Source organism: Ranitomeya variabilis, chromosome 2 (assembly GCF_051348905.1).
Source record: "Ranitomeya variabilis isolate aRanVar5 chromosome 2, aRanVar5.hap1, whole genome shotgun sequence".
Classification (NCBI taxonomy): Eukaryota; Metazoa; Chordata; class Amphibia; order Anura; family Dendrobatidae; genus Ranitomeya; species Ranitomeya variabilis.
In genome coordinates this window covers 732,940,651-733,517,366 of record NC_135233.1, presented here as the reverse complement: position 1 = coordinate 733,517,366, position 576,716 = coordinate 732,940,651, and the positions used below count along the sequence as shown (strand labels likewise).

Genomic DNA, 576,716 nt, shown 5'->3' with positions numbered 1-576,716 from the left:
GCCCCTGATGTGCCTAAACAGTGGAAACTCCCCAATTATAACTGAAACCCTAATCCAAACACACCCCTTACCCTAATCCCAACAGTAACCCTAACCACTCCTCTAACCCAGACACACCCAACCCTATTCCCAACCGTAAATGTAATCCCAACCCTAACCCTATCTTTAGCCCCAACCCTAACTGTAGCCCCAACCCTTGCCCCAACCCTAGCCCTAACCCTAGCCCTAACCCTAGCAATAACCCTAGCCCTATCACTAGCCCTATCACTAGCCCTAACACTAGCCGTAACACTAACCCTAGCCCTAGCCCTAACCCTAACCCTAGCCCCAACCCTAGCCCTAACCCTAGCCCTAACCCTAGCCCCAACCCTAGCCCTAACCCTAGCCCTAACCCTAACCCTAGCCCCAACCCTAACCCTAGCCCTAACCCTAGCCCCAACCCTAGCCCTAACCCTAACCCTAGCCCTAACGCTTGCCCTCACCCTAACCCTAGCCCTAACTCTAGTCCTAACTCTAGCCCTAACCCTAACCCTAACCCTAATGGGAAAATGGAAATAAATACATTTTTTAATTTTTGTATTTTTCCCTAACTAAGGGGGTGATGAAGGGGGGTTTGATTTACTTTTATAGCGGGTTTTTTAGCGGATTTTTATGATTGGCAGCCGTCACACACTGAAAGACGCTTTTCATTGCAAAAAATATTTTTTGCGTTACCACATTTTGAGAGCTATAATTTTTCCATATTTGAGTCCACAGAGTCATGTGAGATCTTGTTTTTTGCGGGACGAGTTGACGTTTTTATTGGTAACATTTTCGGACACGTGACATTTTTTGATCGCTTTTTATTCCGATTTTTGTGAGGCAGAGTGATCAAAAACCAGCTATTCATGAATTTCTTTTGGGGGAGGCGTTTATACCGTTCCACGATTGGTAAAATTGATAAAGCAGTTTTATTCGTCGGGTCAGTACTATTACAGCGATATCTCATTTATATCATTTTTTTTATGTTTTGGCGCTTTTATACGATAAAAACTATTTTATAGAAAAAATAATTATTTTGGTATCGCTTTATTCTCAGGACTATAACTTTTTTATTTTTTTGCTGATGATGCTGTGTGGCGGCTCGTTTTTTGCGGGACAAGATGACGTTTTCAGCGGTACCATGGTTATTTATATCAGTCTTTTTGATCGCGTGTTATTCCACTTTTTGTTCGGCGGTATGATAATAAAGCGTTGTTTTTTGCCTCGTTTTTTTTTTTTTCTTACGGTGTTTACTGAAGGGGTTAACTAGTGGGGCAGTTTTACAGGTTGGGTCGTTACGGACGCGGCGATACTAAATATGTGTACTTTTATTGTTTTTTTTTTTATTTAGCTAAAGAAATGTATTTATGGGAATAATAAATATATTTTTTTTTTCTTTATTTAGGATTTTTTTTTTTTTTTTTTTACACACGTGGAGAATTTTTTTTTAACTTTTTTACTTTGTCCCAGGGGGGGACATTACAGATCATTGATCTGACAGTGTGCACAGCACTCTGTCAGATCGACGATCTGCTGTGCAGGGCTGCAGGCTTACCAGCGCCTGCTCTGAGCAGGCACTCGGTAAGCCACCTCCCTCCCTGCAGGACCCGGATGCCGCGGCCATCTTGGATCCGGGACCTGCGGCGAGGAGGGAGGTAGGAGACCCTCGGAGCAACGCGATCACATCGCGTTGCTCCGGGGGTCTCAGGGAAGCCCGCAGGGAGCCCCCTCCCTGCGCGATGCTTCCCTATACCGCCGGCACACCGCGATCATGTTTGATCGCGGTGTGCCGGGGGTTAATGTGGCGGGGGCGGTCCGTGACCGCTCCTGGCACATAGTGCCGGATGTCAGCTGCGATATGCAGCTGACACCCGGCCGCGATCGGCCGCGCTCCCCCCGTGAGTGCCGCCGATCGGTGATGACGTACTATCCCGTCGGTGGTCATACGGGCCCACCCCACCTCGACGGGATAGTACGTCCGATGTCAGGAAGGGGTTAATAATAAAGATCTTCATTTAAAATTTGCATTCTGTGATTATCTGTGTTGTCTTTGTCTAATCTAATATATAATTGCCTAGAATACTACTTCCTGCAATTTGTGCCAACTTCAGTGGCTTTGTCCGGAGCTAATGTCCTGAGATAATGTCCGGAGCTAATGTCCGGAGCTAATGTCCGGAGCTAATGTCCGGAGATAAGTGACGTCACCAGTGTCCTACACCCAGGCAGAGCACAGGGGCCCCAGGCAGCATATGGGGCCCCAGGCAGAGCACAGGGGCCCCAGGCAGCATATGGGGCCCCAGGCAGAGCACAGTGGCCCCAGGCAGCATATGGGGCCCCAGGCAGAGCACAGTGGCCCCAGGCAGAGCACAGGGGCCCCAGGCAGCATATGGGGCACCAGGCAGAGCACAGTGGCCCCAGGCAGAGCACAGGGGCCCCAGGCAGAACATGGGGCCCCAGGCAGAGCACAGGGGCCCCAGGCAGAGCACAGGGGCCCCAGGCAGCATATGGGGCCCCAGGCAGAGCACAGTGGCCCCAGGCAGCATATGGGGCCCCAGGCAGAGCACAGTGGCCCCAGGCAGAGCACAGGGGCCCCAGGCAGCATATGGGGCCCCAGGCATAGCACAGTGGTCCCAGGCAGAGCACATGGGCCCCAGGCAGCTTATGGGGCCCCAGGCAGAGCACAGTGGCCCCAGGCAGAACATGGGGCCCCAGGCAGAGCACAGTGGCCCCAGGCAGAGCACAGGGGCCCCAGGCAGAACATGGGGCCCCAGGCAGAGCACAGGGGCCCCAGGCAGAGCACAGGGGCCCCAGGCAGCATATGGGGCCCCAGGCAGAGCACAGGGGCCCCAGGCAGCATATGGGGCCCCAGGCAGAGCACAGTGGCCCCAGGCAGAGCACACACCAAATCGGAGGCCGAGGGGCCCCGCCAACCAAATCGGAGGCCGAGGGGCCCCGCCAACCAAATCGGAGGCCGAGGAGCCCCGCCCACCAAATCGAAGGCCGAGCGGCCCCGCCCACCAAAGCGGAGGCCGAGGGGCCCGGCCCCGCCCATCTAAGCGGAGGCCGAGGGGCCCCGACCACCACATCGGAGGCCGAGGGGCCCCGCCCACCAAATCGGAGGCCGAGGGTCCCCGCCCACCAAATCGGAGGCCGAGGGTCCCCGCCCACCAAATCGGAGGCCGAGGGTCCCCGCCCACCAAATCGGAGGCCGAGGGTCCCCGCCCACCAAATCGGAGGCCGAGGGGCCCCGCCTACCAAATCGGAGGCCGAGGGTCCCCGCCCACCAAATCGGAGGCCGAGGGTCCCCGCCCACCAAATCGGAGGCCGAGGGTCCCCGCCCACCAAATTGGAGGCCGAGGGTCCCCGCCCACCAAATCGGAGGCCGAGGGGCCCCGCCTACCAAATCGGAGGCCGAGGGTCCCCGCCCACCAAATCGGAGGCCAAGGGTCCCCGCCCACCAAATCGGAGGCCGAGGGGCCCCGCCCACCAAATCGGAGGCCGAGGGGCCCCGCCCACCACATCGGAGGCCGAGGGTCCCCGCCCACCAAATTGGAGGCCGAGGGGCCCCACCAACCAAATCGGAGGCCGAGGAGCCCCGCCCACCAAATCGAAGGTCGAGGGGCCCCGCCCACGAAAGCGGAGGCCGAGGGTTCCCGCACACCAAATCGGAGGCAGAGGGACCACGCCCACCAAATCGGAGGCCGAGGGTCCCCGCCCACCAAATCGGAGGCCGAGGGTCCCCGCCCACCAAATCGGAGGCCGAGAGTCCCCGTCCACCAAATCGGAGGCCGAGGGGCCCCGCCAACCAAATCGGAGGCCGAGGGGCTTCGCCAACCAAATCGGAGGCCGAGGAGCCCCGCCCACCAAATCGAAGGCCGAGTGGCCCCGCCCACCAAAGCGGAGGCCGAGGGGCCTGGCCCCGCCCACCAAAGCGGAGGCCGAGGGGCCCCGCCCACCACATCGGAGGCCGAGGGTCCCCGCCCACCAAATCGGAGGCCGAGGGTCCCCGCCCACCAAATCGGAGGCCGAGAGTCCCCGCCCACCAAATCGGAGGCCGAGGGGCCCCGCCAACCAAATCGGAGGCCGAGGGGCTTCGTCAACCAAATCGGAGGCCGAGGAGCCCCACCCACCAAATCGAAGGCCGAGTGGCCCCGCCCACCAAAGCGGAGGCCAAGGGGCCTGGCCCCGCCCACCAAAGCGTTGGCCGAGGGGCCCCGCCCACCACATCGGAGGCCGAGGGGCCCCGCCCACCAAATCGGAGGCCGAGGGTCCCCGCCCACCAAATCGGAGGCCGAGGGTCCCCGCCCACCAAATCGGAGGCCGAGGGTCCCCGCCCACCAAATTGGAGGCCGAGGGTCCCCGCCCACCAAATCGGAGGCCGAGGGTCCCCACCCACCAAATCGGAGGCCGAGGGGCCCCACCAACCAAATCGGAGGCCGAGGGGCCCCGCCCACCAAATCGGAGGCCGAGAGTCCCCGCCCACCAAATCGGAGGCCGAGGGGCCCCGCCCACCAAATCGGAGGCCGAGGGTCCACACCATCCAAATCGGAGGCCGAGGGGCCCCGCCCACCAAATCGGAGGCCGACGGGCCCCACCCACCAAAGCGGAGGCCGAGGGTCCCCGCCCACCAAATCGGAGGCCGAGGGTCCCCGCCCACCAAATCGGAGGCCGAGGGTCCCCGCCCACCAAATTGGAGGCCGAGGGGCCCCACCAACCAAATCGGAGGCCGAGGAGCCCCGCCCACCAAATCGAAGGTCGAGGGGCCCCGCCCACGAAAGCGGAGTCCGAGGGTCCCCGCACACCAAATCGGAGGCAGAGGGACCCCGCCCACCAAATCGGAGGCCGAGGGGCCCCGCCCACCAAAGAGGAGGCCGAAGGTCCCCGACCACCAAATCAGAGGCCGAGGGTCCCTGCCCACCAAATCGGAGGCCGAGGGTCCCCGCCCACCAATTCGGAGGCCGAGGGTCCCCGCCCACCAAATCGGAGGCCGAGAGTCCCCGCCCACCAAATCGGAGGCGGAGGGGCCCCGCTAACCAAATCGGAGGCCGAGGGGCTTCGCCAACCAAATCGGAGGCCGAGGGTCCCCGACCACCAAATCGGAGGCCGAGGGTCCCTGCCCACCAAATCGGAGGCCGAGGGTCCCCGTCCACCAAATCGGAGGCCGAGAGTCCCCGCCCACCAAATCGGAGGCCAAGGGGCCTCGCCAACCAAATCGGAGGCCGAGGGGCCCCACCCACCAAATCGGAGGCCGAGGGTCCACACCATCCAAATCGGAGGCCGAGGGGCCCCGCCCAACAAATCGGAGGCCGACGGGCCCCACCCACCAAAGCGGAGGCCGAGGGTCCCCGCCCACCAAATCGGAGGCCGAGGGTCCCCGCCCACCAAATCGGAGGCCGAGGGTCCCCGCCCACCAAATTGGAGGCCGAGGGGCCCCGCCCACCAAATTGGAGGCCGAGGGTCCCCGCCCACCAAATCAGAGGCCGAGGGTCCCCGCCCACCAAATCGGAGGCCGAGGGGCCCCACCAACCAAATCGGAGGCCAAGGGGCACCGCCCACCAAATCGGAGGCCGAGGGTCCCCGCCCACCAAATCGGAGGCCGAGGGGCCCCTCCAACCAAATCGGAGGCCGAGGGTCCCCGCCCACCAAATCGGAGGCCGAGAGTCCCCGCCCACCAAATCGGAGGATAAGAGGCCCCGCCAACCAAATCGGAGGCCGAGGGGCCCCGCCAACCAAATCGGAGGCCGAGGAGCCCCGCCCAACAAATCGAAGGCCGAGCGGCCCCGCCCACCAAAGCGGAGGCCGAGGGGCCTGGCCCCGCCCACCAAAGCAGAGGCCGAGGGGCCCCGACCACCACATCGGAGGCCGAGGGGCCCCGCCCACCAAATCGGAGGCCGAGGGGCCCCGCCCACCAAATCGGAGGCCGAGGGTCCCCGCCCACCAAATCGGAGGCCGAGGGTCCCCGCCCACCAAATTGGAGGCCGAGGGTCCCCGCCCACCAAATCGGAGGTCGAGGGTCCCCGCCTACCAAATCGGAGGCCGAGGGTCCTCGCCCACCAAATCAGAGGCCGTGGGTCCCCGCCCACCAAATCGGAGGCCGAGGGGCCCCGCCCACCAAATCGGAGGCCGGGGGGCCCCACCCACCATATCGGAGGCCGAGGGGCCCCGCCCACCAAATCGGAGGCCGAGGGGCCCCGCCCACCAAATCGGAGGCCGAGGGTCCCCGCCCACCAAATCGGAGGATAAGGGGCCCCGCCCACCAAATCGGAGGCCGAGGGGCCCCACCAACCAAATCGGAGGCCGAGGAGCCCCGCCCACCAAATCGAAGGCCGAGCGGCCCCGCCCACCAAAGCGGAGGCAGAGGGACCCCGCCCACCAAATCGGAGGCCGTGGGGCCCCGCCAACCAAAGCGGAGGCCGAGGGTCCCCGCCCACCAAATCGGAGGCAGAGGGACCCCAACCACCAAATCGGAGGCCGAGGGGCCCCGCCCACCAAAGCGGAGGCCGAGGGTCCCCGCCCACCAAATCGGAGGTCGAGGGTCCCCGCCCACCAAATCGGAGGCCGAGGGTCCCCGCCCACCAAATCGGAGGCCGGTCCCCGCCCACCAAATCGGAGGCCGAGGGTCCCCACCCACCAAATCGGAGGACGAGGGGCCCCACCAACCAAATCGGAGGCCGAGGAGCCCCGCCCACCAAAAGTAAGTGCGGCCCCAAAAGTAAGTGCGCCCCCGGGTGCAAAAGTAAGTGCGCCCCCGGGTGCAAAAGTAAGTGCGCCCCCGGGTGCAAAAGTAAGTGCGCCCCCGGGTGCAAAAGTAAGTGCGCCCCCGGGTGCAAAAGTAAGAGCGCCCCCGGGTGCAAAAGTAAGTGCACCCCCGGGTGCAAAAGTAAGTGCACCTCCGGGTGCAAAAGTAAGTGCGCCCCCGGGTGCAAAAGTAAGCGCGCCCCCGGCCCCGGGTGCAAAAGTAAGCGCGCCCCCCAGTCCCGTGTGTGAAAAGTGCTGCTGTAAAGCTGGTAGCGCTGTTCAAGCACCATGTATTTCCTTCAGGAAATGCCCATCTAATATATAATTGCCTAGAATACTACTTCCTGCAATTTGTGCCAAGAAAGAACATACCAATATACATAGTTATTGATACATATTATTTATTATTTACATTATTGTTCTTAACCCCTTAACGACCGCCGATGCGCCTTTTAACGGCGGCCGCTAAGGGTACTTAATCCACAGCGCCGTTAATTAACGGCGCTGTGGAAAAAGTGAATAGCGCCCCCCAGAGTCGGATTTTCTCTGGGGTCTCGGTTGCCGAGGGTAGCCGAGACCCCAGAGAACATGATTCGAGGGGTTTTTACCGACCCCCGAGTTGCGATTGCCGGTAATTAACCGTTTACCGGCGGTCGCAACAAAAAAAAAAAACGCGATTTGCCGTTTAATTTCTCTGTCCTCCGATGTGATCGCACATCGGAGGACAGAGAAATGTGGTCCCCGATGGCCCCCAATAGCCCCCCAATACTTACCTACCTCCCCCGGTGCTCCTCGTGTCTCCCCCTGGGCGCCGCCATCTTTTTTCCGGCACCCGGAAGATCTTTGGGGTCTCGGCTGCCGGGGGTAGCCGAGACCCCAAAGAACATGATCGGGGTCGGTTTGCACCGACCCCTGCTTTGCGATCGCCGGTAATTAACAGTTTACCGGCGACCGCAAAAAAAAAAAAAAAAAAAAGCGATCAGTTATTTCTCTGTCCTCTGATGTGATCGCACATCAGAGGACAGAGAAATAGGGGGATTCGGGGACCCTATCATACTCACCCGGGGTCCCTGGGTCCTCTTCTGTCTTCTCCTGCCAGCCGGCTTTTTCATCATGGCGGGCGCATGCGCAGTGCGCCCGCCATCTGCTGCCATCTGCCGGCCGGCAGGAGAAGACAAGTTGGGGCTAAAATTAGGGTTAGGGTTAGGGTTAGGGTTAGAGTTAGGGTTAGGGTTAGGGTTAGGGTTAGAGTTAGGGTTAGAGTTAGGGTTAGAGTTAGGGTTAGGGTTAGAGTTAGGGTTAGGGTTAGAGTTAGGGTTAGGGTTGGGGCTAAATTTAGGGTTAGGGTTAGGGCTAGGGTTAGGGTTAGGCTACTTTCACACTAGCATTTTTTGGCTTCCGTCGCAATGCGTCGTTGGAGAAAAAACGCATCCTGCAAAAGTGCTTGCAGGATGCGTTTTTTCTCCATTGGCTTGCATTAGCGACGCATTGCGACGGATTGCCACATGTCGCATCCGTCGTGCGACGGATGCGTCGTGCTTCGGCGGACCGTCGACACAAAAAAACTACATGTAACTTTTTTGTGCGACGTGTCCGCCATTTCCGACCGCGCATGCGTGGCCGGAACTCCGCCCCCGCCTCCCCGCACCTCACAATGGGGCAGCGGATGCGTTGAAAAAACAGCATCCACTGCACCCGTTGTGCGGCGCTTACAACGCTAGCGTCGGTACGTCGGCCCGACACACTGCGATGGGCCGAGTACGACGCTAGTGTGAAAGTAGCCTTAGGCTTCTTTCACACTTGCGTCGGTACGGGGCGGTCGCAATGCGTCGGCCCGATGTACCGACGCACGTTGTGAAAATTGTGCACAACGTGGGCAGCGGATGCAGTTTTTCAACGCATCCGCTGCCCAGTCTATGTCCTGGGGAGGAGGGGGCAGAGTTACGGCCACGCATGCGCGGAAATGGCGGACGCGACGTACAAAAAAAAGGTTACATTGAACTTTTTTTGTGACGACGGGGGCTAAAGTTATGGTTAGGGTTGGGGCTAAAGTTAGGGCTGGGGCTAAAGTTAGGGTTAGAGTTGGGATTAGGGTTAGGGTTTGGATTAGGGTTGGGATTAGTGTTACGTTTGGGATTAGGGTTGGGATTAGGGTTAGGGTTGGGATTAGGGTTAGGGGTGTGTTGGATTTAGGGTTTTGATTAGGGTTATGGTTAGGGTTGAGATTAGGGCTGTTTTGGGGTTAGGGTTGTGATTATCGTTAGGGTTGTGATTAGGATTATGGATCGGGTTGAGATTAGGGTTAGGGGTGTGTTGGGGTTAGGGTTGGAGTTAGAATTGGGGGGTTTCCACTGTTTAGGTACATCAGGGGGTCTCCAAACACGACAGCCAATTTTGCGCTAAAAAAGTCAAATGGTACTCCCTCCCTTCTGAGCTCTGCCGTGCGCCCAAACAGTGGTTTACCCCCACATATGGGGCATCAACGTACTCGGGATAAATTGGACAACAACTTTTGGGGTCCAATTTCTCCTGTTACCCTTGTGAAAATAAAAACTTGGGGGCTAAAAATCTTTTTTGTTGGAAAAAAATATATTTTTTTATTTTCACTACTCTGCATTATAAATTTCTGTGAAGCACTTGAGCTTTCAAAGTTCTCACCACATATCTAGATAAGTTCCTTAGGGGGTCTAGTTTCCAAAATTTGGTCACTTGTGGGGGTTTCTACTGTTTAGGTACATTAGGGGTCTGCAAACGCAACATAACGCCCGCAGACAATTCTATCAAAGTCTGCATTCCAAAATGGCGCTCCTTCCCTTCCGAGCTCTGCCGTGCGCCCAAACAGTGGTTTACCCCCACATATGGGGTACCAGCATACTCAGGACAAATTGGACAACAACTTTTGGGGTCCAATTTCTCTTGTTACCCTTGTGAAAATAAAAATTTGGGGGCTAAAAAATCTTTTTTGTGGGAAAAAAAATATTTTTTATTTTCACTACTCTGCATTATAAACTTCTGTGAAGCACTTGGGCATTGAAAGTTCTCACCACATATCTAGATAAGTTCCTTGGGGGGTCTATTTTCCAAAATGGGGTCACTTGTTGGGGGTTTCTACTGTTTAGGTACATTAGGGGTCTGCAAACGCAACATAACGCCCGCAGACAATTCTATCAAAGTCTGCATTCCAAAATGGCGCTCCTTCCCTTCCGAGCTCTGCCGTGCGCCCAAATAGTGGTTTACCCCCACATATGGGGTACCAGCATACTCAGGACAAATTGGACAACAACTTTTGGGGTCCAATTTCTCTTGTTACCCTTGTGAAAATAAAAATTTGGGGGCTAAAAAAATCTTTTTTGTGGGAAAAAAAATATTTTTTATTTTCACTACTCTGCATTATAAACTTCTGTGAAGCACTTGGGCATTCAAAGTTCTCACCACATATCTAGATAAGTTCCTTGGGGGGTCTATTTTCCAAAATGGGGTCACTTGTTGGGGGTTTCTACTGTTTAGGTACATTAGGGGTCTGCAAAGGCAACATAACGCCCGCAGACAATTCTATCAAAGTCTGCATTCCAAAATGGCACTCCTTCCCTTCCGAGCTCTGCCGTGCGCCCAAACAGTGGTTTACCTCCACATATGGGGTACCAGCATACTCAGGACAAATTGGAAAACAACTTTTGGGGTCCAATTTCTCTTGTTACCCTTGTGAAAATAAAAACTTGGGGGCTAAAAATCTTTATTGTTAAAAAATATATATTTTTTATTTTCACGACTCTGCATTATAAACTTCTGTGATGCACTTGGGCATTCAAAGTTCTCACTACACATCTAGATAAGTTCCATGGGGGGTCTAGTTTCCAAAATGGGGTCACTTTTGGGGGGTTTCTACTGTTTAGGCACATCAGGGGCTCTCCAAACGCGACATGGCGTCCGATCTCAATTCCAGTCAATTTTGCATTGAAAAGTCAAATGGCGCTCCTTTGCTTCCGAGCTCAGCCATGCGCCCAAACAGTGGTTTACCCCCACATATGGGGTGTCGGCGTACTCAAGACAAATTGTACAACAGCTTCTGGGGTCCATTTTCTCCTGTTACCCTTGGTAAAATAAAAATTTGGAGGCAAAAAGATCATTTTTGTAGAAAAAATGCGATTTTTTTATTTTCATGGCTCTACGTTATAAACTTCTGTGAAGCACCTGGGGGTTTAAAGTGCTCACCACACATCTAGATAAGTTCCTTAAGGGGTCTAGTTTCCAAAATGGTGTCATATGTGGGGGGTCTCTACTGTTTAGGCACATCAGCGGCTCTCCAAACGTGACATGGCGTCCGCTCTCAATTCCAGCCAATTCTACATTGAAAAAGTAAAACGACACTCCTTCTCTTCCAAGCTCTGCGGTGCGCCCAAACAGTGGTTTACCCCCATATATGGGGTATCGACGTACTCAGGAGAAATTGCACAACAACTTTTCTGGTCTAATTTCTCCTGTTACCCTTGTGAAAATAAAAATTTGGGGGCAAAAAGATCATTTTTGTAGAAAAAATGAGATTTTTTATTTTCACGGCTCTACGTTATAAACTTCTGTGAAGCACTTGGGGGTTCAAAGTGCCCACCACACATCTAGATAAGTTCCTTAAGGGGTCTAGTTTCCAAAATGGTATCACTTGTGGGGGGTTTCCACTGTTTAGGCACATCAGGGACTCTCCAAACGCGACATGGCATCCGATCTCAATTCCAGCCAATTCTGCATTGAAAAAGTCAAACGGTGCTCCTTCACTTCCAAGCTCTGCGGTGCGCCCAAACAGTGGTTTACCTCCACATATGGGGTATCGACGTACTCAGGAGAAATTGCACAACAACTTTTGTGGTCTAATTTCTCCTGTTACCCTTGTGAAAATAAGAATTTGTGGGCGAAAAAATCATTTTTGTGAAAACAAATGCGATTTTTTATTTTCACGGCTCTACGTTATAAACTTCTGTGAAGCACTTGGGGGTTCAAAGTGCTCACCACACATCTAGATAAGTTCCTTGGGGGGTCTAGTTTCCAAAATGGTGTCACTTGTGGGGGGTTTCCACTGTTTAGGCACATTAGGGGCTCTCCAAACGCGACATGGCGTCCGATCTCAATTCCAGCCAATTCTGCATTGAAACAGTCAAACAGTGCTCCTTCACTTCCAAGCTCTGCGGTGCGCCCAAACAGTGGTTTACCTCCACATATGGGGTATCGGCGTACTCAGGAAAAATTGCACAACAAAATTTGTGGTTAAATTTCTGTTTTTACACTTGTGAAAATTAAAAAAAATGGTTCTGAAGTAAAATGTTTGCAAAAAAAAGTTAAATGTTCATTTTTTTCTTCCACATTGTTTTAGTTCCTGTGAAGTACGTAAAGGGTTAATAAACTTCTTGAATGTGGTTTTGAGCAGCTTGAGGGGTGCAGTTTTTAGAATGGTGTCACACTTGGTTATTTTCTATCATATAGACCCCTCAAAATCACTTCAAAGGTGATGTGGTCCCTAAAAAAAACATGGTGTTGTAAAAATGAGAAATTGCTGGTCAACTTTTAACCCTTATAACTCCCTAACAAAAAAAAAAATTGTTTCCAAAATTGTGCTGATGTAAAGTAGACATGTGAGAAATGTTATTTATTAACTATTTTTTGTGACATATCTCTCTGATTTAAGGGCATAAAAATACAAAGTTTGAAAATTGCAAAATTTTAAAAATTTTCGCCATATTTCCATTTTTTTCATAAATAATCGCAAGTAATATCGAAGAAATGTTACCACTAACTTGAAGTACAACATGTCACGAAAAAACAATCTCAGAATAAGCGGGATCCGATAAAGCGTTCCAGAGTTATAACCTCATAAAGTGACACTGGTCAGAATTGTAAAAATTGGCTCGGTCATTAAGTACCAAATTGGCTCTGTCACTAAGGGGTTAAGCAAAGAACCGTTGTTGTGGCATTGGCCACAACACGCAAAGTTGTTGTCTGATGTCTTTCATCACTCCCCTCATAAGCATGTTCATGGATCCTGTGTAACTGTACCTTAAATAACAAGAATTGTCAAGAGCTGGTGAGTGCAGCCATTTTTTGTTCTTTCTTACTATTATTTATTAATTGTATTATTCTTACATTTGAATAAATAAAGTATATATGGATTCTAGACTCCCGATTCTTTAGAATCGGGCTGCGATCTAGTATTTAATATTTAAATTTGTGATCTGAAACATTTAAGTGTGACAAACATGCAAAAGAATAGGAAATCAGGAAGTGGGCAAACACTTTTTCACACAGCTGTATGCTTGTGCTCTCCATGGGCCTCCTATCGACATGTTTTCCCACTTGGTAACGGTTTATCAGGAGATCTATAGTTAGTAATGTGAAAGTGTTGGACTTACTTTATAGTATTGTTCATGTTTTCTGTTCATGTCCTGCAGTTAAGGTAAAAATATATATCACAATAGGGATTGTTGATTTCTGTATATCTTGGTTATCAGGGATATCAAGGCGAGCCAAGGGACAGACAACGTATGAGCGAGGTCGCCATCTCTTGTACTTTAGGGTGCCAACTCCCGCAGCTAGGAAGGTACTTATTAGGCCATGAATCCAGAGAGAGAGCACCTTTCTGACACCTAGCTATTGTGTAGGTTTGCATATATTCACCAAATTTTGTATATTTTCGATCTGTTCCTAAAATTGTTTAGGGTTTTTGTCAACATTATTTAAGTACATATCTAATAAAGGTTATATTTTAAATAAGGGTGCTTTCGTTAGAATTACTGTTCTTCATGAACTGTTAGCAACGATCAGGTGGGTTCTGCAGAGGCAGTGTGAGTACGCAGATTCATCCAGTGCTGAGAGCTATTCCTCATCCTATCACTGATGTCAGCGTAGAGGGGTAGGCGGGATTATGGATGGGGGTTGGGGTGAATATTTACTGTACTTTCCATTTACATGTGCTTGACTAGCCGGCGGGTGACTCTGAATTGGTTACCACAAGAAAATGGGACAAGGTACTGCAATAAATGTTACATATTCTGAAAGGGCTGCCCAAGCCCTATTTCAGGATACTATTAGTATTCTATGAAAAAAATCAACTGACAGATTGCCTATAAAGCTGTCATAAGGGTAAATTGGAGCCCTTGAGGAATCTAAGGTTTGACAATTATTTTGGTTTGATTTTTTAATCCTTGTTTCCATATGTGTTCTTTCGTAGTTTTGCTGCCTTCATTCTGAATCTATATAATGTGCACATGTAGGAGGGGGGAGCCAGGGAGGTAGCCATGACCGACAGCAATCCCTGTATCACTCCCTGGACCCCCTCCTGCATAAGTTCACATTTCTCTGCTGTGTTACCTCTGTGCTGACTCTCTGTGCCATCTGGACTTGCCTGGTACGGGGATGTATTCCTCACAGATGGTTCCGCAATAAAGGAGACACACTCTGGCTTAACTTCAATGTTATCTCTTTTACGCAGCACAGCTTGTTCAAATACAGGCACTTCAAGTATCACAGTTGATTTCTTCCTTTCTGTCCCTTCTCTGTCCTTTCCCTCACTATGCTCAGCCCCGGGTCGAACCATATCTTCCGGTCCTGCAGAATCTGTTTCATCTGCAATTCTTGCTTCACATGGGGGAGTCCTACACCGCTTCACCCTGGTTCTAAGAACTGCCGCCCAGGCAAAGACCTGCCACATCTTGCTTGTGCTGCCCGGCAGAACAAACTTCTCTTTCTTCCTATGGGGACAGATTTCTTTAGCTGCATCCACAGCACTGCCACACTTCTTCCTCCTAGAGGAACCTTCCGGTGCTAGCTGCTCTATGCTGGGCCCATTACTTGAATGTTGCGGGACACAGCAACTCCTGGCCAGGCAGCCCAGTGAGCTGCACGGGCACCCAGGTCCTGACTGACTAAAACCAGGAAGCCTAACTATTCTTATGCCACTGTGCCCCTCCTACTCTAACTAAATGCTACAGTGCCGCCCTCTAATGGCCAACTATTGATACTATGCCCTTATCACTATACTAGATGGTGGCCCGGTGCTAACGCATCAGGTATTCTAGAATATGTATAGTAGTATATAGCACAGCCCACGCAGTATATAACACAGCCCACGCAGTATATAACACAGCCCACGCAGTATATAACACAGCCCACATAGTATATAACACAGCCCACGTAATATATAACACAGCCCACATAGTATATAACACAGCCCATGTAGTATATAACAGCCTCGTAGTATATAGCACAACCATGCAGTATATTGCCCAGCCATGCAGTATATATCACAGCCACGTAGTATATAGCAAAGCCCACGTAGTATATAGCACAAAGACGTAGTATATAACACAGGCCATGCAGTATATAACACAGCCCACGCAGTATGTAACACAGGCCACGCAGTATATAAGACAGCCCACGTAGTATATAGCACAGCCACGTAGTATATTGCCCAGCCACGTAGTACATTGCACAGCCACGCAGTATATAGCACAGCCCATGTAGTATATAGCACAGAGACATAGTATATAACACTACAGTATAACACAGGCCACGCAGTATATAACACAGCCCATGCAGTATATAACACAGCCCACATAGTATATAGCAATGTGGGTACCATATCCCTGTTAAAAGAAGAATTAAAATAAAAAATAGTTATATACTCAACTTCCGGCAGCCCCCGGATCCAGCCCAGGCATTTAGCGATGCTCCTCACGACGCTCCGTTCCCAAGAATGCATTGTGGCAATAACAGGTGATGATGTAACGGTCTCGCGAGACCGCTACGTCATTTCCGGTCATTGACGCAATGGATTCTTGGGACCGAAGCGTTGCAAGGAGCGGGAAAGGTGCCTAGAGGTGAGGATATAATTATTTTTTTTTTTAATTATTATTTTTAACATTAGATCTTTTTACTATTGATGCTGCATAGGCAGCATCAATAGTAAAAAGTTGGTCACACAGGGTTAATAGCAGCGTTAACGGACTGCATTACACCGCGTTATGCCGCGGTGTAATGCAGTCGGTTTAACGGACTGCTAAACCGCTATGGGGCACTGACTGGAGGGCAGTAGAGAGGGGGCACTGACTGGAGGGGAGTAGGGAAGGGCGAATTTACGGCCGGACTGTGCCCGTCGCTGATTGATCGTGGCCGGCCGGCCGCGACCAATCAGCGACGCGGGACTTCCATGACAGACAAACAGACGGAAGTGGACCATAGACAATTATATAGATAGACTGGGCCCGAGGACAAACTTTCCCTATCAAAAGTGTGCAAACAACTGTGCATGTAAAGGCATACATAAATATACAGAGCAATATACGGAGGGTATAGCAATGCTCTTGTACACGGTGGTAGAACACTTTATGTGTACTTGTACCACCGTGTATGAACACATTAATAACATATACGCTACATTGTTTACACTTAAAGGGGTTGGGGCGTAGAAGGGAACAAAAACATATTTACATCCCCTACACACATTCCAAGAATAACATGGAAAACTATTGCAGAAACAGACATGTCCAAACTTTTGACAGGTACTGTACATACGTTAGACAATTTCCATGGTCTGTATTCCTGGAGAAGTTCTAGCTATGCAGAGGGAGTGCCTGGTATTACAGCTCAGTCCTTTTCATCTTAATGGGATGAAGTTTGTCTGATAAACAATCAGGGATCTATTCTTAGGCTCAGCATTTAAGAAATGCATAATAACCCTTTTCACAATCATGGCTTTCTCTTCCCTTGCTTTGCAGCAAAGCTACTGAAGGACCAGTGATCCACCCAGACATTGTAATGGAAGCTTCACTATAGAAGCTGCACTCTACAGTATGGTATGGTATCCAAATATATTTTTGTGCTGTAAAAAAAGGCAAATATTTAAACACTTTGCTGCCAAAACTGTGCAACTCCCACAGTTTGTCCCTCCATCACAAGGTATAGGAAGTTCTTTATTTTTTTGTACTGCGGTACAGCGTATGAACACAGCAGAGGTAACAGAGATGAAGGAGAATAAAGAAGGTGCATGGACTTTTAGTCTTTCAGAGTGATGGCCAAACCAGGAATTCGACCAGTAGCATAGGCGTTATAACCAGGATGGGCATGTTAAAGGGACCCTGTCTCTAGGCTTTCCCCATATACAGGAGGGCCATCACCTGTAAGGGCAGGGCAAAATACAATAGTGTGCATGTGTCGGCACTCTTTGGTCTTAACCCCTTACTGACCTCGGACGGAATAGTACGTCCGAGGTCAGTACCTCCGCTTTGAGGTGGGCTCTGGTGGTGAGCCCATCGTAAAGCTGCGACATGTCAGCTGTTTTCAACAGCTGACATGTGCCCGCAATAGGCGCTGGCGGAATCGCAATGCTTTTGTCTGATTCAATTGTGACTTTTTAAAAAGTCGCAAAATTTTGCTTAACATTACAGTACTTTGCTCTGCCCTCAGCAGGGCAGAGAGAAGTATGCCTGAGCAGGAGCGCCAAAGAGGACACAGTGTGGATGATGTAGGACAAGTCATCCACAGGAAGCAGAGAATGAGGATGGCAATTACAAGAAGAAAAGGCACCAGATTAAGACCAGAGACGCCAATTGGACCAGACCGCACCATAGGACAGTATAATAAAAGCTTTTTTTTTTAATGCCTTGCAGAGCGGATTGGGGACCTTTATACTGTATGGCATGCTAGAATACTGTATACAAGGGCTGTGACAGAGTCACTGGTGAAGTGATGGAGAGGAGATACATGTCACTGCGCATGATGGCATCAGTGATGTAAAACCAGACTAGTTTCCCTCCAGCACACTACGTTTTGGGATGGTTTATTGAAAGTTATATTATGGGCTGGTTTTAGTGGACATTCATAGAGCAGAAGGGAGAATGTCCACGTATCTCCACATGCAGTGACCTTACAGGACCTGTGTGATGTCGAGATCATGTGATCAATCACATGATGGAGTTGTTACATGGTCTGGGCTTAAATGGCTGACTGCCAAGGATTTCAGTGTTCGGTGTGTGCCTGGAGAGGGAGCACTCCAGGGAAGTGTGTGCTATACTCGGGGAGTGGACATTGCTACCTGTGAGGGGACTGGTCCCTGCTAGGTAAAGGAATGTGTTTCTTTTTGTTTCTTTGTTATGCTGTTTTGCCCAGAGGGCCATGTTTACTTCCCCGAGCTTGGTTTATGTGGTTTTCAATAAACCAAGCATTTCCTTAAAGAGACAGTGTTCCGGTTCTACCGCTGTGTCCAGCCAAGTGAGCTGCTCTACCACAGGGCTTACAGGTGCTGGCCCTACTTTGTATGGAAAAAACTGATAACAGACTCCATTTAGAGCCCCCCTACACATGAGATTAGCCAAGCCTACCAATTTTGGTATGGTTGCACAACTATCTGATTATTGAGCTTCCCAATGCTCCCCAGCCAGATGATCAGTCAGTGGAGAGAAGAATTGGGAGGTCTGAATTCAAACCCAAATTCTTTTGTTCTTTTTTACAAATCAGCCAACAAGAATTGGGAATGATAGCTATCAGATGAACAAGCCAACAGCCATGTATTATGTACGGCACTTTAGATAGCTGTTTCAGTATATGCACACTTTGGAATAATTACATTTAGGAGGATACATAATGCTATCTACAAATGTTTGCTACTTTTTCTCCTACCTCCAAATATCCCTTTAGTGCCAGATATAAACCACAGTTTCTATGGCCCAGCGAAGGTTACATGCTATACTACATGACGTGTGGGGTACACTTGACTCACAAGCGCCTAAGATGACTATACCCCAATTCCCAAAAACTTTTAACTATTCCACCCCCACCCTACAGCAACATTGATTAAAAATTACCCAAAAATGACGTAACACCAAATCTTGGATTAAATGGCCACAGCAGCCTTTTTATTAACATACAATTACAAAAATATAACAACAACCCAAACTCGGAAGGGATGGTCCTCGAAGCCCAAAATAAGGTTTTCCTATGTTCTCCTTAATATTCCTATTTTTTGGCCTCCAGGCTTAGTCTTACCCCCAGCCGCAAAGCACCAGCTCGGAGGCAGCTAATGACCAGCCCGGCCAAACCAACAAATACCAAATCCCATGATTATCCGTTCCACAGACGGATCACCAACATCCACTCATAAACCACTCCGGGGAGTCCAGGACCAATAGAGATCCCCCCCCTTGCAATCCTCCAACGCCCTTTCCACCAACTCCGAGGACCTCCCTCCCCCGCCTTACTGCTATGACAAAATTACCTTCACTAATTACAATAAATACTGTTAACAAACCCCGACGAACTTCATCACAAAATTTAATCAACCCCAAAAATTAAGGGAGGGTGGGTGGGAGCTTCGTTCTCTCACAAACAGGCAGGTGAGTGAACGCTCCGGTGATGTGTCTGACGTGGATATGGCGGTTATCTCTTTTTCCCGCCCAGCAAGTTCACCGCCCCCATAACTCCTCCTATCATCTCCTGTTTAACCCCTCCCCCTCCCAAATTCAAAAAACTCACACGCAGCCCGTGTTAACCCCCTAATGTTTATAAACCCCCCTTTTTTGGCGCTGGCTGCTCGCAATGTGACCCCGTCATGGCGGCCTCCCATGATGGCCCGGGGCCCCGTACGGCCTTTCTTGACGTGTGGGGTACACTTGACTCACAAGCGCCTAAGATGACTATACCCCAATTCCCAAAAACTTTTAACTATTCCACCCCCACCCTACAGCAACATTGATTAAAAATTACCCAAAAATGACGTAACACCAAATCTTGGATTAAATGGCCACAGCAGCCTTTTTATTAACATACAATTACAAAAATATAACAACAACCCAAACTCGGAAGGGATGGTCCTCGAAGCCCAAAATAAGGTTTTCCTATGTTCTCCTTAATATTCCTATTTTTTGGCCTCCAGGCTTAGTCTTACCCCCAGCCGCAAAGCACCAGCTCGGAGGCAGCTAATGACCAGCCCGGCCAAACCAACAAATACCAAATCCCATGATTATCCGTTCCACAGACGGATCACCAACATCCACTCATAAACCACTCCGGGGAGTCCAGGACCAATAGAGATCCCCCCCCCCTTGCAATCCTCCAACGCCCTTTCCACCAACTCCGAGGACCTCCCTCCCCCGCCACCAACATAAATGTTCTGCCACCTCAGACATTTATGTCCCTCCAAATTTTTAGGCCGGTTTCAATGCCTTCTTGAATGGCCAAGCACCACATGTCTGTTCCCACCGCATTCAAGTGAACCCCATCTGACCTCCAAAATTCCCCTTTTCCAGATTCCAAATTAACGTGCCGAATAACCACTGCTCCGTTTCGTGACATGAAACGTGAAACTGCCCTATTCACTTTGATCCTTGCCTTGTTTATACCTTCAACTGACCTAGCCCCTCGCCACACCTTCCGAGGGACAATGTCAGACCATACAACCAACAGTTTTGGGAACGACGCCCACAACCGTAACATGTCAAATTTTATGTCTTTTATCAGTTCCCGGCAAGGTCTTTTCCCCAAATCGTTCCCACCCAAATGCACAACCACCAAATCCGGGGCCCGATCTAAACGTACAAATCGATGAAATTCTGGCAGGAATTGACTCCAGACCATCCCGCGCTTCCCGATCTAACGCAACGTCGCGGAGTCTCTCTGGAACCCCAGCTGCCGCCCGTCGGGCCGAACCTCCGCCCTCAGTGCCGCCCAGAACACGAAAGAATGGCCTAAAATCCAGACCAAACGGGATGTATTGCCTAAAATAAACAACAAAAACGTCATTAAGAAAAAACCATCATTCCCGAAGCAAATAAATCCTACTCCACTAACTCAGGGCGGACATAAGATCTGAATCTGATTGATTCCCACCGACCAATTCTCTTGACCACATCTTCACCTAGACCTCTTCTGGCTGCCTCGGTGGCCGCCCCAATCCTAAACGAGTGTCCACTGTAATTTGTGGGCGAAATACCCCCAGCTGCCAAACACCGTTTAAACACTGCGATAAACTGGAATCGCGACAAAAAGGACCCATCTTCATGAATCAGAAAGGGGTTGGATAAAACGCCCCCACGTTTAGTGAAACTATTCGCGCACAATACTGGACACATAATGGAACCCGGAACCGCAAACAACACCACTTTGCAACCTCTACCCCAAACATCAGTCTTAGAAAAACGCAGTAAAATCTCCACTCTGTCATCAAACACATTAACATCCTCCCTCCGTAACCCCCCTTTTATTAATTTGGAGGGGCTGACCAACTCCCCGAGGCGAAATGCACCGAAAAAGGCTAAAGCAAAAGCTACTCTGAAAAGGTCAATTTCCCATCGCGATAAACATACCGACGGCAACTGTGCGCCTAAAACCAAAAGCACCTCGTACGAAACAGGACGTCTCAAATCCTCAACCTTCCAACCCTTTCTCCATCCTTTCAAAGCCTGACACACCAGAAATGATTTCGTCACATCCTTGACCCCCCTTGCCTTAAAACCAAATGCTAGCCCTGCTATCAACTTATTCAATTTCGAAACGGACCAACCCTTTTCTTTTAGGTGACCAATCAATAAAAGCAATCTGGGTTCATCCTGTAAACACTCCCCTAAACCACGGATCCAATCTTCCCAGACCCTCCATGCATGATCATACTGCTTCCAGGTCCTAACTGATAAAGAGTTCACCAATAGACCATCTAAAGCCCGCCAGGAAGATTCCACAACTCTACCGGACACTCCATGCCCTCTGCTTCCGTCTGAGGCACCAGCTCTCGAAGACGTTCCTCCTGGAGATGAGAAAGAGCGACAACAACTGGATTACTCTCCAATGACCTGAATTCAGCTACGATCCACAAGTTATACGACAAACCGAAAAAGACCATCTGTTGCGAAATTTTTACCACTAATGGGGAATCCGCTGACAATGAATTCAGCACCCTCGCCTCACTTTCTGACCTACATGGGAAACGTATTTTCTTATTCATGATAACCTTGCCCCATAACGACAAGGCCACCAAAATGGGAAACAATTGCGTCAACACGCGATTTGCTGACCACCCTTGTTCTTTCCAAAAAACAGGCCATTCTGCCAACAGCCAAGCACCCTGAAAAAACAATCCAAAACCGCTTCCGTCAACCACCGCAACAAACAGGCCCAAAGCGTCTGCATCTATTACCGGCTCGATCCAAATAGACTTACCATTGTAATCCTCCAAAAATCTCGCCCAAACTGCCAGATCATCACGTAATTCTTTTCTCAATCTAATAAAATGAACGGGGGATTTTACACCTGCGGTTGCCAATGATAACCTCCTGCAAAATGCTCGACCCATCGGCATGATCCGACAAGCGAAGTTTAGCTTGCCTAACAACGACTGTACCTCACGCAATCTCAATTTTTTCGCCCTGTGCGCCCTAAACACTTCTTCACGCAATGCACCAATTTTTTCCACAGGTAATCTACAAACCATTTCCAACGAATCAATTTCGATACCTAAAAAACTCAAAACAGTAACTGGGCCCACTGTCTTAACTGCAGCTAACGGGACCCCAAAATTCTTAGCAACTTTTTCCATTGAATGCAATAGTATCGAACAGTCAGCAGTCTGGGCTGCCCCTATGAACAAAAAATCATCCAAATAATGTATACATGCATCTAAACCTGACACGTCTTTTACCACCCATTCCAAAAAGGTGCTAAAGGTTTCAAAATACGCGCAGGATAGGGAACACCCCATGGGAAGACAACGGTCAACAAAATAACCTCCATTCCAATAACACCCTAACAAATGCATACTATCTGGATGGACAGGTAGAAGCCTGAACGCTGCTTCTATATCTGTCTTTGCTAACTTGGCGCCCTGACCGCACAAATGAACCCAATGCATAGCTGCATCAAAAGAAGTGTAAACCACCGAGCACAATTCCGGATCAATGCCGTCATTCACGGACGATCCCCTAGGAAAAGACAAATGGTGTATCATCCTAAATTTATTGGGTTCTTTCTTCGGAACTATACCTAGCGGCGATACCTTCAAATTCAGTAAGGGAGGACTAGAAAAAGGACCTGCCATCCTGCCCAAACTGACTTCTTTTCCTAACTTTTCCGTCACCACCTCAGGAAACTGTCTCGCTGATTTCAAATTCTTTTTAGAAAAATTTGCTGCCGTATTAACTGATGGGATTCTAAAACCGTCCCTGAAACCGTCCTCCAACAACCTCGCTGCCAACCTATCTGGGTATCTATTTAGATAATGCACCATCTCTTCCAGCCGAATTGGTGTCACCCCTTTTTTCAACTCCCTCCGCTCCTCTCTGTCTGCTTCCCCTAAAACATTTTGATGATCCATGCGTGCCGCCACAGATTGTGCACTCGTGTTTAAACTTGCACTTTGCGCCAAATCTACAAGACCCCTCATTGAATGCGAAGCATAAGCCCTTTTGTATGGCCGTTGAATGTCCTGACTGACTATATCCCCCCGCACTCCCGAGAAAGGACTGAGTGCTACTCCCTGCTCTGGATGGGACCATCACTCGCATCCAAAGAGCGATGTCCTTGTGATCCCACCGAATGCTAGGCCTGACTGCCTTCCTCTGACGAAACTGCTCGTCATATCTTAACCATCCGATACCACCATACACCCGATAAGCCTCACCTATAGCATCCATATAGCAAAATAATCCTGAACAATTTTCAGGAGCCTTCTCCCCTATTATGCTGGCCAAAATGGCAAATGCCTGAAGCCAATTTGTAAAAGTCCTTGGGATCAATCTGTACCTCCTTTTTTCTTCATCCTCCTTTTTTGACTCATCTCTTCTCGCCCTGTCTAAGTTAAACCGTTCCAAAGGCAACAAAGAAAAAATTTCCACGTACTCCCCCTTCCATATTTTTTTCCCTAATCTCGCTTTTAAGATGAGCGCCCAAAGGGCCTTCGAAACACACGTAGACTTCACCGCGTGCTGTATCATCTAACCTCACTGTATCATCTTTTTCCAAGTCACCTGCCTGGCTAGGTACCGATACCGTAGCTGAGGAAATGGCCGCATCGGCCCCCCTGCTCTCATTCCTTAAGTTTCCCACCGATACATCCCTATCCGGCACATTGGAGACCTCCCCACTCGTGCCGCCTTGTCCATAAATCCTACCCGTACCGCCCAACCAAGCAGTAGATGGGGTGGCCACGACCTGACCCCCCCCAGTCCCCCACAAGCAAGCTAATTCCCTCAGCCCATGCATAAGCATATTTAATCCCCCACTAACCCCCCCAGGCACCCCCCCCTGGCTACCACTCCCCGGTAAGGTTAACAATGGGGGATAAGATAAAGAAGAAGTGTCCTCACCAAGCTGCCCGAGCGCTGTGGACCCGGCAGCCGACGATCCAGTAGCCTGATGTGATCTCACGTCCTCTGTCATCCCTCCATGGTCTGATGCTCCCTGGTCCATGTGAACGCTGCTGAGAGACGCTCTCCTTGATGTTCTCAGGGGACTTGTGACAGTCTGCGTCGACGATTGAGAGCCTGCATTATCTGGGAACTGCTCCCGTTGGCGATCACTAGCTGTTAAAAATGGCGGCGATGTCTGTGCAGCACAGACCGGCGGCCCTCTGTTGTTCCTCCGTGCAGCCGGACCCGCGGTGCTGCTAGAGCCGGCTTGCAGCCGCCCGTGATCCATCCCCCGCTGAGGCGCCTGTGAAGCAGGCCCTCGTATTGGGATTCCCCTGCCTGCCCCTCGTCGAGCCGGCTCACCTGACATGGAGGCTCCGGCCGTTCCTGGTCCCGACACCCTGCGCGATCCTGGTGTTGAGGAGGAGGCCGACGCCTCCCCCCGTTGTAGGCCCCGCTGTGTGTCAGGATTCCTCCCAGCTCGACCACGAGGACCGGCGGTCCCGCGGCACGCGCCCCTAGCTGGAGGGTCCCCGGAGGGGCTCCTAATTCGGCGTCGGGCCCTAGGGGGGACGTCAGGGCTTAGGCGTGCCGGCGGGCGAGACCGCCGCAGCCGGCGCCCTCCGGTGGGGACCTGTGAAGATCCAGCCGCCACCCCCTGGAGAAGGCTGCTCACATGTTGTTGCAGCCACGCAGTACCCTGCGTGCTGGCCGCGTCTCGTAGGCTCCGCAGGAGCGCATCCACCTCCATAACGGCCAACCGAAGCTTCGTTCTCTCACAAACAGGCAGGTGAGTGAACGCTCCGGTGATGTGTCTGACGTGGATATGGCGGTTATCTCTTTTTCCCGCCCAGCAAGTTCACCGCCCCCATAACTCCTCCTATCATCTCCTGTTTAACCCCTCCCCCTCCCAAATTCAAAAAACTCACACGCAGCCCGTGTTAACCCCCTAATGTTTATAAACCCCCCTTTTTTGGCGCTGGCTGCTCGCAATGTGACCCCGTCATGGCGGCCTCCCATGATGGCCCGGGGCCCCGTACGGCCTTTCTTACATTAAATGCTAGAAATGTTTAACCAAATCCTGTTTCTATATGCAGATGGGTTACAGTATGTCAGGGGTAAATGAGGGCAAGTTTGTGATACTGTTTGTACAACGGTAGCTATCTTACAGCCATGATAAGCACATTTTTCTAAGTAATCGGAGTAATCAACAATGTTCAGTACAGTGACAGGAGAACAGAGAGATAATATCTAAATCCAAGCAAACACCTATATCATATTCATTTTTTTAGGGGTGAATAAAATTATCCCTTCTTTCAAAGCCATTTCTTATTGTTGTAGTAGCTAACCCTTAGCCTTTTGTCACCCACCTGCCATCAACGGCAACTACGCCGGGGTACGTTATGTTGGCTGCCCACAAGCAGAATGCTATGACACGTTCTTCAGGTATCCAGTAATTGAAATAACACTTATTTTATATTTGTTTTGCAAACAGAAAACATACTATAATCAGTACCTTGAGTTTCAAGATGAATCTTTCATGCATAAAACACATAGCTTTCTAGCTACAGAGTGTGCAAGTAAAAATACACATGGGGAAATCTTTTGTTCTGCTTTCATTGCACGAAACAGACCTTGCAAAAGACACAACAACCAAAGATGATGGACAATTTCTTCAGTCATAACACAGCAATGTAGAATACCTGTGCTCAGGGCCAGACTGGCCATTTGGCAATTCTGGCAAATGCCAGAAGGGCCTGTCTGGTTGTGGGCTGCCTTGTTAACGTTGTTAACAGAATCAGTGTTCTCAAGACACCCATACTGCTAAGAATTGTGATGGAGCGCAAAGTCGCTGACTCCATCACTTACTCCAGCAGCCCACGGGTATCATTAGTATATTGGTCTTGTAGTAAGTCTCCCTTTCCTCCATCCAGAGTAATATTAGTAATATATCCCATCTGGTGCTTGGGGACGGGGACAGCATGGGCCTGTGTGATTTCAAATGCCAGGGCTGAATTTCAGCCCCAGTCCGTACCTGCCTGTGCTCCATACCTACAAGGTTTGCACTGCACCTCACTGCCGGCTACCCTACTGGTAAGATAGCCAGGTGGGCACTGACCACACACAGGCAAGAGTTACACAAGCACAGTTACAGGGCTAACCAGCTGGGGAAAGGCAGCCGTAACATTACAGAAAGGAAAAACTCTACACAAGACATATGGAACAGAGCCAGGCACAAAACAAACCAGTCTGTAGACTATAGTTAATTTCTTTGATCGACTCCTATGGACAAAAATTATCTGAATAGTTTGTAATTTTCACCAATGATAAAGATACATGACTATTAAAACACTATATAATTCTTTAACTTATAGCGATTTCCAAGATAAGAACTTTCTTTTTCTAATATGAAAGAAAACCCTAAAGATGTTGTCCACTACTTTTTCGTTGATGACCTATCCTTAAGATCGGTCATCCATGTTCGATTGGTCAAGGTCCGAAACAGCACCCCCGCCGATCAGCTGGTCTCGATGTCGGCCGCAGCTGCTACCGATATTGCTTGATTGTAGAGCTTCTCTGTTTGTTGATAGTGGCCGTGGGAGGGTACTGCACATCTGCCTTCTATTCATATCAAAAGGCGGTGGATGTGTATTACCGTGCTGCGGCCACTATGAGAAGACAGAGCAGATCCGCAATTGGGCAGTTCTGGCTGCTGCCGACACCAAGAACAGCTGATCGGTGTGGGTGTCATATTTCGTACCGCGACTGATCAGACATTGAAGACTTAGGGATAGGTCATCAATGAAAAAGTAATTGCCAATCTCTTTAACTAAAATGCAATGACTAGCTAATATACAAATGATTATCTAATACCTCTCTGATGTGCCTCTATTAACCACTGCATGTGGATTTGGCAAGCAAAGCAATACCTACTATACATGACGTGGTCACAAAAGTAAGTCACATAACCTCTATCAATATGTTTTGGTTTTTTTTAAATTTATGATAGGGTCACAGTGAAGGTCTGAGGTATATTTTTTGCATATAGTAAGTGTACATTGCTAACTCGTATTTCAGTAAACCTGCTGAGATTAAACAGAACCTGCCACGTCGGATAACATTAACATTAAGTAGCATTAGGAAGGTGCCTGGCCACCATACTGAAAGCACAGGTCCAGGGAGAAAATTAACTTTATTCCTCCTGTGAGCTGCCGGCTTTCAGTCATAAAGGCGTAGTGGTGCGGCTGCAGTCCAACCAATCACAGCTCTGTGTGCAGCGACTGTAAGCACGCCCCATCACTTTGATTGAAAGCAGATTTGACTGAGTTCATTTTGTCCCGGGTGCGGCACTTTCAGCACAGAAAGTGACGAATGCGCATTATTGATGGTGTAAATGCAACCTAAGTTACTACAGGTAGATTGAATGTGTTTTAAGCTGCAGCACGCCTTATCTGTGACCACATCTGTGAGAGAAAATAAGAAAGAAAATAACAGCTCTTATAACACAAATTCTTTGTCACGATTCGACGCTGTGCACATTTTTTACAAGTCACAGCTCTTTATGTGATTTCACGTTGCTTTTACGGCGGCACAGAATGCAGAAAACAGCAAGCAGAAGCAAGCGATTAGTATCGTTACTGCTCCTTCACCCTCGCCTCCCTGGTAAATACAGATATAGCTCGCTGTCTCCTGAAAGACATTCCAGAGGTGTGTTACAGGGGAGCCAATAGTAGATACACAGTGGAGCCAAGGCTGGGAGCCCCAGGCTCCTGAACAGTGTGGGAGGGTTGTTTTGCCTTTTCCCTTTCTTACAGTTGATGGATAATCAAGACAAGGCCTCACATGTCACTGCTAAATGGCCAGCAGCAAAAACACTTGAAGAAAGGAGTCTAGAATTGCTTTCTATTTATCCAAACATCATGGAGAAGCCAAACACTGGAACTACAGGGCAACACAACCCTAGAAATGACACTTTCTAGTAATCAAATCTTAATAGAAAAAGTTTCTTCTATATTTTCTATCCTATCAGCTGCAAAATAACTACAAAATGTTTTCAATTATTTCTCATCAAGAGACAATGGGAATTTTTGTGAAAGCTGTGGTCCCAGGAGAAATGCAGGCGGCTACAGGACGTGTTTTGTGTGTGCAGAATAGTGGGGATTATGATGGACTTCTACAGAGCGAAGGCCCAGGGGAGTCACTTATTGACTGCTGTCCCTGACACAATATTGCTAAAATGTTTGGAACAAATATTCCGCCACAGACATTCCTGCAAAGAATCTATCCCATGTAAACATATGCCCTAAATGCTCTTTAAGAAAGGCTGATCCTCTGCCTATGTAAACATGGCAGTGAGCGCAGGCACTCAAACTCATTCATTGGCTGATCATCTTTTTTTGCAGGCCTAAAAACCAGCACTTTGTGTGAATAGGGAATGAGTTGCTGACAATAGGGCTTCCCATCCAGCACTGATTGACTTCTTTCCTTTTTTGTTAACTGTGCTAGTCTTGCCATCATAAAAATTGTTACATAGTTACATAGTTATTAAGGTTGAAGGAAGACTTTAAGTCCATCTAGTTCAACCCATAGCCTAACCTAACATGCCCTAACATGTTGATCCAGAGGAAGGCAAAAAAAACCCATGTGGCAAAGAGTAAGCTCCACATTGGGGAAAAAAATTCCTTCCCGACTCCACATACGGCAATCAGACTAGTTCCCTGTTACACCAGGTCCGTTTCCTGTACCTTCAAGGGGTCTCCATCGGGACTTCCACTCTGTGCTGGCTACACGCTGTCTGAATGCAGCCTCTGCCCCTCCTTCCTCTCCAGCTTCCTGGTGTGCGGCCAGCAGGTTCCCAGGCAGGGTTCTTAGGTCGCACGCCCGCTCGCTCCCGGTCTCTTAAAGAGACAGTGTGCATTTTCCAAAAGTTGCCTCTAACCAATAGAGTGTCGCCGGTTACTATTTCTAGCTCCTCCACCATAGGGAGGGCGCCGGAGCAACAAGTATCCACTGTTGCTAACTTCCGGTTCCTGTTAACATGCGTTTCTGTTTCCGAAGTATCTGCCAAGTACTCCGCTTACACTGTCTGTCTCCACAGAGCCTCTGCAACCTGTTACCCGGTTAATCTGGACTGCATCCGCACTCTCTATGCTGGACCCGTCTAGTCCCACCAGTCTGCCAGCCACTCTTCCGGACTTCGCCAGTACTCCCGGTACCAGCTATTATTCAAGCACCCAGTATCTTCCGGTCAGATCTGCAGCATCCGCTAACCCTGCTGGTCTGTCTGTTCCGGTGGGACAGCCGCCACGAGTACGGGGTCTAACTGGAGGTAGCACCCGTGTCCTCCAGACATTCCACTCTGTCCCTGTTCGAGGGGACTTACTACGGGTGTTTGGGGCTCACGCAGTAACGCCCCCTTCAGAGCCCCCCCGGACCGTGGTCTAGTGGTTCCACATCTAACCTCAATAAATTTGAATGTGAACTTCTACATTTGTGCCTCCATTTCCATTCGTTACAAAAATGAGAACCTCTGACAGAAAATACATTGAAGATGGGAAGAGAGCCTAAAAGGTGCCTATACGCCTTACATCACTGTTCACCGCTTCTTCATAGTAACATAGTTATTAAGGTTGAAGGAAGACTTTAAGTCCATCTAGTTCAACCCATAGCCTAACCTAACATGCCCTAACATGTTGATCCAGAGGAAGGCAAAAAAAAAACATGCGGCAAACAGTAAGCTCCACATTGTGGAAAAAAATTCCTTCCCGACTCCACATACGGCAATCAGACTAGTTCCCTGGATCAACGCCCTATCAAGGAATCTAGTGTATATAACCTATAACATTATGCTTTTCAAGAAAGGTATCCAGTCCCCTCTTAAATTTTAGCAATGAATCACTCATCACAACATCATACAGCAGAGAGTTCCATAGTCTCACTGCTCTTACAGTAAAGAATCCGCGTCTGTTATTATGCTTAAACCTTCTTTCCTCCAGACGTAGAGGATGCCCCCTTGTCACCGTCTCAGGTCTATGATTAAAAAGATCATTAGAAAGGTCTTTGTACTGTCCCCTCATATATTTATACATTAAAATAAGATCACCCTTAGCCTTCATTTTTCCAAACTAAATAGCCCCAAGTGTAACAACCTATCTTGGTATTGCAGACCCCCCAGCCCTCTAATAACCTTGGTGGCTCTTCTCTGCACCCGCTCTAGTTCAGCTATGTCTTTCTTATACACTGAAGACCAGAACTGTGCACAGTATTCTAAGTGTGGTCGAACTAGTGACTTGTATAGAGGTAAAATTATGTTCTCCTCATGTGCATCTATGCCTCTTTTAATGCATCCCATTATTTTATTTGCCTTTGCCGCTGCCTGACACTGGCCACTAAATGTAAGTTTGTCATACACCCATACACCAAGGTCTTTTTCAGTGACAGTTTTGCCCAGTGTTTTACAATTAGCACATAATTATACATCTTATTTCTTCAGTCCAAGTGCATGACCTTACATTTATTCCCATTAAAGCTCATTTGCCATTTATCAGCTCAAGTTTCTAATTTACATAAATCCTCCTGTAATATAAAATTGTCCTCCTCTGTATTGATTACCCTGCAGAGTTTAGTGTCATCTGCAAATATTGAAATTCTGCTCTGTATGCCCCCTACAAGGTCATTAATAAATATGTTAAAAAGAAGAGGGCCCAATACTGACCCCTGTGGTACCCCACTGTTAACTGTGACCCAGTGCAAGTGTGTTCCATTAATAGCCATCCTTTGTTTCCTATCCCTGACCCAGTTATTAATCCACTTACACATATTTTCCCCTCTTCCCATTGTTCTCATTTTATGTATCAACCTTTTGTGTGGCACCATATCAAAAGCTTTTGAAAAGTCCATATACACCACGTCCGCTGCGTTTCCTTGGTCCAGTTAGGAACTAACCTCTTCATAGAAGCTTATCAGATTAGTTTGACAGGAACGGTTCCTCGTAAACGCATGCTGATATTGGGTCATGAGGTTATTCCTGTTCAGATACTCCAGCATAGCATCTCTTAGAATACCCTCCAGGATTTTACCCACAGTAGAGGTTCAGTTGACAGCTATATCTTCCGATTCACACATGCACATGAACACTTCGTCTAAGCTGCCACCAGACTCCATTTGTGGTGGCTTATCTTCAGAACAAAAAAGTTGGGTATTGAAATTCATCTAGCCCCATACTTCCAAGAGTCAGGAGGACCTCATACACATAAGAAGATCAGCCAATGTCGCCAAGATAGGTGGGTTCAGCCCAGTATAATCTTATCTGTCTAGGGTGACTTGAAACTTGTTTCCAATAGGTTGCAAAACATAGACTTTAGGTAGCATGTGGTCCTTTGTATGTGTTTAACGGGGCTGCCTTGCTATTGTGAGAGCTTAAGGTCACACTTGTCATGTGCATATTTTTGCAATACGCACATGCAAATAATAGACGTGTTAACATATACTAAAGGACAGGTACCGTCACACTAAGCGACGCTGCAGCGATACAGACAACGATGCCGATCGCTGCAGCGTCGCTGTTTGGTCGCTGGAGAGCTGTCACACAGACCGCTCTCCAGCGACCAACGATGCCGAGGTCCCCGGGTAACCAGGGTAAACATCGGGTTGCTAAGCGCAGGGGTGCGCTTAGTAACCCGATGTTTACCCTGGTTACCAGTGTAAAATGTAAAATAACAAACAGTACATACTCACCTTCGCGTCCCCCGACGTCCGCTTCCTGCACTGACTGAGTGCCGGCCCTAACAGCAGAGCGGTGACGTCACCGCTGTGCTGTACTTTCACTTACGGCCGGTTCTCAGTAAGTGCAGGAAGCGGACGGCGAGGGACGTGTGACAGACATCAGAGGGTGAGTATGTAGTGTTTGTTTTTTTACATTTTACACTGGTAACCAGGGTAAACATCGGGTTATTAAGCGCGGCCCTGCGCTTAGTAACCCGATATTTACCCTGGTTACCATAGTAAAACATCGCTGGTATCGTTGCTTTTGCTGTCAAACACAACGATACACAGCGATCTGACAACCAAATAAAGTTCTGGACTTTATTCAGCGACCAGCGATATCACAGCAGGATCCTGATCGCTGCTGCGTGTCAAACACAACGATATCGCTATCCAGGACGCTGCAACGTCACGGATTGCTAGCGATATCGTTTAGTGTGACGGTACCTTAAGTGTAAAAAGAAAAGAATAAAGGAAATAGTGGGACACAACAGATTGTCAGCACCATTCACTGACTTGTAGTGGATTACCCTTTGGGTCCTTTTACTAGGGCAGAGACAAGGGCCAACTGAAGATACACAGTATTGGTCATATACTGCATATTTTCGTATATCATAATTGCTCCATTCAGCGCAGCTACTATCCAGCTGGAGGTGGGACTATTAAGTCCATATTTTGTATACCTCCATGCTGTGTTTATTTATACCACATGCCACATGTCTTTATTTTTCTGTGATATACTGCATGTAGATATACTTAGATTGGGTGTTGTCTGCACCTAAATGTACTTTCCTATAAGTATGCTTACATTGTATTGGGCCCAGTCGCTATTCTGCCAACCTTAGAGCGTTTCTTTTAACCCCTTCTTTTTGTATTTTCATAGTTGTTGCTATATTCTCTTGCACCATGTATTTTCTAATAAAATGTATACCTTTTATATACATTTTGGACTGCTTCTTATCGTGAGGTGTTCAGCCTCTGTTTTTGTATGTTATGGCGACGATTGTCCATACTTAGTCCATGAATACATTGGTAAATTATTATTTCTTATGTTCCTATAAATATTATTGAAATTTAACCAATGTTTTTCATTAGCTATTGCTAAACTGCTAGTGGAAGATTTTGATAATATCTTAATGGTTGCCAAAATCTCAACTGTAAAGACACAGTACCACACTGAACTCCACTTTGGTCAATGTTGAAAAATGTTTTAATGTAAATGGTGCATGTCCCTAATATGTAAACTTTGGCAAGGAACTGGTTGGAGATATTTTGTTTAATAAAACAAAAAGAAAGGGAATGGCGGTTCTTATTCATATTGCAAACCAAATGAAATGTTTAAGGGATTGTCAGGCCTGTGGGTACAAATCTGTAGACACTCTATATGTTTCTGCAAACTTGTAAAGCCCCCGTCTCACTAAGTGAGATCGCTAGCGAGATCGCTGCTGAGTCACAAGTTTTGTGACGCAACAGCGACCTCCGTTGCGATCTCGCTATGTGTGACACATAGCAGCGACCAGGCCCCTGCTGTGAGATCGCTGGTCGTGTCGGAATGGCCTGGACCTTTTCTTGATCGTTGAGTCCCGCTGGGTAGCACACATCGCTGTGTTTGACACCTTACCAACGACCTCGTTGACGACTCAGACACTGAATCGTCATAATAGCTCCCATGTGACATCGTTGTACAGGTCGCTGGTGAGATGTCAAACAGTGAGATCGCAGCAGCGATCGTTGGAAGATCTCACTGTTTGACATCTCACCAGCGACCACATAGCGACGCAGCAACGATCCCTGACAGGTCGTATCGTTGTCGGGATCGCTTTAGCATCGCTAAGTGTGACGGGGCCTTTAGTCCGCACACTGTGAGGATTCTACAGTTCCGGGATCAGGCATTCATGAGCGACTTGCATACTTCTGGACACATTCTGTCTAGACTGTGTCTAACTCGCTCCATACACTTGCATGGAATGAGGCTGCACCCATCTAGTCAGCACATGACCGTATTTATGTAAATCACCAAATTGCGGTCACACACTGTCACCAGAGAATCCTCGCAACACGCAAGGAAACAATACTTAAAGTTAAAGAAAGGCATGTAAAGTGTTAATTTCTGTACATTTTAACTAACAGCCAGGGGTGGATTAAGGGTAGCCAGGGCCCCGGGCTGTTCAGACTCTGTGGGCCCCCCCGGTCATGTGACGGGGGGGGGGGGGGGTCATGTGACAGGGGGGTCATGTGACGGGGGGGGGTCATATTATACCCGAACCAGATTATTCCAGAAAAATGGCCGGGCCCTACTCTACTGTAACCTATTAAATATTTGTTAAAATCTGCAATATAATTTAGGTATATTTTGACCAATAATATCACATACAAGGAACAAATACCACCGCGCCATGACCAGACCACAAATTACAAACACAGTGATCGAATAATATCACATACAAGGAACAAATACCACTGCACCATGTCAAGACCACATATTACCACCACTTGGTGACCAAATAGCACATTCAAGGGACAAATACCACAACACCATTTCCAGACCACATATTACCACCACATAGTGACTGAATACTACAATACTGATCAGTAATAATAAAAAAACCAAAACACAATACTATCACCATAAGTGCCAGTATTCACAGGAGATCTGTACTTAGTATGCAGTGTCTGTGTAGAGGTAATACAGAGATCACTGGTGACATTGTACACAGGACCTCTGTATATAGTATAGTGTATAGTGTCAATGTATAGGTAACACTGACTCACCAATGACGTCTCTAGGTGAAGTCCTTCATCTTTCATCCAGCACAGACCACCATCATTTCTTCCAGCCAGGACTCGTTTCTGCAGGAAATGACACAGTTATCTCGAGCTCTGCTTGCAGAACACATTACTTAATTTTTCACAACTTCTACATTACACATGGAGAAAAAAAGGCGATATAGAGTCACTCTGCACAGTAACAGGACCGCCCCCCCCCATTTAAAACAGTATACTCAAAAAATAAAATAAATACATCACTGCAGTAATAATATCCCTTAATTAGCCCCTATGGTAATAATATTCCCCACCCTGGCCCCGTGTGTCTCATTCCTGGCTCCTGCCATATGTTCTCCCATCCTGCACTCATGAGTATCCATTCTACCCCATGTGATCTCCCCATCCAGCCCCATCTGTCTCCATCGTATTCTCCTGCCCCATGTCTTTCATTCTGCCCCGTCTCTACATTCTGCCCATGCCTCCAATCCTGCCCCCAGTGTGTCCAGCAATCTGCCCCAGTGTGTCCAGCATATTACCCCCAGTGTGTCCAGCAATCTGCCCCAGTATGTCCAGCATATTGCCCCAGTAACCAGCAATCTGCCCCAGTGTGTCCAGCATTGCCCCAGACAGTGTCTCCAGCAATCTGCCCCAGTGTCTGACTCCAGCATATTGCCCCCAGACAGTGTGTTCAACAATCTGCCCCAGTATGTCCAGCATATTGCCCCAGTGTGTCCAGCATATTACCACCAGTGTGTCCTGCAATCTGCCCCAGTATGTCCAATTGTCCAGCATTGCCCCCAGTGTGTCCAGCAATCTGCCCCATTGTCTCCAGCATATTACCCCCAGTGTGTCCAGCAATCTGCCCCAGTATGTCCAGCAATCTGCCCCAGTGTCTCTAGCATTGCCCCAGTGTCTCCAGCAATCTGCCCCAGTGTCTCCAGCAATCTGCCCCAGTGTGTCCTCCAGCATTGCCCCAGTGTGTCCAGCAATCTGCCCCAGTGTGTCCTCGAGCATTGCCCCAGTGTGTCCAGCAATCTGCCCCAGTGTCTCCAGCATTGCCCCAGTGTCTCCAGCATTGCCCCAGTGTCTCCAGCAATCTGCCCCAGTGTCTCCAGCAATCTGCCCCAGTGTCTCCAGCAATCTGCCCCAGTGTGTCCAGCATTGCCCCCAGTGTGTCCAGCAACCTGCCCCAGTGTCTCCAGCAATCTGCCCCAGTGTCTCCAGCATTGCCCCCAGTGTCTCCAGCAATCTGCCCCAGTGTCTCCAGCAATCTGCCCCAGTGTCTCCAGCAATCTGCCCCAGTGTCTCCAGCATTGCCCCCAGTGTCTCCAGCAATCTGCCCCAGTGTCTCCAGCAATCTGCCCCAGTGTCTCCAGCAATCTGCCCCAGTGTCTCCAGCATTGCCCCCAGTGTGTCCAGCAATCTGCCCCAGTGTCTCCAGCAATCTGCCCCAGTGTCTCCAGCAATCTGCCCCAGTGTCTCCAGCATTGCCCCCAGTGTCTCCAGCAATCTGCCCCAGTGTCTCCAGCATTGCCCCCAGTGTCTCCAGCAATCTGCCCCAGTGTCTCCAGCAATCTGCCCCAGTGTCTCCAGCATTGCCCCCAGTGTGTCCAGCAATCTGCCCCAGTGTCTCCAGCAATCTGCCCCAGGGTCTCCAGCAATCTGCCCCAGTGTCTCCAGCAATCTGCCCCAGTGTCTCCAGCATTGCCCCCAATGTGTCCACAGTCCACCGTTAGCTTATAAAAAAACAAACAAAAAAAACAAACAGTCTCCTCACCTTACCAGCGCTCCATGCGGCGAGCTCCCTCCAGCCGCGCACACTCGCCGGCGACTGACAATGACGTCAGACGCCGGTGACGTGTGAGCTGCGGACGACTTCAGCTGCCAGCCTCCAATTGGCTGGCTGGCGGCTGTTGTTAACTATTGAGGTGCGGGCGAGCGCCCGCACCTCAATAGGAAAGCGCCGGAGGGGGCCCGGTGAGCAGATGAGTAGGGGCCCGATGCGGACCCCCTCTCTCTGCCCACCGGGTCCGGGGGGCGGGGCACATAAATGCCGGCGGGCCGGGCATTCAGTCACACTCCGGTGGATTATCAGAGGGTCAATCTGCGGTGGCCCAGGGCCCCCCAAGCCACTGGGCCCTGGGCTACCGCCCATATTGACCCTCTAATAATCCGCCCCTGCTAACAGCCTTATAATCCCAGATAAGTCTGCAGCCATAGAATACACTAAGATACAAACAGGGGAAGACATACCACTGGTGCAATTTGTGCAGCCATATAGTGGCCCAAGAGGTAAAGGGGTCATCTCCACCTCCAAAACAGGTGGAATTGTGTATGATGAGCTGCTGGACTGCAAAGGGTCCATATACTGTGATTGCGCAGGGGCCTTCTTATGTCTCTGTCCATCAGTGATACAAATATTATATGAATTTGGAAAATTAAGCAGTTTACAATATTGCACTAATAAATATATGTTCACAGTGATAGCATGCTTTCCTTTGTGCACTACATAAAGGTTTCTGTTGGAATTCCTAAAAAACTGACAGGAACCCTTAAGAGTTCCGAAGGAGAAATTCACTTGACTGAAGCCAACAGAATCACTGTGGACACTTGGGCCTCCGTCCTGGTGGTTATATTTTTATGTGTGTCTGAAAAAGACGAATACTGCCAGAACGGAGGCCAGACAGTGTCCACAGCAACTCAATCAGCTTCATTCACGAGATTGGCTAGATCAGTCATTCTGAATGTCTGAAAAGGACGAAGATTTCAAGGATTGGGGCCAAACAGTGTCCACAGTGCCTCCGTGGGCTTCATTCAAGTGAATGACAACGTTGGGACTCTGTTGGTGTTTCTGTAAGATTACAGTTTTCAAGCATTCCAACAGAAACCCAGACGTAGTTCTAGTCAGAGAGCAGTGTACTAATGTGAACTTAGTCTAACTTGAATTACTACACTATTGCACTCCTCTGTTACATCATGGATTTTTGAAAACACGCGAAAAACACCCAATTGCATCACTATCGCAATATATACACTAAACACCCCGCAAAAAAAGAAGATAAGTGTCAGCACTTGAAGGGTAAGGTTACACAACACAGACATAATTTCAGCTTATCTGCAACTTTCACAAATATGTAATAAGTGTGCACCAGCGTGATAACGGATTATCCTGCTAACCAACGTCTCATATTATTCCAAGTTTACTCTGTTGAGTTATTTCAATGTCATGTATAGTTCAATATGTCCAACTTGTATTAGGTCCCAATTTGGTGGCTAAAACATAACTTTAATTAGAATATAATTTTTTATGCATAACATATAAACTAAAAACTATTGCATCTACCAAATATGTGATTAGGTTTCATTCAGATAAGACTATTATACAAACGCGTGCTGTCCGCGTTAAGATCGGAAAGCACATGGACCAATAGGACTGTACAGATGACAGTTTTCTCACACAGACCGTGTGTTCACGTGAAAAGAAAATAGCAACCTGCACCAGTCTCTTCTGAATTTCAGATAAGACTCGCCCATTGAAGTCTATCGAAAATGGATCCCTTACGGATTATCCGTATGGCATTCAATTTTTACGAAAAATTGCAATTATTAACATAGAAAACTCTACTTGTATCTGTAAATTGTATTAGCTGCTGATATGCAAAAACAAATACCATACGGATGATACATGTACAGACAACATTACGATGAAAATCGTTCGTTTTTTGGAATGAAAATTGGACAATTTTTCATAGTCTTGTCTGAACCCGGCCTTACTTACACGGCTAACATAGAAAAGCCAGATAGATGTCAAAATAAGTCGGTTAGAAAAATGTCAGGTTAAAAAAAACAATGTAATGAAAATAATGAGCCTATCTGACTTCTTCCAGCTGTCACAGTGAAGACATCAGTCAGACATAAAAACATGTCATTACATGACCCTGCCAAATGCTCAGAGACCCACATCAGTGCAAAGGTTCTATTACAGTCATGTGAAGAATATGACATTTGCTTAAATACTTGTTATCTCTCCTAACATGTCTGCTCAAGTAAATGTTTGTATTTCCCATCATATTACAATTCTAGAGCATCTTTTCTCGGTATTGTACCGTTCATCTGTTAGTCCTCCTAGAAATATATCAGAATATTGACAGCTGGAGGGTACTAGTTGGGATTTGGGAGTGTCCTTACACCGTCTGATATTGTCCAATCAGTGCTGTCAGTGTCACGCCCCTTTGACATGGGGAATGGTAATGCCCGGTTGCCAATTTTTGTAAAAATATTCAGAAAGAACATAGTCTTAAGAAGAGATGCTCCAGAATTGTTATTTCATGGCAATTACTCACTAGCCCAATGACAGGTTCTGATTAAAGGACTTTTCTTCCTAGGGAACAATTTCTCTTGGAGATATCTCATAGAACTTCTTGTGACGTTACCTAAACATTTAACATTGAGTAAAATATTGTGTAAAATCTGAGTTAACATATGCAGTGAGATTGTTAAAAATGGCCTAAAACAGGACATCTAAATATTGCCTATAAATTAGTCGTATGACCACTACGGAAACTGGTGGATGAAGCAGAGTGGCTTGTAGATTTGGTGTTGTCAATTTCATCCAAGTTACAGTAATAGCAGCTTCCTAAATACTATAATGCCCAGTGTAAAATAATAACATGGTGATCTCCCTCACTGGTGCTATGACTGTGCTGTCAGCACCGGGTTTCCTGCTGGCACTCGAGTGACATTGTTGTGCCACGTAAGCCCTACAGCCGATCAGCTGCTTCACTCACACTTCCTCCAGACAAAACTTGACGCGAAGTGTGAGAACCACAGCTCATTAGCTGCACCGCTCACATGGATCAACAATATCAATACAGGGTGCGGACAATGTTCGAACAGTGCCAGTGCAGGTGTATCTGTTATCTTTTTGTCAGACAAAAAAGTTGTGCAAATTAAGTTTTTTTGACAGTAACTGGAAAGGAGACAAATGGAAGACGTTATATGACATTTCCCTTCCCATTCAAATGAATGTGTCCTGTACTTGGAACATTATATTTCTATTTTTAGAATCCCAAAACAGATGCAAAAATGAAAATAACTACTAGACATTAGTGATGAGTGAGTATGCTCGTTACTCGAGTTTCTCCGAGCATGTTCGGGTGGTCTCCGAGTATTTTGGGCGTGCTTGGAGATTTAGTTTATGTCGACGAAGCTGCATGGTTTGCGGCTGCTAGACAGCTTGAATACATGCGGGGATTCCCTAACAAACAGGTAACCCCCACATGTATTCAGGCTGTCTAGCAGCCACAAATCACGCAGCTGCGGCGACTCCAACATAATCTCCAAGCACGCCGAAGTATTAGAAGAACACCCGAGCATGCTCGGAGAAACTTGAGTAACGAACATAATCGCTCATCACTACTGGACATGTAAACAGCGCCTAAGATGAAGCACAGAACACAGTGCTAATTAGGTAGAGTAACTAAGGGAGCACCCCATTGGGATGATTACAGTCATTCTACTCTACTTAAATGGGCTTTTCTCTTTCAGCAATCTTTTGCCCGCAAGCACAGTTATTGTAAAAAAACCCCCTATGTATTACGTACCGTTCCTACATTCAGCGATGTATCTTCGCAGCTGCCACGGTCTCTATCGTTTGGCTGCAGTGGTGATGTCACATTGATAGAGCTGAAGACAGTCATTGTGCTCAGATGTAGACAGCACAAGCTCAATAAGTAGCTGCAGTCATGTCAAGGTGATGTCAATGCTTCAGCCAAACACGGCTGATTGATGGGGGTGCCGGGAGTCAGAGCCCCACTGATGTGATATTGATATTGATATCACATCAATATGACAGTGGTGGAAAACCCCTATAAAGGGGGCTAATAGTCCCAAGTCCAATCTTTTATACTTAGAAATCCCAGCTGATCCATGGGCAGACAAAAACACAGTTGTGTGAAACGATAATCACCATTGTTACACGGCAAAGCTTCTTTTTACTACTGCTTTATCTTTAACAACTGTTACAAAAATGTGATTAGTAATCGTATAATGGAACATATGGTTTTAGCCATTTGTAAATACCATGGTGTGTTTTTACTCCAGTCATTATGGGGTTAAATAATTCTGTACTGTTTTCTTAATCAGTCATGGACGGGAATTACAACTTGACATAAGGATGGTATAGTTTATGTGCCTTCCATGCAGCTCCTGTAAATAATGATAGGTGAGGCACATAAATACTAATGTGGAAAAACAAGGCCGTGTATTCTTGTATCTGAGATGAAATACTACGAGGAATGCTGTGCTTTACCCAGAAGAGGCTCCATCTCTCCGAGAACTTGTTTTTCAGTCACTGGATGTTCCATGTATATAAGAGGATCTTACATTTGCAAAACATTCTGCATTTGGCCTGCACTTTGTGTCCTGCCCAGACGGAAAAAAAATGAAGCCATAGAAAGTTCATTTTTTATTGGTTTGTTTCTTATATACATATACTAATAAAAACTAGTGTGAACAAGTTTGAAAACAGTTTGATAACAGCAAGATAAAATCTGGAGCCACCCACATATTTGTGGGTGTAAAAAAGAAACAACATAGAAACACAATTTTCATCAGCTTACCATTTCAAGTTAACAACATCAGTGACATTGTGAGACAGGACAGTCCACAATATAAGCAAAATCTTATAATGCTATTCTGTATGTGTATGGGAATTCACGGTGATGAATACAACATTATTTATCAATAGGCAAACTGTAGACTGGCACATAAAAAAATCACAAAAAACAATATGATAAAACCTCTCAACTGTAACAATTCTATCATGTAAAGGCACTCTAGCACGTATATAGGAAATATTGCTAAAATGAAATTTACGTTGACTTTGTTGCTAAAGTTCTAAAAGTAAACATGTTACTTATAAATGTGTATAAAAAAGGTTGTGATATTACTCAGTCTTCTTCCTCTTAGGCTAGGATCACATCATGTCAGTAGTGCAGCTACATGGTCTAATTGCAGTACTGCTCTCCGCCAGCAGGATATGTCCTGTACGTGTCCCAGCGCAATAATATCACCCCATCGGTCCTCCTAGGGCCTGCCACTGGCCTCACCAGGACTAGATGAGTATACATTTATCTTTCATTGTAATATTGCGTGAGGGCAATGATACAGTGTGGGGGCTACTAAGGTGCTCTAAAGCATAGTGGGGTCAACTAAGGAGGACATGATACAGTATAGGGGCTGCTACTGGGGCCCTCATACAGAGAAGGGATGCTAAGGGGGCCCTCATTCTTAGTGGAGGCTACTAAGGGGGGCCCATCATACATTGTGGGGCCTACCAAGGAAGCCATGACACAGTGTGACAGTACTGTGGGGCCATCATACAATGTGGGGGCTAGTGTGTGGACATTATACAGTGTGGGAGCCACTGTGGGGTCCATCATATAGTTTGGGGACTACTCTGAGGCATCATACAGTTTAAGAGTCATTATACTGTTTACAGTGGAGCTGTGGGGACATCATGCTATGTATTGTTGCGCTGTGGGGACATCATACTCTATATAGGGGAGCTGTGGGCCAATCATACTGTGTAGAAGGGAGCTGCATGGGACAATTATACTGTGCATAGATAACTGTTTGGGCATTATACTCTGTATAGTGGAGCTATGGGGACAACAGACTGTGAAGAGGGGAACTATGGGAACATTATTATGTGTATAGTGCAGTTGTCCTGACATCATTCGATGCAGAGGGGAACTGTGGGGGGCATCATGCTGTGTATAGAGAGCTGCGGGCCCAGCATACTGTTTATAGGAGCACTGTGGGGACATCGTATTTTGTATAGGGGAGCTGTGAGGACATCATAGTGTGTTGTGGGGAGCTGTGGGGACATCACATTGTGTAGAGGGGAGCTGTGGGTTCATCATAATGTGTTTAAGGGAGTTGTGAGGACATCCAACTGTGTATAAGGGAGCAGTGGTCCCATCATACTGTATATAGGAGAGCTGTACAAGATGGGACTCGGGACATTATTAAACGTTAAGTTGGCACTTATTGTTTAGAGTAACTTGGGGTATTGTCACAGTCAAAGTGACACACAGGTTGTATTATTAATTTCTAGAGGGGAAAATGTGGGCTATGTTTTCTAAGACACTTGAATAGAGCAGAAATATATTCTAGGAGTCAGTTTTAACATCTAGAACACATAAAGCGGCCTTATACTTCATAAGTAGCAAAGTGGTGGGCATTATTATGTGGGACACTAAGATGAGCAGTGTTTTTGCTCCACATAGCAGGTGCAGTAATAGGGACACATGCGGCAGTAGCGGCTCAGTATTGGCATATCAACAGGATGATGAGTTTGTGCAGGTTTGAAATAGATGGGGATGGTGTTGGAAATATGAGAAGTCAAATGTGTCTTTGTTATAAACTCTGCAGATGAGTCGAGGCTGGAAGAAGTTATGTGGATCTAGGTCAGATGAAAAAATGGGAAAACGTCACCTGCAGAAAGAACGTCACCTGTATCTATAACTGTATTGTAATCACTAGTATGGTCTGCAGGACTGATATATACTACTATATAAAATAAATTTAGAAATCGCTGGTCACTTTTGAACTCTTCTAAAAAATTGTTTCAAAAATTGTGCTGATGTAAAGTAGACATGTGGGAAATGTTATTCATTAACGATTTTGTGTTACACATCTGAAAATTGCTAAATGTTTTGCCAAATTTTCAATTTTTTCACAAATAAACACAAGTCATATCGAACAAATTTTACGACTTTCATGAAGTACCATATGTCACGAAAAAAACAAACTCAGAACAAGTGGGATGCGTTGAAGCCTTCCAGATTTATTACCACATAAAATGACACTGTCAGAAATGTAAAATTTGGCCTGGCCATGTAGGTGAAGACAGGTTCAGGTGTGAAGGGGTTAAATCATTTAGATGTCATTGTCAATCTATGACAGTGGCATTTAAATGGTTTGGAAAAGTATGGGCATTGCATTTTGGCTCCAATCACCATATCATCAGGCTTCCATCTGCATGCAATGGGTTCCACTGCAGCCGGACCTACTGAATGCCCCATTGCTGCCATCTTGTCTAACAGAAAAGTTGCACAAAGAAACAGGCCCTTGGAAGAATGGGAGAAAAAAATGAAAGTGCAAAACCGAGAGCGAGTTTCTATTTTAGCTATAAAAACTAAATAACCAATCTTGTAATTAAAATGTCAAGCCCAGAAAAGAAATCTAAAAGTGAGGATGGAATGGCAATACTACACCGGGCAATGTCAGTGAGGAAGTCAGGAGTAAAATAAAGTTCAAGGTAAGTGGACATAATGATCACATCATGAGGAATCTGCCTGGGAACAGCCACTGACAACAGGAAAGCAGTGTCAGATAAGATGGGAACAGCATCTGCTGCGATTTAGTCCTGAGGGTGGAGAAGAGCGGAGGAAATGCTTTGTTAGCAAAACTAAAGAAGAAAGAATGACTTGATGTGAAGCATCTCCCCCATGTGGTCACTACATATTTAGTCACTCTTTATAAGCGCAATGTGAATAACTATTTATTTGTATATGTGTAAATAGCATTAGAGTACTGACAAACCAGCAAAAACAAAAAGTTTTTATATATTATAAAAGTAACCTTGACAAAGTCATGTTTATGTCTGAGTATTGGCACAGGGCCTGTATGGAGAGTGCCATAGTATGTTGCTCAATATGGTTCCATATATTGTCATCTTGAAATTATTGTCCTAGGACAGGATGGATACCTCAGTAATAAGGAATCCAACACAACACGCTTGATTGATAACTAGGCTCTTGTAGTAATAGAAAGATTCAGAAAACTCTACTTCTACAACTCAACCCTTTGGAAAGTGTAGCATTTAAAGCAACACTCCCATTAAAGTTTTTATCCTATTAATATACTACAATCATCATATTGAAACCTCGCACATCTAGACACTCACAGACTCTCAGACTCTCTCCTACCCCTGTCCTCCATATCTACACTGCACGACACGGACAGCGCCACCGCTTTCTATAACTCAACCCTCACATCAGCCATAGACTCAGTCGCCCCTCTCACGCATGGCACATTGCGACAAACCAATAGGCAACCTTGGCATAACAATGTCACAAAAAAACTTCGACAAGCATCCAGGGTTGCGGAGCGGCGTTGGAAGAAAACACGCCTGCCAGACGACTTCACTGCCTTCAAACAAGCTACATTTGACTTCAAATCAGCCCTCACCTCTGCTAAACAGACCTATTTCACTAACCTTGCATCTTCACTATCCTACAACCCAAAACAACTGTTCAGCACATTTAACTCTCTCCTCCGCCCACCACTGCCACCTCCAACTCCCTTCATCTCTTCCGAGGACTTTGCCACCTACTTCAAAAACAAGATCGACCAAACAAGGCAAACCTTTACTTGTCCACCACCCCAACCACTCCATATACCAGACCTCTGCCCTTCCCTAATAACCTCCCTCTCCAACATCACTGAAGGAGAGCTTACTCGCTTCTTTTCCAAATCACACCTCACCACCTGTGCACTTGACCCCATGCCTTCCCACCTGCTCCCCAACCTCACTAACACGCTTATTCCAGCTCTAACCCATCTCTTCAACCTATCGCTCTCTTCTGGTACCTTCCCCTCTGCCTTCAAACATGCCACCATCACACCCATCCTCAAAAAAACTAACCTTGACCCAACTGCTATGCCCAGCTATCGTCCCATATCACTGCTCCCGTTTGCTTCAAAACTCCTTGAGCAGCATGTCCATGGTCAACTTTCCTCCCACCTCTCATCTAACTCTCTCCTTGACAACCTCCAATCTGGCTTCCGCCCCCACCACTCCACCGAAACTGCCCTGACAAAAATTACTAATGACCTAGTCACAGCCAAAGCTAACAGACAGTTCTCCATCCTCCTCCTTCTTGACCTGTCCTCTGCTTTCGACACAGTCGATCACTGCCTACTGCTACAGATTCTTTCTTCCCTTGGCATCAAAGACCTCGCCCTGTCCTGGATTGCCTCATACCTATCCAACCGCACATTTAGCGTTTCCCACTCCCACACTACCTCCTCATCCCGCCCTCTCTCTGTTGGAGTCCCTCAAGGCTCTGTCCTAGGACCCCTACTTTTTTCCATCTATACCCTTGGCCTAGGACAACTCATAAAGTCCCATGGCTTCCAGTACCACCTGTATGCAGACGACACTCAGATCTACCTCTCTGGCCCAGATGTCACCTCCCTGCTGTCCAGAATCCCGAAGTGTCTGTCAGCCATATCCTCCTTCTTCACCTCTCGCTTCCTAAAACTCAATGTAGACAAAAGCGAATTCATCATCTTTCCCCCACCTCACGTATCCCCCCTACCCAATCTATCTATTATGGTGAACGGCATCACGCTCTCTCCTGCTCCTGAAATCCGCTGCCTCGGAGTAACTCTTGACTCTGCCCTGTCCTTCAAACCTCACGTCCAAGCTCTTGCCACCTCTTGTCGCCTCCAACTCAAAAATATTGCCAGAATCCGTTCCTTCCTCAGTCCACAATCTACCAAAACTCTTGTGCAGGCTCTCATCATCTCCCGCCTCGATTACTGCAACACCCTCCTCTGTGGCCTCCCCGCTAACTCTCTTGCACCACTCCAGTCTGTCCTCAACTCTGCTGCCCGCCTAATCCACCTCTCTCCTCGCTACTCCCCTGCTTCTCCCCTCTGCAAATCCCTCCACTGGCTCCCAATCCCCCAACAAATCCAATTCAAACTACTAACACTGATCTACAAAGCCATCCACAACCTGTCCCCTCCCTATATCTCTGAACTAATCTCCCACTATCTTCCCTCACGTAATCTTCGTTCATCCCAAGACCTCCTACTCTCCTCCACACTTATTCGTTCCTCACACAATCGCCTCCAAGATTTCTCCCGAATATCCCCCATCCTCTGGAATTCCATGCATCAACACGTCCGATTATCCACCACCCTCGGATCCTTCAGACGGAACCTGAAAACCCATCTCTTCAGGAAAGCCTACAGCCTACAATAACCGAGCCGCCGCCTCACCACCGCCAGAGCCGCCGCCGCCGCCTCACCCCTACCTTCTGTCTCTTCCCCACTATCCCATAGAATGTAAGTCAGCAAGGACAGGTTCCTCTCCCCTCTGTACCAGTGTGTCACTGTAAACCTGTTTACTGTAAATGATATCTATAACTCTGTATGTAACCCCTTTCTCATGTACAGCACCATGGAATTAATGGTGCTATATAAATAAATAATAATAATAATAATATTATATAGCACTGTGTACTTAGAATTGCTCATTTTACCATTTGTAGGGACTTCACTCACTCAGGTGCGATGGCTGACACTCAGGAGGCACGTTCCTTTAAAAGTTCACAGGGTTTATTACTTCATAAACCACATGGCAAAATAACAGCAAACAAATTGCCTTTAGTTCAGGAAAAGAAAAACAAAGTGTCCAGTCCACCAGGCTCAGTCCTGTAGCCTTAACACACTCAGGAGGGTTTCACCTCCACACATATCTGCTGTGTTAAGCATTAGCCTGTCTTATATAGAGCTAACCACACCCAGTAACCCATCACATGATTAGCCATGTGGTCTGACATCACCACAGGTCCTGGAACACATATATATACATGGTTATGTGCAACAAAGAAATACTCCGGGCTACATTACAGCAACAAGCCACCTATGCGATACATATCTCCCGTCGACTACACACCCTTTAGCCATGCTACACATTCTACCTAGTTAATTCTTCTCTTTTCTCTGCTATATGCAGAAACAGGAAGTCTATTTTTCTGCATTTATTATTCCCCTCTTCAACTTCTGACACAGTGTCACGAGTGTGTCAGAGGCTGCAGACCGTTGTTCTGCATCTGACTGCAGAAGGTTTCAGCAGTTTGCTTTGCAGATTTCTTCCTGGGCCTTCTTCCTTTAGGACCACTGGCAACCTTCCCTGGCTCTAGTTGACACACCTGGAACGGGGTGTATATAACTCCCAGCTTGCCATTGATATTTCTATTTCCAGTTCCCTGTTGCAGCTTGGAGCTATAGCAGTCGGCTACCTTCTTCTCTGGTGTTTGGAGGATGTCTGTGTTTCTGAGTCTACTCAAGCTAAGTGTTTCTCTTGTTTGTTTATCCCATCTGTCGTTAGTGGTAGTGGGGATTGACTAGTGCTTTTCCTGTCCTTCCCGATGCAGGCTTATCGCCAGAGTCAGGCAGGGATTAGGTATCCTGCTTGGTGATAGGTGCAGAACCTATATATGGACAATAGGGCAGACAGGGTGATGTTAGATCTGCCTAGGAGTCTCCACTCCCCTCTTTCCCAGTGTTTGGTTCCCATTTCCTTATCCCTTCATGTTGCACTTAGCTTTTCCTACACATTGCGTGACACTCAGCTGCTCCCTCCTTCCCGTGCTGGGGACCTTTGCAGTGACTTATGACATATCCAGGGAAAATTGACCTTTTTTCTTTCTATATAGAGCTTAAAAGGAGACAGCTAGTCAGTTATTAATCACGTCTCATAGACCTAATAGAAAAGTGAAGAACTGGGTAGAATGGTACACAGTGCTATATAATAAGATGATTGCAATATATTAAGAGCATACTAATTTTGATGGGAGTGCTGCTTAAGGGTATGTGCACACGTTGCAGATTTGCCTGTGGAATTTTCTGCTCAGATTCTGCATCTCTTGGCAGAAAACGCAGGTAAAAATCCACGCGGATTTGATACGTTTTTGATAGATGATAGATAGACCTATAGATAGATAATAGATAGATAATAAATAGGTAGATAGATATGTAGATAGATAAAAGATAGATCTATAGACAGATGGATAGATGGATCCGGTCGCTAATGCTGGCGGCAGTGCTCGGTATTGATGCGAGAGACTCGTGCGAGTTTCTCACAAGTGTGACCCTGGCCTTAAATGCAATATCTGTTTAATTTTAGAAAAATAAAAAAAAAAATGGCGTGGGCTCCAGCGCAATTTTCTGTGCCAGAGAGGGAAAGCCAGCAACTAGGGGCCGATGTTTATAGCCTGGGAAGGGGTTATTACCCATGGATCTTCCCAGGCTATGAATATCAGCCTGCAGCTGTATATTTAGCCTTTACTGGCTATTAAAATAGGGGGACCCCCCAAAAAACCACTTGGGGTCCCCCTTTAATTAATAGCCAAAAAGGGCTATGCAGACAGCTGCGGGCTGATAATCATAGCCTAGGAAGGGACCATGGATATTGCCCCCCCGGGGCAACAAACAGCAGCACTCAGCTGCCCAAATAGCCTCTCTCCTCCCACTGCCCTGTAGTGGTGGCATATGGGTAATAGGGGGTTAATGTCACCTTTGAATTGTAAGGTGACATCAAGCGGCCTTAGTAATGGAGACGCGTCAATAAGACTCCTATCTATTACTAATCCTATAGCTGTTAATGGGTTAAAAAAAACACACATGCAGAATAAAGTATTTTAATGAAATAAAACACTGCACAGCTTTGCCATCTTTATTTTTCGGTCAATCCATGCAACGCCCTCGATCTCCTGGAAAAAAAGAAAAATAATAAACCAACACAAATACTCCCCTGTCCAACGCAGTCCATTTAATAACGAGTGTCCCACGATGATCTCCCCTATAGAGCTGTCACATCAGGAGATCCCCGCTAACACCACTCCGGGGAGAAGAATGGAGGACAGTGGCCTGTGGGAGACACAGGTTCAAAACTTCAGGACAAGGCATCGGCTTTAAAGACTCTAAATTCTTTTTTGTTACCGGAAAATGTATCAGGTAACTTAACCGGGGGTTCGGGAGGGAACAGAGTGACTTCTCTAACCCTGCCCCCTGAATTCCCGAGGACAGTGCCCCCTGTCCGTCACCTGCTGTTGGGACTGGGCCCGAGCTTGCTGCTCTAGGTTTAGTTTCTGCAGCATCTGAGACAGGTGCTTCACCTGCTCAGACAGGGTGCACATTGGGTCCATACTAACCAAAGAAGACTACCTGTCAAGGTCCGGACACGAGTCTGGTACTGCAGAACGGCGACTGTTAGACAGAACCCACAGACAAAGAACAGCATGGTTGCCATCATGCAGGACCTGCGGCACGTGATCGCAGGAGGAGGGGTCGAGGCAGGGCCAGCCGCTAGAGCTCCCAGAGCAATCAGCAGAGCTCCAAGGGTACAACCGGGAGGTGACCGGCTGGGGAGCCAACAAGTGTATAGTAACTGGGTAAAAACGGGTGTCAAGAAACTGAACGGGTAATACCAGAGCCGAGGGAACAACCGAAAGGGAAGTCAGAAACCAAGCCGGGCCGGAGTCAGAGAACCAGATAATCCACACAGAGCCTAAACAACGGGCAAGTGCGACGTGAGGGAAAGGTCGGGATAAAACGGGATGCAGACCCACAAGGCAGGCACAAGGCACACACACACAAGCGTACGGGGTCACTTAACTCAGTTGAGGGCAAAAGTATAACTGAAAAGGAAGCAAGCCCCCCGCGGCTATAAAAAGCCCTCCCCAATCCAAAGGGAGGCCAGCAGCATTAACCTCCTAGGCTCCTGCTCAAATCCTACCATAGGATCATGACAGTTATCACTGAGGGTTCAATGACCTCTCATTTTACGGCACTGCTGTGTGAGAAGCTTCCCACGCAGCAGTGCCGCAGTGACAGTATGAACTATACTGTACTCACAGCGGCGGAGGGATAAAGTGAAGGATACCTTCCGTCATTGTATCTCGGAGCCCCTGGAGAGCGGTCGCATGTGCCGATGTGACAGCTCTCCACGGGAGATCGTCGTGGGACACTCATTACTATATGGATTACATCGGATCAGGGAGTATACTGTTGGTTTACTATTTTTTATTTTTTTACAGGTGATCGAGGGTTTCAGGGATTAGCTGTATGGTGAGTATGTACTGTATGTTGTATGTACTGTATGTCTATATGTGTGTTTGTGTTGTTTTTTTTACACTTGAACACAGTAGCCGGATGATGAGACTACAACTGTTCCATCATCTGGCTAGCTGCCACTGTAGCCGGATGGGGCTAGTAGTCCCATCGGACGATGCCTGCCTACGCACAGACCCGCATGCACATACACACACAGTCCTGCATGCGCACACATACAGCCCCGCACACACACAGCCCCGCACACACACAGACACACACAAACACCCGCACAAAGCCCCGCACATCTTCTCCGGACAAACACAGTCTCCGCCCACACACACAGTATCCGCCCACACTCCGCCCACACACTCTTCCCCCTCCCAATCTGCAGCGTTTCTCGCAGGTACATCCACAGCAAATCCGCAAATCTTTTTTAAACCTGCAGTTTTGTTGAGGATTGGCCTGACAGAATGGAAGTCAATGGGTGCAGAAAAGCTGCAGATCCGCAAAAAGAATGGACAGACTGTGGAGAAAAAAGCTGCGATTCCACACGTTTTTTTACGCAGCATGTGCACACCAAATGTCAATTTCACATTGACTAACATTGCTTGTGCACCACACTGCGGATTTGATGCAATTCCGCACGTCCAAAAATGCTGCGGATCCGCATCAAAATTTGCAACGTGTGCACTTTGTCTTAAGCTTTACAAAAAATAGTGGGCTCCCTGTCCATCAGAACCCTGTTATCATAATGACCTGTTGTAAGAAATATACAGAATATTTATACAGCATGGCACAAGCTGTTTAAAAAATGTAAGATGGACTTGTTTTTTTCTTATCCACACCTTTCCAAAAAAGATTGCTGAAAATTATTCTGTGACTTTCTGTGTGAAATACAGTGGGGCAAAAAAGTATTTAGTCAGTCAGCAATAGTGCAAGTTCCACCACTTAAAAAGATGAGAGGCGTCTGTAATTTACATCAAAGGCAGACCTCAACTATGGGAGACAAACTGAGAAAAAAAAATCCAGAAAATCACATTGTCTGTTTTTTTAACATTTTATTTGCATATTATGGTGGAAAATAAGTATTTGGTCAGAAACAAAATTTCCTCTCAATACTTTGTAATATATCCTTTGTTGGCAATGACAGAGGTCAAACGTTTTTTGTAAGTCTTCACAAGGTTGCCACACACTGTTGTTGGTATGTTGGCCCATTCCTCCATGCAGATCTCCTCTAGAGCAGTGATGTTTTTGGCTTTTCGCTTGACAACACGGACTTTCAACTCCCTCCAAAGGTTTTCTATAGGGTTGAGATCTGGAGACTGGCTAGGCCACTCCAGGACCTTGAAATGCTTCTTACGAAGCCACTCCTTCATTGCCCTGGTGGTGTGCTTTGGATCATTGTCATGTTGAAAGACCCAGCCACGTTTCATCTTCAATGCCCTTGCTGATGGAAGGAGGTTTGCACTCAAAATCTCACGATACATGGCCCCATTCATTCTTTCATGTACCCGGATCAGTCGTCCTGGCCCCTTTGCAGAGAAACAGCCCCAAAGCATGATGTTTCCACCACCATGCTTTACAGTAGGTATGGTGTTTGATGGATGCAACTCAGTATTCTTTTTCCTCCAAACACGACAAGTTGTTTTTCTACCAAACAGTTCCAGTTTGGTTTCATCAGACCATAGGACATTCTCCCAAAACTCCTCTGGATTATCCAAATGCTCTCTAGCAAACTTCAGACGGGCCCGGACATGTACTGGCTTAAGCAGTGGGACACGTCTGACACTGCAGGATCTGAGTCCATGGTGGCGTAGTGTGTTACTTATGGTAGGCCTTGTTACATTGGTCCCAGCTCTCTGCAGTTCATTCACTAGGTCCCCCCGCGTGGTTCTGGGATTTTTGCTCACCGTTCTTGTGATCATTCTGACCCCACGGGGTGGGATTTTGCGTGGAGCCCCAGATCGAGGGAGATTATCAGTGGTCTTGAATGTCTTCCATTTTCTAATTATTGCTCCCACTGTTGATTTCTTCACTCCAAGCTGGTTGGCTATTGCTGATTCAGTCTTCCCAGCCTGGTGCAGGGCTACAATTTTGTTTCTGGTGTCCTTTGACAGCTCTTTGGTCTTTACCATAGTGGAGTTTGGAGTCAGACTGTTTGAGGGTGTGCACAGGTGTCTTTTTATACTGATAACAAGTTTAAACAGGTGCCATTACTACAGGTAATGAGTGGAGGAAAGAGGAGACTCTTAAAGAAGAAGTTACAGGTCTGTGAGAGCCAGAAATCTTGATTGTTTGTTTCTGACCAAATACTTATTTTCCACCATAATATGCAAATAAAATGTTAAAAAAACAGACAATGTGATTTTCTGGATTTTTTTTTCTTAGTTTGTCTCCCATAGTTGAGGTCTACCTATGATGTAAATTACAGACGCCTCTCATCTTTTTAAGTGGTGGAACTTGCACTATTGCAGACTGACTAAATACTTTTTTGCCCCACTGTATATCAATTTAAAGGAAAACTGGCATGTGCAAAAATGCTATTTACCTACAGATATAGGGTGAATCTGTAGGTAAAGAGTGTTAAACTACTAACTGGCCACCCTGGCCACTGGATAGTCCTTACTGCGCCCATGGATGCAGGTGACCCTGACCCTCCTATTGGGTATTTCAAATCCCTCAGGTGCAACCCTCACTAGAGTCACCGGGCTCCCAGAATTGACCAGTCCACACATTTCTTTCTCATGCATAAGCAGGTCACACTCCCGTAAACTCTCGCCGGGTGGATAGCTCACATAGCAGACTGGACACACATAATTCATTTGCCCCGGGCTACAGTCTGTCTGTGGCACCCCTTCGGGATGCTCCTCCCCTTTTGGGAAACTACCATTCCCTGAGACTCCACCCCCTTTTGGGCAACTATTCCTGTTCAGGTTACCGCCCCTTTTGGGATTCCACCCCTTTTTGGCCAACTATCCCTGTTCGGGTTACCGCCCCTTTTGGGACTCCATCCCCTTTTGGGCAACCATCTCTGTTCGGGTTACCGCCCCTTTTTGGGACTCCACCCCTTTTAGGGACACCACTTCTTTTAGGGACACCACTCCTTTTAGTGATACCACTCCTTCCCAGGGGTACACCCTGTGGACTCCCCACAGTACTCTCAGGCTCTAGTTCGCACAGTACACCACTAAGTCTCTGGGCTTGCACTGGCCCTTTAAGAGTTTGTATGACCTGGACCACCAATGTCCTCACGACACCTCACCAGCTCCTGCTGGTACTGCCAGAGCTCCTGCTGTAGTCACAAACCGCCGGTACCTCCGGCTGCCGATCACAAGCCGCTGCTGCAGCCACTGCAGCTCCGGCTGCTGCAGAACCTCTTGCTGTAACTGCAGCTATTCTCCAAAAGGCTCTGCACGGCTCCGCACCGCAGACTTCGTGGACCCGCCGATCCACAGCAAACTTCCTAACCCCGCTGAGTTACAGCCAGATGCTTGCAATCTTCGTAGCCCCACTGAGCCACAGCTATTAACTCCACACGCGCTTCCTGGACCATTGCCCGCAGTCTAGCACCATATGTGAGATAGCACTCACTAACGGGTTGGGGAATACTCGCTTAGCAACGGGATTCAAGGTAGTACACAGGAACACTTTTTGCACGTAACAGTCTATGCGATTTATTAAAGAATCAAAAATCATACCACAAACAGTCCATTACACACTGTATCAGGACATCACATTAAGTTGCGGTCACTAAACATGCTGGACCTCTGTCCATCCAGTTACCATGGGTGACCACACAGTTCATAATGCTTCTTAGTACTCGGCTTTAACACGGAGTCTCTAAATACGCCAGACTTCTCTGCCCAGTTTCCGCAGGAGACCACACGCCGAACAGTTCATTATATCCACTGGAGAAGCTGCCTAACGGGGATCACCAACTTGCCTGACAGACATACACCAGTTGGCTCCAGTTCCACCAAAGGATGGTAGCTTCCCCCACACAGTAGCTGTCACCGGCTCTGCAGATCCATGGCCTCCCCTCGTGCTCTTCAGGGATCCGGTCCACCCACAGGACCTCCCAACACAGAGACCACTCAGGATCACGGCCTCACCTTGTGCTCTTCAGGGATCCGGTCCACACACAGGACCTCCCAACACAGAGGCCACTCAGGATCACCTCCTTACCAGGTGCTCTTCAGGGATCCGGTCCACACTCTGGACCTCCCAACACTCAGGCCTTTCCTCTCACAGGACCTTCCAGCCCAGAACCATTCAGGTCCATACACAGGAACCATGTGACCCACACCCTGGTCACATTATCAAGCTGTAACCACTCCCATAGATGGGTGGTGTGTGTGTGGCTAGTTCGACCAGCCCAGCTCTCAAACTAGCCCTGCCAGCCTCCCTCTAAAACAACACAATTACTTGTGGGACTACAGGTCCCAGAACATCTTCCTCTGCGACACACATACTGGCCATTCACAATAATGCTGGACTTTGTCTCATCACCATAGTTATGCCTGCGACTGCTATGGCCTCAATACGCCTCCATGCGTATTCTGGGGAGACCATGCAGCATCCCCTACCTGTAACAGGGGTCACTGCATCACAGTATGTAGGCGTCCAGTAGGCGGTACTACCTGGTGATAAAGTTATCTTTGCATGCAAAGTCATACAAGACAGACTGTCAATCACATATACATGCAAACACTAGGAATTTCACAGAATAAAATCCAAGTATTATTGATACATTTTCCATATAAAATGCATCTAATCTGATCAGCGCCTTCTACTCTATAACATCCTGACTGCAGATCAGGTACCATTTTCAACATGACAGGTTCCCTTTAAGTGTAAAGTACAGATGAAAGTCATAGGCAGTCAAATGCATAGGATGTTGTTTGCATTGACCCTGGGGATAAGTATCACCTGATCCCTTTATCACATACCCAAATCCAGAAATTGGCTTTGACAAGTTTTAAGACACATCCTTTGGCACAATGCAATTAGCTTTGGATGATAGAAAGCTGTCGACAGTCAGTTTCTGTGGCTTCTCAGATCATTTGTTTTCCTTTATCTATCCACAACGTGGTGATAATGCTTCAGCCTTTACACAGCTGTTTTCAGAACACATTAACATGTGGTCATACGGATCGCTGGCTTCCATTACAGGCACATTCTCTGTGGTTGTAGGAAGGTAGAGTTACAGTGACAGGAGAATGCAGACATTAGAGGTCACACAAATCATATGCTTCTGATAGCTTATTAATATTGGCCAATGTCTAAATGACTCCCTACTCTCGAGACTAGCTAGGATTGGCATAGGATAAGTCTACAGTATGATTCAACAGTTAAGAAAAAAGTATTTACAATGCAGAAGATATCGTAGTCTATTCACCATAATCATATACACACACTGACCAGCAATAGCATTAACACGTAGGACACTGATTATCCTGTAATATGGCACTTGCCAAGGGGTTAAATATATCAATACGTTCTTGTAGGTGATGTGTTATAAGAAAAATTGGGAAATCAAAACATGGGCAACTTTCACAAGAGGCATCTGATGGCCAGGTACATTATATAAATATATATATATATATATATATATATATACTAGATGGTGGCCCGATTCTAACGTATCGGGTATTCTAGAATATGCATGTCCACGTAGTATATTGCACAGCCCACGTAGTATATTGCCCAGCCCACGTAGTATATTGCTCAGCCCACGTAGTATATTGCCCAGCCACGTAGTATATTGCCCAGCCACGTAGTATATTGCCCAGTTACGTAGTATATTGCCCAGTGACGTAGTATATTGCCCAGCCACGTAGTATATTGCCCAGTAACGTAGTATATTGCCCAGTGACGTAGTATATTGCCCAGCCACGTAGTATATTGCCCAGTAATGTAGTATATTGCCCAGTGACGTAGTATACAGCACAGAGCCACGTAGTATATTGCACAGCGACGTAGTATACAGCACAGAGCCACGTAGTATATTGCCCAGCCACATAGTATATTGGCCAGTCACATAGTATATTGCCCAGCTACGTAGTATATTGCCCAGCCACGTAGTATATTGCACAGCGACGTAGTATACAGCACAGAGCCACGTAGTATATTGCCCAGTTACGTAGTATATTGCCAGTGACGTAGTATATTGCCCAGCCGCGTAGTATATTGCCCAGTTACGTAGTATATTGCCCAGTGACGTAGTATACAGCACAGAGCCACGTAGTATATTGCACAGCAACGTAGTATACAGCACAGAGCCACGTAGTATATTGCCCAACCACGTAGTATATTGGCCAGTCACGTAGTATATTGCCCAGCTACATAGTATATTGCCCAGCCACGTAGTATATTGCACAGCGACGTAGTATATTGCCCAGCCACGTAGTATATTGCACAGCGACGTAGTATACAGCACAGAGCCACGTAGTATATTGCCCAGTTACGTAGTATATTGCCAGTGACGTAGTATATTGCCCAGCCGCGTAGTATATTGCCCAGTTACGTAGTATATTGCCCAGTGACGTAGTATACAGCACAGAGCCACGTAGTATATTGCACAGCAACGTAGTATACAGCACAGAGCCACGTAGTATATTGCCCAACCACGTAGTATATTGGCCAGTCACGTAGTATATTGCCCAGCTACGTAGTATATTGTCCAGCCACGTATGTCACAGGTTAAAAACTAAAAAATATATAACAAAACCTGGCACTCAACTTGTATGCAAGTGGTTTTTATTTTACAGCAACAAAAACGTTCCGGTCACAAAGTTTGACCTTGATCAGTTACGTTTTGTGAGTGGTATACATGGGAGGCCTATAATGTTAGGCAGGTATTGTGGCATATCCTTGCTCCATGTAGGGAGTGTATGCAAAGAAGCGGCCCTTGCTGTGCAGCCGTGGGACGCGTAACTGATGAAGGTCAAACTTTGTGACCAAAACGTTTTTGTTGCTGTAAAATAAAAAACACTTGCATACAAGTTGAGAGCCAGGTTTTGTTATATACTACTGAGGTGTTGGAACCTACCTGGGCACCACATCCTAAGGTTGTGCACACGTTTACCCACTACAAAAACTAAAAAATAAACATATACTCACCTTCCGAGGGCCCCTTGTAGTTCTGTCGCCTCCTTCTCGCGCAGGCGCGCAGGACCTGTGATGACGTCGCGATCACATGACCGTGTCGCGGTCACATGACCGTGACGTCACGGCAGGTCCTTCTCGCGCAGGCGCGCAGGACTTGTGATGATGTCGTGGTCACATGACCGTGACATCATGGCAGGTCCTTCTCGCAGACCATCCTTGCCACCGGAACCTGCCGCTTGCATGGACCAGTCACCGGAGCGTCGCGAGGAGCGGGAAAGGCGGCGGAAGGTGAGTATATAATGATTTTTTTTTTTTTATTATTATTATTTTTAACATTAGATGTTTATACTATAGTAAAAACTTGGTCATACAGGGTTAATAGCGGCGGTAACGGAGTGAGTTACCCGTGGCATAACGCGGTCCGTTACCGCTGACATTAACCCTGTGTGAGCGGTGACTGCGGGGAGTATGGAGTGAGCGCCGGGCACTGACTGCAGGGGAGTAGGGAGGGACTAATCGGACTGTGGCCGTCGCTGATTTGCCGCGGCAGCCATGACAGGCAGCTGGCGAGACCAATCAGCGACTTGGATTCCATGACAGACAGAGGCCGCGACCAATGAATATCCATGACAGACAGTAGGACAGACAGAAGGACAGACAGAAAGACAGAGGTACCCCTTAGACAATTATATAGTGTATATCTATATATATATAATTGTCTAAGGGTTTTTCTGTCTGTCTGTCTGTCCTGGAAATCCCGCGTCTCTGATTGGCCTCGACCAATCAGCGACGGGCACAGCATGGCGACGATGATGTCATAAAGGTTGCCTCGACCAATCAGCGACGGGCACAGTCTGCCACGAATTCGCCTCGACCAATCAGTGACGGGCACAGTATCGACGTAGATGTCATAATGGTTGCCATGGCGACGATGATGTCATAAAGGTTGCCTCGACCAATCAGCGATGGGCACAGTCTGCCGCGAATTCTGGAATCATCATTGTCCATATACTACGGGGACATGCATATTCTAGAATACCCGATGCGTTAGAATCGGGCCACAATCTAGTATATATATATACAGTACAGGCCAAAAGTTTGGACACACCTTCTCATTTAAAGATTTTCTGTATTTTCATGACTATGAAAATTGTAAATTCACACTGAAGGCATCAGAACTATGAATTAACACATGTGGAATTATATACTTAACAAAAACGTGTGAAACAACTAAAAATATGTCTTATATTCTAGGCTCTTCAAAGTAGCCACCTTTTGCTTTGATGACTGCTTTGCACACTCTTGGCATTCTCTTGATGAGTTTCAAGAGGTAGTCACCAGGAATGGTCTTCCAACAATCTTGAAGGAGTTCCCAGAGATGCTTAGCACTTGTTGGCCCTTTTGCCTTCACTCTGCGGTCCAGCTCACCCCAAACCATCTCGATTGGGTTCAGGTCTGGTGAGTGTGGAGGCCAGGTCATCTGGCGTAGCACCCCATCACTCTCCTTCTTGGTCAAATAGCCCTTACACAGCCTGGAGGTGTGTTTGGGGTCATTGTCCTGTTGAAAAATAAATGATGGTCCAACTAAAGGCAAACCGGATGGAATAGCATGCTGCTGCAAGATGCTGTGGTAGCCATGCTGGTTCAGTATGCCTTCAATTTTGAATAAATCCCCAACAGTGTCACCAGCAAAGCACCCCCACACCATCACACCTCCTCCTCCATGCTTCATGGTGGGAACCAGGCATGTAGAGTCCATCCGTTCACCTTTTCTGCGTCGCACAAAGACACGGTGGTTGGAACCAAAGATCTCAAATTTGGACTCATCAGACCAAAGCACAGATTTCCACTGGTCTAATGTCCATTCCTTGTGTTCTTTAGCCCAAACAAGTCTCTTCTGCTTATTGCCTGTCCTTAGAAGGAAAATCAAACAGCTGCATTCTCGATTTATCTTGCTAGTGAGTTATTTAATGCTTAGAATTTCTTGACACCATATAATTTGAAAAGTGCAAAAAGGTGCAGAATCAAGTAGCGTGCGTGACGTTTCGACCCTTTGATAGGTCTTTTTCAAACGACGCTGAAAAATAAACAGACATATATCAATAACATAGTATATATGGTGTGACGTGAAATAAAATAGAGACCAATAAAACTTGTACAGGAAAATTCATACAGAAAAATAATATAGATTTGACAATATTAAATGACCATACATAAGGTTACTGCGAAAGGTTAGTTGGGGAGGATGGGGGTAGAAAGGAGCTTGCAGAAAATGAATCGTATAGCACTGACCTAGCTGTAGATTCAGTGTGGCCCATACAGTAATTGTATGAAATTAAGTGCTATGGGTGAGCTGAAATGATAAGGGGAATTGATTAGGGCAAAAGAAGGGGGGATAAATGGCTTAAGGTAGATTGTGCCATACAGTGCAGACAAGTAGTTAAGTCCCCAGCTCTGTTGGAAAATGAGGGCATAAGTAGGAGCGTTAGTACACTTACCAGTAGACTAGGAAGAGGTGTCCCCGAGCACATATTGCAGCGCTCATATGGTGGTGTGGAGAGATTGGTGGTAGTGGGTGTTTAAATAGGAGCCTAGCGGTATATGAGGCCGGAAGTGGCCGCTGTAGAACTGCACTGCACTGTATGGCACAATCAACCTTAAGCTATTTATCCCCCCTTCTTTTGCCCTAATCTATTCCCCTTATCATTTCAGCTCACCCATAGCACTTAACCTTCATACAATTACTGCATGGGCCACACTGAATCTACAGCTAGGTCATATACGTATATTATTTTTCTGTATGAATTTTCCTGTACATGTTTTATTGGTCTCTATTTTATTTGACGTCACACCATATATGTTATTGATAAATGTCCATTTATTTTTCAGTGTCGTTTGAAAAAGACCTATCAAAGGGTCAAAACGTCACACACGCTACTTGATTCTGTACCTTTTTGCACTTTTCAATTATATGGTGTCAAGAAATTCTTAAGCATTAAATAACTCACTAGCAACATAAATCGAGAGTGCAGCTGTTTGATTTTCCTTCTACGAAATCTTGGTTCAGCTTGCACCTCGTCTTATACGCTGTGTGTGCCTCCTTTCTTCTCTTTATTGCCTGTCCTTAGTGGTTTCCTAGCAGCTATTTTACCATGAAGGCCTGCTGCACAAAGTCTCTTCTGCTTGTTGCCTGTCCTTAGCAGTGGTTTCCTAGCAGCTATTTTACCATGAAGGCCTGCTGCACAAAGTCTCCTCTAAACAGTTGTTGTAGAGATGTGTCTGCTGCTAGAATTCTGTGTGGCATTGACCTGGTCTCTAATCTGAGCTGCTGTTAACCTGCAATTTCTGAGGCTGGTGACACGGATAAACTTATCCTCAGAAGCAGAGGTGACTCTTGGTCTTCCTTTCCTGGGATGGCCCTCATGTGAGCCAGTTTCTTGTAGTGCTTGATGGTTTTTGCAACTGCACTTGGGGACACTTTCAAAGTTTTCCCAATTTTTCGAACTGACTGACCTTCATTTCTTAAAGTAATGATGACCACTCGTTTTTCTTTACTTGGCTGCTTTTTTCTTGCCATAATACAAATTCTAACAGTCTATTCAGTAGGACTATCAGCTGTGTATCCACCAGACTTCTGCACAACACAACTGATGGTCCCAACCCCATTTATAAGCAGGAAATCCCACTTATTAAACCTGACAGAGCACACCTGTGATGTGAAAACCATTCCCGGTGACTACCTCTTGAAGCTCATCAAGAGAATGCCAAGAGTGTGCAAAGCAGTCATCAAAGAAAAAGGTGGCTACTTTGAAGAACCTAGAATATAAGACATATGTGTTAATTCATAGTTTTGATGCCTTCAGTGTGAATGTACAAGTTTCATAGTCAATGAAAATACAGAAAAATCTTTAAATGAGAGGGCGTGTCCAAACTTTGGTCTGTACTGTATGTATATATATATATATATATATATATATATATATATATATATATAGCAATAAATAGTAACTCCCTTAGGCATCCTTTACAATCAGAAGCATCCTGACAGATCAGGGAATTCATAGGAGACAATTTAACAATACTAGTGTGAAGATGCAACAAATGCTCAAATCATAGCAATGTTTATAAAATGGTGCAGCTTTACTCTAAGGCTAACACTTCTGTTGTACAACAACATGGTCCGTGAGAAAGAACATGTCCTATTCTCATCTGTTTTATGAATCAAACTCTGTCAATACAGTCTATGGGGTTCTATATAAAATTCAGAATACATACTTTGTACTTTACTGTTCCACTGACAATGCGCTCAACTCCCATCTCGTTACTTCTGATCAGAAATGGCAAGAAAGCGCACCGTCACTGTTCATATTGCACAGTGAAATTAACCCACTGAGCATAAATTGGAAGTGACACTTTGCTTGAGTATCCCAGCATGCACTTGGATTCTCAAATAAAGCATCATCATAGAGGAAGTGGAAAAAAAGCAGTTTGATAGTTTCATGAGGGAAGGATAGCGAATTCTTAATTAAAGTGTATTAGAAAAAAAATTAGATTATCACATCAAATAGATAGGCATTCCAGATTAAAATTAATTTGTGTTTCGGACCACTTCTTTAATAAAATTCCAGACAACTGTATATAGTTACATTGCAACCTACTCTGTAACCAAATCCATACTATTTTGCACATATCAGGTGACATACCATTTCATATGAATGCAATGCATAATAACCAACTAGTAAAATACCAGAGGCTTTGGCCCTTGCCTCTGTGGTGGCTGAGCCCAAACCACTGGAATAGTGTGAAGTTTGCCAAGAAAGCGTACTCTGCCAAGACAACAGCTTTAGTGTCTATGTATCTTTTTTCTAGGAAAGGCTCGTGTTGTGTTACTGTCACAGCGCTAAACAAATTCTGTTCTTGTAACTAAAGACAACGCAGATGTGCTGGACATTTTGTATCCTCTGGGGAGGGAAATAAATGAGTCTGTCTTTGTAGGTGTTTATGCAATTCTCTCTAACATACTGTAGGATCTCATACGGCTCAAGTAACAAGTAGCAGCAGGGTTTTTCCATGAAGTTCTTCTGTAAGGAGTGGAAACAGTTACAGACACTTACAAGGCAGAAGAACTAAAAATAAGTGGATCTCAACATCTGCACATTCCAAATTATTATGCAAATTGGATTTAGGTGTCATAAAGATTACCGTATATACTCGAGTATAAGCCGAGAATTTCAGCCCATTTTTTAGGCGGAAATTGCCCCTCTCGGCTTATACTCTAGTCATACCCAGAAATCGGCAGGGGAGGGGGAGCCGCAGCTGTGTAATAATACTCACCTGCTCCTGGTGCGGTGTCCCTGGTTCTCCTGTGCTGGCAGCTTCTTCCTGTAGTGAGCGGTCACATGGTACCGCTCATTACAGTAATGAATATGGACCCAACTCCACTCCCATAGGGGTGGAGCCGCATATTCATTACTGCAATGCACGCCGCCCTCTGCCTGAACAGTCAGTCCAGAGGACAGGGAAGACACAGCGGTGCTCAGCGGTTGAACGCGGAGCAGGTGAATATAGCAAGTGCCGGGGGCCTGAAAGGTGAGTATGTCATTTTTTTTTTAATCGCAGCAACAGCATATGGGGCAAATGTCTGCATGGAGCATCTTATGGGGCCATGTGCAGCATTATATGGGGCAAATATCCTTATGGGGCCATGTGCAGCATTACATGGGGCAAATATCTGTATGGAGCATCTTATGGGGCCATGTGCAGCATTATATGGGGCAAATATCCGTATGGGGCCATGTGCAGCATTATATGGGGCAAATATCTGTATGGAGCATCTTATGGGGCCATGTGCAGCATTATATGGGGCAAATATCTGTATGGGGCCATGTGTAGCATTACATGGGGCAAATATCTGTATGGGGCCATGTGCAGCATTATATGGGGCAAATATCTGTATGGAGCATCTTATGGTGCCATAATCAGCATTTGTGGAGCATTATATGGGGCATATTTTAATATGGAGCATCTTATGGGGCCCATCATAAACTGTATGGAGCATTATATGGGGTGTATTTTGTATGGATCATCTTATGGGGCCATCATGAACTATATGGAGCATTATATGGGGCTCCTGATTCAATATGGATATTCAAAAACACTTAACCTACTGATGTCTCAATTAATTTTACTTTTATTGGTATCTATTTTTATTTTTGAAATTTACCAGTAGCTGCTGCATTTTCCACCCTAGGCTTAGACTCAAGTCATCAAGTTTTCCCATTTTTTGTGGCAAAATTAGGGGTCTCGGCTTATACTCGGGTCAGCTTATACTTGAGTATATACGGTAAATTGTTTTGCTTTTCAAATAAACTCATGTATGGTATTGTGTTTCAGGGCTCAATGGATCACTGAAATCAATCTTAAACACACTTAATAATTAGTTTTCCAGGTGATTCTAATTAAAGGAAAACTACTTAAAAATGATGTTCCACATTATTAAGCAGGCCACAGGTTTCAAGCAATATGGAAACTAAAAAGGATCCCTTTGCTGCTGAAAAGCGTTAAATAGTGCAATGCCTTGGACAAGGTATGAAAACATTAGATATTTCATGAAAAATTAAGAGTGATCATCATACTGTGAAGAGATTTGTGACTGAAACAGAGCACCGACAGAATTCATGCAAATAAAGGCATAATGAGGAAGGTGTCTGCCAGACAAATTTATTGGATTAAGAGAGCAGCTGCCAAAATACCATTACCATCCAGCAAACAGTTATTTGAAGCTACTGGTGCCTCTGCAGTCTCTCGAACCTCAAGGTGTAGGATCCTTCAAAGGCTTGTTGTGGTGCATAAAGCAGAAACGGTTGCAGTGGGCCCAGACAAGGTGGATGGCCACCATGTCCCAACAAGGCTGCAACATCAGCATGGAGGTGGAGAAGTTATGTTTTGGGCCGGAGTCATGGGAAAACAGCTGGTATGGCCCTTTAAGGTTCCTGAAGGTGTGGAAATGACCTCTGCAAAGTATATAGAGTTTCTGACTGACAACTTTCTTCCATTTTATAAAAAGCAGAAATGTGCCTTCAGGAGCAAAATCATCTTCATGCATGACAATGCACCATCTCATGCTGCAAAGAATACCTCTGAGTCATTGGCTGCTATGGGCATAAAAGGAGATAAACTCATGGTGTGGCCACCATCTTCCCCTGACCACAACCCGATAGAGAACCTTTGGAGTATCATCAAGCAAAAGATCTATGAGGGTGGGAGGCAGTTCATATCAAAACAGCAGCTCTGGGAGGCTATTCTGACTTCATGCAAAGAAATACAAGTAGAAACGCTCCAAAAACTCACAAGTTCAATGGATGCAAGAATTGTGAAGGTGATATCAAAGAAGGGTTCCTATGTTAACATGTAACTTGGCCTGTTAGGGTGTTTTGGAGTTAAATAGCTTTTTTGTTCAGTGAATGTGACCTCCTAATGCTGCAAATTCCACAAATGAGCATTGTCGGTTTTTTAAAACATATCAAATGTTTAGAAATTCTACTGTGCCTAATAATTTGGAACAGTGCATTTTGAGTTTTTATTCATTATGGAGATTATACTGTTATCATTGGGAGATTTCTTTAATAAAATTTGATGTATAATCTAACGGGTGATGACTGACTGTCATTTGCACCGACCATTTAGGAAAATATGAGAAAAATATCACTTGCGTAATAATTTGGAACATGGTGTAGAAGCACTTCTATACAAACATAGTGCATGTCATACAACGTACTGGGTTACTGAAAGTCACCAGGCACTGGCACAACAGCGGAAGCAAGGGCTTGCCAACACAACATGGAATGACAGGCCTACACTTGGAAGATATGAATAACCTTCCAGTTGCCCCCTTATAAATGGCACTTCTGCTTTCATGTACATGTTGGCGTTAAACAGATAATCCAATTTTTTGTCACTGGCGGTTTATTAACCTGTATTTTATAATCATTCTGTCCTTGCTCTGATAGAAAGTAGCTCTACATTCTCTGAGTTCTGGATGGACCTGTAATAGACTTTTGTTTATACACAGCAGCCAATCTTAGCTGCAGGAGAAGGGAGACAGCAGCAGCCGGGACCCAGTCAGATCTTGGGATGGAACATGTCCTCGATGCCAAGGATTGCGGGCCCTATGTTAATCAAGGTTGCCCCCACACTCTACAGCTCCTGCATCTCCTCCTCCACCTCCTCTTCAGCCTCCATCTCTGAGATCAGCACATCAGTCCAAAGCTATAAGCACTGCAGCACTGCCATATCCAAGTGACAACAGGCTGTGCTGAAGCTCATCTGCTTAGGTGACAAACTGCACAATGCTGAAGAGTTGTGGACAAAAGAGCAGGCAGATCTGTGGCTGACACCGCTGAACCTCCAGAAAAGGCATGGTTATGTGTGACAATGGCAGTAACCTGGTGGCGGCTCTGAGGCGAGGCAAACTGATACACGTACCATACCTGGCTCATGTGCTTAACCTCGTTGTTCAACGGTTTCTAAAAAGCTGCTGAGTCGCCCTACCAGGGCCTGGGGTATCGGGTCCAGTCGCTTCTTAAAGAGGATGTCACGTGGCTGCGACCCGGTCCGTGCCCTGGGCGCTCAATTAAAGGGGAATGATCTTTAAAGGGAAATTGTAAATAAGTCTGTCGTGAAGCCACCTGTGGTGTTCGGTCAATAGTGGGACCGACGCTGCTTTAAAGGGGTCCTTTGGGGGATGTTTTCACAGCAATGATGGTAACGCTTCCCACAGGTGAAGCGGGGTCCCCAGGGTTCCTAAGGTGTGTGGCCAGGTGGTGAATGCCGATGAATAAGTGGAGGACACAAGTTGTATGTCTTTATCTGGTTTACTGCAGTTGGCAGGCCACAGTCCAGGGCACTAGGCACGGGTGGTGGTATGGCCCGGACGGTTCAGAGGCAATGGAGGCTCCCCTTCTCCAGGTGAGGTCCGTGAGCCTTTTCTTCTAGCGCCTTTATTAATGAACTCCCTGATGCTTGAAGATTTCTGCAGAGTCCTCTATCCCCCCTGTCCTGAGACAGATACCTGCATGACGGGCAGCATGAACCGTTTTACAGGGACTCTATCATGCCCCGGGCTCCTAAAGTGCTGCTGCGTCTCAGGTGTAATTTTGGGCAGTGTCTGTATGATCTTATGCCCTCTGGTTCTGCTCTGTGTCTTAGAGTCCCACAAAAGCCTCGGGCTCTCGGTTCCCGGTACTGCGCTTCAGCTATGAGGGTCCCCGGATGCAGTTCCCCTCTGAGCTCTTGTCCTCTCCTTTGCTCCTGTCCTCTCCAGCTACTCCACATACAACCCTTCCAGGTTATCTGTCCTTTCAGAGGCTGCAGCTCCCTTGTGGCTGCCAGGCCTCTCACATCTGCTCCAGATGTCCTTCCACTTCAGTCTCTCTATTCAACTCCCTTGGTCTCCCTGGACCAACTAGCTAACTCCTCCTCCAGACCAGGACATATATCCATATTTAAGGGAAGCAGGAGGACATGGAGCAAGGAACCATACAGGGTGATTACCAGGGCCCACCCTCATGTCATCCCAATGTGGATTGTTTGACAATGAGGAAGAGGAGGAACAGGAGCTACTTTCATGCACTGTAGACGGTACTACAAGCACAACTGTCATAACATCTGTTCAGTGTGGATGGCCTGAGGACAAGGAGGAAGAGGAGGAGGAGGACACCTTAGTCAGTCGTCCTGTTGGTGAGGACACGGAAGGCTTGCCTGTTACCAGTCTGGCACGCATGGCTGACTTTATGTTGCGCTGCCTTTTCTGTGACCCTCGTATTGTAAAAATTTGGGGTGACAGTCATTACTGGGTAGTGACACTTTTAGACCCACGCTACAGGGAGAACTTTCAATCTCTTCTTCAGAGGCAGACAGGTGTACTAAAATGCTGCATTACCAGAGGGCCATTGTTGCAGAATTAGTAAAAAAGTTCCCATCTCAAAACGCTGGAAGCAGACATAACTGTTCGTTGGACAACCAAGGTGTACAGGCGAGAGAGACACAACTCCAATCCAGCAGAGGCAGGGGAACACTGGCAAAGTTCTGGGACAGTTTTCTCAGACCCTCCCATTGCCCTGGCCCTGAGGCGCGGGGTAATGTCACAAGGAATGGAATGTTTTCTAAGATGCTGAGGGAGTACCTTGCTGACCGTACCAACGTCCTCTGTGATTTCTCTGTGCCTTTTAGCTATTGGGTATGTCCAAGCTGGACACGTGGCATGAACTGTCTCTCTACGCCTTGGAGGTCCTGGCCTGCCCTGCCACTAGCATTTTGTCAGAGCGGGTTTTTATTGCCGCTTGTGGAATTATCACAGATAAGTGCATTTGCCTGTCAATGGAAAATGCAGACTGGTTGACTCTTATAAAAATGAACAAGGGCTGGATTGGGCCAGACTTCTCTACACCACCAAATGACAGCAAAACATAACCTCCAATACAGTGTCTTTTTGGGAGGTGTATTTCCATGCACCTCTTCACACCCACACATGTGTATACGCTTCCTGATTTTGGCTATTTGGTGTACTCCTCCTCCTTGTCCTCATCCTCATCATCGACCACCACTAGAACACCAGGGTGAATGTGTTTTATGCTGCTACAACCAGTCAATTTTTTCGCAAGGGTGTCTATGATCCCCATAAAAATTTTTTTAAAAATGTACCCCCCATGGGGAAATGTTTGTCAGCCCATGCACTTAGTGTATGGGCATTTTAAGTCTAGGAGACCGGCTCCTTTAAATTGGGCCTATTTTTTAATGAGGCCTTCCTCCACGTCTCATCATCTACCGCTACTAGATCACCAAGGTTAACGTGTTCCGTGCTGCTACAGCCACTCTAGTTTTTTGCAAGGGTGTTTACATACCTCCCAACTTTTGAAGATGGGAAAGAGGGACAAAGTTTGCGGCGCGCAAAGCGCGCCGCGGCAAATTTTAGGCCACGCCTCTGACCACACCTATTCATAATTAGTCACACCCATATCCACGTCCCAACCACACCCATTTAGCACTGCCGATCACACTGTTTCATATACAATAATTATAAACAAAAAAATATGGCCACACAGTGCCCCATACTGTATAATGGCCACACATGATGCTCCATACTGTACGATGACCACACATGACGCTCCATACTGTATACTGGCTGCACATGACGCTCCATACTGTATAATGACCGCACATGATGCTCCATACTGTATAATGACAGCACATGATGCTCCATACTGTATAATGGCCGCACATGATGCTGCATACTGTATAATGGCTGCACATGATGCTCCATACTGTATAATGGCCGCACATGATGCTCCATACTGTATAATGACCACACATGATGCTCCATACTGTATAATGACTGCACATGATGCTCCATACTGTATAATGTCCGCACATGATGCTGCATACTGTATAATGTCCGCACATGATGCTGCATACTGTATAATGACCGCACATGATGCTCCATACTGTATAATGACTGCACATGATGCTCCATACTGTATACTGGCTGCACATGATGCTCCATACTGTATAATGGCCACAGTTCTCCATACTGTATAATGACATACAGGCACGCAGCTCACACCCACGCTCACACACACGCACACAGCTCACACACACGGCTCACACACACGCAGCACACACAGGCACGCAGCTCACACCCACGCACACAGCTCACACACACAGCTCACACACGCAGCTCACACACATGCAGCATCACACACACACACGCAGTATCACACATACACATGCAGCATCACAAACGCAGCTCACAAACACATGCAGCTTTGACACAAATGCATCACACACGCAGCCATCACACACACACACGCAGCCATCACACACACACACGCAACCATCACACACACGTAGCCATCACACACACACACACGCAGCCATCACACACACACACACACACAGCCATCACACACACACACGCAGCCATCACACACACGCAGCCATCACAGACACACACGCAGCCATCACACACACACGCAGCCATCACAGACACACACGCAGCCATCACAGACACACACGCAGCCATCACAGACACACACGCAGCCATCACAGACACACGCAGCCATCACAGACACACGCAGCCATCACAGACACACGCAGCCATCACACACACACACACGCAGCCATCACATACACACCAGATACCTCATACACACACGCACACATGCAGCATCACACAGCTCACACACACACACATCACACAATCTCCTCTGTAGTGCAGGGGCGGCTGATGTCCATGTGCAGCTCTTCAGTTTTTCCTGCTCACAGCTATGCACTGTCCCTGCACCTCCCCCGTCTCTCCTTCTCTGCCGGGATAGCAGATAAGAGCAGGAGAAGCCGGAGCTCCGTGCACACACAGGAGGTAGTGAGTCGCTGACCTTTCATCTTGATTGCTGCTGGCTCTCTCCCTCAGCGTGGCAGCGCCGCACAGGGGGCGGGGGGGGCGGTGTCGGTCGGGAGGTGAGACCCAGCTTTTATAAAAAAAAAAAAAAAAAAAAAACAGACACAAACCTTATTCAGATGCCGCCCCCTGCTGCATTGTCCCCGCCCTAGGCACGTAATGCGGGGCAACTAATGTCCCATCTGGGATCCCGGGGCTGACTGTCAAAATCAGGACAGTCCCGCGGGATCCGGGACGGTTGGGAGGTATGAGAATGTTTAAAGGAGTATGCAAGTCATATACTCAAAGTCATATAACCGCCTGCTGCCGTGTCTGGAGAATCCTCACAGCGTGCGATGTGAACGCTGTGAAGATTCAAATGTCTACAGTCACATAGAGCAACCGAGAACAGCGGCATAAATAGAGTGTGATGGGTTGTGGTGCAAGATTTGAACCGGACCCCCGCATCATATCTATCTATAATATAACACTGGGAGCATCACTGTGTCCGAAGCCTTTATAAACTGAGCAAGCGCCTGCGCAGTCTGGACTCCACAGAGTTATGCATCCGGGGATGAGAATTGTGGCCCAGGAGATCGCAGTATGCGTAAGCACTAGTCTGAACGCATACTGAGATCTCTGACGGAGAAGCACGGACGTGCCAGGAGGGCAAGTATGCGATATTCCCCTGTCCCCGCTCAACCACTGGGCTACGGCTTCCGCATCCTCTGGCTGTGACGTTCAGGTCAGAGGGCGCGATGACGTGCTTAGTGCGTGCCATCTGACTGAACAGTCACAGCCAGAGACCCGGAAGACAGACTGGAGCACAGCGGTGGAACGGGGACAGGTGAATTTCGCAAGTGTCGGGGGGCCTGAGCCATTTTTTTTTTTATCGCAGCAGCATACGGGGCATATTATGCTATGGAGCATCTTATGGGGGCCATCAACCTTCATGGAGCAGCATACGGGGTATATGGATGGGAGCAGCACATGACAGAATGGGGGCGCAGGATGGGAGCAGCACATGACAGGATGGGGGCGCAGGATGGGAGCAGCACATGACAGGATGGGGGCGCAGGATGGGAGCAGCACATGACAGAATGGGGGCGCAGGATAGGAGCAGCACATGACAGAATAGGGGCGCAGGATGGGAGCAAATGACAGGATGGGGGCGCAGGATGGGAGCAGCACATGACAGGATGGGGGCGCAGGATGGGAGCAAATGACAGGATGGGGGCGCAGGATGGAAGCAGTACATATCAGGATGGAGACCATATACCAATATAAATGCTCGCCACCCGGGCGTAGAACGGGTTCAATAGCTAGTCTATCTATATACACACACTGGTATATGTCCCTTATACTGGGCCTCATCTTGGTATATATATCCCCATCCTGGTAATATATATCCCTTATCTTGGTATATGCCCCCCCCCCCCATTCTGGTGCTGTTCTTTAACTGCTTTATTACCTATGCCGTAATAGTACGACATAGGTAATAAACCCTGTTTCAGCGCGGGCTCCGGCGCTGAGCCCGCTCTGAACTGAGCATCTCAGCTGATCTATACAGCGGAGCCGCGTGTGTGTACGAGGTGTACTGAGCGGAGCTGCGTGTGTGTACGAGGTGAAACGAGCGAAGCCGCGTGTGTGTGTGTACGAGGTGTACCGAGCGGAGCCGCTTGTGTGTGTGTACGAGGTGTACCAAGCGGAGCCGCGTGTGTGTACGAGGTGAACCGAGCGAAGCCGCGTGTGTGTGTGTGTGTGTGTGTACGAGGTGTACCGAGCAGAGCCGCGTGTGTGTGTGTACGAGGTGTACCAAGCGGAGCCGTGTGTGTACGAGGTGTACCGAGCGGAGCCGCGTGTGTGTACGAGGTGAACCGAGCGAAGCCGCGTGTGTGTGTGTGAGCGAGGTGTACCGAGCGGAGCCGCTTGTGTGTGTGTGTACGAGGTGTACCAAGCGGAGCCGCGTGTGTACGAGGTGTACCGAGCGGAGCCGCGTGTATGTGTGTGAGCGAGGTGTACCGAGCGGAGCCGCTTGTGTGTGTGTGTACGAGGTGTACCAAGCGGAGCCGCGTGTGTACGAGGTGTACCGAGCGGAGCCGCGTGTGTGTACGAGGTGAACTTAGCGAAGCCGCGTGTGTGTGTGTGTGTGTGAGCGAGGTGTACCGAGCGGAGCCGCTTGTGTGTGTGTACGAGGTGTACCGAGCGGAGCCGCGTGTGTGTGTACGAGGTGTACCGAGCGGAGCCGCGTGTGTGTGTGTACCAAGCAGAGCCGCATGTGTGTACGAAGTGTACCAAGCGGAGCCGCGTGTGTGTACGAGGTGCACCGAGTGGAGCCACGTGTGTGTCTGTGTACCGAGCGGAGCAGACTGTGTACCGAGTGGAGTTGCTTGTAATTTTTGTGTAGAGCAATGAATTAATTGTGCCATGATTTGCTGTCTCATAGCACATGATGATACAGTGTCAGACTGTCACAGGGGCTTTGGTAGCCCTTTTATGCGTGGGGAAATAGCAGCCACAATAGCGTTGTGTCGTCACCCTCTCCGTGGGAGCTGCAGCTGCTCCTCCTCAAATGCCACTGACTGGAGACAGACATGTCAGTGAGTCATCGATCTGTGACATGGACTACTCACTCACACTGGGCTCTCTGCAATAAGAAAACAGCAGTGAGCACTGAGCAGCCGAGGCAAACAGGGAGGCTGTGAGTGTGTCCGTCCCTCCCTGCTCAGCCCCACTCTCATTCCGCACGATTATTATTAGCCAGGCATTATAATTAGCAGCTCCAGCAGTCCACTCACACTCTGGTCTGCTGCTTACATTGCCGCTGGCACCCAGGCTGTGTTCGGCTGTGTTACTAATTACGTACCTCAAACTGAAACTAGAAGTGAGTCACTCCTCTCTCTCCCTCTCTGAACAGTGATGCTGGGAGACTCAGGAACATACAGGGGAAGGGGCGTGGCCTAACAAAAGGGGGCGTGACGGGAGGTCTCCTGCTGTCTCCCGGGATCACAGCGTCCTGCGCTGGACAGCAGGACAAAGAATGAAATCCGGGACAATCCCGCACAATGAGGGACGGTTGGGAGCTATGGTGTTTATGATGCCCGTAATAAAAATATTACACTTAGTGTATGGGCATTAAGAGTCTAGAAGACATGCTACTTTGTAATGGGACAGTGTTTTAAAAAGGCTCTCCTCCATGTTTCTTCCAAGGGAGGATTTGGGGCGTGCAAATTTGGGTCAAGGAGGCCCTTGCATTCAATGCATAAGAAAACACTATGGGAATACAAAATGCATAATGTGAAGTGGATTTTCCTGTGGTCATCCAGTACCTGGGCTCAAAGGCTGATTGGGGTGCATATGACTTGGTAGCAGGGAAGGCCTTGCAATCAATGCATAAGAAAACAGTATGGGATTACACAACGAATAATGTGACGTGGATTTTCCTGTGGCCATCCAGTACCTGGGTTCAAAGGTTTATTGGGTGCATATGACTTGGTAGCAGGGCAGGCCTTGCAGTTAATACATAAGAAAATAGCAGGGGCGTAACTACCGCGGTCGCAGGGGTCGCAATTGCGACGGGGCCCGCAGTACTTAGGGGCCCGCCCACTCCAGCAGACTGGGTGGGCCCCTAAGAACTCTGAGCTACAAAATGGGCCCCCGGCCCTTTAAATAAACCCTCTTTACAGGCCCTGGTGTGCGTGCACTCTCTCAGTGCATGCGCGATCACGGGTGGGACTGCACTTGTCCCACAGCAGAGCCCCTCCACCGCAGAGAGCCGCACACCACTACTATGGCTGCCGCTGCTCTGTGCGCACAGGACCTGTGATGAGGTCACAGGAGGGGAGGAGTCGGAGTCACATGATCAAGGGCTTCCGTGTAGTGCAGGACAGTAGTGCAGTTGCAGTGCTGGTTGTCATCGTGCTGGAGGAGGGTAAGCTTTTGTGTGAGGTCAAGAGGGGTTTGTGTGGATGTAGCAGAGCAGTGTGGGTATGAGGTGTACAGAGCGGAGCCATGTGTGTACGAGGTGTACGGAGCGGAGCCGTGTGTATAAAGTGTACGGAGTGGAGCCGTGTGTGTATGAGGTGTACGGAGCTGAGCCGTGTGTGTATGAGGTGTACGGAGCGGAGCCGTGTGTGTATGAGATATACGGAGCGGAGCCATGTGTGTATAAAGTGTACGGAGCGGAGCCGTGTGTGTATGAGGTATACAGAGCGGAGCCGTGTGTGTATGAGGTGTACGGAGCGGAGCCGTGTGTATAAAGTGTACGGAGTGGAGCCGTGTGTGTATGAGGTGTACGGAGCTGAGCCGTGTGTGTATGAGGTGTACGGAGCGGCCGTGTGTGTATGAGATATATGGAGCGGAGCCGTGTGTGTATGAGGTATACGGAGCGGAGCCATGTGTGTATAAAGTGTATGGAGCGGAGCCGTGTGTGTATGAGGTATACGGAGCGGAGCCGTGTGTGTACGAGGTGTACGGAGCGGAGCCGGGTGTGTACGAGGTGTACGGAGCGGAGCCGGGTGTGTACGAGGTGTATGGAGCGGAGCCGGGTGTGTACGAGGTGTACAGAGCGGAGCCGGGTGTGTACGATGTGTACGGAGCGGAGCCGCGTGTGTACGATGTGTACGGAGCGGAGCCGGGTGTGTACGAGGTGTACGGAGCGGAGCCGGGTGTGTACGAGGTGTACGGAGCGGAGCCGGGTGTGTACGAGGTGTACGGAGCGGAGCCGTGTGTGTACGAGGTGTACGGAGCGGAGCCGTGTGTGTACGAGGTGTACGGAGCGGAGCCGCATGGGCAAGGTGTACGGAGCTCAGCCGCGTGTGTAGGAGTAACTATGTGTGGCCATTATACTGTAGGCAATATCATGTGTGGCCATTGTACAGTATGGAGCACTATGTGTGGCCATTGTACAGTATGGAGCGCTATGTGTGGCCATTGTACAGTATGGAGCACTATGTGTGGCCATTGTACAGTATGGAGCACTATGTGTGGCCATTGTACAGTATGGAGCACTATGTGTGGCCATTGTACAGTATGGAGCACTATGTGTGGCCATTGTACAGTATGGAGCACTATGTGTGGCCATTGTACAGTATGGAGCACTATGTGTGGCCATTGTACAGTATGGAGCACTATGTGTGCCCATTGTTCAGTATGGAGCATCATGTGTGGCCATTGTACAGTATGGAGCGCTATGTGTGGCCATTATACAGTATGGAGCACCATGTGTGGCCATTGTACAGTATGGAGCACCATGTGTGGCCATTGTACAGTATGGAGCACCATGTGTGGCCATTGTACAGTATGGAGCACTGTGTGACCATTGTACAGTATGGAGCACCATGTGGGGCCATTGTACAGTATGGAGCACTGTGTGGCCATTATACAGTATGGAGCACCATGTTTAGCCATTGTACAGTATGGAGCACTGTGTGGCCATTATACAGTATGGAGCATCATGTGTGGCCATTATACAGTATGGAGCACCATATGGGGCCATTATACAGTATGGAGCATCATGTGTGTCCATATTTTTTTGTTTATAATTATTGTTTATGGAACAGTGTGATCAGTAGTGCTAAATGGGTGTGGTTGGGACGTGGGTGTGACTAGTTGTGAAATGGGTATGGTCAGAGGCGTGGCCTAAAATTTGCCACGACCCGCTGCAAGCTCCGCAAACTTTGTCCCTCTTTCTTTTCTTCAAAAGTTGGGAGGTATGGAGCACACATGTCATTTACTCTGCGGGCAGGAGCTTAGAGGTGTGGGACCCATGCACCAATTTATGGGATGCAGATTTCCGGCTGGGTGCGGCCATCCCATAATGATCCCCCATAGCCACAGAGCAAATATTATAGCCATATGCATAGTGGAGCAGAGTCTGGCTAGCTGCAGACATCCCATAATGATCCCACATAGCCACATAACACATATTATAGCCATACACATACCCAGCCCACGACTAATTCTGTAATGGTGCATGTATTACTAATGCAGATTACGTTTGTGTGTCGCCATTTCTAATTCACCTATATATTTTGGTATGGGGGGCCCCATTTGAAAGTTCGCATCGGGGCCCATAACTTTGTAGTTACGCCACTGGAAAACAGCATAGGAGTAGAAAATGAATAATGTGAAGTGGATTTTCCTGTGGCCATCCAGTACCTGGGTTCAAAGGCTCTTGTTGTGCATATCACTTGCTAGTAGGGCAGGCCTTGCATACAATGCAACATTTTTTCAGCAAGCTCTCCTGTACCTCTCGTGAAAGGGGTATTGGGGTGTGTCATAATTCTTGGCAGCCCAGCCACACACTACATAGGCAATAACAGCATAGGAGACCCACTGTTTAATAATGGCCCTTTAAGAATATTAATGCCGCCTGATGCCCCTCTAAAAATAGGCTCTGTGACTTTGAGAGTCCCTTCTTCATAAATGAAACAAGATGTGTCTGCTTATGTGTCACACACCACATGGCCAGCTAGGGTTGTTAAATGTTACGACGTTTCCCAGTGAATGCATTTGTATTGGTTGAAAGCAAGGTTAAAGTTGAAAAACGCATCAAAAACGCTGCGTGTGAACATAGTCCAAGTAGTGGAGGAACATTTTGGTCTGGGGTTAAATATTTTGCCTTATATACAAATCATTACCCTGGAAAGGATGTACCTTAACATATTTCCCAACAAAATCCATTTTGGTTTAGTTTTTGTATGTTTTTTGGTGCACCTGTAAAAATGGCGTGAAACTCTGACCACATTGTTTACAGCTGTGACCTAGGAGTCAGAAATGCTTCCAGGGGCGATCCCCATGATGCTCCCGTGACATTCGAGCAGTGCTTCTGTCATGGTTTGCCTGGGATGCTTAGGTCTGGAGCTGCTGGGGTTAATCTTGGGAGTCTCCCTTTGGTTTCAGCGAGGCTTTTTATAGCCTCTTTGTGGATCTAGGCGCCGTCAGTTATACCTTCGCCCTCGGCTGAGTACGTCGACCCCCCGTGTGCCTGTTCCTTTGTGCCTGAGTCCTCTTCTGTATGTTTGGTTTTGACCTGGTTTGTTCCCCGTTGTGATTTTGCCTACAGATTCTGTACTTCATCTGCTTCTCTGGTTTGTGCCTTCGGCTGTGTCCTAGGGTTTTTCTACTTGTCTTCTGATTCGGTACTTCCTCTTCTGACCTGGCTTCCCTGACCCCGGCTTGCTTTGACTATTCTTCCCTTGTGCCCTTCCCTCTCTGTTTTCCCGTGGTTACCATTCCCCTCCAGATCTTGGGTATTTGCTGTGCGCTCCACTGTCTCCTCCGGCAGCACTGCGCTAAGCCCCGCCCCCTTCCATTGTGACCTGCAGTCACGTGATCGCAGGTCCTGTTCCTGCATTTTACTCGCTTTCCTGGCTGCTCTGCCTACATCGTGGCACCACGGTCACTGCCCTGAGTTCCTGGACAGCGTGGGAGCCGCCATCCGTCCTGGGGCATCTATGACTCTGACCTCGTGCAGCTCAGACCACTCCGGCTCCTGGTTAGTGTTCGCCTCGCAGGTCCTAATAGTTTCCATCATTTTCAGACGTTTTTAGATCTTAGGGCTCATACTCACCTGCGAGAAACTCGGATGAGTCTCACATGTTAATACCCGGCACTGCACCCGGCACTCAGATCGGAGCGTGCGGCCGCATAGGAATACATGCAGCCGCACGCTCTGCTCCTCTGTGCCGGCAGCACCGGGTATTGACGTGCAAGACTCATCTGAGTTTCTCGCAGGTGAGTATGAGCCCTTAAAAGGACCCTGGGGGGGATCGCCGTAAAAATGCTCGGGTCTCCAATAGACTTACATTGGGCTCGTTGTTCTGTCCGAGTACCCGAGTATTCCAATTTGCTCGACCCTAGCAACGAGTACCCGAGCATTTTAATGCTTGCTCATCACTAATCTTGTTGCTCCCTGCAAGATAATGTCTTCCATACCTTTACTGGTACAATATGTTGCGCTCTTACAGAAAAAGATTGCTGTTTTAAATCAGTGCTCTGGGAGTGTCAATGCCCTTCCCAAGCTTCTTCCTCCCTCGCTCTATTTGCCACCAAGCTCCTCATTCCTCTATTTGACTGACAGCAAGTCAGTGAGCTGTCAATCAAGCAGAAGAAGGTGGCGTTAGAATAGAGCAGGGGAGGCAGAGTCTTGGGAAGTGCTTTAATACACCCAAAGCACTTAAACATCATTACTTTCACTTCACTTAAAACAATGATTTTTCAATCAATGCGCAACATACAGTATTGTATAAGTAAAGGTGTAGATTACATTATAGTAGTCATATTACTCTTCGAAAAAGAAACCATTTAGGGGGAGGGTGTGGGCGGATTGTGCAGATAGATTCCTTAAAAATGTCTGATATCAGCTTACATGGAAAAAATTTGTAAATAAAGAAAATAATGGAAACACTGCAGGATGTGACATTATTATATTAATTCCTGTAAATAGTGTAGGGGTTTTACTCACTCGGGTGCGACGGGAGGAAAACAGGAGACTTGTTCCTTTAAAAGTTCATGGGGGTTTATTGCTTCATAAACCCCATAAACAAAACAGAAAATAAACAGCCTTTCGATCAGGCAAATACAACACAAAATGTCTATAGCAGGGCTCTGCTCCGCCAGGCCAATGGGCACCCAGGCTGGGTTAGTGTCCAGTACTCCGACTCGGTCTGGAGCCAAGCACACAGGAGGCCATCTCCCTCCCAACACACAGACCATGTGCCAAGCAACAGCCTCCATTTCATAGGCTGTAACCACACCCAGAGGCGAGGTATGTGGGTAGCCAGACCCGCCCATCTCTTATAGCTACCCGCAACATGGTCCAAGGTGCACCAAGCGAACCTTAGTGCTTATGTGCACTAAAGAAGATACTCCAGGTTACATGACAGAGCGCAGCCATCTCTGTGACACATAACTCCCATCGACTATGCGGCCATTAACCTCCTTACAATAGAGATATTAAAAATGGCTCTATATGACACTTGCACTGCGCTGAATATATTAACCCTTTAGCACACCCTTATGTACCAATACATCATACATATGTAAATGGAAAAATGTATGGCTCTTGCAAGTAGGGGAGCAATAAATGAAAGAATAAAGATGAAAAAAAAATTGTCTGATGCAGAAGGGATTAAGGGCCAGAAAGGCTTGTACTACAGTATATTAAGTATATCAAGAGTATTGCAATATACTAATTTTGCACAGATTTAGAATACATCACTTGTTATTGGTATCACTCTCCAGTAGTTAATACGACTGTCTGTGTCCTGATTTTCCATTTTTGTTTACTAATGTAAGCAAATAAGCATAATGTTCTTTGAATATAAAGGTAATTTTGAGAGCTTGATGAGTTTTGTATTTAATAAAGTGCAGTATGCCAAGTTTCATAGGTTTTTTGACTATTAATAAGTAATTTGCAATAAAAATATATACTAATAAAATTGTAAAAGGAGCAGTTCCATCACCACATACCATATATACTCAAGGATAAGCCAAGATTTTCAGCCCATTTTTTTAGGCTGAAAGTGCCCCTCTCGGCTTATACTTGAGTCATTGTTCCAGGAGGTCGGCGGGGAGGGAGAGCGGCGGGGGTCGGCGGGGGAGGGAGAGCAGCAGGGGCCGGCGGCTGTCACATCATAATCACCCACTCCTCGTGCGATCGCTGCAAGTCCTCCCTGCATCACTCTGCTGTCCCGGCGCAGCAGCTCATATTCATTACTTTAATGAGCCGCATACCATGTGACCGCTGAACACAGGAAGAGCTGCAGGCGCCAGAGACCATCTGATAAGCAGAGACCGCGCCAGGAGGGTGAGTATGACAGGAAGGGTGAGCCATGCGATATTCACCTGTCCCCATTCCACCGCAGGGCTCTGTCTTCCTCGTCCTCTGGCTGTCACGTTCAGGTCAGAGGGCATGATGACGTGTTTAGTGTGCGTCCTCTGCCTGAACAGTCACTGCAGAGACCCGGAAGACACACCGGCGCACGGCAGTGGAATGGGGACAGGTGAATATCGCAAGTGCCGGGGGCCTAAACCAGCAGTGACTCCGGCACTTGGCCCCCATCGCGCATCGGTGTCCCCGCCTGCTCAGGACACTGGCACCTGGCCCCCAGTGATGAGAGGGGCATATGTGGCATATTATTCTATGGAGCATCTTATGGGACCATCAACCTTTATAGAGTACTAGATGGTGGCCCGATTCTATCGCATCGGGTATTCTAGAATATGTATGCGTAGTGTATAGCACAGCCCACGTAGTATATTGCGCAGCCCACGCAGTACATTGCGCAGCCCACGTAGTACATTGCGCAGCCCACGTAGTATATTGCGCAGCCCACGTAGTATATTGCGCAGCCCACGTAGTATATTGCGCAGCCCACGTAGTATATTGCGCAGCCCACGTTGTATATTGCGCAGGCCACGTTGTATATTGCGCAGCCCACGTTGTATATTGCGCAGTCCACGTAGTATATTGCGCAGCCCTCGTTCTATAGTCACGTAGTATATTGCCCAGCCACTTAGTATATAGCACAGCCCATGTAGTATATTGCCCAGCCACGTAGTATATAGCACAGCCCATGTAGTATATTGCCCAGCCACGTAGTATACTGCCCAGCCCATGTAGTATATTGCACAGCCCAGGTATTATATTGCACAGCCCACATAGTATATTGCCCAGCCCACGTAGTATATAGCAATGTGGGCATCATATTCCTGTTAAAAAAAAGAAATAAAATAAAAAACAGTTATATACTCACCTTCCGGAGCCCCCAGATCCAAGCGAAGTGGTTACCGACGCTGCTCGTGCGCTCCGGTCTCAAGAGTGCATTGCGGTCTCGCGAGATGATGACGTAGCAGTCTCGCGAGACCGCTACATCATCATCTTGCGAGATCGCAGCATGGACCGGTTACCGAACCGTCGCGAGCGGGAAAGGCCTGTTGTCCATCCGGGGGCCGACGGACGGTGAGTATATAACGATTTCTTATTTTTTTTATTATTTTTAACATTAGATCGTTTTACTATTCATGCTGCATAGGCAGCATGAATAGTAAAAAGTTGGTCACACAGGGTTAATAGCAGCGGTAACAGAGTGCATTACACCGCGGCATAACGCGATCCGTTACCGCAGCCATTAACCCTGTGTGAGGGCAGACTGGAGGGGAGTACGGAGCAGGCACTGACTGCGGGGAGGAAGGAGCGGACATTTTTCCGCCGGACTGTGCCCGTTGCTGATTGGTCGTGGCTGTTTTGCCACGACCAATCAGCGACTTGGATTCCATGACAGACAGAGGCCGCGACCAATGAATATCGGTGACAGACAGACAGAAGGACAGACAGACAGACGGAAGTGACCCTTAGACAATAATATAGTAGATTATATGGGGCATATTATTCTATGGCGCATCTTATGGGGCCATCAACCTTTATGGAGCATTATATGGGGCATATTTTATTATGGAGCATCTTATGGGGCCATCAACCTGTGTGCAGCATTACATGGGGCATATTTTGTATGGAGCATCTTATGGGACCCATCATGAACTGTATGGAGCATTATATGGGGCGTATTTTGTATGGAGCATCTTATGGGGCCCATCATGAACTGTATGGAGCATTATATGGGGCGTATTTTGTATGGAGCATCTTATGGGGCCCATAATGGACTGTATGGAGCATTATGTGGGGCTCCTGATTCAATATGGATATTCAAAAACCTTTAACCTACTGATGTCTCAATTAATTTTACTTTTATTGGTATCTATTTTTATTTTTGAAATTTACCAGTAGCTGCTGCATATCCCACCCTAGGCTTATACTTAAGTCAATAAGTTTTCCCAGTTTTTTGTGGCAAAATTAGGTGCCTCGGGTTATACTTAGGTTGGCATATACTCGATTATATACGTTAATCTAAATTCATACATGCATACTGCCTATAGATGCTTCCAACCACTGCCAAGTTTAAGAAGCTTTGCTGTCAATGACAGCATCTAGGTCTGTTTGTGATCATAAATTTAGAGATGACCTGTTATGAGCTCAAAAGTGCCCAGTTGTTGCTCTTGCTTCATTCCCACTGCTCCTGAGTATTCCAGTTTTAGTTTTATATATGGTTCCAGAGATATGGACCTTTCTATTTAGTTCTCCTGTCTATGGTCTTCACGAAGGGGACATGACTGTCAACGATAATAATGCAAAGCAACCTAAAAATTCAGCCCCACAAATGCTGAGGACTTCACCTAATTGGTAAAGGCCGTAACAGTTAGCACTAAATAATAATGCCCATATCTCTGAACTTTATGGCAGATTGAAATGAAAGAAAAATCTGAATACTCAGGGGAACAACAGAAATAAAATTAGGGCAAACACTGCTACTTTAGACCTGGTGACAGATCTTCAATAACATAGGCATCTTTAATGAAGCACTCCCATCAAAATTTGTGTCCTCTAAATATATTGCAATCATCATATTATATAGCACTGTGCACTTACAATTGCTCATTTTGCATTTCTACCCAGCTAATCCTTCTCTTTTCCATTCGGTCTATGACATCACGTGATTAATAACTGACTAGCTGAATTCTTCTAAGGTCTATGTAGAAACAGGAGGTTAATTTTCCCTGTATGAGTTATGAGTCACTGCAAAAGTCCCTGGCAGGAGGAAGAGGGAGCAGCTGGGTCAGGAGTTGAAAAGTGGGATAATATATGCAGGGAAAAGACACTTCCTGTTTCTACAAAGAGCAGAGAAGGGAGACAAAATAGTTGGGTAGAAAGGCAAAAGGAGCAATTGTAAGAACATAGAGCTATATAATATTCTGTAAAGAAGGGATCTGCTTATGGAAAAGGGGGACATTGCACCAGTCATATAACACAACTCAATGGAAGTGGGGGACAAAGAAAATGGGACTGCAGTGCAATGAATCCAGGAGTTTTGTTGGGAGTAATGGGCCATGTACTAGAACTGCTTAATAATGGGGTGAGGAAGGGTATGAAGCCGTTTCTGTGAACCCCATAAAGAAATTCCTCATTTCTGCAGTTGATCAGTGAATAAGAATTGAGAGTTTGGGACTCCTGTTTTAGTTATCTGCAGAGGGATTAGATTTATCATCTAATGTTAATATTTATTTATAACCACAAGGTCACAATACAGTGTACAGGTTGTACTGAGTAGCTGCAGAGTTTCACTTCAGTAGATGTAACATCATAGGTAAAGCACGTTTTTGGCTCTGTGGTAAACATGTCCTTATACAGTACAGACCAAAAGTTTGGACACACCTTCTCATTTAAAGATTTTTCTGTATTTTCATGATTATGAAAATTGTACATTCACACTGGTCATCAAAACTATGAATTAACACATGTGGAATGATATACTTAATTTTAGTTGTTTCACACTTTTTTGTTATGTCTTATATTCTAGGTTCTTCAAAGCAGCCACCTTTTGCTTTGATGACTGTGCAGCGCCCCAGAGTCCAGGTCTTTGCAGTAATGTAATTCTTCCACCAGGGGGAGTGATGTTACGTCTGAAGGCAATAAAGGAGATCACTTTACCAGGTATCACAAACAACACAACACACTTCACACTCCAGTCCACCAGGGGGAGCTATGCTCCTATCTACTAGGGCACTCCTCACAATTAGGTAAAACTGGTGGGCTGGATAGGAAGTTAGGCAGAAGCTGACTGGGCTTCACCCAGGCAGCACCCTGTCGGGCAGCCAGAGGGGAAGGAGGAACATCAAAGAGCTGCAGACAGAGGGGTCCCAGACAGGGGTGGGATTCTGTCAAAGGCCTAGACAGAAGGCCACGGAGCTGCGCCTGCCCCACGTGCGGCAGCATCCTAAGGAAGGACACGAAAGAGAATTGTATTGTAGAGGGTGAGAAACTAAGTCATAGCACAAGGAGAGAAATCCAGAAAGAGTTCTGCCCTGCAAAAGGCTGCCTCCTTTCTGAGGCGTAGAATCCGGTAGCTGGAATACCAAGGGAGTAACCATCTCCAAGCCTTGCTCCAGAGACCGGCAGGACAGTTAGCTGCCTGACCCATACCCAGGAGGCACGGTGGCAACTTGTGGGGGCCGGGGCATGATAGAGTCCCTGTAAAAATCCTCAGGCCACCAGTCATACGGGTTTGTCCTATCTATTCCATCAGGGGGACAGAGAGAAAGAGAAATAACATCTAGAACACCGCATCAGTTGTGAGGACCTTACCGAGAAGCTCAGCAGGGAGGTACTACAACACCCAGGCGCTAGAGGAAGGCTACTGATTTCCACCTGGATAAGGGGACTCTGGATTTGCCTTCAGGCCGGCCGGACTCTGCCTACCCTGTGGTCTGTACCCTGGACTGTGGATGCTGAAGCCATCAGTAAAAAAGGTAAAGAGACTGCAACCTTGTGTCCTCGTTCTTCACTGCCCCTCACACCATCCACCATCTACACTCTGGGAAGCCCTGGGGATACACTTCGCCTGTGGGAAGGTACACCATCTAGCTGCCATCACATCACCCCAGCGGACCCCTAAGCAGCGTCGGTCACCCTGACCAAATACCACAGGTGGCGTCACGAACATTATCCCTTTAAAGACCTTTTCCCCCATTTACAACGGACGTCCCTAGGGCCACGGACCGGGTCAGCCACCGTGACATCCCCATCGAGAACCGAAGGGCCCGGCTCCGAGTACCCCTAGCCCTGGGGGGCGCTCCATTTGCTTTGCACACTCTTGGAATTCTCTTGATGAGCTTCAAAAGGTAGTCACCGGGAATGGTCTTCCAACAATCTTGAAGGAGTTCCCAGAGATGCTTAGCACTTGTTGGCCCATTTGCCTTCACTCTGCGGTCCAGCTCACCCCAAACCATCTCGATTGGGTTCAGGTCTGAAGACTGTGGAGGCCAGTCCATCTGGCGTATCACCGCATCACTCTCCTTCTTGGTCAAATAGCCCTTACACAGCCTGGAGGTGTGTTTGGGGTCATTGTCCTGTTGAAGAATAAATTATGGTCCAACTAAACGCAAACCGGATAGAATAGCATGCCGCTGCAAGATGCTGTGGTAGCCATGCTGGTTCAGTATGCCTTCAATTTTGAATAAATCCCCAACAGTGTCACCAGCAAAGCACCCCCACACCATCACACCACCTCCTCCATGCTTCATGGTGGGAACCAGGCATGTAGAGTCCATCCGTTCACCTTTTCTGCGTCGCACAAAGACACGGTGGTTGGAACCAAAGATCTCAAATTTGGACTCATCAGACCAAAGCACAGATTTCCACTGGTCTAATGTTCATTCCTTGTGTTCTTTAGCCCAAACAAGTCTCTTCCGCTTGTTGCCTGTCCTTAGCAGTGGTTTCCTAGCAGCTATTTTACCATGAAGTTCTGCTGCACAAAGTCTCTTCTGCTTGTTGCCTGTCCTTAGCAGTGGTTTCCTAGCAGCTATTTTACCATGAAGGCCTGCTGCACAAAGTCTCCTCTTAACAGTTGTTGTAGAGATGTGTCTGCTGCTAGAACTCTGTGTGGGATTGACCTGGTCTCTAATCTGAGCTGCTGTTAACCAGCGATTTCTGAAGCTGGTGACTCGGATAAACTTATCCTCAGAAGCAGAGGTGACTCTTGGTCTTCCTTTCCTTCGGCGGTCCTCATGTGAGCCAGTTTCTTTGTAGGGCTTGATGGTTTTTGCCACTGCACTTGGGGACACTTTCAAAGTTTTCCCAATTTTTCGGACTGACTGACCTTCATTTCTTAAAGTAATGATGGCCACTCGTTTTTCTTTACTTAGCTGCTTTTTTCTTGCCATAATACAAATTCTAACAGTCTATTCAGTAGGACTATCAGCTGTGTATCCACCAGACTTCTGCTCAACACAACTGATGGTCCCAACCCCATTTATAAGGCAAGAAATCCCACCTATTAAACCTGACAGGGCACACCTGTGAAGTGAAAACCATTTCAGGTGACTACTTCTTGAAGCTCATCAAGAGAATGCCAAGAATATGCAAAGCAGTCATCAAAGCATAAGAAGGCTACTTTGAAGAACCTAGAATATAAGATATAATTTCAGTTGTTTCACACTTTTTTGTTAAGTATATAATTCCACATGTGATAATTCATAGTTTTGATGCTTTCAGTGTGAATGTACAATTTTCATAGTCATGAAAATACAGAAAAATCTTTAAATGAGAAGGTGTGTCCAAACTTTTGGTCTGTGCTGTACATCTACATAGTAGTTTATTGCAGGCATATTTATAAAAAAAATTAAGCCTGTGTGTATAAAAGAATACAGCAGAGGGCGCTATACACACAGCAGTCACGTCCATTTACATTACCTGACTATGAAGACTGCATCATGTCTCACATTATTATTATTATTATTATTATTTATTTATATAGCACTATTAATTCCATGGTGCTGTACATGAGACGGGGTTAAATCAAAATACAAATATCACTTACAGTAAGCAAAACTAACAATGACAAACTGATACAGAGGGAAGAGGACCATGCCCTTGCGGGCTTACATTCTACAGGATTGTGGGGAAGGAGACAGTAGGTTGAGGGTTGCAGTAGCTCCGATGGTGTTTAGGTGGCCGTGTGGCCATTACAGGTTGTAAGCTTCTTTGAAGAGGTGGGTTTTCAGGTTCCGTTTGAAGGATCCAAATGTGGTGGATAACCGGATGTGTTGGGGCACAGAATTCCAGAGGATGGGGGATATTCGGGAGAAGTCTTGGAGGCGATTGGGTCAGGAGCGAATAAGTGTGGAGGAGAGAAGGAGGTCTTGGGAGGACCGGAGATTACGTGGAGGAAGATATTGAGAGATTAGTTTGGAAATATACGGAGGAGAAAGATTATGGATGCTTTGTAGGTCACTGTTAGTAGTTTAAACTGGATACGCTGGGAAATTGGGAGCCAGCGAAGGGATTTGCAAAGAGGGGAAGCAGGAGTGTAGTGCGGAGAGAGATTAATTATTCGGGCAGCAGAGTTAAGGACGGACTTGAGAGATTGTTAGAAGGTAGGCTACAGAGGAGGATGTTGCAGTAGTCGAGGCGGGAGATGATGAGGGAATGCACAAGCATTTTGGTAGAGTGAGGGTTGAGGAAAGGACGGATTCTGGAAATATTTTTGAGCTGGAGGCGACAGGAGGTGGCGAGAGCTTGGATGTGCGGTTTAAATACAGGGCAAAGTCAAGGGTTACTCCGAGGCAGCGGATTACTGGGACAGTACATCTGTTGTAGAGAAATTTATTATTTTAGCGCCATTTATTCAATGAAGCTTTACATGTGAGGAGGGGTATACATAATAAAAACGAGTACAGTAATCTTAAGCAATAAAAGTCACGATTGGTATAGGAGGACAGAGGACCCTGCCCGTGAGGGCTCAGAATCAAACTGTTATTCCTAGAATTATCTCCCATTCATATGATATGGGATAAGTTATTGATCACTGGGAGGCTAGCTACTGGGACCCCCAACGATCCCGAGAACACGGTTCTGCAACCACAAGAGTGTAGTCTTGACTGGAAACAAAAAAACAAAAGAAACTAACTGGAGTATAAGTTGGCATGCATGCAGCGTGTAGGCGCATGTTCACACTGACCACTAAACAGAAAAAACCTAAGATAAAAAACAAAATGAGCAAATATCCTATAGTACATAAATAGCATGGAAATAATATAAGGGCGTGGTTAACATAATTTTGATTAAAAAAAAACGTAAAAGCCATCCCACCACATCATGGTGACCCTGTTCCTAACCTCCAGTATTATAACCTTACCATGTGTCTAATAAAGTAAATGTGAATACGGGCCGAGAAGGACCGAGGCCCTGACTACAGGAAATCCAGCAGTGCTCATCCTCTGCTCTATTCATTTTCTACAGGACTGTTGGAAATGAGTGAGTCAGGGTAAGTCACATTATTAGTAACCCATTAGTTACCTGACAAGCCATATAATCAGTGAAGCTCAGGTAAAATCATAGTTGTTCTGTAATTTGTTGCTATAGGCAATAAAGACAGCTTGAAAAGTCATTACGTTATATTACACTGGTTATGTCCCAGTAGGACACTGTATGACTTTGCTTGAATGGACACACATTAATGAGGTTATCAGACAAAAATCACATTATTAGGGGTTAAGTTGAGTGCCAGGAAGAAGGCCTCCGCCTGACCCATGAATTGAGGAACCTTTGCCTTGGGTACACAAGCTGGGATCGAGGGTGGTCAGTACCGAGCCTACTGTGGAACCCATGCAGGTGGGTGCGGAGTCTCATGCTGGAAAATTGTCTGTAGTCTGGCATAAGGGGGGAGTGTGTTTCTGTTGTGGTAAAAAGGGCCATTTTGTGAGCACATGTTTTTCCCGACCTCAGTTTAAACAACCGCCGAAAAAAACAGTGGGCCCGGGTTGCGGGGGAAGGTTGACAACCCAGGTGTACTTATTACCTCAGTGAGTAAGACTCATTTTTTCTTACCAGCTACTTTACACGTGGGTTGAAATAAGGTGGACGTTTCCGCCTTCCTGGACAGTGGGGCAGGGTTTAATTTGGTTGACGCTAGGTTAGTTCGGGACCAAGGCCTCGTCCCACATACATTGTCCAGACCTATACCCATTATTGCAATTGACTCCACCCCCCTAAAGCAGGGGCACTTTATGCAGGTGGTCCGTGACTTGCGGCTACAGGTGGGGGCATTACACTCTGAGGTGTTAAACTGCTGCGTGCTTGAGGGCCTGCCCTCACCTGTGGTACTGGAACTTCCTTGGCTTTCTCTGCACAATCTGGTGATCGATTGGCAGGCACAGGAGGTGGCTAAATGGAGTACTTACTGTCAAGGTCACTGATTGGATACCCAGTTGGCTGGGGTGGATACCCAGTCCATGCCCAATTACCTGTTTTCTGAGCAGGGGGGCCAAGAACTCCCCCCCCCATATCATCCTTATGATTGTGCCAAGCTGCCCAAGAGCAGACTCTATAACATCTCAGGTCCAGAGAGGCATGCCATGAAGGACTATATTGTGGAAAGTCTGATTAAGGGTCATATCAGACCGTCCTCATCTCCCATTGCTGCGGAGTTCATTTTTGTCAAGAAAAAAGATGGAGGATTACGTTCTTGCCTGGATTTCCGGAATCTCAATGCAATCAGACTGCGTTCAATACACCAGAAGGACACTATGAGAATCTGGTGATGCCTTTTGGTCTAATGAACGTGCCTGCCGTCTTTCAGCACTTTATTGATGACATCTTTAGTCACCTGGTAGGCAGGTTCATTGTGATCTACCTGGACGATATTCTTATTTATTAACCTAACCTTGAGTCACACCAGGGACATGTCAGGCAGGTCTTACACATACTACGTGACAATAAATTGTATGTCAAACCCAAGAAGTATATGTTCTCGGTTGATGAGATCCCTTTCCTTGGATATGTATTATCTGCCACAAGTTTGACCAAGAAGGGGACGGACTTCTCCAAGTGGTCTAGTCCTGCCAGGGACACGTTCGACATATTGAAAAGGTCTTTTGCTTCTGAACCGATTCTTATACAGCCTGACGTCTCTCAGCCTTTCATTGTGGAGGTTGATACATCCAAGGTGGGAGTGGGGGCTGTATTGTCACAGGGTGCATCACCTGGTAAATGGCAAACATGTGCTTGCTTTTCTAAGAAACTGTTGCCAGCTGAGAGAAATTATGATATTGGTAATAGGGAACTCTTAGCTATCAAATGGGCATTTGAGGAGTGGTGTAATTTTTTTAAAAGAACGGTTCACCCAGTGATGATTATCACAGATCATAAAAATCTGATATACTTGGAGTTGGCAAAATGGGCATTATTCTTTACCAGGTTTAACTTTTTTGTTACTTTTAGGCCGGGGAGCAAAAACATTAAGGCAGATGCCCTGTCCCGTTGCTTTCCTGGGGGAGGAGATAAGTGCAAACCAGTTCCCTTTCTCCAAAAAGGGGTAGTGATGGCATCTATATGCTCAAATCTTTAAAGAGGGGTTGCTGACGCTCAGGAGGACGCCCCTGCTACCTGTCAACTTGGTAAACTGTTCCAGTTAATCTCCCTCTTAGAGTCCTCAGTGAACATCATGATACAGTGTTGGCTGGACATCCAGGGAATAAGGCCACCGCAGATCTACTTACTCTGCGTTTTTGGTGGCCAGATGCTCATAAGGATGTTCGGGGGTATCTGGCCACTTGCAATATTTGTACGCATTCTAAGACCTCTCATACACGTCTGTCGGGGGCTCTCCAATCATTGGAGATTCCCAGCAGACCTTAGACTTATTTGTCTATCAATTTTATTGCGGTCCTACCCATGCCTGCAGGGAATACTGTAATTCTGGTGATGGTGGACATATTCAGTAAAATGTCTAAATCTATTGCTTTACCAGCTTTGCCTAACGCCAAATCTCTGGTGCAGATTTTCATCATCGATATAATTAGACTGCATGGGATTCCTACTGATATTTTTGTGATTGGGGTGCAGTTTTTCTCCAAATTTTGGAGGGCATTTTGCACCCGTCTGGGGATCCATTTGTCTTTTTCTTCTGCTTTTCCCCCACAGTCTAACGGGCAGACTGAACGGGTTAATCAGAATTTAGAGACATATCTCAGATGTTTCTTGTCTGTGAATCAGGAGGATTGGGTTACCTACTTACCATTGGCTGAATTCGCTGTAAATAATCGTTGTCAGGAATCAACCGGTAAGATCCCGTTTTTCAGGGCATATGGGTTCCATCCGCAGTTTGGTTCTTTTAATGGTAATCACCCTTCCAGATTACCGGAGGAAGAACGGTTTTCATCTTCCATTTCTAACATATGCAGGGGGTGACTAATAAATTGTGAAAGATGGGTTCCCAATATAAGAGTGTGGCTGATTGGTGGGTCCCGACCTGTGTGTTGGTGACTTGGTGTGGCTGTCCTCGAGTAACATGAAGCTGAAGGTTCCATCTTGGAAACGGTCCCAGGTTTATCGGTCTTTATAAGATCTTAGCCGTCATCAATCCGGTAGCATTCCGTCTTGCTCTACCAGCTACCTTTAGAATCCATAATGTTTTTCACTGTTCGCTTCTCAAGAAGTACATGCCATCTGCAGTACCTTAGCCTCTACCACCTTCTACTGTAATTATCAATAGTAATCTGGAGTTCCAGATAGCAAAGGTCTTGGACTCTCCTCTTGTTCGTCGGTCGCTTCAATATATGGTACATTGGAAGGGGTACGGTCCTGAGGAGAGGATGTGGGTTCCAGCTTCTGATGTCCATGCCGCCAGACTGGTTCGGGCCTTTCATGTTGCACACCCGGATAAACCTGGCCCTGAGGTTCCGGAGGTCCCTCATAGAAGAGGCGGGACTGACACGGGGTTACCGCAACAGAGCGGAGCCAGAAGACTGCAGAGTCTAGTGGCTTCTACTCCGCCGCTGAGAAGAAGCACTTCTCCAGTGTATTAACCCCTTCCCGACCTGTGAAAGCGTATGCGTCAAGAAAGTCGGGGCCAATCCGACCTGTGACGCATATGTTGTGTCACAGAATGATCGCGTCCCTGCAGGCCGGGTGAAAGGGTTAACTCCAATTTCACCTGACCTACAGGGACAGGGGGAGTGGTACTTCTGCCCAGGGGGGGTGGCTTCGCCCCCCGTGGCTACGATCGCTCTGATTGGCTGTTGAAAGTGAAACAGCCAATCAGACCAATCTGTAATATTTCACCTATGAAAATTGGTGAAATATTACAATCCAGCCATGGTCGATGCTGCAATACCATCTGCCATGGCTGGAGACCCCGATCTGCCCCCCCCACCGCCACCGATCTCCTCGTCTCTGTCCTGTCATGTCCCATGCTCCCCTCCGTCCTCCTGTCCACTCCCCCGTCCTCCTGTCTGCTCCCCCTGTGCTCCGATCCCCCCCCCCCCGTGCTCCGATCGCACCCCCCCATACTTACCGAGCTCCGATGTCCCTCCCGGTGTCCTCCGTATTCTCCATGGGCGCCACCATCTTCCAAAATGGCGGGCGCATGCGCAGTGCGCCCGCCGAATCTGCCGGCCGGCAGATTCTTTCCAGGTACATTTTGATCGCTGTGATAGGTTCTATCACAGCGATCAAAATAAAAAAAATAGTAAATAACCCCCCCTTTATCACCCCCATAGGTAGGGACAATAATAAAATACAGAAATTATATTTATTTTTGTTTTTCCATTAGGGTTAGGGGTAGGGTTAGGGTTGCACTTAGGGTTAGGGTTGCACTTAGGGTTAGGGTTTCAATTAGGGGTAGGGTTACAATTAGGGCTAGGGTTGGAATTAGGGTTAGAATTAGGCTATATGCACACGGTGCAGATTTGGCTGCAGATCCGCAGCAGATTGGGCGCTGCGGATTCGTAGCAGTTTTCCATCATGTTTACAGTACCACGTAAACCTATGGAAAACCAAATCCACTGTGCCCATGGTGCGGAAAATACAGCACGGAAACGCTGCGTTGTATTTTCCGCAGCATGTCAATTCTTTGTGCGGATTCCGCAGCGTGTTACACCTGCTCCATAATAGGAATCCGCAGGTGAAATCCACACAAAAAACACTGGAAATCCGCGGTAAATCCGCAGGTAAAGCGCAGTGCACTTTACCTGCAGATTTTTCAAAAACGGTGCGAAAAATCCGCACACAAATTCGCAACGTGGGCACATAGCCTTAGGGTTAGGGTTGGAATTAGAGTTAGGGTTGGAATTAGGGTTAAGACTAGGGTTAGGGGTGTGTTGGGGTTAGGGTTGTGGTTAGGGTTGGGATTAGGGTTAGGGGTGTGTTGCGGTTAGTGTTGGAGTTATAATTGAGGGGTTTCCACTGTTTAGGCACATCAGGGGGTCTCCAAACGCGACATGGCGCCATCATTAATTCCAGCCAATCTTGCGTTGAAAAAGTCAAATGGTGCTCTCTCCCTTCCAAGTCCCGACGTGTGCCCAAACAGTGGTTTACCCCCATATATGGGGTACCAGCGTACTCAGGATAAACTGGACAACAACTTTTGTGGTCCAATTTCTCCTATAACCCTTGGGAAAATAAAAAATTGCGGGCTAAAAAATTATTTTTGAGGAAAGAAAAATTATTTTTTATTTTCACAGCTCTGCGTTATAAACTTTTGTGAAGCACTTGGGGGTTCAAAGTGCTCACCACACATCTAGATAAGTTCCTTTGGGGGTCTTGTTTCCAAAATGGGGTCACTTGTGGGGGGTTTCTACTGTTTAGGCACATCAGGGGCTCTGCAAACGCAACCTGACACCCGCAGAGAATGCCATCAAAGTCTGCATTTCAAAACGTCACTACTTCCCTTCCGAACCCCGACGTGTGCCCAAACAGTGGTTTACCCCCACATATGGAGTACCAGCGTACTCAGGACAAACTGGACAACAACTCTTGGGGTCAAATTTCTCCTGTAACCCTTGGGAAAATAAAAAATTGCGGGCTAAAAAATCATTTTTGAGGAAAGAAAAATTATTTTTTATTTTCACGGCTCTGCGTTATAAACGTCTGTGAAGCACCTGGGGGTTTAAAGTGCTCACTATGCATCTAGAAAAGTTCTTTGGGCGGTCTAGTTTCCAAAATGGGGTCACTTGTGGGGGAGCTCCAATGTTTAGGCACACAGGGGCTCTCCAAACGCGACATGGTGTACGCTAACGATTGGAGCTAATTTTCCATTCAAAAAGTCAAATGGTGCTCCTTCCCTTCCGAGCCTTACCATGTGCCCAAACAGTGGTTTACTCCCACATGTGAGGTATCGGTGTACTCAGGAGAAATTGCCCAACAAATTTTAGGATCCATTTTATCCTGTTATCTATGTGAAAATGAAAAAATTGAGGCAAAAATAATTTTTTTGTGAAAAAAAAGTACTTTTTCATTTTTACGGATCAATTTGTGAAGCACCTGGGGGTTTAAAGTGCTCACTATGCACCTAGATAAGTTCCTTGGGGCGTCTAGTTTCCAAAATGGGGTCACTTGTGGGGGAGCTCCAATGTTTAGGCACACGGGGGCTCTCCAAACGTGACATGGTGTCCGCTAAAGATTGGAGCCAATTTTTCATTAAAAAAGTCAAAAGGCGCTCCTTCCCTTCCAAGCCCTGCCGTGCGCCCAAACAGTGGTTTACCCCGACATATGAGGTATCAGCGTACTCAGGACAAATTGTACAGTAACTTTTGGGGTCCAGTTTCTCCTTTTACCCTTGGGAAAATAAAAAATTGTTGCTAAAAGATCATTTTTGTGACTAAAAAGTTAAATGTTCATTTTTTCCTTCCATGTTGCTTCTGCTGCTGTGAAACACCTGAAGGGTTAATAAACTTCTTGAATGTGGTTTTGAGCACCTTGAGGGGTGCAGTTTTTAGAATGGTGTCACTTTTGGGTATTTTCAGCCATATAGACCCCTCAAACTGACTTCAAATGTGAGGTGGTCCCTAAAAAAAATGGTTTTGTAAATTTTGTTGTAAAAATGAGAAATCACTTGTCAAATTTTAACCCTTATAACTTCCTAGCAAAAAAAAATGTTGTTTCCAATATTGTGCTGATGTAAAGTAGAGATGTGGGAAATGTTATTTATTAACTATTTTGTGTCACATAACTCTCTGGTTTAACAGAATAAAAATTCAAAATGTGAAAATTGCGAAATTTTCAAAATTTTCGACAAATTTCCATTTTTTTCACAAATAAACGCAGATATTATCGACCTAAATTTACCACTAACATGAAGCCCAATATGTCACGAATGTCTCAGAATATGTCTCAGAACCACTAGGATCCGTTGAAGCGTTCCTGAGTTATTACCTCATAAAGGGACACTGGTCAGAATTGCAAAAAATGGCCAGGTCATTAAGGTCAAAATAGGCTGGGTCATGAAGGGGTTAAATGGGTTTATTTCTTTCAGCAGAACAGGGTTTAATCGGTCATGTTGGAAATTCCTGCATTTAGCTGTGCTTGGATAGCCACTCCTCTCCCCTATAAAATCTGGGCTCGATTACCAAGTTCTTGTCTGACTTATCCACTGCTGCAAGACATAGGAGTGGGAGAAATTGGTTTTGTGAAGGAGTGCTGGAAGAATTTATTAGCGACTGTTGCTTGGTTTGTACGCTTGGAAATTCCTTACCCTTTCCTGTTTTGCCCCAACCCCCTTACACACCCTGGTGAATACCCCTATCATATGTGAATGTATATTTTATGTGTGTGGAGTTTACAATAAACCCTTGTCTTTGTTACCCTGTCGGTCGGGTTGGTGTACTGCGAAGCATAGTAGCACCCCTCTTTCCTGGGTGGGGGAAAGGGACAGACCAAGGGCTAATCTAGCAGATAGGGCAAGGGTGGAGGCCCCGGCGTCTTCGCCATCCGAAGTATCCCGGGGAACAGGGCGAGTTAGAGTACCCCCTAGTGTTAGGGCCAGGAAAGGTGCCCCTGGTCCCAGGTCACTTGCCAGTCGAATCGTGACAGCTACGTTTTAAGTGGCAAATCGGCTTTTCGTGGTTTTTGTGCACTTTTTTGTAGTGCCTGAGACCTGCCAGTGACTCATTGTGTCTGTTAGACCTGGCTTATAGCTGAGTCTAAGGGTACCGTCACACAGTGGCACTTTTGTCGCTACGACGGTACGATCCGTGACGTTCCAGCGATATCCATACGATATCGCAGTGTCTGACACGCAGCAGCGATCAGGGACCCTGCTGAGAATCGTACGTCGTAGCAGATCGTTTGGAACTTTCTTTCGTCGCTGGATCTTCCGCTGTCAACGTTGGATCGGTGTGTGTGACAGCGATCCAGCGATGCGTTCGCTTGTAACCAGGGTAAACATCGGGTTACTAAGCGCAGGGCCGCGCTTAGTAACCCGATGTTTATCGTGGTTACCAGCGTAAAAGTAGAAAAAAACGAACAGTACATACTCACATTCCGGTGTCTGTCCCCCGGCGTTCTGCTTCTCTGCACTGTGAGCGCCGGCCAGCCGGAAAGCGAGCACAGCGGTGACGTCACCGCTGTGCTTTCCGGCTGTCGCAGACACAGTGCAGAGAAGCAGAACGCCGGGGGACAGACACCGGAATGTGAGTATGTACTGTTTGTTTTTTTTACTTTTACACTGGTAACCACGGTAAACATCGGGTTACTAAGCGCGGCCCTGCGCTTAGTAACCCGATGTTTACCCTGGTTACCCGGGGACTTCGGCATCGTTGGTCGCTGGAGAGCTGACTGTGTGACAGCTCCCCAGCGACCACACAACCACTTACCTACGATCACGGCCAGGTCGTATCGCTGGTCGTGATCGTTGGTAAATCGTTATGTGAGACGGTACCCTAACAGGCCACAGTAACCTGGGGTTATCAGATGAACCTCGGAGTACAATGGCAACAATCTGTGGTCGATCCTGTCAAAGTGGGTCTTTTAACCCCCTTTTAACCACTTAGATACCACGCTCACGATTGACAGCAGTATTTAAGGGGTTAATCCGGCTTGATTGGCTTCAATACCTGCCAGGACCGATGTCACAGGGTATCAGCTGTCATGCACAGCTATCCCGAACAGCAATTTCTGCAGCAGGATGGCGCTATTCACTTATGCCCAATTGTCAGGGAATAAGGTCCCTTAGCTACCACAGTTCTTTATCAGCAGTCGTTAAGGGGCATAAATACTGATGTTTATAAACAGGTGCCACCCAAAAGTTAAAAAAAAACAAAAAAACAAATGGATGTCACCCAGATGACAATAAGTATTAAGCAGACCTAAATTGTATATCAAAGAAGTATATCTAGAAAGTATTACCAAAAAGGTTTTTTTTTTGACAATATGGATTAGAATCAGATTTTTAATGCTTGTCTGACCTCGTCCCAAGGCTGCGGTCACTTGACCATACTTTCAGTCCATGTACTGTCCATGGAAAAAAACGAACAGTACTCGGAGCAATGTTATTCAGTTGGCTATTCAGATGACAGTTTGTTTGTTTTTTACATGGACAAGTGTCTGCATTAAAAGAAAAGAATCTCTCCCGTATTTTGGATGAGACTCGCCTATTCATGTCTATGAGTGAGCAAAATAAAAAAAAAGACAGAGATCCCATTCGGATCAACCATAAAAGCATCAGATTTTTAAGGATTCACATTCCATTATTAACCAAGGAAAATGTGTTTGGTCTTGTAACTATTACATACTGTTGATGTATAAATATGGATGCCATATGGATGACATTACAGATGAAACATCAGAATTCTTTATATGCATGTGTGAACTTAGCCTTAGTCCTTGGGTCTGATGAGAGTATGAAAAATTGGACAATTTTCATCTTTAAAACTCGACTATTTTCATCCGTATTGTTATGTGTGACATCTGTTTTTTTTTCACATCTGCAGCTTAAAATGTACAGTCGTGGCCGAAAGTGTTGGCACCCTTGAAATTGTTACAGAAAATGAAATATTTCTTCCAGAACACTATTTCAATCATGCATGTTTTGTTGTATACTTGTTTACATCCTTTGTGTGTACTGGAATAACAAAAAAAAACAGAGAAGAAAAAGCAAATCAGACCTAATTTCATATAAAACCCGAAAAATGGACCAGACAAAATTTTTGCCACCCTCAACTTAATATTTGGTTGCACACCCTTTGGAATAAATAACTGCAATCAATCGCTTCCTATGACCATCATCAAGTTTCTTACACCTCTCACCTGGAATTTTGGACCACTCTTCATTTGCAAACTGCTCCAGGTCTCTCATATATGAAGGCGCCTTCTCCCAATAGCAATTTTAAAGTCTCTCCACAGTAATTAAATGGGATTTAGAACTGGACTCATTGCTGCCAATTCAGAACTCTACATCGCTTTGTTTCCATCCATTTCTGCATGCTTCTTGAAGTATGTTTGGTGTCATTGTCCTGCTGGAAGACCCAAGACCTAGAACGCAAACCCAGCTTTCTAACACTGGACACTACATTGTGACTCAAAATCTTTTGGAAATCTTTATGCCTTTCACAAAGCCATGTCACTCAGTGACAGAGGCAGCAAAACAACCCCAAAATATCTTTAAACCTCCACCATATCTGACTGTAGGTACAGTGTTCTTTTCTTTGCAGGCCTCATTCTGTTTTTGGTAAACAGTAAAATTATGTTCTTTACCATGTCTTGGTCTCATCTGTCCACAAGACGCTTTGCCCGAAGGATTTTGGCTTACTCATGTACATTTTGGCAAACTGCAGTCTAGCTTTTTGATGTCTCTGTGTCAGCAGTGGGGTCCTGCTGTGTCTCCTACCATAGGATTTCAATTCATACAAATGCTTACGGATAGCTCGCGCTGACACTAATGCACCCTGAGCCTGCAGGACAGTTTGAATTTCTTTGAAACTTGATTGGGGCTGCTTATCCTCCATCCAGACAATCCTGCATTGCAACATTTCATCAATTTTTCTCTGCCATCCACGTCTACGTAGATTAGTGATAGTGCCATGAGTTGTAAACTTCTTGATTATGTTGCACACATGAACATTAACATCTCTGGAGATGGAGTTTTAACCTTGAGATTGTTGATATTTTTCAACAATTTTGATTATTAAGTCCTCAGACGGTTCTCTTCTCTTTCTGTTCTCCATCCTTAGTATGGCACACACAGACACACAATACAAAGATTGAGTCAACTTCTCACCTTTTCATATGGTTTCAGGTGTGATTTTCATATTGCCCCCACCTGTTACTTGCCACATGTGAGTTTAAATGAGCATCACATTCTTGAAACAAAGTTGTTTACCCACATTTTTGGAAAGGTGCCAATAATTTTGTCCTGCCCATTCTTGGGTTTTTGTGTGAAATTTTGTCCAATTTACCTTGTTTTTCTCAGTTTTACTGCATTGTTCCAATAGACATGATGGAAATAAGCATGTGTATAACAAAACATGCGTAATTGCAATAATTTGGGGTGACCAAAAACTTGCTATTTTGGCACTTTTCGTTTTTTTATTATCTTTGCAACATTTTGCATACAGTTTAAACAATGTTATATTTTGATAGATTGGAACAATGTGGGTACTTTAATCATTACCCAGCGTGATAATTGACAGCCTGCTCTGCTGTATGCAGGTGTGCAGAGCAGGCTGTTAATCACTATGGCTACGTTCACACTAGCGTTGTGCGCCGTTGCGTCGGCGACGCAACGCACAACGCACGCAAAAACGCGTCAAAACGCACGAAAAAACGCTGCGTTTTGCGACGCATGCGTCGGATTTTGCCGAAAATCGGACGCAAGAAAAATGCAACTTGTTGCGTTTTCTTGGTCCGACGCTTGCGGCAAAAAAGACGCATGTGTCGCACAACGCAACAAAAAAAAACGCATGCGTCCCCCATGTTAAGTATAGGGGCGCATGACGCATGCGTCGCCGCTGCGTCGCCGACGCAAACCCGACGCACATTAGCTTAACGCTAATGTGAACGTAGCCTATCACCGGATAGTGAGCAGTGACTGTTAGGCCGGGGTCACACATGCGTGTTTTACGGACGTAAGAGCGCAGAAACTACGTCCGTAAAACTCGCATTAAATACGGCACAATTATTCTCAATGGGGCTGCTCCTATTAGCCGTATATTACGGATCAGTATTATACGGCTTTCTACGGCCGTACAAAATCGCAACATGCTGCGTTTGTCAGCGTATTGCGCAAAAAAATCGCCAATTAAAGTCTATGGGGGCGAGAAAAATACAGATTCCACACGGACCAGCGGTGTGACTTGCGAGAAATACGCAGCGGTGTTAGTGAAAAGTCAGTAATTCAATTGCCGGCTTCTCATTTCTCCTGCACAAACCCGACAGGATATGAGACATGGTTTACATACAGTAAACCATCTCATATCCCCTTTTTTTTTGCATATTCCACACTACTAATGTTAGTAGTGTGTATGTGCAAAATTTCAGCGCTGTAGCTGCTAAAATAAAGGGTTAAATGGCGGAAAAAAATTGGCGTGGGCTCCCGCGCAATTTTCTCCGCCAGAATGGTAAAGCCAGTGACTGAGGGCAGATATTAATAGCCAGGAGAGGGTCCATGGTTATTGGCCCCCCCGTGGCTAAAAACATCTGCCCCCAGCCACCCCAGAAAAGGCACATCTGGAAGATGCGCCTATTCTGGCACTTGGCCACTCTCTTCCCACTCCCTGTAGCGGTGGGATATGGGGTAATGAAGGGTTAATGCCACCTTGCTATTGTAAGGTGACATTAAGCCAGATTAATAATGGAGAAGCGTCAATTATGACACCTATCCATTATTAATCCAATTATTTGAAAGGGTTAAAAAAACACACACACACATGATTAAAAAGTATTTTAATGAAATAAACACAGCGGTTGTTGTAATAATTTATTGCTCTCTCAATCCGTTTCCAGGCCCTCGCTTGGCAACATAATAAACGCACAAGATACATACCTTCTGCTGAACCGTCTCGTCCCACGAGGTAATCCATCTGAAGGGGTTAACTAATATTACAGGCAGGAGCCCTGCTAAATGCAGCTGTGCTCCGTGCCTGTAATCCCCGGCGAATGAATGAAATGTAGGTCATTGACCTACATTTCCTTCAGTCGCGGTGATGCGCCCCCTGGTGGATGTCCTCATATGACCTGGAGCGTGGGAAAAAGTTCCCAGGCTGCAGTTCATGAGAACATCCACCAGAGGGCGCCTCACTGCGACTCAATGTAAGTACATATCTAGCTTTCCTTTCAGCACCCGGGGATTACAGGCACGAGCGAGTGGTTTATCGCAGCTCGTGCCTGTAATATTAGTTAACCCCTTCAGATGGATTACTTCGTGGGACGTGACGTTTCAGCTGAGGGTATGTATCTTGTGCGTTTATTATTTTGCCAAGCGAGGGCCTGGAAATGGATTGAGAGAACAATAAATTATTAAAACAACCGCTGTGTTTATTTCATTAAAATACTTTTTAATCATGTGTGTGTGTGTGTGTTTTTTTAACCCTTTCAAACAATTGGATTAATAATGGATAGGTATCATAACTGACGCCTCTCCATTATTAATCTGGCTTAATGTCACCTTACAATAGCAAGGTGACATTAACCCTTCATTACCCCATATCCCACCGCTACAGGGAGTGGGAAGAGAGTGGCCAAGTGCCAGAATAGGCGCATCTTCCAGATGTGCCTTTTCTGGGGTGGCTGGGGGCAGATGTTTTTAGCCACGGGGGGGCCAATAACCATGGACCCTCTCCTGGCTATTAATATCTGCCCTCAGTCACTGGCTTTACCATTCTGGCGGAGAAAATTGCGCGGGAGCCCACGCCAATTTTTTCCGCCATTTAACCCTTTATTTTAGCAGCTACAGCGCTGAAATTTTGCACATACACACTACTAACATTAGTAGTGTGGAATATGCAAAAAAAAAGGGGATATGAGATGGTTTACTGTATGTAAACCATGTCTCATATCCTGTCGGGTTTGTGCAGGAGAAATGAAAAGCCGGCAATTGAATTACCGACTTTTCACAGATATCGCGCTGAATGAAATATAAATACAGAATATATATATATGTGTGTCTCAATGACATATATATATATATATATATATATATATATATATATATATATATATATATATATACTGTATATATGTTTTCCCGAACATTTGAGCACATAAATCCATTAGATGTCGGTTTTGCAAGCCTGCGCGAAAATCTCGCAGTACGGATGCCATACGGATTACATACGGAGGATGCCATGCGCAAAATACGCTGACACACCCTGACTACGGATCAATATTTTGGGAACATTTCTCCGTAGTACGGCCGTATAATACGTGGCGTATTGTCTTACGCCAAGTGTGACCCCAGCCTAACAGCTCCATCACTGCCCTGATGACTGGAAGTGAGCGGCTGCAGGGAGGAGTTTTCTCCCTGTAGCCACAGCTGCTGCAAGGTATGATTTCAATGCTATTTGCATACAGATTACTACTAGATCTGTGGGTAAATAGCATTTCTGGAGGTGACAGTTTCCCTCTAAGGGCTCATTTCCACCACATGCGAGAAACACGTCCGTGTCTCGCATGTGGAAACCAAGCTCTGGCGCCCGCACTTTGGAGCAGAGCGTGCAGCTCCATGTGTTCCTATGCGGCCGCACGCTCCGCTCTGGAGTGCCGGCAACAGAGCTTGGTTTCCACATGCGAGACACGGATGTGTTTCTCGCATGTGGAAATGAGCCCTAAAAGAAATCTTTCAGCACAAATCACAATCAATGAGTGGGATTGTCCACTGGACAACTAAAGGAGGACTGAAGAGTGATTTAAACTAAAATTACAAGTTAGACCTCATTTATAAATCTGTTTTTCTCCCATACATCAAGAAACCATTTTTCATTTTTGTTTAGGATCAGATGATCATCAGTGATTGATCAGTATGATTACTTTTATCTTCAGCATGTCATCAGTTATTCTCTCATCTACATTCTTTTTTACCAAACTTTCCTTACCCAGGACAATGTTAAAAGTGGACAGCACACCTATGGCATCCTTGTACTGGTTTTAACAGTTCCTTAGACATGTATGGGTGATTTTAATTTCTGATTCTGGTCAAAAAATGTCTTCAGCAATTTTTTGCAGACACTCTGCCTGCAACAAAACACAGACATGCGAACATCTCCATTGACTATAATGGTTACTTGTTATATTCAAGAAAAACACTGATAAGGCCTGCTTCACACGTCAGTGGCTCCGGTACGTGTGGTGACAGTTTTCTCACGTACCTGAGACACTGACTCACGTAGACACATTAAAATAAATGTGTCTCTGCACATGTCAGCGTGTTTTCACGGACCGTGTGTCCGTTTGAAAAACACGGAGACATGTCAGTGTTCGTGGGAGCGCACGTATCACACTGACCCATTAAAGTCAATGGGTCCATGTAAACACGTACCGCACACGGATGCTGTCCGTGTACCGTCCGTGTGCCGACTGAGTACCACACGGACAGTGCAGGAGACAGCGCTACAGTTAAGCGCTGTCCCCACTGCATGTGGTGCTGAAGCCGGAATTCATTCCTTCCTCCCAGCAGCGTTCACTGGAAAGAAGGAATGAAAAATCTTTGGTTTTTTTTATTTTTTTTGTGGTTAAAATAAAGTTCCCGGTAACCTCCCCCCTCCCACCCCCTGTGCGCCTGCCCGCTGGAAATAAAATACTCACCCAGCTCCCTCGATGCTTCCTCTCAGCATCGCAGCTTGTCCTGTATGAGCGGTCACGTGGTGCCGCTCATTACAGTGATGAATATGCGGCTCCACCTCCCATACGGGATGATTGATGAATGATTTTTCATTCCTTCTCTCCAGCAAAAGCTACTGTAATAATTATAGGGGATAACTCAGGAGACTCTTTGCGTGGAACAAGACAACTACAGGACACAGTTTTATAAGTGGTAAAGTCTATATTATCACACGGTGATTCAAACAGGTGCAGAGAGAAACTCAAGTCCACAACACTTGATGCAAATAATAAACGCAGCTTAGCAGTCTATAGGAAAATTCAGAGGAAAATGCAATCAAGCAGAAAGTCTATGAAGCACAGTTATTCTTGAGGATACTTGACACGAATAAATCCTTGTCTTAGTCCAGGCACAGATAGATATGCTTATTAGGCAGTTCAAATCATATCTTAGCTCAACCAGGGAGGCCTGGTTAATAGACTCAGGTTATTGCAAAGCAGCAACAGCTTACATGACCAGCAAATGCAGATGGAAGTAAACACGAACAGTAGATGAAGGAGGATTACTGGAAACTTGTGTATGCAGCAGGAACTCAGAGCAGAGTAGCAGGATCACCACACGGGTTCACAGGAGCAGGTGTATAGCCAGGGAGTAATCAGAGGTCAGGAGCTGTATGTAAGGCAGAATACTCTAGCACAGACTGAAGGCTGGGGTGGAGTTTTATAGCAGGAGACACAGTGCACATGAGACCAAAGATGCCATCTTGAAAAAGGGCAGTAATGCACAAAAGGTAAAAAATGTTCAGAGTCCTGACAGCTGCTGGGAATAGGGAATGAATTCCGGCTTCAGCACCCAAAGCAGGGGACAGCGCTTAACTGTAGCGCTGTCTCCGGCACGGTACGTGTGGTACTCAGTCGGCACCCGGGCGGCACACAGCTGCCGCACGTGTGCCACACTGATGTGCTACGTGAGCACTCGGACACGGATAACTCCGGTACCGATTTTTCCGGAATCGGAATTATCTGGACGTGTGAGACTGGCCTAAGACTGCTCAGGTCTCTTGCTATTTTACATGTTGCTGTTATATTGTGAGTTAAAAAAGCACTCATATCAAATCAAAAAATGTTTTCCTCTTAATATATTACATTTGCAATCATATTATATAACGCTGTCTAGTTACAATTGCTCATTTTGTTTTTCTACTCAGCTAATTCTTCTCTTTTTCATTAGGTCTATGACATTACGTGATTAAAAACAGACTAGCTGAATTCTTCTAAGCTCTGTGTATAAACAGGAGATCAATATTCTCTGTATAACTCATGAGTCACTGCAAAAGTCTATGTCAGGGGGGAGGAGCGGAGCAGTTGCATTAGGAGTTGAAAAGGGGCATGACTCCTGCATGGAAAAGAGACTTCCTGTTTCTAAATAGAGCAGAGAAAAGAGAAGAATTAACTGGGTAGAAAGGCAAAATGTGCAATTATAAGTACACAGTGATATATAATATGATGACTGTAATATATTAAGAGGATAAAAACTTTGATGAGAGGAGTGCTTCATTAACCCCTTTCTGACATTAGACGTACTATCCCGTCGAGGTGATATGAGCCCATATGACCACCAACGGGATAGTACGTCTAACGCGATCAGCCGCGCTCACGGGGGGAGCGCGGCCGATCGCGGCCGGGTGTCAGCTGACTACAACAGCTGACATCTGCCACTATGTGCCAGGAGCGATCACATTAACCCCCGGAACACTGCGATCAAACATGATTGCAGCGTTCCGGCGGCATAGGGAAGCATCGCGCAGGGAGGGGGCACCCTGCGTGCTTCCCTGAGACCCTCAGAGCAACGCAATGTGATCGCGATGCTCCGAGCATCTCCTCAGTCTTCCTCCCTGCATGCCCCGGATCCAAGATGGCCACAGGGCTCTTTCCGGGTCCTGCAGGGTTCTGCAGGGAGGTGGCTTGCAAGCGCCTGCTCAGAGCAGGCGCCGGCAAGCCTCCTGCAGTGCCTGTCAGATCGCTGATCTGACACAGTGCATTGCAAAGTGTCAGCGATCTGACACTATAACATGATGTCCCACACTGGGACAAAGTAAAAAAAAAAATATTTACATGTGTAAAAAAAAAATCCTAAAGAAAAAAGAAAAAAAAATATTGTTCCAATAAATAAATTTCTTTACGTAAATAAAAAAAACAATAAAAGTACACATATTTAGCATTCCGTAACAACCCGACCTATGAAACTGTCCCATTAGTTAACCCCTTCAGTGAACACCATAAAAAAAAATCTAGTCAAAAAACAATGCTTTATCATCATGCCGCCGAACAAAAAGTGGAATAACTCGCGATCAAAAAAAGGATATAAATAAACATTGTACCTCTGAAAACGTCATCTTGTCCCGCAAAAAACAAGCTGCCATACAGCGTCATCAGCGAAAAAATAAAAAAGTTATAGCCCTCAGAATAAAGCGATGCAAAAATTATTTATTTTTTCTATAAAATAGTTTTTATTGTATAAAAGCACCAAAACATAGAAAAAATGATATAAATGAGGTATCGCTGTAATTGTACTGACCAGAAGAATAAAACTGCTTTATCAATTTTACCAAACGTGGAACGGTATAAACGCCCCCACAAAAGAAATTCACGAATTGATGGTTTTTGTTCTTTCTGCCTAACAAAAATCGGAATAAAAAGCGATCATAAAATGTCATGCGCCCAAAAATGATACCAATAAAAATGTCAACTCGTCCCGCAAAAAACAAGACCTCACATGACTCTGTGGACCAAAATATGGAAAAATTATAGCTCTCTGAATGTGGTAACGCAAAAAATATTTTTTGCAATAAAAAGCGTCTTTTAGTGTGTGACAGCTTCCAATCATAAAAACCCACTATAAAAACCCACTATAAATAGTAAATCAAACCCCCCATTATCACCGCCTTAGTTAGAGATAAATAATAAAATAAAAAAATGCATTTATTTCCATTTTCCCATTAGGGATAGGGTTGAGGCTAAAGTTAGGGTTGGGGCTAAAGTTAGGGTTGGTGCTAAAGTTAGGGTTAGGGTTGGGGCTAAAGTTAGGGTAAGGTTGGGGCTAAAGTTAGGGTTGGGGCTATAGTTGGGGTTAGAGTTTGGATTACGTTTATGGTTGGGTTAGGGGTGTGTCAGGGTTAGGGGTATGGTTAGGGGGTTAGGGTTGGGATTAGGGTTAGGAGTATGTTGGGGTTAGGGGTGTGTTGGGGTTGGGATTAGGGTTAGGGGTGTGTTCGGGTTAGGGGTGTGGTTAGGGTTGGGATTAGGGTTAGGGGTGTGTTGGGGTTAGGGATGTGTTGGGGTTAGGGGCGTGTTTAGGGTTGGGATTAGGCTTAGGGGTGTGTTGGGTTTAGGGTTGGAGTTAGAATTGGGAGGTTTCCACTGTTTAGGCACACCAGGGGCTCTGCAAACGCAATATAACATCCGATCTCAATCCAAACAATTCCGAGTGGAAAAAGTAAAACGGTGCTCCTTCCCTTCTGAGCTCTGCCGTGCGCCCAAACAGTGGTTTACCCCCACATATGGGGTATCAGCGTACTCAGGCAAGTTGGACAATAACTTTTGGGGTCCAATTTCTCCTGTTACCCATGGGAAAATACAAACCTGGGGGCTAAAAAATCATTTTTGTGGAAAAAAAAGATTTTTTATTTTCACGGCTCTGCGTTATAAACTTTAGTGAAACACTTGGGGGTTCAAAGCGATCACCACAATCTAGAAAAGTTCCTTGGGGGGTCTAGTTTCCAATATGGGGTCACATGTGGGGGGTTTCTACTGTTTAGGTACATCAGTGGCTCTTCAAACACAACGTGACGCCCACAGACCAGTACATCAAAGTCTGCATTCCAAAGCGCCACTTCTTCCCTTCCGAGCTCTGCCATGCACCCAAACAGTAGTTTTCTCCCACATATGAGGTATCAGCATACTCAGGAAAAAATGGAAAACAACTTTTGTGGTCCAATTTCTGTTACCATTGGGAAAATACAACACTGGGGGATAAAAAATCATTTTTGTGGAAAAAAAAAAAAGATTTTTTCATTTTCATGGCTCTACATTATAAACTTCTGTGAAGCACTTGGGGGTTCAAAGTGCTCAACACACATCTAGATAAGTTCCTTAGGGGGTCTACCTTCCAATATGGTGGCACCTTTGGGGGTTTCCACTGTTTAGGCACATCAGGGGCTCTCTAAACAAGACATGGCATCCCATCTCATTTCCAGCTAATTTTGCATTGAAAAGTCAAATGGCGCTCCTTCCCTTCTGAGCTCTGCCATGCGCCCAAACAGTGGTTTACCCCCACAGATGAGGTATCAGCGTACTCAGGACAAATTGTACAACAACTTTTGGGGTCCAATTTCTCCTGTTACCCTTGGGAAAATAAAAAATTGGGGGCGAAAAATCATTTTTGTGAAAAAAATAAGTTTTTTTATTTTTACGGCTCTACATTATAAACTTCTGTGAAGCACTTGGGGGTTCAAAGTGCTCACCACACATCTAGATAAGTTCCTTAGGGGGTCTACTTTCCAAAATGGTGTCACATTTGGGGGGTTTCTACTGTTTAGGCACATCAGGGGCTCTCCAAACGCGACATGGCATCCTATCTCAATTCCAGCTAATTTTGCATTGAAAAGTCAAATGGCCCTCCTTCCCTTCCGAGCTCTGCCATGCGCCCAAACAGTGGTTTACCCCCACAGATGAGGTATCTGCGTACTCAGGACAAATTGTACAACAACTTTTGGGGTCCAATTTCTCCTGTTACCCTTGGTAAAATAAAACAAATTGGATCAGAATTAAATTTTTTGTGAAAAAAAGTTAAATGTTCATTTTTTTTTTTAAACATTCCAATAATGCCTGTGAAACACCTGAAGGCTTAATAAACTTATTGAATGTGGTTTTGAGCACCTTGAGGGGTGCAGGTTTTAGAATGGTGTCACACCTGGGTATTTTCTATCATATAGACCCCTTAAAGTGACTTCAAATGTGATGTGGTCCCTAAAAAAAATGGTGATGTAAAAATGAGAAATTGCTGGTCAAATTTTAACCCTTATAACTCCTTAGCAAAAAAAAAAATTTGGTTCCAAAATTGTGCTGATGTAAAGTAGACATGTGGAAAATGTTACTTATGAAGTATTTTTCTGTAACATATCTCTGTGATTTAAGGGCATGAAAATGCAAAGTTGGAAAATTGCAACATTTTCAAAATTTTTGCCAAATTTTTTTTACAAATAAACTCAAGTAATGTCAAGGAAATTTTACCACTATCATGAAGTACAATATGTCACGAGAAACAATGTCAGAATCACTGGGATCCATTGAAGCGTTCCAGAGTTATAACCTCATAAAGTGACAGTGGTCAGAATTGTAAAAATTGGCCCGGTCACTAACATGCAAACAAGCCTTGGAGGTAAAGGGGATGACAGAACTCTGCCCTCTAATGAGCTTTGGATCTTACGGTCATGATGAGGACATTCCAATTTAGGTAGTTGCAATTTGATACAATGAATGGTGTCATCAAAAGTATAACTCATCCTGCAAAAAAACTAGCCCTCATATGACTATGCAAACAAAAAAATAAAAAAGATATGGCTATTGGAAGAAGAGGAAAAAATGAAAACACAAAATAACCATGCCATAAAGGAGTTAAATTATGATGTTCTCAAAGCCCCACTGCTTAGTTTCTGATCCACCATCCAGGTCAGCCCCCATGGTCTACTTAGTTCCACCCCTTCTAGTAGGAGTGAAAACATCACCACATCACATGACTATATCGTTCTGATGCAATAGATTACAAGCTGGTGTTACCCCATATCCAGCAGGGTGATTAGTGTCTGCCACTCATTATTGGCTGCAAGTCGCAGTTATCAGAAAATGGCCTGCGGTTTAAGTAAGGTTTCTGTATTATCTATATTTTTTATTTAAATATTTTTTTTTCCATATCACAACCTGTATTAAAAATAAGAAATCTTGTAAATTCCTGTTGTTTCAAAAAACAATACATGCATAATGTCAGATGCGAACCCTATCTTTTGTATTGAAGTATCTACGAAACATGTGCAAAGGTCGATGTGTAGTGAGATGCAGCAGTGTCAGCGCCTATTGTTAAAAGGTGAATCCTGTATTATTATTAGCTGTGTAAAGAGGTGTTATCAGTCAATGTAATCCTACTTCTGCTCTTAAGGTACCTTCACACGAAGCGACGCTGCAGCGATAGCGACAACGATGCCGATCGCTGCAGCGTCGCTGTTTGGTCGCTGGAGAGCTGTCACACACACCGCTCTCCAGCGACCAACGATGCCGAGGTCCCCGGGTAACCAGGGTAAACATCGGGTTGCTAAGCGCAGGGCCGCGCTTAGTAACCCGATGTTTACCCTGGTTACCAGCGTAAAATGTAAAAAAAAAAAACAGCACATACTTACATGCGTCCCCCGGCGTCCGCTTCCTGCACTGTGTGAGCGCCGGCAGTAGCAGGGCACAGCGGTGACGTCACCGCTGTGCTGTACTTTCACTTTCACTTTGCGGCGCTCAGTCAGTGTGGGAAGCGGACGCCGGGGGACGCATGTAAGTATGTACTGTTTGTTTTTTTTACATTTTACGCTGGTAACTAGGGTAAACATCGGGTTACTAAGCGCGGCCCTGCGCTTAGTAACCCGATGTTTACCCTGGTTACCAGTGTAAAATATCGCTGGTATCGTTGCTTTTGGTGTCAAACACAACGATACACGGCGATCGGACGACCAAATAAAGTTCTGAACTTTATTCAGCGACCAGCGACATCACAGCAGGATCCTGATCGCTGCTGCGTGTCAAACGAAACGATATCGCTATCCAGGACGCTGCAACGTCACGGATCACTAGCGATATCGTTACAAAGTCGTTTCGTGTGAAGGTACCTTTAAGATGAATGCAAAAAACTCCTAAAAAGACAGGAAGCTAGTCTAAAAAAGCTACAGAAGGTACACTGCATGTGAGTCGCCCCGCCAGGGCCGTGGGGTACTCGGTACCGGGTCCTGCGGTTCACAGGGGGATGTCACGGTGGCGACCCGGTCCATGGCCCTGGGCGCCCATGCAAAAGGGAAAGGTCTTTAAAGGGAATAAAGTTAGTGTTTGTGACGCCACATGTGGTATTCAGTCAGTGGGGACCGAGGCTGCTTTAAGGGGTCCTCTGGGGTGATGTTATGGCAGCTAGATGGTATAACTTCCCACAGGTGAAGTATATCCCCAGGGCTCCCGGTGTGTAGATGGTAGATGGTGACTGGTGCCGTAAAGAATGAGGACACAGGTTTGCAGTCTCTTTACCTTGTTTACTGTCGACTTCAGGCAGCCACAGTCCAGGGCACCAGATCACAGGGCAGGCAGTGTCCGGCCAGCTTGGAGGCAAGTTAGGAGTCCCCTTATCCAGGTGGAAATCAAAAGCCTTCCTCTAGCGCCGTGGTGGCATAGTCCCTTACTGCCTAAGGCTTCAAATAAGGTCCTCACAGATGTTATCTCTCTCTCTCTCTGTCCCCCGGATAGGAAAGGACATAACCCGTATGACTGGTGGCTTGAGGCTGTTTATAGGGACTCTGCCCCGGCCTCTGAGGGGTGCCACCATGCCTCCTGGGTGTTAGGTCAGACAGGTAACGTAGATTTCAGCTGTCCTGCCGGTCTCTGATGTAAGTCATAGAGGTCCTTAAAACCTTGGTGCTCCGGCTACCGGTCTCTGCTCCTCAGAAGGAGGCAGCCTGCTTGGGGCTGGTCTCCCTTGATATTCTCTCCTGTGCTTTGCTCTCCTGCACGTTCACTGCAAACAATTCGGCTTTCTGAATGTCTCTTTCCAGGAACTGCTGCACTGCGGCTACACAGCTCCGTTAAACCTTCCTCTGCCTCAGACTGATCCAGTCTGTTTCCTGGCAAGACTGAACTCCCTTTCCCTACAGACTTACAGTTTACACACATATATATATATATATATATATATATATATATATACTGTATATATATATATATATATATAGGGAGTCACCTAGTGAATAGGATCAAAAGCTCCCCCTGGTGGCCCGGAGTGTGAATGTGTTGCATGCTTGTGTTACCTGGTTACAGTTATCCCTTCTTGCCTTCAAGCGGAACATCACTCTCCCCATGAGGAAAGCAATGCTACTGTGATGACCAGGACCTTGGGGCGCCACATTTGCACAATTAGCAATTTGTATTTTTGATGATTCATTTTATTGAAATTGTAAGGTGAAAAAAAATTAGCACATCCATCCAACAATAAATAAAATACCGTAAATCAAAAATGTATTAGAAAATCTCTAAAAACATGGATTCTAAGGATATAAAAACCTGGTGCGTTTCTGGCGTGCCAAGATGCGACCGTCCAGGCTGAGAACCACTGGTGAATGAGCTGCTGGGAACGCAGCCAAAGTGACTAGCAGTGACGTCACTGAGGCTCCGTTCCCAGCTGGGCTGAACTGCGGTGACCTCGGTGAGATCCCCGCCAGCACCATGAGAAAGTTGCATGATGCAGAGGCAAGTTCACCGGGAGAATTTCATTACGGTGAACAGAACACTGACCGGCACATCAAAAACTAGTCTGAACAGATGCATACCAAAAACTGATTAGTTTTTGATGTGCCTGTCAGTTTTCTGTTATTTGTATGCAAGCTTTGTGACTGAGCATTCCGCCCTTCACCATGTGGTGATTTTAATTACAACTGGTTCCTGCCAACCCATAAATGTAGGCTTTACTGAGAGAGGTGTCCACATTCACCCATGCATTCAGACATTAGTCTTAGGCTAGGTTCACATTTGAGGTTGAGTCCGCAGCGTATCATCCGCAACCGCAAATGCATGCAAAAAGGCATGCAAACGCATAATAACGCAGCATTTTTAATCCGCATCAGCTTACGCATGATGGTAAAAAAACACAGTGTTTGCATGGGTTTTACATGCATTTGCGCTTTTTATGCTCATGCGTTTGATATTTCCAGGAGGGGGTGTCTCAATGGGCATGTCTAAGTCAGTTCATGGACATGCGCAGTCCGAAGTACGCAAGCACATCGCACGCATGCGTACGCAAAGACATGTGCACGCATGCGTTCCCATAGACAGTAATGTGTTTTTTTAACGCACTCATCCGCATGCGCATGCCTGCGCATATTTGACTGAAATTTGCCACCTCAATTAGCCGCACACCGCAAAAAGACGCATGCATAAGCAAACGCGGGCAAACGCATGCACCTGCGTCTACAATGTTAAAGATAGGAAATCAAGACACATGCGGATGTATGCGTCAGAAACGCTGCGGACACGACCGCAAATGTGAAACCAGCCTTAGAGAGGTGTTCAGACTGGTCAGCGACCCATCGGACTCATGAGGCCACTTTTACGTTGGTTGATGGGCAAGTCATTATTTGGCCAAATTTTGTCCAAAGTGTCTCATGTATTTTTCCTAATATTCAAAAGCCATTTTTACTATTTACATTTCATATATTTCACATTGACATGCTTTAACACGATTGAGTGCAACCATTTACTGTACATCGTATATTGTACATGTAAGCAGCCGTTTTTTGGTATGTACCTGTTCAGTCTAGTTTTTGATGTGTCGGTCAGTTTTCTGTTATTTACCGGTTTGAACTTGTCATCAGTATAAGAGACACCTGTCTACAACCTCAAACAGTCACGCTCCAAACTCCACTATGGTGAAGACCAAAGAGCTGTTGAAGGACACTAGAACAAAATTGTAGCCCTGCAGCAGCTGGGAAGCCTGAATCTGCAATAGGCAAGCAGCTTTGTGTGATGAAATCAACTATGAGAGCAATAATAAGAAAATGGAAGACATATGCTGCACCCCCAGGTAACCGGTTGCTGCAGTGACGTTGCCTTCCCTTCGAGGAGGGTGAGGTCATACTTGGAGGCAAAGGGGATTCTATCTATCAGGTAAGGCACTTACATTCAACACATCTGAATCTAGGCCAGGAGGGGGAGCTCTGAACCCGGATTAAGGGGAGCGTCCCTTAGCTATATGCATCCTGGTCTGGAGGAGGAGCCAGTCACGTTCATGGAGTCCGAGGGAGACAGTTGGTCTCCAGTAGCTGAAGGACGTCTGGAGCAAACGTGGGGGCCGAGCAGCCACGAGGGAGCTGCTACCCCTGGAAAGAGAAGCAGAAGGAAAGTTGAATTGTAGCGGAGCTTAGAGGAAAGAAGCATAGAGGAGGAAAAGACTCAGGAGGGGAACAGCGGAAGGACACTCTCAGAGACAAAGCGCAGAAGCCGGGTACTGGGAGCCCGAGGTTGTGTTGTTCTCGAGGACCGGAGGGCAAAGCACTATATGTCAATTGCCCATAACAAGTCTGAGGTGAAGCAGTGACCGTGAGAGCCGGGTCATCTAAGAGATCCTATAAACAGGCTCAAACTGCCTATCATACAGACATCTGTCTTAGGACAGGGGAGAGGGGACTTGCACTGAGCTTCAAGCAGCAGGGACCTAATTAACTAAACAGCGCTAGCAGGAAAGGCTTACGAACCTCACCTGGCAAAGCGATCTCTTATTGCCTCCAAGCCGGCCGGACCACAAGTACCCTGTACTTGGTACCCTGGACAGAGGACTATTACTACCATCAGTAAACCAGGTAAAGACTTGCAAACCTATGCCCTCGTTCTTTGCGCATTCATCAGCTTACACCATCTTGCCCTGGGAAGCCCTGGGGACCCCGCTTCACCTGTGGGAAGCGTTACCATCTTGCTGCAACAACATCACCCCAGAGGACCCCTTTAAACAGCGTCGGTCCCTACTGACCGAACACCACAGGTGGTGTCAAGAACATAGACGTTACAAATTCCCTTAAAGACAACCCTTTAATTGAGCACCCAGGGCCATGGACCGGGTCACAGCCACCGTGACATCCCCTTTAAGTACCGCACACTGGTGGGCGACTCACATACAAGACCACTGATAATCTCCCTTGATCTGGGGCTCCACGCAAGATCTCGCCCCTTGGAGTAAAAATTATCACAAGAACGGTGAGCAAAAATCCCAGAACCAAACAGGGGGACCTAGTGGATGACCTGCATAGAGCTGGGACCACTGCAATAAAGGTTACCATCAGTAACACACTATGCCGCCAGGGCCTCAGATCCTGCAGTACCAGACGTGTCCCCCTGTTTATGCTAGTGCAGCGCCCCAGAGTCCTGGTCGTTGCAGTACTGATGCTCCGCCACTAAGGGGAGTGATGGTACGTCTGATGGCACTGAAGGAGTTCACCTGACCAGGTATCACAGGCACCAATACACTTCACAATCTGGTAAAACTGGGGGTTAGATAGAAAGTTAGAGAGAAGCTGACTGGGTTGGAACCGAGCAAAATCCTGTGGCAGAGGGTGTTGCAGGGGAAGATTCAGGGGGGTCCCTGCCAGGGGTGGGATCCTGACAGAGGCCTAGCGAACAGAAAAGAACGTTAAGGAACCGCGCCTGCACTACATCGCGGCGGTATCTCAAGAAAGGACAAGAAGCGAGGTTTATTGTGAAGCAGTGAGAAACGAGGTCGCAGCAACAAGGAGATAACACCAATAGGAGTCGTGCTGTAAGACCGAGGCAACATCCTATTGAGGCGCGTAGCCGGTGGCCAGAACGCCGAGGAAGTATTAGACTCCAAGCAATATTTCAAACAGAGGCAGGACAGTTGATTTTAGGTTGGCTGTCTCACCAAAATCACCTAAGAAGACATAGGGGGCAACTGTGGGAGAGGGGCGACACTAGGGTCCCGGAAGAACTCCAGGCCTTCCCGTCATACGGGTGCGTCCTATCCATATCATCTGGGGGCCGGAGAAGAACATCAGAACAGACATAAGTTGTGGGAAATAACATCAGAAACAGACACAACAGTTGTGAGGACTATCCCGTGGTGCTCAGCAGGGAAGTACTACAACACACAGGCGCTAGAAGGTAGGCACAGATTTCCACCTGCAAAGGGAACTCTGGAGGTTCCATCAGACCGGCCGGTCTCTTGCAGCCCTGTTAACCGTACTCTGGATTGAGGACCTTGAAGCCTTCAGTAAAGAGGTAAAGAGACTGCAACCCTGTGTCCTCGTTTTTCATTGCAACTTGCACCACGCACCACCACTTACAACTTTCTGAGACAGAGAGGCCGCCCGGTGCCGAGTGTCCCGCGGCCCTGCGTCTGGGGGCGCTCCAAACTTGGCGTTACGAACAGGATCTACTCAAGCCTGAAGAGTCAGGTCATGTGTGCCTTGGAACTGTGATTTACTGTGCTTGAACTGTGACTTATTGCAGAGACTGTGTATTGCCACTTGCCGCCAAAAATTCCCGCCAAAACCGCCGCCATTGCTGCGCCGAAGAAGAAGAAGGGCGTGCCATGGGCGGAGACTATCAAAACGGCGCCAAAAGTGGTGACTGCCCCCTCCGACTTTTGCTGCGAGATGACGACCTGCCCAGAAACAGAGAGGAATCGCCCCCTGGCTTGCAACGGCAAGAACCGAGACCAGAGTGGGCTCGGCCTCGAAGAAATGGCAGAGTCAGGTGCATGCACGGCTGCCGATCTCGAGACAGCGAAGGTGACCAGCGAGTACCTGAGCGGCGACGTAGCGATCCAGGATTGTCCCCACCGGCTGGAGGTGGGCCCGAACCCACAGCAGCTGAAGGACCCGAACTCCTTGGAGCCGCCGGTGGAGGAGCTGAGTCCACCTATCCCGACCACGGAGCCAGCCGATGCGAAGCAATGGGGAGCGGAGCCATGCCAGGAGGCTGCCTTGGAGGAACCGCGGTCCGGGCTGCAGCCGATTCCAGTGTCCTCGTCAACGGAACAGATCGACATCGGTGGAATCACATCAGACACAGGTATGGAAAGCGTCCCTGCTCCCCCGACCAACCCTACTCCCGTGACCGCTCCCCAGCCCGACAATAATTGAGTTTTCACCGCTGAGCTAGTAATACTAACCCCAGGCACCATGGAGAAGCTGGTGCCTCCGCTACCAACAACGATGGGGAAACCGCTAGATGTGAGCTCAGAGGGGGTGACCTTCCAGTGGGACACCCCACGGATCGGGCCAGACGGGGCCAGGCAGGAGGGCCTCAGCATTGCTGCGCTCACCTGGGAACAGTATAAACAATGCTTAATTCGACAATGGCAAAACCAAAAAGAGACCGAACCACATGACCCACCGAGAGTACAGAGACCAAAGACTGAACATAATAAGAGGAACTCGGTCAGGCAGGGGACTGTACTAGCCTTACACCCGAAGCGGGGTTGGGGCTCTATACAGGAACCGGGACTACCGACTGACATCTTCTTTACCAGCTACAATGTGAAGACTCCATCCCGCAATCGATATGACAACCAGCTACCATGTAAAGGGGACCAGGTGACCTACACCCGCCACCGGAGCGCGCAGGGGTGGTGCGCTCGAGATTTCCAACGGTGTGAGCCGGTAGTGGCGCCACCTGTTGTCCCGCTGATGACCAACCCTGATTTGACCAACACCACTACTGTTGCCACGGTGTGTATTTTTGCTGCCACTGAACTTGCAACCACAGCCGATATTCGAATCCAGACACCGGGTGATCTGGCCGTGTCTGGGAGACCAAATAATCATACTGATACTGCATCCGCCGAGGATAGAGGACCACAACCGCCCTGGCTGGCGAGTGTCCGTCACCAATTGATGCAGTGTAACCTTCTGTGAGGATAAACCTCGGAACCACGAGTATGTATATAGTTAACTGTTCGTCTTTTTGTGTTTTTCTGCTGCTATAACCCGACCAGGGTTATCTCTTAAAGGGTTCCCTTAGTTGACCCGGGATCCCTATTTTTGCCTTTTTGATTGGTTCATCACTGTTTTAAAGACTACCGAATCATGGACGGTGAATGATTCACAAACTGTTTTGCAAATAGTTTGCACCCTCTTAAGGGTGCCCTCTACTGGTTTTACAACAAAGAGAACTCTTTGCGAAGAAGCTGTTCCTGGGACAGCATTGGAGTTCCTACCTACACGGACTTGCAACATGAGTAGTTGCACTACCTCAAAGAGACTTGATTCCCTCTTAAAGGGAATGTTCACCAGTTGTATTCAATATATAATGTTGCGTTAAAGAAGAGTAAATAGAAGTAATGTTTTACATAGAAAAGTTATATGTAGCTAGTTAGTTAATTATAGAAAATGTTTAATAATGTGCTAGAGAATGAGGACAGGAAACTGAACCCGTAGGGGTTAGTGGTTGAGTCCTCTTAGGAGCCATAAAGAGATGGCTCGGTGATCCTGTACTAAGAAAGAGGCAGTAGGCCTGGGCAGATAGACAGGCGGTCCTGCATAAGACAAATCAAGAAGAAAGTGTTGCACTTAGAAGAGAGAAGTGATAAAAATTAATTTATATTTTAGAAGTTTTATTATAGGCCTTTAGTGGATTCAGCTTACACGTCCTTAGAGGCAAAGTTAAATTCTTGTTCAGAATTTGCACTCAGTAGAATACCCGGCTGGGTAATAAAAGTTATTTATAGTGTGTTATTTAAAATATTTAAGCATGTTTGTAACGTTCAAGAATCCTCACCTCCCATAAAGAGAAGCACTGTTATTTTCACTTATTACTTGTTTATTGCATTTTAAAATTTGTATGTCTTTTGCTGACATGTATTGTTGTTTTCTTCCCAGTCCGGGAGTACTGGATTTAACCGGGGGGGAGTGCAGCGCCCCAGAGTCCTGGTCGTTGCAGTACTGATGCTCCACCACTAAGGGGAGTGATGGTACGTCTGATGGCACTGAAGGCGTTCACCTGACCAGGTATCACAGGCACCAATACACTTCACAATCTGATAAAACTGGGGGTTAGATAGAAAGTTAGAGAGAAGCTGACTGGGTTGGAACCGAGCAACATCCTGTGGCAGAGGGTGTTGCAGGGGAAGATTCAGGGGGGTCCCTGCCAGGGGTGGGATCCTGACAGAGGCCTAGCGAACAGAAAAACAGAAAAGAACGTTAAGGAACCGCGCCTGCACTATATCGCGGCGGTATCTCAAGAAAGGACAAGAAGCGAGGTTTATTGTGAAGCAGTGAGAAACGATATCGCAGCAACAAGGAGATAACACCAATAGGAGTCGTGCTGTAAGACCGAGGCAACCCCAGAACTGAGACAGAGAGGACCAGTGCCGAGTGTCCCGCGGCCCTGCGTCTGGGGGCGCTCCACTAGTATATGTCCGGTTCCGTCTGAAGTTTTCTAGAAAGCATTTGGATTATCCAGAACAGTATTGGGAGAAAGTCATATGGTCTGATTTTACCAAACAGTTCTACTTTGATTTCAACAAAACTCGTTGTGTTTGGAAAAGACAGAATGCTGAGTTGCATCCAAACAATACCATACCTACTGTGAAGCATGGGGGTGGCAACATCACGCATTGGGTCTGTTTCTCTGCAAAGGAACCAGAACGACTGATCCATTTACATGAAAGAATGAATGGGGCCATGTATTGTGAGATTTTGAGTGCAAACCTCCTTACATCAGCAAGGGCATTGAAGATGAAACATGGATGGGTCTTTCAGCATGATAATGATCCCAAGCACACCGCCAGGGAAAAGAAGGTGTGCCTTCGTAAGAAGCATATGAAGGTCCTGGAGTGGTCTAGCCAGTCTCCAGATCTCAACCCCATAGAAAACCTTTGGAGAGAGTTGAAAGTCCGTGTTGCCCAGCGACAGGCCCAAAACATAACTGCTCTAGAGATCTGCATGGAGGAATGGACCACCATACCACCAACAGTATGTGCCAACCTTGTGAAGACTTACAGAAAACGTTTAACCTCTGTCATTGCCAACAAAGGATATACAGTGGGGCAAAAAAGTATTTAGTCAGTCAGCAATAGTGCAAGTTCCACCACTTAAAAAGATGAGAGGCGTCTGTAATTTACATCATAGGTAGACCTCAACTATGGGAGACAAACTGAGAAAAAAAAATCCAGAACATCACATTGTCTGTTTTTTTATCATTTTATTTGCATATTATGGTGGAAAATAAGTATTTGGTCAGAAACAAACAATCAAGATTTCCGGCTCTCACAGACCTGTAACTTCTTCTTTAAGAGTCTCCTCTTTCCTCCACTCATTACCTGTAGTAATGGCACCTGTTTAAACTTGTTATCAGTATAAAAAGACACCTGTGCACACCCTCAAACAGTCTGACTCCTAACTCCACTATGGTGAAGACCAAAGAGCTGTCAAAGGACACCAGAAACAAAATTGTACCCCTGCACCAGGCTGGGAAGACTGAATCTGCAATAGCCAACCAGCTTGGAGTGAAGAAATCAACAGTGGGAGCAATAATTAGAAAATGGAAGACATTCAAGACCACTGATAATCTCCCTCGATCTGGGGCTCCACGCAAAATCCCACCCCGTGGGGTCAGAATGATCACAAGAACGGTGAGCAAAAATCCCAGAACCACGCGGGGGGACCTAGTGAATGAACTGCAGAGAGCTGGGACCAATGTAACAAGGCCTACCATAAGTAACACACTACGCCACCATGGACTCAGATCCTGCAGTGCCAGACGTGTCCCACTGCTTAAGCCAGTACATGTCCGGGCCCGTCTGAAGTTTGCTAGAGAGCATTTGGATGATCCAGAGGAGTTTTGGGAGAATGTCCTATGGTCTGATGAAACCAAACTGGAACTGTTTGGTAGAAACACAACTTGTCGTGTTTGGAGGAAAAAGAATACTGAGTTGCATCCATCCAACACCATACCTACTGTAAAGCATGGTGGTGGAAACATCATGCTTTGGGGCTGTTTCTCTGCAAAGGGGCCAGGACGACTGATCCGGGTACATGAAAGAATGAATGGGGCCATGTATCGTGAGATTTTGAGTGCAAACCTCCTTCCATCAGCAAGGGCATTGAAGATGAAACGTGGCTGGGTCTTTCAACATGACAATGATCCAAAGCACACCGCCAGGGCAACGAAGGAGTGGCTTCGTAAGAAGCATTTCAAGGTCCTGGAGTGGCCTAGCCAGTCTCCAGATCTCAACCCTATAGAAAACCTTTGGAGGGAGTTGAAAGTCCGTGTTGCCAAGTGAAAAGCCAAAAACATCACTGCTCTAGAGGAGATCTGCATGGAGGAATGGGCCAACATACCAACAACAGTGTGTGGCAACCTTGTGAAGACTTACAGAAAACGTTTGACCTCTGTCATTGCCAACAAAGGATATATTACAAAGTATTGAGATGAAATTTTGTTTCTGACCAAATACTTATTTTCCACCATAATATGCAAATAAAATGATAAAAAAACAGACAATGTGATTTTCTGGATTTTTTTTTCTCAGTTTGTCTCCCATAGTTGAGGTCTACCTATGATGTAAATTACAGACGCCTCTCATCTTTTTAAGTGGTGGAACTTGCACTATTGCTGACTGACTAAATACTTTTTTGCCCCACTGTATAACAAAATATTGAGATGAACTTTTGTTAATGACTAAATACTTATTTTCCACCATAATTTGCAAAATAAATCTTGCCAAATCAGACAAGGAGGCAAGAGTGGAGCGTTCCATGGTTTCCTATGCGGCGGACTCCAGGAACATGGCCACCGGGGGGAGGCGCATGCGCAGATGGCGATCTCAGCACCAAGATCTCGGGAGATCTCCATCTGCTATGCGCCGCCCCTGGCAGCCATTTTCCCAGAGATCTCCCGAGATCTTGGTGCTGAGATCTCCATTTGCGCATGTGTGGCACTCCAGGAGTCCGGTGGTCACAGTGGCATTGCCTCCCTCACAGGGGGTGATGACATGCCTGGAAGCAAGGAGGGTTTCCCTGACAAGATAACACTTACATCCAACATCCTTCCTACTCTAAACCAGAAGGGGGAGCTCTAACACCTGATTTCAGGGGAGATTCCTGATAAAAGTTCTGGCCTGCTGGCGGAATTAGTGAGTCTGGAGGGAGACTGAGAGGAGAGAGGAAGTCAAGGAAGAACCTGAGGGATTTGAGCTGCGACTGAGCTCACCCCAGGACTGAGCGCCAAAGACTGGACACCGGAGTCCATGGTTGTGTGGGAACTGCAGGTCCCACAACTAAATCCAGAGGTTAGGGGAATGCAGGTCACAACACCTAAAGGCATAGCAGCAAATGAGAGCCTGGAGCCACCATGAAGGGGTGCTGTAATATCATCACCATCACCCATCTTTCCTGATCCCTCTTGCCCTGTATCCATCTGCTATTCCTGGTATGTCCTCTGGCTGCTAATTTTTAACTTTTTTTTCCTTCCTGCATGTTTTCCATAATTCCTTGATGGATCTGACTATTTCCTGTTTGTATGTTTGCTTCTGACTTCTATTAAATCCCCTCCTGTGTCTGTGATCAGCCTCCACTTCACCCACACTCCTGGTAGAGTGGGCCGTCTCCTTTCTTCCAACTGTACCTTTAACCCAATTCCACCTCTACCCTCCCTTATCCTCCCCTCTTTTGAAGTCCACTCTGTCCGCATCTACTCTCCCTCCAACCTCCAAATGGCCATGATATACCGACCTCCAGGCCCGACCCCTGCCTTTATTGACCAATTCTCCACCTGGCTCCTTCACTTTCTGTCTGCTGACATTCTCACCATCATCCTGGGTGACTTCAACATCCCCATTGACACCCACCAGTCAGCAGCCTCCGAACTCCTGTCCCTTACTTCATCTTTTGGACTTAATCAGTGGTCCTCCTCAGCCACCCACACAGACGGACAGACATTATACCTGGTCTTCACCCGTTTATGCTCTCTTTCTAACTTCACCACCTCCCCTCCTCCCACCATCTGCTCACGTTCTCATCACTGTCCTCCACACCTGTCACCCATGTCCAGCAACATGCACACCCCCGCAGAAACCTCGCACATCTAGACCCTCGAACACTCTCTGACTCTATTCAGCCACTATTCTCCATAGCTTCACTCCACGATACAGACACTGCCACTAGCTTCTACAATGCCACTCTCGCTTCAGCCATCGACTCGGTCGCCCCTGTCATGCATAGCAGAGTGCAATGAATCAATAGACAACCCTGGCACAATAACATCACTAAAAAGCTTCGGCAAATATCCAGAATTGCAGAACGGCGCTGAAAGACCATGCATTCGCAAGATGATTTCACTTCACTCAAACAAGCAACACTCGCATTCAAATCAGCTCTCACCTCTGCTAAACAGGCCTATTTCACATCCCTCCTATCTTCTTTATCCCACAACACCTTTAACTCCCTCCTCTGCCCATCACTGCCCCCTCTGACTTCCTTGATCTCTGCTGAGGACTTTGCCACACACTTCAAAAATAAGATATACCAAACAAGGCAAGCCTTTGTTGTCCGATCACCACAACCCCTTTGTATGCCTGACCAATGCTCAAACCCCATAGCTTCCCTCCCCAAAATCACTGAAGGACAGCTTGCTCATCTTCTCTCCAAATCACACCTCACCACTTGTGCACTTGACCCCATCCCACCTCCTCCCCAACCTCACTACTACATGTCAGGACTCTGAACATTTTTTACCTTTTGCGCATTACTGCCCTTTTCCAAGATGGCGTCTTTGGTCTCATGTGCACTGTGTCTTCCTGCTATAAAACTCCACCCCAGCCTTCAGTCTGTGCTAGAGTATTCTGCCTTGCATCCAGCTCCTGACCTCTGGTGACTCCCTGGCTATATACCTGCTCCTGTGAACCTGTGGGGTGATCTTGCTACTCTGCTCTGAGTTCCTGCTGCATACACCAGTTCCAGCAATCCTCCTTCATCTGCTGCTCATGTTTACTTCCATCTGCATTTGCTGGACATGTAAGCTGTTTCTGCTCTGCAAAAACCTGAGACTATTTACCAGCCCTCCCTGGTTGAGCGGAGGCTGCCGCATGCGTCGTTTTGACGCTGCGGCGACCAGCGTAGGACGCAGCCTGTAGCATTTTTTTTTTTATCCGCAGGGTCAATCCGACGCATGCGGCAGCCTCCGCATACAGCCGCACGACCTGCGTACCTAATGTTAAAGATAGGTACGCAGGCCGCATGCGGGCCGCATGCAGAAGTAGGCGGAGCTAGCGGCGGAGGTGCGGCCGAGGGCGGGGCTTCACGGAGGAAGTCCGCAGCCTTCCGCAGATCAGGGAAACGCAAATGTGAAAGTACCCTAAGATATGATTTGAACTGCCTTATAAGCATATCTATCTGTGTTTGGACTAAGACAAGAATTTATTCGTGTCAAGTATCCTCAAGGATAACTTCATAGACTTTCTGCTTGATGGCATTATCCTCTGAAGTTTCCTATAGACTGCTAAGCTGCGTTTAATATTTACACCAAGTGTTGTGGACTTGAGTTTCTCTTTGCACCTGTTTGAATCACCGTGTGATAATATAGACTGTCATGATCTCTGCAGGCAGAGATCATAGCAAGCCTATAGAGGGACAAGCTCTCGGAAGATGGAACTATACTGACCATGAACTAAGCCTGCCGCGCAACTAGAAATAGCCAGGTAGCATTTCCTATTTATCGCTAGATGCCCAGCTCTGGCCTAAGACCTAAATAGCTAGCAGAGGGAAATATAAGACCTGGCTCACCTCTAGAGAAATATTCCAAAGAAGACAGTAGCCCCCCACATATAATGACGGTGAGTTCAGATGAAACAACAAACGCAGCAGGAAAATAGTCTTAGCAAATTTGAGGTCCGCTTACTAGATAGCAGAAGACAGATAGTATACTTTCATGGTCAGCAGAAAAACACTAACAAAACACCATCCAGAGATTACCTTAAACTCTGGCATTAACTCATAACGCCAGAGTAGCAATCCCTGATCAACGAGAGCTTTCCAGACACAGTAACAAAACTTCAGCTGTGAACTGGAACAAATAGGCAAAACAAAACATGGACAAAAGTCCAACTTATCTAGTAGTAGTCTAGAAGCAGGAACAAGCACTGAGAGGCATCAGATAACATTGTTGACCGGCAAGAAACCACCAGAGAAATGAGCTTAAATAGCGACACCCACTACTGATGGAACCAGGTGAAACAGGAAAGAGGATGACAAGTCCAATTCCACAAGCGGCCACCGGGGGAGCCCAGAATCCAAATTCACAACAGTACCCCCCCCTCAAGGAGGGGGCACCGAACCCTCACCAGATCCACCAGGGCGACCAGGATGAGCCCTATGGAAGGCACGAACAAGATCAGAAGCATGAACATCAGATGCATTGACCCAAGAATTATCCTCCTGGCCGTAACCCTTCCAGTTGACCAGATACTGGAGTCTCCGTCTGGAAACACGAGAGTCCAAAATTTTCTCCACAACGTACTCCAACTCACCCTCAACCAACACCGGAGCAGGAGGCTCAACTGAAGGTACCACAGGTACCTCATACCTGCGCAATAACGACCGATGAAAAACGTTATGAATGGAAAAGGACGCAGGGAGGTCCAAACGGAAAGAAACAGGATTAAGAATCTCCAATATTCTATAAGGGCCGATGAACCGAGGTTTAAACTTAGGAGAAGAGACCCTCATAGGGACAAAACGAGAAGACAACCACACCAAATCTCCAACACAAAGCCGAGAACCAACACGACGATGACGGTTGGCAAAACGCTGAGTCTTCTCCTGGGACAACTTCAAATTGTCCATAACCTGCCCCCAGATGTGATGCAATCTCTCCACCACCGCATCCACTCCAGGACAATCCGAGGATTCCACCTGACCGGAGGAAAATCGAGGGTGAAACCCCGAATTACAGAAAAACGGGGACACCAAGGTGGAAGAGCTGGCCCGATTATTGAGGGCGAACTCTGCCAATGGCAAAAAAGCAACCCAATCATCCTGGTCAGCAGAGACAAAACACCTCAGATATGTCTCCAGGGTCTGATTAGTCCGCTCGGTCTGGCCATTAGTCTGAGGGTGAAAAGCAGATGAAAAAGACAAATCTATGCCCATCCTAGCACAGAATGCCCGCCAAAATCTAGACACAAATTGGGTACCTCTGTCAGAAACAATATTCTCAGGAATACCGTGCAATCGGACAACATTCTGAAAAAACAGAGGAACCAACTCAGAAGAAGAAGGCAACTTGGGCAGAGGAACCAAATGGACCATTTTAGAGAAACGGTCACAGACCACCCAGATGACAGACATCTTCTGGGAAACAGGCAGATCTGAAATAAAATCCATCGAGATGTGTGTCCAAGGCCTCTTAGGAATAGGCAAGGGCAACAGCAGTCCGCTAGCCCGAGAACTACAAGACTTGGCCCGAGCACAAACGTCACATGACTGCACAAAGACTCGCACATCTCGTGACAGGGAAGGCCACCAGAAGGATCTTGCCACCAAATCCCTGGTACCAAAAATTCCGGGATGACCTGCCAATGCAGAAGAATGTACCTCAGAGATGACTCTGCTGGTCCAATCATCCGGAACAAACAGTCTATCAGGCGGACAACGATCCGGTCTATCCGCCTGAAACTCTTGCAAGGACCGCCGCAGATCAGGAGAAACGGCCGACAAAATTACTCCCTCCCTAAGGATACCTGTGGGTTCAGAATTACCAGGAGAGTCCGGGTCAAAACTCCTAGAAAGGGCATCTGCCTTAACATTCTTAGAACCCGGTAGGTATGACACCACAAAATTAAAGCGAGAAAAAAATAAAGACCAGCGCGCCTGTCTAGGATTCAGGCGTCTGGCAGTCTCAAGATAAATCAAATTTTTGTGGTCAGTCAATACCACCACCTGATGCCTAGCCCCCTCGAGCCAATGGCGCCACTCCTCAAACGCCCACTTCATGGCCAAAAGCTCCCGATTCCCAACATCATAATTCCGCTCTGCGGGCGAAAATTTGCGAGAAAAGAAGGCACAAGGCCTAATGACGGAGCAGTCGGAACCTTTCTGCGACAACACTGCCCCAGCTCCGATCTCCGAAGCGTCAACCTCAACCTGAAAAGGCAGATTCACATCAGGCTGACGCAACACAGGGGCAGAGGCAAAACGGCGCTTAAGCTCCTGAAAGGCCTCTACAGCATGAGGGGACCAATTAGCAACATCAGCGCCTTGTCTGGTCAAATCAGTCAGTGGTTTAACGACATCCGAAAAACCAGCAATAAATCGGCGGTAAAAGTTGGCAAAGCCCAAAAATCTCTGAAGACCCTTAAGAGAGGAGGGCTGAGTCCAGTCACAAATAGCTTGCACCTTGACGGGATCCATCTCAATGGAAGAGGGAGAAAAAATATACCCCAAAAAGGAAATTCTCTGGACCCCAAAAACGCACTTAGACCCCTTCACACATAAAGAATTAGACCGCAGAACCTGAAAAACTCTCCTGACCTGCTGGACATGAGAGTCCCAGTCATCAGAAAAAATCAGAATATCATCCAGATATATTATCATAAATTTATCCAGAAAATCGCGGAAAATATCATGCATAAAAGACTGGAAAACTGAAGGGGCATTAGAAAGACCAAAAGGCATGACCAAATACTCAAAGTGGCCCTCGGGCGTATTAAATGCGGTCTTCCACTCATCCCCCTGCCTGATCCGCACCAAATTATACGCCCCACGAAGATCAATTTTAGAGAACCACTTAGCACCCTCTATACGAGCAAACAAATCAGTAAGCAATGGCAATGGGTATTGATACTTAACAGTGATCTTATTCAGAAGCCGATAATCAATACATGGTCTCAAAGAGCCGTCTTTTTTTGAGACAAAGAAAAACCCAGCTCCCAAGGGAGAAGAAGATGGACGAATATGTCCCTTTTCCAAAGACTCCTTTATATATTCCCGCATAGCAGCATGTTCCGGCACAGACAGATTAAACAAACGACCCTTAGGATATTTACAACCCGGTATCAAATCTATGGCACAATCGCACTCACGGTGCGGAGGTAACGACCCAAGCTTGGGTTCGTCAAAGACGTCTTGATAATCAGAGAGGAACTCAGGGACTTCAGAGGGAATGGACGACGAAATAGAAACCAAAGGTAAGTCCCCATGAATACCCTTACATCCCCAGCTCAACACAGACATTGCTCTCCAGTCCAAGACTGGGTTGTGAGACTGCAACCATGGCAATCCCAGTACCAAATCGTCATGTAAATTATACAGCACCAGGAAACGAATAATCTCCTGGTGATCCGGATTGATACGCATGGTTACTTGTGTCCAGTATTGTGGTTTATTATTAGCCAATGGGGTGGAGTCAATCCCCTTCAGAGGAATAAGAGTCTCCAAAGGCTCTAAATCAAAACCACAACGATTGGCAAAGGACCAATCCATAAGACTCAGAGCGGCGCCAGAGTCAACATAGGCGTCCGTGGCAATGGATGACAAAGAGCAAATCAGGGTTACAGACAAAATAAACTTAGACTGAATGGTGCCAATGGAAACAGACTTATCAAGCTTCTTTGTACGCCTAGAGCATGCTGATATAACATGAGTAGAATCCCCACAATAGAAACACAATCCATTCTTCCGTCTAAAATTCTGTCGCTCGCTCCTGGACAGAATTCTATCACACTGCATACTTTCTGGCGTCTTTTCCATAGACACCGCCAGATGGTGCACCGGTTTGCGCTCCCGCAGACGCCTATCAATCTGAATAGCCATTGTCATGGACTCATTCAGACCTGCAGGCACAGGGAACCCCACCATAACATCCTTAACGGCATCAGAGAGACCTTCTCTGAAAGTTGCCGCCAAGGCGCACTCATTCCACTGAGTAAGCACAGACCATTTACGGAATTTTTGGCAGAAAACTTCAGCTTCGTCTTGCCCCTGAGATAGTGCCATCAAAGTTTTTTCTGCCTGAAGTTCCAAATGAGGTTCCTCATAAAGCAAGCCCAAGGCCAGAAAAAACGCATCCACATCGCGTAACGCAGGATCCCCTGCTGGCAATGAGAAGGCCCAATCTTGAGGGTCACCCCTGAGCAAGGAAATCACAATCCTAACCTGCTGAGCAGGGTCTCCAGCTGAACGAGACTTCAGGGACAAATAAAGCTTACAATTATTTCGGAAATTCTGGAAGCTAGCTCTATTCCCTGTGAAGAACTCCGGCAAAGGAATTCTCGGCTCAAATACCGGAGCATGTACCACAAAATCTTGTAAATTTTGTACTTTCGTGATGAGATTATTCAAACCCGCAGTTACACTCGGGAGATCCATTATTGTCAGGTGCACACAGAGCCATACAGAGATTAGGAGGAGAGAGAGAAAAAAGACTGCAGCAAGGCAGACTGGAGGAAAAAAAAAAAAAAAAAAAAAAAAAAAAAATTCCAGCAGACTTCTTATAACTCTCCTTTCTCAACCTGGGTCTTTAACACTTTATTGGCCGGTCAAACTGTCATGATCTCTGCAGGCAGAGATCATAGCAAGCCTATAGAGGGACAAGCTCTCGGAAGATGGAACTATACTGACCATGAACTAAGCCTGCCGCGCAACTAGAAATAGCCAGGTAGCATTTCCTATTTATCGCTAGATGCCCAGCTCTGGCCTAAGACCTAAATAGCTAGCAGAGGGAAATATAAGACCTGGCTCAACTCTAGAGAAATATTCCAAAGAAGACAGTAGCCCCCCACATATAATGACGGTGAGTTCAGATGAAACAACAAACGCAGCAGGAAAATAGTCTTAGCAAATTTGAGGTCCGCTTACTAGATAGCAGAAGACAGATAGTATACTTTCATGGTCAGCAGAAAAACACTAACAAAACACCATCCAGAGATTACCTTAAACTCTGGCATTAACTCATAACGCCAGAGTAGCAATCCCTGATCAACGAGAGCTTTCCAGACACAGTAACAAAACTTCAGCTGTGAACTGGAACAAATAGGCAAAACAAAACATGGACAAAAGTCCAACTTATCTAGTAGTAGTCTAGAAGCAGGAACAAGCACTGAGAGGCATCAGATAACATTGTTGACCGGCAAGAAACCACCAGAGAAATGAGCTTAAATAGCGACACCCACTACTGATGGAACCAGGTGAAACAGGAAAGAGGATGACAAGTCCAATTCCACAAGCGGCCACCGGGGGAGCCCAGAATCCAAATTCACAACAATAGACTTTACCACTTATAAAACTGTGTCCTGTAGTTGTCTTGTTCCACGCAAAGAGTCTCCTGAGTTATCCCCTATAATTATTGCACTACATTAATACCATCCCTAACCCATCTCTTTAATCTATCACTAACTTCTGGTACCTTCCCCTCTGCTTTCAAACATGCCACAATCACACCTATCCTCAAAAAGCCTTCCCTTGACCCGAGCGCTATGTCCAGCTACCGCCCCATATCTTTACTCCCATTTGCTTCCAAACTACTTGACCAGCATGTCCACGCTGAACTTTCGTCTCACCTTGCATCTAACTCTCTGTTCGACAGCCTACAATCTGGCTTCCGTCCCCACCATTCCACTGAGACTGCCCTGACCAAACTTACAAATGACTTACTTAAAGCCAAAGCTAACAGACAATTCTCTATACTACTCCTTCTAGACCTGTCCTCTGCCTTCGACACAGTTGACCACTGCCTCCTACTACAGTCCTCTCTTCCTTTGGTGTCAAAGACCTCGCCCTATGCTGGATCTCCTCTTACCTTACCAACCACACATTTAGCGTTTCCTACTCACATACTACCTCTTCATCTTGCCCCCTCTCTGTTGGTGTCACTCAATGCTCTGTTCTAGGACCTCTTCTCTTCTCAATCTATACCCTTGGCCTGGGACAACTCATAAAGTCCTATAGCTTCCAGTACCATCTATATGCCAATGACACTGAGATCTACCTCTCTGGCCCAGATGTCACCTCTCTGTTATCCAGAATCCCAGAGTGTCTATCAGCCATATCCTCCTTCTTCTCCTCTTGTTTCCTCAAACTCAATGTGGACAAAACCAAACTAATTTTCTTTCCTCCATCTCGCACATCTTCCTTATCTGATCTATCTATCACAATAAATTAATTCACACTTTCCCCCGTCCAGGTAATCCAATGCCTCGGAGTAACCCTGGATTCTGCCCTGTCCTTGAAACCGCACATCCAAGCTCTCGCCACCTCCTGTCACCTCCAGCTCAAAAATATTTCCAGAATCCGTCTTTTTCTCAACCCTCACTCTACCAAAATGCTTGTGCGTGCCCTAATCATCTCTCGCCTCGACTACTGCAACATCCTCCTTTGTGGGTTACCCTCTAACACTCTCGCACCCCTCCAGTCCGTCCTTAACTCTGCTGCCCGACTAAGCTGCCCGACTAATTAATCTCTCCTTGCTACACTCCTGCTTCCCCTCTTTGCAAATCCCTTCACTGGCTCCCAATTTCCCAGCGTATTAAACTACTAACACTGACATACAAAGCCATCCATAACCTTTCTCCTCTGCATATTTCCGTACTAATCTCTTAATATCTTCCGTCACGTAATCTCTGGTCCTCCCAAGACCGCCTTCTCTCCTCCACGCTTATTCGCTCCTCACCCAATCGCCTCCAAGTCTTCTCCCGAATATCCCCCATCCTCTGGAATTCTGTGCCCCAACACATCCGGTTATACACCACATTTGGATCCTTCAAACGGAACCTGAAAACCCATCTCTTCAAAGAAGCTTACAACCTGTAATGATAACACGGCCACCTCAACACCATCGGAGCTACTGCAACCCCCGACCTACTGTCTCCTTCCCCATAATCCTGTAGAATGTAAGCCCGCAAGGGCATGGTCCTCTCTCCTCTGTATCAGTCTGTCATTGTTAGTTTGTTTACTGTAAGTGATATTTGTATTTTGATGTAACCCCGTCTCATGTACAGCACCATGGAATTAATGGTGCTATATAAATAAATAAATAAATAATAATAATGTAGGGAGGAGAGCCAAACTTGCGGTCTCTCTTGCATGTCTGGGTTGGAACTGTTGGGACTGTCACCAGTGTTTCAGGGGGAAGAAATTTTGGACCGGAGCAGTTCAGGCAACCTGACTGATGGGGGTGGGTCAAACATACATAGCTGTCGGAGCGGGAAGACGGGGCATTTGGTGGGGAGCGAGCCTGTGAGTAGTGAGATGGTTGACTCCCTCTCGATGGACCCACGCCAGCTAGCTGTCCCTGTATCCCCGGCTAGCTATACTGCAGACACATACTACCCCCAGCCCAGAGAGATATCCGCACCGGGTAGTGACCAGGATAGAGTGCATACCTTGGCTACGCTCACCACGATGGAGGCACTGCTCAGTCCCATCCTTGCGGTGCCTGCTGAGGACCGGCCTGTGCCTATGTCCGCTGGACTGTGTGCTTCAGCTGCGGCCTTGTCCACTGGACTCTCTGTTTCTCCCACTGTGCCGCCGACCATCATCTCTACCCCACCGTGTGCCCGGATCAGGAGATCACATGCCGAAGAACCCGGAGGATTCATCATCACCAGGAGACAGTGCATCGCCCTTCTGCGGGACCGGATTTGGAGACATCTCTTGCTGCCTGCGCCGCCACCGAGGGATCTTCCAGCCACCTTCCTCCAGCGCACAGAGACTGATAAGTTAACCTATTACTTTCTTCTGCATTTTACTTTCTCCTAACCTCAAGTTCACATCCCTTACCCCCTGCTTGTACCATCACTGTTTATAAATATAAAGAACTTGTTAACCCTAGCTCTGCCTCCTGTGTGCCACTGCATCCTACGCACCTGCTAACATACTACACTTGCCATAGGCGGCCTGATGCAGTCCAATAGCATGCAGGTGGCAGACCAAGCAGTTGGGAGTGGCCCCAGGACTAGCCTTTCCCTGGGGGCCATGCTGAGCAATTTGCCCAAATCCATGGGGAGCAACACTATGCTGTGGAGCTGAACTGAACACCTTAGAGGCATGATGAGAATGCACCCCATGACTCCTGCGCTGGAGGCTGAGGTGGCCATTATGGCACTGGACAGAGAAGCCAGGGATTCAGTTATGTTACGGACCCCAAGAGACCAGGATACTTTTAACAAGGTGTTACAGATCTTGGAGGAGACTCACGCAGACCCCACAGACGTAGGGGAACTGAGAACACATCTTTTTAGCAGAATGCAGAGGGAGGGGGGGACCGTAACGCAATATATGAATGCATTACAAGGAGATATACACTGCAATTATTAGAAAAGACCGCAGGAGAGTAGGACCCATAGACATGTTACGAGACCTCCTAGTGACAGGTTTGCGAGACGTGCTGACAAAACAAGCACTGCAAGAACGAGTACGGGTGAACCCCTGAATGAATTTCTCTGAAGTAGGGAAATTGTCTCTTCAGAGAGGAAGAGGACTAGAACTCTAGTTCCACCTATTGGAAGTAACAATTCTAACAGTCAATGTCGACCCTTTAGCGAGCCTTGTCACATAACTTAGAATAATAGCCAAACCAGAATCTCAATTTGCAGACATTGTGTTTCGGGGTACTGCCCCTCGTCAGTGCAAAGTGAAGATCTGGTTTGGCTGATTGAGAGGCGTCTGACCGGGATCCAAGAAGTATTGTTTCTCCTTGAGGAGCGTGAGATGATAAGCATGTCGAGGTGAGAAGACCTAAAGCTGCAATGCTCCTCTGGGAAATGTGCAAATTGTCTCTTCAGAGATGAAGAGGACTAGAACTCTAGTGCCCCCTATTGGAAGTAGCAATCCTAAGTCAATGTCGACCCTTTAACGAGCCTTGTCACATGACTTACGATAATAGCCAAACCAGAATCTCAATTTGCAGACACTGTGTTTCGGGGTACTGCCCCTCGTCAGTGCAAAGTGGAGATCTGGTTTGGTTGATTGAGAGGCGTCTGACTGGGATCCAAGAAGTATCGTTTCTCCTTCCGGAGAGTGACATGATAGGCATGTCGAGGTGAGGAGAATTAAAGCTGCAATGCTCCTCTGGGAAATATGCAAATTGTCTCTTCAGAGAGGAAGAGGACTAGAACTCTAGTGCCACCTAGATTCCGCAGGTCCACCGAGACGGTGGAGGCAAGGCAGGGACAGATACATTCTTTAGTCCAAGAAGGTATATTGGGACGAACTCGAGATGAGTGAGTTCAGCTTCAACAAGATGGCGAACTGGCTTTGTTAAGATGCTGTGTGACTTCTCAGAGACTTCCCAGCTCGACAGAAAGAGGTACTTTGTCCCTGAAGGTGTTGCGGACCTTACGACAATGGGAACAACTACGGATGAAAAGCGGCTTACTATATCGGAAAATGCAACTGCGGACTGAGCAGAATCTGACCTGGCAAGTCTTCGTTCCAACAACATCATTGTCTGAAATTCCTGTTGCTGCACACGAACAAGGAGCCCACTTTGGTGCAGAGAAAAGATTCCAATGGCTTCAACGGATCATATTCCACCCCCAGTTGAGGACGAAAGTGGACGAGACCTGTAGAATGTGCTAAGCTGTCAGAGCAGAAAGCCCCCATTCAGTCCATTGTAACCTCCGCTCCTCTGGAAATTTTGACAATAGACTATCTAACCATCGGCCTGGCCCATCAGGGCTATGATCATTGTCTGGTAATGGTGGAACACTTCACAAAATTTGCCGTGGTGATTCCAACCTGGGATCAAACTGCAGAGTCCGCTGCATATGCAATAAGAACTTCATCCAACTTCATCCAACTTTATGGGTGTCCGAAGAGAATTCACTCTGATCAGGGAGCTTGTTTCTTGGGAAGAGTAATGGATGAATTACACCGCCTGTGCTGGATTTACTGCACTTAGCTACAGAGTTTCGAGTTGGAGACCATGTCTTAGTATGGGAGAAGCGTCCTTGAGACAAACTAGAAAACCGTTGGGAGAAAGACCCATATCGGGTAAAGAGAAGAGTTAGTCCAGAAGAACCTGTCTATGAAGTCCAGCCTGAAGGAAAGGAAAATGTCCCCACTCGAACTCTTCACTGGAATATGCTCCGACCTTGCCTAAGAACCCTGTCTGAGTAGAAGAGGAGCCCAAGGCCCCTGAGGTGGTTCATACGCCAGTGGAAGGAGAGGACGAAGAAGGGGATGAAGAATTAAGCTCTGAGAGGTTGGAACCCAAGGATACCGGCTCGCCCATGGCTCTTCTTCACAGCCGGATTCAGCTCAACAAGAGAGCTCTACTATTTTTCCTGATGTGAGACGCTCCGAACAAGCAACAGCTGGCAAGCCCCCCAATCGTTATGACTAAGAAAATTTCGTCTGGCAACAATCTGCACAGAAAAGAAGACAGTCACACACTCCCTGAAGAGTCTCGCCCGTGGAGTGGCGAGGAAAAAGAGTGGGGAGTGTAGGGAGGAGAGCCAAACTTGCAGTCTCTCTTGCGTGTCTGTGCCGGAACGGTTGGGACTCTCACCAGTGTTTCTGAGAGAAGAGATTTCGGACCGGAGCAGTTCAGGACACCTGACTGATGGGGGCGGGTCCGATATAAATAGCTGTCTGAGCGGGAAGACAGGACATTTGGAGGGGAGGGAGCCTGTGAGTAGTGAGATGGTTGACTCCCTCACGACGGATCCATGCTAGCTAGCTGTCCACATCCCTGGCTATCTATACTGCCGACACATACTACCCCGAGCCCAGAGAGATATCCGCACTGGGTAATGACCAGGATGGAGTGCGTACCTTGGCTCCGCTCACCACCGCGGAGGCACTGCTCAGTCCCATCCTTGCGGTGCCTGCTGAGAACAGGCCTGTGCCTGCGGCTGTGTCCGCTGGACTGTGTGCTTCAGCTGCGGTCTTGTCTACTGAGCTTTTCATTTCTCCCACTGTGCTGCCGACCATCATCTCTACCCCACCGTGTGCCTGGATCAGGAGATCACGTGCCAAAGAACCCGGAGGATTTGTCGTCGCCAGGAGACAGTGCAACGCCCTTCTGAGGGACCGGATCAGAGACATCTCACGTCGCCTGAGGGATCTTCCAGCCACCTTCCTCCAGCGCACAGAGACTGATAATTTAACCTATTACTTTCTTCTGCATTTGACTTTCTCCCATCCTCAAGTTCACATCTGTTCCCCGCCTGCTTGTACCATTACTGTTTATATATATATAAAGAACCTGTTAACCCTTGCTCTGCCTCTTGTGTGTCACTGCATTCTACACACCTGCTAACAAACTACAGTGACACCTGTAATAGGCTCAAGCTGCCTGCCATACAGGAAAGTACTACAGACCATGGACCGGGTCACTGCTGCCGTGACCACATCCCTTTCAGAACCGGCCAGGTACTAAGTATCCCCATGGCCCTGGCGGGTGCTTCACATGCGTCGTCCCCGGCAACCATTTTCCCAAAGTCCATCGCATAGGAAACCATGGAACTGCGGGGACTCTGGCCTTTCACAAAATGTCGGCAGAGCCCCTGCAGCACCACCAGACACCCGCAGCGGCACGCCGCACATCCAAACACCCCCTCATCCCAGCCTGCGGCCTGCACCAACGCTCCACTCTTTCCTCCTCCAGCCGCGACCCTGGGACCCTGATCCACCACGGCCGGTAAGGTATATCCGAATTATAAGACGCACCCCCATTTTCCCCCCAAATTTTGGGGAAAAAAGTGTGTCTTATAATTCAAAAATACAGTAATATATAAATATATGTGTGTGTGTGTGTGTGTGTGTGTGTGTGTGTGTGTGTGTGTGTGTGTGTGTCTCTGACATATATCTATATACAGGGTGGTCCAAAAGTAGGTGGACAGTATGTGTGATAGGGTTATGAAGGGGGTGATTTATCAAACATGGCGTAAAGTGAAACTCACTCAGTTGCCCTTAGCAACCAGATTCCACTTTTCATTCTTCACAGACTCTTTGGAAAATGAAAGGTGGAATCTGATTAATTGCTAAGGGCAACTGAGTCAGTTTCACTTTACACCATGTTTGATAAATCTCCCCCTTCATAACCCTATTACACATACTGTCCACCTACTTTTGGACCACCCTGTATATATATATATATATATATACTAGATGGTGGCCCGATTCTAACGCATCGGGTATTCTAGAATATGTATGCGTAGTGTATAGCACAGCCCACATAGTATATTGCACAGCCACGCAGTACATTGCGCAGCCCACGCAGTACATTGCGCAGCCCACGCAGTACATTGCGCAGCCCACGCAGTACATTGCGCAGCCCACGCAGTACATTGCGCAGCCCACGCAGTACATTGCGCAGTCAACGCAGTACATTGCTCAGCCAACACAGTACATTGCGCAGCCAACATCACATTTTTTTACTATTGATGCCGCATAGGCTGCATCAATAGTAAAAAATTGGGGACACACAGGGTTAATAGCAGCGGTTACGAGTGCGTTACCCGCGGCATAACGCGATCCGTTACCGCCGGCATTAACCCTGTGTGAGCGGTGACCGGAGCGGAGTATGCGGGCGCCGGGCAGTGAGTGCGGGGAGTAAGGAGCGGCCATTTTCTTCCGGACTGTGCGCGTCGCTGATTGGTCGTGGCAATGGTTGTGGGCGTTTTGCCACGACCAATCAGCTACTTAGATTCCATGACAGACAGAGGCCGTGACCAATGAATATCCGTGACAGAAAGAAAGACAGACAGAAGGACAGACAGAAAGACGGAAGTGACCCTTAGACAATTATATAGTAGATATATATACTAGTTGGTGGCCCGATTTTAAAGCATCGGGTATTCTAGAAAATTTATAGTAGTATATAGCACAGCCCACGTAGTATATAACATAGCCTACGTAGTATATAACACAGCCCACGTAGTATATAACACAGCCCATGTAGTACATAACAAACCCCACGCAGTATATAACACAGCCCACGCAGTATATAACACAGCCACGTAGCATATTGCCCAGCCACGTAGTATATTGCCCAGCCTTGTAGTATATTGCACAGCCATGTAGTATATAGCACAGCCCACGTAGTACATTGCCCAGCCATGTAGTATATTGCACAGCCACGTAGTATATAGCACAGCCCACGTAGTACATTGCCCAGCCATGTAGTATATTGCACAGCCACGTAGTATTTAACACAGCCCACGTAGTATATTGCCCAGCCACGTAGTATATTGCAGTCATGTAGTATATAGCACAGCCCACGTAGTATATTGCACAGCCACGTAGTATATTGCACAGCCACAAAGTATATAACACAGCCCACGTACTATAATACACAGCCCACGCAGTATATAACACAGCCCACGTAGTATATAACACAGCCACGTAGTATATTGCCCAGCCACGTAGTATATTGCACAGCCACGTAGTATATAACACAGCCCATGTAGCATATTGCCCAGCCACGTAGTATATTGCACAGCCATGTAATATATAGCATAGCCCACGCAGTATATTGCACAGCCCACACAGTATATAACACAGCCCACGCAGTATATAACACAGCCCATGCAGTATATAACAGCCCACGTAGTATATAACACAGCCACGTAGTATATTGCCCAGCCATGTAGTATATTGCACAGCTACGTAGTATATTGCCCAGCCACGTAGTATATTGCACAGCCACGTAGTATATTGCACAGCCACGTAGTATATTGCACAGCCCACGTAGTATATAGCACAGCCACGTAGTATATTGCACAGCCACATAGTATATAGCACAGCGATGCAGTATATTGCAGCCACGTAGTATATAACACAGCCCATGCAGTATATAACACAGCCCACGCAGTATATAACACAGCGCACGTAGTATATAATACAGCCCATGCAGTATATAACACTGCCCACGTAATATATAGCACAGCCCACGTAGCATATAACACAGCCCACGAAATATATAGCACAGACCACACAGTATATAACAGCCCACACAGTATATAACACAGCCCACGTAGTATATAGCAGTGTGGGCACCATATCCCTGTTAAAAAAAATAATTAAAATAAAAAATAGTTATATACTCACCCTCCATTGTCGACCGAAGCTGTCCCGACGCGCGCGATGCGGTCGCCAGCTTCCGTTCCCAGAGATGCATTGTGAAATTACTCAGATGACTTAGCGGTTTCACGAGACCGCTAAGTCATTTGGGTAATATCACAATGCATCTCTGGGAACGGAAGCTGGCAGCAGCATCACGCGCATCAGTGGACGTCGGAAGGTGAGAATAGCACAATTTTTTTTTTTATTATTATTATTTTTAACATTATATCTTTTTACTATTGATGCGGCATAGGCAGCATCAATAGTAAAAAGTTGGCCTGGGATGGGGCGACACACTGGCACTGACTGGAGAAAAGTAGGGAGGGGCCAATTTGTGGCCGGACTAAGCCTGCCGGCCGTGACCAATCAGCCACACGGGATTTCCGTTACAGACGGAAAGACAGACAAACAGACGGAAGTACCCCTTAGACGATTATATAGGAAGATATATGTATACATATATACACTGCTCAAAAAAAAATAAAGGGAGCACTTAAACAAAAGAAAATAACTCCAACTAAATCAAACTGTGAATTCAAGCTGTCCACTTAGGAAGCAACACTGTTTGACAATCAATTTCACATGCTGTTGGGGAAATGGAATAGACAACAGATGGAAAATATTGGCAATTATCAACAGACACTCAATAAAGGAATGGTTCTGCAGGTGGGAACCACAGACCACATCTCAGTTGCAATGCTTTCTAGCTGATGTTTTGGTCACTTTTGAATGTTGGTTGTGCTTTCACTCTCATGGTAGCATGAGTCGGCCTCTACAACCCACAAAAGTGGCACAGGTAGTGCAGCTCATCCAGGATGGCACATCATTGCGAGCTGTGGCAAGGTTTGCTGTGTCTGTCAGCGTAGTGTCCAGAGGCTGGAGTCACTACCATGACAAAAGCCAGTACGCCAGGAGACGTGGAGGGGGCCGTAGGAAGACAACAACCTAGCAGCAGGACCGCTACCTCAGCCTTTGTGCCACGAGGAACAGGAGCACTGCCAGAGCCCTGCAAAATGACCTTCAGAAGGCCACAACTGTGCATATGTCTGCACAAATGGTTTGCAGCCAACTCCATGAGGATGGTCTGAGTGCCCGATGTCCACAGATAGGGGTTTTGCTCACAGCCCAACACCGTGCAGAACACCAGGATTGGCAAATTCACCACTGGCGCCCTATGCTTTTCACAGATGAAAGCAGGTTCACACTGAGCACGTGACAGATGTGATAGAGTCTGGAAATGCCGTGGAGAGCGATCTGCTGCCTGCAACATCCTTCAGCATGACCGGTTTGGCAGTGGGTCAGTAATGGCGTGGGGTGGCATTTGTTTGGAGGGCCACACAGCCCTCCATGTGCTTGCCAGAGATAGCCTGACTGCCATTAGGTACCGAGAAGAGATCCTCAGACCCCTTGTGAGACCATATGCTGGTGCGGTTGGCTTTGGTTTCCTCCTAATGCAGGACAATGCCAGACCTCATGTGACTGTTGTGTGTCAGCAGTTCCTGCAAGATGAAGGCAATGAAGCTATGGACTGGCCCGCCCGTTCCCCAGACCTGAATCCGATTGAACACATCTGGGACATCAATGTCTCGCACCATCCACCAACGTCACGTTGCACCACAGACTGTCCAGGAGTTGGCGGATGCTTTAGTCCAGGTCTGGGAGGAGATCCCTCAAGAGACCATCAGCCGCCTCATCAGGAGCATGCCCAGGTGTTGTAGGGAGGTCATACAAGCACATGGAGGCTACACACACAACTGAACATCATTTCCTTGTCTTGAGGCATTTCCACTGAAGTTGGACCAGCCTGTAATTTGATTTTCCACTTTGATTTTGAATATCATTCCACATCCAGACCTCCATGGGATATTCATTTTGATTTACATTGATCATTTTTATGTTTGTAAATAAAGATTTGCAACTGAAATATTTCATTCAGTGATATCTAGGATGTGGTATCTTAGTGTCCCCTTAATTTTTTTGAGCAATGTATATATGTGTGTATATATATATATATATATATATATATATATATATATATAATGTATTATATTGTATTAGCATGCACAAAGAGACACAACTTAGTCCCAAAAACACATGAAAAAAAACATACCAAAACCACAATAAAAATGCACCAAAAACGCACTAAAACATGTGTAGCAGCTTCTTTCCTGCCAAGAAATCGGGTTTTGTTGCAGAAAAAAACGCAGCAAAAATGCCCAGTGTGAACTCAACCTAATAATGTACATAGGAGAACCTCAGCAGATGATCGTGCTCTTACTAAAACAAAATCTATACAAAGACCAACACTGATATTACTGCCAGATGGTGACATATAGTGGTAGATACCGATGCTGCAGAACATATAAGAGATCACAGTACAGTTATTGATGGTGACTTAGGCTAGGTTCACATGTGCGGACGAGGGCTTTGCGGAGGACTGCGTGGTTCCTCTGTTAAGCCCCGCCCACTGCCACACCTCTTATATTTAGCTCCGCCTACGTCGGCATTAGTCCTGCATACCTATCTTTAACATTGTGTACGCAGGCCATGCGAATGTATGCGGATGCCTCTGCATGCCTCGTTTTGACGCTGCGCCGACTGCAACAAAATGCAACATGTTGCGTTCGACGCATCGTCAAAATGACTCATGCGGAGGCATCCGCATAGCCTGCGTACCCAATGTTAAAGATAAGTACGCAGAATGCATGCCGGCATAGGCGGAGCTGAATGGAAGAGGTGCGGCAGTGGGGGGCTTAACGGAGGAACCACGCAGTCCTCCGCAGCTCTGCCCTACGCAAATGTTAACCTAGCCTTACAGTGTGATAGAAATATATATATCATGTAGATCTCACTTGCATGTATACTTCTCTATAATATATACTCATATACTCACAGCTAATATATACATTATAAATCAATGGCTTAAAATGGCTGACATAAACTGATATAAGCCAGACAGACTGTATGGGGTTTTCCATGCAAAACCAGTACAACGCCAGAAGTATTAAGTGATGATCAGATGTCTCAACTTTGTCCTAGATGCAGAGAGCTACATTTTAGTTGCTTAGTCAGCATTCATATGTGCATTAATCACAATATTCCATATATATTTAGAGAACCAATAACAGAGGAGCTAGACAATATGGTAATTAACTAACCACCCCTAACCACTTTCTATATGCAATTATAAAACTATGTATGTACAATAAATGATCAGTATTGATGGAATGTTTTTCTGTCACAATGGTTTACAGTCAATTCTTGATGAGCGCTCAAAATACTCAGTCTTATTGGGAACGGCCGCAACACACACAAGGATAGATTTATCCAAACCAAATTTCAATAACAACTGGTGCCCAACGTGGGGCGTAGATGAAACACACAGGGGACCCTGCTGAACGGAGAGACGGAGGTGTTGGCCACGGCCTTGGTTCACGGGACGGAGACTGCGCATCTCCATAAGTAAGGTAAGAAAATGTTATCATCTTACCTGAAAGTCCCCTGTGCCCAGTACGAGTCTATACCTCTTGCCGGTCAGGTGTGGTCACCACCGCATTCCCAGGTAGAGTAAAAAGTCCGAGCCCGAATCCAAACCCTGGGATATAAGTCAAGGTGTCTGCTGTGTGCCGTGTATGTGTTCTGTGTTTGTGTAGATCTGGGAGACAGTTGGATTTCTTGTGGCTGGGTAACAGACGGCAGGAGGTCAAATCGCTCGATAAGCTATCACAGATTCCCGTGCAGCAGGAGGGACAGGTGGTCCCGGGACAGGTAGTCCCATGTTCCAGGGTCGGATGGTGATAGCTTAGAGGGCTGCCACAGATTCCCATAGCCGGCGAGCCAGTCAGGACGACTGGACCGGAGGGTGGTAGAATTCCCGCTTGTTGTGCTCCTCACTCAGGCGGCCTGTGCATATGTGTGCCCAGTGCGATTGGCAGTAGTCTGTTTCCTAGAGCAGTTAGCACCTGCCACAGAATAATAAAAAGGGCATCGGTTGGTTCTCCCGGAAGTCTGTATCTGTTCTGTTCGTGTCACATATTGCTGCTTTAAGTGCATACAATTGTAAAAGAAAGTTTTTTTTCTCTTTTCTGAACTTCCCCTTCACCACACCTTTCTATCTCTCTCTATCTCCTCATTCTCCTTCTCCACACCTCTTTCTTCCTTCTTCACTCACCTCCTCCTCCTATACACTTTTCACCAACGCCCAATTCAAACAATGTGGTGCTTATTGCACAAGGCACCCGTTCTATGTCCCTGGCACAATCTAGCCATTGCCAGTTGTGATATCGGGGAAAGAAGGTGAAAATCCCCCTACACACAATTCAGTAGGCAACCCCCAGACACATCAGGCAGCAGACAGCTCAGACCTGGGTGCAGAGGGGGGAGGACTGACATCACCATTTGTTGATAATGTACAACTTCAGCACCGGTCAGAGCTGCCTACATTCACACCAACATAGAACTATAAGCCTAATCCATCACAGCTTCAGCAAGGGGGGAGACATCCTCACACAAAAAAGCAACTTCTAAGTCCAAATATCAGACAATATGTGACCCCAGCACATGCTATCACAACTATTCCTCTGATGAAGATGAGGAGGGAACATCATACATGCTGCCCAGTACTAGGAAAAGAAACCCACAGGCACCAAGAATGCAGGGGCAGATAGAGGCACCATCATTACAATATGTGCACTTCACCCCAAGTCAGGTGACAATCTTCCAGACCCAGGGATGCATCCCATGCCATTTTACCGAAGATTGTAGCAGAACTAGCGAACATATGCAGCCACCTAGAATGATCTCTGGGCCATAAATGGAAATACAAGCAGGTGATGCAGTCTGGCCAATCATGAAGGAACAATTCAAACTTCCAGCATAATTAGATGTACACGCTTGGTAGTCAGGGCCACAGCTAATTGAACAGCTCAGAGAGTGGGCCAAAGGCAGATTGGCAGTTCAAGCCCTCAGCTTACATGACATGAGCCAAGACAAGACAGAGTCTGTAAAGAAGTTTCATGGCAGAGTAATGCTAGTTTTCCAAGACATGGGCTTCACCATTCATGACCAGATACACAGGCAAATGTTGGCAGAGGCTTTTGCGCATGGACTGAGACAGCCAATCAAGAAACCACTGATAGTGGCTAGGCCCGAGAACAGGTCAATAGCAGTGGACTGACCCAGCAAAACGGGTTATGTGCGCCTAGGAGACTGTTTATTGCCAATTGTCACCAAAACTGCCTCCATTACAGCGCCACAAAGAGTGCGAAGAAGGAAACGGCTGCCAAGCTGCTGAGAACGCTGAAAGGGGAGCCAGAAGTGAAGACGCTGCAAAGTGACGAGCGACACACTGGAAGAACCGCTGCAGATTCCGGAGAGGAGACACCGACCTCAATAAGGTTAGCAAAGGGGAGAAGCTATGTCAGACCAGGGGTAAGAAGTGATGGCAGATGCAGCCGCATTCCCTGTGATGCCCCAAGACCTCGGGTTGGATGCAGCCGCCAGTCTCATGGCACCCCCGGGCCTCGCCGTGGACGCACCTGCAGGCCCCATCTTACCACCGCAGCTTCAATCAGCAGGCCGGACCCCGCTGCTGCTACAGTGCCCATCATGCCGTCGTCCACAGTAGCCAAAGGGATTGAATCCCAACCAGGGGTGCAGAACACAGCCCCTTTCATGGTGACCACTGACCTGGAAGCGCAACCACCCTACAAAGACAGAAGAAGTGTCAAGTGTTACAACTGTGGCAAGTTTGGCCATTTCCGGAACCAGTGCAGAGCACCCATGCAACCCAAGAGTTGGTCCAGAGAGACAGGTCAAGGAAGAAGTGCAGAAAGCAGTGAAGTACCCCGTCCAAAGGACAGGGGCAAACAAGCCAGGTCTGCAAGACACTACGCTCCTGACATGTAAAACCCCATCTGCAGGACCAATACCTCAAATTACCCTGAAAGTGGATGGCGTTGTCAGATCTTTTCTTCTGCACACTGGTGCAGCCAGAAGTGTGATGAGACCTGTGGAACTCGCTGATTCCACCTGCCTATCAGAATCCTCTGTGTCTCGCATGGGCATTGATGGTCAAGTTAGACATTCCCAGCCTACAAAGCCTCTGAGCGTGTGCACTCAGCCAGGACACTCTATCCTGTCTCAGTTTGTGGTGTCAAGGACCTGCCACTCAACCTGCTGGGAGCGGACCTACTGCAGAAGCTGAAGGCAACCATAGTGTTCCAGGAAGATGGGACCGTGACACTTTCTTCATCCCTGACCCAAGAAGAATCATGCTGGCGGCCCTACAAGAACCTGAAACAACCGATGAGGCCTACCCAAGGAGGTACTGGATGTAGTACCAGAAAGTCTATGGTCTAAGGGACCCCAGGACGTGGGAAAACCACAAGTTGCCCCAGTACAGGTGTCACTCAAGCCAGGTACCCCGTACCCTCGTAAGGCCCAGTATCCCCTGTCCATCGCCTAGAGTCAAGCTGCCTCTGACCAACTGAAGGTCTACCTGGAAATACGAATCATTGTTCCGCTTTTCCCGGTCAAGAAAAAGACGAGGAGAGTCAGCCAAGTTCAGAATGGTACATGACTAGTGTTGAGCGATACCGTCCGATACTTGAAAGTATCGGTATCGGAAAGTATCGGCCGATACCGGCAAAGTATCGGATCCAATCCGATACCGATACCCGATACCAATACAAGTCAATGGGACTCATGTATCGGACGGTATTCCTGATGGTTCCCAGGGTCTGAAGGAGAGGAAACTCTCCTTCAGGCCCTGGGAACCATATTAATGTGTAAAATAAAGAATTAAAATAAAAAATATCGCTATACTCACCTGTCCGACGCAGCCGGGACCTCAGCGAGGGAACCGGCAGCGTTGTTTGTTTAAAATTCGCGCTTTTACTTGGTTACGTGAAGTCCCGGCTTGTGATTGGTCAGGGCGGCCATGTTGCCGGGACGCGGACCAATCACAGCAAGCCGTGACGAAATTACGTCACGGCTTGCTGTGATTGGTCCGCGTCCCGGCAACATGGCCGCCATTAACCAATCACAAGCCGTGACGTCACGGGAGGCTGGACATGCGCGTATTTTGAAAAGCGCGCGTGTCCAGCCTCCAGTGACGTCCCGGCTTGTGATTGGTTAATGGCGGCCATGTTGCCGGGACGTCACTGGAGGCTGGACACGCGCGCTTTTCAAAATACGCGCATGTCCAGCCTCCCGTGACGTCCCGGCTTGTGATTGGTTAATGGCGGCCATGTTGCCGGGACGTCACTGGAGGCTGGACACGCGCGCTTTTCAAAATACGCGCATGTCCAGCCTCCCGTGACGTCACGGCTTGTGATTGGTTAATGGCGGCCATGTTGCCGGGACACGGACCAATCACAGCAAGCCGTGACGTAATTTCGTCACGGCTTGCTGTGATTGGTCCGCGTCCCGGCAACATGGCCGCCCTGACCAATCACAAGCCGGGACTTCACGTAACCAAGTAAAAGCGCGAAATTTAAACAAACAACGCTGCCGGTTCCCTCGCTGAGGTCCCGGCTGCGTCGGACAGGTGAGTATAGCGATATTTTTTATTTTAATTCTCTTTTTTACACATTATTACATTAATGTTGTTGCGATACCCGATACCCGATACCACAAAAGTATCGGATCTCGGTATCGGAAATTCCGATACAGCAAGTATCGGCCGATACCCGATACTTGCAGTATCGGAATGCTCAACACTATACATGACCTGAGAGCTGTGAATGACGCCATGGTGTTTGAAACTCCAATTGTGCCGAATCCGCACACTCTGCTCTCGTGCCACAGCAAAAGTGTTCATAGTGACCGACCTGGCTAATGCTTTCTCCAGCGTTCCCCTTCATCCGGAAGACCACTTCCTGTTTGCCTTAATGCACCAGGGGGCACAGCACACATGGACAGTGATGCCACAGCGGGCCCAGAACAGCCCTTCACAGTTCACCAAAACAATGTCCACAGTTCTCACCAACTAGGTCAGAGAACATGCAGAAGTAACCCTGCTACAATAGGTGGACGATCTACTCCTTTGTGCAGTTGACTTTGACACATGTAAAGCCCGTTTCTTGTCTCTCCTACTCTATCTGGCGGAGCAGCACTGCAAGGTCTCAAAGAACAAAGTCCAGTGGTGCCTGAAGCAAGTTACGTTCCAGGGGCACTGTATTGCTCACCAGACGAAACACCTGACAGATGACCGGAAGACCACAGTGGAGAAGGAATCATTTCCTCCAACAACTCCAAAGGTGCTACAGCCCTTCCTTGGTCTAGTTTCGTATTGCAGAGCCTGTATCCCTGATGCCTGTCCTAATGCAGCCTCTGTGTGATTACGTCAACGTACCCCCGTTCCTCCTGACAAATGCAGCCTTCAGCTCGTTCAAGAAGTTAAAAGGCTCTGTAGTCTCAGCGCCAGAACTAAGCCTACCTGACTACGAGAAGCCATTCCGTCTCTACCTGATGGAAAAAGAAGGCCTTGCTACTGGAGTCCTGACGCAGCTTCAGGGGGAAAGCAGAGACTTTTAGACTACTTTTCAGCTCGGCTGGATCCAGTTGCAAGGGGAGCCTCTTCCTCCTGCATGAGAGCAGCAGTTGCAGCACGTGCCCTCCTGGACAGGACTGCTGACATCATTCTTGGATATCCATTGGAAATCCTGGCTCCTCATGACATTTCAGCAATCCTCAACCAAACCCAGCCGAAACATCTCTCCACCACCAGGCATCTTCGCCTCCAGTGCTCTCTACTCCTGCCCGACAATGTCACCATCTCCAGATGCACAGTCCTCAACCTGTCCACTCTACTCCCACTCCCAAGGGGGGATACAGATATGGACCGTCAGATCAAAAGTCTGATCAAAATCTGCATGATACCTTCCGTAGGGATCTGGATTTGCTCTGGACAGGTGACCATGATTGCCTCAGCATCATGCAACAGGAAACAGCAGGACGAACCAAGGTGGCAGAAGAGCCACTGACCAACCCAGAGTTGATCCTCTATGTGGATGGCTCCAGATTTGCAGATGATGAAGGAAGATTCCACACGGGATATGCAGTGACCAGCAATCAAGAGATCCTGTGGTCCAGAAGTCTGCTGCCTAGTCTGTCAACCCCGGAAGCAGAACTGATAGCGCTGACGAAGGCCTACCAGATGGCAGAAGACAAGACTGCGAACATGTATACCGATTTGAGGTACTCGCATGGCATAGCACACGACTTTGGACCCATCTGGGCTGCAAGGGACTTCATCACAGCAAGCAGAACAACCGTGAAGCATCATGGAGCCATTAAGGACCTGCTGAACGCACTTCAACTTCCAAAAAATGGTGGCAGTACTAAAAGTCAAAGCATATGGAAAACTAAACACAGTAGAGGCACGGGGTAATAACATGACGGATATAGCAGCCAAAGAAGCAGTCAAAGGAAGACAATATGGAGAAGTGGGAGAGGTCGTAGAGCCGGACGGCTACTATAGGACGACTGAAGACAAGAAACCTGACCAGATGACATCCTGGGATCTGCTCAAAAAGCTGCAAGAGCAAGCCCCAAAGGACAAGAAGGAATGCTGGATGCGGAAGGGAGCAACACATGAAGGAGGGGAATACTCAATGGACTACAAACCCTGTTTACCCCGAAGTATTTACCCTATGGTGGTCCAGTGAGCACATGGGCCCACACACAGATGAATGATCTGATTGGTGCTTACTGGTTCGCTCCAGGGATCTCCACCCTAACAGCCAAGTTCACTAGCAGCTGTTTGACCTGCGCCAAATGCAACCCTGGAAGAATGGAGAAAGTTCCCACACATCATCTTGCCAGACCACTGTACCCCTTCCAGAGGATCCAGATAGACCACATCCAAATGCTGCCAAGTGGAGGATTCGAATATGCCCTTGTGGTCGTGGACGTGTTCTCAGGATGGCCAGAAGCTTTCCCAGTGGGGAACCAGTCAGCAAAGACTACTGCATAGAAGCTACTCTCAGAGATGAGATATGCAGATATGGGGTCCAAGAAGTGATAGAGAGTGACCAGGGACCCGCATTCACAGCAAATCTCACACGAGAGATCTGGTCAGCAGTATGGTCAGACTTAGGCCTACACACTCCCTACAATCCTCAGAGTAGCGAGAAAGTGGAAAGACTGAATGGGACACTTAAGAACAGGATGTTGAAAGTTGCCCAAGAGACACGCAAACCATGGCAGGAGACACTCCCAATCACACTACTTAGTGTAAGGCACACTTCCAGAGGCCCAGAAAAGCTGTCACCATATGAAATTTTGCTTAAGTCTAGTCCCAGGTTAGGGTTATCCTTTCCCTCAGCAGCTGACTATGTAATATGATACTTTGTCTGCTTATGTAATTGAACTCACCAAGAAACTTGCTAACATCCATTCTCAAGTTTTTTTCTTCATTGCCAGATCCAGATTCAGTGTCCGGTACGCATTCCTTGAAGCCTGGAGACTGGGTGTTGGTGAAAAAAGTTTGTAAGGAGAACACCACTTGTTCCCAGATTTGATGGTCCTTTCCAAGTGCTGCTGATGACACCATCCTCTGTGAAACTGGAGGGAAGACCCACTTGGATCCACTCATTGCAAGAAAGCTCCCCTACCAGAAGATGACACCCAAGCCAGAATGATGTTGTGGATGCCCTGCCTGACCGAATAGATGACCTACCTGATAAAGAATACACACCGCTCACTACTCATGCTGTTGAATAAGAGACTATATGTGTGTATATATATATACACTCACCGGCCACTTTATTAGGTACACCATGCTAGTAACGGGTTGGACCCCCTTTTGCCTTCAGAACTGCCTCAATTCTTCGTGGCATAGATTCAACAAGGTGCTGGAAGCATTCCTCAGAGATTTTGGTCCATATTGACATGATGGCATCACACAGTTGCCGCAGATTTGTCGGCTGCACATCCCAAAGATGCTCCATACAAGGCAGGATGGATCCATGCTTTCATGTTGTTTACGCCAAATTCTGACCCTACCATCCGAATGTCGCAGCAGAAATCGAGACTCATCAGACCAAGCAACGTTTTTCCAATCTTCTACTGTCCAATTTCGATGAGCTTGTACAAATTGTAGCCTCAGTTTCCTGTTCTTAGCTGAAAGGAGTGGTACCCGGTGTGGTCTTCTGCTGCTGTAGCCCATCTGCCTCAAAGTTCGACGCACTGTGCGTTCAGAGATGCTCTTAGGCCTACCTTGGTTGTAACGGGTGGCGATTTGAGTCACTGTTGCCTTTCTATCAGCTCGAACCAGTCTGCCCATTCTCCTCTGACCTCTGGCATCAACAAGGCATTTCCGCCCACAGAACTGCCGCTCACTGGATTTTTTTTCTTTTTCGGACCATTCTCTGTAAACCCTAGAGATGGTTGTGCGTGAAAATCCCAGTAGATCAGCAGTTTCTGAAATACTCAGACCAGCCCTTCTGGCACCAACAACCATGCCACGTTCAAAGGCACTCAAATCACCTTTCTTCCCCATACTGATGCTCGGTTTGAACTGCAGGAGATTGTCTTGACCATGTCTACATGCCTAAATGCACTGAGTTGCCGCCATGTGATTGGCTGATTAGAAATTAAGTGTTAACAAGAAGTTGGACAGGTGTACCTAATAAAGTGGCCAGTGAGTGTATGTGTGTATATATATGTGTGTGTGTATATATTATATGTGTGTATATTTATTATATGTGTGTGTATAACTGACTACAACGAACCCCAGTTAAGGACAGATCTCCTGACCGCCCATTTGCAAAAAGTCTGTACAGTGTGGGGCGTGTGCGCTAGGCACATGTCAGTTCAGCGGCAGCACAAAAGAGTTGCAGCGCTTTGAGACAGGAGGCTAGGATTAGGGCAAGTGATATCTAAGGGCGGCTTGTGATAGAAATATATATATCATGTAGATCTCACTTGCATGTATACTCCTCTATAATCATATATACTCATATACTCACAGCTAATATATACATTATAATCAATGGCTTAAAATGGCTGACATAAACTGATATAAGCCAGACAGACTGTATGGGGTTTTCCATGCAAAAGCAGAACAACGCCAGATGTATTAAGTGATTATCAGATCTCTCAACTTTGTCCTAGATGCAGAGAGCTACATTTTAGTTGCTTAATCAGCATTCATATGTGCATTAATCACAATATTCCATATATATTTAGATAACCAATAACAGAGGAGCTAGACAATATGGTAATTAACTAACCACCCCTAACCACTCCTTTCTATATGCAATTATAAAACTATGTATGTACAATAAATGATCAGTATTGATGGAATGTTTTTCTGTCACAATGGTTTACAGTCCATTCTTGATGAGCATTCAAAATACTCAGTCTTATTGGGAACGGCCGCAGCACACACAAGGATAGATTTAGCCAAACCAAATTTCCATAACAACAGCTGGTGTTCTTTCTGGTCTTTCACTTTTCTATCTGTCCCAGGTGACATGGTAACTTCTTCCAGCCAGGACTTGGCTGCAAAGATTACAAGAAAGCCACGTACAGTTGTGCTCAAAAGTTTACATACCCCGGCAGAATTTTTGCTTTCTTGGCCTTTTTTCAGAGAATATGAATAACACCTAAACTTTTTCTCATGGGTAGTGGTTGGGTGATGCCATTTATTGTCAACCTACCGTGTTTTCTCTTTTTAAATCATAATGACAACCCATATTAATAGGTCATATACATCTGGGGGGGGTGACAGATTCCATTGAATTCCAGATTGATATTGAGAAAACCATGCATACGTGTCTTTTTATACACTGGCAATAAAAATAACAGAAAGTGGGTCTCGGGAAATGGCGACACTATTTTCGTTTAGACACTAAAATTACACGAGTTTGGCACCGCCGTAATCGTAACGATCAGCAAAATCATTTTATCACACAATGACCACTGCAAAAATAAACCCCCCAAAACACTATGGCAATATTATGTTTTGTTTTTCACCATTTATCAGCACTTCAAATTTTTTCAATTTTTCCGTACACTACATGGTAAAATGAATGGACTCATTCAAAATTTCATGTTGTCCTTTAAGAAAAAAACGTCATATGGCTACGGAAAAATAAGAAAGTTCTGACTCTTGGAAGAAGGGGAGGAAAACAAAGGCGAAAAAAATAAAAATCAGCTGCAGCGGGAAAGGGTTAATGTAGGCGCCATAATAGCACACACTGCTGCACAGTGCACACTGTGTTTGCCGCAGACAGTGAGTGCAGAGGATTTCCCACAGGCTGAGGTGAGGACGCTGCACTGCTACCTCACAGGTGGTAACACAACTCCCCGACGTGACATTGCACAAGAACACTCTAACCCGCGCTGTATCCCACTCCACCAATGAGATTACAGACAAAAAACGGCCGTGTGTCCGCTTATCCAATCAGCATGCGTGTATCATGTGCACAGACAAGACGCGCGATTTCATTAGTGAATGCGCTATATGACTGAAGGTGGGCGGGTCGGTGTCTGCTGGGTAACAGGCTCCGCCCCCAGCTCTCGGTGTACACAGCACTGAGCCGTTGTGTATCGCACTGAGACTGAGTGTCCTGGATTACAGGTATGACTGTGTGTTGTGCTGCGTTACGCGTGCGGCAGGTTGTGGTGCTTGTGTAGGGCGTGCAGTGGAGCGTGAGAGCAGGATGGAAGGTCGTGCTGTTCGCTCTGCAGCTACCAGTGTAACGTTCTCATCCATTGGTGGGTGCGAACACCTGACAGCAGCCACAGTGATGGACCAGGGCTCCCGTCATGTGACCTTTCTAGATCCCAGTGCAATGACGGTATATGATGCCCCATCCTGCAGTGTACCTGTATGGGGACAGTATACTGTCTGTGCTGCCCGGGCGGTATATGATGCCCCATCCTGCGGTGTACCTGTATGGGGACAGTATACTGGCTGTGCTGCCAGGGCGGTATATGATGCCCCATCCTGCAGTGTACCTGTATGGGGACAGTATACTGGCTGTGCTGCCAGGGCGGTATATGATGCCCCATCCTGCAGTGTACCTGTATGGGGACAGTATACTGTCTGTGCTGCCCGGGCGGTATATGATGCCTCATCCTGCAGTGTACCTGTATGGGGACAGTATACTGGCTGTGCTGCCAGGGCGGTATATGATGCCCCATCCTGCAGTGTACCTGTATGGGGACAGTATACTGGCTGTGCTGCCAGGGCGGTATATGATGCCCCATCCTGCAGTGTACCTGTATGGGGACAGTATACTGTCTGTGCTGCCCGGGCGGTATATGATGCCCCATCCTGCAGTGTACCTGTATGGGGACAGTATACAGTATACTGGCTGTGCTGCCCGGGCGGTATATGATGCCCCATCCTGCAGTGTACCTGTATGGGGACAGTATACTGGCTGTGCTGCCCGGGCGGTATATGATGCCCCATCCTGCGGTGTACCTGTATGGGGACAGTATACTGGCTGTGCTGCCCGGGCGGTATATGATGCCCCATCCTGCAGTGTACCTGTATGGGGACAGTATACTGTCTGTGCTGCCCGGGTGGTATGTGATGCCCCATCCTGCGGTGTACCTGTATGGGGACAGTATACTGGCTGTGCTGCCCGGACGGTATATGATGCCCCATCCTGCGGTGTACCTGTATGGGGACAGTATACTGGCTGTGCTGCCCGGGCGGTATATGATGCCCCATCCTGCGGTGTACCTGTATGGGGACAGTATACTGGCTGTGCTGCCCGGGCAGTATATGATGCCCCATCCTGCGGTGTACCTGTATGGGGACAGTATCCCATACTGACTGTGCTGCCCGGGCAGTATATGATGCCCCATCCTGCGGTGTACCTGTATGGTGACAGTATACAGTATACTGTCTGTGCTGCCCGGGCGGTATATGATGCCCCATCCTGCGGTGTACCTGTATGGGGACAGTATCCCATACTGACTGTGCTGCCCGGGCAGTATATGATGCCCCATCCTGCGGTGTACCTGTATGGGGACAGTATACTGGCTGTGCTGCCCGGGCAGTATATGATGCCCCATCCTGCGGTGTACCTGTATGGTGACAGTATACAGTATACTGTCTGTGCTGCCCGGGCGGTATATGATGCCCCATCCTGCGGTGTACCTGTATGGTGACAGTATACAGTATACTGGCTGTGCTGCCCGGGCGGTATATGATGCCCCATCCTGCAGTGTACCTGTATGGTGACAGTATACTGTCTGTGCTGCCCGGGCGGTATATGATGCCCCATCCTGCGGTGTACCTGTATGGTGACAGTATACAGTATACTGGCTGTGCTGCCCGGGCGGTATATGATGCCCCATCCTGCAGTGTACCTGTATGGTGACAGTATACAGTATACTGTCTGTGCTGCCCGGGTGGTATATGATGCCCCATCCTGCGGTGTACCTGTATGGGGGCAGTATACAGTATACTGTCTGTGCTGCCCGGGCGGTATATGATGCCCCATCCTGCGGTGTACCTGTATGGGGACAGTATCCCATACTGACTGTGCTGCCCGGCGGTCCTAGTCCCTCAGGCTGCAGGAGGCATTTCTCTTTCTGTGGGAGCATTGTAGCGCCCAGTAATTCAGTCTGTGAAATGGCAGGGAAATACCTGAAGCAGATGCCACGTTGCCCACATTTCTTGCTTGGATGAGACGTTTTTCCTTTACATTTCATCATTGTCTTCACCAGACCCGTCTCCTATATTACCGAACGCTATAGGTGACTAGAAGCACTGCTTGTTACATGTCACTACTGGTAATGGTATCTGAAAGCTTTGGTTAAACTTAAATGGAATCTGTCACTCCTCCGGGACGTGTATGACCTATTAATATGGGCATACAGGTAATAGAAATGTTACACTAGTCCTACCTGTATGCCTCATATTAATGGTCTTCTTGTGGAGAAATGTTACGATATATTCTTTCCTTATGCTAATGATTTCTTCCAGGCTCCGGGGCGTGTGGTGCGTGGAAGAAATCCCTGCCCCCTGTCCTCATTGTAATACTTACCTCCTTCCATCAACGTCAATTACGGCGTGGGAATCCTGCACCTGCGCCCTGCACTCCTTCAGAAATACATACCTCCTCCTCCCTTCTGAGGGCACTGCATTCAGGGATCTTCTGCGCATGTGAGCCACTGTGACTTCCGGTGGGGGCGCCGATAATATGCTCACCCCACTTCCTCCCTGCACAGTCATAGCTAGGAACCATGTGTACATAGCGATGACTATGCAGGTAGGAAGTGGGCAGAGCACCTTAGTGGCGCTCACGCTGGAGGTCACTGGAGCGGATGTCGCTTGCGCCTGCGCAGAAGATCCCTGAATGAGATGTCCATAGAAGGGAGGATGAGGTACGGATTTTTGAGAGAGTGCAGGGCGCAGGCACAGAATTTCAGTGCCACCATAACTGGCGCTGATGGGAGGGGGTAAGTATTACAATGAAGACAGGAGGCAGGGATTTCTTCCAAGCGCTGCACACCACGGAGCCTGAAAGAAATCATTAACATAAAGAAAGAATATAACATTTCGCAACAAGAAGACTGCTAATATGATATGATATATGATTTCTATTACCTGTATGCCCATATTACTTGGTAATACAAGTCCCAAGGAGTGGGGAAGGGGTGACAGATTCCCTTTAAACAGAATGTCACCACGTTTTTGCCACGTAATCTGAGAACAGCATGATGAAGTGCCGAGGCCCTGATTCCAGAGATGTCACTTGCTGTCGTTTTGATAAAGACACTGTTTGGTCAGTGTCAGTGTAAACATGCTGCCATGTAGTCCTCCATATTCATGAACTCGGTATAATCCCATCCCAACCACTGACGGGCAGCTTTGGGTTTGCCAAGGAGGGTCTACGTCTGGAATAGCTCCTGTAATACGAATTCCTGGGCATGTGCAGTGAACCCGGGTGGATTGGCCTCAGTTTAAATTAAAGGGAACCTGTCACGTCATTTTTAGCAACTCAACTGTCCCCAGTGTGTTATTAGTGATGCGGTGTGCGTTACTATTACGTTGTTTTCAATTTGCCTGTTTTGAGACCGCTGGTGTTTAATCAACCTCCCTGCTGATACGTATTGGCTGCATAAGCCTATTGCATTTGTTACTTTATAGAGTTGGGATTTTGGATAGAAGTGTAAATTTTTGCATATTAAACTGGCTGAATTGTATGCCTTATGCTAATGCTTTTTGCACATGTACTTTTCCTGTTTGCATTTGTGGTTTTTCTCAAATCTATGTGGGGATCATCCTACGCCAGTATTTTTTCATTGTACTAATTTTTTTCATTGCTCTCCTGGTATACCTTTCCTGTTATTTTTTACAATTTTTTTATGCAATAATAAAGTATTGTGATTTTATACAGCTTTCTATCTTTTTTCTTTAATTTTTTTTCTGACAGTTTGCTCATTTTTGTCCTTCTGAATGTCTATCCATGTGGGAGTACATCATGAATACCTTGTGGGGGAACTCTACATCAGTAGGCTGTGTTCCCAGCCCAATTTACGTAGCTATGTCCGTTTTTGATTGTTACTCTTCAGTGTAGTATATCCCACTATTGCTAATATTTCTCTGTAGAGATTTCAAGGTTGTGTACTTTTATATTGCATCATTTAGCACTTGATCTGACCAAAATGCCTAAAATCGGTAAGGAGTTGTCCACATGGGCTGGAAAATCTGCAGCAAAATCCACATGTGCAGAATTCACAACAGAGTTGTTCACCCACCTATATTAAAAGGGGTCAAAATTCGCTGTGCATTTCGGAATTTCCCCCCCATCCAACCCCTTTTTCTGGTTACGTCCATTGAGGAATGTTTCCAAAGCACGTAGATGAGATTTGTCCCAATTTCATCCATATGGCTTGTACTATAATCTGTTGATTTATTTTTTTTCTGTTCAGAAATCCATTATTTCTATCTACCGTGTATGGATTAGTCTTATATGGTTAGCTTTTAGTAATTCCTTGCATTTAGATTTGGAGGTATTGAAAGATCCACTGCGGGTATAGCTTTTTAACTGTTGTTCAGTCTAGGGCTGTGAAACTATAGAAAGCTCTCCTACAAGAACTGGCACAGACGAGCTCTGCAGAGAGATTCAGAAAGAACTGGATATCTTCCCAATAAAACAGAACAAACAGGCATGTTGGCTCTGATGACACAGTATAGTAAATTAATCCTGGGAAATCTCCAATTACCATTGTGGCACTGGGAAGAAATAACACACTCATGTCACTGTCATTCTCCTGTTTTTGGTATATACAGGTCCTTCTCAAAAAATTAGCATATAGTGTTAAATTTCATTATTTACCATAATGTAATGATTACAATTAAACTTTCATATATTATAGATTCATTATCCACCAACTGAAATTTGTCAGGTCTTTTATTGTTTTAATACTGATGATTTTGGCATACAACTCCTGAAAACCCAAAAAACCTGTCTCAATAAATTAGCATATTTCACCCGTCCAATCAAATAAAAGTGTTTTTTAATACCAAACAAAAAAACCATCAAATAATAATGTTCAGTTATGCACTCAATACTTGGTCGGGAATCCTTTGGCAGAAATGACTGCTTCAATGCGGCGTGGCATGGAGGCAATCAGCCTGTGACACTGCTGAGATGTTATGGAGGCCCAGGATGCTTCAATAGCGGCCTTAAGCTCATCCAGAGTGTTGGGTCTTGCGTCTCTCAACTTTCTCTTCACAATATCCCACAGATTCTCTGTGGGGTTCAGGTCAGGAGAGTTGGCAGGCCAATTGAGCACAGTAATACCATGGTCAGTAAACCATTTACCAGTGGTTTTGGCACTGTGAGCAGGTGCCAGGTCGTGCTGAAAAATGAAATCTTCATCTCCATAAAGCATTTCAGCCGAGGGAAGCATGAAGTGCTCCAAAATCTCCTGATAGCTAGCTGCATTGACCCTGCCCTTGATGAAACACAGTGGACCAACACCAGCAGCTGACATGGCACCCCACACCATCACTGACTGTGGGTACTTGACACTGGACTTCAGGCATTTTGGCATTTCCTTCTCCCCAGTCTTCCTCCAGACTCTGGCACCTTGATTTCCGAATGACATGCAAAATTTGCTTTCATCAGAAAAAAGTACTTGGGACCACTTAGCAACAGTCCAGTGCTGCTTCTCTGTAGCCCAGGTCAGGCGCTTCTGCCGCTGTTTATGGTTCAAAAGTGGCTTTACCTGGGGAATGCGGCACCTGTAGCCCATTTCCTGCACACGCCTGTGCACGGTGGCTCTGGATGTTTCCACACCAGACTCAGTCCACAATCTTCCTCAGGGTCCGGTCACCTCTTCTCGTTGTACAGCGTTTTCTGCCACATTGTTTCCTTCCAACAGACTTACCATTGACGTGCCTTGATACAGCACTCTGGGAACAGCCTATTTGTTGAGAAATTTCTTTCTGGGTCTTACCCTCTTGCTTGAGGGTGTCAATGATGGCCTTCTTGACATCTGTCAGGTCGCTAGTCTTACCCATGATGGGGGTTTTGAGTAATGAACCAGGCAGGGAGTTTTTAAAAGCCTCAGGTATCTTTTGCATGTGTTTAGAGTTAATTAGTTGATTCAGAAGATTAGGGTAATAGGTCGTTTAGAGAACCTTTTCTTGATATGCTAATTTATTGAGACAGGTTTTTTGGGTTATCAGGAGTTGTAGGCCAAAATCATCAGTATTAAAACAATAAAAGACCTGACAAATTTCAGTTGGTGGATAATGAATCTATAATATATGAAAGTTTAATTGTAATCATTACATTATGGTAAATAATGAAACTTAACACTATATGCTAATTTTTTGAGAAGGACCTGTACTGTAGTTATAGGGTGATTCCTATCACTGGGATATGACATGACTTTACTATTGGAAGGGGGGTGTTACACAACCCCTGACTACCCCACCGATTCTGAGAATAAATGGGCCAGACATTAAAATATATATATAAAAAAAAAATCCAATCTGTACGATGCTGTGAAACGTTGCACAGCTTTCCCACAAATAGCAGCGCTGTATGTAACATTGACTGTGTGGCACCGGAGCATGGTTACACAACAGGACATTATGAAATCGGAAGCATACACAGGTATAGCAAAGGCGTGTGCGCTTTGGGACTAAAGGTACCTTCACACTGAACAACTTAACAACGATAACGCTAGCGATCCGTGACGTTGCAGCGTCCTGGCTAGCGATATCGTTGTGTTTGACACGCAGCAGCGATCAGGATCCTGCTGTGACATCGTTGGTCGGAGCTAGAAGGCCAGCACCTTATTTCGTCGCTGGATCACCCGCTGACATCGCTGGATCGGTGTGTGTGACACCGATCCAGCGATGTCTTCACTGGTAACCAGGGTAAACATCGGGTTACTAAGTGCAGGGCCGCGCTTAGTAACCCGATATTTACCCTGGTTACCATTTTAAATGTAAAAAAACCCAAACACTACATACTTACATTCCGGTGTCTGTCGGGTCCCCCAGCGTCCGCTTCCCTGCACTGTGTCAGCGCCGGCCGGCCGTAAAGCAGAGCACAGCGGTGACGTCACCGCTCTGCTTTAGGGCCGGCGCTTACACCGCACCAGGCTTCAATCTGCCAAGGAAAACCTGGGTCACTTTGAATCGTATCAGAACAAACTTTGGTGTCTGTACAGATCTTATGCATAAGTGGGAAAAATCTGACTCTCCTGCCTGTGACTGTAGAGCTGACCATCAAACAATTCAGCACATTGTCGAGGAATGTCCCCTCAGATCTTATACTGGTGACAAGAATGATTTCTATACTGGAAATGACAATGTTATTGCATACATAGAAAATCTCGATATCCGACTCTAATTTCTGCTCCTTTGTTCTTTTCAATCACTGTTTATCATTTATGTATTCTTATATGATGTTTAAATATATGTTCATACGATTAATAATAGCTCTCCAGCGACCACACAACGACGAAACAGCGATGCTGCAGCGATCGGCATCGTTGTCTATATCGCTGCAGCGTCGCTTAATGTGACGGTAACAGGTCTATGGCAGATAGGTTACAATAAATGCAAGTTATTTTACAACCTGGCAACTGCATATCAGCGTCAACCATTGGTCTATGCTGATGTGCTACTATCAGATCTGCTTCCAAGGCCCCCACATACATTAACCCCTTTCTGACATCTGACGTACTATCCCGTCGAGGTGGGGTGGGCCCGTATGACCACCGACGGGATAGTACGTCATACGCGATCGGCCGCGCTCACGGGGGGAGCGCGGCCGATCGCGGCCGGGTGTCAGCTGCATATCGCAGCTGACATCCGGCACTATGTGCCAGGAGCGGTCACGGACCGCCCCCGGCACATTAACCCCCGGCACACCGCGATCAAACATGATCGCGGTGTACCGGCGGTATAGGGAAGCATCGCGCAGGGAGGGGGCTCCCTGCGGGCTTCCCTGAGACCCCCGGAGCAACGCGATGTGATCGCGTTGCTCCGAGGGTCTCCTACCTCCCTCCTCGCCGCAGGTCCCGGATCCAAGATGGCCGCGGCATCCGGGTCCTGCAGGGAGGGAGGTGGCTTACCGAGTGCCTGCTCAGAGCAGGCGCTGGTAAGCCTGCAGCCCTGCACAGCAGATCGCAGATCTGACAGAGTGCTGTGCACACTGTCAGATCAACGATCTGTGATGTCCCCCCCGGGACAAAGTAAAAAAGTTAAAAAAAAAATTCTCCACGTGTGTAAAAAAAAAACAAAAACAAAAAAAAAACCTAAATAAATAATAAAAAAATATTTATTATTCCCATAAATACATTTCTTTAGCTAAATAAAAAAAAAAAATAATAAAAGTACACATATTTAGTATCGCCGCGTCCATAATGACCCAACCTATAAAACTGCCCCATTAGTTAACCCCTTCAGTAAACACCGTAAGAAAAAAAAAAAACGAGGCAAAAAACCGCTTTATTATCATACCACCAAACAAAAAGTGAAATAACACGCGATCAAAAAGACTGATATAAATAACCATGGAACCGCTGAAAACGTCATCTTGTCCCGCAAAAAACGAGCCGCCATACAGCATCATCAGCAAAAAAATAAAAAAGTTATAGTCCTGAGAATAAAGCGATACCAAAATAATTTTTTCTATAAAAGTTTTTATCGTATAAAAGCGCCAAAACATAAAAAAAATGATATAAATGAGATATCGCTGTAATCGTACTGACCCGACGAATAAAACTGCTTTATCAATTTTACCAAACGCGGAACGGTATAAACGCCTCCCCCAAAAGAAATTCATGAATAGCTGGTTTTTGATCACTCTGCCTCACAAAAATCGGAATAAAAAGCGATCAAAAAATGTCACGTGTCCGAAAATGTTACCAATAAAAACGTCAACTCGTCCCGCAAAAAACAAGATCTCGCATGACTCTGTGGACTCAAATATGGAAAAATTATAGCTCTCAAAATGTGGTAACGCAAAAAATATTTTTTGCAATGAAAAGCGTCTTTCAGTGTGTGACGGCTGCCAATCATAAAAATCCGCTAAAAAACCCGCTATAAAAGTAAATCAAACCCCCCTTCATCACCCCCTTAGTTAGGGAAAAATAAAAAAAATTAAAAAATGTATTTTCCATTTTCCTGTTAGGGTTAGGGTGAGGGCTAGGGTTAGGGTTAGGGTTGGGGCTAGGGTTAGGGCTAGGGTTAGGGCTAGGGTTGGGGCTAGGGTTAGGGCTAGGGTTAGGGTTAAGGCTAGGGTTGGGGCTACAGTTAGGGTTGGGGCTAAAGATAGGGTTAGGGTTTGGATTACATTTACGGTTGGGAATGGGGTTGGGTGTGTCTGGGTTAGAGGAGTGGTTAGGGTTACTGTTGGGATTAGGGTAAGGGGTGTGTTTGGATTAGGGTTTCAGTTATAATTGGGGGGTTTCCACTGGTTAGGCACATCAGGGGCTCTCCAAACGGGACATGGCATCCGATCTGAATTCCAGCCAATTCTGCGTTGAAAAAGGAAAACAGTGCTCCTTCCCTTCAGAGCTCTCCCGTGTGCCCAAACAGGGGTTTACCCCAACATATGGGGTATCAGCGTACTCAGGACAAATTGGACATCATCTTTTGGGGTCCAATTTCTCCTGCTACCCTTGGGAAAATACAAAACTGGGGGCCAAAAAATAAGTTTTGTGGGAAAAAAAAGATTTTTTATTTTCACAGGTCTGCGTTATAAACTGTAGTGAAACACTTGGGGGTTCAAAGTTCTCACAACACATCTAGATAAGTTCCTTGGGGGATCTAGTTTCCAATATGGGGTCACTTGTGGGGGGTTTGTACTGTTTGGGTACATCAGGGGCTCTGCAAATGCAACGTGACGTCTGCAGACCAATCCATTTAAGTCTGCATTCCAAATGGCGCTCCTTCCCTTCCGAGCTCTGTCATGCACCCAAACAGTGGTTCCCCCCCACATATGGGGTATCAGCGTACTCAGGACAAATTGGACAACAACTCTTGGGGTCCAATTTATCCTGATACCCTTGTGAAAATACAAAACTGGGGGCTAAAAAATCATTTTTGTGAAAAAAAAAAAAAAAAAGAATTTTTATTTTCACGGCTCTGCGTTATAAACTGTAGTGAAACACTTGGGGGTTCAAAGCTCTCAAAACACATCTAGATAAGTTCCTTAGGGGGTCTACTTTCCAAAATGGTGTCACTTGTGGGGGTTTTTAATGTTTAGGCACATCAAGGGCTCTCCAAACGCAACATGGCATCCCATCTTAATTCCAGTCAATTTTGCATTGAAAAGTAAAATAGCGCTCCTTCCCTTCCGAGCTCTGCTATGCGCCCAAACAGTGGTTTACCCCCACATATGGGGTATCGTCGTACTCAGGACAAATTGCACAACAACTTTTGTGGTCTAATTTCTTCTCTTACCCTTGGGGAAATAAAAAAATGGGGGCGAAAAGATCATTTTTGTGAAAAAATATGATTTTTTATTTTTACGGCTCTGCATTATAAACTTCTGTGAAGCACTTGTTGGGTCAAAGTGCTCACCACACATCTAGATAAGTTCCTTAGGGGGTCTACTTTCCAAAATGGTGTCACTTGTGGGGGGTTTCAATGTTTAGGCACATCAGGGGCTCTCCAAATGCAACATGGCGTCCCATCTCAATTCCAGTCAATTTTGCATTGAAAAGTCAAATGGCGCTCCTTTCCTTCCGAGCTCTGCCATGCGCCCAAACAGTGGTTTACCCCCACATATGGGGTATCAGCGTACTCAGGACAAATTGTACAACAACTTTTGGGGTCTATTTTCTCCTGTTACCCTTGGTAAAATAAAACAAATTGGAGCTGAAATAAATTTTGTGTGAAAAAAAGTTAAATGTTCATTTTTATTTAAACATTCCAAAAATTCCTGTGAAACACCTGAAGGGTTAATAAACTTCTTGAAAGTGGTTTTGAGTACCTTGAGGGGTGCAGTTTTTAGAATGGTGTCACACTTGGGTATTTTCTATCATATAGACCCCTCAAAATGACTTCAAATGAGATGTGGTCCCTAAAAAAAAATGGTGTTGTAAAAATGAGAAATTGCTGGTCAACTTTTAACCCTTATAACTCCGTCGCAAAAAAAAATGTTGGTTCCAAAATTGTGCTGATGTAAAGTAGACATGTGGGAAATGTTACTTATTAAGTATTTTGCGTGACATATGTCTGTGATTTAAGGGCATAAAAATTCAAAGTTGGAAAATTGCAAAATTTTCAAAATTTTCGCCAAATATTCATTTTTTTCACAAATAAACGCAAGTTATATCGAATAAATTTTACCACTATCATGAAGTACAATATGTCATGAGAAAACATTGTCAGAATCGCCAAGATCCGTTGAAGCGTTCCAGAGTTATAACCTCATAAAGGGACAGTGGTCAGAATTGTAAAAATTGGCCCGGTCATTAACGTGCAAACCACCCTTGGGGGTGAAGGGGTTAAAGTTGTCCGACATTGCCGATTTTGGTAAGATTGGCTGATGATCACAGGACATCCTGACTGTCCTCCAACAGATTATATCTGGAGGCACAAGGATCCGGTGACTGGAATTCAGTACTTTTCTTCTGCGAGGAGATAAGCCGATGGCAAATAATTCTGACCGGCTGTTTCATATAGGTTGGAGAGGTAGCGGTCAGCCGAATGATGGTTCGGCCTATTGTGTATGTCCAGCTTAATAGTAGGTAAGTTGCGAGACTGTCTCACAGATCTCCCTTCCCCTATGTCTGTTATTAGTAATTATATCATCTTTTTTCTAATTCAATTTGTATTGGATTTTAGAAAACAAGTTACGTAATAAAGTCATCCATTTTAGGGAACCTGTCATCAAGTTTTCCCTATAAAAGTTGTTGCCATCGTATTTTCCAGGCTTTTAATACCTTACTAATGGGCCCTCTGTACGGCAGTCTAGTATACCATTAGCAAAAAAAACCTTGAAGATGTCTAGTGCTGCATCCTAATGTGCACCGAGTGATCCTACGGGCATCTCCAGAGCGTGCCTATGATTGATGTACACCGCCGGCAGAGAGCCTGTGCAGGCGTGAGGCTTTGCCAGCTGTGTGGATGAAGAAGAAGACATCAACTAAGTCATTCATGGGTAGAGGTGTGCCGTTACAAGGCAGAGGGGGCACTGCGCATTGCTTGGAGACTCCCATGGAACCACTGTGCACATTAGTGTGCAGCACTGGACTATATATATAATATATGATTTAGGCATAGGAATATACAAATGTTGTTAGGAATGGCTGGAGAATGTGGTGGCCACAGCTTTTACAGGGAGACCCAATGGAAAGTTCCCTTGAAATGTAAGTAGTAACAATCCGATTCTGGCTACTGTTGTGAATTTACCTTTTTGGCTCCCTCTAGTGGTTACTAGTGATTTGACTCTGGGAATGTCTGCCATCCCTTGTATGCTCACCTGGGTCGTTAGGTCAGGGGTGTTGCTATATAAGCTCCCTGGACCTTCAGTTCAATGCCTGGCAACGTTGTAATCAGAGCTAATCTGTTGTGCTCTTGTCTACTGATCCTGGTTCCTGCTAAATTAAGCTAAGTCTGCTTTCTTGCTTTTTGCTATTTGTTTTGTTTGCATTTTTGTCCAGCTTGTACATAATCTGTATCCTAACCTTGCTGGAAGCTCTAGGGAGGCTGAAGTTCTCCCCCCGGGCCGTTAGACGGTTCGGGGGTTCTTGAATCTCCAGTGTGGATTTTTTGATAGGGTTTTAGTTGACCATATAAGTTATCTTACTACATTCTGTTATTAGCAAGTGGGCCTCTCTTTGCTAAACCTAGTTCATCTCTGTGTTTGTCATTTCCTCTTACCTCACCGTTATTATTTGTGGGGGGCTTGTATCCTACTTTTGAGGTCTATTCTCTGGAGGCAAGAGAGGTCTTTGTTTTCCTCTTCTAGGGGTAGTTAGTCCTCCGGCTGGCGCGAGACATCTAGCGACCAACGTAGGCATGTTCCCCGGCTACTTCTAGTGTTGGCGTTAGGAGTAGATATATGGTCAACCCAGTTACCACTGCCCTATGAGCTGGATTTTTGTACTTCACAGACTTACTTGTTCCTCTGAGACCCTCGCCATTGGGGTCATAACAGTTTGCCAGGCCAGTATTAAATGTTAAATGCATTGCAGAAGCGGGATTATAAGAAAGAAAATTCTGAGTTTTTTTTTTTTTTTTCCTCTCTCTCTTTTTTTCTTTTCCCCTTTACCTCTGAGTGGCTTGTGTTTGCTGCAGACATGAATGTCCAGACCTTGATTACAAGTGTGGACCAGCTTGCTGCTCGTGTGCAGGGCATACAAGATTATGTTACCAGAAATCCTATGTCAGAACCTAAGATACCGATTCCTGAACTGTTTTCCGGAGACCGATTTAAATTTAGAAATTTCAGGAATAATTGTAAATTGTTTTTGTCTCTGAGACCCTGTTCCTCTGGAGACTCCGCTCAGCAAGTGAAAATTGTTATTTCTTTTTTACGGGGCGACCCTCAGGATTGGGCCTTCTCGCTGGCGCCAGGAGATCCGGCATTGGCTGACATTGATGCGTTTTTTCTGGCGCTCGGTTTGCTTTATGAGGAACCCAATCTTGAGATTCAGGCAGAAAAAGCCTTGCTGGCTATGTCTCAGGGCCAGGACGAGGCTGAAGTGTATTGCCAAAAATTTCGGAAATGGTCCGTGCTGACCCAGTGGAACGAATGTGCATTGGCTGCAAATTTTAGAAATGGCCTTTCTGAAGCCATTAAGAATGTGATGGTGGGTTTTCCCATTCCCACAGGTCTGAATGATTCTATGGCCCTGGCTATTCAAATCGACCGGCGGTTGCGGGAGCGCAAAACCGCAAATTCCCTCATGGTATTGTCTGAACAGGCACCTGATTTAATGCAATGTGATAGAATCCTGACTAGAAATGAGCGGAAAATTCATAGACGCCAGAATCGCTTGTGTTACTACTGTGGTGATTCTACACATGTTATCTCAGCATGCTCTAAACGTCTTACTAAGGTTGTTAGTCCGGTCGCCATTGGTAATTTGCAACCTAAATTTATTCTATCTGTAACTTTGATTTGCTCACTGTCATCGTATCCTGTCATGGCGTTTGTGGACTCAGGTGCTGCCCTGAGCCTTATGGATCTGTCATTTGCCAAACGCTGCGGATTTGTTCTTGAGCCATTGGAAAACCCTATCCCTCTTAGGGGTATTGATTCTACGCCATTGGCAAAAAATAAACCGCAGTTTTGGACACAGGTTACCATGTGCATGACTCCCGAACATCGGGAGGTAATACGTTTTCTTGTTCTGCATAAAATGCATGATTTGGTTGTTTTGGGTTTGCCATGGTTACAGACCCATAATCCAGTCTTGGACTGGAAGGCTATGTCAGTGTCAAGTTGGGGCTGCCATGGAATTCATGGAGATTCCCTGCCCTTGTCTATTGCTTCTTCTACGCCTTCGGAAGTTACGGCGTATTTGTCTGATTATCAGGATGTCTTCAGCGAGTCTAAGTCCAGTGCACTGCCTCCTCATAGGGAATGTGACTGTGCAATAGATTTGATTCCTGGCAGTAAGTTTCCTAAGGGGAGACTGTTTAATCTGTCGGTACCTGAACATACCGCGATGCGTTCATATATCAAGGAGTCTCTTGAGAAGGGGCATATCCGTCCTTCTTCTTCCCCTCTTGGTGCGGGATTCTTTTTTGTGGCCAAAAAGGACGGATCTTTGAGGCCTTGTATTGACTATCGGCTTTTAAATAAGATCACTGTCAAATTTCAGTATCCTTTGCCGCTGTTGTCAGATTTGTTTGCCCGGATTAAAGGTGCCAAGTGGTTCACCAAGATAGACCTTCGTGGTGCGTACAACCTTGTGCGCATTAGGCAGGGCGATGAATGGAAAACCGCATTCAATACGCCCGAAGGTCATTTTGAGTACTTGGTGATGCCTTTTGGTCTCTCTAATGCACCTTCAGTTTTTCAGTCCTTCATGCATGACATTTTCCGGAAGTATCTGGATAAATTTTTGATTGTTTATCTGGATGATATTCTGTTTTTTTCTGATGATTGGGACTCGCATGTGGAGCAGGTCAGGATGGTTTTTGAGATTCTGCGTGAAAATTCTTTGTTTGTAAAAGGCTCAAAGTGTCTCTTTGGTGTACAGAAGGTGCCCTTTTTGGGGTTCATTTTTTCCCCTTCTGCTGTGGAGATGGATCCAGTCAAGGTCCGAGCTATTCATGATTGGACTCAACCCTCGTCAGTTAAGAGTCTTCAGAAGTTCTTGGGTTTTGCTAACTTCTACCGTCGTTTTATCGCAAATTTCTCTAGCGTTGTTAAACCTCTGACGGATATGACCAAGAAAGGCTCTGATGTAGCTAACTGGGCTCCTGCTGCCGTGGAGGCTTTCCAGGAGTTGAAGCGCCGGTTTACTTCGGCGCCTGTTTTGTGCCAGCCTGACGTCTCACTTCCCTTTCAGGTTGAGGTGGATGCTTCGGAGATTGGGGCAGGGGCCGTTTTGTCGCAGAGAGGCCCTGGTTGCTCTACTATGAGACCTTGTGCCTTTTTCTCTAGGAAGTTTTCGCCGGCAGAGCGAAATTATGATGTGGGCAATCGGGAGTTGTTGGCCATGAAGTGGGCATTTGAGGAGTGGCGTCATTGGCTCGAGGGTGCTAAGCATCGTGTGGTGGTCTTGACTGATCACAAAAATCTGATGTATCTCGAGTCTGCTAAACGCCTGAATCCTAGACAGGCCCGCTGGTCATTGTTTTTCTCCCGTTTTGACTTTGTGGTCTCGTATTTACCAGGTTCTAAGAATGTGAAGGCCGATGCTCTGTCTAGGAGCTTTGTGCCTGATGCTCCTGGAGTCGCTGAACCTGTGGGTATTCTTAAGGAAGGAGTTATCGTGTCAGCTATTTCTCCAGATCTGCGACGTGTGTTACAGAGATTTCAGGCTGGTAGGCCTGACTCTTGTCCACCTGACAGATTGTTTGTGCCTGCTAGATGGACCAGCAGAGTCATTTCCGAGGTTCATTCCTCGGTGTTGGCAGGGCACCCGGGAATTTTTGGCACCAGAGATCTGGTGGCCAGGTCCTTTTGGTGGCCTTCCTTGTCAAGGGATGTGCGGTCATTTGTGCAGTCCTGTGGTACTTGTGCTCGAGCTAAGCCTTGCTGTTCTCGTGCCAGCGGGTTGCTCTTGCCCTTGCCTGTCCCGAAGAGACCTTGGACACACATCTCTATGGATTTCATTTCTGATCTTCCGGTGTCTCAGGGCATGTCTGTCATCTGGGTGATATGTGATCGTTTCTCCAAGATGGTCCATTTGGTTCCTTTGCCTAAGCTGTCCTCCTCTTCTGATCTGGTTCCTGTGTTCTTCCAGAACGTGGTTCGTTTGCACGGCATTCCTGAGAATATTGTGTCGGACAGAGGATCCCAGTTTGTTTCCAGGTTCTGGCGATCCTTTTGTGGTAGGATGGGCATTGAGTTGTCGTTTTCATCCGCTTTCCATCCCCAGACTAACGGACAAACGGAGCGAACTAATCAGACTCTGGAGGCTTATTTGAGGTGTTTTGTCTCTTCTGATCAGGATGATTGGGTGACCTTCTTGCCGTTGGCTGAATTTGCCCTTAATAATCGGGCTAGTTCCGCCACCTTGGTTTCGCCATTTTTCTGCAACTCTGGTTTCCATCCTCGTTTTTCCTCGGGACATGTGGAGCCTTCTGACTGTCCGGGGGTGGATTCCGTGGTGGATAGGTTGCAGCGGATCTGGAGTCATGTGGTGGACAACTTGAAGTTGTCACAGGAGAAGGCTCAGCGTTTTGCCAACCGCCGCCGCGGTGTGGGTCCCCGACTTCGCGTTGGGGATTTGGTATGGCTGTCTTCTCGATTTGTTCCTGTGAAGGTCTCCTCTCCCAAATTTAAGCCTCGCTTCATTGGTCCTTACAAGATATTGGAAATCCTTAATCCGGTATCCTTTCGCCTGGATCTTCCGGTGTCGTTTGCCATTCACAACGTATTTCATAGGTCCTTGTTGCGGCGGTACGTTGTGCCTGTGGTTCCTTCTGCTGAGCCTCCTGCTCCGGTGTTGGTTGAGGGCGAGTTGGAGTACGTGGTGGAGAAGATCTTAGATTCTCGTCTCTCCAGGCGGAGGCTTCAGTACTTGGTCAAGTGGAAGGGCTATGGTCAGGAGGATAATTCCTGGGTGGTCGCCTCTGATGTGCATGCGGCCGATTTGGTTCGTGCCTTTCACACCGCTCATCCTGATCGCCCTGGTGGTCTTGGTGAGGGTTCGGTGACCCCTCACTAAGGGGGGGGTACTGTTGTGAATTTACCTTTTTGGCTCCCTCTAGTGGTTACTAGTGATTTGACTCTGGGAATGTCTGCCATCCCTTGTATGCTCACCTGGGTCGTTAGGTCAGGGGTGTTGCTATATAAGCTCCCTGGACCTTCAGTTCAATGCCTGGCAACGTTGTAATCAGAGCTAATCTGTTGTGCTCTTGTCTACTGATCCTGGTTCCTGCTAAGTCTGCTTTCTTGCTTTTTGCTATTTGTTTTGTTTGCATTTTTGTCCAGCTTGTACATAATCTGTATCCTAACCTTGCTGGAAGCTCTAGGGAGGCTGAAGTTCTCCCCCCGGGCCGTTAGACGGTTCGGGGGTTCTTGAATCTCCAGTGTGGATTTTTTGATAGGGTTTTAGTTGACCATATAAGTTCTTACTACATTCTGCTATTAGCAAGTGGGCCTCTCTTTGCTAAACCTAGTTCATCTCTGTGTTTGTCATTTCCTCTTACCTCACCGTTATTATTTGTGGGGGGCTTGTATCCTACTTTTGGGGTCTATTCTCTGGAGGCAAGAGAGGTCTTTGTTTTCCTCTTCTAGGGGTAGTTAGTCCTCCGGCTGGCGCGAGACATCTAGCGACCAACGTAGGCATGTTCCCCGGCTACTTCTAGTGTTGGCGTTAGGAGTAGATATATGGTCAACCCAGTTACCACTGCCCTATGAGCTGGATTTTTGTACTTCACAGACTTACTTGTTCCTCTGAGACCCTCGCCATTGGGGTCATAACAGGCTACATGGCGATGTGTGCGCTGTGACCGCAATTCTGCGGTTGCAAGTGGTGCAACTTTTCTGCAACTTGTATTCACAAAACGATCTAAAACCGTGAATTTACTGTGTTTCGAAAAAGTAAAATCACAGAAAAGCAAGTTGCTGTCTCTTGTAACTTGGATTGAAGTTTGCATCAAGTGAGTCGTGTGTGACTTGTGACCAGCTACAGAAAATCCATCACATCCGGAAACATTTCCTACTATTTGCCTCAGTCGCAGAAAGCCGCAGTGGGACACCATAGGAAATCATTAGATGCCGTGCGGCACTACTTATTCAGTGTGGTGTGAAACGTCACCACGTAACCCTAGCTTAAAGCATGGTTACTGTATATAGCTAGTATTGGGGGGATTTGGCAAGATAGAGGGTGGTGGCCGTAGTGGGAAAGGGTTCGGGCAGGATGATCGGCGGGGGCAACTTCCAAAACACAAAGACCTCAGTTCTGTTTTTTTGTTTGTTTTTTTACCTTACCTACGTTAGGCTACTTTCACACTAGCGTCGTGCAGTGCACTGCACGTCGCTATGCGTCGTTTGGTTGAAAAAACGCATCCTGCAAAAGTGCTTGCAGGATGCGTTTTTTCACCATTGATTAGCATTAGCGTCGCATTGCCGTGTTGTGGCGGACCGTCGGCTGCAAAAAACATATGTAATGTTTTTTGCTGCCGACGGACCGCCATTTCCGACCGCGCATGCGCGGCCGGAACTCCGCCCCCACCTTCCTGCACCTCACAATGGGACAGCGGATGCGTGGAAAAACAGCATCTGCTGCACCCGTTGTGCGGCGCAAACAGCGCTAGCGTCAGTACGACGCTAGTGTGAAAGAAGCCTTACTTAGACTGGTATTTAATTCTTGGAGACCATATTTTCAAAAAGGAATTATTGTTCTCCTTCTCTTCTAACTTGCAGAACGCATCGATTTTGTTTATCCAGGCCTTGTACCAAAGCGTTGGCTGCCGTAATGTGATGAGTAGTTATGTACAACATGGGGAGGGGGAATGAGTGGTGGTCGCCCTCGCTAAAGCAGTCGCTTCGAAGAACAGCTTGAAAGCAGTGTTTGGCTATGTTCACACGTTGCGTTTTTTATGCGTTTTTTTTTTCCACAGGCAAAACCTGCTCTCTTCGCAGCAAGATACTTGCTTTAAAAAAGCAGGTTTTGCTTAGTTTTTGTTGTTTTTTCTTGCGATTTTGTCAGGGTACATTTGTCTCTTGTGCATTCCAATAAAGTTTAATGCATAAAAATAAAAATTCTGCTCCATCAGGTTTTGGCACCAAAAACGCAGCAAAAACAGAAACCTGCGTTTTTGCAGCAGTTTTTGCACCACCCATTGCTTTCAATGGGTGAAAAACACTGAAAGTAGTGACGTGCTGCATTTTGCAAAAAAACAAGGTATTGCACAAAATACTGAGGACAATAAAAGCAAGCTGCATGCATGAGATTTCTGAAACTCCTACACTTTGCTGGTACCGTAAAACGCAACATGTGAACATAGCCCTATTGTGTGCTCGATTTAGGACCAAAAGGATCTGATTAGTAAGTAAGACCTTCAGATATGAAATGTTTGGGGGATATTTAACCTGTTTAATGTACTGACACTGTGGACGTGTAATAGATCGTTCTGTGCACATAGGCAGCCATTGTTCACAGCAGCATGGGTCGCTTCTACAGGCAATGCATGAGACAATGCTGCTGAGAATCTCCCTCCAAACCATATTTTAAATAAAAGAAGCCATTACCGCTGTGAGACGTGTAATGGCTCTTTGTTCTCACAATCATGCACAGCTCTGCAGTGATAGTAGAGCTAGTACAGTACAGCAGAGCTGAACGTTGTCTCATTACAAACACATTTGCAGTTGTCCTCTCACAGTGCTGACAGCTCTGCTGCACTGCTCTTCCCCACACTGCGAGTGCCGACACCACGGGAACGGCGCCAGCACCTGAGGGGAGTATAGGCTTTTTTATTTTATTTTATCGGGGCCAAGCATTTAGTTCAAGAAGGGGGTTGTCCTAGTAGTGGACAACCCCTTTAACGTGCAGATATAGCGTTAATAGCGTTCTGAACCTGCCTGGTGCCTGCATTTAGACCACCCTAGCTGAGAGTAAATGAACTTTATTCCCCCAGCAGTGTTCGGTGCTCAGTCATGGGGGTTTAGAATTTAGAGAGCAATGGCTGTAACCGGGCCCACCGCATTGCCAGTCAGTGCCAGGGGCACAGTTAGTCACTACTCGCTATGCGCAGAGTGGTGAGTGAACGTCTAACGCTGCCAGGAGGAATAAAGTTAATTTCCTCCTGGCAGCGGGGCTCTCAGTGGGCGCCAGGTAGATTCAGAACACCTCTAATTGGCCTATTGACCCTATATCTGCAGGGAAACAGCTTTTTTTCACATGACAGGTTCCCTTTAATGGCTCCTTTGTACATAAGAAAGACATGCATTTCTCTGGAATAAAACATCAGATTACAGATATAAAGTATCATTTTATCCAACATTCTATGACCTGTGCCCCCGTATAGATTGCTTGGGAGGGTTGATCCTACTGATAATTTCCTCTAACCCTATATCAGCTGGTTAATAGCATTTGATGACATGACCTTTTCCCTTTAATCTTTACTAATCCAATTGATTTTCTTTGCTTTTTTCGTGCACCTTTTAAGTCAAAGTATGAGGTGTTTTTTTTCTTCTTTTGTAAAATATTGGGAAATCTGCATATTCACTTTTCCATGGGCAACATATGACGTAACCTTGTTTTGAAGGATATCCTTGTACCATCTGTCGTAGGCTAGTATTAATTTCTGTCTATTCGATGGTAGAATATGCTAATTTCTGCAAGCTTCAGATTACTTACCCAGATGGCGTGGCTGTTTAATTTCATGATGAAGACGAACGCAAATATGTGGAAAAAAAATCTCAAAACTTAAAAATAGAATCAATGAGACAATTAAAATAGTTCCTTATGCCTGGAAATGTGAAGTCACTCTTCATTAAAGTGATGAAGTGAAAAGTCTCAATGAGTCATGCAGAATGAAAACAAGGATGGGATTTATGCTTCTGGTGTTTTCTAGGTATTCAATGTTTATGGATTTTGTTAGTGATCTAGAAGTTAGAATTCATTGACTTCATGCCAGAAGGCATGGGGAAAAAGGAAGTCACTTAAAGGGGTTGTCTGGCCTTAGAGCGACTGCAGACTTGTGAATCTTCACATCGCTCGCGCTGCGTGCTATGAGGATTCTCCGGAGCCAGCACTCCGGAGCGGGTGGTCATGTGACCACTGCAAGTGTTCACCTGCAAATGTTCTAATTTAGTGAGAATATTGTGGAAGCTGTCAGACAGGTTTAGTAGCTGGGCATCCAACTTTTTCTTATATTGATCAGAGAGAGGTTGTTGGCACATTTAGAAGCAGCCTGTCAGGTGTCTGACTGTTTTAAATGGAACCTGTCAGCAGGATTGTGCACAGTAACCTACAGACAGTGTCAGGTTGGTGCCGTTATACTGATTACAATGATACCTGGGTTGATGAAATCTGTCTTGTGGTTGTTGTGTAATCTTTATTTTCAGTTTTTAGTTATTGATATGCTCGTGCTCCGGGGCGGCCTGTGGGGGTCTTCATGTGGTGCTCTGATTAGGTATTCATAATGCAGACTGCTGACAGGTCACTGATCCCTCACTGACCTGCCCCCTAGTTTACATAATGAATATTATATATATTGAGGAAAAAAATCACATTCAGCAGACAGGCAGCGGTGCTGCAGCATGATCACATCTATAATATGCATAAAATTGTTTTATTTAGTCATATACATTTGTTATGTAAAAAAAATAATGTATGAGACTAAATAAAACCATTTAATGCATATTATAGATGCAGGAGATTATCACTACAGGACTAGTAACCCTGCTGCCATGTAACCTCCTGCTCTGTGTACCCACACCCCCACCACTGATTGTGCATAGGCAGAAAGCTGCCAATCAGTGGTGTGGGTGGGGTTATACAGAGAACTGCTAGATCTGCAGCAGATAAAACAGATTTTATGAAAATTACAGCAAGCAACACAGTACGTGACACATTGTTTGAATCAGGGTGTCTGTCCTTTCATCATGCTGCTCTCAGATAGCAGAGCAAAAACCTGCTGACAGATTCTCTTAACCCTAGAACGCATACCCATAGAAATCTACACATTCACGCACCTGGGGCCTTTTAGGCCTGTTTACAATTATCATGGGATAACTCAAATATAAATACTTTTGTATTTTACAATTGCAAGGTAAGGATGCATTCCAACTAGCGCTGGGGTCCGCTAGGAGGGGATCCGTAATGGATCTGACCTCCTGGTGACCCCAGCTAAGGCTGGCGGAATCCTGGAGTTACCAGGAGGTCAGATCCATTATGGATCCCCTTCTGGCGAACCCCAGCGCTACTGGGAACACAGCCTAAGATGTGTATATTTCAAAACATAATTATGTGCATAAAACAACAAAAAAGTAAGTAAACGGGCACGCCAAATATAGGCATTCTATATGCAATTTTTTTATGAAAACATTTTTTGGTTGTAGCAAACTTGGTGCAGGAATATTTATTTGTAACTTTACATATTCCCCCGACAATTCTCGCATATTATTTTTTCGGCTGAATGTTCCTTGCATACATTTTGTCCGCAAGTAGAACAGAAACGCTCCGATTTTCTTTCCTTCTTTGCTGGACAAATATAGCAGCACTTTCTTTTTTTTTCTCATTGCTCTGGATGTTCCAGAAAGCGTATTCCACATTGGATCATTGCCTCCGTAATTTGCCTTCACATGTAAACAAAAGTATCACATGTAAACCTAGTACAGGCCTAAAAGGCCCCAGGTGCGTGAATATGGGGTAGTCCCAAAAAAAGGTTGTTATACCGAAATGTCTGTAACATAAAAATATATGAATAACTGGAAATTACTAACAACTACAGGTCCTTCTCAAAAAATTAGCATGTAGTGTAAAATTTCATTATTTACCATAATGTAATGATTACAATTAAACTTTCATATATTATAGATTCATTATCCACCAACTGAAATTTGTCAGGTCTTTTATTGTTTTAATACTGATGATTTTGGCATACAACTCCTGATAACCCAAAAAACCTGTCTCAATAAATTAGCATATTTCACCCGTCCAATCAAATAAAAGTGTTTTTTAATACCAAACAAAAAAACCATCAAATAATAATGTTCAGTTATGCACTCAATACTTGGTCGGGAATCCTTTGGCAGAAATGACTGCTTCAATGCGGCGTGGCATGGAGGCAATCAGCCTGTGACACTGCTGAGATGTTATGGAGGCCCAGGATGCTGCAATAGCGGCCTTAACCCCTTCCCGACATGTGACGGTATAGTACGTCACATGTCGGGACCCCCGCTTTGATGTGCGCTCCGGCGGTGAGCGCACATCAAAGTCGCGACATGTCAGCTTTACAGCTGACATGTGCGCGCAATAGCGGCGGGTGAAATCGCGATCACCCGCCGCTATTAACTAGTTAAATGCCGCTGTCAAACGCAGACAGCGGCATTTAACTACCGCATCCGGCCGTGCGGCCGGATATGAGCGCATCGCCGACCCCTGTCACATGATCGGGGGTCGGCGATGCTCCTCCATTGTAACCATAGAGGTCCTTGAGACCTCTATGGTTACTGATTGCCGGTGGCTGTGAGCGCCCCCCTGTGGTCGGCGCTCACAGCACACCTGCATTTTAGCTACATAACAGCGATCTGATGATCGCTGTTATGTAGCAGAGCCGATCGGGCTGTGCCTGCTTCTAGCCTCCCATGGAGGCTATAGAAGCATGGCAAAAGTAAAAAAAAAAAAGTTTTTAAAAATGTGAAAAAAATAAAAACATAAAAGTTTAAATCACCCCCCTTTCGCCCCAATCAAAATAAAAATACAAAATAAATAAATAAAAAAACCTACACATATTTGGTATCGCCGCGTTCAGAATCGCCCGATCTATCAATTAAAAAAAAGCATTAACCTGATCGCTAAATGGCGTAATGAGAAAAAAATTCGAAACGCCAGATTTACGTTTTTTTGGTCGCCACGACATTGCATTAAAATGCAATAACGGGCGATCAAAAGAACGTATCTACACCAAAATGCTATAATTAAAAACGCCAGCTCGGCACGCAAAAAATAAGCCCTCACCTGACCCCAGATCACGAAAAATGGAGACGCTACGAGTATCGGAAAATGGCGCAATTTTGTTTTGTTTTTTGCAAAGTTTGGAATTTTTTTTCACCACTTAGGTGAAAAATAACCTAGTCATGTTAGGTGTCTATGAACTCGTAGTGACCTGGAGAATCATAATAACAGGTCAGTTTTAGCATTTAGTGAACCTAGCAAAATAGGCAAGCAAAAAACAAGTGTGGGATTGCACTTTTTTTGCAATTTCACTGCACTTGGAATTTTTTTCCCGTTTTCTAGTACACGACATGCTAAAACCAATGATGTCGTTCAAAAGTACAACTCGTCCCGCAAAAAATAAGCCCTCACATGGCCAAATTGACGGAAAAATAAAAAAGTTATGGCTCTGGGAAGGAGGGGAGCGAAAAACGAAAACGGAAAAACGGAAAAAGCTCCGGGGGTGAAGGGGTTAAGCTCATCCAGAGTGTTGGGTCTTGCGTCTCTCAACTTTCTCTTCACAATATCCCACAGATTCTCTATGGGGTTCAGGTCAGGAGAGTTGGCAGGCCAATTGAGCACAGTAATACCATGGTCAGTAAACCATTTACCAGTGGTTTTGGCACTGTGAGCAGGTGCCAGGTCGTGCTGAAAAATGAAATCTTCATCTCCATAAAGCATTTCAGCATTTCCCCAGGTAAAGCCACTTTTGAACCATAAACAGCGGCAGAAGCGCCTGACCTGGGCTACAGAGAAGCAGCACTGGACTGTTGCTAAGTGGTCCCAAGTACTTTTTTCTGATGAAAGCAAATTTTGCATGTCATTCGGAAATCAAGGTGCCAGAGTCTGGAGGAAGACTGGGGAGAAGGAAATGCCAAAATGCCTGAAGTCCAGTGTCAAGTACCCACAGTCAGTGATGGTGTGGGGTGCCATGTCAGCTGCTGGTGTTGGTCCACTGTGTTTCATCAAGGGCAGGGTCAATGCAGCTAGCTATCAGGAGATTTTGGAGCACTTCATGCTTCCTGGCACCTGCTCACAGTGCCAAAACCACTGGTAAATGGTTTACTGACCATGGTATTACTGTGCTCAATTGGCCTGCCAACTCTCCTGACCTGAACCCCATAGAGAATCTGTGGGATATTGTGAAGAGAAAGTTGAGAGACGCAAGACCCAACACTCTGGATGAGCTTAAGGCCGCTATTGAAGCATCCTGGGCCTCCATAACATCTCAGCAGTGTCACAGGCTGATTGCCTCCATGCCACGCCGCATTGAAGCAGTCATTTCTGCCAAAGGATTCCCGACCAAGTATTGAGTGCATAACTGAACATTATTATTTGATGGTTTTTTTGTTTGTTATTAAAAAACACTTTTATTTGATTGGACGGGTGAAATATGCTAATTTATTGAGACAGGTTTTTTGGGTTATCAGGAGTTGTATGCCAAAATCATCAGTATTAAAACAATAAAAGACCTGACAAATTTCAGTTGGTGGATAATGAATCTATAATATATGAAAGTTTAATTGTAATCATTACATTATGGTAAATAATGAAATTTTACACTATATGCTAATTTTTTGAGAAGGACCTGTATATACCTGAGGATTACCTAGATTTAAAAAATTCTAACTAAAGTACTTTTACAGAAAATAGACAACAAGTAACCTGACGGGCCTGCGAGGCCCCAGGTATGCGTTCTAGGGTTAAAAAAAAAAAAATCGTGTCTAAAGAAGCGACAGGTCCTTTTTAAAGGGAACCTGACAGCTGATTCATGCTGCTGAAACCAGGGACAGCATGAATAGGATAGGGTTTGAAGGCAGATTCTTCCCGCACTGCTCCAGGTGACTGACAGGTCTCTAGCTAAGCACACAAATGGTAGTACTTTCAATCAGCTAGAGCAGCGCAGTGAGAAGGTTCTTTAAACTATACCTTATCTGCAATGTCAGAGCGTTTCAGAAAAATGTATGCCTGACTGCAATTATGCCTTCTACCTTTTTTTTTTTTTTTTTTTTTTTTTTAATTAATCCATTATTTCTATTTTAATTTTTCATTTGCTTTATTTATAGCCTAAAATGGATTCTGTGCTGAAGGACAGTTACCTAGCCAGCTTTTGCTACCCTCCTAATTCTATTCCAGTTTCGGATCTTCTTGAATCAAAATCTTCATCTTCAAGAAAAATGATATCCTCTGGTTTAAATCACCACAGTCCTCAGCCATATGATATACTGGAGGCTCCAAACAGCTCAGGTAAAATCAGAGGTTTACAAAAGTGGGATTTTCTGCTCTTTATTATGCAAAAAGAGCTATTTGCTAAGGCTACTTTCACACTAGCGTCGTGCACTGCACGTCGCAATGCGTCATTTTGCAAAAAAAAAACTCATCCTGCAAAAGTGCTTGCAGGATGCGTTTTTTCTCCATAGACTTATATTAGCGATGCATTGCCACACGTCGCAACCGTTGTGCGACGGTTGCGTCGGACCGTCGCCACCAAAAACGTTGCTTGTAACGTTTTTTGGTGCGTCGTCTGCAGCATTTCCGACCGCGCATGCGCGGCCGGAACTCCGCCCCCTCCTCCCCGCACCTCACTATGGGGCAGCGGATGCGTTGGAAAACTGCATCCGCTGCCCCCGTCACAGCTAGCGTCGGTGCGCTGCAACGTCGCATAGCGACGTGCAGTGCACGACGCTAGTGTAAAAGTAGCCTTAGTCCTCTTGACATCTACATGTGCTAGGTAATGTCTGCTACACTGCTAAGGCTAGCCATGCACATTGGCTGATCAGGCACGTGCCACATAGACATCTGATTGCCATGTCTCCTGGCTTATACACACACTGGTGGCTGAGTTTGCATGTAATCTGCATGGAAAGAGGGGACTAAGCTACTACCAGGCTCTTGTAGCCTGGGTTATCTCTCCTGAAAGCTAAAAGATTGGGTATGTTGAAATCCAAGAGCCTGATGCTTCACTTCTCTATCATCTCCGGTTGGGGATAGTCGGTAGGCCTCTATAGACATTAGATGGTAGACCGTTACCACTGAAATTGGAAGTTCTGGTGCCATTAATGTAATCTATGTGTGACCAGCTTCCATTTCTCCATACACATAATATAGCATTTATTTGTACATCATTATGTTATTTTTGGGTTATTTTTAAATGATCCCATTTTTATGACGAGAAGTTGAACTTTTAACAAAACAGCTCTTGTGTCCGCACTGAAGACTCTTCAGGAGAAGATTTCCCGGCTGGAACTAGAAAAGTCTAAAGCCCCTAACCACTTACCAAGCATACCTGTGGAGACAGTGGAGCATAAAAAGGTTTGGTTTAGCAAAGAAAAGACCGACTCTGCTCAGCATGAAGCCGTAATGCATAAAAGTGGTAAGTTCTATATTCAGTGAAGTTTCTTGAGCCTAAAATGTATTAGATATGTGTTGGTTCATACAAGGTCAGCAAGGCTCGTGTGTAGAGATGAGCAGATCGCTGCACGCAACCATGGTCAAGGTCCATGCTGACTATGGATAGGAGCTGCGTGAACTTCCTGAGCGTCCTGATTCTCCGCAGTGTTTGACTCACTGACCTGGTGTGACGTCATCTATGCAACATACAGTGTACAGGTGCCGACTGGCCAGCCCAGCAAATCATAAGCTGATCCCGATGGGTAAGGAAATTCATGCAGCTCCTATGTACAACCAAAGACCACTGGCCTGGACCAGGGTTGCACAAGGTGATTCGTTCATCTCTACTCTCATGGATTACATAGTATGCTAGCCTTTAGATACTTCTAAATGGTCAGCAACAAAGGTACTCTTCAGTCATCGTTGTCTGTCTAAAGTACATACAGTTACATCCATATATAGTTGGACTGAGACAAAAATTTTCAAATTTTGGTTATAGACATTACCACAATGAATTTTAAACAAAACAATTCAGATGCAGTTGAAGTTCAGACTTTCAGCTTTCATTTGAGGGTATCCACATTAAAATTGGATGAAGGGTTTAGGAGTTTCAGCTCCTTAACATGTGCCACCCTGTTTTTAAAGGGACCAAAAGTAATTGGACAATTGACTCCAAGGCTATTTCATGGGCAGGTATGGGCAATCCCTTCGTTATGTCATTCTCAATTAAGCAGATAAAAGGCCTGGAGTTGATTTGAGGTGTGGTGCTTGCATTTGGTTTGGCTGTGAAGTAAACATGCGGTCAAAGGAGCTTTCCATGCAAATGAAACAAGCCATCCTTAAGCTGCGAAAACAGAAAAAAACAAGCCGAGAAATTGCTACAATATTAGGAGTGGCAAAATCTACAGTTTGGTACATCCTGAGAAAGAAAGAAAGCACTGGTGAACTCATCAATGCAAAAAGACCTGGGCGCCCACGGAAGACAACAGTGGTGGATGATCGCAGAATAATCTCCATGGTGAAGAGAAACCCCTTCACAACAGCCAACCAAGTGAACAACACTCTCCAGGAGGTCGGCGTATCAATATCCAAATCTACCATAAAGAGAAGACTGCATGAAAGTAAATACAGAGGGTTCACTGCACGGTGCAAGCCACTCATAAGCATCAAGAATAAAAAGGCTAGACTGGACTTTGCTAAAAAAAAATCTAAAAAAGCCAGCACAGTTCTGGAAGAACATTCTTTGGACAGATGAAACCAAGATCAGCCTCTACCAGAATGATGGAAAGAGAAAAGTATGGCGAAGGCGTGGTACAGCTCATGATCCAAAGCATACCACATCATCTGTAAAACACGGCGGAGGCAGTGTGATGGCTTGGGCATGCATGGTTGCCAGTGGCACTGGGTCACTAGTGTTTATTGATGATGTGAGACAGGACAGAAGCAGCCGAATGAATTCTGAGGTATTCAGAGCCATACTGTGTGCTCAGATCCAGCCAAATGCAGCCAAACTGATTGGTCGTCGTTTCATACTACAGATGGACAATGACCCAAAACATGAAGCCAAAGCAACCCAGGAGTCTATTAAAGCAAAGAAGTGGAATATTCTTGAATGGCCAAGTCAGCCACCTGATCTCAACCCAATTGAGCATGCATTTCACTTGTTAAAGACTAAACTTCAGACAGAAAGGCCCACAAACAAACAGCAACTGAAAACCGCCGCAGTGAAGGCCTGGCAGAGCATCAAAAAGGAGGAAACACAGCGACTGGTGATGTCCATGAGTGCAAGACTTCAGGCAGTCATTGCCAGCCAAGGGTTTTCAACCAAGTAATAGAAATGAACATTTTATTTAAAATTATTGAATCTGTCCAATTACTTTTGGTCCCTTTAAAAACAGGGTGGCACATGTTAAGGAGCTGAAACTCCTAAACCCTTCATCCAATTTTAAAGGGGAAACCCTCAAATGAAAGCTGAAAGTCTGAACTTCAACTGCATCTGAATTGTTTTGTTTAAAATTAATTGTGGTAATGTCTATAACCAAAATTAGTAAATATAAGTAAACTGACTGAACAGCAATCTAGTCTGAACTGGTGCATAACCAAAAAAGTCTTACATAGCAAATAGATCAATGGCTGCACTCAACTGTACTAAAGCAAGGAAATGTGCGATACATGAAATGTGAATAGCATAATGGCTTGTGAAATCTATGAAAAAACACATGAGATGCTTAGCACAAGATTTGGCCAAAAAATGTGAGCACATCCACCAAACGTCAAGGTAATCTCAAATCGGATGGGTACCTGACCTGACTGCCTAGTGTGAACACTTACCTATGGCTAATAACATGGTAAAGCCTGCATTTATCGGAAGGTCAGAAACAACTGTGTTTGGATGTAATTAAAATCTCATTTTTGGGCCAAATCTTGTGCTAAGCATCTCGTGTGTTTTTTCATAGATTTCACAAGCCATTAAGCTATTCACATTTCATGTATCGCACATTTCCTTGCTTTAGTACAGTTGAGTGCAGCCATTGATCTAGTTGCTATGTAAGACTTTTTTGGTTATGCACCAGTTCAGACTAGATTGCTATTCAGTCAGTTTTCCTATATTTACTATGTACTATTTTTTTCTGACTTGAACGCCCCGCCCTTCACCATGCTGTGATTTTAATTACATCCAAACACAGTTGGTTCTGACCTTCCTATAAATGCAGGCTTTACCATGTTATTAGCCATTGGTAAGTGTTCACACTAGGCAGTCAGGTCAGGGACCCATCCGATTTGAGATTACCTTAACGTTGGTGGATGGGCTCACATTTTTTGGCCAAGTCTTGTGCTAAGCATCTCATGTGTTTTTTCATAGATTTCACAAGCCATTAAGCTATTCACATTTCATGTATCGCACATTTCTTTGCTTTAGTACAGTTGAGTGCAGCCATTGATCTATTTGCTATATAACCAAAATTAGAAAAATGTTGTCCCTGTCCAAATATATATGGACTTAACTGTACATGGAGCCAAAACATGTCAGAATTTTGATTTAAAAAAAAAAAAAAGGCATAGTTAACATAGGAATAGAGGTAGCTGAGACCCTTGTGCCCTTGCATGAGAAGACACCATTTTTTTTTTTATAAATTACACATAATGGGTAGGGAGCACTGTTCTAGACTTTGGACTGTCATGCTGCAGCAATGCAGGTATGTGCAGACTCCATGAAGGAAAGTGGGTGACAGAAAAAGAGGTCACACTTACCACACCGCAGCCCGGTGCCCGCTGCACTGCGCCACCAGGTGGTGACAGAGAGTGGTCAAAACAAGCCAAGTCCGTAACAGTCGGTAAGCGTATAGTTTAAAGGGGAGAAACAGAACTCGTGGTCAATTTACAAGCCGAGGGTCCGAACCAGCCGGGAGCAAAAGTACCAGAGACGTGAGACAGAGAACGGAGTCAGAGTAAGCCAAAAGGTCAAAAAGCCAGACAGATGTGTGGTAACAGAAACGGGAAGCAGGAGGCAAAGTCAGAGTCTTAGCCGGGTCACAAACGGAGGGGATACACACCAGAGTCAACCTAGGTCGGGTACAGGAGACAGGGCAGGTACAGGTAAGGGAGGTCAGAGGCAAAAGGAACACGGGGGTATCTCAGGTAGCAGTCTCAGCAAGCCAAAAACTATCACTGACACAAGCTGCCAGCAAGAGAACCAATAAATAGCCACTCCCAAATCAAAGAGAGGCAGGAATAGTTAACCCCACCATGACCAGGCCGGAGCAGGGGAAAAATGGCAAACTCCGACCCGGATCATGACAGGACTAAGCCCAGATACTCAGTGTATGTCCTAGAGTACTCAAATGTAGCTATATAGCATGGGTCTTCAGTTCTTATGTATTAGTTTATCAGACAGCAAAAAATGTGGAAAGTAGTCCAATTATACATCTACATTGTAAGGTGGGAATAGCAGTTACACTCATCTGAATCCATCTTTAGTGTATTTCCCAGTCCGTGTTTGGCCTGCTGGACTTCTATGACCGGTCTCCAAATCCCAAATTTACAGCTTGATGTGTGTTTTCGATGCTGCATGTTTGGGTCAGGAGTCCCAGTCTGGGCATTGCAACCCAAATATAAGCCATGAAATACACCACTCTGAACCCGGCCTAAGAGTGCCTTTGTACTTGTCTTTTGGAAGGGTGGTGAGGGGTACTAGCCCATTATAGGACAGCAGTGTAAAAAATGGTGGTAATTGGGGGTTCTTTGTAAAGATGTTGCAGTGGAGTCAAGGAGCACCTTAAGATTCTCCCATGTTGATGCTTCCTAAATTATTTGCCATTGTTTCTTTTCACAATATTAGATGTAATAACCCAGCTAAATGCTGCTGAAGAACGTTGCTTGCTTCTCGAGAAGCAGTTATGCTATATGAGGAAAATGGTTCTGCATGCAGAAGTGGATAAGAACACCATTATGGATCAGCAGGTACCTTTGCATGTAACATCAGTTACATCTAATATAAATGTAATGGTACAGAGGGGAATTAATGTGAGTTTCCTAAGTGTGTGTGTGTATAATGTCTGTGTGTATCCCATTCTCTACATAACCCTCGGGATGTCTCTTGTGCTAATATTAACTCATTATTAATGCACTGTAATTTTAATCGCAGTAATCAAGAGCATCGGACCTGTTCTGTGCAGATAGTTACTCACCTAGACATACGGGCTCTGCAGAGATGAGAACAGTTACATTGAAATGGCCTTTTTCCATGTATCCATAGGCTTTTCTAAAGAAAGACAATATACAGGACAAGCTGGAAAAACTTGAGTTATTAGAAAAAGAATGTCTCCGACTCACAGCCACTCAGCAGATTGCAGAAGTAAGACATCTGGCTATATTGTAATATTTTTTGTCACATTGCACTAATTCTTAATTAGATTTTTAAAAGGAATCTGTCACCAGTAGAGATGAGCAGATCAGGCAAAATTTGAATTCACCTGTTCGCACGGTTTCTCTTGGGAATTTTCTTTGGCGAGCGAGCTATTCTAATCAAATGTAATGTCCCTTTATATCGTCCGGTTTCTCTCCAGAACCCAGAACATGAAAAAAACATAACATGTAAAAAAAAAAAAAAAATTGTTATTCTCTCCGTCCATTTTTCTGACAACCCCCCCCCCCCCCCCGATACTCACCGCCACCCATATAGTCCTCACCACATCGTCTGATTCGCTGCCGCTCGTGTTGGTATTTTCTGTTCTCTCATACTGTGCAGAACTTCCGGGTATCAGATTGCCTAGGAAGGGTTCTGCTCAGGTGTGCGGGAGGTCAATGGTATTGTGCTGTGATTTTTCTTGGGCTTGGGAGGAACTCTCCTGAGCGCCATGTCACTCGAAAGACCCGAAGATGACCTCATGAGTGCAGAGGGGCCGGAGATGTGAGTGGTAAGGGGAGTATAAAGATTTGTTTACTTTTTGATGGCCTGTTATGGCTCAGAAAAATGAGGGCCAGCAACTGCAGTTTTTGCTGAATCTTGCACATACGTCAATTAAAAAAAAATCTGCAGTTTGGCAAATTTTATTGGTTCATCTCTATTCACCTAATCTGAGAGCAGCATAATTTAGAGACCGAGATCCTGATTCTGGTGATGTCACTTACTGGACTGTTTGCTCCGGTTTTGATCAAGTAAGCAGGAGATTGTCACTAGAGGACTAGTAAATCTGCTGTCCTGTAGTCCTCCATATTCATGAGCTCTATATAACCCCACCCACACCACTGATTGGACAGTGTTCACAGAAAACTGCCAATTAGTGTTGGGGGCGTGTCTATACAGAGAACTAATAGATCTGCAGCAGGCGAAAACTGCAGTAAGTAGCCAGGCAAGTGCTACATTGCTGGAATTTGGGTCTCTGCCCTTACATCATGCTGCTCTCAAATGGGGTTACAAAATCCCTTTAAATCTGTAGTGGGGCTCAGGATGTGGCTTGAAATCTAAAATATTTTTCACCTCTCACTCATATTGGTATAATATTACATTCAGTGAGTACAGTAATAATCTAAGATGCAAAATAATTGCACATTAGCAGAATAAATGTGTTGCTGTATGTAGAGTTTGATGCAGAAAACTATTCTATCCCTTCAGAGCAAAATTCATCAACTAGAGGAAAAATTACATGCAGAGGAAAAACATCGAAAATTACTGCAGGACAAAGTATTCCAGGTTAGTGAAATCAATAGGCTCATTTTCAGTAGTCATTCTTCATGCTCACAGTAAAATATGAGAGTAATTTGGGATATTTTTGTCAGATCTTCTAGTTTCAGATTGCAACACTTAAAGCAAACTGGAAAATATACAAAGACTGGGGTTTTATGGCTGCATCAATCAAACCATTCTAGGAGCAGAGCTCAGGGACACTTACCGTATATACTCTAGTATAAGCCGAGAATTTCAGCCCATTTTTTTAGGCTGAAAGTGCCCCTCTCGTCTTATACTCGAGTCATACCCAGGGGTTGGCAGGGGAGGGGGAGCGGAGCTGTGTAATAATACTCACCTGCTCCCTTCGCAGTCCCTGGACGTCCCTGGTTCTCCGGCGCCGGCAGCTTCTTCCTGTAGTGAGCGGTCACAAGGTACCGCTCATTACAGTAATGAATATGGACCCCACTCCTCTCCCATAGGGGTGGAGCCGCATATTCATTACTGTAATGAGCGGTACCATGTGACCGCTCAATACAGGAAGAAGCTGCCAGCGCCGGACAACCAGGGACCGCGCCAGGAGCAGGTGAGTATAATGGGGGCATATTCACCTGCTCCCCGTTCCGCCGCTGCGTCTTCCCCATCCTCAGGTCAGAGGGCGCGGTGACACGATTAGTGTGCGTGCCACCCTCGGCCTGAACAGTCAGTGCAGAGGACGGGGAAGACACAGCGGCGCCGACGGTGGAACGGGGAGCAGGTGACTATAGCAAGTGCCGGGGCCCGAGAGGTGAGTATGTCTTTTTTAATCGCAGCAACAGCATATGGGGCAAATGTCTGTATGGAGCATCTTATGGGACCATGTGCTGCATTACATGGGGCAAATATCTGTATGGAGCATCTTATGGGGACATGTGCTGCATTATATGGGACAAATATCTGTATGGAGCATCTTATAGGGCCATGTGCAGCATTATATGGGACAAATATCTGTATGGGGCCATGTGCAGCATTTATATGGGGCAAATATCTGTATGGAGCATCTTATGGGGCCATGTGCAGCATTATATGGGGCAATTATCTGTATGGAGCATCTTATAGGGCCATAATCAGCATTTGTGCAGCATTATACGGGGCAAATGTGTCTATGGAGCATCTTATGGGCCATAATCAGCATTTGTGGAGCATTATATGGGGCATATTTTAATATGGAGCATCTTATGGGGCCATCATGAACTGCATGGAGCATCATATGGGGCGTATTTTGTATATTCCAGGTCAGTACAATTTTATTTTTTTTTAATTTTCTATATTTTTGAAGAGAGAAAGGGGAAGGTGATTTTAACACATTTTATATATATATATATATATATATATATATATATATATATATATATATATATATATATATATATATATATATATATATATATATATATACACATACAGTCATATGAAAAAGTTTGGGCACCCCTATTAATCTTAAGCTTAACCCCTTCCCGACATGTGACGGTATAGTACGTCACATGTCGGGACCCCCGCTTTGATGTGCGCTCCGGCGGTGAGCGCACATCAAAGTCGCGACATGTCAGCTGTTTTTTACAGCTGACATGTGCGCGCAATAGCGGCGGGTGAAATCGCGATCACCCGCCGCTATTAACTAGTTAAATGCCGCTGTCAAACTCAGACAGCGGCATTTAACTACCGCATCCGGCCGTGCGGCCGGATATGAGCGCATCGCCGACCCCCGTCACATGATCGGGGGTCGGCGATGTGTCAGGAAGGTAACCATAGAGGTCCTTGAGACCTCTATGGTTACTGATTGCCGGTGGCTGTGAGCGCCACCCTGTGGTCGGCGCTCACAGCACACCTGCAAATCTGCTGTGTAGCAGCGATCTTATGATCGGTGCTGCATAGCAGAGCCGATCGGGCTGTGCCTGCTTCTAGCCTCCCATGGAGGCTATAGAAGCATGGCAAAAGTAAAAAAAAAAAGTTTTTAAAAATGTGAAAAAAATAAAAAAAATATAAAAGTTTAAATCACCCCCCTTTCGCCCCAATCAAAATAAATCAATAAAAAAAAAAACCAACCTACACATATTTGGTATCGCCGCGTTCAGAATCGCCCGATCTATCAATAAAAAAAAAGCATTAACCTGATCGCTATATGGCGTAATGAGAAAAAAATTCGAAACGCCAGATTTACGTTTTTTTGGTCGCCACGACATTGCATTAAAATGCAATAACGGGCGATCAAAAGAACGTATCTACACCAAAATGCTATCATTAAAAACGCCAGCTCGGCACGCAAAAAATAAGCCCTCACCTGACCCCAGATCACGAAAAATGGAGACGCTACGAGTATCGGAAAATGGCGCAATTTTGTTTTGTTTTGTTTTTTGCAAAGTTTGGAATTTTTTTTCACCACTTAGGTGAAAAATAACCTAGTCATGTTAGGTGTCTATAAACTCGTAGTGACCTGGAGAATCATAATGGCAGGTCAGTTTTAGCATTTAGTGAACCTAGCAAAATAGGCAAGCAAAAAACAAGTGTGGGATTGCACTTTTTATGCAATTTCACTGCACTTGGAATTTTTTTCCCGTTTTCTAGTACACGACATGCTAAAACCAATGATGTCGTTCAAAAGTACAACTCGTCCCGCAAAAAATAAGCCCTCACATGGCCAAATTGACGGAAAAATAAAAAAGTTATGGCTCTGGGAAGGAGGGTAGCGAAAAACGAAAATGGAAAAACGGAAAAAGCTCCGGGGGTGAAGGGGTTAATGTTGTATAAAAATTGTTTTTTTTGCAACAGCTATTTCAGTGTCATATATCTAATAACTGTTGGACACAGTAATGTTTCTGCCTTGAAATGAGGTTTATTGTACTAACAGAAAATGTGCAATCTGCATTCAAACAAAATTTGACAGCTGCATAAGTATGGGCACCCTTATCATTTTCTTGTTTTAAATACTCCTACCTACTTTTTACTGACTTACTAAAGCACTTTTTTTGGTTTTGTAACCTCATTGAGTTTTGAACTTCATAGCTAGGTGTATGCAATCATGAGAAAAGCTACTTAAAGTGGCCACTTGCAAGTTGTTCTCCTGTTTGAATCTCCTCAGAAGAGTGGCATCATGGGCTCCTCAAAACAACTGTCAAATGATCTGAAAACAAAGATTATTCAACATAGTTGTTCAGGGGAAGGATACAAAAAGCTGTCTCAGAGATTTAACCTGTCAATTTCCACTGTGAGGAACATAGTAAGGAAATGGAAGAACACAGGTACAGTTCTTGCTAAGGCCAGAAGTGGCAGGACAAGAAAAACATCAGAAATGCAGAGAAGAAGAATGGTGAAATCAGTCAAGGACAATCCTCAGACCATCTCCAGAGAGCTGCAGCATCAACTTGCTGCAGATGGTGTCACTGTGCATCTGTCAACTATACAACGCACTTTGTTTTTTTGCCGCCATGCATAACGCCTTTTTGGATTACCAAACAACTCAATCTTGGTTTCATGAGTCCACAGGACCTTCTTCCAAAAAGAAATTGGCTTCTCCAAATGTGCTTTTGCATACCTCAGCCGACTCTGTTTGTGGCGTGCTTGCAGAAACGGCTTCTTTTGCATCACTCTCCCATACAGCTTCTCCTTGTGCAAAGTGCGTTGTATAGTTGACCGATGCATAGTGACACCATCTGCAGCAAGTTGATGCTGCAGCTCTCTGGAGATGGTCTGAGGATTGTCCTTGACTGATTTCACCATTCTTCTTCTCTGCATTTCTGATGTTTTTCTTGTCCTGCCACTTCTGGCCTTAGCAAGAACTGTACCTGTGTTCTTCCATTTCCTTACTATGTTCCTCACAGTGGAAATTGACAGGTTAAATCTCTGAGACCGCTTTTTGTATCCTTCCCCTGAACAACTATGTTGAATAATCTTTGTTTTCAGATCAGTTGACAGTTGTTTTGAGGAGCCCATGATGCCACTCTTCAGAGGAGATTCAAACAGGAGAACAACTTGCAAGTGGCCACTTTAAGTAGCTTTTCTCATGATTGCATACACCTAGCTATGAAGTTCAAAACTCAATGAGGATACAAAACCAAAAAAAGTGCTTTAGTAAGTCAGTAAAAAGTAGGTAGGAGTATTTAAAACAAGAAAATGATAAGGGTGCCCATACTTATGCACCTGTCAAATTTTGTTTGAATGCAGATTGCACATTTTCTGTTAGTACAATAAACCTCATTTCAAGGCAGAAACATTACTGTGTCCAACAGTTATTAGATATATGAAACTGAAATAGCTGTTGCAAAAAAAACAATTTTTATACAACATTAAGCTTAAGATTAATAGGGGTGCCCAAACTTTTTCATATGACTGTGTATATATATATATATATATATATATATATATATATATATTTATTATTATCTTGAACCTGTGATGGTTTGATCACTCATCCCAATATCACAGTGTTGCAGTGTATAGTGAAATTGCCGATTATATGTGGGGTTCAGCCTGTGGCTGAGCTTCACTGGAGGAGTTGGCAATTATGGGTAACTTCAGCTGGACCCCGTTTTCCCATATTGTCCCATTAATGCCCTGCGTTGCGGCCAGTCAGTGGGAGCCGGTTTGCCTCGGCAATGACATCTTTTAAATGCTGCCTTCAGAGACTGCTAAACTGTGGCGATCAGAGCAAGCTCCAGTCACTACTATGTGACGTTGCTGACATAATCTGCATGCTATGAAGAAGGCTTGGGGCTTTGATATATATATTTTGCCTTAATTCCTCTAATATATGGGAATAAGACTCTAGAGAACCTAAATTGAATGTGCAGGGAAATAGAAACTTGAAAACCTGGTCAAACTCTTCCTCCAAGTGATCAGGCAAGAGACCAAGTAGACCATGAGGTGATTTCCAAGGGCTTTTCTCAAAACAGCTTGATTAAAATGATAATGTTGGAGGTCGTAATATAACAAGAATTATCTGATTTTTAGCTGGAAACTGTCCCCGAAGTGAATCCAATACTGGCATCAGCATCTGCTGAAAATACTTCCCAAAAGAAGGTAAAGAAAAAGAAGCCTTTGCAGGTAAAAAAAAAAAAACCCTGTTAAACATGGCCAAGCTTTTGGAAGTGCCACCAGAGGAGTCTTTACATGATTGTAGTGGCAGTAATGAAAACGACCAAGATTTTATGACTACCGCTGCACACCATTTTACACCTAAAATTCCTAGACATAGTTTTATTTTGCACAGATTCTGAGATTAAAAGGGTATTCCCATCTCCAAGATCTATCCCAGTATGTAATAGGAGTAATAATAATATTGGCAAATACAGTACCTCCAATTTGGAATGTAGTATAGTTCTTCTGATTCATTCATATAGTTAATTGTTAGTGGTCATAATCATAAGTATCTACTGTAAGTTACTGCAATGTTCTGCACATGGGGTAAGTGGCATAGCAAATCAGAAGAACTATACTACTTTTCTAATTGGAGGTATTTGCTAATATTGTTGTTACACCTACATATTGGGATAGGGTCTAGGAGATGTCGAAAAAAACACATCTTTAGTGTTCTAGTAAGCGACTCTACAGAAACTGAAATGAATTGTGATCAGTGCACCCTTGGTGTGGCAAAAAGGCTCAGTGAAACTTCCTGCCCACTGGTTTTGCATATCCACGCCACCTCCCTCACTGGTGACTGACGGCTAGTAATTTCAAGGAATCATTAAAGAGCGACTGGATAAAGGAGTTAAATGTGACCCAAAATGTTTTCTTACAAGGAAAACAAGTGTTTATCAAAAAGACGAATCAGGAGATCTAACAGATCCTTTTTGATATAGACTAGATCTACTGTTGCTTATAAAAAAATATATATATATATATATTTTTATTTTGTGTAGAAGAAACCTGCTGAAAGTAAAAGTAGTACATTGGAACCAAAGATTTCTGTGAAGGCAGGAGATCTACCATTTGTAGCCGGAAAGGTGAGGGCTGTTTTTTCAGTTTTAGGAAGTTGATATTCTGCTTTGTACTAAGGATCATCAATTCTTTCTCTTGTAAAGTCTACCAGTACAAGCCATTCCCTCAGCGCAAATGTTCAGAGTGTTCTTCACATGATGAAGCATCGAAGTCAGAGCCCAGCAGTGGCCAAGCAGCGCTCGAGATCTGCAGGACACAAGCCATGTCCTAGTAGCCTCGGAGCCAACAGAACTTCAGGAATGTATGCTGCACACTGTACAGGGGACAGCCTGTCTGATTTACTGCTGGATCTCCAGGGCGAGCTAGAGCAAATGAGTTTGTGAGTACCGAATGCACTGTTAAAAAAAAAAAAAAAAAAAAGCCATCAAGCCATTTAATTGCTTTAGTGGTACTTAAAGGGAACCTGTCAGCAGGATTGTGCACAGTAACCTGCAGATAGAGCAAGGTCGGCGCCGTTATACTCAATAAAATGATACCTGGGTTGATGAAATCCGTCTTGTGGTTGTTGTTTAATCTTTATTTTAGGTTTTCAGTTAATGATATGCTCGTGCTCCGGGGCGGCCTGTGGGGGGTCTTCATGTGGTGTTTGATTATGTATTCATCTGTATGGTGTAAGATGGCGCTTACTGCATGTGTTGGGGGACACTCGCTTAGCAACAGGACTCAGTCACACAGGCACGATTTTCTCCATTAAATAGTCCATGTGGTTTATTTAGGCATCATAAACCACCATGTTACACATCACACACATATAGTTCATAGTACACGGCTTCAATCACTTTTCAGACACTACACTGGCCAGTCCTCCTCTGACTAGTCCGTGCGCCGTATCAATGTCTCTATTCAAATAGCACGACATTAAGTTGCAGTCTCTAAACACGCCAGACCTCACTTCGTCCAGTTACCGTGGGAGACCACACAGTTCATTAACTTCTATGGAACATCATAGGCACCTCCATGCGTATCCTGAGGAGCACATACAGCGCCCCTAGCTGTAACAGGGGTCACTGCCTCACAATGGCGTATGACAGGTCACTGATCCCTGTGATCTGCCCCCTATTTTACATACTGAATATAATATGTTTTAAAAGAATATTAAATTGAGCAGGCAGGTGGTGGCGCCTGCGCTTGTAGCATTATCACATCTATAATGCCCATGTATTATTTTTATTGGTGATTATACATGTATTCAGAAAAAAAAAATTCTCTCTCAAAATGGCGCCGCCTGCGCAGTAGCATGTATCGGCTATCCAATAGAGGCTACTGCGCAGGCGCTGCCAGCGGCATCTTATTGGAGACCATTTTTGTTTTTCCTCTAGCAAAATGGCGCCGGCAGTGCTATTTTGAGATAATTTTTTTTGGCCAGCACCTGCTTGCTGAATGTGACATTATTTTCAAAACATATTATATTAAGTATGTAAACTAGGGGGCTGGTGACTGAGGGATTGGTGACCTGTCAGAAGCCATACTGATGAATATCTAAGCAGAGCACCACATGATCTCACACACACACACACACACACACACACACACACACACACACACACACACACACACACACACACACACACACACACACACACACACACACAGGTCACCCCAGAGTACGAGCATATCATTAACTGAAAATAAAGATTAAACAACAACCAGAAGACGGATCTCCTCAACCAAGGTAAAGTTAGCCTTTCTCACCCTCCCTGGGTCCAGTGTAGAGTCTCTATTGCTGTTCCGGTGTTTCTTTTTGCCTGCAGCACTGACATCACTTCAACAGCAATGCAGCCAATTGGTGGGCTCAGCGGGGCTCGGGTAGCTGTTATTGGCTGCAATGCTAATCAAGGGACGTCAGCGCTGCAGACAATAGCAGACCCCGATTGCAATGGCAGAGACTCAGCACTGGGGTTGGTGAGGAAATACAGTTTTGGTCTTCTTTAAACAAACTGCAGCTGGAATACTAGGGTTTTCTAAAATAGAAACACCCCTTTAACTGCTGACAGCTGATGGAAAGGGTTCATCGATTCATGCTGCTTGTCCAAAATTCAGACTTTTCCCATTAGCATGGTGCTGATAACTTACTGAGCCCTTTGGGGGTCTGTCCGCTAGGACCCATTCAAACATCAGGGGTCTGAAACCCAGGAACTGGGCTCTACAGGGCCCCACTTTGAAAGCTCCTCTGTCTGTTGGATTGTTGAAGAAAGCACAACAGCTCATGGCTATTGCCAGCGGTCCCATAAATAAAGGAGCGAAGGTCACTCATGCATACCTCTTCCCGGGTTCCAGTGCCCCCATCTGTGGTTGGACCCCCTGAGATCAGTAATATCCTATGGTAAGGAGATGAATTAATATTTTGGGAATAACCCTTTCAGTCTGAAATGTAATGTGTTGTAATAAGATGGTGAATCATCTTTTCATTATATATGTTTCCCCTTTAAGTGACTATCAAGAGCTGCTGAAACAGATAAATGATACAAAGGACAATGATTTACGTGAAGATTTAGAGCGTGAAATGGATTGTCTCGTCAAACAGATGGAAACGAAAAGTGACCAAATTCTCAAGCTTAAAAGACATCAAGCAAATGTGAGAAACTAAATAGATTTTTCTTCTACTTATTATGCAATCTTTGTGACAATAATATTTTCTAAATTATGTCAACTTTTTATACATGCACAAAAATAGTGCAGACCTGCAGTTCTGCTCATTATATCTGTCATATCTAGCTTCATTCCGGAAGGGTTCATTCAGGGTTTCAAACATCAGAACAAAAAATCATGAACTATAGCATACAGGCATGGTCTGTAAGCCTTCGGTTTGGGCTGGTTTCCCACAATGAGCATTTGCTGAGGTTTTGATGGTGCTGATTTTCTGCATCTATTAAATAAATTAGGTTATCGCATTTTTGATGCTGTGGGATTTTCTTTTTTCTTTTTCTTTTAAAGCTGCTTTGTTTTTATTACTTCCTGTATTTGGCCTTGAGAAAGCTTTATTGACACAGTTATGTTCGGTTTTTAATGCTTATCTGCACTGGAAACGCACTAAAAACTCATGCCTTTTCCTACCTGCAGATCTCCCGCATCTAATGCAATTCTATGCAGAAAATTCACACATAAAATTCAGTGTATTCTTGAATAGTTGCTGAATTTAAAAATGCACTGCAAGTCAGTTTATGCTGTGTTAAAAAAAAAAAAAAAAAAAGTACCGTAGTTTGCATGAGATTTCTATAAATTCCATCCACTTTGCTGGAACTGTAAGACACTGAAATTTTTTTGCTTACTGAAAATATGCAGCATCAAAATCTCATTGTGAGAACTCAATCTAAGAAAGGAAAGCAGACAAGTACCGTATATACTCGTGTATAAGCCGACCCGAGTATAAGCCGAGGTGCCTAATTTTGCCACAAAAAAATGGGAAAACTTATTGACTCGAGTATAAGCTTGGTATGCATGGTTCCTTATTCCCATCCTTGTTTGCGTGGCTCATTATTCCCATCCTTGTCTGCATGGCTCCTTATTCTCATCCTTGTATGCATGGCTCATTATTCCCATCCTTGCCTGCATATCTCCTTATTCCCATCCTTGTCTGCATGGCTCCTTATCCCCATCCTTATTTGCGTGGCTCCTTATTCCCATCCTTGTCTGCGTGGCTGCTTATTCCCATCCTTGTCTGCCTGGCTCCTTATCCCTATCCTTGCATGTGTGGCTCCTTAACCCTATCCTTGTGTAGGTGACTCCTTATCCCCATCCTTGTCTGCATGGTTCCACATCCCTATCCTTGCATGCATGGCCCCCATGAGAAAAGCATAAAAAAAAAACATCCTACTTACCTTCCCTGCGCACCCTCGCAGCATCTTGTTCTGGTGCCAGGAGCTCCTGCGGCCAAGCGATCACATGTCCCCGCTCATTAAGGTAATGAATATTTACCGCTAGCCACGCCTATGGGAATGAAGAGAGGTGAATATTCATTACCTTAATGAGCAGCCACCTGTGATAGCCCGGCGGCTGTAACTGTGCTCGCTATAAGAGAAATGAATATTCATTGCCAGTGCAGTGATTATTCATTTCTCTTTAGCAGCGGGCACAGGTGTTAGCCGCAGCCGCTAGCTCCTTCCTCCTGTGACCCGCTGCTCTGCTGTTCCCCATCCTCCACTATCTTCTGGGACAATGACTCGTGTATAAGCCAAGGGGGGCGTTTTCAGCACAAAACAAATGTGCTAAAAATCTCCGTCTTATACACGAGTGTATATACGGTAATTGAACCTCATTTTATGTTTCTCCATAGCGAAACATGTTCATCATTTTTCTTGTTATTTGGGCTAGAAAAGCGCAGAAACGCAAATCACCGGAGCAGCCGACTTTTTGTCTTTTGACAGTTTCTCATTTAAGTAGGTAATGCACGTCACTACCAATGCTGTAATTATTGCCTAATTTAAAAAAAAAAACTTTTTGTTTTTTCAGGTTATAAGACTTAAGAAAGCAGCTCGGTCAATGAAGAAACTCTCTTCCAATGCCAGACGAGCTGTTGCAGGAGAGGCTTGCAAAGCAGATGTACCAACTACCTTAAGGAAAAAAGAAATTCCACCTACTCCAAGGAAAAATGAAGAAACCCTGTCAAGAAGCACTCCAACCCCTAGCAGCAAGGCCTCCCTCCAACTGTTAAAAAGTGTGCAAAAGATTCAGATGACTCTAAAGAAAGATGACATCATGTGGGAGAAATAACTTCTTTATGTGTTTACACCTTTCTATTTATGTGCGACTGTGTGTTTATATAAGGATTACCTTCTTAGCTCTATTTATTCCTAGTGATTTTTGATGTCTACGTAATTTTAATATTTTAAATAAAGATTTGTAATTTTGTGTAAACCAAAGTCAATGATCATGTCTATCCCATAACCCATTCATATATAGTATGTTTGCATTGCACTTTTTAACAACATAACATCTTGCAAAATTTATGTGCGTCTTATAGTCTGCAGGAAAAATATAATATCTTGGTACTGTGTTAGCCAGTAGATAGAAAAATATTTAGAATTGAGAGTCCTCAGTGGTTGATAGCTTATAATGGCTAACTGAAAAGATGGTAACAAATTGCAAGCTTTCGCGACTACTCAGGTCCCTTCATCAGGCATAGACTAAAGCAAATTCTGAAGAATCACATATTTATATACAGCACAGCACTGAAATAATGCAATAAATAAGACAAGTGACGTGATGCAGAACTATCAATGTGGGACGGGGATAAACAGTTGTGGCCCTATAATGGAGCAGTTCACATGATTTCAGAATCAAGTTAGTGTGAAGGCTTTTCTGTAATGCCAATTGCTTATTCCTCTGGACCTATCGACGACGGGAAGCTCAGACCTATGTTTTTTGTTCTAATCAATTAAAGTCTACAATTAAATGACAAATATTAAGTAAGAAGTGACAAGTTTCAAATTATTCCAATTATAACACTACTAATGTTCCAGAAAGCCAAATAAGACTGCATTCACACAGCACGGATTACTGGAATGTTTCTGGTCTCCTGACCCGACCTCTACAGCATAATAACCATATATGAGGTTGTCAAGGTCAGGCCAGGAGTGGTGATGAGCGAGCGTGCTCGCCGTTGCTCGATACTTGATTGAGCACCACGCTCATTACTCAATCAAGTATCGCGGGTGCTTGAACACCATGCTCAAATTCCCACCCTGCATATTAGGTGGGGTTCTATATAAGACCCAGTGATGCAATGCTCGGTACACTGTCCTCCGATAGCAATTCAGGGAGAGTTGTTATAGGAGGGAGTGCGTATTTTAGAGCAGGCCCATAGGATAGGCAGTGTTTAATATTGCTATTGCAGTATTTGTGTACTGTTGCTGCAGCATTAAAAGAAAGATCCTTTTCAGGGTTAAAAATATGTTCCTTTCTCTAGTAAAACCGCAGTTAGCTGCATTCAGTGGAGGGATAGCTTCGGATTAGAAGCATCTAGGGAGGGTTTAATATTGGGAAGTGGTAGTGTTGCTGATGGTGCACACAGAAGCTGAGGCCATGGGCCTGGTGAAACTGTGCCAGCTCGGGGAGCACAACAACCATGCTCATCCACGAGACCTAGCTTCCTGTCCCACTTTGCAGGGAGGCATGGGACACCACTGTTAAAGCCAGACCAGTTTAAACAGGTGGATGGTTGGATGGCAGATAATGCTTCCAGTACGTTTTCTAGCTACACCCAGTCCAGTCTCGCTAGCCATGTGTCTGAACCTCATAATCCTCACCCTGATCCTCCTTCATCCCACCATGGCGAGTCCCAGGACACAAGTGATCCCAAACTCGTACACTCAGAGGAGCGCTTTACATTTCCATTAATTGATTGTGGCCTCTCGCATTGCATATTTCAAGAGAGAGATGAAGAGCTCGTATGCGTTGATGCCCATATATTTGCACAGCCACTTTCAGAAGAAGACAGTGTGGAAAGGCAATTAGGGTTTCAAGAGGTAGATGATGATGATGAGACACAGTTGTCAACAAGTGATGTCAAGTCAAGAGTATTAGAGTGCGGAAGTGGAAGACGAGGTGGTGGACAATGAAGTCACACCCAACCTGGGGAGGTGCCATGCAGAGTGCGGACAGCAGCACAGAGGGGGAGGAATCTGCAGCACCACAACAGGCAGTGGGGCGGCCTAAGGGAGAAGGCAACTGTTCCCCAGAGCACCCACACGCGTCAAGTTCCCATGGCAAGGGTTAGGTGTTCCCCAGTCTAGTGCTTTTTTTAATGAAAGTGCGGATGATAAAAATGGTCATTTGCAACCTGTGCCGTACCAAGATCAGCAGGGGCCTGACCACCACAAGCCTGACCACAGAATGACACCACTGCCTCTCCTCTTGTGCTACGTGCTTGCCAGTGCACTGTACATAACGTAGATGCGGATGCCTCCTGCCCTGCACCTGTTGCACATTCACAACCATGTCTTTGTCCAAGTGCAGAATTCAGATTTTTTTTTTTATTTACCTATGATAAGTTTTTGCACATTCCTATGTATCAATGTTTCCCAAACTCCAATCCTCATGGCTCACCACAGATCATGTTCTCCGGATTTCCTTAGTATTGTACTGGTGATTGAATTATTATTAAGGCATGAGGAATTCTCTCACCTATGCAATACTATGGAAATCCTGAAAACATGACCTGTGGTGGGCCGTAAGGACTGGAATATTGGAAACACTGATACATAGGAATGGGCAAAAACTCATCATAGGTTAAAAAAAAATTGACATATTCTACCCATCTTCTAAACCTGCCCACTTGTCCTTCACTAAATCTCTGGTTTCTATTTTCACTTATCTCCCCTCTTCTATATAAACCCTCATCAGACCTATGTGTGCCATTTTCCTAAATCTTCAACCCATGTATTATGTCCTCCCCTATTAAATAGTCTCTAATGATGAGCGAATAGCATTGTTGCTCGGGTCTCCCTCAACACGCTTGGGTGATCTCCGAGTATTTGTTAGTGCTTGGAGATTTTTTTTTCATCTCCTCAGCTGCATGATTTACGGCTGCTGGACATGCTGAATACATGTGAGGAATGCCTGTTTGTTAGGGAATTCCCACATGTATTCAGGATGTCCAGCAGCCGCAAACCATGCAGCTGAGGTGAGGAAAACTAAATCTGTGAGCACTAACAAATACTCGGAGATCACCCGAGCGTGCTTGAGGAAACCCGAGTAACGAGTACACTCGCTCATCACTAAGGCCGGAGTCACACTACAGCGAGATACGGCCGAGTCTCGCAGGTTAAAACCAAGCTCTGGCACCGGCACTCCGGAGCGTGCGGCTCCATGTATTGCTATGCGGCCGCACGCTCCACTCCGGAGTGCCGGAGCTTGATTTTAACCTGCGAGACTCGGACGTATCTCGCTGTGTGTGATCCCGGCCTTATAGTCTCCCATCTTTGAAATTTCTTAGACTATGACCTAAGCTATAAGGGATATTTGTATAGTCCAACGCCACCATGACCAGTCTTCAAAATGTAATTTGGAATGTTATACTACAATATACTGTAGATAGATATAGATGCATAGCTACGTCTTCATATACTATTGACCGCTGCCAAAGTCCATCAAAATCTTGACCTTGCATATTAATGTCTGTTATGCATTCTATTATAAATTTACTTGGCAACTGTTGACCAATAATGAGATTGAAGTAATAAAACAAAAATACTTCCTTTCAACCTAATCGTGCCACAATAAAGTTTTGGGTAATATTTCCTATAGCTGCAACGTAAAATTGAAGAGCTCGCATACGCCCCCTGGTGTCCAGCTACATTACTCAGAGGAACTTTCCATTGATCTGTGTCAGTTTCCTGGGCTGCACACTGTGTGTATCTGGGCTGCCATGGAGACCCCAAGCTTCATGCTAACTCTGGGCACTGCTTCAGGAGCTTTATAACTGCTCCAAGGAGTTTGTAAAAAGGAGGAGAATCTAAGAACCTGTTCAGTAAAACTGCTCTGGTAAGTGTCATTATATAAGCTACTGGCTGTGTAGGGGGATTAGTCTGGATCATTATCACTTGTATGTGTTCACACTGTGATTTTCCACCTCTGTGTGACAGGCTTGGGGCAGGGCAGACATAGGCAGCATTGATTGCATGTATGAATATCATCAGAAGAAGCTATTGTAATGGAGTGACTATTTGCCCGGTAAAATCCATATATAGGATGTCTCATTTACATGTTATATCTACAGAGTTTATTTTAAAACCTCAAATGTAAAAATATTAATATCTTTAGCTAAAGCATTACATGCAGAAATTGCATCTTTAGACGGCCTAAGGGTATGTGTCCACGTTCAGGATTGCATCAGGATTTGGTCAGGATTTTCCATCAGTATTTGTAAGCCAAAACCAGGAGTGGCTGATAAATGCAGAAGTGGTGCATATGTTTCTATTATACTTTTCCTCTAATTGTTCCACTCCTGGTTTTGGCTTACAAATACTGATGAAAAATCCTGACCAAATCCTGATGCAATCCTGAACGTGGACACATACCCTGAGGGTATGTTTCCACGGTCAGGAAACGCTGCTTGTTTGACGCTGCGCAGAGCTGCAGCGTCAAACAAGCAGCGTCCAGATGTTACAGCATAGTGGAGGGGATTTTATGAAATCCCGTCTCCACTATGCGTGGAAACCCGCACGCGGCGGCCCTGCGACTCCGGACATGCTGCGCATCTTTTCAGATCGCAGCATGTCCGTACACCTTGCGGGGACGCAGCGTCCCCGCAAGGCATATCACAGGGCGCTATGGGAGAGAGCGATCATCCCGGATGTGAAGAGTTAACACATCCGGCATGATCGCGTCCCAGAAAGGGGGCGGGGCTTAGCGCCGAGCTGCTTCGCCGCTGCGGCGATACCGCCGGCCATCCTGACAGTGGAAACATACCCTAAGAGTAGTTTTCCACTAGACAATGTAATACCACGGGAAATCTTCCGTTAATCTTGTAGAAGTTTATTTAGTTCTATCTGTAGCATGGGTCCATCTGGGTTCCATTATTTGTCGTGAAGGAAAATGACATCATGAAAATCTTTTTTTATTTTCCCGTACACGGAACCCAGAAGGGCCACACAATAATAAGTGGTGTCCCTGTGCTACCATTTGCATCAGTCATACAACAGATCCGTTCTGAACATTAAAAAAACAAACAATTTCTAAATAAGTGTGAACAGAGCCATAGGGTATGTGTCCACGTTCAGGATTGCGTCAGGATTTTTCATCAGTATTTGTAAGCCAAAACCAGGAGTGGAACAATTAGAGGAAAAGTATTAATAGAAACATATGCACCACTTCTGGATTTATCACCCAGTCCTGGTTTTGGCTTACAAATACTGATGGAAAATCCTGACCAAATCCTGATGCAATCCTGAACGTGGACACCTACCCTAAGGGTGAGTGTCCACGGTCAGTAAACGCTGCGTGTTTGACGCTGCGCAGAGCTGCAGCGTCAAACACGCAGCGTCCAGATGTTCCAGCATAGTGGAGGGGATTTTATGAAATCCCGTCTCCACTATGTGTGGAAACCCGCATCCGTCTTCCCTGCGACTCCGGACATGCTGCGCGTCTTTTCAGATCGCAGCATGTCCGTACACCTTGCGGGGACGCAGCGTCCCCGCAAGGCATATCACAGGGCGCTATGGGAGAGAGCGATGATCCCGGATGTGTACAGTTAACACATCCGGCATCATCGTGTCCCAGAAAGGGGGCGGGGCTTCGCCGCTCCGGCGATACCGCCGGCCATCCTGCCCGTGGACACGTACCCTCAGGCTGCGTGTCCACGTTCAGGATGGCCGGCGGTATCGCCGGAGCGGCAAAGCCGCTCGGCGCTAAGCCCTGCCCCCTTTCTGGGACGCGATGATGCCGGATGTGTACTGTACACATCCGGGATCATCGCACCCCCTCGCCATAGGGTCCTGTGATATTACTTGCGGCGACGCAGCGTCGCCGCAGGTAGCACGGACATGCTGCGATCTGAAAAGACGCGCAGCATGTCCTGAGTCGCAGGGCCGCCGCATGCGGGTTTCCACGCATAGTGGACACGGGATTTCAAAAAATCCCCTCCACTATGCTGGAACATCTGGACGCTGCGTGTTTGACGCTGCAGCGTCAAACACGCAGCGTCTACTGACCGTGGACACATACCCTTAGGCTACATTCCCCTTATGAGTTTTTGATGTTGCAGATTTTCTGAACCATTTCCGCACCCATTAAGTAAAATTGGTTACTTGCAGTGTATTTTTTCAGAATATGCAGCAAAAAATGTCTTAAAAAAAAAAAAAAACTCATTGTGGGAACACAGTCTTAGGGTATGTGTCCACGGTAAGGAAACGCTGCTTGTTTGACGCTGCGCAGAGCTGCAGCGTCAAACAAGCAGCGTCCAGATGTTCCAGCATAGTGGAGGGGATTTGATGAAATCCCGTCTCCACTATGCGTGGAAACCCGCACGCGGCGGCCCTGCGACTCCGGACATGCGCGTCTTTTCAGATCGCAGCATGTCCGTACACCTTGCGGGGGCGCAGCGTCCCCGCAAGGCATATCACAGGGCCCTATGGGAGAGCGCGATCATCCCGGATGTGAAGAGTTAACACATCCGGCATGATCGCGTCCCATTAAGGGGGCGGGGCTTAGCGCCGAGCGGCTTTACCGCCGCCCATCCGTAACGTGGAGACATACCCTTAGGGTATGTGTCCACGTTCAGGATTGCATCAGGATTTGGTCAGGATTTTACATAAGTATTTGTAAGCCAAAACCAGGAGTGGGTGATAAATACAGAAGTGGTGCATATGTTTCTATTATACTTTTCCTCTAATTGTTCCACTCCTGGTTTTGGCTTACAAATACTGAGGTAAAATCCTGACCAAATCCTGATGCAATCCTGAACGTGGACACATACCCTTACAGGCGACAGAGGGATTCACTCAGCTTGCATTGAGTCCTGAAAAGCAAATGTTTCAAGCAGTAAAGTGCGTATCATTTCATACCATGGGAAGTTTAGGAGAAACAGAAAGCTAAATGGCACTTACAAAGAAAAGAAAGAAATTACTTTTTTTTTCTTTAATAATTTCTTTATGGTTTATTTGGTTGTGGCGACTGCATTCACTCCGCCATGCCTAGTAGTGAGTTCAGTCTGAATGGATAGAATGTTACAATGGACACTTACTGCCTTGTGACTGAGTTGCTGTAGGCTCCGTTCACATTTGGGTCCGTCCTGGTTTTAATTAGAAATAATGCTTTTCTCTAAATATGCTCAGACCCCTGGCAATTAGCAAGTTATCCGCTATTCTGCAGTTTTTCTTACAGATGGTAGGGCTGTAGGGGTAATGATGACTTTATGTGGCCGTATAACTCAGCTGTTGGCTATTGCTCCCAGCCCCCATACATGGCTCGATTTTGAACATTACATCCATCCATTTGTCTGTTCCCCGAAACAGAACAGACACACTGAATGTGTAAATGAAATTGTGACCAAGTGTGCATGTTCTCAGCATGGATAAAGAGGAATGAGCCACTGTCATATGTCTGGTGGCTGCTTATCTCTCCATTAGATTGAACATGCCGAAATCCAGAATTCCAAATCTTGAATTAAAGGGAACGTGTCACCAGGTTTGTCCCATATGAGATAAGACACCATCTTTCATCCCTGATATTCAGTATTCTAATATGCTGTATATGTGCCCTCAATCTGGCCTGGAACAAAAGAAACCCACCTTTTATTATACTCACCTATGCGGCTGGTCGGTCTGATGTGCGTCGCTGGTCTTGCTTCGGTGCCTACCTTCTTGCAATGCCGTCTTCCTTCTGTGCTTTGTGTGGATGACTCTTCCTACATCATCCACACAGTGTTCCCCAATATCGCAGGTGTACTTCTCTTCCCTGAGCAGGACAGATCAAAGTACTGCAGTGCGCATGTCCGAGGGCTCTTTGACCTTTCCCAGCGCATGTGCACTGCAGTACTTTACTGTGCCCTAGTCAGGGCAGAGAAGTACACTGAGAAGGGACACTGCGTGGATAATGTAGGACGCGTCATCTACACGAAGCACAGAAGGAGGACACATCGAAAGAAGTGAGGCACCGGACTAAGACCAGCAACACCCATCGGACAGGACCACCCCGTAGGTGAGTATAATAAAAGGTGTTTTTCTTGTATTGCAGGCTGGATTGGCATATGCAGGGCTTCCTTTAGGAATTTCAGGGCCCCATACTGGCCAAATTTTGGGGGCCCCCTTCAGACTAAGCCAAGGCTCCTCAGCCCCGCCTCCACCCCCTCAAACCTTCCACAGTCCCATCACCCTCTCTTCTTGGGAAAACTCCACTTCTGCACCACATCCTCACCAATCACACGTTTACAGGTCTAATCACCAAATCACATACAGAGCAGCTTTTGTTTTGGTCAAAAGATGTTTTAATCCACCACCATAACCAGGTAGAATCTTTTGGCCGGACCCTACTCTGCTGTAACTTATTAATCCCTTAAGCCCCAAGGGTGGTTTGCACGTTAATGACTGGGACAAATTTTACAATTCTGACCACTGTCCCTTTATGAGGTTATAACTCTGGAACGCTTCAACGGATCCTGATGATTGTGACAATGTTTTCTCATGACATATTGTACTTCATGATAGTGGTAAAAAAATTTCAATAACACTTGCGTTTATTTGTGAAAAAAAAACGGAAATTTGGCGAAAATTTTGAAAATTTCACAATTTTCCAACTTTGAATTTTTATGCCCTTAAATCACAGAGATATGTCACACAAAATGCTTAATAAGTAACATTTTCCACATGTCTACTTTACATCAGCACAATTTTGGAACCAAAATTTTTTTTTGTTAGGGAGTTATAAGGGTTAAAAGTTGACCTGCAATTTTTCATTTTTACAACACCATTTTATTTTAAGGACCGCATCTCATTTGAAGTCATTTTGAGGGGTCTATATGATAGAAAATAACCAAGTGTGACACCATTCTAAAAACTGCACCCCTGAAGGTGCTCAAAACCACATTCAAGAAATGTATTAACCCTTCAGGTGTTTCACAGGAATTTTTGGAATGTTTAAATAAATATGAACACTTTTTTCACACAAAATTTACTTCAGCTCCAATTTGTTTTATCTTACCAAGGGTAACAGGAGAAAATGGACCCCAAAAGTTGTTGTACAATTTGTCCTGAGAACGCCGATACCCCATATGTGGGGGTAAACCACTGTTTGGGTGCATGGCAGAGCTCGGAAGGGAAGGAGCGCTATTTGACTTTTCAATGCAAAACTGACTGGAATTGAGATGGGACGCCATGTTGCGTTTGGAGAGCCACTGATGTGCCTAAACATTGAAACCCCCCACAAGTGACACCATTTTGGAAAGAAGACCCCCTAAGAAACTTATTTAGATGTGTGGTGAGCACTTTGACCCACCAAGTGCTTCACAGAAGTTTATAATGCAGAGCCGTAAAAATAAAAAATCATATTTTTTCACAAAAATGAACTTTTCACCCCCAATTTTTTATTTTTCCAAGGGTAAGAGAAGAAATTGGACCCCAAAACTTGTTGTGCAATTTGTCCTGAGTACGCTGATACCCCATATGTGGGGATAAACCACTTTGGGCTCATGGCAGAGCTCGGAAAGGAAGGAGCGCCGTTTGACTTTTCAATGCAAAATTGACTGGAATTGTGATGGGACACCATGTTGCGTTTGGAGAGCCACTGATGTGCCTAAACATTGAAACCCCCCAAAAGTGACACCATTTTGGAAAGTAGACCCCCTAAGGAACTTATCTAGATGTGTTGTGAGAGCTTTGAACCCCCAAGTGTTTCACTACAGTTTATAACGCAGAGCCATGAAAATAAAAAAATAAAAAATTCCCACAAAAATTATTTTTTAGCCCCCAGTTTTGTATTTTCCCAAGGGTAACAGGAGAAATTAGATGCCAAAATTTGTTGTCCAATTTGTCCTGAGTACGCTGATACCCCATATGTGTGGGGGAACCACCGTTTTGGCGCATGGCAGAGCTCAGAAGGGAAGGAGCGCCATTTGGAATGCAGACTTAGATGGAATGATCTGTTGGCCTCACATTGCGTTTGCAGAGCCCCTAATGTACCTAAACAGTAGAAACCCCCAACAAGTGACCCCATATTGGAAACTAGACGCCCCAAGGAACTTATCTAGATGTGTTGTGAGAACTTTGAACACCCAAGTGTTTCACTAGTTTATAACGCAGAGCCGTGAAAATAAAAAATCATTTTTTTTCCACAAAAATTAATTTTTAGCCCCCATTTTTGTATTTTCCCAAGGGTAACATGAGAAATTGGACCCCAAAAGTTGTTGTCCAATTTGTCCTGAGTACTTCGATACCCCATATGTGGGGGGGAACCACTGTTTGGGAACATGGCAGAGCTCGGAAGGCGAGCGCCATTTGGAATGCAGACTTAGATGGAATGGTCTGGAGGCGTCACATTGCGTTTGCAGAGCCCCTAATGTACCTAAACAGTAGAAACCCCCAACAAGTGACCCCATATTGGAAACTAGACCCCCAAGGAGCTTATCTAGATGTGTTGTGAGAACTTTGAACCCCCAAGTGTTTCACTACAGTTTATAACGCAGAGCCGTGAAAATAAAAAATAATTTTTTCCCACAAAAATGGTTTTTTAGCCCCCCAAATTTTTATTTTCCCAAGGGTAACAAGAGAAATTGGACCCCAAAAGTTGTTGTCCAATTTGTCCTGAGTACGATGATACCCCATATGTTGGGGTAAACCCCTGTTTGGGCGCACGGGAGAGCTTGGAAGGGAAGGAGCACTGTTTTACTTTTTCAACGCAGAATTGGCTGGAATTGAGATTGGATGCCATGTCGCATTTGGAGAGCCCCTGATGTGCCTAAACAGTGGAAACCCCCAATTCTAACTGAAACCCTAACCCTAGACCCAACCCTAACCCCAGACCCAAACCTAACCCTAGCCCCATCCCTAACCCTAGCCCTAACCCTAGCCTTAACCCTAACCCTAGCCCTAATCCTTGCCCTAACCCTAGTTCTAACCCTAATGGGACAAAGGAAATAAATAAATTTTTTTAATTTTATTATTTTTCCCTAAGCAAGGGGGTGATGAAGGGGGTTGGATTTATTGTTTATAGTGTTTTTTTAGTGGATCTTTATGATTGGCAGCCGTCACATGCTAAAAGATACTTTTTATTGCAAAAAATAGTTTTTACGTCTCCACATTTTGAGAGCTATAATTTTTCCACATTTTGGCCCACAGAGTCATGTTATGTCTTGTTTTTTGCGGGACGAGTTGACGTTTTTTTTGGTACCATTTTCGGGCACGTGACATTTTTTCATCGCTTTTTATTCCGATTTTTGTGAGGCAGAATGACCAAAAACCAGCTATTCATGAATTACTTTTTTGGGAGGGGGGCGTTTATACCATTCCACGTTTGGTAAAATTGATAAAGTAGTTTTATTCTTCGGGTCAGTACAATTACAGTGATACCTCATTTATATCATTTTTTTATGTTTGGCGCTTTTATACGATAAAAACTATTTTATAGAAAAAATAATTATTTTTGCATCGCTTTATTCTGAGGACTATCACTTTTTTTTTTTCGCTGATGATGCTGTATGGCAGCTCGTTTTTTGCGGGACAAGATGACGTTTTCAGCGGTACCATGGTTATTTTTATCCGTCTTTTAGATCGCGTGTTATTCCACTTTTTGTTCGGCGGTATGATAATAAGGCGTTGTTTTTTGCCTCTTTTTTTTTTGCTGCGTTCACTGAAGAGGTTAACTAGCAGGACAGTTTTATAGGTGGGGTCGTTGCGGACGCGGCGATACTAACTATGTGTACTTTTATTGTTTGTTTATTATTTAGATAAGGAAATGTATTTATGGGAACAATATATTTTTTTTCTTTATTTAGGAATTTTTATTTTTTTTTATTTTTTCACACATGTGAATATTTTTTTTTTTACTTTATAACATTGCCCCAGGGGGACCATCATGTTATAGGGTCAGATCGCTGATCTGACACTTTGCACAGCACTGTGTCAGATCAGCGATCTGACATGCAGGGCTGCAGTCTTACCAGCGCTTGCTCTGAGCAGGCACTGGTAAGCCACCTCCCTGCAGGACCCGGATGTAGCCCCATGGCCATTTTGGATTCGGGGCCTGCAGGGAGGAGACGCTCGGTACAAGGTGAGCACATCGCCTTGTACCGAGGGTCTCAGGGAAGCCCGCAGGGAGCCCCCTCCCTGCGCGATGCTTCCCTATAACGCCGGAACACTGCAATCAAAGATGATGTGTGCCGGGGGTTAATGTGCCGGGGGCGGTCCGTGACCGCTCCTGACACATAGTGCCGGATGTCAGCTGCGATAGTCAGCTGACACCCGGCCGCGCTCCCCCGTGAGCGCGGCCGATCGTTATGACGTACTATCCCATCCCTGGGAATTAAGTCCCAGGTCACCTTGACGGGATAGTACGTCATATGGGATTAAGGGGTTAAACATTTGTTAAAATATACAAAACAGTTTAGGTAAATTTCTATTTATTTTTCAATTTTTAAAATGACCAATAATATCACATACCTGGGACAAATACCACCGCACCATGATCGAATCACAAATTACCACCACATTGTGACTAATAATACCACATACAAGGAACAAATACCGCTGCACCATGACCAGATCACATATTACCAGAACATAGTGACCGAATACTACAATACTGGTCTGTGCCATTATACACAGGAGATCTGTACTTAGTATACATTGTCCATGTACAAGTAATACAGTGATCACTGGTGACATTATACACAGGAGCTCTGTATATAGCATATAGTGTCAGTGTAGAGGTAATGTAGTGATCACCAGTGAGATTGTACACCGGAGCTCTGTATATAGTGTCAGTGTACAGGTGATCATCAGTGATATTATACACATGAGCACTGTATATAGTGTGCAGGTAATACAATGATCACTGGTGACATTGTACCCAGTAGCTCTGTATATAGTATACAGTGTATAGTGTGCGTGTATATGTAATACACTGACTCCCCAGTGATGTCTCTTGTTGAAGTCCTTCATCTTCGCTTTTCATCTTCGTCCAGCACAGACCTCCATCACTTCTTCCAGCCAGGACTCGTCTCTGCAGGAAATAACACAGTTATCTAGAGCACTGCTTGCAGAGTACATTACTTAATTTTTTCCCAACATCTACACTACACAAGATGATTAAAAAAAAGGCAACATAGCGTCGCTCACAGTAACAGGACCCCCCTACCATTAAAAACAGTATCCTCAAAAAATAAAATACCGGTACATCACTCCAGTAGTAATATCCCTTAATTAGCCCCTACAGTAATAATATCCCCCATCTTGTTTCCCTTGTGTCTCATTCTTGGCTCCGGCCATTTGTTCTCCCATCCTGGCCCCATATGTTCTCCCATCCTGCCCTCATGAGTATCCATTCTGCCCTATGTGCTGTCCCATCCTGCCCCATATGATTTCCCCATCCTGCCCCATCTGTCTCCATACTGCCTCATCTGTCTCCATTCTCCCCCATCTGTCCCATGATCCTGCCTCATCTGTCCCATGATCCTGCCTCATCTGCTGCGAAAACGCATACACAACACAGCCCATAATAAAAAAAAAAAATCGCAATATTCTTACCTTCCGGCATCCCGCGCAGCCTTCCCAATGCTCCCGACAGCTGCTGTTCCCAGTAATGCCTTGCGAGACAATGACCTCTGATGACATAGAGGTCTCGCGAGACCGCAACATCATCGGGTCATTTTGCAAGGCATTACTGGGTACGGCAGCTGCCGGGAGCATCGCGAGCATCGGGAAGGCGGCACGGGACGCCGGAAGGTAAGAATATTGCGATTTTTTATTATTTTTAACATTATATCTTTTTACTATTGATGCTGCATAGGCAGCATCAATAGTAAAAAGAGAGAGAGAGCGAGAGAGAATTTCCCTGACTGGAAATTCTTCCGCCCATGCTCAGTTTCAAAAGACGGCATCCGTCACTGGATTCCTGCTTTTGACAGTTAGGATTCTTTCACACTTCCGTTTTTACAATCTGCACTGGATCCTTCGAAATGTTGAAATTATGGATCCTGTGTAGATTTTAAAAAACGGGTGCACTGGCCCCGTTTAACTGATGGACCCGTCGAGGCTATGTGCACCTGTTGTGTATGCGAAAACGCATACACAACACAAACCAGGTTAAAAATAATAATACAAAAAAAAAATTGCAATATTCTTACCTTCCGGCATCCCGCGCAGCGGTACCGATGCTCGCGATGCTCCCGGCAGCTGGCGTTCCCAGTAATGCCTTGCGTGCAATGACCTCTGAAGACGTTGCGGTCTCGCGAGACCGCGACATCATTGGGTCATTTCGCAATGCATTACTGGGAACGCTAGCTGCCGGGATCATCTCGAGCATCGGTAATGCTGCGCGGTATGCCGGAAGGTCAGAATATTGCGATTTTTTATTTTTTTTTAACATTATATCTTGTTACTATTGATGCTGCATAGGCAGCATCAATAGTAAATGGAGGGAGAGCAAGCGAGAGAGAATTTCCCTGACGGGAAATTCTTCCTCGCATGCTCAGTTTGAAAAGACGGCATCCGTCACTGGATTCCTGCTTTTCACAGTCAGCGACGGATCCTGCGCCCATAGGGTTCCATTATAGCCAATGACGGGCAGCGCAGGATCCGTCGCTGAGCGATTTTCTGACGTGCACAAAAAACGTTCCTCTGTGTGTTGGCTCTGCCCGACGGAGAGCAATTTACCAACGGATCCAGTGCACGACAGATGAAACGGAAGGCCATCTGTCACAATCCGTCGCTAATACAAGTCTATGAGAAAAAAACGGATCCAGCAGCACCATTTGCTGGATCCGTTTTTTTCACAAAATGACGCATTGTGATGGAAAAAGAAAGACGGAAGTGTGAAAGAGGCCTAAGGTTCACACAGCCCTCTTAGCAAACAATGTCTCTGTGAATTTAGGTTTGGCGCCAAACTCTCTCTAAAGTCTGTGTGTACGCACCCACCGGGATCCCTATGGTGGGGCCTGAGCTCAGGACCGGCCGTTAACTGAACATAGAAGTGGCTGTCTAATCGTCTGAACAACCATTTAGCTGGGAGACCGTGGAGTGGATCCTGGGCTTGTCACCTGGAGCGCAGTTTTTGCCTGAAAGGCTAGCAGAAGGCCATTCACGTCACAGCCGAGGCTTTAGGTGGAATCTAACTCTGTACTGTATCCAACCATAGTCGTCTCCCCAAAGTGATTCTTCTTCTCTGACAGGAATCACCGGCACAGTTGCACCTTTCCTCAGTAATCTGACCAGCTCCTAGCGCACTGCACACACCTGTTCTTCTTAACTCTCCTGTGCTCCTGTCACATCTGCCTCTTACAAACTGCACTCCAAGATGGCCGCCTGCAACACTCAGTCATCCTTCAATTTTCCAACCGACGACTCCAATTGGTATTTCAGTGACTGCCAACTGACCTTCCAATGACAGTCTATGAATCTGCAAACCGCTGCCATCTAGTGGCTAAAACACCAATAACAGCTTTTATGTTTACACAAGTAATCATATCTACAAAAACGGCTTTAGAAGGGGTGTGGAGTGGGAATCTTCAACCACCCCCTCACAAGTCCCATAGATTTTAAATGAGAATGGGAATCCAATAGGCTGTGGATTGGCAATGAATGTATTCAACCCCTTCCTGCCCCATTATAGATATATCCGTCATAAAGTGGGCTAAGGGTTGTGGAGCTGTGCAGGAATACTAGAGAAAATCTGCAACATCAATTTGACCTTCACACCAATAAGTGGGTGAAGGTCAAGTGGAAATAATGGATTATACTGGAACCATACATACAGAGACTTCTTATGGGAAGTGTAAACTGGGGAAGAGATTCAGCACTCTGCCACTTTAGGTCAAGTCCTCCTTTGTTTGTTTTCCTATAATATTATAACCAGCTGCTCAATACAAGCTGTATAACTACCTACTTATGGAGCTATTTCTTATAGATGGCACAAGCAGAAAAAAATATATCAATAAATTATGCACGTGATGCTACTTCTCCAATTCCGTAACTAGATGTGACCTCCCCAGCCTCTGGTTATTTGGAGTAAATGCTATTGTTGTAGGTTAGCCCATACTAGGAAGTCCAAATTTGCACCAAAATTTACATTTGGACTTTGCATTCAAAGCTGGGCTTGACAAGCTGTATACAGAACCTCAGTATCCCTAGTAGTGTGCATACATATAATCACCATTGGGACCCACGTCAATTATGAGATTTCTGAAGCCCTCGTTTTCACATGGAAACATTAGAAGCACTGGAATGAAAATGAAAAGGCGAACATACAGATTAGATACTAGAAAAAACTTCTTAACAGTGAGGGTGATTAATGAGTGGAACAGGCTGCCACGAGAGGTGGTGAGTTCTCCGTCAATGGAAGTCTTCACACAGAGGCTGGACAGACATCTGTCTGAGATGGTTTAGTAAATGCTGCATTGAGCAGGGGGTTGGCTCAATGACCCTGGAGGTAACTTCCAACTCTACCATTCTATGCTTCTATGAAATGTGTGGAGAGAGCTGCATATACATGGCCTCCTTCCCAATTCTGAGAGCGCGCCGAGGCCCCATTCTCCAGATAGATATGAGACCCCTAAGTCGGACCTGGATGTATCAGTTAATTATGGCATGTTCTATTGACATGGAATAAATGGCCCCGAAGGGATGAAATCTTTAAAGTTTTGTCTCTTGCAAAATGAGCCTTCATAGAAGAATCATTATACATAAACTCAACTTTAAATCTATACACTAGACATTTTTTTTTTATAATGTATGTATCTACTGTACACAATTGATTGATTTTTCCTTTGTTTTGCTCTTGTCTTAGATAATGAGTGAAGTTTATAGAATCTCATCAAGTGACAAAATCCAGTTTCTGGAGAAGCAATTAGAATCTCAGTTATCAGAACTGAAGACAGAAATAGAAGAAAATGGAGTACTCCACGGTACCCCCTCTCGAGCCTACACGTAGGTTTAAAAATTAAATGCTGATAAAAAGTACTGGAAATAGTATTGTTGCATTCTAATTTTGAGGGAATCTATCACCGGGTTTTTCCTACCCCATCTGAGAGCGACATAATGCAGGGACAGAGACCCTGATGCCAGCGATGGATCACTTGCTGCTCTGCTTGCTGACATTTTGATAAAATCGCTGTTTTCTCTGCAGCAGAACTACCGGTTCTCTGAATGCTGAGTTCTGTATAACCCAACCACTGATTGGCTGCTTTCTGCCCATGCATAGTGTATACAGAAAGCTGCCATTCATTGGTGGGGCAGGGTTATACAGAACTCATGAATATGGAGGACCACCTGTCAGCAGGTTTATTTGTCCTCTAGTGATAATCTGCTGCTTAAAAACTGAGATATTATCAAAACTTCACTATGCAGCCCAGTAAGTGACACATCTCTGGAATCAGGGTCTCTGCCTCTACATTATGCTGCTCTCAGATTAAATGACAAAAACCTGGTGACAGATTCCCTTTAAAGCTACATATCTGAACACCATTTTCTGATTTATAATTCCATCATCCTCTGGTTCTATGTGACATGTCTTTTAGTCAAAAGCCATATGCAGTCATGCTCGAGAGTGTTAGCACATTTGTAATTGTGCCAGAAAATGAAGTATTTCTCCCAGAAAATTATTGTAATTACACATGTTTTGTTATACACATGTTTATTTACATGGTGTGTATTGGAACAACACAAAAAAAGAGAAAAAAGGTAAATTGGACATCATTTCACAGAAACCCCCCAAAATTGTTGGCACCTTTACAAAATTGTGGGTAAACAACTTTGTTTCAAGTCTGTGACTCTCATTCAAACTCACCTGCAGCAAGTAACAGGTGTGCGCAATATTAAGATCACATCTGAAACCCGATTCAAAGGGGAGAAGTTCACACAGTCTTTGCATTTTGTGTCTGTGTGCCACACTAAGCATGGAGAACAGAAATAGGAGAAGAGAACTGTCCGAGGACTTGAGAACCAAAATTGTTGAAAAGAATCAACAGTCTTAAGATTACAAGTCCATCTCCAGAGATCTTGATTTTCCTTTCTTCACTGTACGCAATTATAATCAACAAGTTTACAACCCATGGCACTGTGGCTAAACTGCTTGGAAGTGGACGACAGAGAAAAATTGATGAAAGGTTGCAATGCAGGATAGTCCAGATTGTGTATAAGCAGCCCTAATGAAGTTCCAAAGAAATTCAAGCTATCCTGCAGGCTCAGGGTGCATCACTGTCAGCACAAACTATACATTGACATTTGAATGAAATGAAACGCTATGACAGGAGACCCAGGAGAACCTCATTGTTAACAGAAAGACATAAAAAAAAAGCTAGACTGCAGTTTGGCAAAATGTTCAAGAGTAAACCAAAATCCTCCTGGTAAAGCATCTTGTGGACAGATGAATATTCAATTCTGCATATATTGGCAGGAAAAACGCATGTGGATTTAGACGTGGTTTAGACGTGTTTTTACAGCGTTATCCATGCGCTTTTCAAGCGTTTTACAAGCAGATTTTTAATACATGTCTATGGGTACGGAATTGCTGCGATTCCGCAAAAATAATGAACATGCTGCGCTTTCGCCGCAGGAAAAAACGCAGCATGGGCACATCAATTGCGGAATGCATAAGAAATTAATGGGATGCTATTTGTAAGCGTTTTTTAAGTGTTTCTGCCCCTGAAAATCGCGGCAAAAACGCTTAAAAAACACAACGTGGGCACATAGCCTTACAGTACCAGCAAACTGAATAAACTTTCTGAACACTCATGCACAAGCAACAAACTTTTTTGCAGTATTTTTCACCTACAGGTGCTTCTCACAAAACTAGAATATTATCAAAAAGTTAATTAATTTCAGTTCTTCAATACAAAAAGTGAATCTCATATATTATATAGAGTCATTAGAAACAGAGTGATCTATTTCAAGTGTTTATTTCTGTTAATGTTGATGGTTATGGCTTACAGCCAAAGAAAACCCAAAAGTCATTATTTCAGTAAGTTATAATAATTAACAAAAACACCTGCAAAGGTTTCCTAAGCCTTTAAACAGGTCCCTTAGTCTGTTTCAGTAGGTTCCACAATCATGGGGAAGACTGCTGACTTGACAGATGTTGACAAATGGGAGAGACCTGCCAATCAAATAAAGGTGCCACTCTTCAAACTATGTTTTCTGTAAAACACGTAGAGCATTTCAGAGTAAAACATACCTGGCTGCGATCTTGCAGCAGGATTCTGATTCACGCTACCCGTAGTTTGGGCTGCATGGATCGAGTAACAGGTTCACCTTAAGGACCAGTTAAAGGCAACAAATGCAATGCACTTACAAGGTTAGTCACCGCGGCAATGGATTACATAGAGAGATCAAAGATGTTGTCTGTGGTATGTCAATTAGATGTCTATTGGATTTACTGTTACATTCTTAGGCCGGCCTCACACTAGCGAGTTTTACGGACGTATGAGCGCATAAACTACATCCGTAAAACTCGCAAAATAAACGGCACAATTATTCTCAATGGGGCTGCTCCTATTAGCCGTATATTACGGTTCAGTATTATACGGCTTTCTACGGCCGTACAAAATCGCAGCATGCTGCGTTTGTCACCGTATTGCGCAAAAAAATCGCCAATGAAAGTCTATGGGGGCGAGAAAAATACGGATTCCACACTGACCAGCAGTGTGACTTGCGAGAAATACGCAGCGGTGTTAGTGAAAAGTCGGTAATTCAATTGCCGGCTTTTCATTTCTCCTGCACAAACCCGACAGGATATGAGACATGGTTTACATACAGTAAACCATCTCATATCCCCTTTTTTTTTGCATATTCCACACTACTAATGTTAGTAGTGTGTATGTGCAAAATTTCTGCGCTGTAGCTGCTGAAATAAAGGGTTAAATGGCGGAAAAAATTGGCGTGGGCTCCCGCGCAATTTTCTCCGCCAGAATGGTAAAGCCAGTGACCGAGGGCAGATATTAATAGTCAGGAGAGGGTCCATGGTTATTGGCCCCCCCGTGGCTAAAAACATCTGCCCCCAGCCACCCCAGAAAAGGCACATCTGGAAGATGCGCCTATTCTGGCACTTGGCCACTCTCTTCCCACTCCCTGTAGCGGTGGGATATGGGGTAATTAAGGGTTAATGCCACCTTGCTATTGGAAGGTGACATTAAGCCAGATTAATAATGGAGAGGCGTCAATTATGTCACCTATCCATTATTAATCCAATAGTACGAAAGGGTTAAAAAACACACACACACATGATTTAAAAGTATTTTAATGAAATAAACACAGCGGTTGTGGTAATAATTTATTGTTCTCTCAATCCATCAGGAACACCCTCGCTTGGAAAAATAATAAACGCACAAGATACATACCCTCTGGTGAACCGTCTCGTCCCACGAAGTAATCCATCTGAAGGGGTTAACTAATATTACAGGCAGGAGCCCTGCTAAATGCAGCTGTGCTCCGTGCTTGTAATTCCCCAGCGAATGAATGAAATGTAGGTCATTGACCTACATTTCCTTCAGTCGCGGTGAGGCGCCCTCTGGTGGATGTTCTCATGAACTGCAGCCTGGGAACTTTTTCCCACACTCCAGGTCATATGAGGACATCCACCAGGGGGCGCATCACCGCGACTGAAGGAAATGTAGGTCAATGACCTACATTTCATTCATTCGCCGGGGATTACAGGCACGGAGCACAGCTGCATTTAGCAGGGCTCCTGCCTGTAATATTAGTTAACCCCTTCAGATGGATTACTTCGTGGGACGAGACGGTTCACCAGAAGGTATGTATCTTGTGCGTTTATTATTTTTCCAAGCGAGGGTGTTCCTGATGGATTGAGAGAACAATAAATTATCACAACAACCGCTGTGTTTATTTCATTAAACTACTTTTAAATCATGTGTGTGTGTGTTTTTTAACCCTTTCCAACAATTGGATTAATAATGGATAGGTGTCATAATTGACGCCTCTCCATTATTAATCTGGCTTAATGTCACCTTACAATAGCAAGGTGGCATTAACCCTTCATTACCCCATATCCCACCGCTACAGGGAGTGGGAAGAGAGTGGCCAAGTGCCAGAATTGGCGCATCTTCCAGATGTGCCTTTTCTGGGGTGGCTGGGGGCAGATGTTTGTAGCCGGGGGGGCCAATAACCATGGACCCTCTCCTGGCTATTAATATCTGTCCTCAGTCACTGGCTTTACCACTCTGGCGGAGAAAATTGCGCGGGAGCCCACGCCAATTTTTTCCGCCATTTAACCCTTTATTTCAGCAGCTACAGCGCTGAAATTTTGCACATACACACTACTAACATTAGTAGTGTGGAATATGCAAAAAAAAGGGGATATGAGATGGTTTACTGTATGTAAACCATGTCTCATATCCTGTCGGGTTTGTGCAGGAGAAATGAGAAGCCGGCAATTGAATTACCGGCTTTTCACAGATATCGCGCTGAATGAAATCTAAATACAGAATATATATATATGTGTCTCAATGACATATATATATATATATATATATATATATATATATATATATATACTGTATATATGTTTTTCCGAACATTTGAGCACATAAATCCATTAGATGTCGGTTTTGCAAGCCTGCGCGAAAATCTCGCAGTACGGATGCCATACGGATTACATACGGAGGATGCCATGCGCAAAATACGCTGACACACCCTGACTACGGATCAATATTTTGGGAACATTTCTCCGTATTACGGCCGTAGTACGGACGTATAATACGTGGCGTATTGTCTTACGCCCAGTGTGAGGCCGGCCTTAAGGGAACTCTAAACCTTAAAATTCCTGATAAAAATACACAGAAGATGAAGTTACACATAAGACCTGATTCATCAAAGCTTTCACATCAGAAAATCTATGAAAAGTTGCAAAATTTAGGCTCAAGTTGGAGTTGCCCTAAAATTTTCATGTTTTCACACCAGTTTCTGTCAACTCAGACAAAACAGACAGAGCTGGGTGTTCCTTATGCCAGAAATCTCACTCCAGTACCTGACTGGAGTAAGATCTCTGGCGTGGCACACGGAGGTCGTCTTTATGAATGAGGAGCATTTGTTACGACCCCTCATCAAGACGAACAACGTCTTGATGAATCGGGCCCATAATGTTTGTCCGTCTGCAGGATTTTCTGCATACATCAGAAACTAGCAGTCTTCTAGTAAGGGCGTGTTCACACCTTCAGTATTTGGTCAGTATTTTACATCAGTATTTGTAAGCCAAAACCAGGAGTAGGTGATAAATACAGAAGTGGTGCATATGTTTCTATTATACTTTTCCCCTGATTGTTCCACTCCTGGTTGTGGCTTGCAAATACTGATGGAGAATACTGACCACATACTGATAGTGTGACTGTAGCCGAATACTGAAGAAAACTCAATGGATAATTTCTTGCTGATCGCTTCCATTTTTGGCTGACGACCTACTAATGGATGTGAATTAGCCAAAGGGGAGGGTCATACTGCAGACATGGCAGCAGGGCCAGCTACGGTCAGTTGCCTTACTACCAGGCCCCAGTTTGTTAGAACAAAGGAGTGGGAATGGATGATCTTGATTTTTTAGTTAATTTTTTTTCTTTTATTGATATTTAGCACTCCTTTAAGTCTCTTTGAGAACTAGAACTACATTAACAAAATGCCTTATTGAATTACAATGGATTTCAGATATTCCTAGTTATTACATTCATAGACCTTTATTGCATACAGTACTACTTTTTAAGCATATGTACATGTCATTATCAATATGTTTAAGAAGTGTTTACTGATTCAAATTCTAGCTCTGTGCCGATCCCAAAGGACATTGCATACTACAGGAATGAAAGAGAAATGATCCTGAAAAGAGGCTTACAGGTAAAACGTACACCTACAGAACCACAGACTATTAAAAGGGAATTTGCTTTTAATAATGGGTCCTAAGGCTAGGGTCACACCAACGTATATTCTCTTCTACAATAGGATCGGGCTGCTGAATATGATAATCATTAGTGATGAGCGAATATACTCGTTACTCGAGATTTCCTGAGCTCAATCGGGGGTCCTCCGAGTATTTTTTAGTGCTCGGAGATTTAGTTTTTCTTGCCGCAGCTGAATGATTTACATCTGTTAGCCAGTATAAGTACATGTGGAGATTCCCTAGCAACCAGGTAACCCCACATGTACTTATGCTGGCTAACAGATGTAAATCATTCAGCTGCAGCGATGAAAACTAAATCTCCGAGCACTAAAAAATACTCGGAGGACCCCTGAGCATGCTCAGGAAATCTCGAGTAACGAGTATATTCGCTCATCACCAATAATCACACTCTGATCACAGTTTGATAAGAGTGTGATCCAATTTCTCCATCTTCTGCATTCTGTCAGTCAGTAAAAACTGTACTGCACTCAGATGTCATCCGAGTGCAATCCAATGGTTTCCATGGACTCATTCACTTGTACGGCTGAGTGCGATCTGAATATTGGATCAAACTCAGGCATGCAGCGATTTTTTTTTCCTCGGACCCTCTCGTTCTGAGGAAAAGATCGGACATTTGCACGGCACCATAGCTTTACGTTGGTCAGAGTGCGATCCGATTTTTGTCAGATCACACTCGGACTGAAAATGCAGGCACGTGCACGAGCTTTTAGGAGACGGCATTAGCAGATAATAGCAGATAGCAGATACTTGGCCACAGCCATTGAAAATTCATTGTAAAGCTTTTTAACATGGCAGCTCCCTAAGCTGTGTAGTGAGTATTTTCCGGCACTGCATTTTCCTACTCAGATCACATTTACTTCAGTGGGGGCTGATTGGCTGCAGTGGTCATGCACTTTCTTTGCCAGAAAAGATGGCAAAGAGACTGTCCTTTACAGAGGAACATCAGGAGATAAATAGGTTGATGAAAACTACCCCTTTAATATCTGCTGTGCCGCCGAGGTATTTTAGCCAATAGGATGTACAATGAGCTTTATTAGCAGTATCTGATCTGTCACGCACTTAGCTTAGCATACATGACTAGTAACACTCAGTGAAATGTTTGGACACCTCTTATCATATAAGGATGATTTTTCTGTATATTTTCCAAGTGTTAAAGGGAACCCGTCAGAAAATGTAAACCTCCTCGGGCCATAAATATGATGGTGCAGCCCTTTAAAATATAACCCAATCAATCCATTTATGACCCCCAAGCAGTGCTGCAGCAGCAAGAACTCACATTTTGAAGCCTTATCTGGAAGTGCATTGCAGATGGTGACACAGTCCGAGCTTCTCGGCCTCACGCTGGATTTCCTACAAACGACAAAGGTCCTCCAAACATTGATTGCAAAACAGCGTAATTTTTATTGAATCAAACAATTTAAAAAAAAAATCCTTTGAAGGACAGATGGAGATGAGAGTATAAAGTGCATAGTGCAAAAACGATGTTCTGCAGGAGGATTTAGAGCACAAAGGTAAATCATAGAACCGGACATTGCTGGGGTTTGTCTCTGATCACCTCTTAATGAAACAAGTAATCACGAATAAGATTTAAGTACATTTATGTAAACATAACTCAAAAAGGGGGGATCAGAGACAAATAGTGCACACCATAGCTCAAGGTATATTAATGTAGAAGCATAGTCCGGGGACAGTCATAAATACCCAGAATTCAAAGAAGATCCAATGTATTTCCTACATAGAAGGACTCTCCCCGGCTGATTGACAGGTCGGTGGTCAGGTACCAGAGCAAAGGACCTGTCAATCAGGCAGGGGAGGGTCCAGCTTTGTAGGAAATCCAGCGTGAGGCTGAGAAGCTACGACTGCATCATCACGCCCCAATGCACTTCCAGATATAGCTTCAAAATGGGAGTTGTTGCTGCTGCAGCACTGCTTGGGGGTCATAAAGGGATCAATTTGATTATCTTTTAAAGGGCTACACAGTCATATAAATGATTTGGTGGGGGTTAACGTTTCTGTCAGTTTCATTTTAAGTCGTCATAACAGGTTGCCATTCTTTTATTGATTTTCATAAAGTGGACAATGGCGATATCTCGATAGTTTACTTTCTGACTCTCCACATCACATACTACTTATATTGAGGTTACATCGGGGGACACTGGACTGGAGTCACTGAATGCAGCTCCCACCATTCTCCTTACGTATTTCAATGCTTCAGTAGTGGTTTTATTGCGGCAATTCTGTCATGAAGATCTGATTCATAAAGTCACTTGAAAATGGGGGATTTGAGGTTCTTCTGCTAAATGTATGTGGCCTCTAATCTCAGGCAATGTTACTGATGATTTGTAAGGGTATGTGCAGACAGGGAGCTCTGGGCCGCCGTCCATGTGCTGATGCTCATCATACTGTTTTATAGTCTTCTCTCTATTCACATTATACAGTGTTCATACAAGTGTGTAAATCAATATACTGTATATAGCTGGAAAAGGCTACGTTTTTTCACTTATTAAACTGTTTACTTGGACCGGAGGTGGCAGGAGCAATACCGATTACTGTTCAAGCTGATGTCATGCAGCGAGAGCTGGAGACCTGTCTATCAAGAGAATACACTGCGGATAATCTGCCTCTGCTATTACATCAGGTGAACATTTCTTCTGATATCATTGATACAATAGGTTACTTGAAAGGAAATCAGGTTTTTGCTATGTATTCTGAAAGCAGCATAGTGTAGGAGCTGAGACCCCGAGTCCAGTGATTTGTCACTTACTGGGCTAAGTGTTTCGGTTTCAATTAATGCAGTGTTTAATCAGCAGGAGATTATCACTACCTGACTTGCTTCCTCCTGCTTGCTAGTCCAACCACACCCCAGAACTGATTAGCAGCTCTCTGTCAATATACAGTGTACAGAGAAAGCCACCAATCAGTGGTGTGGTTATACCGGGCTCTACATTCTGAGCACTGCTAGATCTGCAATATATATAAAGTGAGATAAAAAATACATCCCTATAAGGATCCCCCCAAGGATAGGGATAAAGTTAATCTCAAAAGGTACCCTCTATGGAGTTTTTATATGATACCAGAAAAACCAAATAGAAAAAAACAAATAGAAAAAACCAAGTAGAAAAAATGAAAAAAATATTTAAAGCAATAATAAAAATATGAAACAATCAAAAAAAACAAAAATAAGGCTAATACCTTTCTGGATACACAATGCCTCTACTAGCCCTACTTGGCCCTGGAAACTGTTGTCCTTCCTGACAGCGGAGGTTGGCACCCTGTAAAACGATATGACGCCCCCACTCAACGACGGCTGTCCCTCCTATCCCTGGGTTATCCCTAATAAACTAATAATCACAGACAAAAGACATACAAGTATGGATCAAGTTAGATCCATAAAAACACAATGAATATCCCTCTATATATGTTCCTTGCTATACACTCCCACCACTGTAATAGCTCTGGAGACTGAAGCCTATAGTGTACACCATGGGCTATAGCTTGATGTCACCATCTAATGATGCGCCTTTTGCTAAATTAACTCAAGGCTGCCATTCTAAATAATGCAGGTAGATATATAAGTTATATTAATGCTGATTTTTCTACCCATATATTCTATCTCCATAGATATATGACTGCAATAGTCTAGATCCCCTTAATAGGCCAATCAAAAGTATACACACGTCTCCATATGGGCAGAGGAACATAAATAAAGTGCTTCATACATGGCACAGACTTTTGCCAGACAGAACTAACATGTCTGTCTATAGCTCTATGACCTATTAAGGACTGTGAATCTGTAGGTCCCCTGATGAACCCCCTTGAATGACGGGGGAGAAACGCGTTGGGACAGTAATGAGCCGATGCATTTGCATGGTTGCCTGAAGGGAACACCCAGGAATTATGAGCTAAGTGGTGGTTATGAGCTATACATTTATGACATGTGAATCAGTGTGTGTCATGTATGAAGCACTTTAGTTATGTTCCTCTGCCCATATGGAGACGTGTGTATACATTTGATTGGCCTATTAACTATTGCAGTCATATATCTATGGAGATAGAATATATGGGTAGAAAAATCAGCATTAATATAACTTATATATCTACCTGCATTATTTAGAATGGCAGCCTTGAGTTAATTTAGCAAAAGGCGCATCATTAGATGGTGACATCAAACTATAGCCCATGGTGTACACTATAGGCTTCAGTCTCCAGAGCTATTACAGTGGTGGGAGTGTATAGCAAGGAACATATATAAAGGGATATTCATTGTGTTTTTATGGATCTAACTTGATCCATACTTGTATGTCTTTTGTCTGTGATTATTAGTTTATTAGGGATAACCCAGGGACAGGAGGGACAGCCGTCATTGAGTGGGGGCGCCATATCGTTTTACAGGGTGCCAACCTCCGCTGTCAGGAAGGACAACAGTTTCCAGGGCCAAGTAGGGCTAGTAGAGGCATTGTGTATCCAGAAAGGTATTAGCCTTATTTTCGGTTTTTTTGATTGTTTCATATTTTGATAATTTTTATTTTTTTTATTTTTTTTATTATTGCTTTAAATATTTTTTTCATTTTTTCTACTTGGTTTTTCCTATTTGTTTTTTTCTATTTGTTTTTTTCTGGTATCATATAAAAACTCCATAGAGGGTACCTTTTGAGATTAACTTTATCCCTATCCTTGGGGGGATCCTTATGGGGATGTATTTTTTATCTCACTTTATATATATTTTTGGTATTATACGTAATTATTAATAAAGATTGATGATTTTAGGGGTAGGATTTGGTCTCTTTTCAGTTGGTTTAGTCATATACTCCCCTTTAAATAATTGGTTTTGTTGGTTGTACCACTGCTAGATCTGCAGCAGAAAAACTGGGACTCTGTCACAACTGCTGCCGCCGTAAAATAAGTGAGACATCACTAGAATTGGGGTCTCAGCTCCTTCATCATGCTGCCATACATAGCTAGAGAGGATGCTATATAATAAGGGACGGCACCGTACATAGCTAAAAATATAAAATGATAACCTAGCTCTGTCTCCCATTAACTATAATTTCCAGTGCCCAATTAATATAAATTAATCAGTGTCTTACTCCCATCCCAACCCTCCACCAACCCCCTCTCATCGGCCTTTCCCCAGTGTATTGCTTTCTCTAGTGTATTGCCTCATCACTGTATTGCTCCCCCAATGTACTACCTCCCCAGTGTATTGCTCCCCCAGTGTATTGCCTCCAGTACCCAGTGTATTGCTCCCCCAGTGCATTGCCTCCAGTACCCAGTGTATTGCTCCCCCAGTGCATTGCCTCCAGTCCTCGGTGTATTGCTCCTTCCAGTGTATTGCTTCCACTCCTCGGTGTATTGCTCCTTCCAGTGTATTGCCTCCAGTCCTCGGTGTATTGCTCCTTCCAGTGTATTGCTTCCACTCCTCGGTGTATTGCTCCTTCCAGTGTATTGCTCCCCCAGTGTATTGCCTCCAGTCCTCGGTGTATTGCTCCTTCCAGTGTATTGCCTCCAGTCCTTGGTGTATTGCTCCTTCCAGTGTATTGCCTCCCCAGTATATTGCCTTCCCTCTGTATTGCCTCCCCAGTTTATTCTGCCCCACTGTATTGCCTCCCCAGTTTATTGCTCTCCCAGGGTATTGCCTCCAGTCCCCAGTGTATTGCTCACCCAGTGTATTGCCTCCAGTCCCCAGTGTATTGCTCTCCCAGTGCATTGCCTCCAGTCCCCAGGTTATTGCTCTCCCAATGTATTGCCTCCAGTCCCCAGTGTATTGCTCCCCCAGTGTATTGCCTCCAGTCCCCAGGTTATTGCTCCCCCAGTGTATTGCCTCCAGTCCCCAGGTTATTGCTCCCCCAGTGCATTGCCTCCAGTCCCCAGTTTATTGCTCCTTCAGTGTATTGCCTCCAGTCCCCAGTGTATTGCTCCCCCAGTGTATTGCCTCCAGTCCCCAGTTTATTGCTCCTTCAGTGTATTGCCTCCAGTCCCCAGTGTATTGCTCCCCCAGTGTATTGCCTCCAGTCCCCAGTTTATTGCTCCTTCAGTGTATTGCCTCCAGTCCCCAGTGTATTGCTCCCCCAGTGTATTGCCTCCAGTCCCCAGTTTATTGCTCCTTCAGTGTATTGCCTCCAGTCCCCAGTTTATTGCTCCCCCAGTATATTGTAAAAAAAAAACAAAAAAAAACACAGGCACTCACTAACCTCTCTGTATACCACCCCCACCCCCGCACATGGTCTAATTCATCTATTCCTTATTCCTTTGGTTTACAGGCTGTATTCACCTGTTTTGTTTTAGGCTGTATTTTTGCTATAAACTTTAATGACTGTTTTTCTACCAATTGCAGTGAACAAAAACGTAAACAATGAGCAATATATTGTTAAGTTAAATTGACAACTGTTTATAATACTACACCTAGAATATAGATTTTAGAACTTTGTTTTCTATATTTTATGTTAAGTAAAAATATGGATAAGTAAGTTAATTAAATGATTGTTGGTCACTGTATATATAAATATATATGCATACAGTGGACAAAGGACCATACTCTGTATAACATGCCCCTTGGTAATAATCCACATTATTTAGCCAGTCCATATAAAATCATCTTATGGTAAATATAATATGGCATATAAAAAATGTATATTAAGAATTCAAATATTTCTGTCAAAGTTTTTCACTGACAGAATTCATCAGTTAGTCCGAAGTAAATACTTGCACATGCTGAGGTGGAAGAGGTTCTGTCGTCACACAAGTGTCATGGAGCAATGTTACCCTCAGTACAAGGTAGGTCACAATTCATGCCATTTTCTTAACCAGCGTTCTCTTTGAAGAGGCATCTCATGGAGGTGTGTATAATCTCTAGGAGCCCTTTCATACTACGTTCTTCGCCACGTTCAGTGGTCCCGTCGGGCCGTTGACTATAATGGTGCAGGCGGAGTCACCGGGTGCTCTTTCCTGCATCATTTTCATCCGTATACACCTATTAGAGGTGGACACCTAGACGTAGTCTACTGTGAGTGGCTGTCCGCCTCCAATAGGCATATATTGCTGAAAATTATGCATCACAAAGCACACGGTGACTCCGTCTGCACCATTATATTCAATGGCCCCATCGGTGCATATGCTTGAATTACGTTTTGCAAGGAGGGACAGGTTCAGACATAAGCCCCAACAGGGCCCCTGAACATGGGAGAGAACACTGTGTGAAGGTCCGTAAGCAAACGTGATAGTCTACAGTGGCTTCTCTATTCTACCGAGATCAAATACTGGAACGATATCGTGAATGTGAAATTGCTGAAGTCGCGAGCTACTCAAAGTGTTTTGAATAATAATATTATACATGCCTTCCAACTTTTTGGATTGTATGAGGGACACTAAAGGTTCATTTTTTTCAAGCAGGTCTTTACACATAAATAGTTATGTGTTATTCATTACTACAAAAGTATTTTTAATCCAAGTTTATTTACACCGTAATTTCCCCCAGGATCAATAAAGTGTATCGTAAGTCAGGCATTAATATACAACTTGGGACTTAAAGGATTATTCTGGTTTATTGAAAACTGTTTCCCAGCTGCAAACTCTTCTTGACTCACCCTCCCCTGGTCCAGTGCTGCTCCAGGGGTCTTTTATTGTCTGCAGTGCCGATGTCACGACATAACCACCATAGGTCTCAATATGCTTTTACCATGGCACTTCAACAATGAATTTAACCAAAAAGCGGACTTACATTCCTTTAGCCGCAAAAAGAGAACCATGCAACCATCAATTATTATATAATGATATCTTTATTAAAAAAAAATTTAAAAATTCACAAAAAGCAACCATATCAAAAGAACAGAGTGTTCCAGGGGGGACAAGTGATAATAACTCCACAGTAAAAAACACTGATTGAATACACTACCTAAGTAAATTACAGACAATCAAACAATACAAAGTCACTGACTAGCGTTCACCAATGGTGTAAGGCACGAATTGATAGCAAATATCTAATTATGCAGCTCCCAAAGGGCTTGCCTGCCTCATACAAACGCCATTGACAATAACATACTAGCAGCCAACATAAGTATCCATCATGCACTAAGTCCGATATATACCTGAAAAGACAGTGTCACCGCAGACCGAGTGGTGCAGAGTATGTATCAGCGTGTCCTCCCTCGTGCGCCCCGACGCGCGTTTCGCCCAGAGCTTCTTCCGGGGGCGTGTTCAATTGAGGAGTGAATGGCCTCTTATATGACTCATAGCCAGTGGGAACCCATTACGTCAGAACGGGGATGGGCATTATCATGTGTCCGGCATTGCTGCACCATAGCGGATACAGAGACATGACGTCAATAGGGGGTGGGTACTTACGGTGTTTATCGGACCTAATGGTGCATGTTGCTTCAGTCCTGCTCCTGCATAGAAAATTGCTTCTGAGCAAGCGCTCGCTGGAACGCACGGAATTAACCAGCGTAACCCTAATGGAGCACGCTCAGAAGCATAAGGAGCAAGGACTTACTACGCATGCGCGCCAATCCGACACAACCCTCCTTTGTATCTAGAAGGTCCGCCAATTTAAAAGACATATTAGTTCATAGCCATTACGAACCTAAAAAAAGAGGTGGGAAAACTATAAGAGATGGCGATCGGGTTGGATTTTTTCCATGTGGACTATGTAAGGGCTGTTTAAACCATGTGAAAGCTTCGTCGTTTACCAATCATGATCGGACTCGTAAATACGATATTCGTAAATATCTGAACTGCACCTCGAAGGGTGTCATATATCAGGCACTATGTACATGCGGAAAAATCTACATTGGCCTAACTACCAGGGAACTGAAAAAAAGAACTCGTGAGCATGTTAAGGATATTGAGAAGGCCAAGACTACTGAGGATCTTGACACCTTAAAACTAAGAACTAGGGGTGGTGATTTGAGTCAGGCACTGGCACGCCTAGAAAGCAAATGGATTTATCGTTTAGGAGCCATGAGCCCACAGGGATTAAACGAAAGTTTGGGGTTTGCAGCCTTTTTATAGGTTTCTGGATTATAGGGCATCCTTTTTATATGTGAGGAGTCTCACTTTTAAATTTTATATTGTATTTTATGTGTGTGTTTTTGACATGTTATCTTTATTTTTTAGATGGCTTCATGTGGACTATACCATCGGTATTTATACCCAGTGGGGGTCCTCCATTGTCCTATGTGCTAATTTTCAGGAATAACGAAGACTCTTATCCTGGATACCTGTTGGAGAGTTGGACATTGGGGCATTGAGGAGGACATCCTGATTCTATTTACCCCTATGGAGGAGAATCTTTTACATGTGTTATTGTTATTTAAAGTTTAATATCAATGAAGCATAAGGAGCAAGGACTTACTACGCATGCGCGCCGATCTGAAAAAAACCTGTAAAGGGTTTGGTTGTAAATCTATCTCTCAAACAATAACCCCAACAGTTGATTACTAGTACTTGCCAGCAACCACTCTGAAGGTATACATAGTAGTGATAAACAGCTATTAGTGAGTGTGGTTAATAGTGAAAGTGAATCGATCGATATCAAAAACATCTATAAATAAAACCAATAAATATCGATAAAATACAATAATATTTTATTAAAAGTAAAAAAGCGAAAGTGCAAAGTGCTACTTTATATAAATTACTCACGGGAATTTCATAATTATCTATAGTGGGTAGTAGATATAACAAAGTGACGGCGTGCCAGTGATCATTTTACTAAACGTGCCCAATATCATATGCTAACCCATATGGGGTCAGTAAATCACCCCAGTACATCCATATCATAATTATATAACTAATCCGCTATCATTAGTACATCTACATACACATCCAAACATACATCCATATTACATATAGGCACATGTACAGGTCCTTCTCAAAAAATTAGCATATAGTGTTAAATTTCATTATTTACCATAATGTAATGATTACAATTAAACTTTCATATATTATAGATTCATTATCCACCAACTGAAATTTGTCAGGTCTTTTATTGTTTTAATACTGATGATTTTGGCCTACAACTCCTGATAACCCAAAAAACCTGTCTCAATAAATTAGCATATTTCAACCGTCCAATCAAATAAAAGTGTTTTTTAATAACAAACAAAAAAACCATCAAATTATAATGTTCAGTTATGCACTCAATACTTGGTCGGGAATCCTTTGGCAGAAATGACTGCTTCAATGCGGCGTGGCATGGAGGCAATCAGCCTGTGACACTGCTGAGATGTTATGGAGGCCCAGGATGCTTCAATAGCGGCCTTAAGCTCATCCAGAGTGTTGGGTCTTGCGTCTCTCAACTTTCTCTTCACAATATCCCACAGATTCTCTATGGGGTTCTGGTCAGGAGAGTTGGCAGGCCAATTGAGCACAGTAATACCATGGTCAGTAAACCATTTACCAGTGGTTTTGGCACTGTGAGCAGGTGCCAGGAAGCATGAAGTGCTCCAAAATCTCCTGATAGCTAGCTGCATTGACCCTGCCCTTGATGAAACACAGTGGACCAACACCAGCAGCTGACATGGCACCTCACACCATCACTGACTGGGTACTTGACACTGGACTTCAGGCATTTTGGCATTTCCTTCTCCCCAGTCTTCCTCCAGACTCTGGCACCTTGATTTCCGAATGACATGCAAAATTTGCTTTCATCAGAAAAAAGTACTTGGGACCACTTAGCAACAGTCCACTGCTGCTTCTCTGTAGCCCAGGTCAGGCGCTTCTGCCGCTGTTTATGGTTCAAAAGTGGCTTTACCTGGGGAATGCGGCACCTGTAGCCCATTTCCTGCACACGCCTGTGCACGGTGGCTCTGGATGTTTCCACACCAGACTCAGTCCACTGCTTCCTCAGGTTCCCCAAGGTCTGGAATCGGTCCTTCTCCACAATCTTCCTCAGGGTCCGGTCACCTCTTCTCGTTGTACAGCGTTTTCTGCCACATTGTTTCCTTCCAACAGACTTACCATTGAGGTGCCTTGATACAGCACTCTGGGAACAGCCTATTTGTTGAGAAATTTCTTTCTGGGTCTTACCCTCTTGCTTGAGGGTGTCAATGATGGCCTTCTTGACATCTGTCAGGTCGCTAGTCTTACCCATGATGGGGGTTTTGAGTAATGAACCAGGCAGGGAGTTTTTAAAAGCCTCAGGTATCTTTTGCATGTGTTTAGAGTTAATTAGTTGATTCAGAAGATTAGGGTAATAGGTTGTTTAGAGAACCTTTTCTTGATATGCTAATTTATTGAGACAGGTTTTTTGGGTTATCAGGAGTTGTAGGCCAAAATCATCAGTATTAAAACAATAAAAGACCTGACAAATTTCAGTTGGTGGATAATGAATCTATAATATATGAAAGTTTAATTGTAATCATTACATTATGGTAAATAATGAAATTTAACACTATATGCTAATTTTTTGAGAAGGACCTGTATATATATATACATACATCCCACCCTTCTTATATTAACGTGATGTTTATCCACCATTATAACTATCATTAGTACATAAGTATATACATACACACATACACCCATAATACATATAAAAACATGTATACATAAACATACATACTGCCCTTCTCATGTTAACGCGGTATTTATCCACTACAATGGACATTCCTAACTTTAAACACCACTAAAATACCCTTCCCATTTTTTTCTCTCTCCCCCTATAGGATACTATTACGAGGTATCAATATCATAAATAAATAACACATGACATCCCTAATTAGATATCGGACACATCTTTTAAATCTCATATATCGGATGTCATTGATATTAAACTTTAAATAACAATAACACATGTAAAAGATTCTCCTCCATAGGGGTAAATAGAATCAGGATGTCCTCCTCAATGCCCCAATGTCCAACTCTCCAACAGGTATCCAGGATAAGAGTCTTCGTTATTCCTGAAAATTAGCACATAGGACAATGGAGGACCCCCACTGGGTATAAATACCGATGGTATAGTCCACATGAAGCCATCTAAAAAATAAAGATAACATGTCAAAAACACACACATAAAATACAATATAAAATTTAAAAGTGAGACTCCTCACATATAAAAAGGATGCCCTATAATCCAGAAACCTATAAAAAGGCTGCAAACCCCAAACTTTCGTTTAATCCCTGAGGGCTCATGGCTCCTAAACGATAAATCCATTTGCTTTCTAGGCGTGCCAGTGCCTGACTCAAATCACCACCCCTAGTTCTTAGTTTTAAGGTGTCAAGATCCTCAGTAGTCTTGGCCTTCTCGATATCCTTAACATGCTCACGAGTTCTTTTTTTCAGTTCCCTGGTAGTTAGGCCAATGTAGATTTTTCCGCATGTACATAGTGCCTGATATATGACACCCTTCGAGGTGCAGTTCAGATATTTACGAATATCGTATTTACGAGTCCGATCATGATTGGTAAACGATGAAGCTTTCACATGGTTTAAACAGCCCTTACATAGTCCACATGGAAAAAATCCAACCCGATCGCCATCTCTTATAGTTTTCCCACCTCTTTTTTTAGGTTCGTAATGGCTATGAACTAATATGTCTTTTAAATTGGCGGACCTTCTAGATACAAAGGAGGGTTGTGTCGGATTGGCGCGCATGCGTAGTAAGTCCTTGCTCCTTATGCTTCTGAGCGTGCTCCATTAGGGTTACGCTGGTTAATTCCGTGCGTTCCAGCGAGCGCTTGCTCAGAAGCAATTTTCTATGCAGGAGCAGGACTGAAGCAACATGCGCCATTAGGTCTGATAAACACCGTAAGTACCCACCCCCTATTGACGTCATGTCTCTGTATCCGCTATGGTGCAGCAATGCCGGACACATGATAATGCCCATCCCCGTTCTGACGTAATGGGTTCCCTCTGGCTATGAGTCATATAAGAGGCCATTCACTCCTCAATTGAACACACCCCCAGAAGAAGCTCTGGGCGAAACGCGTGTCGGGGCGCACGAGGGAGGACACGCTGATACATACTCTGCACCACTCGGTCTGCGGTGACACTGTCTTTTCAGGTATATATCGGACTTAGTGCATGATGGATACTTATGTTGGCTGCTAGTATGTTATTGTCAATGGCGTTTGTATGAGGCAGGCAAGCCCTTTGGGAGCTGCATAATTAGATATTTGCTATCAATTCGTGCTTTACACCATTGGTGAACGCTAGTCAGTGACTTTGTATTGTTTGATTGAATACACTACCTAAGTAAATTACAGACAATCAGTGGTTTTTACTGTGGAGTTATTATCACTTGTCCCCCCTGGAACACTCTGTTCTTTTGATATGGTTGCTTTTTGTGAATTTAAAATTTTTTTTTTAATAAAGATATCATTATATAATAATTGATGGTTGCATGGTTCTCTTTTTGCGGCTAAAGGAATGTAAGTCCTCTTTTTGGTTAAGTGCCGATGTCACGTCAACAGCATTGGAGCCAATAAGGCTACGTTCACATTAGCGTTAAGCTAATGTGCGTCGGGTTTGCGTCGGCGACGCAGCGGCGACGCATGCGTCATGCGCCCCTATACTTAACATGGGGGACGCATGCGTTTTTTTTTGTTGCGTTGTGCGACACATGCGTCTTTTTTGCCGCAAGCGTCGGACCAAGAAAACGCAACAAGTTGCATTTTTCTTGCGTCCGATTTTCGGCAAAAACCGACGCATGCGTCGCAAAACGCAGCGTTTTTGCGTGCGTTTTGACGCGTTTTTGCGTGCGTTGTGCGTTGCGTCGCCGACGCAACGGCGCACAACGCTAGTGTGAACGTAGCCTAACTGAGCTCTGCCCGAATAAACAGCACAAGCCACCTAGAGCTGCTGAGCTCACTGATTATCTGCAGCTGTGTCACCATGATGACAGCGCTGCATACAATTACAGACACCGAGAGTAGTGGCGGAAAGTAAGCGCTAGTCCCGGGGATGGTGAGTAAACCAATGAGCAAACTGCAACCAGGGGAACAGGGTTTACATTCATGGCCTAGTCTTACTATAGTCTTCAATATGAGTTTAGTGGGGGTACAACACTCAACACCTCCACTGATCAGTTGACAACCAACCTCTGTCACCTAAATAGTGGCTATGGCCGGATACCGCACATCCGCTCCAATTCACATGATTGGGCGTGGATCTGCATTATCAGGATGGATGCTGGCAGCAAGATGGGCTCTTCCCCAGCTTTGGCACAAGGAAGCCACAAATTCCTGCATTTTGTTGTGGTCTTCTGGTCAGGATGAATGGGGAAAAATGGAGCCATAGAGCGCTTCATTGTACCTTTTATGTGTAGAATTCCTCACATTTTTTTGCTCTTTGGATGGAGAGCACAATCTTGCCTCTTAAAAAAAAAAAAACAAAGTAGTTGTAAAGGAGAACATATCCTTTGGTTGTATTTATTGTTACTCAGTCAGTTTTCTAATATTTTCTATAAAGTGACTAAGATTTTACAGAACTGTTCATAGAGAACCTGCCATGTCCAGAAATGCTATGTACCTTCAGATATAAACTGCAGGTAGATAGTGGTAAAATCCTGCCTGCATGTGTTCCTAGAGCAGCGGCTACAGGGAGGAAATGACCTTATATTCTCCCTGTGACCTCTCACTTCCACTCATATGAGGAGCAGCTACAGTCACCGCTCACTATACTTACTGTGACAGTGACCTCTCCGATAGCTGGAAGCAAACGTCCACAAGGAGGATATATATTCAATTTCTTACTGTAGCACCAGTAAAGCACGTAGCCATGATATTAACGCTGTTCAGCTTATCTGGACATGTCAGGTTCCTTATAAGCATAAACATTTCAGGTATATATTGCAATTCACCAATATGCGACTGTCACAACATCCAGTGTTCATTTTATTTTCAACCTACAGGAGCAAGTTGGATACATCATGCAGGAGTATGCTGATTCTGTGCAAAGAGCCCAGAGACTTTCAATAGCGAGAGAACGCTTGCTAACTGGACAAAAGAACTCTATTAATTTAGTCACTCAGGGCGACCTTATGATCTATATGCAGTGGTTAGTTTGTCATCTGCATTCAGTGAAGCCTATCTACAGCTACATAAGAGTACGTATCATCAGGACCATCAATACATTGGAAAATAAACTGATTTTAACAGGAGATACCATAGAATTACATTCTTGGCTCGTTTGGGAAACAGAGATCTGACATCGACTTCTGTCAATCACTTGACCTCCATGTCACTATGCTGCTACAGGGAAGATTAAGGCAAACTAATGCAGCTGATTTACCGTAATAGCTTCTGTTGTGTTCCCAAGTAAAGGTTCAATTTTCACAACTAGTTCTTGGCTAGTGTTTGACACTGCATAATTTCACTGCACAAAAAAACACAACGTCTTACAGTTCCAGCAAAGTGAATGTAATTTATAGAAATCTCAGGCACATCGTGGTGTTTTTTTTACAACGGTTAAATTGACCAGCGCTGCTTTTTTGAAATCCACAACGTCTCTTGTGTGCACGCTGAGTTTTATGTGTGGATTTTCCCTATAAAATTGCATCAGATGCAGAAAAATTACAGGTAAAAAAACTTATGTGCGTTTTTAGTGCACAAGTTCACTAAAAACACATATAATCCGCACATGACTGTAAAAATAAAGTGTTGTCAAATCCAATTACTAGGAAATAGCAAAGGAAAAGCAGCTATATTTAAAACATAACCTACCAAAAAGACGCAGTTCTAAAAATGTATGTTAAAAAAAAAGCTCTGAAGAGGACAATGAAAAACCACAAGTAACCTAATTTAGGTAATAGGGGCAGAAATGCTGCAGAAAATTAGCAACATCAAAAATTAACCTTTTTCACGCTATTGATCTCTACTACTACTACGTGCTATTGATATCTACTATAAAACCCATCAAATCTTACATTTTGGGTTATTCGCGCTGAAGAAAATGAGGCTGATGCTATGGTTCATCTACTTACGGAATATATTTTTAGATTTTACAGTACCTGCCCATTTCTGATCGTGCGGTAGAAGTGATAGAATCACAATTAAAAGATAGTGATAATCACCCGTCCATTGATGTTGGATGTACAACTTCCAGTGATGGCCGTCCTGAAGAGTCTGGTAAGAAATATGTCCTTTACAGACCATTATGAACATTATTACTCCTATATAGATGATCTCTTTCTGCACTAAGTTCTTTGTAGTGAGAAGATGGCCATTGGAGACAGTGGTTTACATTATTGGGCTTCTTTTTATCTTTACAATAATTCATTTTGATATAATTTAGATTATCGTGGTGAATAACAAAGATTTTATTGTTTAGAATTAAGAATACATCTTTACATATACATTATACAGTATATTGTATATCTAAAGCATATAACACTATTCTAACATTTCAAAGTCAGTTTGTATACATGACTCCTCCTCGTCACTTGAGACAGTGTATCATGAACCGTATACAGTGTCACTCTCAGCCCAATGTAATATATGTAATATTTCCATTTATTACAACTTTACTACCAATAAATAAACAGAGGAATACATTTACCCTGCAATTTACATACGTTTTTTTTTTACATAAACTAAGTCCCAAAAGCCAAACTTTCAAAAAGTCGTAAATTGTACATTTTTGAAAAGTTGAAAAAAAGTTGACATGGAGCAACTTTTAGACAAATTCATTAAGTTTTATGCCAGAAAAAAAATAGAAGAAAAATTCAAGGTGTAGATATCATTTTTTTGTCTTACGATAGGACAGTCTAAAAATTCACCAAATGTTTTTAGTGACTTTTAATAAATTTGGTGCTATTTTGCCCAATATATATTTATTTTTTTAATAGTGGCATATAAAACACCAGTTTTAATCGCTCTGGGACAGATTTTGCTCAAGCAGGTAGAAACATTACTAATATGTATATTTTTTCTGTTTTGTTTTTAGACTTCTGTCAGCGGGAAGATTCTGAGTTACCTGAGCACCAAATAGAAACAGAGCAGATAAAACCAATTCTTCGTCAGTTGTTATCTACTTATAAGATAGGATATGATACAGAACAGCTTAAGAATACAGCCAATGAGATGGAGCTGCTAACGCTGGTGCGTTATATGGTGGTCAATGATTTAGTGAGACCATGCAGAACATTATTTTGCAGGAGGTATCAGTATTTTTTGCCTGGTAAGAGATGCCGTATTTACAGCAATATGTGAGCTCATATAGCTGACCTACTGCTGAAAATCATTAAAAATATAGGTATAGTTCAAAGAGGATTATACTATAGGGGGCAAATGCCCGGACAATTAGATAACATATTCCAGAGGTACTACAGAGAGAAACAGCAAATTTGACAGGCCCATACAGTTGTAGCCAAAAGTATTGACACCCCTGGAATTCAGATAATACTCAGTTTCTTCCTGAAAATGATTGCAATCACAAATTCTTTAGTGTTATTATCTTCATTTAATTTGTCTTAAATGAAAAAACACAAAAGAGAATGAAGCAAAAAGCAAAACATTGATCATTTCACACAAAACTCCAAAAAGTATTGGCACCCTCAGCCTAATACTTGGTTGCACAACCTTTAGCCAAAATAACTGCAACCAACCGCTTCCGGTAACCATCAATGAGTTTCTTACAATGCTCTGCTGGAATGTTAGACCATTCTTCTTTGGCAAACTGCTCCAGGTCCCTGATATTTGAAGGGTGCCTTCTCTAAACTGCCATTTTTAGATCTCTCGACAGGTGTTCTATGGGATTCAGGTCTGGACTCATTGCTGGCCACCTTAGAAGTCTCCAGTGCTTTCTCTCAAACCATTTTCTAGTGCTTTTTGAAGTGTGTTTTGGGTTATTGTCCTGCTGGAAGACCCATAACCTCTGAGGGAGACCCAGCTTTCTCACACTGGGCCCTACATTATGCTGCAAAATTTGTTGGTAGTCTTCAGACTTCATAATGCCATGCACACAGTCAAGCAGTCCAGTGCCAGAGGCAGCAAAGCAACCCCAAAACATCAGGGAACCTCCGCCATGTTTGACTGTAGGGACTGTGTTCTTTTCTTTGAATGCCTCTTTTTTTCTCCTGTAAACTCTATGTTGATGCCTTTGCCCAAAAAGCTCTACTTTTGTCTCATCTGATCAGAGAACATTCTTCCAAAACGTTTTAGGCTTTTTCAGGTAAGTTTTGGCAAACTCCAGCCTGGCTTTTTTACGTCTCGGGGTAAGAAGTGGGGTCTTCCTGGGTCTCCTACCATACAGTCCCTTTTCATTCAGACGCCGACTGATAGTACGGGTTGACACTGTTGTACCCTCGGACTGCAGGGCAGCTTGAACTTGTTTGGATGTTAGTCGAGGTTCTTTATCCAACATCCGCACAATCTTGCGTTGAAATCTCTTGTCAATTTTTCTTTTCCGTCCACATCTAGGGAGGTTAGCCACAGTGCTATGGGCTTTAAACTTCTTGATGACACTGCGCACGGTAAACACAGGAACATTCAGGTCTTTGGAGATGGACTTGTAGCCTTGAGATTGTTCATGCTTCCTCACAATTTGGTTTCTCAAGTCCTCAGACAGTTCTTTGGTTTTCTTTCTTTTCTCCATGCTCAATGTGGTACACACAAGGACACAGGACAGAGGTTGAGTCAACTTTAATCCATGTCAACTGGCTGCAAGTGTGATTTAGTTATTGCCAACACCTGTTAGGTGCCACAGGTAAGTTACAGGTGCTGTTAATTACACAAATTAGAGAAGCATCACATGATTTTTCGAACAGTGCCAATACTTTTGTCCACCCCTTTTTTTATGTTTGGTGTGGAATTATATCCAATTTGGCTTTAGGATAATTATTTTTGTGTTTTTTAATTTAAGAGAAATTAAATGAATAATAAATAACATAATATGATAATAATAACAAAGAATTTGTGTTTGCAATCATTTTCAGGAAGAAACTGAGTATTATCTGACAGAATTGCAGTGGTGTCAATACTTTTGGCCACAACTGTATATGTCTACGAGACTGTCTAGTTCAGGTCAGGAGACCCGCGTCCGGTCCATGCATTGCGGTCTTGCATAAAATTAATATCTACAGTAGAAGTTCTATACAGAGTCGCTTTTTTAACAAAATAGTATGCATTAAATTTTAAAAGCTAGACTGATTTTATATATATATATATATATATATATATATATATATATATATATATATATATTTGCCTTGTAATGTTTTAATTTCCTGTTCTGTCCAGATGTCACCGTATCCCAGAATTCCAAGCGGAGGAAGTTCGCCGACCGCCATATTAGGACACCCAAGTGATGGGTGTCTCAATATGGAAACTGCTGCTGGTACCAACCTATTGCGCGGTACCACCAGCGGAACACCGTCCCACCACACACACACACAAACTCTATATGCCAGACGCACCAGACACACACACACTCACATTCACACACTCACATTCACACTCTCACACTCACACATTCACCTAGCCTCTTGTGCGGTACCACCAGAGGAACACTGTCGCGAACATGCCTCCGCCGGGATCAGGCGAATGATTCACTGACCGCCTCCATCTTTGTATAGGAGGAGTGCATGCGCAGTTTTAATGTGACCACCACTGTTGTGAATTCCGCTCTTGGGCTCCCTCCAGTGGTTGTAAGTAGCACTTTTGTGAATTCTGCTCTTGGGCTCCCTCCTGTGGTTTTGAGTGGTATAGCTGCTTCTTGGATTTAGCATCAGCAGCTGCTTCCACTGATTGTCTTTCTGGCTCGGCTATTTTAGTCTGGCCTTATCTCTCAATCAATGCCAGTTGTCAATTGTTCCTGCTTGGAGCCACTGCTCTTTTGGATTTCCCTGACACTCGGTCCAGTTCAGCAAAGATAAGTCCTTGCTTGTCCTTTTGCAGTCCACTTGTTGTGGACTTATTTGTTCAGCACATTCTATGTTTTGCTCATTTGTCCAGCTTATCAGTATGGATCTATTCAGCTAAGCTGGAAGCTCTGGGCTGCAGATTTTGCCCTCCACACCTTTAGTCAGGTGTGGAGATTTTTGCATATCTCTGCGGTGGACTTTTTGTAGTTTTTATTACTGACCGCACAGTGTTCTTTCCTGTACTATCTATCTAGCTAGAAGTGGCCTCCTTTGCTAAATCTTGTTTCATACTACGTATGTCATTTCCTTCTCCTCTCACAGTCAATATTTGTGGGGGGCTGTCCTATCCTTTGGGGATCTTCTCTGAGGCAAGATAGCTTTGCTATTTCCACCTTTAGGGGTAGCTAGTTCTCCGGCTGTGACGAGGTGTCCAGGGAGTGACAGGAACATCCCACGGCTACTGCTAGTGTTGTGTAAGATCAGGAACTGAGCTAGAAGTGGCCTCCTTTGCTAAATCTTGTTTCATACTACGTATGTCATTTCCTTCTCCTCTCACAGTCAATATTTGTGGGGGGCTGTCCTATCCTTTGGGGATCTTCTCTGAGGCAAGATAGCTTTGCTATTTCCACCTTTAGGGGTAGCTAGTTCTCCGGCTGTGACGAGGTGTCCAGGGAGTGACAGGAACATCCCACGGCTACTGCTAGTGTTGTGTAAGATCAGGAACTGCGGTCTGTATAGTTACCACCTGCTCAGAGCTAGTCGCATGTCGCTCCTAAATTACCAGTCCATAACAGTACAACTGGCCAAAAATGAGTTGAATGCATCTCAAAAGAAGGAAAAGAAAAAGAGTTCTGAGCCTTTTTTTTTTTCTTTAGTCTGTTTTGTCTTTTTCCTTCCTCTTAATCTCTGGGTGGATTTGGGCGCGGACATGGATGTTCAGGGTTTGTTTTCTCGTGTGGATCAGCTTACTGCAAGAGTTCAGAGTATCCAAGATTATGTTTTTCAGACTCCAGCCTTAGAGCCTAGAATTCCTACTTCAGATTTAAGTATTGTAAAGGTTGCCGCGCTGAACGGCACTTACAGCATGAAGTAACGTCCTGTTGGAAAAAAGTAGCTACTTGTCTGGCGATGTCCTTCCTCACAGTCCAGGGATCTTTAGCAATGGGAGCGTCCTCCCTGAGGTTACAGTCCCCCGGAGTCAGAAAACCTCCGCCGCCGTGTGTCAGCGTTGAGCCATGGCTGATGGCGCCGCCGACAGCGTCGCGAGGTGAGCGGGGGGCGTGGTAAACTGGTGACGTCACCTGTCCGTAACTGACGGACGTGTACAGGGGCCAATCCCGACGCGTTTCGAGGGTAGCGTCCCTCTTTCTCAAGGTATGGCGCCTGCACTGCCGCTGTTCTTATATATCCACCCACGCTACTGTAACCTCCTAACCTGATAGTAAATGACACATTTCGCCAGGTACTATCTACTTATCCTGACCCATTACAAGCAAATAAGTGCTGCTACGTAATGCTAAACCCTGTATACCTCAGAAGCTAGTGGTCACCTCCATATCTCTGAGAAGAATAAAATGTTCATGATATTTATAAAACACAATCTTTATTAAATTAATATTTAAAACAGGAATAAATGCTGATAAAAAGCCTAATAAAAGATGTATACTAAAAAGCGCAGAAAACCCCACTTCGCACCACACATGTGTGTAGACATGTATAGACTCAGAGTGGGTCCATATGTAGCACATACTCATAGTGACAAATTGCCACCCTCAGATTACTGGCAGAATGAGTTATTTGTCATTTCTAAAAATTTAAAACCATTTTATTATAAAAATAAGTCAAAATATATTAATTAGTAAATAATAAATGATAGATAATAAAATATGCGCAACTTTATGAGACAACTATAACTTCTCCGTTATCTCAAAGCGCTTTAAAATATATATATATCCAGAGGGTGCAGGAACGTACTTCATATCGAAAACAAGAGACCTTACAGAGCATAAAGCTCAATCTCCTGATTCAGTCCTTTAGGGGCCAAAGTGTCTAGTGTAAAAATCCATTTGGATTCGATACGGGACATGCTTTTAATAAAATCCCCTCCTCTCGGGTTTTCTTGGACCGTCTGGATACCATAAAACGAAAACCCCTTTACTGAACCCCCGTGTCTTTCAACAAAATGTCGCGACAGGGGGTGCATCAATGATCCCTTCATAATACCATCCAGATGTTCCTTAATCCTGTCTCTGAGTCATCTCTTTGTACGTCCCACGTACATTTTCTCACAAGGGCATCTTATTATATATATAACCCCCCTGGTGTGGCATGAAATTTTTTCCCTAAGGGTGAATTCCCTAGTTCTGTCCATATCCATATATGGACGTTTAATACGTGAACAGCACGGGCATCTCCCGCAATACATAAAGCCACCTTCTCAAGGGTTCAAATTCTTTTTCCTTTTGGGGAATGCGCTCATATCAAACCCTGTTTTCATAGTTGGTGCCAGAATATTTCCAATATTTTTCACTTTGCGGTAAACAAATCTAGGTTTTATTGATAAAAATTCTCCCACTACCTTATCTTTCTGTAGAATTGGCCAATATCTATTGATAATTTTCTAAAATCTACCATTATTATCATAACCATAAGTATTCTTATTAAGACCCCCCACAAATTCGTCCAGCAACTGCCGGGACCCTTCCCAGATAAAAAGGACGTTGTCAATATAACGACGCCATAGTTGCTGGAAGAATTTGTGGGGGGTCTTAATAAGAATACTTATGGTTTAGAGTTTTCCGGGATTTTTAGTGAAACAGAGGTTAATTTTCTGGACCTGAATATTTTCGTTGAAAATAATGTCCTGTATACAAAATGTTACCACAAAGAAGTAGACTGTAACAGTTATATTCAAATGGACAGTTGCCATCTTCCGGCCTGGCTCCGCAATATACCCAAGAGCCAGTTTTTGCGGATTAGACGTAACTGTACTAGAGATGCAGATTTTGATGCCGAATCAAGCATCCTACAGAAACAATTCTTGGAAAAAGGATATGATCTCTCCTCCCTTGAGCAAGTGAGCCAGGAAGCTAAGGGTATCCCAAGGTCCCACCTAGTCCATGGAATTAAGGAAGGTCAGGGAAGGACTTCAGTGGCACAAGAAATTGGGAGGATCCCTTTGATCACTCAATATCACGATAATAATGGTAGATTTTCGAAAATTATCAATAGATATTGGCCAATTCTACAGAAAGATAAGGTAGTGGGAGAATTTTTATCAATAAAACCTAGATTTGTTTACCGCAAAGTGAAAAATATTGGAACTATTCTGGCACCAACTATGAAAACAGGGTTTGATATGAGCGCAGTCCCCAAAAGGAAAAAGAATTTGAACCCTGGAGAAGGTGGCTTTATGTATTGCGGGAGATGCCCGTGCTGTTCACGTATTAAACGTCCATTGGTAGTACAGAAATCTTTCTGGGATATGGACAGAACTAGGGAATGCACCCTTAGGGAAAAAATTTCATGCCACACCAGGGGGGTTATATATATAATAAGATGCCCTTGTGAGAAAATGTACGTGGGACGTACAAAGAGACGACTCAGAGACAGGATTAAGGAACATCTGGATGGTATTATGAAGGGATCATTGATGCACCCCCTGTCGCGACATTTTGTTGAAAGACACGGGGGTTCAGTAAAGGGGTTTTCGTTTTATGGTATCCAGACGGTCCAAGAAAACCCGAGAGGAGGGGATTTTATTAAAAGCATGTCCCGTATCGAATCCAAATGGATTTTTACACTAGACACTTTGGCCCCTAAAGGACTGAATCAGGAGATTGAGCTTTATGCTCTGTAAGGTCTCTTGTTTTCGATATGAAGTACGTTCCTGCACCCTCTGGATATATATATATTTTAAAGCGCTTTGAGATAACGGAGAAGTTATAGTTGTCTCATAAAGTTGCGCATATTTTATTATCTATCATTTATTATTTACTAATTAATATATATTGACTTATTTTTATAATAAAATGGTTTTAAATTTTTAGAAATGACAAATAACTCATTCTGCCAGTAATCTGAGGGTGGCAATTTGTCACTATGAGTATGTGCTACATATGGACCCACTCTGAGTCTACACATGTCTACACACATGTGTGGTGCGAAGTGGGGTCTTCTGCGCTTTTTAGTATACATCTTTTATTAGGCTTTTTATCAGCATTTATTCCTGTTTTAAATATTAATTTAATAAAGATTGTGTTTTATAAATATCATGAACATTTTATTCTTCTCAGAGATATGGAGGTGACCACTAGCTTCTGAGGTATACAGGGTTTAGCATTACGTAGCAGCACTCATTTGCTTGTAATGGGTCAGGATAAGTAGATAGCACCTGGCGAAATGTGTCATTTACTATCAGGTTAGCAGGTTACAGTAGCGTGGGTGGATATATAAGAACAGCGGCAGTGCAGGCGCCATACCTTGAGAAAGAGGGACGCTACCCTCGAAACGCGTCGGGATTGGCCCCTGTACACGTCCGTCAGTTACGGACAGGTGACGTCACCAGTTTACCACACCCCCCGCTCACCTCGCGACGCTGTCGGCGGCGCCATCGGCCGTAGCTCAACGCTGACACACGGCGGCAGAGGTTTTCTGACTCCGGGGGACTGTAACCTCAGGGAGGACGCTCCCATTGCTAAAGATCCCTGGACTGTGAGGAAGGACATTGCCAGACAAGTAGCTACTTTTTTCCAACAGGACGTTACTTCATGCTGTAAGTGCCGTTCAGCGCGGCAACCTTTACAATACTTATTGGCTTGCTGTTAGTTTTACACACCCCACTAACTGGTTTGCCTGCTGCTGTTCTGGGCACATGTGCCTAGCAGCTGGTGTTTTCTAGTAACGTGATTGCCTACTCCAGATTTGTTTTACGGGGATAGATCTAAGTTTTTGAACTTTAAAAATAACTGCAAATTGTTTTTTGCTCTGAAACCCCGTTCCTCTGGTGACCCCACTCAGCAAGTTAAAATAGTTATTTCTCTGCTGCGTGGTGACCCTCAGGACTGGGCATTCTCCCTTGAGTCAGGGGATCCGGCATTGCTTAATGTAGATGCATTTTTTCAATCGCTCGGATTATTGTATGACGAACGTAACTCTGTGGATCATGCGGAAAAAAACTTGTTGGCCCTGTGCCAGGGTCAGGAAGCGGCAGAATTATACTGCCAGAAATTTAGAAAATGGTCTGTGCTCACTAAATGGAATGAGGACGCTCTGGCAGCAATTTTCAGAAAGGGTCTTTCTGAAGCCCTTAAAGATGTTATGGTGGGGTTCCCCACGCCTGTTGGTCTGAGCGAATCTATGTCTCTAGCCATTCAGATTGATCGGCGCCTGCGCGAGCGCAAAGTGGTGCACCATATGGCAGCATCCTCTGAACAGAGTCCTGAGCCTATGCAATGTGATAGGATTCTGACCAGAGCAGAACAGAGGGGATACAGACGTCAGAATGGGCTGTGTTTTTACTGTGGTGATTCAGCTCATACTATCTCTGATTGCCCTAAGCGTATTAAGAGGGTCGCTAGATCTGTTACCATTAGTACTGTACAGCCTAAGTTTCTCCTGTCTGTGACCCTGATTTGCTCATTGTCATCTTTCTCTGTCATGGCATTTGTGGATTCAGGCGCTGCCCTGAACTTAATGGACTTAGAATTCGCCAGGCGCTGTGGTTTTTCTTTGCAGCCTTTGCAGAGCCCTATTCCTTTGAGGGGTATTGATGCTACACCGTTGGCCAAGAATAAACCTTAGTATTGGACTCAGCTGACTATGTGCATGGCTCCAGCACATCAGGAAGATTGTCGTTTTCTGGTGTTGCATAATTTACATGATGTTGTTGTACTGGGTTTTCCATGGTTACAAGTACACAATCCAGTGTTGGATTGGAAATCGATGTCTGTGACTAGTTGGGGTTGTCAAGGGGTACATAGTGACGTTCCTTTAATGTCAATTTCCTCTTCCCCCTCTTCTGATGTTCCTGAATTTTTGTCAGATTTCCAGGATGTATTCGATGAGCCCAAGTCCAGTTCCCTTCCTCCACATAGGGACTGTGATTGTGCTATTGACTTGATTCCAGGCTCTAAGTTCCCTAAGGGCCGACTTTTCAACCTGTCTGTGCCAGAACATACCGCTATGCGGAGCTATGTTAAGGAGTCCTTGGAGAAGGGGCATATTCGGCCGTCTTCGTCACCATTGGGAGCGGGATTCTTTTTTGTTGCCAAGAAGGATGGCTCCTTGAGACCCTGTATTGATTATCGCCTTTTTAATAAGATCACGGTCAAATTCCAATACCCTTTACCTTTGCTCTCTGATTTGTTTGCTCGGATTAAGGGGGCTAGTTGGTTTACCAAGATTGACCTTCGAGGGGCATATAATCTTGTTCGTATTAAACAGGGTGACGAATGGAAAACTGCATTTAATACGCCCGAAGGCCATTTTGAATACCTAGTGATGCCTTTCGGGCTTTCTAATGCTCCTTCTGTATTTCAGTCCTTCATGCATGACATTTTTCGCAATTATCTTTATAAATTCTTGATTGTGTATTTGGATGATATTTTGATTTTTTCCAATGATTGGGAGTCTCATGTGAAGCAGGTCAGGATGGTATTCCAGATCCTTCGTGATAATGCTCTATTTGTGAAGGGGTCTAAGTGCCTATTTGGAGTTCAGAAGGTCTCTTTTTTGGGGTTTATTTTTTCTCCTTCGTCTATAGAAATGGATCCTGTTAAGGTCCAAGCCATTCATGACTGGATTCAACCCACATCTGTGAAGAGCCTTCAGAAATTTTTGGGCTTTGCTAACTTTTATCGCCGTTTCATTGCCAATTTCTCTAGTGTGGTTAAGCCCCTGACCGATTTCACGAAGAAAGGCGCTGATGTGACAAATTGGTCCTCTGAGGCTGTTGAGGCCTTTCAGGAGCTTAAGCGCCGATTTACTTCTGCCCCTGTCTTGCGTCAGCCGGATGTGTCTCTTCCTTTTCAGGTTGAGGTTGACGCTTCTGAGATTGGGGCAGGGGCCGTTTTGTCACAGAGGAATTCTGATGGTTCCTTGGTGAAACCATGTGCCTTCTTTTCCCGAAAGCTTTCGCCTGCGGAACGCAATTATGATGTCGGCAATCGGGAGTTGTTGGCTATGAAGTGGGCTTTTGAGGAGTGGCGACATTGGCTTGAGGGAGCCAAGCACCGCGTTGTGGTCTTGACCGATCATAAGAATTTGATTTACCTCGAGTCGGCCAAGCGGCTGAACCCTAGACAGGCTCGATGGTCCCTGTTTTTCCCGTTTCGATTTTGTGGTTTCATATCTTCCGGGATCTATGAATGTTAAAGCGGATGCCCTCTCTAGGAGTTTTTTGCCTGATTCTCCTGGAGTTCTTGAGCCGGTTGGCATTCTTAGGGAGGGGGTGGTTCTTTCTGCCATCTCCCCTGATTTACGGCGGGTGCTTTAGGAATTTCAGGCTGATAAACCTGACCGCTGTCCTGTGGGGAAGCTGTTTGTTCCTGATAGATGGACAAGTAAGGTAATTTCTGAGGTCCATTGTTCGGTGTTGGCCGGTCATCCTGGGATTTTTGGTACCAGAGATTTGGTGGCTAGGTCCTTTTGGTGGCCTTCCTTGTCGCGGGATGTGCGTTCTTTTGTGCAGTCCTGTGGGACTTGTGCCTGGGCTAAGCCTTGCTGTTCCCGCGCTAGTGGGTTGCTTTTGCCTTTGCCTGTCCCTGAGAGGCCCTGGACGCATATTTCCATGGATTTTATTTCGGATCTTCCTGTGTCCCAGAGGATGTCTGTTATCTGGGTGGTTTGTGACCGGTTCTCTAAAATGGTCCATTTGGTACCTTTGCCTAAATTGCCTTCCTCCTCTGATTTGGTTCCATTGTTTTTTCAGCATGTGGTTCGTTTGCATGGCATTCCAGAAAATATTGTGTCTGACAGAGGTTCTCAGTTTGTTTCCAGGTTTTGGCGGGCCTTTTGTGCTAAGATGGGCATTAATTTGTCTTTTTCTTCTGCGTTCCATCCTCAGACAAATGGCCAAACTGAGCGAACTAATCAAACCTTGGAAACCTATTTGAGATGCTTTGTGTCTGCTGATCAGGATGATTGGGTGGCTTTCTTGCCGTTGGCCGAGTTTGCCCTTAATAATCGGGCCAGTTCGGCTACTTTGGTTTCACCTTTTTTTGGTAATGCTGGTTTCCATCCTCGTTTTTCTTCAGGGCAGGTTGAGCCTTCTGATTGTCCTGGTGTAGATTCTGTGATGGACAGGTTACAGCAGATTTGGACTCATGTGGTAGACAATTTGACGTTGTCTCAGGAAAAGGCTCAGCATTTTGCTAACCGCCGTCGGTGTGTTGGTCCTCGGCTTCGTGTGGGGGATTTAGTCTGGTTATCTTCTCGTCATGTTCCTATGAAGGTTTCTTCCCCTAAGTTCAAGCCTCGGTTTATTGGTCCTTATAAGATTTCGGAGATTATCAATCCAGTGTCTTTTCGTTTGGCCCTTCCAGCCCCTTTTGCCATCCACAATGTTTTCCATAGATCTTTGTTGCGGAGATATGTGGTACCCGTTGTTCCCTCTGTTGATCCTCCTGCCCCGGTGTTGGTTGAGGGGGAGTTGGAATATGTGGTTGAGAAAATTTTGGATTCTCGTCTTTCGAGGCGGAGGCTTCAGTATCTTGTTAAGTGGAAGGGTTATGGCCAGGAGGATAATTCTTGGGTGGTTGCCTCCGATGTCCATGCTGCCGATTTGGTTCGTGCTTTTCATTTGGCTCGTCCTGATCGGCCTGGGGGCTCTGGTGAGGGTTCGGTGACCCCTCCACAAGGGGGGGGTACTGTTGTGAATTCCGCTCTTGGGCTCCCTCCGGTGGTTGTAAGTAGCACTTTTGTGAATTCTGCTCTTAGGCTCCCTCCTGTGGTTTTGAGTGGTATAGCTACTTCTTGGATTTAGCATCAGCAGCTGCTTCCACTGATTGTCTTTCTGGCTCGGCTATTTTATTCTGGCCTTATCTCTCAATCAATGCCAGTTGTCAATTGTTCCTGCTTGGAGCCACTGCTCTTTTGGATTTCCCTGACACTCGGTCCAGTTCAGCAAAGATAAGTCCTTGCTTGTCCTTTTGCAGTCCACTTGTTGTGGACTTATTTGTTCAGCACATTCTATGTTTTGCTCATTTGTCCAGCTTATCAGTATGGATCTATTCAGCTAAGCTGGAAGCTCTGGGCTGCAGATTTTGCCCTCCACACCTTTAGTCAGGTGTGGAGATTTTTGCATATCTCTGCGGTGGACTTTTTCTAGTTTTTATTACTGACCGCACAGTGTTCTTTCCTGTACTATCTATCTAGCTAGAAGTGGCCTCCTTTGCTAAATCTTGTTTCATACTACGTATGTCATTTCCTTCTCCTCTCACAGTCAATATTTGTGGGGGGCTGTCCTATCCTTTGGGGATCTTCTCTGAGGCAAGATAGCTTTCCTATTTCTACCTTTAGGGGTAGCTAGTTCTCCGGCTGTGACGAGGTGTCCAGGGAGTGACAGGAACATCCCATGGCTACTGCTAGTGTTGTGTAAGATCAGGAACTGCGGTCTGTATAGTTACCACCTGCTCAGAGCTAGTCGCATGTCGCACCTAAATTACCAGTCCATAACACACCACTATCTGTCTGCACAAAGATGGCGGCCATCTGATTTACTGCGCCTGCGCAAATTCCGCGCAGGTGCAGTGAATCATTCGGCTGATCTCGGCGGCAGATGCGCGACGTTTCTACAGGCAGAGGCAGCCGGTCACATTAAAGGGGTTTTCCCACGCACGAAAGTTAATTTCAAAAATTCACTGTGTCTGACCATGTACGGAGCATACCACATCTCCTGAGCAGGAGAGGAAGCAAAAGATAATGCTGACATTACAGCAGGGGATCACAGAGGATTCATTTTAGGTAAAATATTTCACTGACTGTTTTTAAAAAATATTTTACCTCACAAAATGTATCCTCTGCGATCTCCTGCTGTAATGTCAGTATTGTCTTTTGCTTCCTCCCCTGCCCAAGAGCTGTGGTATGTTCGGTACACGGTCAGACACAGACAATTTTTAAAATGAACTTTTGTTCGTTTGAAAACCCCTTTAAAAAGAAAATATCAACGCCAACATGGCTCCTCCTAAAAAGTATGCCAATGATAATGAAAGAAAAGCAGCAAAGGCACAACGTCGAAGGCAACAAAGGGCAAATGAGACTCTTGAAGAGCAACAGCATAGCTGGGACAAAAACAATGCATATAAACGTAGGTGTCAAGCACATGAGTCCCCTGATGCAAAAGTCATTAGATTATCACAGGATGCCATAAGGCAACAACAGCACCGCATGCCTGCCCCCATCGTGACATTACCGCCCTCCCGATGCAATAGCATCGGGCCTCCATCTAGTATCTAGTCACAAAAAATCAAACCCATTCATCTAAATTATGGTGCGATGTAGCAGTGCACATAGCGATCTTTGGCCATGTGATGTGTGTCTCGACTAAGGTTGCCGTTGTTGTGTGTAGATCCTTCAGACAACCATTAGAATACCATGTTTATCAACTACTTTACTTATTTTTGCAGGTTTCTGCAAAGTTTCGAAGTACTTTTGTTAGGCAAAAGACTATGAATACATTTCCATTGTATGATTCTGGAATGGAAACAAAAGATGGATGGGGATTTAGAGGTCCACATATGGCTTTTAAGAAAACCGCCAACTGGCTTCCATTCGTAAAGGTAAGCAAAATATATAGATTTTTCCGTTGTACAAATAACCTTTGTTACCATAAGAGGACCTGTGACCAAGTTAAAGGTGGTCAGATTTTGCTATTATTTTATTTCAGCTTCTCCCCTGAGTATTCTGGGTTTTTGTCTGTTTTTTGTGTTCTGTTTGTTTTCTAAATCTGCTCTATGGTTCCCGAGATATGCGCCTTTTTATTTTGTGCTAATTTATATGGTCTTTACCAAGGTGGAATTACTCGCAGGACAATAATACAGAGGAAACTAAAGACATGTCCCCAGAGAATCTCGCACCATAAAAATTAGAACTCAATAAAAAAGTCCATATCTCTGTAACCTTATGGTAGATTTAAAAAAACAAACATAAAACTGAATAATAAGGGAAGCAATGGGAATAAAGTAAGAGAAAAAAATGGCCTCTTTTGACCTGGTGATTAAAGGGAACCTGTCACCCCCAAAATGGAAGATGAGCTAAGCCCACCGGCATCAGGGGCTTATCTACAGCATTCTGTAATGCTGTAGATAAGCCCCAATGTATCCTGAAAGATGAGACAAAGAGGTTAGAGGTTATACTCACCCAGGGGCAGTCCTGCTGCGGTCCGGTCCGATTGGCATCGCGGTCCCGTCCGGAGCCTCCCATCTTCTTACGATGATGTCCTCTTCTTGTCTTCACGCTGCAGCTCCGACGCAGGCGCACTTTGTCTGCCCTGTTGAGGGCAGAGCAAATTACTGCAGTGTGCAGGCCTGCGCACTGCGCACTGCAGTACTTTGCTCTGCCCTCAACAGGGCAGACAAAGTACCCCTGCGCCGGAGCCGCAGCGTGAAGACAAGAAGAGGACGTCATCCTATGAAGATGGGAGGCCCCGGACCGGACTGTGACGCCCATGTGAGCATAATCTGACCTTTTTTATCATCTTTCAGGATACATCGGGGGCTAATCTACAGCATTACAGAATGCTGTAGATAAGCCCCTGATGCCGGTGGGCTTAGATCATCTTCCATTTTGGGGGTGACAGGTTCCCTTTAACCGAAGTACCACATTTAGACTGTTTGTAAGAATTCTGCAATATCTTATCTGATAAGATGGATCCTCACAGTCATTAGTCTGGAAGAGCAGATAGAATACAGCACGGACTAATGACATTGATGCAGCGAGATGAACTGACCTGAGCAGTGGAGGCTGTAGAGGCTTGATGGCAGCTGGAGGAATGGATGCTGAAAAGTGCCACTTGTAAGTTGGAAGCTCGGCTAAGTAGTCATATAACAGCAGATGTGGATATGACAGGAGGCTCACTTGTGGAGTTGTGGAGGAGCCTAGAGGCAAAGCTGTACTGGGTATATCAGATGATAGGAGGCACATTTTTAGTGATGTTGCAGACCCCAGAGGTCTGCAGAGCTGGGTATGTCACGGCCGGCTGGGTATATGGCAAGACATACTTATGGAGGTGTAGCAGAGCGCAGCTGTACAGCAAAGCTGGTTATATCAGATGATAGGAGATACACCAGTAATGATTTAGTAGGGTCCAGAGGTTTGGCAAACCTGAGTATGTCAGGAGACACGCTTGTGATGATGTGGTAAAGCCGGGTGGGACATAAGTGCTAGGTGTGTCAGGAGACACACTTGTGATGATGTAGCAGAAACTAGTGATATTGCAGAGTTGGGTTTGTAAGGAGGCTCTGAAATAGTAATTTAGCAGAGCTCAGAAAGGTAGCAGAGCCCAGAAACATAGCACAGCTGGGTTTGTCAGAAGGCATCACATAGGAAGAATGGAGAGATGGAGATATTTAGTAGTAGTGCGGATACCAACTATCTGAATGACGCTGCATGCTGCTACCTGAGCTGGACTATAAAGCCTAGAAGTGTGACTGTAGAAGTGCATTGCAGGTTACCATGGTAACACAATGGGCACAGGAACCAAGGAAGCTTGCTGCTCGGGAGATGGAGAGACCGGATCATTAGTTTGGCCATGATCCAGTAGCCATGAAAGTAGTTTGTGGCCACTGGCTTGAGCCCTATGAATTCCTACATTCTGCCAGGATCCCTAGTGTCTCTTCTGATTGGTAGGCCCGACACAAAGTCATGCTGCAACTTAAAGGGGCTGTCCAACACAAGTTTTTTTTTGTAAGAAAGGATGATCTTAAAAATGAAAGCAGAGGCAAACCAGCAGGCCTCTCTGTTGGTCTGCAAAATCACGGGAAATTATGCCTGCCGAACCACTGAATCTTGTAATTGGGTGTAATAGTAAGGAGAGTAGATGAGCGTGTCATCACAGAAATATTCAATGATACGCTTTTATAGTCTCCTGACCACTGCAGCCAATTAAAGGCTTTGGAGGCTCTGCGACTTCTGAACAGAAAATGTATTGCTTTCAGAGCAGATTGTGTTACATCCATGGTGCCAAGGTGACATGTGGTTCGTGGACCCATTGTGCCACGGGGCCAGGCTTACCCAGTAGGGGGAATAGCTAAGCGGCTACCTGGTTTACACTGTAGCTCCTGATGGTGGAGTCAGGCTTGAGCTACAGGTTGCTGCCAGGTACAACTCCTGGGCAGTCCCTGGGACTGCAGCTGCTGGGGTCAGTGTCATGTCGGACGCTATTCACACTAGGGCATCTGACAGACAGCGGTAATTCCACATTCGTCCACTATACGCTCAGTGGCGCCGGCTGGACTTTATCCAGGTTGTCCGGGGTTAATCTAGCTGGTAATCGGGTTGGAGGCTGGGTCACGCTCATGGCCTTTAAATAGTCATTCTGGACTTTGGGCGTCGCCGATTATAGCTTGTGTCTTGTGCCTGGTGATCTCGGTCTGGAGTGGTGGTCTAGGAGAAGAAATATTGTATCTGGTGGTGTATTATCCTTTGTCATATTTCTCCTTCCTATATTTGTATTTGTTTTGTCCTGTGCACATAGTGTTTTCCTGTGTGTCTGCGGCGTGGTGCGTTTTTAGTTTTCCCTGTCTGTTCTTTCTGTAGGGGTTGGTGTGTGGTTTTATCACTTGGTGGCGGGTGGAGGTTTCAGCTTAGGACTGAAACAGGAGTCAGGGTCAGGCCTGGCGGCCCAGACAAGCACACCATCAGTGTAAATTCTGGGAGAGGGACAGACAGGGTTTTCCCTAGTCTGAGGGATATCGCAGGGGCCCGGGTAATCAGCTGTAGTCTACCCAATACCCACGTGACAGTCAGGTTCGCTGTCAAGTCATAGACAGGGCTGGATTCAGATACTGGTACAACAGCACAGCCAACACAGAATACTGGGATAGGTTCAAGTTCAGACAACACGAGCTTCTGGTGCGGCTTCTGGTTCAGGTACCACCAGAGCAGTTTCAAGTTCAGGTACTGCCAGAGCAGCTTCAGGTTCAGGTACCGCCTTAGCAACGTTAGGGTTTACAGTTACGTTCGGACTATACGGCAACAAGAACACAAAAGAACTTCACAGGATACAAGAACAGTGTGTGTGTGTGTGTGTGTGTGCAACTGTATGTTGCCAGGTTCAATGTAGAGAACTACAGGGGTTGCTCATCCGATACAGTTCAACCAGAATCAGCGTAGAGTTTGGTACAATAATTAACAGATTGCCGAATGGCAATTAGACCCTAGCTAAAGATTCTTAGATTGATAAAATATAACTTTTAATGATTAAATTATAAAGATAATAATAAGAAAAATGTGCTCATTAAAATTAGAGTCCACAATAGTTATTGGTGTCCTAGCTTAATATATTGATCATACAGTCTAGACGTACTACCTCCTCATGCAGTGTGACTGTTAACTGCTGGGGGCTATTAATGCAAGGATCAATATTGGAAAATTCACTAATAATGTATGGATATAACATTCAGAAGCAGAAGAACCAGGCTCATCGAAATCCTTTTGGACGCCCACCAAGAAGGCCTGCAGATCCAAGGTCACAGGTCCGCTCACTAACACAAGAATTTGAGCCATGCAAGAGCCTCTCCTGCTAGGTGGGTGTCAAGGAATGACACCAGAAAGATCACACAGAATCCGACCGCTGCAACCAATTTGTCAAAGATCGCGGCCTGGGAGGTCACACATATCCACCCGCTGTTGCCTTTGGAGCGAACAGCTCTCTGCTGCCCCCTATCATCCAGGCAATTACATGATTGACCAATTAACAATGGAATTTATTCACACATCCCATTCCATTGGCAAGGACAGTGGTCTGTGGCTGCTTGATGGGAGAGGGACTACCTCTCTTACCTGTCAGTGTCCATGGCTCAAATTTTGTTTAATCAGCCCGGCATGACATCACGCTTGTCATGCCACAAGCATCATGGCTGGTTAATCAAAAGAAGAGCTACAGTCCAGCAGCCAGAGACCACTGTTGAGTCGCACCAACTCTAGTCGGTTGTGCTCTCCTGCAGTTCCACGTCTCAACTCACACTTATGATATTGTAAGAGAAAAGACAGGTCTGCTCAGAGAGCTGTCAAAATGATTTTTTTTTTTTGCTGTATTTTGGTAATCCTAACTAGTGTTAAGGCTAGTTTTTGGGTTAGGTTTAAGGTCTAAAAGGTTATAGCCCTAATAGGGTTATGGTCTAATTGCTGTTAATCCTAATAACTCACCTGTGTAATAGTTAATATAATTGTTACATGATAATGGACTACAATGTTCAGCTATGGTCTACAAATTTGTATCAGGAATTATCCATATTTCATAAATATAATTTCCTACTTAAATGTAAAATGCATCAATGTACATTTATATATACTTGTATAAAAAAAACATGTACCAACATATTTGGTATCTACGTAATTGGAACAAGCAGTGGAAAAATTAGAGAGGCATACAAAAGTACCGGTAAAACCTATATTTATCAGTATTTAATGTTACATTTAGAATAAAAAAAAAGTGCATTATTTTCCAAATTTAGTTAAAATGTATATTTTCAGTGGCACTAGTATATAAGGTGTCCTATTGCTGCAAATCTAGACAATAACCACCATGTTGTCAGAAAAATAAGAAATTCTAAAATTATTAGATTTGCGCACAGGAAACCAGATGAAAACAGTGTTTAGGGATTCAACACTGTTTTCATCTGGTTTCCTGTACGCAAATCTAATAATTTTAGAATTTCTTATTTTCCAAATTTGTTTGCATTTTTGTAAAATAAAAAAATGTCGACAGAGAAGAATACATATATATCACCAAATTCATGGGGACACATATAGTTCCTCAAAAGTTATGAGCTGTTAAATAAAGGCATAGCAAAATGTCATTTTCCAGTGACTGCCTCTTTTGGCATCCTGAGCAGCAGTAGTGTACATTTCTCACGTGCCTTCTCCATGCGCAGAACACAGGCGCAGAGAAGAGTGGCATTTCACGCTGTCAGGGCAATGTAGTCAGGCGGCATGAAGACCATTTTCCTGTGCACTATTACGTTATTCGTTGTAACTTGCAAAGGCAGTGATGTGGGTAACGCTACAAAACCGTAATCTCTCTTTCACATTCTCTCTCTGATTCTGATGTGAAGGTAGAATCAGGCAAAAAAAAATCTCATGTGTCCCTGCCAGGGTTATCCTTTAATTTGTGGAAAATGAAAATTCCGCTATTTTAAAGCTATTCAAGTAAGCAGTATGGATTTTTAGAAAACAAAATGTGCTAATATGAATTTAAAGATCTTTCATCAACTGTAAAAGTGAGGGTATGATCTATAGACTAATATGAATTTATATGCATTTATGATGATCATAGCTATTGTATGTTTGCCTTTTCCTTCTAGATAAAACCTAAGAAAGATCCGTGGCAGCAAAAATTTTTAACAAAGCTCAAACAGCACAAGAAAGTAGATGAGCTGCTGCGCCAATCACAATTTACAGAGGTATCTGAAAACATTCACTTCTTTGGTCTGATGAATGAATATAGGTTGTGTAAAACAGCCAGCGGTGGTAGACATGATAACTAATGTTACTAACAACTTTGTGTAGGTTACAAATGCAGAGAAAGCCATGGAGGTTCTACAGGCGCATGCCGCATGGGTATTACAGCCACAGAAAAATAATCCTGAGATATGGGGAAAGATAAACAGTACTCCAGAACTATCATGGGTAAGTAAGTGTGCTGTTGGATGTAGGATTAATTTGGATATATGTAATATACAGTCATGGCCGAAAGTTTTGGCACCCTTGAAATTGTTCCATAAAATGAAGTATTTCTCCCATAAAGTTATTGCAATTACACATGTTTTGTTATACACTTGTAACTGCAATGAATCTTTCCTATGACCATCAGCAAGCTCCTTACACCTCTTAACTGGAATTTTGGACCGCTCTTCTTTTGCAAACTGCTCAAGGTCTCTAATATATTTGAAGGCGCCTTCTCCCTACAATTTTAAGATCTCTCCACAGGTGTTTAATTGGATTTAGATCTGGACTCATTGCTGGACACTTCAGAACTCTCCAGCGCTTTGTTTGCATCCATTTCTGGGTACTTCTTGATGCATGTTTGGGGTCATTGTCCTGCTGGAAGAAACATGACCTAGGAGGCAAACCAAACTTTCTCACACTGGGCACTACAAAATCTGTTGATAATCTTCATATTTAATGATACCTTGCATACAGTAAAGGCACCCAGTGCCAAAAGCAGCAAAACAACCTCAAAACATCTTTAACTGCCACCATATTTGACTGCAAGTACTGTGTTCTTTTCTTTGTAGGCATTAGTCTGTTTTCGGTAAACAGTAGAATGATGTGCTTTAGCAAAAAGCTGCATCTTGGTCTCATCTGTCCACAAGAAGTTTTCCCAGAAGGATTTTGGCTTACTCATGTACATTTTGGCAAACTGCAGTCTAGCTTTTTATGTCTCTATGTCAGCAGTGGGGTCCTCCTGGGTCTCCTGTCATTCATTTTAATTTCATTCAACTGTCGACAAATAGTTGCGCTGACACTGTTGCAGCTTGAGTCTGCAGGACAGTTTAAATGTATTTGGAACTTGAATGGGGCTGCTTAGCCACCATCCGGACTATTCTGCGTTGCAGTTTTTCATCAATTTTTCTCTGCCGTCCACATCTAGGGAGATTAGCTACAGTGCCATATGTTGTAAACTTCTTGATTATGTTGCACACTGTAGACAAAGGAACATCAATATCTCTGAAGATTGATTTGTAAACTTGAGATTGTTGAGATTGAATGAGCATCACATGCTTGAAACAAAGTTGTTTACCCACAATTTGTTGAAAGGTGCCAACAATTTTGTCTGGACGATTTTGTTGTGGTTTTATGTGAAATGATGTCCTATCGGCCTTTTATTCTCTGTTTTTTTTGTATTGTTCCAATACACACAAAAGAAATAAACATGTGTATAACAAAACATACATAAATACTTTTTCTGGAAAGATTTCAGGGTGCCAACACTTTCAGCCTTGACTGTATGTATATATTATATATATATAATTCTAATATCAATAGAAAAATGCGGGGGCCAAGGCAGGGGCGTAGCTAGAGCTTTTGCCGCCCGGGGCTGTTCCCGAGTTTGGCGCCCCCCCCCCCCCCAGAATGTATGCGATTTTCACACTTAGTCATGTACCGACGAGCTCCTCTCCCTTAAGCTCCCAATGTTAAGTGAAAAACTGAGAGAAGCAGAAGAGAAGCTCGTTGTTACAGGACCACGAGTATGAAAATCGCATATGAGTGACGTGTCCATGTGTCGACGACTGGAACCTGCAGAGCTGAATCCTGACATCGCAGCTTCTGAATTCTCACAACTAATGCACTGCACACTTTTAGGATTCTCCCTGGCCGGTGGACGGTCATGTCAGCACAAGCATGTGATTTGTATACTTCTGACCACATTCCGACTAGACGTGCCCAGCCTCGCTCAGTTCATTATCATAGAGTGAGGCCACACATGTCTAGTCAGCATGTGACCGCATGTATGTAAATCGCCAGCACGAGAGAATCCTGACAGTGTGCAGGGCACACTGTGAGAAGTCAGAAGTCTGCAGTCACAAAGAATGACTGCAGACTCATTACAAACCTGGACATCCCCTTTAATGCTCCTAACATAAATAAAAACATGAGAGTTAGTTAGTATCACAAATAACATTTACATCCAGGTACCTGATAGATGACGTCGCCTCTGGAGTTGTTCTCCTTCATTTCTTCATATTGTCCAGACCCCATGATGAGTTTTCTGATCCACAGCCGTCTCTGCAGACTTCCATCTTCTCCGTTCTTTTGCAGAAAATCTCCACATGACGCCCTTAAAGATACAAGTGTCATTATAATGCTCCTGAATAAAAAATTGCCCCTCACTATATTGTCTGCATAAAATATGACCCCCACACTGTCCGTCTTATGGTACTTGCTCTTCACACTGACCTCTCCTTTCTATACCGGACCCCTCTTCACACTGACCTCTCACACTGTGTCCCCCCTATAGGGCCCAGTATTTATACTGTACTCTCTCATCACACTCCCCCTCCTTTGTATACTATCCCCTCCTGGCTGTGCCCTTACACTGTCCCCCATGCTACGCATGCACACATCCCAACACCCTCACTCCCCGTACTCTGTCCACATACGTTTTTCACATCGCTACTCATACTGTATCCGCATACATCCCCCCGTTTGACCCCAAGCTGTCTGCACCCATCCCCCATACTGTTTCCTCATATATGCCCCCCCATCTCCCCCTTTGCTCTTCATTTTGTGTCCTCAGATCTCCCCCACACATTAAATCCCCCATCTCCACTCACATTAAATCTCCCCCCACAATAAATCCCCTCATCTCCACTCATATTAAATATCCCCAATCCAATAATATATCCCACTATCCCCACTCACATTAAATCCCCCCCACTCACAGTAAATCCCCCCCACAATATATGCCCCTCATCCCCACTCACATTAAATCCCCCCCACAATATATGCCCCCCATCCCCGCACATTAAATCCCCCCCACAATATATCCCCCCCATCCCCGCACATTAAATCCCCCCCACAATATATGCCCCCCATCCCCGCACATTAAATCCCCCCCACAATATATCCCCCCCATCCCCGCACATTAAATCCCCCCCACAATATATCCCCCCCATCCCCGCACATTAAATCCCCCCCACAATATATGCCCCCCATCCCTACTCACAGTAAATCCCCCCCACAATATATGCCCCCCATCCCCTCACATTATATCCCCCCCACAATATATGCCCCCCATCCCCTCACATTAAATCCCCCCCCACAATATATGCCCCCCATCCCCTCACATTAAATCCCCCCCACAATATATGCCCCCCATCCCCACTCACAGTAAATCCCCCCCACAATATATGCCCCCCATCCCCTCACATTAAATCCCCCCCACAATATATGCCCCCCATCCCCTCACATTAAATCCCCCCCCACAATATATGCCCCCCATCCCCTCACATTAAATCCCCCCCACAATATATGCCCCCCATCCCCACTCACAGTAAATCCCCCCCACAATATATGCCCCCCATCCCCTCACATTAAATCCCCCCCACAATATATGCCCCCATCCCCACTCACAGTAAATCCCCCCCTGCACCTTCGGTGTCTTCAGCTCCACTGGAGCACTTACCACCGCTCTGCATCTCCTGCTCTGCCGCGCAGGTGAGTGACGTCAGCAGCGTGATCACATGACCTGATCACACTGCTGGCATCGCTCTGACCCGGCAGTCAGAGCTTCAATTGTACTCGCATCTCAGATACGAGTACAATCAGTGGCGTAGGAAGGGGGGTGCGGGGGGGGCGGGCCGCCCCGGGCGGCACAATGCGGGGGGGCGGCACAATGCGGCGGTGAGTCAGTGGCGTATCTAGGGGGGAGCAGCCGGCAGGGGGGCGCAGTCGGGCCGCCTAAAGCGGCGGTCCGCAGTGTCTCCCCCGGCGGCTGCATTCTGTCACCCCCCGCACTGGGAGTCAGCTGTTCTCTGTGCCGACTGTCAAGCTGACAGCCGGCACAGAGAAGCTGCAGCGTGCCGGCTCCCAGTGTTCAATTGTACTCGTATCTGAGATGCGAGTACAATTGAAGCTCTGACTGCCGGGTCAGAGCGATGCCAGCAGTGTGATCAGGTCATGTGATCACGCTGCTGACGTCACTCACCTGCGCGGCAGAGCAGGAGATGCAGAGCGGTGGTAAGTGCTCCAGTGGAGCTGAAGACACCGAAGGTGCAGGGGGGGATTTACTGTGAGTGGGGATGGGGGCATATATTGTGGGGGGGATTTAATGTGAGGGGATGGGGGGCATATATTGTGGGGGGGATTTACTGTGAGTGGGGATGGGGGGCATATATTGTGGGGGGGATTTAATGTGAGGGGATGGGGGGCATATATTGTGGGGGGGGATTTAATGTGAGGGGATGGGGGGCATATATTGTGGGGGGGATTTAATGTGAGGGGATGGGGGGCATATATTGTGGGGGGGATTTACTGTGAGTGGGGATGGGGGGCATATATTGTGGGGGGGATTTAATGTGAGGGGATGGGGGGCATATATTGTGGGGGGGATTTACTGTGAGTGGGGATGGGGGGCATATATTGTGGGGGGGATTTAATGTGAGGGGATGGGGGGCATATATTGTGGGGGGGATTTAATGTGCGGGGATGGGGGGGATATATTGTTGGGGGGATTTAATGTGCGGGGATGGGGGGGATATATTGTGGGGGGGATTTAATGTGCGGGGATGGGGGGCATATACAGGGGCGTAGCTAGAGCTTTTGCCGCCCGGGGCTGTTCCCGAGTTTGGCGCCCCCCCCCCCCCCCCCCCAGAATGTATGCGATTTTCACACTTAGTCATGTACCGACGAGCTCCTCTCCCTTAAGCTCCCAATGTTAAGTGAAAAACTGAGAGAAGCAGAAGAGAAGCTCGTTGTTACAGGACCACGAGTATGAAAATCGCATATGAGTGACGTGTCCATGTGTCGACGACTGGAACCTGCAGAGCTGAATCCTGACATCGCAGCTTCTGAATTCTCACAACTAATGCACTGCACACTTTTAGGATTCTCCCTGGCCGGTGGACGGTCATGTCAGCACAAGCATGTGATTTGTATACTTCTGACCACATTCCGACTAGACGTGCCCAGCCTCGCTCAGTTCATTATCATAGAGTGAGGCCACACATGTCTAGTCAGCATGTGACCGCATGTATGTAAATCGCCAGCACGAGAGAATCCTGACAGTGTGCAGGGCACACTGTGAGAAGTCAGAAGTCTGCAGTCACAAAGAATGACTGCAGACTCATTACAAACCTGGACATCCCCTTTAATGCTCCTAACATAAATAAAAACATGAGAGTTAGTTAGTATCACAAATAACATTTACATCCAGGTACCTGATAGATGACGTCGCCTCTGGAGTTGTTCTCCTTCATTTCTTCATATTGTCCAGACCCCATGATGAGTTTTCTGATCCACAGCCGTCTCTGCAGACTTCCATCTTCTCCGTTCTTTTGCAGAAAATCTCCACATGACGCCCTTAAAGATACAAGTGTCATTATAATGCTCCTGAATAAAAAATTGCCCCTCACTATATTGTCTGCATAAAATATGACCCCCACACTGTCCGTCTTATGGTACTTGCTCTTCACACTGACCTCTCCTTTCTATACCGGACCCCTCTTCACACTGACCTCTCACACTGTGTCCCCCCTATAGGGCCCAGTATTTATACTGTACTCTCTCATCACACTCCCCCTCCTTTGTATACTATCCCCTCCTGGCTGTGCCCTTACACTGTCCCCCATGCTACGCATGCACACATCCCAACACCCTCACTCCCCGTACTCTGTCCACATACGTTTTTCACATCGCTACTCATACTGTATCCGCATACATCCCCCCGTTTGACCCCAAGCTGTCTGCACCCATCCCCCATACTGTTTCCTCATATATGCCCCCCCATCTCCCCCTTTGCTCTTCATTTTGTGTCCTCAGATCTCCCCCACACATTAAATCCCCCATCTCCACTCACATTAAATCTCCCCCCACAATAAATCCCCTCATCTCCACTCATATTAAATATCCCCAATCCAATAATATATCCCACTATCCCCACTCACATTAAATCCCCCCCACTCACAGTAAATCCCCCCCACAATATATGCCCCTCATCCCCACTCACATTAAATCCCCCCCACAATAAATGCCCCCCATCCCCGCACATTAAATCCCCCCCACAATATATCCCCCCCATCCCCGCACATTAAATCCCCCCCACAATATATGCCCCCCATCCCCGCACATTAAATCCCCCCCACAATATATCCCCCCCATCCCCGCACATTAAATCCCCCCCACAATATATCCCCCCCATCCCCGCACATTAAATCCCCCCCACAATATATGCCCCCCATCCCCTCACATTAAATCCCCCCCACAATATATGCCCCCCATCCCCACTCACAGTAAATCCCCCCCACAATATATGCCCCCCATCCCCTCACATTAAATCCCCCCCACAATATATGCCCCCCATCCCCACTCACAGTAAATCCCCCCCACAATATATGCCCCCCATCCCCTCACATTAAATCCCCCCCACAATATATGCCCCCCATCCCCTCACATTAAATCCCCCCCCACAATATATGCCCCCCATCCCCTCACATTAAATCCCCCCCACAATATATGCCCCACTCACAGTAAATCCCCCCCACAATATATGCCCCCCATCCTCTCACATTAAATCCCCCCCACAATATATGCCCCCATCCCCACTCACAGTAAATCCCCCCCTGCACCTTCGGTGTCTTCAGCTCCACTGGAGCACTTACCACCGCTCTGCATCTCCTGCTCTGCCGCGCAGGTGAGTGACGTCAGCAGCGTGATCACATGACCTGATCACACTGCTGGCATCGCTCTGACCCGGCAGTCAGAGCTTCAATTGTACTCGCATCTCAGATACGAGTACAATTGAACACTGGGAGCCGGCACGCTGCAGCTTCTCTGTGCCGGCTGTCAGCTTGACAGTCGGCACAGAGAACAGCTGACTCCCAGTGCGGGGGGTGACAGAATGCAGCCGCCGGGGGAGACACTGCGGACCGCCGCTTTAGGCGGCCCGACTGCGCCCCCCTGCCGGCTGCTCCCCCCTAGATACGCCACTGACTCACCGCCGCATTGTGCCGCCCCCCCGCATTGTGCCGCCCGGGGCGGCCCGCCCCCCCCGCACCCCCCTTCCTACGCCACTGGGCCAAGGGCCCAGTCAGCTCACCAACAGACCACAGGAGCACGTGAACCCGTCCTGACCCAGACGTGGCAACAGCTGAAGACGTAAGAAATGTGAAGATTGTTCCAGCTCCTTTCCGATTAAAAATCCTTTATTGATCCATATCCTTAGAAATCACCCCTGCACAGAAGGGAATGTGAACGGCGACAAAAAACCTGCTAATAGCTACGCGTTTCGATCTAAAAGATCTTCATCATGATGAAGATCTTTTAGATCGAAACGCGTAGCTATTAGCAGGTTTTTTGTCGCCGTTCACATTCCCTTCTGTGCAGGGATGATTTCTAAAGATATGGATCAATAAAGGATTTTTAATTGGAAAGGAGCTGGAACAATCTTCACATTTCTTATATAATTCCAATGTTTTTAATAATTATCATTCTATCATTTTAGGATCAAAATACAAATTCTGGATTATCCATACAGCAAACCACCAACATTAAGATTTCTGACATTGCAGGTGTGAGTAAGCGCCCAGCATCTTCCAAGACTAAGAAGGAGACCGGGTATGTACAGTACTTTTTCACTACCTCTTGCAGTTACTATAGTGAGTCTATCACTGCCATTTAATGCATTTTATGGACAAAAGTACTGGGACACAACTCTTAATTATTGAATTCAGTTCCATTGCCACAGGTTTTTAAATCCAGCCCCTAGCCGTGCAGTCTGGCTTTACTAACATTAGTGAGAGAATGAGTTGTTCTAAAGAGTTCACAGAATTTGCACGTGGTACTGTAATGGCAGGAAGAACAAACAAATCAATTTTAGAACAAATCAAGCCAGATATGTCACTCGAAGCAAGGGTGCAAGGATCTAGCTACGACATGCCTACTTTGGACACATTATACAAAGAAACAAGGTGAAGAGGAAGACCAGCAACCTGATGGCTTGATACTAAAAGACCCCTGTGGACCTATCTATGCTTGCACAAGATCAATCTTCCTACGGAGCATTCATCCATCAAGTCACCATAGCTCGAGATTGAGCCGAAGGCCATTAAATAATAAAGAATAATAATTACTGTAATAGGTTGACACCGTTGTAACAAGTCAGTTGATTAAATTTCTTCCACCAAATATATTCCGTTATAAACTGTGAGTGGGATTATTGAAAAGTGAAAGCATTTAGGTACCACAGAAACTAAGTGTCACAAGTGGATCACGTCCTCCTGTGAGATCTGGGGTTAGAAGATCACTACGTATTGTGAGTTGCAGATCGTCCATTTAGCCTGTGTGTTTGTGTTTCATATTAAATGGATTTTGTTTCCTTTGGTGCTGAAGAGGTTATCAACCCTTTCTATGCTGGTTAGAAACTTGCAGCTCCATCTCACAACTGGTTCTGACCTTAGCCTTCCATTCAGACTGGACGGACAGGAACTGCTTCAGGATAGACTGGGTCATTGGCAGATACGACTGGAATACAGGAACTGGTAGGCGTCAGTCCAGACTGAATGGACAGGAACTGCTTCAGGAATGACTGGATCACTGGCAGATATGACTGGAATACAGGACCGGGTAGGACCCAGCTTAGACTGGATGGATAAGTACAGATTCAGGAAGGACTGGGTCACTGGCAGGTACGACTGGAATGCAGGAACTGGTAGGTGTCAGTCCAGACTGAATGGACAGGAACTGTTTCAGGAAGGACTGGATCATTGCCCGGTATGACTGGAATACAGGAACGGGTAGGGCCCAGTTCAGACTGGACGGACAAGTACAGATTCAGCAAGGATTAGGTCACTGGCAGGTATGACTGGAATATATGAATGGGTAGGAGCCAGTTCTGACAGGACGGACAGGGAACCATAAATGCGGACAGGCAGGAAACTGCAGATGCTGTCAAGCAGAGAAGCTGAGTTTCCCACAGGATAGACAGGAGCAGGTTCACATAGAAAAGACAGAATGAGGATAGGTTCAGACAGGACTGACCTGACTAAGTTCACACAGGACAAACATAAGGACAAGTACACAACGGTCAGACAGAGCCAGGGCACTTACTATGAAGTAACAAGTGTACACACCGACCACTAATGTTGCACAGCGACAACAGAATAGAGGTAGGTACTGGTTCAGACATTGCAGGTTAGCGATGAGTACTGGTCAGACACAGGAGGATTAAGGAAAGGAAGCTGATACAGCAGATATAGGGTTGGGACTAATCCAGACACAAAGGTTAGGAGGGACATCTTAGGAACACACGGACTGTCTCTTCAAGAACCAGGAAGTTCCCGCACATGTGCTAAGAAAATGCTGCCAGAAAACATGCAGAGGACAAGAGTGATGAGTGAGCCGACATCCCTGCCAGGAGGAGGAGGGACGCTGGCATTACAGTGTGTCTTTCATCTTCTTCCCTTAGTTTTATTGGCCAAGCACTGCATCTAGAGTCCTCAGCATTGCCCATTTCTTGGTGCCTCTTCAAAAGAACATGAACAACACATCTTGAAACCCCAGTCTGCTTTGAAATCTTTGCTTGGGAGAGACCTTGCTGATGCAGTATAACTACATTTTGTCTTGTTGCTGTGCTCAATCTTGTGTAAGTGTACTTAGAAGAATTGATGCCGTTTTGAAGGAAAAAGGAGGTCACGCCAAATATTGATTTCAGATTTCTCTCGTTTGTTCACTTTGCTAATTGATGTCAAATAAACTATTAACACTTCTGTTTTATAAAGTATTTTACTTTTTTGCTGCATTTTTCACACCTGCCTAAAACCTTTGCACAATACTGTATATGTGGGGATTTAGGAACTGGGACTTAAAATGGTGTAGCTATATCTGCATTAAAACAGGATCTCTTGCCAGGAATTCAATGTGGTTTCTTATCTGACTTTAATTTGTTATCTGATTGACATTTAACAATAGTTAATTTTAGACAATAATTATTTGGGGGGGTTAAAGTTGCATTTTGTTTTATACTGTGACATTAGTAGCAGTAAGTCATCCAGAACACGTAAAGCCTTATAAAATGGAGAGTAGCTGTCATTATTTTTTACTGCCTCGCTTGTCTTGGATATGGTCGTGACTATACTTATTTATTATGTGTTTTATTAAGGTACAATTACCAGAACATGCTGCAATTACTGGGATTAGATGAGGCAGAAGATAACAGCAAAGATCCCGTATTGATGAAAGGAGCATACTTATCTCTTCTCTACTTGCGTCATCTGCGACTAAGGGATCTTCAGGTAAAATATTTTCTCCTTTTCTTGGCACAACTACAGATGGAAATGTGATAAAGATTTCAAGCTGCCAGCACTTCATGATCCAAGATAACTTATAGAAAAACAACGACAGATGAACTGAATTCTCAAGAATTTCCTCTTGTGACTGTACAAATAGAAGGCGAATGGGGAAAAACGTCATTAGAGTAAAGGTCATTGACTCTAGTATCTACTGGTGTCTGGATAAGGAGTAGTTAATAGAAAGATCGGACACAAGTATGGAACAAATGGGAAAGATTGCCAGATGCTGGTATTTAGGGAGATATGTCTAAGGCTAGGTTCACATTGCGTTAGCGCAATCCGTTTAGCGCTAGCGCTAGCGGATTGCGCTAACGCAATGTTTATTTAGGGGCCGTGTTAGGGCCGTGTTAGTTTCGAATTTCAGGAAAATATACGTATGTCTAGTGACAATTATTGGTAATTAATACAAATAAACAGTAGGGGGTGCTGTTTAGAAACATGTATTGCATACAAGCATGACGACTCCCTTTTTTGTGTCACTAACTATTAAAAGGCAATTTTATTCTTCCTTAGGATATGTGCTTGCCCTTCCCGTCTCTGCTTCTGTCATCAGGCGGCGTCTTCTTGCGGACGACGCAAGGCGGCAACTCTAGTTCCACGTCCTTTAGTTCTTGTAGTTCTGTCCGTAATGGGAGATGAGTAATGAACTTTTCAGGGTTTGTTTCCTTCTGTGTGACCTAGGTGTGTGTGACTGCATACTTACGAATCCCTCCCATTACAGGGTAGATGTGGTGAAATTATGTATATCGTAGCCTGAAACTAAATGTATTATTCTGAATATTCAGCTATTAACAATAGAAGCTATAAGTACAACTTAAAAGGGTTGTCTGTCTTGCCATAATTATAGTACTCCCCCTTGTAAAATGAAAATAACGTATACTCACCTTGCAATAGTGCCATTCTAGCACTGCTGGCGCCAGGTCTAGTGATGTTATGCCATGTGAGCCTTACAGCCAATCATTGGCCGCTACTGGGCTGCTGCGGTCTTGCTTCCCTAAGAATAATGTCAGACAAGTGGAAGTAAGTAGTGAGATACAGATTAAGACGAGACATGGTTAAAGGGAATCAGTCACAAGAGTTTTGTTTGGTAATCTGAAAGCACCATAATGTAGCAGCAGAGATGCTGATTACAGTGATGGGTCACTTATTAGGCTGTGTTTTCCTATTTCAATACAATCAGTGTTTTATCTGCAGGAGATTATTAGTACAGGACAATTGGCCTTGTGCATCCTAGTCCAACCACCCTCCCAACACTGATTAGCAGTTTTATGTCACTATACATTGTACATAGAAAGTTGTAGTATGGGTAGGGTTATACACAGCTGAAAAACTACTAGATCTGCAGCAGAAAAAACTGTGACTACCATAACAACTGCTGTGCCCAGTAAACAAAGTGATACGTCACTGGAATCAGGGTCTTCATCCCTGTCAGATTACGTAGTAAAAACCTGCTGACAGATTCCCTTTAAATATAACTTTATTTTTTTCTGTAAAATTCATATGGAATCCTACAGAAAATGAACCCTGTAGGTATTAATGAAGCAAAGTTATGCTGTCGGATTAAATTAAATATGTCGTTCCTGTGTCTATGCAGCGAATGTGTCTTGGAATCCTAAATTATTTCCGATCTATTGAGAGAACCCTAACAATTGACAGCTGTGGCCTCTGCAGTACTTCTGGTCATTTGGCACACAGTGTGGGTGAACAGGCATGCTGGGTAAATGCTACTCAAGGTGGATCTGGTATGAACGGAGGACTTGGATCTCATCAGTATATGTACCAAACACCGGCAGACCTCCAGGTATTATCTTAGTTAACAATATATCACGCGTCTAACATCTCCTACATTTTCTATCATCAGTGACATCTGATATTATTGTATTGACATAACTGATAGCTAAAGGGACTAAAGGCAACCTGGGACCCCAAGTATGGAGCTCCTAAAACACAATGTACTTGTGTACATGAATGGAAAATCAACAACAGCTGAACTGATTTCTCAAGAATTTGCAACACATTCTCCAAACGAGATACATTGGCAAGCAGAGCATACCATAAGCATTAATAGACCTAGTATAGATACTAGCACTATATTTTTCAGAGAATCTTTTGCTTATCATTTTATGTATTGACAACTGTGCAATTAATTTAGGCTATTTTAAAGTTAATTCATCACATTGTTTATGCTGCAGAAGACAGTATTAGGCCTCTTTCACACATCAGTTTGTCTGGTACGTGTGGTAACAGTTTTCACACATACTGGTGTCACGCACAGTGTAGGACAGACTAAGTGCAACACAAAGGAATAAGGGGAAGAGGGGCCCAACACTAGGGCACGGGGAAGGGGGTAGTGGAGACCCCTAGACAGATCTAACGTCACCCTGTCTTCCTTATCGTCCCTATATAGGTTCCACACCTATCGCCGAGCAGAATACCTAATCCCTGCCTAACCCTAGTGATAAACCCTGCTCTGGGGAGGACAGGAAGAGCGCTAGTCAATCCCCACTAATGCTAAAGATAGCTAGGATAAATGAAACAAGGGAGACACTTAGCTTGAGTAGACTCAGAGAGAAACAGCAACGCCCTCCAAACTCCAAAGAGGACTCTAGCAGACTGCTACAGCTCTAAGCCTCAACAGGGAAGTGCACATAGACACCGGGTGCTGAAGACATCTCTCATCATTCTCCCCTGCTCTGCCGGCAATCAGCGCTAGCAGGGGAGAATGTTGAGCGTTGTATTCAACTGGTAACAGCAAGAGCAGGCGGCGGCTGATAAGAGTATTCATCAGCCGCCGCCTGTTCTATAAATAAATAATAAAAAAATGACGCGGGGTTCCGCTGTATTTTTGATAACCAGCCAGGCAAAACTGACAGCTGTGGGCTGCAACCCTCACCTGTCAGCTTTAGCAAGGTTAGTTATCAAGAATAGAGGAGTCAAAACACCGTATATTTTAATTATTTAAATAAATAATTGTAAAAAAAAATGGCATGGGGTCCCCCCATTTTTGACTACCAGTCAAGCTAAAGCAGACAACTGGGAGCTGGTAAGGGGCCATGGATATTGCCCCCCCCCAGTCTAAAAATAGCAGCCCGCATACACCCTAGAAAAGGCGCTTATATTAGATGCGCCAATTCTGGTGCTTTGCCCATCTCTTCCCACTTTCACTGTGGTGGTGGCAAGTGGGAAGCCCCTCTTATATACACCTCTCTATTACTAAGCAGTGGAATTGATGTCACCAGGCAACACAAAGGTAAGATAAACCCCACAAATATGAACCCCGCTTGCCACCGCCATAGGGCAAGTGGGAAAAGTCGGGCAAAGTGCCAAAATTGGCACATCTTTCTGGGTGGCTGTGGGCTTCTATTTTTAGGCTGGGGGACCAATATCCATGGCCCCTTACCATCCTGAGAATGCCAGCCCCCAGCTGTCTTCTTTATCTTGGTTGGTTGTCAAAAATGGGGGGGGGACACCACACCGTTTTATTAAATTATTTAAATAATTAAAAAACACAGCATGGGGATCTCTCTATTCTTGATAACTATTCTTCCTGGCTATCACGCTGTTTCTGTCATAAGGGTGCTGCTGGCACGGTATCAGCCACTGCTCTGTGTATAGAGTGTGGCAGCTGAAACCGCACCCGCAGCATTGACTGACAGCTGAGCCTAATGATGAATCAGCTGTCAGTCAGTGCCGGGGTGCTGCTGCAGTCGCTACTCTCTGTGCGGGAGCTGCACGATGCCAGGATGCTAATAACCTGCAGTGTAATGACAGGTTTAATTAAAAATAAATAATACTTATCTTACTAACACACTGCAGCTCCACGTCCAGTCCTTGTCATATCTCCCTCCTGTCTTGGGACATCCTGTTCTGACCATTCGGACATGTGACCTCTGGAACTAATCATTCGCATAGCTGTAGCCAGTGATTGTCTGCAGCAGTCACTTGTCTGTCAAGAAGAGGAAGCATGAAAAGCAACAGGGGAATCAGTGCTGGAAGGGGAGCAGATGAGCAGAGGGCAGAACTGGAGGATCAGTAAAAGAAGCATAATTTATTTATTATTTATTTATTATTTATTATTTTTCTCAAATCCTTTTGCATGTTTTGTTTTTTAAATTATGAGTGGAAAACCCCTTTAAGCCACGTTCACATGTTAAGTATTTGGTGAGTTTTTTACCTCAGTATGTGTAAGCCAAATGCAATGTTGGATGATAAATACAGAAGTGAGGACGTGTTTCTATTATACTTTTCCTCAGATTGTTCCACTCCTGGTTGTGGCTTACAAATACTGAGGTAAAATGCTGACTAAATACCGATAATGTGTGAATGTGTCCTTAAAGGGCCACTGTCACCCCCTCCAGCCATTATAAACTAATAGAGCCACCTTGTGCAGCAGTAATGCTGCAGTCTAACAAGGTGGCTCTTTTAGTTTTTGATTCCGTTATTCCCTCAATAAAGCGTTTTAAAATTTGCCCTAACTACCTGTCTGTAGACCTGGAGGCGGTCCGAAGCCTCCTCTGTGAATCTCCCAACGGCCGTCACTCTTCTCTTCTGGGGATGTGGTCGCCGCCCCCTTCGCGCTGTTTCTTCTTAAATCCGGCGCCTGCGCTGTGCGTGCCTGCCTGGGACAGGCGCAGTCTTCATTGTCCGTCATAGGTCAGATGCAGGGTGCCTGACTGCGCCTGTGCGGGCAGTGCGGCCACCCTGTTGCTGAATCCCCGCCCCAAACTGTGTTATTCATTATGCACAGTGCGGGGCTGGGGTTCCTGGGCATGCGCACTGCGCTGTTCAGACGCTCCCCCAGCACAGACGCTCCCCCGCCTTCCAGCGTTGTTATTTGCGGCTGCTTCATTCCAAACGCTGGCAAGGAAACCTGTATATTACGGCAACGCTGGAAGGCGGGGGACCGGGGGAGCGTCTGAACAGCGCAGTGCGCATGCCCAGGAACCCCAGCCCCGCACTGTGCATAATGAATAACACAGCGCGGGGCGGGGATTCAGCAACAGGGTGGCCGCACTGCCGGCACAGGCGCAGTCAGGCACCCTGCATCTGACCTATGACGGATAATGAAGACTGCGCCTGTCAGAGGCAGGCACGCACAGCGCAGGCGCCGGATTTAAGAAGAAACAGCGCTCAGGGGGCGTCGACCACATCCCCAGAAGAGAAGAGTGACGGCCGTTGGGAGATTCACAGAGGAGGCTTCGGACCTGCCTCCAGGTCTACAGACAGGTAGTTAGGGCAAATTTTAAAACGCTATATTGAGGGAATAACGGAATCAAAAACTAAAAGAGCCACCTTGTTAGACTGCAGCATTACTGCTGCACAAGGTGGCTCTTTTAGTTTATAATGGCTGGAGGGGGTGACAGTGGCCCTTTAACAGAATACTGACCTCATAATTATTTTACTCCTTTGAATACGAAATAAAGTAATAGCAACACTTCATGTTGACATTCTATATTGAGCCATCTTTCTTTCTCTTGTTTTACATTTGATTTTATTTACTTTTATATGACTAATTATCCAGAATTTGATCAATTTAAATTTTATAACGTAATTGCTGGATTAAATTAATTTTACTGTCCATTGCTGTCAACAGTACATACTTGCTGTACATTTTATTTCACTGCCAGGTTCATAGTTCAGAATTCATGGAGTTTTCAGAGGTTGAGAATCACAATGATTTCTACACAGTTGAAGATGGCATAATTCACACACAGGATCAGAGAGGAGCGTATGTGATGTATGATGCTGCGCTTGAGGATTTCAAACACTTACAAGATCAGATGTTGCTTTTAACAACTCTCTATATTGAGAAAGATCAAAGTAAGATGTGAAATATTTATTAGAACTTCAGTAGAACTAGTAATGAACAGTAGTTATTTTCTGCTGAGCATGATATTCACTACTAGCAGATTGCTCGTGCTGATGCTGCACAATCATTTGCAAGAAAAGCACATTATAATGAAAGTGAAAGAGGTGTTTAAAGCCCCCGTCACACTAAGCGAGGTCGCTAGCGAGATCGCTGCTGAGTCACAAGTTTTGTGACGCAACAGCGACCTCAGTAGCGATCTCGCTATGTTTGACACGTAGCAGCGACCAGGCCCCTGCTGTGAGATCGCTGGTCGTGTAGGAATGGCCTGGACCTTTTTTTGATCGTTGAGGTCCCGCTGGGTGGCACACATCGCTGTGTTTGACACCTTACCAACGACCTCGTTGACGACTCAGACACCAACACATAGGCGTGCATTTGCGTTGCCTTTTCCGCACCCCTCCGCTCTGATTGGTGGTCATGCCTTCAACAGAAGGCGACATGTGTCGCCTCATAAGGCAAGGCCGCCACCAATCAGAACGCAGTAGCGACCACCAATCGGAACTGAATGGGCACGGAAAAGGCAACGCAAATGCACGCCTGTGTGACTACAACGTCACACAGGACGTCCCTCATCGAGGTCTGAATTGTCATAATAGCTGCCATGTGACAGGGTCACAACGACCAACGACATCGTTGTACAGGTCGCTACAGGTCGCCGCATCGCTGCTGCGTCGTTGGGAAGATCTCACTGTTTGACATCTCACCAGCGACCACATAGCGACGCAGCAACGATCCCTGACAGGTCGTATCGTTGTCGGGATCGCTTTAGCATCGCTAAGTGTGACGGGGCCTTAACATCAAAACCCTTCAGTTTATTTACTGCTGTTACTGCTGTTTACTGCTGTTCATCAGAAAATGACCTATTGTTTAAAGAGTAACTGTTGTTTTAATATTTTTTCATAAATCAATAGTTTGAAAGAAAATATGACATTTTGTAATATATCTTATGAGAGAAATCTGCTTCTTTTTCCTCTTGGACAGATCTTTTATTCATAGAATCATAGAAACATAGAATGTTACGGACCTCAAGGGTCCTTGTGTCCAACCCCCTGCTCAATGCAGGGTGCACTAAACCATTTCAGACAGATGTCTGTTCAGCCTCTGTTTGAAGACTTCCATTGAAGGAGAACTCACCACCTCTCATGGCAGCCTGTTCCAGTCATTGATCACCCTCACTGTCAAAAAGTCAAAAAGTTTTTTCTAATATCTAATCTGTTGCTTCTCCCTTTATTTTTCATTCCATTGCTTCTTGTGTTTCCATGTGAAAATGGGAATAATGATGATGCCTCTACACTGTGACATCCCTTCAGATATTTGTAGACAGCTATTAAGTCTCCTCTTTGCCTTCTTTTTTATACCTTGGACCCTCATGTGCTTCATAGACTTTTTTTTCCAGAAAAATGATCTTTTAGCCCCAAATGTTTTATTTTCACAATGGTAACATGAGAAGTTGGCCCACTAAAATTGTTGTGCAATTTCTCTTGAGTACCCCGATACCCCATATGTAGGTGAAAACTACTGTTTGGGCGCATGGCAGAGCTCGGAAGGGAAAGAGCACCATTTGTCTTTTTGAATGCAAAATTGGCTAGAATCAAGAGCGGAAGCCATGTCGCATTTGCAGAGCCCCTGATGTGCTTAAACAGTAGAAAGCTCCCACAAGTGACCTCATTTTGGAAACTAGATCCTTCAAGGAACTTATCTAGAGGGAGTACTTTGAACCGCCAGGTGCTTCACATAAGTTTGTAACATATAGCTGTGAAAATAAAAAGTCACATCTTTTCCACAAAAATTATCTTTTAGCAACAATTTTTTTATCTTCACAAGGGTAACAGGAGAAAAAGGACCTCTAAAATTTGTTGTGCAATTTCTCCTGAGTACGCTGATACCCCATATGTGAGGGAAAGCTACTTTTTTGTGCGCACAACAGGGAAGGAGTGGAATGTAGACTTTGGTGGAATGGTCTGCAGGCATCATGTCGCATTTGGAGATGCCCCTTGGCTTTTCTCATGGCACTGAACGACTGGAGGACTTTATCAGAGTGATCAACCCCCCCCCCCCCCCGTGTTCTTGTTGTACTCCAGTAGACAGTTTGATTTGGTGACCTGTGTAGAGGTACCTTGCACAGTGGTGGGGGTGATGCCATCACAATCTATGGTGGTGAAGAAAAGGACATCCTTCTTGTCCTTGTACGTGACTACTCTTTCTGAGTAGCTGCCCAATTAGCATCTTATGGAGGCTGATTTTTGCGGGCAGTACCGCATGCAGTGGTAGCTCGTGCAGAGAGGAACTTTAAGAGTGGGATGCTGGTACAAAAGTTATCTACATAGAGGTGGTAACCTTGATCCAGCAGTGGGAGCACCAAATCCCACACAATTTTCTCACTCACTCCCAAAACAGGGGGACCTTCAGGGGGTTCAATCCAGGTATTCACTTCATAAACTCTAAACCTGTGGGTGTACCCTGAGGTACACTCGGTCAGTTGTAGAGTTTAATTTTGTAACTGGCCCTCTTACTGGTCAGGTATTGCCAGAATTTGAGCCTCCCATTGAAATGTTTTAGGAACTCATCCATCCATGTCCCTTTGGGGAACGTACACCTCAGCAAACTTATTGCTAAAGTGATTAATTACGGGCCAAACTTTGAAAAGTCTGTCAAAATTAGGATCATTGTGCATTATTACTGCAATGAAAAAGTTTTTGGATTGCCTCAAATTGTTTATGGGTCAAAGACATGTGGAACTCTGTTGTGTTGTATAAAACATCATCACTCCAATTTTGCCAAAGTCTTGGTTTCTTCACTAACCCCATTTAAAAAAAAAAAGAAAAGAATCTAGAAAGAAAAAGATGAAAATAAAAAAATATATATAAAAGTTTAGTAAAATAAAACACAAACTTACTAAACGGACATCACTAATCAAAAAATTATTGAGCGCCCGCAAGTATCTGACACTAACCCTGACTAAATTCTATAAAAAATACTGTAGTAGACACAGATTACTGCAGTATATTTTTACTGTCACTAATCTAGTTTTCACCACCGCAGCTAGGCACGGGAGCGCCGCTATCCACGCTACTTACACAGATCCCCAACGATCCCTAATTTGCACTACTACGCCTGGGCATTACGTAACCATAGCATCACCGGGACCCTTATCCCGATTCTTCCTATACCTTCTATCTACCTGAACAAGCGAGCATGATAAAGGCTCCGGCGGAGCCGAAACGTCTCTTGTCGCTTTGTTAAAATATTCTGTTATGCTCCCAGAAACATATTGAATGAATTTGAAAAGACTTTGCATTATATTCCCTGTGAGAGTGCAGTGAATTTATGTTTAACTAATCTAGTCCCATCAATTAATCTAATTTTGTTTTTATTCTCTTTTCACACCTCCAAAAAAAAAAAAAGAAAGGATCAACCAGAGGCTGAACACTGATGTGCATCGATGATCAGCACTCGATGGCTGTAGGATGCATGCATGGATGTGATGCATTTTTTCTGCTTTACTATCTGACACTAACCCTGATTAAATTCAGTAAAAAAAATACTGTAGCAAACACCGATTACTGGAGGAGAAAGAAGCAGATTTCGCTGATCAGATATTTTACAAAGTTACTTATTTTCATGTGAACTGTTAATTTATTAAATACAAATTAAAAAGGTGGTAACTCTTTAAAGAGAGAGTATTATCAGAAATTAACCAACTTGTAAATCAGGTTTCTGAATTACATGTATTTTTTTTAACTGTTGGAAATGTTTTTATTTTATATCACAATCGTAAAAAAAAAAATAGTAATTTTGCAGTTTTCACACCGGCCACTGGGGCTTTTTAGATTCATAATTCCTGCTCTTTCAAGAAAAGTTTTCAGCAAGGTTCCATATTATCAGAGGCAGGAGTACTGTGACAGGTAACACCTCTATACACAGCTGGTAACACAGGATCCACCAATCACAATAGATGAGATCACAGCTGACCCTGCCCCCTCCATCCACAATGACCTTTGTACAGGGTCATTAAATTTTTCAATGCAAAAGTACATGTGTTATTTCCTAAAACAATTAAAAGTTAAAAGTTTAAAAAAGCCCTAGTGGCCAGTGTGAAAATTACAAGATTTCTTTTTGTAAAAAAATACATTTAATACAAAACATGATTTAAATACTAAGTTATTTTCTGATGATACAGTCCCTTTAAGTTACACAATGTATTGGATTGTACTGTAACTGTGCTCTTCAACATCCGTGGAGTATCAAACTTGTGGAGGCCAATTTGTGGACAAATCTCAAGAAACTGTGTCTGTGTTTACCTGGTGTGGGGGTAGGGAGGAACAAGTTTTTCTAGTTTTCAATTTAACAATATCCAGTTTGATCATTCTTACTGATTTCATTAAGTGTTGGGGAAACAACTCTTAAGCTTAGAGCCATGCGACAAACTGTGAGCAGTTGTTTAACACAACTAGAATGCATGATACCAATCCCATGTGATTTGGACTTTTCTCTCTGTAAAAGTGTAAATGTTTCTTTCTCCTTGTTTTGCAATTACTTTTGGTATAACTAGAGCACAACTGTGCTGTACCACGCATTAATTGGCATATGGCACTTTGTGAAAATTAATGCCAGCTTACATTCCTCAAAAGAATCCATTGCTTATTTCTAGCTTTAAAAAGAATGTGTCACCATGTTTTTGCTACACAATCTGAGAGCAGCATAATGTAGGAGCAGATACCCTGATTCCAGTATATCGCTTACTGGGCTGCATGTTGTAAATTTTTTGTTAATAAAATCACTGTTTTATCTGCTGCAGATCAATCAGTTCTATGAATGCTGAGCTCTGTATATCCCCAGCCTGTCATGGTACGAGCTATAACTAAGAATACTGATTGTGTTTGAAACGTGTCAGTTTTGTTCTCTTATCCATGTGCTGAATTTTTTTTAATGTTTCTTCCTATTAACAAAGGTGTTTTTACTGAAAAAGCCATGGCCAAAAGTGTTGGTACCCTTGAAACTGTTCCAGAAAATTAAGTATTTCTCCTAAATAATTATTGCAATTACACACGTTTGTGAACACGTTGGAACAACACACAAAAAAAAACAGAAGAAAAAAGGCTAATTGGACATAATTTCACACAAAACCCCAAATATGAGCCAGACAAAATTCTTGGCACCTTTCCAAAATTTGTGGGTAAACAACTTTGTTTTGAGCATGTGCTGCTCGTTTAAACTCACCTGTGGCAAGTAACAAGTGTGGGCAATATGAAAATCACACCTGAAGCCATATAAAAAGGGGAGCAGTTGATTCAATCTTTTCATTGTGTGCCTTTGTGTGCCAGACAAAGCATGTAGAACAGAAAGAGGAGAAGACAATTGTCTAAGGACTTAAGAACCAAAATATCAACAAGCTCAAGCTTACAAGTCCATCTCTAGAGATTTTGATGTTCCTTTGTCCACAGTGCCCAACATAATCAAGATGTTTATAACCCATGGCACTGTAGCTAATCTCCCTGGAAGTGGATGACAGAGAAAAGGCTGCAATGCAGAATAATCCGGATGATGGATAGGAACCCCAATCAAATTCCAAAGAAATTCAAGCTGTGCTGCAGGCTCAGGGTGCATCAGTGTCAGAGTGAACTATTCGTCGACATTTGAATGAAATTAAAATCTATGACAGAAGACCCAGGAGGACCCCACTGCTTGACACAGAGGCATAAAAAGCTAGACTGAACTTTTACAAATTGTTTGAGTAAGTAAAAATCTTTCTGGGAAAACTTCTTGACGAAAAATAAGACCAAGATACAGCGTTTTGCTAAAACACATCATTCTACTGTTTACCGAAAACTGAATGATGCCTACAAAGAAAAGAACCCAGTACCTACAGTTAAATATAGTGGTGGTTCAAAGATGTTTTGAGGTTGTTTTGCTGCTTCTGGCACTGGGTGCCTTGATTGTGTGCAAGTCATCATGAAATATGAAGCTTATCAATGGATTTTAGGTCGCACTGTAGTGCCCAGTGTGAGAAAGCTGGGTTTGCGTCCTAGGTCATGCGTCTTCCAGCAGGACCCCAAACATACATCAAAAAGCACACAGAAATGGATGGAAACAAAGTGCTGGAGAGTTCTAAAGTGACAACCAATGAGTCCGTATCTAAATCCCATTGAACACCTGTGGAGAGATGTTAAAATTGCTGTTGGAAGAAGGCACCCTTCAAGTATGAGAGACCTGGAGCAGTTTGCAAAAGTAGAGTGGTTCAAAATTCTAGTTGAGAGGTGTAAGAAACTTGTTGATGGTTATAGGAAACGATTTCAGTTATTTATTCCAAAGAGTGTGTAATCAAATATTAAATTGAGGGTGCCAACAATTTTGTCCGGACCATTTTTTGAGGGTTCTGTGTTCCCGGTGTGTAGATGGTGGTATGGTGAGAGGCGCAGAGAAGAACGAGGACACAAGGTTGCAGTCTCTTTACCTTTACTGAAGACTTCAGCATCCACAGTCCACTGCAATACAGTTCTGCCTTCTGAATGTCTCTTCCCAGGAGCTGCAGCACTTCAGGCTACACGGCTCCTTTGGACCCTTTGTCCACCTCAGGCTACTGTCTGGTATGTTCTAACTTTCCCTACAGACTACCAGTTATATATATATTGGGAGTGACGTCACTTCCTCTCTGACATGGACCTGTAGAAGCGCTCGGTGTAGCGCGAAACGGCCGTTGTCTCGCCCGGAACACTCCTCACTACTTCTACTCCCCCGAGCCGTGAAGATGCCTTGTTGCGTGTTTCAATAAAGGACACTTGAACTAAAAGGATCGGTGAGTGCTGCCGCGTTTATTGTTTCTTCTTCCACATGATTGATACTTTACTCCACGCGTGCACCTCTGCCCTTGCTGCGGACTTCCTAATGCTTCAGTGCTGAGCACCGTGAATATCTCCGGACATTTGGCTGTGCTGCTGCTGTTTTTCTTTGGTTACCGATATATTGGGAGTGATCTAATAAATATGGTCAGGAGCTCCCCCTGGTGGCCTGGAGTGTGAAATGTGTTGCATGTTTGTGATACCTGGATGCAGTTATCCTTCTTTGCCTCCAAACGTAGCATCACTCTCCCTGAGAGGAAAGCAATACCACTGCGATGACCAGGACCCTGGGGCGCCGCACTCCCCCCCGTTAAATCCAGTACTCCTGGACTGGGAAAAGAAAACAACAGTTACAGGTTAGCAAAAGACATACAAATTTTGAATGCAATAAAACAAGTTAATATGAACTGATGCTTCCCTTTATGGGAGGTAAGGACACTTGAACGTTACATAACAAAACTTATTTACATTGTGGATCCACTTTTTAATAAGGGTAGAAAACAGTTACTAACTATGAAATACGATTACCTGAACGGGTATACTATCTATTAAGGCTTCAAAGTGCAAATCAACATCTTATTACTTTTATTCTTCTTCAAGTGCAAAGTTTCCGACTAACCCCCACGGGTTTACTATATAAAAGTGCATAATTTATCAGAGTCTCAGTTCAGTCTTATTCTTCATAGCAACTCACTATGGAAGAATACAATTCTATTTAACTTCTTTTAATTCTTTCAAACACTATCACCTTTTAGGAAAAAGTGCAACAAGCAAACATTCCCTTTAAGGGTATAAACAATACTCAAGTCTTTCTTAATGAGGTAGTGCAAAGTATTAATACTCAAGTCAGTCAATAACGCTGTAACAGCAGGAACGATTTGAGGGACCCGTTATTAACCCCCAACGTTGGTCTTGGGCGAGCTACAAGGCGTGTATCCAGACCTGGAATCCTGCCGCGCCAAACGGGTTTTTCTTCAGGTCTCTGTAAAACAAAGCAGTTCTCACAACAAGATTAGAAACAGTCTCTTTTAGAAGCAGTCTCTGTAAAAGCTTTCTTTGTAAAACCAGTAGGAAGCACCCTTAAGAAGGTGCAAACTATTTAAAAGCAAGTACGGCCCTACCCACACCGGCAAGTGGGCAGAACCAAGGTGCACCTTGTGGGTGCCAACTATGTGCAATGGAAAGTTTGTGGACCATTCACTGTCCATGATCCAAATGTCCTTGAAGCAAAACGAAACTCTGTAAACAGAGGATCCCTTTAAACGAGGGACCCCTTTAAATGGAAACCTGGTCAGGTTTAACGAACTTTTAAACTGTAGCAGTCATTTTTAGAACTTGCAGCAATGGATTAACTTTTAACTACGTACAGTCATTTTTCACATTTCCTTTGTTTTACTGTGGTAGTACTGGCAAAGGCAGTCCCTTTGGATATGGGTGGCTACCAGGTACCACATACAGTGCGTCTTGGCTCTGTATGGGCGTCTGGGTGCCTACTGTCCTTTGCTCCACGACAGTCCGGTGCATCTTGAGCACAGGATGACAGGTGTGCTATGAGAACTAGATGCAGCAGTCACCTTACCAGGTGTGGGCGCTGGTGAGCTACGTGGAGCCGCTGGTGGCGATGGCGGGGAGTCGATGGGCACTAGGAGGGTCTCGTTAGTGGCGGGGCAGGTTTGGTTTGCTTACTTGCCACCGTGGCGTCTCCGGTGCCGGTCTCCTCCACTGCAGGCTGAGGCTCCGCTGGTTGGTTGCGCCGCCGCTCCTGGATGCTGGCGGCCACGCGATATCATGAGCTCCAGAGTTGACGACACAGCTCTTCCACCTCCACTCCAAGAACCTCCGGGTTCAAGAGTGACAACAGGATCTTCCCTTCCTCCAATTGGTGCGAAGCGTCAAAGGTTTTCTCCCCCTTCTCTGGGTGACCTCCGCTCGCCATCTTGTCCTCCATGTTCCTTCTTGCTGGGTCCTCATCCCTTTCCTGCTCTCTCCTTCAGGGGCGGAGCTTCTTCTTTCTCTTTCTTCCGCCATTCAGGATCAGGAGGCGGATCTCTGTTGCTGATGGACATGTCCGCATGGTACAAAAGTACTTGGAGTGGGCGGTCATTATTTTTCGCGCTTCTCAGTAGGTTCCCGCCCACGATGGCACGACCTTCATCTCCAGCGCTCCTCATGGTGCTATAATGGCGGCAGTTTTGGAGGCAATTTTGGCGATCTTTTGTGATACACAGTTTTTCAATAGATCACAGTTCAAGCATAATTGTGGCACAGTCTCTAGGCACACATGACCCGATTTACGGGGTTTAGTAGATCCTGTTCATGACGCCAAGTTGGATCGCCCCCATGGGGCCATGGGGTACTCGGTACTGGGTCCTGCAGTTCACAGGGGGATGTCACGGTGGCTGACCCGGTCTGTGGCCCTGGGACGTCCGTGTAAAAGGGAAAGGTCTTTAAAAGGGATAAAGTTTGTGTTCGTGACACCACCTGTGGTATTCGGTCAGAGTGACCGACGCTGCTTTAAGAGGTCCGCTGGGGTGATGATATGGCAGCTAGACGGTAAACCTTCCCACAGGTGAAGTATGTCCCCAGGGCTTCCCGGTGTGTAGATGGTGGTATGGTGAGAGGCGCAGAGAAGAACGAGGACACAGGGTTGCAGTCTCTTTACCTTTACTGAAGACTTCAGCATCCACAGTCCAGGGCACCAGATCACAGGGCAGGCAGAGTCCGGCCATTTTGGAGGCAAGTCCAGAGTCCCCTTGTACAGGTGGAAATCAATAGCCTTCCCTTGCGCTGTAGTGGTGTAGTCCCTTACTGCCTATGGCTTCACATAAGGGTCTCACAGATGTGGTGTCTCTCTCTCTGTCCCCCGTATAGGATAGGACAATACCCGTATGACTGGTGGCTTGAGGCTGTTTATAGGGACTCTTGCACGCCCCGGCCTCCATGGGTTGCCACCGTACCTCCTGGGTGTAGGTACGGACAGGTAATCTGCAATTAGCTGTCCTGCCGGTCTCTGAAGTAAAGCATAAAGGTCCTTACTCCCTCGGTGTGCCGGCTACCAGGATTCTGCGCCTCAGAAGGAGGCAGCCTGTGCAGGGCTGATCCCCTTCTGGTATCCTCTCCTTTGCTTCGACTTCCTTGCACACTCACTGCAATACAGTTCTGCCTTCTGAATGTCTCTTACCAGGAGCTGCAGCACTTCAGGCTACACGGCTCCTTTGGACCCTCTGTCCACCTCAGACTACTGTCTGGAACGTTCTAACTTTCCCTACAGACTACCAGTTATATATATATGGAGAGTGACCTAATAAATAGGGTCAGGAGCTCCCCCAGGTAGCCTGGAGTGTGAAATGTGTTGCATGTTTGTGATACCTGGATGCAGTTATCCTTCTTTGCCTCCAACGTAGCATCACTCGCCCCGAGAGGAAAGCAATACCATTGCGACGACCAGGACCCTGGGGCGCCGCACTTTCATCATTCGAAATCTGATATTAATTGCACCTAATCCCTGGATAAAACAATGTGGAGGTTATCTTTAAACTAAAAAGTACTGTACCTTCAGAAAGTATATTGACCATTCATTCATTCATTCATGCTTAATTTTTTATATCAAGGTTTCAAGTTAAGGAAACAAGAACTAGAGGATACGAATCTCTCAGACTGGGCTCATGTTAATGTGGACCGCTTTGCATTGCTGCTTGAGCTGTGGACCTGGGAATGTGCACTATTAGAGAACAAACAGCAGGTACTTCAAATGCATTTTCTTTCTAGACGGATTTTATTCAGCTCTGCAGTGAGACAAGCACTTTTGTGCAAATTTTCAGGTCAAAGAAAAAATTAAGTGGCGGCAGAAATGACACCCCTCTGGGAATGTATTTACAATGGTAGTGGCGATTTTGACTTCATGGGTGTTTTCCAGAAACAAGCAGCAGTGGATGTTGCTGAGTGAAAATTGCAAACCTGCCAGCACAGTGCCAGGACATTGTAATGTCCGTATATTATGCCCAGACTGTGCTTCTGGAGACACACACTTGTACATTAGGTTGTTCTCATTGCTAGAGAAATGCCAAACATGTGGGCGCTAAATGTGGTTTAGGCACACTGGGGCTCAGAAGGGAGGGGGGGCATTTAGTTTTGGGAGCCAGAATTTGCTGGGTATCTTTTGGCGGGTGAGGAGCCATTTAGCTTTTCTAGAGCCTTTCTACCACCAGTAATGTGGAAGCCCCATATATTTCCATTAACAGATGACAGACCTGAATGGGGAATTGTTTTTTTATGGATTGATTTGAGGCTTTTGTTGGGAACATTTTACATATTGTTTGGGATCACATTTATCCGGCGCTCTACGCTGACCACTTACTTTGGGGTTTCCATCTAAATCTCCCAATGACATGATTCAGATGAAACCCTGAGAGATCCATTCACTACAATGAGGCAGCAGAGTTACTCTGGTCTTAATATGGTCTCTGTACAGAGGAGTACTTACTAATAGAAGTGCACAAAACCAGAATAGAAAGCGACCAAAAAATGTCATGTGCCCGAAAATGGTATCAATAAAAACGTTGGCTCGTCCCGCAAAAAAACAAGCCATAACATGACTCTCTGGGCCGAAATATGGAAAATTTATAGCTCTCAAAATGTGGTAATGCCAAAACTGTCTTTTGCAGCTATCTTTTAGTGTATGACAACAGCCAAACATAAAAACCCGATATAAATCTGGTATCGCTGTAATCGCACCGACCCGAAGAATAAAGTTACCCAATCACTTATACCACACAAGAAACTGCGTAAAAAAATAAATAAAAGTAATTCTTCACCTGCTGTTCATTTTTTCACTATTCCTCCCAAAGATCGCAGTAAGGATAGGCACACATTTACCCTGCGTTCTGCGATGAGCGCTTACACCGTGGTTTCCATGTAAATCTCTGAAATACGTGATTCAGATGGAACCCCCAGCAGAAGATTCCCTATAATGAGGCAGATGAAGGCACTGTAAACGCCATCTGACCTGTGATCCGGCGGTGTCCGTCTTTTTAGGATTGCATAAAAATGCTGTCGGCCACAGTTTTGTTCACTTCTGAAAAGAAGGACACCGCTGAACAGAGGCCAGACGGAGTCCAGAGTAACTTCTGTTTATTATAGTGAATGGATCCCTCGGGGGTTTCATCTGAATCAGCGTAGAGCACCTGATAAATGTGATCCCAAACGTTATTTAAAATGTTCCCAGCAAAAGTTTCAACTCAATCCACAAAAAAACAAATCTTCAGTCATGTCTGTCATCTGTTAACGGAAATATAGGGGCTTCCACATTACTGGTAGTAACAAAGGCTCCTCACCTGCCAAAAGAAGTTCAGCAAATTCTGCTCTCCCAAATCCCAATTCCCTCCCTTCTCAGCCCCACAGTGTACCTAAACCGCATAATGCGTCCACGATTGGCATTTTTTAAGCCATGACAGCCCATCTAGCTTACGGGTGCATACCTCCAGAAGCAGTGGCTGGGCATAACGTACTGGTGACTGCAACGTACTGGTCACTACAGCGGCAGTTTGCAATTTTCACTTGGCACTATTCATCGCTGCTTGTTTCTGGAAAATACCCATGGAGTCAAAATCAGCACTACACCTGTAGATAAATTCCCAAAGGAGTATAATCTCCAAAATGGGATCAATTGAGGGAGGATTCTGCTCTTCTAGCAATTAGGGGTTCTGTATATGGAGTCCGCAAACTCTTCTAGAAAAATGCGAAGGAAGCAAATAGCGATCCGTTCCTCCCGAGTCTCTCCGCATGGCTAAGTAGCACTGTACAGCCACATATGGGGTATTGCTACATTCAATAGAAATTGTGAGACAAATTTTGGTGCCATTTTTACCCATTTCTTGTGTGAAAATGTAAAATATGGGCTAAAACTAAATTTTGGTGGTAAAAATGTAATTATTTTTTCTTCACTCCCAATGGTATAAATTTCTGTGACCCGTGGTGTCAATATGATCACTGCTTCCCAAGATGAATTAATTGAGAGGTGTAGTTTGTAAAATGGGGTCACTTATGGGGGGGTTCAGCTGTTCTGGTACTTCATTTGCTCTCCTAGTGCGTCATGGCACCTGCAAACCATAACAGTAAAATCTGGCGCTGCTTGCCTTCTCAGCTTTGCACTGTGCCTGAAAAATATTTCCCGATTACATGTAGGGTATTGGCAACCTCAGGAAAAAATGGACCTCAGTTTGTTCTAAAACATTTTCTATTCGCCCTTAGAAAAATTAAAAACTTGGAGCTAAAACAACATTTTTGTGAGGAAAATGTGATTTTATTATTTTCACGGCCCAATGTTATAAACTTCTGTGAAGCACCTGGGGGTTTAAGGTGCTTACCATGCATCTAAATACATTCCTTGTGGGATCTATTTTCCAAAATTGGTTCAGTTGGCGGTTTCCACTGTTTAGGCACACAGGGGCTCTCCAAATGGGACATGACGTCCGCTAATGATTCCAGCAAATTTTGCGTTCAAAAAGTCAAATGGCGCTCCTTCTCTTTCGATCTCTGCAGTGCATCCAAACAGTGGTTTTCTCCCTCATATGGGGTATCAGCGTACTCGAGAAATTGCACAACACACTATATGGTGCAATTGTTCCTGTTATCCTTATGAAAATGCAATATTTTGTGCTGAAAACATATTTGTGGGGAAAATTTGATTTTTTTTTTTACGGCTCAACTTTATAAACTTCTGTGAAGCACCTGAGGGTTCAATGTGCTCACCACACCTTTAGATAAGTTCCCTGAGGGGCTAGTTTCCAAAATGGTGTCACATGGGGATTTTCACTGTTTTGGCACATCAGAGGCTCTCTAAATGTGACATGGCATCCGCCAATTGTTCCTGCAAATCTTGCATTCAAAAACTGCACCCAAACAGTGGTTTTCACCCTCATATGGGATATCGGCATGCTCAGGAGAAATTACACAACAAATTTTGGGGTCCGTTTTTCCTGTTACCCTTGTCAAAATAAAAAAATATTGGACCTAAAGTCAATTTTTTTGTGAAAAAAGTAAAATGTTACTTTATTTTTTATTTTTTAAATTCCTGTGAAGCACCTGAAGGGTTAATAAACTTCTTGAATGTGGTTTTGAGCACCTTGAGGGGTGCAGTTTTTAGAATGGTGTCACTTTGGGGCATCTTCTTTCATATAGACCCCTCAAAATGACTTCAAATGTGATGTGGTCCCTAAAAAATGGTTTTGTACATTTTGTTGGAAAAATAAGAAATCACTGTTCAAATTTTAACCCTTATAACTCCCTAACAAAAAAAAAAATGTTGGTTCCAAAATTGTGCTGATGTAAAGTAGACATGTGGGAAATGTTACTTATTAATTATTTTGTGTGACATATCTCTGTGATTTAAGGGCATGAAAATTCAAAGTTGGAAAATTGCAATATTTACCAAATTTTCACCAAATTTCCATTTTTTTTCACAAATAAATGCAAGTCATAAGGAAGAAATGTTACCATTATCATGATGTACAATATGTCATGAAAGAAACAGTGTCAGAATCACCGGGATCCGTTGAAGCGTTCCAGAGTTATAACTTCATAAAGGGACAGTGGTCAGAACTGTATATATTGGCCCAGTCATTAACGTGCAAACCACCCCTCCATAGAAATTCTTTCAGTCATTCCCCCTTGTGTGGATGCAATGGATCTTTCTGTCTGCAGCTAATATACTTAGTATACACAGACAGTGAAATGTAACAGAGGTGCATTTTATCAATTTCTAGCATCTGAATATTTGTGTGTATTTTATTTAGCTTGTTGACAGTTACTATGAAGCTTACCAGCATACTCTTGATCCAGAAGAGCGATTTTCCTTGGCACAAGTGATTACTGACATCATGTATAAGCGCCCACGGTTTGACATTGGCTCCAAATACTTCCTGGAAGCTTATAGTGATGAATGCCAATGCTTAAGGCTTCACTTGCAGCTTGTCAGAGATGTTTTGACAAGCCAGGTAAGCAAATAAAAAAAAAAAAAACATAAATGGAAATGTTAACCTTCTTTAATTCAGCTAACAAAAACAAACAAAAATTATTGAAATACTCTACATCAGTGTGCAAAATTCTAGATTGTTATACTTGATACCAATCCTGAGGAGGTGAGGAGGATTGGAAAGTGTCATACACCTGTTCTATACCCTTGAATGGGTTAAACTTGAGCAGTTCTCCATTCAGAAAATGAGCAGTCACAAGTCAAGTTTTTCTACTTTACGGATCATGACCGTACACACAGTGTCAAACGTGCATTATGCTTAGTGTCACTTTAATAGTTGCAAAATGAGTTATGGTTTCAGCACTCGGAAAGAAACAAACACAACTGAATCAACAGAATAATGTATAGACAAGTTTTTTGTTCGTGCTCCTGTTGCTCTCAGAAATTCCAGCCTCACACAGTCACACGCATCAGTCTTCTTCAGGCCAGTTTCACACGTCAGTGTCTCCGGTACGTGTGGTGACAGTTTTCTCACGTACCGGAGACAATGACACACGTAGACCCATTCAGATGAATGGGTCTATGCACATGTCAGAGTGTTTTCACGGATCGCGTGTGTCCGTGTGCAAAACACGCAGACATGTCTGTTTTCATCCGGACACACGGGCTGCAAAACGTGCCACACACGTGCACACGGAGAACAGTGCACCCTGTCCTCCGTGTGCACGGACTACCGCTGGGGAAGTAGCGCTACTGTAGGCCGCTGTTCCCCTGCGTGTGTTGCTGAAGTCGGCTTTCATCCATTCTTCCCTGCTCTGCTGGCAAGCAGGGGAGAATGAATGAAAAATCCGATGTGGGGTTCCCCTATGTTTTTAAACCAACCCGGCAAAACTCACAGGTGCAGGTTGGTATTCTCAAGCTGGTAAGGGGCCATGGATATGGGCACCCTCCCAGCCTAAAAACAGCAGCCCGCAGCTGCCCAGAAAAGGCGCATCTATTACATGTGCCAATTCTGGAGCTTTGCCTGGGTCTTCCCACTTGCCATGTTGCGGTGGCAAGTGGGGTAATGAAGGATTAATGTCACCTTTCTATTGTAAGGTGACATTAAGCCTGGCTTAGTAAGGGAGAGGTGTCAATTAAGACACCTCTCCATTGCTAATCCTATAGTTGGTGAAAGGTTAAATAAGCACCACACAGTAAGAATAAAGTATTTTAACGCAATCATACACCACACATTTTTGCCATCTTTTTTGTATCTGCTAATCCAATCAACGCCCTCGATCTCCTGTAAAAAAATGTAAAATAATAAACCAACAATATACCCATACCTGTCTGGCGTTCAGTAAGTCCCACGCCGTAATCCATATCTGGGGAATGTACAGTTTACATCCGGGAGCGCTGCTAATGCAACTAGCCTGGGTGCAAACTACTGGGGAATGGATGAGAATCAGCAGGCACAGGGTTAGTAACTAGCGATGACATCACTGAGTCTGTGCTCGCTGCCGGCATGAACACCTGTGACCTCAGGACCGTGAGAGAATGCAAGTGATGAGGTCACTGTGACAGAGCGTGAACTTCCGTGACCTCATCACTTGCATTCTCCCACGGTCCTGAGGTCACAGGAGTTCATGCCGGCGGCGAGCACAGACTCAGTGACGTCACCGCTAGTTACTGAGCCTGTGCCCGCTGCTTCTCATTCATTCATTCTACCCTCCTTGCGCTGCTCGCCGGTTGAGCAGGGGAGAATTAATGACAGCCGGCTTCAGCACCAGCCACCGGGTAACAGCACTTACTGTAGCGCTACTTTCCCGGCGGCCGCCCGTGTAGTACTGATGCGGCACACGATTGCCGCACGTAGTACACACATGGACACTGATATCTCCGGTACCGGTAATATGAGGACGTGTGAAACCGGCCTCACAGTTCATACATTTAAGGCCGGGGTCACAGGGCCGTATGTTCTCTCTTGCGAGAGTATCGGGCTGATTATGCTAATGTCAATCAGTGTCAGAGTTTGATCCGAGTGTCATGTTAGTGTGATCTGACTTTATCGCATGAGATAATTGTATGACAGGTACGAAGAACTTAATTTCTCTATCTTCTCTGTTGTCATTGTGCGCGTATATCGGACTTCACTCAGATGACATCCGAGTGCAGTCCAGTGTTTCAGACACATCCTTAGATTTGTATGGGTGTTCATGATCGAAATTATCGAATGGACTTGCACCATGCTGCGATTGTTTTCTCATGGTGACTTGGCAAGAGAAAATAATTGCGGATCTGCACTGCCCCATAGTATAACATTGGTCCGAGAGCAATCCTATAAAACATCGGATAACACTGGGCTGTGTTATACGCTAGTGTGAGCCATAAGATATTGACTCTAGTTTTTCAGACTCTGCTCTCCACATAATTGTTATTCCCTTTGTAATATCCTCGACCGCTTATAGGAAAGTTATTATCAGAAATTGACATACAATTTAAATTAGGTTTTTATTTTAAATGTTTTTGATTTTATTTTCGCAGTTTTGTTCTATGTCAAAATCTGAATTAAAAAAAAAAAAAAAGCAAAACGGAATCTTGCAATTTTCCCACTGGCGACTAACGAATTTTTAAATTCATACTCCCTATGGTTTCAGGAAATCCACAATGATCAGACCCGGCCCTATCTTTTGTATTGAATTATTTAATGAACCTGTGCAAAGGTAATTGTGAAGAGAAGGGGGGCAGGGTCACCTGTGACTTTACCTATTGTGAATGGTGGATTCTGTGTTATCAGCTGGGTGTAGAGGACTAAGGCTACTTTCACACTAGCGTCGTGCACTGCACGTCGCAATGCGACGTTGCAGCGTACCGACGCATACTGTGCAAGCGCCGCACAACGGGGGCAGCGGATGCTGTTTTTCAACGCATCCGCTGCCCCATTGTGAGATGCGGGGAGGCGGGGGCGGAGTTCCGGCCGAGCATTCGCGGTCGGAAATGCTGCAGACGACGCACCAAAAAACGTTACATGTAACGTTTTTTGGTGGCGACGGTCCAACGCAACACGACGCAACCGTCGCACGACGTGTGGCAATGCGTTGCACTGCGTCGTTAATAAAAGTCTATGGAGAAAAAACGCATCCTGCAAGCACTTTTGCAGGATGCGTTTTTTCTCCAAAACGACGCATAGCGACGTGCAGTGCACGACGCTAGTGTGAAAGTAGCCTTACCTGTAATTAGAATCCTAGCTCTGATGATAAGGAGCCTGCTGTAAATGGTTCCTGAATGGGCATGAAGTGTAAAATAGCTCCATTTGCCACTATGAAAAATGCAAGTTTACTAAGTTTACTTTTTTTTTTTTAAAAGATGACGGCATGACGTGCCACATGTCCGTCTCCGCTGGTGAGCAGCGGCATCTGTGGATGCATACGAAGAAAAGGCTGCGTGGCACTCCCTCTGGGGGTGGGTGCATGAATAGGATTCCACTCCACAGTAGCGAAAAAAAAGATTCGGCACCACAAAATAGATACAAGAAAAATGAACACGTTATTAGTATAGGTAGATCCACTGCATAAAAGATTTGATGTTTCAGCCAATTACACGGCCTTCATCAGAACAAAACGGTATGAATGACAGACACGCATAGACCGATTTATAACTCCACGTCGTGTGAACGGGTATAGTTCATCTCTAATACACCTCCTTATAGTTATTTTGTTATTTTTTTTATTTTGATTATTATTATTCATCTTTTTTCCTTATTTTTACTTTTTTTTTTTCAATTATTTTTCTTTAACTATTAATAGTAGTGATGAGTGAGTTATTTTGTTATTTTTTGGATTTTGATTATTATTATTCATCTTTTTTCCTTATTTTTACTTTTTTTTTTTCAATTATTTTTCTTTAACTATTAATAGTAGTGATGAGCAAGTATACTCGTTGCTCAGGTTTTCCCAAGCACACTCGGGTGGTCTCCGAGTATTTTTTAGTGTTCGGAGATTTAGTTTTAGTCACCGCAGCTGCATGATTTGCGACTATTAGACAGCTTGATTACATGTGGGAATTCCCTAGCAACCAGGCAACCCCCACATGTACTCAGGCTGGCTAGCTGCTGTAAATCATGCCGTTGCGTCAACAAAAACGAAATCTCCGAACACTAACAAATACTCGGAGACCACCCGAGCGTGCTCGGGAAAACCCGAGCAATGAGTATATTCGCTCATCACTAATTTTGATTAATTTTTAATTTTAATATTATTCATTTTCATTAAAGTTGTTTTTTTACCTTTTTGGTTGCATTTTATAGGCCTTACATTAAATCTAGAGACCAGTCTTTCTCTATCTCCCTTTTTGCATTCCCCTTTCCTGCACAATTACCTTTGGTTACTTATGTTCTCCGAATGGGTACTCCTTCCAAGCACCCTTTTCTCTATATAGGTTCTTACAATACATTGAAACAATCATTTCCCACTATTGGTTACATAGAGGCGACACTTTTTCATTGGGTACATCACTTCCTGTGGTGTCAGATAAGGGGAAAGTATTCCTTCTTACACCGCCGAATTACTGTCAAGTTTGTAACGTCAGATATGGGATGGTCCTCTGTTCACAGAGGTGCTGCGTCACTTCCGGTCACGCGGGAACTCGGGACACTCCCGGGTATACAGTGGATACACCTGCAGCGCGACACATAGAAGCCTTATTTAAAGGCTGCACTGACTCTTACCTCACAGCGCCATACTCACTGTACAGCAGTGCTTCTCCAGAGCAACTGACACACTCTTTTCATAAGGATCCCACTGGTAAGTGACTTGCTGAATATCCATACATACTTTATGCTCATTATACTATCATACTGTCCTGTGCTTCCTGTGTCCTTATTTACTCTTTGATTATTTACAGCTGGCTGAAAGGTTTACATACCCCAGCAGAATTTTTGCTTTCTTGGCTTTTTTTCAGAGAATATGAATGATAACACCAAACATTTTTCTCCACTCCCGGTTAGTGGTTGGGTGACGCCATTTACTGTCAAACTACTGTGTTTTCTCTGTTTAAATCATAATGACAACCCAAAACATCCAAATGACCCTGATCAAAAGTTTACATACCCTGATGATTTTGACCTGATAACATGCACAGAGGTTGACACAAATGGGTTTAAATGGCTGCTAAAGGTGACATCCTAACCTGTGACCTGTTTGCTTGTAATCAGTGTGTGTGTGTGTGTGTGTGTGTGTGTGTGTGTGTGTGTGTGTGTGTGTGTGTGTGTGTGTGTGTGTGTGTGTGTGTATAAAAGCTGAGTGAGTTGCTGGGATCCAGACAGACTCTTGCGTCTTTCACTGACGTTTCTGGATTGTGAGTCTTGGGGAAAGTAAAAGAATTGTCGAAGGATCTACGGGAAAAGGTAGTTGAACTGTATAAAACAGGAACGTGATACAAAAAGATATCCAAGAATTGATTGATTAACAAATGGAAAATCAGGAGTTCTGTAAAAACAAAACCACGGTCAGGTAGACCAACAAAAAAGTCATCCACAACTGCCAGGAAAACAAAACCCCACAAATAACAACAGCTGAAATACAGGACTCTCTGTAAACTAGCGGTGTGGCTGTTTCAAGATGCCCAATAAAGAGGCACTTGAAGAAAAATGAGCTGCATGGTCGAGTCTCCAGAAGAAAGTAATTACTGCGCAAATGCCGCCTACAATACACAAAACAGCACAGAGCAAAGCCTCAAAACTTCTGGAACAAGGTAATTTGGAGTGATGAGACCAAAATTTTACTTTTAGGCCACAATCATAAATGTTACATTTGGAGAGAGGTCAACAAGGCCTGTGATGAAAGGAACACCATTCCTACTGTAAAGCACAAAGGTGGATCGCTGATGTTTTGGGGATGTGTGAGCTACAAAGGCACAGGAAACTTGGTCAAAGTTGAAGGGAAGATGAATGCAGCATGTTATCAGCAAATACTGGAGGGAAATTAGCAATCATCAGCCTGGATGCTACGCATGGGATGTACTTGGACGTTCCAACATGACAACGATCCAAAACACAAGACCTGTCATTGGCTACAGCAGAACAAAGTGAAGGTTCTGGAGTGGCCACCTCAGTCTCCTGACCTCAATATCATGTCTGTTGGAAGTGCTAGAAGCCAACTAGTTTCTTCTTGGAGCCTCTTGGAGGATTGCTGGCATGAGCTCTCTTGTGTCATCTCAAGCTAAGTTATTCCCTCATTTGTCTTCCTGCTTTGTCTTTGGTTGTAGTGGGGGCTGACTATCCCTCACTATCCCTCACTATCCGGGGCCTATCACTAGGGGCAGTCAGGGATTAGGTTCCTGCTCGGCGCTTGGTGCAGAACCTATTTACGTAAGGGCAAACAGTGTGTTGTCACATCTGCCTAGGGGTCTCCACTCCCCCCTTTCCTAGTGTTTGGGCTTCCCTCATCCTCTTACCCTTGTTGTGCACCTAGCTTCTCCCTCAACTAACTTTACAGACAAATCAAAACCCCTGCTTGACTGCAAAAGACCTTCAGAAAGATTTAGCAGACTCTAGAGTTGTGGCACATTGTTCTACTCTTCAGAGACACCTGCACAAACATGGCCTTCATGAAAGAGTCATCGGAAGAAAAACTCTACTTTGTCTTCACTATAAAATTCAGGATCAGAAGTATGCAAAGCATCTAAACAAAAGCCTGATACATTTTGGAAACAAGTCCTGTGGACTGACAAGGTGAAAACAGAACTTTTTGGACACAATGATCAAAGGTATGTGTGGAGAAAAAAGGGCAAAAAATGTCAAGAAAAGAACATCTCCACAACCATTAAGCTTGGGGTGCATAAATCATGCTTTGGGGTTGTGTTGCAGCCAGTGGCATGGGAACATTTCATGGGTAGAGCGAACATTGGATTCCATGAAATTTCAATAAATTCTTGATTCCAATATAACACCATCTGTAAAAAAGCTGAAGTTGAAAATAGGATGGTTTCTACAAATGGATAATGATCCTACACACACATCAAAATCCACAATAAACTTCCTCAAAAGGCACCAGCTGAAGGTTTTACAGTGTCACAGTCAACTGATCTGAACATCATTGAAAATTTGTGGCTGACCTAAAAATAGTTTAACATACTGTATATACTAATACCTAAAAACTAAATTTTATTTCAACCATTAAAAGTTAATGAAGACAAATAACAATTCCTGCTGCCCGCAGATCCAGTACACGGATTGTATTAATAATGTACAAAACCCTAAATGTCCCTACCGGACCCTATTGTACCCTTCCTGACAGCGGAGGTTGGCACCCTAGCTTGTTCGCAATGTGGCACCCCCGCAATAATGACGTGGTGTCCTTTTTGAACATTTTTTGGTGAACACATTATAGGGGAACCTTTATAAGACACTTACAGTGCTTGGTTTTTTGGCCTAAATAGTGAGTGTCCTTGGTATTGCTTAAAGTGTACAAATCACTGAGTGGGCTCATGCTGATATAGAGGGGTTTATATATACTTATTTGTGGTGTGATCCTGTGCTTATGGAGGTTAACGAGTCTAGTGATTAGGTACATCTGTTCACTTCAATGGATATAAGAATTTATTGTGTGTTACACCTGTTGTTGTTCCTGATTCAAGATGGACACTAAAAACTATGGCACCTCAATATAACCCTTGAGCGCACCAGTTTATGACTGTGAGATCTGGGCTTATTGATTTTCTCTAACACCCACTTTTTAAAGCTCCTTGCACACATGGTTTCCCTTGTTTTCTCCTATTACTTTCTACCTATTGGTCTGGAGAGTTAAAAGGGTAAGTGTGAAGGGCAAGTGAGGGTGAGCCGACGTTGAGCGGCAGCGCCACTTTGCGTACCAACTTACAGTGCCAACCTTCGCAGCAAGGTAGGGACAATCAATTAGGGAGAGTGGAGGGTGAGCCAGTGCAGGCTTTTTGTTCCCAACCTCTACCCTCTAATTCCTGCATTAAATGTCTGGGTATTCCCCCCAAAAATTAGTTTTTTGTTTTTTTGGTTTTGATTGTATTTGTTTAATTTGGGCTCCTGAGGAGGAGTAGGTTGATTAATGTATATATCATAATCTGTAAGGACATACCCTCCTTGGGTTCACTAATTTTTCACATCCCTTTTTCTCTTCTTGATCACCGTGGCACTATTATTCCTTTTATTTTGGGATATTTGTATTTGACTGGTTGCACATAGCATCCAACTAGGGATGGTTAGGTTGCATCTAGAGTGAGCCGACGGTGAGCGGGGGCGCCACTTTGCAAACAAGCTAGGGTGCCAATCTCCGCTGTCAGGAAGGGTACAATAGGGTCCGGTAGGGCCATTTAGGGTTTTGTACATTACCAATACAATCCGTGTACTGGATCTGCGGGCTGCACGCAATTGTTATTTGTCTTCATTAACTTTTAATGGTTGAAATAAAATTTAGTTTTTAGGTATTAGTATATATGTTAGCCTGTTAATTCACTATACCGCCATATCATTTGATTTTTTCCTTAGACCTAAAAATAGCAGTGCATGCAAGACTACCCAAGAATCTCACAGAACTGGAAGAATTTTCGGAGGAATAATGGATGAAAATCCCTCAAACAAGAATTGAAAGATTCCTGGCTACAAAAAGCATTTACAAGCTGTGATACTTGCAAAAGGGGTGCTGCTAGACACTAACCATGCAGGGTGCCCAAACATTTCCATTGGTCCATTTACCTTTTTGTAATTTTTAAAATGTAAAATATGAAATAAATAAATATTATATATATATTGCCTAAAATACAAAGGAAATGTGTCATCTTTGACTTTAGGCCTTTTAGGGTACGTGTCCACGGTCAGGATGGCCGGCGGTATCGCCGGAGCGGCGAAGCCGCTCGGCGCTAAGCCCCGCCCCCTTTCTGGGACGCGATGATGCCGGATGTGTAAGGCTGGTTTCACACTTGCGTTTTTGTCTGCAGCGTTTTTTGCACAAAAAACGCATGCGTTTTTTCCCCCTATATTTAACATTTGAAACGCATGCGTTTTTTTGTACGCGTTTGGTCGCGTTTGTAAACGCATGCGTTTTTTTCTGCATGCGTTCATTTTCAAAAATGCAACCTGTAGCATTTTCTTGCGCGTTTTTTTTTTGCCGCGAAAAAACGCATTGCTGTCTATGTAAACGCATGCGTTTTTAAGCACATGCGTTTGTTTGCGTTAAAAACGCATGCATTTTTATAGAAAAAATACAGAAAACACACTGAAAAGCCACCCACCACCATCACGGTGATAAAGGGATCCAAACCCTAACCCTAACTCTACCCCTAACCTCACCCCTAACCGTTTAATGAACATTTTCTGACAGTCATAGTGCCACGTATTTAAGTGCCACGTATCACGTATTTCAGTGCCACGTATTTAAGTGCCACGTATTTAAGTGCCACGTATCACATATTTCAGTGCCACGTATCACGTATTTCAGTGCCACGTATTTCAGTGCCACGTATTTCAGTGCCACATATTTAAGTGCCATGTATTTCAGTGCCACGTAATTTAAGTGGCACGTATTTAAGTGCTACGTACTGTAAATACTATAACTACGTGGTTATACGTGGCACTGAAATATCGTGGCACGTAAATATGTGGCACTTAAATGCGTGGCACTGAAATACGTGGCACTGAAATATCGTGGCATTTACGTGAAATACGTGGCACTTAAATACGTGGCACTTAAATACGTGGCACTTATTCACGTGGCACTTATACACGTGGCACTTAAATACGTGGCCACTGAAATATCGTGGCACTTATATACGTATATACACGTATTTCAGTGCCACGCATTTCGGGTTAGGGGTAGGGTTAGGGGTAGGGGTAGGGTTAGGGTTTTTTGTTTTTTTCTTGTTTTCTTGTGTTTTTCTATAAAAACGCATGCGTCTAAAAAACGCATGCATTTTACTGCGTTTACATGCGTTTTTTCACACATGCGTTTTTTAAAAAAACGCATGCAGATAAAAACGCAAGTGTGAAACCAGCCTTAACTGTACACATCCGGGATCATCGCCCCCTCGCATAACGCCCTGTGATATTACTTGCGTCGCCGCAGCTAGCACGGACATGCTGCGATCTGAAAAGACGCGCAGCATGTCCGGAGTCGCAGGGAAGCCGGATGCGTGTTTCCACGCATAGTGGACATGGGATTTCATAAAATCCCCTCCACTATGCTGGAACATCTGGACGCTGCGTGTTTGACGCTGCAGCTCTGCGCAGCGTCAAACACGCAGCGTTTACTGACCGTGGACACGTACCCTCAGAGATCATTTCACCTTCAACTTGCTTAACTGTTCACAATAAGGGTATGTTTCCACGGTACGTAAACGTTGCTTGTTTGACGCTGCAGCGTCAAACAAAGCAGCGTCCAGATGTTCCAGCATAGTGGAGGGGATTTTATGAAATCCCGTCTCCACTATGCGTGGAAACCCGCACGCGGCGGCCCTGCGACTCCGGACATGCTGCGCGTCTTTTCAGAACGCAGCATGTCCGTACACCTTGCGGGGACGCAGCGTCCCCGCAAGGCATATCACAGGGCCCTATGGCGAGGGGTGCGATGATCCCGGATGTGTACTGTACACATCCGGCACCATCGCGTCCCAGAAAGGGGGCGGGGCTTAGCGCCGAGCGGCTTCGCCGCTGCGGCGAACCCGCCGGCAAGCCGTACCGTGGAGCCATACCCTAAGGGTATGTGTCCACGTTCAGGATTGCATCAGGATTTGGTCAGGATTTTTCATCAGTATTTGTAAACCAAAACCAGGAGTGGGTGATAAATGCAGAAGTGGTGCACATGTTTCTATTATACTTTTCCTCTAATTGTTCCACTCCTGGATTTGGCTTACAAATACTGATGAAAAATCCTGACCAAATCCTGATGCAATCCTGAACGTGGACACATACCCTTAGGGTATGTGTCCACGTTCAGGATTGCTTCAGGCTTTGGTCAGGATTTTATGCAAGTAAAATCCTGACCAAAACTGCACCTGAGGTCACTGGCAGGTCACCTGCGGTGTTCCTGTGTGTTTTGCTCATTGTAGCAACATGCTGCGTTTTGAAAAAACGCACCGCATGTGCGTTTTCGCGGCAAAAACGCATGCGTTTTTTAACGCATAGTGGAGTCGGGATTTCATGAAATCCCCTCCACTATGCTGTAACATCTGGACGCAGCGTCAAAAACGCAGCGTTTCCTGAACGTGGACATATACCCTTACAGTAATTTTGAGCAGGGGTGCCCAAACTTTATATGCCAATGTATACTTTGCTTTAATTACAAACAGGCTTGGAAAGATGGTGGATAATGCTGATCACCATTCCAATCCAGCAACATTCAGGTCATTCTCACTTACTGCAGAGGAACCAGTCCAGTTGTTACTCTCAATGACCACAATACCCTTTCTAGAACCTCACACACTCCGCTAGTATGGTAGCTCAAAGTAGTGGTGGCACCTGTCTCTTAGCTGAGCTAATTTACCTGCATTTAAAAGGACACAAAATCATTAACAAAAATTATACAATTGGCATGCGTTCCCACAATGAGCTTTTGATTTTTGATGCTGCGTATTATTTTTGCATCAAAAACACAGCATCTTACAGTTCCAGCAAAGTGGATGGGATTTATAGAAATCTCTTTCCCACTGTGATTCTTTTTAATGCAGCATAAACTGACCTGAAGTGCTTGTTTCAAGTCTGTAGCATGTCAATTTCTCTTGCAGGCCAGGTACACTGAGTTTTTTGTTTGGGATTTCCCCATATACTTACATTAGGTGTGGACATTCCACAGGTAAAAAAACTATGTTCATTTAAAGTGCGCTTCTGCTACCGAAGTACATAAAAAATGCATGGAATCCACAACTAAGTTTACCAATAAAGTTTTGTTAAAATCAAATATCAGGAAGTATCAAAAGCAAAGCAGCTTTATTTAAAGCACTACTAGATGGCTATCACATCGGGAGGGCTTGCGGCGTGAGGTTGTGTATGTACACAGATCCCACCCGCAGTGTGTATATATACAGTGTATGTAGACAGATGCCCCCTGCAGTGTATATATAGTGTATGTACACAGATGCCCCCCGCAGTGTATACATATATATATATATATACAGTGTATGTACACAGATCCCACCCGCAGTGTGTATATATAGTGTATGTACACAGATGCCCCCCGCAGTGTATACATATATATATACAGTGTATGTAGACAGATGCCCCCCGCAGTGTATATATAGTGTATGTACACAGATGCCGCCCGCAGTGTATATACAGTACATGACTATGATATCTATGTCTGCAGTCACACGGCCGCTCTCCAGTCTCCACCTGCCATCAGACTGTCAGCTCTTGGGCAGCGCTCCCCGGTGCAGGCAGCACTCACCTGGGCCCCCCGGACTCTCCGGCACAGCTGTGACCGTCCCATCGCGGTGCAGCAGCAGAGACGCCGGGTCACGGATCCTGTTCCTGGGCGTCGGGGGCCCCTCCACCAGCCCCTGGGCACACTGGTAGCACACAGCCCACGCTTGTGCTCCTCATCGCATCGGAAGGGTTTGCGGTGTGGGGTTCTTGCAGCAGGGGAGTCCCAGCAGCGGGGGGGTCCAGTGATGACCCACTGGTGGTACTGCGCAAGGGCCTGGTACCACCAGCGGGTGCCATATTGGAATACCCATCACTTGGGTATTCCAATATGGCGGTCAGCGTACTTCCTATGGGGCGCGGTGGATTGAGGGATTCGAGGGCGTCCAGACGGAAGTGGATGACAGACAATTTAAGGTAATTATATAAATAGATGACACAGTAATAAGAGACAAAAAACGCAATAAAAATGCATGTTAAAAAACTGCACACAACAATGCAATAAAAAAACGCAAGTAACCTAATTTCAATAATAGGTGCAGAAATTCTGAAACATCAAAAACGAACCATAAACCATCATGGGAACATAGCCTTGCAGTCCAATTTCTGCGAATAAGCAAGAGTTTTACATTTCAACTTTCCTACAACCCATGCAAGTCATAATGATCGGTGCCATTAGGGTGAGATGAGTCTAATTTATTAAGTGGCGCCTCTGACAGAAATGCACTTCAGTCAAAAACTGGAGTAAATTTTTCGAGTACGTTATGCTGTGAAAATGATGTAATTTTCCATAAATTGGTAGAATAGGCTTAGCCACTCTCCTTCTCACCCATGCTCCACCTATATTTGCATAGCTGGACAAAACTAGCATGAAAATGTCAAAAGGAGCAATAGTTTTGTGTAACTTCCGAGTTGCGCACAAATATTGTGCTTTATTCAGATTTTTTTGCCAGAATTCTGGTGTAACAAACACATAAAATAGCACTCTGTAGTGCTATAGCATGTAGACATGAAGTATATGAAGTTTGAATTGCATTACTTCTCTAGATAATAAGAAAAAATGGAGATACTTGGCACATAATTTGGCCAATTCATGCTTGGCTAGCAGCCAATGACAAGGAACTCTCCGGTTGCTGGGAACCTATCTAATGTGCAGTGTGTGCGGTCCGACATAAAATGCTTCCTGGATACGTGGCGAAGAGCTAACATATGACCACATCATGTGGTCCGTCGTCAGATGGACCATCAGGTAGTATATTTGTTTGTTATGTATAGAGATGGTTACTGTTAGTTCACACCTGTACACACGAATTCACTGCTAAGTAATTGAGTAGATATCTCCAAAATTAATTGACAAAAATTTCACTGACTAATCTAATTGGAGTAACAAAAGTTAACTTTTAATATATTGTCTTACAATTAACACTATTCACTATTATAACCATTTTATATCCTTTAAAATCAATCCACTAAGGAATGATTGCAGTTGTTAGTGTGGTACCAGGGATATTGTCAATATCTACGAACTGCAATTTTAATACTCAAGATATTATTCCATATCCAAAAACCTTGTTAGTCATTACACTGACTGGGTGCTCTTATCAGTGATCTAATACGATGGATTTATAACAAAGTGCCTTCCTGATTCCAGTGTCCAGGTTGAAGGGCTCTAAATCATATAAACAATCAGGTTATCAGCAACTTTGTAATAAAGTGTTCTAGAGTCTTCCTGTTCCCAACACTCTAGGTGATCAGCCCTGAGTTGTATTAACAGCTGGGCTAATCTCTTTCACTGCATATAGTAATTCCCTAATCACTACGCGTTTCAACATGAGTGATGACTGCCATGATCGTCATGGGTAAGCGGTATTTAAAAATGATAAAACTTCAATTAATCATGTGGTAGGTAATTCTGATAAACCTTAGTTATACATATCAGCATGGTTGCAGGACGCGTTCGACGGCCAAACTGGCGTGTATTTATCTGGAGGATTGTCCCGCTCATCCCTCCCCTCAATGTTAAGGAGCCAATCACTAGGCGGGGAGATATCTTGTGTATTTGGTCTCCGCCTATTTCACTCTCCTCTTTGCCGGAGACTCATTCTCTTCAACCAATAAACAACGAGGGCGTTTTCTCCCGTCACTGCCTATCGTCGGTAGCTGCATGTATCAAGGTTCCACCCCCGATGGTGCTTCGCGCTCTCTCTGTCCAGAGGATGTGACCGCCCTCGAGAGGGGCTAGTCAACCTCCTCCAATCAGTGTAAACCAAAGCACCTCCTTCCCTCACCTCCTATATTTGATGCCTACGTGTGCCCAGTTTCCACCTGCGGTGGTACGTCCCTACATGGAGGCTCGTCTTTCTCCTCCAATAATAATGCACCCTTTCTCTAATGTAGCAGGCAGGCACTCAATAATCTGTCTGTTGCAAGCTTCTAATAATATTATAAGCTTCTAGTAATCCTTTTGCTATGATGTATTTCTTGTTTCCAATGGTTCTATACTATGATGCTCAGTGTAATCATTATCATGTTTAATTGAAAAATTCTTAGCTCACATTTCTGCGTCATTATGAAGCTAAATGTCATTTATAAAAACCTCGGAGTATTAACTCTTGAGGGTGATATATCAGTACTTTAATGTTACCTTCAGTATATCTTACTAGTATGACACTAGCAATAGAGTGCGATCTATACATGGGAAACTTTTGTGTCCAAATGGGGGGGGCGCACGAGGGTTGTAAATAATCTTAAAGTACACGCTGGTTCGATATGTAAGGCTAGGTTCACATTGCGCTAGGTGAGTCCGTCTAACGGACACGTTTTTAAGTAGTGAAAACGCAATATAACGCACATACTAACGCGCCCATAGACTTGCATTGTCTGACGCCTCGTGACGCATGCCAAATGTTTTTTTCTGACGGACCTTGGAACGCGGCTTGCAGCGTTTTTGGGTCCGGCCAAGCTAACGCAATACTAACGGAAGCGTTAATTCTGCCATTGATGTCTATTGCAAACGCAGCCAGACGCAAATCTTGATAAATTTCAAAAAAGAACCATACGTTTTAATAGCGTTTGAGGGATGTCCATGTGGTCATGTGACAGGAAACAGGATTTCGGCCATCCTGAGGCCTGCTGCACACCAGAGAAAAAGTGTCTTGCAAAAGATCACAGGAAATGTAAGTACATTTGTATATATATATATATATATACTAGATGGTGGCCCGATAATGCATTGGGTATTCTAGAATATGCATGTCCACGTAGTATATTGCCCAGCCATGTAGCATGTAGTATATTGCCCAGCTACGTAGTATATTGCCCAGTGACGTAGTATACATCACAGAGCCACGTAGTGTATTGCACAGTGAAGTAGTATACAGCACCCAGCGACGTAGTATACAGAACCCAGTCACGTAGTATATTGCACAGCGACGTTTGTCACAGTACCCTGTGTGAGCGGTGAGCAGAGGGGTGTATGCGGGCGCCGGGCAGTGAGTGCGGGGCGGCCCTTTTTTTTCTGACTGTGCGCGTCGCTGATTGGCCGCGGCAGCCATGACAGGCAGCTGCCGAGGCCAATCAGCGAATTAATACCGTGACAGAAGGACAGAAAGACGGAAGTTCCCTAGACAATTATATAGTAGATATCTCTGTATACATCATGGGAGTCTGTATTGTCCGACGGATGTGTGTGTACTAAAAATGTATTGCTTTGTTGCAGATGTCGGATAGTGAGGGAAACAGCAGCAGCAGCAGCGTGTCTGCGGTTTTTTCTTCTCAGTCGGTAGGCTTGCACTTTAAAAAACCACTAAAATTTGTGTGAAAATTCAGTGTATTAAGCTATATATATATGTATAATCATGTTTCTATTGCAAATAGGAGTCTTCGGAGCCCGAGGCTGCTAGGCCCCCCCAAAAAAAACAGACAAAACCAACAAAGGTACATAGCAGACATTTTTAAGTTTTTGCAAACATAAATTTATTGATCAAAGAAATGTAATTTTTTTTTCCATTTACATACACAATAGGTTGTGGCACACGGAGGACACAAGAGGAAGAAGGTTCCTCGCCGTCTGTCGTCTCCACAACTGCCAGTGGTAAATATAAAACTAGAAATGTATCTACAATCTATCTATTCACTTTCTATCTGCTATATCTATAAACTATCTATCCACTATCTCTCTCTCTCTCTCTCTATCTTTCGCTGTATCTATCTATGTATCTATCTATGTATCTATCTATGTATCTATCTATCTCTGTATCTATCTATCTCTGTATCTCTCTATAATTGAACCTTTCAACATTACGCTTTGTGTTTACATAGTCCAAGTCAGCGAGCCAAAAAAAAAAAAGGATTGTGGTTGATGAAGAGCCGTTGACCATTCACAATGAGACACTGATCAACCTTGTGGAAGCCAACCCCTCAATATGGGACCAAAGCGACAGCTCCCACCATGACATAGTAAAGAACCGGAAGTTGTGGGATCAAATTATCTCTCACTTCGATCCCCGATACATGGAGAAGTCGTCAACCTCAAAGAAAAAAATTGGTAAATATTGGTGATGTTAAATTGTCTACTATCTATCTCTGAACTATCAACTACCTATACACTAAACTATATCTCTATCATCTATAATTACTATCTATCAACTATCTATCTACTAGCTATATATCAACTATCTTAACTAACTATACACAATTTTTAAACTATCAAAATAAGAACTGTCTACTAATATATATATATATTTTTTTTACCTTTTTTTAAAAATTACAGCGGATGCGGTCCATACCCGTTGGAAATCAATAAGGGACCGCTTTGTCCGTGACTACCGGAATAGTCAAAATCCACCAAGTGGATCAGGTGCCAAACGGGTGACCCCGTATGTGCATTACGAGCAATTGCTCTTTCTTCAAAAAACAGTGTCTCAGCGCTCGTAAGTACAAATTAGTCTGCGTGCGAGACAAAATTGTTTAAAAATTAAAGCTAAATATATATATTTTTTTGGTTCCAGCACGATATGCAGTACCGCCGCGCCTAGACAGGCAGAAGAACTGGAGCCATCTCCACTGGAACCAAGTCAGCAGACGGGCACTGAAGACGTCTCTGTCATCAGCGAGCCACGATCTGGGGAGAGAAGCACTGTGGCTTCAGGTGTGAGTGCCCGGTTGCAATCAGTGCGTGGACGCAAGCGAGCTTCACAAAAAGATGAAGCTGATGCCATTATTGTTGATGGACTTCAGCGGGTTGAGGACATGTGTCGGAGTGAACTGAAAGACCTGAGGCGGGAAATTACCGACTTACAATCTCGCGAGTCTGTATATTCTGCAAATGAGTGGAAGCTACTTTTTTTGTCCTATGTTCCCGTAGCACAAAATATCCCGGCACACAGAAACCTTTTGTTTCGGCAAAGACTGAATGACCTTCTTGAGGAATTTGTGGGACCCCAGGAGCCAGCTCCATCGAGAACCAGAAGCATAGACATGCCGGCCTACAACCCTCAATATAGAGCCCGGTGTGAAACGAGCATGGAACATCAGAGACAAAGTAGCAGTCCATCATACACCTGGGCAGACAATACGCCCGCGCAATACCAGAGTCTGTAGTACAGCTCAGTGTCCCCAGCCAGGTGCAAACTGTGTTTCACGTTCTTTGGTTTATTGTTTTTTTACCACCCAATTTCGTGTGTGTTTTTTTACATCCCTATGGGATATCATATGTAACAAGTTCACAACTGTTCTTTCATAAAAATTCAGAAACTTAAGTAAACTGTTTAAAATCTGATTCTTGTATGACTGTGAACACAACATAACAGTAATGTAACATTTTACAAGACATATTTTACAAGACATATGGGAAATAAAAAAAAAACAAAAAACAAAAAACACATCAGGACACAGCTTCAGACTTGAAATGCCCCTCATGTATGAAGTACTGTGCAAATTGGTCACGGATCCTCATTATTTGTGCTGCAGACCGAACAGCAGTAGATTCAATGCTCATGAGGTTCGACTCACATTCATCGGGGTCAACCACCTGGGGTTCATGTCTGGCCACAAAATTATGCAGACAGATGCATGCCTTCACAACACGGTCCACATTTTCTGGTTGCAGTTGCATGCACGTTAGTAGAATTCGCCATTTTAATGTCAAAATCCCAAAGGCGCACTCCACATAACGTCTTGCCCGGCTCAAGCGATAATTAAAAATGCGCTTGGTGGAGTTCAGACTGCGGCTTGAGTACGGTTTGAGGAGATTTTGCCCAAGTTGGAATGCCTCATCACCAACTAAAACAAAGGGCAAACTTGGGTCTTCGGTCCCCGGTAGAGGTCGTGATGAGGGCAAGTTAAAATTGTTGCTACACAAACATCTCCCCATGTTGGAGTCTCTGAAGACTCTTGAATCGTTAGTACGGCCATACGCACCAATATCCACAGCTACAAACCGGTATCTTGCATCCGCAATAGCCATCAAGATTATCGAGAAGTATTTTTTATAATTATAGTACAGGGACCCACTATGCGCTGGTTTCTGAATCCGTATGTGCTTGCCGTCCACGGCACCAATACAATTGGGGAAATTAGCCACATCCTCGAACTGTTGGGAAATCGCTAGCCACATTTCTGATGTTGGGGTTGGTAGCACAAGTGGTTGCAAGTTGTTCCAAATGGCATCACAAGTTTCCCGAACCAGTTGGCAAATTGTTGACTTCCCCAGTCTAAATTGGTAATGCAGTGACGCAAAAGATTCTCCGGTAGCCAGATATCTGTCGGCATTGAAAAAGAAAAACAAAAAAATGTTTAGGATTTTTAAGGACAACTAAAATGCTACATAAATAGAATTTACAATTGCTAAATGACCATTATGCCCCACGATACCTAGATCTAGTCTTTGTCAATAGAATGAGAAAAAATTTTATAATTACCTCACAGTCACTACTAATCGTTCCTCCGCACAGATGCTTTCACGGAAAGTGCTGCGCTGATGATGTATCTCATCCTTCACATGTGAAAGCAGAACATCAAAGGTCTCAATGGACATCCGTAGATAGCGTTGGAATTTTGAAGGGTGATCCCGAAGCTGAAGATACAGGGTGTGAAAGGCACCATAAGTACTCCGCAAGAAATTAACTTCGTGGATCCAATATCTCCTTTGCGAACTACGCTTTCTCTGGCGAAGTCACAACCGCATCAAGCGAAATCGAACCAGCTCAGACACAAACATCTTGCTAGCAGAAGTTCACTCAATGCTTTCAAAATGGAGAATGAGTCTGCACCTACACCCCGACGAGGACAAAAGGAGAAAAAAAAAAAAAAACTTTATTGACAGTGACAAACGCAGACAAACGGATACATCTCGAACGGACATCAAAATGAGGAAAACGCTGTCAAAAGCGTTAACGCAAGCGTTAACGTGAAGCCGATTTTTCTACAAATTTGATCCTTTTCTGTACATGCGTTTAACGGATCCGTTTAACGCCATGTACTTGACGCAATGTGAACCTAGCCTTAGAAAGAAAAACTTATTTTTCATTATTTTGAAGGATTCCTTAATAATAATGATATAATGAAGAAACCGCAAAAAATAACATAATGACAGCACAAACAGCACTTTTTATTTTCAATTTTTGGTGTTTGGTGGTGGCTCTTTTGGTAGGGATGCCTTGTTAGGGTCTCTTGGGGTCAGCCTACGTTGAGCGGGGGCGCCATGTCGTATCCCAGGGTGTCAACCTCCTCTGCAAGGAAGGGATTCTATTAGGGAAGGCACCTCTATCCTCCCTAGTCCATTTTCTTGTATTATTTAATTAGAAATTATACATATTATATATTTTATAGGGAGTTAGGCTGCATTAACAAGTGCTTGACCACACTATAAGGTACCCTGCCATTTTTTTGTGTGTGGTTTTTCCTATGAGATTTTAATCATTATTATTACAAGTTATTGTTTTAGGTCTTTTTGTAATTTGTTGGTTCTCATACTTAATGATATAATGCCAATATAGCACCCTCAAGAGTTAATACTCAGAGGTTTTTATGAATAACATTTAGCTTCATCATGCCGCAGAAATGTGAGGTAAGAATTTTTTTATATATGGTAATTGTCCCCGTGGGTCATATCAGGGGTAAACAAACTACAAAAATAAATATTAAATAGTAATATTCTTTTTTTTTTTTTAATGATTTTCATGTATACAGCTAGAAAATCAAAGGGAATTTGTCCAGAAGGTTTGGCGGGAAAGCCGAAAAGGGGGCACTTATGACTTTGGTCTTCCACATAATATTGTAACTAAGCCTCTTGTCTCACTTAACACTAGCTGGTAAGTATGTTTCATGGTTCTCTAATAATCGGTTACAAATCAAGAATTAGGATCAATCGTATTATGACTGTGGAGGCCAAGATCTTCAATCACCTTCTACAGGCATTCTACTAGGACTTTAATCAAGTATACTATATTTATTAATTTTACTTGCTTTTAGATCATCATTGTATTCCACAGACATTATCATCCCTGTCCCCAATGGGGCTCACAAACTTATTTCCTTAAAAGTATGTCTTTGGAGTATGGGAGGAAACCGTAGTATCCGAAAGAAACCCACGTAAACATATAAACTCCCTGTATATGGTGTTCTTGGTGGGATTTGGAATGCGAGTAGATCATGGCACCCTGCGTCAATGGTACACTAGTAGGGTCCTACCCCTTTATAGTTGCTATAAAGAACTAGGCACTCGGTAATGAAATACAGGTGATGTTTATTTGCAATCCAATATATAACATTTCAGTCAATAACTTGGCACATTTCAGATATACAGACTATGTATAGGGTAGGCGTGAATGATAGAGAAGCGCTAGTGATAAGGTGGCACTTAAGGTCCACTAAAGCGGAAGTAGAACTTGGAGATATCACAAACAGTAAGAGATTCCTAACAGCTGTGTGCCAACAGATGGTGGGATTTGAACCCAGGCCCCCAGCATTGCAAAACAGTTCTAACCACTGAGCCACCACGCCTATGGAATCTCTAATGATTGTTCATTCATTGTCCATTTATCCACAGCCCTGCATTAAAGAATGTTTACCTCTTTGAATTCCATCCATCTCTGGGACTAGCATTCCTGATTTCTTGTACGCTGGACCATATTTGTAAAGAGTTTCAGCATCTCTGCAATTCAAAGACACCGAAACAGTCTTACATTGTAGAGAAAAGGGTTCTTCAGCTCGCACTTAGAGAATGGTTGGCTCCCAAAGATCTTCTGAAATCCTTTACAGCAAATGTGCACAAAGATGTAAGATAAATAATACATTGTTTGGATGCATCACACTGTCATCGAACTACTGTGGTCATCAATGTCTGAGGTTATTTTTCTGCTTCATTATTTTATTCTGCTATAGCTCTTTGAAGAGGTGTTAATAGAAGATCCAGTCATGGTTAGGGATATCTGCATGTCAGCACTGAACTCAGCTGATGAAGATAAAAAGCATGGCAGAGGAAAGCAAATCCATATCCAGGACACATTCAGCAAGATGCTCCAGCTCATCACTCTACGTTACAGAATAATTGAGGCATCATTCGAAACGGCATTTCTTTCCAGGTCAGACAAATTTAGCTAGACACCTCAAGGAGACCTTCACTTAATACAGCCAGTATGGGGAGATTTATTCATGCAATTATGTACAAGGTCACAATAGCTTTCAGAGTGAATATCATATTTTTTGTAAGGATTTCTATTGAGCTGTATTAAAAGTAAAGGTTAACAGCGATCCCCATGCCAGTGAGTCATAATGACGTAATACATCTAATTCATATAAAAAAATAATAGAGCAAGAAACACACAAAGAACAACCATCTTGCTTCATTGCTTCTTGTTATTCTATCACTTTTTGTTTTATTTCCATCTGAACCACCGTTATTTTCATTTACTCAAATGACGGTCATCTGAGCTGTGTAATTTATCTCACCAGCTTTCCCAGGAGGTGTATGTGCTTTTTTATAGGATGTAGTCTGCCTTGCAAAATGTAACAGTTGCTTCTTGTAGCAAATGTTTTTATTCACCCTTGGAAAAGTATGACAAGCAGGGAGTTGAGAACGTGTATAGATCACCGCTTTCCTTGCTTCCACACAACGTGTCCAGCTAAGGGCACTGATCTTGATGCCAAGCATCCTCGTTGCTCTTTTTTACAGTGTCCATCATAACATGGGTGGTGTATGTGTAATAGAATGCTGAAAACAGTGCCCTTAGCAGGACATCTTTGTGCACAGAATGGTGGAAAGCAGTGATCTACGTAGACGCTAGATTTTCTGTCTGGCTCTTGACTTCAGACACATCATTTATAGAGCTAAGGATGGAAATAACCTCAGGAGGCAGAGGTTTGTGAAGTGCTCTGGGAGTGGCAAAGCACTCAATACATCATTTGCATATTCTGAAAATCTTTGATTTTTTCGGAATCCGCCCAAGGATAGCGGACATAAAGGTAGGAACTTATTTAGTCTTCTTTAACCTACAGGCCCATATACACAGTTTGGGGTGGCTAATCTTGCTGATAGATTTTATTGAAGTATGATGAACACCACAATTAAGTGATTTTTTTTAGCATATTCATTGACAAACGTCCTTGATTGTATTTTAGGACTTATACACAATTTGCTGAAGAGATGGGATTTAACCAATTCCACCTTTACTTACGGCCAGTTCAGTTTGAATTTGCATCACACAAGGGTCATGAAGAGCAGAAGCCTCCTATGTTCATCACGTCACTCATTGAGGATGATAGCTGTGTGGACAGGTAGGAAAAGACGATCATAAATTACTATTTCAGACTTTGCAAATAAATGTTAATCTTCCTGTATCAAATACTTTTTTTTATCATGATCTTTACTTGCAGTGATTCACTAAAAAAAGTCCTTGTTTATGTCCAGAGGATAAAATTCTATTTTGATTCTGTGATGTATGTTAGCTGGGTTGCAGAATTGTCATGGATTTTCACCACAGTTTTAACTTTTAGTAACACTGATAATAATCTGTTACAAAATCCACACTGAAATAAAAAAGACATCTCTGCCAAATCCGAACCTGGATTAATTGCGTTATTTCAACTCTTCAATGACCTCAGTCACAATAAAAGTTATCATTTGAAATTGTAAGATGATGGTTGAAGGATCCTGCACCCCCTGAGGGCTAGTCTGTTGTTTTACAATGTGGGAATGTATTTTATATTATACTGTAGTGTAGTAGTATGTTTATAGGTCAGCAGATGGCAGGGTTGATGTAATAGTCATCTTTGTGGAACAATCTCTGGGGTTTGTATACAGGGTTAATTGTAAGTCCGGCCCAGACTGGGGATTGTGGGTTTAGGGTTAGTGACAGAAATAGGAAGTTCAAGGAGTTAAGTGTTGAGTGTTAGCAAGGCAAGAAGTACAAGGTACCCTCAGAAAACAAGAAGATCAGTCTTGGGTGTGTGTGGGAATCAGTGACAAAGGAAGCAAGTGTCCTCAACAAAACTTCATTGGCAGCAGTGTTCTACCTGGCATATGAAAGTTGGGGGACCTACAGTGAGAGAAGAGAGGACCATCTCTAAGAGACTTGATGGGAATGGCCCTAGTGCTGGACAGGCCTGAGAGCTGCAGTCAGTGAGACGGTGTCAGTGAGTCTGGGCACATATAGGAAGAATATAGTGGGAGAATCTCCCTTACTTCTGTTCCCAAGGAAAGATTGATCCAAGTGCAGTTCCACGGTGAAATATGTCGACAAGAGTGGCGCTACACTAGTAATATGGAGGTCCTTTGCTTAAACTGTGAACCATCGGCAACATTTATCACCAGTAACCGTGAAGAACATTCCTCTGTTTGGTGCCGAAGTGAACAAGTGTAGTTCCTGCTATCCTTTGTGTGATGGTTATTTGACTAGTAAAATGGACTTTGTTATTAACAAACTATCTGGTTTCCTCCTCATGGGACCGGAGGGGTCCTGTGCCACACAGACTGTGGCAGGGAAGAACCTGAAGGTATCCACGTGACACACTCACCCCCAAGGACCCTGTGTTTCTGTAATGTGCCAGGGTGTCTTACTACTAACACTCGCCTACATCTACCACCCCGGGCACGTTTATAAAATCATAATCTCCTCTGAGCACTGTATATTGCTTGTTACCAGGGATGTACCTATAGTGGGTGTAGAGGTTGCAGTCGTGGAGCCTAGGTTAGCCCAAAAAGTCACTTATTCCAATATGAGAAAACCAATAATGAAAGTTGGAGGTTTGGCATTGAGGCTTATGAACTTAGTTACCTACAGGCAACCTGTGCACGCAATCAGTAAATTTTCTTTTCTTATATTAATCTAAGCAGCAAATAAATAAAAATGCAGGTAGTAATAGATGTTTTGTACACAGCGGGTGAAATAAATATTGAACTATTCAATAAGTCACCAATTTTCCAAGTAAATATATTTTTAAAGTTGCTATTGACATGAAATTCTCACCAGATGTCGGTAACAACCCATCCAATCCACACAGGTAAATAAATTAAACCAAAGATGTCCATTAATTAAGTTTTGTGTAATAACGAGAAATGACACAGGGAAAAAGTGTTGAACATGCTTACTGAAGTTTAATTAAGACTTCGAACAAAATCCTTTGGTGGTGATGACAGCTTCAAGACGCCTCCTGTATGGAGAAACTGGTCGCATGCATTGCACAGTTGTGATTTTGGCCCATTCTTCCACAAAAACATTCTTCAAATCCTGAAGGTTTTGTGGGCTCTTTCTGTGAACTCTGAGCTTTAGTTCCTTCCATAAATGCTCTATTGGATTGAGGTCAGGTGATTGGCTGGGCCATTGTAGCAGCTTTAAAGGGAACCTGTCACCTCAAATTGGCGGGATATTCAAATGAGTTTTTACAGGTCCGATGGGCGGCATTTCCTCTTCATTTCTCGACCCCGTCCGTCCCTGTTTCCGCAAAATGTTAGTGAATTGGAGTATGCGCATGCGCCCGTGCACTATGTCCCGCAACACAGCAAAATACTTCTGGGACACAGTGCGCAGGCGCATGCGCAGTAATGCTTTTCGGCTTTGCCCGCAGTTGGGCAAAGCATACTGTGCGTGCGCCACCGAAGATTGTATTGCGCACGCGCCAACTATGGCGCTCACATACTCTAAGGCTACTTTCACACTAGCGTCGGGAACAACCCGTCGCTGTGCGTCGGGCCGACGTTCCCGACGCTAGCGTGGTCTCCGCCGCACAACGGGGGCAGCGGATGTATTTTTCCCACGCATCCGCTGCCCCATTGTGAGGTGCGGGGAAGTGCGGGGAGGTGGGGGCGGAGTTCCGGCCGCGCATGCGCGGTCGGAAAAAGCGGACCGTCGGGAGCAAAAAACGTTACATGTAACTTTTTTTCTCCCGACGGTCCGCTACCACACGCCCAAGCGTCGCAAAACGGACGCAACGTTTGGCAATGCGTCGCAAATGGGTCGCTAATGTTAGTCTATGACGAAAAAACGTATCCAGCAAGAACTTTTGCTGGATGCGTATTTTCGGCAAAACGACGCATTTGCGACGTATTGCAGTTAACGCTAGTGTGAAAGTAGCCTAATTCACTAATATATTGCGGACAACAGGGATGGTCGGGGTGGGGAAATGAAGAGGAAACACCGCCCATCGGATCGGTAAAAACTCATTTAAATATCCCGCCAATTTGTGGTGACAGGTTCCCTTTAATTTCTTTCTATTAGACCAGTTGAGAGTTTGCTTGGCTGTGTGTTTTTGTGGGATCTGTGTCTTGCTGAAATTTTCACCCTTGTTTAATCTTCATCATCCTGGTAGATGACCGCAGATTTTTATCAAGAATATCTCAGTATATTTGTCCATTCATCCTTAGTTCAATAATATGAAGTTTGCAAGTGCCATAGGCTGAAAAACAGCCCTACACCATGATGTTCCCACCTACAAACTTCACTGTTGGTATTGTGTTTTTGGGGTGATATGCAGTGCCTTTTGGCCTCCAAACATGGTGTGTATTATGGCATCCAAAGGGTTCTCTCATAATCTGGAGTTATTTCAATCATTCCCGCTCTACGGAACAATAAAAACTTGTGCAGCAAATATTTTAAAGTAAAAGTTGTATAACCAGTAACGTATGCACATTACGCCTCATTTTCCCTGTATTGCACAATTCTACTGATGGGAATGTTTGAAGGAAGAGCTGAAACTTTTGAAGGCTTAGGCCGGCGTCACACTGGCGAGTTTTACGGACGTAAGAGCGCAGAAACTACGTCCGTAAAACTCGCATAACATACGGCACAATTATTCTCAATGGGGCTGCTCCTATTAGCCGTATATTACGGTTCAGTATTATACGGCTTTCTACGGCCGTACAAAATCGCAGCATGCTGCGTTTGTCAGCGTACTGCGCTAAAAAATCGCCAATGAAAGTCTATGGGGGCGAGAAAAATACGGATTCCACACGGACCAGCAGTGTGACTTGCGAGAAATACGCAGCGGTGTTAGTGAAAAGTCGGTAATTCAATTGCCGGCTTTTCATTTCTCCTGCACAAACCCGACAGGATATGAGACATGGTTTACATACAGTAAACCATCTCATATCCCCTTTTTTTTTGCATATTCCACACTACTAATGTTAGTAGTGTGTATGTGCAAAATTTCAGCGCTGTAGCTGCTGAAATAAAGGGTTAAATGGCGGAAAAAATTGGCGTGGGCTCCCGCGCAATTTTCTCCGCCAGAGTGGTAAAGCCAGTGACTGAAGGCAGATATTAATAGCCAGGAGAGGGTCCATGGTTATTGGCCCCCCTGGCTACAAACATCTGCCCCCAGCCACCCCAGAAAAGGCACATCTGGAAGATGCGCCTATTCTGGCACTTGGCCACTCTCTTCCCACTCCCTGTAGCGGTGGGATATGGGGTAATGAAGGGTTAATGCCACCTTGCTATTGGAAGGTGACATTAAGCCAGATTAATGATGGAGAGGCGTCAATTATGACACCTATCCATTATTAATCCAATTGTAGGAAAGGGTTAAAAAACACACACACACATGATTGAAAAGTATTTTAATGAAATAAACACAGCGGTTGTTGTAATAATTTATTGTTCTCTCAAATCCATTTGCAGTCCCTCGCTTGGCAACATAATAAACGCACAAGATACATACCTTCTGATGTACTGTCAGGTCCAACGATGTAATCCATCTGAAGGGGTTAACTAATATTACAAGCAGGAGCCCTGCTATAATGCAGCTGTGCTCCGTGCTTGTAATTCCCCTGCGAATGAATGAAATGTAGGTCATTGACCTACATTTCATTCATTCGCGGTGATGCGCCCCCTGGTGGATGTCCTCATATGACCTGGAGCGTGGGAAAAAGTTCCCAGGCTGCAGTTCATGAGAACATCCACCAGAGGGCGCCTCACCGCGAATGAATGAAATGTAGGTCAATGACCTACATTTCATTCATTCGCAGGGGAATTACAAGCACGGAGCACAGCTGCATTTAGCAGGGCTCCTGCCTGTAATATTAGTTAACCCCTTCAGATGGATTACATCGTTGGACCTGACAGTACATCAGAAGGTATGTATCTTGTGCGTTTATTATGTTGCCAAGTGAGGGACTGCAAATGGATTTGAGAGAACAATAAATTATTACAACAACCGCTGTGTTTATTTCATTAAAATCCTTTTTAATCATGTGTGTGTGTGTTTTTTAACCCTTTCCAACAATTGGATTAATAATGGATAGGTGTCATAATTGACGCCTCTCCATCATTAATCTGGCTTAATGTCACCTTCCAATAGCAAGGTGGCATTAACCCTTCATTACCCCATATCCCACCGCTACAGGGAGTGGGAAGAGAGTGGCCAAGTGCCAGAATAGGCACATCTTCCAGATGTGCCTTTTCTGGGGTGGCTGGGGGCAGATGTTTTTAGCCACGAGGGGGCCAATAACCATGGACCCTCTCCTGGCTATTAATATCTGCCCTCAGTCACTGGCTTTACCGCTCTGGCGGAGAAAATTGCGCGGGAGCCCACGCCAATTTTTTCCGCCATTTAACCCTTTATTTTAGCAGCTACAGCGCTGAAATTTTGCACATACACACTACTAACATTAGTAGTGTGGAATATGCAAAAAAAAAGGGGATATGAGATGGTTTACTATATGTAAACCATGTCTCATATCCTGTCGGGTTTGTGCAGGAGAAATGAAAAGCCGGCAATTGAATTACCGGCTGTTCACAGATATCGCGCTGAATGAAATCTAAATACAGAATATATATATATGTGTCTCAATGACATATATATATATATTACTGTATATATGTTTTCCCGAACATTTGAGCACATAAATCCATTAGATGTCGGTTTTGCAAGCCTGCGCGAAAATCTCGCAGTACGGATGCCATACGGATTACATACGGAGGATGCCATGCGCAAAATACGCTGACACACCCTGCCTACGGATCACTATTTTGGGAACATTTCACCGTATTTCGGCCGTATTACGGCCGTAAAATACGGACCGTATTGTCTTACGCCGAGTGTGACGCCGGCCTTAGACTATATAAACTTGTAGATGCCAGTATCTGGGTGATTGAAATTAAATTCCACTCTTGTGTCATAGTATACTGTATCTAGTGTAAAGAAAATATGTATTGTTCTTATTCTTTTCTCTGTTAAGATATTTGCCATCATCACAACTCCTAGCCATTCATGAAGTTGATGACAATCAGATTGGGAAGTTCAGTTTCTTAACAAGAGAAGGTATAATGCAGGTGAGTCGACCACACAACAGTTTTTTGTGATTGCAGTAAAATGGTCGTCATGCATGGCAAACCGTGCTTCAGAACCTCCGGTGATTGTAGTGATTAAGTATGGGGTGTCAAGGTAGTGGGGGGACTCTAGGCAGGTGCTCTGAGTTTTTTCACTTTTTTTCCAATCCCTTTATAGAGTCTCCACCATAAAATAAAAAGTGGAAATTGAGGAATACTTGGCACAGGTGTCTGTCCTTTCCCTGCATCAGTAAATAAGAGACTTATTAAGTCAACCAATCATTAAACAAGAAATACTGTAGAATCAGTTATATTGGATTTATGAAACAATACATCTCTCGGTTTTTACGGATTTCCAAGGAAGTTTTATAAACAATGGATGCAATGTTTTTCTCCGGTTATAAGGTCCTTCTTTGCAGAATCTCTTGAGAGGGTCTTGTTACCATCATCATAATCATTACCAATCCTCAAACGTGGGAAGGATCCTACCCTTTATGCTTTGCAGCTCCTATGCAGACACAAGGAGTACATGTCCAGAAAAATTGTGTCATAAAATTATATAGTTTAATGAACACATAATAATACACAAAAATCACACAACAATCATGATAAAAATAGCTTATCAGTGACAGGGCACATAGAGGGCTTCCGTGTGAGGACACAAGAAACAACAAAAACACTGAAAGAAAGCAGGCTGGGCAAACTGACAGAGATCATAAGATCTCTACCCTAATAAACTACAAATGTGGTAGCAAAAAAGTGCATAGTGCAATTAAGGTGCAAACAGTAGATCTAATCTCAAAAGGTAGAGGGCTTTTAATGTGGGAGAGCATACACCACTCTAAATAAACCCATTAGCCAAATGTCACTACCCAAGGGACAGAGATCATACTCAAACAAAGTCCTGATTAGCCATGTAGCCTGTCAGCGAGTTTTGTTTGGGCTTCCTTCGGGGGCTGTAGCTATGTGTGTCACCCCTGGATCCTTATAAGAGTACATCCCAGGTGTCGGATATGAAAAGCGCCATTAGCAGCGCATGTGCGCTGAGCCCTGGGACGTGTGTGGATGCCACTCCCCCAGCCTCTCACGTGACGGGGCAGGTCAGAGGGAAATCCCTCATGACGTCACAGACCGGCCGTGTCACTACCTGGAAACTGAAGAGATGCGTCCCGAACCCGGCCACAGCGGGCATGTGCACACGCTGAAAATACCATGATGGAAGAGGGATGACAGATGGGAAAATAGACCCTAGCAAATAGTGTCCATGACCATCTTATAAACTGGTACAAGAAACAATGTATTTCGTGCCCCAAACAGATGGTATGTATCTATCAATATAAGATAAGCATATAGCCACATATCCAAGCCCTTGCCTCCTCCTGCCGACTCAAACTCAGTACGGTGGCTCAGTGGTTAGCACTGAAGCCTTGCAGCGCTGGAGTCCTGGGTTCAAATCCCACCAAGGGCAACATCTGCAAGGAGTTTTTTATGTTCTCCCCGTGTTTGCGTGGGTTTCCTCAGGGATCTCCGGTTTCCTCCCACATTCCAAAGACATACTGATAGGGAATTTAGATTGTGAGCCCCATCGGGGACAGTGATAATAATGTGTGCAAACTGTGAAGCGCTGCGGAATATGTTAGCGCTATATAAATAAAAGATTCTTATTATTAAAAAATATTTCCCAGATCCACGCATTCCTTGACCAAGACACCACAAGAAAAACTAGTGCACGCCCTTATCATCTCCCGCCTCGACTACTGCAACCTCCTACTCTCTGGCCTCCCCTCTAGCACTGGCACCACTCCAATCCATCCTACACTCTGCTGCCTGACTAATCTACCTGTCTCTCCGCTATTCCCCAGCCTCTCCCCTATGCCAAGCCTTTCACTGGCTTCCTATCATCCAGAGACTCCAGTTCAAAACCCTTACTATGACATACAAAGCCATCCACAACCTGTCTCCTCCATAAATCTGTGACATGGTCTCCCGATACCTACCTACACGCAACCTTCGATCCTCTCATGATCTCCTTCTCTACTCCCCTCTTATCTCTTCTTCCCACAACCGGATCCAAGACTTCTCTCGTGCTTCCCCCATACTCTGGAACTCTCTACCCCAACACATCAGACTCTCGCCTACCACGGAAACCTTCAAAAAGAACCTGAAGACTCACGCGGGCAGGGTCCTCTCTCCCTCTGTACCTGTTATTGCCTTGTTTTTGCTCATGTTTATTGTACTTGTCTATATTTGCCCCTTTTCACATGTAAAGTGCCATGGAATAAATGGCGCTATAAAAATGTATTATAATAATAATAATATGTAAAATAATGAAAATTGAATAACAATTACTCTTTAACCCCTAAGGGCCCCAAAAACATTATGGAATACCAGATATAGTAACCCCATACATGCGGTAAATGACCACACATATAGATGTCAGTTGGTGATCCCCTTGTTAGTCATCGTATTTGAACAAAAAACAAAAAAAAATATATAGAGAAAGACTTATCTCATTATTATAATCTGATCTATAAATTCTTGCTAAATGTTAACTAATTGACCACGGTCTTGTATACTTCAGATTATCCTTGAGGAGCAATCTAGGTTAATACGATAAATCAATGATGAGTGCTTGTCTCCCTGGATGCCAATAGGGTATTGACTCCATTGAATGAGATTTCCTTTGGGCAACAATGTGTAGCAGGAGTTTTGGATCTACAGTAGATTTACTAAATTGGTACAACTTTTATACTGGATATAATGTGTATTTTCAGACTATTTTCCCCTATTTCTGAGCTCCCAGAGGTGCCCACTATTCCCAATGTTATATAACATTGCAATGGAGCCATTGGCAGATATTCATTGTTGTATCGCACATCACTGATGTGACGCTTCATTTCAGGCAGGGGCTGGGGCAGTGACCGCAGCCTCTGCCCCCTGATGACACTTTGTATCACAGCATATACTGGGAATACTTAAACGAATCGTCATCACTCAGGAAGCAGGGGAAAAAATTCAATAGCTGTTACAGTGGATAGTGTAGTTATGGGATGGTAGGGAAATTTTAAAGCAAGTATATTAAAAAATAGCTTAGATAATCGCATTAAATAGATAGGCAGTTAGGAGAACAGTAACTTTGCCTTCAGACCACCTCTTTAAGCCCTTCCTGATATTAAAAAAGCTAAACCTTCCAAACAGTTATCTTTTTTGCTACCTACAATTGTGAGGTGCCCATCAGACCTTGTTACCAAGTCCACCCCCTATTCTGTGAGATGTCCCCTTGTCCCAGGTGCTACTGGATCCACCTGGATCTGGGCTAATAACCCATTTTGTATGCCCTTTTGCTGTCAGAGAGCACAGAGTCACTACATGACCTCACAAGAAGCAAGTGTGAGACAGATGTTGGAATGATAAGTTATGAGCCCTGGGAGCTCACCTTGGAAGGCTCTAAACATTTTTCCCCTAATTATACTGAAAGAGCCACACACTTTACTTTTCACCGTACGTATTATACTATATCCAGAATGCACAGGGTACAACCTGATGATTTCCCCAAATGTCATAAGGGCCCAGGAATATTTGCTCACCTTTTATGCAATTGTCTGGAGATTAGGTGATACTAGGCCCAAGTGGTTCAGTACCTACACGACCTCATGGGATTCCCCATCAGAGATTACCCTAAGACTTGTCTTTTATTTGTTGACTCTCAGCAATAAGAAAGGATCGTTAGTAGACCAATTCTGACTGAGGTTCTATTTATGGCCCAAAAATGTGTGACCAGACATTGGATGTCATCAAGAGTGTCTACCATGTAGCAATGGAAATCGGCAGTAAACCTCTCCCTCGCTATAAAAAAAAAAATGTCTATTTACGCCAAAGCTGCCCTGGAAAAAAATTTGGGTAGATGGATTGAATCCTCCCTAACTGTTTAAGTGGAGCTGTGGTACACGGGTGTGGGATGGTGGCTCACCAGGGGAAGAGAGGGAGGAGGAGCTTTTCTGGGGCCAAACTTTCTTCTATGTGATCTTCAAAATCTTCAGACCTGCCTTTATCAACCTCACTGGATAAAAATAGACAAGCAGCAATTTCTGAGTTTTTGTTTGTTCAGCCATGTTTTTGAAGATTGACCACAAATTCTCAATGGGATTGAGATCTAGGGAGTTTCCTGACCATGGACCCAAAGTTGCAATCTATTGTTTAACTTACGGTAGCTTATTTGGTATTTGGTATGATTTTCCATTTGTGAGTGAAACCCACAAAGATATGTTTTGAGATATTCTTTTCAAGTACTATAGTCTTTTCCACAATATCTTTAATACTTTTACCACTATGTACTAAATATGTTTACATTCATTCCTGGTAATGAACAAATTTTGATGTCCAATAAATCATTTGCTATACTCGTAATGTATGTGATCCTTTATATCTTCTCAATAAACTTTAATTGGTTAAAAAAAAGGATCATGTTGCCAATCATTACTGGATACACTTGAGACAACACAAACAAGTGGCCATTTCAGTCGTTGGAGCTTTGGTTAGGACGTTGCATCAAATTAGTGGTGAATGTTGGTGAATCATACTCATGGAATCTACAGTTGTGGTTTCCTGCCATTATACTGCGACACGTCAGAAAAGCATTTATGGTTTACTATCCCATCTAAAATATGAGAACAAAACCAGGCAGCATATTTGATACAGGGAGGGTGAGAGCACTAAGTGGTGCAGCATAACCCCCTACCAAAGGAGAAAACCAGCTCCATGAGAGGCATTTCTCCCCTTGATAAAGCCATCTTCTTGCGGGCGAAACGCGCGTCGGGGCGTTTTTGTGGACCCCATCCGGTGTGCCCTGCTTCGGAGTTCTATACTGGTAAGCGCTGCAACTTGCATTTTTCTATCTTCATGCCACATGGCGTCTTATTGTCATTATAGGTTAATGTGCTTTCTATAGCAGCAGACCATATATATGGTTATTTTACACAGTAGTCTCCGTCCACAGCGCACACCGGTGGGTTGTATTCCACTCCTCTTTTTAACCTCCTTGAGCACTGTATTCATCTTTTGTATGCTTTTATGTATACTGCTGCTACTAAGCATGTAAAATATACTATTTAAATAAAGTATTTTCTATTTTGTTAAAATACCTATTGTCTCCTACTGTTCTCCTTTCTTTAATCCCATCTAAAATATAAATACACAGTCCTAGTATCAGATATTTATATGGAATTGAGCAAATTCTAAGTTTGAGTTTGCCATATCTTCATATTTACAAAAAAACATGATACCCAGTACTAAAGGTTGCAGTTACTCCTCTGATGTTGGGGAAATTGATGTTTTAGCAAGAGCTAAAAACATTGAGCTGCTGTTGTAATTAGTCTACATCCTTAAAATAACCAGTTAGGAGATGTTGCCAGTAGACTCATCCTACCAAAGGTTGACAATATCTCTAATTATAGGTGAAATGTCATACTTAATACTGAGATATAATTGTATTTCCACTAACATGCTGTACTGGGAATATCTGGATTGTTCTGCTTTATTTCACTTTAGCTTTGTATTTCCTTTCAAGTTGCTGAATAAATGTGGAGCAGAAAATATGCAGGTGGTGCTTGCCTGTCAAGTAAGCCAGAAGAATGCTCTCCTCGCTGCCAACCAGCTGGCTTCATTTTGTTACTTGTCATCCTGGACCTCCCTGGATATGAAGGTTAGCAATGCAAAGTGCTAGTACTTTGCACCATCTATGTACAGCCAGTTATGTGTATGTGTATAAAGTTGTGTGAAAAGTGTTTGCTCCTTCCTGATTTCCTATTCTTTTGCATGTTTGTCACATTTAAATGTTTCAGGTCATCAAACAAATTCAAATATTAGACAAAGATAACACAAGTAAACACAAAATGCAGTTTATAAATGAAGGTATTTATTATTAAGGGAAAAAGAAATCCAATCCTACAGGGCCCTGTGTGAGAAAGTGATTGCCCCCTAAACCTAATAACTGGTTGGGCCACCCTTAGCAGCAACAACTGCAATAGTTTGCGATCACTGGCAATGAGTCTTTTACACTGCTCCAGAGGAATTTTGGCTCACTCATTTTTGCAGAATTGTTCTAATTCAGCCACATTGGAGGGTTTCCAAGCATCAATCGCCACTTTAAGGTCATGCCACAGTACAGCTCTGGCAAAAATTAAGAGACCACTGCAAAATGTTCAGTTTGTCTGATTTTTCTCTTTATAGGTATAGTTTTGAGAAAAATGTAAATTGTTCTTTTATTCTATAAACTTCTGACAACATGACTCCGAATTTCCAAGCAATACATTTTGTATTTTTTTCTGACAAAGAAAAATGGTAAAAATTAAAAAATAACCAGTGCTTTCAGACCTCAAATAATGCAAAAAAAAAAACAAGTTCATAATCATTTAGAAACAACAATACTACTGTTTTAACTAAGGAAGAGTTCAGAAATCAATATTTTGTGTAATAACCATGATTTTTAATCACCGCTTTCATGTATCTTGTGATTCTTCCCACCAGTCTTTCACAATGCTCCTGCCTCAGGTCTGGAGATTGGGCTGCCCATAACAGGGTTTTGATGTGGTGGTCTCTTAATTTTTGCCAGAGCTGTATCTCAATCGGATTAATGTCAGGACTTTAAAGGGAACCTGTCACCCCCCCCCAGTCGTTTCAAACTAAAAGAGCCACCTTGTGCAGCAGTAATGCTGCATTCTGACTAAAAGATGGCTCTTTTAGTTCTGGGTGCTGTAACTAGAGAAATAATAAGTTTTATAATTTGTCCAAAATACCTTGTCTTCAGTCAAGTAGGCCGGCGTTTCCCCCCTGCTTCAGACAGAACACAGCTGTCACTCACATCTTCTTGGCGCCGGGCGCCGCCTCCTCCTCACCGCTGTTTTCAAAAGTAGCCGGCGCATGCGCTCTTTTCCCCTGCCTGGTGCAGGCGCAGTGAGCGCTGCCTGTCTTTCCTCATATGCAGTCCAGCTGACTGCGCCTGTGTGGCCGCCCTGCCTGTGAATCCCAGCTGTTGTGAATTGTGCTCTTGGGCTCCCTCCGGTGGTTGTTAGTGGTAGTGCAGTTGTCTTGGGGTTGTAATCCAGGGCAGGTGTTTCTGCTGATTGCAGCTCTACTAGGTATTTAGGTGTGCAGGATCCATTACTCCTGGCCAGTTGTCCATTGTTCTTGGAGGGATTGCATCTCTCTCTGGTTCCTCATGCTCTGCTGCCAATTAAGCTAAGATAAGTGTCTGTTTTTTTGTCTCTGTGCACACATGCAGTGTGCTTTGCAATTCAGTGCAATTCATTGTGTTTTTGTCCAGCTTAAACTTTGTTTGGATTTTTCAGTCATGCTGGATTCTCAGGAGTTGCAGATATACTTGCTATGTCTTTAGTTAGATGTAGAATATTTGTATTTTCTGCTGTGGATATTTTTAGGATTTTAATACTGAGCGCTTAGAATTCTGTCCTATCCTTTTCTATTTAGCTAGAAGTGCCTCTTTTGCTAAATTCTGTTTTTCTGCCTGCGTGTGTCTTTCCTCTTATACTCACAGTCAATATTTGTGGGGGGCTGCCTATCCTTTGGGGTTCTGCTCTGAGGCAAGATAGAATTCCCATTTCCACCTATAGGGGTATTTAGTCCTCCGGCTGTGTCGAGGTGTCTAGGACGTGTTAGGTACACCCCACGGCTACTTCTAGTTGCGGTGTCAGTTTAGGGTTTGCGATCAGTACAGGTACCACCTACTCCTGAGAAAGTCTCTCATGCGGCTCCAAGGTCACCGGATCATAACAGTACAACTGGCCAGCAATGAGTTAAATGCATCTCAGAAGAAGGGAAGAAAGGTGTTGAGCCATTTTTTTTTCTGTTGCCTGTTTTTTCTTTCCTTCCCTCTTTTCCTCTGGGTGACTGAGGAGACTTGTGCTAGCATGGATGTTCAGGGATTAGTTTCTCGTGTAGACCAGCTTGCTGCTAGGGTACAGGGTATTTCTGATTATATTGTTCAGACTCCGCTTTTAGAGCCTAGGATTCCTACTCCTGATTTGTTTTTTGGGGACAGGTCCAAATTTTTGAGTTTTAAAAACAACTGTAAACTGTTTTTTGCTCTGAAACCTCGTTCCTCTGGTGATTCCATTCAGCAGGTTAAAATTGTCATCTCCCTGTTGCGTGGCGACCCTCAGGATTGGGCATTTTCACTGGAATCTGGGAATCCAGCCTTGCTTAATGTAGACGCCTTTTTTCAGGCTCTAGGATTATTATATGATGAACCAAATTCTGTGGATCAAGCGGAGAAGACCTTGTTGGCCCTGTCTCAGGGTCAAGAAGCAGCAGAATTGTATTGTCAGAAATTTAGAAAATGGTCTGTGCTGACTAAATGGAATGATGATGCTTTGGCTGCAATTTTCAGAAAGGGTCTTTCTGAATCTGTTAAAGATATGGTGGGGTTTCCCACGCCTTTTGGTCTGAGTGATTCTATGTCTCTGGCCATTCAGATTGATCGGCGCTTGCGGGAGCGCAGAACTGTGCACGCTGTGGCGTTGTCCTCAGAGCAGATGCCTGAGCTTATGCAGTGTGATAGGATTCTGTCTAGAACGGAACAACAAGGATTCAGACGTCAGAATAGGTTGTGTTTTTATTGTGGCAATGCTTCTCATGTCATTTCAGTCTGCCCTAAGCGTACAAAGAGAATCGCTAGTTCAGTTACCATCAGTACTGTACAACCTAAATTTCTGTTATCTGTGACCTTGATCTGCTCATTGTCGTCATTTTCTGTCATGGCGTTTGTGGATTCAGGCGCCGCTTTGAACTTAATGGACTTTGAATTTTCCAGGCGTTGTGGTTTCCCCTTGCAGTCTTTGCAGAACCCTATTCCTTTAAGGGGCATTAATGCTACACCTTTGGCTAAAAATAAACCCCAGTTTTGGACACAGGTGACCATGTGCATGGCGCCAGCCCATCAGGAAGATTGTCGTTTTCTGGTGTTGCATAATTTGCATGATGCTATTGTGCTGGGTTTTCCATGGTTGCAGATACATAATCCTGTGTTGGATTGGAAGTCTATGTCTGTGACTAGTTGGGGTTGTCAGTGGGTTCATAATGATGTTCCTTTGATGTCAATCTCCTCCTCCACCTCTTCTGAGGTTCCAGAGTTTTTGTCTGATTTTCAGGATGTATTCGATGAGCCCAAGTCCTGTTCCCTTCCACCGCATAGGGACTGTGATTGTGCTATTGACTTGATTCCAGGCTGTAAGTTTCCCAAGGGCCGACTTTTCAACCTGTCTGTGCCTGAACATACCGCCATGCGGAGTTATGTTAAGGAGTCTTTGGAGAAGGGGCATATTCGGCCATCTTCTTCACCGTTGGGAGCGGGATTTTTTTTTGTTGCTAAGAAGGATGGCTCCTTGAGACCCTGTATTGATTATCGCCTCTTGAATAAGATCACGGTCAAGTTTCAATACCCTTTACCTTTGCTTTCTGATTTGTTTGCCAGGATTAAGGGGGCTAGTTGGTTTACTAAGATTGACCTTCGGAGGGCATATAATCTTGTTCGTATTAAGCAGGGTGATGAATGGAAAACTGCGTTTAATACGCCCGAAGGCCATTTTGAATACCTTGTGATGCCATTCGGACTCTCTAATGCTCCATCTGTTTTTCAGTCCTTCATGCATGATATCTTCTGGAATTATCTTGATAAATTCATGATTGTATATTTGGATGATATCTTGATTTTTTCCGATGATTGGGAGTCTCATGTGAAACAGGTCAGGATGGTATTTCAGATCCTTCGTGATAATGCTTTGTTTGTGAAGGGGTCTAAGTGTCTCTTTGGAGTGCAGAAGGTTTCTTTTTTGGGCATCATTTTTTCTCCCTCATCTATAGAGATGGATCCGGTTAAGGTTCAGGCCATTCATGATTGGATTCAGCCCACATCCGTGAAGAGCCTTCAGAAATTTTTGGGCTTTGCTAATTTTTATCGCCGTTTCATTGCTAACTTCTCCAGTGTGGTTAAACCCCTGACCGATTTGATGAAGAAAGGCGCTGATGTGGCGAATTGGTCCTCTGTGGCTTTCTCTGCCTTTCAGGAGCTTAAACGCTGATTTACTTCTGCCCCGGTGTTGCGTCAGCCGGATGTTTCTCTTCCGTTTCAGGTTGAGGTTGACGCTTCTGAGATTGGGGCAGGGGCCGTTTTGTCTCAGAGGAATTCTGTTGGTTCCTTGATGAAACCGTGTGCCTTCTTTTCCCGTAAGTTTTCGCCTGCTGAACGCAATTATGATGTCGGCAATCGGGAGTTGTTGGCTATGAAGTGGGCGTTTGAGGAATGGCGACATTGGCTTGAGGGAGCCAAGCACCGTATTGTGGTCTTGACCGATCATAAAAATCTGATTTACCTCGAGTCTGCCAAACGGCTGAATCCTAGACAGGCTCGATGGTCCTTGTTTTTCTCCCGTTTTGATTTTGTGGTCTCGTATCTTCCGGGTTCTAAGAATGTTAAGGCTGATGCCCTCTCTAGGAGTTTTTTGCCTGATTCTCCTGAGGTACTGGAACCGGTCGGCATTCTGAAGGAAGGGGTGGTCCTTTCGGCCATTTCCCCTGATTTGCGACGGGTTCTGCAGGAATTTCAGGCTGACAAACCTGACCGCTGTCCAGTGGACAAACTGTTTGTTCCTGAGAGATGGACTAGTAGAGTGATTTCTGAAGTTCATTGTTCTGTGTTGGCAGGCCATCCTGGTATTTTTGGTACCAGAAATTTGGTTGGTAGGTCCTTTTGGTGGCCTTCTTTGTCGCGTGATGTGTGTTCTTTTGTGCAGTCCTGTGGGACTTGTGCGCGGGCCAAGCCTTGTTGTTCCCGTGCTAGCGGGTTGCTTTTGCCTTTGCCGGTCCCTGAGAGGCCCTGGACGCATATTTCTATGGATTTTATTTCAGATCTTCCGGTTTCCCAGAGGATGTCGGTTATCTGGGTGGTTTGTGACCGGTTCTCTAAGATGGTTCATTTGGTGCCTTTGCCTAAATTGCCTTCCTCTTCTGATTTGGTTCCGTTGTTTTTTCAGCATGTGGTTCGTTTGCATGGTATTCCGGAGAATATTGTGTCCAACAGAGGTTCCCAGTTTGTTTCTAGGTTTTGGTGGGCCTTTTGTGCTAGGCTGGGCATTGATTTGTCTTTTTCTTCCGCATTTCATCCGCAGACAAATGGCCAGACCGAGCGAACTAATCAGACTTTGGAAACTTATTTGAGATGCTTTGTGTCTGCTGATCAGGATGATTGGGTGGCTTTCTTGCCATTGGTCGAGTTTGCCCTTAATAATCGGGCTAGTTCGGCTACCTTGGTTTCGCCCTTCTTTTGTAATTTTGGTTTTCATCCTCGTTTTTCTTCGGGGCAGGTTGAGCCTTCTGATTGTCCTGGTGTGGATTCTGTGGTTGACAGGTTGCAGCAGATTTGGGCTCATGTGGTGGACAATTTGGTGTTGTCTCAGGAGGAGGCTCAGCGTTTTGCTAACCGTCGTCGGTGTGTTGGTTCCCGGCTTCGGGTTGGGGATTTGGTCTGGTTGTCTTCCCGTCATGTTCCTATGAAGGTTTCTTCCCCTAAGTTTAAGCCTCGGTTTATTGGTCCTTATAGGATTTCTGAGATTATCAATCCGGTGTCTTTTCGTTTGGCCCTTCCGGCCTCTTTTGCCATCCATAATGTTTTCCATAGATCTTTATTGCGGAAATATGTGGTGCCCGTTGTTCCCTCTGTTAATCCTCCTGCTCCTGTGTTAGTTGATGGGGAGTTGGAGTATGTGGTTGAGAAGATTTTGGATTCTCGCCTTTCGAGGCGGAGGCTTCAGTACCTTGTCAAATGGAAGGGTTATGGCCAGGAGGATAATTCTTGGGTTTTTGCCTCTAATGTCCATGCTGCTGATTTGGTCCATGCCTTTCATCTGGCTCGTCCTGATCAGCCTGGGGGATCTGGTGAGGGTTCGGTGACCCCTCTTCAAGGGGGGGTACTGTTGTGAATTCTGCTCTTGGGCTCCCTCCGGTGGTTGTTAGTGGTAGTGCAGTTGTCTTGGGGTTGTAATCCAGGGCAGGTGTTTCTGCTGATTGCAGCTCTACTAGGTATTTAGGTGCAGGATCCATTACTCCTGGCCAGTTGTCCATTGTTCTTGGAGGGATTGCATCTCTCTCTGGTTCCTCATGCTCTGCTGCCAATTCAGCTAAGATAAGTGTCTGTTTTTTTGTCTCTGTGCACACATGCAGTGTGCTTTGCAATTCAGTGCAATTCATTGTGTTTTTGTCCAGCTTAGACTTTGTTTGGATTTTTCAGTCATGCTGGATTCTCAGGAGTTGCAGATATACTTGCTATGTTTTTAGTTAGATGTAGAATATTTGTATTTTCTGCTGTGGATATTTTTAGGATTTTAATACTGAGCGCTTAGAATTCTGTCCTATCCTTTTCTATTTAGCTAGAAGTGCCTCTTTTGCTAAATTCTGTTTTTCTGCCTGCGTGTGTCTTTCCTCTTATACTCACAGTCAATATTTGTGGGGGGCTGCCTATCCTTTGGGGTTCTGCTCTGAGGCAAGATAGAATTCCCATTTCCACCTATAGGGGTATTTAGTCCTCCGGCTGTGTCAAGCTGTCTAGGACGTGTTAGGTACACCCCACGGCTACTTCTAGTTGCGGTGTCAGTTTAGGGTTTGCGGTCAGTACAGGTACCACCTACTCCTGAGAAAGTCTCTCATGCGGCTCCAAGGTCACCGGATCATAACACCAAGCCCCGCAATGTGAATAAATCATGAGTCACTGCGGGTCTGGGAATCACAGGCAGGGCGGCCGCGCAGGCGCAGTCAGCTGGGCTGCATATGAGGAAAGACGGGCAGCGCTCACTGCGCCTGCACCAGGCAGGAAAAAGGAGCGCAGGCGCCGGCTACTTTTGAAAAAAGCGGTGAGGAGGAGGCGGCGCCCGGCGCCAAGAAGATGTGGGTGACAACTGTGTGCTGTCTGAAGCAGGGGGGAAACGCCGGCCTACTTGACTGAACACCAGGTATTTCGGACAAATTATAAAACTGATTATTTCTCAAGTTACAGCACCCAGAACTAAAAGAGCCACCTTGTCAGAATGCAGCATTACTGCTGCACAAGTTGGCTCTTTTAGTGACAGGTTCCCTTTAACTAGACCACTCCAAAGTCTATTTATATATAATTGTGCTCAAAAGTTTACATACCCCGGCAGAATTTTTGCTTTCTTGGCCTGTTTTCAGAGAATATGAATGATAACACCAAAACTTTTTTTCCACTTATAGTTAGTAGTTGGGTGAAGCCATTTATCGTCAAATTACTGTGTTTTCTCTTTTTTAATTCATAATGACAGCCCAAAACATCCAAATGACCCTGATCAAAGGTTCACATGCCCAATTTCTTAATACCGTGTATGGCCCCCTATAACATCAATGACAGCTTGAAGTCTTTTGTGGTAGTTGTTTATGAGGTTCTTTATTTTCTCAGACGGTAAAGCTGCCCACTCTTCTTGGCAAAAAGCCTCCAGTTCCTGTAAATTCCTGGTCTGTCTAGCATGAACTGCACGCTTGAAATCTCCCAAGAGTGGTTCAATGATATTTAGGTCAGGAGACTGAGATGGCCACTCCAGAACCTTCACTTTGTTCTGCTGTAGCCAATAACAGGTCGACTTGGCCTTGTGTTTTGGATCGTTGTCATGTTTGAACGTCCAAGTACGTTCCATGCGTAGCTTCCAGGCTGATGAGTGCACAATTGCCTCCAGTATTTGCTGATAACATGCTGCATTCATCTTTCCTTCAACTTTCACCACGTGTCCTGTGCCTTTGTAACTCACACATCCCCAATCCACATCCATGCTTTACAGTAGGAATTTTCTTCCTTTCATCATAGTCCTTGTTGACCTCCCTCCAAATGTAACGTTTCTGGTTGTGGCCAAAAAGTTAAATTTTGGGCTCATCACTGCATATTAGCTTGTTCCAGAAGTTTTAAGGCTTGTCTCTGTGCTGTTTTGTGTATTGTAGGAGAGATACTTTGTGGCATTTGCACAGTAATGGCTTTCTTCTGGCGACTCGACCATGCAGCCCATTTTTCTTCAAGTGCCTCCTTATTGTGCATCTTGAAACAGCCACAATGCTAGTTTTTCAGAGAGTCCTGTATTTCAGCTGATGTTATTTGTGGGTTTTTACTTTGCATCCCGAACAATTTTCCTGGCAGTTGAGGATGACATTTTTGTTGGTCTACCTGACCGTGGTTTTGTTTTTATAGAGCCCCTGATTTTCCATTTGTTAATCACAGTTTGAACGCTGCTGACTGGTATTCTCAATTCCTTGGATATCTTTTTGTATCCCTTTCGTGTTTTATACAGTTCAACTACCTTTTCCCGTAGATCCTTTGACAATTCTTTTGCTTTCCCCATGACTCACAATCCAGAAACATCAGCGGCTGGATGAGAGATGCAAGTGTCTGTCTGGATGTCAGAAACTCACTCAGCTTTTATGCCCACACACTGATTACAAGCAAACAGGACACAGGTGAGGATGTTACCTTTAGTAGCCATTCAAACCCATTTGTGTCAACTTCGGTGCATGTTATCAGGTCAAAATCACCAGGGTATGTGAACTCTTGATCAGGGTCATTTGGATGTTTTGGGTTGTCATTATGATCTAAAAAGAGAAAACACAGTAGTATGACAATAAATGGCCTCACCCAACCACTAACCGTGAGTGTAGATAAAGTTTTGGTGTTATCATTCATATTCTCTGAAAAAAGGCCAAGAAAGCAAAATTCTGCCGGGGTATGTAAACTTTGAAGCACAACTGTGTACATGTATATGTATATATATATATATATATATATATATCTCTGTATATACACTGCTCAAAAAAAATAAAGGGAACACCAAAATACCACATCCTAGATATTACTGAATTAAATATTCCAGTTGTAAATCTTTATTCATTACATAGTGGAATGTGTTGAGAACAATAAAACCTAAAAATTATCAACGTAAATCAAAACTAATAACCCACGGAGGTCTGGAGTTGGAATGATGCTCAAAATCAAAGTGGAAAATTAAGTTACAGGCTGATCCAACTTCAGTGGAAATGCCTCAAGACAAGGAAATTATGCTTAGTAGTGTGTGTGGCCGCCACGTGCCTGTATGACCTCCCTACTGTACAACGCCTGGGCATGCTCCTGATGAGGCGGCAGATGGTCTCCTGATGGATCTCCTCCCAGACCTGGACTAAAATATCCTCCAACTCCTGGACAGTCTGTGGTGCAACGTGATGTTGGTGGATGGTGCGAGACATGATGTCCCAGGTGTGTTCAATCGGATTCAGGTCTGGGGAACGGGCAGGCCAGTCCATAGCTTCAATGCCTTCATCGTGCAGGAACTGCTGACACACTCCAGCCACATGAGGTCTGGCATTGTCCTGCATTAGAAGGAACCCAGGGCCAACCGCACCAGCATATGGTCTCAGAAGGGGTCTGAGGATCTCATTTCGGTACCTAATGGCAGTCAGGCTACCTCTGGCGAGCAAATAGCGGGCTGTGCAGCCCTCCAAAGAAGTGCCACCCCCCACCATTACTGACACACTGTCAAACCGGTCATGCTGAAGGATGTTGCAGGCAGCAGATCGCTCTCCACAGCGTCTCCAGACACTGTTACGTCTGTCATATGTGCGCACTGTGAACCTGCTTTCATCTGTGAAGAGCACAGGGTGCCAGTGGTGAATTTGCCAATCCTGGTGTTCTGTGGCAAATGCCAATCGTCCTGCATGGTGTTGGGCTGTGAGCACAACCCCCATCTATAGATGTCTGGCATGCAGACCATTCTCATTGAATCTGATTCTAACCGTTTGTGCAGATACATGCACATTTGTGGCCTGCTGGAGGTCATTTTGCAGGGCTCTGGCAGTGCTCCTGTTCCTCCTTGCACAAAGGCTGAGGTAGCAGTCCTGCTGCTGGGTTGTTGCCCTCCTATGGCCTCCTCCACGTCTCCTGGTGTACTGGCCTGTCTCCTGGTAGCGCCTCCAGCCTCTGGACACTACGCTGACAGACACAGCAAACCTTCTTGCTACAGCTCGCATTGATGTGTGTCATGATTCCCAATGGCAGGGACATGGGCAAAAACGGACTAGCTCTAGGAAGATGGTATCTCAGGTAACCGCGATGCTGAACCTAACACGCAAATAAAAGTAGCCAGGGGGTGTGCCTACGTTGTATCCCTAGACACCTCGCGCCAGCCGGAGAGCTAACTACCCCTATAAGAGGAATACACAGACCTGGCTTGCCTCCAGGGAAACCCCAAAAGTTATAGTAGCCCCCCACATGTAATAACGGTTAGGTAAGAGGAAAACACAAACGCAGTATGAATATAGATTCAGCAAAGTGAGGCCCTCTGACTAGATAGATGAAAATACAAAAGAGGACTTCGCGGTTACCTCAAAACCCTAAGCAGCCATCCTGAAACTACCTTAACTCCGTTATCAACTCATGACACCGGAGTAGTAATTTCAGATCACTAGAGCTTCCAGCAGCACGAGAAATATAAATGCATGCTGGACAAAACAAACACAAAAAGCCAAAGATTTCAACTTAGCTGAATTGCAGACTTGGAGCAGGTAGCAAGCAACAGAGATGCTCTGGTAACATTGATTGCCGGCACTAGAGTGACTGAGAAGCCAGACTAAATAGGAAACTCCCAATTTCCTGATGAAAACAGGTGCACTGGAAACACAAGACCAAAGTCAACCAGTACCACCAGTAGCCACCAGAGGGAGCCAAAAACAGAATTCACAACAGTACCCCCCCCTTAAGGAGGGGGCACCGAACCCTCATGAGAACCACCAGGGCGATCTGGATGCGCCCTATGAAAGGCGCGAACCAAATCAGAGGCATGAACATCAGAGGCAGTCACCCAAGAATTATCCTCCTGACCGTATCCCTTCCATTTAACCAGATATTGAAGTCTCCGTCTGGAAATACGAGAGTCCAAAATCTTCTCCACAACATACTCCAATTCACCCTCCACCAGCACAGGAGCAGGAGGCTCAACAGAAGGAACAACCGGTACCTCGTACCTCCGCAACAACGACCTATGGAAAACATTATGAATGGTGAAAGATGCTGGAAGGTCCAAACGAAAAGATACAGGATTAAGAATCTCCAAAATCCTATAAGGACCTATGAACCGAGGTTTGAACTTAGGAGAAGAGACCTTCATAGGGACAAAACGAGAAGACAACCACACCAAGTCTCCAACACGGAGATGATGACCCACACGACGATGACGATTAGCAAACTGCTGAGTCTTCTCCTGAGACAACTTCAAATTGTCCACCACATGACTCCAAATCCGGTGCAGTCTATCCACCACAGAATCCACTCCAGGACAATCCGAAGACTCCACCTGACCAGACGAAAAACGAGGGTGAAACCCTGAATTGCAAAAGAAAGGAGAAACCAGAGTAGCAGAACTGGCCCGATTATTGAGGGCAAACTCTGCCAACGGCAAAAAGGCGACCCAATCATCCTGATCAGCAGACACAAAACACCTCAAATACGTCTCCAAGGTCTGATTAGTTCGCTCCGTCTGGCCATTAGTCTGAGGATGGAACGCAGATGAAAAAGCAATCAAAATCAATGCCCATCCTGGCACAGAACGCTCGCCAGAACCTAGACACAAATTGAGATCCTCTGTCAGACACGATGTTTTCCGGGATACCATGTAAGCGAACCACATTCTGAAAAAATAAAGGAACCAACTCCGATGAAGAAGGCAATTTGGGCAAGGGTACCAAATGAACCATCTTAGAAAAACGGTCACACACCACCCAAATGACGGACATTTTCTGAGAAACCGGGAGATCCGAGATAAAGTCCATAGAGATGTGCGTCCACGGCCTCTTCGGAATAGGCAAGGACAACAACAATCCACTAGCCCGAGAACAGCAAGGCTTGGCCCGAGCACAAACATCACAAGACTGTACAAAGGTACGCACATCCCGAGACAGGGAAGGCCACCAGAAGGACCTGGCCACCAAATCTCTGGTACCAAAAATTCCAGGGTGGCCCGCCAACACAGAAGAATGAACCTCTGAGATGACTCTACTGGTCCACTCATCTGGAACAAACAATCTCCCAGACGGACAACGATCAGGCCTATCAGTCTGAAACTCCTGCAAAGCACGTCGCAAGTCTGGGGAGACAGCAGACAAAATCACTTCATCCTTAAGGATACCCGTAGGCTCAGAATCACCAGAGGAGTCAGGCTCAAAACTCCTAGAAAGAGCATCTGCCTTCACATTTTTCGAGCCCGGCAAGTATGAAACCACAAAATTAAACCGAGAGAAAAACAATGACCAGCGCGCCTGTCTAGGATTCAGACGCCTGGCGGACTCAAGGTAAATCAGATTCTTGTGATCAGTCAAGACCACCACCTGATGTCTAGCACCCTCAAGCCAATGACGCCACTCCTCAAATGCCCACTTCATAGCCAAGAGCTCCCGATTACCGACATCATAATTTCGCTCGGCGGGCGAAAACTTTCGAGAGAAAAATGCACATGGTCTCATCACTGAGCAATCGGGACTTTTCTGCGACAAAACCGCCCCCGCTCCAATCTCGGAAGCATCAACCTCAACCTGAAAAGGGAGCGAAACATCAGGCTGGTGCAACACAGGGGCAGAAGAAAAGCGGCGCTTAAGCTCCCGAAAGGCCTCCACAGCCGCAGAGGACCAATTGGCAACATCAGCACCCTTCTTAGTCAAATCAGTCAGAGGTTTAGCAACACTTGAAAACCCAGTTATAAATCGACGATAGAAATTAGCAAAGCCCAAGAACTTCTGAAGACTCTTCAGGGAAGTAGGCTGCGTCCAATCACAAATAGCCCGAACCTTGACAGGATCCATCTCAACAGAAGAAGGGGAAAAAATATACCCCAAAAAGGAGATCTTCTGAACCCCAAAAATACACTTTGAACCCTTTACAAACAGAGAATTGGACCGCAAAACCTGAAAAACCTTCCTAACCTGTTGAACATGCGACTCCCAGTCATCCGAAAAAATCAAAATATCATCCAAATACACAATCATAAATTTATCCAGGTATTTACGGAAAATATCGTGCATAAAGGACTGAAAGACTGAAGGAGCATTAGAAAGACCAAAAGGCATTACCAAATACTCAAAATGGCCCTCGGGCGTATTAAATGCAGTTTTCCACTCATCTCCCTGCTTGATCCGCACCAAATTATACGCACCCCGAAGATCAACCTTAGAGAACCACTTTGCCCCTTTAATACGAGCAAATAAATCAGTCAGTAGTGGCAAAGGATACTGGTATTTGACTGTAATCTTATTCAACAGGCGATAATCAATACAGGGCCTCAGGGAGCCATCTTTTTTACCCACGAAAAAAAAACCTGCTCCTAAAGGGGATGAGGATGGACGGATATGTCCCTTTTCCAAGGACTCCTTAATATACTCTCGCATAGCAGCATGCTCAGGCACAGATAGATTGAACAAACGACCCTTGGGAAACTTGCTGCCCGGAATCAAGTCTATAGCACAATCGCAATCCCGGTGAGGGGGGAGAGAACTAAGTTTAGGCTCCTCAAAAACATCACCATAATCAGACAAAAATGCCGGAATTTCAGAGGGAGTAGATGAAGCAATGGAAACCAAAGGTACTTCCCCATGAGCCCCCTGACATCCCCAGCTTAACACAGACATTGTTTTCCAGTCAAGGACTGGATTATGAGTTTGCAACCATGGCAATCCAAGCACTAAGACATCATGCAAGTTATGCAACACAAGGAAGCGAATCACCTCCCGATGGTCAGGAGTCATACACATAGTCACTTGTGTCCAGAACTGTGGTTTATTCCTAGCCAAAGGTGTGGAGTCGATACCCTTCAGAGGGATAGGAACTTCCAAAGGCTCTAGGCTAAACCCACAACGTCTGGCAAAGGACCAATCCATAAGACTCAAGGAAGCGCCAGAATCCACATAGGCATCCACAGTAATAGTTGATAATGAACAGATCAAAGTTACAGACAAAATAAACTTAGACTGTAAGGTGCCAATTGCAAAAGACTTATCAACCTTTTTTGTGCGTTTAGAGCATGCTGATATAACATGAGCAGAATCACCACAGTAGAAGCACAACCCATTTTTACGCCTATAATTCTGCCGTTCACTTCTGGACAGAATTCTATCACATTGCATAATCTCCGGTGCCTGCTCAGAAGACACCGCCAAATGGTGCACAGGTTTGCGCTCCCGCAAACGCCGATCAATCTGAATAGCCATAGTCATGGATTCATTCAGACCTGTGGGCGTAGGAAACCCCACCATGACATCTTTAACGGCGTCAGAGAGACCTTCTCTGAAATTCGCCGCCAGGGCGCACTCATTCCACTGAGTAAGCACAGACCATTTTCGAAATTTTTGACAATATACTTCAGCTTCATCATGCCCTTGAGAGAGGGCTAGCAAGGCCTTTTAAGCCTGAATCTCCAAATTAGGTTCCTCATAGAGCAACCCCAGTGCCAGAAAAAACGCATCCACATTGAGCAGGGCAGGATCCCCTGGTGCCAATGCAAATGCCCAATTCTGGGGGTCACCCCGCAACAAGGCAATAACAATTTTAACCTGCTGAGCGGGGTCTCCAGCGGAACGAGATCTCAGAGAAAGATACAATTTACAATTGTGCTTAAAATTCAAAAAGCGAGATCTATCTCCAGAAAAGAACTCAGGTATAGGGATCTTGGGTTCAGACATAGGAGCATGTATCACATAGTCTTGGATATTTTGAACCTTAGAGGCAAGAGTATTAAGATTAGAAGCTAAACTCTGGATATCCATTTCTCAACAGCAGAGATCTGAGCCATTCAGGGGTTAAGAGGAGAGAAAAAAAAAACAAAAAAAAAACAGCAGATTGCAATTATGGCTAGACAGAACCTCTGAATAAAAAAAAAAAAGTGTCAGAAACTTCTTTTTTCCTCCTTCTTTAGCCAATACCTTTAATACATTTTGGCCGGCAATACTGTCATGATTCCCAATGGCAGGGACATGGGCAAAAACGGACTAGCTCTAGGAAGATGGTATCTCAGGTAACCGCGATGCTGAACCTAACACGCAAATAAAAGTAGCCAGGGGGTGTGCCTACGTTGTATCCCTAGACACCTTGCGCCAGCCGGAGCTAACTACCCCTATAAGAGGAATACACAGACCTGGCTTGCCTCCAGGGAAACCCCAAAAGTTATAGTAGCCCCCCACATGTAATAACGGTTAGGTAAGAGGAAAACACAAACGCAGTATGAATATAGATTCAGCAAAGTGAGGCCCTCTGACTAGATAGATGAAAATACAAAAGAGGACTTCGCGGTTACCTCAAAACCCTAAGCAGCCATCCTGAAACTACCTTAACTCCGTTATCAACTCATGACACCGGAGTAGTAATTTCAGATCACTAGAGCTTCCAGCAGCACGAGAAATATAAATGCATGCTGGACAAAACAAACACAAAAAGCCAAAGATTTCAACTTAGCTGAATTGCAGACTTGGAGCAGGTAGCAAGCAACAGAGATGCTCTGGTAACATTGATTGCCGGCACTAGAGTGACTGAGAAGCCAGACTAAATAGGAAACTCCCAATTTCCTGATGGGAACAGGTGCAAGACAAAAGTCAGCCAGTACCACCAGTAACCACCAGAGGGAGCCAAAAACAGAATTCACAACAGATGTGCCATCCTGGATGAGCTGCACTATCTGAGCCACTTGTGTGGGTTGTAGAGTCCATGCTACCTCAAGTGTGAAAGCACAACCAACATTCAAAAGTGATCAAAACATAAGCCAGAAAGCATTGGTACTGAGATGTGGTCTGTGGTCCACACCTGCAGAACCACTCCTTTATTGAGTGTCTTGATAATTGCCAATAATTTCCATCTGTTGTCTATTCCATTTGCACAACAGCATGTGAAATTGATTGTCAAACAGTGTTGCTTCCTAAGTGGACAGTTTGATTTCACAGAAGTTTGATTTACTTGGAGTTATATTCTGGTGTTTAACTGTTCCCTTCATTTTTTTGAGCAGTGTATTTTGTCTGTATAGACATATGTACAGTGCCTAGAAAAAAGTATTCATACCCAATGAACTTTTTCACATTTTTTCACGTAGCACCCAGAATCTTAGGCTGGTTTCACATTTGCGGATGGAGGTGCTGTGGAGGGCTGCGTATGTCTTCCATGAAACTCCGTCCACCGCCGCACCTCCTCCGGTCAGCTCCGCCTACGTCGGCATGCGACATTCGTACCCTATCTTTACCATTAGGTACACAGGCCCTGCCAATGTATGCGGATGCCTCCGCATGCGTCGTTTTGACGGTGCGGCGACCGCACCAAAATGCAACTCGTTGCGTTCGGCACAGGTCACCGCTCCGTCAAAACGACACATGTGGAGGCATCCACATACATCGGCATGACCTGCGTACCTAATGGTAAAGATAGGGTACGCACACCGCATGCTGACGTAGGCGGAGCTGACAGGAGGAGGTGCGGCCATGGGCGGAGCTTCACGGAGGCCATATACAGCCCTCCGCAGCACCTCCATCCGCAAATGTGAAACCAGCTGTAGATGTATTTTATTGAGATTCATGTGATATACTAACACTAATTAGCAAGTGTATGTAAATTGTAAGGTTTTCCAATTATTTTAAAAGTATAAATTGTGATGTGCATTTGTATTCAGCCCCCTGTAGTCTAATACTCCTAAATAAAATCCTGATTGCCCAATTGCCTCCAGAAGTCACATTAGTAAATTCAGTCCACTATCTGTAATGTTTTTCTCAGTCTAACTACAACTGTTCTGTGAAGGCTTCAGAGGTTTTTTTGAGAGATCAAACAGCATCATGAAAACTCCAGACAGGTCAGAGATAAAGTTGAAGAGAAGAGTAAAGCAGGGTTAGGATCTAAAAAAATAGCCAAAGCTCTGAACATCTTAAGGAGCACTGTTCAATCTATCATCCAAAAAGTAGAAGTATGGCACAAATGCAAACTGACATGCCAAGCAAGGAGAGCACATTAGAGCAGTAGCCAAGAGGCCCAAGATCACTCTCAAGGAGCTGCAGAGAGATCCAGAGGTCACATGGGAGAATCTGTACATAGGGTAACTACAGTATTAGTTGTGTACTCCACAAATCTGGCCTTTTATGAAAGAGTGGCAAGAAGAAAGCAATTTTTGAAAGCAAGCCATAAGAAGTTGTGTTTGCAGATTGCAAAAAGCCATTTAGGGAAAACAGCCATTCAGTGAAAAAAGGTGCTCTGGTCAGATGAGACCAAAGTGGTACTTTTCGCACATAGCGAAAATGCTATGTGTGGCAGAAAGCTAACATAGCACATCACCCTGAAAACACCATCCCCAGTGTCACACATGGTGGTGGCAGCACCATGCTGTGGGGATGCTTTTATTTAGCAAGGACAGGGAAGCTGTTCAGAGTTGATGGGAAGATGGATGGAGCTAAATACGGGGCCATCCTGGAAGAAAACCAGGTGCAGAAACAGGGCATCTTGGGACATAAACAGTCCGCCAGGACTAGGAGTGCCAGCAGGGTGGTGTACAGTCTACCCTATAGACTTCCTATGGGTACGTACACCACTCTGCTCACAATTCAAGGATTGACGGAGCACTTCTGCCGCTTAATTTAAGCAATCAGTTGAAGTCTCAGAACTTTGACCCCTGATCAAAACGGCAAAATGGTAGTTATTACATTAAAAAAGTTTTATAAAAGTTTAAATACCTTATATGGAACATTTATGTCTCATTCAGACAATTTTCCTGGTATGCAAATAAAGCTATGATTTTCATCAGTGTTTTGGATTAGATTTTTATCAGAGTTTGGTCAGTGTCAGTTTTTACCATGAGTGTTTCACTTATGAAAAAAATTAAATTGCAAATCTTCTACTCATTGCAATATTAAAAACCGACAGCACATGGATAGTGCATGAATGGCATGTTTGTGCTGTCAGTGATTTTTTACGGTCCCTTAGTATTGTATGAGTAACTTTTGATCCATAACTCAGATCAAAAACTGACATGTCTGCATGAATTTTTTTTTTCAGATGCGCTGTCCTAAACACCCTTGGATTTCTTAGCAAAACCATACACTATAATGGATACATGTTTATTGCATGTACGCAACTGTTTTTTTTTTTCTGTACTGCAATCGATTTTAGTAACTCACTGCCAGACATTTTCCTATAAGTGGTTTCCAACACAGTACACATTTGTGGACATTTATCACGTTTTATTACTCTTTACTATGTTTTTTTTGTTTTTGTAGGATGGAAACTTAGCAATACAAAGACAGATCAGCTCTTCTGCAAGTGCAAGAAGTTCTACATCTTGGGCAGTAGTTGAAAGTCTGACGTCCATTGCTCCAGTAACTCACTCTAATGAGATTCTAGTGCAGGCACGGCAGTCAAATAAAAGGTACTGACATTAGGAGAGAATCCCTGTATGGATAATAAAAAGTAAGTAAGTATTAGAGCCCTCTGTCCATCAAGCCAACAGTCACATCTAAAGTGTTAGAAAAACTGGGTCAGAGTAATCTCCTTATCTAACTTTTGCAGCAGAGTGCCAACTGTGATTGTGATATTCTGTACATCCTGGAAAAGTATATCCTGTCCGCCCCGTAAATATATGATGTAGTGAACCAAGGAGTTACAAAAATACATTATTTTTCAAATCTTGTGTCAAAATAAGAACTGTGAGGCAGCTACATGTGTTATATGTGAGGGTCGCTATGTGTCTCCCAGAATGCGCACAGAAGCATATTGAAACCCGCGGGAGTGCATTGCAGTCACAGGCATAGCTGTGATTGCAATGCAAAATAAAAGTAAGTTTGGTCTTGGGCAAGCTATTTGCCCAAGACAGATTTAAGAAAACCCGGCATGGGCTTTTATTTTTGGAGCTGACTACAGGATAGTAGTGGGGCGGTCCGTTTCCTCCAGGCCGGGTCTTACAAGTGGCCCATGGCCACAGAGTTCATTTAAAAATCCTGCAGAAAAGGGTTGGGTGTGTCAGTCTTGGTTTGCAAACTTGCAGAGCAGGTGGCTCTGAAAAGCTCAGCCTGTGTGAGGTAACATGGAACCAAGCGGAGCCAAAAGACCTGGCACTCCTCAGTGTAGCACGGTGGTGCAGTCATCCACAGCAACCGGTCTCATATTCGGGCTGTCTTGGTTCCTGGCTGCGATCCGGATGATACCATTTGTTTTCTATTTGTGAGTAAGTTGGACTTTTAAAGAGACTTTGTTTTTGAACAATCCGGTGGGCACTGCCCGTCTGTCACACTGCACCATCCCTGCTGCACTACAGAACATTTAGTGTTCTAATAAGTCATTTAGTGGTATGTAGACCTCCATGATCTTGCATGATCAATAATATCCAGTAACAATGCTAATCCTATAATATATAGACAATTCAAGGGAATTTGTCACTAGTTTTTTGCTACCCCATCTGAGAGCAGCATAATGGAGGGGCAGAGACCATGACTCCAGTGATGTATTTAATTATTATGCTTTGCTTATATAGCGCTATCTTATTATGCAGCGCTTTACATACCGTACATTATCATCATTGACCCCAATGGGGCTCACAATCTATATTCCCTACCAGTATTTCTTTGGAAAGTTGGAGGAAACCCACGCAAACACGGGGAGAACATACAAACTTCTTCCAGATGTTGTACTTGGTGGGATTTGAACCCAGGACCCCAGTGCTGCGAGGCTGCAGTGCTAACCACTGAGCCACCATGCTGACCTTGTATCACTTAGGCCCGTTTTCACTGGCTGATAATCTTTCAGATTTTAACATTCATAATCCATCGATCTCAATAATTGTGTAATCTGAATGGGTTGAGCGACTGAACAACGGGTCCAAAATTGCTAGTTCATTATGTTTGAAATCGTTTATGGAAGCGGAAAAATTCTCATTCCTCTTTTGAAATTTGTGTATAGTAAATGGAGATTGTTCTCTACTTCAACAATTAAACCGACAAAAAGGAGGAGTAAAAAATTCAGATTCTACATATGGCTTTCAATGATTGGGTGATCGGGTTTGGAGGTAATGGTTTAGTAGCACTCGGAGCATTGGAATGAGTACATATTCTTGTGTACTGCATACTGCTCTCAGATTAGGTGGCAAAATCTGCTGACGGATTCCCATTAAGTTCTTCAAGGTTCTCATTGATGCAGAAGGAAATACTTGGGTGGCTGTAATACTTACCAGGTATATTGTTAAAGGGGAACTAACTTATCAATAAAAGTTGAAAAGGGCGGCAGACTGACTTGATGTTGTGATCTCTCCAAGTTTCAAGGGTTTTTTGCTACATTACTCTGCCTCCTAGTGCCTCTGCTCGGCAACTTGCATTTTTCCAACATGGTGGGCAGTGCGGACATTGCTGGGACACATGTCAGAACTATACTGGCACTACTTACTTTCTACAATACATTGCAGCCTGCATTTGCAGCACCCCCTCCTCTGTTGTGCAGTACAGTGCAAAATCACAGCAAAAAATGCATACTTTACCATTATATTGAGAAAGTCTATGTAATAGTTAGTCATTTTAACTACAATTTTTTCTTTATAATGGCAAAAACGAGTCATTTTTACTGTAATTTTCAGAATCATTGTAAAAATGCAGTTCTATCACTGGTTGTGACACTGACAGGGGCATAAGATGACAGATGTCCATTTGTATGGTATTTCACTAAGACCATTGATGGAGAGTAGAACATGGATGAAGAGATGAGGCATATGCTTACACTCAGGCAGTACTGATGAGGAATGCTAGGGGTAGTGTCACCGGAGACGATCTTGGCCGCTCTCTTACTAGACATATGTTTAGCCTAACAGCCGATGGACCGCAAATGAAGAAGAGCGACACTTGGTAGTTGGCACTTTAGAGTCTTTTTTAGGGGATAAAACATGCACCTTTTAGTTGAAGTGAGTGATTAATTACTTTTTAAGACATTGTCCACTAATTGTTCTAAAGTACATACTCTTAAAATTATACGGGGCTTGTAATTGCTTGAAAATGTATCTATGAGCTCTAAAATATCTAGAATATTGTGAGACCAATGGTGAGGCCAGTTACATTGCTGAGATTAAATGTCTATAAAAGCATCATTGTTTAATATAAGGATTCCTTGTCCATTTCTCCTTGGGTTATATCCACAACTTGGAAGGACGTAGAGTAAATTCCTCTGACTAATCGTGTACTGTATGTGTATGTTGCTCTACCTCTTTAAGCTTCAAATATAAGGTTTATATTGCTTTGATCAGTGATTATGTACCTTTTTACTATTCTGCAAATATTTCCACTCACTTTTACTACAGTATGTAAAATCACGTATTGCTGTAGAGTGATGATATCATCCCATGTGTCATATCACTTATTTAGGGGAATAGAGATAAAAATATTTTCTTTTTCAGACTTCCAGAAGCATTTGTGTCAATTCAGTTAGAAAAAGTGGGTCCTCGTGATACAATGTTGAATGCATTTCTTCTAAAAAAACAAGCTATGGGAACGGCTCTGAGAAATCCAGTAAGTAGTAGCAAGAGTATAACTTGTCATTTATAATATTTCTTTATGTTTCAATATATTTTTTAAGAACATTTTGGAAGGTGGCCACATTCGGGAGTCATTATTTCTTACTGTATTTTCTGTGTAGACATTGCAGCAAGCTGTGGGCTCAATGGCAGCTGCATTGAATAGGAGTCAATTGAGTGAGAAATACCATAGATTATGTTTCCAGAGAGTGTAGCACAGTCCCCTTCATCAAAGATCATGAAGTGACATGACGTGTTTACACATAGTATGTAATGTTACTATCCTGACTTATTGCTGCCTCTGGCAATGAAACAGAATTGTCATTCTCTTAACCATGTAATCATGAGATGACTCTGAACATTTTGTCTGTATCTATACAGCAAAGTTGACAAATGAGAAAACAGAAACTGGCAACCTTTGTAATGTTCACTGTATTAACGTTAATAGTGTGGATAACAAATGAAAATAAGATTTAAATAATATGTAATTTTCCGATTTAAACATGCCCTTTAATAGAAATGGTCTATCAAAACTTGATAAACTTGGAAATGTGGTATGCATACCAGAACCTGACCATAGAAATGTAAGATAAAAATAGGGTTTTTTTAGAAAAAGGTTGGCACTTCTAATATACTATAACATAATACCATATGTATTATTTATACAGCACATCTGTATTATTAGAGTCCATGTGCATGAGACATTTACTCTCAAATGTTAATTGGCCATAAAACAAACAATACTACAGTCCATTTGATGCTACTAAAATCTGCATTACTGCATTTATTATGCTATACTTTTTTACACCACTTGGACATTCTGTTAGTTCTCTTTTTGTTCCAATGTCTTACTGTCCCACATACAGATTAGAGAAAAGTTGTCCGAACCAACAATTTTGGCAGGATAGACCAATATTGCAGAGGTCTTATGACTGTTCCCTGACATGATTTTTCACATCTTCACGTAACCGAAATCAGCGCGAGCACCGTTAGAAATTTTCCCACCGCGCTCGCACTGACGTCAATTAGGTGAAGTGAGTTCATTGGCTGTGAACTCCCAGGGCCTTTCTGACGGCACCGAAAGCAGAAGAACTTTCTTACACTCGTGGTTATGTCAGTGAGGTCATACAAGTTCACCACGAGACACTGAGCAGCGGTAGCAGGTGCTGTTTAGTGTTTCTGCTGAATAGTAGGCTGTGTAGTCACATCATGCAACAATGGAGCTCGCCATCTAGATATAGCAGAGCTAGACTCATCGCGGGACAAATGGATTATTATCTTCTCAGCGGACAGGTGAGGAATATTGTTGTTTGTTTTAATTCTCTTACAGAGGGCAATGGCTTCACTTGAATGGGCGATGACGTAAGTATGGTTTAATTAAGATTGATTAGAGGAGTATGTGGCATTCTTTCAATTAAAGGACTTTTTCTGGGTGTGTGTGTTTTTCTACAATATGACTATGGGGTTAGTAATGGGGACGTCTTATAGATGCCTCTTCATTACTAACCTCTTGGCTTGATGTCACCTGACAATACAAAGGTGACATTAACCCCCCAAACTATCACCCCACTTGCCACTGCACCAGGGAAAGTTGGAAGAGTGAGGCTAAGTGCCAGAATTGGTGCATCTTATAGATGCATATTTTCTGGGGCTGCTGAGAGCTGATGTTTTTAGCCTGGGGGCCAATATCCATGGCCCCTTCTAAGGCTATTAATATCAGCCCGCAGCTGTCTGCCTAGTATTTGTTGGTTATCAATTATAGAGAGATCCTATGTCATTTTGTTTGGGGGGTCCCCCATTTTAATAATCAGTAAAGGCTAATTATACAGTTGTGAGCTGATATTAATAGCCTGAGAAGCTCCACAGGTATCACTCCCTTCCCAGGCTAAAACATCTGTCTCCAGCCTTCAGCTTTCCCTCTGCTGGTGTGGAAAATTACTTGGGAGTCCACTCAAGTTTTTTCAGAAAAATAATCATTTATTATATACATGTACAGTAAGCTGCACACATACTGTACTAATTGTATATGTCACTGACATCATTATATCTATCTATTCTATGTGTATACACTCTTTGTAATCTATCCCGTATGGTGATGCTGTGATTTTACTGTATGTGGCAGATGAATTGCCGGCTTTTCAAAGGAAATGTGTTTTTAAAAATCAGAAGGCACTCGCGTGGTCCGAGGGCCATGCGATTCTTTTTATCAGCATGCTGCGATTTTTTTCTCAGTCCCATTTCAACTGAGAAAAAAAATCGCAGATGAGCAGGGACTCATAGAATAACATTCGTCCGAGTGCAATCCAATTTTTTCATCAGATTGCACTTGTCCATTTTTCTCGCAGATGAGTTTGAGCCCTTAGAGAAATTATCATTTTTGTCAACAATGGATTGGGTCAACTCCTCCTTACAAAAGGAATCTAGAATAAAAATACTTTTTGACACTTCCAAACTCATATTTGATCCAACACATATCAACATTTGCATTCAATTGTAATCTGTAGTCGGGTAGATATTTATATCCATATAATCCCTTGATAATGGCAATCTCTGATTATAGAAAAGTAACCTTTAAAAGTAGTAATATACTCACTAGATATTTTCTTTTTTTTTTTGTAATTATGTTTATTGAATTTTTAAAGGATAACAAAACAAATATACAGTAATAACAAATTTTTGCAACCTGTATCCCACCCCAAACCCTCCCCAAAAATCTTTTCTCCTCGTGCGCAACACAAATAAGATACGTTATGGAATTGGGGTGTTGCCACCTATCCTTTGTAGCAGATACCATTGGGTATTTTCAAATTGGGCTTTCAGCTTTTCCCTAGTTTCTAGAGGGAGAGACGGAATAAAAAGAGACCATGTAGTCAGGAATTTACCTGACATCTTTTCCTTGTTAGTCAATGCATCCATCCATTCCATTCTGAACAAGAACCCAATCTTAGTGTGGATGAGAGAGAGTGATGGGATTGTGGGACTTAGCCATTGTTGCAAGATACTTTTCCTGGTTGCCGAGGCCCATATCGTGAATATTGCTTTAATATGTTTGGGCAAGTTATGATGAGCCTCATCTAAAATGTTGAAAATGGCCCATTGTGGTGTAAGTGTAAAACTGACCCCACATAATCTCTGAAGTTCGTTATGAACGGTAATCCACAACTCCGGAATTTTTGAACAACTCCATAAGTGGTGATATATATCAGTGCTGCGCTTTTTGCATTTGGAGCACAAGTAAATAGTGGAGGGAGAAATCATAGACTGCAAATAGGGTGTAATATAGGCCCTATGTAAGATTAAAAGAGCCATGTCAGTGTAGCTGCTATATGACAGAATTTTTCTTTGCGCAGTAGTAGCTTCAAGGAAGTCCTCTGTTATGGACCTGGTGGTTAGGTGCACCAGGAATGACCTGATAGTTAAACACGGAATCAGGACGAGCTCTGGAGAAATGGGAACTCTGCTGACCGCAAATCCTACTCCTATCAACACAACTAGAAATAGCCATGGAGCGTGCCTGACTCTGCCTAGACGCCTCTTCACAGCCTAAGAGCTAACTACCCCTAAAGAAAGGAAACAAAGCCTCACTTGCCTCAGAGAAATTTCCCCAAAGGTAAAAGCAGCCCCCCACAAGTATTGACTGTGAGATAAGAGGAAATCACAAACACAGGATGAAATAGTTTTTAGCAAAGAGAGGCCAGACTAACTAAACAGATTGAGGATAGAAAAGGGATCTTTGCGGTCAACATAAAAAGCTACAAAAACCACGCAGAGTGTGCAAAAAATACCCCCGCACCGACTCACGATGCGGTGGTGCCACTCTGCACCCCCAGAGCTTCCAGCTAGCCAGGTAGTTTCATGATAGCAAGCTGGACTAGGACTTAGCAAGAAAAACCATATGTAACAATTGAACAAGCAGGAACTTAGCTTGTGCTGAAGTAGACAGGTCCTCAGAAAGATCCAGGAGAGATCTGAACCAGTACTAGAACATTGACAGCTGGCAAGGAATAACGATCTGAGTGGAGTTAAATAGAGAATCCAGCCTAGCCCTAAGCGAGGGCAGCTGGAGAAGGAATCTCAGAACCAGCAGCTCCACTCACAGCCACCAGAGGGAGTCCACGGACAGAACTCACCGAAGTACCATTCATGACCACAGGAGGGAGTTCGAGAACGGAATTCACAACAGTCCTCCACCCCCAGGCCCAGAAGGTCCTTTGACCATTTTGCTAATCCTGTGGTTTTCCCCTCCCATAACCCTTTTTTGCGTAACACCGAGTATATGCTGCTTATAGAGGCCGGTTGAGATCTTGCATTTCTAATAAACCCATCCAGGTTAGTCTTTCCCTCCCCCACCTCACCGGACGGCAAACACTTTTGTACCAGGCTTCTCGCTTGAAAGAACAGGAAAGGACTATTTCCAAATAATGGAAAACGCAGTGATGCTGTTTCAAAGGAGAGCACAGAAAAGTTGAGGTCTAGCAGATCTATTACCTGCTTACATCCCTGAATGGCCAAATGTTTGTAGACCGATGGTGCAGTACCCCTCAAGAATCCAGGATTACCAGCGTCTCCAAATCAATATCGTTTGCCACAATGAAGGATGTTCCTGTATCTCCACTGGGAGCCCCTCTCCACCCAGATGCAACAAGGCCGACAACGCTATTAACATCAGCGTTTTGTGACGTTGGAGATGTGCCTGCCTGGTTACGTGTAGAGCTTCTGCCAGACTTTACATTTTTGCCCACGAATTTATCCATAATGAGTTAAATGCCTGAAATATTGAGTAAAGGTGTCAGTGATATCGTAAGAGGCGTCTATTACATTTGAATTTGAGTTGGAGGGTCTTGTGATTTACTTCAGCGTCCTCTGCTTCCCTCCATACTAAGTGGGCGCTGTCATTAACCTCCTACAGTTGCTTTACTGAAAGAAGAAGGATCTGTAGTTCCCCTTCTTATAATACTGATCTGTCTACAGCTGACAGGCAATGGTGGTCAGCGTTGCTGCAGGCTCAGGCGCGTAGTGCTGCGAGATCAGCCTAGCAGAGACTCACCGAGGTCTGGCGCGCTTTTTCGCAAGATGGCGCTGGCCCGTCTCCGCCTCCTGCACCTTCTCCCTTATCCACTGCTCCTACCGCCAGCGAGCCGGGGACACCGCGGTTTCCCTCCGATACCGCTCACCTTCCTCCTGTGAAAGTCTGGTGAGTCTCCTTGATCCTCCAGGGGTTGCGTGGCACACCCTTCCCTCACCAACTCCGTCTCCTGCTTCTGGCCACCCGGTATGAGCGGTGCCGCCTGCGGCGCTGCCTGCGCCTAGTGACTCCGAGGCGGCCGGAGAGCTGGATCTGCTGTTGTAGATCCTTGTCCGGACCTTATCCTGGCCTCTCGGTGAGGCAGTTCGGCGTATATTTGCCTGTATAACGCCTGTGGTCCAGGAGCTCTTTTAGAAAGCGGCCATCGTCAGGCTCCGCCTCCCGTAAGTCCCTCCACTAGATATTTTCTTAGAGCATAGTCAGGAAATCAATTTTTGCAGCACAGTCCATTTTTAAACTATGTGTTAGCAGTCACCAAGAAATTCCTAGACTTTTACTAGCTTCAGATCACTGGAGATCAGTGACCCAGAATTTGCAGAGCTTACTCGGAGATTGCAGGTGGTGACTGCTCAGTGCTTATGTGTATTAACAGAACGTATTTTCTATACAGAGAGTTTACACTGTGCAAACACCACAACATACAGTACAATGTAAAATGAGCTTTTGTTTTGCAGGAAGAAGTGGAAAAAGTGAAACGAGAGCTTGTAACAGATTATTGTCAGAAGTGAGTGATCTCGACGTGCTGCGTATTGATATTCTTGCTATCTGAGCATGCATCTATGTCATCTTATCTTTATATTACACATATTGTTTTCTGGTCTTGCCTGTATGTGGGGTCACTATAGTGTAAGCTTAGTCTAACTTTGGCAGCGGTTTTATTTTTTTCCATTTCTATACACACGGAATTATTTATTGATTTAGCAAAAACCTCTCCTCTTCCTGACTGTTCAAACAAAGCACAGATGCTTGGTGCACTATTAGTGTGGCAGAGGACTTTCCACCTCCGACTTTACAAGAGCCTGTGGAGAGCAGAGGTAAAGGTAAAACAAATAGGTGGAAATATGAAAAAAAGTTGCTTAGCCACTCCAAGGCTGCTCGGAGCACCTGTGCTTGGTTTGATCAGTCGTATTGTGCTGACAGATTCCTTTTAAATCAATGCAAACACTGGATACAGTACTTCTGGAAATGGTTTTCGTCCAATTCTGCATATCAAATGCACAAAAAATATCACAATAAAATTGGATCATTTGGAATCTTTAGCCTTGTATGTTTATCACAATTAACTAATCAGAAGGGTGTGTGCTCCCTATTGTTTAGATTAACCAGAAGGATTTCCATCTATTCGCTTCGTGGACAAATCATCGCTTACTGCAACAGCTTGAAACAACTGCTTGAAGAGTTTCCACTTATTTGTAAAACCTATTTCATCATAGGGCAACCTCAAGTGAGGAAAACTATTATTAAAGAGGCGCCGCAGGCAGATCCCAGGTTTGTAGAGGCCTTCACCATGTAAGATTTTATTGCCCGTCTTTATTAGCATCTCCCTTATTATGCTGTAATTGGAGTTGTTCTCGTCATCAGATTACACGGCATTGTCATACCAGTGCTCCATATATCTGCATGCCATTAAACCTGCAATGCCCATCACAACAACATTATGTATTATATAAATAGCACCCGCTCATTAAGTGCATGACTTTAAGGCGCATCACCTATATAATATATTACTTTGCGGTGCCTGAATAACAGTATTTGAAAATAACTTTTGCCTTTTCTGATCTGCAGAATATTTCAGGAGCGCCCACATACCTTACTGTCAGATGATGGACGCATTTTTGTTAATTTGTGGTATATCCCTTACTCATCGGAAGTACTTTCTATGTTTCAGATGCTACCAGAAAAGGTGGTAACAATATTTTAATTTGCCTTTAACATGTATAGGTTGTTTTACTATTTGAATATCAAGCTGATTACGTGGAAACAAAGTTATAGAAAATTTGTTGTCAGGTTTTTGCCACCTTTTCTGAGTGCAGCATAATGTGGAGACAAGAGACCTGATTTCAGCTGGGCTGCCTACTGTTGTTTTGATACAATCACTGTTTTATCAGCAGGAGATCATCACTAGAAGACTAGTAAACCTGCTTTCAGGTAGTCCTCCATACTTATGAGCTCTGTATAACCCCGCCCCCACCACTGATTGGCAGCTTTCTGCCTTTGCACAGTGTACAAAGAAAGCAGCCAATCAGTGATGTGGGCGGGGTTATACAGAGCTCAGCATTAGAGAACTGATAGACCTGGGATTTTGTCAAAATGACAGCAAGCAGCTCAGTAAGTGATTCATTGCTGAAATCAGGGTATTTGCCCCTACATTGTGCTGCTCTCAGATGGGACAGCACAAACCTGGTGACAGATTCCATTTAAGTAATTGCATTGTTTGTGGGTTTTGTGAAGCAATCATCGCTGTATTTATTCCCACAAAATAATTCATGAACTCAAATATGATGTTAAAAATGTTTGTCTCGGGACCTCAGTGTTTTGTGGTGAATAGTCATACTAAGGCTACGTTCACATTTGCGGTCAGCGCCGCAGCGTCGGGCGCCGCAGCGGCGCCGCATGCGTCATGCGCCCCTATATTTAACATGGGGGCGCATGGACATGCGTTGTGCTGCGTTTAGCGCCGCATGGCCGCAAGCGTTGGACGCAAGAAACGCATCAAGTTGCATTTTTTTTGCGTCCAACTTGCGGCCAAAAACGACGCATGCGGCGCAAAACGCAGCGTTTTAGCGTGCGTTTTGCCGCGTTTTTGTTTGCGTTGTGCGCTGCGGCGCCGACGCTGCGGCGCACAACGCAAATGTGAACGTAGCCTTATCTTTTTACAGTCATGTGACGAAAGGCAAATGACTGCTGTAGAGATTTTATTAGGAGGACATAACTGCAATTAAAAGGAATCTGTCACCCCCAAAAACAGAAATTTAACTATGTGCACAATCAGGGGACTTAGCCCCCTTAAAAAATCATCAGTATTGTAAATTTTACTAATTTGGTGTTTTTAAAAACTATTTGATTACATATGTGAATGAAGGGGCGTCAGTGTACCCTTGTCAGAGCTGAGAGGTGACCATCCAATATTACTATCCTCAGCTCCTCCTCGTATGGTGATTGACAGCGCTCGCATTGGAACTCTGTCTGATCCTAGTCCCCAGCCCTGCAAGCACTGACACTGCTGGAGCTGTGAGGAAACACGATGTCAGTGTGTGGAAGTACAAAGTTCTCACCCCCTTCTCCTGTTTATAGGGTCACCCAGGATCACAAAGCAGTGGGTGGGCAAAGCTGACAGAAGTTGATGAGAGGGCACAGAGACAGCCATGCCCACATGTCCATGTGCGTGCCCTCTCATCTCCTCTCCATTCAGCATCCGCTGTCCACTGCTTTTTGGTCAGTATGATTACTAGTATGATTTTGTTAGAGGCCAAGTCCCCTATATGAATGTCCAAATAGCACAATTTAAGGTTTAGAAATGATAGACTCTCTTACAAAAATGTCAGTGCTAGTCACTCTAATTCCTAATACACAACCTTGAAGGGGCTGTCTTACAGCTCTTATCAATATGTTAATGATCTTGATATATGGACATTATAGAGGTTTGTTAAAGTGAATCTGTCAGTAAAATCAACACTGCTAAGCCGTCTATATGGGCACGTAGGTCATAGAAAACTGAATATCTTGATATCTGCGTTTCGATGTCTTATTCCAAAGAAATCCACGTTTTTCTTATATGTAATGAGCTGTTAAGATCTATGGGCCTAACAATGATCTGCATGAGAATCTGCCTCCAGAGCTTATTTTAAATTAAAAGAGGCATTACCAGTGTGAGACATGTAACTGACACAGAACAATACAACTGAACTTTGTCTCATTACAAACACATTTGCTGCAGCTCTTGCAGTTCTGCTGTTTTGAAAGAATCAAACAAATCTATTTGTGAAAGGGTTCATCAGTGTAAGGCTAACATAAAGGAACCCCAATGGTTTAGCTATATAAAATATAACTTTTAATTGTTTACTTTTAAAAGGGACAAACAGCATGAACAAAAACCACACTAAAAAGTGCACACTACATTAACCCTATGGACAGGGCCGGACTGGGACAAAAATTCAGCCCTGGCATTTGAAGGTACACAGGCCCACTTGTCGTACGGTGGTTACACACTAAGGCTAAGTGCACACGTTCAGGATTTTTCGCGTTTTTTCGCTATAAAAATGCGAAAAAACGCTCACATTAAGCATCCTATTAATTAGAATGCATTCCGCAATTTTTGTGAACATGCTGTGTTTTTTTCCAGAGCGGAAAAGCATTCCGGAAAAAAACGCAGCATGTTCATTATTTTGCGGAATCGCGGGGATTCTGCACACCTAGGAGTGCATTGATCCTCTTACTTTCCGCAAGGGGCTATGCCCACCACACGGGAAGTAAGCGGATCATGTGCGGTTGGTACCCAGGGTGGAGGAGAGGAGACTCTCCTCCATGGACTGAGCACCATATCCCTGTAAAAAAAAAAAAAAAAAAAAAAGAATTAAAATAAAAAATATTGATATACTTACCTTCCGGCGTCCCCCGGAGTCCTCCCGCCTCTCAACAGTGCACGCGGCGCCTTCCGTTCCCAGGGATGCTGTGTGCGCAGGACCTGGGATGATGTTGTGGAGGTGTCAGTGCACGCTTAGTGGAGATGGGATTTCATAATCCCATCCACTATGCTGTAACATCTGGCTGCTGCGGATAGGACACTGCATCAAATCCACAGCAAATACGCCAAGTGGAAACATACCCTCAGCCATCAGATTTCCTTTAAGATCGCACAGGTGCCATCTATGTCCCATGGTTGACTATTAGGCTATGTGCACACGTCGTGGATTTTGCTGCGGATCTGCAGCAGGTTTCCATGCGTTTACAGTACAATGTAAACTTATGGAAAACGCAATCCGCTGTGCCCATGCTGCAGAAAAAAACGCGCGGAAACGCTGCGGGTTACATTCCACAGCATGTCAACTCTTTGTGCGGAATCTGCTGCGGTTTACCGCAGGTGGAATCCGCACAAAATCTGCGGTAAGTTCGCTGTAAATCTGCAGGTAAAACGCAGTGCCTTTTACCTGCAGATTTCATCTGAAATCCGCTGCGGAAAAATCCGCAGCCATCAAAACTACGTGTGCACATAGCCTTTTCCCTGCTTTTGAGAACTATAACTCCCAGCATGTACTGCAGCTCCTATGGCATGCTGGGAGTATAGTTCACCACAGGAGTGGTGTTTTTTTGAGCTAGTGCTGTGAAAGAAGAGTAGACACAGCTTTTTTTCTTAATTCTATTAGTGCTTGCCTCTTAGCTAGTTCCAGGTACAACTCCGGACTTTCTATGCTTCAGCTCCATGCACTCAGGGAAAAGTTATCAGCAGCTCGTAAATCCTTTCTGTCCCTGCCGCCTGGCTGGACAGGAGGAAGTGGGTGTCTGATGTCCTGACTCCTGACCCCCGGCTGCCGTAAGTGGCAGGGTCCCGTCCCAGCAGCACAGAAGAGCAGAGCGCGCCTCTCCCCCTGCCCTGTGTCTATGTTACCATGACAGCTGCCGCTGGTGTTCAGACCATCAACTTCATCCTGTCTACTGCGTGGCGGCCGCAGTGATTTTAGAAGTGCAGCGCGATCCTGTGCACAAGGCAAGCTGATGCTGCCTAGTGCGCTGGCAGGAGAAAACAGAACGCCGGCTGACAGCATGAAGGGGGCAACAGATCGAGCGGCCCACTACAGGGACCGGCCCTTCTGGCATTTTCCAGAAATGCCCGATGGCCAGTCCGGCCCTGCCTATGGATATTCTGTACCCTTACCTGATCACCTGCCTGCCTACGGAGGTTGGCACCCTATATACAACCTATACGAGAATTGCACCCCCGCTCAATGGTGACTGACCCTACTGCCCTATAATACCCTTGTGATAAGTGATGGTTTATCATCTTTCATACCATTTGAGGTCAGTACTAAATATTGACAGTCAGAAAAAAGGGAAGTGCAGGTGTATATCAGGTCAGGGGAAAAGATGACTCACAATGCCTGATTATAGTAGATGAAGTTAAAAACTTTAAGATAGATAGACCCCTCTGAACTGTACCTATGCTGAACCCTGCCTACACAGCGGAGGTTGGCACCCTACTTGTCAGCGGATATGGTGCCCCCGCTCAACGGAGGCTGACCCTGGGAAACCCTAATAACGGCTAACCCCAGTGAACAGTATTCATAAACATGGTTGATCAGATATTTAGATATTCAGATATTGATAAGAGTCAAAAGAAGCATATATAATAATATGCCAGCACCAAGCAATATCTATCTATCTAACCTCCTGACGAGCCGTGTGGTGAAATGCGTAGCGATCACATGACATCTGAATGATAAGTACCCCCTCTGACTGCCTTTTTTGATATCATATTATATATGCTTCTTTTGAATTTTATCAATATCTGAAGTTTAATTACTGTATGTTCTCGAATATAAGCTAAGTTTTTCACCACATTTTTTGTGCTGAAAATGCCTTCCTTTGCTTATACTTGAGTGAGGATACCAGAAGATGGAGGGGTAGTGGCAGCGGCGGAGCAGATTGTCACAGGAGGCAGGAACTGGCTTTTGTGGCTAAAGCCTGTGCCCGCTGCCAAAGAGAAATTAATATTCTCTTCAATAGCGGGCATAGTGGTCGCAGCTGCCAGCTTCCTGCAGTGGCTGGGCGATCATGTGTGCCCGCTACGTAAGGGAATGAATACGCACTGCCCTCCATGCCCATGGGAGTGGAGCGCAGTGAATATTCATTTCTCTTTGGCAGCAGGCACATGTCATCGCCCTGCCACTGCAGCTGCTGGAATCGGAACAAGATGCTGCGAGGGAGCACAGGGACGGTAAGTAGAATTTTTTTTTAAAACATTTTTCTGCTGGGGGCAATGCATACCAGGATACGGATGAGAAGCCATGAATACCAGGATAGGGATGAGGAGCCATGCATGCCAGGATAGGGATGAAAAGCCATGCGTACCAGGATAGGGATCAGAAGCCATGAATACCAGGATAGGGATGAGGGAGCAATGCATACGAGGATAAGAATGAGAAGGCCTTGCATACCAAGATATGGATTAGGAGGCCATGCATACCTGGATAAGGGTAAGGAGCCATGCATACCATGATGTGGATGAGGAGCCATACATACCAGGATAGGAATGAGGAGCCATACATACCAGTGTAGGGATGATGGGTCCAAGCATACCAGGATAGGGATGAAGAGGCCATGCATACCAGCATAAGGATAAGGAGCCATGCATACCATGATGTGGATGAGGGGGCCATGCATACCAGAATAGGGATGAGGAGCCATACATACCAGGATGGGGATGAGGCGGGGGACATGCATACCAGGATAGGGATGAAGAGCCATGCATACCAAGATAGGGATGAGGGGGCCATGCATACCAGGATGTGGATGAGGGGGCCATGCATACCAGGGTAGGGATGAAGAGCCATGCATACCAGGATAGGGATGAGGAGGCTATGCATACCAGGATAGGGGATGAGGCGGGAGACAAGCATACCAGGATGGGGATGAGGGGGACATGCATACCAGGGTAGGGATGAAGAGCCATGCTTACCAGGATAGGGATGAGGAGCCATGCATACCAGGATAGGGATGAGGCCATGCATATCAGGATGGAGATGAGGCGGGGACATGCATACCAGGATAGGGATGAAGAGCCATTCATACCAGGATAGGGATGAGGGGGTCATGAATACCAGGATGGGGATGAGGGGAACATGCATACCAGGATAGGGATGAAGAGCCAAGCATACCAGGATAGGGATAAGGAGCCATGCATACCAGGATAGGGATGAGGAGCCATGCATACCAAGATAGGGATGAGGAGCCATGCATACCAGCATAGGGATGAGGAGGCTTATACTAGAGTCAATAAGTTTTCCCAGTTTTTTGTGAAAACAATTACCATATTTTCCAGTTTATAAGACGACTTTTTAACCCCTGAAAATCTTCTCAAAAGTCGGGGGTCGTCTTATACGCCGGGTACGGCATGTGCGGAGCTCTGAGGTTGCTGCATATGGTGCAGGGAGCGGTCCCGGATGGTTCCCAGGGTCTGGAGGAGAGGAGACTCTCCTTCAGGCCCTGGGATCCATATTCGTGTTAAAAAAAAGAATAAAAATAAAAAATATGGATATACTTACCTTCCGACTGCCCCCGGAGTTCTCCCGGTTCTCAGCGGTGCATGTGGCGGCTTCCATTCCCAGGGATGTATTGTGCGCCGCGAAGGACCTTTGTGACGTCGCGGTCCTTCACGGCATGCAATGTATCCCTGGGAACGGAAGCCGCCACATGCACCGCTGAGAACCGGGAGAACTCTGGGGGCCATCAAAAGGTAAGTATATCCATATTTTTTATTTTTATTATTTTTTTTTACACGAATATGGGTCCCAGGACCTGAAGGAGAGTCTCTTCTCCTCCAGACCCTGGGAACCATCCGAGACCGCTCCCTGCACACGCTGTATAAGAAGACACCCGGTGTATAAGATGACCCCCGAAAAGTTGGGGGTCGTCTTATACGCCCAGTTGTCTTATACGCTGAAAAATACGGTAGGTGTCTCGACTTATACTTGGGTCGAGCATATACAGTACAGACCAAAAGTTTGAACACACCCTCTCATTTAAAGATTTTTCTGTATTTTCGTGACTATGAAAATTGTACATTCACACTGAAGGCATCAAAACTATGAATTAACACATGTGGAATTATATACTTAACAAAAAAGTGTGAAGTGTGCTTTGCACACTCTTGGCATTCTCTTGATGAGCTTCAAGAGGTAGTCACCGGGAATGGTCTTCCAACAATCTTGAAGGGGTTCCCAGAGATGCTTAGCACTTGTTGGCCCTTTTCCCTTCACTCTGCGGTCCAGCTCACCCCAAACCATCTCGATTGGGTTCAGGTCTGGTGACTGGAGGCCAGGTCATCTGGCGTAGCACCCCATCACTCTCCTTCTTGGTCAAATAGCCCTTACACAGCCTAGAGGTGTGTTTGGGGTCATTGTCCTGTTGAAAAATAAATGATGGTCCAACTAAACGCAAACCGGATGGAATAGCATGCCGCTGCAAGATGCTGTGGTAGCCATGCTGGTTCAGTATGCCTTCAGTTTTGAATAAATCCCCAACAGTGTCACCAGCAAAGCACCCCCACACCATCTCACCTCCTCCTTCATGCTTCACGGTGGGAGCCAGGCATGCAGAGTCCATTCGTTCACCTTTTCTGCGTCGCACAAAGACACGGTGGTTGGAACCAAAGATCTCAAATTTGGACTCATCAGACCAAAGCACAGATTTCCACTGGTCTAATGTCCATTCCTTGTGTTCTTTAGCCCAAACAAGTCTCTTCTGCTTGTTGTCTGTCCTTAGCGGTGGTTTCCTAGCAGCTATTTTACCATGAAGGCCTGCTGCACAAAGTCTCCTCTTAACAGTTGTTGTAGAGATGTGTCTGCTGCTAGAACTCTGTGTGGCATTGACCTGGCCTCTAATCTGAGCTGCTGTTAACCTGCGATTTCTGAGGCTGGTGACAGATAAACTTGTCCTCAGAAGCAGCGTTGACTCTTGGTCTTCCTTTCCTGGGGCGGTCCTCATGTGAGCCAGTTTCATAGTGCGCTTGATGGTTTTTGCCACTGCACTTGGGGACATTTTCAAAGTTTTCCCAATTTTTTGGACTGACTGACCTTCATTTCTTAAAGCAATGATGGCCACTCGTTTTCTTTACTTAGCTGCTTTTTTCTTGCCATAATACAAATTCTAACAGTCTATTCAGTCGGACTATCAGCTGTGTATCCACCAGACTTCTGCACAACACAACTGATGGTCCCAACCCCATTTATAAGGCAAGAAATACCACTTATTAAACCTGACAGGGCACACCTGTGAAGTGAAAACCACTCCCGGTGACTACCTCTTGAAGCTCATCAAGAGAATGCCAAGAGCGTGCAAAGCAGTCATCAAAACAAAAGGTGGCTACTTTGAAGAACCTAGAATATAAGACATAATTTCAGTTGTTTCACACTTTTTTGTTAAGTATATAATTCCACATGTGTTAATTCATAGTTTTGATGCCTTCAGTGTGAATGTACAATTTTCATAGTCAAGAAAATACAGAAAAATCTTTAAATGAGAAGGTGTGTCCAAACTTTTGGTATGTACTGTACGGTAATACTTCTTGCAAAAGCCTTTCATGGTGATGACAGCTTCAAAATGCCTCTTGTATGGAGAAACTAGTTGCCTTACAGTACATTGCTCGGGTGTGAGTTTAGCCCATTACTCAACACAAACACTCTTCAAATCATGAAGGTTCTGTGGGCTCCTTCTATGAACTCTGAGCTTTAGTGACTTCCATACATTTTTGATTGTATTCAGATCAGGTGATTGGCTTGGTGATTATAGTAGCTTTATTTTATTTCTTGGAAAACAATTGAGAGTTTCCATGGCTATGTGTTGAGATAATTGTCATCCTGAAATGTCCACTCTGACATTCCATGGCTTTTTGCTCCCATCTTTCTTCATTTGTTCAATACTTTTTCCCTGTGTCATTGCTCATTATTACACATAATTTATGCACATCTATGGCTTGATTTCTTTGCCGGCGTCGATTGGATGGGTTGTTACTGACATCTGGTGAGAAATTCATGTCAATAGCAACTTTAGAAATATACAGCTCTGGCAAAAATTAAGAGACCACTGCAAAATGTTCAGTTTTTCACATTTTTCTCTTTATAGGTATATTTTTGAATAAAATGTAAATTGTTCTTTTATTTTATAAACTTCTGACAACATGTCTCCGAATTTCCAAGCAATAAATTTTGGGGTTTTTTTTCTGAAAAGGAGAAATGGTCAAGATTAAAAAAACAAACAAACAGAGCTTTGAGACCTCAAATAATACAAAGAAAACAAGTTCATAATCATTTAGAAACAACAATACTAATGTTTTAACTCAGGAAGAGTTCAGAAATCAATATTTTGTTGAATAACCATGATTTTTAATCACAGCTTTCATGCGTCTTGTCATGCTTTCCACCAGTCTTTCACACTGCTCCTGGCGCAAAAATGTAAGCAGTTCTTCTTGGTTTGATGGCTTGTGACTATCCATCATCCTCTTGATTACATTCCAGAGGTTTTCAATGGGGTTCAGGTCTGGAGATTGGGCTGCCCATGACAGGGTTTTGATGTGGTGATCTCTTAATTTTTGCCAGAGCTGTATTTACTTAGAAAAATTGGTGACGTGTTCAATACTTATATCACCTGTTGTATAAGAAAAATGTGTATTCCTCTGGCATAAATGATTAAATTACAGAAATCAAGGTATCATTTTATTCAGCTTCATATGACCCTACTGACAGATTCCTTATAATTGTGGGGTCTGCTTCTATAAATCAGAACAGAAGGCAAAGTCTATCCAATGCCTTGTATGGCTGCTCATTTATTTGAGAAAACTCTGGTCATCCATACACTGGCTGCCCCAATTTGCACATGCGTTGCACAGTGGGCCATTCACTGAATATGTGTAGATAAGCACTTATCTTAGACTGCAGGGGGTTAAAATAGCCAGAACTGCTACTGCTTTCTAAATCAATGGTGCTTTGTTTAGAATGCTGTTAAAATCTTTCAGTAAATTGCAGGTGATAAAAGTTACACATTCATGGCTTACAGAAATCTGTCAGCAGGTTTTTACTGTGTAATCTGAGGACACCATGAGGTAGGAGCCAAGACAATGATGTGTCACTTATTAGGTTGTGTGCTGTAGTTTCCATATAATTAGTGTTTTATAACCAAGAAATTATCACTGCCCAAACTAGCTTCCTTATGCCAAGTGGTCCAACTCTGCCCCCTCCTCTGACAAGAAACTTATTGTCAATAGACAATGTACACAGAAAGCTGTTGTGAGAGAGGGGTTAGCTTTCTGAGCACTGCTACATGACACATCTTCTGTAAAAACTCTGATTGTGTCACAACTGCGCACCAAGTAAACTAGGTTAAACATTGGTGGAATCAGGGTCTCTTTTCCTACATTATACTCCTCTCAGATGAGGTAGCATTTCAGGTATAGGAGGTCAATTACTTTAATACTAAATAAAATACAATTTGTTAATGAATAGTTCACTAAATAATACAGACAGGGTTTAAACAATATCAGTATAAAAGCACAATTCTTGTGGCTACACATTTGTTTTTGTGTATATATTTTAGCAGCCATAGCTTTATATTTCGGCAGCATTCCTGGTAAATAATTGATGAAATTACTGTATATTTTTCTCTTACAAAATAACAGCATATTATTAATTGTATACTGTATTTGGATCTATGATTATGGTATGGCTTTCTATTGTCATAAATGTTTATATTATCACATTGAGTTTTTCCTTTTTTGTTGCCAGGCTGCCTATCGGGCATTGTACCAGACTCTACAGATCATAGCCGCCCTACATGATATTGTTTCATATGTACTCAGTTTTGCCCAATTGGGAAATTCGTGCGGTGGATTTGGTAGTGTATTGAACAGGGATTTAACAGCTGACTGGGGAGGCACAGAAGGAATAGGTAAAACACACACTAATCCGAAACTGTCTTTATTAATGAAGCTAATCTAGGGTTCGATTACGTGTTTGATAAACTCATGTTTCTATTTTTTATTCAATTATCTTTTATTACAATGTGTAAATCAGTATTCAAGCATGGAAACAATATTAAAGAAGTACTCCCATTTATATTTTTTTAATTTCATTTTTTCAATGTAGTATGAGTAGTAGACCGTATTCCAAATTTTAATCAGATTGGATTTAAGTGTCATAAAGATGTAATTTGATGTTTTTCCCATAAACTCATGGATGGCATAGTGTATGAGGGCTCTTTGGATCAGGTTCAAAAGAAAACTACCTAAATCGAACCAGGTTTGACCAATATGAGATAACACCACCACCTTTCAGTCCATTCTATAATGCTGTATATATGCCACCAACCCAACCTGCAAGACAATATAAAGACCTTTAAGTATAGTCACCTGTGGAGCAGTCCGGTACAAATGGTGTCTCTGGTCTTGGCTGGCGCCTCTCTTCTTCTTGTTGTTCTCCTTCTTGCTTTGTGTGGATGACACATCCCTACGTCATCCACACAGACTCGCCGGCATTGCTCTCTTGCACAGGTGTACTTCTCTGCCCTGAAGAGGGCACAGCAAATTACCGCATTGCGAAGACCCTGGGAAAAGTCAAAGAGCCTGTGGGAAGACTGTGCATTATGTAGGGAGATGCACACGTCATCCACTGCCGGACCAAGACCAGTGACTCCCCACAGGTGAATATAATAAAAGGTCTTTTTCTTCTCTTGCAGGTTGGATTGGGAGCATATATACAGCACTATATAATGCTGTATATCAGGCCCAAAAGGTTGTTCCCTTTAAGATGGACGTTCCACATTATTAAGCAGTCCACAGGTTTCAAGCAATATGTGAAAGAAAAACGATCTCTCTGTTGCTGAAAAGCATCAGTGCAATGCCTTAGATAAGGTGTAAAAACATTAGATATTTCACAAAAACTTATGTGTGATCATCATATTGTGAAGAAATTTGTGGCTGATAAGTGCACACGGGTTCATGCAGATACAGGCATAATAAGGAAGGTTTCTGCCAGACAAATTCATCGGATTAAGAGAGCAGCTGCTAATATAGCGTTACAAAGCAGCAAACAGGTATTTGAAGCTGGTGCCTCTGGAGTCCCACAAAACACAAGGTGTAGGATTTTACAGAGGCTTGCAGTTGTGTATAAACCTACATTCGGCCACCCCTAAACAGTGCTTACAAGCAGAAACGGTTGCAGTGGGCCCAGACATATATGAAGACTAATTTTAAAACTGTATTTTTTACTGATGAGTGCAGTGCAACCCTCAATGGTTCAGTTGGATGGAGTAGTGGATGCTTGGTGGATGGCCACAATGTCCCAACAAAGCTGCGACGTCAGCGAGGAAGTGGCAGAGTCATGTTTGAGGCCAGAATCATAGGAAGGGTGCTTAAAGGGTCCCTGAGGTGTGAAAATGACCATCGCAAGATATATGGAGTTTTTGATTGACCACTTTCTTCCATGATACAAAAAGAAAAACTGCTATCCATAGCAAAATCATCTGCATTCATGCTGACAATGCACCATCTCATGCTGCAAAGAATATCTTTGAGTAATTGGCTGCTATGGGCATAAAAGGAAAAAAATCATGGTGTGGTCAGCATCGTCCCCTGACCTCAATCCTAATGAGAAGATTTGGAGTGTCTTCAAGCAAAAGATCTATGAGGGTGGGAGGCAGTTCACATCAAAACAGCAGCTCTGGGAGGCTATTCTGACTTCCTGAAAAGGAATTCAAGTACAAACTACCCACAAACTTACGAGTTTAAGTGATGCAAGAAATGTGAAGGTGACATCAAAGAAGGGCTCCTATGTTAACATGTAACTTGGCCTGTTAAGAAGTTTGATTTCAGTAAATGTGACGTCTTAATGCTGCAAATTTAACAAATGACAATTTTTTTAGTTCTTTACAACCTATACAATTTTACGAGTTGTTGGGCATAATAATTTGGAACAGTGCATTTTGAGTTTTTGAGGGTTTTTTTAGTTTTCAAAAAAAATACTGTTCTCATTGGGAGGTTTGTCCAATAAAATATGATGTATTAATAGTTGGTGATTTGAACATTTTACTGACTCATTTCTATCGAACATTAAGGAAAATCTGAGAAAAATAGCATTTGCATAATAATGTGGAACACGGTGTATATGATTATGTACATGTAATGTAATGTGAGTGTATTAATATACTCACCTACCACCATATTGTCCGATTTCCAGGACCAATTTGCTCCACTTTTCTGTGACGTCACCGTAATTGTGACTCGCCGACTCACTGTATGCTCTATGAATGAGCCAGAAGTCTCTTTTACAATGACAGCCTATGGAGTTTTGTTCTGTTGCTCCATAGGCTTACATAAGGACTGGGGAATCTTTTTTCTGCCAAGGGCCATTTGGATATGTATTAAATTCTTTGGAGGGCTTACAAATTGTGCACTGGCTCCACTCACAAAGTATGCCCTGACTCTTGCACTGGTGTGAGGACATCATCTTTCATTGCACGCTCCTAAGCGTTCAGTAGTGAACACTATGTGCCCTTACTCACTGAGCAAGAAGAAATGAATGGACAGGTGGCTGGCAAAATACAGCTGCCGGCCCAGACACTACAGTCCCCGGGAATCTGACCAAGAGCCGGATAAAAGATCGAGGGCTGAGAATGCTGGGGTCCCTCACCTTTGGCTTACATTATAAAAGCACAGTGTAGGACAGACTGCAGAGGGGTGCTGCCAACTGAGAAGAGAACGGTGCTGGATCCCAGACAAACCAGCGATAAGTGAGTATATTAATACACTGACACTACATTACATGCACATACACACATTTAATAAAAAATATAGATGGGAGTGCTTCTTTATAGCCAGGAAACAAGGCCTCTGGTCCAGGAGTACCATGTAGGGAGCCATCTGTATCTGTGCGCTTGCCAAATGCTTTGAGCTCCTCCATATGCTGAAGGGCGTCCACAACCTCCACCCACACGATCCAAGATGGTGGAGATGAAAGCCTAGGAATAATCTGCTGATTGGCCAATACAAGTTATCTTAATAGGCCTCTTTTAAGTTTTGATTCGGGCTCTGGAAACATGTTTAGGAGATCTATTTCCGGTCACATCTGCACAGGTGAGTTGTAAACATTCCCTGACAACTTCACCAAATGTGTAGCACCGTATAGGATTCACCTCCGACAAACATCCGTAATCATGCTTCTATTTAAAGAGGAATTTCACTTTAAAAAGTTTGTCTGTCATGTAATTAAGACATGTTAGTAGATAATGGTAGTGACCTCCTTAATTTAAAGGGGTTTTCCAATTCCATAACACTCCTTTCTCCAGGCACAATTTGTTTAAAAAAAAATCAAACAAAACTGTGCTTAACTCACCATGGGTCAAACAACACTGAGTCTAACTCTGACGCTGCTCCCAGGGTCTGTTATTGTCTGCACGCTCATATCATGACAGACCACTGCAGCTAAACAGGGAGCTCTGCCTGAGTAGACAACACAATCCACTCAGAGCTGCTCAGCTCATTGATTGGCTGCAGCGGTGTCAACATGACGTCAGCGCTCCAAACAATAACAGACCACGGGAGCAGCGGCAGAAACTCTTTGCTGTGTAAGGAGTTAAAAGCACAAGAAGAGTCTGGGGGTGGTTACCTTCTCGACTCTGTGCCCAGAACCATTGAGCTGTGCTGCGGGTTCCCTAGGGAGAGACTGATAGACTGGGACAGAAAGGAAGCAGCCAGAGGGCAGGAAAGGGACGCGCGCAGGAGACAGAGCAGCGTGCAGAGCAGGGTGCAGCTGCGCTCCAGAAGAGAGAGCGAGAGCTCCCAGTCAGAGGACAAATAGAGAGAGACTGCCCAGAAAGACTGTATCTCGTGAGTACATAAAGCGGACTCTGCTGTGACTGGAGAGGGGCGCTTTGAGACCCGTTTTAGAGACTACGACATCCTGGTCCCCGCGGTATCAGTACAGAGACTTAACAGTACAGAGCCCCTGACTCCTGGTACAGAGACTTAACAGTGCAGAGCCCCTGTTTTCCTGGTATAGAGACAACAGTGCGGAGCCCCGATTTCCTGGTTGTGCTGTAAAAGTTAAAGACTCAGAGCCTGTGCATACCACATTAACTCCCAAAACCCCAGGCAGCAGGCTCTCAGAGACTACTCTGCCCACGGACAACAGAGGGACGACAAGTGCCGCTGTTTCTCGGCGCCTACGTTGGAGAAGACGACCCTCCAAGCAAGTCTTCTTCAGACTGATAAGTGTTCTTTTCTCAAGGAATCCTGCTTAATTCTGTTATATTGTTTAACTCCCGTATTTTTGCATTGTTTTATTGTTAGTTATTTTGCATTGCTTCCTCCCTGCGAGGAGAACCTTATTCCTGTTATTAAACCCCTCAACTGTTGGTCTGTCTGTTCCGTGGTGACATACTCAGTACCTGCATCCTATTACATTTGGCGTAGTCGGCAGGATGTCACACGGTAGCGCGGACAGGGCAGACCAAGCAGCTGGGGAAGTTCCCAGGTCTAGCATTTCCCTGGGAGCCATGTTGAATAATTTGCCAAGGTTCACTGGGAACAATGTAATGTTGTGGAGTTGGACAGAGCGTATCCGGGGAATGATGCGTATGCAACCCATGACACCAGCCCTGGAGGCAGAAATTGCATTGATGGCCCTGGAGGGGGAGGCGCGGAATTCTGTCATGCATAGGTCCCCCTGGGAGATACCCTGGACAAAGTGCTGCGCATACTTGAGGAAACGCATGGGGACCCCACTGACGTAGGGGAACTTCGCATGCGACTGTTTCACCGGGTACAACGGGAGGGGGAGACCGTGACCCAATTCATGAACGCCCTACAAGAGCTTCACACTGCTATCAGACGAAAGGACAGTGTAGGAGTAGGGTCAGTTGATGTGCTCAGAGATCAGCTAGTGACAGGACTGCGTGACGCAATGATGAAACAGGCACTGCGAGAGCGCATGCGAGTAAAGCCAGACATGACTTTCTCTGAGGCTGGCAGTGAGGCGCGTGTGCGAGAACAAGAACAGGGAGTGACGGGGCTGGTAGGAAGGGTGCAGAGCGGGGAGGTAACCACCACCGCAGGCAATATTCCCCAGTGGGTGGAGGACCTGAGAATGGAGATTAGACAGGTCCGTGAAGAAATGGCGGCCACCAGAAGAACTCTGGCAGAGGGGCCCGGCCCTCTGGTGCAAGACAGAGAAGCTGCCCCCCGAAGGGAGGGTGAAACTACCAGGAGGAGAAGCCCTCTTACATGCTACACTTGTGGAGAGTCCGGCCACATTTCTCGATGGTGTCCCCGGCGGAGCCGACCATCGCCACATCCTCCTTTAAACTAGGTGGCTCTGGGCTTGAGGGGCGCCGCTCAGACCGTGAAGAACAGAGGAGGAGGAGTAAAAGTCCCCACAGCCTTGTTTCCATGTGCCCTCTGGTCTGGGCAGAAATCAATGGAAGAGCAGTGCGATGCTTGATGGACACCGGCTCACAAGTGACCACCATGCCTGAGAGATATTTCCGCCATCACTTCACAGAGGCGCTACGGCCCGAATGGGGCCCTGTGATCAAACTTATGGCGGCCAATCACTTGCCCATCCCGGTCGCAGGGGTGGTATGGATGAACATAGAAGTCTGCGGAAAAGACCTCGGGAGGAGAGGAGTGGTACTGGTGGATGGAGAGGTAGCTAAAGACCATACCGTGACCCTGGGCATGAATGTGTTAAAAGACCTCGGAAGCCTCGTTTTCAACGAGTCCCCGGAACAGTTCCTACAACAATGGAGCGACCAAACCCCCCAGAGAAGGGTCTTCCAACAACTGATACGGACCGCCCAGGTCCGGGAAGCATACATCGACGGAAAGGAACTCGGCAAAGTCGTTGCCCCCGCCTCCGTCAATCGAGTGTTGCCCCCTGGGCAGACAGTGCTTCCCCTGCCTGTACGAGCTGGCATCCCGCTGGAGGGGGTCGAAGTCCAAATTGAGCCCAGCAGAGCCGACCAGCTGCCATCAGGAATATTGGTCGCACGGTCCCTGGCTACCGTGCAGGATGGAACTGTCCTTGTGCGCTGTATCAATTTGGGGGAGACAGATACAACTTTGCCCCCTAGAAGCGAAGTCGCTCAAGTCCTGGGCCTTCCAGACGAGTTGGTCCCCACTGAGGCGGTACAGCTGACAGCAAGGCCAGAAGACCCGTGGCTGGTGACCGTCAAGGCGGAGGCAGCTCCGGACCCCAGACTAATGCAAGAAGGGCGCCAGATACTGGAACGCATGAGGGCGGAGCTCTCGGAACTTACTCCGCAGCAGGTACCTCAGGTAGAAGCTGTATTGGGGAAATTTCAGGATGCGTTCACCAAAGATGAAGATGACTTTGGACGTACCACGGCCATCACCCACGAGATACCCACCGGGGATGCGGCACCAATCCGGGAACGGTACCGCCAAATACCCCCACAGATGTACCAGGAGGTGAAGGGAATGCTGTCACACATGCTGAAGAAGGGAGTTATACATGAGAGTCAGAGCCCGTGGGCTGCCCCTATCGTCTTGGTGAGAAAGAAAGACGGGTCCCTGCGGTTCTGTGTGGACTATCGGCGGCTCAACGCTTGCACAGTGCGGGACTCGTACCTACTGCCCAGGATAGAGGAGTCCCTGACGGCACTAGGAAATGCCAGATATTTCTCCACGTTAGACTTGGCCAGCAGCTACTGGCAGGTGCCCATGTCTGAGCAAGACCGCGCCAAGACGGCTTTCATCCTTCCGATGGGACTGTATGAGTTCGACCGGATGCCCTTCGGCCTAGCAAACACCCCAGTAACATTTCAGCGACTCATGGAGAGATGTCTGGGAGACCTGAACTTTGAAGCCACTTTGATCTACTTGGATGATATCATCGTCTTTGCCCCCACCTTTGAGGAGCATCTGCAGAGACTAGAGCAAGTTCTGAGTCGGCTACAGAAGTATGGCTTGAAAGTGAAACCTCTTCCGTACCGAGATTGAATACTTGGGACATGTTGTCTCCGCTGAGGGGGTGAGGCCTTCCCAGGAGAAGATCGCTGCTGTACAAGAGTGGCCAACTCCAAAAACGGTGAAAGATGTGCGTGCGTTCCTGGGACTCACGGGATACTTCAGACGCTTTGTAAAAGACTTTACCCGCCTTGCTAATCCATTCCAGGAGTTGTTGAGGGGAGTGCCCTCTTGCTCCAAAAACAGGAACATACAGTGGGGGAAGCATCAGGAGGAAGCATTCTTGGCTTTGAAGAAGGCTTTGACGGAGGCCCCCGTGCTGGCCTACGCTGACTTCACACAACCGTTCATCTTGCACACTGATGGGAGCCTGCAGGGCCTCGGGGCTGTACTGTCGCAGATGCAGGACGGGAAAGAGTGCATCATCGCATATGCCAGTCGGTCTCTGCATGACTCAGAAAGGAATCCAGAAAACTACAGTTCATTCAAGTTGGAGTTGTTGGCGCTTGTGTGGGCAATGACTGAGAAGTTCGCGGAATATCTGGCTGGCTCAGAAGTTCATGTACGCACCGATAACAATCCGTTGGCCCATCTCGAGAATGCCAAGTTAGGCGCCCTAGAACAACGTTGGGTAGCCCGAATGGCCAAGTTCCGATGCAGAATTTCGTATAAAAGAGGAGCTGAGAATGTACATGCGGATGCCCTCTCCCGAGTAAACTATCGCAAACCAGCACCCAGCCAGGATGAAGAACTGGAAGATGTAGAGGTTCCAGGTTTTGGAGAGACTGCCATGACGGTGGCAGCGGCGCAGGAAATTGAACAGGAAGAGGCCTGTGTGAACTTGCTGGAGCAGCCTCGCGATGAGTGGGTCCGAGTACAGCAGGAGGATCCGGAGCTAGCTCAGTTGAGAAGGTGGGTCGTGTCTGAACAAATGCCCAATCGACATGAGAGGAGGTCCATGCCACCTGAAGTACTGAAGATGCTACGCCAGTGGGAGAGGCTCGAGTTGCGGGATGGTATCCTGTACCGGAAGGTATTCCTGCAAACAGAACTCAGTCTTGTATGGCAGACAGTGATTCCCTCGTCCATGATAGACCAGGTGGCTAAGGAAGCACATGAGAAAGGAGCACACTTTGGGCCAGAAAAGACTTTCCAGTGGTTACAGCGCCTATTTTATCACCCCCACTTAAGGAACACTGTGGATAAAGTATGTCGGCAATGCAGAAGTTGTGAGCTGGTCAAACCACCAGAACAACGAGCTCCCACAGAGACGGTGAGGTCTTAAGGCCCCATGGACCTACTGGCAATAGATTACTTGACAATTGGACCAGCACACCAAGGTTATGAGCATTGTTTAGTGATGATAGACCACTTTACTAAATTTGCCGTAGTGACGCCCACGCGGGACCAGACTGCCGAGTCTGCGGCTCACGCAATCTGCAAACACTTCATTCAGGTGTACGGGTGTCCCAAGCGCATTCATTCTGATCAAGGGGCCTGCTTCCTCGGAAGAGTGATGGAGGAGCTGCACCAGCTGTACAAAATCGATAAGTCCCGGACCACCCCTTATCATCCACAGGGGAATGGGGCTTGTGAAAGATTTAACCGCACTCTGGTTCAAATGCTGAGGACCCTGGAGGAGGACCAGAAGGCGAAGTGGACTGAGTCCGTCCCTGAATTGGTGTGGGCGTATAACAATCGTAAACACAGCACCACCGGATTCACCCCCTACTCTCTGTTCTTTGGCCGACCCGGGAAGGGACTGGCAGAGCTGGCGCTGGAACCCGAGGAGGACTACCCACGGACGGGGGTGTACTCCTGAGTTCAAGAACATTGTCGTCGGCTGCGGACAATTCAACGTCTAGTGCAGGACCGGCTGCAAGAATTGGAGCATCCTCAAAAGGGGACAGCCCTGTGGCCTGGAGACCGAGTCTTAGTGAGGGAAAAGCGCCCACACAACAAACTAGAGTGCCGGTGGGAGAAAAGGCCGTACCGAGTGAAGCGGCGGCTTGGCAACGGGGGTCCCGTTTATGAGGTCCAGCCCGAAACGGAAGAACGGACTCCCGCACGCTGCACAGGAATATGTTGCGTCCATGTTTGTCTCGAGATCCTGAATCAGTCCAATTGACTCCAGCACCCCCACCGGCGGCGCCAGTGATCAATGTAGATGTGGAAGACGAGGAAGACTCCGAATCTCTTCCAGTGAACCCAGGAACAGGGCTGGTGCCAGTTTCTACCAACGTATCGGAGGAAGCCTCGACTCCTCCCACAGCAGCTGACACCACCGCCCCTGCTGGTTTGAGACGCTCTGAACGTTCAACGGCTGGTGTACCCCCTGTTCGCTACAATCAGGACGAGTTCATCTGGCAGCAGATTGTGCAAGGACTGGAAGATTGCCAACAGGAACTCCTGAAGATCTCGCCCGTGGAATGGCGAGCAGAAAGAGGGGGGAATGTAAGGAGTTAAAAGCACAAGAAGAGTCTGGGGGCGGTTACCTTCTCGGCTCTGTGCCCAGAACCATTGAGCTGTGCTGCGGGTTCCCTAGGGAGAGACTGATAGACTGGGACAGAAAGGAAGCAGCCAGAGGGCGGGAAAGGGACGCGCGCAGGAGACAGAGCAGCGTGCAGAGCAGCGTGCAGAGCAGGGTGCAGCTGCGCTCCAGAAGAGAGAGAGAGAGAGCTCCCAGTCTGAGGACAAATAGAGAGAGACTGCCCAGAAAGACTGTATCTCGTGAGTACATAAAGCGGACTCTGCTGTGACTGGAGAGGGGCGCTTTGAGACCCGTTTTAGAGACTACGACACCCTGCTCCCCGCGGTATCAGTACAGAGACTTAACAGTACAGAGCCCCTGACTCCTGGTACAGAGACTTAACAGTGCAGAGCCCCTGTTTTCCTGGTATAGAGACAACAGTGCGGAGCCCCTGGTTGTGCTGTAAAAGTTAAAGACTCAGAGCCTGTGCATACCACATTAACTCCCGAAACCCCAGGCAGCAGGCTCTCAGAGACTACTCTGCCCACGGACAACAGAGAGACGACAAGTGCCGCTGTTTCTCGGCGCCTACGTTGGAGAAGACGACCCTCCAAGCAAGTCTTCTTCAGACTGATAAGTGTTCTTTTCTCAAGGAATCCTGCTTAATTCTGTTATATTGTTTAACTCCCGTATTTTTGCATTGTTTTATTGTTAGTTATTTTGCATTGCTTCCTCCCTGCGAGGAGAACCTTATTCCTGTTATTAAACCCCTCAACTGTTGGTCTGTCTGTTCCGTGGTGACATACTCAGTACCTGCATCCTATTACAGCTGTACCCAAGGAAAGTGAGCAAAGCACAGTTTGTTTGATTTTTTTGTATATTTTGTTTTTTTATTTAATTGTGCCTGGGGAATGGGGTTTTCTGAAACCAGAAAACTCCTCTAACTGGAAAAGTCTCTAATTTTCTGATTTATCTAAGAGTCAAATTAATTCAGTGAACTTCAGAGATTTTTATCACAGGAAAACTCATACAACCTTCTAAACAAATAAATGAGGGCACAATCTGTGACTATGGACTCCACTTGTCTGAGCTCCTGATGAGTACATGCAGTGTCGAACTGGTGTCCCAAGGGCCCACCAGTAATATTGACTTTGGGGGGCACACTTCTCACCTGCATACAAATATTACATTACCCTCATTCACAAATTTATGTATATCTATATAGAATAATAATAAGCTGGGTAGTTTAGTTAAAGGGAATCTGTCACCTCATTTTTCGCATATAAGCTGTGGCCACCGCCATCAGGGGCTTATCTGCAGCACTCTGTAATGCTGTAGATAAGCCCCCAATGTAACCTGAAAGATAAGAAAAACAAGTTAGATTATACTAACCCAGGGGCGGTCCGGTGCGGTCCGATCCGATGGGCGTCGCAGGCAGCGGGAAAGGTCAAAGAGGCCCGGCACCTGCGCACTGCTGTACTTTGCTCTGCCCTCAACAGGACAGATAAAGTACGCCTGCGCCGCAGCTGCGACAGAAGCAAGGAAGAGGACGTCATCGCATGAAGATGGGATTCACCAGACCCGGACCTGCGACGCCCATTGGACCCGGACCGCCCCTGGATGAGTATAATCTAACTTTCTTTTCTTATCTTTCAGGTTACATCGGGGGCTTATCTACAGCATTACTGAATGCTGTAGATGAGCAACTGATGGTGGTGGCCGCAGCTTATATGCGAAAAATGAGGAGACAGATTCCCTTTAATGAATGATGAGATGCTGCTTTTTTCTGTACAGAGTGAATTATGCCAAGTACTGCCCATACAGTGGGATTGGGGGCCAAGATCTGCACAGGGGCCCAACGGGAGATTCGCCTTACCCTATGGGCCAGTCCGAGCCTGAGTACATGACATGTCATATTTACCTGATCAATGTGTGTTACTACCGATCATCCCCTGTCTTTTCCCATACATTGCATTTGAAGTAAACTATACATAATAGAGCGCCATTTTCTGTAATTAAGTATGACCATAATTTATACTTAGAACTATATAATTCGAGGAGTAAGTCCTCTGGTACAACAATTCCTGCATGACTCTACTTTTCTTCATCTAGACATAGATACTAGTTTTTTTTTTACAAGTATTCATATACACAATCTTACATTTTCTGGAAACATAAGGATAGAATGGCTTTCAAATTTCTACATTTACACACAATTGAGTATATCTGAAGCAATATTATTTTCTCTATTTCCTTAAGAAAAATGAAGCTCCCCATATGTGCGACAACTGCTCCATTAACTCTGTATTAACAGTCTATAGACATTTAATAAAGCAGTGGCCGCACATGCTCAGTATCTCATCATTCCCACAGCTGACTTTGGGCCCATAATTGACTGATTGGGTGGTCTCAGCAGTTGGACCCTCAACATTTAAACATTTGTCATCTGTTTTAATTGTTAATTATGGCCCAAACCCCTTATCTTTCTTACTATAGCTTGACTTAACCAAATTCACAATCAATATAACTGCATGTTTCTTGAAAAATGATCCCAAAAATTGCAGTACTCTCCCGAAATTAAGATCTGACTACTAATGTTATATATTCCAGAAATATGTAGAATAAATAAGGCAAACATATTAATCTCTATACAAGTTTGAATTTACTTCAGTACAATGGGAAGGGTCTCATATAAAACCTCAGTATTCTTTACAGGTGCTGAGCTACAGGACTTACAAAAGTTAATAGATGGACTCCACAGCCCTAATGATCCAAAAGAAGTAGCCGCCTTGTTATTGCTGCGACGTGAAGTCATGATCCTGCAGTTTGATGCGGCTGTGCGCTATTTAATTCGGTATGCAGCCTTATCCGCTCACAGTAACCAGGTGTTTAAAGGACAACCAATAAAATCATTATTTAAAGACAATTTAATGCACATCAGTGCTCTGAAAAAAAAAATGTTACCTTCTTTTTTAGTGACTGACACAAATTCTAGATTGTCTTTCTCTTTATCTGACTTCTTTGTTATTTATTGGTGTTTTTAAATCACCATTCCAATCAAAGTCCGGATAATCACTGCAAATATTCAGGCTAGTTAATACACTGCTCAAAAAAATAAAGGGAACACTTAAACAACAGAATATAACTCCAAGTAAATCAAACTTCTGTGCAATCAAACTGTCCACTTAGGAAGCAACACTGTTTGACAATCAATTTCACGTGCTGTTGTGCAAATGGAATAGACAACAGATGGAAATTATTGGCAATTATCAAGACACACTCAATAAAGGAGTGGTTCTGCAGGTGGGGACAACAGACCACATCTCAGTACCAATGCTTTCTGGCTGATGTTTTGGTCACTTTTGAATGCTGGTTGTGCTTCACACTCCTGGTAGCATGAGATGGACTTCTCAACCCCCACATGCCAATGCTGTGGCAAGAAGGTTTGCTGTGTCTGTCAGCTTAGTGTCCAGAGGCTGGAGCAGCTACCAGGAGACAGGCCAGTACACCAGGAGACGTGGAGGGGGCCGTAGGAGGGCAACAACCCAGCAGCAGATCCGCTTCCTCAGCCTTTGTGCAAGGAGGAACAGGAGGAGGACTGCTAGAGGCCTGCAAAATGACCTCCAGCAGGCCACAATTGTGCATGTGTCTGCACAAACGGTTAGAAACCGACTCCAAGAGGATGGTCTGAGTGCCCGACATCCACAGATGGGGGTTGTGCTCACAGCCCAACACCGTGCAGGACACTTGGAGACCCTGTGGAAAGCGATCTGTTGCCTGCAACATCCTTCAGCTTTACCAGTTTGGCAGTGGGTCAGTAATGGTGTAGAGTGGCCTTTCTTTGGAGGGTCACACTGCCCTCCATGTGCTCACCAGAGGTAGCCTGACTGCCATTAGGTACCGAGATGAAATCCTCAGACCCATTGTGAGACCATATGCTGGTGCGGTTGGCACTCGGTTCCTCCTAATGCAGGACAATGCCAGACCTCATATGGCTGGAGTGTGTCAGCAGTTCCTGCAAGATGAAGGCATTGAAGCTATGGACTGGCCCACCCATTCTCCAGTCCTGAATCCGATTGAACACATCTGGGACATCATGTCTCGCACCATCCACCAACGTCACGTTGCACCACAGACTGTCCAGGAGTTGGCGGATGCTTTAGTCCAGGTGTGGGAGGAGATCCCACAGGAGACCATCGGCCGCTTCATCAGGAGTATGCCCATGCATTGTAGGGAGGTCATACATAATTTGATTTTCCACTTTGATTTTGAGTATCATTCCAAATCCAGACCTCCATGGGATATTCATTTTGGTTTACATTGATCATTTTTATGTTTCACTAGATGGTGGCCCGATTATAACGCATCGGGTATTCTAGAATATGTATGTAGTTTATTTATGAAGATTTAAGAATAATGCAATGGATACACAGGATTTTACATTTTAAATTGCACACCAATATCGCTGATTGGTCGCGTCCGGCTGGACCACGACCAATCAGCGAAGCGGTATTTAAATCCCGCGCCAATATCGCTGATTGGTTGCGGCCAGGCGCGACCAATCAGCGAATTGTGGTTCAAATACCGCGCCAATTTGCGACCAGACTGCGCCTGTCGCTGGTTGCGGGCGGTTGGCGCAAACAGTCAGCGACGTGGGATTTCCCTTACAGACAAACAGACAGAATTAGATGATTATATAGTAGATTGTTCTCAACACATTCCACTATGTAATGAATAAAGATTTGTAGCTGAAATATTTCATTCATTGATATCTATGATGTGGGATTTTAGTATTCCCTTTATTTTTTTGAGCAGTGTATGTCTAGATGGTGTTTGATCCCACCCAACATGTTACAGTAAACCTCAATATGGGAGCATGTGTCTACACTGAAGAAGATGTGCTTGTAGGCCTTTATCTCAAATGGTAATTTCTATGCACAATAATGAAGAAAAATAAAATTGTTGTGCACCTTTATTATTGGTTACGTAGCTTTTATTTGATGTGTTTGGTGATTCTCATGCAATGTAACTTGTGAGTGTGTTCACTCTTCAATATATTGTTTTATAGGGAAGCATTACTGTCTTCTGGGGACATTTCTGCTTTCAGAACCATAACAGACAATATGTATCATGGACTTACAGCACTGAGTAACTCAGTTGTCAAAAGTGCATTTTCATCACAGTTGCCTGTGCCACAGCCTCATGATCCACGCAGTCACAGGGTTAGTATGTATAGATTGGTAGACTGCATATTGTTTTTATGTCGTACAATGATCAGAAGTCCCTCATTGTGTCTACCTGTCATCTCCCTGGCTCTTACATGGCTTCTCAGTGATACGTATTCATTATGTAATACCATAAGTTACGGCGCTATACATAATAAGGGAGGACACTGTATGCAGAGACGTATCTTGGGATTCAGCATCAATTGTGGTGGTGCTAATGGGCTCCAAGTTGTCATTTTTTGCCAGGACTTATATATCTAACTGCCATAAATGTTGTACCATGTAAAACTAGACATCCTTAGTATTATCTTAAGAATAGGAGAGTGGAAGAGTTAAGGTACCTTCACACGAAACGACGCTGCAGCGATAGCGACAACGATGCCGATCGCTGCAGCGTCGCTGTTTGATCGCTGGAGAGCTGTCACACAGACGGCTCTCCAGCGACCAACGATGCCGAGGTCCCCGGGTAACCAGGGTAAACATCGGGTTGCTAAGCGCAGGGCCGCGCTTAGTAACCCGATGTTTACCCTGGTTACCAGCGTAAAATGTAAAAAAACAAACAGTACATACTTACATGCGTCCCCCGGCGTCCGCTTCCTGCAATGACTGAGCGCCGGCAGTAGCAGGGCACAGCGGTGACGTCACCGCTGTGCTGTGCTTTCACTTTCACTTTGCGGCGCTCAGTCAGTGTGGGAAGCAGACGGCGGGGGATGCGAATGTAAGTATGTACTGTTTGTTTTTTTTACATTTTACGCTGGTAACCAGGGTAAACATCGGGTTACTAAGTGCGGCCCTGCGCTTAGTAGCCCGATGTTTACCCTGGTTACCAGTGTAAAATATCGCTGGTATCGTTGCTTTTGCTTTCAAACACAACGATACACGGCGATCGGACGACCAAATAAAGTTCTGGACTTTCAGCAACGACCAGCAATCTCACAGCGGGATCCTGATCGCTGCTGCGTGTCAAACACAACGATATCGCTATCCAGGACGCTGCAACGTCACGGATCGCTAGCGATATCGTTACAAAGTCGTTTCGTGTGAAGGTACCTTTAGGCTAGAAGTTCTGGTTTCCAAAACAAGATTAGGGTCTAAGGGGTAAGGCTTCTCCTTGTGGAGAGTGACATACTAGCTCTGGCTTGTCAAGGTAAGGAGGTTTATGCAATGTGCTACTCTGGGAAATGTTATATGCAAATTGCCTCTTCAGAGAAAAAGGACTTGAACTCTATATAGCGCCACCTGTTGGATGTATCAATCGCTACTTCCAACAGGTGGCCCTATATAGAGTTCAAGTCCTCTTTCTCTCTGAAGAGGCAATTTGCTTACAAACTAAGATTGTAATCACAAATCATCACTCTCAAGACAGTACCTTCAGCACAGTACTGATTAGATGCACACAGAGGCGGAATAAACACTTAAGGTACCGTCACATTAAGCGACGCTGCAGCGATAGCGACAGCGATGCCGATCGCTGCAGCGTCGCTGTTTGGTCGCTGGAGAGCTGTCACACAGACCGCTCTCCAGCGACCAACGATGCCGAGGTCCCCGGGTAACCAGGGTAAGCATCGGGTTGCTAAGCGCAGGGCCGCGCTTAGTAACCCGATGTTTACCCTGGTTACCAGCGTAAAAGTTAAAAAAACAAACAGCACATACTCACCAGCGCGTCCCCCAGCCTCTGCTTCCTGACACTGACTGAGCTCCGGCCCTAACAGCACAGCGGTGACGTCACCGCTGTGCTTTCACTTTCAGTTTAGGGCCGGCGCTCAGTCAGTGTCAGGAAGCAGAGGCTGGGGGACGCGCTGGTGAGTATGTGCTGTTTGTTTTTTTAACTTTTACGCTGGTAACCAGGGTAAACATCGGGTTACTAAGCGCGGCCCTGCGCTTAGTAACCCGATGTTTACCCTGGTTACCAGTGTAAAATATCGCTGGTATCCTTGCTTTTGCTGTCAAACACGGCGATACACGGCGACCTAGCGACCAAATAAAGTGCAGACCTTCTAGCAGCGACCAGCAATTTCACAGCGGGATCCAGATCGCTGCTGCGTGTCAAATACAGCGATATCGCTATCCAGGTCGCTGCAACGTCACGGATCGCTGGCGATATCGCCTAGTGTGACGGTACCTTTACAGAGGTGACATCTTCTCTTATCTGAGTTGTTCTATTTATTTTCTTGATGGAGTTTTCTCCCAGCTATAACTCATCTCTGCAGAGTTCACCACCCACACATGTTCAGTTCCTCTGCTTTTTTAGCAGATTCACACAGTCTCTGAAAATAAAAATGTTAAATATAGAGCTTTTTAAAATAAATAATACTGCACACCGATGCTCTAAAAACAAATCTACCCTACATAGTGTCCCTGAATACATCCTGCGATGTTTCACTAAAATAAAAACTTGCTGGACAATATGCCCCCTGTGTCCCCTGAATACCAATGTACCCAACAAAAGACCCCAAATAAACCAGTCCCTCATTGTTCCAGTTATGATTAATGACTTTGCCCCCCTGACTAAAAATTAAATCTTTTTGTACCCACCTGATTAAAATTAAACCACTGTATGCAGAGATTAAAAATTAAGCCACTGTGTCCTTTAAGTAAATCTGCAGCTGCTGTGTGTCTTGAAAAAACTGAAGCCACTGTGTCCCCAAAGTAAAACTGATGCCACTGTGTCCCTTTAATAAAATTAAAGCTACTGTGTCTTTTTAATAAAACTGAAGCTGCATACCTCCCGTCTGATGTTCGTACTAGCCATTTTAAGGCAGTCATCTACTGATTGACACTGGTAGAGACATCATGAAGGAGACACTGAACAGTTGTAGTCGCATTTTAAGGGCTCATTTCCACTTGTGAGAAGCACATCCGTGTCTCGCATGTGAAAACCAAGCTGTGGCGCCGGCACTCCAGAGCGGAGCGTGCGGCCGCATAGGAACACATGGAGCTGCACGCTCCGCTCTAAAGTGCCGGTGCCAGAGCTTGGTTTCCACATGCGAGACACGGACGTGTTTCTCGCAAGCGGAAATGAGCCCTCAGGCTGTGGATGTAATTGGAAATATCAGCAGCAGCGCTGCAGGAGGGAATGATCGGCTTCCTTCTTCCATCGCCAATGCTGTATTAAGAAAAACGTTAAAAAAAATAGTGTATATCATGTATAGTCCAGACAATTCAGACCTTTCCACCCTATGAGTGGGAGAATGCTAGGGCTAAAAAGGTCATAGATCCTTTTCCAATCACCGTGGGTCAAGGTAACACATTTCATGTGAGTAGAATTTATCTCTTGATGTTTTGTTTTGGTTTTTTTTTTGCATAAACTTAATTTAAACTTTCAGGAGTTCTACCTCTCGCTGAGGTGCATTAGCCCCTAAGCACTGCCTAATTTGTATAACTGGTCAATTTACTTCTGGGTGTAAGTAATAGAAAGAGGATACTTGTCCCCATCCTTGTTCTGTTTGTTAACTAACGCTTGGTCCTGGGCTTTAACGTTGAGCTTTCATAAATTTGTGGTTTGGGATTAGCTCCCGCCTACTCCTGCAATCTCTTCAATCTTAATGGTTAATTACGCCTTCTGTCTTTATTTCGCCAGCTACATTGTGCAACGTTGATGCTTACAATATGTAGGTCCTGTTGATCACATCAATTCTGCCTGTGACTCAAGTCAAAGTAATGTTTTTTCCTGTAACTGGGGCTCCATAGATACCACAGTAACAGTGGGGAAAAAAAATATCAGTAAAGTAAAAATAAATGTTCCCCAGAGATCCTTGATGCTTGTGGAATAAATTATGTGAAAAATATATCAATGAAAAATGTGCGGAAAAAAATAACAAAAAGTAAAAAGACTCCACTGCAAAAACAAAATCTGTTTGTTTTTTCAATGTAAAATACAATTTTTTACATACAGGTAAAAAAAGGCAATAACTTATACATATAGATGCATGTAATAACCAATATAATTAGTACAACAGATTTTTTGGCATCAAATATGAACAGTGAAGAATCTAAACACAAAAACTAAGCCAAAATCCCTAGAGAGTCCTATCTCTGAGCTGAAGCTTAAATTTGCAGTCAATAATTCTCCTTCAGTTAAAGCTCCAGGTCCAGATGGTTTCCCTCTGATCTATTCCAAAATTTTGACTCCTACTTATTCTCTCCCTTCTTGACTGCCATCAATAGCATATCTTCTTGCTCGGTATCTCCATTTCCTAAAGATGCACTAACTGCCAACATTACGGTTATGCATAAAGTAGTGCTCCAGCTATCGCCCAATATCTTTACTTTATGTTGACTTGAAACTTTTTACCAAGATTCTTGCAACCAAACTAGTGTTCTTGCTCAGAGACATTATTCACCCTGACCAGATGGGATTTATGTCCGGCAGAGAAGCAAGGGACAACACCAATAAGACCTTGAATCTCATTTATAGAGCCAAATTAGATGACACTCATTTGATACTTTTATTCACAGATGCTGAAAAGGCCTTAGATCGGGTCAACTGGGTGTTCATTGAAGAGGTGTTGAAATCTATTGGGTTGAAGAGCTTCATGTTAAAGTGGATTGGTTCTCTCCATACTACTACCTCCACCTGTGTGCGGGTGAATGGTGTTTTCTCCAAGAAATTTCCAATTGCAAATTGCACTCGGCAGGGCTGCCCCCTCTCTCCCCTAATTTATATCCTCACTCTTGAGCCATTCCTTCAGTGTATCCGGTCCAATCCAGATATTACAGGTCTAAAGATTAAACATCTCTAACAAAATTTCAGCTTATGCAGATGACCTATTATTCTTCATTACTAACCCAATTGTATCTCTCCCTATCTTGATGTTGGAATTAAAAAAATATGCAGTTTTGTCTAATTTTAAAATTAACTTAACTAAGTAAAAGGCTTTGAATATACAGTGTCTTGCAACAGTATTCAGCCCCCTGGAACTTTTCAACCTTTTCCCACATATCATGCTTCAAACATAAAGATACCAAATGTAACAGGTGGAAGAAGGTGCTCTGGTCAGATGAAACCAAAATTGAACTTTTTGGCAACAATGCCAAATGATATCTTTGGCATAAAGGCAACACAGCTCATCACGTTGAATACACCATCCCCACTGTCAAACATGGTGGTGGCAGCATCGTGGTTTGGGCCTGCTTTTCTCAGCAGGGACAGGGCAGATGGTTAAAATTGATGGGAAGATGGATGGAGCCAAATATAGGACCATTCTTGAAGAAAACCTGTTTGAGTCTGCAAAAGACCTGAGACTGGGATGGAGATTTGTCTTCCAACAAGACAATGATCCCAAATATAAAGCAAAATCTTCAATGGAATGGTTCACAAATAAACGTATCCAGGTGTTAGAATGGCCAAGTCAAAGTCCAGACCTCAATCCAATCCAGAATCTGTGGAAAGAGCTGAAAACTGCTGTTCATAAACGATCTCCATCAAACCTCACTGAGCTCGAGCTGTTTGCCAAGGAAGAATGGGCAAGAATTTCAGTCTCTTAATGTATAATACTGATAGAGACATACCCCAAGCGACTGTAAGAGGGTGGTGCTGTTATGGACAGTAAGGAACACGCTGTCACTTTAAGAGGCTGCACCCCCTTGTCTGGCATGATGGAATGTTCTGCTTCTCCCCTGCGATAGTCGGTGTGATGAACTAGTCTGGCAGAGTGCAGGTGTGGAGCTGTAGCAGTGTGTGTGAGCTGAGGCTGCTCCACAGAGGACTTTTTGTGCTGATAGCTGATAGAGAGAAGAACTGTGCCCTGATATAGCTGCAAGAGAGCCACAAAGATACAGAGAAAGGGATTTACAGTTTCCAGGAGCACCTCCAGGACCCAGAAGCAAGGAGAAGACCACGTTTCACGGAGCTGACAGAAAGCCGTGTGCACCACTGTACTAGACTGTTGGGGGCCCCCTGGGACTGGATCTGAGTCCCCAACATCATCGTGAGTTTGTTCCTGTTTTGTGCACATGTCAGGGCCTAGTGTAGGCTTCAATAGTCAGAACATGGCAGCCGTGAGGCCTGCTTAGTAAAGGCCAGGGAGGTTATACGTACAGTAGCATCATTCTTTGTTTATTGTTTGCATTTACTTGTGTGACATATATTGAGTCTGTAACAGTTGGAGCACCGTGCTATTTTATGGACAAGCTAAAGAATATAACTCTTGTAAATTATCTTTTGCCATTGCATACCCCTGTTTGCATCTTCCTCATTCACTTCATCCCTTGCCTTCCAATAAATCTACCCTTTGTTGTTTGCACCTCATCTTGTGTACAGTAGTCTTCCTGCACTGTGGTGGTCATCCGGCCATCGCTTCACGACTTGCAGCTGTAATCGCAGCAAAAGGTGGCGCAACAAAGTATTAAGTTAAAGGGCCCGAATAATATTGCATGCCCCACTTTTCAGTTTTTGAATCTCCACAAAAATGTAAAATAACCAATACATTTCGTTCAACTTCACAATTGTGTTCCACTTGTTGATTCTTCACCAAAAATTTACATTTGGTATCTTTATGTTTGAAGCATGATATGTGGGAAAAGGTTGAAAAGTTCCAGGGAACCGAATACTTTCATTTAAATCTCCCTTTGAAATTAGTTTCCTCATTACAGAATTCATTTAAATTTTGTTGGTCATCTCAGTCCCTGAAATATTTAGGCATTCTCCTCTCCGCTGATATTAATTCCATCTTCAAACTTAAATCTTTACCATTGGTCCAGAACATTTACCGTATTTTCCGGCGTACAAGACGACTTTTTAACCCCTGAAAATCTTCTTAAAAGTCGGGGGTCGTCTTGTACGCCGGGAATCGCCTTGTACGCCGGGTGTATATGGTGGGTGGGGGGGGGAGTGGTCCTGATGACGACGAGGGGGCGTCTCACAGGAAAGTGAGTATCCCCCATTACCTTATCATAGCGCTGCAGCGTGGGGTCTCTGTGCTGGGAGCGGCGGCTGCTGTGCTGTGGTGCGGCGGCTCCTCTTCTGCAGTGTGGGGCCTCTGGTGCTGTGGGGCGGTGGCGGCGGCGTATCTTCATGCAGTCGGGGCTCCTCCGGCATCTCAAAGCCTGGAAGCCCCGCCGGCAACTCCATCGGTGTAATGCGGTGGCCTCCGGGAAAATGGCCGCTGCTTAGATTCAGATCTCGTGTCCCGAGATTTCGGGACAAGATCTGAATCTGAGCATGCGCAGCCCCCAGCGGCCATTTTCCCGGAGGCCACCGCATCGCACCTATTGAGCTGCCTCCGGGAAAATGGCCGCTGCTCAGATTCAGATCTCGTCTCCCGAGATCTCGGGACGAGATCTGAATCTGAGCAGCGGCCATTTTCCCGGAGGCCCCCGCATTGCACCGATGGAGTTGCCGGTGGGGCCTCCAGGCTTTAATGAGATGCCGGAGGAGCCCCGACTGCATAAAGATACGCCGCCGCCGCCACCCCACAGCACAGAGGCCCCACACTGCAGAAGAGGAGCCGCCGCACCACAGCACAGCAGCCGCCGCTCCCAGCACAGAGACCCCACGCTGCAGCGCTATGATAAGGTAATGGGGGATACTCACTTTCCTGTGAGACGCCCCCTCATCGTCATCAGGATCACTCCCCCCCCCCAAAAGGCACATATTCACCGGCCCTATAAGACGACATACGGTGTATAAGAAGACCCCCGACTTTTAAGAAGATTTTATTTTTTAACTGGTAAAGTTGGGGGGTCGTCTTATACGCCCAGTCGTCTTATACGCCGGAAAATACGGTAAGTTGATTGTTCAAAATGGTCTAAACTTTATTTTACTTGGTTTGGCCTATGTGAAATTCCTAAAATGAATGTTCTCCCTCGCATATTATATATTTTTCAAACTCTGCCCATTGAAGTTCTTAGCTCCTTTTTCAAATCTATAGTGTCCATGCAAATAAGTTTCCTATGGACTAATAAACCAGCTAGACTCCAGCGATCCCTCCTTTGCAGAACAAAATGTTGAGGTGGATTGGGCCTTCCAGATATAAAAATGTATTATCTGTCTGCTCATATGTCTAGAGAGTTATAGATTGGTGCAGACACGCTTCGGTGACACCATGGGTACAAATAAAACAAAGCTTTTCAGATGTTACTATAGCTGTTAAACAAAATTTTCCCCTCTATTGACCCTAACTGTTGGAGATGTGCATCAGGTGAGTGAAATTTCCTTATTATCTTTGGTCCTGTCTGGTTTTAGAACTGTTTTGGACTAAAGTGAAAACCATTATCAGATTGATTACAGGCATCAGAAATGGGTCCTCCTGAACTATTCCTTCTACAGCTCTGTGAGACTTCCGTTTCTTCCTACAAATGGTCTCTACAATAATAACAAAATCAGGCAACATATTAGATACACGCGGAGGGGGGAGGAGACTGCAAGCACTAAATAGTGCAAGAAAACCCCCCACCGAAAAGAGAAACCAACTCCATAACAGTCAATAGAGAAAGGAGGAAACTAGGAGCATGCGGATATTTGAATTAAAAAAAGGCTTTATTAGGAAGTATGTAATTAACACGCTTAGTAGCAAAATACAAAAAACAAAGCACACATGAATATATAATTTATACAAGGATGTTTTTAAAAGAGAAGTGGATAAACCCCCGGTGTGTGCTTGCCAGTAAACCATTATACATGACTATGCTATATGCAGGCAGCTGCTGCAAACACCTATGTTGCTATAGTGGCAGAACACATGCCATGTGGCATGTGCTAGAAAATTGAAAAGCTGGAGAAGCAGCGCTTACCCGTAGAAGGCACCAAGCAGAGCACACCGGTTGGAGTCCACAGTACGCGACCCCCGACGCGCGTTTCGCCCGCAAACGGAAGGCTTTTTCAAGGGAAGGTAACAGTGAAGACATCTGAAGTCCTTATATAGCACCGATGGAAAAGCATGTGACCAAACACCTGAACATATTAGCAAGTGGTTGCGGATTGTACGGCGCATGCGCGCGCAATAAGCCGAGCCCGGCGTCACAGACCGCGTCATGCCAGGCGGGCGCGCCCGGGGGAAGCCCAGAGCGCACACGCCAGGCACCAGAGACGCGCTGGGACAACGGGCTGGGCGAAAAGCGTGGCGCAGGCGCACTACCGCATACCAGGTGGGTGTCGGCCTGTACTTGCGGGATAGACGGGCGCATGCGTGCACCACCGGCCGGGCCAAGTGTCACAGATCGCGTCATGCGTCGCGGGGGCGCCTTGTATATTGGGCTCACAGTAGATATATATGTTGATTGCTGTCTTTTCCTTTATCAGGGTATACTACATACTTTATGGTATGTTGCAATGGTTGTTAATGTAATATTGCTCTGTTTGCTTTCTATATTTATGATATATTTTATGGTATGTCTCAGCGGTGGAAAATTCAACACTGTTCTGCTCGCCCACCTCTTTCCTTTCATCTTAAAGTGTTATTAGCAGGCATACGTTTTAGCAGGGCAGACCTATTGCGGTGGTGCGCATGCGCTGCGCACTTCGCCCTGCCATTTGTCCCAGCGGCGTCTCGTATTGCCTTGCGCGTGCGCCCCGGGTTTCCTCCCCCCCCCTGGGCGCCCCCGCGACGCATGACGCGATCTGTGACACTTGGCCCGGCCGGTGGTGCACGCATGCGCCCGTCTATCCCGCAAGTACAGGCCGACACCCACCTGGTATGCGGTAGTGCGCCTGCGCCGCGCTTTTCGCCCAGCCCGTTGTCCCAGCGCGTCTCTGGTGCCTGGCGCGTGCGCTCTGGGCTTCCCCCGGGCGCGCCCGCCTGGCATGACGCGGTCTGTGACGCCGGGCTCGGCTTATTGCGCGCGCATGCGCCGTACAATCCGCGACCACTTGCTAATATGTTCAGGTGTTTGGTCACATGCTTTTCCATCGGTGCTATATAAGGACTTCAGATGTCTTCACTGTTACCTTCCCTTGAAAAAGCCTTCCGTTTGCGGGCAAAACGCGCGTCGGGGGTCGCGTACTGTGGACTCCAACCGGTGTGCTCTGCTTGGTGCCTTCTACGGGTAAGCGCTGCTTCTCCAGCTTTTCAATTTTCTAGCACATGCCACATGGCATGTGTTCTGCCACTATAGCAACATAGGTGTTTGCAGCAGCTGCCTGCATATAGCATAGTCATGTATAATGGTTTACTGGCAAGCTCACACCGGGGGTTTATCCACTTCTCTTTTAAAAACATCCTTGTATAAATTATATATTCATGTGTGCTTTGTTTTTTGTATTTTGCTACTAAGCGTGTTAATTACATACTTCCTAATAAAGCCTTTTTTTAATTCAAATATCCGCATGCTCCTAGTTTCCTCCTTTCTCTATTAAATGGTCTCTACAGTAGAGACTCTACTAAGATTTTTGGTGATGGCTGCCAGAGCTTGTTTTCCCCTGTTATGGGCTAATCCACCTAGCCCATCCCTCTGCATTTCTAAGTTCAATGATTTAATGTAAATGGAGGACTTGACGGCTTCTCTCTACAGTAGATATGAGGTCTTCCATGAAACATGGTTCTATTGGATATAATTCAAGCACTCCAGTGAATATGGCAGCCTTGTGTAACTTGACCCTCAGACTTGAATGTCACTTGTTTTTGTTCGAATGGATGCCTGGATTGGGGTGGTTCTCTCCCTCCTCCCATACCCCTGACTTTTTGTTCTTTTTTTCTTTTCCTTACTTCACACTTTCATTTCTCCCCCTGTCTACTCTTCTCTTTTTGTCTTTTTCTTCACTTTTCTTCACTTTTTCTCTTCGCTCTCCTTCTCCTTCATATGTTAGTATGAAAATTGGACAAAATGAGGTCACAATGTGGATTCTTGTTCACTTTACAGATGTTTTTGAAAATATGTGTAATCTATGGCTTTATCTATATGTTTGCTGTGTTTATGTTTTGTTCCCAAGTAAAATTTTAAAAAAAGCTAAAACATTATATTTGAAAAAAAAAATTCTATAAATCACACAGCAATTTATATGCAACCTAAAACAGTGTTAAAAAAAACATACAATTTGTCACGCATACAACAAAGCTTCATGCAGTCATATTAATAAAAAAAATAAAATAGTTGTGGCCCCTTAAAAGCTGAGAGGCATAAACGAACAAATAAAAAAAATTGGCCTGTCATTAAGGTCCTTTCAGGCCTGGACATTACGGGGATCACTGCTTTGCTTTCACTTGAGATCAGCATTCTAATAGGAGAGCTTTTATTTTGCATATAACTGTCAAAATCATAGTGCAATTGCTTTAAAGTAGACAAATATGCTACCAGCACATAGATCAGTAACCTGCATTATTGAATTTGAGTATTAGTGGATTTATGAACTTATCTGAAGAGCCTTTAACCCTGTTTTTTTTCTAGGCATTTTTACTTTATCCTTGGAGGACATTTTTAGCTGATGGTGGCCTATTCCCATTGGCAGTCAGTGGACTTCATGCAATTGGATACCACATGCAGGTAATAAAATATAGTTTGTTCTCTGATATTGTCTGTCTGTCTGTCCTATCACATATCTATCTATCTAGTGTAGTGCAGCGGGGTTGGTGCAGTGAGACAGGCAGTGACCACAGGAAAGTTCACAGCAAAAGTGATTAATGTCCACACTCACACAGTGTACAGCATACGGTATCCTCCGGATCGCAGCCGGAAAACAAAACAGTCTGTGGGAGTCCGGCTGCCGAGGACGACGGCACCACCGTATCATACTGCGGGATGCCAGGAGCTCGCTCTTCTGGCTCTGTGTTAACTCACACAGGCTGAGCTTCTGCAGAGCCAACTGCTCCGCAAGTTGCAAACTCCAAAACTGACACACCCAACCCTCTGCTGCAGGGGTTTTAACAATCAACCTGTGGCCATAGGCCACATGGAAAACCTGGCCGGGGGAGGAAACGAACTGCCCCGCTACCTTCCTGAAGTCCATTTCAAAAATAAAAGCTCATGGCAGGTTTTCCTAAATCTGCCCTGGACAAATAGCTTGCTCAAGACTACACTTACTTTTATTCTGCATTGCAATCACAGCTACGCTTGTGACTGCAATGCACTCCCACGGCCTCAATATGCTTCTGAGCGCATCCTGGGGAAGACAGAGTGAACCTCGCAAATAACACCGGTCGCTGCCTCACACTTTGGCTTTTCATCCAGCCACTGACGTTTCTAGATTGTGAGTCATGGGGAAAGCAAGAATTGTCAACGGATCTACAGGAAAAGGTAGTTGAACAGCATAAAACAGGAAAGGTGTGCAAAAAGATATCCAAGGAATTGATAATGCCAGTCAGCAGCGTTCAAACTGTGATTAACATGGAAAATCAGGGGCTCTGTAAAAACAAAACCACGGTCAGATAGACCAACAAAAGATTCATCCACAACTGCCAGGTAATTTGTTTGGAATGCAAAGAAAAACCCTCAAATAGCATCAGCTGAAAAACTGGACTCTCTGAAAACTAGTGGTGTGGCTGTTTCAAGATGCACAATAAGGAGGCAATTGAAGAAAAATGGGCTTCATGGTCGAGTCGCCAGAAGAAAACCATTACTGTGCAAATGCCACAAAGTATCTCGCCTACAATATGTAAAACAGCACAGAGACAAGCCTCAAAACTTCTGGAACAAGGTAATTTGGAGTGATGAGACCAAAATTGAACTTTTCGGCCACAACCATAAATGTTACATTTGGAGAGAGGTCAATAAGGCCTATGATGAAAGGAACACCATTCCTACTGTAAAGCACGGAGGTGGATCGCCGATGTTTGCGGGATGTGTGAGCTACAAAGGCACAGGAAACTTGGTCAAAGTTGAAGGAAAAATAAATGCACACATTATCAGCAAATACTGGAGGCAAATTTGCAATCATCAGCCCGGAAGCTGCGCATGTAACGTACTAGGACGTTCCAACATGACAACGATCATTTCTCCCTGAGGAAGCTGCCTGGTTTGCGGCAATACGTGTGGGATCCTATCCCGCACCTGTTCTTCTCCCCCTCTGTTCATGCTGGCTCCGTCTCCAATATCTGGACTCTTGGTATCTGGGTATATTTATCCTTAGATTCTGGCATGTTTTATTTCTGCCGACTCATTCTGCTTTCCTATCGTTCATTGTGCATTGCATTTTCCTTGCAAGGATGTTATTTAACATCTTTTTGCACCCATACGGTACTGTGACATTGGTTTAGGCATATATATTTTCCATCTGCACATTGTGTCTGGATATATGCATATTGAGACCTGTATGGTTCATTACTTAGGAGCCAGTCTTTGTATTTTCCACATATTTTGCACGTTTGCATTTTTTTGCACATTATTTGCATATTGTTTTCTGTGTGAAAAATATGGGGGGAAGGGGACTCTGGGTGCTAGTCATCATTTCCCCTATACTAGGGTATGGTTTCTTGTATAGGTATCTGTTTGTATTTTAGTGTTTTTAACTGTTGTCTGTGCTGTGTATTCCTACCAATAAAGCTTTTTTTACTTTTATATAATCTGAGGTGTTCCCAATATATGGGCATGATCTTTTTTCTATGTGTTTTCATGTTGTTTCCAAGCCCATGGTGAACTCTCTGGCTGATTATTCGGTGTGTGGTGCCCTCCGTATCTCTTATCAATAAGGCCTATGATGAAAGGAACACCATTCCTACTGTAAAGCACAGAGGCATGTGACGTACTTGGACGTTCCAACATGACAATGATCCAAAAAACAAGTCCAAGTCAACCTGTCATTTGCTACAGCAGAACAAACTGAAGGTTCTGGAGTGGCCATCTCAGTCTCCTGATCTCAATATCATTGAGCCACTATGGGGAGATCTCAAGCGCGCAGTTCATGCTAGACAGCCCAGGAATTTACAGGAACTGGAGGCTTTTTGCCAAGAAGAGTGGGCAGCTTTACCATCTGAGAACATAAAGTACCTCATCCACAGCTACCACAAAAGACTTCAAGTTGTCATTGATGTTAGAGGGGGCAATACACATTATTATTTGAAATGGACTACGTGAACTTTTGATCAGGGTCATTTGGATGTTTTGGGTTGTCACTATGATTTAAAAAGAGAAAACACAGTTCTAGAAAAAGAAAAACAAGGAACAGCACCTTATAAAAATATCTGGGAACAGAGCTTCCTAGGTACATACCAGTCCTTGTAATACATAGAAATAATGGAAGCACACCATCATAGTGCAAAAACAAGTAGCTTATAATAGCTCATCATGCGACGTTTCGGCTCTGTGTGTGTGAGCCTTCTTCAAGCAATGTGCAAATGCATATTCAGAGTATTTAAGGTGTGCATTGAAGTGAATATTAATAATAATCTTTATTTTTATATAACGCTAACATATTCCGTAGCGCTTTACAGTTTGCACACATTATCATCACTGTCCCCGATGGGGCTCACAATCTAAATTCCCTATCAGTATGTCTTTGGAATGTGGGAGGAAACCCACACAAAGACGGGGGGAACATACAAACTCCTTGCAGATGTTATCCTTGATGGGATTTGAACCCAGGACTCCAGCACTGCAAGGCTGCGGTGCTAACCACTGAGCCACCATGCTTTACATAAGGTGTAAAAACATGGTATTTACAACAATTATAAAGTGCCATAAAAAGTGCATATAGTGCAATCTTGTGCAAAAATCAAATAACAGCTCAATTGGTCATCATGTAATCAGCTGCAAAGAATGACATAACATGACTCATCCCATTACTGTTGGCGCCGATTTCGACGTCCTACATTGTCAAATGTGCATGTCAGTCCAAAGCCACTATTGGCTTTGGACTTAAAAACTGTATTAAAAAAAGCCTGCCCACTGCTGACAACCCAGAGTAACCACTTATTTCATACTGTTTCATGCTTTCTTCATGGTTTTGTGACTTGTCTGTCCTAATTAATACAATAGTCACACGCAGGGCAGTGTTAGCTCTGTCAATAAACTCTCTTAGCTCTGCTGATTGTTTCTTCTATAGAAATATGCTTGCAACTACAGTAGTGTTTATAAGGTATAATAGTGAAGAGTGAAAAATCTAGTTAATACATGGCTATGTACAAAAAATGCACACGTGTTCAACATCCTTTTCACACGTTTTCAAATGAAACTGGAGTTCGATGTTTTATATTATACAGTGTGTGATATATATATATATATATATATATATATATATATATATATATATATATATATATATATATATATATAGCTCTGGAGCTCTGGCAAGAATTATATATATATACAGGTCCTTCTCAAAAAATTAGCATATAGTGTTAAATTTCATTATTTACCATAATGTAATGATTACAATTAAACTTTCATATATTATAGATTCATTATCCACCAACTGAAATTTGTCAGGTCTTTTATTGTTTTAATACTGATGATTTTGGCATACAACTCCTGATAACCCAAAAAACCTGTCTCAATAAATTAGCATATCAAGAAAAGGTTCTCTAAACGACCTATTACCCTAATCTTCTGAATCAACTAATTAACTCTAAACACATGCAAAAGATACCTGAGGCTTTTAAAAACTCCCTGCCTGGTTCATTACTCAAAACCCCCATCATGGGTAAGACTAGCGACCTGACAGATGTCAAGAAGGCCATCATTGACACCCTCAAGCAAGAGGGTAAGACCCAGAAAGAAATTTCTCAACAAATAGGCTGTTCCCAGAGTGCTGTATCAAGGCACCTCAATGGTAAGTCTGTTGGAAGGAAAAAATGTGGCAGAAAACGCTGTACAACGAGAAGAGGTGACCGGACCCTGAGGAAGATTGCTGAGGAAGCAGTGGACTGAGTCTGGTGTGGAAACATCCAGAGCCACCGTGCACAGGCGTGTGCAGGAAATGGGCTACAGGTGCCGCATTCCCCAGGTAAAGCCACTTTTGAACCATAAACAGCGGCAGAAGCGCCTGACCTGGGCTACAGAGAAGCAGCACTGGACTGTTGCTAAGTGGTCCCAAGTACTTTTTTCTGATGAAAGCAAATTTTGCATGTCATTCGGAAATCAAGGTGCCAGAGTCTGGAGGAAGACTGGGGAGAAGGAAATGCCAAAATGCCTGAAGTCCAGTGTCAAGTACCCACAGTCAGTGATGGTGTGGGGTGCCATGTCAGCTGCTGGTGTTGGTCCACTGTGTTTCATCAAGGGCAGGGTCAATGCAGCTAGCTATCAGGAGATTTTGGAGCACTTCATGCTTCCATCGGCTGAAATGCTTTATGGAGATGAAGATTTCATTTTTCAGCACGACCTGGCACCTGCTCACAGTGCCAAACCCACTTCTAAATGGTTTACTGTCCATGGTATTACTGTGCTCAATTGGCCAGCCAACTCTCCTGACCTGAACCCCATAGAGAATCTGTGGGATATTGTGAAGAGAAAGTTGAGAGACGCAAGACCCAACACTCTGGATGAGCTTAAGGCCGCTATTGAAGCATCCTGGGCCTCCATAACATCTCAGCAGTGTCACAGGCTGATTGCCTCCATGCCACGCCGCATTGAAGCAGTCATTTCTGCCAAAGGATTCCCGACCAAGTATTGAGTGCATAACTGAACATTATTATTTGTTGTTTTTTTGGTTTGTTATTAAAAAACACTTTTATTTGATTGGACGGGTGAAATATGCTAATTTATTGAGACAGGTTTTTTGGGTTATCAGGAGTTGTATGCCAAAATCATCAGTATTAAAACAATAAAAGACCTGACAAATTTCAGTTGGTGGATAATGAATCTATAATATATGAAAGTTTAATTGTAATCATTACATTATGGTAAATAATGAAATTTAACACTATATGCTAATTTTTTGAGAAGGACCTGTACAGCTCTGGCAAAAATTAAGAGATCACTGCAAAATTTTCAGTGGTTGTCACCTCAGATTATCCCCTCTTGTTAGGTACCATTGTATATTTGATTTTATTCAATAAAGATTTTTTTGGTATAGGTTCCCATTTTGTGCAGTATTTTTTTGTAGGGTTTATATTGTTTATTGCATGGGATTTTGTAGTTTATCAATCCCCTATTAGGGCACAGGTGTATTTTATTACGGACTGTGTATTGTGGTTCAATTTTTTGGTTTACAAAATTTTCAGTTTGTCTAATTTTTCTTTTTATAGGTATATTTTTGAGTAAAATGTAAATTTTTCTATTAGTCTATAGATTACAGACAACATGTCTCCGAATTTCCAAGCAATAAATTTTGTATTTTTTTTTGTGAAAAGGAGAAACCGTCAAAATAACCAAAAAAAAAACAGCGCTTTCAGACCTAAAATAATGCAAAGAAAACAAGTTCATAATCATTTAGAAACAACAATACTAATGTTTTAACTCAGGAAGAATTAAATATAAATTGTAATCCACCACTGTGCCCCCAAAACTATAAATGGCCACTTTTCCCACCCAGTAAATATATAAATTAATTAGCACCTGTACTCATTCCCCATATCAATACCAGTCACACTCCTGCATCCTTAACGACCCCCATTCTTTACCTCCTGCTCCCACAAATTCATTATATTTACATGCTCCCTCCATCCCAATTATGTAATGTCCTCTCTCTCTCCCACTCCCACCCTCAATTCATCATCATTTGGTCTCCCCATCCTCAATACAGCATCATTTGCTCTCCCCTGCACTCAATTCATCATTTACTCTCCCCCACCCTCAATTCATCATCATTTACTGTCCCCCAATATATTATCATTTACTCTCACCCTCAATTTTTTATCATTTGCTGTCCCCCATTCCCAGTCTCAATTCATTATCATTTGCTGTACACTACCCTCAATAATTATTTTCTCTCCCGACCCTTAATTTATCATTATTTACTGTCCCTACTCTTAGTTTATCATTATGTGCTCTCCCCACCCACAAGTCACCGTCATTCATCATTTGCTGTCCCCTGTCCTCCACCTTCATTCATTATTTGTTGTCCCCACCTTCATTTCATCATTTTCAGTCTCGCACTCCCAATTCATCATTATTTGCACTCCCCCATTGTGTATGTGCCGTCATCAGCACATCAGAGAAGACGCGGAGGGACTCGCTTGGAGCTGTATGGCTGTTCTGTGCAGCTCCAGAAATGCTACCTACACTGAGATGTGCGACGCCGATGGGGACACGCATGCTTTGGCACGTGGTACTTTATTATACTTTGGAACCAGATGAGAAGAGGCATAAGAGGGGGTGGCTCTGACTAGGTCCAGGCAGCCCCTCTTTACTTCTGCTCACCGGGCCCCGTAAAACAGTAAGGGCAATAATGTCCAAATGGCAGGCCTGTGGACTATAGCTGTTATGTGACAGAACTGAGACTAGCTCAGCCACGTCTGAGTAGCCAGGGTCTGTATTGTTTAGTTAGGGCATGGACAAGGCTAGGGATTTTATATTTAGCGTTTTATTTTCAATACTGTGCAGCTAGTGAAAATAAACATTAGTGTGATATAAAAAACCCTGTGGCTTCGAGTTCCAAGCGTCTACCTGAGAAAGTGAACACCTACAAAATACAGCTCTGGCAAAAATTAAGAGACCACTGCAAAAAGTTCAGTTTGTCTGATTTTTCTCTTTATAGGTATATTTTTGAGTAAAATGTAAATTGTTCTTTTAGTCTATAAACTTTTGACAACATGTCTCCGAATTTCCAAGCAATACATTTTGTATTTTTTTTCTGACAAAGAAAAATGGTCAAAATAAAAAACAAGCAAACAGTGCTTTCAGACCTCAAATAATGCAAAGAAAACAACTTCATAATCATTTAGAAACAACAAAACTAATGTTTTAACTCAGGAAGAGTTCAGAAATCAATATTTTGTGGAATAACCATGATTTTTAATCACAGCTTTCATGCGTCTTGGCATGCTTTCCACCAGTCTTTCACACTGCTTCGGGGGCAAAAATGTAAGCAGTTCTTCTTTGTTTGATGGCCTGTGACTATCCATCATCGTCTTGATTACGTTCCAGAGGCTTTCAATGGGGTTCAGGTCTGGAGATTGGGCTGCCCATGACAGGGATTTGATGTGGTGGTCTCTTAATTTTTGACAGAGCTGTATATATATATATATATATATATATATAAATATATATATATATATATATATATACCGTATATACATATATATACATATATGTCACTCACAGATAATATTTGTAATAATATCCTTTAATGTTTTATTTTCTTCATGCACCACATTGACCCAAAATGATTGGTTTATTAAATCTTGGTGTGCATTTCATTTAGTGCTTTAGGGCTCATTGTCCATATTCAGTCAGGCATAATTCAACAAAATTTGTCTTGTATCTTATTATTTCAGCTCAGTAAGGCCATGTGCACACGTTCAGGATTTTTCACGTTTTTTCGCCATAAAAACGTGATAAAAACGTGAAAAAAGCGCGAAAAAAATGCTAACAAATGCCTCCTATTATTTACAGGGTATTCCGCATTTTTGTGCAAATGTTGCATTTTTTTCCGCGAAAAAATCGCATCGCGGAAAAAAAAGCAACATGTTCATTAAATTTGTGGAATTGCGGGGATTCCGCACACCTAGGAGTGCATTGATCTGCTTACTTCCCGCACGGGGCTGTGCACACCATGCGGGAAGTAAGCAGATTATGTGCAGTTGGTACCCAGGGTGGAGGAGAGGAGACTCTCCTCCACGGACTGGGCACCATATAATTGTTAAAAAAAAAAGAATTAAAATAAAAAATAGTGATATACCCACCTTCGATGGCCCCGGAGGCATGCTGCCGCTTCCGTTCCTTTAGATGGTCTGTGTGAAGGACCTGCGATGACGTCGCGGTCTTGTGATTGGTCGCGTGACCGCTCATGTGACCGGTCACGCGACCAATCACAAGCCGCGACGTCATCGAAGGTCCTGCACACACACAGCATCTATAGGAACGGACACCGCTGAGGAGATCGTCTGTCTGCAGGTGAGTATAACCTTTTTTTTTATTTTTTTTATTATTTTTAAACATTCTATCTTTTACTATTGATGCTGCATAGGCAGCATCTATAGTAAAAAGTTGGTCACACTTGTCAAACACTATGTTTGACAAGTGTGACCAACCTGTCAATCAGTTTTCCAAGCGATGCTACAGATCGCGTGGAAAACTTTAGCATTCTGCAAGCTAATTACGCTTGCAAAATGCTAAAAAAAAAACGAGAAAAAAATGGGAAAAAAACGCAAAAAAAATGCGTATTTCTTGCAGAAAATTTCCGGTTTGCTTCAGGAAATTTCTGCAAGAAATCCTGACGCGTGCACATACCCTCAAGCCTTTTCCATGGCTTAGTCTTCATTCATATCTCTTTTTAGTGCGACATGTACAGCTTCCACACAGAGGCATTTTATGCTTTCTTCTTTTATCTACTATTGCATGCAACCTAATCTAAGCCATGAAATTCAATTAGTTTCTTATGATATGTTTTATCTTGTTACTTTTGTCCATTACTGGATAATGATCACATAGCTTGCAGAAGTTAAAGAGGAGAAGATCTGTCACTTGCTAAAAAAAATTATACCTTGTAAAAATCCTTGAGGTCCCCTGATTTTGCAGCTCTTTTCTATTTTGCTCTGCGTTGCTCCATTGCAGAGATATTCACATTTGTCTCTTTTAGAGCATAGTATGTAAAATTTCTAATTACAGTACTACTGTGCATTTCTTCAGAGTCTTCTCTGAGGCACATGCTTTCATCCCTCCATTCCAGATGCTGGCAGTCACTGTTCGACAGCTGATGTAGCAGTCTCAGAAGCTGCCAAGCTGTTGTTTGCATTTTCTGGGATGAAAGTGAAAGTGCACTCTGCTTAGAGATTACACCCAGTTGAACTGCAACCTGAGATTTCACATACTGCACTACAATGGCCACAGTTGTGAATATTTCTGCAATTGAGTGACGCAGCGCTAAGCAGAAAAAAAGCAGCAGAATCATTTGAGCTAGGGTATTTTTACAAAGTATTTATCTAAATTTTTTGAGCAAGGTCTTTTTTAATTGCTCTGTGTACTTATTATTGTACTAATTAAATCTGATATTACAAAGTAACGTACTATATTAATACATACTTTTCCTTTTCACTGACCCAGCTTTGCCTGTGTGACATGAGTGATCAAGAGCGCAGTGTAGCTCATGGAGAACTTGTTGGCGTTCATCTTTTAATGGAGGACATTCTTCAAGAAAAATATAGGTTTAGTTCATTTAATGTAGAGGGAAACCTAGAAACCAAACAGGTATTGAATAATAAAATGTTGCAATGGATTATTATTATTAATTATTTCAGTTTTTTACTATTATAATTCTGCAGTACTTCTGGATAGGTGCAGGGAGCTGCTTAATCGAAATTACAAAATCCTCATTAAATTGAGTCCGATGCTCAACAGCCGGATCGACACGCATAAAATAATTACACTGCTACATTTGTCTTTTAATGGTGATTTCAGGCAATCCAGTTGTGTGGGGCAATTTCACAATATATTGTGATTCTCACCTTTTCAAAGATGGTTCTCTGCATATTTTTGTGAATAAGACTAGTCTAAGACACATCTGCTACAAGCGAACCAATTCTGACCTGTCTCTTCATAGCACAGCCTCCGAGGCATGACTGAGATCCATGAAACTCCATTACACTGTCCTCCCGGTACTTTGAATGGTGTGGCTGCTTGTGGTCACCATGACTTTTGAAGCCTGTCAGATGCACTTCTTCCCCAGTAGCAGGTGTGCACCTCAGACAGTCTATCAGACACAAGCATGCATTGGAGAGCACACAGCACAGCACTTCTTTCATTCTTGGGTGCGCCCTTGCTCCAAGGGAAGAATTGCCTGTCTGCAAAACTTCTAGGACAAACACAAAGTGACCGCAAATTATTAGCACATAGGCAAAGATCCACTGCACATGCCCTAAGTCATGGCCTTGACGAGCAGCCACGAGATTCAAAGTTCCAGGAGGACAGTGAAGGGAGGATCAAGTACTGTGGAAAAAATGCTACAAAGTAAGAATGTTTTAAAAAATAGAAATGGTCGTTTTTTTATCAATTCACAAAGTGCAAACTGATTTAACATAAGATAAATCTAAATCAAATCAATAATTGAAAGACTAACATTCACCTTCCAAACAGCAACAATTCTTATAGATGCACTTGCAAAAAGTCAGATTTTTTAGGACGGTATATGAGTAACCATTTATATCAAACAGGCGAGAGTGACCTTTATTTTCACAAGTTGAAACAGTTAACGGAAACAGAAACAACTGTGTAGGAGACTTAAAGCGGTGTGAGAAAGTGCTAAACTCTGCTACAAAGGTGAGGTTGTGGAAGACAGTTTCATGTCAATGGTCTTCCTACTGAGCACAGTAACAAGACACAAGATACTGCACAAGGCACGGTGTTTCCCAGGTAAAGATTTCAAAGCAGACTAGAGTTTCAAGTTGTACTGTTCAAGATCTTTTCAAGATGCACCAATAAATGGGCAACATTGAAGACCTTAGACAAAGCAGTTGGCCAAGGAAACTTAGTGCAGCAGTTGAAAGATACATCATGCTTACTTCCCGTTGAAATGGGAAGATGTCCAGCAGTGCCATCTGCTCAGAACTGGCAGCAACCATTGGAACCAAGCTGCACCCATCTACTGCTCAGATACATTTGGCTAGAAGTTGTCTTCTTGGAAATATTAAGCCAAACAGCCATTTTACGTGGAAAACACGGCCAACTATGCAAAAAGTATCCATCATTCAATACCATAAAGGAGGCATTTTGATTAACTCCAAATTTATTCTGCAGCACGACAATGCCTCTAAACATACAGCCAGAACAGAAGAAGAACAAGGAGTATTGGAAGTAATTACAGTGCCTTGCGAAAGTATTCGGCCCCCCTGGAACTTTTCAACCTTTTCCCACATATCATGCTTCAAACATAAAGATACCAAATGTAAATTTTTGGTGAAGAATCAACAACAAGTGGAACACAATTGTGGAGTTGAACGAAATGTATTGGTTATTTTAAATGTTTGTGGAAATACAAAAAAACTGAAAAGTGGGGTGTGCAATATTATTCGGCCCCTTTCTTTCAGTGCAGCAAACTCACTCCAGTTCATTGTGGATCTCTGAATGATCCAATGTTGTCCTAAATGCCTAATGATGATAAATATAATCCACCTATGTGTAATCAAGTCTCTGTATAAATGCACCTGCTCTGTGATAGTCTCAGGGTTCTGTTTGAAGCACAGAGAGCATCATGAAGACTAAGGAACACAACAGGCAGGTCCGTGATACTGTTGTGGAGAAGTTTAAAGCTGGATTTGGATACAAAATGATTTCCAAAACTTTAAACATCCCAAGGAGCACTGTGCAAGTGATCATATTGAAATGGAAGGAGTATCCTACCACTGCAAATCTACCAAGACCCAACTGTCCCTCTAAACTTTCATCTCAAACAAGGAGAAGACTGATCAGAGATGCAGCCAAGAGGCCCATGATCACTCTGGATGAACTGCAGAGATCTACAGCTGAGGTGGGACAGTCTGTCCATAGGACAACAATCAGTCATACACTGCACAAATCTGGCCTTTATGGAAGAGTGGCAAGAAGAAAGCCATTTCTCAAAGATATCCATAAAAAGTGTTGTTTAAAGTTTGCAACAAGCCACCTGGGAGACACACCAAACATGTGGAAGAAGGTGCTCTGGTCAGATGAAACCAAAATCAAACTTTTTGGCAACAATGCCAAACGATATGTTTTGCGTAAAGGCAACATAGCTCATCACCCTGAACACACCATCCCCACTGTCAAACATGGTGGTTTGGGCCTGCTTTTCTTCAGCACGGACAGGGAAGATGGTTAAAATTGATGGGAAGATGGATGGAGCCAAATACAGGACCATTCTTGAAGAAAACCTGTTGGAGTCTGCAAAAGATCTGAGACTGGAACGGAGATTTGTCTTCCAACAAGACAATGATGCCAAACATAAAGCAAAATCTACAATGGAATGGTTCACAAATAAAAGTATCCAGGTGTTAGAATGCCCAAGTCAAAGTCCAGACCTCAATCCAATCGAGAATCTGTGGAAAGAGCTGAAAATTGCTGTTCACAAACGATCTTCATCAAACCTCACTGAGCTCGAGCTGTTTGCCAAGGAAGAATGGGCAAGAATTTCAGTCTCTCGATGTACAAAACTGATAGAGACATACCCCAAGCGACTTGCAGCTGTAATCGCAGCAAAAGGTGGCGCAACAAAGTATTAAATTTAAGGGGCCAAATAATATTGCACGCCCCACTTTTCAGTTTTTGAATTTCAAAAAAAAAAGTAAAATAACCAATAAATTTCGTTCAACTTCACAATTGTGTTCCACTTGTTGTTAATTCTTCACCAAAAATTTACATTTGGTATCTTTATGTTTGAAGCATGATATGTGGGAAAAGGTTGAAAAGTTCCAGGGGGCGATACTTTCGCAAGGCACTGTATATGGCCGACAGGGAGGCCTTATATCAACATCAATGAGTTTGTCTCTGATTGCATAAAAGACAGAAGGTTTATATCCACTCAAGATCTATGGTTAATTCTCCAAAATGTTTGGAACAACCTCTCTGCCAAGTTCCTTCAAAAACTGAATTTAAAATGGCATAAATTCATCGATGTACACTTGCACACAAAGTGTACCAAATACTGATTTAATGTAGATTTCTTTTTTGTTCACTTACTTTGCATTTTGTTAAGTGATAAAAATAAACTATTAACAATTCTATTTTGAAAAGCATTCTTACTATGCAGAATTTTTTCCATACCTGCCTGAAACTTTTGTACTGCACTGTTTATATGGTAAAGAGAGGTTATTTCTTCTTTCAATTTACACTTGGGATTGAACTACTATATTAAAAGGGAATCTATCAGCTGGTTTTTCTATCCCATTTGACAGCAGCATGATTTAGGGGCTGTGACCCTGATTCAGGCTATGTATGACTTACTGGGCTGCTTGCTGCAGTTTTGATAAAAGTGCTGTTTTATCTGCTACAGATCTGCCAGTTCTCTGAATGCTGAGCTCTGTATAACCCCGCCCACACCACTGATTTGAACTTCCACTGTGCATAGGCAGAAAAATACCAAGCAATGGTGATTATATAGAGCTCATGGATTTGGAGCACTACATGGCAGCAGGTTTACTGGGTGGCAAAACCTGGTGACACATTCCCTTTAAAAAATATTTAGATTTTTAATTGACTTATAAGTGCAATATATTCTGTAGACTTTTTAAAAGTTTGATCTATCTATAGCTACAAACCGAATTATTTCCTTTGGGAGAAAAACAGTCATTGAAGATAGAATCAAAACTGGAATCAGAAGCTCAAGACCCTGTTTCGGAATCCACTTTGCTGAAATCCTTTTTAATCTTATGGAAACAGCTGGAATATTTTAAAGAGCAATGGGGAAAACATAAACTTAAAGTGGAAGAAATTAATACTGTGTGTCTGTATAGACAGTTTTGTGAACTCTACAGGTAAGTATAACACACATTGAGTTATTTTACAATTATACCACAAATATGGCATTTAAATACTGACAGAAATGTCTGGAGCAGTGGTCCCCAACCTTTCTGACCTTGAGAGCCACATTCAGCTCTGAGAAAGGATCGTGAGCCACATCCAGCTTGCGCCTTTCTCTCACAGTAGTGGCAACCAAAATGATGATATAATGATAACCAAAGCTTTTCCACAGAAATCACCCCAAAGCAGAATACCAAGATCCAATGTTTCCCACAATAACCCCACTCAGTATTTTCCCATCAAGCTCTCCAAACACACTGTCGTATCCAGCTTCAAGCACCTCATCTGACAGGTTGTGTCATCCTGTCTCCAATGTACCATTATTACATTATCTCTAAACCTCAAGGACAGAATATGTGCATCCAGATCTGCTAGAGTCCTGTGCTAGACCTGGAGCCAATGCACCAAGCTGGTGGACAGCCACAAGCCACAATTCTTGGAACTGTAAGCCACATGTGGCTCCCGAGCTACAGGTTGAGGACCCCAAGCCCAGAGACTGGTGGACATTTATAAAAGGTTTCTTTACACCAGATTAGTAAAAAAAAAAATCACATCTCTTAAACTATTCAACATGCAGTGCTACAAACATTTTTGACTACTGTTTTCTCCCTCAGTAAGAATTTAACCCTTTACTCTTTCCTTTGCCCCGAGGGACCTAAGCTGGGTATACATTCAGGTGACCAATTTTTAAGTACTTGTCATTTACAGGATGTTAACTTTATAAATAAAAGACATTGCAGATTGATCTCTGGCCTCCTCAGGACTTCTATTCATATAATTCAGAACTTACCTTTGGCATGAACAACTGTCAAAGGACTTTTGAGCACCTCAGATCAACTTTTCCATAGACATCTGATTTAGATCGTTGTCTGTCTTACTTGAGTTAATAAAAAATTCTAACAATTGGAAGAAATTTGTCTACATTTGACAACTTTCTATTGTATGCTCAGCTTTATATGCAGACTATGACTGCTGTATTGATTATCATTATAGTTGTCATACTCTTTCTAAATAAACACCGCTATCATCATCAGTAATCACTAAGAAAAATTGAAATCGAGCTCTCAATCCATTAAATCTGGTTTCCATTGGTTGAAACAAATATGCACGTTCAAAAGATTCCACTTGACAGAAGAAAGTTTGAAGTCTGCTTAACGTTTTGCACTTTGTATTTATTGTAGAGATGAAATATTTTATCCCACCATGAAAGCCCTTGCTTGGCAAATGGGCAAAGAAGAGGAATTTGAAGGACTCACACTTAGGTCTCAGCTTGTGCTTCCTCCTAAGGGAGCTTCGGAGATAGAAGTTAGAGTTCGTCAGGTAAGAATATGACATATGCATATTTAATTACAGTATTGCCATACCAGTAAAATAATAATACTGCAATATTCATACTTGAGTCTTGTTTATCACAGCTTCAGAAAATGATGGAAAGCTTTGAAAGTGACATGATTTATGATGTGCAAAGAAAAATTGCCAAGGAGATGACACTGGTGATATCCGAAAGAACAAGAGAAGGAAGAGGAGTTCCAACAGGTAAAATCTATAAACAGTGTTTCTGATTCCCGAGGTCCTATCCTCTATTCCTAATGATTAAAAAAAAGTGTAATTAGATTTTTATTGAGTAACGATGACATGAAAATGTGTGGCACTATTCCGGACCAGTTTTAGATAAAGTGGTACCCTGGGCAAAGTTGCAGGATGCGGATACAATTGACAGAGTGACCTGGAGCCAGTGCTGGCACCGTGGTCCCCCTTATTCAGGGACTTCATTCCTTGTGTTGGCAGGATTTGCCCACAGAGGACACCACAAGTCTTCAGCTCCACCTTGAGACCTTCCTCTTCAAACATACAACACAGAGAAAAAAAACAGTGGCTGCACATTTAACTTCCCAGCCACACCCTTCAGGTAGAGATATGATGAGTAGGCGTCCCACCCATCTTTCACCTACTCACCAAAAACCCAGTCCCCTATCATGGATGGTTAACCCTTTCAGCACATAGCATATTGGAGACAAACGTATAGGTTTAGATCACGGAAGAAAGCAATCTTTGTGACACACATCTCCCCTCACATACAGTGCCAGTGACCCTGTCACAGTGTATAGTCTAGTCTTATTATTTCACATAGGAATTTATTTCTGTATAATGAATACACTGGTTCACCAGACAATATTCCTGTTTTGTGTCATCCAGACAGTAATGACAGGAGGTAGCCCTGTCAGAGATTACAAGCAGTGATTTAGCGACTGCTCAGATCTTCGGTGCTGGTCAAAGCTGTATGTGGCTGTGAAACCTGATCCTGCATCGACCAACACCAGAGCCTGGGGATTAAAGTGAGTAAATCACTGCTCCTAATCTGACAGGTCTGCTTGTCATTTCTGGACAAGGCTCACCTGCTCTTGCAAGAGCATAGTCCGGGAGCAGCTGCAGGAGGCAAACAAATGGAGCTGTGCCCTGAATCATAGTGCCTAGTGATGCCCCCGACAGTACGCCACTGGATGGGGGCCCCTGGGCATTTGCCTAATTTGCTGGCCCCTAATGCCGGCCTTGACACTATTCCCTCATATTTCCTCCAGACCTCCCTGATTGTCACTAATTGTGTAACTAATATTTAACCTCTCTTTTTCTTCCACTATCTTTCCCTAATCTTTCAAATTGGCCATCATAACCTTATTACTTAAAAAAAGTTTCTTGACCCATTTTAGTAATTACAGATCCAACTTTAATTTACCTATTATATCTCATTTCCTGGAAAGCTTGAAAGCATCTTGCATAATCTGCTATATTTCTCATAACTCTACTCCTCTTGACCCTTTACAATCTGAATTCCAGACTCTATACTCAACAGAAACTTCCCTAATATCTCTAACAATCTAGTATCAGCTTAATCAAATGGCAACTATTATGTCTGCTAAAGCACATTCACATGGATAATGTACAAACCAGGAAGAAAAACACCTAAACCTAAACAGGTCCCTGTTCAGACTAGGAAAACCTTCCTCTGACCCTGGTCTGTCCCTGCTTTACTGCGGAGGTTGGTACCCTAAGATAACATAATGGCGCCCCCACTAGACGGTGGCTTACCCTGAATGTCCTTAGCAGCTCCTAGGGATCGCTAGAGCAGCAGTTCCCTAAGCAGTGAAAGAAATCACACCGAAAACTACTGCAGCCAACACAAACTACAGCAGTGAATGAATCCAACAAAGTATCACAAGCAGGAAACAGTAGGGGATGGTATTTAAAGCTACACCTGAAAGGTAATAGGACAGACAAACAGAGTAAATGGAAAATACCTGTTACCCAAAACCGACAGAAACAAAGATAACAGAACTAAAACAACCAAAGAAAAGGTGTATCTGTTGTGACTCAGTGAAAAGAGAAGCCGACCACAGAACACAGAATGAAGGGTTCGAAACCAGAAGCATGACAGCAACTACGTTCTGGTGATTTGTCGACATCTTTCTGCAGTGGTTGATGCCATGGATCACCAACTCCTTAACACTGTATTGGCATTAAGGATGCTACTCACTATTGGTTCTCCTTCTACCTCTCTTACCTCCTTTTCAATGTCTTATTTGCTGGCTCTTCATCTTCTACTCTCCACCATACAATTGGGGTTCCTCAAGATTTAGTCATTTTCTCTCTACAACAGACCCTTATTTGACAAACCAAGAGCAGATTTAGCTTTTTGTGCCATCTCTATGCTGACAGTACCCGATTACATAATTCTCCTTATATTACACTTGCAATACTACAAAATATCAGCGTTTGCCTTATTTCCCTAATATCAAGTCCTATCTCTGTCTGAATCTTATTCTTTCCAAAACTGAAGTTTTTTTGCCTTTTCACCCTCTTCTAAACTACCTAAACTTGACATTTTCATTCCTGTGACTGATGCTACCATAACTCCCAGGTATCGTACTCACTGACTTTGGGATATATTTGACACAGATCTACTTACATCCAATTAGTCAATTTTGTCATTCACTTTTATCAACTGCACCTAAAAACATATCAAGAGATCTCCCTTTTATTGCCTTCAAAACTGCAAAAATTCTTACATTTGCTCTGATTTATTCTTATCTTTATTACCTTAATTCAGCAATTCACTACTAATTTGTCTTCCTATCAATAAACTCTCCCTTCAGCCATGAATGCATCTGCCAGGCCCAAATTTTTGTCCAATCTGTCGATGCCCTCACCCTGTGTCAGTTACTGCACTGGTTGATCATTCTCTTTAGAAAGAAATCAATTCCACCATAAAAGCTGTCCACAGTTTTGCACAATCTCACATCCCCTCCCTCTTCACTATCTACCACCTTACTGTGATATCTGTTCTGGTAGTGATCTAAGACTAACATCTTCCATTATTTGAATCTCCCACTTACATATCCAAGACTTTTCTTGTGCTGCACCATTTCTCTTTATTGCAGTAACCCAAGCAATCAGGCTAATTCCCAGTGTCCACAGTTTTTAATATACCCTTGAACTTTTTTAAGAAAAATTGTTTAACAATGTCATTTTTATCCGTTTCTTCTTTCTACATTTTTTTCTCAAAATGTGTATACTTGTTTCAATCATTGCCCACATACTTCATGAACGCAATAGCACTTCACTTCATTATGTACAAGCATATTGTCTGGTAACCAGCTCATGCAACCGTACTTGCATAAACATTTTTATTGGAAAGATGACTATACAATGCAAGAATTTACAATAATCAAATGTATACAGCAAATCGACAAGTCTGGAGTCACTCTGTGTGACTGTAGACTTATGAATCCCCCCCCAGCGCACACACTGTGTGCTGTGTGGATTTGCCGGCTTCAGACCCTGGAACAGAGGGTATATATGAGTTATATGTACTTCCGTTCAGCGCCCATCTAGTGGGCATGGCCTCACTCCATATACTTGTATTGAGCGAGGCCATGCCCCGTCTAGTGACATGGCCGTGCATTGGGAGCCAACTGGACAAGCTCTAGCTGGGAATATGTGTAACTCATACATACCCTCCGGTCCCGGTTCAGAAACTGGTGAATCCCCGCAGTGCGTGCCCTGGGGGGACTCATAAGTCTGCAGTCACACAGAATGATTGAAGGCTTATTGATCTGGACCAGACAACTCCTTTAACATTCCAGTTTGCCTTATTCATATATTTTTCTTATGCAGAACTCTGGAAGAAGCCAGTTATGAAAGAGAATTTTTCACCCGGAAGGCCACAAATTGTTGAAAAATTTGTACAGCAGCTAATGAGTGAACATCGGGGCAACTCTGCAGAGGTAAGATTTATGAAACATCTTTAGGAGTAAATGTACCTGTACACTGTCAATGGTTATTTCTCAAGACCCCTCCATAAACTTGCACTCTCAGAATGGCCTAAACTGTAATGAAAAATGCACCCAATTTGTTAAGTGTACCTCTTAATAAAAATTGCATCTTACACCAGCTTACTTTTTAGTTTCATCAGTTTTATTAAAGATTTGAACCGTATTTAGAAATGCGTTATGAAACGTTAATACCAGTAAGAATAACAAACAAGAAAAGAGATACAGGAATTATCAGCATCCAGCCATAACGGAAAATGGAACAGTTTGCTTCAGATCCGGAGCCTAAACCCCCAATAATGATCGACCAATGCAGTTAGACTATTTTCACAAGCAGCATTTTTTAATGCAAATTACAGCTGCTTTTTACAGTACCAGTATATGAGTTTTCAGAGATCTCATGCACTTGCTTGTTCTTTTGCTCTAGTTAAATTTGAGAACTGCAGTGGTTTTTAAATCTGCATTAAGTGAGTTCTTTCAGCATTTTGCAACATTTTTCAATGTTTTTTTCCACCCGTAGTAATGAGAAAGTGAAAAATGCTTAAAAAAAAGCACAAATTGTTTATACACCATTTTTGGTGAATAACATTCAATTTTTTGAATGTGTTGTGCAAAAAAAGCACCTTAAGGGATAAGTGGGGTTTCAATATGGAATAGAACCAAAAAAAAGTGCTGAAGACCCCTAAAACTTAACTTTTATTAATATATTAAAAATACTCTCAATACTAAAAAAAGAGGTGCTAAAAGCAAACAAGGACCACCAGGGACAAAATAAAAACAGTTGGAGGTATAATAACCAAATGTAAAGAGAAAAGGGGGCCTGCTCTCTCCCTAAAAATGCCCTGAGAGTCACCCTGCCTACCAGCGGAGGTTGGCACCCTAGTTGTTGACATGATGGCACCCCCGCTCCACATCGGTAGCCCTGAAGACCCTATAACACCCTTGTTCTGTCCTCACTAAATGAGGCAGGCTCATTGTAGCTATCCAGTCAGCTAAACCGCTATACCGGGGTCCAATAAGGAGACTGTGGTTGAGTCTGTGCTTTATTAAACGTAGTGGTATATTGATGCGGTGAAACTGTTAACAATGATATACATGGAATCAGTACATGGTATAGAACGATACATACTACACATGATAAACATTATGCATTACATTTAGAAGGCTAGTAACTGAACTAGGAGTGCAACTGGTTAAGCTAGGCTAATATAGAGCAGAAATATCTAGAGAAAAAACATAAAGACATACCGGCAATGCAATCGCAAGGGGAATGAAGAGTAAGCGTCTTCCCTGGAAGGCAAACTAGAGGAAGTGAATGAAAACTGGAGGGAAATGTGGGCTGAGCTACCATAATGCATTGCAAAGGAGGATCAGACATAAAAAATACATAGCAGAAAAATAGAACAGTCAATATATCTCTGACCGCTAGAGGGAGCCAAAGCACTACAGATGAATAAAGGCATGAATATATCAATACTGTATACTGAGAAACTGCGATTATGCAAACAAATAATTGGAGGCAACAAATTAGATGGCGGAGACAGAACACTCCCCGTCTGACATCAACGGATGTCACTACTCCTTTCTTCCGAAGGCAACAATAGGACCAGTTCAGATACCGGTCTGGAAAATGTCTTAGGTTCATTCCCTTTGGTCATCCTTAGTTCAACTTTGCGGACATTGCCATCCTTGCTGGGGAACGTTGCGGTAACTAGACCAAGTGGCCACTGGTTCCGGTGAATTTGACAGTCCTTCACAAGAACAAGGTCACCTACGTTCAGATTAGGTTTAGTAGATTGCCACTTCGTACGTGGCTGCAGAGTAGACAAATATTGTTTGCGCCACCTGTCCCAGAAAGTATTTGCAAGACTTTGTACCTGTCTCCATTGGCGCTTGTAGAGGTCCTTAGCGTCGAATCCTCCTGGAGGGGCACTGGACAGTCCCGTTTTCTGGGTAAGTAGAGTAGCTGGAGTCAATAACAAGGGCTCCTCAGGGTCGTTAGGAACTGGAACCAGGGGTCTTGCGTTAATTATAGCTGCAGCTTCTGCCATGAAGGTGATGAGGCTTTCATGGGTGAGCCTCGCTGCCCCTTCTTGAAGAAGAGTGGAGTCAAGAATTCTCCGTACTAGACCAATCATTCGCTCCCAAGATCCTCCCATATGTGAAGAATGAGGTGGGTTGAATGACCATGTGCAACTTTGGTCACTGAGGAACCTCTCAAGAGTCTTATAGTCTAGATTTGAAGGTATTCCCAATTCCTTTGCTGCACCGACGAAGTTGGTACCTCTGTCTGAGCGTATGTGCTTGATAGGACCACGGATGGCAATAAAGCGTCTTAAGGCATTGATGAAGCTTGACGTGTCGAGGGACTCAATGACCTCTATGTGGACGGCTCTGATTGACATGCAAGTGAACATGACTGCCCAACGTTTACTATTGGCTTGGCCGCCTCTAGTACGACGTGTAACAACTGACCAAGGCCCGAACACATCGAGACCAACGCTGGTAAAGGGAGGGTCTGGGCTGAGTCTATCTGCTGGTAGGTCAGCCATCTTTTGAGTTTGAGTCGAACCACGAAGCTTACGGCAGGTAATACATTTGTAGATGACACTACTGATGAGTCTCTTTGCACCAACGATCCACACACCGGCAGACCTGATGGCTCCTTCAGTAAATAGTCTTCCTTGGTGCTTGACCAGATTGTGGTAATGTTGTACGATTAGGTAGGCAACATGACATTTTCCGGGAAGTATAAGAGGGAATTTCTCCACAAACCCCATCTCAGCTTCTTTGAGTCGGCCTCCTACTCTCAGTAGGCCACTGTTGTCGATGAATGGGTCGAGTTTTCTCAATACGCTGCTCACTGGTATTGGAGCTTTGTTTATAAGACATTGGATTTCTGCAAAGTAGGATTCTCTTTGAACAGTGAGGATGATGTGATTTCTAGAGAACTCTAAGTCGGAGGTAACATAGGTATTTTTACAAAGATGCCAACCTTTACATTTTTCTGTGCCACAAGTTCTGGTGGTCTTGAATGAGCGAGCTATATGAGTCAGGCAGGTAATAGCTCGAGTAAGTGACTTCCAACTTGAGAATCTGTCGAACCTGCAAGATCCAAGCTGGATGACAGAGGTCATTGTATGAAGTGTAGACACCTGAGGGCGGATTTCAACATCTGAGTCCTCTCCTACTAGTTCAAAGGTGTCTGGAAAACATTCCTCAATGTGCAATAATTTTGGTCCTGACAGCCACGTTGTGCTTCCTAGTCGACTTGCGTCAACTGCTCTAGTTGCATGATCTGCAGGATTCTGGTCTGTGGGTATGTAATGCCACTGCTTTGGATGAACTGATCTCCTGATTCGTAGCACTCTGTTATTGACATAAACGTAGAATCGCCTGGTTTCGTTGTGGATATATCCCAGGACTACTTTGCTGTCCGAGTAGAACTTGGCCTGTGTCAGGTCGATATCCATTTCGGATGTGATGAACTCTGCTAACTCAATGGCTAGGACTGCGGCACAAAGCTCTAACCTGGGTATAGTGTGCTCTGGTTGTGGTGCGAGTTTGGCCTTTCCCATAATGAAACCAATGTGGCACTGACATTTGGAATCTACAGTTCTCAGGTAGGCAACAGCGGCAATCGCTTTGACAGAAGCATCTGCAAATACGTACAGTCTTTGGCTTTGTATTTCAGTAGATGGCACAGGGGCGTATGGTCTTGGGACATTCAGGTTGGAGAGTGCCGCTAACGAGTTCTTCCACTCTTCTCACTGGATCCTCTTATCAGGTGGCAGAGGTGCATCCCAGTCAGATGTTTCCCTAGTTAAGTCTCTTAGTAGGGCCTTGCCTTGTATAGTAACAGGAGCTGCGAAACCCAAGGGATCGTACAGACTGTTGATGGTAGACAGGACGCCTCTACGTGTGAAAGGCCTTTCTTCCTGGTTGACCTGAAAGGTGAAAGTGTCTGACTGTAGATTCCAGAGAAGCCCAAGGCTGCGTTGCATTGGTGCGGGGTCTGACCCCAGGTCCAGGTCTCTGAGACCATTACATAGGTCCTGAGAAGGGAACGCTTCCATGAGTTCTTGGCTGTTTGAGGCTATTTTATGAAGCCTAAGGTTCGAGCAGGCAAGCATGTCCTGGGCTCTCCTGAGAAGACTGATGGCAGTCTCAATTGAAGGCATTGCTTTGAGACAGTCGTCGACATAAAAGTCCTTTTCTATGAATCTTCTGACATCTTCTCCGTATTCTGCTTCTCCTTCCTGAGCTGACCTTTTGAGTCCGTAAATGGCGACGGCAGGGGAAGGACTGTTGCCGAAGATGTGCACTCTCATGCGGTACTCTGTGACTTCTTTAGTAGGATCATTGTCTCTGTACCAGAAGAATCTTAGGAAGTTCCTGTCTCTCTCTCTCACAAGGAAACAATGGAACATTTGCTGGATGTCAGCGATGAAGGCAATGGAATCCTTACGGAAGCGCATAAGTACTCCCAGCAGTTTGTTATTGAGGTCTGGTCCTGTTAGTAGAACGTCATTTAGGGAGACATCATTAAATTTGGCACTGGAATCGAACACGACTCTAATCTGGCCTGGTTTCTTAGGGTGGTATACTCCGAACATGGGTAGGAACCAGCATTCTTCAGAGTCTTTGAGAGTGGGAGCTAGTTCTGCGTGACAGTTTTCAAAAATCTTTGACATGAAGGAGAAAAAGTGATCTTTCATCTCTGGTTTCTTTTGCAGATTACGTTTGAGAGAGGAGAAACGTTGTAATGCCTGATTTTTGTTGTTCGGTAGACGTGGTCTGTGGGTTTTGAAGGGAAGAGGTGCGACCCAGCTGTTGGTCTCATCTTTAACGAGTCCCTTGTCCATTACCTCTAAGAACAACTTGTCCTCTACCGACATTGCCACTTGGTTGTCCTGTTTAGTTCTCTGGAAGACTGTGCACCCTAACTGATCCTCATAGCTTCCCGACACTATACTGCTGTCGTGAGTAAAGTCTATTAAATGATTGGGCAGTTGGATGCTGTGTGGCAGTTCCCTGACATGGAACTCATTGTTACAAGGTTGAAACAGAGATGGTCGTCCTTTCTCCAATGTATTTGTCAGCATGCTTGTCACAGAAGATGGGGCGTGCATGTGTCCCAAGCATACGTTGCCAATTATGACCCATCCTAGGTCTAGCTTTTGGGCATAGGGAGCATTGTGGAGTCCATTGATATGACGTCTCACTTTATGAACCTGCAGGATATCTCTCCCCAACAGCAGAATTATCTGGGCCTGATGGTCGAGTTCTGGTATAAGGTGTGCTATTTGCTTTAAGTGAGCGTGATGGATTGCTACATCTGGCGTAGGGATTTCAGATCTGTTGTCTGGGATCTGGTTACATTCGATGATCGTAGGTAGTGGTAGGCAGAATTGTCCGTCTAATGACTCGATTTGGTAGTCTGTAGCTTTCCTGCCTGCTGTTGTCACAGTACCTGCACATGTCTTTAATGAGTAGGGAGTGCTTGGCCCTTTGATGTTGAATAGGTCAAAGAAAGTTGATCTAGCCAAGGATCGATTACTTTGATCATCCAAGATAGCATACAGTCTTACAGCCTGGTCTCTATGGCCTTTTGGGTATACTCTGACAAGGCATATTTTTGAACAGGACCTACTGTCTATTGTCCCTTTGCAGACCTCGGTACATTGTGAAGTGATCTCTGGCGTAGCTGTATCAGTGTTCCTTTCCTCCCCGCCATGCTCACTGTCAGCTGGCGTGTTTTGTGCACTCCATGGAGCCGGGCCAGGGTGTAGAGCAGTGTTATGGTCTGTGGTGCCACATTCTGTGCATTTTACACTGACCTTGCAGTCCTTGGCGAGATGAGTTGTGGACGAGCAGCACTTGTAGCAGATACCGTTCTCTTTCAGGAAGCTTCTGCGGTCTGGCATAGATTTTCCTCTGAAGGCTCTGCATTTCAGGAGAGGATGAGGCTTCTGATGAAGTGGGCACTGCTTGTCAGGGTCCTGCACCTTTGTCTCTGATTGAGAGCAGCCAGCAGACCTGTAATTAGAACCTGGAGAAGAAACATAAGTCTTGTGTACTGCCACAGATGTTCTGCGTGGATTTGCAGGTGGTGACGGTGTGGCATATGGCATTGCAAAGTCAAAGCTGGGATCGTTTCTAATTCTCGCTTGTTGGTGTATAAAGTCTACAAAAACGGAGAAGGGGGGAAATGGAACACTGTGTTTGTATTTGTACGTGGAACCATGTGTGAGCCACCTCTCCTGTAGATTGTAGGGCAACTTCTGGACTATAGGGTTAACACCTCTGGCTGTGTCGAGAAATGCAAGTCCCTGTAGGTCGTCCTCGTATTTGGCAACTTGGACTTCCTTTAGTAGGTCGCTTAGCTCTCTAAGTTTCTGGAGACCTTTGTTAGAAATTTTAGGAAAGTCATCGATTCTTTTGAACAAGGCTCTTTCTATTACTTCTGCTGAGCCGTAACACTCATCCAGCCTCTTCCAGATCTCTTTGAGGCCGGTCTCAGGGCGGTTTATATTAATGTCTCTGATCCTTACTGCGTGTTTGACTGACTCTCCTCCCAGGTATTTGACTAACAGGTCTATCTCTTCCCTGTGTTGTAGCCCCAAGTCTCTAATGACATTTTGGAAGGAAGCTTTCCAAGCTCTGTAACCTTCAGCTTGGTCAGTGAATTTCATGAGTCCCTTGGCAACCAGTTCACGTCGTGTGAAGAACTTGGCAAATTCTGTTGTGAACCGGTTGTCGGTGGAGTACACTGGTGATGGATCGCCCTGATAGTGATGTGAGGTGCGTTCATACCTGTTAGTGTCCTCAGGGTGGCGCCAGCCGGTGTCGTATTGCTTCGGTCTGACGTACGGTGTGTCAGCAGGGTGATCCACGTTGGTTACCTGGTGAGGGGCAAGGTAGTCATTAGCAGAGTCGTTTTGTCTCACGTTTTCGAGTTTGTTTCTGTCCTGGAGCTGAGCCTCGTGGTGACTCTCGCTCACTTCGCTGGAGACGTCGTATTCTCGTTCTGGTGCTGGTTCAGGGTTATAGTTTGGATCAGGAAGTTCATTAACATACTGAGATGTGCGTTGTGGTGTGTCTTGTAGTGGAAACTCCAGACTTGACGTACTGCTTTGGCTATGCAGCTTGGGGCTTTGCGCGGCTTCTAGCGATTCCGCTTCAGCGAGGGCTGCGGCAGCTTCCCTTTTTGCTGCTAGGCTTTCTAAGGCGGCATCCACACGTGCCTTTTCTAACTGCATCCTTCTCTCTTGATCGGCTCTCTCATGATCTATGCGTGCTCTCTCTAAGCGTGACCTTCTCTCTTCATCATCTAGGCGTGCTTTTTCTAATTTAAGTTGCATCTCTTGGTCAGCAAAGCTCGCTCGTATTTTGGCGGCTTCAGCATTTGCGCGGGCAATGGCAACCGCGCTGGTGATGGATGTTGTCTTTGAGGAAACGGAAGTAACAGATCTTGTTCTATGCGATTTGTGAGACATGGTGTCTTGGGAAAGTGCTTGGCTGTGCAGAGATTGCTGTAGCTGTATTTAGTCTCTGAGTAGCCGGTGACTTGAATCCCACTAGTTGGATGGCTGCCATTTCACTGTTCTGTCCTCACTAAATGAGGCAGGCTCATTGTAGCTATCCAGTCAGCTAAACCGCTATACCGGGGTCCAATAAGGAGACTGTGGTTGAGTCTGTGCTTTATTAAACGTAGTGGTATATTGATGCGGTGAAACTGTGAACAATGATATACATGGAATCAGTACATGGTATAGAACGATACATACTACACATGATAAACATTATGCATTACATTTAGAAGGCTAGTAACTGAACTAGGAGTGCAACTGGTTAAGCTAGGCTAATATAGAGCAGAAATATCTAGAGAAAAAACATAAAGACATACCGGCAATGCAATCGCAAGGGGAATGAAGAGTAAGCGTCTTCCCTGGAAGGCAAACTAGAGGAAGTGAATGAAAACTGGAGGGAAATGTGGGCTGAGCTACCATAATGCATTGCAAAGGAGGATCAGACATAAAAAATACATAGCAGAAAAATAGAACAGTCAACATATCTCTGACCGCTAGAGGGAGCCAAAGCACTACAGATGAATAAAGGCATGAATATATCAATACTGTATACTGAGAAACTGCGATTATGCAAACAAATAATTGGAGGCAACAAATTAGATGGCGGAGACAGAACAACCCTAAACATACCAAAAATAGAAAAAAACAGAAAAAACACATACACACATAGAAAAACGTATAATTTAACATATATATATTTCCCTGGTGGCCCTTGTTTTCTCTTAGGGGTCTTCAGCACTTCTTTTGGTTCTATATGTGCAGAAAAAGTGCGTTTTATTGTGAAAAGAGCAGATTTTGGCTGCAGCAAAAATGTTGTGTATGAATATAGCCTTAGAGATCACTGGATATTCAATGATGATGTATGTTAAAATTACTCCAAAGTTCAGCTTACTTTTTATTAAGACTGGCATAAAGTACGCCAGTTTTAATTAATGTCCATTTCTATCTTTATTTTTCTATTGTTGTTTGACATTTATGGATAGTATGAAGTACAGTATTCTTCAAAATAATAGCAGTCCAATATGACTAACCAGATTAATTTCTGTTTTTGGTATAAATTATATTGCCACATATCAATTTACCACTTGGTGCAGTAGATTTTAGGAAAACCAACAGACTCCGCATTCATGATCTGCGGAGTCTGTGTGTTAGAATAATCAATTGAAAGGGAGTGTGTTCAAAATAATAGCAGTGTGGAATTCAATTAGTGAGGTCAATCATTCTGTGAAGAAACAGGTGTGAATCAGGTGGCCCTTATTTAAGGGTGAAGCCAGGACATGTTGTACATGCATTTCTAGCGTACTTTGATTAAACAGTTGATTGGTGAGGGTAAAACTTATAAAGAAGTGCAGACAATGATAGGCTGTTCAACTAAAATGATCTCCAATGCTTTCAAATGGAAAGCCAAACGAGGGAGACGTGGAAGAAAACGGAAGACTACCATTCAAATGGATGGAAGAATAGCCAGAATGGCAAAGACTCAGCCAATGATCAGCTCCAGGATGATCAAAGACAGTCTTAAGTAACCTGTGAGTACTGTGACAGTTAGAAGATGACCGTGTGAAGCCAACCTCTTAGCAAGAAGTCCCCGCAAAGCCCCACTGTTAAAAAAAAGACATGTACTGAAGCAGATACAATTTGCCAAAGAACACGTCGACTGGCCTAAAGAGAAATGGAGAAACATTTTATGGACTGATGAAAGTAAAATTGTTCTTTTTGGGTCCAAGGGCCGCAAACAGTTAGCCAGACGACCCTCCAAACTCTGCATTCAAGCCACAGTACACTCTGAAGACAGTGAAGATGGTGGTGCAAGCATCATGATATGGGTATATTTCTCTTACTATGGTGCCAGACCTATTTACCGCATACCAGGGATCATGGACCAGTTTGCATATATTAAAATACTTGAAGAAGTCATGTTGCCTTATGCTGATGAAGATATGCCCTTGAAGTGGGTGTTTCAACAAGACAACGACCATAAATACACCAGTAAACAAGCAAATTCTTGATTCCAGTCAAACAAAATTGAGGTTATGGAGTGGCCAGCCCAATCCCCAGACCTTAATCTGATAGAACACTTATGGGGTGACATAAAAAATGCCGTTTATGAGGCAAGGCCAACAAATGTAAAAAAAAATTGTGAAATGTAGTCAAAGCTTCCTGAGCTGGAATAACAGCTGACAGGTGCCAGAAGTTGGTTGACTCAATGCAACATAGATGTGCAGCAGTTCTAAAAAAAAAACTGTGGGTACTGTAGTGCAGCTCTCACTGTATGTATTGGGGGACACTCGCTTGGCAACAGGATTAAGGCACACAGGAACAGTTTCTCACTTAAACAGACCATCCCGTTTATTTAAACACAGCATAAGCTGGATAGGGTACAGTGCGTTTCATTACATCCATGAACATAATAAGACACCAGTCTGTTATGCACCATATAGTCCATCATTACCGTGCAGCAGGTGTCTTTTCTGCACGGTGGACCCCGGACTGTGAACGCATCTTATATCGTCTCTTATTTATATTTGGTGCGTTTCGCCAGTCCTAACATTATACTAGCGCCAGGGTCTGGCTAGTAATGGCGGACGAACAGCGACTACAGCAGTACATCCAGCAGCTGGAGGGCAGGTTGGCGGCTCTCGAGCACACAACCTCAGCTGTAGATGTTACCGCAGTTGCTGTTCAGGCTGCTAGCGTGGCTGCAACTAGTTTGTCCACTGCCACCCCTGCTCCGACATTATCCCGTCTCCCGTTGCCAGACAAGTTTGCTGGTGACAGTAAGCTGTGTAGGGGATTCGTGAGCCAGTGTGCTATACATCTTGAGCTCCTGGCAGCACTTTTTTCCCACGGAGCGGGCTAAGGTTGGATTTATTATATCCCTCCTGTCGGACAGGGCGTTGGAGTAGGCTACGCCGCTGTGGGAGCGCGACGATCATGTCTTGAGCACTCTGAAGCAGGTCTTTTTGGGATCTCGTGTCACCCATGATACGGCGCTCCAACTGCTGACATTGACACAGGGTTCGTCCATGGTCAGCCATTTTGCTGTCCACTTCCAGACTTTGGCATCTGAGCTGGAGTGGCCAGATAAAGTCCTCATCCTTGTATTCTGGAGGGGACTAGCTGACCATGTGAAGGATGCCTTGGCCACTAGGGAAATTCCTGCCACACTGGAAGAGCTAATAGCAATATCTACCCGCATTGACCTTTGTTATAACGAGCGAAGGTTGGAGCGAGCCCAGTGTAGGCAGAGGTTTCGGCTGGCTCCCATCTCCACCAAACCTCAAGAATCTGCGGTCCAGGTGTCTGAGCCACATGAGACCATGGAGGTGACACGAGCGGGGTCTAAGTCCCGTACCATTCGTGCACTCAAGGTCTATCCTGTCTTCCAGCAGTCAAGACATTATGCCAGAAAATGTCCCCAGCGGTGGGAAAACATCAGTGTCTAGTGGTTGTAGGAGGAGGTACACTAGACACGGCGAAGTTTTCCTCCAAATTGTCCTTCAAGGGGACATTTACCATAGGCCCATCCACTCATTCTGTAGAGCTTTGCGTGGATTCTGGGGCAGAGGGCAACTTCATGTCTTCTGCCTTCACTCAACGGCACGCAATACCTCTGGTGATGCTCGCCAAACCAGTGACCGTACGAGTGGTGAATGGGTTGACTTGACACTGCCCTCACAGATAACACATGAGACCATCCCATTTACTCTTTCTATGTCGCCATCCCATCAGGAGATTATCTCCTTACTTGTCATTCCCGAGGCAATTGATGAGGTGCTGTTAGGGATACCTTGGCTACGGTATCACTCCCCTCATATTGAGTGGTCCACAGGGAGAATCTTCGGATGGAGTGAATCTTGTGAGGGTAGATGTCAGAGCGAGTGCGTTCAGGTTGCAACTACTGATGTACCCGCAGATCTTTCCTCTCTCCCCAAGCACTATTGGCCCTATGCGGACATGTTCTCCAAGAGGGCTGCGGAGACTCTTCCGCCTCACTGCCCCATGACTGTCCTATTGACCTCTTGCCTGGTGCTGAGCCTCCACGGGGTCGAGTCTACCCGTTATCTCTCCCAGAGACGGAGGCAATGTCTCAGTACATCCAGGAGAATCTGGCAAGTGGGTTCATTAGGAAGTCAGTGTCACCCGCAGGGGGTGAGTTCTTCTTCGTGCAGAAGAACGGAGAATTACATCCCTGCATAGACTACAGGGGTCTTAATGCCATAACCGTTAAGAATTAGTACCCTCTGCCACTTATATCTGAGCTCTTCGATAGGTTGCAGGGGGGCGAGGGTATTTACTAAGCTTGATCTGCGGGGTGTTTACAACCTGATTCGCATCCGTGAGGGGGACGAATGAAAGATGGCATTCGGGCTCTGTAATGCTCCTGCTGTTTTCTAAGACTTTGTGAACGATATCTTCCGGGAAATGCTCACCACCTCGGTCGTAGTCTATTTGGATGATATTCTCATCTACTCTCCAGATATAGACTCCCACCGGAGAGATGTTTGCAAAGTCTTCGACCTCTTTCGGGCAAACTCCCTCTATGCCAAGTTGGAGAAGTGTGTGTTTGAGCAGGAGTCCTTGCCTTTCTTGGGCTATATCATCTCCGCCCGGGGGCTGGCCATGGATCCAGCCAAGCTACAGGCTGTGATGGACTGGCAGGAACACCATTCTCTCAAAGTGGTGCAGTGCTTTATAGGGTTCATCAACTTTTATCGCCAGTTCATTCCCCACTTCTCAACCTTGGTAGCTCCCCTGGATGCCCTCACCAAGAAGGGAGCTAATCCCAAATTGTGGTTGGAGGAGGTCTCCAAGGCCTTCCTCTCTATCAAGTCACACTTCGCTAGCGCTCCCATTTTACATCGCCCCGATGTTGATAAACCATTTATCATGGAGGTGGATGCCTCTTCTGTCAGTGCTGGAGCAGTCCTCTTCCAGAAGGATGCTCAAGGTCGGAAGCACCCTTGCTTCTTCTTTTCCAAGACCTTCTCAGCGGCAGAGAGGAATTATTCCATCGGAGACAGGGAGTTGCTAGCCATGAAGTTGGCCTTTTTGGAGTGGAGACACCTCCTGGAGGGGGTTCACTATCCCTTCCAAGTATTCACAGACCACAAAATTTTAGCATATTTACAAATCGCCCAGCGGCTAAACTCTCGCGAGGCCAGATGGTCCCTGTTCTTCTCCCGGTTCCACTTCACCCTCCATTTTCTCTCCGGAGAGAAGAATACTCATGCCGATGCTCTCTCCCGCTCCTTAGTGTCATCAGAGGAGGAGGAGGAGCCTCGGCTTATTGTCCCTTCTGATAGCCTGAGAACTGTGGCTCTGGTTTTGTAGAGTCTGTGCCTCCAGGCAAGACTTTCGTTCGACCTAATTTGCGAACGGAGGTTCTCTCTTGGGCCCACTCCTCTAGGTTGGGTGGACATTTTTGGACTAAGAGGATATCTGAGCTCCGGGCAAGGACGTTGAGGTGGCCACATATGGCCCGTGATGTCGGAGACTATATTTGAGCGTGTGTCTCCTGCGCCAAGACTAAGTACCCTCGGCAATGGCCTGCTGGGTTACTTTACCCCCTGCCGGTGGCGGACAGGCCCTGGGAAATGGTCAGAATGGACTTCGTGGTGGGCCTACTCAAGTCCCGCAGCTGCACCATTAATTGGGTAGTCACCGACCACTTTTCCAAAATGGTGCACTTGGTGCCTCTTCCACGGCTACCTTCTGCACGGGCCTTGGCGGCGCAGTTTATTAAACACATTTTCCGCCTACACGGTATGCCAGGCAAAATTGTCAGTGACCGGGGTCCCCAGTTTGCTTCTCTGTTCTGGAGAGAGCTTTGTCGTCTTCTCAGCATCGAGCTGAATCTCTCTTCAGCATACCATCCCGAGACGAATGGGTTGGTAGAGAGGGCCAACCAGACCCTGGTCACATACCTATGACATTTGATTCAGCCAAGCAGGATGACTGGGCATCCTTGCTACCGTGGGTGGAGTTCGCGCTGAACAATGCCGTAGCCGACTCCACTGGGCAGACCCCATTCTTCCTTAACTACGGCCAGCATCCACGGATTCCGGTGCCCATGCCCGTGTCTTCCACTGACTCCAGGGTGGCAGACTGGGCTGTGGAGGCACGTGACATTTGGGACCGCAGACAGGATGCCATCCTGGCCTCCAAGGAGAGAATAAGGGTCTCCGCTGATGCACATCGGCGCCCTGCTCCGACCTTTGCTCCTGGCGGCTTAGTGTGGCTCTCCGCCCATAATATCAGGCTGCGAGTTGAGTCCACATAGTTTGCGCCTCACTACTTAGGCCCCTTCAAGGTGCTGGAACAGGTTAACCCTGTGGTCTACCATCTGGCCCTTCCTCCACACCTTTCATGTCTCCCTTTTAAAGCCCGTTCACATGTCCCGGTTTTCTGAGTCATCTGCCGGGACATCAGGTTCGTCCATGGATGATTACGAGGTGAACGCTATCATGGGTGTAAGATGGTACGTGGCAAAAAATTCTATTTGGTGGATTGGAAGGGTCATGTTGAGTACATTCGGGCAGCTCATTGCTGCCTACGAGCATAGCGAGGCCCAAGGATGGGGGCCCTAGGAGGGGGGGTAATGTTAAGTGTCGAGTTCCCGGTGCTGCACAGGGGGAATCTCGAACTATGTCCGCTGCAGTCTCCCATTCTCCTCCAGCTGCAGTGGAAGCTGCTCAGCAGAGACGTTGATCCCAGCGTCTGGCTCAAGCTGATACTGTGCGCTTGGTTACTACTGCTTTTCCAGGCTCAGCCCTTGTAGCTAGCACTGATCAGTGGCGAGCAGACATTCCAGGGACTATATCCTGCTTTTCCCCCCTACTGAGCATGCCCACAGGTCGAACTCTCATTGGAGGTCGGGGGTCACATGCTCTGTTCCTGTAGCGGCTCCTATTGGACCACTAGGAAGGTCCTGGAGAGCTACAGCTATACAAGGTTTGCATGGCCGCACGGCCATGCGCTAGTATAAACCAGTTATCCTGTGTGTGTGGATGTATGCCTGTTCTGGTGAAAGCTCCGAATCATACCCATTTCTAGTGTTGATGAATGTTCGCGAATGTTGGAGCTGTCTAGCGCCAGTTAGTGCCATCCAGCATAAGGCACGATCTTATGGCGTCTGTTAGCAGCATTAGCCAGTGCCGCACCATGCGCAACTAGTGCACTTTCCAGTCCCTAGTTAGGGCGGTTAGTGGTGTCCGCCAGAGCGGCGCTGCGTGCACCCAGTGCACTAAGTCTATTTAAGTTTAGTTTACTCCTGACACCACTGTAGCGGTGTCAAGCGTAAGAGGTCTAGAGGGACTCTTACCCTGAGCCTTGGGGCAGAGTTCTGTGATTCCTTGCTTGCGCTCTCTGTGCGGTATCGTGGGCCCTGTGACACAACAGGGTTCACTTCCTTCATACCGGGTGAAGCTAACCCGTGTGTGTCTTCTCTTAATACCTCCATATAGTCCGTCATTACTGAGCAGCAGGTGTCTTTTCTGCACGGTGGACCCCGGAATGCGAACGCATCTTATATCGCTTCTTATTTATATTTGGTGCGTCCTGCCAGTCCTAACAGTAAGACCCCTTTATAAACAAAAACAAGGCTCGTGGAACTACAGGTCCCAGAGCAACATTTCAGGCTTAAAGCACAGAGCACCTGCTCCTCTGCGACACATACCGGCCATTTACAACAATGCCAGACACTGTCTCACAGTATACAACTAAATATTAGGTTAGTGATGTACAGAAATGCTAAATTCACCAAAAAATAGTACCGTATATACTCGAGTATAAGCCGAGATTTTCAGCCCACTTTTTTGGGCTGAAAGTCCCCCTCTTGGCTTATACTCGAATCATACCCAGGGGTCGACAGGGGAGGGGGAGAGGGGGGGCTGTCTAATAATACTCACCTGCTCCTGGCGCGGTCCCTGCAGGTCCATGCTTCCCGACGCTGCAGTTTCTTCCTGTAGTGAGCGGTCACATGGTACCGCTCATTACAGTAATGAATATGCAGCTCCACCTCCCATAGGGGTGGAGCCGCCTATTCATTACTGTAATGAGCGGTAACGGTGACCGCTCACTGCAGAAAGAAAATGCGGCGCCGGGGAACAGACGTGCAGCAACGGCGCCAGGAGCAGGTGAGTATGACGGGGGCAGTGCGCGATATTCACCTGCTCCTCATTCCACCTTCGGCGCCGCTGTGTCTTCCGCAGTGACGCTCAGGTCAGAGGGCCCGGTGATGTGATTAGTGCGCGCCGCCCTCTTCCTGAACGTCGGTGCAGAGGATGGGAAGACACAGCGGCGGTCAGCGGTGGAACGGGGAGGAGGTGACTATAGCAAGTGCCGGGGGCTGGAGAGGTAAGTATGTAATTTTTTTATTTTTTTAATCGCAGCAACAGCATATGGGGCAAATATCTGTATGGAGCATCTTATGTGGCCATGTGCAGCGTTATATGGGGGCAAATATCTGTATGGGGCATCTTATGTGGCCATGTGCTGCATGATATGGGGGCAAATATCTGTATGGGGCATCTTATGTGGCCATGTGCAGCATGATATTGGGGCAAATATCTGTATGGGGCATTTTATGTGGCCATGTGCAGCATGATATGGGGGCAAATATCTGTATGGGGCATCTTATGGGGCATCTTATGGGGCGATAATCCACATTTGTGGAGCATTATACGGGGCAAATGTCTGTATGGAGCATCTTATGGGGTCATAATCAACATTTGTGCAGCATTATATGGGGCACATTTTAATATGGAGCATCTTATGGAACCCATCATAAACTGTATGGAGCATTATATGGGGCTGGCTCCTGATTCAATATGGATATTCAAAAACACTTAAAATAGTACTGATGTCTCAATTAATTTTACTTTTATTGGTATCTATTTTTATTTTTGAAATTTACCAGTAGCTGCTGCATTTTCCACCCTAGGCTTATACTCGAGTCATTAAGTTTTCCCAGTTTTTTGTGGCAAAATTAGCGGGGTCAGCTTATACTCGGGTCGGCTTATACTCGAGTGTATACGGTATATATTGTGAGTTTGAAAAGGCAAATGCAGACACTGCTATTTTTTAGAACAGCCCAATGATCATTTTTTCTTATTTTCTTTAACCCCTTCCTGACATCTGACGTACTATCCCGTCGAGGTGGGGTGGGCCCGTATGACCACCGACGGGATAGTACGTCATACGCACGGGGGGAGCGCGGCCGATCGCGGCCGGGTGTCAGCTGCATATCGCAGCTGACATCCGGCACTATGTGCCAGGAGCGGTCATGGACCGCCCCCGGCACATTAACCCCCGGCACACCGCGATCAAACATGATCGCGGTGTACCGGCGGTATAGGGAAGCATCGCGCAGGGAGTGGGCTCCCTGCGGGCTTCCCGGAGACCCCCGGAACAACGCGATGTGATCGCGTTGCTCCGAGGGTCTCCTACCTCCCTCCTCGCCGCAGGTCCCGGATCCAAGATGGCCGCGGCATCCGGGTCCTGCAGGGAGGGAGGTGGCTTACCGAGTGTCTGCTCAGAGCAGACACTTGGTAAGCCTGCAGCCCTGCACAGCAGATCGCAGATCTGGCAGGGTGCTGTGCACACTGCCAGATCAATGATCTGTGATGTCCCCCCCTGGGACAAAGTAAAAAAGTAGAAAAAAAAATTCCCCACATGTGTAAAAAAAAAAATAAAAAAAATATCCTAAATAAAGAAAAAAAAAAAAAATATTATTCCCATAAATACATTTCTTTTGCTAAATAAAATAAAAAAAACAATAAAAGTACACATATTTAGTATCGCCGCGTCCGTAACGACCCAACCTATAAAACTGCCCCACTAGTTAACCCCTTCAGTAAACACCGTAAGAAAAAAAAAAAAAAACGAGGCAAAAAACAACGCTTTATTATCATACCGCCGAACAAAAAGTGGAATAACACGCGATCAAAAAGACTGATATAAATAACCATGGTACCGCTGAAAACGTCATCTTGTCCCGCAAAAAACGAGCTGCCATACAGCATCATCAGCAAAAAAATAAAAAAGTTATAGTCCTGAGAATAAAGCGATACCAAAATAATTATTTTTTCTATAAAATAGTTTTTATCGTATAAAAGCGCCAAAACATAAAAAAAAGATATAAATGAGATATCGCTGTAATCGTACTGACCCGACGAATAAAACTGCTTTATCAATTTTACCAAACGCGGAACGGTATAAACGCCTCCCCCAAAAGAAATTCATGAATAGCTGGTTTTTGATCACTCTGCCTCACAAAAATCGGAATAAAAAGTGATCAAAAAATGTCACGTGTCCGAAAATGTTACCAATAAAAACGTCAACTCGTCCCACAAAAAACAAGATCTCACATGACTCTGTGGACTCAAATATGGAAAAATTACAGCTCTCAAAATGTGGTAATGCAAAAAATATTTTTTGCAATGAAAAGCGTCTTTCAGTGTGTGACGGCTGCCAATCATAAAAATCCGCTAAAAAACCCGCTATAAAAGTAAATCAAACCCCCGTTCATCACCCCCTTAGTTAGGGAAAAATTAAAAAATGTATTTATTTCCATTTTCCCATTAGGGTTAGGGTTAGGACTAGAGTTAGGGCTAGAGTTAGGGCTAGAGTTAGGGCTAGGGTTAGGGCTAGGGTTAGGGCAAGGGTTAGGGTTAGGGCTAGGGTTAGGGTTAGGGCTAGGGTTGGGGCTAGGGTTAGGGTTGGGGCTAGGGTTAGGGCTAGGGCTAGGGTTGGGGCTAGGGTTAGGGCTAGGGTTGGGGCTAGGGTTAGGGCTAGGGTTAGGGCTAGTGTTAGGGCTAGGGTTATTGCTAGGGTTAGGGCTAGGGTTAGGGCTAGGGTTGGGGCTAGGGTTAGGGCTACAGTTAGGGTTGGGGCTAAAGATAGGGTTAGGGTTTGGATTACATTTACGGTTGGGAATAGGGTTGGGTGTGTCTGGGTTAGAGGAGTGGTTAGGGTTACTGTTGGGATTAGGGTAAGGGGTGTGTTTGGATTAGGGTTTCAGTTATAATTGGGGGTTTCCACTGTTTAGGCACATCAGGGGCTCTCCAAACGGGACATGGCATCCGATCTGAATTCCAGCCAATTCTGCGTTGAAAAAGGAAAACAGTGCTCCTTCCCTTCAGAGCTCTCCCGTGTGCCCAAACAGGGGTTTACCCCAACATATGGGGTATCAGCGTACTCAGGACAAATTGGACATCATCTTTTGGGGTCCAAGTTCTCCTGCTACCCTTGGGAAAATACAAAACTGGGGGCCAAAAGATAAGTTTTGTGGGAAAAAAAGGATTTTTTATTTTCACGGCTCTGCGTTGTAAACTGTAGTGAAACACTTGGGGGTTCAAAGTTCTCACAACACATCTAGATAAGTTCCTTGGGGGGTCTAGTTTCCGATATGGGGTCACTTGTGGGGGGTTTGTACTGTTTGGGTACATCAGGGGCTCTGCAAATGCAACGTGACGCCTGCAGACCAATCCATTTAAGTCTGCATTCCAAATGGCGCTCCTTCCCTTCCGAGCTCTGTCATGCGCCCAAACAGTGGCTCCCCCCCACATATGGGGTATCAGCGTACTCAGGACAAATTGGACAACAACTTTTGGGGTCCAATTTATCCTGATACCCTTGTGAAAATACAAAACTGGGGGCTAAAAATCATTTTTGTGAAAAAAAAAAAGAATTTTTATTTTCACGGCTCTGCGTTATAAACTGTAGTGAAACACTTGGGGGTTCAAAGTTCTCACAACACATCTAGATAAGTTCCTTGGGGGGTCTAGTTTCCAATATGGGGTCACTTGTGGGGGGTTTGTACTGTTTGGGTACATCAGGGGCTCTGCAAATGCAACGTGACACCTGCAGACCAATCCATTTAAGTCTGCATTCCAAATGGCGCTCCTTCCCTTCCGAGCTCTGTCATGCGCCCAAACAGTGGTTCCCCCCCCACATATGGGGTATCAGCGTACTCAGGACAAATTGGACAACAACTTTTGGGGTCCAATTTATCCTGATACCCTTGTGAAAATACAAAACTGGGGGCTAAAAATCATTTTTGTGAAAATAAAAAGAATGTTTATTTTCACGGCTCTGCGTTATAAACTGTAGTGAAACACTTGGGGGTTCAAAGTTCTCACAACACATCTAGATAAGTTCCTTGGGGGGTCTAGTTTCCAATATGGGGTCACTTGTGGGGGGTTTATACTGTTTGGGTACATCAGGGGCTCTGCAAATGCAACGTGACGCCTGCAGACCAATCCATTTAAGTCTGCATTCCAAATGGCGCTCCTTCCCTTCCGAGCTCTGTCATGCGCCCAAACAGTGGTTCCCCCCCCCACATATGGGGTATCAGCGTACTCAGGACAAATTGGACAACAACTTTTGGGGTCCAATTTATCCTGATACCCTTGTGAAAATACAAAACTGGGGGTTAAAAATCATTTTTGTGAAAAAAAAAGAATTTTTATTTTCACGGCTCTGCGTTATAAACTGTAGTGAAACACTTGGGGGTTCAAAGCTATCAAAACACATCTAGATAAGTTCCTTAGGGGGTCTACTTTCCAAAATGGTGTCACTTGTGGGGGTTTTTAATGTTTAGGCACATCAGGGGCTCTCCAAACGCAACATGGCATCCCATCTTAATTCCAGTCAATTTTGCATTGAAAAGTAAAATAGCGCTCCTTCCCTTCCGAGCTCTGCTATGCGCCCAAACAGTAGTTTACCCCCACATATGGGGTATCGTCGTACTCAGGACAAATTGCACAACAACTTTTGTGGTCTAATTTCTTCTCTTACCCTTGGGGAAATAAAAAAATGGGGGCGAAAAGATCATTTTTGTGAAAAAATATGATTTTTTATTTTTACGGCTCTGCATTATAAACTTCTGTGAAGCACTTGTTGGGTCAAAGTGCTCAACACACATCTAGATAAGTTCCTTAAGGGGTCTACTTTCCAAAATGGTGTCACTTGTACAGGGTTTCAATGTTTAGGCACATCAGGGGCTCTCCAAACGCAACATGGCGTCCCATCTCAATTCCAGTCAATTTTGCATTGAAAAGTCAAATGGCGCTCCTTCCCTTCCGAGCTCTGCCCTGCGCCCAAACAATGGTTTACACCCACATATGGGGTATCAGCGTACTCAGGACAAATTGCACAACAATTTTTTGGGTCCATTTTCTTCTCTTACCCTTGGGAAAATAAAAAATTGGGGGCGAAAAGATCATTTTTGTGAAAAAATATGATTTTTTATTTTTACGGCTCTGCATTATAAACTTCTGTGAAGCACTTGTTGGGTCAAAGTGCTCAACACACATCTAGATAAGTTCCTTAAGGGGTCTACTTTCCAAAATGGTGTCACTTGTGGGAGGTTTCAATGTTTAGGCACATCAGGGGCTCTCCAAATGCAACATGGCGTCCCATCTCAATTCCAGTCAATTTTGCATTGAAAAGTCAAATGGCGCTCCTTTCCTTCCGAGCTCTGCCATGCGCCCAAACAGTGGTTTACCCCCACATATGGGGTATCAGCGTACTCAGGACAAATTGTACAACAAATTTTGGGGTCTATTTTCTCCTGTTACCCTTGGTAAAATAAAACAAATTGGAGCTGAAATAAATTTTGTGTGAAAAAAAGTTAAATGTTTATTTTTATTTAAACATTCCAAAAATTCCTGTGAAACACCTGAAGGGTTAATAAACTTTTTGAAAGTGGTTTTGAGTACCTTGAGGGGTGCAGTTTTTAGAATGGTGTCACACTTGGGTATTTTCTATCATATAGACCCCTCAAAATGACTTCAAATGAGATGTGGTCCCTAAAAAAAAATGGTGTTGTAAAAATGAGAAATTGCTGGTCAACTTTTAACCCTTTTAACTCCGTCACAAAAAAAAATTTTGGTTCCAAAATTGTGCTGATGTAAAGTAGACATGTGGGAAATGTTACTTATTAAGTATTTTGCGTGACATATGTCTGTGATTTAAGGGCATAAAAATTCAAAGTTGGAAAATTGCGAAATTTTCAAAATTTTCGCCAAATATTCGTTTTTTTCACAAATAAACGCAAGTTATATCAAATAAATTTTACCACTATCATGAAGTACAATATGTCACGAGAAAACAATGTCTGAATCGCCAAGATCCGTTGAAGCGTTCCAGAGTTATAACCTCATAAAGGGACAGTGGTCAGAATTGTAAAAATTGGCCCGGTCATTAACGTGCAAACCACCCTTGGGGGTGAAGGGGTTAAAGTAGTTAAAAATTAAATACATTTCTCTTCATGTTTTGAATTATAAAAGTGTGCAATGTTCTCAATGCACGAAAATAAAAACTAGTATAAAAATTTAGTGATTAACTCATGTTTTTGAACACACTGCTATTATTTTTAACACTACTGTATATCTGCATAGATATTACTGTATTTGTATACTCTGGAGACAGACTCAACTCTCACTATTCCTTTGCTAAATATTTGCTACTATAATTCTAGATTACATTCAGACAGGAACATTTAGAAAGTTGCCTGACATTGCTGGCTTGTGCCATAATGGCAAGAGAGCAGAGTAACTTTGAATCATACTCCATGTTTTATGAAAATCTACTTCAACAAGAGCAGCAGAATCTGTACCAGAAAGAGCAGGTATGTACATGATGGAAACATCAGACATATCACTTTATTAGCATGTTTGTAATGTGAAATATGCTTCTTTTAGACAAATGTTGTAGGCAAATGCTGCAGTCTAGCAGAAGAGAAAGGGTATTGTTAGAAAAGAATCCTATTAATCTACCTACAGTGGGTACAGAAAGTATTCAGACCCCTTTACATTTTTTACTTTTTGTTTCATTGCAGCCATTTGGTGAATTCAAAAAAGTTCATTTTTTCTCATTAAATGTACACTCTGCACCCCAGAGTTTTTCTTTTTTATTAAATTTACAAAAATTTCTACTTTTCTGTTTTTATTCCAGTCAAGATGGGGTGCAGAGTGTACATTAATGAGAAAAAAATGAACTTTTCTGAATTTACCAAATGGCTGCAATGAAACAAAGAGTGAAAAATTTAAAGGGTCTGAATACTTTCCGTACTCACTGTATGTGTTTATCTCGCTGTATTTCCTTTTCCTATATACTGTACCAATCATAAGCACTTTTAGAATGTAGCTTAGAGAGGTTGCTCAGTACTTTAGTCTTTAGGATAGGTCATCAATATGAGATCGGATGGGGATTTCCAGTTGTTCACAGTGCTGGTTGCAGAGCTGCACAGCACAGCTCCTTCAACTGTATTTTGGCCATGGCTGGACACTGTAAATCTGCTGATTTCCACTGAATAGGCATGGATCTGCAGTATACGGTCACAGCTACAATACATTTCTCTGAGCTGTGTAGTTTAGTTCTGCAACTGATTACTTACAGCTGACACCGGGAACAACTCTTCGGCGGGGATGCCGGGTGTCACATACCCACTGATTTCTTATTGATGTCCATCCTAAGAATTGGCCCTCAACAGAAAGTACTGGACAATCCCTTTAATATGCCAATAGGAACAAGACAGATGCTGCGGCCTATTATACAATTGATGGAGCTGCTCCTCTGCGCAACTGCTCATATCTGGCCGACAATGGGAACAACTGATACAGTCATGGCCAAAAGTATTGACACCCCTGCAATTCTGTCAGATATTACTCAGTTTCTTCCTGAAAATGATTGCAAACACAAATTATTTGGTATTATTACCTTCATTTAATTTGTCTTAAATGAAAAAACACAAAAAGAATTGTCCTAAAGCCAAATTGGATATAATTCCACACCAAACATAAAAAAGGGGGTGGACAAAAGTATTGGCACCGTTTGAAAAATCATGTGATGCTTCTCTAATTTGCGTAATTAACAGCACCTGTAACTTACCTGTGGCACCTAACAGGTGTTGGCAATAACTAAATCACACTTGCAGCCAGTTGAAATGGATCAAAGTTGACTCAACCTCTGTCCTGTGTCCTTGTGTGTACCACATTGAGCATGGAGAAAAGAAAGAAGACCAAAGAACTGTCTGAGGACTTGAGAAACCAAATTGTGAGGAAGCATTATGACGTCTGAAGACTACCAACAAATTTTGCAGCATAATGTAGGGCCCAGTGTGAGAAAGCTGGGTCTCCCTCAGAGGTCATGGGTCTTCCAGCAGGACAATGACCCAAAACACACTTCAAAAAGCACTAGAAAATGGTTTGAGAGAAAGCACTGGAGACTTCTAAGGTGGCCAGCAATGAGTCCAGACCTGAATCCCATAGAACACCTGTGGAGAGATCTAAGAATGGCAGTTTGGAGAAGTCACCCTTCAAATATCAGGGTCCTGGAGCAGTTTGGCAAAGAAGAATGGTCTAAAATTCCAGCAGAGCATTGTAAGAAACTCTTTGACGGTTACCGGAAGCGGTTGGTCGCAGTTATTTTGGCTAAAGGTTCTGCAACCAAGTAATAGGCTGAGGGTGCCAATACTTTTGTCTGGCCCATTTTTGGAGTTTTGTGTGAAATTATCAATGTTTTGCTTTTTGCTTCATTCTCTTTTGTGTTTTTTCATTTAAGACAAATTAAATGAAGATAATAATGCCAAAGAATTTGTGTTTGCAATCATTTTCAGGAAGAAACTGAGTATTATCTGACAGAATTGCAGGGGTGTCAATACTTTTGGCCATGACTGTAGGTGGGAGTGGCGGGTCATAAGAGAAAGAAGCATGACAAAAATACTAACTGGCACATCCAAGCTAATATGAACAGATGCCAACTAGGATTAGCTACTGTACCTCCGCATACAATAAACAAAACAAAAAATGATTAAGAGAAAAAAACATGTCACACAAAACAGATCACCTAAAAGTATTAAATGTTTATTGAAACAGTCATGGCTGAAAGTGTTGACACCCTTGAAATTGCTCCAGAAAATGAAGTATTTCTCACAGAAAATTATTGCATTTACACAAGTTTTGTTATACACATGTTTATTTCATTTGTGTGTATTGGGACAACACAAAAAACTGAAAAAAGGTAAATTGGCTAAATTTCATACAAAACCCCAAAAATGGTCCAGACAAAACTGTTGGCACCTTCCCAAAATTGTGGGTAAACAACTTTGTTTCAAGCATGTGATGCTCATTCAGACTCACCTGTGGCAAGTACCAGGTGTAGGCAGTATTAAAACCACACCTGAAACCAGATAAAAAGGGGAGAACTTGAATCAATCTTTGCAACGTGTGTCCGTGTGTTCCACACTAAGGGCTCTTTCCCACTTGATATGAAATCGGACGAATGCAATCCAATAAAAAATCAATGTTATTCTATGATTGTGTGTTCATCTGCGTTTTTTTTCCAGCTCGGATCACAATCGGACTGGAAAAAAGTCACAGCATGCTGAGATTGTGATTGGAAATCGGATCGCAATAAAAGCCAAAGGGTGCGAGAAAGAAATCACACAGCATTTGGACCATGCAAGTGCTGTCCGATTTTTACACACCAAACGCATTTCAAAAGCCGGCAATTCATCTGCCATGTACAGTGAAATCACATTGACAGGTTAGAAAAGAATAGATAGAATAGATATATACACATAGAATACATACACTGTGTTCCAAATTATTATGCAAATTGGATTTAAGTGTTATAAAGATTTAGGCTACTTTCAGACATAGCGCATTTTTGAGCGCTATTTTGCGGGCGCTTTTCAAAAATGCGCAATGTCATTTTCGTCTGCCGGCAAAGTGAATGAGAAATTCACTTTGCCGTTCAGACACACCGCAAAAAAACGCGGCGCTTTTGTCTGCAAACACGCCGGCGTAAAAAGAATTGACATGTCAATTCTTTACGCAGCGGCGTGTCTGCGTATCCCCCTAGGGCCCCATATTACCTTCCACACACAGCGCCTTTGTCCTGGGTGTCGGCGTCTTTGTACGGAGGGGTTGACACCCAGGACCGGACGTGACGTCGGACAGGAAGAGGGAAGCCCCCGCCCCCCAGTGAAGCAGCATGGAGTCCTTCTGTGTGTGTGCGTGTGTGTGCGTGTGTGTGTCCCCATGCGACGCTAGTGCCACCATTGTGCTAAGTCGCCGTATGGGACTACTACTCCCATCCGGTATTAGGATGGGAGAGTTGTCCCTGTGTCCGGCGACTTAGCACAATTGTAAAGTTACACAAAACACCTACACACAATACACATACATGACACACAGTACATACAACACATAACATAGAGTATATACTCACCAACAGCACACTTGTAGGCGAAGCCCTCGATCCTCCAGGAAAAAATCCAAAAATAATAAACCAAATTCATACTCCCTGTCCGCAGAATCCATAAAACGAGTGTCCCACGCCGATCCCCTGCTCTCCGGCGTTACACTGCCAGGAGCGAAGCTCCTAGCAGTGTATCGCGTACTGTTCCGGAGTTCAATGGCTCCGGCGTCTCGGTTAACAGCAGTACAGCTGCGTTGAACTTTCCCACGCAGCACTGCCGTTAAGCGAGAGTGCCGGGGTCAATGACCGCCGGTAAACTCGCTCGCGCATGCGCAGTGACACACCGACAGGAACTATGGCTCCTGTCAGTGTGTTGCTGCAGCCGTGGAGAGCAGACATATCTCTGGATGTGTCTGTTCTCCATGGAAAATCTTGATACGTGGCACTTAAATATGTGGCAATTAAATACGTGACACGTGGCACTTATACGTGATACGTGTCACTTAAATATGTGGCACGTGGCACTGAAATATGTGGCACGTGGCACTTTGATACGTGGTACGTGTCACTTAAATACGTGGCACGTGGCACTGAAATATGTGGCACGTGGCACTTTGATACGTGGCACGTGGCACTTTGATACGTGGCACGTGGCACTGAAATATGTGGCACGTGGCACTTTGATACGTGGCACGTGGCACTTTGATACGTGGCACGTGGCACTGAAATATGTGATACGTGGCACTGAAATACGTGGCACGTGACACTGAAATACGTGATACGTGGCACTTAAATACGTGGCACGTGGCACTGAAATACGTGGCACTGAAATACGTGGCACTGAAATACGTGATACGTGGCACTGAAATACGTGGCACTGAAATACGTGGCACGTGGCACTGAAATACGTGGCACTGAAATACGTGATACGTGGCACTTAAATACGTGGCACGTGGCACTGAAATACGTGGCACGTGGCACTGAAATACGTGGCACTGAAATACGTGGCACTGAAATATGTGGCACTGAAATACGTGGCACTGAAATACGTGATACGTGGCAAAGAAATACGTGGCACTTAAATACGTGGCACTTAAATACGTGGCACTTAGGCTATGTTCACATTTGCGTTGTGCGCCGCATGCGTCCTTTTTTTGATTGATTTTGGACGCAGCAAAAATGCAACTTGCTGCGTCCTCTGCGGCCGGATGCGTGCGCTGCAGTGACGCATGCGGCGCAAAACGCAAGTGCGACGCATGTCCATGCGCCCCCATGTTAAATATAGGGGCGCATGACGCATGCGGCGCCCGACGCTGCGGCGCAGACCGCAAATGTGAACGTAGACTTAAATAGCTGGATAGAGCTGGATCCGCGGGCTGTGATCTGGCCTACGCTCAGCACTCTGCGGAGCGCTGTCATTCAAAACACGTCCACTCATTTTGGTGTTTAGTCCCAAAATGGAGGATGGAAGAAGAAAAGGGTTGGACAAGGAAATGACATCATTTCTTTTTTTTTTTCCCCCACTGCAGTTAAAGCTTTATTTGTGTCAAACACAGACAATCTGCAGAGAAAACTGCATAAAAAACCGCACTAAAAACCGCATCAAAAACGCACCTGCGTTTTCTGCCAAGAGCTGCGGTTTTTGTCCTGAAAAAAAAGGATTGAAATCAGGATCGTGTGAACATACCCTTACCGTACAGGGTTACGAGGGGGGGCGTCTGACTGACGCCTGCCCTAGTAACCTGGGGTTAGTGACAGTGGGGTTAGTAAACCCCAGCTGATGTCTGTTCCGCTTGCTGAGGCGTCTTTGGCTCAAGGCCATTGCAGCTGGCAGAATCGACATGATGTTAACTCCAGTGTGTATTGTATTCCGAGTCATAAAGACAGGAAATGACCTCAATGACTCTTTTTCTTTTCCCCTTTTTTTTTTTTTCAAACAAACTTTATTTTCAGTACACAATGCTGAAAAAAACGCAGCTGCAAAAAACGCAGCAAAAAACGCTGTGTGTGAAAGCAGCTGCGTTTTTTGCCTGCGTAAAAAAACGCAGGTAAAGCAGCAGCAAAATACGCGCGCGTAAAAATACGCAGCAAATATGCTGTGTGTGAAAGTAGCCTTAATTGTTTTGTTTTTCAAATAAACTTGTGGATGGTATTGTGTCTCAGGGCTCAATGGATCACTGAAATCAATCTTAAACACATGTGATAATTAGTTTTCCAGGTGATTCTAATTAAAGGAAAACTGGGGGGGGGGGATATATATCACCAGTCCTGGCTAGGGATATATATGTAAACCTCCCGGCCGCCACTGTCAGAGTTCCTCACTAACATAGTACGGTATGCTAATGCCAGTTCCTCGTTAGATATAAGCCGTCCGACAACAGGCTTATATCCGGTCAGAAACCAACCCGGCTGCATGGTATGGGCTTGTGGGGGAAGGAATGCAGATTCCGATTATGACCTCTGCTAGGTTCAGAGATATTGTGTGCTTTTATTATAGGTCTTTTTCTAGATTTAATATCTCAGCCTTGTGCTGGGATCTGTGGTGCCACAATGTGTTTAAGTCGAATAAAGGAAGCCAGTTGGCTGGTAACTGCACAAGAGTTCACACCACTGTGATAATTGCTGGATTTGGTGCTGGTCATGGTGCGGTGGTATTTGTCCCTTGTATGTGATATTAGTGGTCATTTTAAAAATTGAAAAATAAATTAAAAAAAATGCCTAAATTGTGTTACCTATTTTAACAAAGGTTTAATAGGTTAGAGAAGAGTAGGGCCCGGCCAGAGGAGTCTACCTTGTCATGGAGGCAGATTAAAAAAATCTTTTGGCCAAAACAAGAGCTGCTGGCTATGTGTGATCTGGTGATGGGAACTGTTAATGTGTGATTGGTGAGAAGTGGAATTTTTCCAAGAGAGAGCGGTGAGACTGTGGATAGTTTGAGGGGTGGAGGCGGTGCTGGGGTGGAGCCTGGGCAGAGTCTGAAGGGGGCCCTGAAAATTTTGCCAGTATGGGGGCCTGAAATTCCTAGTGGCAGCCCTGGTGCTCAGGAGTCTTCCATCAGGACAATGACTCCCAACATACTTCAAGAAGCACCCAGAAATGATTACAAACAAAGTGCTGGAGGGTTCTGAAGCGGCCATTAATGAGTCCGGATCTATATTTAATTGAAAACCTCTGGAGAGATCTTAAAATTGCTGCCGGGTGAAGGCACCCTTAAAATATGAGAGACCTGGAACAATTTGCAAACGAAGAGTGGTCCAAAATTCCAGTTGAGAGGTGTAAGAAGCTTGTTGATGGCTATAAGAAAAAATTGATGCAGTTATTTATTCCAAAGGTTGTGCAACCAAATATTAAATTCAGGGTGCCAACAATTTTGTCCGTTCCATTTTTGGGGTTTTGTGTGAAATTATGTCCAATTGACATGTTTTCTCTGTTTTTGTGTTGTTCCAATACACACAAAGGAATAAACGTGTATAACAAAACATGTGTAATTGCAATAATTTACAATTTTACAATGTGACTTTACAATGATTTTATCAACAAATATCTCCATGTCTTACAGGAGTTGCTTGCAAGTAAACAAGAACAGAACAAAACTAAAACTGTCTACAATGAGGTGGGTAAAAGAAAATTATATATTTTGTAAAAAAAAAAATATGTATATATATGGTATATCTATACATTAGATTGGAAGCAACACTCCAATGGAAGTCAGTGAAAAAAGTGGACTTTGCATGAGAAATGCTTAAAATGTGGAGCTGAAATGTTGTATGTACCTGTGTGAGTAAAGTCCACTTTTTTCATGAATTTCCATTGGAGTGCTGCTTCCAATGTATTTTTTCTACATTTCAAAGACTTCTTTGCTGGTTTCTTACGGGAGTATTGCTCCCACAACATCAGGATTGTGCTGCTATTTTTCCTTCTGTATGAAAATATAGATATAGTCACGAATATACAATATATACACTGATCAAAAAAATAAAGGGAACACTAAAATCCCACATCCTAGATATCACTGAATAAAATACTCCAGTTGTAAATCTTTATTCATTACATAGTGGAATGTGTTGAGAACAATAAAACCTAAAAATGATCAATGTAAATCACAACTAACATCCCATGGAGGTCTGGAGTTGGAATGATGCTCAAAATCAAAGTGGAAAATGAAGTTACAGGCTGATCCAACTTCAGTGGAAAAGCCTCAAGACAGGGAAATGATGCTCAGTAGTGTGTGGCCTTCACGTGCCTGTATGACCTCCCTACAATGCCTGGGCATGCTCCTGATGAGGCGGCGGATGGATGGTCTCCTGAGGGATCACCTCCCAGAGCTGGACTAAAGCATCCGCCAACTCCCAGACAGTCTGTCGTGCAATGTGACTTTGGTGGACGGTACGAGACATGATGTCCCAGATGTGTTCAATCGGATTCAGGTCTGGGGAATGGGCGGGCCAGTCCATAGCTTCAATGCCTTCATATTGAAGGAACTGCTGACACACTCTAGCCACATGAGGTCTGGCATTGTCCTGCATTAGGAGGAACCAAGGGCCAACCGCACCAGCATATGGTCTCACAAGGGGTCTGAGGATCTCATCTCGATACCTAATGGCAGTTAGGCTAACTCTGGCGAGCACATGGAGGGATGTGCAGCCCGCCAAAGAAGTGCCACCACACACCATTACTGACCCACTGCCAAACCGGTCAGGCTGAAGGATGTTGCAGGCAGCAGATTGCGCTCCACGGTGTCTCCAGACTCTGTCACGTCTGTTACATGTGCTCAGTGTGAACCTGCTTTCATCTGTGAAGAGCACAGGGCACCGGTGGCGAATTTGCCAATCCTGGTGTTCTGTGGCAAATGCCAAGCGTCCTGCACGGTGTTGGGCTGTGAACACAACCCGCATCTGTGGACATCGGGCACTGAAACCATCCTCATGGAGTCAGTTTCTAACGGTTTGTGCAGACATGCACATTTGTGACCTGCTGCCGGTCATTTTGCAGGGCTCTGGCAGTGCTCCTCCTGTTCCTCCTTGCTCAAAGGCTGAGGTAGCAGTCCTGGTGCTGGGTTGTTGGCCCCCTCCATGTCTCCTGGTGTACTGGCCTGTCTCCTGGTAGTGCCTCCAGCCTCTGGACACTACGCTGACAGACACCGCAAACCTTCTTGCCACAGCTTGCATTGATGTGCCATCCTGGATGAGCTGCACTACCTGAACCACTTGTGTAGGTTGTAGAGTCCGTCTCATGCTTCCACAAGTGTGAAAGCACAACCAACATTCAAAAGTGACCAAAACATCAGCCAGAAAGCATTGGTACTAAGATGTGGTCTGTGGTCCCCACCTGCAGAACCACTCCTTTATTGAGTGTGTCTTGATATTTGCCAATAATTTCCTTCTGTTGTCTATTCCATTTGCACAACAGCATGTGAAATTGATTGTCAAACAGTGTTGCTTCCTAAGGGTACCGTCACACATTGAAATTTCCATCGCTGCGACGGCACGATTCGTGACGTCACAGCGTCGTATAATCATCGCTCCAGCGTCGTAGACTGCGGTCACACGTTGCAATCACGGCGCTGGAGCGATGCCGAAGTCCCCGGGTAACCAGGGTAAACATCGGGTAACTAAGCGCAGGGCCGCGCTTAGTAACCCGATGTTTACCCTGGTTACCAGCGTAAACGTAAAAAAACAAACAGTACATACTCACCCGTCGGTGTCCTTCAGGTCCCTTGCAGTCTGCTTCCTGCTCTGAGTGCAGCCGTACAGTGAGAGCAGAGCGCAGCACCGCTGCGCTCTGCTCTCACTTTCCGGCCGGCACTCAGAGCAGGAAGCAGACGGCAAGGGACCTGAAGGACACCGACGGGTGAGTATGTATGGTTTGTTTTTTTACGTTTACGCTTGTAACCAGGGTAAACATCGGGTTACTAAGCGCGGCCCTGCGCTTAGTTACCCGATGTTTACCCTGGTTACAAGCGAAGACATCGCTGGATCGCTGTCACACACAACGATCCAGCGATGTCAGCGGGTGATCAAGCGACGAAAGAAAGTTCCAAACGATCTGCTACGATGTACAATTCTCAGCAGGGTGTCTGATCGCAGTAGCGTGTCAGACACAGCGATATCGTAACGATATCGCTAGAACGTCACGAATCGTAACGTCGTAGCGATGGAAATTTCAATGTGTGACGGTACCCTAAGTGGACAGTTTGATTTCACAGAAGATTGATTTACTTGGAGTTATATTCTGTTGTTTACAGGTCCTTCTCAAAAAATTAGCATATAGTGTTAAATTTCATTATTTACCATAATGTAATGATTACAATTAAACTTTCATATATTATAGATTCATTATCCACCAACTGAAATTTGTCAGGTCTTTTATTGTTTTAATACTGATGATTTTGGCATACAACTCCTGAAAACCCAAAAAACCTGTCTCAATAAATTAGCATATCAAGAAAAGGTTCTCTAAACGACCTATTACCCTAATCTTCTGAATCAACTAATTAACTCTAAACACATGCAAAAGATACCTGAGGCTTTTAAAAACTCCCTGCCTGGTTCATTACTCAAAACCCCCATCATGGGTAAGACTAGCGACCTGACAGATGTCAAGAAGGCCATCATTGACACCCTCAAGCAAGAGGGTAAGACCCAGAAAGAAATTTCTCAACAAATAGGCTGTTCCCAGAGTGCTGTATCAAGGCACCTCAATGGAAAGTCTGTTGGAAGGAAGCAATGTGGCAGAAAACGCTGTACAACGAGAAGAGGTGACCGGACCCTGAGGAAGATTGTGGAGAAGGACCGATTCCAGACCTTGGGGAACCTGAGGAAGCAGTGGACTGAGTCTGGTGTGGAAACATCCAGAGCCACCGTGCACAGGCGTGTGCACGAAATGGGCTACAGGTGCCGCATTCCCCAGGTAAAGCCACTTTTGAACCATAAACAGCGGCAGAAGCGCCTGACCTGGGCTACAGAGAAGCAGCACTGGACTGTTGCTAAGTGGTCCCAAGTACTTTTTTCTGATGAAAGCAAATTTTGCATGTCATTCGGAAATCAAGGTGCCAGAGTCTGGAGGAAGACTGGGGAGAAGGAAATGCCAAAATGCCTGAAGTCCAGTGTCAAGTACCCACAGTCAGTGATGGTGTGGGGGCCATGTCAGCTGCTGGTGTTGGTCCACTGTGTTTCATCAAGGGCAGTGTCAATGCAGCTAGCTATCAGGAGATTTTGGAGCACTTCATGCTTCCATCGGCTGAAATGCTTTATGGAGATGAAGATTTCATTTTTCAGCACGACCTGGCACCTGCTCACAGTGCCAAAACCACTGGTAAATGGTTTACTGACCATGGTATTACTGTGCTCAATTGGCCTGCCAACTCTCCTGACCTGAACCCCATAGAGAATCTGTGGGATATTGTGAAGAGAAAGTTGAGAGACGCAAGACCCAACACTCTGGATGAGCTTAAGGCCGCTATTGAAGCATCCTGGGCCTCCATAACATCTCAGCAGTGTCACAGGCTGATTGCCTCCATGCCACGCCGCATTGAAGCAGTCATTTCTGCCAAAGGATTCCCGACCAAGTATTGAGTGCATAACTGAACATTATTATTTGATGGTTTTTTTGTTTGTTATTAAAAAACACTTTTATTTGATTGGACGGGTGAAATATGCTAATTTATTGAGACAGGTTTTTTTGGGTTTTCAGGAGTTGTATGCCAAAATCATCAGTATTAAAACAATAAAAGACCTGACAAATTTCAGTTGGTGGATAATGAATCTATAATATATGAAAGTTTAATTGTAATCATTACATTATGGTAAATAATGAAATTTAACACTATATGCTATTTTTTTGAGAAGGACCTGTAAGTGTTCCCTTTATTTTTTTGAGCAGTGTATATTATAGTCATATGGAGCGCCCCCGCACCGCCGCAGGGCCGAGGGGTACCCGGAGCCGGGCCTCTAGGTCTCAGTCCTGGGGTTGTCACGGTGGCTAGACCCGGTCCGTGGCCCTGTCTGTCAGTGGGGGACGTCCGGTGCAATAAGTGGTGTTGTAACGGTGCAGTTGTGGGGTGCAGGTCGCGGTAAATAACGAGGACACCAGGTTGCAGTCTCTTTACCTCTTTACTGGAGATCTCTGAGTCCTCAGTCCAGAATACGGTTCACCAGGCTGCGCAAGTCCGGCCGGTCCAATGGCACCTCCAGAGTTCACTTCACAGGTGGAAATCGGTGCCTTCCTTCTTAGCGCTATGTGTTGTAGTCCTTCCCTGCTGTGCTTACGGAAAGTACCCCACAACAGTTGTGTCTGTTTCTTAAGTTCCCTCACAACTCGATTAAATGATGTTCTTCTAATCTTCCGTCCCTTCCTGATGTTACAGTTGGAACGGCACCCGTTTGTCGGATAGGCCTGGAGTTCTTCCGGGACCCTAGAGACGCCCCTCTCCCGCAATTGCCTCCCAAGACTTCATAGGTGATATGTGTTAGACAGCCCGCCTTAAACTGACTGTCCTGCCGCTGTTTAGAGTATTGCTTGAAGCTGAATGTTATAATACTCCCTCGGCGTTCCGGCCACCGGTAATGCGCCTCAGTAGGGTGTTGCTCCGGTCTTACAGCACGACCCCTACTGGAATTCTCCTATTGCTTGATCTCGTTTCTCACTCAGCACAATCTATCTCGCTTCTAGTCCTTTCTTAGGGCACCGCCGCTATTCTGAGCAGGCACGGTCCCGTTACGTTCTTTCCAATGCCAAGCCTCTGCCAGGATCCCACCCCTGGCAGAGACCCTACTGTCTCTTCCTCCACAACACCCTCTGCCACAAGGTGTTGCTTCGTTCAATCCAGTCAGCCTTCTCTTCTAACTTCCTGCCTGACCCCCAGTTTACCCACTATGGTGGGGAGTGGCCTAATGAATAGAACCCTTAGCTCCCCCCGGAGGCCCTGCTGTGAAACATATTGGTGTCTGTGATACCTGTTCGGAGGAACTCCTTCAGTGCCATCGAACGCACCATGGCTCCCCATAGTGGCGGATCCACAGTACTGCAACGACCAGGACTCTGGGGCGCTGCACTCCCCCCTGGTTAAACACAGTACTCCGGGACTGGGAAGAAAACAACAATACAGGTTAGCAAAAAGACATACAATTTTGTTGAGTGCAAAACAATAAGTATACTTGAACAGGCTTCCCTTTATGGGAGGTGAGGACACTTTAACGTTACAAACATAATTAATTATCATAGCAACAGGCTACAATTAACTCTCATTACCCAACCGGGTATTCTACTAAGTGCAATTTGATGAACAATAATTTAACATTGCCTTCAAGGAACATACACTCTTAGCTCGCTAAAGGCCTTCCCATAATCACATTACAGGGCAAGTTAACTTTTCATTCTCCTACTTTGAACCTGCAGGACCGCCTGTCCCTATGGCACCAGACCTACTGCCTCTCCTTTCTTTTACAGGACCGCCCCGTTCAGCCAGGGCCTACTGCCTTTCTCTACTATACATGGTATAGACATAACATTCCTTTCAATTAGAGAACATGGAGCCGGCTCTACTTGGCTCCTATTAGGACTCACTCACTAACCCCTACGGGTTCACTTTCTGTCCTTAGTAACACATTATTAACTTTCTATGGGGACTCAGGGTTTACCTTCTATCCTCACCTTCATTATTACTTTCTTACTTTCACTTAAACAGAACTCTAAATCTGCCCCTACGGGCTTTCTGCATCTTTCTTTTTCAAAGAACATTATCTAGGTTTCACATTTTAAACAAATTGAACACACATAACTTTCCTATATGCAAAGCAGTTACATTTCTTCCAGAGCATCATCATCAGCATTTCTTCACATTTAACTAGTTAAAACACATACAACTTTTCTCATTCCAACATTACCATGGCATTACTGTTCTTAAAACAGTATCTCTCGTAAGTACGCTGTTGGACATCCCCTTTAAAAGAGGATCAAGTCTTTCTGAGGTAGCTCGTCTTCTCAGCCTACCAGTCTTTGTTCAGCAAAGGTTCCAGGACGGTATCTTCGCAAAGAGTCTTTAAATAAAACCAGTAGGAAGCGCCTTTAATAAGGTGCAAACTATTTACAAGAAAGTTTGGATCATGCACTGTTCATGATTTCTCAGTTTGTAAAACTCGTGAAAAACTGTAGAAAAACAAACAATAAGGATCCCGGGTCAACTAAGGGATCCATAAATTGTTAACCCTGGACGGGTTTAGTAACAAACAATCAGGAACAGTAACTATTTACATTTTCAGAAGCATTAAAATCTCAGAATCCCCCACGAGGTGCCACCTGGCGGGGGAACCCCTGTAATACAGGCAGTCCAGGTTCCAGGTTCACTCCCGCGGCCAGGTACACCCCATGGGTGCAGGTCTGTTGCACAACCAGATCGTGTGCGGTGATGAAGGTCTGCGTTCCTACTTCTTTCTGCGCTGGTACATCAGGAGCATCAGTTACTTGAAAAGACACTTCTTTGGCCGCTGCGGTGGTTGCGGGGGTCATGTGGCAGATCGCAGGTTCCGTGATCAGACAGGTGGGGGTGACCAGGGTGGTTGCAGATCGGTCACACGGGGGCACTTTGGCTACAGGGGCTGGTTTCTCTTTCTTGTAGACGTTCAGAGCGAACCACCCCTTTTCCCCAAAATGCCGGGTGTAAGTAACGCTGTCCCCCGGGTAGAGGTCTCGATCGGGGTGGCCCTCTCTGAGGTGCGACTCGACATCCCGTCGGTTAACAAAGACCTCCGCGTACAGCCCCGGTTCTTTAATAAAGCCCCAGCCTCCTCGGAGTTTAAAGGTGGTGACGATGCCCTGCCTGCGCGGGGCCTGGTGAGTGGTGGGGTCCTTACGGGCCCGGTCCTTAACCGCCAAATCCTTTTGATGGTGGGCCTCCCGCCCAGCCTGATGTATTTTCTCCTCCTCTCGCCACCGTTGTTCTAGCTGGATTCGGTACTCCTCCCAACTTAGAGCCTGTACCATCTCCCCCTTCTGGGTCTCCACCCCGGGGAACCCCATAAGATCGGATCCGGGGTTCACCCAGCTGCACACCGTGCGCTCCGCGTGGACCTCACACAGCAAGGGAGTAGGGGTGATTGGGGCTCGCATACGGTGTTCCATGCCCGTTGCGTCCTCCCATGGTAGCAGGCGCTGGAGTTTATGGGTTCCCGGGAGAGGTGGTGCCGCTACGGGACCCACTAACACACCCTCGGCTGGCGGGGCAGGATCGGCGGACTCACCAACTGGTACAAGTTCACTTTCTGCAGCAGGTCCTGCTGGTTCTTCCGGTGAGAACTCCGATGTCCGGGAACCCTCTGCCGGCACCACCGGGTGCGGAGCCTGGACTCTCACATTCAGTTGGAGGAGCTGGTTATATAAGTCCTCCATCTCGGCTCTCAGGAATCTGGTGTTATCCACGGAGGACGGGTTGCTGGGCTCATCCAGGTAGTCGGGGGAGACTTCCACTTCAACCCCACTGTCGGGTTCGGAGCTGCTGGCCATAGCGTCCTCCACGTGGGTCACTTCCTGGTCTTTTTCCCGCTCTCTCCTTCGGGAGCGGTTTCGTTTTCTCTGCCTCCGCCCCCCATTAAGGATTAGGAGGCGGATCTCTGCTGCTGACGGACACGTCCTCACCGTGCAGAAATATTTAGACTGGGCGGCCATTGCTGTTCGCGCTCTCCAGCTTGCCTACGCCCCCTTCACGCCCCTCTTCTCTTCCTGCGCTCTCCTCAGCGCTACAATGGCGGCGGATTTTGGCGGCAAATGGCACAACACACAGTCCTCTTAATAAAGTACAGTCCAAGCACAACAAATCACAGTCTCTAGGCACACATGACCTGATTCTTCAGGCTTAAGTAGATCCTGTTCGTGACGCCAAGTTTGGAGCGCCCCCGCACCGCCGCAGGGCCGAGGGGTACCCGGAGCCGGGCCTCTAGGTCTCAGTCCTGGGGTTGTCACGGTGGCTAGACCCGATCCGTGGCCCTGTCTGTCAGTGGGGGACGTCCGGTGCAATAAGTGGTGTTGTAACGGTGCAGTTGTGGGGTGCAGGTCGCGGTAAATAACGAGGACACCAGGTTGCAGTCTCTTTACCTCTTTACTGGAGATCTCTGAGTCCTCAGTCCAGAATACGGTTCACCAGGCTGCGCAAGTCCGGCCGGTCCAATGGCACCTCCAGAGTTCACTTCACAGGTGGAAATCGGTGCCTTCCTTCTTAGCGCTATGTGTTGTAGTCCTTCCCTGCTGTGCTTACGGAAAGTACCCCACAACAGTTGTGTCTGTTTCTTAAGTTCCCTCACAACTCGATTAAATGATGTTCTTCTAATCTTCCGTCCCTTCCTGATGTTACAGTTGGAACGGCACCTGTTTGTCGGATAGGCCTGGAGTTCTTCCGGGACCCTAGAGACGCCCCTCTCCCGCAATTGCCTCCCAAGACTTCATAGGTGATATGTGTTAGACAGCCCGCCTTAAACTGACTGTCCTGCCGCTGTTTAGAGTATTGCTTGAAGCTGAATGTTATAATACTCCCTCGGCGTTCCGGCCACCGGTAATGCGCCTCAGTAGGGTGTTGCTCCGGTCTTACAGCACGACCCCTACTGGAATTCTCCTATTGCTTGATCTCGTTTCTCACTCAGCACAATCTATCTCGCTTCTAGTCCTTTCTTAGGGCACCGCCGCTATTCTGAGCAGGCACGGTCCCGTTACGTTCTTTCCAATGCCAAGCCTCTGCCAGGATCCCACCCCTGGCAGAGACCCTACTGTCTCTTCCTCCACAACACCCTCTGCCACAAGGTGTTGCTTCGTTCAATCCAGTCAGCCTTCTCTTCTAACTTCCTGCCTGACCCCCAGTTTACCCACTATGGTGGGGAGTGGCCTAATGAATAGAACCCTTAGCTCCCCCCGGAGGCCCTGCTGTGAAACATATTGGTGTCTGTGATACCTGTTCGGAGGAACTCCTTCAGTGCCATCGAACGCACCATGGCTCCCCATAGTGGCGGATCCACAGTACTGCAACGACCAGGACTCTGGGGCGCTGCACATACACAAATCCAAAAAATAGAAGAATGCCAAAGTCAGATAGTGAAAAAACAGATTTTAACAGCATATGCAAGGTTTCAGCTCATAATATCTGAGCCATTACCAAGCATTCCTTGAGCTGAAATATTGCATGGGCTGATTAACATGTTTTCTTACCATCTGGCTTTGGAGTGCTGCTTCCATTTTTTGGATTTGTATCTATCTATCTATCATCTATCCTTCCATCTATCCATCCATCCATCTATCCATCCATCTATTATAAACACACTTGCCCGCTACATAGGACAATATTACTTAATATCCAAATGCGCTTTGAGTTCATTGTGGGAAAAAGCGCTATACAGATGTTTGCTGTTGAGATACATATACTTTATATGTTTGGGGTATTTTTGCAATAATTTTAGGGAATTAAAGAGATATAACATTTAAAGAATATGGAGACCTTTGATGGCATATCCTTATGGGGTCCAGTACTTTTATCGAGATCCTATTGCAAAAATCTTTTTTTGCCTAAAATACATGCATTCAAATAAAAATAATGCTCCAAATATGTTCACATCCTTTAAGAACAATATTGGCACTTATTTTTAATTTAGTGTAAGATTTCTAGATTCTTAAGAAGTGAAGCTATTCTAATTTCTGCTGGGATCCTTCGTTTAGATTCTGCCATCTGGTAATTCTGCCACTGAGTAACAAGCTGTTAGAGTTAATGATTTCTCACTTCATTGCTGTATTTCAGTGCACCATATTGTTTGCCTTTAAATAACATGCGCTGATATCCTTCTGTGCGTTTTCCAGAAGTATGAGGTATTGTCTCACTGCTCGGGTAACATCACCTGACAGAACTATTTTAAACTGGTGTTTCATGTATTTAGAGTTCACATTCTTTCTCTAGCAAATCCCGACCTACATCACCGCCAATGTGGCCAGTTTCCTGGTTTGCAGCCAACACATTGATGTATGATTCAGCTTCTTCTGGAAACCTGACCTTTAATATTTCATATAGCATGCTTACAAAGGGTATACATAAAAGACCGGCATTATACAGTACCACATCTTAATAAGAGAGCTTCAGGAAGGAGAAGGTCATCCTAGTAATTGCACCTCGGCTGCTTTTCTGCATTTAGAATAGTTTTTTTGTGAAAAGATTTCAGGTTGTTTGCGAACCCACAAGGTATATCAGTGCAGGACATAGACAGAAAAGGGCCCCTGCGAAAGAACAGTGTATGGGCCCTCTGTAATACAATAATTATGTCTGTCTATGACAAGAAGCTGCTTCTTGATTGTACAGTTATATGAAAAAGTTTGGGCACCCCTATTAATCTTAAGCTTAATGTTTTATAAAAATTGTTTTTTTTGCAACAGCTATTTCAGTTTCATATATCTAATAACTGTTGGACACAGTAATGTTTCTGCCTTGAAATGAGGTTTATTGTACTAACAGAAAATGTGCAATCTGCATTCAAACAAAATTTGACAGGTGCATAAGTATGGGCACCCTTATCATTTTCTTGTTTTAAATACTCCTACCTACTTTTTACTGACTTACTAAAGCACTTTTTTTGGTTTTGTAACCTCATTGAGCTTTGAACTTCATAGCCAGGTGTATGCAATCATGAGAAAAGCTACTTAAAGTGGCCACTTGCAAGTTGTTTTCCTCTTTGAATCTCCTCTGAAGAGTGGCATCATGGGCTCCTCAAAACAACTGTCAAATGATCTGAAAACAAAGATTATTCAACATAGTTGTTCAGGGGAAGGATACAAAAAGCTGTCTAAGGCCTCTTTCACACTTCAGTCTTTTGGCATCAGTCTGAAACCACCATTTTCCTCAAATAGCGGATCCGCCATTTTTTTGGGCGGATCCGCTATTTTCCCATAGACATGCATTAGCGACGGATTGTGGCGGATGGTCGTCCGTTCCATCCGCCATGCGACGGATCCGTCGAAATTTGGCGGACGTTGTCTAGACATTGACGGACATTATAACGTTTTTTGTCTGCGCTGAAGTGGCGGTTCGTGACGGATCCGTCGCGTCCGCCATTCCATAGAATGGCTGCCTATGGGCGACGGATCCGTCGCGACCGTCATTTCGGCGGATCTGTCGCCCCAATCCACTTTTTCAATTGCGCATGCTCCAAAAAGTAGATACTTTTCCCAGACAACCCCCAAGTAACTGATCCGTCAAAAAACGGATCCGTTAGAACCATTTTCTCAACAATTGTGATGGATCCGTCGATTCATCACTATGTCGGAGCAGACTGACGCCAAACAACTGAAGTGTGAAAGAAGCCTAAGAGATTTAACTTGTCAATTTCCACTGTGAGGAACATAGTAAGGAAATGGAAGAACACAGGTACAGTTCTTGTTAAGGCCAGAAGTGGCAGGCCAAGAAAAACATCAGAAAGGTAGAGAAGAAGAATGGTGAGATCAGTCAAGGACAATCCTCAGACCACCTCCAGAGAGCTGCAGCATCAACTTGCTGCAGATGGTGTCACTGTGCATCGGTCAACTATACAACGCACTTTGCACAAGGAGAAGCTGTATGAGAGAGTGATGCGAAAGAAGCCGTTTCTGCAAGCACGCCACAAACAGAGTCGGCTGAGGTATGCAAAAGCTCATTTGGAGAAGCCAATTTCTTTTTGGAAGAAGGTCATGTGGACTGATGAAACCAAGATTGAGTTGTTTGGTCATACAAAAAGGCGTTATGCATGGTGGCAAAAAAACACAGCATTCCAAGAAAAACACTTGCTACCCACAGTAAAATTTGGTGGAGGTTCCATCATGCTTTGGGGCTGTGTGGCCAATGCCGGCACTGGGAATCTTGTTAAAGTTGAGGGACGCATGGATTCCTCTCAGTATCAGCAGATTCATGACAATAATGTTCATGAATCAGTGACAAAGTTGAAGTTACGCAGGGGATGGATCTTTCAGCAAGACAATGATCCAAAACACCAAAGCTCCAAATCTACTCAGGCATTCATGCAGAGGAACAATTACACTGTTCTGGAATGGCCATCCCAGTCCCCAGACCTGAATATCATTGAACATCTGTGGGATCATTTGAAGAGGGCTGTCCATGCTCGGCGACCATCAAACTTAACTGAACTGGTATTGTTTTGTAAAGAGGAATGGTTAAAAATACCTTCATCCAGGATCCAGGAACTCATTAAGAGCTACAGTAAGTGACTAGAGGCTGTTATTTTTGCAAAAGGAGGATCTACTAAATATTAATGTCACTTTTCTGGTGAGGTGCCCATACTTATGCACCTGTCAAATTTTGTTTGAATGCAGATTGCACATTTTCTGTTCGTACAATAAACCTCATTTCAAGGCAGAAACATTACTGTGTCCAACAGTTATTAGATATATGAAACTGAAATAGCTGTTGCAAAAAAAACATTTTTTATAAAACATTAAGCTTAAGATTAATAGGGGTGCCCAAACTTTTTCATATAACTGTATGTGGTAGTGGCCCCCAGGGGCGGATTAATAGTAGCCAGGGCTTCGGGCAGTTGAGAAGTGATGGGGTCCTCAGGCCCTGATGTATCACGTGACATGTCACATGATCACCTTGAGAGCTCATGCGACAGAAATCACATAGATTTTCAGAAATCACATAGATGCTCTGGTACACATCTGCACATGCAAAATGACAGAGACAGAGACTATTGTACAGTGCTATACATAACATAACACTACGCATAAGTGAATGCTGTGCAATAAGAAACAGTGCTATAACAAGAGGATGCTGTATAATATAGGAAGGAACTATACAAAAGAAAAGGGAATGATATGTAATAAGGGACAGCCCTATATATAACAGGGAATGCTATGTAATAAAGGACAATGTTATATCTAACAAAAGGGAATGCTATTTAATTAGGAACAGCGCTATATGTAACAAAAGGGAATGCTATGTAATAAGGGACAGCCCTATATAAATAACAAAAAGGAATGCTATGTAATAAGGAACAGCATTATATATATATATATATATATATATATATATATATATATATAAAGGGAATACTATTTAATAAGGGACAGCGCTATATTTAACAACGGGATGCAGTGTAATAAAGGACAGCTCTATATATAGCATGAGAGAATGCTAATTAATGAGGGACAGCGTTATATATAACAAAATGGAATGCTATTTAATTAAGGACAGTGTTATATTTTGCAACAGGGGATGCTATGTAATAAAGGACAGTGCTATATATAACAAAAGAGAATGCTATTTAATAAGGGACAGCATTATATATAACAAAATGGAATGCTATTTAATAAGGGACAGCGCTATGTATAACAATAGCAAATGCTATGTAATAAGGGACAGCGCTATATATAACAGTGGATGCTATGTAATAAAGGAAAGCACTATATATAACAAAAGGAATGCTATTTAATAAAGGACAGTGTTATACATAACAAAAGGGAATGTTATGTAATAAGGGACAGAGCTATATATAACAGGGGATGCTATGTAATAAAGGACAGCGCTATAACAAAAGAGAATGCTATGTAATAAGGGACAGATCGCTCACTGCTCATCGTTTAATGTGGTGGTCTGAAACTAAATTCTAATCTAATCTTTTGATAATATACTTTAACCCCTTCATGACATGTACCATACATGTATGGCTCTGCGGGAAGTGTTTTCCTGCAAACCGCCATACGAGTACAGCATGATGATACATCATAGCGGAAACCCTGCAGTAACGACCTCTATCGGTGCTAGCGCTGATTGCTTCCAGAGGGAGTTCGTGTTGTGCCCATAGTCTCTATGGTGACCTCATGCTGAACAATAGCCATGAGGTGACCCAGGTATATCTATAAAAATGTCATATTATTTAACCCATTTGGTAAACACCGTAAAAAATAAATGAAAAACCCGACAAAAAATATAGGGTTAATTCTTATTTTATATTGATAGATCGGCGATTCTGAATGCAGCGATACCAAATATGTGTATGTTGGATTTTTTTCTATTATTTTATTTTAAATTGGGCGAATGGGGGTGATTTGAACTTTTATATATTTTTAATTTTTTTCAATATTTTTTACAATGTTTTTTTTTTTACTTTTTGCATGCTTCAATAGTCTTCATAGGAGACTAGAAGCTGCCATAATCCGATCGGCTCTGCTACATACAGGCGATGATCAGATTGGCTGTGTGTAGCAGAATTACACACTTGCTATGAGTGCCGACCACCAGGGGGCGCTCATAGCTATCCAGCAGTGACAATCATAGAGCTCTGCTGGAGACCTATGGTTGTCATGCCAACCCATCGGTGACCTGCGATCATGTGACGGGGGTTATCGATGGACGGATTTCCAGCTCACTTGAAGGAAGTGTGTGTTAAATGTCTCTGTCAGAGTTTGACAGCAGCATTTAAGAGGTTAACAGCCACGGGTGGTTCAAAATTCCACTCGTGGCTGTTGCGGGCACATATCAGCTATTCAAAACAGCTGACATGTGCTAGAAAAGATGTCGGCTCACCGCCGGAGTCCATATTAAAGGGAGGGAGTCCGACATTGACGTACATTTACACCCGATGTCGGAAAGGGGTTAAAGATGACACATTTCCTTTGTATTTTAGGCAAAAAAATACACACCAGTAGCGTGATCCTCAGATGGAAATGCTTCCATTACCTTTTTACTGTTGGAGATGATCTTGTGGAGTCTAAGGTTTGCTGTTGACAGCATTTCCTGAGTCCTAGAGAGCAGATGGATTGTCTCTTCACTTGTGGGAAGAGACTTAAGCCCATCATCTACGTAGAAGTTTCTTTCCACAGATAGACGAGCATCAGACCCATATTCTCTCTCACCTTCCTGTGCTGTCCGTCTTAATCCATAGATTGCCACTGCAGGCGAGGGGCTGTTCCCGGAGACGTGCACCTTCATCCTGTAGTCTATGACCTTGTTATGGACGTCATTGTCTTTGTGCCATAGGAATCTGAGGTAGTTTCTGCTGTCTTCTCTCAAGATAAAACAGTGAAACATTTGTTGAATGTCGGCCATTTCTGCGACAGGTTCTTGCCTGAAGCGAATAAGTACTCCTATAAGGCTGTTGTTTAGATTAGGCCCAGTGAGGAGCAGGCTATTTAGAGAGATTCCTTCATACTAGGCACTGGAGTCAAACACCACTCTAAGGCTAGTTTCACATTAGCGTTTAAATCCGCAGCATTTAAAACGCATCCGCAAGTGGTGGAAAAAATGCATATAAACGCGTACAAACGCGGCTTTTTTTGACGCATGTGATATCGCATGCGGTTAAAAAAACGCCGCGTTTGTACGCGTTTATATGCGTTTTTTCCTACGTTTGCGTTTTTGGTGCGCATGATGAGAAATTTCACAAGAGAAAAATCAAGATAACCAGACACCGCCAATGGGACTACAGAGGGCGTGTGTTATGGGATCTCTATATATAGACCCTAGGGCTACTGAAATCTTAACAGTTTGCTACTGTATCCTGTGTCATGATGGATCTTCGCATGGAGAGCTTTTATTTCAACCTGGATTTAAGCATCAAGCTGTTTCTTGCCTGTGCTTTTGCTTGGGAGCAAGACAGAAATCGCGAAAGATGGAGAAGGAGACAACGTAGGCGTTTTTGGAGACACCCCATTATCGAACTACGTGAGAGCTGTGGAGCCTATCACACGCTGTATGCCGAGCTTAATGCCAACCCGGAGAAATTCCAGGAATACACAAGGATGTCGCAAGACTCGTTCCGGGATTTGCTTGCTCGTGTCCATGGAGCCATACGGCGACAGGACACCCAGCTCCGTAGAGCGATTCCACCGGAGGAACGTCTGCTGGTTACATTAAGGTACGTTCCAAATCTAAACCAATGACAGTCCAAATTTTGTGTTTTATGACATGTATTTTTTGGGTATTTTCCTTTTTTTCTTTAGCATAACCACACCATAAATAGAATAGATTGTAATGTTTTTTGGGTTTGTTTTTCTTACAGATTTCTGGCAACCGGAGAGAGTTTATCATCTCTCCACTTCCAATACCGGCTTGGAATTTCCACCCTGTCCGGAATAGTTGCGGACACCTGCCGGGCTTTGTTGGAATGTACTCCGGGATGAGTTTATACCCCTACCCACCGCGGACATGTGGATTGAAATTGCGGAAAAATTCTGGAGTGTGTGTGATTTCCCAAACTGTTTAGGAGCGGTGGATGGAAAGCACATCCGCATTATCAAACCAGCCAGAACAGGATCGGAGTACTTCAATTACAAAAAATATTTTTCTGTTGTGCTCATGGCAATAGCTGATGTGGACTGTCGCTTCATCGCCGTGGACATTGGAGCTTTTGGCCGTGGCAACGATTCCCAGACTTTCAAGAACTCGGATATGGGACAGCGTGTGTATGGCAAAAATTTCAATTTTTCCCCACCACAACCTCTCCCCAACACTCAAGGTCCACCGATGCCATTTGTTATGGTTGGGGATGAGGCCTTTCAGATGTGTGAAAACCTACTGAAGCCCTATTCCAGTCGGGACTTGAACCACACTAGAAGGATCTTTAACTACAGACTGATCAGGGCCCGAAGAACAGTAGAGTGTACCTTTGGCATTCTTGTCGCTAAATGGCGCATTCTTGCATCAGCCATAAATCTAAAAGTGGAAACAGTCGACGAGGTGGTCAAAGCCTGTGTGGTTCTGCACAATTATATAATGGCTAAGGAGCAACCCAACATTGAACTGGATGAACCAGTTGCACACCCACTGCCCGATTTCCAGCATCACCCGCTGCGGTCAACTGCAGCAGTTGGTCACATGCGGGACCAATTTGCTGCCTTTTTTGATTCAGATATTGGACGTGTGTCATGGCAGGACAATGTAGTGTAAAAGTCCTGTTGTAATTAGATCTGTACCAGTAATTTTCTGATATGAAAATAATATTTCTCATTAATAAACTTTAGTTTTGGTTGTGTTGACCGTGTCTCCTATCTTTTTCCTCTACAAACCAATGCTGTCCTAAAACTGGCAGTATTTGATCTGTATGTAATATCAGTTTTTGTAATCCAAAACCAGGAGTGGGTGATAAAGGCAGAGGTGCTAGTTATTATGTTAATATCATAATTTACCTCTAATTGTTCCACTTTTTTTTGGCTTACAAATACTGAGGCCTGGCTAACCGTGGACGACGCAGAGGTGGCAGGAGAAGGGGCAATGAAACTATAAGGGTCTGGAAGTTCGGGGATGGGGCTTGACACATGAGAGGCTTGAGACGCACTGGAAGGGTGAGACAAACCTGACATTACAGACACATTGGGAGGTGAAGGGGGAGGAATGCTAAGAGTCCTCTGTTTTTTTTTGTGTGTGTTTTTTTTTGTTTGCCTGGTTGTGGGAGGTCTTGGTGGGCTTATATGGCGTGGCATGGTGGTGGGTGACCTGTCAGGGTCCGGCTGCACTGTGTCAGAGTCCATAGTGCTCGTAGATCGTGCAGCCATGCCAGAGTCCATAGTGCTCGTAGAGCGTGCAGCCATGCCAGAGTCCATAGTGCTCGTAGAGCGTGCAGCCATGCCAGAGTCCATAGTGCTCGTAGAGCGTGCAGCCATGCCAGAGTCCATAGCGCTTGTAGAGCGGAAGGCCATGCCAGGGTCCTGCTGCATCGTGGTGGTGGCTGTACGGAAGGCCATGCCAGGGTCCTGCTGCATCGTGGTGGTGGCGGTACGGAAGGCCATGCCAGGGTCCTGCTGCATCGTGGTGGTGGTGGTACGGAAGGCCATGCCAGGGTCCTGCTGCATCATGGTGGTGGCGGTACGGAAGGCCATGCCAGGGTCCTGCTGCATCGTGGTGGTGGCGGTACGGAAGGCCATGCCAGGGTCCTGCTGCATCGTGGTGGTGGCGGTATGGAAGGCCATGCCAGGGTCCTGCTGCATCGTGGTGTCAGTGGAGGAGGTCCAAGCAGGAGCAGCGGATGTCATGGTGGTGGCGGTGGGATGTCCAACTGCACTCGGCATGGTGGTGGTGCTGTAGTAGTGTCCGGCTGAGGAAGGAATTGAGGTGGCCGTGCAGTGGGATGCAGCAGAGGTCGGCATTGAGGTCAATCGTGACAGTGAAGGCACAGGTGGATATGCCGCCACTGTCTGCTGGAAATACCGACTCTGCTGTATAGCCTGCACGTAAGCAGCATTGCAGACCTGTATGACACTCAGCTGGAGATCAGGAGTAAGGTGTTCCGACATGCCCTGCTCAATTTGGTTAAAAAAATGATTTGCTGGCCTCTGGAGGTCGGCTTTCACTTGATCAAGGCTTTTGCTGACCTCCTGGATACGTGCATTCAGGAGGCTATGTGAAACATCCATTCGGTCACCCAAAGCCTTGATTGCTTTGTGTAAAACCGAGCTCAAGTGCAAAAACTCGTGCATGAGTGACCTGTCCGAAGCCCTCTGCCACTGCCAGGAGGAGCCCAAAAAAAAGGGGCAGTGGAAGAGGACTGCGAAAGGGGAAGACCTGATGGACCAGCTCCCTGGTCTCCAGTTAGTGTGGAAGGCCCACTTGCTGCTGCGCTGCTGGATGGCTGGGACTGGTCCGTGGCTGTCGGATGAAGGACCGCTCCAGAACCTGGGCCAACAGTAGTGCTGTATGTGCTGTGAAAAAAGGAAAAAGAAAATTAATATCAAAAATTTACCAGACGCAAAATCCTGTGGAATATAAAAATACAGATTATGGCAATACAATACAACCTAATGCACGTGATAAATACTTACGTTCTCTGGGCAAGGACCGGTCTTAAAAATGCCAGAACTCGATGGTATTTGTATCTTCTGATCCTTGCTCCTGAACCACTGGGAACAAGGCTCTCTTGACGCAGATCCTTGTTGAAGCCGTCCTTCGTTGAACGCCAACGTGTTTTGACTTTGGCCACTGTTAAAAAAAAAATTGTGGTCAGAAAAAGGACTTTTGGCCGTGCTCACACAACTGTGTGTGATGAGAGAAACTCCTGAGAGTTTCTTTCATCACACACAGTCGAGTGAGCACGGCCAAGGTCTCTGCTGCTTCACACTGCAGTGCAATACTTACCAAATGCATTTCGGACCCATGTCGGGGCATTGTCCCAGCCATCCCACATCGCTTGGGCCACCTCATTCCATAAGCGCCGGATCGTGACGTTGTTTGAGTGCAGTGGATCTCGGGTGCCCCACAACAGGACTCGCTCCTGGACCAGGGAGATGAGGAGGTCATTCTCAATTAGATCATCCTCCCGTTGTGAAACCTAAAAATTAAATAAAGTCATTAAAGTTTGCTCAATTAACATAAGGAAAAGAAAGAAAAAAGATGCTGAGAAATGGCATGAATAGGAAAGTCAACATATAAAAGGATTCCAGAAGAAAAAAGTAAAGAAATACGAATGGAAAGAAAGGAAGATTCAAGAATATTACACTGAGGATACAGTAAACAGTCAGCCTTGTATACGTACCAGCTGCCGCCTTTCCACCGGACCTTGACCCCGCTGCTCCTGCCCTGTCTCTGCCGCAGTAGAAGAGCTCTAAAAAAAAGAAAAAATCAAATTGTCACGTGTCGATGTGACAGTGAATACTTACCAATCTGACGAGGCAAGTACTCACCTCACTGACATGCTCCACTTCAGACTGTCCTGGATGAAACTCCTCATCAGAAGAAGAAGCAGAAGACATTCTGATGCATGCAGAAAGAAAGAAATGGCAGAAATTAGGACATGTAGAAAAAAGAAAATAGAAAATAAAGGCATTGGCTAGGATATACTCACATTGTTCAGAGGCTTGTTTGCTCCAAGTTGCTGTGGTCTGTATGCTCTGCTTGGCTGTCCGCTGTGGTCCGTCTGCTCTGCTTGACTGTCTGCTGGGAAGTGACCTGCAACTGTCCACACCCTCCCTTTATCACCTTGATGGTGGGGGGTGGCTTATCAGTGTCTAGACATGTTTTTCTCTATTGAAACGCATGCGTTCACGAACGCAACCAAACGCATGCGTTCATATAGACAGCAATGCGTTTTTTGGTCGCAATCCTTGCGCAATCGACTGCATGCGTTTCCAGGCGGCAAATTGACGCCTCTAAAAATTACTACATGTTGCATTTCCGTGCCAAGCCGCAAACGACGAGATGACGCATGCGTCGTCAAACGCGGCAAAACGTGAACAAACAAACAATGCATGCGTCCCTAATGTTAAATATAGGAATACACAACGCATGCGGATATATGCTGTACAAACGCTGAAGACACAACCGCAAATGTGAAACCGGCCTAATTTGGTCGGGTTTGCGAGGATGGTAGACACCAAAGGATGGGAGATACCAGCATTCTTCACCTTCTTTTAACGGGGGTGCGGGTTCTGCGTGACCTCTGTCGAAGATATTCTGCATGAAGTGGACAAAATGTTTCTCCATCTCTGGCCTTCTCTTTAAGGTGCGTTTTAGGGATGAAAACCTTGCCGTTGCTTGTTGCAGATTATTAGGTAGTCTTGTTCTTGGAGAACAAAAAGGTAAAGGTGCTACCCAGCTATTTGAATAGTCTTGGGCGAATTCCTTTTCCATAATCTTTACGAACTCTTTGTCCTCCCTTGCAGGTGCTAGCTGGTTGTCTTCTCTTGTAGAGTTGAAAACTGTTGACCCGAGGTCATCATTGTGAGACAGGAATGTGTTTGTGTCGTCAGAGATTTCTTTCTTCCACTTGTTATCGCTTATCTTCTCTTTCACCCAGTAATGATATGGGCATGGTTGAAAGTAAGTGTTGCGACCATTTGGTAGGACGTGAGTCTTAAATGAGGAAATCCTCGTGGGTCTCTTCATCTTTCCTATACAGACATTGCCTATGATAACCCAGCCTAGGTCAAAGCGTTGAGCAAATGGAGCGTCGTGTGGCCCATTGATTTGCTGATGTACCTTGTGTAGTCGCAGAATGTCTCTGCCAAGCAAGATCAGAATGTTTGCGCTGTTGTCGAGAGCTGGCATCTTGCCTGCCAAAGTCCTTAGATGAGGGTGATGGAGTGCAGCCTCTGGAGTTGGGATTTCCTCTGTTGGATGGTATCTGGTTGCATTCGACCAGAGTGGGTAAGGATATCTCCACATTGTTCTCAAGAGAAGACACCATGAGTCCATTTTCTCTTCTCTCAGAGACCTCCGTAACACCGCTGCAGGTGCCCAGGGTGTAGGGGTGAGAGTTTCCCTTTAAGTCAAACATATCAAAGAGTTCTGACCTTGCAAGTGACCAGTTGCTCTGATCATCCAGGATAACATACACCCTTGCGGTTTTCTCTCGTCGACCCTTGGGAAACACATTCACCAGGCATATCTTCGCACACGACTTGTCCCAGAGGCCTTCTCCGCAGACTTCTGTGCATGAAGAAGATATTGTGATAGAACTCACTGTTTGAACAGCATCCTCCCCGCCTTGCCTCGTGGTGGGGGGAGACGTAGGCTGTGCAGTGTTAGACTGGGATGGATGGAGCGCTTGCACATCCTCCTCACTGTCGCACTCCAAACACTTAATAGATATTTTACTATCCTTAGCAAGGTGTTCAGTAGAAGCGCAGCACCTGTAACATATCCCAAAGTACTTCAGAAGCTCTTTGTGTTCCTGGAGTGGTTTCTTTCTGAAGCCGATGCACTTCTTTAAGGGGTGAGGCTTCTTGTGAATGGGACACATACGATTAGGATTCTCAACCTTCTCACCTTTGTTGCTCTTATCTTGTGATACTGTAGGTGGGGGAAGAACATCAGTCTTCTTGACGGACATTGGAGCTCGGCGGTTCCTGTAGTTAAGATGTGGACTCTCGTGTTTAGGAGATGAAACAGGGTCGCTGTGTTCTTCATAAGAAAAACTTGGATCAGTCTTACACTCGGCAATATTTTCGATGAACTCGCAGAAGTAGGAAAATGGAGGGAAGGAGACTTGGTTTTCCTTTTTGTATTTTGATCCAAGCATGGCCCACTTATTTTGGATATTGGATGACAGCTTGGAAACTATTGGGGTTACCCCATGAGCAGTGTCCAGGTAGCTGAGCCAGGCAGGTACAGGTCTGCTTTGGCCAGCTGAAGCTCTAACAGAAGGTCGCTGAGCTCTTGGAACCTTGTACTGTCCTTACTAGATACCTTTGGAAATTCCTCTAGTCGCTTGAACAGGGCCTTTTCTATGGCCTCAGGACTGCCATAGCTTCTTTCTAGCCTGTTCCATGCAGCGGTGAGACCCGCGATAGGATTACTGATGTAGACGGATTTAAGTCTCTTGACCCGATCTGTGGATTGTGGCCCAAGCCACCTGATTAGCAGGTCTAGCTCTTCAGTGGCGGTAATGCCGAGGTCACTGATTGTGGTTTTAAAGGAAAGGTACACTTCCAACCCCTGTAGTTCTCAGGTTTTTCGTCAAACTTTGTAAGACCGGTCTTAGTTATATCATGCCGATTCATGTGCCTTGCAAAACCAGTCATATCGGTATTCTCCAATTTTGGAAGGACCGTTGTTGGCTGGGTAGCATTGTTCATACAGTCTGTGCTTTGACCTGGGAATGCAGGAACATATTGGGCAGCGTAGGCGTTCAGTCCATTAACTGGCTTAATGAGCTAAGTTTCTGCCATACATGGGACTGGAATTGTGTGACTGACCGGAGTGTGGTGACTTGCCTGCATATTGGCCTGCACGTATGTTTCTGTGTATAAGGTTCGGTGAGGTGCAGGTTTCCAGTACATTCCGGTGCACAGAGGAGGATCAGGATGCAGAGTTGGCAGCGTATTGTACTGACCTTGGGTGCAGGATGCAGGTAAACACTCTGTCCTGTTGTCTGAGGGGAGCATCTGTGCGGTCAGGAAGGATTGCAGGAGCAGGGGGAGCGCTGTATTGGCTTTGTACATAATCTCTAGTACGCTTAAGAGGGTCTTCAGTATCAAAATCACTTAAACTGACACTGTCTCTTTGGCTCCCACTGATGGCTTGTTCCAGGATCTTTAACCTTGCCATGGCTACGGCGTGTTCGCATTCCTTCTCTAGGGCCTCTATTTCTGTCTTTCTTTTTTTCTCTAGGGCCTCTGTTTCTGCATTTCTTTTCAACTCTAGGGCCTCTATTTCTGCATTTCTGCGCACTGCTTCAGCTGCCTCTATTTCCATCTCAGTTTTCTTTTGAGTGAAGGCAGCTTGCATTTTAGTGGCCTCAGCTTCTGCACGTGCTCTTACGAGCTGTTTGCTGAGGGTTGAGGATTTTGAAGAGCATGACTTAGATGATCGCTTTGACTGTCTGGCTGAGCCGGAAATACAAGATGGCATCTCGGCTATTAGCGCGATTCTTGCCTTTGTCTTGGCTTTTATATCGCGTACCATGCTTTCTCTCTCAGAGTTAAGTTGATGGAAAGCTTGCAGCTCTTTGCAGGGAACTGACGGATTAAGTCTCTGTAAAACAGAGGTGCACTGATCTGCAATTTCTGCATACAGTTGATAATCTGGACACAATTGTGCAAGGGTTCCCTCTGGTGGTCATTCGAGAGAAGCAGGCTGAGACAGGCTGTCTATGTGACTCAGCAGTTTTTGCCATTGCTCTGCTATGGCACGGAGATCATGTTTACTGGATTCTAGATTCTCCCTTACTTCCATGTGGGCTTTGTGGGACGTCTAGCCTTCTCACTAGATGGTGGGTCATGTTCTATGCACTCTTCCTCTAACAATGGGTCTGGCAGAGACCGTGTAGTCATTCCTTCAGCCATCCTGATTCACAGGGAGAAGCTGTATAGTCTCTTATATTTGAGAGCAGATGCTCTGCAGGAAGTTCTGTAGCTTTATAGAAGCTGTTGGTGGCTTTACAGATGAATCTGGTAAGTCTTTTTTACTATTCTGTCCCCGGGGCCTGTGGCTGCAAATATGGCTCTGTGAGATGCTGAATCTCTTCACCCTACTTACAATTTGCCACGTTCGCAGATAGCTTAACTCAGCTGCCGGCACACAAGTTATGAAGAATCCAGAAGAGACTTTGATTTCTTTAATAATCCTTGTTGAATGCATAAACAGCAGCAGCAGGTAAAAAAGACTTTCTTTGAGACAAGCTGCAAGCACATGTGCCTCTAATGAAGCCAAGATGGAGACTGAGACACAGGGAGAAGAAGGAAGTGACATGACACCCAGCAGAGGGAGACAGGGAGACAGAAGGGACAAACTTGATGGAAAGGGAGGATTTCAGCTATGCAAAACACAGGAACACATGGCAGCAATAAACAATATGAGAACTGCAATACAGCATGTAAATGTACAGGACAGTCTGTAAAATGTCTCATTCATGGGACATAACAATAATAGTTAACAGCTGCCAGCCAATCACAGGCTGGCAGCTGATGAGAGAAATCCAATGGACCGCGGTCAGGTAAGAAGAAGCTTTTTTTTTACTTTTGTAAAGCCACACTATGGGGGCAGTATGGAGACACATAGGGAAAGTATGGGGAGACATGGGGGCAGAATAGAGAGACATGGGGGTAGAATGGAGAGACATGGGAGAAGAATGGAGAGCGATAGGACAGGATGGAGTCACATGGGGCAGAATGGAGAGACATGTGGCAATATGGAGAGCATGGGGGGCAGTATAGAGAGACATGGGGGCAGAATGGAGACACATGGGGGCAGAATGGAGACACATGGGCCAGTGATTGGAGAACATATGGATCCAGGAATGGGAGAACATATGGGGCCAAGAATGGACAAACATATGGGGCCAGGAATTGGAGAACATTTTGGTCCAGGAATGAGACACAAGGGGCCTGGAATGAGACACATTGGGGCCAGAATGGAATACATATGGAAGCAGGATGTGGGACATTATTACTCTAAGGGCTAATTAAGGGATATTATTACTGCTCTGATGTAATTTATTTTTGAGGATACTGTTTTCAGTGGGGTTGGGAGGTCCTTTTACTGTGCTAGCGACACTGTCGCTTTTTCTCTTCATCTGACATAGTATTGAAGTTAGGTAAAGATTGAGGAATGTGATCTAGATAACCGCAATTTTCTGCAGAGATGAAACCTGGCTGGAAAAAGTGATGGCAGTCTGTGCTGTATGAAGATGAAGGACTTCAACTAGAGACATCACTGGTGAGTCAGTGTCTTACCTGTACACTGACACTATACACTGTATACTATGTACAGAGCTCCTGTGTGTACTAACACTTATGGTAATATTAGTATTGTGGTTTTTTTTTATTAATGATCAGTATTGTAGTATTTGGTGATAATATGTTGTCTGGTCATGGTGTGACAGTATTTGTCCCTTGTATGTGGTATTATTCGATCACTATGTGGTAGTAATATGTGGTCTTCATATGTTGTGGCGGTATTTGTCCCTTGTATGTGGTATTATTCGGTTACTATGTGGTGCTAATATGTGTTCTGGTCATGGTGTAGCAGTATTTTTCCCTTGTATGTGGTTCTATTCGGTCAATATGTGCTGGTAATATGTGGTCTGGCCCTGGTGTCACGGTATAGTTCATTAAAAAATGAATGTGATACATTCCCTGAAAGAAAAATAAATAAAAATATACCTAAAAAGAGTATAGGATATTTTAACAAATGTTTAATAGGTTAGAGTCAACCAGGGCCCAGCCAAAAGAGTCAATCCTGTCTTGGTAGCGGCTTAAAAAATCTATTGGCCAAAACAAAAGCTGATGACTGTGTATGTGATCTGGTGTTCAATGGGAACTGTTAATGTGTGATTGATGAGTACGTTGAACAGAAGTGTAGTTTTTCCTAGAATGGGCGGTGGGACTGTGCAAAGTTTGAGGGATAGAGGCAGAGTTGGGGTGGAGCCTGGTCGGAGTCTCAAGTGGGCCCGAAAATGTTGCCAGTATGGGGCCCTAAAATTCCTGGTGGCAGCCTTGGCAATGACAGTGCGCTCTGTTGCCATCTTGTCACTTCTGATTAGAAACAGCGAGAGAGTATTGTCATTGTGCAATGAGAAGAACTGTGCATAGTGACGAGGTCCTACTGAGCATCTGTCGGAAGTGAAAATTGATGATTCATTTCAGGGAGGGTACAGAGGCTACGGCAGTGACCACAAAATCTCCCCCCCGATGACGCTTCGTTTGAGTTTCCCAGCATGCACTAGAATTCTCAAACGAATCACCATCAAAGAGGATGTTGTAGAAATAATTAATAAAGCAGTTAGTAGTTTGCTGTTCATATGTTCAGTCTTTTGAGTTTCTTTTGTCAGCTTTGGGTTTCCAAAGACTCAAACCTGTTAAAAGAAAAACTGACTATTCTTCAGTTTATTGAATACACTTGAAATAAAAAAAAACTGGGGGCCAAAGGACGGAAAAAACGATTGAAAAGAATTTAAAAAAGGCACTTTAGGACAAAAGACTCCAGCATGTCCTGAAGCATCTTCTGTGTAAATAACTTTAAGGGTTCACAGGCATTTAAAAGAAATCATATGCATATACCCTTAAAGTGCACATACCCTTTGAAAGTTAAGGCACCCATGCACAATAGATTAAAATTGTCCGAACCCACAAAAATTGACCGATTCAGCAAACAGTCTAATGTGTATGTGTGCACCTGACTGATGATTGTTTTGGGATATAAGGTTCAAATGTGTCTGATATTGGACTGTAGAGCCTTTTGTTCTCTAAGTAATAAGATGTCTAGGAGAGGCTGTCTCATACAGAGCACAGGCGCGCTCAGCAGAGTGAGCGCAACTGTATATGGGAGAGTCAGGTGGGAGCAGCTTACAGGATAATCGGGACAGCTGTCTAAAGTGTATGGGGGCGTTTGTCAAAAGCTTGTTTGGCTTACATATATAGCTTCATTCAGACTGCTGTATTTTTTGCCCAACACACACTGACCCTATAATTAGTTAGTATCAAATCTAATACTACATGTACATGACTACATTTCTACCATCAGTACACAACTATGTCACCAGAACTACTGTCTGTACATGACTCCATCACCAAAACCACCATTAATACATGAATACATCAGCAGAACCTTCATTAGTATCTAATACATCACAAGAACCTTCATTAGTACATGAATACATAATCGAAACCTTCATCAGTACATGATTACATCACCTGATCTTCATCGGTACTTGACTATAGCACCAAGTTTAGTGCGACAATCAACTGCAATGTCAGGTTAGACCTCAGAAAATACAAATGTATCCTATGAAACTTCCACTTCCAATATGTCCTTAACAATGCTAAGGATGTGATGGGAGTTTTTGTTCTCCTCAGCCATCATCAGACTGTGGACCACATAGGAATCACAGTACTGATGAGACACAGGCAGTAGCACTCTTAAACTTTTAGAGAGTAACTTTTGAGAAATATATGTTTTAAGCCCATTAATTGTGACTAGATTGGTGCAAATCCAGATCTATAATTTTCTACTTCATCTGCTCTGCACAGTGTGCTCTCCTGACTCCATAGCTGCACTTTTCTAACAGGTCTTTTGCACGACTATTGGTCGCAGTGTTAATGCACTTCAAAGAGTACTAAACCTTCAGGCGATATTTTATGTTTTTGGCCCAATAATTCTGAGAAGATTGGTGGGGGATCCATTTATTAGATCCCCACAAACCTGCACATAATTAATGAACCTAAACCATAAAAACATGCATCAAAATTATTTTTAAACTTGCTTAAATATCATCCTTCTTGGCAGTACATCGTTCCGTGTAAACATGCACTGCTGAAAACAATGCTTTACTGGCCGAACAAAATGATTATGTGAACAATTGTTCTGCGCACATGAAAAGCGGTCACAGTCTATTAAACAACTGCCAATTGGCTTCATATCGCAGATCAACGTGATTTTATAGGCTGGAATTGGCCAATGCACCCTTAGTTCTAGGTAACTTATAGGTGACATCTTCTCTGAATGTGGTTTTTCTCATCCTTTTCTTCTTCCTCTGGTCCAGAAAGGCCGTACTGGGGGGCCCACGGCACTTAAGGGGAGGCCGCCATGACGGGGTTACGTGGGACCTGGGGAGCTGGAGCAGTTTAGAGGGGGTACAGTGGTAAGGGTTAACTGGAATTTGAAGGGGTGGCTTAAGGGGCATTTTTTGAATGAAGGGGGTGGAACCAGGGGACTGCAGGGAGGGGGCACATAAAAAGGGGCACGCTCCTCAAGCAGGCATCCATTTTAGGTGCCTGCGTGACAAGTGTGGAATCTCTGTCACACTTACCAGCATGGAAATTGAAGCAATCCTCCAGCGTCTCCGGGCGGCAGCCAGCTCCCAGGGGACAGATTGGCTGAATGCTTCTGTCAACAGCCTTCTCCAGGGGACATCGGATGCTCCATCGCAGGCACAGCAGGTCGGGCGCCGGCCGCGGAGGTCCAGGCCTCCGGCGCGCCTAAGCCCTGACGTGATCCCCAGGGCCCGGCGCCGAAATAGGAGCCCCTCCAGGGACCCTCCGGTAAGCAGCGCTGTCCCCTCCACCTCACAGCGCAGCGCCGGGAGGAATCCTCCAGTACGGCGGGGCCTACAACGGGGGGCGGATCCTTCCTCCCCTCCTTCTGTGTCCGGGCGGCAAGGTACGACAGGAGCCGGAGCGGCGGCCGCCAGCATGTCCGCTGGCGCCGCTCAGCGTGGGAGGCAGAGACAGCCGAGGAAGCGGGGGCCGGGTGCGGTGGCCCCTCAGCGACGGGGACAATGCGGGCGGCAGTCGGCTGGCCCTGGCATCAGCGTGCGGCCCTCTGCAGCGCACAGTTCCGGAGCTTACAGCACAGCTGCGCCCTCTGCTGGTGGTGGCCAGGATGTGATGGGATCTGCGCCCTCTGCTGCTGATGGCCGGGATTTTCCTAGATCAGCGCCCTCTGCTGGTAGTGGACGGGATTTTCCTGGATCAGCGCCCTCTGCTGGTGATGGCCGGGATTTTCCAGTTTCAGGCAGGCGACATTCCGTCGCTTCGGGAGGCAGTACAAGGGACGTATCCGTGGCAAGGAGCCACACATCTTCCAGCGGGCGGCAGGATGCTGGCTCGGCCTATTCCCCATCCGCAGCGCCAGGGCAGTCGTCGGCATCATCGGGTCGCCAGTACACGGATATGGCCGCCAGGAGCTCGGCGGTCAACATCGCAGATCAAGCCGGACTGGATCCAGGACACCTTCGGCTGGGAGCTGGATCTTCGGCTGCTGGGCTCACAGCACCCAGGCAGCTAGGTGAGAACATTTTCCCTATGGTTAATATGCCAGGCTTAGTTTTCCCTGAAGCTAGGAATACTGATATTACCCCGGGAGTTGCTAGTGGGGGTATGGGTTTAATCCTTAGAGGTTTAGGGGAGTTAGCGGGCTTGTGGGGGTCCGGGCTTAGCAGAGGGTCTTTGCCGTCAGCGGCTTGGTTAGGTAATACGGGATCGCTTGAGGGGTCTAGAGAGGTGACCGAGATTACGGGTACGTCCAGCAGCGCGGGTCCTGCGTCAAATACTGAGGGCTCATCAAGGGAGAATAGCGGAGCAGCACCGGCGTTATCCGTAGGGCCCGGGTCATTGATTGATGGGTCAGGTGAAGGAGCTTTGCAGGATAAGGAAAAGGAGGACGTCCCGCGACTGGATGATGCAGCAAAGGGGGAGGTCTATGTCTGCTTTGAGGGCCCGTTAGGGGCACACTTAAAGCAAGAAGTTAGAGAAAAAATCTGGAAAGGGGAGTACATAGAAATATTTTCACTTTTACCCCTAGAGAGATTTAACTTGGATAGACTTAGAAGGGAGGACTCCAAAAAAGAAGATGAGGAAAAACGGAGATTTAGGCTGATTCCCAGATCATTTTCTAATTGGCTGCAAGCTTTCGCTATTATGGCTAGCGTAATTGGGGAAAAGGCCCCGGAAAATTGCTCGGCGTTATTCTGTTACTTAGATGCCATAGGGGAGGCTTACAGGACCTATGGGGGACAGGGATGGCTACGCTATGACGAACAGTTTCGTCAGCGGAAAGCCTTTAGGCCAAATATCAGGTGGGATCACAAGGACATAGCGTTGTGGATGAGAGTTATGGTCCCAGCCCGTTTAGGTCAGACCAGCCAGCCTTTTCAAGGGGGCGCCGGGAGTTCGGGACAGTCAGGACACTCGGCGGCTTTGCAGAAGGGACTGTGTTTCGCCTTCAATGATGGGGTATGCAGATTTGGGAGTAAGTGCAAATTTAGGCACGAGTGTTCATCGTGCGGGGGGGTGCATAGTGCCTCAAAATGTTTCAGAGGTAACAGACAAAAAGCTGGAGAGTCAGCTGAAAAAAGGGGTGACTCCAGTGCAGTGGGTCGTGATGGAGGCCTTTCTAAGTAGATACCCTGATAGGTCAGCTGCGGTTTTATTGCGCGACGGTTTTAAGGAAGGTTTCAAAATTCCTTGTGTTGAGCAGGACGTTAGTTTAAAAAAAAAATAAATTTGAAATCGGCGTTACAATTCCCGGAAGTTGTGTCAGATAAGTTGAATAAGGAAGTTGCTCTGGGAAGAATGGCAGGCCCGTTTGTCGCCCCCCCCCCCGATTGCAAACCTGAGGGTGTCACCTCTTGGTGTGGTCCCTAAGAAGGAACCTAATAAATTTAGGTTAATCCATCACCTATCGTTTCCGAAGGGATCTTCGGTCAATGATGGTATTGATCCCAAGTTGAGTTCGGTGTCGTATTTATCATTCGATTCAGCGATGGAGTGGGTTCGAGCATGTGGAAAGGGGGCTAAGTTGGCGAAGACCGACATTGAAGCGGCCTTTCGCTTGTTGCCTGTTCATCCCGACAGTTTGCACTTATTAGGTTGTTTTTGGGATGGCGGCTTCTTTGTTGATCGTTGCCTTCCAATGGGTTGCTCAATTTCATGCGCTTACTTTGAGGTCTTCAGCACGTTTCTAGAATGGGTGGTGAAAGATGTGTCTGGGATTCGCTCATGTTCGCATTACCTAGACGACTTTTTGTTTATAGGGCCAGCGGAATCAGCAGATTGTTCGATTTTGTTGCACACAATGGAGAGTGTGGCAAAAAACTTCGGTGTGCCTTTGGCGGAGGACAAAACAGTTGGTCCGGTGACAGTGTTGAGCTTCCTAGGCATTGAAATTGACACGGTAGCGATGGAGTGTAGGCTACCTGCAGATAAGCTTACCGCGTTGCGTCAGGATGTGGTTAATGCGATTGGTTTGAAGAAGATAAATTTGCGCAGTTTGCAATCATTGTTAGGGAAACTAAACTTTGCATGTAGGATCATGCCGATGGGTCGAGCGTTTTGCCGCCGCTTATCCTTGGCAACGGTAGGGGTGAAGTCCCCTTTGCATTTCATCAGGATAAAGAAAGAGTTCCGGGATGATTTGAAGGTGTGGGCGGCTTTTCTTGACGAGTACAATGGCAGATCTCTGTGGATTCAGCCTGTGGCAGATGCCGCCTCCTTGGGCATTTTGATTCATGTCATTGAACTGAGCGGCTTTGGTCTGTTCTTTCAGGGTAGCTGGTCGGCAGCGGCCTGGCCAGATGAATGGAAAGTGGAAGGGTTGACAAACAATCGGTTACTGCTGCATTTGTTCCCCAGGGTAGTTGCGTTGGCCCTGTGGGGCGACAAGTTGAGGAATTTGAAAATTTCTTTTCATTGCGAGCATGTAGGAACAGTGACGGCGGTAAACTCGTTGTCAGCAGTTACCCCTGCAGTAGTGAAGGTCTTGCAGCACGTGGTTTTTCTGGGTCTTAAGTTTAATTCTTGGATTGTATCTGAAGTAGACTTGTCAGCGCCTGATCCAATAGTTGTTGCTCTTTCTCAATTTCAGTGGCAGCTTTTCCGGGATTTGGCACCACAGGCGGAGAGCGTGGGTCTGGAGTGTCCGGTGGAATTATGGAACCTGCCGCGAGGGCTGTAACGGAGTTATTTACCAAATCGCTCGCGGATTCATCTTGGTCTCATTATAATCAGTCGTGGAGCCTGTGGGAATCCTGGTTGTCAAGTCTGGATCAGGATATAGAGGAGGAGTATGGTTTGTTGTTATTCCTCGGTCATCATTGGGAGGCAGGTTGGTCGGTTACACGTTTGAATAAGTTTTTGGCGGGGCTAGCCTTCAACCTTAAATGCAGGGGATGTAAGGACATAACGAAATCCTTTTTGGTTCGGCAAGTTGTTTGGGGTTGGAAGAAAGGTTGGAAGGCTTCGGACGGGCGGCGACCCGTGTCTTATGAGGTGCTTTCAGCCATTGGTCGGAAGTTGCAGGAGGTGTGTTTTTCTGAATGGGAAGTGGTTTGGTTCCGGGTAGCCTTCTCTTTGGCTTTCTTCGGGGCATTTCGGTTAGGTGAGTTGGTTAGCCTGTCCGTTAGTAAAAAAGGTACTTTGTTGAGAGAAAACGTTGATGTTGAAGGGAACAAGGTTGTGGTGTTTGTTAAAGCCTCTAAAACGGACGTGTACGGGAAAGGGTGCAAAGTGGTGCTGTTCAATGTTGAAGGATCCCCAGTGTGCCCGGTGGCATCCGTGAAGGAGTACATGGCAAAGGGCGGTGTGTTAGATGAGCCATTCTTGGTGCACGAAAATGGGTCTTTCTTGTCCCGTTTTCAGTTTATTTAGGTATTTAGGAAATGTTTGGCCGCAGCGGGCTTATCTGCAGCACAATATAGCGGTCACTCGTTCAGGATCGGGGCAGCGACCGAAGCTGCTAGGTTGGGCCTTGGTGAGGAGGTGGTTCGGAGAATTGGGAGGTGGGAATCTTCAAGATTCCGGTCGTATGTTCACCCAAACCTATTGTGAATTAGGGGTTGTGGTAAGTTAATTGTTTGTTGATTTTCTTTCTTGGTTGCAGGGGCTGATCCGGTGCTCGTCTGGATCATGGGGCACTCGTATGTGGTGTGGGCTGCGTTGCGTGCTGCTGTTCGTCCAGACGGTCGTCAATTGGGTCTTTCTCGAGACACAGTGACATTGCGATGGATCGGTAAAAGGGGGATGGTGTGGAAGGAATGGTTACCGGAATTCCATTGTTTTGTTAGACTGGATAGAGTGCCGGAGATTGTGGTGATTCACCTAGGGGGAAATGATTTGGCTAAACGGTCTTGTAGGGAGCTGATTAAGGATATTAAATTTGATATCCTGAGGTTCTGGGTCATGTTTCCAAAGGTGCTTTTGGTGTGGTCTGACATCATTCCACGTAAAAGTTGGCGAGGTGCTAGGTCCCTTGAGGGGGTGAATAGGGCTCGGATCAAAATAAACAGGGCCATATCTCGGTTTATGGTGAGGAATGGCGCGTTGGCCGTGAGACATGTGGACTTGGAATCGGGTCAAGGAGCTTACTGGAGAGCTGATGGAGTACACCTGAACGCGGTGGGAAATGATATGTGGTGTTTGGCCATCCGCAGTGGCATTGAATTAAGCTTGAAGGTGTGGAGGGACATGAATGGCTAAGGTGTCAGGCCATTCGTGTTCTTGGCGGGGGTGGAGGTCCTCGAAGTCGGTGGAAATGGTAAATGGTGGTTCAATGGGGGGGGGATCTTGAGAGGTCCTGGACCCCCCATAAGAGAATTTAACAAGGCGCGGTACGGTTATCCCGCGTGAAGTGGATTTATGGGCCCCTGGCATGGGGGTGGGTTCGGTGGACCAGGATTGGGTGTTAGCTATCCCTGAGCTGGTGCTTTACGGCTGGGGGTAAGACTCATCCTGGGCTGAACATTGTGGAATTTTGGGAGGCTGAGTTCTATAATTTTGGGGCTTCGAGGACCGCCCCTCCTATTCTGGGTTGTTATAAAAGTTATGTTATCTTTTATTTAATAAAATGGCTGCTGTGGCCAATTAAATCCAACATATGTCTCAGTCTGTTTTTGTGTATGATAGAAGTTTATTCTTTAGATGGTCATGGGGACTGTTTAAGGGGATTGGGGAATTTTTTCCAGGTCACGGAACTCACGTATACCCTATGTCAAGAAAGGCCGTACTGGGGGGCCCACGGCACTTAAGGGGAGGCCGCCATGACGGGGTTACGTGGGACCTGGGGAGCTGGAGCAGTTTAGAGGGGGTACAGTGGTAAGGGTTAACTGGAATTTGAAGGGGTGGCTTAAGGGGCATTTTTTGAATGAAGGGGGTGGAACCAGGGGACTGCAGGGAGGGGGCACATAAAAAGGGGCACGCTCCTCAAGCAGGCATCCATTTTAGGTGCCTGCGTGACAAGTGTGGAATCTCCCGCCCACCCTCCCTTTTGATTAGGGTAATGGGGGGGGGGAAGTCGCCCATGAGGCTTCGGGTTCTGTTTTAAGAGACGTTTAAGTGTATTTATTTTGTTCTGTGAATGCTGTTAGGTTATTGTCACGGCAGTTTGGCGGGGGTGGAGGTCCTCGAAGTCGGTGGAAATGGTAAATGGTGGTTCAATGGGGGGGGGGATCTTGAGAGGTCCTGGACCCCCCATAAGAGAATTTAACAAGGCGCGGTACGGTTATCCCGCGTGAAGTGGATTTATGGGCCCCTGGCATGGGGGTGGGTTCGGTGGACCAGGATTGGGTGTTAGCTATCCCTGAGCTGGTGCTTTACGGCTGGGGGTAAGACTCATCCTGGGCTGAACATTGTGGAATTTTGGGAGGCTGAGTTCTATAATTTTGGGGCTTCGAGGACCGCCCCTCCTATTCTGGGTTGTTATAAAAGTTATGTTATCTTTTATTTAATAAAATGGCTGCTGTGGCCAATTAAATCCAACATATGTCTCAGTCTGTTTTTGTGTATGATAGAAGTTTATTCTTTAGATGGTCATGGGGACTGTTTAAGGGGATTGGGGAATTTTTTCCAGGTCACGGAACTCACGTATACCCTATGTCATAACGCTGTGATGACTTTTCACAGCAAGAGCTCGCTTCTGCAGATTTCCCTCTTCTCTGGTCTTCTGCAGCACATCCCGACAAGGTGCCACTAAAAATAACAGTGTAATTATACTACCTGAACAAAAATAACCACCCATGATGTGCATTAAATAAGCCCTACACTGAGCCCCCAAATAAATAGTCACTCCTCACTGTGCTCCCTGACACAAAAATGACCACATACTGTCCCTCTTATGATGCATGGCCTCCACACTCCTCTCCTATAAAAATATTCTCACCACACTGTAACCCCTTAAATACTATGACCAACACACTGTCCACCTCTGTGAATTACAACCACCACACTGCTTTCCCTTTGAGTTACACCCACCACACCTTCATCCTTTATAAACTATGACCTCCACTCTGTTTCCTCCATACTGCCTATCCTATCTGCCTCCACACCATATTGAGCCTACTTTTAACAGTGTCCCCCCCACGCCACACTTAGCCTCCTCTTTACACTGTCTCCCCAATCTCTGCACTGAGCCTCCTCTTCACACTGTCCCTGCCATGCTGCCCATTCTCCATACTGACCCCTATACAGCCCATTCTTCAGAAAGTCCCCCATATTGCCCTATCTCTATACAAGACACCTCTATAGTGCTCATTCTCCAAACATAGCCACCCCATAATGCCCCATTTACATACAGATTCCCCCATACTGCCCCATTTACATACAAATCCCCCATACTACCCCATTCCTTTACTGAGCCCTCGTACTGCCCAATCTCTGTATAGAGACCTCCTTATATTGCACCATCTCCATAGCGAGCCCCCCATTCTGCCACTTGCCCATATGGAGCTCATAATTCTGCCTCATCTCCATATGTGCAACCTCATACTGCCCCATCTCCATAAAGCCCCCCATATTGCCTCATCTCTATATACAGACACTCATATAGCGCCCCTTCTCCATACAGGGCCCCCCATAATGTCCATTTGCCATACATAGCCCCCTATAATGCCATATTTGCATACAGAACCCCTAATACTCCCCACCTGCCGAGTCCCAGATAGTGCCCTTTCTCCATGCTGAGCATCCGTAAACTGCCCATTCTCCATTCTGAGCCCCCATACATACCCTATCTCCAAACAGGATGCCCCTTATACTGCCCCCTCTCCATTCTGAGCCCAAATATTCTGCCCAATCTGCATTCTCAGTGCTCCCTAAACTGCCCCTTCTCCATTCTAAGACCCACTTTACTGCTCAAACAGAGGCCACATGCTGTTCCCTCTTCATTCTAAGAACCTCTATGCGTCTCTAATAAGCCCTGTCTTTGGCTCTGTGAAACTTATTAACTCCCAGCTGTTGCTCTCTCATCCTCTTGTTCTCTGCGACACCCTGGAGTGACATTTACAGCGTGATGAGATGACCTCATCATTATGCTTGATTCTCGCTGGGAAATGAGTCCAGATTTGTGAAAATACAAATGAATGCGAAGAAGTTTCGACTCTGCCTTCACGCCCTCTCGCTCACAAAGACGCTGATTTGGAGGAGGATGCGGAAATTTCAATTTTTGGTTATCGCCATTGCCACCCCCAGCATCCCGCCTCCCTAGGGACCAGACCTGGAAAATATGCCCCTCCCTGCTAATGGGCAACATGGAGTCCTTGGTTCAAATCCCACCAAGGACAACATCTGCAAGGTGTTTGTATGTTTGCTTGGGTTTCCTCCTTGTACTCCAGTTTGCTACAACAGTCCAAACACATACTGATAGTAAAATTAAATTGTGAGTCCCAATGGGGCAGTGCTCATAATCTCTGAAAAGTGCTGTGGAATATGATGGTGTTATATAGGCAATCATAATAAATAAATTTGTGAACACAGCAAATTGTATTATATAAAGCAGCAAACACTACAGCAAGTCACTACTTGATTTAAAGTCTACAAAAATGATCGCTTATGAAATGATTAGTGACTGGAATAGCCCTTTTTCACAATATACTGTACACATAATACAATGTTTGTAGTCACTGCAGTTATTATGTATATATATGAAGACTGGAGTTACATTTTGCACATTTATTTTTATTACATATACAATAAGCATTATCTAATAGGTGAGAGTGGTTATATGATGAGTGTTTATAGCCCTATAATTCTAAGTACGCTTATTAATCACTGTGCTACAAACCTGGTTAGCATGGTGTAATGAGTACAGAAACAGAGTAAAGTCCAAGAGCAGGAGAGAAGTTGTAATCGACCAGGAGAGAAGTTGTAATCGACCAGGAGAGAAATTGTAATTGACCAGAAACTTTCTGTCTTTACTTTCTAATTCATAATTGAGCTCCATCCAAGGTTGGAAAGGTCTACACAGGGCAGACTAAAATGTTGCATCATGGGAAACATTATATATATATATATATATATATATATATATATATATATATATATATATATATATATATTTTCTACAGTCTTCCTATTATTTCTTAAAATAGCTCTCATATTTGAGTGCCAGAATGTTATCACAGGGGATGTTGTAGTATCATGGAGATTTTTCTTGTAATTAGAATTAAAGCTAAAGTTGAGAAATTTGCTATGTACCGCAGTTAGGATGAAAGACATTATCAAGATGAAATTTTCCCTCTGGACTGATCCAAGGAACGAAAAAAAGAAGTTAATTGTTAATAAATGTTGGCTGATATATGATACCCGTTCAGTGTGTGAGATTTGCATAATGTGGGGGAGGTGAAATGGGCTAACCATAGATAACAATGTACAAAGTCCAAACCAGGGATTGCCTGTGTTTATCTTTAGAATTCAGAAAATAAACATACTTTTACATTTCAGGTAAAAACAGATACCTGCTATGCTGAGAACTAACTAAACAAATGGTAGTCATAACAATACCAAGCCCTGTCCTGCAGCCATCTGGTCCTCCGCACTTCTTCCTTTTGTCTTCCCTTGTCATGCACATCCTCTTCGGCCTCCTTTGCTTAATGCCAGGTCTTCGACATTGAGGAGGCCTATGACTTAATTGTTTGCTGACTAGACCTTGGGCAACGTGACAACATGGCGTACAGTAATATCAGAAGTCTGGTTGCGCCTGAACACCTGGCATACAGTGAACCAGGTTTAAGAGAATGCACCTAATGGGAAGGCGAAGCACGGAGGACCAGATGGAGGGCTACAGGAAATGATGAGCACACATTTTTGTATTTTTTGTATATACCATGTTTATTATACTCTGGGGTCTCGAGATCCCAGATCATAATAAGGAACATTCAGTTTTCCCCAATAACTTAGATGAAAATCGAATTTCCCTGTGAAATATGCGTGATGTGATGAATTTGCTTTTGTGCAACAAATGCTGGAGGACCATATGGCAGATTGCGAGTGCAGCCGTATAGATAAGAGGTTGGACATGTGAGTAGTTAGGTATTATTTTTTTATAACCTATGCTTTTGTTCTCTGGGGTCTGGACAGATGCTAAATCACAAAAGAAGGAACATTAAATTTGTCACTAATAACTTTGATGCAAATGAAATTTCCGGGTAAAATCTATGTGATATGGCGAATTCGAATCTTGGCAGATTGGATCATGTCTAGCTAAGTAGAACGTGACCCCATTGACAATTATTAAATTAAATGGAGCAAAATGACATCGTCATCTCAGAGTCACAGAAATGTAAATTCTAGTGCGTGTACTCACTGGTCTTGTAAATATTGTAGCTCAAGAAAAGTAAAAAGACAATCTTTGTGAGTGTAGCATAATACCTCCTGCAGGTGCAATTACAAAATTATTAACCTTGTCCTAATACTGTACCATATATGGACTAAAGATTAGGCAACCCACCCTATTCTTTCCTATTCCAACTCTGAAACCTTTTCCGTCTGTACCAAGAAGACTACTTGTAAGGTTGAAGCTAGCTCTTCCGGAATAGATCAAACGTGCTTCGGAGCCTAAATCATGTCTAACAAGAATAGAAAGGAAATATACATTCCTTTACAACACATAAAATTTAGAGGAGCTTATTATTGAAATAATGACTGTTGGGGTGTGAACCAAATTATAGCCGTAAACTATTGTACTTTCACAACCCTCTTAGTCTAAAGTCAAAGATTTTTAGAAGCTCATTTCTAGTTTTACAGGTTGCATGTTTGCATTTCTGCTTTAGCCACTGGGCAGCGGTGCTTTTTTTGCTGTCAAAGCATGAGAGTAACAGTCCATTTTTTTTTTACTGGGACTTTTGATGCCACTTAATCAGGGAGCTGTGGGGGTTCCTGCCTGAGAGCCCTCAGTGGAACTGTCAGCTGTTTAAACCCCTGACACCCTAACATCCACTGCCAGTCAATAGTTCTACTTATATGGTCTAAAGGTCTGTTCTGTGCTCCTGTGGTGTCATACCGATTTGTCCATTCTCTGACCTCGGCCTCTATTCTACCACCCGCTTGCTTTTGATTTTGTTTCTAATGTGACCTCTTAGTGTTGACCCTCCTTGCTGCCAGCTTGCTTCACCGGGTGTCAGCTGATTCTGTGGTCCTAGCTCTCAAGGTCCTGTGTAATTCCCGATCCAGGTACCTAGAGCTCAACCACTGGATCTGGAGTCTCTTCATCCATTATGACCCAAACTTGACAACCTTTGTCAAATGTTGAGTCTATATGTTTAAACTCCCCTTATTATGGCTTGCTGAATTGCTTCTATTCATCTCCCATTAATAACACCTCTAATACCTCCTATAACTATATACCTAAATGGGAGACCTGTAGATAACTAAAAAGGACACAGAATGGGACTAGGCCTGGTCCCATATTTTGTGTTGTTCAATCAACACTGCAACTATAAAATCTTTGTTCGGTGATACTTAGTTCCAACCCAGCTGCAAAGACCATTCCAAGTTCCTTCCCCCATTGTTTCCGAGGGTGTGGCTTACAATAAGTTGTATTACATATTTGATGATCATTCCCTAGACTGACCCATTTCTGGTCTAGTGTGTATGGTCTAATTTTTTTTGTTTTCTGTGTTGACCTCCTTAAAAATCCCTACAAAGTCTTTTTACTTTTTAAAGCAACCAGTTAAAACTTATTCAAACTTATTTCTTCTGTGTTTTTGCTGCTAAGGAAGCAATTGCTAATACATGGAAGAGACCTTTTGTTCCGGACTGGACTGATTTTTAATCAATGAAAAGCTAACTGGTATTTACAGATACTCATGGTATGTCCACCAAAATCTGATCATCATAGATTGTATATGTTCAGCCACAACTTACAAGCGAGGCCTTGGTTTATCAGGTTATACCACAGGCCCCCTCTGTTTTCTTATTCTCAAACTGACTATCTCTTCCTTTTTTCCCCTTTTTTCTATACTTTTTCTTTACTCTTGTATTCTATCCCCCATTACTTGTCATGGGCCTCTATGCTTTATATTGTTAAAGTAGAGTAGGATTTGTTTTCATTCTCATTGTACCTTTATATAAACCATGTACTTCATTTTCCTGTAGAGCTCTTGTATTGTGACTATATGGTTTTATTCTCAATGTTCAAAACCAATAAAAATGTTAAAGAATTTTATAGAACTTGCCACTACTTTTGTTTAAGAATATCCAACTATCCCTATCAATCTTGGATGAGAGTTAGATACGTTTTATTTTTGCTGGATGACACCAGATTGTGACATTTTTTATTATTTCTAGAATACTGATATGAGCTATGAACTCATCATAGAAATAACTGCCCTCAGAGCCAGGCTACAAGATATTGAAGAAGAAATGATGTCCTCCAAGGAAACCATAAAAAAGCAAGTGCAGGATGAATATGAGGCCTTAATCAGGACTTTGTTTGCTGCATGTGTTTCCCTGAAGGTGAGCACAGCATTGTCCATATCTGTTCTTCGTTATGTATATGTAATTAACCCGAATTTTATCAATGCAGATGAGGAGTAACCGTGTGTCAGAGGCGGATCTAAATAAATTATATTACAATAAGTTTTCGGTTTCTTCAGCTTCATTACAGCGCTTATCATACTAACGTTCACCGTGCCTATACAGCACAGCAGAGTGACGTTAGCAGCATGATCAAATGACCTGACATCGCCTTGATCCAGAAGTCCCTGCGGTAAGGGCTTCAATTGTGCTTGTATCTGAAAGACGCAAGTGCGATTGAAAGCTGTGTGCTGGCGTGTTACATCAGCTTGTCAGCCGGCTTAGACAATGGCTTATTTCCACTCCAGGGTTGTGGCAAAATGCAGCCTCTGGAGAGACACCTTAGACCACCAAATCAGGCGACCCGACGTAATCTCCTGCCTGCTGCACCCAGGGCAAATGCCCCGTGTTCCCACCCTTTAGAAATGCCCTTGTCTTACGCTACTGGTCTTTTCTAGAAGATAATGCTAGAACTTAAGGTCTCCATACACATTAGATTAATGTCAGACGAACCATCCGACATTGACAAAGTCATTCAACGGTCTAATGTGTATAGGGAAGCCTGATTGTCGGGGAGCTGTTGATCGGGTATGTCCGATTTCAGCCTGCCAATCATATTGTTTAAGGGGAAATAATCCATCTCAATTGACTCTTCAGCACACAGGAGCACTCATTCAGCCAAGCCTATGTTGTTTATTAGACATGTTGGCCAGAGGCTTTCTCATAGAAAACACAAAAGCTCTACCCCAATTAGTGGTCCTGTGTATTGGGAGAGTCATCTGAGATGGCTGTCTGCCCATCGATCAGTCAAAGCATCTTTTGTCTAAAAGCCATCCAATGTGTATGGGGCATTTTAGATCAGTATAACAACTTAGGTCTACATAGCAGCCATTTCTGCGTCTCAGAACTAAACTAGAAAAAACAGCTCCTGCTTGGATTGCCTGAGTGCCACATTATGTTAGTCACCTATTCAGAATTAGTGACCATAGAATTCCCTGTGATAATATCAACTTTGTCAACTGAAAGTCTCGAGAATGGTATGAAAGCTTTGATAGATTCATCCTGAGAAGTTTGTCAAAACCATAAAATATTATTTGAAAAAAAAAAACATTATAAAACAATTGTAGAATATATGACTGCAGAAAACAGAGCATCTTACTGACTAACAAAGGCTAGCAATAAAATCTGTTCTGATCTATGCCGCTATGCCTCACGTTATAATATCTGTCCCTTTGCACATTGTACTTTGACTCAGGGAAAAAAGTACAGAAGAGAGTAGAATGTTCTTTGCACATGATCTATTTTGATGGAAACATATCATTACTGAACACTGATCCTACAGTCTATCTTATATACGATATCATAAACTTTATTATTCCTTGTAAAATTGTGGAGAACTTACCGTCAGTGGTTTTTTTTGCATTATCTCTTTGTTGTGATAATATCTAGAAATCTTTACATATGTAAACATTTTACTCTTGGGATTCCTTTTTTGCCTTTTAAGCCATGTTCACATGTCGCTAAAAATTTGTGCTGAAAATTTGGTCACAAATCCACAATAAATTTGTATCAAAATCTGTATGTGATACTTGCGGGTTTTGTTGTGGATTTGGCTCCAGATTTTACCCTACTCTGTTACAAATAATTGAGTAGGATGAAACCAGTAAAGAAATTTTGCCCGATCTTTATGTGCAGATTTTGTCCACAACGTTTGAATGAGTTTTATAGTGTAAAGTGCTGTGGATCCTGAATGCGTGCACATGACCTTATTCTTTTTATACATATTTACAACAGCACATTTCCTTGTTGTTTTAGTCTAGAATAGATGGCTATCACATTAGCATGAACCAACAAGTGACGGAAATCATCAGTGATGTTCGGAAAGAAGGTGTAGACGACATGATTTCTCTGAAAAAAAAATATTACCCTGGACAAAATGGCAGTACTCTGAAAGACACATTGTCTATGGTGAGTTACAGCAGACACAAAGCTTTAAATAGATTATTAAAAGTATCACAATTTGATATTTTAATGAATATTGAAAAAAAAACCTCAGAGGTTAAAAGGCTAAGGTTGTGTTCTCACGCAGTCACAATACAGTTTTTGCTACAATCGTGGTAACACAAAAAATACAGTTAGATCCAGAAATATTTGGACAGTGACACAATTTTGATATTTTAGCTATTTACCAAAATCTATTCAAGATACATTAATATAATTAGTATGGGCCCAAAATGCAGAGTCTCAGATTTAATTTGAGGACAGTCACATCGTTATTGGAGAAAGGGTTTTAGAATTACTGCTCTTTAATATGCTGCTGCCTCTTTTTAAAGGAACCAAAAGTAATTGAACAATTATCTCAAAATGTCTTTAATGGTCTGCTCGGCAATTCCCTCGTTAATGCATCATCAATTAAGCTGGTGAAAGGTCTAGGGCTGATTCCTTGTGTGGCATTTGCATTTGGAAACAGACGCTTTGGATCCATATTATGTGGTCAAAAGAGCTCTCAATGGAAGAGAAACAGACCATCATTAGGCTGAAAAATGAAGACATCTATCTGAGAGATGGCAGAAATGTTAACAATTTGGTACATTCTGAAAAAAAACAAGAGTGCACTGGTGCGCTTGTGAACTCAAAAAGACCTGGACGTCCATGGAATGCAACAGTGGTGGATGATCTCAGAATCGTTCCATGGTGAATAAAACCCTTCAAAACATCCACTCAAGTGAAGAACACTCTCCAGGAAGTAGGCGTTTAATGTTGTGAACTCTGTGTTCAGGCTCCCTCTTGTGGTCACTGGTGGTATGGCGTGACTTTTGCTTTGGGCTCCGCCTGGTGGCTTTGTCTGTTATCCTGCTGGTCTCTGGCTATCAGCTGGTTCATTATCCTCTGGGAGGTTCCTATATAGCTCTGTTTTACTTCCACTTGTTGCCGGCTGTCGATGTAATCAGTGCTACTCAGATTCTTTCTGACTACCTTGCTCCCAGTCCATCCAGGACAAGCTAAGTTTTGTTTGCTCTTTTTTTTGATCAGCAGTGTTTATCATGTTTTCTGTTCCAGCTTGCTAAAATGTAATTCCCTCGCTTGCTGGTTGCTCTAGTGGGCTGAGTTTCTCCCCACACACCGTTAGTTGGTGTGTGGGTTCTTGAAATCTCAGGATGGATATTTTGTAAGGGTTTTTTATTGATCGCATAGACCCCTGCTCTATTTTTCTGCTTTCTAGTACTAGTGGGCCTCTTTTGCTGAATCTGATTTCATCCCTATGTATGTGCCTTCTTCTTACCTCACCGTTAATATTTGTTGGGGGCTTCTATATCTTTGGGGATTATTTCTCTGGAGGCAAGCGAGGTCTTTCTTTCTCTTTAGGGGTAGCTAGTTCCTCAGGCTGGCTCGAGACGTCTAGTAATTTTTTAGGCACGTTCACCGGCTACCTCTAGTTGTGTTGGATAGGTTCAGATTTGCGATCAGTCCAGTTACCATCTCCCTAGAGCTCGTCCTTAGTTTAATCACTTGCTGGTCTATTTGTGATCCTCAGCCACTAGGGATCATAACAGTACAGCCGGACCACAAAGTGTTAATTGCATGGCAGAAGCAGGAGAAAAGAAGCCTTGAGAATTTTTTTTTTTTTTTTGTGTTGTTGCCGTGTGTCTAGCTGCTGTGGCTGGCTTCTCTCCTCCTTTTAATCTTGGTGTGGCTCTGAGTTCAGCTGCTGACATGGATGTCCAGAGCTTGGCTTCCAGTCTGGATCATCTTGCTGCTAGGGTTCAAAGTATTCAGGATTTTGTTGTTCACAGTCCTATGTCAGAGCCTAGAATACCTATTCCGGAGTTGTTTTCTGGAGATAGATCTAGGTTCCTGAATTTCAAGTACAATTGTAAGTTGTATCTTTCTTTGAAATCTCGTTCCTCTGGTGATTCCGTTCAGCAAGTTAAAATTATCATTTCTTTTTTGCGGGGTGACCCTCAAGATTGGGCTTTCGCATTGGCGCCAGGGGATCCTGCATTGCTCAGTGTGGATGCGTTTTTTCTGGCCCTTGGATTGCTCTATGAGGAACCTAATCTTGAGAACCAGGCTGAAAAAGCGTTATTGGCCCTCTCACAGGGGCAAGATGAAGCAGAGGTGTACTGCCAGAAATTTCGGAAATGGTCGGTGCTTACTCAGTGGAATGAGCGTGCCCTGGCTGCAAATTTCAGAGAAGGTCTTTCTGAAGCCATTAAGAATGTCATGGTGGGGTTCCCTACGCCTGCAGGTCTGAATGAGTCAATGACTCTGGCCATTCAGATTGATTGGCGTTTGCGGGAGCGCAAACCTGTGCACCATTTGGCGGTGTCTTCTGAACAGACACATGAATTTATGCAATGTGACAGAATTCTGACCAGAAGTGAACGGCAAAATTATAGACGGCAAAATGGCTTGTGCTTTTACTGTGGTGACTCAGCTCATGTTATCTCAGCATGCTCTAAGCGCAAAAAGAAGGTTGATAAATCAGTCACCATTGGTACTTTACAGCCTAAGTTCATTTTGTCTGTTACCCTGATTTGTTCCCTGTCATCTTACCCGGTTAATGCTTTTGTAGATTCAGGTGCTGCCCTGAGTCTGATGGATTGGTCGTTTGCCAGGCGCTGTGGTTTTGATTTGGAGCCTTTGAAATTCCCTATTCCACTAAGGGGAATTGATTCTACACCATTGGCTACGAATAGACCTCAGTACTGGACACAAGTGACCATGTGCATGACTCCTGTTCATCAGGAGGTGATTCGTTTTCTTGTACTGCATAATTTGCATGATGTCGTCGTGTTGGGTCTACCATGGCTGCAGACTCATAATCCAGTCCTGGATTGGAAAGCTATGTCTGTGTCAAGTTGGGGTTGTCAGGGAATTCATGGTGACGCTCCTGTGGTGTCAATTGCTTCGTCCACTCCTTCTGAAGTCCCTACGTTTTTGTCAGACTACCAGGATGTATTTGAGGAGCCCAAACTCAATTCTCTACCTCCTCATAGGGATTGTGATTGTGCTATAGATTTGATTCCTGGTAGTAAGTTTCCTAAGGGACGACTTTTCAATTTATCTGTGCCGGAGCATGCTGCCATGCGGAGTTATATAAAGGAGTCTTTGGAGAAGGGACATATTCGCCCGTCCTCATCCCCTCTTGGTGCAGGATTCTTTTTTGTGGCTAAGAAGGATGGTTCCCTGAGACCTTGTATTGATTATCGCCTTTTGAATAAAATCACGGTCAAATTTCAGTATCCTTTGCCATTGTTAACTGATTTGTTTGCTCGCATTAGGGGGTCTAGTTGGTTCACCAAGATAGATCTTCGTGGTGCGTATAACCTTGTGCGTATAAAACAGGGTGATGAATGGAAAACTGCATTTAATACGCCTGAAGGCCATTTTGAGTACTTGGTGATGCCTTTTGGACTTTCTAATGCTCCTTCAGTCTTTCAGTCCTTTATGCATGACATCTTCTGTGAATATCTGGATAAGTTTATGATTGTGTATCTGGATGATATTCTGTTTTTTTCGGATGATTGGGAGTCTCATGTTAAGCAGGTCAGGATGGTCTTTCAGGTCCTGCGTGACAATGCTTTATTTGTGAAGGGCTCAAAATGTCTTTTTGGAGTCCAGAAGATTTATTTTTTGGGTTTCATTTTTTCTCCTTCTACTCTTGAGATGGACCCAGTCAAGGTTCAGGCTATTCATGACTGGACGCAGCCTACATCTGTTAAGAGTCTTCAGAAGTTCTTGGGTTTTGCTAATTTTTACCGTCGCTTCATAGCTAATTTTTCTGGCGTTGTTAAGCCTTTGACGGATTTGACCAAGAAGGGTTCTGATGTGACTAATTGGTCTTCTGCTGCTGTGGAGGCCTTTCGGGAGCTGAAGCGTCGGTTTTCTTCGGCTCCGGTCTTATGTCAGCCAGATGTCTCACTTCCCTTCCAGGTGGAGGTTGATGCTTCCGAGATTGGAGCGGGGGCTGTTTTGTCGCAGAGAAGCCCCGATGGCTCTGTGATGAAGCCATGTGCTTTCTTTTCAAGAAAGTTTTCGCCTGCCGAGCGGAATTATGATGTCGGTAATCGGGAGCTGTTGGCTATGAAGTGGGCATTTGAGGAGTGGCGACATTGGCTCGAGGGAGCTAAACATCGTGTGGTGGTCTTGACTGATCACAAGAATTTGATTTATCTCGAGTCGGCCAAGCGGCTGAATCCCAGACAGGCTCGTTGGTCGTTGTTTTTCTCTCGTTTTGATTTCATGGTCTCGTACCTGCCGGATTCGAAGAATGTGAAGGCTGATGCTCTTTCTAGGAGTTTTGTGCCTGACTCTCCTGGAGATTTAGAGCCGGCTGGTATCCTTAGAGAAGGGGTGATTTTGTCTGCCATCTCCCCAGATTTGCGACGTGTGCTGCAAGAGTTTCAGGCGGATAGACCTGACCGCTGTCCACCGGAGAGACTGTTTGTCCCGGATAGATGGACCAACAGAGTCATCTCCGAGGTTCATTCTTCGGTGTTGGCGGGCCATCCTGGAATATTTGGTACCAGAGACTTGGTGGCCAGGTCTTTTTGGTGGCCTTCCTTGTCGCGGGATGTGCGTTCCTTTGTGCAGTCTTGTGGAATTTGTGCTCGGGCTAAGCCTTGCTGTTCTCGAGCCAGTGGTTTGCTGTTACCTTTGCCTGTCCCGAAGAGGCCTTGGACGCACATTTCCATGGATTTTATTTCAGATCTCCCTGTCTCTCAGAGAATGTCTGTCATCTGGGTGGTGTGTGATCGTTTTTCTAAGATGGTCCATTTGGTACCCTTGCCTAAGTTGCCTTCCTCCTCCGAGTTGGTTCCATTGTTTTTTCAAAATGTGGTTCGTTTGCACGGGATTCCTGAAAACATTGTTTCTGACAGAGGATCCCAGTTTGTGTCTAGATTTTGGCGGACCTTTTGTGCTAAATTGGGCATTGATTTGTCTTTTTCGTCGGCCTTCCATCCTCAGACGAATGGCCAAACCGAGCGAACTAATCAGACCTTGGAGACTTATTTAAGATGTTTTGTTTCTGCTGATCAGGACGACTGGGTTACGTTTTTGCCGTTGGCCGAGTTTGCCCTTAATAATCGGGCTAGTTCTGCTACTTTGGTTTCTCCTTTCTTTTGTAATTCGGGGTTTCATCCTCGTTTTTCCTCAGGTCAGGTGGAGCCTTCTGACTGTCCTGGAGTGGATGTTGTGGTTGATAGGTTGTATCAGATTTGGAATCATGTGGTGGACAATTTGAAGCTGTCTCAAGAGAAGGCTCAGCTCTTTGCCAACCGCCGTCGCTGTGTGGGTCCCCAACTTCGCGTTGGGGACTTGGTGTGGTTGTCTTCTCGCTTCGTTCCTATGAAGGTCTCCTCTCCTAAGTTCAAGCCTCGGTTTATCGGTCCTTATAAGATTCTGGAAGTCCTTGGCCCTGTGTCATTTCGTCTGGACCTCCCAGCATCATTTGCTATTCATAATGTGTTCCATCGCTCGTTGTTGCGGAGGTATGTGGTGCCTGTGGTTCCTCCGGTTGAGCCTCCTGCCCCGGTGCTGGTTGAGGGAGAATTGGAATACGTGGTGGAGAAGATCTTGGATTCTCGTATTTCTAGACGGAGGCTCCAGTATTTGGTTAAATGGAAGGGCTATGGTCAGGAGGATAATTCTTGGGTTGTCGCCTCTGATGTTCATGCAGCCGATTTGGTTCGTGCCTTCCATGTGGCTCATCCTGATCGCCCTGGTGGTTTTCATGAGGGTTTGGTGACCCCTCCTCAAGGGGGGGGTACTGTTGTGAACTCTGTGTTCAGGCTCCCTCTTGTGATCACTGGTGGTATGGTGTGACTTTTGCTTTGGGCTCCCCCTGGTGGCTTTGTCTGTTATCCTGCTGGTCTCTGGCTATCAGCTGGTTCATTATCCTCTGGGAGGTTCCTATATAGCTCTGTTTTACTTCCACTTGTTGCCGGCTGTCGATGTAATCAGTGCTACTCAGATTCTTTCTGACTACCTTGCTCCCAGTCCATCCAGGACAAGCTAAGTTTTGTTTGCTCTTTTTTTTGATCAGCAGTGTTTATCATGTTTTCTGTTCCAGCTTGCTAAAATGTAATTCCCTCGCTTGCTGGTTGCTCTAGTGGGCTGAGTTTCTCCCCACACACCGTTAGTTGGTGTGTGGGTTCTTGAAATCTCAGGATGGATATTTTGTAAGGGTTTTTTATTGATCGCATAGACCCCTGCTCTATTTTTCTGCTTTCTAGTACTAGTGGGCCTCTTTTGCTGAATCTGATTTCATCCCTATGTATGTGCCTTCTTCTTACCTCACCGTTAATATTTGTTGGGGGCTTCTATATCTTTGGGGATTATTTCTCTGGAGGCAAGCGAGGTCTTTCTTTCTCTTTAGGGGTAGCTAGTTCCTCAGGCTGGCTCGAGACGTCTAGTAATTTTTTAGGCACGTTCACCGGCTACCTCTAGTTGTGTTGGATAGGTTCAGATTTGCGATCAGTCCAGTTACCATCTCCCTAGAGCTCGTCCTTAGTTTAATCACTTGCTGGTCTATTTGTGATCCTCAGCCACTAGGGATCATAACAGTTTAAGTATCTAAGTCTACCATAAGGAAAATACTTCATGAGAGCAAATACAGAGGGTTCACAAAAAGGTGCAAGCCATTAGAAATGAAAAATTTAATGCCAGATTAAATTTTGCCAAAAAAAAAAAAAAACATAAATAAGCCAGCCCAGTTCTGGAAAAAAAAACATTATTTGGACAACCTAAGATTAAATTGTACCAGAATGATGGGAAGAAGAAAGTATGGAGAAGGCTTGGAATGGCTCACATTCCAAAGCACATAACTGTCATGATTCTCAATGGCGAGAGAACATAGCCCAGCATATATGAGAACTAGCTCTTGGAAGATGGAAACTATACTGACCATGAACTAAACCTGCCGCACAACTAGAAGTGGCCGGGTAGCATGCCTACGTTTTTTTATCCCTAGATGCCCAGCGCCAGCCGGAGAACTACCTAATCCTAGCAGAGGAAAAGACAGTCCTGGCTCACCTCTAGAGAAATTTTCCCAAAAGGCAGACAGAGGCCCCCACATATATTGGCGGTGATTTTAGATGAAATGACAAACGTAGTATGAAAATAGGTTTAGCAAAATCGAGGTCCGCTTACTAGATAGCATGAAGACAGAAAGGGCACTTTCATGGTCAGCAGAAAACCCTATCAAAACACCATCCAGAAATTACTTTAAGACTCTAGCATTAACTCATAACACCAGAGTGGCAATTTCCGCTCACAAGAGCTTTCCAGACACAGTAACGAAACAGCAGCTGTGAACAGGAACAAAATGCAAAAACACACAAGGACAAAAGTCCAACTTAGCTGGGAGTTGTCTAGTAGCAGGAACATGCACAGAAAGGCTACTGATTACATTGTGGACCGGCAAGAAACTGACAGAGGAGCAAGGTTATATAGCGACTCCCACATCCTGATAGGAGCAGGTGAACAGAGGGGATGATGCACACAAGTTAAATTCCACAAGTGGCCACCGGGGGAGCCCAGAATCCAATTTCACAACAGTACCCCCCCTCAAGGAGGGGGCACCGAACCCTCACCAGAACCACCAGGGCGATCAGGATGAGCCCTATGAAAGGCACGGACAAGATCGGAGGCATGAACATCAGAGGCAGTGACCCAAGAATTATCCTCCTGACCGTATCCCTTCCATTTGACCAGATACTGGAGTTTCCGTCTGGAAACACGAGAGTCCAAGATCTTTTCCACAACGTACTCCAACTCACCCTCAACCAACACCGGAGCAGGAGGCTCAACGGAAGGCACAGCTGGTACCTCATACCTGCGCAACAATGACCGATGAAAAACATTATGAATCGAAAAGGATGCAGGGAGGTCCAAACGGAAGGACACAGGGTTAAGAATCTCCAATATCTTGTACGGGCCGATAAACCGAGGCTAAAACTTAGGAGAAGAAACCCTCATAGGGACAAAACGAGAAGACAACCACACCAAGTCCCCAACACAAAGCCGAGGACCAACACGACGACGGCGGTTGGCAAAAAGCTGAGTCTTCTCCTGGGACAACTTCAAATTGTCCACCACCTGCCCCCAAATCTGATGCAACCTCTCCACCACAGCATCCACTCCAGGACAATCCGAAGATTCCACTTGACCGGAGGAAAATCGAGGATGAAACCCCGAATTACAGAAAAACGGGGACACCAAGGTGGCAGAGCTGGCCCGATTATTGAGGGCGAACTCCGCCAAAGGCAAAAAAGCAACCCAATCATCCTGATCCGCAGACACAAAACACCTCAAATATGTCTCCAAGGTCTGATTAGTCCGCTCGGTCTGGCCATTAGTCTGAGGATGGAAAGCAGACGAAAAAGACAAATCTATGCCCATCCTAGCACAGAATGCCCGCCAAAATCTAGACACGAATTGGGTCCCTCTGTCAGAAACGATATTCTCCGGAATACCATGCAAACGAACAACATTTTGAAAAAACAGAGGAACCAACTCGGAAGAAGAAGGCAACTTAGGCAAGGGAACCAGATGGACCATCTTAGAGAAACGGTCACACACCACCCAGATGACAGACATCTTCTGAGAAACAGGCAGATCCGAAATAAAATCCATCGAGATGTGCGTCCAAGGCCTCTTCGGGATAGGCAAGGGTAACAACAATCCACTAGCCCGAGAACAACAAGGCTTGGCCCGAGCACAAACGTCACAAGACTGCACAAAGCCTCGCACATCTCGTGACAGGGAAGGCCACCAGAAGGACCTTGCCACCAAATCCCTGGTACCAAAGATTCCAGGATGACCTGCCAATGCAGAAGAATGAACCTCAGAGATGACTCTACTGGTCCAATCATCAGGAACAAACAGTCTACCAGGTGGGCAACGATCAGGTCTATCCGCCTGAAACTCCTGCAAGGCCCGCCGCAGGTCTGGAGAAACGGCAGACAATATCACTCCATCTTTAAGGATACCTGTGGGCTCAGAATTACCAGGGGAGTCAGGCTCAAAACTCCTAGAAAGGGCATCCGCCTTAACATTCTTAGAACCCGGTAGGTAAGACACCACAAAATTAAACCGAGAGAAAAACAACGACCAGCGCGCTTGTCTAGGATTCAGGCGCCTGGCAGACTCAAGGTAAATTAAATTTTTGTGGTCAGTCAATACCACCACCTGATGTCTGGCCCCCTCAAGCCAGTGACGCCACTCCTCAAAAGCCCACTTCATGGCCAAAAGCTCCCGATTCCCAATATCATAATTCCGCTCGGCGGGCGAAAATTTACGGGAAAAAAAAGCACAAGGTCTCATCACGGAGCAGTCGGAACTTCTCTGCGACAACACCGCCCCAGCTCCGATTTCAGAAGCGTCGACCTCAACCTGAAAAGGAAGAGCAACATCAGGCTGACGCAACACTGGGGCGGAAGAAAAGCGGCGCTTGAGCTCCCGAAAGGCCTCCACAGCATCAGGGGACCAATCAGCAACATCAGCACCCTTCTTAGTCAAATCAGTCAATGGTTTTACAACATCAGAAAAACCAGCAATAAATCGACGATAAAAGTTAGCAAAGCACAAAAATTTCTGAAGACTCTTAAGAGAAGAGGGTTGCGTCCAATCACCAATAGCCTGAACCTTGACAGGATCCATCTCGATGGAAGAGGGGGAAAAAATGTATCCCAAGAAGGAAATCTTCTGAACCCCAAAAACACACTTAGAACCCTTCACACACAAGGAATTAGACCGCAAAACCTGAAAAACCCTCCTGACCTGCTGGACATGAGAGTCCCAGTCATCCGAAAAAATCAGAATATCATCCAGATACACAATCATAAATTTATCCAAATAATCGCGGAAAATGTCATGCATAAAGGACTGGAAGACTGAAGGGGCATTTGAAAGACCAAAAGGCATCACCAAATACTCAAAATGGCCCTCGGGCGTATTAAATGCGGTTTTCCACTCATCCCCCTGCTTGATTCGCACCAAATTATACGCCCCACGGAGATCAATCTTAGAGAACCACTTGGCCCCCTTTATACGAGCAAACAAATCAGTAAGCAGTGGATATTGATATTTAACCGTGATTTTATTCAAAAGTCGATAATCAATACACGGCCTCAAAGAGCCGTCTTTCTTAGACACAAAGAAAAAACCGGCTCCTAAGGGAGATGACGAAGGACGAATATGTCCCTTTTCCAAGGACTCCTTTATATATTCTCGCATAGCAGCGTGTTCAGGCACAGACAGATTAAATAAACGACCCTTAGGGTATTTACTACCCGGAATCAAGTCTATGGCACAATCGCACTCCCGGTGCGGAGGTAGTGAACCAACCTTGGGTTCTTCAAAAACGTCACGAAAGTCAGACAAGAATTCAGGAATCTCAGAGGGAATAGATGATGAAATGGAAACCAAAGGTACGTCCCCATGAGTTCCTTTACATCCCCAGCTTAACACAGACATAGCTCTCCAGTCGAGGACTGGGTTATGAGATTGCAGCCATGGCAATCCCAGCACCAAAACATCATGTAGATTATACAGCACCAGAAAGCGAATAACCTCCTGGTGATCCGGATTAACACGCATAGTCACTTGTGTCCAGTATTGTGGTTTATTACTAGCCAATGGGGTGGAGTCAATCCCTTTCAGAGGTATAGGAGCCTCCAATGGCTCCAAATCATACCCACAGCGTTTGGCAAAGGACCAATCCATAAGACTCAAGGCAGCGCCAGAGTCGACATAGGCGTCCGCGGTAATAGATGACAAAGAACAAATCAGGGTCACAGATAGAATAAACTTAGACTGTAAAGTGCTAATTGAAACAGACTTGTCAGGCTTCTTAGTACGCTTAAAGCATGCTGATATAACATGAGTTGAATCACCACAATAGAAGCACAACCCATTTTTTCGTCTAAAATTCTGCCGCTCGCTTCTGGACAGAATTCTATCACATTGCATATTTTCTGGCGTTTTCTCAGTAGACACCGCCAAATGGTGCACAGGTTTGCGCTCCCGCAGACGCCTATCGATCTGAATAGCCATCGTCATGGACTCATTCAGACTCGCAGGCACAGGGAACCCCACCATAACATCCTTAATGGCATCAGAGAGACCTTCTCTGAAAATCGCCGCCAGGGCGCACTCATTCCACTGAGTAAGCACAGACCATTTGCGGAATTTTTGGCAGTATATTTCAGCTTCATCTTGCCCCTGAGACAAGGACATCAAGGCCTTTTCCGCCTGAAGCTCTAAATGAGGTTCCTCATAAAGCAACCCCAAGGCCAGAAAAAACGCATCCACATTGAGCAACGCAGGATCCCCTGGTGCCAATGCAAAAGCCCAGTCTTGAGGGTCGCCCCGGAGCAAGGAAATTACAATCCTGACCTGCTGTGCAGGGTCTCCGGCAGAGCGAGACTTCAGGGACAAAAACAATTTGCAATTATTTTTAAAATTTTGAAAGTGAGATCTATTCCCCGAGAAGAATTCAGGCAAAGGAATTCTAGGCTCAGACATAGGTGCATGAACAACAAAATCTTGCAAATTTTGTACCTTTGTGGCGAGATTATTCAAACCTGTAGCTACACTCTGAAGATCCATTTGAAACAGGTGAACACAGAGCCATTCAAGGATTAGAAGGAGAGGAAGAGAGGAAGGCTGCAGTATAGGCAGACTAGCAAGTGATTCAATTAAGAGCACACTCAGAACTAGAGGGAAAAAAAAAAAAAAAAAAAAAAAATTGTAGCAGACTTCTTTTTTCTCTCCTTTCTCAGCCAGTAATTTAACCCTTTTTTGGGCCGGTCAAACTGTCATGATTCTCAATGGCGAGAGAACATAGCCCAGCATATATGAGAACTAGCTCTTGGAAGATGGAAACTATACTGACCATGAACTAAACCTGCCGCACAACTAGAAGTGGCCGGGTAGCATGCCTACGTTTTTTTATCCCTAGATGCCCAGCGCCAGCCGGAGAACTACCTAATCCTAGCAGAGGAAAAGACAGTCCTGGCTCACCTCTAGAGAAATTTTCCCAAAAGGCAGACAGAGGCCCCCACATATATTGGCGGTGATTTTAGATGAAATGACAAACGTAGTATGAAAATAGGTTTAGCAAAATCGAGGTCCGCTTACTAGATAGCATGAAGACAGAAAGGGCACTTTCATGGTCAGCAGAAAACCCTATCAAAACACCATCCAGAAATTACTTTAAGACTCTAGCATTAACTCATAACACCAGAGTGGCAATTTCCGCTCACAAGAGCTTTCCAGACACAGTAACGAAACAGCAGCTGTGAACAGGAACAAAATGCAAAAACACACAAGGACAAAAGTCCAACTTAGCTGGGAGTTGTCTAGTAGCAGGAACATGCACAGAAAGGCTACTGATTACATTGTTGACCGGCAAGAAACTGACAGAGGAGCAAGGTTATATAGCGACTCCCACATCCTGATAGGAGCAGGTGAACAGAGGGGATGATGCACACAAGTTAAATTCCACAAGTGGCCACCGGGGGAGCCCAGAATCCAATTTCACAACACATAACATTCTCTGTAAAACATGGTGGAGGCAGTGTGATGGCATGGGAATGCATGGCTTCCAATGGCACAGAGTCACCAATGTTTATTGATGACACTCCAGTGTTTATTGTCTGAAGACAGAAGCTACCGGATGAAGTCTGAAGTGTACAGGGCTATACTTCCTGCTCAGATGCAACCAAATGTAGCAAGGTTGATTAGATGGTCCTTCACAGTACAGATAGACAGTGACCCAAAACATAATGCTAATGGGCTAGTCACAACCATTAACACTACTTGTTCTTATCAACTACTTGTAGCTGGGCAGAACACAACTTTATTGCTAATAATGCCTATGACTATACACTTTACACATCCAAATGCTTTGTAACAGTTCATATGTCTTCAAGGGGGGAATGTGGGCAACACTTCCACCTCCTAATATCCGGTTGCAATAAAGGCCTGGCAAAGCATCACAAAGGAGGAAACCCAGCGTTTGGTGATATCCATGGCTTCCAGACTTCGAGCAGTCATTGCTTGCATAAAATTTTCTATAAAGTATTAGAAATGAACATTTTATTTATGGTATGCTGAAATGAGGAGTCTTTGTAGAAAAATTATGTCAATTCCTAAATGTTTCACAGGATATTTTTGTTCAAACCTCTTTAATTAAACCTGAAAGTCTACACTTCAGTTGCATCTCAGTTGTTCTTCATTTTAAATACAAAATAGTGGCATACAAAGCTCAAATCACAAAGATTTGCTCTCTATCCAAATATTTCTCGACCTAACTACACAGTTTTGCTATGATTTTCATAAATTACAGCAAGAATGCTTAGGTTTTACCGCAGTTGCACCAAAAAGGCATTGTAGCTGCAACATGGACGCAGCCTTACCAAGGGTTACTAATTGTGTTTTATTTTTACTTTTAGCAATATTACATGGTGACCTATAGTAGCATGTCAAAGTTTGGGCAACTCTGGTTAACATTACAGTTATTGTGAACAGTTAAGCAAATTGGAGATCAAACGCTCTTTAAAAGTTAAAGATGACATATTTACATTTAAACTGTAAAAAATGACAATATATTTTGTATTCTTTGCTTAAAATGCAAAGTAAATGTTTCATCTTTAACTTTAGTCCTTTTAGAGATAATTTCATCTTCAAATTGCTTAACTGTTCAGAATAACAGTAATTTTGACCAGGGGTGCCCAAACTTTTATATGCCACTCTATGTGTATGGTAAATTGTTGGATTCCATGATGAAAACACAGGCCTCATTATAGTCAATAGGGTCTGTCAGTAATGGCCATTGGGGTTTGTGAGGTGCCCTTGCCATTCATCATTTGAGTTCTCTGTCATTTTCAGTATTCTGCACATAAAAAATAATGGAAATGATAAGTGTAGTTGTGAACAAACAGAACCTTTGCATTTTAGCAAGTGATGTTGAGATGGTTGTTACATTATTGATACATTGTGACAGAATTTTGTAAAGAATGGAGCCAAAACTAAACAGATTAGGGTAATATCTGTTAGTATAAGGGACATGATGAGCACACTTTGGCTGCTGCTCTAATTTCTGATGCCAGATATTCTCTATTTTATACATGTTACAATGCCTGCAAGAATTAAAATACTTTTCTTTGCATAATTATTATTTATATCCACTAAAATACTAGTGAATATTTAAATGGGTTGTCCACTATTAGGACAACCCCATACTGAACTAAATGTTTGGCCCCGATAAAATAAAACTATACTCCCCTCCCGAGCTGGGGCCATTCCAGCAGTGTTGGCACTTGCGGCCCCGGAGCTCCCACGCGGTGTTGTGACACGTGCTGCCCAACACCTGGCTTTTTCTTTATTTGCATCAAATATATTATTCCATTTCACCTTTTTTAAAGTTTATTTTATATGTGCTTTGTGGTGGGAGTTTAGTGATTCCAGACGTTTTTACCTGATTCATCAATTGTAACTTTTTAAAAAGTTGCAAAATTTGGCGCAACTCCACTCCATTGCCTGGTGTATTTTTAAATGCACAAGTACTTTTGTTTAATTTTTGTACCATTTTGTGAAATGTATAGCTTTTTGTGCTAAAGAGTTGCAAAAACAGGTCAAGACATAAAGAAAGACCATTGCTCCAAAATCATGAATCATGCATGCAATTTTGAATATTTTCGCAGAAAAACTAGATTAAGTTTGCACTGTATGAGAATTAGATGGCACTGATATATGTTTTTGTATAACATTTATACAAAATATACTTGTTTTCGTTATACAATAAAATCCTCTTTTAGAAACTTGATAAACTGTGATTGGATCTGTACACATGACTCCCTTCACTGATAAGTATGCTGTAAAATATCAGTTGAATGATCCTGAAAAGCTGTCATAAGCAGAGCCCACAAAGAGATGTTTCACTGTGATACTGGCTAAACTGGTCAGGCCACATGATGCTGAATGTTTGCAGGAGAATAAAGAACAGACAGTCTTACTTTGTAAGTAATCAGACTCTGTAACTGTTGGATCGTTAACCCTTTAATCCAAAATCATGTACATGCGTGATTATGGGGGTGATCATGCTGCTGGTGCCGGCTATGTTACACAGCTGGTATCTGTATCTAACATCAGTATCCAGAGCATAATGCCGATCGCTGCTGTTAACCATTTAAGTGCTACTCTCAATCTCTGAAAGCGGTATTTAAAATAAGTAAACCCGTACGGTAAAAACCATGACGAGAGAAAAAAACAACTTCTTAAGTTCTTTTTTTTTTGGTTGCTACTCCTTCTTACAAAAAAACTCACACATAACAATCAAAATGTTGTTTTTACCCCAAATTGGTATTTGCTACACAAAAAAAACATGCTATGGGTCTTGGAAAATAGTCACACTCCCCAAAACATCATTATTTTTTTGCAAACTTAACAATCTATGGAGGTTTTGTATTGCCGTAAACATACTGACCTGGAGAATCATGTTTATAGTAATTTTTACCATAGAATGAATGCCATATAAAAAAAAAATGGGAAATGCATTTTTTTCACAATTTCACTGCACTTGGAATTTTTTCCTCCATTTTCCAGTACATTGAATGTAAAAATGAATGCTGTCAATCAAAATTGCAACTTGTTCAGTAAAAATCTAGCCTTCACACACATACCGTATGTTGATGGAAAAATAAAAAACTTAGATCTTGAAGAAGGGGAGAAAAAAAATCCCCTCTCCTTTAGGGGTTAAAAGATGTCATATATACACTCACCGGCCACTTTATTAGGTACACCTGTCCAACTTCTTGTTAACACTTAATTTCTAATCAGCCAATCACATGGCGGCAACTCAGTGCATTTAGGCATGTAGACATGGTCAAGACAATCTCCTGCAGTTCAAACCGAGCATCAGTATGGGGAAGAAAGGTGATTTGAGTGCCTTTGAACGTGGCATGGTTGTTGGTGCCAGAAGGGCTGGTCTGAGTATTTCAGAAACTGCTGATCTACTGGGATTTTCACGCACAACCATCTCTAGGGTTTACAGAGAATGGTCCGAAAAAGAAAAAAAATCCAGTGAGTGGCAGTTCTGTGGGCGGAAATGCCTTGTTGATGCCAGAGGTCAGAGGAGAATGGGCAGACTGGTTCGAGCTGATAGAAAGGCAACAGTGACTCAAATCGCCACCCGTTACAACCAAGGTAGGCCTAAGAGCATCTCTGAACGCACAGTGCGTCGAACTTTGAGGCAGATGGGCTACAGCAGCAGAAGACCACACCGGGTACCACTCCTTTCAGCTAAGAACAGGAAACTGAGGCTACAATTTGTACAAGCTCATCGAAATTGGACAGTAGAAGATTGGAAAAACGTTGCTTGGTCTGATGAGTCTCGATTTCTGCTGCGACATTCGGATGGTAGGGTCAGAATTTGGCGTAAACAACATGAAAGCATGGATCCATCCTGCCTTGTATGGAGCATCTTTGGGATGTGCAGCCGACAAATCTGCGGCAACTGTGTGATGCCATCATGTCAATATGGACCAAAATCTCTGAGGAATGCTTCCAGCACCTTGTTGAATCTATGCCACGAAGAATTGAGGCAGTTCTGAAGGCAAAAGGGGGTCCAACCCGTTACTAGCATGGTGTACCTAATAAAGTGGCCGGTGAGTGTATGTCTGCGTATACAGATGAAACCAGAAGTCTACATACACTTTATAAAAAGACACATATACATGTTTTTTTCAAAATCTGACATTAAATCAAAATAAAGCTTTCCTGTTTTAGATCAATTAGGATTACCATAATTATTAATATTTCCCAAATGCCAGGATAATAAAAGAGAGAGAATGTTTTAATGCATTTTTATTACGGCAAAGTCAAATGTTTACATACAGTAAGATTACTATGCCTTTAAACAATTCTGGACTGCCCATATGAAGATGTCATGTGTTTGGAAGCTTCTGGTAGTTTTTTGGAAACATCTGAGTTTATTAGAGACACACCAGTTGATGTATTTTAATACACACCTGAAACACACTGTTTCTTTGTGTAGCATCATGGGAAAGTCTCAAAAAGTCAGCCAAGATATCAGGAAGAGAATTGTGGACTTTCACAAGAATGGCTCATCTTTGGGTACAATTTCAAGATACCTGAAGGTGCCTCGTTCATCTGTACAAACAATTATATGCAAGTACATACAAGGTGGGAATGTCCAGCCATCATACCGCTCAGGAAGGAGACGGGTTCTGTGTCCCTGAGATGAACGTGCTTTGGTCCAACATGTACATAGCAACCCAAGCACAAATGCAAAAGACCTTGTGAAGATGATGGCAGAAGCTGGTAAGATTGTGTCAATATCCACAGTGAAACGAGTACAGTAACTACATGGGTTGAAAGGCCACTCTGCCAGGACCAAGCCATTACTCCAAAAGAAACATAATAAAGCCAGATTAATGTTTGCAGATGCACACAGGAACAAAGAACTTAATTTTTTGAGACATGTCCTGTGGTCTGATGAAACTAAAATTAAACTTTTTGGGCATAATGACCATTGTTCTGTTTGGAGGCAGAAGAGATAAGCTAGGAAGCCCAAGAACTCCATCCCAACTGTGAAACACAGGGGTGGCAGCATCATATTGTGGGGTTGCTTTGCTGCAGGAAGGACTGGTGCACTTCACAAAATAGATGGCATCATGAGAAAAGAAGATTATGTGGCAATACTGATGCAACATCTCAAGACATCAGCCAAGAAGTTAAAGCTTGGGCGGAAATGGGTCTTCGAAATGGACAATGACCAGAAGCATACTGCCATAATGGTAACAAAGTGGCTTAGGGATAACAAAGTCAATGTTTTGGAGTGGCCATCACAAAGCCCTGATCTCAATCCTATTGAAAATTTATGGGCAAAGCTGAAAAGTCAGGTGCGAGCAAGGCGACCTACAAATCTGGATCAGTTACACCAGTTTTGTCAGGAGGAATGGGCCCAAATTCTGACCAACTATTGTGAGAAGCTTGTGGAAGAATATCCCAAACATTTGACCCAAGTCATTCAACATTCTCTCTCATTATTCTGGCCTTTGGCAAATATTAATAATTATGGTAATCCTAATTGACCTAAAACGGGAAAACATGCATATGTGTCTTTTTATATAGTGTATGTAAACTTCTGCTTTCAACTGTATATCCCACCCTGCCCATTTTGAGTATTGGGGACAACTCAGCAAACAATTGCATATAAACCATATGAGACACTGATTCCCCACATGAACATCGCAGGATACAATTATAGAAGTGTCCATCAACAAATTGGAATCTGTTAGCCATGCTGCCATGTCTGTGGCATTTGCTAGCATACAACCATAGCCACAAGAAAATAAATTCTGTCATGTGGCAACTGCTAGCCACGATATGGTCTAGCAGAGAAGAGATGTATTTTAAGAGAAAATATCGTTATTCTCAAGACATTCAACATTTTTCACAAAAATTTGACCAAATATCCAGAACTAGATCTGCCCCACCTTGAAAATGCTCTTTACTAGTAGACATCATGTCATGAAAAGGATATAGCTAAGACAGTTCAGAAAGAGACAGAGTAAAATCAAGAAAAGTCCAAGATGAGATGTTTAAAGCTTATTTGTCATTTTAAGAATTACTTTTTAGAATAAGCTGTCATGTATGCGAACAACACTATTTCTGGCGATTATGTGACTTGCATCATTTGTATCTGTTCCCCTTTGCATGTTATATCTCTAGTTTTCATTCAATTTGAGCTAGTGGGCAGTTACTACCTGTTATGATGTCCTCCATTAGAGCTGCCACCAGGAATTTCAGGGGCCCATATTGGCAAAATTTTCAGACTCCCTTGAGACTTCGCCTAGGCTCCACCCCATCTCCATGTCCAACCCTCAAACTTTCCACAGTCCCACCGCTCACTCTTGGAAAAACTCTATATCTGCACCCCATCCTCACCAATCATACATTAACAGTTCCCATCAAACACCAGATCATATATATACATAGTCATCAGCTTTTGTTTTGGCCAAAAGATTTTTTCAGCCTTCCACCGTGAGAAGGTAGACTCTTTTGGCAGGGCCCTACTCTACTCTAACCTATTAATGTATGTCCAAAAATGTCCAATACTCTTTTTAGGTATACTTTTATTTATTTTTCTTCAAGAGAATGAGCCAAATACATTTTTTAAAATGACCAATACTACATACAAGGAACAAATACCGCCACACCATCACCAGACCACATATTACCACCACATACTAACCAAATAATACCACATACAAAGAACAAATACCACCCCACCGTGACCAGACCACATATTACCACTAGTAACCAAATACTACAATACTGATCATTAATAAAAAAACACAATACTAATATTACCATAAGTGCCATTATACACAGGAGCTCTGTACATAGTGTATATTGTCAGTGTACAGGTAACACATCGACTCACCAGTGATATTAGGCACAACAGCTCTATATACAGTGTCAGTGTACAGGTAATACAAGGTTCACCGGTGACATTATACACAGGAGCGCTGTATAAAGTGTCAGTGTACAGGTAATACAGCGACTCACCAGTGATATTATACACAGGAGCTCTGTATATAGTGTTAGTGTACAGGTAATACAAGGTTCACCGGTGACATTATACACAGACTTTCAGGATTGGAACTCAGCAGCTCCTGTGCACCAGGCGGCAGCTCTTCCCTCTGAGCTATTCAGTTCGCTGGACAGTTCTGTGCTAACCCAAATACTTGTACCTACAGTACAAACCAAAAGTTTGCACACACCTTCTCATTTAACCCCTTCCTGACATCAGACGTACTATCGCGTCGAGGTGGGGTGGGCCCGTATGACCACCAACGGGATAGTACGTCATACGCGATCGGCCGCGCTCACGGGGGGAGCGCGGCCGATCGCGGCCGGGTGTCAGCTGCATATCGCAGCTGACATCCGGCACTATGTGTCAGGAGCGGTCACGGACCGCCCCCGGCACATTAACCCCCGGCACACCACGATCAAACATGATCGCGGTGTACCGGCGGTATAGGGAAGCATCGCGCAGGGAGGGGGCTCCCTGCGGGCTTCCCTGAGACCCCCGGAGCAACGCGATGTGATCGCATTGCTCCGAGGGTCTCCTACCTCCCTCCTCGCCGCAGGTCCCGGATCCAAGATGGCCGCGGCATCCGGGTCCTGCAGGGAGGGAGGTGGCTTACCGAGTGCCTGCTCAGAGCAGACACTTGGTAAGCCTGCAGCCCTGCACAGCAGATCGTCGATCTGACAGAGTACTGTGCACACTGTCAGATCAATGATCTGTGATGTCCCCCCCTGGGACAAAGTAAAAAAGTTTAAAAAAAATTCCCCACATGTGTGTAAAAAAAAAATTAAAAAAAAATCCTAAATAAAGAAAAAAAAAAAATATTATTCCCATAAATACATTTCTTTAGCTAAATAAAATAAAAAAAAAAGAATAAAAGTACACATATTTAGTATCGCCGCGTCCGTAACGACCCAACCTATAATACTGCCCCACTAGTTAACCCCTTCAGTAAACACCGTAAGAAAAAAAAAAAAAAAACGAGGCAAAAAACAACGCTTTATTATCATACCGCCGAACAAAAAGTGGAATAACACGCGATCAAAAAGACGCATATAAATAACCATGGTACCGCTGAAAACGTCATCTTGTCCCGCAAAAAACGAGCTGCAATACAGCATCATCAGCAAAAAAATTAAAAAGTTATAGTCCTGAGAATAAAGCGATACCAAAATAATTATTTTTTCTATAAAATAGTTTTTATCGTATAAAAGCGCCAAAACATTAAAAAAATGATATAAATGAGATATCGCTGTAATCGTACTGACTTGACAAATAAAACTGCTTTATCAATTTTACCAAACGCGGAACGGTAAAAACGCCTCCCCCAAAAGAAATTCATGAATAGCTGGTTTTTGATCACTCTGCCTCACAAAAATCGGAATAAAAAGCGATCAAAAAATGCCACGTGTCCAAAAATGTTACCAATAAAAACGTCAACTCATCCCGCAAAAAACAAGATCTCACATGACTCTGTGGACTCAAATATGGAAAAATTACAGCTCTCAAAATGTGGTAACGCAAAAAATATTTTTTGCAATGAAAAGCGTCTTTCAGTGTGTGACGGCTGCCAATCATAAAAATCCGCAAAAAAACCCGCTATAAAAGTAAATCAAACCCCCCTTCATCACCCCCTTAGTTTGGGAAAAATAAAAAAATAAAAAAATGTATTTATTTCCATTTTCCCATTAGGGTTAGGGCTAGAGTTAGGACTAGAGTTAGGGCTAGGGTTAGGGCAAGGGTTAGGACTAGGGTTAGGGTTAGGGCTAGGGTTAGGGCTAGGGTTGGGGCTAGGGTTGGGGCTAGGGTTAGGGCTAGGGCTAGAGTTGGGGCTAGGGTTAGGGCTAGGGTTAGGGCTAGGGTTAGGGCTAGGGTTGGGGCTGGGGTTAGGGCTAGGGCTAGAGTTGGGGCTAGGCTTAGGGTTAGGGCTAGGGTTAGGGCTAGTGTTACGGCTAGTGTTAGGGCTAGTGATAGGGCTAGGGTTATTGCTAGGGTTAGGGTTGGGGCTAGGGTTGGGGCTACAGTTAGGGTTGGGGCTAAAGATAGGGTTAGGGTTTGGATTACATTTACGGTTGGGAATAGGGTTGGGTGTATCTGGGTTAGAGGAGTTACTGTTGGGATTAGGGTAAGGGGTGTGTTTGGATTAGGGTTTCAGTTATAATTGGGGGGTTTCCACTGTTTAGGCACATCAGGGGCTCTCCAAACTGGACATGGCATCCGATCTGAATTCCAGCCAATTCTGCGTTGAAAAAGGAAAACAGTGCTCCTTCCCTTCAGAGCTCTCCCGTGTGCCCAAACAGGGGTTTACCCCAACATATGGGGTATCAGCGTACTCAGGACAAATTGGACATCATCTTTTGGGGTCCAATTTCTCCTGCTACCCTTGGGAAAATACAAAACTGGGGGCCAAAAAATAAGTTTTGTGGGAAAAAAAAGATTTTTTATTTTCACGGCTCTGCGTTGTAAACTGTAGTGAAACACTTTGGGGTTCAAAGTTCTCACAACACATCTAGATAAGTTCCTTGGGGGGTCTAGTTTCCGATATGGGGTCACTTGTGGGGGGTTTGTACTGTTTGGGTACATCAGGGGCTCTGCAAATGCAACGTGACGCCTGCAGACCAATCCATTTAAGTCTGCATTCCAAATGGCGCTCCTTCCCTTCCGAGCTCTGTCATGCGCCCAAACAGTGGTTCCCCCCCACATATGGGGTATCAGCGTACTCAGGACAAATTGGACAACAACTTTTGGGGTCCAATTTATCCTGATACCCTTGTGAAAATACAAAACTGGGGGCTAAAAAATAATTTTTGTGAAAAAAAAAAGAATTTTTATTTTCACGACTCTGCGTTATAAACTGTAGTGAAACACTTGGGGGTTCAAAGCTCTCAAAACACATCTAGATAAGTTCCTTAGGGGGTCTACTTTCCAAAATGGTGTCACTTGTGGGGGGTTTTAATGTTTAGGCACATCAGGGGCTCTCCAAACGCAACATGGCATCCCATCTTAATTCCAGTCAATTTTGCATTGAAAAGTAAAATAGCGCTCCTTCCCTTCTGAGCTCTGCTATGCGCCCAAACAGTGGTTTACCCCCACATATGGGGTATCAGCGTACTCAGGACAAATTGCACAACAATTTTTGGGGTCCAATTTCTTCTCTTACCCTTGGGAAAATAAAAAATTGGGGGCGAAAAGATCATTTTTGTGAAAAAATATGATTTTTTATTTTTACGGCTCTGCATTATAAACTTCTGTGAAGCACTTGTTGTGTCAAAGTGCTCACCACACATCTAGATAAGTTCCTTAGGGGGTCTACTTTCCAAAATGGTGTCACTTGTGGGGGATTTCAATGTTTAGGCACATCAGGGGCTCTCCAAATGCAACATGGCGTCCCATCTCAATTCCAGTCAATTTTGCATTGAAAAGTCAAATGGCGCTCCTTTCCTTCCGAGCTCTGCCATGCGCCCAAACAGTGGTTTACCCCCACATATGGGGTATCAGCGTACTCAGGACAAATTGTACAACAAATTTTGGGGTCTATTTTCTCCTGTTACCCTTGGTAAAATAAAACAAATTGGAGCTGAAATAAATTTTGTGTGAAAAAAAGTTAAATGTTCATTTTTATTTAAACATTCCAAAAATTCCTGTGAAACACCTAAAGGGTTAATAAACTTCTTGAAAGTGGTTTTGAGTACCTTGAGGGGTGCAGTTTTTAGAATGGTGTCACACTTGGGTATTTTCTATCATATAGACCCCTCAAAATGACTTCAAATGAGATGTGGTCCCTAAAAAAAAATGGTGTTGTAAAAATGAGAAATTGCTGGTCAACTTTTAACCCTTATAACTCCGTCACAAAAAAAAATTTTGGTTCCAAAATTGTGCTGATGTAAAGTAGACATGTGGGAAATGTTACTTAAGTATTTTGTGTGACATATGTCTGTGATTTAAGGGCATAAAAATTCAAAGTTGGAAAATTGCGAAATTTTCAAAATTTTCGCCAAATATTCGTTTTTTTCACAAATAAACGCAAGTTATATCGAATAAATTTTACCACTATCATGAAGTACAATATGTCACGAGAAAACAATGTCAGAATCGCCAAGATCCGTTGAAGCGTTCCAGAGTTATAACCTCATAAAGGGACAGTGGTCAGAATTGTAAAAATTGGCCCGGTCATTAACGTGCAAACCACCCTTGGGGGTGAAGGGGTTAAAGATTTTTCTGTATTTTCATGACTATGAAAATTGTCCATTCACACTGAAGGCATCAAAACTATGAATTAACACATGTGGAATTATATACTTAACAAAAAAGTGTGAAACAACTGAAATTATGTCTTATATTCTAGGTTCTTCAAAGTAGCCACCTTTTGCTTTGATGACTGCTTTGCACACTCTTGGCATTCTCTTGATAAGCTTCAAGAGGTAGTCACCAGGAATGGTCTTCCAACAATCTTGAAGGAGTTCCCAGAGATGCTTAGCACTTGTTGGCCCTTTTTGCCTTCACTCTGCGATCCAGCTCACCCCAAACCATCTCGATTGGGTTCAGGTCTGGTGACTGTGGAGGCCAGGTCATCTGGCATAGCACCCCATCACTCTCCTTCTTGGTCAAATAGCCCTTACACAGGAGGTGTGTTTGGGATCATTGTCTTGTTGAAAAATAAATGATGGTCCAACTAAACGCAAACCGTATGGAATAGCATGCCGCTGCAAGATGCTGTGGCAGCCATGCTGGTTCAGTATGCCTTCAATTTTGAATAAATCCCCAACAGTGTCACAGCAAAGCACCACCACACCATCACACCTCCTCCTCCATGCTTCCGGTGGGAACCAGGCATGTAGAGTCCATCCGTTCACCTTTTCTGCGTCGCACAAAGACACGGTGGTTGGAACCAAAGATATCAAATTTGGACTCATCAGACCAAAGCACAGATTTCCACTGGTCTAATGTCCATCCCTTGTGTTCTTTAGCCCAAACAAGTCTCTTCTGCTTGTTGCCTGTCCTTAGAAGTGGTTTCCTAGCGGCTATTTTACCATGAAGGCCTGCTGCACAAAGTCTCCTCTTAACAGTTGTTGTAGAGATGTGTCTGCTGCTAGAACTCTGTGTGGCATTGACCTGGTCTCTCATCTGAGCTGCTGTTAACCTGCGATTTCTGAGGCTGGTGACTCAGATAAACTTATCCTCAGAAGCAGAGGTGACTCTTGGTCTTCCTTTCCTGGGGCGGTCCTCATGTGAGCCAGTTTCTTTGTAGCGCTTGATGGTTTTTGCCACTGCACTTGGGGACACTTTCAAAGTTTTCCCTATTTTTCTGACTGACTGACCTTCATTTCTTAAAGTAATGATGGCCAATCGTTTTTCTTTACTTAGCTGCTTTTTTCTTGCCATAATACAAATTCTAACAGTCTATTTAGTAGAACTATCAGCTGTGTATCCACCAGACTTCTGCACAACACAACTGATGGTCCCAACCCTATTTATAAGGCAAGAAATCCCACTTATTAAACCTGACAGCGCACACCTGTGAATTGATAACCATTCCCGGTGACTACCTCTTCAAGCTCATCAAGAGAATGCCAAGAGTGGGCAAAGCAGTCATCAAAGCAAAAGGTGGCTACTTTGAAGAACCTAGAATATAACACATAATTTCAGTTGTTTCACACTTTTTTGTTAAGTATATAATTCCACATGTGTGTGGCAAACAGGATCATGGGGTGCATTAAAAGAGGTCTGGATACACATGATGAGAGCATTATACTGCCTCTGTACAAATCCCTAGTTAGACCGCACATGGAGTACTGTGTCCAGTTTTGGGCACCGGTGCTCAGGAAGGATATAATGGAACTAGAGAGAGTACAAAGGAGGGCAACAAAGTTAATAAAGGGGATGGGAGAACTACAATACCCAGATAGATTAGCGAAATTAGGATTATTTAGTCTAGAAAAAAGACGACTGAGGGGCGATCTAATAACCATGTATAAGTATATAAGGGGACAATACAAATATCTCGCTGAGGATCTGTTTATACCAAGGAAGGTGACGGGCACAAGGGGGCATTCTTTGCGTCTGGAGGAGAGAAGGTTTTTCCACCAACATAGAAGAGGATTCTTTACTGTTAGGGCAGTGAGAATCTGGAATTGCTTGCCTGAGGAGGTGGTGATGGCGAACTCAGTCGAGGGGTTCAAGAGAGGCCTGGATGTCTTCCTGGAGCAGAACAATATTGTATCATACAATTATTAGGTTCTGTAGAAGGATGTAGATCTGGGGATTTATTATGATGGAATATAGGAATATAGGCTGAACTGGATGGACAAATGTCTTTTTTCGGCCTTACTAACTATGTTACTATGTTAATTCATAGTTTTGATGCCTTCAGTGTGAATGTACAATTTTCATAGTCATGAAAATACAGAAAAATCTTTAAATAAGAAGGTGTGTCCAAACTTTTGTTCTGTACTGTATGTTGTTGCTGATGTCTCCGCCCTGTGTTTCTGATTGCCTCCATCCTGATTGCACACCCTATTTAAACCTGGCCTTGCTCTCCTTTCCATACGTGACTATTGAGCTACCAGCCTCTAGTCAAGCTTCCTGCCACCTGCTATTCCTTTAAACGACACTGCTTCTCCTGGTCACAACCTCTGGCTTCCTTGACTATGATTCGTGCTTATTCCTTCAAATGACATGCTGCCCTCAGTCCCCATATGTCCTTCCATTCTGCCCCGGAATGATCTCCCATCCTGGCCCCATACAAAAATTAGAAAAAAAGTTTCTCCTTATCTGGCCGCGGTCCAGTGGCGCCCTCTTCCTCATTTATTTGGACACGCTGACGCATGGCAGTAATGCTGCTGATTGGTTGGCGACTGTTAACTATTGCAGTGCAGGAAGACGGTGGTTTCCTGCCTGGCAATAGATTTTAACTGAACACGCATCCTCAGATGCGTCCTGACTGGAATCTACCACTATACTGTATGTTCTCCATATGATGGTAATATCAGTATTGGTCTTTGTGTAGAGATATATTCTCTTTAACAGCCCCCCATACTCACAATTGGGATGTGCCACCACAGTTGTAATCAGGGTTACGGGTTAGGGGCCCCATTCAGATGTTTTATGTCCCCCTGAGCTCAACCTCTAGCTATGTCTCTGGCCTACACTCTAGCTATCGCCTTAATAGGGATTAGAGCTGATGAGACTGCATTATATCTATAGAGTAGTATAGATAACCCTTCATAAGAACCCATCAACATTCCTGCTAGAGCAGTGGCAACATTGCTCATGTCAATATCTATCCATTAGTGGGCATACACTAACTGAGTGGCTAGGAAGTAAAATAATAAGGTAGGAGCCGCCAGGCCTTTATGATGTTTCAGCCTTTGCAAACAAGATAAGTAAAAGATACGAACCAAACTTTCCAAGTGGCAAAAAGTTCCACTAGCAATCATAACTGGGGAGGAATGAAATAAATATAAGAATTTGGGGAAATATATCAGTTTAAAGAGATTTATGCTCCCAATAAGGGTTAGAGGGAGATGTTGTTTGAACTTGAGATGCTTATCTGTCTCTGTTAGTACGTGATCAATGTTTATTGCAATAAATTGTTCTACCTTTTGACAAAGAATAAAACCCAAATACATAAAATTATCAGCAACTGGTACACAAACATCTTGAGTTTGGCTCAGACTATATGAAGGTGATAGAGGGAAAAGAAGTGATTTCTGCCAATTAACCTTTAAATTAATAAATTACCTAAATTCATCCACCAACCTTAGGAAGGAAATAAAGTATCATCTGCTTCTAAGGAGACTTTTTCTGTTAAGGAGATGGACCCTCAGATTAAAACCTTGATGTCCTGAGCCTGACGAATAGCCAGGGCCAAAGGCTCAATGGTCACCGCAAAGAGCAGAGGAGACAAGGGGCATCACTGTATAGTTCCTTTTAGTTAAGGAAAAAGTTGCATTATATCCAAATTAGTTTGAATTCTTACGCTAGAAGAATTGTATAATAGTTTAAATCAAGAACAAAATTTGGGACTAAACTTGAGATGCGATAGTAGTGAATGCAAATATTTCCATTTGACAAAGTCAAAGGCTTTACATACAGCCAAGGACATAACAAAACCAGGAGAGGAATTCTCACGGGCAGATGGAACAAGCTTTCACATGAATTAATAATGGTAGAGTGACAAATTTAAAAAATGGTGAGGTATTTTTCTACATAAATACAATATATACTGCTCAAAAAGAAAAGGGAACACTAAAATCCCACATACAAGATATCACTGAATGAAATATTCCGGTTGCAAATCTTTATTCATTACATGGTGGAATGCGTTGAGAACAATAAAAATGATGAATGTAAATCAAAACTAATATCCCATGGAGGTCTGGAGTTGGAATGATGCTCAAAATCAAAGTGGAAAATCAAATTACAGGCTGATCCAACTTCAGTGGAAATGCCTCAAGAAAAATAAATGATGCTCAGTATTGTGTGTGGCCTCCACATTCATGTATGACCTCCCTACAATACCTGGGCATGCTCTTGATGAGGCGGCGGATGGTCTCCTGAGGGATCTCCTCCGAGACCTGGACTAAAGCATCTGCCAACTCCTGGACAGTCTGTGGTGCAACGTGACGTTGGTGGATGGTGCGAGACATGATGTCCCAGATGTGTTCAATTGGATTCAGGTTTTGGGGAACGGGCGGGCCAGTCCATAGCCTCAATGCTTTCATCTTGCAGGAACTGCTGACACACAACAGCCACATGAGGTCTGGCATTGTCCTGCATTAGGAGGAACCCAGGGCCAACTGCACCAGCATATGGTCTCACAAGGGGTCTGAGGATCTCATCTTGGTACCTAATGGCAGTCAGGCTACCTCTGGTGAGCACATGGGGGGCTGTGCGGCCCTCCTTACAAATGCCACCCCACACCATTACTGACCCACTGCCAAACCGGTCATGCTGAAGGATGTTGCAGGCAGCCGATTCCTCTCCACGGCATCTCTAGACTCTGTCACTCTGTCACATGTGCTCAGTGTGAACCTGCTTTCATCTGTGAAGAGCACAGGGCATCAGTGGCGAATTTGCCAATCCTGGTGTTCCGTGGCCAATGCCAAGCGTCCTGCACGGTGTTGCGCTGTGAGCACAACCCCCATCTAAGGACGTCGGGCACTCAGACCATCCTCATGGAGTCGGTTTCTAACCGTTTGTGCAGACACATGCACATCTGTGGCCTGCTGGAGGTCATTTTGCAGGGCTCTGGCAGTGCTCCTCCTGTTCCTCCTTGCACAAAGGCTGAGGTATCGGTCCTGCTACTGGATTGTTGCCATCCTATGGCCCCCTCCACATCTCCTGGTGTACTGGCCTGTCTCCTGGTAGCGCCTCCAGCCTCTGGACGCTATGCTGACAGACACAGCAAACCTTGTTGCCACAGCTTGCATTGATGTGCCATCCTGGATGAGCTGCACTACCTGAGGCACTTGTGTGGGTTGTAGTGTCCGTCTCATGCTACGAGTGTGAAATCAGAACCAACATTCAAAAGTGACCAAAACATCAGCCAGAAAGCATTGGTGCTGAGATGTCGTCTGTGGTCCCCACCTGCAGAACCACTCCTTTATTGAGTGTGTCTTGATAATCGCCAATAATTTCCTTCTGTTGTCTATTCCATTTGCACAACAGCATGTGAAATTGACTGTCAAACATTGTTGCTTCCTAAGTGGACAGTTTGATTTCACAGAAGATTGATTTACTTGGAGTTATATTCTGTTGTTTAAGTCTTCCCTTTATTTTTTTGAACAGTGTAGAATGTAAAAGGTATTAAAGGGAATCTGTCACCAGATTTTACTATCCCATCTGAGAGCAGCATGATGTCAAGTCAGAGACTCTGATTCCAGCAAAGTATCACTGGGCTGCATGCAGCAGTTTTGGTAATATCACTGTTTTATCGTCTGCAAATCTAGCAGCTCTCTGAATGCTGAGCTCTGTATAACCCCGCGCACAGCAGTGATTGGTTTCTTTCTGTGTACACTGTGCATAGGCAGATAGCTGCCAATCCGTGGTGGGGGGCGAGGTAATACAGAGCTCATGAATATGGAGGAATATATGGCAATAGGATTACTAGACCTCTAGTGATATTCTCCTGCTAATAATACAGTGATTTTTTCAAAGCTAGAGTGCAGCCCAGTAAGAGTTACATCACTGCCCCTACTGCCGCTGCTCTTAAATTAGGTGGAAAAAACTTGCCGACAGATTTTCTTTAATATAGCAATAAAAAAATGTCACTTGATTGCGAAAAAAAGTAGTCAGAAAGAAACTGAATTCACACAGTATTTATGACAAAGAGGATTGCAATCGAGCTTTCACAAATGTTAGATTACTCAGTGAGGTCTGGGAAACAAGAAATTTAGACTAACATCCAAACAGTTGACATAAAAGACACAATGAGGAGAAGAACAAAAAGATACTCAGGGATTACAGGGAATAGTCAAGTGCCATCACTGAAAATCAAGACTTATTTTGGATACAAATGGAACATCGTGAATCAACTTCAGTTTTTATGTTAATACATATGATCATTTTTCCCAGCAAGAGAAGATTCAGAATCTAAGAGAAGAGAACAGTCAGCTCCAATCACTAGTATGCAAACTGAAAGCGTTAAATAAGTGGAAAATCACAGCCAAGGAAGGCCAACTGCGTGAGAAGCTGAGAAACACGGAAAAGGTATATTTTATGCTATGGAGTGTTTTGTTTTTTTGTTAGTTTTTTTACATGTGCAAATTAAAACTACAGGAAGAGAGATTCTTCCATTTCTAGTAATTGTATTGTATGACTCGGACAGACATTAGAACGGCTATATTGAAATTGCAAATTGCAGACGTGACTAGCTCTGGTTACAGTTCCATGTGCTTATCAGCATTACAGATGGGTGCCAGAGCTGCCACTAAATTGCAGTCAGTATTCTGGTCCACAAAATGGACTAGAATAGCGCATGCCGCGATGTTTTCCGTGTGGGCTACAGGTCCATGTGGAAAATTGGCCACGTGCACTAGCACACTGGTTATAATGGGTCCCTGTGCAGTCTAAGGCATACACGGACAGAACACAGACTGATATATGTGCCCTTGACCAAACGTTTCCCCACACATCACATTACAAGGAAATCTGTAATATATAAACAGTTCTGTTATACACTATTTGTCTAATAATTCCCTGAAATATTTCTACGTGTCTGTAGCAAGTATCAGAAGGCAGAAACGAGGCCATTATCTCCTAACATAAGGCAAAAGGTTTGAAACCAATTACAGAATATTTTTGCAATAGGCCACAACCTACTAATCATGAGATGTATAGGACTTTGTGATACGCTGTGGCCCCTTAAAATATTGTGCAGACACGGCAGCACCTCAGTCTCATTCACTGTGTTGTAATGATAAGTGGGGATCCCGATGATTTCAGTCCTATGAATATGCCATCAATATCAAATTTCTTTTAGGCCTCCTTCACACATCCTGGTGACATCTGTACTGGAAAAACTAGCACTGGTGAAATCTGTGGTCTGTGTCCTTGTGCCATCCGTGTGTACGTGTGCTGTCCGTGTGTGCGTATGTGACATCCATGTGTATGTGTGCTGTCTGTGTGTACGTATGTGACATCCGTGTGTATGTGTGCTGTCCGTGTGTACGTATGTGACATCCGTGTGTATGTGTGCTGTCCGTGTGTACGTATGTGACATCCGTGTGTATGTGTGCTGTCCGTGTGACCGTATGTGACATCCGTGTGTATGTGTGCTGTCCGTGTGACCGTATGTGACATCCGTGTGTATGTGTGCTGTCCGTGTGTACGTATGTGACATCCATGTGTATGTGTGCTGTCCGTGTGTACGTATGTAACATCCGTGTGTATGTGTGCTGTCCGTGTGTACGTATGTGACATCCGTGTGTATGTGTGCTGTCTTTGTGTACGTATGTGACATCCGTGTGTATGTGTGCTGTCCGTGTGACCGTATGTGACATCCGTGTGTATGTGTGCTGTCCGTGTGTACGTATGTGACATCCGTGTGTATGTGTGCTGTCCGTGTGTACTTATGTGACATCCGTGTGTACGTGTGCTGTCCGTGTGTACGTATGTGACATCCGTGTGTACGTGTGCTGTCTGTGTGTACGTATGTGACATCCGTGTGTATGTGTTTGCTGTCCGTGTGTACTTATGTGACATCCGTGTGTATGTGTTTGCTGTCCGTGTGTACGAATGTGACATCCGTGTGTATGTGTGCTGTCCGTGTGTACGTATGTGACATCCGTGTGTACGTGTGCTGTCCGTGTGTACGAATGTGACATCCATGTGTATGTGTGCTGTCCGTGTGTACTTATGTGACATCCGTGTGTATGTGTTTGCTGTCCGTGTGTACGTGTGTGACATCCGTGTGTATGTGTGCTGCCCGTGTGTATGTATGTGACATCCGTGTGTATGTGTGCTGTCCGTGTGTACGTATGTGGCATCCGTGTGTCCGTGTGCTGTCCGTGTGACCATATGGAATGAAATGCAGCAAAGAAATTAAAGATTTTTATGTATTTAAAGATATTCAAAATAAATCTAGATAGTGATGAGGAACATGATAGATGATAGTGGGGTCCCAGAAAACTATTTCACACGGTGAAAAACCTGAGATGTGCGCACCAGCATTGAATACAATGAGTGTGCGTGTGTCCGTATTTGCGGTCCTTAAAAAATGGACCGCATACGGACATGAGAAATGGAAATGTGAAGGAGGCCTTGAAGTGGAATTTTCCAGTATAGTATTCTGCTTTCTCATATTTAATAACCAGGAAGCGATTCAGAACAAAAAAGAAGGCTTAAAGCTGAAGCTGCTTGTGGAAACGGAGGTGGCCTTGTTACGTCAGCAGCTCGTGGCTGCAAGGACAGCTTTGACGAGAACACAGGCTGAAGCCAGCAAAGTGGGACAACAGCTGAGTAGACAGGTAATGTTCTCACACTGTGCGCTAAATCATTTACATGAAACATATTGCGACATATAATGAAAACACTGGCTACTGGACATTCAACTAAATTACATCAAAGTACCCCCAAGGCTATGACCTGCTGCACATTCAGGGCTTGCCCACATGACCGTATACATTGGACGAATGCTATCCGATGCTTTTCTACTCAGAGCAATGTTATACTATGGGGCAGTGCTGATCATCGTTTTTTTTTTTTCTTATTCAGATTTGGCACGAGAAGGAAAATGCAGCATTCTGCGATTTGCAGTCGGAGGACACACATCCATTCAAGTCTATGAGTGTGTGGAAATCATCCGACTGCTCTCAGCACTGGCGAACATAGACTCCAAAGGGCTCCTGTGCAAAAACACTATATGGGCCGTATGCAGTCCAATAGATCATCACAATGCACAATTCCACCTGCTGTGGAGGTGTAAATGAACCCAATCACCTCTTGGGCCACTGTGCGACTGAACAAGTTGCACCAATGATATGTTCGCCCCTGGCTCTCAGATATCATCTGAGTTAAGTCCAATTTTTGTTCCATAAACCTGTCTAAATGTATATGTAATATAGTGTAAATGCATTAATATACTCATTTGCTGTCTTTTCTGGCTTCCAGCAACACTTTGGTGTTCACATAACTTCTTTTCAGGGTTAACATGTGCGCCAGAAGTCTCTTTTTGCATTATAAGCCTATAAAGCGTCAAATTGAGGCTCTATGGACATACATTGTAATAGCGACCTCCAGCTCACAACTAAACCCCAACGTATTCTGGCGAGTCAGGATTTCAGTCACGTGAGTCAGAAGAGGACCGGAGCACCGCTGGAAACTGGGGAAGATGGCGATAGGTGAATATGTTAATGTACCTACACTACATACAGTTATATGAAAAAGTTGGGCACCCCTATTAATCTTAAGCTTAATGTTTTATAAAAATTGTTTTTTTTTGCAACAGCTATTTCAGTTTCATACAGGTCCTTCTCAAAAAATTAGCATATAGTGTTAAATTTCATTATTTACCATAATGTAATGATTACAATTAAACTTTCATATATTATAGATTCATTATCCACCAACTGAAATTTGTCAGGTCTTTTATTGTTTTAATACTGATGATTTTGGCATACAACTCCTGATAACCCAAAAAACTGTCTCAATAAAGCATATTTCACCCGTCCAATCAAATAAAAGTGTTTTTTAATAACAAACAAAAAAACCATCAAATAATAATGTTCAGTTATGCACTCAATACTTGGTCGGGAATCCTTTGGCAGAAATGACTGCTTCAATGCGGCGTGGCATGGAGGCAATCAGCCTGTGACACTGCTGAGATGTTATGGAGGCCCAGGATGCTTCAATAGCGGCCTTAAGCTCATCCAGAGTGTTGGGTCTTGCGTCTCTCAACTTTCTCTTCACAATATCCCACAGATTCTCTATGGGGTTCAGGTCAGGAGAGTTGGCAGGCCAATTGAGCACAGTAATACCATGGTCAGTAAACCATTTACCAGTGGTTTTGGCACTGTGAGCAGGTGCCAGGTCGTGCTGAAAAATGAAATCTTCATCTCCATAAAGCATTTCAGCCGATGGAAGCATGAAGTGCTCCAAAATCTCCTGATAGCTAGCTGCATTGACCCTGCCCTTGATGAAACACAGTGGACCAACACCAGCAGCTGACATGGCACCCCACACCATCACTGACTGTGGGTACTTGACACTGGACTTCAGGCATTTTGGCATTTCCTTCTCCCCAGTCTTCCTCCAGACTCTGGCACCTTGATTTCCGAATGACATGCAAAATTTGCTTTCATCAGAAAAAAGTACTTGGGACCACTTAGCAACAGTCCAGTGCTGCTTCTCTGTAGCCCAGGTCAGGCGCTTCTGCCGCTGTTTATGGTTCAAAAGTGGCTTTACCTGGGGAATGCGGCACCTGTAGCCCATTTCCTTCCACACCAGACTCAGTCCACTGCTTCCTCAGGTTCCCCAAGGTCTGGAATCGGTCCTTCTCCACAATCTTCCTCAGGGTCCGGTCACCTCTTCTCGTTGTACAGCGTTTTCTGCCACATTGTTTCCTTCCAACAGACTTACCATTGAGGTGCCTTGATACAGCACTCTGGGAACAGCCTATTTGTTGAGAAATTTCTTTCTGGGTCTTACCCTCTTGCTTGAGGGTGTCAATGATGGCCTTCTTGACATCTGTCAGGTCGCTAGTCTTACCCATGATGGGGGTTTTGAGTAATGAACCAGGCAGGGAGTTTTTAAAAGCCTCAGGTATCTTTTGCATGTGTTTAGAGTTAATTAGTTGATTCAGAAGATTAGGGTAATAGGTCGTTTAGAGAACCTTTTCTTGATATGCTAATTTATTGAGACAGGTTTTTTGGGTTATCAGGAGTTGTAGGCCAAAATCATCAGTATTAAAACAATAAAAGACCTGACAAATTTCAGTTGGTGGATAATGAATCTATAATATATGAAAGTTTAATTGTAATCATTACATTATGGTAAATAATGAAATTTAACACTATATGCTAATTTTTTGAGAAGGACCTGTATATCTAATAACTGTTGCACACAGTAATGTTTCTGCCATGAAATGAGGTTTATTGTACTAACAGAAAATGTGCAATCTGCATTCAAACAAAATTTGACAGGTGCATAAGTATGGGCACCCTTATCATTTTCTTGTTTTAAATACTCCTACCTACTTTTTACTGACTTACTAAAGCACTTTTTTTGGTTTTGTAACCTCATTGAGCTTTGAACTTCATAGCCAGGTGTATGCAATCAAAAAGTGGCCACTTGCAAGTTGTTCTCCTGTTTGAATCTCCTCTGAAGAGTGGCATCATGGGCTCCTCAAAACAACTGTCAAATTATCTGAAAACAAAGATTATTCAACATAGTTGTTCAGGGGAAGGATACAAAAAGCTGTCTCAGAGATTTAACCTGTCAATTTCCACTGTGAGGAACATAGTAAGGAAATGGAAGAACACAGGTGCAGTTCTTGTGAAGGCCAGAAGTGGCAGGCCAAGAAAAACATCAGAAAGGCAGAGAAGAAGAATGGTGAGATCAGTCAAGGACAATCTTCAGACCACCTCTAGAGAGCTGCAGCATCAACTTGCTGCAGATGGTGTCACTGTGCATCGGTCAACTATACAACGCACTTTGCACAAGGAGAAGCTCTATGGGAGAGTGATGCGAAAGAAGCCGTTTCTGCAAGCACGCCACAAACAGAGTCGGCTGAGGTATGCAAAAGCACATTTGGAGAAGCCAATTTCTTTTTGGAAGAAGTTCCTGTGGACTGATAAAACCAAGATTGAGTTGTTTGGTCATACAAAAAGGCGTTATGCATGGCGGCAAAAAAACACAGCATTCCAAGAAAAACACTTGCTACCCACAGTAAAATTTGGTGGAGGTTCCATCATGCTTTGGGGCTGTGTGGCCAATGCCGGCACCGGAATCTTGTTAAAGTTGAGGGACGCATGGATTCCTCTCAGTATCAGCAGATTCTTGACAATAATGTTCATGAATCAGTGAAGTTGAAGTTACGCAGGGGATGGATCTTTCAGCAAGACAATGATCCAAAACACCGCTCCAAATCTACTCAGGCATTCATGCAGAGGAACAATTACACTGTTCTAGAATGGCCATCCCAGTCCCCAGACCTGAATATCATTGAACATCTGTGGGATCATTTGAAGAGGGCTGTCCATGCTCGGCGACCATCAAACTTAACTGAACTGGAATTGTTTTGTAAAGAGGAATGGTCAAAAATACCTTCATCCAGGATCCAGGAACTCATTAAGAGCTACAGTAAGTGACTAGAGGCTGTTATTTTTGCAAAAGGAGGATCTACTAAATATTAATGTCACTTTTCTGGTGAGGTGCCCATGCCTATGCACCTGTCAAATGTTGTTTGAATGCAGATTGCACATTTTCTGTTAGTACAATAAACCTCATTTCAAGGCAGAAACATTACTGTGTCCAACAGTTATTAGATATATGAAACTGAAATAGCTGTTGCAAAAAAAAAAAACAATTTTTATAAAACATTAAGCTTAAGATTAATAGGGGTGCCCAAACTTTTTCATATAACTGTATATACTTAGACAGGTTTAAGAAATAAAAATTGTTATGAGAGTGCTTTAATTATAAGTTTTGGCTGAAACCTCAAGAATTTCCAATTCCTGTGTGAGTGCGGGACGTGTCAGCTTTTCCTGGGAGCCACCTGGACTCCCAATGAGAACTCAATATTCAGTGGCTCTGTTCCCATCACAATCACTCTCCTCCAGGACAGGCAATGTAAAGAGATGGCACGTATACTCATGGAGCATTGAGTAACATAACTGTGTCAATTCATTGTCACGTGACAGATATATTTTTGCCTTACAGAAGCAGCTGCTAAATGAGTCTGAGCACAGACAGTCTCAGGAGACAAAAAAGAGACAGCAGCTAGATAATATTAAATCTGCCAGCATGGACAAACTTATGGGGGATATTGAGGACAAGGAGCACAGGCTGCGCTCCTTGACTGAAGAAACCGAAAGAGCATCCAAAATGGGACTGTTGCAGGAAAGTAAGATAAGAAAAGAAGTAAAGCAGGTAACAAGAATTGATGTCAACTTAGCCTTGACGTTTGTAACGCCTTGTCTGACTTTCTAGAAAGAACATGGCAAATATATCACTCAAAAACCCCACCCTTATATATTGTCACCACGGCACATAGTACCTAGACAATTAGACAATGCCTCCATAACATTACTTACAATTTCACAACAATGACAATTACCAAAAAAAAGGCTTCGCTTTTATGGCAGGGAGCACCACTGTCCTTGATTCCCCTACCCTGAACCCTTTGATCAAGACTGCCATCAGGGAAATACAGTTAGTAATGCAGTATGGTGGCAGCCATGGACCACACAAGGACTGCATCTATCATAAAGCATCTCATTCTGCAGTTTATCTGAGAATTCTAACTAGCCCTCTTGTTTTTATATATTTAGTTATTCAGTTTATTCACTTTTGATATACTTTTACAGTGAAGGAAATAATTATTTGATTCATTGCTGATTTTGTAAGTTTGCCCACTGACAAAGACATGAACAGTCTATAATTTTAAGGGTAGGTTAATTTTAACATTGAGAGAGAATTTCAAAAATAAAATCCAGAAAATCATATTGTATAAATTATATAATTTTTTTTGCACTTTACAGTGAGAATTACGTATTTGATCCCCTACCAGCCATTAAGAGTTCTGGCTCCTACAGACCAGTTAGACGCTCCTAATCAACTCATTACTTGCATAAAAGACAGCCGTCTTACATAGTCACCTTTATAAAAGACTCCTGTCCACAAACTCAATTAATCAGTCAGACTCTAACCTCTACAACATGGGCAAGTCCAAAGAGCTTTATAAGGATTTCAGGGTCAAGATCATAGAACTGCACAAAGCTGGAATGGGCTACAAAACCATAAGTAAGACGCTGGGTGAGAAGGAGACAACTGTTGGTGCAATAGTAAGAAAATGGAAGAAATACAAAATCACTGTTAATCGACCTCGATCTGGGGCACCATGCAAAATCTCACCTCGTGGGGTATCCTTGATCATGAGAAAGGTGAGAGATCAACATAAAACTACACAGGGGAACTTGTTAATGATCTCAAGACAGCAGGGACCACAGTCACCGAGAAAACCATTGGTAACACATTATGCCGTAAAAAGTTAAAATCCTGCAGTGCCCGCTAGGTCCCCCTGCTCAAGAAGGCACATGTGCAGGCTCTTCTGAAGTTTGTCAATGAACACATGGATGATTCTGTGAGTGATTGGGAGAAGGTGCTGTGGTCAGATGAGACAAAAATTGAGCTCTTTGGCATTAACTCAACTCACCGTGTTTGGAGGAAGAGAAATGCTGCCTATCACCCAAAGAACACCATCCCCACTGTCATGGAGGTGGAAACATTATGTTTTGGGGGAATTTCTCTGCTAAGGGCACAGGACTACTTCACTGCATCAGTGGGAGAATGGATGGAGCCATGTACAGTAAAATCCTGAGTGACAACCTCCTTCCCTCTGCCAGGACATTAAAAATAATAGTGGCTGGGTCTTCCAGCAAGACAATGACCCAAAACATACAGCTAAGGCAACAAAGGAATGGCTCTAAAAGAAGCTCACTAAGGTCATGGAGTGGCCAGTCTCCCAACCCTAATCCCATAGAAACCTTATGAAAGGAGTTGAGGGATCAAATACTTATTTCTCACGGCAAAATACAAATAAATGTATATAATTTATACAATGTAATTTTCTGGATTTTATTTTTGATATTCTATCTCTCAATGTTAAAATTAACCTACCCTTAAAATGATAGACTGTTCATGTCTTTGTCAGTGGGCAAGCTTACAAAATCAGCAAGGGATCAAATAATTATTTCCTTCACTGCATGTGTCCATTTTATTCACTGTTAGGCTACTTTCACACTAGCGTCGGTACGGGGCCGTCGCCATGCGTCGTACCGACACACGTTGTGAAATAAATGCACAACGGGGGCAGCGGATGCAGTTTTTCAACGCATCCGCTGCCCCATTGTAATGTCCGGGGAAGAGGGGGCGGAGTTTCGGCCGCGCATGCGCAGTCGAAAATGGCGGACGCAACGTACAAAAAAAGTTACATGTAACTTTTTTGTGCCGATGGTCTGCCAAAACACGACGCATCCGTCGCACGACGGATGTGACGTGTGGCAATCCATCGCAATGTGTCGCTAATGCAAGTGTATGGAGAAAAAACGCATCCTGCGGGCAACTTTGCAGGATGCGTTTTTTCTCCAAAACGACGCATTGCGACGTGCGTCACATGAAGCAAGTGTGAAAGTAGCCTTAGATACATTTATGTGTGCCCAGTTTTTTCACTGTTGTTATGTACGCTGCAAAAAAAAAAATAAAGGGAACACTAAAATACCACATCTTAGTGTGAAGCAGCGAGCGGTGTTATTTGCGAGGATCGCTATGAGTCCCCCAGATGCGCTCAGAAGCGTATTGAGTGCATTGCAGTTACAGGAGTAGCTGTGATTGCAATGCAGAATAAAAGTAAGTGTAGTCTTGGGCAAGCTATTTGTCCAGGGCAGATTTAGGGAAACCTGCTATGGGCTTTTATTTTTGAAATGGACTACAAAAAGGTAGCGGGGTGGTGCATTTCCCCCCCGGCTGGGTTTTCCATGTGGCCTATGGCCACAGGTTGATTGCTAAAACCTCTGCAGCAGAGGGTTGGGTGTGTCAGTTTGGTGTTTGCAACTTGCAGAGCGGCTCTGAAGAAGCTCAGCCTGTGTGAGTTAACACAGAGCCAGCAGAGCGAACTCCTGGAACCCCGCAGCATGATACGGTGGTGCTGTCGCCCTCGGCAACCGGACTCCCACGGACTGTTTTGTTTTCCAGCTGTGTGAGTGTGGACATAACTGGACAGGTTGATTTCACAGAAGTGTGATTTACTTGGAGTTACATTTTGTTGTTTAAGTGTTCCCTTTGTTTTCTTTGAGCAGCGTAGTTATGTGTGTCAATTTTTATTAACTTCTGGTATATATTTATGCATGTCCAGTTTTTTCACTGCTGGTATATACAGGTGCTTCTCACAAAATCAGAATATCATCAAAAAGTTAATTTATTTCAGTTCTTCAATACAAAAAGTGAAACTCATATATTATATAGAGTCATTACAAACAGTCATCTATTTCAAGTGTTTATTTCTGGTAATATTGATTATGTCGTACAGCCAATGAAAACCCAAAAGTCATTATCTCAGTAAATTAGAATACTTTATAACACCAGGTTGAAAAACTATTTAAAAATCCTAAATGTTGGCCTACTGAAATGTTTGTTCAGTAAATGCACTCAATACTTGGTTGGTGCTCCTTTTGCATCACTTACTGCAGTAATGCGGAGTTACATAGAGGCGATCAGTCTGTGACACTGCTGAGGTGTTATGGAAGCCCAGGTTGCTTTGATAGCAGCCTTCAGCTTGTCTGCATTGTTGGGTCTGGTGTCTCTCATCTTCCTCTTGACAATACCCTATAGATTCTCTATGCGGTTAAGGTCATGCGAGTTTGCTGGCAAATCACACAGTGATACTCTTGTTTTTAAACCAGGTATTGATACTTTTGGCAGTGTGGACAGGTGCGAAGTCCTGCCGGAGAAAGACATTTCCATCTCCAAAAAGCTTGTCGGCAGAGAGAAGCATGAAATGCTCTAAAATTTCCTAGTAGATGGTTGCGCTGACTATGGTCTTGATAAAACACAGTGGACCTACACCAGCAGATGACATGGCTCCCCAAACCATCACTGATTGTGGAAACTTCACACTAGACCTCAAGCAGCTTGGATTGTGTGGCTCTCCACTCTTCCTCCAGTCTCTGGGACCTTGATTTCCAAATGAAATGCAAAATTTACTTTCATCTGAAAACAACACCTTGGACCACTGAGCAACAGTCCAGTTCTTTTTCTCCTTGGCCCAGGGAAGACGCTTCTTGCGTTGTCTATTGGTCATGAATGGCTTGACACAAGGAATGCGACACTTGTAGCCCATGTCCTGGATACATCTGTGTGTGGTGGCTCTTGAAGCAATGACTCCAGCAGCAGTCGACTCCTTGAGAATCTCCCCCAAATTTTTGAATGGCCTTTTCTTAACCATCATTTCAAGACTTCGATTAACCCGGTTGCTTATGCACCTTTTTCTACCACAATTTTTCCTTCTACTCAACTTTCCATTAATATGCTTGGATACAGCACTCTGTGAACAGCAAGCTTCTTTAGCAATGACCTTTTGTGGCTTACCCTCCTTGTGGAGTGTGTCAATGACTGCCTTCTGGACATGTGTCAAGTCAGCAGTCTTCCCCATGATTGTGGAGCCTACTGAAACAGACTAAGGTATCTTTTTAAATGCTTAGGAAGCCTTTGAAGGTTTTTTTTGTTAATTATTCTAATTTACTGAGATAATGACTTTTGGGTTTCCATTAGCTGTAAGCCATAATCATCAACATTAACAGAAATAAATATTTGAAATAGATCACTCTGTTTATAATGACTCTATATAATATGAGATTCACTTTTTGTATAAATTATTTGATGATATTCTAATTTTGTGAGAAGCACCAGTATACAGTTGTACTCAAAAATTTCCATACCCCGGCAGAATTTGTGCTTTCCTGCTTTTTTCAGAGAATATGAATGATAACACCAGAAACTTTTTCTCCACTCATGGTTAGTGGTTCGGTGAAGCCATTTATTGTCAAACTACTGTGTTTTCTCTTTTTAAATCATAATGACAATCCAAAACATCCAAATGACCCTGATCAAAAGTTCAAATACCCCTTTTCTTAATACCGTGTATTGCCCCCTCTAACATCAATGACAGCTTGAAGTGTTTTGTGGTAGTTCTGGATGAGGTTCTTTATTTTCTTAGATGGTAATGCTGCCCACTCTTCTTGACAAAAAAGCCTCCAGTTCCTATAAATTCCTGGGCTGTCTAGCAAGAACTGCGCGCTTGAGATCTCCCCAGAGTGGCTCAATGATATTGAGGTCAGGAGACTGAGATGGCCACTCCAGAACCTTCACTTTGTTCTGCTGTAGCCAATGACAGGCCTACTTGGCCTTGTGTTTTGGATCGTTGTCATGTTGGAACGTCCAAGTACGTCCAATGCGCAACTTCCTGGCTGATGAGTGCAAATTTGCCTCCAGTATTTGCTGATAATGTGCTGCATTCATCTTCCCTTCAACTTTGACCAAGTTTCCTGTGCCTTTGTAGCTCACACATCCCCAAAACATCAGCGATCCACCTCCGTGCTTTACAGTAGTAATATTATTCCTTTCATCATAGGCCTTGTTGACCTCTCTCTAATTGTAACGTTTATGGTTGTGGCCAAAAAGTTAAATTTTGGTCTCATCACTCGAAATAACCTTGTTCCAGAAGTTTTGAGGCTTGTCTCTGTGCTGTTTTGCGTATTGTAGGCGAGACACTTTGTGGCATTTTTGCAGTAATGGCTTTCTTCTGGCGACTCGACCATGCAGCCCATTTTTTTTCAAATGCCTCCTTATTGTGCATCTTTAAACAGTCACACGGCTAGTTTTCAGAGCGTCCTTTATTTCAGCTGATGTTATTTGTGGGTTCCTCTTTGCATCCCGAACAATTTTCCTGGCAGTTGTGGATGAAATTTTTTTTGGTCTACCTGACCGTGGTTTTGTTTTTACAGAGCCTCTGATTTTCCATCTGTTAATCACAGTTTGAACGCTGCTGACTGGCATTATAATTTCCTTGGATATCTTTCTGTATCACTTTCCTGTTTTATACAGTTCAACTACCTTTTCCCATAGATCCATTGACAATTATTTTGCTTTCCCCATCACAATCTAGAAACATCAGTGGCTAGATGAAAGATGCAAGAGTCTGTCTGGATCCCAGAAACTCACTCAGCTTTTATGCACACACACACTGATTACAAGCAAACAGGTCACAGGTGAGGATGTTACCTTTAGTAGCCATTCAAGCCCATTTGTGTCAACTTCTGTGCATGTTATCAGGCCAAAATCACCAGGGTATGTAAACCTTTGATCAGGATCATTTGGATGTCTTGGGTTGTCATGATGATTTAGAAAAAAGAAAGCACAGTAGTTTGACAATAAATGGCTTCACCCAACCACTAACCATGAGTGGAGAAAAAGTTATGGTGTTATCATTCATAATCTCTGAAAAAAGGCCAAGAAAGCAAAAATTCTGCTGGGGTATGTAAACTTTTGAGCACAACTGTATGTGTCCAGTTTTTTAACTGTATATTTGTGTGCCCATTTAATTCACTAATTCACTATATATTTACATGTTTCCATGTTTATTCACTGCTCATGTATATGTTGTTGGTGTCTTCTTATGTTTGTCCAGTTCAATTCAATACTGGTTTATATATATATATATATATATATATATATATATATATATATATATATATATATATATATATATATAAATATGTTTTCATTTATTCACTTCTGGTGTATATGTATGTGTGTCCATTTTATTAACTGCTTATATATATTTATGTGCTCAGTTTATTCACTACTGGTTTATATTTGTGTGTCCATTTTATGCACTGCTTTTATATATTTATGTGATTTCAGTTTATTCATTGCTGATTTATATTGACACCATTGAAGGGTTAGGCACCAATATAAATTACTGCACAGGGCACCTTCCAACTTATTAAGACTAGTCCTGACTACAGCACCTTAATAACAGTGAGTGGCCTACAAGCATAAGATCACATTCTTTCCTTTTTGGAGACTGACTTAGAAACTAACATTGCAAGTCATTTTTCTCTCCAGCAGAAGCATCCAGACTACTTTCTGGATAGCTACAGAATGCTGGCGGTGCATAGTCTGTGGAGGTCTTCCCTTATTGAGATGCAAGATTACAGTGTAATGTCCCAGTGGTGCTAGTACTAATGCACACTATGAGCTTAAACACACACAGCTCCTCCAATATATACAGTTATTATAGCTCATCTATAGGCTCATGTTTCTGTCCACCTTCTTTCTGAAATCTGTCATTGAAGCTCTGCTTGTTTAATAGATACTGGAAACTTTTTGCTCTTTTATTCTTGTGGGATCATAATATGGTGATATAGGAAAAACACTGGCGCACTACTGGTAATATACAATCAATAATCGGGGTGCAACAAGAGTGGTAATGAAAATAGCACAAGGAAGTTATGAAAGAACCACTCCAACAAAGTGCACACCACTGTATAACTATATATAAAAGGCAAAACTTTAATCGATACAAAATATAAAAACACTATACATGCATTTTTTAAGTGTTTTTATATTTTGTATCAATTAAAGTTTTGCCTTTTATATATAGTTATACAGTGGTGTGCACTTTGTTGGAGTGGTTCTTTCATAACTTCCTCATAATATGGTGATGTCATTGTGAGCTGCTGTGATGCTATGTAACTGAACAAAACATGTCTGGTAAGGGAAATACAGTGCCTACAAGTAGTAAGTATTCAACCCCCTGCAGATTTAGCAGGTTTAATAAGATGCAAATAAGATAGAGCCTTCAAACTTCAAACAAGAGCAGGATTTATTAACAGATGCATAAATCTTACAAACCAAAAAGTTTTGTTGCTCAGTTAAATTTTTATAAATTTTAAACATAAAAGTGTGGGTCAATTATTATTCAACCCCTAGGTTTAATATTTTGTGGAATAACCTCTGTTTGCAATTACAGCTAATAATCGTCTTTTATAAGACCTGATCAGGCCGGCACAGGTCTCTGGAGTTATCTTGGCCCACTCCTCCATGCAGATCTTCTCCAAGTTATCTAGGTTCTTTGGGTGTCTCATGTGGACTTTAATCTTGAGCTCCTTCCACAAGTTTTCAATTGGGTTAAGGTCAGGAGACTGACTAGGCCACTGCAACACCTTGATTTTTTGCCTCTTGAACCAGGCCTTGGTTTTCTTGGCTGTGTGCTTTGGGTCGTTGTCTTGTTGGAAGATGAAATGACGACCCATCCTAAGATCCTTGATGGAGGAGCGGAGGTTCTTGGCCAAAATCTCCAGGTAGGCCGCGCTATCCATCTTCCCATGGATGCGGACCAGATGGCCAGGCCCCTTGGCTGAGAAACAGCCCCACAGCATGATGCTGCCACCACCATGCTTGACTGTAGGGATGGTATTCTTGGGGTCGTATGCAGTGCCATCCAGTCTGCAAACGTCACGTGTGTGGTTGGCACCAAAGATCTCGATCTTGGTCTCATCAGACCAGAGAACCTTGAACCAGTTAGTCTCAGAGTCCTCCAAGTGATCATGAGCAAACTGTAGACGAGCCTTGACATGACGCTTTGAAAGTAAAGGTACCTTACGGGCTCGTCTGGAACGGAGACCATTGCGGTGGAGTACGTTACTTATGGTATTGACTGAAACCAATGCCCCCACTGCCATGAGATCTTCCCGGAACTCCTTCGTTGTTGTTCTTGGGTTAGCCTTGACTCTTCGGACAAGCCTGGCCTCGGCACGGGAGGAAACTTTCAAAGGCTGTCCAGGCCGTGGAAGGCTAACAGTAGTTCCATAAGCCTTCCACTTCCGGATAATGCTCCCAACAGTGGAGACAGGTAGGCCCAACTCCTTGGAAAGGGTTTTCTGATGGCCTTGGAATGCTCCTTTGTCTTTCCCATGTTGACCATGTTTGAGTGCTGTTCACAAGTTTGGGGAGGGTCTTAAATAGTCAGAAAAGGCTGGAAAAAGAGATAATTAATCCCAACATGTGAAGCTCATTGTTCTTTGTGCCTGAACTACTTCTTAATACTTTAGGGGAACCAAACAGAATTCTGGTGGGTTGAGGGGTTGAATAATAAATGACCCTCTGAAAAGACTTTTCCCAATTTAAAAAAAAAATAAACAAAGAAATAACATTCTTTTTTTGCTGCAGTGCATTTCACACTTCCAGGCTGATCTACAGTCCAAATGTCACAATGCCAAGTTAATTCCAAATGTGTAAACCTGCTAAATCTGCAGGGGGTTGAATACTACTTGTAGGCACTGTACATGAGTAACACATGGAACTTGCTGATTGTATCACAGTGAGAGCTTGACGTCTAATTTTTTATATTTATATATTACTAATGTATTCCATAGCTTTGCACACTGTATGTTTTCACATGTATATGCAAATTGCCTTTTTTGCCCTAAGTCACATTTCAAGGTCGTTAAAGGGTCATTAATGACTTGTAGGATTGCTGCCTCCAATAGCCGGTGCTTTAGAGTTGAAGTCCTCTTCCTTTTTGAAGAGGCAATTTGCATACAAAATTTCCCAGTGGAGCATTGCATGGCATATAAGCCTGCTTACCTTGGCATGCCAGAGCCGGTATGTCACTCTCCACAAGGAGCAATGTTACCCCTTCGACTTCACATATGTAGAAATTCCTAATGCATATTCATTACTTTGTATAGATAAAATCTCAGCTATTACAGGAGCGCAGCTTAAAACTGGATGCTTTTCAACGTGTAGATGAACTGCAGAGCCAAGTGTATGACATGGAAACGGCCACCTCTCTGCGAACCTATTCTGGAGGTAAGAACACAATATAAAACACGTTCATGTAAAAAAAAAGTCACACCAAGAACTATAATGCATTATTTAGTCTATGGACACATCACATTGCCAAAGATTGCTGCATTGTTTTGGCTATATCACAAAATAATGACAGTGAATGTCGTTCCATTGCAACACACACATAGATGCATCCGTGACATGCAAGTAAAAGTTAGAGCTCCTACTCACTTGCGCTGCTGCCGACACAGTGTCGGGTATTGCCGTGCGAGACTCATCCGAGTTTCTCGCAAGTGAGTATGAGCCCTAACTGTGTAACTCTAATCTCAATGGGGTTTTACCATGAACAAAGTTGATTTTAATCAATATATCTTGAAATAGTAATAATTTCCACAATTGCGATGTCTATAAATAAAATGTTCCTTAGCTGAGATAATCTTATAAATGTGCGCCTGCTGTGTACTGTGTAATGGCCGTGTCTGACCGTGCAGGGACTTGGTAGAACATAATCAATCACTGCTGTGAAAACTGCCTCCCCAACTGTTCCTGAAAACTGGGGACATGTGTGGAAGTAGAGGCAACCGGATAAATCAAGAGCTAATAGGTATTATTTTTTTTTTAGGAATCAGAAAGACATCAGGCTCACTCATGTCTCGCCCTTCTAGGAGTCATTCAGCAGGTATGAAAGTTTTCCTCTAAAAGAAAAATCTAAAAATAGAAGAATTTTCACTACAAACCTTTTTTTTTTGTTTGTATGGGGACATGGAGTGTCAGGGTTTTGTGTAGGACACTTGGTGCAAGGCTGCGCAATGATCTGATTATGTGCTTGATTCAGCTGCACTCAAAGCATCTGTGTAACTGACACTATATGGAAGATTTATGTATTACTATTATTTATTATTATTATAGCGCCATTTATTCCATGGCGCTTTACAAGTGTGAAAAGGGGTATACGTAACAAAAAATAATCTTGAACAAAACAAGTCACTGACTGGTGCAGGAGGAGAGAGGACCCTGCCCACGAAGGCTCACAGTCTACGAGGGATGGGTCTATGTTGAAGTATAATAGTAAGCAGCGACTCCATTGATGAATATTAGGCCATGTAGGAGGAAAGGTGCTAGTTCCTGTCATTATAACAGTGGAGGGCAATGATGCTTTGGAATACTACAGATACGTTCACATCTGTAGGAAATTTGCATTGAATCAGCGTGGATTTTACTTCTTTATATTGAAAAAGTGAAAATCTGCAACAGAAATTGAAATGTTAGTGAAGGAGTAAAGTGGTGACAATAACACTGTAAAGTAAAATTTTCTACATTGATATGGTTAAAGTATGATGTGTATTTCTCTACAGAGTTGTATTTTCAATCTGTGGGATAACCCCTGTAATATATTAGTTAGGCCACAGTCAGACGGCAGTACAGATCGGACCGCAGTGTTCGGACTGGTCTTCCAACCCAAATGTGACCTCTGCATAGAAATATATGAAGCTGTTACGCTCGGGTTGGGAGAGCCGACGGCCAGTCCGTGCTTTGTGGTCCGATTTATACGGCCGTCTGATTGTACTCTTATAGTAAGCGGAAAACAGTATGAAAAAAATTAACAATAGAATTACATTTTTAGTTTGTTTGTTTTTTTAATCCGTCACTTAAACAAAAAAGGAATAAAGGGAAATGAACTAATTACATGAACCCCCTAAATTGCTCTACTGAAAACTACACAAAGTACATGAAAAGTATATAGGGAAAAAACAAGCCATTTTGATGCAAATACAATGGCTCTTGAAAAAGAATAAAAAAAACCCCAAAACAATAGAAAACAAAACAATTGGTCTTCAAAATAGGTCTAGTCTGTAATGGGTTAAATTTTGGAGCCAGAACTATTCAAAGCAGGATATTGAGATCTACTATCTAACTGGGTGTTGCCTTCAGTATCTAATTACACGTAATCTTGGGAGAGAAGCAGCCTGGTCAGTCTCTGCTGGTTGGTATACAGGGTGTAGGTTGTGCCCAGAAGTCTAATGTCAGCTCCGAAGTGACTGTTTTATACAATGCACCTTCTCTTCTAAAGAGAATCAGTCACTGGATTCACGCTGTCAAAATCGTGGGCACTATGAATTAGTCACTGGCTGCACAACTACAGCCGGGTATGGTTTGGTATATACACATACAGGAGACAAACACATGGAGCTGGGCAGGGAGAACCCGCAGCATCTCGTCACTCCCAGACGCAGCGTTGCCAACTTGACTTTTTATTTTTTCTCGACAGGTGAGCAAAAAATGACTGACAGACAATATTTTTTACGGATACATTGGAAAACCTTACATATTGTTATGATACATGTCGTCAGCCCATAATTGTGATATGAATACATCGGCTGCATTCACTGTAAACTGTAAAATGATAATTACATTGAACATGATCAGTGTCATTTTCTTCAGCCTCAAAAAATATCACAGACATCTCAAGTTTTGTTTAAAGACAGGGCAAAAAGCTGCCCTATTTTCACAATGTCCAGGAATTTCTGGACGGTTAGCAACCCAGCCCTTTGGGACCTGCTGGGAGTCAGTAACTGGTTCTGTTATCCCACTGGGTGATGAGGTTCCAGAAGGCAGCACGTTATCTGCGTTCTGGACACTGACGGCGGGTGACAGCAGCTATGCAGGCTTTCTCCCCGGCAGATTACAACACTTTCCCATTACCCTGATAAACTGGGGACACTCCTTTCCCACCATCCCAAATGGCTATCAGTACCGCTTTCCCACTACCCTGACAGATTGGAGATATTACTTTCCCACCACCCTGACAGACTGAGGACACTCTTTTCCTACCATCCCAACAGGCTATCAGTACCACTTTCCCACCACCCTGATAGACTGTGGATACTACTTTCCCTTCACCCTGACAGACTGAGGACAGTACTTTCCCACCAGACTGACAGACTGTGGACACTACTTTCCACAATCTTGACAGGCTGTGGGACACACTTTCCCACCATCCTGACAGACCATGGGACACACCCTCCCAGTATCCTGACAGGCTGTGGCTTACACTTTTCCTTCACCCTGACAATCTGTGGGACACACTTTCCCACCATCCAGACAGACTGCATATGAAACTTTCTCCCCCTCCCCTTTACCTCAGGAGTGGTGCTAATCATGGGGCAGCTACCACCAGCCATGTCCTAGTTCATTGTGACACTGGTTAGCTGCACGGGAACCACCTGCTTCATGATCCCCATGCCTGTTGCCATTGCCCTTAGCTCCGATGCTTGCTCCTTTTAGGGGATTCTGAGCAACATCACCGGATGAGATTTCATTCTGCACTGGTATTCTTGAGCCCCACAGTGATGGTGTCACCCACAGTAACTGGTTGCAAATTTTCACGGGCCCTCCCAGGCGCCCCGCCCACAAAAATAACAGCTGCAGTAGGCCTCTGGGCTTTGAGTGTTGAGTTCCTCTTTTGCCTCTCCAGGCTTGTGAGGCTGATGTGACCAGTTCAGTTGCAGATATAGCACCGATGAGAGTCATATGCAGGCCGGATGCTGGAAGATGGTGCGGGACCCCCCGAGGACTGGCTGGCAGGGGGATTATGTGTCGGCTTACCTCCTTTCACAAGAAAAAAAACTCCTTTCCAGCTGGCGACAGCTGACTTCCACACCTCAGGTGTATAATTCGACTCATAGGTATCTAAAATCTGTGTGGTCTTGGCAGACTTCTTTGGCTTCTTTTCCATCACAAACTGTAGCTGCTCCACAGGCTTTGGAAATTGGTCTTTCATCATCAGGTCCTTCAGTTTCTCGAACGTGGTAACCGATAGTCCATGGACCCACTGTTCAAAGTTGTTTCTGAGCCCATCCACCACATAACTGTAGCTGCTATGAGGTCCACGTTGGTGGGTCTGGAACTTTTTCACTACACCTCAGGAGTCAGCTGATATTTCCTGATCAGAGCCTTTTTGATGGCCTCATAGTTTCCATCATGATCTTAAGGGAGAGAGGCGAACACCTACAGAGCTTTACTTCATAGCCCTGGGATTAAATATTGCGTCCACTGGTCAACAGGCAACTGGTATTGTCTGCAGGCCTTTTCAAACCCCTTCAAAAACGTGTTTAGATCCGCGTCCTTGTCCATGACAGGAAAATGCTCGGGATGGGATTTAAAGGAGTGGACATTACTGGTCTCACTGCTCAGTGAGGTGGATGGCTCCTTCTGGATTCAGGATCATGTCAGCTGGTGGTCTCGCTCAGTTTAGGCCTGTCGCTTGGCAGCCTTTCGCTCGGCCTTTCGTTCAGCTCTCTCAGCCTCTCATTCAGCCTGACACTCGGCTCGCTCTTAAAATTGCTGGATCAGCTTCAGTCATTGTTCATGATTGTCTGCGTCGAGTTGCTGTAGGGACATCTGCAGGCTGGAGTCCCAGCTACCCTGGTTGCCGATGTTACTTGCATCCGTAGGTGGGACCTCTGCAGCAGTGCCGTCAAGGCCATGGCTTGCCTGCCCTTCATCAGGGCTTATGAAATACTGCTGGAGAGATAAGCGCAAAATAGGGTCTTATCCGGTGCAGATAGAATTAATATAGTCAGATTGTTCTTACCAGATGAAGCAATAGATAAAGCGTGTAAAAATAGCCGCTGCAGCAGATCCATGGGTCAGCAAGTGACTGTACTGAAGATAGATGAAGGGGATAACGTGGCTATGGTCCGCGCTGCCAAATAATTGAAGGTCCAAAGTGTTTCACACAAAGAAAGGTGGTTTACTCAATGCGTTTCAACATCTGAATGACTTCTTCATCAGGAAATACCACATTAATACCTATTAAACACTTAAAACATCTATCTTCATCAGGGCTTGGGTGATGGACTTGCTATGGGTCCTGTTGCAACAACTCAGTGATCATTTGCTGCCTGTTTTTGCCAGTGTAGTCAATCTGTCTGAAAATGCAGACGGGAGCAAGAGCTTCCTTCTTCAGCTGCTGTACCAAGTCTCCCTAACTGCCAAGTGTGCCAAATAAAAGATAGGATAGAAAAACAAGAAAGGGGAGAGGGGTGTAATTGCTACATGCACAGTATTGTCCCAAATATAAAACACTTAGTCTGATCCTCAAAACTCTGCCCAGAATTCTTGCAAGGACTTTATAAGTATTTAGTTCCAGGAATGATTGCTTAATTCAGCCACTAATATCCTACTACTTGCCATCAATTGTCAAAGATAATAGCCGGGGGGGTCACGCAGAACCCACCAATGTCACCAGTTTGTCACAGACGACCCTGGAGAGATCACACAGATCCCACCGCTGCCACCAGTATGTCAAGGGAAAGCAGCTCAGCTGCCTCCAATCGTCAGGACAATTACGTAATTGACTGACGAGTGATGAACGAGACCACGGCTGCTTCCACTACTAGGCCGGCTATTGCGGTCACTGCTTGCTCTGTAATACACAAAATAACTACAACAAAAAAACTATTTCTGGAGCTGCCACCACCAATAATTTATACAGGCCGCTTGGACACCTCTACAGGTAGTGTATGGCTTCAGGGGTGCGGTTTACAGAGCAAGAGGAACAGAGCTATTACAGTTTATATAGTTAACCCAGAAAAGTAGGCAGTGTTTATAAAATATATATATATATATATATATATATATATATATATATATATATATATATGATAAAAAATGGTTACAAACAATACAATATATTCTGTTACATTAAATAAAAAGGAATAACAAAAGAAAACTACTAAACCTAGGTCACGGAAATGGCTCAGAGCTTAGCAGAGGGAGGCACTCCGATTGGAAAATGGACAGAACCTACAACGAGCTGTACCTTTCAAGCACTGACAAGTACACACTCAAATACTGCTTTTTTATTAGCTCAAAGTTATCCCCACATACCTCCCTATGATGAGTCATGAGGGGGCGGATTGTGGGATGTGCTGGTCTGTTAGAATTTTTTTAGATCCCCCACTTCCAGTATATCTTTGACCCTGAAAGTTTCAGGCAGTAGATATTGACATCATATTTCTTATAATTATTTTACCGTTACATGGAGATTAGTGATGGGCGAACGTGTTCAGATAATGTCTTATCGGAGCATGCTCAAGTGTTATCCGAGTATCTTGGGCGTGCTCGTATATTATGTTTGGGTCCCTGTGACTGCATGATTTGTGTTTGTTAGACATCCTGAACACATGTGGGGATTCCCTAACAAACAGGCAATCCCTGCATGTGTTCAGGCTGTGTATATAATAATATACACCAGACCTACTCTATAAGAATACCTGTACATATAATAATATACACCAGATCTACCCTGTAAGAATACCAGTACCTATAATAATATATACCAGATCTACTCTGTAAGAAAACATGTATCTATAATAATATACACCAGACCTACACAGTAAGAATACCTGTACCTATAATAATATACACCAGACCTACCCTGTAAGAATACCTGTACTTATAATATACACCAGATCTACCCTGTAACAATACCTGTACATATGATTATATACACCAGACCTACCCTGTAAGAAAACCTGTACATATAATATTCACAAGATCTACCCTGTAAGAATACCTGTACCTATAATAATATACACCAGATCTACCCTGCAAGAATACCTGTACATCTGATAATATAAACCAGACCTACCCTGTAAGAATACCTGTACATATAATATACATCAGATCTATCCTGTAAGAATACCTGTACATATGATAATATACAACAGATCTACCCTGTAAGAATACCTGTACATATGATAATATACACCAGATGATCTATCCTGTAAGAATACCTGTACATATGATAATATACACCAGATCTATCCTGTAAGAATACCTGTACATATAATATACACCAGATCTACCCTGTAAGAATACCTGTACATATGATAATATACACCAGACCTACCCTGTAAGAATACCTGTACACATAATATACATCAGATCTATCCTGTAGGAATACCTGTACATATGATAATATACAACAGATCTACCCTGTAAGAATACCTGTACATATGATAATATACACCAGATGATCTATCCTGTAAGAATACCTGTACATATGATAATATACACCAGATCTATCCTGTAAGAATACCTGTACATATAATATACACCAGATCTACCCTGTAAGAATACCTGTACATATGATAATATACACCAGACCTACCCTGTAAGAATACCTGTACACATAATATACATCAGATCTATCCTGTAAGAATACCTGTACATATGATAATATACAACAGATGAATGATCTATCCTGTAAGAATACCTGTACATATAATATACACCAGATCTACCCTGCAAGAATACCTGTACATATGATAATATACACCAGACCTACCCTGTAAGAATATCTGTACACATAATATACATCAGATCTACCCTGTAAGAATACCTGTACATATGATAATATACACCAGATGATCTATCCTGTAAGAATACCTGTACATATGATAATATACACCAGATCTATCCTGTAAGAATACCTGTACATATAATATACACCAGATCTACCCTGTAAGAATACCTGTACATATGATAATATACACCAGATCTACCCTGCAAGAATACCTGTACATATGATAATATACACCAGACCTACCCTGTAAGAATACCTGTACATATAATGTACATCAGATCTATCCTGTAAGAATACCTGTACATATAATATACACCAGATGATCTATCCTGTAAGAATACCTGTACATATGATAATATACACCAGATCTACCCTGCAAGAATACCTGTACATATGATAATATACAACAGATCTACCCTGTAAGAATACCTGTACATATGATAATATACACCAGACATACCCTGTAAGAATACCTGTACATATAATGTACACCAGATCTACCCTGTAAGAATACCTGTACATATAATGTACACCAGATCTACCCTGTAAGAATACCTGTACATATAATGTACACCAGATCTACCCTGTAAGAATACCTGTACATATGATAATATACACCAGACCTACTCTGTAAGAATACCTGTACATATAATATACACCAGATCTACCCTGTAAGAATACCTGTACCTATGATAATATATACCAGATCTACCCTGTAAGAATACCTGTACGTATAATGTACACCAGATCTACCCTGTAAGAATACCTGTACCTATGATAATATACACCAGACCTACCCTGTAAGAATACCTGTACATATAATATACACCAGATCTACCCTGTAAGAATACCTGTACCTATGATAATATATACCAGATCTACCCTGTAAGAATACCTGTACGTATAATGTACACCAGATCTACCCTGTAAGAATACCTGTACCTATGATAATATACACCAGATCTACCCTGTAAGAATACCTGTACCTGTAATAATATACACCAGATCTACCCTGTAAGTATACCTGTACATATAATGTACACCAGACCTACCCTGTAAGAATACCTGTACATATAATATACACCAGATCTACCTGTAAGAATACTTATACTTGGCATATTAAATGTCCTGTACTGAAGCTATGACTTTGTACAGAGGCCGTTTTTAGTTAACATTTTTCTCTTTATACAGTGCCTACTTTTATGTCATCTGAAACATTGTCTTGCAACCAAGAAATATGGGATCCTCTGCAGTATTTTCCATCCACAGAAGCAAAATCCCTCATCTATGGGGAGCGGAGACTCCAGAGACCTAAAACGGTGAGAATTAGTATCTGATGTCTTTATTTTAAATTAATTAGACTGCCAAAAACCATCACATTAGCTTCTGGTCTAGAGGCTTGATGCGCAAATATATATATTGGTTATTGGAGCTGACGTGTAGAATACCCAGTATAGTTTTGCAATGTCATTATTAAGGATAGAGAAAGTTGCTGACGAATTGTAACTGTCCAACTGTTCACTGCTATTACTCCTACAGTAGAGAGACTGCTCCACTCACTGCCAGCCTTTTATACACGATGCCTATTGTAACTCCACTTCATTGTACATAATGGCACATCTACATTGTTCACACTGTGTGCACAATTTTTAGTCAAGTCAGTATTTTGACCATATCATCATTTTATGATTTTCCAACTCCAAGCAGTATAAACTTGAATGCTAATTATATGAAGCAGATCAGGAGATGTACGGTATATTTGTGTAATGAGGGAGGATGTGGCCTACGGATATCATCACTCTCTATCAAGGTGTGCAGAATTATTAGGCAGCTTGTTTTCCTCAGATAAAAAGGGCCAAAGAAGAGATTTAACTTACTCTGAAAGGACAAAAATCATTAAAAGTCTTAGAGAGGGATGAAGCACTATTGAAATTGCTAAGATATTGGGGTGCGGTCACCAAACCATGAAAGGTTTTGTTGCAAACAGTTTACAAGGTCACAAAAGTTGTGTTGGGGAATAAAAGAGACAAATTAAATGCCAAACATATGAGAAGACTCAAACGTGAAGCGACTAGGACACCCTTATCCTTCAGTGCTGTCATATTCCAGAACTACAACCTCCCTGAAGAGACCAGAACAAGAGGTTCAGTGCTCAGAGGCAAGGCTGAAATATAAGTTGAAATGTCAAGACTGGGCCAAGAAATACAGTGGGGAAAATAAGTATTCGATCCCTTGCTGATTTTGTAAGTTTGCCCACTGACAAAGACATGAACAGTCTATAATTTTAAGGGTATGTTAATTTTAACACTGAGAGATAAAATATAAAAAATCAAATCCAGAAAATCACATTGTATAAATTATATACATTTATTTGCATTTTGCAGTGAGAAATAAGTATTTGATCCCACTGGCAAACAATACTTAATACTTGGTGGCAAAACCCTTGTTGGCAAGCACAGCAGTCAGATGTTTTTTGTAGTTGATGATGAGGTTTGTGCACATGTCAGGAGGAATTTTGATCCACTGCTCTTTGCAGATCATCTCTAAATCATTAAGATTGTAAGGCTGTCACTTGGTAACTCGGAGCTTCAACTCCCTCCATAAGTTTTCTATGGGATTAAGGTCTGAAGACTGGCTAGGCCACTCCATGACCTTAATGTGTTTCTTTTTGATCCACTCCTTTGTTGTGTTGGCTGTATGTTTTGGGTCATTGTCTTGATGGAAGACCCAGCCACGACCCATTTTTAATGTCCTGGCGGAGGGAAGGAGGTTGTCACTCAGGATTTTACTGTACATGGCTCCATCCATTCTCCCATTGATGCAGTGAAGTAGTCATGTGGTCTTAGCATAGAAACACCCCAAAACATAATGTTTCCACCTCCATGATTGACAGTGGGGACGGTGTTCTTTGGGTCATAGGCAGCATTTCTCTTCCTCCAAACAACGCAAGTTAATGCCAAAAACCTCAATTTTTGTCTCATCTGACCACAGCACCTTCTCTCAATCACTCATAGAAACATCCAGGTGTTCATTGGCAAACTTCAGAGGGGCCTGCACATGTGCCTTCTTGAGCAGGGGACCTTGCGGGCATTGCAGGATTTTAAACCTTTATGGCATAATGTGTTAGCAATGGTTTTCTTGGTGACTGTGGTCCGAGATGCCTTGAGATCATTAACAAGTCCCCAACATGTAGTTTTAGGCCGATCTCTCACCTTCCTCATGATCAAGGATATTGATGGATGAAATTTTGCATGGCGCCCCAGATTGATGTCGATCTTGTATTTCTTCCCTTTTCTTACTAGTGCACCAATAGTTGTTTCCTTCTAACCCAGCATCTTACTTATGATTTTGTAGCCCATTCCAGCTTTGTGCAGGTCTATGATTTTGTACCTGACATCCTTAGAAAGCTCTTTGGTCTTGCCCATGATGTAGATGTTAGAGTGTGACTGATTAATTGAGTCTGTGGTCAGGAGTCTTTTATAAAGGTGACTATGTAAGACAGCTGTCTTTAATGCAGGTATCGCGTTGATTAGGAGCGTCTAACTGGTCTGTAGGAGCCAAAATTCTAAATGGTTGGTAGGGGATCGAATTCTTATTTCTCACTGCAAAATGCAAATAAATGTATATAATTTATACAATGTGATTTTCTGGATTTTAATTTAAATATTCTATCTGTCAATGTTAAAATTAATTTACCCTTAAAATTAAAGATTGTTCGTTACAAAATCAGCAAGGGATCAAATACTTATTTCCCACACTGTATCTGAGGACTGATTTTTTTTAAAGGTTTTATGGACTGATTTGATGAGAATGACTCTTGATGGACAAGATGTACAAGCCCTTGGCTGGATCAGTAACGAGCACAGTCCTCCACTTCGACTCAGACACCAGCAAGGTGGATGTGGGGTACTGCTATGGGCTGGTACTGTTAAAGATGTTTGTGTCGGACCTTTTTGGGTTGATGGACTGCTTCCAGTTTTTAGATGACACTTTCTTCAAGCTGTGGTGCAGAAAAAAGTGCATCTTTCAAGAATAACAATTTTTATGTTGGACAGTTCTGCATCTCGGGCATCAAATTCTCCACTACGTGGCTAGTGCCTTAGCTAATGCCAGCAAAGGCATTAAAGATGAAATAAAAATGACTTGGCCCCCTTCCTCACCTGACCTAAACCCTATTGAGAATGTTTGGGCCCTTCTTAAATGGGAGATTTACGGTGAAGGAAACCAGTACACCTCTTTGAACAGAGTCTGGGAGACTGTGGTTGGTGCTGCCCAAAATGTCGATCGTCAACAAATCAAGAGACAGACTCCATGGATGGAAGGCTTATGACTGTAAGTGAATAGAATGGTGCCTATTCTGGTCACTGATATTTTTTGGAAAATGTCAGAAATGTATTTTGTACATTTTGAGTTGTTTGGTTACTATTCTCATTTTAGGGCCATGTTCACACATTCAGTATTTGGTCAGTATTTTGCACCTGTATTTGTAAGCCAAAACCAGGAGTGGGTGATAAATGTAGAAGTGGTGATGTGTTTCTGTTATACTTCTCCTCTGTCTGTTCCTCTCCTGGTTTAGGCTTACAAATACTGAGGTAAAAAACTGACCAAATACTGAAAGTGTGAATATGGCCGAAGGCTGTGGTCACACAAGCGTATAACAAAATTGGTTATAATCTCATCCAGAAGGGTAAAACAGGTAAAAAAATACAAAATGTGGAGTGAAAAGTTTTTTCTGCCCCACATTCCCTAGATAAAAGTACAATAACATAGGGTTAATTAGCCCGCTGCCTATGTCAGAATCTTAAGCCAAACCTTGACCTTGTTCAGGAATGAAAGGAAAATAAATGAATACACAAAGATAAGGCCATGAACCAAGCCAAAGATCTGAACATCTTCCATGAACAGCCCAAAGCTTGAATCTCAAGAACCTAAAATGTACTTTACTTGTGGGACAATCCCTATTTACAATAGATCCTGGAATAATAACAATCTCCTCAACTGGATATTTGGGGGGGAATGTTTGTGCTGATCACATCTTATAAATGTCCAACCATGCACAGCCGCCCCAGCCCATGGCCCGCACACAACCCAGCCCCCCCAGCCGCATGGATGAGAGTGAAGCACAAGTCACCTGTACCAAGTGTGTTCTGAATATGGCTGAGAAATAAAATGCAGATCTGCATGGCCTCATTGAATGACATTGGTCCGAGTGTTATCCCTTTTTTTTATCAGATTGCACTCATCCGATTTATACACTCTTATGAGCAAGCCTTTACAGATGAAAATAATCAATTTAGATGTGAACAGTTATGTTTTAAATTTTTTGAACACTAGTAGTTGCCAAATAATTATTCACACATAGATCTTCTCCTAATAAAGACAAAACCTCACTTTTATATTTTTTGAGCTTCGGGTTTAAATTTTTAAATTTGAATGAAGACTTGGCGCACAAGCGGATGAAAAGGTTAACAATTTTAATGTGGTCCAAAGTGCCCGTCAGCGTCCTAGGACAAATGGTGGATAGCATGTCCCGTGAGAACTCTAAGGCCGTATGAGAGCTCTTACGGACGTATGAGAGGTGCAGAAAATACGGATTGCATACAGTACAATGATTCTCTATGGCCCAGCTCCTATCTGCCGTATTTTACTGATCCGTATTATACGGTCTTGTACGGCCATAGAAAATCGCAGCATGCTGCGTTTGTCACCGTATTGCGCAAAAAAATCGTCAATGAAAGTCTATGGGGGCGAGAAAAATACGGATTACACACGGACCATGCGTGTGACTTGCGAGAAATACGCAGCGGTGTTCTATAGAAAGGCCAGCAATTCAGTGCGGTGTACAGTAAAATCACACTGACAGAATAGAATAGAATAGGTAGAATAAATGTCTACACATAGAATAGGTATATATATATAATATGTCAGTGAGACACATATATATTTATATTTCATACAGCGCTAGACATCATAAAAGCCGGTAATTCAATTGCCGGCTTTTGCCATCTCCTTCCCAAACCCGACATGATATGAGACATGGTTTACATACAGTAAACCATCTCATATCCCTTTTTTTTTTGCATATTCCACACTACTAATGTTAGTAGTGTGTATGTGCAAAATTTGGGCCCTCTAGCTATTAAATTAAAGTGTTAAATCGCAGAAAAAATTCGGAATTTTTCCCACGCTCGAGTTCATATGAGGACATCCAGCAGAGGGCGCATCACCGCGACTCAAGGTAACTACAGGACATTCCCCTGCATTCCATTCATTCACCAAGTTTTACAGACAGGAGCGACTGCATTAGCAGAGCTCCTGGATGTAAAATGATTTAACCCCTTCAGATGGATTTACATCATGGGACGTGACCTGAACAACGGAAGGTATGGGATATTGTTGTTTTTTTATTTTTCCTTTTTTACAGAACGAGGGTCTTCATGTGGATTAAGAGTCTAATAAAATATTAAAACACCCTGTCTTTATTTCATTAAAGTACTTTGTAACAATGTGTGTTTTATTAACCATTTCGTACTATTGGATTAATAATGGATAGGTGTCATAATTGACACCTCTCCATTATTAACCAGGCTAAATGTCACCTTACAATAGCAAGGTGACATTAACCCTTCATTACCCCATATCCCACCGCTACACAGGAGTGGGAAGAGAGTGGCCAAGTGCCAGAATAGGCGAATCTTCCAGATGTGTCTTTTCTGGGGTGGCTGGGGGCAGACGTTTTTAGCCTGGGGGGGGGCCAATAACCATGGACCCTCTCTAGGCTATTAATATCTGCCCTCAGACACTGGCTTTACCACTCTGGCAGAGAAAATTGGAGCCCACGCCAGTTTTTTTCCGCGATTTAACCCTTTCATTTAATAGCTAGAGGGCCCAAATTTTGCACATACACACTACTAACAGTAGTGTGGAATATGCAAAAAAAAAAAGGGATATGAGATGGTTTACTGTATGTAAACCATGTCTCATATCCTGTCGGGTTTGGGAAGAAGATAGCAAAAGCCGGCAATTGAATTATCGGCTTTTATGATATGATCTAGCGCTGAATTAAATATAAATATATATATGTGTCTCAATGACATATATATATATATATATATATATATATATATACATATATATATAGATACTGTATATATGTTTTAACGAACATTTGAGCACATAAATCCATTAGATGTCGGTTTTGCAAGCCTGCGAGAAAATATCGCAGTACGGATGCCATACGGAGGATGACATGCGCAAAATACGCTGCCACACCCTGCCTACGGATGACATACGGATCACTATTTTGGGAACATTTCAGCGTATTACGGCCGTAAAAAACGGACCGTAATTTCATACGCTGAGTCTGACGCTGGCCTAATACAATACCGATTGAACAAAACGGCCTACTTTAAGCGCCTACTATGCCTTCTACTATAAAAGCCCTAGGACGCTGACGGGCCTCTTTATATATTCTAAACATAAGCAGTCAGTACACTCATGAAGGTTGCAGTTGTATGACCGAATCGTTTTAAGTCATTGTACTGAATTTGTGGATTTATATTACTTTGGACCACATTAATATTGTTTTCATCCGCTTGTGTGCCAAGTCTTCATTCAGCTTATTGTAAAGGTCTGGGTCCCTACTTGAGCACCAGCAAATATAAAAGGTTTTGCCAGGTTATATTCTTATTTAATTTTTTTTTATTTGACTGACTGCTCTGTGGTTGTTCAATAATAAAATTAATCATTAGTGATGAGCGAATATACTCGTTACTCGAGATTTCTCGAGCATGCTCAGGTGTCCTCTGAGTATTTTTTAGTGCTCGGAGTTTTAGTTTTTAGCGCCGCAGTTGAATGATTTACACCTGTTAGCCAGCATAAGTACATGTGGGGGTTGCCTGGCTGCTAGGGAATCCCCACATGTACTTATGCTGGCTAACAGATGTAAAACATTCAGCTGCGGCAAGAAAAACTAAATCTCCGAGCACTAAAAAATACTAGGACACCCGAGCGTGCTTGAGAAATCTCGAGTAACGAGTATATTCGCTCATCACTATTAACCCCTTCCTGACATCGGACGTACTATCCCGTCAAGGTGGGGTGGGCCCGTATGACCACCGACGGGATAGTACGTCATCACCGATCGGCGGCGCTCACGAGGGGAGCGCGGCCGATCGCGGCCGGGTGTCAGCTGCATATCGCAGCTGACATCCGGCACTATGTGCCAGGAGCGGTCACGGACCGCCCCGGCACATTAACCCCCGGCACACCGCGATCAAACATGATCGCGGTGTGCCGGCGGTATAGGGAAGCATCGCGCAGGGAGGGGGCTCCCTGCGGGCTTCCCTGAGACCCCCGGAGCAACGCGATGTGATCGCGTTGCTCCGAGGGTCTCCTACCTCCCTCCTCGCCGCAGGTCCCGGATCCAAGATGGCCGCGGCATCCGGGTCCTGCAGGGAGGGAGGTGGCTTACCGAGTGCCTGCTCAGAGCAGGCGCTTGGTAAGCCTGCAGCCCTGCACAGCAGATCGTCGATCTGACAGAATGCTGTGCACACTGTCAGATCAATGATCTGTAATGTCCCCCCCGGGACAAAGTAAAAAAGTATACACATATACACATATTTAGTATTGCCGCGTCCGTAACGACCCAACCTATAAAACTGCCCCACTAGTTAACCCCTTCAGTAAACACCGTAAGAAAAAAAAAAAAAAAACGAGGCAAAAAACAACGCTTTATTATCATACCGCCGAACAAAAAGTGGAATAACACGCGATCAAAAAGACTGATATAAATAACCGTGGTACCGCTGAAAATGTCATCTTGTCCCGCAAAAAACGAGCCACCATACAGCATCATCAGCAAAAAAATAAAAAAGTTATAGTCCTGAGAATAAAGAGATACCAAAATAATTATTTTTTCTATAAAATAGTTTTTATCGTATAAAAGCGCCAAAACATTAAAAAAATGATATAAATGAGATATCGCTGTAATCATACTGACCCGATGAATAAAACTGCTTTATCAATTTTACCAAACGCGGAACGGTATAAACGCCTCCCCCAAAAGAAATTCATGAATAGCTGGTTTTTGATCACTCTGCCTCACAAAAATCGGAATAAAAAGCGATCAAAAAATGTCACGTGTCCGAAAATGTTACCAATGAAAACGACAACTCGTCCCGCAAAAAACAAGATCTCACATGACTCTGTGGACTCAAATATGGAAAAATTATAGCTCTCAAAATGTGGTAACGCAAAAAATATTTTTTGCAATGAAAAGCGTCTTTCAGTGTGTGACGGCTGCCAATCATAAAAATCCGCTAAAAAACCCGCTATAAAAGTAAATCAAACCCCCCTTCATCACCCCCTTAGTTAGGGAAAAATACAAAAATTAAAAAATGTATTTATTTCCATTTTCCCATTAGGGTTAGGACTAGAGTTAGGGCTAGGGTTAGGGTGAGGGCAAGCGTTAGGGCTAGGGTTAGGGTTGGGGCTAGGGTTAGGGTTGGGGCTAGGGTTAGGGTTGGGGCTAGTGATAGGGCTAGGGTTATTGCTAGGGTTATTGCTAGGGTTAGTGCTAGGGTTGGGGCTAGGGTTGGGGCTACAATTAGGGTTGGGGCTAAAGATAGGGTTAGGGTTTGGATTACATTTACGGTTGGGAATAGGGTTGGGTGTGTCTGGGTTAGAGGAGTGGTTAGGGTTACTGTTGGGATTAGGGTAAGGGGTGTGTTTGGATTAGGGTTTCAGTTATAATTGGGGGGGCACATCAGGGGCTCTCCAAACGGGACATGGCATCCGATCTGAATTCCAGCCAATTCTGCGTTGAAAAAGGAAAACAGTGCTCCTTCCCTTCAGAGCTCTCCCGTGTGCCCAAACAGGGGTTTACCCCAACATATGGGGCATCAGCGTACTCAGGACAAATTGGACATCATCTTTTGGGGTCCAATTTATCCTGATACCCTTGTGAAAATACAAAACTAGGGGCTAAAAAATCATTTTTGTGAAAAAAAAAAGGAATTTTTATTTTCACGGCTCTGCGTTATAAACTGTAGTGAAACACTTGGGGGTTCAAAGTTCTCACAACACATCTAGATAAGTTCCTTGGGGGGTCTAGTTTCCAATATGGGGTCACTTGTGGGGGGTTTGTACTGTTTGGGTACATCAGGGGCTCTGCAAATGCAACGTGATGCCTGCAGACCAATCCATTTAAGTCTGCATTCCAAATGGCGATCCTTCCCTTCCGAGCTCTGTCATGCGCCCAAACAGTGGTTCCCCCCTACATATGGGGTATCAGCGTACTCAGGACAAATTGGACAACAACTTTTGGGGTCCAATTTATCCTGATACCCTTGTGAAAATACAAAACTGGGGGCTAAAACATTTTTGTGAAAAAAAAAAAGAATTTTTATTTTCACGGCTCTACGTTATAAACTGTAGTGAAACACTTGGGGGTTCAAAGCTCTCAAAACACATCTAGATAAGTTCCTTAGGGGGTCTACTTTCCAAAATGGTGTCACTTGTGGGGGTTTTTAATGTTTAGGCACATCAAGGGCTCTCCAAACGCAACATGGCGTCCCATCTCAATTCCAGTCAATTTTGCATTGAAAAGTCAAATGGCGCTCCTTTCCTTCCGAGCTCTGCTATGCGCCCAAACAGTGGTTTACCCCCACATATGGGGTATCAGCGTACTCAGGACAAATTGTCCAACAAATTTTGGGGTCTATTTTCTCCTGTTACCCTTGGTAAAATAAAACAAATTGGAGCTGAAATAAATTGTGTGAAAAAAAGTTAAATGTTCATTTTTATTTAAACATTCCAAAAATTCCTGTGAAACACCTGAAGGGTTAATAAACTTCTTGAAAGTGGTTTTGAGTACCTTGAGGGGTGCAGTTTTTAGAATGGTGTCACACTTGGGTATTTTCTATCATATAGACCCCTCAAAATGACTTCAAATGAGATGTGGTCCCTAAAAAAAAAATGGTGTCGTAAAAATGAGAAATTGCTGGTCAACTTTTAACCCTTATAACTCCGTCACAAAAAAAAATTTTGGTTCCAAAATTGTGCTGATGTAAAGTAGACATGTGGGAAATGTTACTTATTAAGTATTTTGCGTGACATATGTCTGTGATTTAAGGGCATAAAAATTCAAAGTTGGAAAATTGCGAAATTTTCAAAATTTTCGCCAAATATTCGTTTTTTTCACAAATAAACGCAAGTTATATCGAAGAAATTTTACCACTATCATGAAGTACAATATGTCACGAGAAAACAATGTCAGAATCGCCAAGATCCGTTGAAGGGTTCCAGAGTTATAACCTCATAAAGGGACAGTGGTCAGAATTGTAAAAATTGGCCCGGTCATTAACGTGCAAACCACCCTTGGGGGTGAAGGGGTTAATCATCAAAAATACAAATTCCCTAATAATTGTGCACACAGTCTCAGCCTATAATATGTCTTTACTTTTTTTATGGTGTAGTGAACTGATGTCGTTTTAACTTTCCAGGTACCCAGCAGATGCCGAGCTCGTGAGCGGGCAGACAGCACATCACAAGCCATTCTCACCCAGCTCCAAGAACTCAGGCTCAGTACTAAGTGATCTCCCTAACCTAAAGCTAATAGCCAGGCTATCCTCATCAACCAGACATTCCTATGCTTTAGTTTTTTTTCACACAGCGCCTTTAGGTTTGGATTTCTTTTTCCCTTAATAATAAAGATCTTAATTTAAAAACTGCATTTTGTGATTACTTGTGTTATCTTTCTCTAATATTTACATTTGTTTGGTGATCTGAAATATTTAAGTGTGAAAAACATGCAAAAGAGTAAGAAAACAGCAAGGGGGCAAACACTTTCACACAACTGTACTTGTGCCCAGGTGGTGGTAGTTTTTAGATCATAACATAGATCAATGCAGATAATGTGTATTTATTAAAGACAAAGAATGAAAAACATTAATAAAAAATAATTTTGTGTGTGATATACCTTATAAAAATGTTGCACCTCTTGTGAGCAATGTCTGACACTACAGATTTCTTCTGTGCCAGCTCTGGTTTGTCTATTCTGCACACAATTCGCTCCTCAAGTCGCACAGCTACTACTGCTACTGATCATTTCACACAGTATTTCATCTACATATCTGGGTGTAATAGAAAACTAAATTCTATTTTCACTTTAAACTTTTTATTTTTCTTCCCTGTCAGGTAGTGTCTAATAATTATTTGTAAATGTGTTGTTTACTGCTTTTTATTGTTTTAAAACATTGTCCCATGTTAATCTGAAAATAAGAAAAAAACATATATTCACCTATGCGACCACCTCTGTTGTAGTCGCTTCCTCTTGCGAAGGGGGCGTTGAAATGTTAGGTGGCTGCTGCAGTAGTCACATGTCATCCCTGCCAGAAGAGATAGTTAGGAGACTGTTTCTTCTGGCAGCAGTACTGAGGAACAGTGGAGGTCTACTAGGTAAGCTTTTTATGGAAATGCGCCACTCCAGTGTTATTTTTATTGCAGTCCTCTTTTGTTCTCAGCACCGCTCTGGTCAGTCTCCAGCAGTCGCTCCAGTTTTTGCTGGAGCGATCAGGAAGTAACTACTGAACATAAATCTATGAGAGCCAGAACAAAGTGCTGAAGATGGTGGCTGGTAAATATAAGACTAGGGGCAGGGAACTTACATTAGTAGCACCACTCTGGCGCTTAACTAAAAAAAAAACCAGGGGTGGTACTTTAAGACCACCATTGGCCTTTAAAGATATACATATATATATATATATATATATATATATATATATATATATATATATATATATATATATATATATATATATTTTTTTTTTTTTTCAAATCAAATCAGCTTTATTGGCAGGACCAAATAAACATCAGTTTTGCCAAAGCACAAGTACAATAGGGAATAGGGAGCAGGGACTGTGGGGATAATGGGTGAGGACTGCGGGGACGATGGATGGGGTGCAGGGTGGGGGTAAGGAAGTCCATGGCATATCATGGTTGTCTTTCTCGCAGTCTATGGCAAGCGCTCACATACTGGGCTGCTATCTCCACTGCGCTCTCTTCTTCCCCCAGCAGGATATATGTTTTCTCTTCCTCCTTCATGGAGCTGAAATCCGGGAAGAGATGTGAGTCTCCTGAAGTGAATGTCCCTCACTGCTGAGTATTTGGGGCAGTGTAGCAGGAAGTGGGTCTCATCCTCCAGGGTCTCCAGGTCACAGTGTAGGCACAGTCTGTCTTCTCTGGGCTTGTAGCTCTGTCTGTGCAGGCCGACCTCGATGGCCAGATTGTGGGCGCTGAGTCTATACCGGCTCAGGATCTGGCGGTCTCTGGGATCTGAGAGTTTCTCCAGATATGGGGCCAGTCTGTAGTCTCTCTGTAGACTCTGGTACACGGTCAGTTTCTGTGAGCTGCTGATTTCGTTCCTCCAGACACTGACGTACCTCTCCTGCCCCTCCTCTACCATCTTCCTGATTGTGGCTTTTGTCGAGTTGTTTTGGTTGACGGTTCGGGCAGGTTGGGTTTGGGTGAGCTGTTCTGGGGGTCCTGGTTTGTGGGGACCACCTATATGTAGCATGGCTTTATGGTGATGGGAGCTTGGGTTGCTACTCTGCAGGTGAGCCTGAAAGGACAGCACCCTCTTCAGGACAGCTAGGTGCAGTGGGAATCTGCCCAGCTCAGCTCGGCAGGCATTGTTGGTGGTGCTCCGATGGACCTGAAGGTGTTTACAGAATTCCAGGTGGAATATTTCTGTTGGACTGGAATCCCACTTTGACCAGTCTGGGTATGTGTGAGGGCCCCAGACTTCACTGCCATATAGGAGGATTGGGGTGATTATGGCATCGAAGATTTTTAGCCAGACCCTCACTGGTGGCTTCAGATGATAGAGCTTCCTTCGGATGGCATAGAAGGTTTTGCAGGCCTTGTCTTTCAGTATCTCTATGGCTAGTTTGAAGCTCCCTGACCGGTGAATTTCCAGGCCCAGGTAGGTATATTTGTCCATTTCTGTAAGAGCGCAGTTGTTTAGCATGAATGGAAGGTGCTGGTTCGGTCTTGGCTTTCTCTTCTGGAACACCATGATGTTGGTTTTCTTTGCATTGACCGGTAGAGCCCACGTGGAGCTGAATTTCTCCAGGATTTTCAGGTTGTCTTGAAGACCTTTCTCAGTTGGTGACAGCAGCAATAGGTCATCTGCATACAGCAAGAATTTCACCTGGGCATTATGGAGTGTGAGACCTGGTGCCGTGGAAGATTCCAGAGTGGTGGCCAGCTCATTGATGTAGATATTGAAGAGGGTTGGGCTTAGGGTGCAGCCCTGTCTGACTCCGCGGCTCTGCTGGAAATCAGCCGTTTTTCTACCGTTCACACTCACACTGCAGCGGTTCTCGGTGTAGGAGCTTTTGATGACATCGTAGGTCTTTCCTCCTATTCCACTCTCCAGCAGTTTCAGTAACAGGCCTGGGTGCCACACTGAGTCAAAAGCCTTTCTGAAATCCACAAAACAAGCGTATATCTTCCCGTGCTTAGTAACATTACATAGCAAGTAGAATTGCATTGGGCTAGAGTTTTGGATACAATGGCATAATTGAGCAATTATTAAAATTAGTATTAAGATTTTTTTTTTTATTATTATTCTATTATTTTTTGTTATATTCTTTTTGCTGTAACACATTTCCCCGGAAATCAGAAGATATCTTTGGAACCAAGTTTTATTTTTTTACACTGCATAGTTCTCCAGTAAGTCGGCCTGTTATAGCCATCCTTATGATGTGATAATTGTCAGAATCAGGGCTGTACAGTGGTTAGCTAGAGCACGCAGTTCTAACATTTGTCCTACCATAAAAGCAGTGGCACTGCGGATATTGAATACATAACTTTCATTGAGAGCAATGTATACGGTGAGCGAGTAAAAAAAATTGCCTTTTCTACTGGCTTCCTGAACTGTGGTTGCACGATTCTCCGTGCAGCATTTTTGTGGCGCTGCAGAATAAGGCTATACTCACACATCCGTTGTACAGATCTATGCACACACAGACTAGACCATTAAGGCCCCGTCTCACATAGCGAGATCGCTAGCGAGATCGCTGCTGAGTCACAAGTTTTGTGACGCAACAGCGATCTCAGTAGCGATCTCGCTATGTGTGACACGTACCAGCGATCAGGCCCCTGCTGCGAGATCGCTGGTCGTGTCGGAATGGCCTGGACCTTTTTTTGGTCGTTGAGGCCCCGCTGACATCGCTGAATCGGTGTGTGTGACACCGATCCAGCGATGTCTTCACTGGTAACCAGGGTAAACATCGGGTTACTAAGCGCAGGGCCGCGCTTAGTAACCCGATGTTTACCCTGGTTACCAAAAAAACAAACAGTACATACTCGCCTTTCGGTGTCCAGGTCCCTTGCCGTCCGCTTCCTGCTCTGACTGCCGGCCGGAAAGTGAGAGCACAGCACAGCAGTGACGTCACCGCTGCGCTCTGCTCTCAGTGTACAGCGGCACTGTCAGAGCAGGAAGCAGACGGCAAGGGACCTGGACACCGAAAGGCGAGTATGTACTGTTTGTTTTTTTTGGTAACCAGGGTAAACATCGGGTTACTAAGCGCGGCCCTGCGCTTAGTAACCCGATGTTTACCCTGGTTACCGGGTGCTGCAGGGGGACTTCGGCATCGTTGATGACAGTTTCAACGATGCCGAAGTCGTTCCCCTGATCGTTGGTCGCTGGAGAGAGCTGTCTGTGTGACAGCTCCCCAGCGACCACACAGCGACAAAACAGCGACGCTGCAGCGATCAGCATCGTTGTCTGTATCGCTGCAGCGTCGCTGTGTGAGACGGGGCCTTTACTCCTCCTGACCTGGTGATTTTCAGTTTATGTTTTATCCTCCCCTTCTTCCAAAAACCATAAAATTTGTATTATTCCGTCCACAAAGCTAAATGAAGGCTGTTCTTTGGCCCTCATATGGCTATATGGAATGTCAGTATGATTACATTGCTATTAAAAATTTGTATAGTTTTTAGTTAAATGGTGAAAAAAAAAAGTGACAAACAAAAAACATTTTTTTGCTAAATTCCATATTTTCCAAGACCCATAATATTTCCATTTTATCATCAATGGCGAGGTGACATTTTTATTGATACCATTGTGGGGTAGGTGCAATGTTTTGATTGCTTCTTATTGCATTATTTTTGTGGTGTTGCAGCAACCCAAAAACTGCATTTCTGGAGTTTCCTTTTTTATTTTCTTAATACACCATTTACTGATCGAGTTAATGAAATATTACATTTTGATAGACTAGACATTTATGGTGTGGCATTAGGAAATGTTTTTTTTTATTTATTTCTTTGTTATGGGGCAAAAGGGTTAATTCTAATTTTTTTTTATAAAACTTTTTTTTATTTTTTACTTTAGGGACTTGAATCTGTGATCATCAGACTGCTTACACTATATACTACAATGTCATAGTAGTGTAGTATATTTGTTAGGTAATCCCTGCAGGTGTCGAACAGCCACAAGACAAGCAGCCATGGCGACTCATAGTAGTCACTAGAACTAGTGGGAACGCAACGGTGCGGGGAACCTATTTACTTGGAAACCTTGAAGGGATCAGTGCAGTGACCCTTTTCTTTCAGGGTCATTGTAGTAATGTGTTCTGACTGATGATGCATTCAGAGTAAATAATTGGTGAACAAATGTTTGCCGAAACGCTTGTTACCAATTACAGGCCCACAGAAACAAACCAGCGATCACCCGATGATCATATCGGATGCCTGCAATTAAAGAAAACAAAAAACATTATGGGCAGCACATCACCAAGTGTAAACAGATGAACTGCCGATTACATGATACTATATAGGAACAGAAGGATAGTATTAGTGATTGTTCTGTGCCATCAGTGATCAGAGGCCGGTAAACAAGCACCAAATTACTTATATACAGTCACAATTGGCACTCGTTAAGGAGGATTGTTGGGTCGAAATCAGCACATCTAAATATACAAATTCTCTAATGGGAGGTCCCTATTAAAGATTGGATTCTTTGCAGCCTTATCAGTACTTGTTAGCCATTAATGCATTATACATTTGTATACAGTGGCCAAGTGTTTCAATACATAGATCATTTTTACTTGTGCATAATACAAAGTTTTATGGTTATCCAATTAAGAAATCAAAATCCCAACGAAAAAAAAGTTTTCCTTTAAAGAAGACTGGTCACAGGGTAAAAAAAAAATATATATATATAAGCAAGGGCCTTATAAATGAATAATAAAAAAAAAAAAACCACCCCGAGCTCACCCTGATTCTGACGCTCTTTTCTTTTTTTGCTCTACATTATTCCATTGCAAAGATATTCAGATTTGTTTTTTTCGGGAGTGTGACTGCAAAGCAGAGATTTCACATACTACGCTCCAAAAGAAATATATGTGAATATCTCTGCAATGGAGTGGCACAGCACAATATGGAAAAGAGCAGCAGAATTAGGGGAGCTCAGGGATTTTTATATTCCAAACAAGTGACGGGTCATCTATAAATAAAATAAAGAGTCAAGCACAAGTCCTGGGACGTCCTTAAAGTATTTATTTTAAACAAAATCAATTTTATTTGCAGTTGAACAGCTTATGAGATTATTAGGATAAATTTACATTTCTCAAGGCATTTTGTCATGGAGCATAATGAAGTGTTAAATGGACCCTGAAAGCTCACTGCAGTACAGTAAACTACAGGTCCATAAAGAAAACCTGTGGGATGGCACAAGAATTTCACACCAGAGCATTGTTCATTCCTTCCACAGAGCTGACTCACTTCAGATGCTTGGAACAGGAACACCCATTTAGCTAGCACGTGTTACATTTCACTATTTAGGTTGACATTCTTGTGCGAGGAGATCTTCTGGATGTCATCAGCATCACTGCAGTCATCAGATTTTTTACTGGGTGAGCAATTCACAGTACTGGACTTTATTAGAGCTCACTGGGTTGTAAAACCAACAGTCTCTTTACAACCGAATCTGTGCACAACATTCATATTAAATGGCTCACACTGTTCTATCCTTCACATATTCTAGAATTGCAATTCCCTATAACATACCACAGAAAGGTAGAGTTATAGATACTCATAGATGAATCATGGGAGGACCTACTGGATTTCAGTTACTGAAAAAGGACAAACCCGTATAGCAGGTATTACATTAACTCAAGTACCAGTCCTAATGCTTTAAAGGGAATCTGTCAATGTTTTACCCCTACAAACTGCTGTGATGGCGGCATAGATAAAAGTGCACGGATTCAGATTATATAGTCTCTGCACCTGGTGTTCCCATGCAGTCAGCCTCCAAGGGATCTACATGTTACAGAGGACTTCGATGTGTGCACATACAATGGAGAGTCCGCGTAATCATTATCACCCAAAGTGCTCCAATGAATGGACCCAGTACTGTTTTAGTGCAATCGTGGGACTAGTACAAAGGCACAAGTGCCCTACTACTAAGCATTAAAGGTTTTTTTGTTTTTGTTTTTTTTTTTAAAAGTACCTCAATATGCAAACAGCCACCACCCAGTGTGTACAGGGGAGGACGAGGGAGCTGCCAACAGCGCAACGTCTCATTCAGACATGGATTTTCGTGTACAAGTTCTATCCGTGCTTTTCATAGATCGAACCCATACCTAGTACAATCTAGGAGGCTTTTCACATGTGATTTTTTTTTTGTGGATCTTTTGCGAAAATGTGAAATTTACAATATTGATCTGAGTCTTTGGGTCCGCGAAAAAAAACAACAAAAGAACAGACCGCAATCCGATGCCATCCATGTCTGTCTGTTTTTCACAAACTACTAGATGAAAAGATAGAGGTTTTTTTTTTTTCCTCAGAGAAAAACTAATAAAAGTTCATATCAAACTTGGATGAAGCTTGTGTGACTGTCTAATAAGTCTGATGAAATTCTGAACAAAATCACTGAAAACGCAGACCTATTTTTTTCTGATACATGGGTTTAAGAGAAAAGGATGTTTGAATGAGCCCTTAAACACAAGTGCAGCACAACATCCCCATCTACAACTGACAGCCGCTGTCCCATCTCTGTATAACTGACAGCCGCTGTCCCATCTCTGTATAACTGACAGCCGCTGTCCCATCTCTGTACATGTCCGTGCTCCCCTCACACACAAAGGGTACTGTGCACACTCCCGTGCTATTACTACGGCACTGCCCCTCAGCCCTCCCTCCAACCCATGCCACTCACCCATCTTTCCATGCCCGTAGGTACCACAATTCCCCTACCCAACGTCATATATAAAGCAATCCCTGACTGCCCCACGCACTGCAATACATTTTTAAACTCATTCACATCCTCACAACAGATAGAATTGAAATTGCTGCAAGTGCACCATTAAAGGAGTGCTGCATGGACTCTCTGCGGCTGGCTGTAGGGGAATGCTAGGGAGGACAGAGATAAGAATGACATATCAGCACCAGTTCATCTACGCAGCCATAACAGAATTTTGTAATCGTCATAAATAATGACAGATTTTCTTTAAATCGTATATCGGGCCATACACTGGCAGCAGATCAGCCATAGTTCTGTATACATTATATACACTGGCCACACCTTTTAGTTATGTTTTGTAATCATCAAATGACAACAAAATGAAACTATGGATGAGACAGGCACTACTTACAGGAAGAAAATTGCTTATGTTGGCTCATGCACAAAGTGTTTGTGAAATAATATTCCATTTGCGCTGGCATATACTATTTCTGATTGGCAAGGCAGCATTCCTTCAACCACCTATCAATTTACAGAAAACATTGTTTCCAGGCTGTATCCTAAGTGAATTATAATGAACAGAGATATTTTTTATGCATGCTACCCCTGGCATACATGCATCGGCTCACCTTTACTACCTAAAGAAGAAAACTGAAGACAAATAACCACAACTTTAAGGCACTTTGAAGTCGCACCCAGAAGAGTAGCAAATTTTACTTTATGACTTTCATTTCTGATCCCTTAACCAGAACATGAGGTCTAAGTTGGCTGTTAACTGCATTAAAAAAAAAAAATATGCCGCAATACATACGGAGTGTAAGCATTAAAGGGAAGCTATCATAGGAAAATTACCTATTTGTTAAATAATTGTTTTGCGTTAAACATATATCTTTGTTTAAATTATGGAATTTTTTTTTATGACATTCTGTATTAAAAATCAAAATCTTGCAATATTCACAGTGGCTTTTTATTCTTAGACACCAACTTATCTTTGTTTCAGGAAACAATACATGTACAGAGCCAGATTCTGACCCTATATTTTTGCATTGAAAGATCTAATGAACATATGCAAAAGTCTTTGTGAAGGAAGGGGAAGCTGACATCACCTATTGTGATTGGTGGATCTTGTGTTTTCAGTTGTGGATAGAAGTATTGCCTGTCATTGCAATCCTAGCCCTGATAAGGAGCCTTACTGAAAACTCTTCCTGAAAGAGGAGAAGTAGGAGTCTATAATAGCCCCAGTGACCAGAAAATGGCAAGATTTCTAATTTTGTTCTTTTTTTTTTTTATAAAAAACAACACAAAAACCTGATTTAAACAGTAGATAATTTTCTCATAGAAAGAATTAAAGCCGAATCAGAGCATCCATTAAACGTATGATCATTCGTTCATCTCTCGGACATTTTAACAGTATGATGGTTCACATAAGGTGCGTCATCTTACTAGTGCTGTTTATTTGCTTCGGTGCATTTGTGCAAAGGTGCACGAAGCAGAGCAAATGACCATCAGGAAATCCATCTTTATGGACCAGGACTACTGTCATGGTCCATGACAGAAGGTTACGGAGAACCCTGTGTCATTAAGGTATTTCCCTCACAGTGAACAGATCCTCCTGGACTTCACTTTAAGATGACAGAAGACATTAATTATGTTCAGGGTGTTTTGGAGAGGCGTGACATAATCCGTATGCTATTGTGACTCATGCTTTAAGGTCATTTCTTATTAGTTCCCTAGGGAACAGCCTTTGGCACACAACCTGCATATTGCACTTTCTTGGGAAACATTTATTGCAGCAGTAACAGGTTTCGTTCACTGATCGGCCTGTAAAACAATTATTAAGATCACATCTGTACGGATCATGCAACGGGGAATAGATATAACTACTTTTTATATACTTATGGGCAAGGGAGACCCAAGAAAGCAATTAGAATCAATAATCAAACATGCTACAAGACTCTAGGAGGTTCAAAGAAAGAAAAAAAAAAATGAAGTCAAGGCAGAACAAATCAGTATATTTTTCCTTCATTTTTGGACCGATCCACAATTTAAATTAAAAAAAAAAAAAAAGTAGAACAAGACCCGTCATCAATAAACATCTTGAATATTCTGGTGTAAGAATGCGATTACATAAGGGTAGAGAAGATGCATGGGATTACACCAGAGAACTAAACTTGTTTTGCTTCATTAATTTACTTGCCAAAGGAGAGTGCAAAATTCATTTTCCTATAGAAGATATGGGGCATGGAATTAACATATCGGTCAGCCATCCCAGCAAAACTACAAAGATGCCAATTCAATACTACATAGCTGAAATGTGTGATACTTTCAATATGTCTTTAAGGCACAATTCTTTGAATATCACCTTCTTTTAGGAATAAGGTGCACTTGAGGAAGCGGGAAGAAATTATTACATAAGAAAAAAAAAAAAAAAAAATCCTTCGTTAACACTCGCCAACATAACTGAAGGGGAGAAAATGATCTGAATATAAGCAATAGCTACAGACTGCATGGCTCTGACCATCACCTAACAACCTAATCAGCTGAAACCATTCCCTGCAATGCAGTTTTAAGAATTTTTTTAATCCAAATTTACCCATGGAAAGATTTCTTCCCCTGTATTCTGTAGAACAGGACATAGCAATAACTTAGGAAGCAGATGGTGACACATGCAGTCCACAGCAATGCACTTCCTTCTTGATAGCGATGGTACAAAACAGATTTGCCGAGGAAGAAAGGGCCTCATTCTGCTACTTTCCAACAAAGAATCTCCAGGGTTACATTTGGTTAGAGCGACGTAGGTGAGCAGTCCAGAGGAACTGGCTTTAAAGGGTATGATAATTCCTGTCTTTGGCCTTGCAAAATTTGTACAAAAAGAATACCACAGCTTGAATGCCCAGTACAAGAACAATTCCTCCAATAAAGCTAGCGGCGTCAAAGGTGTTCTTCTTTATTGGCGATGTTGTTGGCTCAGGGGGCACTTTCGTGGTGACTGCAAACAAAGAACAGAGAAAGTGACGTTTTATAAGATACGTCAACTTGCAACTTTCACAAAATAACTGAAAACCCAAAACAAATTCTATTGTACATGCAACGCAAATATTACAGACTAATAGGCACAGAGAAACACTTCCTCTAAGCATAGAACATTTGCTCTAAGGTGTGCAGAAAGGTACATCAACAGAACTTACCGGTTACATTGCTTTGGGCAGTGGATGAAGCAGGAACAACCGAGCTGTTGGTTACTGCAGCTAGTAGGAAAAGTAGAAAAGCAAATCAGAAAAAAGGAAAAAAAAAAAAAAAAAAAAAAGTACACATAGTTCTACATTGCCTCGACACACACAAATAAAATTTTAGCCTTTGGTAAGCAGTGGTAATCAATTTCATTGTGCTTTATCAGTTTAGACCTAAAGTACAGGGGTCCCCCCAACCTATCACTCGGGAGCCACATGGGGCTGTGTAGCTCACAGCTATCTGCCATCTTGGTGCATGAACACAAGTTCCAATACATTATTTTTATCAAATGGTTGGTGGCTTCGGCAAGTCTTAGCCCCATTTTCATTAGACTGGGTTCAGATAGCCATATTTCAAAGCCTGGAGTGACAGAGGGTCTCTGTACCTGAACTTATAGCCTCAGACCTTGAGAACCACGCATATATGGACCATGAAATACAGTCATCTAAACCCGGTCTTGCTAGTTAGTTACAAACCGCAGTCGTAAGTTCAGCAAAATATTTGAAGAAGAATGTTAAGCCACATGCTCATACTTTATGATTAGACTCAGTCATTTCTTATTAAAAATAAAATAAATTAGTACATATCGTCATAACATTACAACAATAAAATATCCATTCAGTAAGAAAAAAAAATCAATTATCTTTTTAAACTATTTAGAAGTACACAAATCACGTTGTTTCATTCTTATTCTTCACACACACACACACACACACACACACACACACACACACACACAATAGAAAATATTGTTTCCTAGCCTCATTTTATGACAAAGTACTTACATGGGACTGAGGTAGTTACATTGGTTACAGTTCCATTTGTGGTTGTCTCAGCTGCACAGAAAACAAAACAATAGAAGCGTGTGATTCAACCCCATCATATAAATCAACTACTAAAGGGCGATCTGCTGAGACCTTGGGTTGCTATAGGCTTTGGTCCCCCATGACTTCTCACTGTCCTTACTGCTATATCTTGGGTATACTGAGTCAAGAGACAATAGAAAGATTGGTTCTCAAATTGCTAGATTGTCTCAAACGGAAACAATGACCACGACAACAAACTGGGCTGAACTGAAATAGTAGGCCCACCGCATGGCCGCAAGTGGCATGTTGTCTGCTACAGGTTGTTGTGGTCTGTACAAGTTCCAACAGCATAATCCCTCAAAGGAAAAACCTAGCAATATGCCAACAACGATTACTACAGTTAGCTGTGAACTGGTGAGCCAAACAGTCACAAAACATTGTGACTACCACAATGGCTAGTCCAATGACGTCCCCAGCCTTCTCCTTTCTGCCCCGCTCTAGCTGAATGAGAAGTTTATCAGTTAGTCCGGCCTCTCTATAGTCCCTGGACGGCACTTCAAACTGATCTCTTGGACACACCACAGCGTAGTTTGGGCGGCATGACTAGTCACAGGTTCCCTTTAACGCTCCCATCTTGTCATTCCATAATCTAATGGGAACCTGGCATGGTGAAAGTGTACCGATTACATAAGTGGTATTTTCCACTGCAGACAGTTCAGATTAAAGATGCGGCAAGTCAACGAGAAAAGTGGTAAAAAAAAAATAAAAAATAAAATATTAATGATGTGCTTTACCTGCTGGGAGAGTTGGGGTTGGTGCTGCTGTAGTTGCGGCAGCTACTGTAAAAAGTTAATAAGAAAAAGATATTTACACTCCTCTATAGGAACGTACATTAGAAGTGGAACCTGTCTGAACAGCAATACTCCTTCCTAATGGTTAAAGTGACACTATAGCTTATCATAGAATGTAAGAGTTGGAAGGGACCTCAAGTGCCCTTGTGTCCAACCCCCTACTCAATGCAGGATTCACTAAGGCTACGTTCACATTTGCGGTCGACGCCGCAGCATCGGGCGCCGCAGCGTCGCCGCATGCGTCATGCGCCCCTATATTTAACATGGGGGCGCATGGACATGCGTCGCACTTGCGTTTTGCGCCGCATGCGTCCCTGCGGCGCCCGCGTCCGGGCGCAGAGGACGCAGCAAGTTGCATTTTTGCTGCATCCAAAATCAATGAAAAAAAGGACGCATGCGGCGCAAAACGCAGCGTTGTGCATGCGTTTTGCTGCGTTTTTGTTTGCGTTGTGCGTTGCCGACGCTGCGGCGCACAATGCAAATGTGAACGTAGCCTAAACCATCTCAGACAGATGTCTGTTCAGCCTCTGATTGAAGACTTCCATTGACGGAGAACTCACCACCTCTCGTGGCAGCCTGTTCCACTCATTGATCACCCTCACTGTCAAAACCGTGAACAAACCATTCACAATACAGCACAAAAATGGATCAGGGATCATCATGAGGACATGCAAACTGCTCAGACTGGGCTTTATATTATTGTTCAATCCATTCAGCAAGTTATAGCTTATATCCTGATCAAGTGAAGCATCTCAGCAGGCGGCTTCCCTGGGAAGGCCGCCCAAAGAGTGAGCATATCACTTTTTAACCACTTCAGGGTTTATGAAAGAGATACAAAACACAGATCATGTATACAACAATGTTGTTTTGACATGGTTATACACTATGTTCATTTTATGGGACGCTTTCACAAGTAGATTCCAGACAGCATCTGCCTGGAAAAAAGGCGTTGTGTGCACATATCCTGAATTCGATTTTTGTGTGGATTGCATTTTTTTTTTTTTTTTAACATTTTCAGCAATATATTTTTATTTCCATATCACATGATCTATTAATAAAGTATAAAATAGAAATCTTGCAATTTTCACATTGACCACTAGGGCTATTTTATCTTTGTATCGAATGAGCATCTGGAAAGGTCATTGTGGATGGAGGGGACACAGGGTCAGCTGTGACATCACCTATTGTGATTGGTGGATCCTGTGTTATCAGCTGTATATACAGGGGTTACCTGTCACTGTAGCCCTGTCTCTGATGAAGAGAAGCTCCTGTAAACTCTTCCTAAAAGGACAGGAAGTCAGAGTGTAAAATAGGCCCAGTGGTCAGTGTGAAAATTGCAAGGTTACCAATTCTGTTTAATAATAACTTGTGATTAAAAAAAAAAAAAAAAAGCCTTTTGTTGTTATTTAATCTATGCAACAAAAAACAATATACACAATAGGTCATTTTCTAATAGGGACAGTCTGCAGATCTCCTGATCTAAACTCCCTTATGGGCATACATGAGGCTGCTGAGCTTGGCCCAGTACACCCACGGGCAGTCAGTACATCACGGTTTGTACTCTGACTGAGAAACAAGAGAGAGTAAAACCAGACTTGTAGCATAGGTTTACCACAAATTAGTATAAAGTTGCTCTCCTAAGCAAGTTAACTTCACATACTTGGACATTTACATATATGTGTGGAGTAAATTGAAAGAATAGATATTACCTTCACAAGGTAGGTGTGTGCAGTTGCTATCAGATGAGTTTGCTGAACATTTTGGCTTTTCATCTAGAAGGAAAGTGAAATCATTAAAAGGGAACCGGTCCCTTGAAAAAAAATGCAATTAACCAGCAGATAAGGGGGTTAATCTCCAGGTGAATAGCATCCTGAATCTGCCCAACACCCGCACTTAGAGTCGCGCTGCCCGGAGAAAGCCAACTTTATTGTCCCCCGGCAGCATTTGGGCTTCAGTGACGGCGGTGTCTCCACCACGGCTGCAGTCACTGCGCTGTGTATAGAGAGCGGCGGCTGTAACCACGAACCCCCGCACTGACTGACAGCAGCGCAGCATGAGGACCTGTGGGCAGTCCGTGCCGGGGCGCAGTCACAGCCTGAACCAGAGGCATAGAATTCAGCAGACAGCTAGAGAAGCTTTATGGACCATCACGAAGATCTCACAGACGTTAAACATGGCACGGTCATAGCATGCCACTTGTGCCAAAGTTAGTGATGTGCCCCCATAAGTGTAGGTTCTTCACAGGTCACCTGCCCAAGGGCACTCATCAGAATGACTTGCATTCCCCACCCAAGATCTTTCTCAAGCGCCATCATTCCTGGGGCAAGGAGTGGTCCTTCAGCAAGAGCACAGTAGGAAAGTCACCATCCCTAATATCTGCTTCCGTCAGACATGGAGATGACTGTGGTCACTGGCAGGATGGCGCTCCACATAATGGGCACACGTGGCAGGAGGCCCGGTCTAATCACCGGAGCTTTGGCCAACCCTGGTGAGAATCTATTCCTCTAAGCTGGAATATACTTTACTTCAGATAAAAACATGAAGTCTAATATTACAAATAAGAAAAAGGAAAATTCTTCCCAGTGACTGAGATTATGTAGCCGTCAAGATCTCTTACCGGAGGTACAATTAACCCACGCACAGCCGGAGATATTCATACACGCGTCACATGTACTGGCGCCATCACAGCCCTCTGCAAGGAAAATGGAGATAAGTCACTGAAAACAAGACCCCACAGTTTCTATACGTGAAGCGGAGACATGGCGGGCCGACCCCCGGCGGTAGATATCAGAGCCAGGCATGTCGCACACTACCAGAGACGGCAGGGGACCATGCGGCCCAGAGGGGCTTCACCCCACTCCCCCCCTACACCTGTGACCCATGGCCGGCTCTGGTGCCCACCCTGCCCGTCAGCAGGACCACGCTCCAGGAGGGGCCCCTGGTGACAATGTAACATGGACACTACACAGTTATCACCATCTAGGCTGGAATGTGAGGCATCCACTCATAAAACCAGGTGTGGGCTCCATACAGGGTGCTGCCCCCCATGCAGATTGTGACGTCACGATGTATCGCACTGTGACGTCACAGAGTGACTGTGCATTATTAGAGGCAGTGTCCATACTGCGGTGCATATATAGGAAGCGTCTTACCTGCAGCAGCAGCAGCGCCGGTCGCCCCCCACAGCAGCAGCAGCAGTAGTCCGGGCAGGAGCCGGTGTGGCAGGAGCCGGTGTGGCAGGGCGCCCCCCACAGTCTTCATCCCGGCGCTGGAGTGTTGCAGTCCCGCAGCGGTCAGCAGCCGTCCTCTCTCACTCCGCGGCGCTCCCTGCTCACGTGACCCAGCCAGGTGCGGCTCTGCAGGCAGCGGTAATCAGTGCCGGCGGTCCTATGGTTGGTCAGCAGCTCCTCTGCCGGGTTCGGGAACTGAGAACCGGTCTGGGGAGACTTCGCACCTCCTGCGGTGACGTCACTACGAACGTGGCACTGGAGAGCGCTCACCTCGTCACTGGCCGTCACCTTCCACCTTCTATCCCCTGGGTGATAGCGCCATCTGGAGTGTGGCTAGTGCAACCGCAGTCACGGGAGAGACCATGAGCGAGTCACCTGCGAACGGTCTGCAGCCGGTGTACCGTCCGCTGCGGATTAGGGAGGGTCAGAAATCCTGTCATTGCTCATGTGAAACTCTACAAATCAGATGACAATTGTAGACTATTGCTAGGTGTCAGCAATCTATTGGAGACGAACAAATCTTTTGTCATTCAAATTCGCCAACTTTGGTATCCCCCCTCCCTCCCCCCCAAAAAAATGCCTGTGTCAAATCGATTCGTACAAGTACTGAGGCTGTAATTTCCCCAAAGGACAAGTGTAACACTCTGAGGGCTCCTAGGACTGCAGCCAACCCCTTCTGGAGTGCAAACACCGCATTGGGCCCCTTCACATGTGCACATAAAATCACATCCGTGTGGGACGTTCGTTCTGACCATCCGTGCGGTTCTTTTATCAGCATCTGCGAGACCCGGCGACGCTGTAGAGTGGCGATGTCGGTAACATTACTGCTCCTCAGATATTCCGGGTCACGCTGTGCTCTATGTGACTCGGCGACTGTGAATAGTCGTTTAATAGTCGAGAGGCTCGGAGCACAGACGCAGGACACTTGGCTCCCACTCGCAGCAGATCAGGAGCCGAGGGTCATTAGCATCTCGCATAGGATACCATACGCTAGTGTGACCCCGGCCTTAGTCAGTGTTAGTATGTAAGGTTTGTGTCCAGTTTAAGTTCAGGTGGCAGAGGGCTGAAGGCACGTGGAGCACATAGCGTTCTGACAGAATGAAGTCATACCAAATTACCTGAGGATTTTCCTGTAACATCCAGGGCCTATGGCTCAAAGTAGGCACTGGGAAGTGTGCCTTATTCCCTCCCATACAGCGGAAGCTGGCTGGAGAAATGCGTGAGGGAAACAGCGGATCTCTGGAGTGCTGTGGGGCCGGACGGGAAATCCTTGGGGCTGACAGGACGATCAAGGATTGCCCAAGCTGAATGTGAGCACAGGCTTGAAATGTTCTATATTGATGAAACTGGAGTGTGCTGTGCCTGAAACTGCATGATAAAGACTGTTGTATCTGGACTGTCCAGTAAAGTTATATTTGTTATAACAAACTGTGTGTCCCCCCGATGTGTGTGCGGCTGATCCTGGACCAAAGGACGTGGATGCAGGGAACGCCTCCGGCCTGAGAGTGAGTACACTGGATTATACACAGCACAACACTGATGTACTGGGACACTGTTTATTTGTGGGGTGCCAGGGTGTGGAGAACGCAGTAGCTCTCTCACAGCTACCGCCCTGGGCACCTTACAACAACCCTGTCTGACAGTACATTGGTGGCTGGACTAAACTGTATACCCATGTTAACCCCTTTCTCACCTCGGATGGAATAGTACGTCCGAGGTCAGAAGCCCCGCTTTGATGCTTTGAACAGCTGACATGTGCCCGTAATAGGCGCGGGCAGAATCGCGATCTGCCCGCGCCTATTAACTAGTTAAATGCCGCTGTCAAACGCAGACAGCGGCATTTAACTACCGCTTCCGGGCGGCCGGAAATGATCGCATCGCCGACCCCCGTCACATGACCGGAGGTCGGCGATGCTTCAGAATAGTAACCATAGAGGTCCTTGAGACCTCTATGGTTACTGATCCCCGGCAGCTGTGAGCGCCACCCTGTGGTCGGCGCTCACAGCACACCTGCATTTCTGCTACATAGCAGCGAACATCAGATCGCTGCTATGTAGCAGAGCCGATCGAGTGGTGCCAGCTTCTAGCCTCCTATGGAGGCTATAAAAGCATGGCAAAAGTAAAAAAAAAAAAAAAAAAAAAAAATATATAAAAGTTTAAAACACCCCCCTTTCGCCCTAATCAAAATAAAATCAATAAAAAAAAATCAAACCTACACATATTTGGTATCGCCGGGTTCAGAATTGCCCGATCTATCTATAAAAAAAAAGCATTAACCTGATCGCTAAATGGCGTAGCGAGAAAAAAATTCAAAACGCCAGAATTCCGTTTTTTTGGTCGCCGCAACATTGCATTAAAATGCAATAACAGGCGATCAAAAGAACGTATCTGCACCGAAATGGTATCATTAAAAACACCAGCTCGGCATGCAAAAAATAAGCCCTCACCTGACCCCAGATCATGAAAAATGGAAACGCTACGGATATCGGAATATGGCGCAAATTTTTTTATTTTTTTTTAGCAAAGTTTGGAATTTTTTTTCACCACTTAGATAAAAAATAACCTAGTCATGTTAGGTGTCTATGAACTCGTACTGACCTGGAGAATCATAGTGGCATGTCAGTTTTAGCATTTAGTGAACCTAGCAAAAAAAGCCAAACAAAAAACAAGTGTGGGATTGCGCTTTTTTTGCAATTTCACTGCACTTGGAATTTTTTTCCCGTTTTCTAGTACACGACATGCTAAAACCAATGATGTTGTTCAAAAGTACAACTCGTCCCGCAAAAAATAAGCCCTCACATGGCCAAATGGAGGGAGAAATAAAAAAGTTATGGCTCTTGGAAGGAGGGGAGTGAAAAACGAACACAGAAAAACGGAAAATCCCAAGGTCATGAAGGGGTTAAATATGGCCGATTTTGGCCACTAGTTCAATCTATTGCCTCAGAAATCTATGGGGTCAGGACTTGGGGCATCTGCCAGCCAGAGACCGGACACAGTTCAGGTATGACTGAACCTGGCTCAGCCAGTGCCTCTCTGCTGATGGGTGTCAGGACAGTGCAGCTGCTGTTTTGGCTTCTAATTGTATCTGTAGCACTGGCACAGGCTTGGGGATGTTGGAACAGGTTGGGGATTGCTGACTCTGCAGGGAGTTTAGACATTTTTTTCTGGTGTCTGAAAGGGATTCAAAATTTTACCAAGATATACTGTACCCTGCTTGGCAAAGCTTTTGCAGAAAGCCACCATTGATATAGAAAGTTACCCGAGGACCTTGGTATAACTGGCAAGCTGCCCACTTGATTACTTGTGGGCCGACATGGTGCCTGAAGCTTGTCAGCAAGACCAAGGTCTCCAGTGATTAACTTTCCGCTCCCCACCGTTCAGTGACGGTTGGTTTGAGTGAAAGTTTTTCCGTTTATTCTGGTAATACTCAAATCTGTATTTCCTTTCAGAAGCCAGTAAATTTGTCACCTTTTTGCTTTGAGAATGAAGGTTTAAAAGCATGTCTATTGAATAGCTATCCCTTTAATGCAAACAATAAGCATGCACTATGATTGATGCAAATGGAACGCCAGGGACGTGGGGTACTCGGTATTAGGTCCGGTACTTAAAGAGGATGTGTCATGGCTTGCTTTTTCCAGGAGCTGCAGCACCTCACATGGCTGCACGGGCCCTCTCATCCTCTCTACTCTGTCTCTCTGACAGACTGACCGAACTCACTTTCCCTCCAGAGCATTCAGCATTACAGAATGCTGTAGATAAGCCACTAATGGCAGTGGCTGCAGCTTATAGCGGCAAAATAAGGTGACCGATTCCCTTTAATGACCGAGGCGTTTTGCGTTTGTTTTTCACTCCCCTTCTTCCCAGAGCCATAACTTTTTTTATTTTTCCATCAATATGGCCATGTGAGGGCTTATTATTTGCGGAACGGATTGTACTTTTGAACCACACCATTGGTTTTACCATGTCGTGTACTAGAAAACAGGAAAACAATTCCAAGCGCGGTGAAATTGCAAAAAAAAAACATGCAATCGAACACTTGTTTTTTTTATTGGCTTTTTTGCTAGGTTCACTAAATGCTAAAACTGGCCTGCCATTATGATTCTCCAGGTCATTACGAGTTCATAGACACCAAACATGTCTAGGTTATTTTTTATCTAAGTGGTGAAAAAAATTTCCAACCTTTGCTAAAAAAAAAAAAAATTGTGCAATTTTCCGAGACCCGTTGCTCATCATTTTTCGTGATGTTGGGTTGGCTGAGGGCTTATTTTTTGCGTGCCGAACGGACGTTTCTAATGATACCATTTTGGTGCAGATACGTTCTTTTGATCGCCCGTTATTGCATTTTAATGCAATGTGGCGGCAACCCAAAAACGTAATTCTGGCGTTTTGAATTTTGTTTCGCTATGCTGTTTAGCGATCAGGTTAATCCTCTTTTTTATTGATAGATCGGGTGATTCTGAATGCGGCGATATCAAATATGTGTATGTTTGATTTATTTTTTTTTAATTGTTTTATTTTGAATGGGGCGAAAGGGGGGTGATTTGAACTTTTATATTTTTCTTTTTTTTTCATATTTAAATTTTTTCTTTTTTTACTTTTGCCATGCTTCAATAGCCTCCATGGGAGGCTAGAAGCTGGCATAGCCTGATCAGCTCTGCTACATAGGAGCGATGCTATGAATCACATACTGTGATTGGGCATCACAGGGGTACCAAGATGGCAGCAACATGGGTCTTCAGCAAGCGATAGGTGACTTAGCAGACGTGCCACCAGGTTGGTGGAAATTAAAGGGCTTGTATCAATATGATAAATTATTAACTTCTTCCCGACATTGGATGTAACGGTATATAATGTTTTGCCAGGTGCTCCTACAAATGGACGCCTAGGTGATTGTATGTTATAATATAAACTAGGAGCAAAAAAACAACAATTAGGGTCTTACCTGAGAATAACAATTATGCAAATGAAGCATATGCTGACACACAACCATGAATACGCATGAAAACAGCTGCTACAGATTCACGGGTCTTCCGACCAGGAAAAACAGGGGAACAAAAAGGAGCCAAATGTGGGCTATCTGCTTTGCTGGTAGTCAATGAAGATCCAAATGGAAGTAAAATAAAGGAATTTTTTTAGGGACTTACTGGTGTTAAATCTTAGGCCATGTGCACACGTTCAGTATTTTTCGCGTTTTTTCGCTATAAAAACGCAAAAAAAACGCTAGCATATGCCTCCTATTATTTACAGTGTATTCCGCATTTTTTGTGCAAATGTTGCATTTTTTTCCGCGAAAAAATCGCATCGCGGAAAAAAAAGCAACATGTTCATTAAAATGCGGAATTGCGGGGATTCCGCACACCTAGGAGTGCATTGATCTGCTTACTTCCTGCACGGGGCTATGCACACCATGCGGGAAGTAAGCAGATTATATGCGGTTGGTACCCAGGGTGGAGGAGAGGAGACTCTCCTCCACGGACTGGGCACCATATAATTGGTCAAAAAAAAAGAATTAAAATAAAACAATAGTCATATACTCACCTTCAATGGCCTCCGGAGTCTTCCCGCCTCTCCGCTGCATGCTGCCGCTTCGGTTCCTAAAGATGGTGTGGTTCAGGACCTGCGATGACGTCGCTGTCTTGTGATTGGTCGCGAGACCGGTCATGTGACCGCTCACGTGACCACGACGTCATTGAAGGTCCTGAACCACACCATCTATAGGAACGGACACCGCTGAGGAGATCGGCTGTCTGCAGAGGGTGAGTATAACCTTTTTTTTATTTTTTTTATTATTTTTAAACATTCTATCTTTTACTATAGATGCTGCATAAGCAGCATCTATAGTAAAAAGTTGGTCACACTTGTCAAACACTATGTTTGACAAGTGTGACCAACCTGTCAGTCAGTTTTCCAAGCAATGCTACAGATCGCTTGAAAAACTTTAGCATTCTGCAAGCTAATTACGCTTGCAAAATGCTAAAAAAACCGCGAAAAAACGTGAAAAAAACGCAAAAAAAAAAAATGATTTCTTGCAGAAAATTTCCGGTTTTCTTCAGTAAATTTCTGCAAGAAATCCTGACGTGTGCACATACCCTTACTGTGAATGAAGTTTGTTTCATTATAGAGTATATCTTCATGAGAATCACAATATAACACCAATAAGTCTCTTTTGTGGAAATCATAGCATGTCATCAATGTTAGCATCCTTGTTAATTTTAATAATGTAATTTTAGTAATGTCATGTACCTTGATGTGCTCTCAAGAAGAATTTTGATCCTTTCTTTTCCTCCTTCACTCAGCTTCATGCTTCCATTGTTTTTAGAACGGCAATTGTACTGGCAGTCCCTTCTTTTTTCTGCCTCTCACGTCCATGTTGCTCCCTACCATGCAGCAGGGGACCTTCACATGCAGTGAATCACGCTGAGTCCCTTGATTTACTCAATCTCGAAGTCTATGTCACATTTACACCTATAGCCGCACTTACACTGGCAGACTCCTCTTCTGTCTCTGATGTCGATCTGTCTCACGACCATGCGGTAATGAGTAGAGATGGGCAAACCCGAACAGTAAAGTTCAGCGTCCTTACCAAACACTTAGGGTATGTGTCCACGTTCAGGATTGCATCAGGATTTGGTCAGGATTTTTCATCAGTATTTGTAAGCCAAAACCAGGAGTGGGTGATAAATGCAAAAGTGGTGCATATGTTTCTGTTATACTTTTCCTCTAATTGTTCCAGTCCTGGTTTTGGCTTAGGCTGCCGTCACACTAGCGAGTTTTACGGACGTAAGAGCGCATAAAATACGTCCGTAAAACACGCCTAACAAACGGCCCAAGTATTCCCAATGGGTCAGGTCCTATCAGCCGTATATAACGCATCCGTATTATACGCCTTTCTACGGCCGTCCAAAATCGCAGCATGCTGCGTTTGTCAGCGTATTGCGCAAAAAATACGCCATTGAAAGTCTATGGGGGTGAGAAAAATACGGATTCCACACGGACCAGCAGTGTGACTTGCGAGAAATACGCAGCGGTGTTAGTGAAAAGCCGGTAATTCAATTGCCGGCTTTTCATTTCTCCTTCCCAAACCCGACATGATATGAGACATGGTTTACATACAGTAAACCATCTCATATCCCCTTTTTTTTGCATATTCCACACTACTAATGTTAGTAGTGTGTATGTGCAAAATTTGGTTGCTGTAGCTGCTAAAATAAAGGGTTAAATGGCGGAAAAAATTGGCGTGGGCTCCCGCGCAATTTTCTCCGCCAGAATGGTAAAGCCAGTGACTGAGAGCAGATATTAATAGCCAGGAGAGGGTCCATGGTTATTGGCCCCCCCTGGCTACAAACATCTGCCCCCAGCCACCCCAGAAAAGGCACATCTGTAAGATGCGCCTATTCTGGCACTTGGCCACTCTCTTCCCACTCCCATGTAGTGGTGGGATATGGGGTAATGAAGGGTTAATGCCAACTTGCTATTGTAAGGTGACATTAAGCCAGGTTAATAATGGAGAGGCGTCAATTATGACACCTATCCATTATTAATCCAATTGTCTGAAAGGGTTAAAAAACACACACATTATTAAAAATTATTTTAATGAAATAAACACACAGGTTGTTTTAGTATTTTATTGCTCTCTCAATCCACCTGAAGACCCTCGCTTGGCAAAATAATAAACCAACAATATACATACCTTCTGATGAACTGTCAGGTCCCACAAAGTAAATCCATCTGATTTTACAGGCAGGAGCTGCGCTAAAGCACTCGCTCGTGCCTGTAATCCCCGGGTGCTGAAAGGAAAGCTGGGTGATCTGTACTTACATTGAGTCGCGGTGAGGCGCCCTCTGGTGGATGTCCTCATGAACTGGAGCCCTGGAAGAGTTCCCACGCTCGAGTTCATATGAGTTCATCCACCAGAGGGCGCCTCACCGCAACTCAATGTAAGTACAGATCACCCAGCTTTCCTTTCAGCACCCGGGGATTACAGGCACGAGCGAGTGCTTTAGCGCAGCTCCTGCCTGTAAAATGATTTAACCCCTTCAGATGGATTTACTTCGTGGGACCTGACAGTTCATCAGAAGGTATGTATATTGTTGGTTTATTATTTTGCCAAGCGAGGGTCTTCAGGTGGATTGAGAGAGCAATAAAATACTAAAACAACCTGTGTGTTTATTTCATTAAAATAATTTTTAATAATGTGTGTGTTTTTTAACCCTTTCAGACAATTGGATTAATAATGGATAGGTGTCAATTGACGCCTCTCCATTATTAATCTGGCTTAATGTCACCTTACAATAGCAAGGTGACATTAACCCTTCATTACCCCATATCCCACCGCTACATGGGAGTGGGAAGAGTGGCCAAGTGCCAGAATAGGCGCATCTTCCAGATGTGCCTTTTCTGGGGTGGCTGGGGGCAGATGTTTGTAGCCAGGGGGGGCCAATAACCATGGACCCTCTCCTGGCTATTAATATCTGCCTTCAGTCACAGGCTTTACCACTCTGGCGGAGAAAATTGCGCGGGAGCCCACGCCAATTTTTTCCGCCATTTAACCCTTTATTTTAGCAGTTACAGCAACCAAATTTTGCACATACACACTACTAACATTAGTAGTGTGGAATATGCAAAAAAAAAGGGGATATGAGATGGTTTACTGTATGTAAACCATGTCTCATATCATGTCGGGTTTGGGAAGGAGAAATGAAAAGCCGGCAATTGAATTACCGGCTTTTCACATATATCGCGCTGAATTCAATATAAATACAGAATATATATTATATATATAAGTATTTGGTCAGAAACAAACAATCAAGATTTCTGGCTCTCACAGACCTGTAACTTCTTCTTTAAGAGTCTCCTCTTTCCTCCACTCATTACCTGTAGTAATGGCACCTGTTTAAACTTGTTATCAGTATAAAAAGACACCTGTGCACACCCTCAAACAGTGACTCCAAACTCCACTATGGTGAAGACCAAAGAGCTGTCAAAGGACACCAGAAACAAAATTGTAGCCCTGCACCAGGCTGGGAAGACTGAATCTGCAATAGCCAACCAGCTTGGAGTGAAGAAATCAACAGTGGGAGCAATAATTAGAAAATGGAAGACATTCAAGACCACTGATAATCTCCCTCGATCTGGGGCTCCACGCAAAATCCCACCCCGTGGGGTCAGAATGATCACAAGAACGGTGAGCAAAAATCCCAGAACCACACGGGGGGACCTAGTGAATGAACTGCAGAGAGCTGGGACCAATGTAACAAGGCCTACCATAAGTAACACACTACGCCACCATGGACTCAGATCCTGCAGTGCCAGACGTGTCCCACTGCTTAAGCCAGTACATGTCCGGGCCCGTCTGAAGTTTGCTAGAGAGCATTTGGATGATCCAGAGGAGTTTTGGGAGAATGTCCTATGGTCTGATGAAACCAAACTGGAACTGTTTGGTAGAAACACAACTTGTCGTGTTTGGAGGAAAAAGAATACTGAGTTGCATCCATCAAACACCATACCTACTGTAAAGCATGGTGGTGGAAACATCATGCTTTGGGGCTGTTTCTCTGCAAAGGGGCCAGGACGACTGATCCGGGTACATGAAAGAATGAATGGGGCCATGTATCGTGAGATTTTGAGTGCAAACCTCCTTCCATCAGCAAGGGCATTGAAGATGAAACGTGGCTGGGTCTTTCAACATGACAATGATCCAAAGCACACCACCAGGGCAACGAAGGAGTGGCTTCGTAAGAAGCATTTCAAGGTCCTGGAGTGGCCTAGCCAGTCTCCAGATCTCAACCCTATAGAAAACCTTTGGAGGGAGTTGAAAGTCCATGTTGCCAAGCGAAAAGCCAAAAACATCACTGCTCTAGAGGAGATCTGTATGGAGGAATGGGCCAACATACCAACAACAGTGTGTGGCAACCTTGTGAAGACTTACAGAAAACGTTTGACCTCTGTCATTGCCAACAAAGGATATATTACAAAGTATTGAGATGAAATTTTGTTTCTGACCAAATACTTATTTTCCACCAGAATATGCAAATAAAATGATAAAAAAACAGAAAATGTGATTTTCTGGATTTTTTTTTCTCAGTTTGTCTCCCATAGTTGAGGTCTACCTATGATGTAAATTACAGACGCCTCTCATCTTTTTAAGTGGTGGAACTTGCACTATTGCTGACTGACTAAATACTTTATTGCCCCACTGTGTGTATATATATATATATATATATATATATATATATATATATATATATATATTAGAGAGATAAAGGTATTAAATGGCAACATTATCAAATCTCCATAAACATTACCATTGCCCTATACTGGATGCATATAAACCCAGCCGTATAACATTGCATGAGATGGGAATGTGGAAAACCACATAAAAAACGACCAAACTGGGTGCTAATACAACAACATCTTTATTAATAATCAACATAGACAAGTTTTTTTAAAAAACCTACTTAGGCTCAAGACAGAAGACAGAACAAGGTGCAATAATGGTGGCAATAAACCCATCAAGTAGCCACCATGCCTAGAAGACGTGCGGACCAGTAACCTAAGGCTACCCTCTCCAAATATACATCAAACCTGTAACATATATGTCATTACCCCATGGTCCTCTAAGACCGTACAACTCGCCATGTAAATGCCCGGAGAACCAGGACTAGTCGCCGCAATTGCGGCCGGGAGTTTACCTGTAAACGGGGGGATGTTGAGAAGGAAGCCCGGACCGGTCCCGCACGAGCACCCGACGCGCGTTTCGGAGCGGAAGCTCCTTCGTCAGGGGGCGTGTCGGCTCACTCCGGAAACAGGGTTTAAGTATATGCGTCTCCTTGATTGTCGGGACGAAGCCCGGATATGACGCAGGCGTCGCCATGACCACGGCGACGCCGGGCGGCATCATGCAGGAGGGCCGCCACTGACATGGCAACCATCACTGCATAAAGACGCCGCGAGCCGCCCAGAGCAGCCAGGACCAGACGCGCATGCGTACAAGCAGCGCCAGGGCAATCAAGGAACACTTACTAAGAGGTAAATAATAGCAGCACCTACAAAGTCCCCCCTATTAAATATGAACATGTAACCACAGAAAAAAAGAGGAAAAGAAAAAGAAGGATAAGGGGGAAATGGGGGCAAAGAAAGAAGCAAAAAACAAAAACCTAGTGTCCTTCACAGGTAAAAATATATGTGAACACTAAAGGGATACGAACTGTCTACCTCTATGTATGATGACTCACTACTGCATAGAGGTAGTGATGGGATAACAAAATGACACCCCAGATCAATGCCCCATACTAAAAGTAAGTGACTCAAAAATAATGACACATATAAACAATATATATAATAATGTGATAATAATATATACATTACAAATTACAATTTCCATCAATCCTACATCTTCATGCACAATGAGTACGTGTCAGATGGGAGACACGGAAATGAAATAAAATAAAACCCCATAACAGAGTAATACGACATACATAAGTACAAACATGCAAGAGATACTATAGCAATATTTTCTTAAGGCCACAATTTCCGTCAGATGGCAGTCTTCATCCACTTGACTCAAATATCCAACGAAGGCCAAGGAAACGGAGTCCCTTTGCAGAGACATCACGCATGGCCCAATGCTAACGTATCTGAATAATAAAAGATTAAAAAGTTAAAACCAAACATGGCAGCCACAAGACGGGGAAACCAGCCACCCAAAATAGAAAACTGACTAGGCAAGAAATCACAGAAAAGGTGCAAAACTAATAGTTTCATTTAACCCGTGGGGGTGGATCGTATTCAGGGTCCACATCCATCGTGTTTCCAGCTGTGCCAATCGTTGGGAGATGTTACCCCCCCTAATTCCTGGTTCAATCATGTCTATCCCTTTGACCCGTAGGCCCTTACTGTCACAGCCGTGATGGGACTTAAAATGCCTGGGTAGTGTTTTTAATGTGCTTGGATCAAGTGCAGTAACAGCTGCTTCTATTCCAAGCACATGCTCCCGCACCCTTATTTTCAACTGTCGGGTTGTCAGCCCCACATATATTAGGGGACAAGGACAAACCGCGCAATAAATCACATTTTTAGATATACAAGTGATAGACTTAGTAATTTTGAAACTCTTTTGTCCTGATGAGTCAGTGAACGTGTCATCTCTAGAGATGTTACAGCATGCAACACAGTGGCCACACGTACGACAGCCACCTCTGGGTAAGTGCCGTGGATCGTTCAAAAATGTCCTTGGAGAATTTTCAACAAAGTGGCTGCGCACTAAATGGTCGCGCATGTTCTTTGACTTCCTAAATGTAATGGACGGTCGACTGGGCAGTAGTTTTAACAGTGTTGCATCCGTTCTAAGGATCGGCCAGGCGCGTTCCAATGCATACCTAATGGCACCCGCCCTTGAGTTGCAAATTGGTCACAAACCTTACTGCTTCAGATACGCTACCACTAATCTGGCTCCCATAGAGCAATGCATTTCTTTTGCTATGCTTAGCCCTTAAATACGCTCGCTTAATGGCCCGATTACTGTATCCCCTTTCTTTAAAACGTGACCAAAGGTCCCTTGCCTGTGATTCAAAATCAGAATCGATGGAACATAAACGGCGTAGGCGTAGAAACTGCCCAATGGGGACAGCACGTACCATATGAGTGGGGTGTGAGGAGGCCGCATGGAGCAGCATATTTGTAGCAGTAGGCTTTCGATAGATAGTGGTTTGCACTGTATCCGAACTATCTCTTTGCAATTTCACGTCTAAGAACTCTATATTTGATCTATCACATGTCGCTGTCAGCCTTATGTTAAAAGAGTTCTTATTCAAAATGGTCACAAATTCAAAAAAGGACTCATTGTCACCCTACCAGATAATGAGAATGTCGTCTATGTAGCGCGCCCAAAAGAGGACGCGCTCCATAGACGACAGACCCTCTGACTGAAGGAGGTCCCTCTCCCACAGCCCCAGGAACAGATTAGCATAGGAGGGCGCGAAGGCCGCCCCCATGGCTGTTCCCTGGAGCTGCAGGAAGAAGGACCCCCTAAAGGTGAAAAAATTATGAGTCAGAGCGAAATTAAGCACCTCTAAAAGAAAGGTAGCAAAGTCAGGGGACAAACTAGATGTGGATAGAAAGAACCGAGTGGCAGCTAAGCCATCACAATGGCGAATACTCGTGTACAATGATTCCACATCTATCGCCCCCATAACTGTGTCCACCCCCAAGTGTAGATCATCCACCCTTCTTAACAATTGGTTTGTGTCCTTCAAAAACGAGGGGAGCTCCTCCACCAACGGTTGCAAGATCGAGTCGATCCATTTGTTAATTCTTTCTAGATAACTACCATTCCCCGACACAATGGGGCGTCCCGGTGGTATAGCCATATCCTTATGTGTCTTAGGAAGTAAGTAAAATGTTGGCACTGTTGGTTCAGTCACCACAAGTGCTGTATATAATTCTCTAGAAATGACTCGATCCTCTACACCTTTTTCAAGAATCCCCCTGAGTGGTGAGCAGTAGGCGGACATGGGGTTATAAGTCAATTTTTTATAACAAGTAGGATTCAGTAGCTGACGCATAGCCTCTTTCACATACATGGCCTGTGGCCATAATACAATGTTACCCCCCTTGTCCGCCGGTTTGATCACAACATCAGGGAGATCCCGAAGCTGTTTAAGCCGTTGTCTCTCTTGTCTCGTCAGATTGTCATTTTTAATAGTTTGAGGAATTTTAATTAATTCCTCACTAACAACCTTAACAAAGGTTTCAATGGCACTGCAACTTGCCAATGGAGGAAACCTTTTTGATCGCACACGAATTGCAGGTGGAACCCTACCTCCTTCCTCTGTCGCCTCTTCTCTAGACAACTCCTCCAGAATCCTCAGGGCCGATTGTTTGCTCTCTGTAGGGAACAATTCATGAAGATTATTATCAAAAAAGTGTCGTTTGAATAACAAGGACCGGGCGAATAGATGTAAATCCTTAATCACCGTAAAACGGTCCAGACCTGCCGTAGGTGAAAAGGACAATCCCTTACATAAAAGCGAACAATCAGCTCGAGATAGAGGGTATTTACTCAGGTTTATTACCTTATTATCCTCTTTGGGGAAAGAGGCTATGCGTCAGCTACTGAATCCTACTTGTTATAAAAAATTGACTTATAACCCCTTGTCCGCCTACTGCTCACAACTCAGGGGGATTCTTGAAAAAGGTGTAGAGGATCGAGTCATTTCTAGAGAATTATATACAGCACTTGTGGTGACTGAACCAACAGTGCCAACATTTTACTTACTTCCTAAGACACATAAGGATATGGCTATACCACCGGGACGCCCCATTGTGTCGGGGAATGGTAGTTATCTAGAAAGAATTAACAAATGGATCGACTCGATCTTGCAACCGTTGGTGGAGGAGCTCCCCTCGTTTTTGAAGGACACAAACCAATTGTTAAGAAGGGTGGATGATCTACACTTGGGGGTGGACACAGTTATGGGGGCGATAGATGTGGAATCATTGTACACGAGTATTCGCCATTGTGATGGCTTAGCTGCCACTCGGTTCTTTCTATCCACATCTAGTTTGTCCCCTGACTTTGCTACCTTTCTTTTAGAGGTGCTTAATTTCGCTCTGACTCATAATTTTTTCACCTTTTAGGGGGTCCTTCCTGCAGCTCCAGGGAACAGCCATGGGGGCGGCCTTCGCGCCCTCCTATGCTAATCTGTTCCTGGGGCTGTGGGAGAGGGACCTCCTTCAGTCAGAGGGTCTGTCGTCTATGGAGCGCGTCCTCTTTTGGGCGCGCTACATAGACGACATTCTCATTATCTGGCAGGGTGACAATGAGTCCTTTTTTGAATTTGTGACCATTTTGAATAAGAACTCTTTTAACATAAGGCTGACAGCGACATGTGATAGATCAAATATAGAGTTCTTAGACGTGAAATTGCAAAGAGATAGTTCGGATACAGTGCAAACCACTATCTATCGAAAGCCTACTGCTACAAATATGCTGCTCCATGCGGCCTCCTCACACCCCACTCATATGGTACGTGCTGTCCCCATTGGGCAGTTTCTACGCCTACGCCGTTTATGTTCCATCGATTCTGATTTTGAATCACAGGCAAGGGACCTTTGGTCACGTTTTAAAGAAAGGGGATACAGTAATCGGGCCATTAAGCAAGCGTATTTAAGGGCTAAGCATAGCAAAAGAAATGCATTGCTCTATGGGAGCCAGATTAGTGGTAGCGTATCTGAAGCAGTAAGGTTTGTGACCAATTTGCAACTCAAGGGCGGGTGCCATTAGGTATGCATTGGAACGCGCCTGGCCGATCCTTAGAACGGATGCAACACTGTTAAAACTACTGCCCAGTCGACCGTCCATTACATTTAGGAAGTCAAAGAACATGCGCGACCATTTAGTGCGCAGCCACTTTGTTGAAAATTCTCCAAGGACATTTTTGAACGATCCACGGCACTTACCCAGAGGTGGCTGTCGTACGTGTGGCCACTGTGTTGCATGCTGTAACATCTCTAGAGATGACACGTTCACTGACTCATCAGGACAAAAGAGTTTCAAAATTACTAAGTCTATCACTTGTATATCTAAAAATGTGATTTATTGCGCGGTTTGTCCTTGTCCCCTAATATATGTGGGGCTGACAACCCGACAGTTGAAAATAAGGGTGCGGGAGCATGTGCTTGGAATAGAAGCAGCTGTTACTGCACTTGATCCAAGCACATTAAAAACACTACCCAGGCATTTTAAGTCCCATCACGGCTGTGACAGTAAGGGCCTACGGGTCAAAGGGATAGACATGATTGAACCAGGAATTAGGGGGGGTAACATCTCCCAACGATTGGCACAGCTGGAAACACGATGGATGTGGACCCTGAATACGATCCACCCCCACGGGTTAAATGAAACTATTAGTTTTGCACCTTTTCTGTGATTTCTTGCCTAGTCAGTTTTCTATTTTGGGTGGCTGGTTTCCCCGTCTTGTGGCTGCCCTGTTTGGTTTTAACTTTTTAATCTTTTATTATTCAGATACGTTAGCATTGGGCCATGCGTGATGTCTCTGCAAAGGGACTCCGTTTCCTTGGCCTTCGTTGGATATTTGTGTCAAGTGGATGAAGACTGCCATCTGACGGAAATTGTGGCCTTAAGAAAATATTGCTATAGTATCTCTTGCATGTTTGTACTTATGTATGTCGT

The 576,716-nt window shown here is 44.4% G+C and overlaps 4 protein-coding genes across 12 annotated transcripts; 3 read left to right on the top strand and 1 right to left on the bottom strand.

Moving 5' to 3' along the window:
• Positions 1 to 151,595: 151,595 nt before the first annotated feature.
• Positions 151,596 to 196,269, top strand: CEP57L1 (centrosomal protein 57 like 1). 5 transcript variants are annotated; one of them, XM_077289584.1, is made up of 11 exons: positions 151,596 to 151,723; positions 177,948 to 178,128; positions 179,078 to 179,254; positions 183,611 to 183,732; positions 184,028 to 184,126; positions 185,387 to 185,464; positions 190,424 to 190,492; positions 191,332 to 191,415; positions 191,494 to 191,729; positions 193,841 to 193,985; positions 195,860 to 196,269. In XM_077289584.1, exons 2-11 carry the CDS (start codon positions 177,954 to 177,956, stop codon positions 196,118 to 196,120), a joined length of 1,446 nt encoding a protein of 481 aa, XP_077145699.1. In that variant the 5' UTR covers positions 151,596 to 151,723; positions 177,948 to 177,953; the 3' UTR covers positions 196,121 to 196,269. The 5 variants fall into 5 exon arrangements, with proteins under 5 accessions (XP_077145699.1, XP_077145697.1, XP_077145698.1 ...); XM_077289582.1 differs by having other exon boundaries at positions 190,424 to 190,516; XM_077289583.1 differs by lacking the exon at positions 151,596 to 151,723 and adding an exon at positions 151,836 to 151,860 and having other exon boundaries at positions 190,424 to 190,516.
• Positions 196,270 to 199,765: 3,496 nt separating this feature from the next.
• On the top strand, positions 199,766 to 544,891 carry LOC143807719 (uncharacterized). Of its 2 annotated transcripts, XM_077289578.1 has the most exons (48): positions 199,766 to 199,891; positions 212,840 to 212,979; positions 218,814 to 218,886; positions 221,478 to 221,588; positions 225,611 to 225,724; positions 233,796 to 233,990; positions 234,882 to 235,011; positions 235,829 to 235,983; positions 249,371 to 249,523; positions 255,269 to 255,367; positions 255,474 to 255,593; positions 263,128 to 263,240; positions 265,783 to 265,915; positions 267,567 to 267,773; positions 271,600 to 271,792; positions 282,292 to 282,422; positions 286,474 to 286,674; positions 307,207 to 307,328; positions 308,066 to 308,294; positions 308,401 to 308,600; positions 309,637 to 309,792; positions 315,686 to 315,779; positions 321,343 to 321,477; positions 340,110 to 340,258; positions 343,262 to 343,373; positions 349,139 to 349,188; positions 349,782 to 349,952; positions 350,250 to 350,367; positions 360,956 to 361,118; positions 373,337 to 373,475; positions 375,690 to 375,843; positions 387,169 to 387,264; positions 396,856 to 396,999; positions 401,032 to 401,255; positions 402,483 to 402,621; positions 402,717 to 402,837; positions 406,474 to 406,583; positions 428,706 to 428,855; positions 435,990 to 436,043; positions 476,861 to 477,028; positions 478,904 to 479,056; positions 509,292 to 509,426; positions 511,532 to 511,684; positions 516,096 to 516,305; positions 525,686 to 525,806; positions 526,408 to 526,464; positions 534,349 to 534,476; positions 544,662 to 544,891. In XM_077289578.1, the coding sequence occupies exons 2-48, from the start codon at positions 212,843 to 212,845 to the stop codon at positions 544,752 to 544,754; spliced, it is 6,513 nt and encodes a 2,170-aa protein (XP_077145693.1). In that variant the 5' UTR covers positions 199,766 to 199,891; positions 212,840 to 212,842; the 3' UTR covers positions 544,755 to 544,891. The 2 variants fall into 2 exon arrangements, with proteins under 2 accessions (XP_077145693.1, XP_077145694.1); XM_077289579.1 differs by lacking the exons at positions 199,766 to 199,891; positions 212,840 to 212,979; positions 218,814 to 218,886; ... (4 more) ...; positions 235,829 to 235,983; positions 249,371 to 249,523 and adding an exon at positions 251,469 to 251,587.
• On the top strand, positions 303,034 to 304,674 carry LOC143809883 (uncharacterized). The gene is made up of 4 exons (XM_077292860.1): positions 303,034 to 303,109; positions 303,337 to 303,562; positions 303,788 to 303,947; positions 304,026 to 304,674. Exons 2-4 carry the CDS (start codon positions 303,529 to 303,531, stop codon positions 304,615 to 304,617), a joined length of 786 nt encoding a protein of 261 aa, XP_077148975.1. The 5' UTR covers positions 303,034 to 303,109; positions 303,337 to 303,528; the 3' UTR covers positions 304,618 to 304,674.
• Positions 544,892 to 550,704: 5,813 nt separating the features above from the next.
• On the bottom strand, positions 550,705 to 561,043 carry CD164 (CD164 molecule). Of its 4 annotated transcripts, none has more exons than XM_077289576.1 (7): positions 560,447 to 561,043; positions 559,912 to 559,986; positions 559,004 to 559,066; positions 557,238 to 557,279; positions 556,423 to 556,473; positions 555,595 to 555,654; positions 550,705 to 555,395 (listed from the first exon to the last, which is right to left on the bottom strand). In XM_077289576.1, exons 1-7 carry the CDS (start codon positions 560,553 to 560,555, stop codon positions 555,229 to 555,231), a joined length of 567 nt encoding a protein of 188 aa, XP_077145691.1. In that variant the 5' UTR covers positions 560,556 to 561,043; the 3' UTR covers positions 550,705 to 555,228. The 4 variants fall into 4 exon arrangements, with proteins under 4 accessions (XP_077145691.1, XP_077145688.1, XP_077145690.1 ...); XM_077289573.1 differs by having other exon boundaries at positions 557,238 to 557,282; positions 560,447 to 561,022; XM_077289575.1 differs by having other exon boundaries at positions 557,238 to 557,282; positions 559,912 to 559,991; positions 560,455 to 560,985.
• Between the last annotated feature and the right edge of the window lie 15,673 nt (positions 561,044 to 576,716).

Excerpts from the sequence above, each read along its gene's own strand:
- LOC143809883 (XM_077292860.1), top strand. The coding sequence starts at position 303,529 with ATGGAGAAGTCGTCAACCTCAAAGAAAAAAATTG. Across the intron at positions 303,563-303,787 it reads AACCTCAAAGAAAAAAATTG|CGGATGCGGTCCATACCCGT; the intron begins GTAAATATTGGT and ends TAAAAATTACAG. Across the intron at positions 303,948-304,025 it reads AAAACAGTGTCTCAGCGCTC|CACGATATGCAGTACCGCCG; the intron begins GTAAGTACAAAT and ends TTTTGGTTCCAG.
- LOC143807719 (XM_077289578.1), top strand. The coding sequence starts at position 212,843 with ATGAGTGAAGTTTATAGAATCTCATCAAGTGACAAAATCCAGTTTCTG. Across the intron at positions 315,780-321,342 it reads CAAGAGAAGGTATAATGCAG|TTGCTGAATAAATGTGGAGC; the intron begins GTGAGTCGACCA and ends TTTCCTTTCAAG. Across the intron at positions 397,000-401,031 it reads GAAACCTAGAAACCAAACAG|CTACAAACCGAATTATTTCC; the intron begins GTATTGAATAAT and ends ATCTATCTATAG.
- CEP57L1 (XM_077289580.1), top strand. The coding sequence starts at position 151,893 with ATGGACCAGGGCTCCCGTCATGTGACCTTTCTAGATCCCAGTGCAATG. Across the intron at positions 151,944-177,947 it reads TAGATCCCAGTGCAATGACG|CCTAAAATGGATTCTGTGCT; the intron begins GTATATGATGCC and ends CTTTATTTATAG. Across the intron at positions 184,127-185,386 it reads CCACTCAGCAGATTGCAGAA|AGCAAAATTCATCAACTAGA; the intron begins GTAAGACATCTG and ends CTATCCCTTCAG.
- CD164 (XM_077289573.1), bottom strand. The coding sequence starts at position 560,555 with ATGAAGACTGTGGGGGGCGCCCTGCCACACCGGCTCCTGCCACACCGG. Across the intron at positions 555,655-556,422 it reads TGTAACTACCTCAGTCCCAT|CTGCAGTAACCAACAGCTCG; the intron begins GTAAGTACTTTG and ends TTTTCCTACTAG. Across the intron at positions 555,396-555,594 it reads TGCCCAAAGCAATGTAACCG|TCACCACGAAAGTGCCCCCT; the intron begins GTAAGTTCTGTT and ends CTTTGTTTGCAG.